The sequence below is a fragment of the Idiotropiscis lumnitzeri genome, chromosome 7 (assembly GCF_059441095.1).
Source record: "Idiotropiscis lumnitzeri isolate Australia: NSW breed Sydney's pygmy pipehorse chromosome 7, RoL_Ilum_1.0, whole genome shotgun sequence".
In the NCBI taxonomy this organism is placed as follows: domain Eukaryota; kingdom Metazoa; phylum Chordata; class Actinopteri; order Syngnathiformes; family Syngnathidae; genus Idiotropiscis; species Idiotropiscis lumnitzeri.
The window spans coordinates 14003870-14477067 of record NC_142397.1 but is presented as its reverse complement, the minus strand read 5'-3'; the positions used below and the strand labels follow the sequence as shown (position 1 = coordinate 14477067).

At 40.3% G+C, this 473198-nt stretch overlaps 11 protein-coding genes and 1 pseudogene across 26 annotated transcripts; 8 read left to right on the top strand and 4 right to left on the bottom strand.

Annotated features, from left to right (window-relative positions):
- Positions 1-42563: 42563 nt before the first annotated feature.
- Positions 42564-54796, top strand: LOC148333682 (nuclear mitotic apparatus protein 1-like). 2 transcript variants are annotated; one of them, XM_088300553.1, is made up of 19 exons: positions 42564-42724; positions 42935-43000; positions 43076-43161; positions 43240-43313; positions 44431-44519; positions 44708-44782; positions 44895-44988; positions 45092-45251; positions 45998-46137; positions 46801-46912; positions 48595-48712; positions 49199-49339; positions 50227-50340; positions 52512-52710; positions 52856-52992; positions 53254-53529; positions 53619-53720; positions 54095-54400; positions 54660-54796. In XM_088300553.1, exons 2-19 carry the CDS (start codon positions 42959-42961, stop codon positions 54678-54680), a joined length of 2286 nt encoding a protein of 761 aa, XP_088156679.1. In that variant the 5' UTR covers positions 42564-42724; positions 42935-42958; the 3' UTR covers positions 54681-54796. The 2 variants fall into 2 exon arrangements, with proteins under 2 accessions (XP_088156679.1, XP_088156680.1); XM_088300554.1 differs by lacking the exon at positions 43240-43313 and having other exon boundaries at positions 42597-42724.
- Positions 54797-56121: 1325 nt separating this feature from the next.
- Positions 56122-68347, top strand: LOC148333681 (uncharacterized; annotated as a pseudogene). The gene is made up of 16 exons (XR_015844233.1): positions 56122-56194; positions 60037-60059; positions 60196-60290; positions 60394-60553; positions 61479-61618; positions 61759-61870; positions 62731-62848; positions 63384-63524; positions 64500-64613; positions 64876-65022; positions 66061-66259; positions 66406-66542; positions 66804-67097; positions 67185-67286; positions 67661-67962; positions 68213-68347. The product of XR_015844233.1 is annotated as an uncharacterized LOC148333681 (transcript).
- On the bottom strand, positions 68001-78739 carry naalad2 (N-acetylated alpha-linked acidic dipeptidase 2). Its single transcript, XM_088300555.1, has 20 exons — positions 78573-78739; positions 77309-77417; positions 77047-77233; positions 76528-76629; positions 76307-76432; positions 75810-75890; positions 75516-75621; positions 75242-75335; positions 75056-75151; positions 74630-74715; positions 73760-73879; positions 73594-73676; positions 71974-72037; positions 71832-71899; positions 71663-71754; positions 71429-71519; positions 70557-70821; positions 70384-70465; positions 70134-70226; positions 68001-69296 (listed from the first exon to the last, which is right to left on the bottom strand). The coding sequence occupies exons 1-20, from the start codon at positions 78652-78654 to the stop codon at positions 69107-69109; spliced, it is 2217 nt and encodes a 738-aa protein (XP_088156681.1). The 5' UTR covers positions 78655-78739; the 3' UTR covers positions 68001-69106.
- Positions 78740-82381: 3642 nt separating this feature from the next.
- On the top strand, positions 82382-101829 carry nox4 (NADPH oxidase 4). Of its 2 annotated transcripts, none has more exons than XM_088300514.1 (18): positions 82382-82581; positions 82665-82760; positions 86493-86603; positions 87357-87441; positions 89977-90074; positions 91056-91083; positions 91165-91237; positions 92461-92541; positions 93285-93444; positions 94817-94981; positions 95077-95139; positions 95660-95720; positions 96916-96997; positions 98145-98264; positions 98418-98472; positions 99321-99389; positions 99950-100050; positions 100128-101829. In XM_088300514.1, the coding sequence occupies exons 1-18, from the start codon at positions 82525-82527 to the stop codon at positions 100246-100248; spliced, it is 1626 nt and encodes a 541-aa protein (XP_088156640.1). In that variant the 5' UTR covers positions 82382-82524; the 3' UTR covers positions 100249-101829. The 2 variants fall into 2 exon arrangements, with proteins under 2 accessions (XP_088156640.1, XP_088156639.1); XM_088300513.1 differs by having other exon boundaries at positions 98364-98472.
- A 173-nt stretch (positions 101830-102002) lies between these two features.
- tyr (tyrosinase) lies at positions 102003-107374 on the bottom strand. The gene is made up of 6 exons (XM_088300515.1): positions 107275-107374; positions 106296-107161; positions 104873-105089; positions 103480-103627; positions 103219-103400; positions 102003-103145 (listed from the first exon to the last, which is right to left on the bottom strand). The coding sequence occupies exons 2-6, from the start codon at positions 107121-107123 to the stop codon at positions 102898-102900; spliced, it is 1623 nt and encodes a 540-aa protein (XP_088156641.1). The 5' UTR covers positions 107124-107161; positions 107275-107374; the 3' UTR covers positions 102003-102897.
- A 4754-nt stretch (positions 107375-112128) lies between these two features.
- grm5b (glutamate receptor, metabotropic 5b) lies at positions 112129-161035 on the top strand. Of its 3 annotated transcripts, XM_088300039.1 has the most exons (19): positions 112129-112347; positions 112586-112718; positions 119890-120342; positions 120487-120921; positions 121000-121114; positions 125733-125807; positions 125952-126126; positions 142341-142576; positions 143231-143352; positions 144160-144284; positions 144431-144599; positions 144827-144953; positions 148149-148266; positions 148916-149102; positions 149354-149512; positions 149768-149893; positions 150424-150606; positions 151512-151678; positions 153371-161035. In XM_088300039.1, the coding sequence occupies exons 3-19, from the start codon at positions 120190-120192 to the stop codon at positions 154458-154460; spliced, it is 3762 nt and encodes a 1253-aa protein (XP_088156165.1). In that variant the 5' UTR covers positions 112129-112347; positions 112586-112718; positions 119890-120189; the 3' UTR covers positions 154461-161035. The 3 variants fall into 3 exon arrangements, with proteins under 3 accessions (XP_088156165.1, XP_088156164.1, XP_088156161.1); XM_088300038.1 differs by lacking the exon at positions 112586-112718; XM_088300035.1 differs by lacking the exons at positions 112129-112347; positions 112586-112718 and adding an exon at positions 115522-115993.
- Positions 161036-164102: 3067 nt separating this feature from the next.
- Positions 164103-173403, top strand: ctsc (cathepsin C). Its single transcript, XM_088301531.1, has 8 exons — positions 164103-164635; positions 165806-165951; positions 166507-166661; positions 169407-169562; positions 169847-169965; positions 170884-171015; positions 171179-171411; positions 172706-173403. The coding sequence occupies exons 1-8, from the start codon at positions 164476-164478 to the stop codon at positions 172970-172972; spliced, it is 1368 nt and encodes a 455-aa protein (XP_088157657.1). The 5' UTR covers positions 164103-164475; the 3' UTR covers positions 172973-173403.
- Positions 173404-174194: 791 nt separating this feature from the next.
- On the top strand, positions 174195-185664 carry rab38a (RAB38a, member RAS oncogene family). Of its 2 annotated transcripts, XM_088301443.1 has the most exons (4): positions 174195-175370; positions 175502-175827; positions 178352-178632; positions 183738-185664. In XM_088301443.1, the coding sequence occupies exons 2-4, from the start codon at positions 175626-175628 to the stop codon at positions 183891-183893; spliced, it is 639 nt and encodes a 212-aa protein (XP_088157569.1). In that variant the 5' UTR covers positions 174195-175370; positions 175502-175625; the 3' UTR covers positions 183894-185664. The 2 variants fall into 2 exon arrangements, with proteins under 2 accessions (XP_088157569.1, XP_088157568.1); XM_088301442.1 differs by having other exon boundaries at positions 174195-175827.
- A 17185-nt stretch (positions 185665-202849) lies between these two features.
- On the top strand, positions 202850-322446 carry LOC148333673 (uncharacterized). 9 transcript variants are annotated; one of them, XR_015844246.1, is made up of 8 exons: positions 202850-203031; positions 204681-204763; positions 298932-299138; positions 301153-301206; positions 311118-311185; positions 311358-311564; positions 321418-321518; positions 322399-322446. XR_015844246.1 is itself a non-coding variant. In XM_088300728.1 (6 exons), exons 3-6 carry the CDS (start codon positions 298965-298967, stop codon positions 311371-311373), a joined length of 312 nt encoding a protein of 103 aa, XP_088156854.1. In that variant the 5' UTR covers positions 202850-203031; positions 204681-204763; positions 298932-298964; the 3' UTR covers positions 311374-312227. The 9 variants fall into 9 exon arrangements, 2 of the variants coding, with proteins under 2 accessions (XP_088156854.1, XP_088156855.1); XR_015844247.1 differs by lacking the exons at positions 321418-321518; positions 322399-322446 and adding an exon at positions 314491-314623; XR_015844241.1 differs by lacking the exons at positions 321418-321518; positions 322399-322446 and adding an exon at positions 299210-299358 and having other exon boundaries at positions 311358-312227.
- On the bottom strand, positions 209166-218272 carry fzd4 (frizzled class receptor 4). Its single transcript, XM_088301050.1, has 6 exons — positions 217653-218272; positions 215612-215749; positions 215046-215426; positions 213140-213285; positions 212494-212741; positions 209166-212095 (listed from the first exon to the last, which is right to left on the bottom strand). Exons 1-6 carry the CDS (start codon positions 217914-217916, stop codon positions 211677-211679), a joined length of 1596 nt encoding a protein of 531 aa, XP_088157176.1. The 5' UTR covers positions 217917-218272; the 3' UTR covers positions 209166-211676.
- Positions 322447-325653: 3207 nt separating the features above from the next.
- On the top strand, positions 325654-400639 carry dync2h1 (dynein cytoplasmic 2 heavy chain 1). 2 transcript variants are annotated; one of them, XM_088300497.1, is made up of 96 exons: positions 325654-325803; positions 327512-327697; positions 329236-329551; positions 330397-330515; positions 330742-330886; positions 331580-331725; positions 331872-331958; positions 332103-332237; positions 332582-332695; positions 332784-332895; positions 333129-333253; positions 334323-334498; positions 335549-335744; positions 335817-335912; positions 336204-336365; positions 336511-336609; positions 336739-336878; positions 336962-337190; positions 338015-338142; positions 338768-338883; positions 339037-339164; positions 339833-339982; positions 340157-340362; positions 340501-340656; positions 340754-340868; positions 341156-341326; positions 342550-342708; positions 344495-344563; positions 344677-344831; positions 345810-345942; positions 346027-346144; positions 346263-346375; positions 346490-346603; positions 346704-346854; positions 348001-348206; positions 349340-349522; positions 349853-350035; positions 350322-350545; positions 350718-350833; positions 352600-352799; positions 352937-353068; positions 353615-353747; positions 353831-354038; positions 354146-354275; positions 356074-356229; positions 357231-357490; positions 358474-358720; positions 359097-359248; positions 359368-359512; positions 360625-360727; positions 360863-361027; positions 361243-361367; positions 361529-361777; positions 361879-361987; positions 362082-362195; positions 362618-362760; positions 362892-362964; positions 363327-363487; positions 363624-363761; positions 364730-364843; positions 364931-365091; positions 366085-366208; positions 366291-366412; positions 367351-367437; positions 369165-369291; positions 370547-370688; positions 371282-371391; positions 371660-371680; positions 372144-372242; positions 372788-372911; positions 373779-373942; positions 374055-374174; positions 375674-375808; positions 376668-376811; positions 377102-377191; positions 378241-378306; positions 378437-378487; positions 378590-378643; positions 378880-379011; positions 380378-380450; positions 383568-383728; positions 384117-384242; positions 386505-386615; positions 386953-387022; positions 387139-387224; positions 388581-388656; positions 388819-389039; positions 389829-389933; positions 392349-392465; positions 393728-393835; positions 393982-394083; positions 395679-395768; positions 397148-397257; positions 397322-397403; positions 399644-399760; positions 400390-400639. In XM_088300497.1, exons 2-96 carry the CDS (start codon positions 327515-327517, stop codon positions 400549-400551), a joined length of 12921 nt encoding a protein of 4306 aa, XP_088156623.1. In that variant the 5' UTR covers positions 325654-325803; positions 327512-327514; the 3' UTR covers positions 400552-400639. The 2 variants fall into 2 exon arrangements, with proteins under 2 accessions (XP_088156623.1, XP_088156624.1); XM_088300498.1 differs by lacking the exon at positions 371660-371680.
- A 21265-nt stretch (positions 400640-421904) lies between these two features.
- Positions 421905-462315, bottom strand: pdgfd (platelet derived growth factor d). The gene is made up of 7 exons (XM_088300830.1): positions 461811-462315; positions 440587-440776; positions 438542-438719; positions 432721-432774; positions 431582-431792; positions 426275-426492; positions 421905-424632 (listed from the first exon to the last, which is right to left on the bottom strand). Exons 1-7 carry the CDS (start codon positions 461929-461931, stop codon positions 424498-424500), a joined length of 1107 nt encoding a protein of 368 aa, XP_088156956.1. The 5' UTR covers positions 461932-462315; the 3' UTR covers positions 421905-424497.
- Between the last annotated feature and the right edge of the window lie 10883 nt (positions 462316-473198).

The following is a 473198-nucleotide window of genomic DNA, read 5'->3' as shown; positions in this document are numbered from 1 at the left end:
GGCACTTTAAATTGTCTTTCATTGGTTATTTAGTTTCATCTGCCCTGTGATTGGCTGTTCAGGGTGTACCCTCCAAAGTCAGCTTGTAAAGGTTGCAGCACACCCGCTACCCTAATGAGGATAAACATTACAGAAAATGGATGGAATGAATGAATATCTTACTTTTGTATCAGAGGTTTCCTGACTGGAGAGCAAGACTTTCGGCTACCGGTTCATATTCTAAACTGTAGGTATTTAAAAAAAACAAATGTTACATGAGTCAATCTGAAAATACTGAATTTACTCTTGGATGGTCTTTATATGTCACATATGCTTGAACATTTTGTGTATCCATGGGTCTCAAAATTCACAAAAACATGAAATGCCAATCTGTGTGAGGCTATGGGCTCAATAATTCACAAAAACCTGACAATGTCCTCAAATGTTGTGATTTTGTCATAAATCAAAAAGAAATTAAGCCCTAGCCAAAATCTAAATAGATGGTTGTGTTCCTGATTTTTTTTCATGCTTAAATTATTTTTTGGGAGCCTGTAGGACCACGGGAAAGGCACGTACCCATTTGTCACATTTCTGTCATGCGTCCCGAAAAGTCCTGAAAACACGTAGGGGTGTGTGTGCGCAATTATCACTGATACAAATAGTGTATAAAAACATGATTAGTGTAATGGTTTAGTTGGTGCGATTATGTTTGCCTCAAGTTATGTTGAGTTTAGTACCCTCCAGTGGTGAAATGTGTAATGTGCATCAGGTCGAGTTTAGATGACGCCGACTGGTCGCCACCCGGTCGAGTTTAGATGACGTCACTGTTTAATGCAGAAAACAACACGTACCCAATGTCGCCTTGTCCCACGTAAGGCTTTTTACAAACAACAAATATTTTTCAAGAGATGAATAAATGGACTCTGAAGGCCATAAAAAACGTCTCATCTGTTAGCTGTCTGTCTAGCTGGAAAGAGCAGTCATACCGTCGTCTAGCGAGCACAGAACAATTAGAAATACACAAAATGATTACATAACGTTACATGAAGTTATTGTGATCTTCATCTTTTCTTACAGAAAGAAATCACCCAACTTAAAGAACTCCTGGAGCAACAAAACCTGCACATTGAAGATATTGTTCGAGCCAAGGATTGCGTTGCTAAAGAGCTGCAAAAGGAAATTGCTGAGCAGAGAGCAGCACTTCAGAAAGAGATTGATCATCTTAAATTTCAACTTGAGCAAGCGGAGCAGCAGAAAGCTCTGCAGATTGGTGAACTACAGAAGCATATTGCTGCTTTACAGCAAGAATTGGACACCCTTAGAGAAACTAGTGGAGAGAAGGAGTACCTTCTTAATCAGACCAAAGAAAAAGTGAAAAATCTTATCCATTTGATGAATTAGGTATTACTTTAAACAAAATGGGACAGGCTGTTAATGGTAACCATTTCAACTCGAGGACACACTGCTCAATACATGTATTTCTGTGACCGGCCATTATTTTGTCTGTTTCCACTATTGAGGATGTAATAGCATTCACGATGCTTAAATTCTATATAGATTCTAATCCCATAAAACCTGTATAGCACTGGAGGCCTACGTTTGGGGGTGGGAGGCAGGGGGGAAGGGCACTGATTTCAGTGGGTGATATAGGGACAGATGTATGTCCCTGATGTGTGTATTATCTTTTTGCCTTCTTTGTACAGAACAAAATGGGGCACAGATCCAAAGACATTGAGAACAACTGCTTTGGCTCTGTGTTTCTCAACAGCAGAATATTGTGCCCCCGTATGGTCTCGATCTGCCCATGCCAGCAAAATAGATCCTATCCTTAATGAAGCTTGCCGTGTGATAACTGGAGCATTAAGACCAACACCAGTCAATATCCTCCACAGGCTCTCGGGCATTCCACCTCCTGCCTTGAGAAGAGAAACACACACCAAAGTGGAAAAACGCAAGCAAGAAAATGATAATCGCCATCCACTCTTCTCCCATGTACCAGTCCCTCCCAGGCTGAAATCTAGGAAAAGTTTCATTTCAACTGAAAGTCTGCCTGAAAACATCACCCCTAGACGGTACAGAATGAATAAATGGAGAGAAAAAGAAAACATGGGACCAGAACAACCGTGTGTCCCAAAACCAAAAGAAAAACTACCCAAGGGCACAAACCTTGAAAGGAAAAAATGGTGTACCCTAAACCGTGCAAGATCTGGTGTTGGGAAAACCAAAGACAACCTAACAAAATGGGGCCTTGCCACATCCTCAGTATGTGACTGTGGTTTCCTAAACCAAAATATGAAACATATCCAACTTGAATGTCCAATAAGCCCTGTATATATCACTCCACAAGACCTACAAAAGGTCACAGACAGGGCAAAAATATGGATAAACCACTGGTGTGACACGATATGATGATGATGTACAGAATTTTCTGGCGAATTCTAAAGCTGAAGATGATTGTAGAAGGCGATTTAGTGGGGAAGCTCAAAATTGGCTGTGATCTGAGGTGATGACAACCATTTTTCTGAAAACCAACAACACTTTGAGGGCTGTTAGTCAGCGTTCAAACAAAGCTTTTTTGCTGCCGATTGTAATATGAGTGATTTGTTCGTATTAATTGAAAACTAACCATTGTAGCAGTGTGGTGAGAGCGTTAACAATCCATTGTACCACAACAGATCAAAGGATCCAAGAGCTTTTTGAGATTTATTTATTTTGTGTTTTTAAACATACTGCTCTTCAGAGGAGAGAGCAAGAAAGCGTGCTGGGAGCACAGTGCTGTTGGGAATTTCTAGACAAGGCTGCCAGGGGAAGAGGCCCTGCACTCCCGTCAAGGAAAATGTATTAATAGTAGAATTGTGTCCAAATATGTTAAACTCATCTGAGTATTTAATACAACAAATAGGAAGTTTAAGAACTGGTCACGTAGGAACGGCAGCGCTGGGTTGTACCTCTGTCACCCGTTAGATCTGGAAGTCAGGCGACCCCCTCTCGTGATATAATCGGTTATAAAGTGCCTGCGTACTGTAATGTCATTTGGACTCGACATCTGTAAACATTACAAGAACCGGAGTGTGAAAATTCTACTGTGGATACTTTGCCCTGACAAGTCTGCAGGACCCTCCCGCGGGGGCCTCGTCTAGGAGTTCCTAACAGTTAGATGCTCAAAAGGGATCTCGTGCAAGGCTGTGATTAGTTTAGCCGTGCATTTGAGCTTTTTGCAATGGGTTCTTGGCATTTTTCTTTTCAGTTTAAAGGATTTTATAAGCTTGACTACAAGTGACATGTATTCAGTTTAATGCAATAAAGATATATACTGATTGGGCTTTAAATCAATGCATGAGAAAAGGTCAGGCCAGGCTGTGTGAAATGCATGGGTGGCAGATGTTTTGTGCAGGATGAGCCGCACGTCGTAGAACTGAGTGTGCAGACGCGAAGGGTCCCGGACTTCGATCAAGGCCACCCGGCTGTTGTTGTGTGAGATGGTCACACGGTCGACCGTGAGAGCAGAATAACAGATCCAGTGGTTCATCGGCAGTGGAGCGCACAAACAACTGCCATGGCGCGCACCGTGGGAAGAGCCGACACGTCACCTTGCGGGCAGAAGACGTCCACTAAGAGAAAGCTAAAGTTAACTGCAGATGACACATAGCCAATAGGGGAAGAGTAGGAAGTCTTGGCTTTGTTTGCTGAAATGTATAAATGATCCTGGGCAACTTAGGGGGGGGCGTTGTTTTTTCCTGTTGGTTGCTGTAACCGGGCCTCTCAGACTTTGTATTAGATCTCCTGTTAAGAATAAATCCGCTCCCGTGTGAAGTTGCCGGCATCCTGGTCATCTTTCTCTCAAAACGAGCGCGCATAATTGTTGGATGAATGGAGGTTGTGTTTGGTTAACCATTAATGGAGTCAGATAATTAATTCAAACTATTTTGGTAAACTTTTGGTACATTTAAAGGTAAAAACTCCAACAATTTTTGGTGACCCCGACGTGATCAGAGGGAGAGGACTACAAAAGAAATCCACAGACTTCGAATAAGAGAACCACAGGGTCTGGGACCCGTATCCACACCAAGTGACGACTTGTTGAACGGAAAGGAAATCCCGACTTAGACCTGTTTTCCTCTGGTGGTACCACATCTAAAAGGTAAGCAGAATACCTGTTACTACATGTCTGAATTCTGCACAATTGGGGAAAAATAAATGTAACAGAGGAAAACGGGGATAATTGGGAAATTAAATATGTGTAAAATCTGGGATTTACGTGTCACGGTGATACGGTGTAAAATCTGGGATTTACGTATCACGGTAATAAGGTGTAAAATCTGGGATTTACTTATTACTAAATTTGTGGTTCTGATACGGTGTAAAATCTGAAAAAGATTGGCTCAAGGCTGCAACAAAGGAGGTGTGAACGAGACACCTCTGAAACAATAGACTTTCCTGCCAGGACAACAAAAGTCATGCTGGTGGCTCCTAGCAGTCTACCCTTTGCTCTGTGTTTAGATCATGACTCCTGATTACATTATCCTTTACTGTGTATGTGTGCGTGTGTGTGTGTGTGTGCGCAATTATCACTGATACAAATAGTGTATAAAAACATGATTAGTGTAATGGTTTAGTTGGTGCGATTATGTTTGCCTCAAGTTATGTTGAGTTTAGTACCCTCCAGTGGTGAAATGTGTAATGTGCATCAGGTCGAGTTTAGATGACGCCGACTGGTCGCCACCCGGTCGAGTTTAGATGACGTCACTGTTTAATGCAGAAAACAACACGTACCCAATGTCGCCTTGTCCCACGTAAGGCTTTTTACAAACAACAAATATTTTTCAAGAGATGAATAAATGGACTCTGAAGGCCATAAAAAACGTCTCATCTGTTAGCTGTCTGTCTAGCTGGAAAGAGCAGTCATACCGTCGTCTAGCGAGGACAGAACAATTAGAAATACACAAAATGATTACATAACGTTACATGAAGTTATTGTGATCTTCATCTTTTCTTACAGAAAGAAATCACCCAACTTAAAGAACTCCTGGAGCAACAAAACCTGCACATTGAAGATATTGTTCGAGCCAAGGATTGCGTTGCTAAAGAGCTGCAAAAGGAAATTGCTGAGCAGAGAGCAGCACTTCAGAAAGAGATTGATCATCTTAAATTTCAACTTGAGCAAGCGGAGCAGCAGAAAGCTCTGCAGATTGGTGAACTACAGAAGCATATTGCTGCTTTACAGCAAGAATTGGACACCCTTAGAGAAACTAGTGGAGAGAAGGAGTACCTTCTTAATCAGACCAAAGAAAAAGTGAAAAATCTTATCCATTTGATGAATTAGGTATTACTTTAAACAAAATGGGACAGGCTGTTAATGGTAACCATTTCAACTCGAGGACACACTGCTCAATACATGCATTTCTGTGACCGGCCATTATTTTGTCTGTTTCCACTATTGAGGATGTAATAGCATTCACGATGCTTAAATTCTATATAGATTCTAATCCCATAAAACCTGTATAGCACTGGAGGCCTACGTTTGGGGGTGGGAGGCAGGGGGGAAGGGCACTGATTTCAGTAGGTGATATAGGGACAGATGTATGTCCCTGATGTGTGTATTATCTTTTTGCCTTCTTTGTACAGAACAAAATGGGGCACAGATCCAAAGACATTGAGAACAACTGCTTTGGCTCTGTGTTTCTCAACAGCAGAATATTGTGCCCCCGTATGGTCTCGATCTGCCCATGCCAGCAAAATAGATCCTATCCTTAATGAAGCTTGCCGTGTGATAACTGGAGCATTAAGACCAACACCAGTCAATATCCTCCACAGGCTCTCGGGCATTCCACCTCCTGCCTTGAGAAGAGAAACACACACCAAAGTGGAAAAACGCAAGCAAGAAAATGATAATCGCCATCCACTCTTCTCCCATGTACCAGTCCCTCCCAGGCTGAAATCTAGGAAAAGTTTCATTTCAACTGAAAGTCTGCCTGAAAACATCACCCCTAGACGGTACAGAATGAATAAATGGAGAGAAAAAGAAAACATGGGACCAGAACAACCGTGTGTCCCAAAACCAAAAGAAAAACTACCCAAGGGCACAAACCTTGAAAGGAAAAAATGGTGTACCCTAAACCGTGCAAGATCTGGTGTTGGGAAAACCAAAGACAACCTAACAAAATGGAGCCTTGCCACATCCTCAGTATGTGACTGTGGTTTCCTAAACCAAAATATGAAACATATCCAACTTGAATGTCCAATAAGCCCTGTATATATCACTCCACAAGACCTACAAAAGGTCACAGACAGGGCAAAAATATGGATAAACCACTGGTGTGACACGATATGATGATGATGATGATGTACAGAATTTTCTGGCAAATTCTAAAGCTGAAGATGATTGTAGAAGGCGATTTAGTGGGAAGCTCAAAATTGGCTGTGATCTGAGGTGATGACAACCATTTTTCTGAAAACCAACAACACTTTGAGGGCTGTTAGTCAGCGTTCAAACAAAGCTTTTTTGCTGCCGATTGTAATATGAGTGATTTGTTCGTATTAATTGAAAACTAACCATTGTAGCAGTGTGGTGAGAGCGTTAACAATCCATTGTACCACAACAGATCAAAGGATCCAAGAGCTTTTTGAGATTTATTTATTTTGTGTTTTTAAACATACTGCTCTTCAGAGGAGAGAGCAAGAAAGCGTGCTGGGAGCACAGTGCTGTTGGGAATTTCTAGACAAGGCTGCCAGGGGAAGAGGCCCTGCACTCCCGTCAAGGAAAATGTATTAATAGTAGAATTGTGTCCAAATATGTTAAACTCATCTGAGTATTTAATACAACAAATAGGAAGTTTAAGAACTGGTCACGTAGGAACGGCAGCGCTGGGTTGTACCTCTGTCACCCGTTAGATCTGGAAGTCAGGCGACCCCCTCTCGTGATATAATCGGTTATAAAGTGCCTGCGTACTGTAATGTCATTTGGACTCGACATCTGTAAACATTACAAGAACCGGAGTGTGAAAATTCTAATGTGGATACTTTGCCCTGACAAGTCTGCAGGACCCTCCCGCGGGGGCCTCGTCTAGGAGTTCCTAACAGTTAGATGCTCAAAAGGGATCTCGTGCAAGGCTGTGATTAGTTTAGCCGTGCATTTGAGCTTTTTGCAATGGGTTCTTGGCATTTTTCTTTTCAGTTTAAAGGATTTTATAAGCTTGACTACAAGTGACATGTATTCAGTTTAATGCAATAAAGATATATACTGATTGGGCTTTAAATCAATGCATGAGAAAAGGTCAGGCCAGGCTGTGTGAAATGCATGGGTGGCAGATGTTTTGTGCAGGATGAGCCGCACGTCGTAGAACTGAGTGTGCAGACGCGAAGGGTCCCGGACTTCGATCAAGGCCACCCGGCTGTTGTTGTGTGAGATGGTCACACGGTCGACCGTGAGAGCAGAATAACAGATCCAGTGGTTCATCGGCAGTGGAGCGCACAAACAACTGCCATGGCGCGCACCGTGGGAAGAGCCGACACGTCACCTTGCGGGCAGAAGACGTCCACTAAGAGAAAGCTAAAGTTAACTGCAGATGACACATAGCCAATAGGGGAAGAGTAGGAAGTCTTGGCTTTGTTTGCTGAAATGTATAAATGATCCTGGGCAACTTAGGGGGGGGCGTTGTTTTTTCCTGTTGGTTGCTGTAACCGGGCCTCTCAGACTTTGTATTAGATCTCCTGTTAAGAATAAATCCGCTCCCGTGTGAAGTTGCCGGCATCCTGGTCATCTTTCTCTCAAAACGAGCGCGCATAATTGTTGGATGAATGGAGGTTGTGTTTGGTTAACCATTAATGGAGTCAGATAATTAATTCAAACTATTTTGGTAAACTTTTGGTACATTTAAAGGTAAAAACTCCAACAATTTTTGGTGACCCCGACGTGATCAGAGGGAGAGGACTACAAAAGAAATCCACAGACTTCGAATAAGAGAACCACAGGGTCTGGGACCCGTATCCACACCAAGTGACGACTTGTTGAACGGAAAGGAAATCCCGATTTAGACCTGTTTTCCTCTGGTGGTACCACATCTAAAAGGTAAGCAGAATACCTGTTACTACATGTCTGAATTCTGCACAATTGGGGAAAAATAAATGTAACAGAGGAAAACGGGGATAATTGGGAAATTAAATATGTGTAAAATCTGGGATTTACGTGTCACGGTGATACGGTGTAAAATCTGGGATTTACGTATCACGGTAATAAGGTGTAAAATCTGGGATTTACTTATTACTAAATTTGTGGTTCTGATACGGTGTAAAATCTGAAATAGATTGGCTCAAGGCTGCAACAAAGGAGGTGTGAACGAGACACCTCTGAAACAATAGACTTTCCTGCCAGGACAACAAAAGTCATGCTGGTGGCTCCTAGCAGTCTACCCTTTGCTCTGTGTTTAGATCATGACTCCTGATTACATTATCCTTTACTGTGTATGTGTGCGTGTGTGTGTGTGTGTGCGCAATTATCACTGATACAAATAGTGTATAAAAACATGATTAGTGTAATGGTTTAGTTGGTGCGATTATGTTTGCCTCAAGTTATGTTGAGTTTAGTACCCTCCAGTGGTGAAATGTGTAATGTGCATCAGGTCGAGTTTAGATGACGCCGACTGGTCGCCACCCGGTCGAGTTTAGATGACGTCACTGTTTAATGCAGAAAACAACACGTACCCAATGTCGCCTTGTCCCACGTAAGGCTTTTTACAAACAACAAATATTTTTCAAGAGATGAATAAATGGACTCTGAAGGCCATAAAAAACGTCTCATCTGTTAGCTGTCTGTCTAGCTGGAAAGAGCAGTCATACCGTCGTCTAGCGAGCACAGAACAATTAGAAATACACAAAATGATTACATAACGTTACATGAAGTTATTGTGATCTTCATCTTTTCTTACAGAAAGAAATCACCCAACTTAAAGAACTCCTGGAGCAACAAAACCTGCACATTGAAGATATTGTTCGAGCCAAGGATTGCGTTGCTAAAGAGCTGCAAAAGGAAATTGCTGAGCAGAGAGCAGCACTTCAGAAAGAGATTGATCATCTTAAATTTCAACTTGAGCAAGCGGAGCAGCAGAAAGCTCTGCAGATTGGTGAACTACAGAAGCATATTACTGCTTTACAGCAAGAATTGGACACCCTTAGAGAAACTAGTGGAGAGAAGGAGTACCTTCTTAATCAGACCAAAGAAAAAGTGAAAAATCTTATCCATTTGATGAATTAGGTATTACTTTAAACAAAATGGGACAGGCTGTTAATGGTAACCATTTCAACTCGAGGACACACTGCTCAATACATGCATTTCTGTGACCGGCCATTATTTTGTCTGTTTCCACTATTGAGGATGTAATAGCATTCACAATGCTTAAATTCTATATAGATTCTAATCCCATAAAACCTGTATAGCACTGGAGGCCTACGTTTGGGGGTGGGAGGCAGGGGGGAAGGGCACTGATTTCAGTGGGTGATATAGGGACAGATGTATGTCCCTGATGTGTGTATTATCTTTTTGCCTTCTTTGTACAGAACAAAATGGGGCACAGATCCAAAGACATTGAGAACAACTGCTTTGGCTCTGTGTTTCTCAACAGCAGAATATTGTGCCCCCGTATGGTCTCGATCTGCCCATGCCAGCAAAATAGATCCTATCCTTAATGAAGCTTGCCGTGTGATAACTGGAGCATTAAGACCAACACCAGTCAATATCCTCCACAGGCTCTCGGGCATTCCACCTCCTGCCTTGAGAAGAGAAACACACACCAAAGTGGAAAAACGCAAGCAAGAAAATGATAATCGCCATCCACTCTTCTCCCATGTACCAGTCCCTCCCAGGCTGAAATCTAGGAAAAGTTTCATTTCAACTGAAAGTCTGCCTGAAAACATCACCCCTAGACGGTACAGAATGAATAAATGGAGAGAAAAAGAAAACATGGGACCAGAACAACCGTGTGTCCCAAAACCAAAAGAAAAACTACCCAAGGGCACAAACCTTGAAAGGAAAAAATGGTGTACCCTAAACCGTGCAAGATCTGGTGTTGGGAAAACCAAAGACAACCTAACAAAATGGGGCCTTGCCACATCCTCAGTATGTGACTGTGGTTTCCTAAACCAAAATATGAAACATATCCAACTTGAATGTCCAATAAGCCCTGTATATATCACTCCACAAGACCTACAAAAGGTCACAGACAGGGCAAAAATATGGATAAACCACTGGTGTGACACGATATGATGATGATGATGATGTACAGAATTTTCTGGCAAATTCTAAAGCTGAAGATGATTGTAGAAGGCGATTTAGTGGGGAAGCTCAAAATTGGCTGTGATCTGAGGTGATGACAACCATTTTTCTGAAAACCAACAACACTTTGAGGGCTGTTAGTCAGCGTTCAAACAAAGCTTTTTTGCTGCCGATTGTAATATGAGTGATTTGTTCGTATTAATTGAAAACTAACCATTGTAGCAGTGTGGTGAGAGCGTTAACAATCCATTGTACCACAACAGATCAAAGGATCCAAGAGCTTTTTGAGATTTATTTATTTTGTGTTTTTAAACATACTGCTCTTCAGAGGAGAGAGCAAGAAAGCGTGCTGGGAGCACAGTGCTGTTGGGAATTTCTAGACAAGGCTGCCAGGGGAAGAGGTCCTGCACTCCCGTCAAGGAAAATGTATTAATAGTAGAATTGTGTCCAAATATGTTAAACTCATCTGAGTATTTAATACAACAAATAGAAAGTTTAAGAACTGGTCACGTAGGAACGGCAGCGCTGGGTTGTACCTCTGTCACCCGTTAGATCTGGAAGTCAGGCGACCCCCTCTCGTGATATAATCGGTTATAAAGTGCCTGCGTACTGTAATGTCATTTGGACTCGACATCTGTAAACATTACAAGAACCGGAGTGTGAAAATTCTACTGTGGATACTTTGCCCTGACAAGTCTGCAGGACCCTCCCGCGGGGGCCTCGTCTAGGAGTTCCTAACAGTTAGATGCTCAAAAGGGATCTCGTGCAAGGCTGTGATTAGTTTAGCCGTGCATTTGAGCTTTTTGCAATGGGTTCTTGGCATTTTTCTTTTCAGTTTAAAGGATTTTATAAGCTTGACTACAAGTGACATGTATTCAGTTTAATGCAATAAAGATATATACTGATTGGGCTTTAAATCAATGCATGAGAAAAGGTCAGGCCAGGCTGTGTGAAATGCATGGGTGGCAGATGTTTTGTGCAGGATGAGCCGCACGTCGTAGAACTGAGTGTGCAGACGCGAAGGGTCCCGGACTTCGATCAAGGCCACCCGGCTGTTGTTGTGTGAGATGGTCACACGGTCGACCGTGAGAGCAGAATAACAGATCCAGTGGTTCATCGGCAGTGGAGCGCACAAACAACTGCCATGGCGCGCACCGTGGGAAGAGCCGACACGTCACCTTGCGGGCAGAAGACGTCCACTAAGAGAAAGCTAAAGTTAACTGCAGATGACACATAGCCAATAGGGGAAGAGTAGGAAGTCTTGGCTTTGTTTGCTGAAATGTATAAATGATCCTGGGCAACTTAGGGGGGGGCGTTGTTTTTTCCTGTTGGTTGCTGTAACCGGGCCTCTCAGACTTTGTATTAGATCTCCTGTTAAGAATAAATCCGCTCCCGTGTGAAGTTGCCGGCATCCTGGTCATCTTTCTCTCAAAACGAGCGCGCATAATTGTTGGATGAATGGAGGTTGTGTTTGGTTAACCATTAATGGAGTCAGATAATTAATTCAAACTATTTTGGTAAACTTTTGGTACATTTAAAGGTAAAAACTCCAACAATTTTTGGTGACCCCGACGTGATCAGAGGGAGAGGACTACAAAAGAAATCCACAGACTTCGAATAAGAGAACCACAGGGTCTGGGACCCGTATCCACACCAAGTGACGACTTGTTGAACGGAAAGGAAATCCCGATTTAGACCTGTTTTCCTCTGGTGGTACCACATCTAAAAGGTAAGCAGAATACCTGTTACTACATGTCTGAATTCTGCACAATTGGGGAAAAATAAATGTAACAGAGGAAAACGGGGATAATTGGGAAATTAAATATGTGTAAAATCTGGGATTTACGTGTCACGGTGATACGGTGTAAAATCTGGGATTTACGTATCACGGTAATAAGGTGTAAAATCTGGGATTTACTTATTACTAAATTTGTGGTTCTGATACGGTGTAAAATCTGAAATAGATTGGCTCAAGGCTGCAACAAAGGAGGTGTGAACGAGACACCTCTGAAACAATAGACTTTCCTGCCAGGACAACAAAAGTCATGCTGGTGGCTCCTAGCAGTCTACCCTTTGCTCTGTGTTTAGATCATGACTCCTGATTACATTATCCTTTACTGTGTATGTGTGCGTGTGTGTGTGTGTGTGTGTGCGCAATTATCACTGATACAAATAGTGTATAAAAACATGATTAGTGTAATGGTTTAGTTGGTGCGATTATGTTTGCCTCAAGTTATGTTGAGTTTAGTACCCTCCAGTGGTGAAATGTGTAATGTGCATCAGGTCGAGTTTAGATGACGCCGACTGGTCGCCACCCGGTCGAGTTTAGATGACGTCACTGTTTAATGCAGAAAACAACACGTACCCAATGTCGCCTTGTCCCACGTAAGGCTTTTTACAAACAACAAATATTTTTCAAGAGATGAATAAATGGACTCTGAAGGCCATAAAAAACGTCTCATCTGTTAGCTGTCTGTCTAGCTGGAAAGAGCAGTCATACCGTCGTCTAGCGAGCACAGAACAATTAGAAATACACAAAATGATTACATAACGTTACATGAAGTTATTGTGATCTTCATCTTTTCTTACAGAAAGAAATCACCCAACTTAAAGAACTCCTGGAGCAACAAAACCTGCACATTGAAGATATTGTTCGAGCCAAGGATTGCGTTGCTAAAGAGCTGCAAAAGGAAATTGCTGAGCAGAGAGCAGCACTTCAGAAAGAGATTGATCATCTTAAATTTCAACTTGAGCAAGCGGAGCAGCAGAAAGCTCTGCAGATTGGTGAACTACAGAAGCGTATTGCTGCTTTACAGCAAGAATTGGACACCCTTAGAGAAACTAGTGGAGAGAAGGAGTACCTTCTTAATCAGACCAAAGAAAAAGTGAAAAATCTTATCCATTTGATGAATTAGGTATTACTTTAAACAAAATGGGACAGGCTGTTAATGGTAACCATTTCAACTCGAGGACACACTGCTCAATACATGCATTTCTGTGACCGGCCATTATTTTGTCTGTTTCCACTATTGAGGATGTAATAGCATTCACGATGCTTAAATTCTATATAGATTCTAATCCCATAAAACCTGTATAGCACTGGAGGCCTACGTTTGGGGGTGGGAGGCAGGGGGGAAGGGCACTGATTTCAGTAGGTGATATAGGGACAGATGTATGTCCCTGATGTGTGTATTATCTTTTTGCCTTCTTTGTACAGAACAAAATGGGGCACAGATCCAAAGACATTGAGAACAACTGCTTTGGCTCTGTGTTTCTCAACAGCAGAATATTGTGCCCCCGTATGGTCTCGATCTGCCCATGCCAGCAAAATAGATCCTATCCTTAATGAAGCTTGCCGTGTGATAACTGGAGCATTAAGACCAACACCAGTCAATATCCTCCACAGGCTCTCGGGCATTCCACCTCCTGCCTTGAGAAGAGAAACACACACCAAAGTGGAAAAACGCAAGCAAGAAAATGATAATCGCCATCCACTCTTCTCCCATGTACCAGTCCCTCCCAGGCTGAAATCTAGGAAAAGTTTCATTTCAACTGAAAGTCTGCCTGAAAACATCACCCCTAGACGGTACAGAATGAATAAATGGAGAGAAAAAGAAAACATGGGACCAGAACAACCGTGTGTCCCAAAACCAAAAGAAAAACTACCCAAGGGCACAAACCTTGAAAGGAAAAAATGGTGTACCCTAAACCGTGCAAGATCTGGTGTTGGGAAAACCAAAGACAACCTAACAAAATGGGGCCTTGCCACATCCTCAGTATGTGACTGTGGTTTCCTAAACCAAAATATGAAACATATCCAACTTGAATGTCCAATAAGCCCTGTATATATCACTCCACAAGACCTACAAAAGGTCACAGACAGGGCAAAAATATGGATAAACCACTGGTGTGACACGATATGATGATGATGATGATGTACAGAATTTTCTGGCAAATTCTAAAGCTGAAGATGATTGTAGAAGGCGATTTAGTGGGAAGCTCAAAATTGGCTGTGATCTGAGGTGATGACAACCATTTTTCTGAAAACCAACAACACTTTGAGGGCTGTTAGTCAGCGTTCAAACAAAGCTTTTTTGCTGCCGATTGTAATATGAGTGATTTGTTCGTATTAATTGAAAACTAACCATTGTAGCAGTGTGGTGAGAGCGTTAACAATCCATTGTACCACAACAGATCAAAGGATCCAAGAGCTTTTTGAGATTTATTTATTTTGTGTTTTTAAACATACTGCTCTTCAGAGGAGAGAGCAAGAAAGCGTGCTGGGAGCACAGTGCTGTTGGGAATTTCTAGACAAGGCTGCCAGGGGAAGAGGCCCTGCACTCCCGTCAAGGAAAATGTATTAATAGTAGAATTGTGTCCAAATATGTTAAACTCATCTGAGTATTTAATACAACAAATAGGAAGTTTAAGAACTGGTCACGTAGGAACGGCAGCGCTGGGTTGTACCTCTGTCACCCGTTAGATCTGGAAGTCAGGCGACCCCCTCTCGTGATATAATCGGTTATAAAGTGCCTGCGTACTGTAATGTCATTTGGACTCGACATCTGTAAACATTACAAGAACCGGAGTGTGAAAATTCTACTGTGGATACTTTGCCCTGACAAGTCTGCAGGACCCTCCCGCGGGGGCCTCGTCTAGGAGTTCCTAACAGTTAGATGCTCAAAAGGGATCTCGTGCAAGGCTGTGATTAGTTTAGCCGTGCATTTGAGCTTTTTGCAATGGGTTCTTGGCATTTTTCTTTTCAGTTTAAAGGATTTTATAAGCTTGACTACAAGTGACATGTATTCAGTTTAATGCAATAAAGATATATACTGATTGGGCTTTAAATCAATGCATGAGAAAAGGTCAGGCCAGGCTGTGTGAAATGCATGGGTGGCAGATGTTTTGTGCAGGATGAGCCGCACGTCGTAGAACTGAGTGTGCAGACGCGAAGGGTCCCGGACTTCGATCAAGGCCACCCGGCTGTTGTTGTGTGAGATGGTCACACGGTCGACCGTGAGAGCAGAATAACAGATCCAGTGGTTCATCGGCAGTGGAGCGCACAAACAACTGCCATGGCGCGCACCGTGGGAACAGCCGACACGTCACCTTGCGGGCAGAAGACGTCCACTAAGAGAAAGCTAAAGTTAACTGCAGATGACACATAGCCAATAGGGGAAGAGTAGGAAGTCTTGGCTTTGTTTGCTGAAATGTATAAATGATCCTGGGCAACTTAGGGGGGGGCGTTGTTTTTTCCTGTTGGTTGCTGTAACCGGGCCTCTCAGACTTTGTATTAGATCTCCTGTTAAGAATAAATCCGCTCCCGTGTGAAGTTGCCGGCATCCTGGTCATCTTTCTCTCAAAACGAGCGCGCATAATTGTTGGATGAATGGAGGTTGTGTTTGGTTAACCATTAATGGAGTCAGATAATTAATTCAAACTATTTTGGTAAACTTTTGGTACATTTAAAGGTAAAAACTCCAACAATTTTTGGTGACCCCGACGTGATCAGAGGGAGAGGACTACAAAAGAAATCCACAGACTTCGAATAAGAGAACCACAGGGTCTGGGACCCGTATCCACACCAAGTGACGACTTGTTGAACGGAAAGGAAATCCCGACTTAGACCTGTTTTCCTCTGGTGGTACCACATCTAAAAGGTAAGCAGAATACCTGTTACTACATGTCTGAATTCTGCACAATTGGGGAAAAATAAATGTAACAGAGGAAAACGGGGATAATTGGGAAATTAAATATGTGTAAAATCTGGGATTTACGTGTCACGGTGATACGGTGTAAAATCTGGGATTTACGTATCACGGTAATAAGGTGTAAAATCTGGGATTTACTTATTACTAAATTTGTGGTTCTGATACGGTGTAAAATCTGAAATAGATTGGCTCAAGGCTGCAACAAAGGAGGTGTGAACGAGACACCTCTGAAACAATAGACTTTCCTGCCAGGACAACAAAAGTCATGCTGGTGGCTCCTAGCAGTCTACCCTTTGCTCTGTGTTTAGATCATGACTCCTGATTACATTATCCTTTACTGTGTATGTGTGCGTGTGTGTGTGTGTGTGTGCGCAATTATCACTGATACAAATAGTGTATAAAAACATGATTAGTGTAATGGTTTAGTTGGTGCGATTATGTTTGCCTCAAGTTATGTTGAGTTTAGTACCCTCCAGTGGTGAAATGTGTAATGTGCATCAGGTCGAGTTTAGATGACGCCGACTGGTCGCCACCCGGTCGAGTTTAGATGACGTCACTGTTTAATGCAGAAAACAACACGTACCCAATGTCGCCTTGTCCCACGTAAGGCTTTTTACAAACAACAAATATTTTTCAAGAGATGAATAAATGGACTCTGAAGGCCATAAAAAACGTCTCATCTGTTAGCTGTCTGTCTAGCTGGAAAGAGCAGTCATACCGTCGTCTAGCGAGCACAGAACAATTAGAAATACACAAAATGATTACATAACGTTACATGAAGTTATTGTGATCTTCATCTTTTCTTACAGAAAGAAATCACCCAACTTAAAGAACTCCTGGAGCAACAAAACCTGCACATTGAAGATATTGTTCGAGCCAAGGATTGCGTTGCTAAAGAGCTGCAAAAGGAAATTGCTGAGCAGAGAGCAGCACTTCAGAAAGAGATTGATCATCTTAAATTTCAACTTGAGCAAGCGGAGCAGCAGAAAGCTCTGCAGATTGGTGAACTACAGAAGCGTATTGCTGCTTTACAGCAAGAATTGGACACCCTTAGAGAAACTAGTGGAGAGAAGGAGTACCTTCTTAATCAGACCAAAGAAAAAGTGAAAAATCTTATCCATTTGATGAATTAGGTATTACTTTAAACAAAATGGGACAGGCTGTTAATGGTAACCATTTCAACTCGAGGACACACTGCTCAATACATGCATTTCTGTGACCGGCCATTATTTTGTCTGTTTCCACTATTGAGGATGTAATAGCATTCACGATGCTTAAATTCTATATAGATTCTAATCCCATAAAACCTGTATAGCACTGGAGGCCTACGTTTGGGGGTGGGAGGCAGGGGGGAAGGGCACTGATTTCAGTAGGTGATATAGGGACAGATGTATGTCCCTGATGTGTGTATTATCTTTTTGCCTTCTTTGTACAGAACAAAATGGGGCACAGATCCAAAGACATTGAGAACAACTGCTTTGGCTCTGTGTTTCTCAACAGCAGAATATTGTGCCCCCGTATGGTCTCGATCTGCCCATGCCAGCAAAATAGATCCTATCCTTAATGAAGCTTGCCGTGTGATAACTGGAGCATTAAGACCAACACCAGTCAATATCCTCCACAGGCTCTCGGGCATTCCACCTCCTGCCTTGAGAAGAGAAACACACACCAAAGTGGAAAAACGCAAGCAAGAAAATGATAATCGCCATCCACTCTTCTCCCATGTACCAGTCCCTCCCAGGCTGAAATCTAGGAAAAGTTTCATTTCAACTGAAAGTCTGCCTGAAAACATCACCCCTAGACGGTACAGAATGAATAAATGGAGAGAAAAAGAAAACATGGGACCAGAACAACCGTGTGTCCCAAAACCAAAAGAAAAACTACCCAAGGGCACAAACCTTGAAAGGAAAAAATGGTGTACCCTAAACCGTGCAAGATCTGGTGTTGGGAAAACCAAAGACAACCTAACAAAATGGGGCCTTGCCACATCCTCAGTATGTGACTGTGGTTTCCTAAACCAAAATATGAAACATATCCAACTTGAATGTCCAATAAGCCCTGTATATATCACTCCACAAGACCTACAAAAGGTCACAGACAGGGCAAAAATATGGATAAACCACTGGTGTGACACGATATGATGATGATGATGATGTACAGAATTTTCTGGCAAATTCTAAAGCTGAAGATGATTGTAGAAGGCGATTTAGTGGGAAGCTCAAAATTGGCTGTGATCTGAGGTGATGACAACCATTTTTCTGAAAACCAACAACACTTTGAGGGCTGTTAGTCAGCGTTCAAACAAAGCTTTTTTGCTGCCGATTGTAATATGAGTGATTTGTTCGTATTAATTGAAAACTAACCATTGTAGCAGTGTGGTGAGAGCGTTAACAATCCATTGTACCACAACAGATCAAAGGATCCAAGAGCTTTTTGAGATTTATTTATTTTGTGTTTTTAAACATACTGCTCTTCAGAGGAGAGAGCAAGAAAGCGTGCTGGGAGCACAGTGCTGTTGGGAATTTCTAGACAAGGCTGCCAGGGGAAGAGGCCCTGCACTCCCGTCAAGGAAAATGTATTAATAGTAGAATTGTGTCCAAATATGTTAAACTCATCTGAGTATTTAATACAACAAATAGGAAGTTTAAGAACTGGTCACGTAGGAACGGCAGCGCTGGGTTGTACCTCTGTCACCCGTTAGATCTGGAAGTCAGGCGACCCCCTCTCGTGATATAATCGGTTATAAAGTGCCTGCGTACTGTAATGTCATTTGGACTCGACATCTGTAAACATTACAAGAACCGGAGTGTGAAAATTCTACTGTGGATACTTTGCCCTGACAAGTCTGCAGGACCCTCCCGCGGGGGCCTCGTCTAGGAGTTCCTAACAGTTAGATGCTCAAAAGGGATCTCGTGCAAGGCTGTGATTAGTTTAGCCGTGCATTTGAGCTTTTTGCAATGGGTTCTTGGCATTTTTCTTTTCAGTTTAAAGGATTTTATAAGCTTGACTACAAGTGACATGTATTCAGTTTAATGCAATAAAGATATATACTGATTGGGCTTTAAATCAATGCATGAGAAAAGGTCAGGCCAGGCTGTGTGAAATGCATGGGTGGCAGATGTTTTGTGCAGGATGAGCCGCACGTCGTAGAACTGAGTGTGCAGACGCGAAGGGTCCCGGACTTCGATCAAGGCCACCCGGCTGTTGTTGTGTGAGATGGTCACACGGTCGACCGTGAGAGCAGAATAACAGATCCAGTGGTTCATCGGCAGTGGAGCGCACAAACAACTGCCATGGCGCGCACCGTGGGAACAGCCGACACGTCACCTTGCGGGCAGAAGACGTCCACTAAGAGAAAGCTAAAGTTAACTGCAGATGACACATAGCCAATAGGGGAAGAGTAGGAAGTCTTGGCTTTGTTTGCTGAAATGTATAAATGATCCTGGGCAACTTAGGGGGGGGCGTTGTTTTTTCCTGTTGGTTGCTGTAACCGGGCCTCTCAGACTTTGTATTAGATCTCCTGTTAAGAATAAATCCGCTCCCGTGTGAAGTTGCCGGCATCCTGGTCATCTTTCTCTCAAAACGAGCGCGCATAATTGTTGGATGAATGGAGGTTGTGTTTGGTTAACCATTAATGGAGTCAGATAATTAATTCAAACTATTTTGGTAAACTTTTGGTACATTTAAAGGTAAAAACTCCAACAATTTTTGGTGACCCCGACGTGATCAGAGGGAGAGGACTACAAAAGAAATCCACAGACTTCGAATAAGAGAACCACAGGGTCTGGGACCCGTATCCACACCAAGTGACGACTTGTTGAACGGAAAGGAAATCCCGACTTAGACCTGTTTTCCTCTGGTGGTACCACATCTAAAAGGTAAGCAGAATACCTGTTACTACATGTCTGAATTCTGCACAATTGGGGAAAAATAAATGTAACAGAGGAAAACGGGGATAATTGGGAAATTAAATATGTGTAAAATCTGGGATTTACGTGTCACGGTGATACGGTGTAAAATCTGGGATTTACGTATCACGGTAATAAGGTGTAAAATCTGGGATTTACTTATTACTAAATTTGTGGTTCTGATACGGTGTAAAATCTGAAATAGATTGGCTCAAGGCTGCAACAAAGGAGGTGTGAACGAGACACCTCTGAAACAATAGACTTTCCTGCCAGGACAACAAAAGTCATGCTGGTGGCTCCTAGCAGTCTACCCTTTGCTCTGTGTTTAGATCATGACTCCTGATTACATTATCCTTTACTGTGTATGTGTGCGTGTGTGTGTGTGTGTGTGCGCAATTATCACTGATACAAATAGTGTATAAAAACATGATTAGTGTAATGGTTTAGTTGGTGCGATTATGTTTGCCTCAAGTTATGTTGAGTTTAGTACCCTCCAGTGGTGAAATGTGTAATGTGCATCAGGTCGAGTTTAGATGACGCCGACTGGTCGCCACCCGGTCGAGTTTAGATGACGTCACTGTTTAATGCAGAAAACAACACGTACCCAATGTCGCCTTGTCCCACGTAAGGCTTTTTACAAACAACAAATATTTTTCAAGAGATGAATAAATGGACTCTGAAGGCCATAAAAAACGTCTCATCTGTTAGCTGTCTGTCTAGCTGGAAAGAGCAGTCATACCGTCGTCTAGCGAGCACAGAACAATTAGAAATACACAAAATGATTACATAACGTTACATGAAGTTATTGTGATCTTCATCTTTTCTTACAGAAAGAAATCACCCAACTTAAAGAACTCCTGGAGCAACAAAACCTGCACATTGAAGATATTGTTCGAGCCAAGGATTGCGTTGCTAAAGAGCTGCAAAAGGAAATTGCTGAGCAGAGAGCAGCACTTCAGAAAGAGATTGATCATCTTAAATTTCAACTTGAGCAAGCGGAGCAGCAGAAAGCTCTGCAGATTGGTGAACTACAGAAGCATATTGCTGCTTTACAGCAAGAATTGGACACCCTTAGAGAAACTAGTGGAGAGAAGGAGTACCTTCTTAATCAGACCAAAGAAAAAGTGAAAAATCTTATCCATTTGATGAATTAGGTATTACTTTAAACAAAATGGGACAGGCTGTTAATGGTAACCATTTCAACTCGAGGACACACTGCTCAATACATGCATTTCTGTGACCGGCCATTATTTTGTCTGTTTCCACTATTGAGGATGTAATAGCATTCACGATGCTTAAATTCTATATAGATTCTAATCCCATAAAACCTGTATAGCACTGGAGGCCTACGTTTGGGGGTGGGAGGCAGGGGGGAAGGGCACTGATTTCAGTAGGTGATATAGGGACAGATGTATGTCCCTGATGTGTGTATTATCTTTTTGCCTTCTTTGTACAGAACAAAATGGGGCACAGATCCAAAGACATTGAGAACAACTGCTTTGGCTCTGTGTTTCTCAACAGCAGAATATTGTGCCCCCGTATGGTCTCGATCTGCCCATGCCAGCAAAATAGATCCTATCCTTAATGAAGCTTGCCGTGTGATAACTGGAGCATTAAGACCAACACCAGTCAATATCCTCCACAGGCTCTCGGGCATTCCACCTCCTGCCTTGAGAAGAGAAACACACACCAAAGTGGAAAAACGCAAGCAAGAAAATGATAATCGCCATCCACTCTTCTCCCATGTACCAGTCCCTCCCAGGCTGAAATCTAGGAAAAGTTTCATTTCAACTGAAAGTCTGCCTGAAAACATCACCCCTAGACGGTACAGAATGAATAAATGGAGAGAAAAAGAAAACATGGGACCAGAACAACCGTGTGTCCCAAAACCAAAAGAAAAACTACCCAAGGGCACAAACCTTGAAAGGAAAAAATGGTGTACCCTAAACCGTGCAAGATCTGGTGTTGGGAAAACCAAAGACAACCTAACAAAATGGGGCCTTGCCACATCCTCAGTATGTGACTGTGGTTTCCTAAACCAAAATATGAAACATATCCAACTTGAATGTCCAATAAGCCCTGTATATATCACTCCACAAGACCTACAAAAGGTCACAGACAGGGCAAAAATATGGATAAACCACTGGTGTGACACGATATGATGATGATGATGATGTACAGAATTTTCTGGCAAATTCTAAAGCTGAAGATGATTGTAGAAGGCGATTTAGTGGGGAAGCTCAAAATTGGCTGTGATCTGAGGTGATGACAACCATTTTTCTGAAAACCAACAACACTTTGAGGGCTGTTAGTCAGCGTTCAAACAAAGCTTTTTTGCTGCCGATTGTAATATGAGTGATTTGTTCGTATTAATTGAAAACTAACCATTGTAGCAGTGTGGTGAGAGCGTTAACAATCCATTGTACCACAACAGATCAAAGGATCCAAGAGCTTTTTGAGATTTATTTATTTTGTGTTTTTAAACATACTGCTCTTCAGAGGAGAGAGCAAGAAAGCGTGCTGGGAGCACAGTGCTGTTGGGAATTTCTAGACAAGGCTGCCAGGGGAAGAGGCCCTGCACTCCCGTCAAGGAAAATGTATTAATAGTAGAATTGTGTCCAAATATGTTAAACTCATCTGAGTATTTAATACAACAAATAGGAAGTTTAAGAACTGGTCACGTAGGAACGGCAGCGCTGGGTTGTACCTCTGTCACCCGTTAGATCTGGAAGTCAGGCGACCCCCTCTCGTGATATAATCGGTTATAAAGTGCCTGCGTACTGTAATGTCATTTGGACTCGACATCTGTAAACATTACAAGAACCGGAGTGTGAAAATTCTACTGTGGATACTTTGCCCTGACAAGTCTGCAGGACCCTCCCGCGGGGGCCTCGTCTAGGAGTTCCTAACAGTTAGATGCTCAAAAGGGATCTCGTGCAAGGCTGTGATTAGTTTAGACGTGCATTTGAGCTTTTTGCAATGGGTTCTTGGCATTTTTCTTTTCAGTTTAAAGGATTTTATAAGCTTGACTACAAGTGACATGTATTCAGTTTAATGCAATAAAGATATATACTGATTGGGCTTTAAATCAATGCATGAGAAAAGGTCAGGCCAGGCTGTGTGAAATGCATGGGTGGCAGATGTTTTGTGCAGGATGAGCCGCACGTCGTAGAACTGAGTGTGCAGACGCGAAGGGTCCCGGACTTCGATCAAGGCCACCCGGCTGTTGTTGTGTGAGATGGTCACACGGTCGACCGTGAGAGCAGAATAACAGATCCAGTGGTTCATCGGCAGTGGAGCGCACAAACAACTGCCATGGCGCGCACCGTGGGAAGAGCCGACACGTCACCTTGCGGGCAGAAGACGTCCACTAAGAGAAAGCTAAAGTTAACTGCAGATGACACATAGCCAATAGGGGAAGAGTAGGAAGTCTTGGCTTTGTTTGCTGAAATGTATAAATGATCCTGGGCAACTTAGGGGGGGGCGTTGTTTTTTCCTGTTGGTTGCTGTAACCGGGCCTCTCAGACTTTGTATTAGATCTCCTGTTAAGAATAAATCCGCTCCCGTGTGAAGTTGCCGGCATCCTGGTCATCTTTCTCTCAAAACGAGCGCGCATAATTGTTGGATGAATGGAGGTTGTGTTTGGTTAACCATTAATGGAGTCAGATAATTAATTCAAACTATTTTGGTAAACTTTTGGTACATTTAAAGGTAAAAACTCCAACAATTTTTGGTGACCCCGACGTGATCAGAGGGAGAGGACTACAAAAGAAATCCACAGACTTCGAATAAGAGAACCACAGGGTCTGGGACCCGTATCCACACCAAGTGACGACTTGTTGAACGGAAAGGAAATCCCGACTTAGACCTGTTTTCCTCTGGTGGTACCACATCTAAAAGGTAAGCAGAATACCTGTTACTACATGTCTGAATTCTGCACAATTGGGGAAAAATAAATGTAACAGAGGAAAACGGGGATAATTGGGAAATTAAATATGTGTAAAATCTGGGATTTACGCGTCACGGTGATACGGTGTAAAATCTGGGATTTACGTATCACGGTAATAAGGTGTAAAATCTGGGATTTACTTATTACTAAATTTGTGGTTCTGATACGGTGTAAAATCTGAAATAGATTGGCTCAAGGCTGCAACAAAGGAGGTGTGAACGAGACACCTCTGAAACAATAGACTTTCCTGCCAGGACAACAAAAGTCATGCTGGTGGCTCCTAGCAGTCTACCCTTTGCTCTGTGTTTAGATCATGACTCCTGATTACATTATCCTTTACTGTGTATGTGTGCGTGTGTGTGTGTGTGTGCGCAATTATCACTGATACAAATAGTGTATAAAAACATGATTAGTGTAATGGTTTAGTTGGTGCGATTATGTTTGCCTCAAGTTATGTTGAGTTTAGTACCCTCCAGTGGTGAAATGTGTAATGTGCATCAGGTCGAGTTTAGATGACGTCACTGTTTAATGCAGAAAACAACACGTACCCAATGTCGCCTTGTCCCACGTAAGGCTTTTTACAAACAACAAATATTTTTCAAGAGATGAATAAATGGACTCTGAAGGCCATAAAAAACGTCTCATCTGTTAGCTGTCTGTCTAGCTGGAAAGAGCAGTCATACCGTCGTCTAGCGAGCACAGAACAATTAGAAATACACAAAATGATTACATAACGTTACATGAAGTTATTGTGATCTTCATCTTTTCTTACAGAAAGAAATCACCCAACTTAAAGAACTCCTGGAGCAACAAAACCTGCACATTGAAGATATTGTTCGAGCCAAGGATTGCGTTGCTAAAGAGCTGCAAAAGGAAATTGCTGAGCAGAGAGCAGCACTTCAGAAAGAGATTGATCATCTTAAATTTCAACTTGAGCAAGCGGAGCAGCAGAAAGCTCTGCAGATTGGTGAACTACAGAAGCATATTGCTGCTTTACAGCAAGAATTGGACACCCTTAGAGAAACTAGTGGAGAGAAGGAGTACCTTCTTTTTTTTTTTTTTACAATATTTTTATTACTTTTTCACACATTATACACATGACAACAACAACAAAAAATAAACAAAAAAGTAAATAAATAAAATAAAACAGGCAGCTTCAGACTGTTATAGCACAGTGGGTGGTTGAGCACCCCACTGGCCCACAAAATTTTGTAAAGGTTTCCACATTTCCTCAAACTCCTCTGCTCTCCCTCCCATGACATACGTCAGTTTTTCCATTGCCATATTGTTTGTCAGTTCTTTTATCCAGTGATCCAGTGAAGGTGCGTCCGTATTTTTCCAGTATAATGCAATGAGTCTCCTGGCTTGTAGCAATCCAAAGTCAATCAAAGTAGTTATGTTTGTGCAAGCCACAAAGTCTTTGGGGTAGATGCCCAGCACAAAAAGTTTCACAACATGAGGTATGTTAATTCCAACTATAGTTGACAATGTCTGTCCTACTCTTCTCCAATATTTTTGCAATTTCGGACATTCCCAAACGCAATGGAAGAGGGAACCCCGTCCCTCTACACATTTAATACAGGTGTCTGGTATAACAGGAGACCATGAGTTCAGTTTTACAGGTGTAATGTATGTTCTCATCAGCCATTTATACTGTAATAGTCTCATTCTAGTATTAATTGTTTGTTTCTGGGCTTTAAGGCATGCCCTATGCCATTCTTCCTCTGTTACAGCCTCCTCAAAATCAGAATTCCATGCCTGTAATCTATCAATAGAGGATTCATCATCATGGGTTACCAAAAGGTTGTAATACACAGAAATTAAACCTTTATCATCACTGTGTGAAAGTGTCAGACGTTCCAAATTTGAAAGGGGAGGTTCTATGTTGATCGTTTTGTATTTTGCAGATATGAAATGTTTGAGTTGCAGATATTTAAAGAAATGCTTTTTATGAATTTGATATTTATGTACAAGTTCTTCAAATGTAAGCAATATACCGTTATTATCTAAATCACCCACACTTCCAATACCCTTTTCTGTCCATATCCTAAAACCCCCATCTGCCCTGCCAGGCACAAAATTTAAGTTACCCCTCAAAGGGGTAAAACGTGAAATTAGAGGAGTGTCTTTAATATGATGATGTGCTTTATACCAGATATCAATAGAGTTTTTCACAAACGGGTTTTTAGTCTCCTTTTTTAGGGTTTTATGGTTTGCTGAGTATAAGTAGAGCTTTAGGGGAAGTGACACTGAGGCTTGTTCGATAGACAGCCATGATGGATTCATCTCATTTGTAAAATAAAACACCATAGATCGCAATTGCGCAGCCCAATAATACCATTTTAAATTCGGAAACCGTTGTCCTCCTCGTTCATATGGGAGGTAGAGTAGTCGCAATCTCAACCGGGGTTTTTTACTACTCCAAATGAATGTGCTAAAGGTATTGTTAATCTTATTAAAGAATGCATTTGACAATTGCAGTGGAATTGACTGAAATAAATATAAAAACTTTGGTAGTATATTCATTTTTATCAAATTAATCCGTCCAATTATTGATATAGGCAAAGTCATCCAACGATCCAGCGTTTCCTTCATCTCTGCAATCAAAGGGTGATAGTTGGAAGGGACCACTGTTTTAATTGAAGGTGTTATTTGCACCCCGAGGTAAAGAAATCCTTCTTTTGCGTTAATAAAAGGTGTTTTTACGGTTGGGTTTGTCCTTTCTTCCTTGTTTAGAAATAGTATTGATGATTTTGAGTAATTGATATCATAACCAGATAATTTTCCAAATATGTCTATATAGCTAATAAGACTTGGGACGCTATTGTGTAAGTTTGTTAAAAAAAGAATGACATCATCAGCATATAATGATATTTTATGTTCCTGCCCCCCTAAATTAATCCCTTCTATACTCGTATGCGTTCTAACCGTCATCGCAAAGGGCTCTATGGCAAGAATGAACAACATAGGTGATAGAGGGCATCCTTGTCTAGTAGATCGTTCTAGAGTGATTGGCTTTGAAGCAATGTTATTTGTTAATATACTAGCCATCGGGCCAGTATATAGCAGTTTTACCCATCTGAGAAAGTTAGCACCAAGTCCATATCTCGGCAGTAAACTAAATAGATATGGCCATTCTATTCTATCAAAGGCCTGTCTGGCATCTAGTGACAGCAATGCCATATCCTTAGTATTGTACTTTTCATGTATTATATTCAAGACTCGTCGTATATTATGAAATCCCTGACGCTTCTGTACAAAACCATTTTGATCATGATGTACCAGATATGGTATGTGTTTTTCCAACCTCTTAGCCAATAATTTGCACAATATTTTAGTATCACAGTTCATTAAACTTATTGGTCTAAAAGATGAACATTCCATTGGGGGCTTTCCCGGTTTCAAAATGAGTGTTATAATCGCCAGACGTAAGGAGGGCGGGAGTATCCCACTTTGAAGTGAGCCATTATACATATTCAATAAAGGGGTAAGTAATTTTTCTTTAAAAGTTTTATAAAATTCAATGGGCAGTCCATCATTTCCACCAGTTTTGCCACTTTTTGTACTTTGAATGGCTTCAGAAATTTCTTCAATTTCTAAATCGCTATCAAGTTCTTTTTTAAATTCATCTGGTAATATTTTAAACTGATACTGATCCAGGAATTCATTTTGATCTTCTGGTGTTTTTGACATGTCGGATTTATACAGAGATTGGTAATATTCTCTAAAGGTATCATTAATTTCCAATGGATCCATAGATATATTTCCCAATGAGGTTGTAATGCTCTTGATAGCTCTGTCGGTATGTCTTTTTTTAACTTGCCAAGATAACAACTTACCCGCTTTCTCGCCTTGATCATAATAGGCCCTTCTCAACCACAAAAGACTATTAGCTACTCTATCAGCCGACAATTTATTATATTCAGCTCTGAGAAGGAGCAGGTCTCTTTCTTGTGTAGGATCATCATTTGTATTAAGATTAGTTTCCAGCTCTTTAATGTGTTTTTCTAAACCATCCATCACTATTCTTTTTTGTCTCAACTTAAAACTCGTATAGCTGATAATTTCTCCTCTGATATAGGCTTTAAATGCCTCCCATCGTATACCAGCCGAAGTTTCATGAGTATTCAGTTCAAAATAGGCATCAATCTTACTTCCTACATGTTTAACAAAATCAGCATTTTGCAACCAGGTCGCCCGCAGATGCCAATTCGGTAGATTATGAAAAAAATTCTCAATGTGCACAGTTAATGAGATAGCGGCATGGTCACTAAGTAAAATACTATCATACCAGCAATCTTTAATGTTGGATATAAGACCCCGAGAAACAAGAAAATAATCAATGCGGGAACGGGACTTAAATGCGGCTGAATGACACGAGTATTCTTTTTTACCAGGATTCCGTTCCCTCCATATATCCACCAAGTTTAAATCATCCATGTACTGTTTAATTAATTTCCTAGTTTGAGTCTTAGTGGTGTCAAGGCCTGTAGAGCGATCAATTGTGGGGTTCAAAGTGCAGTTAAAGTCTCCCCCAATGATACAACTTCCAGGTAATGTAGATACAGTCAGAAAAAAATCTTCAAAAAATTTAGGGTTATCCTCATTAGGGCCATATAAGCATACCAAGTTCAATTTAAGAGAAAGTACTTTGCCCTGAACAATTACATATCTACCTCCCCGGTCTGATATTGTTTTTTCCAGTTGAAAAGGTATATCCTTATGGATCAAAATAATAACCCCTCTTGCATAATTGTTATATGACGCATGTAACACCTGTCCAGGCCATCGATTACTAATAAATTTAATGTCTGAGGGTGTCAAATGGGATTCTTGAAAAAATACTATATTAGATTTAATATGCTTCACCCTATTCATGATTTGTTTTAATTTGCTTATTCGTCGCAATCCTCTAACGTTCCAGCTTGTCACCAATATATTTCTAACGCTGGGTAGATTTCTTTTTTCCATACATAGTGTTTGCAATAATATAGAGAACACTTTACATACATTGTATTCTTATCAAGTGAAGTAGCCTGACACACATACACACAAAATAACACACGTACAAAACAATAAAGACACAAATTTAACATTTAAAGCCCCACCCTTATTCAAAACTAAACTATGGGGGTGACACTGATCCACCATAAGGAGGAGCAGCTCAAGCTATGGTAGCCTGACCCTGGAGTTCCAAAAAAAAGATTCAAAAGAAATGTGTCACGCAACCCTGCATATTATAGCATTAAATATACTATTAACCCAAAGATATTGATAGACAATAAATATATAGATTAAACAAAAATTGGAACCATTTTCAAGTAATATGCATTTAGATATTAAAAAAAAAAATGTTCCAGCAGTTCCACTAAGCTCTTGCTCACCGGAGTGTTATTGTGTGTCATCACATCCATTTTCACGATGGAACTCCTCTGCAGCTTTCGGTGACGAGAAAAAAAGAATTTTTCCTCTGTGGAGGACTCTTATCCTACAAGGGTTGTATGTGAATCCACGAAATGTACCCTTCTCAACGAAGACTTTTTTTATGTCATTGAAGTCGTACCGTTGTCTCATGGTTTCCGCCGAGAGGTCCTCTGTGAGAAAAAGCCTGTCACCGTTGTGAGCGATGTCACACCGTTTGGCTGTACGAAACACCAGTTCCCGATCTTGATACCGTACGAATCGAATGATGATCGGCCGGTTCCGACCCGGTCGAGGGGGGGCCAGGGTCCGGTTGGTTCTCTCCAGCATGAACTTTTGATTAGGCTCCATCTTTAGCCAGCATGGGAGCATCTCCCGTATAAATTCCATCAATGAATGACTTCCCTCTGCGCCCTCTGGAAGTCCAATCAGTCGTAAATTATTTCGTCTGCTGCGATTTTCCAGATCATCTGTCTTTGATACGAGAAAAGAAATGCGTTTCATAGCTTGAGATAAATCGATCTTGCTTTTTTCCAGCTGCTCTTCTGCTGACATAATCCGGTTTTCAGCTTCCTCCATTCGAGTGGCATTAGCGGCCACGTTTTTCTTGACTTCCGTCACATTGCTTTCCAAAGCAACTACTGAGGTGGTCATTTTCTCCAGACGTTCGTTAATGTTGTCAAGCTTGGATCCAAATCCTCCGAATTCAGCGCGGACTTCAGTCCGAAGTGATTTTAGCTCCACAAGCACCGTCGCTAGTTCCGACATATCGGCGTCAGCCTCGTCGTTTTGTTCGTTCGGAGCGGCACTTTTTAACTTCTGAAGGGCGCGTTTTCGGGTAAATATTTCACAGTCTTTAACTGGGTTGACTTTAGACATATTTGTCCGGTGATGTAAAAAGTATATATTGGGTCACCAAGTATTTTCTTGCAGGGTTGTACAGAGACAGAGAGGCTAAGCAGCCATTTTGGATCGCGGCTCCGCCCCTACTAATCAGACCAAAGAAAAAGTGAAAAATCTTATCCATTTGATGAATTAGGAATTACTTTAAACAAAATGGGACAGGCTGTTAATGGTAACCATTTCAACTCGAGGACACACTGCTCAATACATGCATTTCTGTGACCGGCCATTATTTTGTCTGTTTCCACTATTGAGGATGTAATAGCATTCACGATGCTTAAATTCTATATAGATTCTAATCCCATAAAACCTGTATAGCACTGGAGGCCTACGTTTGGGGGTGGGAGGCAGGGGGGAAGGGCACTGATTTCAGTGGGTGATATAGGGACAGATGTATGTCCCTGATGTGTGTATTATCTTTTTGCCTTCTTTGTACAGAACAAAATGGGGCACAGATCCAAAGACATTGAGAACAACTGCTTTGGCTCTGTGTTTCTCAACAGCAGAATATTGTGCCCCCGTATGGTCTTGATCTGCCCATGCCAGCAAAATAGATCCTATCCTTAATGAAGCTTGCCCTGTGATAACTGGAGCATTAAGACCAACACCAGTCAATATCCTCCACAGGCTCTCGGGCATTCCACCTCCTGCCTTGAGAAGAGAAACACACACCAAAGTGGAAAAACGCAAGCAAGAAAATGATAATCGCCATCCACTCTTCTCCCATGTACCAGTCCCTCCCAGGCTGAAATCTAGGAAAAGTTTCATTTCAACTGAAAGTCTGCCTGAAAACATCACCCCTAGACGGTACAGAATGAATAAATGGAGAGAAAAAGAAAACATGGGACCAGAACAACCGTGTGTCCCAAAACCAAAAGAAAAACTACCCAAGGGCACAAACCTTGAAAGGAAAAAATGGTGTACCCTAAACCGTGCAAGATCTGGTGTTGGGAAAACCAAAGACAACCTAACAAAATGGGGCCTTGCCACATCCTCAGTATGTGACTGTGGTTTCCTAAACCAAAATATGAAACATATCCAACTTGAATGTCCAATAAGCCCTGTATATATCACTCCACAAGACCTACAAAAGGTCACAGACAGGGCAAAAATATGGATAAACCACTGGTGTGACACGATATGATGATGATGATGATGTACAGAATTTTCTGGCAAATTCTAAAGCTGAAGATGATTGTAGAAGGCGATTTAGTGGGAAGCTCAAAATTGGCTGTGATCTGAGGTGATGACAACCATTTTTCTGAAAACCAACAACACTTTGAGGGCTGTTAGTCAGCGTTCAAACAAAGCTTTTTTGCTGCCGATTGTAATATGAGTGATTTGTTCGTATTAATTGAAAACTAACCATTGTAGCAGTGTGGTGAGAGCGTTAACAATCCATTGTACCACAACAGATCAAAGGATCCAAGAGCTTTTTGAGATTTATTTATTTTGTATTTTTAAACATACTGCTCTTCAGAGGAGAAAGCAAGAAAGCGTGCAGGGAGCACAGTGCTGTTGGGAATTTCTAGACAAGGCTGCCAGGGGAAGAGGCCCTGCACCCCCGTCAAGGAAAATGTATTAATAGTAGAATTGTGTCCAAATATGTTAAACTCATCTGAGTATTTAATACAACAAATAGGAAGTTTAAGAACTGGTCACGTAGGAACGGCAGCGCTGGGTTGTACCTCTGTCACCCGTTAGATCTGGAAGTCAGGCGACCCCCTCTCGTGATATAATCGGTTATAAAGTGCCTGCGTACTGTAATGTCATTTGGACTCGACATCTGTAAACATTACAAGAACCGGAGTGTGAAAATTCTTCTGTGGATACTTTGCCCTGACAAGTCTGCAGAACCCTCCCGCGGGGGCCTCGTCTAGGAGTTCCTAACAGTTAGATGCTCAAAAGGGATCTTGTGCAAGGCTGTGATTAGTTTAGCCGTGCATTTGAGCTTTTTGCAATGGGTTCTTGGCATTTTTCTTTTCAGTTTAAAGGATTTTATAAGCTTGACTACAAGTGACATGTATTCAGTTTAATGCAATAAAGATATATACTGATTGGGCTTTAAATCAATGCATGAGAAAAGGTCAGGCCAGGCTGTGTGAAATGCATGGGTGGCAGATGTTTTGTGCAGGATGAGCCGCACGTCGTAGAACTGAGTGTGCAGACGCGAAGGGTCCCGGACTTCGATCAAGGCCACCCGGCTGTTGTTGTGTGAGATGGTCACACGGTTGACTGTGAGAGCAGAATAACAGATCCAGTGGTTCATCGGCAGTGGAGCGCACAAACAACTGCCATGGCGCGCACCGTGGGAAGAGCCGACACGTCACCTTGCGGGCAGAAGACGTCCACTAAGAGAAAGCTAAAGTTAACTGCAGATGACACATAGCCAATAGGGGAAGAGTAGGAAGTCTTGGCTTTGTTTGCTGAAATGTATAAATGATCCTGGGCAACTTAGGGGGGGGCGTTGTTTTTTCCTGTTGGTTGCTGTAACCGGGCCTCTCAGACTTTGTATTAGATCTCCTGTTAAGAATAAATCCGCTCCCGTGTGAAGTTGCCGGCATCCTGGTCATCTTTCTCTCAAAACGAGCGCGCATAATTGTTGGATGAATGGAGGTTGTGTTTGGTTAACCATTAATGGAGTCAGATAATTAATTCAAACTATTTTGGTAAACTTTTGGTACATTTAAAGGTAAAAACTCCAACAATTTTTGGTGACCCCGACGTGATCAGAGGGAGAGGACTACAAAAGAAATCCACAGACTTCGAATAAGAGAACCACAGGGTCTGGGACCCGTATCCACACCAAGTGACGACTTGTTGAACGGAAAGGAAATCCCGACTTAGACCTGTTTTCCTCTGGTGGTACCACATCTAAAAGGTAAGCAGAATACCTGTTACTACATGTCTGAATTCTGCACAATTGGGGAAAAATAAATGTAACAGAGGAAAACGGGGATAATTGGGAAATTAAATATGTGTAAAATCTGGGATTTACGCGTCACGGTGATACGGTGTAAAATCTGGGATTTACGTATCACGGTAATAAGGTGTAAAATCTGGGATTTACTTATTACTAAATTTGTGGTTCTGATACGGTGTAAAATCTGAAATAGATTGGCTCAAGGCTGCAACAAAGGAGGTGTGAACGAGACACCTCTGAAACAATAGACTTTCCTGCCAGGACAACAAAAGTCATGCTGGTGGCTCCTAGCAGTCTACCCTTTGCTCTGTGTTTAGATCATGACTCCTGATTACATTATCCTTTACTGTGTATGTGTGCGTGTGTGTGTGTGTGTGCGCAATTATCACTGATACAAATAGTGTATAAAAACATGATTAGTGTAATGGTTTAGTTGGTGCGATTATGTTTGCCTCAAGTTATGTTGAGTTTAGTACCCTCCAGTGGTGAAATGTGTAATGTGCATCAGGTCGAGTTTAGATGACGTCACTGTTTAATGCAGAAAACAACACGTACCCAATGTCGCCTTGTCCCACGTAAGGCTTTTTACAAACAACAAATATTTTTCAAGAGATGAATAAATGGACTCTGAAGGCCATAAAAAACGTCTCATCTGTTAGCTGTCTGTCTAGCTGGAAAGAGCAGTCATACCGTCGTCTAGCGAGCACAGAACAATTAGAAATACACAAAATGATTACATAACGTTACATGAAGTTATTGTGATCTTCATCTTTTCTTACAGAAAGAAATCACCCAACTTAAAGAACTCCTGGAGCAACAAAACCTGCACATTGAAGATATTGTTCGAGCCAAGGATTGCGTTGCTAAAGAGCTGCAAAAGGAAATTGCTGAGCAGAGAGCAGCACTTCAGAAAGAGATTGATCATCTTAAATTTCAACTTGAGCAAGCGGAGCAGCAGAAAGCTCTGCAGATTGGTGAACTACAGAAGCATATTGCTGCTTTACAGCAAGAATTGGACACCCTTAGAGAAACTAGTGGAGAGAAGGAGTACCTTCTTTTTTTTTTTTTTACAATATTTTTATTACTTTTTCACACATTATACACATGACAACAACAACAAAAAATAAACAAAAAAGTAAATAAATAAAATAAAACAGGCAGCTTCAGACTGTTATAGCACAGTGGGTGGTTGAGCACCCCACTGGCCCACAAAATTTTGTAAAGGTTTCCACATTTCCTCAAACTCCTCTGCTCTCCCTCCCATGACATACGTCAGTTTTTCCATTGCCATATTGTTTGTCAGTTCTTTTATCCAGTGATCCAGTGAAGGTGCGTCCGTATTTTTCCAGTATAATGCAATGAGTCTCCTGGCTTGTAGCAATCCAAAGTCAATCAAAGTAGTTATGTTTGTGCAAGCCACAAAGTCTTTGGGGTAGATGCCCAGCACAAAAAGTTTCACAACATGAGGTATGTTAATTCCAACTATAGTTGACAATGTCTGTCCTACTCTTCTCCAATATTTTTGCAATTTCGGACATTCCCAAACGCAATGGAAGAGGGAACCCCGTCCCTCTACACATTTAATACAGGTGTCTGGTATAACAGGAGACCATGAGTTCAGTTTTACAGGTGTAATGTATGTTCTCATCAGCCATTTATACTGTAATAGTCTCATTCTAGTATTAATTGTTTGTTTCTGGGCTTTAAGGCATGCCCTATGCCATTCTTCCTCTGTTACAGCCTCCTCAAAATCAGAATTCCATGCCTGTAATCTATCAATAGAGGATTCATCATCATGGGTTACCAAAAGGTTGTAATACACAGAAATTAAACCTTTATCATCACTGTGTGAAAGTGTCAGACGTTCCAAATTTGAAAGGGGGGGTTCTATGTTGATCGTTTTGTATTTTGCAGATATGAAATGTTTGAGTTGCAGATATTTAAAGAAATGCTTTTTATGAATTTGATATTTATGTACAAGTTCTTCAAATGTAAGCAATATACCGTTATTATCTAAATCACCCACACTTCCAATACCCTTTTCTGTCCATATCCTAAAACCCCCATCTGCCCTGCCAGGCACAAAATTTAAGTTACCCCTCAAAGGGGTAAAACGTGAAATTAGAGGAGTGTCTTTAATATGATGATGTGCTTTATACCAGATATCAATAGAGTTTTTCACAAACGGGTTTTTAGTCTCCTTTTTTAGGGTTTTATGGTTTGCTGAGTATAAGTAGAGCTTTAGGGGAAGTGACACTGAGGCTTGTTCGATAGACAGCCATGATGGATTCATCTCATTTGTAAAATAAAACACCATAGATCGCAATTGCGCAGCCCAATAATACCATTTTAAATTCGGAAACCGTTGTCCTCCTCGTTCATATGGGAGGTAGAGTAGTCGCAATCTCAACCGGGGTTTTTTACTACTCCAAATGAATGTGCTAAAGGTATTGTTAATCTTATTAAAGAATGCATTTGACAATTGCAGTGGAATTGACTGAAATAAATATAAAAACTTTGGTAGTATATTCATTTTTATCAAATTAATCCGTCCAATTATTGATATAGGCAAAGTCATCCAACGATCCAGCGTTTCCTTCATCTCTGCAATCAAAGGGTGATAGTTGGAAGGGACCACTGTTTTAATTGAAGGTGTTATTTGCACCCCGAGGTAAAGAAATCCTTCTTTTGCGTTAATAAAAGGTGTTTTTACGGTTGGGTTTGTCCTTTCTTCCTTGTTTAGAAATAGTATTGATGATTTTGAGTAATTGATATCATAACCAGATAATTTTCCAAATATGTCTATATAGCTAATAAGACTTGGGACGCTATTGTGTAAGTTTGTTAAAAAAAGAATGACATCATCAGCATATAATGATATTTTATGTTCCTGCCCCCCTAAATTAATCCCTTCTATACTCGTATGCGTTCTAACCGTCATCGCAAAGGGCTCTATGGCAAGAATGAACAACATAGGTGATAGAGGGCATCCTTGTCTAGTAGATCGTTCTAGAGTGATTGGCTTTGAAGCAATGTTATTTGTTAATATACTAGCCATCGGGCCAGTATATAGCAGTTTTACCCATCTGAGAAAGTTAGCACCAAGTCCATATCTCGGCAGTAAACTAAATAGATATGGCCATTCTATTCTATCAAAGGCCTGTCTGGCATCTAGTGACAGCAATGCCATATCCTTAGTATTGTACTTTTCATGTATTATATTCAAGACTCGTCGTATATTATGAAATCCCTGACGCTTCTGTACAAAACCATTTTGATCATGATGTACCAGATATGGTATGTGTTTTTCCAACCTCTTAGCCAATAATTTGCACAATATTTTAGTATCACAGTTCATTAAACTTATTGGTCTAAAAGATGAACATTCCATTGGGGGCTTTCCCGGTTTCAAAATGAGTGTTATAATCGCCAGACGTAAGGAGGGCGGGAGTATCCCACTTTGAAGTGAGCCATTATACATATTCAATAAAGGGGTAAGTAATTTTTCTTTAAAAGTTTTATAAAATTCAATGGGCAGTCCATCATTTCCACCAGTTTTGCCACTTTTTGTACTTTGAATGGCTTCAGAAATTTCTTCAATTTCTAAATCGCTATCAAGTTCTTTTTTAAATTCATCTGGTAATATTTTAAACTGATACTGATCCAGGAATTCATTTTGATCTTCTGGTGTTTTTGACATGTCGGATTTATACAGAGATTGGTAATATTCTCTAAAGGTATCATTAATTTCCAATGGATCCATAGATATATTTCCCAATGAGGTTGTAATGCTCTTGATAGCTCTGTCGGTATGTCTTTTTTTAACTTGCCAAGATAACAACTTACCCGCTTTCTCGCCTTGATCATAATAGGCCCTTCTCAACCACAAAAGACTATTAGCTACTCTATCAGCCGACAATTTATTATATTCAGCTCTGAGAAGGAGCAGGTCTCTTTCTTGTGTAGGATCATCATTTGTATTAAGATTAGTTTCCAGCTCTTTAATGTGTTTTTCTAAACCATCCATCACTATTCTTTTTTGTCTCAACTTAAAACTCGTATAGCTGATAATTTCTCCTCTGATATAGGCTTTAAATGCCTCCCATCGTATACCAGCCGAAGTTTCATGAGTATTCAGTTCAAAATAGGCATCAATCTTACTTCCTACATGTTTAACAAAATCAGCATTTTGCAACCAGGTCGCCCGCAGATGCCAATTCGGTAGATTATGAAAAAAATTCTCAATGTGCACAGTTAATGAGATAGCGGCATGGTCACTAAGTAAAATACTATCATACCAGCAATCTTTAATGTTGGATATAAGACCCCGAGAAACAAGAAAATAATCAATGCGGGAACGGGACTTAAATGCGGCTGAATGACACGAGTATTCTTTTTTACCAGGATTCCGTTCCCTCCATATATCCACCAAGTTTAAATCATCCATGTACTGTTTAATTAATTTCCTAGTTTGAGTCTTAGTGGTGTCAAGGCCTGTAGAGCGATCAATTGTGGGGTTCAAAGTGCAGTTAAAGTCTCCCCCAATGATACAACTTCCAGGTAATGTAGATACAGTCAGAAAAAAATCTTCAAAAAATTTAGGGTTATCCTCATTAGGGCCATATAAGCATACCAAGTTCAATTTAAGAGAAAGTACTTTGCCCTGAACAATTACATATCTACCTCCCCGGTCTGATATTGTTTTTTCCAGTTGAAAAGGTATATCCTTATGGATCAAAATAATAACCCCTCTTGCATAATTGTTATATGACGCATGTAACACCTGTCCAGGCCATCGATTACTAATAAATTTAATGTCTGAGGGTGTCAAATGGGATTCTTGAAAAAATACTATATTAGATTTAATATGCTTCACCCTATTCATGATTTGTTTTAATTTGCTTATTCGTCGCAATCCTCTAACGTTCCAGCTTGTCACCAATATATTTCTAACGCTGGGTAGATTTCTTTTTTCCATACATAGTGTTTGCAATAATATAGAGAACACTTTACATACATTGTATTCTTATCAAGTGAAGTAGCCTGACACACATACACACAAAATAACACACGTACAAAACAATAAAGACACAAATTTAACATTTAAAGCCCCACCCTTATTCAAAACTAAACTATGGGGGTGACACTGATCCACCATAAGGAGGAGCAGCTCAAGCTATGGTAGCCTGACCCTGGAGTTCCAAAAAAAAGATTCAAAAGAAATGTGTCACGCAACCCTGCATATTATAGCATTAAATATACTATTAACCCAAAGATATTGATAGACAATAAATATATAGATTAAACAAAAATTGGAACCATTTTCAAGTAATATGCATTTAGATATTAAAAAAAAAAATGTTCCAGCAGTTCCACTAAGCTCTTGCTCACCGGAGTGTTATTGTGTGTCATCACATCCATTTTCACGATGGAACTCCTCTGCAGCTTTCGGTGACGAGAAAAAAAGAATTTTTCCTCTGTGGAGGACTCTTATCCTACAAGGGTTGTATGTGAATCCACGAAATGTACCCTTCTCAACGAAGACTTTTTTTATGTCATTGAAGTCGTACCGTTGTCTCATGGTTTCCGCCGAGAGGTCCTCTGTGAGAAAAAGCCTGTCACCGTTGTGAGCGATGTCACACCGTTTGGCTGTACGAAACACCAGTTCCCGATCTTGATACCGTACGAATCGAATGATGATCGGCCGGTTCCGACCCGGTCGAGGGGGGGCCAGGGTCCGGTTGGTTCTCTCCAGCATGAACTTTTGATTAGGCTCCATCTTTAGCCAGCATGGGAGCATCTCCCGTATAAATTCCATCAATGAATGACTTCCCTCTGCGCCCTCTGGAAGTCCAATCAGTCGTAAATTATTTCGTCTGCTGCGATTTTCCAGATCATCTGTCTTTGATACGAGAAAAGAAATGCGTTTCATAGCTTGAGATAAATCGATCTTGCTTTTTTCCAGCTGCTCTTCTGCTGACATAATCCGGTTTTCAGCTTCCTCCATTCGAGTGGCATTAGCGGCCACGTTTTTCTTGACTTCCGTCACATTGCTTTCCAAAGCAACTACTGAGGTGGTCATTTTCTCCAGACGTTCGTTAATGTTGTCAAGCTTGGATCCAAATCCTCCGAATTCAGCGCGGACTTCAGTCCGAAGTGATTTTAGCTCCACAAGCACCGTCGCTAGTTCCGACATATCGGCGTCAGCCTCGTCGTTTTGTTCGTTCGGAGCGGCACTTTTTAACTTCTGAAGGGCGCGTTTTCGGGTAAATATTTCACAGTCTTTAACTGGGTTGACTTTAGACATATTTGTCCGGTGATGTAAAAAGTATATATTGGGTCACCAAGTATTTTCTTGCAGGGTTGTACAGAGACAGAGAGGCTAAGCAGCCATTTTGGATCGCGGCTCCGCCCCTACTAATCAGACCAAAGAAAAAGTGAAAAATCTTATCCATTTGATGAATTAGGAATTACTTTAAACAAAATGGGACAGGCTGTTAATGGTAACCATTTCAACTCGAGGACACACTGCTCAATACATGCATTTCTGTGACCGGCCATTATTTTGTCTGTTTCCACTATTGAGGATGTAATAGCATTCACGATGCTTAAATTCTATATAGATTCTAATCCCATAAAACCTGTATAGCACTGGAGGCCTACGTTTGGGGGTGGGAGGCAGGGGGGAAGGGCACTGATTTCAGTGGGTGATATAGGGACAGATGTATGTCCCTGATGTGTGTATTATCTTTTTGCCTTCTTTGTACAGAACAAAATGGGGCACAGATCCAAAGACATTGAGAACAACTGCTTTGGCTCTGTGTTTCTCAACAGCAGAATATTGTGCCCCCGTATGGTCTCGATCTGCCCATGCCAGCAAAATAGATCCTATCCTTAATGAAGCTTGCCCTGTGATAACTGGAGCATTAAGACCAACACCAGTCAATATCCTCCACAGGCTCTCGGGCATTCCACCTCCTGCCTTGAGAAGAGAAACACACACCAAAGTGGAAAAACGCAAGCAAGAAAATGATAATCGCCATCCACTCTTCTCCCATGTACCAGTCCCTCCCAGGCTGAAATCTAGGAAAAGTTTCATTTCAACTGAAAGTCTGCCTGAAAACATCACCCCTAGACGGTACAGAATGAATAAATGGAGAGAAAAAGAAAACATGGGACCAGAACAACCGTGTGTCCCAAAACCAAAAGAAAAACTACCCAAGGGCACAAACCTTGAAAGGAAAAAATGGTGTACCCTAAACCGTGCAAGATCTGGTGTTGGGAAAACCAAAGACAACCTAACAAAATGGGGCCTTGCCACATCCTCAGTATGTGACTGTGGTTTCCTAAACCAAAATATGAAACATATCCAACTTGAATGTCCAATAAGCCCTGTATATATCACTCCACAAGACCTACAAAAGGTCACAGACAGGGCAAAAATATGGATAAACCACTGGTGTGACACGATATGATGATGATGATGATGTACAGAATTTTCTGGCAAATTCTAAAGCTGAAGATGATTGTAGAAGGCGATTTAGTGGGAAGCTCAAAATTGGCTGTGATCTGAGGTGATGACAACCATTTTTCTGAAAACCAACAACACTTTGAGGGCTGTTAGTCAGCGTTCAAACAAAGCTTTTTTGCTGCCGATTGTAATATGAGTGATTTGTTCGTATTAATTGAAAACTAACCATTGTAGCAGTGTGGTGAGAGCGTTAACAATCCATTGTACCACAACAGATCAAAGGATCCAAGAGCTTTTTGAGATTTATTTATTTTGTATTTTTAAACATACTGCTCTTCAGAGGAGAAAGCAAGAAAGCGTGCAGGGAGCACAGTGCTGTTGGGAATTTCTAGACAAGGCTGCCAGGGGAAGAGGCCCTGCACCCCCGTCAAGGAAAATGTATTAATAGTAGAATTGTGTCCAAATATGTTAAACTCATCTGAGTATTTAATACAACAAATAGGAAGTTTAAGAACTGGTCACGTAGGAACGGCAGCGCTGGGTTGTACCTCTGTCACCCGTTAGATCTGGAAGTCAGGCGACCCCCTCTCGTGATATAATCGGTTATAAAGTGCCTGCGTACTGTAATGTCATTTGGACTCGACATCTGTAAACATTACAAGAACCGGAGTGTGAAAATTCTTCTGTGGATACTTTGCCCTGACAAGTCTGCAGAACCCTCCCGCGGGGGCCTCGTCTAGGAGTTCCTAACAGTTAGATGCTCAAAAGGGATCTTGTGCAAGGCTGTGATTAGTTTAGCCGTGCATTTGAGCTTTTTGCAATGGGTTCTTGGCATTTTTCTTTTCAGTTTAAAGGATTTTATAAGCTTGACTACAAGTGACATGTATTCAGTTTAATGCAATAAAGATATATACTGATTGGGCTTTAAATCAATGCATGAGAAAAGGTCAGGCCAGGCTGTGTGAAATGCATGGGTGGCAGATGTTTTGTGCAGGATGAGCCGCACGTCGTAGAACTGAGTGTGCAGACGCGAAGGGTCCCGGACTTCGATCAAGGCCACCCGGCTGTTGTTGTGTGAGATGGTCACACGGTTGACTGTGAGAGCAGAATAACAGATCCAGTGGTTCATCGGCAGTGGAGCGCACAAACAACTGCCATGGCGCGCACCGTGGGAAGAGCCGACACGTCACCTTGCGGGCAGAAGACGTCCACTAAGAGAAAGCTAAAGTTAACTGCAGATGACACATAGCCAATAGGGGAAGAGTAGGAAGTCTTGGCTTTGTTTGCTGAAATGTATAAATGATCCTGGGCAACTTAGGGGGGGGCGTTGTTTTTTCCTGTTGGTTGCTGTAACCGGGCCTCTCAGACTTTGTATTAGATCTCCTGTTAAGAATAAATCCGCTCCCGTGTGAAGTTGCCGGCATCCTGGTCATCTTTCTCTCAAAACGAGCGCGCATAATTGTTGGATGAATGGAGGTTGTGTTTGGTTAACCATTAATGGAGTCAGATAATTAATTCAAACTATTTTGGTAAACTTTTGGTACATTTAAAGGTAAAAACTCCAACAAGTTTTTGTTTTGTTTCTCGAATATGAAATACTACCTGAAATATATTTGTAATATCTTCGGCTAGTACACAAAAATCTTTGACCCTTTTTTTTTTGTTTATTAATTCATTAAAAACTTTCAACAGCTATTGAGTTTGGAGTTGTCAATGTATTATTAATGCATTACAAAATGTCTCTTTTGGATTTCGAAATTTCCAAGGAAATGCGCGCACTGGTTAAATACAGGCCAGTTGTCAATTGCCAATAGCCAAGGCTCATTCCTAACGTCCATTTTAGAGCAGATATGACATGATGCCTGAAGAAAAAATATGCAATGTCAAAGCAAGTCGAACTATTGGGCAAACGGCCTTGATGCGACAAAAACAATTAAAGCAATTTCAATAAATAATGAATACAAATATTGACGTTGAACAAGCAGCCTTTTTGTCTTAAAGTGGTATCGCCTTGCACACGAGGGTGGAAAATGAACTTGATCATCAGCGTCATTCAGCGAAATATGATTGGTTGGTTTACGATTATCTGCCTTTTTTTGAAAATTTGTACGACTCCACCAGACCGTTGAACTCACATCAGTTAATGTCGTCAAAGTGTGCAGTCGTCTTTTACGTTGATTTTACTTATTTGGGTAAGTCTGCTTTAACAACAATTCTTCCACGCGCTAACAATATCTCTTCTACACGCTTACAACATCTACACTTAGCCAGTATCGTTGAACGAAGATATTTTCATGCTAGCATAATGTTGACAGAAGACAACCATTTTGTCGTGGACGCGTGTGCGTGTTTATTTCCGAAACAGATAAACAGTTAAAAATATTGCTTCTTCCTCTCGACAGGATTAAAAGGAAAGGTCAGCCGAGATGGCACTCGCTAATTTGTGCGTTAAGGCTCTACTTAGCTGGGTAGGTTAACGCCATCGAGATTTTAATATTTAAACTATTAGGCTTTGACCTCACCTTCTCATTCTACCTTTTCAGGTCAACAATATTATTTTGGCCCACCGAAAAATTAACATCGACGAGTTACAAGATGGGGAGTTCCTGCTTCGTGTTGTTTGCAAGCTGTGAGTACATTTGCAGTAATGTTCATTCGGGACATAGCCGCTGTCGTTTCCTCTTGTTTTTCTTCCGTTTAATTTCAGGAAAAATGAGCCAAATCCTCCTTTAATTAAAACAGCTGAGGAACGTTTTAAAGCCATTGCAAGATTTGTGGACCGTGAGTTTCTGACACACATTTCTGGGCATGTTTTTTTTTCTCTCTCAATGCAAAAGTATTGTTCAGGGGTCCATTTCACAAAGCAGGTTCAACAAACTCTGAGTCTAATCCTGAACTCAGTTATCTACTTTTTGAAATGGAAAAATCAAAGTTTCCGGTTCCAGAACAGATGTTTTGAATCAGTTTATCATCTGAGGGTCTAAACTGGGGGTGAAAATGTATGGGACACGATTTTTACAAATTTTAATATGTATTAAACAATGAAATATCCCTTTCCCAATGAACGGTTTCTCCAATTGATACACATTATCTTGGATTCAGCTTTACACTTTGAAAATCTTCCGGGCGGGGCCAGCATGACTGTGATCTTGAAGAAGGCGGATATGGAATCATTGAGCCACACCTGACTTTCTGGCATGGAAGCATGCTTGCTTTTCTCCCTTCTGATTCATTTAATTAAACAATAAAAATGGCGTGAGCAATACTTACCGATAGCTGGTCATTTCCATCTTCCAAGTCATTGGGTGGACCCAGTTCATGAAGTTGAGTTTTCCGCATCTTTTTTGCAGCCTTTAGTTTTTACCAAATTTGTACTTGTACTCTTTCTTTCATTCATTATCTGAGCCGCTTCTCCTCACGAGGGTCGCGGGCATGCTGTAGCCTATCTCAGCCGTTTCGGGCAGAAGGCGAGGTTCACCCCGGATTGGTTGCCAACCAATCGCAGGGCACACAAAGATGGGAAGTGGAGGGCAGTTTTTTTTTTCACTTACTAGAATTTGAAATATGAATGCGTTTACATGGAGAGTTTGAACACATTTTATAGAATAAGTGCAACACCGCTGCAGTTGCTATATATCTGCTCATTTTTGCTAGGAATGGACTTACTATTCATATCATCTGCTTCACTATGTGAGGGAGTAATGATGGGAATGCATGAACCAACCATGCTGGCAATCACAATTGCAGGCAATTAAATTGAATTAATCTGAAAGTATGTTTGTATGGATGAAAATAATTGTAAAATTTTCAGTTGTACCTTCATATTGGAGACTATGTTTCAATTTCTATTCTCTTATCTGAAAACGCTTATTTACCTTAATACCTATTTGTTGTATAGGGGATTGCAGATTTAATCCAACCAAAGGCACATCAATATCCTGGGACAACATACGAAATGGAATTAACCTGACTGTGGAAATTGCAAAGGTACATGTGGGGAATATTTGTTTGCATCCTGTTGTATGTGATGTTTTTATTATTGCTGTCTTGCATAGTGTTTTGTTTGCGCTGTTTTAAAACTCAACAATGACATGCTTCTATTGTGCAGTATTGTGAATCTTCTGGGCAAAACACAAGGTAGTGGGGAATGTCTGACCTGCTCTTTTTATTCACAGGTGCTTTTGTTGCTGGTTTACCATGACGTGATGAATGAACGTAGCACCCTTAATACTTTGGACACTGGAGTGGAGGTAAGCAGGCAGAATTATTTTTGTTAAAACACTGGGAATATGATGTGTTAATGTGTTTTTCTTCTCATTCCTTCTGTACCAAAATAATCATATTTACATTCTTGTTTGTCAGAGGGAGATTGCAAATCTGACTCTTACTTTTGTGATGGAGAGCAATGGCAGTGTTTATCTGAGTAATGGCCTTGATGCCTACTTGGCAGAGCAATGTGAGTCTCGCATCCATTTCGGCATTTCTTTGGCATTTGACTTGTGCTTTCAAACGTTGGACGCACTTTGCAGCTGATTCAGATGTTTGTCTTCATCCTTCAGATTTGCCAGTGCCGCATGAAATATTGGGGCGAATGGCGAGCAGCTCTACTTCCAGTGTGTCAACATTCTCTTCACTCACAGATGATGACTCGCCTGTGTTCCATTGCACAAAGAAAATCTCGTTTGTGGATATGCATACTGTGGCATCATCTTCTGTCAGGTATCACTATCACTGACTTTTATAAATATTTATTTATTGCTGGTGTTGTGCCCAAACCTATGGTGACATAATTGGTGAATTCAATATTTTTTTCCACCTACAAATGTGTACTTTTTGGTCAGTCCCCATGTGGGTCTCTTAATTTAGACAGCTCCCACTGGTCAACAGCACATTTTCATTGGAGGTGAAAATATTTTTGGTGCCGATCTTAAAAAAATTCCTCGTGTTACAAGTTCTGAAACCGCTGTTACCACCACTCCTACTAATGTTACTTAAAGAACAAAATTAGCCGGTGGTTAGCTGCGTTTCTGTAAAGTCTGCTTTTTCACTACTAGTACTGACTTCTTTTTGCTGCTTGGAGTGATGTTGCGTTAAATGAGCCTGGGTGTTTGTTGTGTTTCTAAAGCATCTCAAATAGACAAGAGTTGGACCAAAATATTTAATTATGCAAAAAAATAGCCGGACTCTGAACCTGCGATGGATGTTGGTTTACTATCCAGTGTGTCTTTTTTGGTGACTTGAATGAAGATCACAAATGACACAGTTCTAGTTTTTTTTTTTTTTTAATTTTTATAATTTATTTATTTATTGATAAACTGTTTGTCTATTACACTCAGACTAGGTCCAATTGATCCCAGTGTTCCGTTTTGATTAAAAAAAAAAAGGGGCCAATGGCTTTTATGAGCGAATTAGACTTAAAAGATTGTAATTATTATTTTGTTTTTCTTGTTTATTTATTTTCACAGCAAATCTCCTCTTCAGGATATTATGAACACTCCCAAATTCCAGTTGAGGAAGATTCAGCGGGAGATGATCAAAGAGCGAGATCATCGGGATAGACTCGAGCGAGAGATCGCCTGCAAGATTAGCGTCATTGCTCAAAGAGGTGCCGAACTTTTTTTTAACTTATTTTAATTCTATTCCACATTGCAATGTAGTACAATGCAAATTTCAGATTGCAAAGGCTGCAGTATGAAAAAAAACATCTGCTTTTTTCCGTTCTTATTTTTTTTTCTTTAAATGTATGTTAAAGTCGCAAAGAGACCGTTAGTTACATGGTTGTCTTTGCAAAAAAAGTTTACATTTATTTGACATGCTATATGCTTTTTAATCTATCAAATACGGTAGTCTATATCTTATTTGAAAATAAAATGGATTGCGTTCAATAAAAAAACATATTTCCGACTATAAATTATAAGTATAGTATATAAAATATTTACTCAAGTATTTATTTATTTAATGATTTTTTTTAAGAACTTTTTTAGAGCTATAATTCAATACAGTCATTATTTTGGCTGACTGTTACCATGCAAAATGTAATACTGCACCAAGCCTTTGTCAGAATAAATTGTCCATAGGTGTGAGTCTTAATGGTTGAGTACAGTTCAATGTCAGCTGGTCTCGGCTCCCGTTTACATAGCCCTATCGTTACAATTAGATGCCAAATCAGGACAAGTGACAAAGAAAATGAAAGAGTAAGTGCACATGGAGTCTAATGCATGCTTTCCCTTTCATCATGTGTTTTTTTTCGTCACTTTTTTCCCCTCAGAATCTCATATTAACCAATTGCAGTATCGCCTGGACAAGATGAAAAGGGAGCAGAGTGACCAAGAGCTTACTACCAGGGAACAAATCAATGAACTTGAGACAAAGAATAACTCGTAAGACCAGCTTCCCTCTCTCAATGTCTTTATAATCCCGGGACAGAATCGTAGTGAATGAGATGCTTGGTTACTTTATTTTTTTAAACAATGGTCTTGTTTGTAAAAGTATTATTTTCACAAGGTGATATTTTCATGTTTCTGCCCACAATGCTCTACTGTAATTGATCAACAACATGCTCTAATGGTAATTTATAGAAGGCTTAACAAATGTATTAGACCAGCTGTCCTAAAAATGACAAGATCACCCGGCATGATGTTGATAATCACTAAAAACCAAAATATCTGTTCAGGAGGGCAATTAAATGACATCTGACATCTTGATATTGACATCTTAGTTATGAATTATCTCATGTAGTTTACGTGCCGTGCCCTGTGATTGGCTGTCGACCCGTACAAGGTGCACCCCACCCAGTTCTTATTCACCTGCAACCCTAATGAGGTCAATCACTGTAGAAAATGGGTGGGTCAACTTCATTTTTTTGAATGAAAAGTCTGCTTACACCAATAACAAACAAATCGTTGTTTTTTTTAAATTGAGCATAGCGTGTTCATTCACAGGACAGGGAGGGGAAAAAAATAAGATACCCCTTCCTGTAGTTGCAGATAAGTTCTGCATGACGATCAAAATGAGTTTGGGGCCATTCCTCTTTATAAAACAGAGTTGACCAAGATTTCTGGCATGTCTTGTATGAAAGTCTCGCTTTAGGACAGGGCAGAACTTTTGCTTGGGCCATTCCACAACATCCATTTCAACTTTGGTTTGATTTGTCCGTAGAATATTTTGCCATTAGTGCTGGTAAACACGTGTTCCTCAGCAAATATCGATGGTCCAGCAACGTTTCTTTCATCGAGTTCTCCCATGAATCCGATTTTTGTTTATTCAAATTATAGTAGATTTGTCAACAAATTTTGGCATGTGCTAGGGATTTTTTGTAAGTCTAGAGCAGTGCTTCCTCGAACCCTTTCGTCATCCTGCGACTGCCCTCTCACGCATGGGTTATTGATTCAGCTAAAATAAAATCTAACTGCTGATTATTTAAAAATCTTTTTTTTTTGTCTCCATTTTAATTCTCAGGAGTTATCTTCTGTAACCCAAATTAAACATATATACACATTTTACATTGAAAATTAATGAATACTATAAATACTTGTGAAACACTGCTCTTTTTTTGTTTCTGTTTTTTTTTTTTTAACTCATTGCGCATTTAGCACAGTTGTCATCTTCACAGGACAGCCACTCCCCGTAAGGGACACAACAATGCTGAACTTTCCGCATTTATAGACATTTAGTCTCAACATGGATTGAACAGCAAGATTTTTAGAGATGCTTTTGTATCTTAGGAGGGTCAGAGTTATTGAATTTAGTTGTTCACTTACTTTCGCTTCACTGACCTATAAATGTTTACGTTATTTTCAGTTAAAAAATATGAAAACATAATTGTGTGTTGTTAACTTAAGCATACTGTGTTGTTTTGATTTTAATGACGAGACCACAGTTTCTGACTAATATATCCAGAATTCTGAGTAATGACAAAGATTTCATACTTTTTTACTGCCACTATCCACGAAAGCACTGTAATGTTGAAGAGCCAAGTTATTTTCATGATCGATATTTGTCTTCCCCCAAAACGGTACTTAACTGGGTTGTTACTCACTATTCCTACTTTTGTTTCTTTTAGGTTACAATTACGACTCAGTGAAATTCTAAAACAAAACCAAGAATGGAAAACTAACTTTTCACTGATGAAGCGAAAAGTAAATGAACTTGAAGACGAGAACGGTGTCCTCTCTTCACAGGTATGAACCCTTGGTCAACGCTCCTCAGAGACACTGTTCATTCAGTCTCAAGACACATTTTTTTTTCAATTCTAAAGTGTGCATTTAAATATTGCTCTTGGAATAAAAATACAATTGAAAAGTAAAGTAATCTACTATTTAAATGTTTTTAAAATGAATGAAGATCACACATTTGTGTTTTCTTCAAAGTGCCCCCAGTGACCTATAGGGTTTTTTAATTTTTATTTTGAAGGCTTTTTAGGGATTAAATTCAAACTCGACAGCTACCCCCAGGTCTTCCTGAAGGAGTGAGTTTTTTTTTTTTTTTTGACCAGTTAGTGCATTCTCCAACTCCAAATAAAGGCATTATCTTTTGTCAGTTTGTTTTTTCCCCGTACTGCTCCTCTGTTTAGCTCTCATTAGATTCTACAGTTGATCATAAGGTTGTAGGCGGTCTATGCATATGATACACACAGGACTTTGTTACTATGTGATACATTTCCTCAGGTGCGTGCAGTCCATACGCAGCTGTCTGTATTTCAAGCTGAAGTTGGCAGGCTGACCAAAACTCAAGCCTCTGGTCAAGAGGAGTGGAGATCGAAAATGGACTACCTACACTCTGAACTCAATCAAGCCAATGCACAAAAGGTGAGAGTGCGAATCCTCCATTGCCTGGCAATTCGATTCTGAATCAATTTTTGATTCAAGATCTTGAATGCATTATGAATTAAATGTTATGTTAAACTGTTACATGTTGATGTTGTATTAGCGTGGTACGTGTTAATTTGCATACATGTATGAGTTAGGCAAAATGGTAGGTATTATAATTCTCAATATTACAGATTTCATTCTAATATTTTCATCCTCTTATTAGTGCATTTATATCCTTGTGCACATACATTTTGGCAACAATCGGTCACGCTTATACCACGATAGACAAAACCAGTCCAACCAGTTTACGTCATAGTGATTATGTAAACAGGTAAGAAATGTCCAACATGCAAGTATTTATTATTTTAATACTTAATCGGCTTAAAGGTTTTCACAAAATCAGTTACTGTTGATTTGTATTTTTAATGTTCATACAGTAGCGGATGTTTGTTTACTGCTTAATAGAATGAAGTCAAATTTAATTGTCTGTTGCTTAAAAAACAATAGTCTTATAGTACTTATCGCAATTGCCTTATTTAGTGAATACATGTAAAGATTGTATTCGTTTCCAAAATCATTCAGCCTTAATCACAGTTGCAGTTGTAAACTGAGGTAACATAACCCCAATTTACACGCAAGTTCAACCGCGCGTCCTTCATGGTTGTTTCTAAAGTATGCTAATGCAGTAGAAAAGTCAAAATTCCAGACTATTTGTTTTAAGAACACATCTAGGCCATGAATATAAAACTATCATATTCAATTAATAACTATAATTGAGGTGGTCACTGGTGATGAAGAAAATAGGTTCTGTGACCCACTTTAAATCTCCCAACAACCGGTCAGTTGAGGATCAACTTTGATGTAAATGCTTTGTTTTATTACAGGAGCTCCTGACTGAACAAAATCAGATCCTCCAGGGGAAGATTTCATGTTTAGAAGATGAAATTAGAGCAGCCACAAAGCCTGATGTTGGAGAAAATATGGGGCCTGTAATTGAGGTAAATCAAGAATTGTTTCATGTCAGGTTCATATTTAATGTGTTCTGAAAGAATGATCTTTTGCAATTTGTAAAACTGTTTGTTAAACTTATAAAACGTTTATGACCAGCTTGTCATTTTGCAGAAGGACAGTTCCAAGCAGTCTGAAATCCTTCAAGAACAGATTAACCACCTAAAAAGTCAAGTTGAATGTCTGACTAACTCTTTGACAAAGGCTGAAGACCATGCTCAATCTCTGCAGCATCTGCTTGCGGAGATGACTGTGGAGATCCAAGTTAGAGAGGAACGTGTCATGCAACTGACTGCCACAAACTCTGAGCAGTCCGATTTGCTTAGTCAAGAGATTCAATGTTTAAATAAACAAGTACAGTCTCTTAATGTTCTTCTAAGGAAGGCCGAAGAAGATGTTCAGTCAAAAAGTGATTTGTTGACTCGGCAGCAGATAGAAACCGACATGAAGCTTCAGGAAAAATACCAAAAAGAGGAGCTCCTCCAGAAACAGATTACTTCCTTTGAAAAGGAGATTCTGAAGCTCAGAGAACACTATGATGAGAAACAGAAGAGGAACTTGGTGTGCTCAAGTCTGAGATGGCTGCCGTCCAATCCCAACCAGTTGAGAAGGACCACAGCCTCGACACACTCAGTGCCGAGGTTGCCGTCCAAGATAAGTTGGTTCAAAAGCTAAAGGGAGAGGCTCAGGATAATGCTAACATACTTGCTAAGATCCAGGAAGAGGCCTCCAAAAAAACAAATGCGCAAAAGGCCGAGGTAGAGGACCTTAGAGGTCAACTGGAAGTAATTGTTCTACAACTTAAAGATAAAGAACAACAGTAACTTGAAACCCAACATGAGTCTGCTCAGCTGATGGAAAAACTTCAGCTGCAGCTGTCAGCATCACAGGCAGAGGTGTGCAAGATGAAGGTGGAGATCCAAGATAACGAGGAACATATCACACAATTGAAGGCCAGCAACTCTGACCAGTCTGACTTGCTTAATCAAGAGATCCAACATTTAAAGAAACAAGTAGAATCTCTTGACTCCTCTCGAAGGAAAGCTGAGGAGGATGTCCAGTTTAAGAATGATCTGTTGGCACAACAGCAGAAAGAAGCTGACAGAACCCTGCAGGAGAATAAGCAAAAGGAAGAGCTCTTACAGAAACAGATTAACTTCTTTGAAAATGAAATTCTGAAGCTCACAGAACACTATGATGAGAAACAGAAACTTCTCATCAAGACTGAAGAGGAACTTTATATGCTCAAGTCTGAGATGGTTTCCGTCAAATCCCAAACAGTTGAGAAGGACCACAGCCTCGACACGCTCAGTGCCGAGGTTGCTGTTCAAACTAAATTGGTTCAAAAGCTAAAGGGAGAGGCTCAGGACAATGCTAACATGCTCACTAAAATCCAGGAAGAGGCCTCCCAAAACACAAATGCACTTAAGCTTGAGGTAGAGGACCTTAGAGGAGGGCTGGAAGTAATTGCTCTACAACTTAAAGATAAAGAACAACAGTGTTGCTGTGTTAAGAATCTGTTTATGTGCCTTTTTATGTGCATTCAGAATACAAAATTGTTCTCTACATGCAGTAAATGACTAATTTTTTTTCAAATTTCACAAAACTGCGGCTTATAGCCTGGTGCAGTTTGTATATGTTTTTTTCCCCTCTCTCTCACTCTCCAACAAGAGTTGATGCGACTTATTTAGTTATAGTCCGGAAAGTATCGTACTTCAGAAGTATGCAAACAAGGCATCATGGCTTTATTTATGCAATTAGTGTAATCTTGAAGTGGCATGCACTGCACTCATTTTAATTCAAATTCTGTGGACTATTAAAACTGTAAATTGTAACCCGTATTATCAGTTTTTTTTTTAATATGTATATTTTTGTTGACTTTTGACTACGCCTTACTTTGGGTCTTTTAAATCTTGCACACAAGCAAAACACACACAAAAAAAAACTAATACTAAAACTTCTTTTGGAAAAAATTATAGTCAGGAAAACCTACCAAAGCTGCTATGAAAACTAATTAAAACTAACAACACTTTAAGCAAAATTACAAACTAAATAAACACTATAACTAAAATTCCCAAACGATAGTAACCCTGGTTCTTACAAAGCTGTCAAACTTTCTTCTCTGAGCATTTTGGTAAACTCTTATCGCACTCCTCTTCAGAAAACTCCAGGCAGCATTGAAGGTGTTGAGACGTTCTCCAGCCTGGCTTCAGCTCGCTCTCAGCCCAACCTCTCTGGTGCCCATGGCGCACGTCCTGTGTCCATGGAGCTTTTTGACACGCCCGCTAGAATGACCGCCGCTGCCAGCGAACAGCTCAGCGGTCTTCCTGGGTATCGGCGGAGCACGCTCCATTCGCAGAGTAAGTTTGACTTGAGCAACAGCACACGGAAAAACTTATCAACTCAAACTGTATCGTTTACAGTCATTTTTTTAATGGGATCTGACCTTTTAGATGAGGCCCATAACTCCTATATGCTCAATTTTCTGCACTCTGATGTGTTCAGCCACAAGTACGTTTTGCGTCGGAGCAGAGAATGAGCCAGATGGTGCGCCAGATGACTGGATGCGAATTGCTGAGCTCCAAGCAAGGAACAAAGCCTGCCTTCCTCATCTCAAGAGCAGCTATCCTGTAGAGTTTGAGGTTGGTTAATCAGTGATTCTCAACAGTTGTAATGCTTGGACCTATGTTCTGTGTCTATCAGCGGTATACATGACAACTACATAAATAAAATTCTATTTTAAATTAGAATTTCTTGAATTCAAATTTGAAAATCTTTCATTAACAATGGGTTTCCAATCATTTTGCCCACGAGAATAAACTCCGTAAATCAATAGTAAATATATTGACGCAAGTCGCATTCCCTTGTTTATGGTATCAATTTCAACCATTTTCTCCCTTCAGACTGGCTACAAGAGCGTGCTTACTTTCACCGACGAGGATGTCCGTACAGGTGACCCGATGGAGACCATTCGTCGAGGCTCCATCATGCCAGGCCAGCTCCAAGAGTCTCTCGCTTCCCATCGGCACTCCCTCGCAGCAGGACAGTCGAGTTCCGCAGTTGGTGTCCGTTCTCACCGTCTGTCCTTGACAGCAGATCATCCACGGTCCAAATTGGTCAGCTCCTCTCAGCTGAAAAGCGCGAGATGTACAAAGCGGTCTGGTTCGACGTCACCTGAGGTTAGTCGTCGTGTCAAACTGAAAGATTGTTTGGATATTTTCTAAATTTTCTTTTAATGTTATAATTTTTTAAAAATTTTATTTGCCAGAAAAAAATGAAGGCCAGCTGTTTCCGCCGACCCCTCACACCCAAAAACAAGAACATCAACAGCAGACCCTCCAGCTCACAAATTCACCCTGCCTTCAGTCCAGTGAGTTTGACATCCGTAGAGTTTATGTTGTGTAACATAAACTAATAGTCAAGTGTGATGGAATGCTTTCGCAGCCTGACTTCGATCCGGGCTACATGGTTTCCACTCTCAATAAATGACTGGTGTAGTCTGCCTTTAGCCCAAAGTCAGCTAGGATTGCCTTCAGATAACAATATAAGTCAGCAGTTAAGAAATTGAATGGCAAGATACAATATTCTGAAGTTAAACGTTAAAAAATATAACCTTCATGAAATGACAATTGCAGGAAATGTTCAATTTTTTGTGAAACCTATCATTTCAAATAGAACGGAATAAAACAGTTTCAACTGAGACACAAACTGTCAGCTCGTCAGACTTCTCCTTTATCTTGTCAGGTTGACCGCCGGCAGTCTATGATGTTCACCATCGACAACACCCCAAAGAACAGCAGCAGCCATTACCTGAAAAGAAGCCTGAACAAACTCCGTAGTTCCACTCGGAAGTCACCAGGCAAAACCTCCATGAAGTCCCCCGGAAATGCCATGCACAAAATAAATAAGCAGGTTACCACTTCCTGCGCTGCGGCGGGTCGAGCGGGTAGGGGAAGCAGCTTCAAGTCACCCCATATGGTCTCCAAAGAAAACAAGAAGTCCCCTCAAACTTCTGGCAAGTCCCCACGGTTGACGGCAAGCGTTCGCAAGGTAAGGAGATGGTCTTTAATGTAAAAGTAAACAAAGAATTGTCTGCCCACTCAGTTCTTTAATCTGGCGTGCCATTTACAATAGAATTCTGTTATAGTCTTGTTGGACAAACATTGACTCTCTGATGTTGTCTTCGCATACTCTGGTGATCAAGTTATTGGGTGTAAACGATTCTGACTTGATCTTGCTATTTTTAAGTCTTTAGAAATTGTGCTGCCTTTTTCTACATTCTAATATATATATTTTTTTTATTCCGCAGATGAAGAGGAGGATGGTGTGAATTTTTCAGCAGTTCAACACATTCATTTGTAATTTGTGTTTTATGCACTTTTATTACTTTCTTTTGAATTTTACTGATTGTCTAATTTGTATATTAAAAAAAATCTAATTTACAAATTGTCCTGCCTGAACCTTGAGCATTCATTTCCAACAAGTGCAAAAATAAAAAAAAAATCATGCATGCAGACATTTACCCATGCACACACGCGAGTGAACTGGAACCAATACCAAAGTACCTGGAGTAAATCCACCCTCAGCACAGGGAGAATATGCAAGCTCCATGCATGAAGTCTTTAAGCCCCAACCTTTGAAAAGTTAGGTGGCTATACTTATCCACTGGAAACATTGCGGCCTACCCGCATGGAAGGTCAATTTCAGTTTCTTTTGGAAACCACAAATGCACATTCAACAATTCATAAGCAAAGTTGAAGGCTAGGCTCCAACACGCCTGCGATGCTTGCGATAAGCGCTCAGATAATGGATTGATGCACGGATGTATATCATGATAAATGCTGAAGGTAATGTCAATGGATTGGCTGATTTTTGTACTGTATATCTTGTCAATTATGTATATTCATAAAAAAAATCCCCCACGATTCCACTTAATAAAATATTAATCAAAATGTATCAATAATTTGAGTAGAGGGATTTATTGGTTCCTTAAGGATACAAGGATGGAAGGAGGGCTTGTTTCAAGTGGTCGTGTGAGGTAAGCTTTACCCAACGTATTTTGAGTAATAATTTTAAGAATATATATTTTTTTTTTATTGCAAACGTCCAAGAATCATAATTAGACCCATATTAACGCCCTAACGATACTTGCTTTTTTGGCAATCGCCGCTATTCTTCGGGAATTACATTACACAAAGAACCACGAGCTGTCAGTCGCCATTGTAATGCATTGTTTATTGACCGGTGAGCCGCTCAATTGACATCGCTCTTATGTTTTTCAGTGAAATGCCTTGGAGCTGTGGTGATGCATTGTTCACATTCAGCCAAGCATCTGAGTGGCCCAAAAATAAATAAAAAATAGGGAGTGTAAATGGACCAATTTCGTTCAGGCATTGCGAGGGAAATTAAGCCACTGTTGACTATAGTGCTCTCTGCCACAGGCACTTTGAACCTCACTGCTTTCTCAACAGTTTTGCTTTTTTCGTGCTTTATTATTACGTAATATATGTAATTAATTTATTTGCGACACACATAGATTTGCCATTTTCTAAACTTACCTAACACTACGCCTTTAACGACAATTCGCTAGACATTCGCAGCCTCACGTTTTTTCGGCTGGCGGAGTCAGTCAAAATCAAGCGTGAAGCTCATTCAACTTCCGGCCTTCGATCCAATCATTGCAGTTTATTTTCATACGTGGACATCTGCGTAAAATGATTGGTAGGTTTAACGATTATCTGCCAGTTTTGAAAATTTGTACGACTCCACAAGACCGTTGAACTCACTTCGGCGTATGTCGTCAAAGTGAGTGGTCGTCTTTTTACGTTTATTTTAATTATTTGGGTAAGTCTGCTTTAACAACAATTCTTCAACTCGCTAACAATATCTACACTTATCGTCGAACGGAGATGTTTATCCTGCTATCTTAATCTTGACAGAAGACGACGATTTTTTTGCCGATGCGCGATTCCTTAAACAATTAAGCAGCTAAAATATTGCTTCTTCCCCCCGGCATGATTAAAAGGAACGATCCGCCGAGATAGTGTTTACTAACCTGGGCGTTGGGTCTCTATTTTGCTGGGTAGGTTAACGCTATTGTTGTGACCTACAATTGTTGGATTATTTATATTTCATTATTATGAAAGGAAAGTGTCTGTTAGGGGAGCATTCTTATTCTGTAATGTTAGTATTTTTGCACATTCTATAAATATAATGGCTTTGTTAGGAGATTTCGAGTTGAAGTGGCACATGGCGCCATGAAGGAGGCGGGGAGGGAATCGAGTGAAAGCAAGAGACATACGGAGTAAATGTCTGTTCGATATAAAATGGTACACAAAATCTCCAACTGAACAAAAGAAAAAAGGGAAAAGTGCTCAATCCAAGAACAGACAAGTGTCCTTTGATGGTGCAACATAATCTTGGTGAAGAAAACCCAGTCACCGGCCACAGGTAAAGCTAACTGCTAACGGACGTCATCCAAACGCGGAGTCGAGCAGTGATAGCAGATGTCGTCTGACTCGGAAAAGATCGATGAGGACAAATCATGGACTGTCATCTCCAGATTAAATAACAGGTTATTCCACAAAAAAATGAAGGAATATCCGTGTTACAGGACCTAAATGATGAATTCGACGAAGTTAAAAGTGAAACTAGGGAAAAAGTGAAACTAGGGAAAGTACGCTTCAAAAAGTAGTGAAAGAGCGCCATCCTGTGGATGGAAATGTTATCGCTGCAAGTGAGGAAAATTAGCTGGGAGAAAGGGTTGTGGACCCTATAACTGATCAGCTTGCTTCTCTGGCGCATCCACTGTATCGGAGAGATTTCAAGATAACGGGACAAATCAAAAAGATAAATTAACTTACTCCAGTTAATTTGCAAGACAAATCCAAAGAGCGTTGAAAAAGGATATGATGGAGAAGTGGTTGAAGCGGTAATTCAAGCTATTGTCACAGGAACAATACTAGAGAGTGATTTAGAAAGTGAAGTTAATTTTTCATTAAAACCTAAAGAGATAATCTGATGGAAAAAAGTTGATCAGTGCAACAAAGCCATATGTGAAGCTTGTACAGAAACTCACCGTTCACATTGCCTATCTTCAAACTGCTGCACCTCTGGTAATGACAGGGTTTAGCCAGACCGAAAATATTGATCTCAGCCGAGAAGATGTCAGGAGTGTCAAGCGCCCAATCCAAATGGAAGGTGTGATCACTGTTACAAGTGAGATAGCACAGAACACTGGGCTTCAGGCTGTCATAAGAAAAATGTCTCCACTAACTTGGCCAAGATTGAGATCATGCCTCATTCTGAAAGGAAGATGGATCAAGCAGACTTGTTCAGCCCAAGAGCTCCCCTCACTGGCAAACAATGGCAAATAGCAAAGCTGTTAGGGAAGCGATGCCTAGTTCGTGCATCTTTTGGAGGCATCAATACTACTGTGTTGTGGGATACTCGCACCTGCTAATGAGACCGGCATCCCATACGACGGATGAATTGAGACAGGGTTCAGCTTGTCCAGAAATTCTCTGGTCGGCATGAGTGGCAGACCTGTCAAGGTACTAATTCTGACAGCAGGTAATGCAAATGCTTAGAGAATAATGTGATGTTTTTGTGAAAGATAGTGGCATACAAGATGCATTACAAATCTTGAGTTGAATATATTGCGTATAGTGAGTTTGAACACATTTTGTGGAAGAAGTGCAACGCTGCTGCAGCTGTTATGTACCTACACATTTATGCTGCCAATGGACTTCCTATTCATATACAGTGGAACCTCGGTTCTCGAACGACTCTGATGTCGAACAAATCGGAGATCGAACAAAAAAAAAGAGAAATTCTTGCTTCGCAGTTCGAACAAACATCGGAGTTCGAATGCCGGTATGACGCGTGAGTGCACACGCGAGGGTGGGATGCTGAGCAGCCAATTGACCAATTGTTGTCGCGTGCGGACGTGCTGCGAAGTGTTTTAGCCCCTAATCATGCCTCCAAAGAAGGTCAGTACAAGCAACAAAGCTGCTACTAGCGAAAAAAGAAAAGTAGTGCGTACAACTATTGCATTTGATTCGGTGTTCGAACAAATCGGTTCTCGAACAGGGTTCTGGAACGGATTATGGTCGAGAACCGAGGTTCCACTGTAATCTGCTTCATTATGTGAGGGAGCCGTAATGAGAATGTGTGAACCGTTCATGCAGCCAATCACACTGGGAAGAACGAAAATAAATAAATAATCCCACCTAAATTTGCGATGCAATTAAGAGAATAGAATTGAACATATCTCTACATCATTCACCTGTAACCCTGTGGAGCTCCTCCTTGATGACTCTGACAGGTTTAAATCCAGGCAAAGCGACAACGATGGTTGAAGCCGTTTCTGAGTGAGGCACATTTTCTGGCTGCCCTGCATACAGTTGCCTTAAGTGCCCTGCATCTCCAACATTGTACAAAAAACTTGCATTTGCAAAGAAATTCAGAGCAACAAACACAAACCTTTGAATATTTAATACTCTGCACAGTAATGCTGCACCTTCATCCGTGGGATGATTATCATGGCATGGCATGTTTGTCTCCAACTACTGTGCTATGTGGACTTCTCAGATACTGACTCAGATTTATTTTTTTTATAAATGACAGAAAGGAGGAGCTAGGCTATGAAAGAGTTCGGAAATAGAAACACAATGTTCATAGTCTGTAACTGCGGTAACTGACCAAGATCGTCTTTCTTTGATCCCTCTTTGGTTTAAGTTAGCTCCCTTTTTGAAACGAACACTCAGTTTCCCTTATTTCAGGGTTAGACTCTGAGGTCACTAAATCTGCTTTGTCATCTCAGTGAGACAGACAGAAAAGCAGACAGGCTGGCTTGTGTTTCACAATACTTAGTGTACCATTAAATGTCTGCATTGTCCCAGACAATGCCATTTTTCACAAGTGCGGGGATATTAATTGAACTTATCAGGAAGTATTTTTTTGAAGATGAAAATACCTGTCAAATTTTCAGTTATACCTTTTGATGGCACTTAAATAAAAAGCATTATTATTATTTCTTAAATCAGTATGGCGCTGGTTAGTGTGACTTGCTTCGTGTGCGTGGGTTATAAGATCCCTTTCAGATAAACGCACCTTTGACGATCTTGAAATTGCGTTGTTTGAGATTGCAATTTCGGTCCCAAAATGATAAATCTTTCAGCCCTCGTTTGCATGATTTTAAAACTCAACAATGGCATGCTTCTAATTTACAGGACAGTGGAACCTCGGTTCTCGAACGACTCTGAGTTCGAACAAATCGGAGTCTGAACAAAAAAAAGAGAAATTCTTGCTTCGCAGTTCGAACAAACCTCGGAGTTCGAACGCCGGTACGACACGTGAGTGCGTACGCGAGGGTGGGATGCTGAGCGGCGTACGGGTGTAGATCGCTCTCTTGCTCTCTTCGTGACCAACTGTTGTCGCGTGCGGACGTGCTGCGTTTTGCTCTCGCGTTTTATATAGGTGTACGAAGTGTTTTAGCCCCTAATCATGCCTCCAAAGAAAGTCAGTGCAAGCAGCAAAAGAATGGTTTCGGTGTTCGAACAATTCGGTTTGCGAACAGGGTTCTGGAACGGATTATGGTCGAGAACCGAGGTTCCACTGTATTGTGAATCTTCTGGGCAACACAAGATAATGGGGAATGTCTGACCTGCTCTTTATATTTCCAGGTGCTTTTTTTGCTGGATTACTAGTGAGTGAACATTGCACCATTTAAATCTTTGAACAGTGAAGTGGAGGCAATTAGGCACAATTATTTTTGTTAATAAATAATGCTTTTCTTATTTATTCTGTGTCATTATAATCATATTTACATTCTTTCTTGTTAGAGGGAGATTGTAAATCTGACTGTTTCTTTTGGGATGGAGAGCGATGGCAGTGTTCATCTGAGTTAATGGCCTTGATGCCTACTTGGCAAAGCAAAGTGATTCTCACATCCATTTTTGCATTTCTTTGGCATTTGACTTATTGTGCTTTCAGACGTTGGACGCACTTTGCAGATGTTTTAGATGTTTGTCTTCATCCAGCAGATTTGCCAGTCCCGCCTGAAATATTGGGGCGAACGGAGAGCAGATCTACTGGTGTGTCAACAGTCTCTTCACTCTCAGATGTAGACTCTCCCGTGTTCCATTGCACAAAGAAAATGTCGTTTCTGGATTTGCATACTGTGGCATCATCTTCTGACAGGTATCACTATCACTGACTTTTATAAATATTTATTTATTGCTGGTTTTGGGCGCAAACCGGTGGTGACCTAATTGGTAAATTTAAGATTTTTCCCCCTACACATCTTTATTTTTGGTCATCCCCATGTGGTTCTGTTATTTTAGACAGATTCCACTGGCCAACAACAAATGTATATATTTCTTTAATCCAGCCCATCAGGTATTTGATATTTTCACGTTTTGTTTTTAAGGTTGACCTATAAAAGCTGAAGGAATGTGTAATTTAGCATGTATTGTTTTATTAATTAATAGCTGACCTTTCAGGGGAAAAAAAAATCACCCGTTGCTAAACCAGACCCTTTAATTGTAAATATTTTATGTTTGGGGAAAATGCAGAGCACTCCCTGATCTTTTTCTTTGTTAGGATGAGTGAAGATTAACATTTCAGTTGTATTGAAATTTTGGAAAACTAAACCTAGCCAAATGTCCGAAATGTAACTGGTTGGAGTTTGTCTGCGCATTCATGCTCTTGTCCGCTTCAGCCTGTGTAAGTGGAGTAGAGATCAGCACGGTGTGTTTGACATTGTGGAGGTGAACACGTGAGCTCACGTTTGATGTCAATAAATCCGAACTATTGTGCTATACTTTAACAGGTGGAAGTGGAAAACATTAGAATAAAATAGCAGGACCCGTACCTGCTATGGATGTTGGTTCGCTCTCCAGTGTGTCTATTGTTGTGACTTAAATGAAGATCAGATCACATATGACACTGTTCAATTTTTGTAGCACTTATTTTTTTATAAACTGTTTGTCTATTACGCCAAGACCAGGTCCAATTGATGCCAGTGTTTCTTTTTGAGAAAAAAGTCTCATTGGCTTTTATGAGTTAATATGACTTAAAAGATTGTAATTATGAATTCATTTTTCTTGATTATTTATTTCCACAGCGAATCTCCTCCTCAGGATATTATGAACACTCCCAAATTACAGTTGAGGAAGATTCAGCGGGAGTTGGTCAAAGAGCGAGATTACAGGCATGGACTGGAGAGAGAGATCGCCGACAAGATTAGCCTCATTTCACAAAGAGGTTCTAAACTTATTTTATGTGTTGTTGACAATTTTGCCAACGTTAGCGTTCTGGTTCTTGTTGGTTTGTGTTGGTGGCGGAGTGTAATTCAAAGGTTTCCCTTTCATGATGTGTTCTTCTCTTTACTTGTTTTCCCTCAGAATCTTGTATTAACCAGTTGCAGTATCGCTTGGACAAAATGATAAGGGAGCAGCGCGACCAGGAGCTCACTACCAGGGAACAAATCAATGAACTTGAGACCAAGGTTGAATCGTAAGACCAGCTCCACCCTCTATATTTTATTATAATCCCGCTAATGAATCGGAGTGAATGAGGTGCTTGGTTAAAGATTTTTTTTTTTTTAAGTATTCTTATTTGTATGTGTTTGTAAAAGTATTATTTTTACTATTTTTACTACTGTTTCTGCCCACATTGCTGTACTGTAATTGATGATCAACATCCATCCATCCATTATCTGTTCTGCTTCTCCTCATTATGGTTGCGGTGGTGCTGGAACCCTGAACTGGTTGCCAGCTGAGCGCAGAGCATGCATTGACAAACAACCCTCTGCGCTCACACTCATACCTAGGGGCGATTCAGAATGTAATTTATACAATGCTTAAAGAGAGACTTGCCTGAAGTTAACAATGGCACCGATATAATAGGTTTGCGGACGTAAAGTCAAATATTTGCTTTTATGTTCAATGTGCCTTGCAAGACCAAACTTGGTTTTCTGATTAATCTCGAGTTGGCAAACAATAATTAATCAAATGAATCCACCCCACCCCAAAACTTTTGACTTGAGTTTAATGGGACACATAACGAATCTTAATATTGACACTTATATAATAGGTTTGCATGTAAAAATGACATAATTGCTCAAATTCACCCCCTAAGAGACTGTCGTGATTTAAGGGCTTTTTTGCGATACGATTTATGATCAGACCATATTTTCTGATCAATGTCTACAGAATTTTCAGAAATTACAAAGGTTTCATACTTTTTCCTCCCACTACACACGGAAACACTAAACTGCAAATAGCCAAGTTATTTTCATGAATCATCTTTGTCTTCCTCCAAAACAGTACTTAAGATAGGTTGTTACTCATCATTCCTATATTTGTTTCTTTTAGATTACGACTGCGACTCAGTGAAGTTCTAAAAGAAAACAAAGACCGTAAAAGTAACATTTCACTGATGGAGCGAAAATTGAATGAACTTGAAGACGAGAACGGTGTCCTCTCTTCACAGGTATGAACACTTGGTCAAAGCTCCTCAGAGGTGCTGTTCATTCAGTCTCAAGACACATTTTTTCCAATCATTTAATGTTCAATTGTTAAGTGTTGCTCATGGAATAAAAATACCATTGAGGAGTAAATCAATTTTTAAATGTTTTTAAAATGAATGAAATTTCAATTACCTCCATTGCAGATTAAGGGCATGTCAAATGCCGTCTTATTTCTTATGTAGGAGAGACCAAATGTACTATGCATCTGCCTATTTATTGCTCCTTTTGTAAGGTAGAAGATAACACTTGTTGTCTTCAAAGTAACCTGATGAGCTATCTATTTTATTTTTAGATATTAAATTCGAATTTGACAGGTTGCCCCTGGTCTTCCTGAGGAAGTGAGATATGGTAGTGCATTCTCCAACTCCAAATAAAAGTGCTATCTTTTGTTTGTTTACAGCTCCTCTGTGTGGCTCTCAGTAGATTGTACAATTGCTCAAAAGTTGTAAGTGTTCACAGAACAGAACTTTGATGTCACAATGGGATGCATTTCCTCAGATGCGTGGGATGCATGCACACCTGTCCCTATATGAAGCTGAAGTTGGCAGGTTGACCAAAACCCTAGAATCTGGTGAAGAGGAGTGGAGATCCAAAATGGACTACCTACAATCTGAACTCAATCAAGCCAATGCACAAAAGGTAAGGGTGTGTATCGACCATTGCCTGGAAATTTGATTCTGAATCAATTTTTGATTCAAGATCTTGAATGCATTTTGGATTATTAGTGATGTTATATGTTGCTGTTGTATTAACAGGATATGCGTTAATTTGTATGTATGTGTGACTGAGGCATAATTTACAAGTGTCCAAATATTTTCATCCTATCTTTAGGATGTTTATATCCTTGTGCACATACATTTTGGTGACAATCTGTTTTGTTTTTTTCTAAAATCTGTGAGTCAAATAGGAGAGGCAACCTTAATACATGAATAGAATTTTCCCAAAAATGATTGCGAGTTTCATTGTAATATTTTCAGGCTATGATTTGCTCATGCCTACACTTGTCCTCATACATTTTGGTGAGAATCCATCACATTTTTTGTCAATTATGTTCCCATAATGGACCGCTTGCACACCAGTGCACAGTATACAGGTTGGCTTTGTTAGCCAGTCATTTCTGCAATAAATGTAGGAAAGGAAATCAGTTTCCATTGATATTTGAATTTTTAATGTTCAAACAGAAGCGGATCAGAGAATGAATGGTTGGATATGACATACTGCTTAATAGAATGACGCAAAATGTTATTGTCTGTTGCGTTAAAAAAAATAAATAAATCGCATAGTACTTCATAAATCACAATATTTAGTAAATTCAATTAGATCATGTTCCAAAATCGTTCAACCCGAATCACAGTTGCAGTTGTAAACTGAGTGGTAACATAACCCCAACTTGTACGCAAGTTGAAACGCAAAAAAATCAAAATTGCAGTCATTATTTGTTTTAAGAACACATTGAGGCCATGATTATAAAATGATTCAACTAAAAACTATAAATGAGGTGGTTACTGAACATGATGAAAATTGACTCTGTGTCCCACTCTTGCCTCTCAACATCCAGTTGAGGATCACCGATTTAGTTGATAATTTTGATGTTAATGCTTTGTTTCATTACAGGAACTGTTGACTGAACAGATTGAGATCCTCCAGGGGAAGATTTCTTGTTTAGAAGATGAAATTAGAGCAGCCACAAAATATGATGAAGGAGAAAACATGGGGCCTGTAATTGAGGTAAATCAAGAACTCTATCATGTCAGGATTATTCAAGGCTGAAGACCATGCTCAATCTCTGCAACATCTGCTTGCGGAGATGACTGTGGAGATCCAAGTTAGAGAGGAACGTATCATGCAACTGACTGCCACAAACTCTGAGCAGTCCGATTTGCTTAGTCAAGAGATTCAATGTTTAAATAAACAAGTACAGTCTCTTAATGTTCTTCTAAGGAAGGCCGAAGAAGATGTTCAGTCAAAAAGTGATTTGTTGACCCGGCAGCAGATAGAAACCGACATGAAGCTTCAGGAAAAGTACCAAAAAGAGGAGCTCCTCCAGAAACAGATTACTTCCTTTAAAAAGGAGATTCTGAAACTCAGAGAACACTATGATGAGAAACAGAAACTCCTCATCAAGACCAAAGAGAAGGTCAGTCAACTGTGAGTTGTAGTCCTATTAATATTTATTGTACAGAAGCGACGTCATCAAGCAGCAGTCAATTAAAAGAAGCCCACCAGATGACGCCGCTTTAAGGAGACTGTGGATTTTGCTCAAATAGCTCACTTGCTCTTGACATTTATCTCAGCCTGAAAAGCAATGTTACATAAAAAGTGCTTCAGTTTTTTGGTTCCATTATATGAAAAAAATATATTCAGTATCTTTAAAACGAAAAACAAACAAAAAAAACAGCACACTATTCAACTGGGTCTAATGCTTCTAAACATCAAGTCAATTTAATTAATATTCTTTTAAATTTATTTCTTTATATATATATATATATATATATATATATATTTGTTGTTGCATTGTTAACAATCTGTTTATGTACATTTTTATGTGCATTCAGAATACAAAATTGTTCTCTCCATGCAGTAAACGACTAATTTTTTTTCAAATTTCACAAAACTGCGGCTTATAGCCTGGTGCGGTTTGTATATGTTTTTTTCCCCTCTCTCTCCAACAAGAGTTGATGCGACTTGTATAGTTATAGTCCGGAAAGTATCGTACTTCAGAAGTTTGCAAACAAGGCATCCTGGCTTTATTTATGCAATTAGTGTAATCTTGTAAATCTTGAAGTGGCATGCACTGCACTCATTTTAATTCAAATTCTGTGGACTATTAAAACTGTAAATTGTAACCCGTATTATCAGTTTTTTTTTTAATATGTAAATTTTTGTTGACTTTTTACTACGCCTTACTTACTTGGGTCTTTTAAATCTTGCACAAAAGCAAAACACACACAAAAAAAAACTAATACTAAAACTTCTTTTGGAAAAAATTATAGTCAGGAAAACCTACCAAAGCTGCTATGAAAACTAATTAAAACTAACAACACTTTAAGCAAAATTTCAAACTAAATAAACACTATAACTAAAATTCCCAAACGATAGTAACCCTGGTTCTTACAAAGCTGTCAAACTTTCTTCTCTGAGCATTTTGGTAAACTCTTATCGCACTCCTCTTCAGAAAACTCCAGGCAGCATTGAAGGTGATGAGACGTTCTACAGCCTGGCTTCAGCTCGCTCTCAGCCCAACCTCTCTGGTGCCCATGGCGCACGTCCAGTGTCCATGGAGCTTTTTGACACGCCCGCTAGAATGACCGCCGCTGCCAGCGAACAGCTCAGCGGTCTTCCTGGGTATCGGCGGAGCACGCTCCATTCGCAGAGTAAGTTTGACTTGAGCAACAGCACACGGAAAAACTTATCAACTCAAACTGTATCGTTTACAGTCATTTTTTTTAATGGGATCTGACCTTTTAGATGAGGCCCATAACTCCTATTTGCTCAATTTTCTGCACTCTGATGTGTTCAGCCACAAGTACGTTTTGCGTCGGAGCAGAGAATGAGCCAGATGGTGCGCCAGATGACTGGATGCGAATTGCTGAGCTCCAAGCAAGGAACAAAGCCTGCCTTCCTCATCTCAAGAGCAGCTATCCTGTAGAGTTTGAGGTTGGTTAATCAGTGATTCTCAACAGTTGTAATGCTTGGACCTATGTTCTGTGTCTATCAGCGGTATACATGACAACTACATAAATAAAATTCTATTTTAAATTAGAATTTCTTGAATTCAAATTTGAAAATCTTTCATTAACAATGGGTTTCCAATCATTTTGCCCACGAGAATAAACTCCGTAAATCAATAGTAAATATATTGACGCAAGTCGCATTCCCTTGTTTATGGTATCAATTTCAACCATTTTCTCCCTTCAGACTGGCTACAAGAGCGTGCTTACTTTCACCGACGAGGATGTCCGGACAGGTGACCCAATGGAGACCATTCGTCGAGGCTCCATCATGCCAGGCCAGCTCCAAGAGTCTCTCGCTTCCCATCGGCACTCCCTCGCAGCAGGACAGTCGAGTTCCGCAGTTGGTGTCCGTTCTCACCGTCTGTCCTTGACAGCAGATCATCCACGGTCCAAATTGGTCAGCTCCTCTCAGCTGAAAAGCGCGAGATGTACAAAGCGGTCTGGTTCGACGTTATCTGTTCCTCAAACGTCACCTGAGGTTAGTCGTCGTGTCAAACTGAAAGATTGTATGGATATTTTCTAAATTTTCTTTAACCGTTATCATTTTTTTTTTTTTATTTGCCAGAAAAAAATGAAGGCCAGCTGTTTCCGCCGACCCCTCACACCCAAAAACAAGAACATCAACAGCAGACCCTCCAGCTCACAAATTCACCCTGCCTTCAGTCCAGTGAGTTTGACATCCGTAGAGTTTATGTTGTGTAACATAAACTAATAGTCAAGTGTGATGGAATGCTTTCGCAGCCTGACTTCGATCCGGGCTACATGGTTTCCACTCTCAATAAATGACTGGTGTAGTCTGCCTTTAGCCCAAAGTCAGCTAGGATTGCCTTCAGATAACAATATAAGTCAGCAGTTAAGAAATTGAATGGCTAGATACAATATTCCTAAATTAAACGTTAAAAAATATAACCTTCATGAAATGACAATTGCAGGAAATGTTCAATTTTTTGTGAAACCTATCATTTCAAATAGAACGGAATAAAACCGTTTCAACTGAGACACAAACTGTCAGCTCGTCAGACTTCTCCTTTATCTTGTCAGGTCGACCGCCGGCAGTCTATGATGTTCACCATCGACAACACCCCAAAGAACAGCAGCAGCCATTACCTGAAAAGAAGCCTGAACAAACTCCGTAGTTCCACTCGGAAGTCACCAGGCAAACCTCCAAGAAGTCCCCCGGAAATGCCATGCACAAAATAAATAAGCAGGTTACCACTTCCTGCGCTGTTGCGGGTCGAGCGGGTAGGGGAAGCAGCTTGAAGTCACCCCAAGTGGCCTCCAAAGAAAAGAAGTCCCCTCAAACTTCTGGCAAGTCCCCACAGTTGACGGCAAGCGTTCGCAAGGTAAGGAGATGGTCTTTAATGTAAAAGTAAACAAAGAATTGTCTGCCCACTCAGTTCTTTAATCTGGCGTGCCATTTACAATACAGTTCTGTTATAGTCTTGTTGGACAAACATTGACTCTCTGATGTTATCTTCGCATACTCTGGTGATCAAGTTATTGGGTATAAACATGCCAAATAAAGTTGTATTGTATGGTAGTCTCAAGAAATTACGCTGTTTTTCTGCATTCTAACATTTTTTTATTCTGCAGATGAAGAGGATGGTGTGAGTTTTTCAGCAGTTCAACATTTTCAGTTATAATTTGTATTTTACACACTTTTGTTTCCCTCTTTTGATGTTTACTGCATTGTCTCGTTTGTATATTAAAAAAATTTGAAATGACAAATTGTCCCATCTGAATCTTGGGCAGTAATTTCCAACAAATGCAAAAAAAAAAAATCATACATTGAAAACATGACCACACTATCTATCTATCTATCTATCTATATATATATATATATATATATATATATATATATATATATATATATACGCACACACACGTTTCATTCACAATGAATCCACTGATTCACAAGGCACATATTTTAAATTCGAAAAGCAACTCTTAAGGCAATCCACCAAACAAAATGTCACAAATACTGGATGTTGTCAATTATTTAAATATGTACCGTAATTTATTTTTTAAATTTTTTCACCATGGGTTGCTGGAATAGATGAACAAAGACACATTATTGCTTTAAATAATTATGACAAATTAAGTGAAATGTAATCATTTCAGATGACAGAAGATCCAAGTGTCCAACTGTGGTCAAAATAATAGCGATCCTCATTTTTTATTCGTACTATGAGCAGTAAAATGACATGTCTACAAAGCTTGCAACAAGAAGCTTTGTGATGGCATGTTGGCTCTGTCAGTGCCTTCCTGTGTGGAGTATGCAACCGCTGTCCAATGGTGGTTCACTTTAGACACAAATTGTCACTCCTATAATTGCCACTCAGGTCATATTGGCTGGACCTTAGTTTATCTATGACCCTGAACAGGATAAGCAGTATAGAAAAAAATTTATAAATGGCTATAACTGTAATAAGACTTGTTATGGAATAGAGAAATTGCTCATTTATTCCAACGCCGCACATGTGTGTATCATGCAGGCGGTTTCAGTGTCATGGCAGCAGCATGCACAGTGAATGCCGCGATGCTGATTTGTCGCTTAACTTCATCCCAGGCCTTCTCTTGCTCCGCTGAGTGCTCAATGTCAAACAATGCGTCGTAGATGCCTGGGAAAGACTCCCCTGCATATTTGTTATGGCTGCTTGGAGCAAATACCACATGCCTGCAAAACAGGTGAGACTAGTGTGGATATGAGCTCAAACATCAATAGCATGTTTCAGATAGTTGGAGTAAAGTAGAATGAACGTACAAAATCAACATTTCCCTGCAAGAGAATCAATTTTGCAATATGCCCATTATTTGGCAACCTTATAGTTAATGCGGGGTAATCAAGCTGCATTGTAGTTTACACTGAAAACTTGTATTTTCTCCAACAGTGAAAATTGTTGGGTTATTCTCTACCCAAATAGCCGCTTTTTTGTTTTGCTCAGTAAAATATGAAACTATAACCACATCATTTGACTACAGTAATTCTACAAATATTCACAGATGCTATTGTTCACACATAGACATTCTAAAGTTGAGTTGTAATTTGAATTACAACAGCAGCTAATGGAACACAGACTCTCTCAGATGAGTTAGTGTTCCCTGAACTGTGCTAAAGATTCTGAGTTATATTTTTATGATGATTAAAACTACAATTGCCATGCCAATTCCCAATTTTTTTTTTTTATAGAATCATGAGTCAAGTTTTTTTTTCCAAAGCTTGCCCTCCAGATGAGCAAAATCCCACTGATTACCTGTGATAAAACTCGTACAAAAAGCTGACTGTGATTGGACTCATCGACAGCTATGTGGCAATAACTCATTGGAATAGATTACAATTTGGGGATCAATTTGCTCTGAGTAACATACAAATGGCTATTGTGTAAAAAAAATATACAGTTTTCGTGAAACATTCATGAAAATACTTATAATGACCCGTTAATTGAAAGCTTGACCAAAAATCTAATCTACTAAAGGAAAGTGAAGTTAGATCAGTTCAGTTTGTGTGTAATACCTGTAGAATGGCCTTCCAGGTAGGCCCAGGGGATCTATAAAGGCCCTCTCCAGATACATGAGCTGATCGTTCATTGCACGTACCTGCAGAGGACTGATATAAATCAAAACACACCTCAATGCAAATGGGAATTATGTTGACCCCCCACACACACACACACACACTCACTTAGTAGCCCAATTTTTTTCAGTATGTGGACTCAAGGGTTCATGTTGACATAATTTGTGACTTTTACAAAATGTCTTCTTACTCAGCTCGGTTGACGTTTTGGAGGCGCTTGTGAAACTCCCTCGCTGCAATGGTGAAATTTTCAACCGCTGAAAACAAGGAGTCTACAAATGTATGTGCAAAATTGGGGGAAAAAAACATGAATAGTTATTCATTAAAAATATGATTTGGAGCAGATTACTGGTCGCGACTTACCAAATGACACCTCGTACGTCTGCATCTCCTCCAGGTGTGTTTTTGCGATCTTGGCAATGCTGCGTGCGTACGTGCCGAGGGAGATGGCATACTGGTTGGCATCCAGAGGGATGATCTGGGAATCTGCTAGGAGGAAGACGAGGCCGCCTCGTACTTGAGCCACAGCTCGAAGCCTCGTGAAGGAAGGGTCGTAAAACTTCTCGACAACCTCGAAGGTTTCGTACACGGTGTGATAGACGGGATAACTGCTGTATCGCTCCATTTTCTACACACAGACACTTATATTAAATGTATGACCTTAGCCTAACACTTAGTATCCATCAGAACATTTTCACACCTTGGAATGGACATATCAACAACCATCCACATTTTCATTCACAACAGTGAGTTTTGAATGAACCTTTATGGATGTTTTTGGATGCAAACTTCACACATGACAGCCATAACCAAGATTGGACCCCAAATCTCAGGATTGTGCAGCAGAATTTAAAACGATGAAATAACAGTGAGTACGCCGGTGTGCCGCAGCCTATCCCAGGTGACTTTGGGCAGAGGTGACTTACATCCCAGATTGGTCGCCAGTTAATTGCAGTGCTCAAAGAACCATGCACATCTATGGCCAATTTAGAGTTTTCAGGTGACCAAACATGCATGTTGTTTGCGTTGGACTGACGTTGTCATTAGTATCTTTGTAAAAGTACACCTTTTGAGCAAGCGCTTATATTAGTTATCTTTTTACTGTGCGAGTAGTTGTAATGAGGCTGGACTGTGTAACAAATGCATTATCTTGACTTTTCTCTCCGTAGTTTTGTAAAAAATAAAATAAAATAATCGCAAATTGACAAACTATACCATAGTAAAGACAATTTTACCTTGTTCTTGGTGTATCTAGCTCTGCCCGCTGCAATTCCCAGACGGACAAAATAGGCTTCAAAATCACTTCCTGAGCCCAGCTTGCTGATCCTACACAACATAACACAGTGAACCAATGGATACCCTCAATTATTTTGATTGAAGAGTGCAATGCCAAAGATGACACGGATAAACTTGAATAAACAAGTTGCAATGTTTCCATGTGAATGTATTGTGAGGCTTTCGTAACATGCCTGGGCGCATCCCGGTCATTTGTCCAGTTGTCTTTCTTATGCCAACTTTCATACAGGGAAACTCCTTCCTCATCTGTCTCGGGACTGGCTATCTGCACACACACACCAAGACAGAGATACTTTCACCAATCCTGCTGCTAAAATTGTTGCATTTCGTGTTTAGAGTTACCTGCTTAGTGAGGTCATACACTAGTGTGTGTAGAGATGGCGTACAGTCAACCCTGAGTGTGTACATACCTTGAAAAGACAGATGCAAAGCCAACTAAAAAGCAGTAGCCAGTATATAGACAGGGAAGATTATTTGAACTCACCCTCTATGCCAGAGTCTGCATTGATGTAGGCCACTGCTCTCTCCTGAAGCAGTTTGGCATTGTCCTGTTCACGAATATGGAGTGAACATTTCAGGCCTTATTTTGGTAGTCTGGCGCCTGCGCACTCAGCGTAAAAATAGGCCTAAATTCATTTTTGTGCAGGCGCAAGTCTAACCTAGCGTGTTTGGGGCCATGTTGCGCTTCTCTTGGTGTTCCCGCACACAGACTCGCCTCGGCCCCAACTCATTTGACAATTTTCTAATATAAAATTGTCTGCGCTTGGCGTAAAAACAGTCTAGTTCAGTGGTCTGCAACCTAAATACTCAAAGAGACAATTCAGCCATCTACCGCAAAAAAAAAGATTATAAGGGTGGCCTCAAAACCCTTTTGACATTGAAAGTGAGGATAACATTGCATACATCAACTTTTTTTAATTCCTGTATGTTTAAAAAAAAAACAACAACCCATAGCCAGTTGCAAATCAATTGACTGCTACAACAAACACAACATTTTATATTGCGTGGTTGTAGCTTACTTATAAAAAAAGTCTATAAGTCCTCCTTGAATTGATGAAATTAAAGCCATATTAAAATTGCAAATGTCCCCATTGTGGGACTAATAAAGGCCATCTTTATCATCCACCTGGGGCAAACCAAAAATGTTGGGGGCCGACAATTTTCATGAATAAGGCCGTAGGGTGGAGGACTGACCGGCAAAAAGGGTCAGGTGCCCAGCTCAGCTACCGCGTCAACACAGGTGAGGAGTGAGTGATGTTTGGTTTTAATTAACTTTCGTTTTCTTCAACAAACTTTATTTTCTTTGCTTTACCCATGGTTCAAATAGCTCAGTAAATCTTGCAGCCAGGTGTCGCATACTAACGATGCATACCTTGAGCAACAAAATAAACAAATTTAAAAAACAATAACATAATAAAAGCAGTATCTTCTTCCAATTTAGAATTACATTTAAAATTTCAAAACTCTGCTTTCCGAAGTCTTAGCAGATGGGTGAAAGACCTGCATGCCGCTCTCAAGCCGCAGGTTGAAGACCCCTGTAGTTAAGCATGTTTGTGAATATATTAGACGCGCTACACTTCGCTGGGCTTTCCTACCGCGCACCCCGACACAACTGCAAATTTGGTTAGATAGTCAGACACGGATGGATGCACAATGAGGGGCAAAGCAGGCTCGTGCCAATATCATGCACAGACCCAAGCCAGTTAATTCCTGTTTCCACAATGTAAAGCATGCCATACTCGGCCGTACTATGCTCCAACGGGCCTGATTTTGATCAAACGGGTGATTGGCCGAGAAATGACAATTTCCATCCACATTATGTTTGATTTTACCTATGCAGCTAGACTGCGCTTTGCGCTAGACTTGCGCTAGGAAAGAAAATAGGGCCCTTCATGCGCATGTGCTCTCATGTTGTACAGTAGTATACACTGTACAGCAAGTAGAGTACACTTCAATCCAGGTACGTTTCCAGTGGCTAAAGTTGTGGAGAGTATGAAAACATTTAGACTGTATCATATATAGTATGCCTCCAAGCATAAGAGTCCGACATTATATTGTGATCTGAACTGCACTGCTTGATGGGAATACAGCTAATAAATTCTACCTCTGCCCATTCTGTAGAGCCCAGCAGTCCAAATTCCTCTGCATCCCAGCTGGCAAATATTATTGTTCTTCTTGGCCTCCAGCCTGCACACAGATACACGCTTTCATAGTGATTGATTACTGACAAAAAGCGCTTGGTGTTCCTTGTCAAAGGTAGCTGTACTTACCCTTACTTAGAAGTCTCCCAGCACTGCGGACAGTTTCATGGACCAAAGCAGCTCCTGACATGGGATCAATTCCTCCAAAAACCCAGGCGTCCCGGTGTCCACCCAGAATCACATACCTGTCTAGTCCAACACAGGCAATAGCATATTGGGTTATTTATGATATAATTGACATTTTTGTAAAAACATCATTATTTGTAATAATGGTTTATCAATCTGATATATATTTCTAGTTTATTTATTACACTGGGGAACGCAGTTTTTGTTGAGTTAGGTCTGACAGCGATTAGCTACTGATTATTTTGGTGAGGAATCCAAAACCGAGCTCACTTTTTCTTTGTAACGTCTAGTTTTTGAGCTATAGAATCCCGATTTCCTTAAAAAAAATGTGAAATGTGTAGGTATGGAATTAAAACACTAACATGGAATATTTACAAGCTTTGAAAACTAAAAAAATGCATAAAACAAAATAGAAAGGATGAATTATTGTCATTATCTATCTTTATGGATTTCCTGGAACAAATTAGGTGATTCTACCACCTTATAGTGAGGCAGGTGGACTCAATTTGAATTATAAATCCAAGTTACTAAATATGGTTGCTTGCCGTCTCAAGGATTACCAAAAACCCAACGTATAATTTTGAGTCTAAAATAGATGCTTAAGAGGGTAAGTGCATTTTTTTTTAATTAATGTAATATCCTTATGTCACACTCAAATGTACAACCACACCAGAGAATCTGTAGATATCTATTAATAATCCCAATGGTGTGATTGTGTGTTTTGGAGCGAATACACATTTTTTTTATGTGTACAAATAATTGTAATTGTAAAAATCATCCATAGTGCAGTCTCACAGGTTTGTGTCTTTGTACCTGGCTCCAGAGCTCCTCTTATCCTTCCAATGACATTGTAGATTCTTGTCACCTGATTGTTCGTATGGATGTTCATTCGCACTAACCTAGAACAATCACATTTACAAGAGAAATTTGATTTCACCAGACAAAATATATCATCTATAGTTCTTCTTTAAATCACTGGGCTTTTCACTTAAACTCAATTAAATGTACATGTTGTTTGTTGTTATTGGTCAAATAATAATGTGGGAATGTATGCTTCTCCCAAACTAGAGCTACAAAGCCTCCATTGTGCTTCATTTTGGAAACTTGCCACCAGCTCATTAGCAAGAAGCCCCCCTTCCCAAAAAAAGTCTCAAATGCTAAAACATGCATGGTTGAATGAGACTACATGACTGTCCCTGGGAGGAAGTGGACACAAACCATACACACGGAAACACTTACTGGCTCTTGAAGTGATCTGTAAAACCTGGACCGATTCTGTAGGAGACATTTAAAGCTCCTTTCCAGTTGTTTGGAGAAATTTGTCCCCCCATATTCCTGTTACGTGGATCATCATCACAGGTGAAAGTGAATTCAGTTCATCAATTTGTATGATCAACTTAAAGGAAAATGAGGACAACAATGTACTTGAGCAGGTGAAATGCATCATGGTAGCCGATTGGATGCACGGGGATGCTGGGAAGTCCTACTCCATCCTCAGGACGTGATCTGTAGGTGTATTCTGCGAGAGAACAATCCCAGGCTGGTTGATCACACATACCGGCGGTCTTAGGAACAATTAGATTTGCTGTTTGCTATAATGACCCAACATAACAACTTTGTGTTTTCTCCCCCAATTCGACACTCTATGTTGATATGATTGATGAGAAAAAGATAGCATTTTCATATAAAATTCACACACCTTTAGCAGGGTAGCCAGGTGTGAGCGAGTCTCCTGCTCCATTCAAGTTCATAACATTTCCTCTCTGAGCACCACCACCCGGAAGGTTCCAGCCTTCAGGATACGGCTGCTCATACCAAAGATACCAGAATTTCCAGTAGGTTAATGCACATAATTTGAAGCAGACATATTATGCAGTACTGTTCCCAATTTGAAAGCCTTCCCAGGTTTCTTTTAACATGTCTGTGGTATGCTTTGGTGACAACACAGCAAAGAGCAAAAAAATTGAAAACGGTTTTGACTCATGCAAATGACCTTAACTCCATCGGCACTGTAATCCGCTGGATCGGAGAACAAAATAAGTCCTTTTGCACCTGCCAACATGGCATTCTTCACCTGATGAAGCCAAAACAGACAGCAAATTCACAGCATTACGTAATCATTAATGCATTATAAAGGAAATGTCCCCCCGCCCCATAATTTAAAAGTTTTCAGTTGTCTTAATATTTCTGTGACATGCTTTTATCACTCAGCCTGTTGTGGGGGGGTGGTCCTGTCCCATGAAAATGAGCAACAGACAACCTCGCCGGCTTTATTGCAGAAGCAATCACGAGGATGACTTTTGTTACCAATGCGACAGGGGGTGGAGCTTGAAAGTTAAATGAGGCTTTTTAGTTATGATAGCAAAACCCATAGTGGAACAAAGCAAACATCCATGAAGAATCAAATGAAACTTTTTTAAAATATATTTTTAAGTGAGCAATCTAAAATCGTACTTGCACAACAACCCAAGTTTGGAGTTTATTTCCTACCTTATTGCCTCGGAATATCTTTCCGTATCTGACAATGACAATCTTGCCGGTCACATTAATTCCCATTTCCCTCGCCAACTGGGAAAAGTCTTCAGTGCGGCCATAGTTGACATACACCAAGTCTCCCTGGGCAGAATGAGAGTGAGGGGGACTTCTAACTGACTGTGCTTCCTTTTTATTGAATCATCATGACAATGTTAGTTCTATTCTTGTTTTTGCACCTCGGGTTGTCCTTTGGCAGAGTAGGCGCTGTAGGGAGGCACAATGTTGGCAACGTCTTCATAACCCGCAGGACTGGGCTCAGCCAAGGATGTATTGAAAACCTTAAGAACAAACATCAAGCCAGGTAAATTTTGATGTGGTTTGGAAAAAAAAAGGATATATATATATATATTTTTTTTTTTAAAGTTGGAATTAGTACACTACAAAAGAGTAAATGCTTTTTATAGAGTTTTTATATGGTGGCTGTAGGATTATTTTTTGATACCAGACTGGAAGAGGGGGAGGGTCTGACTTTCATTCTGATTTCGTTCTTCCCGCCCCAAACTCACATAATGTCATTATATTAAATCCGTCATGTTGAAATGGAAATGGACGTTTCTCTTATCATTTCTACAAAGGTATTCAAAATGATTGGTTTAAATTGTCTTGTGCATGCAAAACCACAGAATCTCTAACTGTCCAAATACTGTACACAGCATTCAACATAAATGTCTTCCTACTATATGAATACATATTACCTCATTGCCTTGTGCATCAACTATGGCAATGTAATTGGGTTGTGATACATTGGGGTAAGACAGCAGGACATCATATGGCACCATCTCTACTGAGTCCAAACCAAATTCCTGCCACTCTTTCTGAACCTGTTCCGCATATTTCAGGTTCTGCTCTGTGCCAGACAGGTGGGGGAGACGTGTGAATTTCCTTGAAAGGGAAGAAAAGTGCTTAATCATAGTTGTCTTGGAATAATCACTGACAGGATGAATGGCTTCTTCTTACCAGAGATGTTCTCTGATCTTGCTGGGCTGCATTTCAGCCAGAAACTCCCGCATATATTGACTGGAGGCACTGTTTGCATAGTTGGGTTGAGCGGGTTTTGCAAACCAACCTACAGCATGTACATAATAGGTGGAAGTTGGTAAATGTAACAATTTTAAAGTATTACAAATAGCTTGAGAACAAATCTATTAACTTTCAACTGTCTGAGAATTATCGGAAAACTCTTCCTCACCCTGTGGTAACCTTGTTCTTGTTTTTTTTAAGTTAATAACGAGCAATGGTGGTCTTCGATATAGGCCACATGGGTAACCCCCCCCCCCAAAAAAAGAAGAAAACTTTCATTTTTAATACAGTATGAGGTGTTAAGTTCAATTATGTCAAATAAATGGCTATCTCCGCTAGATAAGACTCAGACTGGCCCACTCGCTGCACTAGACTGTGGTGGAATAAACCAGTAAATAAACGGTGAGTGGGGGGGGGGCAAGTTGTTCACTTGCCTGGGTGGTTCCAGGTAACCAGATTAGTAGCAAGAGAATAGTACTAATAATCATAGACTAGACTAGTGATTCCCAAGTTTTATTTAGCCGACGCACATAAAAATCTACGTTATAAGTCCTAAAACTCTCACAGCACACCACCAAACGAATTTGTCACGAAACATACTCTTGTCAATTATATAGCCTACTTTCTACCGTCTAACAGAAGATGCTTTTTTTAGTCTGTCACGAAAGATAGATGGACAAAGTAGATTTTTATTTTTTTGCCTGTCATGAAAGTTGCTGCCATAGATAGACAAAGATAAATTATTTGTTATAAATAAGTCAAGTATGACATGCAGCACAATTTAAGATGCTTTCACAGCACATTGGTTGAGAATCACTGGACTAAACTGTTTTGTTTTTGTTGTTGTTTTAAACTCAATTGCTTCTCAACCAACAAACTAAGATGACAATTATTTGTGAGGAAGGGAGAGATTAACGTGGCTGTCTATCCAAGGATTCAAACAGAACCGCCACGATCACCTCCTGGGGCTGAGAAATTCTGTCACAATTGTGAAATGTATTGAAGAGCACGTGGACGTCTGCATAGTCCCCTCGTCACCGAGTCGTAAAGTTTCGTATAGAGTCCTTAAGCCAAAATGTCCAGTTTTGTCCATGTAACAATTCCATGCAGCTCACCCCCTCTCACATTCACTACATTTGAAATTACTCGTGCACGATTGTCTTTTTCCCCTCTAAATTAAATCTGAGTTCGCGTGACTCACCAGTGATGAAACCCCCCAAAAACAAAGCTGTCACAGCCGAAATCCACCAGAAACAGCGAATGGATCGGCTACTTTTTGTCATGTTGTGCTCCACACGGTGTGCACACGCTTCCAGCAGAAGGACGTTTTGCTCCAGACGCGATTTGACGTGAAATGCAGAGGAGGCGTGGCGTGTTTCATCACTTTTTTTTTTTTTAGACATACGGAAATCACCAGTTCACTGAGAGCGAGGCTTTGTACGTCATAGTCACGATCACAATCACGCGCGTTTGTTTTTTTTCCCCTCAGAGAATTGCCGGGCGTTATCCATAGACAGGGGAGACTACAGTTATCTTAACAGAATAACTAAAAATAAGAGAAAAAAATAATATTTGTTTTTCTTCATCTCCCAAGAAAAAGCAAAACATGAGGCTTTCATAAATCATGCACCTGAGGGTTAAGAATGGGTTGATATTTGTGCCACTAGAAACTGAATCTGAATATTATCGGTTATCGAATGTGAATTGCTTAGCTTGATTATTTGAATTGAAAACTGAAATATTGAATTACATAAATTGTAAATGAAATAATTCTGATTCAAATTAAACAATAAATATACAATTTATGTAATTCAATATTTCTGTTTTCAATTCAAATATTCACGTTAAGTGGCACAAATATCAGCCCATAGTTAAGACATGAAATGATACTGAATTTTAGTAGTCTCATTAAAGCACTTATTTACAGAACACCATGACTGTTTTGACAAAATCCATCTATTATCTGAGTCACTTTTCCTCACAAGGGTCGTGGTCGTTTTAAATGCCTAATAGATTTTATTCTTTATGAATACATTTGAACAATAAACATGACTTATTACTGAATTAAAAATAACTATTTTACACCAAATAAAATAAAAAAAATGGAATACACACATTTAATTTGTTTTGCTTTACTCAACACTTAGTACATCAATAGCACTTAAACATTTAAAAATAAAACAGTAATATCATTCCATTATTGTATTGCTTTTGGCTGGCACGGTGGCCGACTGGTTAGCACGATGGCCTCACAGTTCAGAGGTGCAGCGTTCTGTCCCGGCCCCGGCCTTCCTGTGAGGAGTTTGCATGCTCTCCCCAAGCCTGGATGTGTTTTCTCCTGGTTCTCCGGTTTCCTCCCACATTCCAAAAACTTGCATATTATGTTGATTGAAAACTATATTCACTAGGTATGAGTGTGGGCGCGAATTGTTGTTTGTCTTTGTGTCGCCTGCGATTGGCTGGCAACCAGTTCAGGGTGTCCCCCCGCCTACTGTCCGAAGACAGCTGGGATAGGCTCCAGCACTCCCGTGACCCTCCGGAGGATAAGTGGCTTGGATAATGGATGGATATATTGCTTATTTTTCTTTCGCTGTCTGTCAGTTTTAAAAATCAACTATGGCCCTCGAGCACAAATGTTTGTCAACCTGCTTATTTTTTAAAAAATGGGTGAGGACGCTGTAGTACAAAATCCATCCAAGCACAAGGAGGACACGCAAACTCCATGAAGGCGTCAGTCGAGCCCAAACCCTCCAAACTGTGAGTCTGTCGCACAAACCACTTGGCACCTTACTGCCCATAATCTCAGTCTTTACTGCAAAATCCATCCTTCCACTTTCTTCTGCTTATCCAAAGTCAGGGTTAAGACGCAGCACCCTTAGCAGAGAAGTCAACACTTCCCTCATCCCAGACACTTCATCTAGCACTTATCAAGGGATCCCGAGCTGATCCCTGCCAGCCAAGAGACGTCTACAACAGCATTTCCTGGGGCCTCCTCCAGGTATTGAGTGTCTGTGACACCTCACCAGAGAGGCTATAAGTGATAACTTTTCCAAAATTGGTGTTTATTTCTCCTTCCTGGATGACTCTAATTATTAACTGTCTCGTGTACATTTTCACATTTTGATACTTTGATCCCACTTCACATTTTTTTTCAATTGCATATGTAAATACAATCACAATAATTTCAAACAGTTTTTTCAAATTCAAATCGAATATGAATTGACAAAAGGTGCTCATAGGACAGAGCGATAGACCTAAATAGAAATAGCCGTATTTCTCCCAGACCCGGATGACACGCTTGACCCAGCCCAGCTGTGCAACAGCAGTGGAGGTGGGCTTTGATGTCATGGACTGGAGCGTGAAAAGAGGAGGGGGGCTTTGTGCTCGCAGGAATGTTGGGAGGTAATTCTCACAACACACCCCAATCTGTTGTTTTTACTGTATAGCCATTGAGGCACCCACCTTCCCACCTGCCACTATGATGAAGGGCTAATAATTCATTTGCAAGTTATTCATAGTTTAGTTATTTACTGATGGGCAAGGACAGGAGTCTGATTTAAAGATCCATTCTTTTTTTGTTGTTGTCCAGACTGCTTACATTATTATTCATGCATTTTTGCATATTATAGTACACCAAGATGATAAAAACATTCAGGGCTCACATATTAATGCAATGAGCTGTTCATTAAAATGCTAAATAATAACAGGTAGCCCGACTTGTTCAAACACAACAGTGATAACTGAACTTTAACTGCTTTTCCGGTCATCATGTAAGAGTTCTATAGTGAAGAGAATAAATATCCCCACCTGCCACCACATCCCATCCCATCTATTGGCCTAAATTAAAATTAAAATTCTGGACTATTAATAAATGAAAGGGATTATTATAATCCTCACATCTCAAAAGAGTCATTATATGAAACACCAACTCTGGAAGAAGCTGTAATGTTGCTAATTTAAAAGAAATTGAAAGTAGTTGTCTTATAAAATAGAATCTACTCCAAACATTAGTGAAAGTTAACTTTTGTTTTCTTCTGGATCCATTGTTCCGAATACAATGACAAGGATGTGACATGATGCAAGTAAGTAGATGCAAGCAACTCTACTGGGCCTATTTCATAGGCATGTGTCGCATGTGTCCTTAACCTTTTAAGGGACAATGTGTCGTTTGTCATAACATTTTGCTTGCACCTCTGCTGAAAAACCTGGTGGTAAGCTTTCTCAAGTGTGTTCTCTCTGAGCGACCGTGTGTTTTCTTCAAAATGCATATTCTTTTAACTTAGATCGTTTCATTCTATTAGTTCACCACTAGATGGCACTACATTCTTCACACAGTTCCTTTTAAGAATTATATGCTCATAATATGGCTTTATTGAAATGTATACAGTAGTTGACAACTGTGTGCTCCCAGTAGCCTACTACTGTTGCCGGGCTTCAGACTGCCCCTAAATTGATAGTATTTTGTCCCTAAAATTTGAGACAGTGCAACAATATTTTTCATCAACTCACACGTGATGCCAAAGGTGACCTCCTATAGTAAGGACACAGAGTGTATTCCGCGATAAAGCCGTTTGAGCAGCCTATCCAATCGTTGGAGGACTGCAGTTGACCTTGTAGTTATCGTTGTTGACATTGTGTGAATGCAATATATTGCTTTTTCCTTTTAATACATGATATAAGTGAAACAAAATTGTGCAGTAGTTGAACAGGTGGGGCGCTAGATGTTAACTAGTAGAATTTTCCAATGGCACTAGTTGTACTGGTAGCCCGCATTTCTCAACTTACTAGTAGAACAATTTCGTGTCACTAGTAACACCGAAACACAAACGTGTATCATGCAAGTACATGAATATGAACTTGCGCGGTACGATGGCGCCCTCTTGTGGACGTTAAGGAGTACCGCTGATAATGGTCGGCGTTTTCTCTCTCTCTCTCGCTGCCTCCCAATCCCCCCCCCCCCACTCTCAAATGCATACATGATCTTCAATTTAGATCGAGGGAAAGAGCTGACTGGCTGGCTGGCTGGCTGGAGCTCCCCCAGTCACACACACGCACACGTACACGAACACACGCGCGCGCACTCGCGCCCACTCACACGCGCACATACGCACACACATACTTACCGGCACTTTGACGAGAAGTTCGGAGACATCATGGTTGTGTCAGCGCGGAGCTGGCTCGCCAACGAGGGAGGAAAACACTTCGTCCTGGTAGGGGCAACTTTGTCAACGTTTTCAGTGTCGTGACTAGTTTCAGAATTTAACTATTGCTGTATTTATTTATGTTCGTGTAGATTATGTGGTGGGGAGCTAACACCTGGCTCTTTGTCAAAACATTCCTGATGTACTCCAGTGAACAGCAGTATCACTACCTCTACAAGATGCTTGGGGTAAGGACACGCACACGCTTGACCTCAGCTACCTCAGTCATCTTGGGTCAGATTTCCATGCAGATATCTTTTATGGTAGTGTAGAAAAATCCCAATAAGAAGTGTTTAGCTTTTAAGGATGGTTTTACATAACAACCTCGTAAACTTGGACCTTTGTGAAAAGTTTGATGTACAGATGACAACATTGTAGTCAATGATAGTGGCAAGGTTCAGTCCATGGGCTGCCATTTGCCCAAAGTCAACTGGGATAGGCTGCACCTGCGCGCACCGCTGCACCAGATTAGACTTATAGAAAATAGACATGGAGATGGATGGAAGTCAATACAGTACGATTGTGTCTGAACATGTTCAGCCAGTAGCTGGTCATGACATTTTGTCAAGAAACAATAAAAGCATGAACCTCGAGTGATGGACATTTTACATAATTTCACTGAGGGAAAAATTGTTGATCAGTACCCGCCATCAATGTCTACACATCTTACTCTTGTTAAGATCATGAGTGAACTGGAGCCTATACCAAAGTACCTGGAGTAAATCGTCTCTCAGCGCAAGGAAAATATGCAAACTCCACACAAGAAGTCTTTGAAGAACCCCAACCTTCCAAAAGTTAGGCAGCTGTACATAACTGAATGCACACCTCTCTGTCAACCAGCATGTCTTCTTCAGCGCACAGCACACAGTCTTTGGAAACCCGTTTTTTTTTTTTTTACGTGTTTGGGAGATGCCGCGAGCCGGGGAGTTGATGTCCCCCGGGGGTTAACGCCTGTCGTCCGCTGTCCGCAATGGTGGGGGTCGGTAACCTAAGATACAACAGGGAGACAGGCGTCGCACTGCGGAGTTGGCTGTTTTTATGGCGCTCGTTCCCTTTGGACATGAAACTCAAATCAAGATGTTTGTTTTTTTCGCTCTCAATTGCTCCTTACACAGTCAGGCACTGCTGCTCCACCTCCTTCATGTGTGCCCACCTCAACCTCAAATGGCTGATGAATATTCAGTTTAAGCCAGACTTGGACAGTTTCATTAGTCCACTATGACATGTTCAGCGATTTCCTTGGTCAGATGTGACGAGACTGTTGGCGGCTGAAAGCTCGTCAGTAAAAATTGATAAAGAAAGCGTGTCACATTAAAAGCTGCATGATTCAAAGCATGGGGGGGAAAGGAATGTACGGTAATCGAGGCTAACTGTTATCTTATTTAGTAATGTAAAACTGTTCTCCTCATTGTTTTTCACATAGTGCATGACTTGAGAGACATGTTGTACGAACACCCAAGATTAAAAGTCTCTCCTCTTATTTATCTCGAAAGAGCGCAAGCTTTGGATTGCTTCCTAAATGGCAATTGCTCTATTTGACTTCATCATCACAAGTCTGTCACTCGGTCGATTTTGGTTTTGACAACACACATCAGAATTTATGATCGTAAATATTGAACTGGTTTAACATTTACTATTTGAGTAGATCAGAGAGGAAAAATGACTATGAACACAACCAGCACAACAGGATCATTCCTCAGGACCATCTTTTAGAGACATAAGGGAGGGAAAAATGCTCAAATTTGTGCCGATTGTTGGTATGCGTGCAGTACCTGTTTCAGAGCAGTTCCAGCCTTAAAATTGTTTGCAAATTTTAATCTCATCCTTCATCAGACGTGTACTGTTTTTCTAAATTCCCCAAGTTAGAAAGGTAGCAAATCCAAGATGAGTTCCCTTAAGTGAAATTAAAATGTCACATCAGTGTGTGATTATTTCTCTGTCAGCACACAACTTGTTGCAACTAATTTTGTTTATCGAAACAGTGCTGGTTTTACTTTTGAGCACACGCTTGTTTACGTGACACTTTTCTAAGTTTAGTTCCCATTCTCATCTTTGGAGCAGGATTTGTGGTGGAGCGTTGTGTGTCACGCTTGCAGCTTGAATGAGTCCATGTGTGTGTGTGTGTGTGTGTGTGTGTGTGCGCCAACCAAAAGGGCAGTCAAGAGTGACATGCTTAAACACTCACACACACACACACACACTCCACTGAGGTCGGAATTTGATGCTTGCAGGGCCATGTGAGCTTTCGTGTAATTGTTGTCACAAGTTCCTGACAGTGTGTCCGTGTGTGATTTTGATACACACTCCAAATCACCCCTGATATTATCAGATGAGGTCAGGTCAGAGGTTTGTCTGTGACAGGAGTGGAAAAAGAAAACACGAACTGCGAATCAAACGAAAATCCTCGCCGTATTTTATTATTTATTTACTGTTTTGTTGAAGGTGGAAGAATAAGATCTGGCAGCAAGCAGCATGTGTGAGCTATTCATGTGCAGCCTGACCGGTGGGAAGCACGAGGGAGAGAGGGGCAAGTGTGGGCATGCCGCTGGCTTTGACTGAATGCCTTGACAGAGGGCTTATGTCTCTGTGTACGTGTGTGTACACAAATTAGGGATTCAGTGTTCTATCAGTAAGAATGTGAGACATTATAACTTTGGAATCACCTTTCCGATTCACCTGTCTGTTGTGTGTGTTTGAGATCTTACTGTATCTCCTTGGAAGTTTTGACTTTGACGTAATTTTTTCCCCTCTTTGTCAAAGGCCTTAAAAGAAAAAGGGTATGCGGCCACCGAAGTATAATATCGGGATCATCTTCACTTTTAATCCAAGCTGTTCATTGCCAAGACAGGCCACTTGGCTGCTCTCTGTTATCATCTGGTGGCTCTAATAAGAAGAGACGGCACCAGCAGAGTCTTCAGAGCACGGCTTTCAAGGTGCAGGCTGACTCAGAACTGACTGTTGGCATCAAACAACCCTCATTACTGAGCAGTGGCTGTTTATGTGAGGCCAGATTACACAGGGGAGAACCTTCATGTGCCACTTGAGGTAAACAGCCCAGATTTCACTCTGATCAGGTGCTCCTTCGCTTCACAGAATCCCTGTGGCGCACTCTGTTTGGTGATAAACTCTCCCTTTTCTTACCCAATTATTCAAAGGAGGGCAATCGTGCATCCCAGGGTGAGAGTTGGGGTCCACCCTGCTCTGATGACCTGTTAATCTCATGGCTCACTCTTCCAGGGACAGACAACCTTTCAGGGCCATTGTGACTTCCCCGGAAAGAAATCACCATCAACTACTTTTGAGCTATTTATTATGCATTGCACATTCCAACCAGCATTGGCTTTATTGTTACGATAAATACAAAGACAACAGTAAAAATCAGTCACAAGTCGGAATGGTTAAACATTCTTAAAACAGAAATAGCTTTGTCTCACGGCAGTCATTTTCAAGAACACCTCAAGTTTACATCCTCAGCCTCCGTAGGCCTGACACACTGTTGACTTACTCTTTAGGAGACATTTGCTAAGGCAACACACAAAGTTGTAGGAAACTTCATTGAGGGGTGTTACAAGTTATATATGGTCACTATAACATTATTTAGCAGTGGATTAAGATTTTTAAATTGTGCTCTATGATCATACTTGACATAACTCAATGCATCAAGCCGATTGCCAGTGTACGGTGGAGATTTAATTTTGTTCATTTTTTGTAGGCATGTTTGCCTCATAATCAAAGGTTGCGGGTTGGAATCGGGGCTTTGACATTTGTGTGTGAAGCCTTTGCAGGTCAACCACCCCCACCATTGATTAATGAACTTCCCAATAGCTCCTCAAAAATACCGTATAGAAGAGTTTCACCGTTTGTACCCATTGCACAGGAACCTGCTTAACTGTGTGTGTGTGTGTGTGTGTTTCCTCCAGCTTGGACTTTGCATCAGTCGGGCTTCCGCATCGGTGCTGAACCTGAACTGCAGCTTGGTGCTGTTACCCATGTGTCGCACTCTGCTTACCTTTATCCGTGGAACACACACGGTAGGAAGTGTCTTTTGTTATTTCTTTGCGTTTGGGTTTCGATTCCAAATTTGGGACATTTTGCTCAATTTCTCACTGCACAATACGCATGTCATAGTGACACCATGTGGGCAAATGCAATGGTGTCAATGAAGGTGTAGAAATTGGTGCTGATCCAAATTGGGATTGTTTAAGCAGAGGTCTGTCCATGAGTGACTTTTAGAGTAGCTGGGGCCACTGACTCACAGATCATCGACAGTTCACACCTAATTTATTTAATCATGCAATTATGGACCAATTCTGGCGCTGAAAGAGCCTTCCTGAAATTGATATCACAAAATTGGAAGCGAGCGGTTGTCTAATCTTTGTTATGTCAGAGGGTTGGGCGTGGTTTAGCTGCAATTGACAGCATCAGTTCCAAACTAAGACCTCAATAATTTTTATACTTCGACAAACTATGCTCAATAAACTAAGCAAATGTTATGCTAATTAATCACTCACCAGAAAATCTGTCTTTGCCAACGCTACTATTCCAAATCAAACTCGCAACTGAGGCGTGTCCGAGACTGTGCCGCTTGTGAGTACCCCTTTGAGTGGTTGAGTAAACCAAAGAATGTATTTACAGATATACAAATAAGCAACATGTTTTCGGCAACACGGACTCACTGCACAGTTTTTTTTATTTGTTTTTTATTCATCATCATTTCTTATTATGATCTTTATTATGTGTGAGTGGAAATCCTGAATTATGTCGCTGCTCGCCTTCCACTCAAGGTGTCGAGCAGAAAGACCCGACGACTGCTGGACAAGAGCAAGACCTTCCATGTCGCCTGTGGGGTTGCCATCTGTATCTTTTCTGGTAAATACACAAAAAAAAAAAATGCTGTATGTGTGCACATTTGTTTGAATGCATAACTGGATCCATGCCGGATCAACATTCCTGCAGTACCAGCTGCCTGTCCAACCAGCTGGCGGGTCTGTATTCTCAATTTTCGGAGTGTGTGTTCTTGTGAGGCTTCTCCCATGGCACGGTGTTTTAAAAACACTTGTTTTCATTGTTTCAGCTTTGCCTTTACAAAGACAACCTAACTGTATGTTGTGCGTTTGTCCTAAATTTGAGCTACCTTTCCGATGAGAGCTATGAGGCGACCATTCTCCCAACACTCAATTAACTACCCAAATATGTCAGAAAGCTTACTAAAAGTATTTTTGAAGATTTTAAAAGGAATACTATGCTACTTTGCTTGCTTGTAACATCAATGTAAGTGTAATTTATCCAATCAATACACTTATAAGGTATTTGATAAAATCCCCCAAATTGGTTAGCCTGATTAAAACAACTTTTAATGCTCTTGAGAGAAATTTTAACGAATATATTGCTTGGTACCTACTCGGTTTGTCACGGCTCTATTTGCTGTTGTAGTATTTCCCCGGGCAAGACCAGGCACCATATGGTAGTAAGATGAATTTCCAGGCATACTGAGGCCATACCAACTGGTCACTCATTTCATTCAATTACTAGTTCAGCTACTACAATTACAAAATCAATAAACGGACCCAGTGGCAACAGATTTCTTAACTTGAATAGTAATTACTAATTTTTTACATTGCTTTACTGAAGCTGACTTATGGAACATGTTTTGGGCCAAAATGATCTCAATTCTTTCCAATTTTTACTAAGTAGATGGGATCTAAGAGAAAGACAACCCAATGCTAAATGGGGCAGCACAAGCAGTTATTTTTTGTAATCCTGGTAGATTTTTATTTATTTAATTTTTTAAACAACCCCAAATGGATACTGTAACATTGTCCATGTAGGTGTTCGCCATGGTTTGCCGCCAGGAGGATATTTGGCATTTTGTCACATAGTATATCAACTGGAAAGCACACTATACTAAGAAGCTTAAACCTGACATGATAATATCCAGTTATAGAAGTGGCTTCATTAAAATGTGTGAGCGCAGTATAGTTGTTTCAGTTTGGAAATGTTACACCATTGTTGCACCTCACTACTCACACATTGGAGCTGGTAGAAGGCAATCACAGTCAAACAAAACCCCCTTAATGCCCGCAGGTGGTCATTTGAAGTGTGTCAGAAAGCTTCCAGGACTGGTGTCACAAAAGATACATTTAAAATCCCTGCAACATGTTTTCCCCTCCAACGTCTTCTTTGCCTTGCTGTCATGCACGCCAGGCACAATTCTTCTAGGATTCTCCACGCTCTGTCATCATTGTCATCTTGATGTTGGCCACATGTTCAATAGGGTCTTCTTGATGACCCGCTTCAGCTTCGGAATGAGAAAGAAATCACACGTGGCCAGGTCGGATGAGGAAAGAGGTTGCTCCAGCACCGTCACGTTTTCCTCGGCCAGGAACTTTCAGATGCTCATCGTAACCACGAGTTGTCTCTTGACTCTTGTGGGAACTGAATGAAGTAAACAGCTCATGATCGATCCTGGTTGAAACTTGTAATCACAGTTTGGGTTGAAAATGTCTTTTTTGTGACACCAATCTTGAAACCTTTCTAAAGCATCAGAAAACAAATATATAGTCCGCTTTCTTTACATCTCCATTTTCTTTAAACCAATTATTTTTTTTTTTGTAAAAAGTTTATTTAAGTAGTGGAATGGAATTACGGATAAGTGTATGTGTTACTGAGCTTGATCAACATTTTTTTTCTTGACACTTTTTGTAGTTAACAGTGTGTTTGCAATGCTACCAATTTCAAATAGACACAAAAAAGGATCTGCAAGGACAGACATCTGCTATTTAGCATGACATCATCTCAAAATCCTATCACCTTTCTTTACACTTCATCAATTACACACACACATGCACACACGTGTGTGTACACACACACACAGAGCTCCCTCAGGGCAAAGTTCTTGCATTCTAATAGAGAAATTCCAAAGTTGTGAGACAAAAGACAATGAGAATGAAAAAGAGGAGGGGGGGGTCAGGGGGGGTGAAATGTGAGTGAGGAGCCCCGCACTGAAGGAAGACAGAGTGTGGGGGGGGGTGGAGGTCGTGGGAGTGGGAGAGGATGTGTGTTTGAGAAAAAGGACCCTTGTGTCTCATGATTACGCCCTCTAACGCCATCAGCTGTTAAATGGCTGCGTGGCTAGCTTATGATGTCACGGATTGTGTGTGTCTGTTTGGGATTGTGGACGAGTGAGTCAGGAAGACGATTTGCTGACTTTCTGCTGAATGGACAAAGAGGTGTGTGTTTGCCTGTCTGCTACCACTTTATTTGGACCTTTAGATGTGTGTGTGTGTGTGTGGGGGTGGGGGTGTGTGTGTGTGCGTGTAAAGCAAAGACACCTTCTGTAAGTGTCTGGGCTGATTATTGTAAGTGAGTGTTCTCCAATGTTAATGCATAATCTCCTTGTTCTAGTTGTTCATGTTTCCGCCCACCTTGTGAACGTTGTGAACTTCAGTAGCAGCTACTCAGAAGACTTTCCAGCTCTTAATTTTGCTCGCTACAAAGGAGAGGTGAGAAATTAAAAATTTTAGCACACCCCTTCTTTGTGAACAGCTTTTGAGAACATCTGGATGTATATGTGCCTTCACCTAAACTTTGCTCGTGATGAATTAAAAAAAAAAAAAAGAGGAAATTGTATTTCTGAGAGCCGCAAAATTCATGTGTTTTTCCACTGGGACTTTTAATGTGAGACAGCCACAAGCTCATGAACTAACTAATGATGATAAATGCATAACCGTTTTCGCAGACTATAAAAAAAAGTCAACAGCAGTCTGATCTTACTTTCCTTGTGAAGTTGCAGTCATTTTTGCATAAGAAGCCTGAAAAACTGTGATCTTTTCCTAAAAAATGAAAAAATCTTGCAATGAGGTAGCCAATCAGTTGTCACTATAATATATAATATCTTTTTAACAGACATCACTTGGCCAATATAGAGGGGAAAAGAAGTCTACACACCCCTATTCCAATGCCTGCTTTTTGAAAAATGAAATGAGACCAAGACGAATCTTTTCAAATGTTTTTTTTTTAACCATTAAGCTGACTTACAGCATTCACATCACAATTATTATTTATTTATTTTTTTATTTTATATCTATATTTTTAATACTTTGTCTCACGGGAAGTAAACATTTAAAAAAGTCAAGTGATCTGAAGGCACACGTATGCGCACCCTCTCATAAATACTGTAACTGAGATCTGGCTGTGTTAAGAATGAACCCGTCACATTTAAGCGAATGCCAACACACACCTGCAACCATTTAAAATGCCTTTGATTAACCCCAAATAAATTTCAGATGTTGTACTAGTTGTACTGTCGTACTATTAAACTGGACATTTGAACAAAGGTGTGTAGGCTTTTGATACCCACTACATCAATTTCAAACTTTTATAATTCAATCCTTTCAAAGAACAAATTTGTTCAGAACTGGTAAATGAGGCTCAATGTTGCGATAAGACAATTGTTCATATTTTGACTGTCGCTATCTGCCTAGGACCCAAAGCTAATCATTCTGACCACAGGTAAGACAATACTGTATGTTTTGTTCATGCATATCACAGGTGGGCTCTTCGGCTCTGATTGGCTGTCTGATTGACTTTCAGTTCCAGGAATCACTGGTGTTCTGTTGGTCGTCATCCTTTTCCTCATGTTTACTTCCTCCTCCTACTGCGTGCGGTAGGTGATCATGACAACATAAATCCTCCTTTTTTTTCTTCTAAACTTTCCAAATCCAGGAAAACGTCTTACCAGTGTGTCAGTGCTTGCCGGTGTGTCTCCATTCCGTCTTTGTTGTGCTGTGGCAGATGACTCACGCTGAGGTCTGTTACAGAGCAAATCTCCACTAAGTGCTTCACTCATGGCACTGTCATTACTCGGGTCACAGTGGGTCACTCGCTCTGCATGTGTGTCTGTGTGTGTAAGTGTGTTCTCTTTTCTGGCTTCGGCAAATGAAGTGAGGTTAAGAGGAATTTGCAGAGTACTCAAGGAGAGAGATAAGCGTTCTGATAAATAAACAGAGTAGTGGGACGATGTCACACAAAACCTCTCCATAATCCCTCATCCACTGTCTTAGTGTACTGTATTGCTTTTGTACTTAAAGGGTAAGTCGACCCCAAAATATTCTTTACAAGAATATGTTCTATGTGGGCCGACTAGTCGAAACATGGGATTCGGATTAATATTGCGTTTGCGGAATATGAGTTAAGCAGTAAAATTCACCTGCTTTTAGCCATCTGGGGGGGCGGCCATTTTGTAATTTCTGTCAACTGAAAATGACAGCACAGTTGCTCAGAACTCAAGTAAAAAACAATCATGGCACAGCTCCAGAAAACGTGAGCTGTCATTGGTTGTTTTTTTTTTAGGGGGGGGGGGTTGACTTCCCCTTTATTTCATTTGCTGACATGGACGTCACATAAATATTAAAAATGTAAAATACTCCGTTCAGTAAACAAACAAATACTTTGAAACGCTGCCCGAGAGTGAGGAAGACATAGTATCCCATTTTAACAAACAATTTCAGCTTGTGACATATGTTGGCAGTCTGTAAAGATGAAAGAACGGGGCTCTAAGCTTCTAAAGAAGTTGAATACAAAGTTGTGACTAGAGTGTTTGAAATGTTCATTGTGTGTGGCGTTTATGGCCCTTGGGGGTCGTTGTGTGTAATGACCCCCCTAATATTGACCTCTGATGTCTTGCTTACTCAGGCTCTGAGCTGGGACTCTGCACGTCTGCTCGTGAACAAACTCATCTTGCTTTCTTCTTTTGCTGTCTTTGCTCTTTTTTTCTTCTTTGTCCCCCACCCCCACACACAAAAACAGCTCTCTTTAAATTCACTCCTTATATTTCAAAGACGTACGTGGACATTCAACACTAATATGTTGCCCTTTTAATTATTTCAGAATATACAACTATGAGATCTTCTGGTATACACACAACCTCTTCATTATCTTCTACATCATTCTTATGGTGCACATGGCCGGGTAGGTTTCGGTTTGTTTCAGTCCATTAATCGTTACACAAACGATGTGTTTTTCTACACACTTACCCAAAGAAAGCATGTGTGACTGTCAGCAAATCCAGATAACATCCAATCAGAAACTTGACTGCATGTACTAAATAACACCATTCTTGGATTTTTTTAGGCTTTTCTGTGAATTAGCAGGCTACACAAATTTTTTTTTAGTTTTTTTATGCAGACTCGTTGAAGCCGGTGCATTGTAGCTCATTTTAAAATGGGCGTTTTGTATTGTGCGAACATAGCCGACTCCTTTTAAATTCCCTTTAAATGTCGTGCACGAGAGGCATGCTGATGGTCCTATACATGGCAGAAGCAGACACTGATCTGCGAGTCTTGCAGCAGGTCAAGGCGCGGAAAATGCTTGAACTGTAAGTAGACCGCCACGAGCAGCTCAAATAAAATTGGCTAGAGAGTGCACATAGAAGTGAAATGGACATTTGCAGAAAGCCTTCTACCTTGATCGTACATGTCAGTGTGCCATTCTCAAACCTGCGCATTGAGTCTTGCGTCTGAACAAAGAACAGTGATGCTCACGCCCACAACGGCGCAAGTTGCCGATTATTCCTGTCTGCCTACGTGTATACCTATGCCACGCCGTGTGCCTGACTTACGCTGGGCACAAATAAACTGCCCTTTGTCTTTATGCAATATGGAGGTGTAAAACGGACATACATTGATCATCATCTATTTCCATCTTCTGAACAGAGGAGCACTAAAATATCAGACCAACGTGGAGGCCCATCCCCCTGGGTGCTTACGAGCCAACCATAGCAGCGTAGAACCACAAGGGGAGGAGCTAGAGAAACGTGAGGAAGGGGAGATGAAATGCAAGGCGGAGGCTCACTTCCAGCCCCACTGCCCACAGGTGTGTGTGTGGGTGTGTGTGAGTGTGTTGCTACCATGTGGTAGTATTCGTGTTGCAGTGAGTGAGTATTTTGTTTAGCAAGTGTTAGAGGGAGTGGGTCCTTTTTATTAAAGGTGTGGTGCCTTTTAGGGAGGGGCAGTCATCCTTTTCTTTTTTTACATCAAGGTCTGCGCTTGTGAATGTACTTCCTCCTGTGTGTGATTATGTGTTTGCACATGGTCGTTAAGCTGCAAGGCTGCACCATAAAATCCCCCTTGAAGCCTCCTCAGGCTTTAGAGGAGCTGTTAGCAATTAGGCTGCAACAGGTACACGCCAAAAGAGAATAGGTAACAGCACAGCCATTGTTTTAACATATGTCATCCATCCTGTTTGTTCTTGGGACAGTTGGACTATAGACAGGTGCTGGCTTGGTCGCAACGATCTACTTCTCCTGATGTTTTTGGAATTGCGATATACACCCAGGGCTAATTTATCATGGATTGTTTTTACAGATTAAGCTGGAGTTGAACTTCCTAAAGGTCATACAATTTCAATTTCATCCAACAGTTGTGGGAAAAATAAATCAAAATCTAATGGGTGAGGTCACATGATACTGAATCTGCAAATCTCATGTTATGCATTTTTACAGTTACATAGATGTGCCTTTTTAACTTTTGAAACATGTTTCTAATAATATAGAAAGATACATTACACAGACTGTAATAAGATTAGATATCATACCACGTTTTTTTTCCAGCACTCTCTTTTTCAAGATGAAATTAGTTTTTCCCACACAGCATAATGCAGGAGATCTACCTCTTGGGTACTGATTAATGTGACCTGCTAACACTAGTTTGATACTCACTTCTGAAATAACAAATCTGTTCAACGATCTTCAATAACTACATGTTTTATTATCAATAATGAATTATGTCCGTCTTAGTCACTAATGGTGCAGTCGTAGTTTTTTGTCTTGACATAACTTTTTATAAGAAATGTAAGTACAAACATGCAAGTGTTCGCCTCCCCTATTTCTGTAACTTAGTTCTGTAAGCCCAAATATGCAGTCTCCATTTCCCCCCAGTGTCCTCTACAATAACATTTCTCTTAAACCGTGGCCAACAGGATGTTAATACACAAGACCCTTGCTCTCCTCCATTGTTGTTATTTAGCCTGTTTCACTCTGACTGATGCGTTACATGCAGCTTGGCTTACGCAAAACTATTTTAGAAAATCAATCGTGAGCTAGATCTGAACTGTTCTGTGAAAAAGCAGCAAAATTCCATCCATTTTCGAGGCCTCTTCTTATTCAGGTTGCGGGTGAGCTGACAAAAGGCTTTGTGGTTAATTGACTCATGCTGGATGTCCTGTGTGTATTTGTGGGTGTAAATAGACATGGCTGTGGGTGTCGGGTCCTCTTTGCCTCTACTGCGCGGAACGTTTGTACCGCTACATCCAGAGCAGTGATCCGGTTACCATCGTGACTGTCGTCAGGCACCCATGTAATGTCATCGAGTTACGAATGCTTAAGAAGAACTTCAAAGCTCGTCCGGGACAAGTAAGTTCATCAACGTGTTCTTGTATTCCCATAATGGCAAGTTGGTAACTTCCGTTTTTTTGTCTTCTGTTTCAACTCCTTCCATCCTCTCGCAGTATATTGTTCTCAACTGTCCCAGCGTCTCGTCGTTTGAGAACCATCCTTTCACGCTAACGGCGGTAAGGGCGCACACAGCCACAACTTATGCTGACGCATTCCTGACATGTAACGTTAAAAACACACGTGTGCATACCCATGTTTTCACTCAGCTATGTTATCACAGTGTCTCATTTTGGAAGACGTACTTTTTTGCGCCCTCGGCTACCTGAAGTCACTTGATTGACAGCAGTGACTTCTTGTGATTTCGCCGCACGCATCATTTGTTGGGTTTCGTGGAAAACGCACACTGTGCATGTCTGGTGTAGGACGGTAGAGGGAATCACTCTGACAGAGAGCAGACGGACCCCTGAGGCCAGCATCTGCCAACAGGAAGACTGTACATGTGTATTTATCCGCGTGTGTGTAATTCGCCAGGATTAATGGAAAAACATGTTGCTGCGGAAATTTATTTCACATGTTATTTGTTTGTGTGTTTTATAGTACTTCCCAGCAACGGAGTCGTCTCCGAGTCTGCGCTGTGGGTGTGTGTACTTTGTCTTTCTTTCTTTGTGATTCACAGTCTGCTTTGTAACTTTGCAGTGTCCCACAGAGAACAAGGAAACGTTTGGTGTCCATCTTCGGGTCGTTGGAGACTGGACTGGTGAGTATATATACACACACACACACACACACCCCCACACCCACGTGTGCACACGCACACACGTGTTCGAGAAGTCTTTTGCTGTTACGCCTTGTCTAATTTCTCTGCAAAAAGAAAAATAAAAGTAGATCTGTGTGCCTGTTTTCATGGATATTAATTGTCTATCTTGTCAACTTCTTGCAGTGTTATTATCATGTCAGAAACCTCTTTACAACCTTGGATGCACATCTCATTGCCTAGTGTACGAGCCAATCTTTTTGTCATTATTTCGAGTTATTGTCGCTTTATCCATATTGCCAGAAATGGCTACTTACCCTCTTTTGCCAGGCAGTTCTCCGTCCACGACCTGGCAACCTCTCCCCCACCCTTCATCCCTCTGTCCTTATTCCTAAAAATAATCATCCGCCGTCCTGTCCATCATCCTTTTAAAGCACTTCGTCCTTATCTGTGACCAGTTCGCATCAACCAACAACACCTCCCCCACCGCCCCAAAAAAATACTTTCTCGCTCGGCCGCTCTAGCGCGCTCTCAGTTGAACTCTCAATTAAAGGGCCAGTACACGCAACAGCGTTTCAAGATTGCAAATATTGGAATTCTATACACGCGGTACTCAATAAAGGGACGGATGTAAAACCACTTCCGGCCTTGCTTAGTTTGTCCCTTTAGATAAAACTTCTTGGCCTTCGTCCTCAAAATGGGTGTCCTTCTGTCTCATTTCTTTTCTGGGACAAAATGCCCGACTTTGCATATTTCGCTGTTCTGCCAGTCAGACACACACACACACACACACACTTCACTTGCAGGTTTTTTGTTGTGGCATTACTAAAGTACAAAAAAAGCAAAACGTGAAGTAAATGTGTTCCTTCTACATAGTGTACAGTACATAAGCGGCAACACCCAGGTGGGTGCAGGCTGTTTCCTTTGGGAGACTGTGACAAATTAAAACGTGTGTTGTTGCTTGCTTTGACAACATGAGAGCGGAAGTCAGTTTGTTTGCGTTGGCTGTTGAATCGGCCACGATGACATGTGAAGTATCACACAAGGAAACACTACACAATTCAAATGTAAAGATACATAAAACATGTTAATGCTTCTGCAATCAAATATTAGTTTTTTTTTATTTGTTGTATTGCATCCCAATAATATATTTTCATTTATCTGGGGGCCAAAATAATTATTTTTCCTTCGTCCTCAGAACGCTTCACACAGCTGTTACTTCCTGACATGAGGAGAGACTTGGACATCCTCCCTGTGGTGCATCAGAGGAGATACCCCAAGTATGTGTTTGTGTGAGAGAGAGAGAAAGCGAGAGAGACTGACATTGAGAGAGAAAAGGGGGGTTGTTTGACTGATAAATTCTCATGCGAGCTTAAAATCACAGTGGGGTGAAAGGTGCTGACCTGGCCACTGGCCCTCTGACACTGTGCTCTTCCTGTTCTGAGTGTGTGAGAGGCGCACATAGAAAGCCTTGGAGGCAATGAGAGTCTTGCAACATTACAGTTAAACACTTCTGAAACTGTAACCACCGGCGGTCGAGCAAAAAAAAAAAAGTCACATAAATTCCCTTACTGGCCTTCATCATTAAACTTTGAATAAACGAGCCTTTCAAGGATCCTCCTATCCTCACACATAAAAATTTATTTTGCCAGATTGGTTAGGATTTCTCCCCTCCTTTACTGTCAAAGTCAATAAAGGTCTGATTCTTAAAAGTTTATTCTGAGCGATTATTATGTATTGTTGGTTGTGACAAGTGATTTTCTTTCCCTCCCCAATTTGCTCGGAAAATAGCTCATCTGACAATCGCAAGTGTTAAGCCGTATGAGTACGCGAGTACGAGTATTGCTGACTCACTGGCTCGGCGATCGTGGAGTAAAACGGAACAATAGAAATTTTCAAGGTGGTCTGGATGCCTCGTGGCACCATGCTGCCACTCGCAGGTCAGTCTTGATACGAACGACAAATATCTGCTTTGGGGGAGAAAACTCACCATTATCGTGACAGATGCGTACGCTGTTGCGCTGTGTATGTCACGTGGAGCCCTCATCACAAGATAAGAGCGGTAAAAACCCACTTGACGATTTTTTCCCCTCATCACGGATGGGGTTGCTCACGTTTTAAAATTGGTGAAGGATTTTAAAAGTCAGTATTAGGATACACTCTTATGTACAGATCTACACTATTATGACTGCAAATTGTTGTAGAGATGACGAACGTGTGTACGCGCACACGCACACACACGCACCCCCCCACACACACACACGCATATGCACTTGCTCACATATAGACAAACACAGCGGGATTTCAGATGGCGGATGTTTATCTGAGCACGTGTACTTAACCCAGAATAGGAAGTCCAATTAATTGTGTCTGTGTGTGTTTCATTTTTGTGCTGTACATTTATGTTGTGTCCACGTGTATGTCTAGGCTTTTTGTGGACGGTCCGTTTGGAAGTCCTTCAGAGGAAGTGTTCAACTACGACGTCAGCCTTTGTGTTGCGGGCGGAATAGGGGTCACGCCGTTCGCATGCGTCCTGCATGCTCTGCTGTGAGTGCTCCCCAACTGTACATCACATGAATGGTGGAGATTGGATTCAGCTGCCATTTGAATGGTTCTGCCTGTCTCTCCTCCTCATTGTGGACCCAGTGACGGCTGGACAGGGTTCAGGTTGAAGAGGTTATACTTTGTGTGGGTCTGCAGGGAGCTCCAGTCCTTTTACTGGTTCGCTGAGCTGCTGTGTGCCCTACATCAGAAGGTTGGATCACACTCACTTTGTTTTAGAACAACATGTTTGGGTCATTAGCATTAAAATAGTTGTATCATGTTTTTAAATAACTTGAAGACAGCCCATTCCACTGGGAAGAGAAGAGGCACAATCTGTCTAGACTTGCCTGTCGAAAAGGGCAGAGGAGTCGGATATGAAAATATGAATCCAAAATAAAAGATTAGCCTATATTTCAATTTTGGTGGCGCAAATAGCTCCTTGTGTGAATTAATGTGTGCATGGCCACTTGAGCCACACAGGAAGCAATGCCTCTCACAGCCTCTCTTCTTCTCTTTTCTGAAATGTCAGAGCTATAAATTACAATGCATGGTAAAATCCCCCCCAAAAAGGGTCAAGACATTTTTGTCCCTAAATTTACATTTATTTAAATGTATTATTTATTTATACAATTTTCTGTTCATTCCCAAATATTCTTAATATTAATGCTTCCCATTAACTAAAAAGGGGAAATTTGAGGCAATTCTATTTCTTGAGCTTCAAGTCCTTAAAATCCTTCTTGATGGTTATCATCTTAACAAGTGAATCATTTAAAGAGTTCTACTGTAATTGGTTAGAGATAAGCGCTATAAATGATTTGGAGAGGTATCTCTCTATTAAAATCATGTTTCCAAACAACTTTCATTTTAACATTCAAAATAATTGTCTGTAAAAAGACCACTCTTAGGTCTTTTCGTGTAACTGGAATGAGACAGTGTTTGTATTGAAAATAGGTGGCAATGCCGCCCCCATGTGGTTGGCAACGGACATAACAATATAATTCAATGAATCCCTCTTGCCAGGACAACATGAAAATGTTTTTTTTTTTTTTTTTCATTTAGTTATGGCATGAAAACAAACCTGACTACTTTAACTTGAAGCTGTACGTCAGTCAGCCGGACACGCTGCAGGTTGGTGACACTCAGATAAACACAAAACAAATTCCTTATCATCCTGGCCATAAAGGCCTGGTTGCAATTCAGAAGAGACTGTCGTGTTGGTGTGTAGGCAGTGAAGGAATATAGTGAAGCGGGTATTCGGGTGCCGTTCCTACAGTGGCAAGGTAGAACATTTTGAAATTGGAATTTTTAGATCCATGAGATCCACATACATACAGTTTTAAGTCCCCAGAACAACATCTGGCGTCGCACCGGCAAAAAGCAGTGACAATGGTCCGGTCATACATGTATCGCTGCTGTTTTTTTCTGTCTCCTTGCAAGGTCCCTCAGATACCAAGAATTTGACTAGCAGTGACTTTACAGCAAAGTACTGAAAATCTAAATGAACTTGAAATGGTTCATCAATCAATAGAAAGGTTTTGGAGGACATAAAATTACCATAGTGTTATTGATCTCCTTTAATGTCATTTTGGCCTGAGATAACCCTTCACACATACACAACTGAAGATAGAACTCGGTTATGTTTGGATGTTTTTTTTTGTTTTTTTTTTATTCTCTTGCTTTTCCGCAAGTGCCTAACCGAGGAGAAGTATCGTCCGCTTGCATCACGGCTGCTGGTGGGTCGACCCAGGTGGAAGTTGCTGTTAGATGAAATTGGAAGGACCAACAAGCAGTGAGTATGAAGACTGATCATTTTCAGCTTGGTTAAAACACTCTCAATGTACTTGTGTTTTGTGTGTGACTTTTCAGTAAACGAGTGGGGGTGTTCTGTTGTGGACCCAAAGGCATCTCCAGGACTCTTCACAGACTGTGTAACTCGGCTCACTTTCCTGCAACTACTTTTGAATTTAACAAGGAGTCCTTCAGCTGATTGGGCTTCAGCAAGAAAATTGCTGTATTGGATTCAATCACTCAACATTGGACTTACATTGGCTAGTATGTATGTATGTATAGCCAGAGAGACTGGCAGGAAGGGGGACTTGAACTATGGCTATTTACAGCCCGACTGCACTGTCCTCCTTATTATCCCTGGTGAGATGGTCTCAACTTCACTGGGAAAGTTGAACAGCCCATCTCACTATGAACCACCTAGAATCTGCTTCATTTTGGAAGCTGCTGATGGATTTAGCAATTTATTTGGATGATGGAGTGATCGACAGAACAAGTGATGGCAAAAAGGACAACTTGATGCATGTATCATACTCGGGGAGTTTATCACTCTGTGGAACAGTGTTGATGTGTCAAAGAATTGTTTAATCATCCCACGATAGGGATTTTTTTTAATACACTTTATATGCATACCAACACAACTGTATAAACAGTGGTGTCTTGTGATACGAGTCACCCGACTTTACTAATTTTTTTAGACACGAGCCGTCTTTCGGAAGTTTTCTTTGCATTGACTTGCATGCACAAACTTGAGCTACACTACGGTGGCGGTGAACTCAACTCACTTAGCACTCACAATAAGCAGCACTTGGGCAAACAGTGACAAATTTTTCAAAAATGAGGGGAGAATTACATGCATATTTAAAACAACCAAGCAAGATAGTTGCAATTTTGGAAATCTTTAAGTTACAGATATTTCAACAAAAATGGTGGAGAAGACAATAATCATACGGTATTTGCAGACATATGCTTTATCTTAAAAAAGGAAAAGCCTAATAGCAATGCAGCTCTGAGAAAAGTGACTACAGACAAATTCTTAATTTGTTTGCGACTGCATTGTACTGCCCCCCAGTGGCCATGGTTGGCAAATCAGAAGAAACAGAAGCCAATGCACAAACTGTTTTTTTTTTTCAAATTTACACTATTATTGTGTAATATTATCCCAATGAAAAACACCATATAATTTTATTTTCTCGGGAGGAAAGGTGTTTTGCGTTACAAGTGTGGTCAGAGTGATTTGAACTTCTCGTAAAATTTATCTCAAGGCACCACTTTATATACACAAGTGGCAACATATTTGATATGACAGTGGAAGAATCAAAAACTAGATAAATTGTAGCCAATGGAAAAACTTTGCTCCTCTCCAACCTGTGATTGCAATTATTTCTTGTATTCATTTATTTATATGGTTTCATCGTATCTTATATGTGTGTAGCAGAACAGTGCTTAATTTTTATCATGCCTTCCCCATAGGTTTGAGATTTTGAACCTCAGCTCTGGTGTTCCCGATTGGAGTTTATGTATTCTCTCCATACTAAATTATACACCATAGGTTAAATGAATAATCTAAATTGGTGTGAATGAGTGGGAATACTTTTTGTCTATATGTGCCCTGCGAGTGACTAGTGACCAGTTCAGGCACTGGTTCAGAGTCAGCTGGGATCTAGTCCACCTTACCCGTGAGTTCAATGTGGACAAGTTGGGAAGAAAAATGGTTCTAAAAAAATAAAATAAAAACAAATGTCTTCAGAAAATACATGAGGGCATTGAATCTCCACATTCATAGGTCTGTGTCGCCGTTTGTTTGAATCAGAAGTATTTAAAATACAAACATCTTGGTTTTGCTCAAGGGGTATGACAATGCAAAATGTTTCAACGCTTTCCAAATGGAAGGACCACAGAAACATTCCGGATCAGATCTGATTTTAATGCAGCAACTCGCATACATTTCAGTGGTCGGAATTCATTGTGTAAAAACATATTAAAGTGGAAGTCAAATGAAAGATTTTCTTTGCAATATATTCGATATACCTCCACTAAACTCGGGGCTTTGATTCAAATTGAATTGGACTGTTTTCTGGGTTTGGTCACGTGGATTGATTTGCTTCATTCTTATGCCACCGACTCAATTTTAATCAGGATAATGTGTTTACACTAGTGGAAGCACATAGAACATATGATTCCAGTTTTTTTTTTATTTGGGTCATCATAATATCAATAATTAATTATAAAACCCATGTAATGTCTGAAAATGGAGTATGTTAATATTCAGCATACAACACAAGGTGAGCTCTTTCTTCTGGCTCAAGCATGGGAATATTTCTTAACACTATTATCATTATTATTATTATTATTATTATTATTATTATTATTACATGGACCCTTCTGAAAGTCTGTTGCCAGTGTGGAGGGGCATGTGAACATGGATGTCCTCAGTGTGTCATGCTGTCTTGATGTTTGAAATATAAAGGATATCATCTTGAATGAATTCCAGCTTGATGTTGATAAACTCCACTAATGTTGGTGCACCCTAATCACCGTTTTGAAGCTTCTGACATTATTAGTAAGATTTCATTGTGTGTGTAAATGTGCAGTGCATCCGACATAATATATTAACAAATATTTGGGGGATGCTTATGACGTTTGAATCATTAAACTTTAAGGACTAAATCTTTGGTTTGATAGGCACAAAAAAGTAAAAAAGTACACTCAGTATAAGTGTAGATGTTTTTTCTTTTTCTTTTTTTTTTAAATGTGACAAACATCAGATTCGGGTGCACAAACTTTTGTAGCTAAGGAATCCAGGAACCTGTCATGTTGTTACCTTAATGTGTGTGCATGTGTATGTGTGTCACAGAGTAGTCTGGTAGGAAGCTGAACCTTCCTCTGAGCTGCTCTGAAGAAGCGGCTGACGTTCTCCAAAAATGGACGCCCTCTTCCTCCTCTGGTTTCGTCTCCACTTCCTTCTCGCTATGACGGCTACGACCGCAATGATTGCCGTAATCAACGCCCCAATGATACCGGCTCCCAACAGCCATGGCCAAATCTGCTGGGCTTGCTGCAGGTAAGGTGTCAGGATTTCTTGAACAAATCGCTGGCCTGCAGTGGAGGCAGACAGAATAGCACTAGTTCATATCTGCAAGGTTGTCAAATATTGATGTTCTGTACTGACCTGGATCCAACAGATAGGCATATTCATATCCCATTGACTTAGTGGAGAGAAAATTGTCTCCATTTCTATAAAGAGGCAGGAATGGCACCATGTAGTAGCCGTCATTGTGGCCAATGGGAGCATTGGCAAATGGATAGAAGGCCCGTGTAGGCTGGTGGGTTCGGAGCCAGCGCTCAAAGATGCTGTTCAAAAGAAGACCATTGCATTGCATGATAGTGAGGTGAATGAAGTGGAATAATGTGTGTTTGGGATGTACTGTACCTGTCTATGAAAGCGTGGTGCAGGAGGAATATGGGGTCATTGGCGGAACCTTGCACAGAGGACATGGAGCCGTTCATGAAGACGTGCAAGGCATTGTGCATGGTGCTTTGGCCTTGAACCGCCATGCCTGTGACTGGATTGGCAAAACCTGATCGAGGGAAGGAAAGAGAGAGAATAAGCACACTTTTTTATATTACGAACAAAATAATCGAGACATTTTAAGATTACAACTACCGGAAGTGAAATGTAGACATGGTGGGTTCTCAACTGGTGGGCCCAATTTTTGAATTGTTTTAGACCTTTAGCTGAGCAACAGTGGCCTCTACCGGCATTTAAGGTAACTACAGGCTCGTGCATATATATTTTTCACAATACAATGCAATACAAATGATCTGCTTCTCCTCACAAGGGTCTTGGGTGTGCTGGTGCCTATCTCAGCTGTCTTCGGGCAGTAGGCGGGATACACCCTGGATTGGATGCCAGCCAATCGCAGGGCACACTGAGACAAACAGCCATCCGTGCTCATAATCACACCTAGGGACAATTTAAAGTATCCAATCAACTTACCATGCATGTTTTTGCAACGTGTGAGGAAATCGGAGTACCCGGAGAAAACCCACGCAGGCACGGCGAGAACATGCCAACTTCACACAAGAAAGCCGGAGCCAGAATCGAACCATGCACCTCTTAACTGTGAGGCAGATGTGCTAACCAGTCGTTCACCATGCCGCCCAATTCAATACAATACATCTGTTTTTTTTATGCAGCGCTTTCACAACACCTGCAGCTGTGACGAAGCGCTTCACAGAACATTTAACACAAAATAATAATTTAACAGAACACATAACATATGAAAGAGAAGCAAATCAAAGACTCCTTTCACCAGTGGATCATAGACGTCATGAACACAGCGTAAGCGACATCACACACTTACAAACTAAATTTTAAAGTATACAAGCGGTTGTAGCATCCATTGTCAAAGTCGAATGTCATCACAAATTATTGCAGTACTGTAGCTGGAACATTAAATGGAAATGACAGGAAGCATAGAATATGTGCGATTATTGCTTATCCTTTATTTTTGTTCCATTGGTGGCTGTCAGAGCCGATAATATGGATGGATGGATTGATAAATGCATAGATTTATATGTGTCAGACCTCTGATTGAGTGTACTTTGCCTTTCATGACCCCACTCAATATAATTGGTGTTGTAAATGGATGGGGATGGACATTCTCACCATGATGAATATCTACCCCCGTGTGAGTTTGCAAATGGGTCAAAAATCCTCTAGATTAGAGCGATTATCTCGAGGATTATGCTCCCATTCATTTGTTGGGCATGTGAGTACAGTAATACAAACGTATTAGCGTTTATTTGTGTGTGCTTCTTACCCTCCAGAACGTTCCTGAAGCTCATGTTGGCGAACCGGTCCATGGGTCCGGTCTCGTACTCACGGAGACCCACAGCTAAATCTACATCAGCTGATGTTGGGAGTCGCTGCACTCGGTTAGTATCGTGGTTGCCGGGGTTACGCAACAGTGGTCCTTCCCCTGTAGCGTTGCACAATGCCTCACGGTTGTTGTATTCCTCAGGCTGAGTGCAGATCACCTGCATGTAATCAGACCGATACGCACAAGTTATTCATCTTCTTTGTATAAACATGACTTTTTCTTTGTAGCAACTGAGAATTAAGGACAGAACTCAAGAGGAAGGTGAACATTAAATCATTCAACGTTGTTAATGTAAACATAATTTTTGTGGGAGTTTATAATAATGCGCTCTTTATTAATGTACAACAGTGAGTCTCATAGTGTGGTATTCGTACCACGAAAGGTGCGCCGGCTCCCTCTAGTGGTACTTAAAAGGATCACTGAATTAAATGTTGACTCTCCGCATGTTGGAATGGCTTCAATTTCTAATCCCTTACAGTAAAATTTGTTAAGTACAGTTCTGTTAAATTTAACAATTACCTTTACATTTCATCTTTTCGTAATGTAATTGTCAAACATTTCTTTTTTTTTCAATGAAATACTCATGTAAAGTTGTAATTTTTACAATATTTAAATTCTGCATCATGTTGCTGTGGCAATACATTAGATACGTTTTCAAAATAAAACCATTGCCTCATTTTTATTAACATGAACTGCTATGAACTTAGTGCACAGCTGTATTTTAATGTTGGGCATTAAGGTGATACTTGGTGAGCAAAGCATTTTTCAGGGATACGTGGGGTAAGAGCCACTGATATACAGTGATAAGGACTGAGACCTGCTGGAAATAGTGGAAAAAAATAGAGATAATTGGCACCACTTGACACATTTAGAGAAAATGCAATCAAAGTGTACTAAATTTAAGAGGTCCATCCCGATTTATGAAGTTTGTCTCAGTTCCTTGGCACCGAGATGTCACAAGATGGTGCCAGATCCTCTCATTGAAAAGTAGATGATAAGTGGCATTTAATGTGTTTCAGAAAAAGCACAAAAAAAGCATCTTACGCGTGAGGTTTTCAATGACACTAGAAAACTGCAGTTTCATGTACATGTATGCATGTATAAAGTATCCTGTACGTTTAAGTCAATTCCATGCCAATACGTGATGTATTTTAGTCATTTGTGGACCTCTGCTTACCGTCCTGAATTGAAAATTTCATTTGCTCTAAAAGGATCTCTTTTGCAATTTTAACTGGTTAAATAAGTGGAAAATGACAATTTTTTCCAGCTTCAACAAACAAAACCATAATCTATTTTGAGCCAGGATTCAGATTTTTCATTTTACACCCCTTATAGGAAGTGAAGTCAATTAAAGTATTCTTGCCTTCCATGAAGAGAAGACCGACGCCGGGCTGATGAGGTTGGGATTGAAGGGGCTGCGGCCTCCCATCAAACTATCTGTGCACACCTGACAGGTTTGGGCGTCCCTCCAGTCCCAGTATGGGATGGTAAAGTTAAAATCTCCGGTTAGCTTCCTTATCTCATTCTCCCAGTGAAGCAGGTAAACTCGATGCCATGGCAGAAAGGCTGCAGATTCATGGGCAAAGTCGATGTCGGTCCACACGTTCCCTGCCCCCCCCAAGAAGGCGTCCCGCGACACGTAGTAGTGCATCCAGACGAACAGATCGTAGCTGTTGATGTCGGCGAACATAGGATTCTCACCGTTCTCGCCCATCTCGGCTCTGGTTGCCGTGGCAATGACATAGTCAGGGCTGATGGTGTTCTTGGCCAAGTTAAGGTAGGAGATGAACTTTTGCTGGTCTGCAGCTGACAGTGTCAGGATGTTGCGCCGCACCGATTCTCTGTACTCAGCACAGTTTGCGCCCCAGTAGCCAAACTTGCACTCCCCACAGTTAAAACCTCCGTAGTTCCCCGCACAGCGACAGGTTCGGTTGTAGAAAGCCAACGGCCAGCGCTCCCTGTCGTCAATCCCGCTGTGAGGGTACTGTGGACCGTGGGGCTCGTCTGACACTACCACTTCTGCGCAGAAACCGCGGCCTGACAGGGCACCGCACGCCGAGCCATCGCCATCCCACACGGGGCAACATTCTTTGGTTCTTAGGCCCTCTGAGTTGGCACAGGGCCGAGGGAATTGGCAAAAACAGGTCCCGAGAAGCTGCAGAAGAAGCACGGATGGAAACAGGCTCTTCATGATGAAGTATTGGCAGTCAGTCGTGGTCACTGGAACACCTGTTGAAAAGAAAAAGTTACTTTGTCTCAGTTACACGCAAGCTAATTCATTTTCACCTGCAGCAGTAGCTTTGAAAACTATTCGAAATAAATCCACTTTTAAAAAAAACAACCTTGTTTTGTTGTTTGAGGCCTGCCAATGTTGCCCTCCAAGCAGCCAACCTCCCTCCACCAATACTTTCTTCACCCTGCCAGCAGTCTGCGCGTTTCACCAATCTCACTGAACTAATTTAGGGGCCGTCCTCAGACAGTATGTGTGATCTCACGCACACGCTCTCACGCACACGCAACTTTGTGTGTGCCCTCATACAACATCACATGCTTAGGATAATATTCCAGATTCTTTCATTCTGTCTTGAGACCAGCTGACCTCTCCTCCACTATACCTCAGGCATAAAAGTGTGACTGGGCGTATGAACCATTGCCTCTCATGGGGTCCACATTTACTCACAATGGTAATTTGTGGCTAAAATGGTGGAAAAAATACTTACAGGAAGGGCACATTTTGCAAATGAGGTCAGGAAATTTTTAGTACCGGTAAATTTGGGCTCAATATGAATCAGCAGGCAAGTATGGTAATCAGCGTGCCAAATATGTGTGAACATTGTGTTGACTCGCTCAGGTTTGTTGTTTTTCAATTAAAAAGACAGGGGAAAGAAAAAGTGCACGTAATGTGGATATTATGATATGGCAGTATGCTAGAAAATAGAAAAGGTGAGTAAGCGCTTGATAGGTGATGATAGAAAACAGGGCTCTTAACAAGAAAGGATTTTAGGAGTGAAGCAATTACAAATAAGTTGATACTTAAGGCGAATTTAACGAATAGGGATGCTTGAAACCACTATTTGCTCAGACCGATATTAGTATGATTATTATTTACTGTTTGAGTATTCACCAATACTGAGTACTGATACCTGTAGTAGGTCTTTTTTAAAACTTATTTAACACAATGACAAAAAAATGTGCACAAAGGCCTTTGTGTCTGATGAAGATTTTGATCCCCCCATTGGTCAAACTTCTGAAGTTTATGGCCAATTGCTGACATTCAGGATTTACTCAATGTTGGCATTTCTTGCCTTTAATATCAGAGGCTGTTATCCGCAGCCTCCACGGAGACTCGATACCTCAAAATAAAGACGAGATTGGCCCAGTAGCAATACCTGGTCATACATCCAACCTGTTTATATAGTAAATAGCAGCTTGCTACAGAGAAACATTTATTATAAATAAATATTTACAAATGATCTAATATGGAAGCTTTCACAACTTAGCCATCATTTAATGAATTACAACTACAAATGATTGGATCAAACAAAAGTCTCTGCGAGTGTCTTTGTCATCCATACCACGTGATTCAACGTGACGCTCACTTGCACAACATCGGAATAGACCTGCTTTCTCCACTCATGCACTTGACCTCCCCCGGGCTCATGTGGGTCACTATACTCAGGCTGGAAGTTTTTGCTCAGACCTCGAGACCCCAAAGTGGTCACATGCTGCCGCAAAGCAGGCACGGGATGCGGCTTATCTGCGGCAGAAATTCGCTAGAGCGCACAGGAATGAACATCACAGGATAGATTTGACCGCAAGGCTCCTCTGGGAGAACGCGTGAGTGTGTGCGCGGGAGACAAAGAAAAAGACACGTCTTTTCATTTTTCCAAGAATGATTCTGTAAAGCAACAATTCAACCCCGGGAAAAGTAATCTCATGATACACGTCTTAATATCAAATATTACATAAGTACATCTCAAAAGGATCTCTTTGCCTCCAATCAGACACAAGAGGGCAGCGCAATCCACCTAAAATGTACTGTAGGAATTCTGGGCAAGTCCCAACGCCCACATAGCCCAAGTACACATGACAAAGTTGATCGTGTTCTATCAATATTGCATTTTAAAAATCTACATCCACACAGGTAGCATTGAATAGTTGACCCAAGTCAGACAGGTTTGGCTCCAGGTCACCCGTGGCAACATGATGACAAACATTTCTGAAACTGAGTGGATGTTACTTTAGAAAATAGAGCAGCACAAACTAAATATTGTCAAAACAGTTGCAGAATGTTTAGCGTTAAGTTATTGTACGTGTTGACCACTTTTCGTCCCCGATACGCACGGCATCGTCTCTCTCTCTCTTTCGCCCCCCCCCCCCACTCACACGCACGCACTCACACACAATCTTGAAAAACAAGAGCAGCTTTTGGTTTGCATTTTTGCAGCTTTTTTTTACAGTCTTAGCCTAATTGGGTATATCCAATATGCCTGCCTTTGTTCTTTTGAAAAGGTATTACAGTTTCTATCTATCAATCTGCCTGTCCGTCCAATAGGAAAGTTAGACAGGTAAATTGTCATTGCTGGAATGTAGTAGCTTTCAAAAACGGAATAGTATAGTTTGAATATTCATTGTAAGAGCTTGTTGCAATCATCCATCTATTTTCTACTGCTTCTTCTGTTCAGGCTGAAGTGTAAACCACAGTCTTCCCCCGCAGACTTTAGACAAGTGGAGTGGTTAACCAGGGACTGACCACCAATCATTCACAGGTCTTGCTGAAATTATTTTACTTGCAAAAAAAATACTTGATGGATTCCCTTGTCGTTCAGGATATATCGCATTCCTTTATATCTTTGTTTGGTGCTTTTCTCCTTTTGTCCCACTTCAAATGTGAATATGACGTATGAGCAGCAATCCTGTAAATCATCAGCGTGTCCATGGCAACTGCTCTTATTTCAAAACGCCCTTGTCTAATTGATGTGTCACCTGTGACACTGGCTCTTGTGGTTGTGATTTGCAAAGAAAGGAGAGTGGTGATTGAGCTTCACACCGTACAGATATTTGTCAATGTACAAAGGAGTTGCGGTTCGCATGTCTACCTCACACTTGAGAGGTCCTCTGTGACTTGATTGCAGGTCAATAAGAAACAACCAGCAGTGACATCACTGTAGTAAACAATAGTAATTGGATGATTAAAATATTTCTCTTTGCTTTGACAAACAACTGTAATCCAAACTACTACGAAAATATCGCTATATCGTACCTTCCACATTTTGCAACTAATAGAAGTCATATAATAAAAGACCTAAAACATTTGAAATGATCCAAATTGTGACAAAGGAGGTTGCCGGGGATATATTACCAACATTGTATTGTAAATGAGAAATGTTCATCTGTCATACATCTTAATCCAGTTCCCCGAGGATCGGCATGTGCGCTGTCGCAGTACTTTTTAGTCTTCAATCAACAGTAATCCATTTACTGACCCAGTTTTACATCAACTGCGATTCAAGCATCCCTTGAATGAGTGTCATCCCCCGTGTGTGTGTGTGTGTGTGTGTGTATAAGTGAGAATGGCACAAGTGAAGCTGATTGATTGCCTATTATCTGATCGTTTTTTATTACAGGAGCCAATGGTTGCCAGGGAAACGTGATCCTCTAGATTATTCTGCTTTTGGAACCGATCAAGTAAGAAAAACAAATGACGAGATGCACTGTAAAAAACAAGAGACGAGATGTGCTGTGACAACAGACCGCACTTCCATCGGGTGCAGTTTGGAGGATTGATAAGGGACATTTGTCTTTGGCGTTCTTTCAATCAACATCTGGCAAGCAACCAAAGAACGGATGATTAACCGTAACTGTGATTAACTGAACTGTGATTAGTGTTAAGAGTGCAGAACTAAAGGAGATCAATTTTAGCTTGTGTATCTTTGGATAAGAATGATCCATGTGAGGCAATTGCCACAAAGGTATAAATTTGTGCATCGTCATGGAATAGACATTGTTGCATGACAGAGTTGTACTCTTGAGTATAGCATTTCATCAGCAAATTATGATTTATTTACGTACTTTCCGCAAACAGTGGCTGATGATTCCTCATATTCATGTTATATTATATCCCGTGTTATATTTTTTTTCTGTGAATTTTTATCCGGTCAGAATTCAGCGAGCTATGTTGATTTGCAGACTTTATAGCACGCCTTCAGAATCAACAGTGCGGGCATCTTTGCTGTGTGAGTGAACGGGCTTTTACAGTTGATAGACAGTTGCGATAGCCAATCAGATCACAAATTGGTTACAGTGAGCTTTCTCGCAGGCCTTGCGTCGAAGGTGCAAACGTGTCCTTTGATTAGATACTCACTTGTTAGAGGACAGCGCGATGCAGAATCAACAAATTGACACGTGTATATTATTTCTCCAACCGGGTTATCATAAATTATGGTATTATGAGGGGGCTTTATTCAAGTCAGACTACGTAGGCCTAGGTGTGAAATGCACGGCTTGCCACTGGTTAGCTTGACATGCTAACTAGCCAACACATCAGCATTAACATTGACCAAAAAAAAAATTAACCTTGTTTCACTTTCACAAAGAGAGTTGGACAATTAGTCTACTTTACATCAAGTTGTGTTTCTTTCATTGCTTAGTGCAAATACAAAATGAAGCCAACTGAAATGAAGTGTCTACCCCATTTCAGAGTTTGCAATCATCGTAATCACGAGTTAATTGAGGAAATTTTATTCCCACACCTTACTCCAATGTACAATAGGAACGTATCATTGTGTTCATGTGATTGCACTCATATGGTTTCCATCCTAGCCTATTTGTTGGTGTCAAAACAAGATTAAAAACGGGGAGGGAGACAAAAGAGACTAAAAGGGGAGGGAACGAGAGATAGAGGTCAGAATTAGTAAGGCTATCACTTCATCACAGCAGCCCGCCTGCTCGTGTGTGTGTGTGTTCATGTGGCTGTCTATGCGCTTTTAATGGTCCACTAATCTCAAATGCATTTGGCTGGCAAATTAATCCAAGCCTTGTCATAGCCAAACTCGAAAATCCCTTCTATCCCATATTACTCCTTCCCTGTCTCTCCCCCATGGTTCCCTCTGACTCTTTATCAGTATCCATCTCCAGATGGTATAGTTGAGGTAGGTGTGAGAGAGCGAGCGAGAGTGCGAGAGACAGAGACAGTAGGAGTGGGAGAGAGATTGGGTGGCCTGTGATGTGAAAGAAGCCTCCTCATTGGAGCATTGAGAAAGAGAGAGAGCGAGAGAGTGAGAGAGAGCAAGAAGGGGGGTTCATTTGTTGCCATAGTGAAAAAGTAGATTAACCAAAGCGAGCAGCGATGCCATGATGGACGCACGAGGGATGTTGTTCTTCTCCAAGTCCGCACACCTGTCCTGCAAGCAGAGGTATGCTTTCCATTTATTGAACATTTATTTATTGGACTGTCTGGGAACGGACCATGCATAGCTGAATTTGACATTTTAATTTTGGTTCCTTCTTTTTGCCATCGTGTATGCATTAGCATGCGTTCAAACACTGCATGCAGCAGACTGGAGTCATGCATGTTGAAAACTAAGCAAAACAAATACAAATTGAAGTTGGAAGCACATTTATGGGTGCATTTGTCTTCCTTTGCATGTATAGGTTAATGGTGTACTATGAAACCTGAAACACTATCCATCTATATGACCTTTCCCATATACTGTCGCCTCTCATAAGTCGGAGCAGGCAGAGGCATGCGAAGTCCGCCTTTGTCACTGCACGAGCACATGAAAAAGTGAGTGAAAAAGTTCACCATATTGATCTATCCTGAATGAATCAGTTTAAAAGGACTAATTGGGAATAAGGCAACCATTGTAACTATTACACAACATGTTAAGTATGACCATTTGAATTTGAGTTTATTTTAATTTTATCTTGAATAATGCAATCATGGCGGCACGGTGGGGAACTGGTTAGCACAATGGCCTCACAGTGCAGAGGTTGTGGGTTCAATTCCGGCTTTGGCCTTCCTCTGTGGAATTTGCATGTTCTCTCCGTGCCTGCGTGGGTTTCCTCCAGGTACTCCGGTTTCCTCTCACATTCCAAGAACATGCATGGCAAGTTGATTGACACACTAAATTGCCCCTAGGTGTGAGTGTGAGTGTGAGTGTGAGCGCGGATGGCTGATTGTCTCTGTGTGCCCTGCGATTGACTGGCAACCAGTTCAGGGTGTACCCCACCTACTGCCCGAAGACAGCTGGTATAGGCTCTAGCACCTCCCGTGACCCTTGTGAGGAGAAGTGGTACCGATAATGGATGGATAAAGCAATTGTTGTAAGACAAAGTATGTAATGATACATTTTTTCAGTTGAATAAATTTAGAGTAAATAAAGTAGGAGCTATAGCTTGGATGTTCATGAAATAATTTGCAATTAATTATGCATACATAAATATGGGGATGGGTAGCCAATAAAAAGAAGTGTATGACAAATGATAAATCAATTAATTCTCTGGGATTGGGCCAATTAAAAGCTCTGATATGATTGGCACATATCACATATATCTGATAGCGATCCATACAAAAGACATTTTTATAATATGAAATAAAATCCTATTTTTTTCAACGAAAATAAGAATCCCCGCTCCCATAAGAACATATTCGTACGGAATAAAGGGTCTTTTCCAGATTAAAATCTGTAATGTGGGAAATAAATTGTATATTCGTAATTCATTTGTTAAGATGTGGCTTTGATTTCAATATCATAACATTGCGACTTTAGTTATGAACAATGCATCTTTGTTCTTGTAAAGAACCTCTAAAAAAATGTTAATTTGGAATAATAATGTTACAGGTTTCTTCTGGACTATAGGTAACATAAATTCCTAAGAAATGGTGGACATGGTAGTTCTGTTTAATTGGCTTTAAGATTATGCAATTGTCCTTTGGGGGTGGGGTCAGGGGGGCGCTGAAGAAATCCTGTGCGCAGGAAATGACATCACACACTCCAACTTTTGCAGCTAACTTGGGACTGCTTGGTTAAAATTGATAAAAGACTCAGCTTGATTTAGTTTTGAAATGCATGACTTGCCAAGTCTTGCCTGTTTACATTTGAAAATCTGCCTTTTCCAGATAGCGTGCCATTGCTTTTGCTTTTGAAAGAAAAATATTTGTTGTGTCGTGCGCAAGAACCTGGAAGGATTTTTATTGTTATACTAACTCACAATTCCATGCAAGTCCGCCCAGTAAGTCCCAAGACTTGTAGAAATAAAAAAAGAACAACAAAATAAGTAAGAGCAAGATCAAATAAATGAGCTAAAGATGTAAGGGAGATGCTTTTTCACTGTTTCAATGTGCGTGCAAAGCAGAATAGGTGAATGAAAATGCACGAGGCTTAAAATTTCACATATTTACATGCTCATTTTGTACTTGCCAAAAAGAATAGTATTCACGAATAAAGTGCAGGGATGAATGGGCATGAGGCGATGATGTTAGGTTAGATTAGTAGATTTATGATACATTTGAAATCAATGAATAATCGATTTTATTAATTGGGATTTCATTATCAATCAAAATAATTATGATTATTATTTATCCATAATTGTCCAGTCCTGATTTCTCATGAAATCGTGTAAAAGACAATGGCAACATTTAACTTCATTCAGCACAATAAAATCCTCAACGTCAGACACACTACATTCACAGTTTAGCTCAGTGATTCCCAACCAGAGGGCTGTGAGAGATCATCACGGGCACTGTGGGAAATCATCCACTTAATTTGTCAGAAAGTAATTATTTATTAATTACAAATGTATCTTTCCTCATTTTCAGAATCTCTGCCAGTGCTGTATATTGACAGGCAAAACAATTACATACACTTCCATTTGATGGCAGAAGGCACAATAAACATGTTGCAATTAATGCAATATAATAAGTCATGTCTTACGTACATTTGTGTGTAAATTGAAATGAAATCAATGTTAGAATCTTTTAATCACGTTTTACACAAATTGTAGTCGAAGCAGTTGCCAAAATCACATATAGCCATTTTGAAAAAAAAAATGGAATGAAATGAAGAAAACACATTTTAATAGACTTGTCATTGTATTGTATGTGTAAATGTTTTTTTTTTTATAATAAGACTTAGGAGTAAGATTTCTTTTCATGGGGCCCAAAATCCCTGGCAGTCCCCCTGAGTAAGCGTAGACTCCCTGAATTGGTTGCCAGCCAATCGCAGGGCACACAGACAAACAGCCAATATTATTATGAAAATAGATTATACATGCTCAAAATGAGTTGTGGAAGAAAACATTTTAAATCTTTTAATGACATTTTACACACATTGTAGTTAGCAGAGCAGTTTTTGTGGCATGCCAAAATTACATATAAAATAATTGGGGAAAATGGTATGAAATGAAAAAAAAAACGCATTTTAAGAGACTTGTCATTGTATTGTATGTGCAAATGTTTGGAATATTATAATAAGACCTTGGAGTTTCATTTTGTTGCTACATTTTCAGTATAACTTAATCGGATGGGTACACCTGAGCCAATTTATGTTGATAATGACCCACCTGTGACACTTCCGATTTTAACTGCAGCAGCTAATAATTATGTAGCATGAGACATCGATAGGGCTTGCTAAATAGTGACAAACTTTTAGCTTAGCTTCACCGAGCCGAATTTGGCGCACCTGTTCAGGCGACTTTGCCTGGAGCGAATACTTTCCAGTCAGCACAGCAGGCAGCACATTTCACTTGTCTTAGAACTTATGAGGAGTTGTTTCTCTTAAATCTGAGCATTTTGTATCGAATTGGGGACACGAGCGGACGTTTCAGCGTTTGTTGACAAGTGTGAAACGTTGTGTGCGTGCGTGCGAGCAGCGGGTGAAGGAGAGGCGTTTGGAGAGAGGCTCAGGTGTGCGTGACCGGAAAACGGAGGAAGCGGTGGCAGATGAGGCAAAGCTGCTGGTGGCTTTGACATTGAACTGAGCGCCATCGCTGCGATCCTTTCCTCTTCATAGATTGCAAAAACTGCGACCTAATTATCAAGAGGAGCCAGACGCGAGGAAGGTAAGGAAGGCTTCACCTCTGGCAGAAATAGCAACGTGAACTGTAATTAATTAATTTCATATGCACGTAAAGTCTTACTCCCCCCCCCCCTCGATGCTCAGACTTAATTTACCGTAGTTTGTCGTCACCCTCGAAAAATCTGAATGGATTCATTCTCCCCAGTGAGGAAAACAGTCGGTTGAGTGTGGTGTGGAGGAGCGATCCTGTCGTGCTATTGAGACACAGTCATCGGCAATGTTTGTATTCGTGTGCAGCTCTCACTCTTTGATGTTGCGCACTCAAGTCGCACCGAAGTGTGTCTGCAGGATTCCAAGCTGCTACTCTTTTCTTTCTTTCCTATTGCGGCTGGTGGGCGCAGCGCTGCACCAGGCGTCTTTATCATTATTGTCTCAAGCACGCAGAAGACGCCTCGTGATGAGTTGTTAATCGCGTGTGAATTAAATGCTCACAGCAAGCAGATTCTACCAGGGTGCAAAATGGGGTTCGTTTGGCTGTCAAACATTTCTGCGTGAAGTGATTTTAACATGCAATCTAGTCAGGTGGGCACGTACCTATCTTGTCTGGTCGTGCTACTGCAGTGTCAGCAGTTCAAGTCCACTCGGCTTTGGGACTTATTGGAGACAATGCCTGCACGTTGTCTTACTTACGTTCCCATGGGAGCAGTTACCATTGTGTTTGTAGTACCCCGTTGTGTCTTTTACAGTGACATAATTCTTGATTATTGACTTTGGCTCTGCTTGGTGTGCAGAGAAACCGATGGTGCCCTTTACTCTTTGATCGGGCCATTCATTATCATATTTTGCATACCCGCCTTTTGACAGAAGTCAGATTTTGAAGATGTAGAGGAAAAGGGCAATTCATTACTGCATAGAATTTGACAATGGGTAAGCAATGGTGACATTCAATAATATAATCAGATCCATTCTCGAGATTGTGGTGTATATTATTGTGTGAAGATACAATAACTGGAATCAATTCAGTAGAGAAGATCAATCTGAACAAAATAATGTAATGATGCACACACTTTTTTTTTTTTTAAAATCAAATGATCAAATCATGACTGTTACTGTTTGGTGTCCAAACTCTGGACATACCTGGATGTAGATCTGTTTTTTGTCATTAGATCTGTGAACCTTCAGCAACTTGTTGAATAATATATTATATTTTGAATAAAATATTATTCGGTGTAACAACGAAAGAGAGAAAAACGTAATGTACCTGGTGGTGCCTGTCTGAAAAAAAAATGGGACATTTTGCTCCCTCTGCAAAAAGCCTCCCTTCTTGAAAGACTGAAACAGAGATTGCCCTACTTTCCTTACAATATTTCAACAAATTCTACATACCCATTCACCTTTGACGATGTGAATGGTACGTCACATTCATTTTCATGACGGTCATCAAAATAGAACATATCACATATCAGTGCTGATACATTTTAATTATCATGTCCCTCACCTGTGTACATTTGTATAGGCAGACTGTTAAAGTGATCAAACTGGAGCAAAAGGTATGCTCTTTATCGTCCGGCGTTATTGTGATTATTGTGAGTGATTGTTCTATTGCCATTTAAACCCAAGACCCATAAGTACCCTCTCTGAGTCGTGCATTGAGGAAACACGGAAACCTCGCACAGCTTCATGTTTTCATAAACCACAGGCAGCATTTATTCAGTGACTCGTTGGCATAAAATGAATCAAAAAGGAGGTTAATCGACATCACGCTGTATGTGAAGACACCAAGAGGACCTTGTATTTTCCAATGAACTGCAAAATAATTGTCACACTTGAATGCAACTTTGAAACTTCTGCATCAAACAAAACAGTAACGCTCTTGATACATCAATAAACAGAGACATGGAATGGTCATTGTAAGTTTTTATGATGAGAATTGTATTTAGAAGCTTTTGTGATGCTCGTGTTGAATTTGAATGGATTCATAAATGCATTATAGTGTGAGAAGTTTCTTTTGGGAGGGATTGGATTTTCTCTTGCTTTCAGCTGAGGCAAAGCCTACGCAAAGAGACAGAGACACAAAGGGGGAGTGCGATAGAGAGACCCAAGCATGTATGACTGAATGTGTGAAACAAAACACTACTAGTTTGTCTTCGTGAATGAGTGGGTTTGTGTGGAAGTGTGTGAAAGAGGAGCTGTTCTGTTTGACTTGTTCATTAGAAGAGCAGTGGTTAGCCACACTGCCTTCCTGACACCGTCATGTTAATTACAATTAGCCAGACTGTCCCTTGCTGCCTTAAAAAAAGTGCTCTTCACTGGCAGCACGGTGATTAAGTGGTTAGCATATCTGATTCACAGTTCTGAGATTGGGGGTTCGACTCGGTGGTCAAGTCTTACAGTGTGGAGGTTGCATGATTTTGCTTGGGCTTTCTCGAGGTACTCCAACTCCCTCCTACATTCCTGAAATATGCAGATTAGGTTCAATGAAGACTCTGAAAGAGACTCTCTTAGGTCTAGATGTGACCAGCAATTGGTTGACTGAGCGTTCTAATTTCTGGGACAGGTTCTAGCTCACTCATAATTAGTTTCCCATTTCATGCATATTTTTACCAATAATTTTTTTTTCTTTTTCTTAATAAATGAATTCCCCCCCACCGCCTCCTCTACTCTCTGTCACCTTTCCCTCATCAGCAAAGCCCATGACCCTGTGCCATGACCTTCACACTCCTCTGCTTGTGAAGCGGATGCTTTGCTATACTGTGCAGTAAATCATTTGTCAGCTCTCTGGTAGAGAGCAGCGGGATGATCGCGTATTGGGTTTTCTCGAGAAAACAAATGTATCTCTCGTCTCTCTGACGCTTTAATAGCAATACATGACAGAGGCAAACATGGAGTCCATGCAATGGGTTTCGTAGTCGTGGATTTGTTTCGGTTTTGTGGTGGACCCATCCATTTTGGGAAGCTGCATGATTAGACTTCCATTTGGTCCACTTTCGCAATAAAATTTCTCTTTCAGTTGTGTTTGGAATAATTTGTTCCAGAGTCCAAACTTTTGACATTATGTACCGAAACCTTTATTAACTCTGCAGGAAAATTTCCATGTTAGTTTGAATGTTATTTTCATCAATTACATACTGATTAAATAAATACAAATCACATTAAATCATTTGCACTGCAAAATAAACCTATTGAGAAAATGTAGTTTGCGTTTTGTGACCAAATTTTGATGGGTGTGGAGGCAGAAATGTGAGGAATTAGTCCATTGCCATTCACAAAATTAATTTGATGCAAATGGAAGAAAATTTACCTTACATCTACAATATTTGGACATCAAACAATCCTAATGCATATCACACAAGGGGCAAGCTCAAGTCTAGTCTAGCGACTTTGGGTACATGGAGGACTGACATAGAAGCGCAAGATTGATTAATGGTGCTATATTGCTTGCGGTGAGGAATGAGTCCATTGCCCCGGCACAACCATGACAAAGTGCTTGTGGTCTGAACAGGCGCAAGTTTAACTTTGACTTTCTGCCACCAAACTGTCGCTCCGCCAGGCGCATCTCCAACGGCACTCCCTATGCACGCCCAGGTTGTCTGTTGAATTAGCAAACTTGCACAGTGAACCCCGCGCTCACACAGAAATCAGGATCTGCTGGCATTTGCGCTGTCTATAAAAATACAACCCAAAATGTTGTATGGGAGGAGGTTGACTTTAAAGGGCCCACTGTCGGGATGACAAAGCTGCACATTTCCCATTTACACTTCAATGCACTTCTGTCTTACAAATGAGACATAAATATCCCGATTTTGCCTTATAGCATCATTACTGTGTAAAATATGTGTTTATGTATCGACTACATGTTGTGTTGGTGATTGTTAACTTACGTCCTGTAGCTGCGGCAGTGTTTAAGACTCACACTTCTTTTTTCCCCCCTTCTTGCAGATTCATGTGAGCATGTCTGTCTGCCACCTCTTACTTTGGACATTAGCTCTGCCTCTGGACTTCTATCATTTATTGAAACTCAGTCAAGATTTGCTGTTAAATTTCTCACGTCGCATTGTCACACCTGTCTCTGTTCTGGTGACGGTCCAACGTTGAAGTCTGAAGACAGAAGAAAAGAATGAGCTAAAACAAACCGAAACAAGAGTGCTTTTGCTATGGCCAGAAAACCTGTTTGTAGGACAATTAGTTACCCGTGACAGCATCTTTTAATTTCACCTTCGGATTAATAAACACACCAAGATGATTCTGTGGCTACTCCTCCTCTTTGTTTGGGCGACACTCAAGCAAACGGACTCTGCCCAGTCTAGTGAACGGCGAGTTGTAGCCCACATCCCCGGGGACATCATAATTGGAGCATTGTTCTCTGTGCATCACCAGCCTCCTGCAGACAAGGTTGGTTTTGGAATATTTTTTATGTCTCACTGTAGTGTATTCAATAATATATGCCCCACTGACGACTTCTACAAAAGAACTATACTGGCCAAGTTTGTAGAATTTCCTAGCATTTGTGTCTTATCGTTATTCCTTCCTGTCCAGGTTCATGAACGCAAGTGTGGCGCGGTTCGAGAGCAGTACGGGATCCAGCGGGTGGAGGCAATGATGCACACGCTGGACCGCATCAACGCAGACCCATACATCCTTCCCAACATTACCCTTGGATGCGAGATCCGCGACTCCTGTTGGCACTCCGCTGTGGCTCTGGAGCAGAGCATCGAATTTATTCGGGATTCGTTGGTATCCTCCGATGAGGCAGAGGAGTGGGGTGGAGGAAACGCTTGGGGAGGCGGCGGCGGGGGTGCAACGATGAAGTGCACCGACCCCTCTGCCACTCCCATGCGAGGGAAAAAGCCCATTGTGGGTTTAATCGGGCCGGGATCAAGTTCAGTTGCCATCCAGGTTCAGAACCTTCTACAGCTTTTCAACATACCACAAATTGCCTACTCTGCCACTAGTATGGATCTTAGTGATAAGGTGAGGGATATTTGACTGGATGTTTGCTCCGAAATAACATCATGGCGCTCTTTCCGAATTGGATCTCTACTTTTGCAGAGTCTTTACAAGTACTTCATGCGGGTGGTGCCATCAGACGCCCAACAGGCAAGGGCTATGGTGGACATTGTCAAGAGATACAACTGGAGCTACGTGTCGGCCATCAACACTGAAGGTACAACATCCAACGCATTCTGTAATTTTATGCACCCGATTCAACTTGTCATGGAATACCACGCACAGTATATGCCCTTGCATTTCCACTTTCTGGTTCTTCGGCGCTGCTCAAGTGTTGAGATCAAACGATAAATAAACATACTCAGGTTAGCCTGCAGATTTTTACCTCAATTTTGATTAGAATGGAAGAAAATGATAGTGCTGTGTGTGACTAGGTTCTTTGACAACAACTATTACCGCTTTTGCTGTGAAATCCAAAAAGTTTAGTACATCTTCTGATTTAGAATTAATCACTCTTAGGCATCTTCATTATTGGCCAGTGACAATTAACATGTTTGAATATAATTGGTTAATTAACCACCAGATCAAAGTGCATGCGCACACTTATATAACCACTTTATTTTTCTATTACTTTACATTTTTTTCTCCATCATGTTACCTACACAGACTGCCCTTTTCCCAGAAAATATACAACATCTACTTTTAGAGATTTCTTTTTGTGGTTGCATAATTGGACATATTGTGGTGGTAGTGTTCCGGCGGACTGACATAGGAGTGCGAGATTGATTAGTGGTGCTGTATGGTTTGCAGCCAAACATTTCTGATCAAGTCAGACTATTGATCAGAAAGCCATTTGCCTGACTGGTAGTGGTACATGCAAGCAGTAATTTGGATTTTGTCAGTGATGTAACACGAGTAAAAATTGACGTAACCCTCTTGAGTTGTTTTCTCTTATTTAGGGTTTGAATCCTACTTCTGTTAAATGCTAGTTTAATATTTGAAGATATTTTGTGATCATGCTTTAAATTATGGGTTCCAGCATTAGTTATTGATTGCCTTATTTGGTGTCCTCAAATGCCCCCTTTCTTGGTACAGTCCTTGTGGCTGATGCAGTTTCCTTTTTACTGTTTGTATGCGTGTTGTGTGCGTGCGTGCGTGGGTGTGTGTGTGTGTGTGTGTGTGTGCGTGTGTATGGATATGTGTTGCTTGATTGGGTTCCCGTGTTTAAAATGTTGTTTGCATCTTAGCGGGGATGTATTATACAGGTGTGTAGTATGTGGCGATGTGTCAGTTAGGACAGGCGCATTGCCCTTGAATAGATATTCAAGGTCGGGTTTTGCTGTCTGAAATGTAATCAAGGCACACAAAGCCAGAGAGGGAGGGTGTGAGAAAGAAGATGAAGAAGGCAAAAAGGGAGAACGAGGGGGGACCATTCATTGGTGTGGGAAGGAGGGGTTTGTATGAAACAAGGAAGAGGAAGGAACGGAACATAGAAAATGTGTGTGTGCTTGTGAAAACGTGTGTACATGTGGTTTACGAACATTGAGTGCTTGGGATAGATAAGAGGGTGTACAGTAACGGCAGACTGGGGATGGGTTGGGGAATTACATTCATTTTCAGCATTAGCATCTCGCATATGGCTTAAAGATATGCCAGAGGCTAATATGCAAGAAAGTGGGTAATACATTTCAAAATATGAAACAATTGAATGGTGGCAGTATTAATAGTGATGATATGCTGTTTCCATATGGAGTCCATACAGTATATACATATGACAATGATTTTCATTGCAGTATTTCATAATCATCCTATCCTATATCTTTCATGATTAACAGTGATTTTATTTTTGTTGACTGAAGCTTGAATGAATAAATCAAACAACCAATCAAAAGAAATTACATGAAAAAAAAATCAAATAGGAAATGAGATCATGTGTCAACAAGCCAAACATGACTCAACAAATTTTACTCTGTCGTCCAGTAATTCTGAAAGTGTGTACTAGTATCTTGTAGTATTTGGTCTCCCTGTAATGGTATGCAAAAGAAGCACTGAATTAAATGTTGAAATTGTGCATAATGGTACTGTGACTTTGCGTTTGAATTGCATTTTTAGTGCATCCCTGTATATTTCAAATATACAGTTCAATTATATTTAACTTTAATGTACCTATAGTTTTGCATTTGGATAGCCGCATTTAAAAAAAAATATTTTAATTATTGAAAGGTAATCCATGAATTGGTGAATTTGTGTGTTTCGAACCGTGTGTATGCAGTGGGCCGCTCTAATCACTATTTTTAAACATTTGTGTACAAACTTTTGATTGACTAATTACTTGAGTTGTGTTTTACCTAAAATGTAACCGTTTTAAATGTTAATTTTTGGAGTTGCATAATATCACAGCCTTTTACAATTTTCAAGGTTCGGATGGGTGGGGACCTAAATGCAAGGGAGCTCTAAGGGGTGGCAGGCTCGCATTTAAAAGTAATTTCATTTACATAAAATGAATTGGCCAAATAGGTTTTATATATAACTCTGCCTGAGTGGTGCATGGAGAGGTGATTTCTTTCAAGGTGCTGCTCGGTGAAAGAAATTCGAGAACCAATCTATTTGAGTCAAAATTTTGTTCCCTGTATCTGAACATGAGAGCCCTATTTTTAATATTCTCATGTTGCAATAGAAACTGAAGTTACCAGAATATTTACTTCATTTATTCCTCTTGCGGAGAAGAACAACTATGTGTCTGTTTAATAGGTCACGCATCGATTACACTCTCGACGACCTATTTATTTCAGCAAGACTTATCATTGTTCTTCACTATTGAATTGAGTCTCAATTATTTCTCTTTGTGCTTGTTCAATTCACCTCATTGGGTTTTAGTGATATCAAATTTGACACATCACCAAAGTGTGACGGCACCGAAACTCATCGATATTCCCATAAATCAAGTTGTCTGCCTTTTCTCCACCTCCTTTTTAATGCTGCTTGTTTGTGCTTGATTAGCTTTCATTCAGTGGAAATGGAATGTGTTGCCTCAAAAATGATAATAATGAAACCCACTACGCACTGACAGAATCTGTGTCGATTTGAGACGTTGTTGGTTGTTTCAGCCTCAGGCTATTGATTTAAAGTGTGCTTTAGTTTCAAGGCATTGTCTGTTCAAGAAGTGCTCAATTTGAATGGATTCAGGTTGCAGGACTGCATAAACTTTAATTTTCAGGAACACACATACAGTGTGTATTATGCCACTATTTTACTTCAGGCAGACTGATGCTCAGCTTTTACTGTAGGCCATATCCATATGAGTTCAAGGCTACCACAAAGTTGTTCACGTGTCATTTCATTTCACCAAGTGGCATGATGCAAATGCCATTGAACCCGTGTGCCTCTTTGGAATGTTGTCTGAAAGCTACCGCGTGCACGTGTAACTAAATATGTGATGAGTGGTGTGAAGGATTCAAGGAGACCTGGTGGAGGACAAGCACATGTTTACTACATGCTGTTTTTTTCCCCGTGGTGAAGCATTGACAGGGGAGAAAAGAGATGAAGGCTCAGGAGTGGAAAGGGAAGCATGCTAAAATGCGGGAATAGCGGGTGAGCGGTGACAAGAGGATGAGAGTAGTAATTGAGAGGGAGTGACGAAGGAGAGAAGTGGGAGAGAGGAGGAAGGAAGGATGTCATCGGAAACGAGTCCCAAAGAATCTGCCTCTCTCTTGCGAAAAGGAGACGGTGAGCCTCGAGGAAGTCGCTTATTAAGACCAAAGTGCAGCTCGTCAGGCAGATCATAGATGGAATGTGGACTGCATTGACAATTTTGAGTGTATCTAAAGAAGTGTTTTTAAAAAGTAGTTTAAAAAAACCCTCAATTTATCTTGTGTGAGGAAAACGTGAGATGCAGTTTCTCTCAATAAAAGAGTGGGGATGAGTAAGACTGTGGCATCATTGTAAAATACTGCCTGTAGCAGGAATGGAGTGCACATACAGTATGTAGGGAAACGTTCAAAGCCAGAAAGAATTACTGTGAAACTCGTTGAAAAAGATGTCTCTCACATAAATCCCTGTTGAGACTCGAGTGAAGTAGGTTACAAGCTTTATCGATTCTGATGACTTAAACTGCGTGTGCGTGTGCGTGGGGGTGTGCGTGTGTATGTGTGTAGGGTAGGATGGTCTGCACCATCTGTCTCCTGCTCTTCTCACTGAGAGACTAATTACAGGAATTTATACTTAGCTCTGACACACTTGTCACTGCCATGGACCCATGCATGCGCACCACTCACCCAACACACCCCCCCCACACACACACACACACACACCCCTGCCATGATTTTCCGTCTAGTTTTTTTTTTTTTTTTTAGCCATACTTTACCCCCACCATTATTTCTGGCCTTGTTGGTTAATCACAATTTCATTCCACCACAGATGAGAGCAGCCTATTTGAGATCACTTTCTGTTATTGATGACACACAGTACGAGAGGGCCAAACCTTAAGAGCTGATGTTCATAAAACCCTGGTGGAGCAATGGATTTCTGATCTTTTCTTCAATGAGCCTATAAAATGGTGAGATGAAAGGGAAAGAGGGAGATTTTAGGAAGGGAAATCCTATCATATTCTTTGCCAGCGTGTACAACCTTTCATTTGCATAAATTCCAGGTCACCCACTTTCTTTGGCAAAGAAACCGGTGCCACAGTGGGGAGACAATTTCTCTGACACAAATGTGAGATTAATGAATTGTGCTCTGGCAGACGAGTCGGGGAACTGGGTCGGTATGTCTGTCCCATACCTTCCTGTGAGTTGTTTTCCCTCCGTCTTGTTCAACTCATTTTTTTGTCTTTTCAGGCAACTATGGAGAAAGTGGGATGGAAGCTTTCAAGGACATGGCAGCCAAAGAGGGCATTTGCATCGCTCATTCTGGTAGGATACGGACTCAAAAACAAATTTAGTTTTTTATGGTTAATAGTTGAAAATTGAACCTGTAATGAAATGCAATGCAGGGCACCAAAGTGACGAGAAAGTATCACAGACTGTGCCGGTTTCTTTTGGACATGTTTGCTTCAGGCAAAATCTGGAGCAATGCTGGAGAGCAGAGCTTCGATCGATTGGTGGAAAGGCTGAAGGCCCACCTGCCCAAGGCAAGGGTGGTGGCATGTTTCTGTGAGGGCATGACTGTCCGCAATATCCTCATGGCAATGAGGCGCCAAGGACTGGTGGGGGAGATTCTTCTCGTCGGAAGGTCAGTGAAGCTGTGTTCAGAAAGTTGGGTGAATGAATGAAAAAGATGAATATGGATTTCCAAAAAGCCCTCTGATACACTCATCTGAAATTTCATTCCAAGCTTCCTAATTTTCCTCAACACTCACCCACACACATGCGGACGGGCAGCAGATGGACGGTGCTTTTGACACACATGCTGATATTGACTGTTAAATACTTTTGATTTGCCAATGCTCTTGACCATCATTTAACTACATCTTTGTGCCGTGCTGTGTTTACGCTTGAGCTCATGTAAAGCGAACCCCAACATTGGCAAACTGATGTCTGTCTGCGTTTTTCCTGCTAGTGTTTAAACTCACCTAAATGAACTAATGAATGAGCCGAGACATTGCAACGGTTTCTTTTAAACAATTAATATGTGCCACGAACACAGTTTAGATATGCAGAGGGATCCACACATCTGCATACCGTGTCTCTTGGATGGCTCCTTTGTGTGGCCATCTGATTTTGAACCCTCTCACTGCTGGTCTCGTCTATGATGTCTTTGATGAGCTTTGAGCTCCCTCTTCGAATACGGTGAAACTTTGTAGTTGGTTTTCACATCCTGTTGTACGATGCTGGATTCAGTGAATTTGTTCCTCTGGCACCTTTGTTGTTATCGTAAGAGGACTATTGAATTGTTTACACCTATGGCACAAACAAATGTCACAGGACAGCGTTGGAATATTTTCAAGTGATGGGCATTAAAATATCTACAATAAAATGTAAATTTACTCTTTCCACAGGGATCTACAGTCTGTAACTAAGACATTGACGCAACATCCTTTTTGTTGGCCTCGGCACCATGATGCTCATTATTACCGTCATGCTCATCCTTACATCATCATCATTTTCATCATCATCAACATGATCATCGTCACCCTACTGAGTGAGGTAAAGTCTTGTAACATCCTACATGGCCTTTCTGACAGGTGAATGTCTGATCAAGTAAAGCAAGAGAATTGAAAGCAGATTGAAAAAGAAATTTGCAAATTTGACCCAAGAAAGTTATTTTGTAATTCCAAACGAAGAAGTCGGGCACCTAAAATAGTAATTGACAATTTACCCTGCTCTTAATGTAGGAGATGTGATGCATTCATTGGCTAAATTGTGGTTTGGCACAGTGGAACTCATCCATGACTCATCCGCTTGACTGCAAATTTTGTATGAGTGTGCTCGCTTGAAATTCTAGAATTGGAATGTTTTGGGGTGTTTTTGTATAAATGCTCTCACACCTACTGTCTTTGTCGCCAATTTGTTTTGATTAGTTCAGTGCAGGAAGTATTTTCCTTCAAAAACGTCTGCCTCAAAAACTGGATGTAAAGCGGAGGTGGTCATGGGTTAATGCACGGCTCAGCGGAGGTCTGTAGAAGGAAATTGTTATTAGTCCCGTTCTGTTGGGCAGCCACTCTTTAATGTGAAGATAATTATATTACCACGTGAGCGCACGGATGATGATGAAGATAATTATTCACTTACCACTGATCTGATTATACTGAGTGTTCAGCACCTCTCGGCATGACTCGCCCATCGAGAACTTCCAAAATGACCGTTAGGATAAATATGAAAATAGTTCACGCAGATCAGCAAGAATGATTAAAACAACGTGTGTCGTAGTTTACCCTTGGTTTCCTCCCTGCACTTAATTGCAACCCTGCTTTTTACGGTGGTGAATCGGTGCTTAGCCACACAGAATGCCATATCATATTACATGACTTTATATTGGATCACTTTTTAGCTTTAGACAAATGCCATGTGAACCATCCTAAATGACTTTGATTTTCTCAATTCAAATGAAATCCAGCGTTTTTTTTTTTTAATGTGCCTGCATGGTGCCTGTACCCCTGTATGAGATGGTACAGAAAATCTTTGCAGACACCAACTTACAATTAAGTCTACACTGATTAGCAAGGTGGTATTCTTTCCAACAGCTAAAAATGTTGGAAAAGTACAGCGCAAGTCCTGATATGGCCCTTGAACCAAATAATTACGTTTACATTGTGAACCAGAAATGTTTTAACTCTAGATGACTGTTCATTATCTTACAACTTTTGCTAAAATAATGTTAAGGAACCAGTCGACTTGGATCTCTCTAAAATTTGCATGCTCTTCCTGAAGAAACTGACTTGGCTAGCAAAATAAAAGCGGTAGCCAATTGCCGGAAAACACGATAACCTTTCGCTTCCAATGATTGGAGACGTGTTTGTTCACATTAATGAAAGAGAACGTTGTCTCCCTTATCACCAAGCAGCTGCGGTCGCTCAAAAGGCAATTGAGAGTCGTACTGCACCAGCATCAACAGCAAATTTAGCGAGAGACAAAAGTGCCTTGTGTACCTGCAAGATGAAACGCGAAACAACCGCTGGGAGCTGAGTAAATTATTTTTTTCCCCACCACATAAGGAAACCAAATCAAGAATAAGATGGCAACCAAGGTGTGTGTTAACCTCTTGGTTAAACTGAAAACTTCACAAGTGGTGGGTTTTAGAAGGAGGCATTTGCGGTTATAGCCGCCGACACTTTATTCAGAGATTATAAAAAGCGAAAGTAGTGGTCAATATAACTTGTTGGAACTAACTACTAGACTGAGTTGCTGTTAAAGGAACATAACAGAAAACATAGGTTCATATTCACGCACATGTATTTCTATTTTTCTTTCCATGTCATTTATGGTCAATTTTGATCATTTGAAAGTTGCTAGAAGCTGTGGTTGGCCTTCACTCTTTGGCTGATTTAAAAATGGCTTGAAAAAAGTTTTCGTGATGACTGCGTTAAAGATTTGTGGAAGAAGAAATAATTGACCAATTACCTTTTGGAATTCACAACAATTTAAGCAGCCATTGGTGTCCATTAGGAGAATACCATAGTTATAGAAAAACTCAATATTTCATGCCATCATCAGTTTATCAATGTTGGATTTTTTTAATGATCAAATCAGTGAGTAATTAATTCTACATTCTTTCCCATGGCCATTAGGATTGATTAATGAAGGAGACTCTTTGAATCAAACGGCTAATATCCGACTGTTGTGAACACAGCACGTGTGCGTTCTTTTTGCCTGCTGTTGCCATGGAAATATTTCCTTCCATGTTTGAATGCATTTCGCACTGGGGTGAGATGTAGCACATAATTATGGGAATGTTTGCAAGCGTGGGCGCATCCCAATACTGTGCACCCATCTGAGCATCAGTACAAGTGTAACTAATATCATGTGTTTTCCGAGTAATTCAATCTTAAGGTATGTTCAGAACTTTCAGAATGACTGACGGAAATATTGTTTTAATTTTTTTTTTACTATCAGAGCCACAAAAAGCTCATTTTCAGCAAGTCAGCGACACTGCCATTTTCTTAGTCAGCTCTTGTCTTTGCCTCTGTGTTTTTCATCCTTATCAGACTTTACTTGATGTATAGCAAAACATTGCTATATTCGATTCATTGTTTTCATCCTTGGTCAGCACAGTGGACGACTGTTTAGTACGATAGCCTCACAGTGCAGAGGTCGTGGGATTGATTCCGGCTCCAGCATTACTTTGTGGAGTTTGCATGTTCTCCCCATGCCTGCGTGGGTTTCCTCCGGGTACTCTGTTTTCCTCCCACGTTCCAAAAACATGCATGGCAGGTTGACTGGACTCTCTGAATTGCCCCTAGGTATGAGTGTGAGCATGGATGGTTGAGAGCCCTGCGATCGGCTGGAAACCAGTTCAGGGTGTACCCCGCCACCCTCTTGAGGAGACGCATCTCAGATAATGGATGGATGTATGTTTACATCCTTGTTATATCACTGATTTACAATTGTTTTTTAATAGTTTTCTTACTACCAAGTCCAAATTTAGTAGTTTCACATCTTCAATTGTAGTAATTAGTTGTGCCGTAAATATCTCGGCACCTCTAAGGTCTGCCAAAAGACAGTGTTGTGAACACCAAGAAAAGGGAGAAAATATCCCATACTAATACAGAAGTCGGCCACCAAACCAGAGAGAATATATACCTGTGAGTATTGTTGGATTCTCCGTTTGTATTTGTTGTTGCTTTGTGTGTTCGGATTCAAGTGGCAGTTCTTTGCATGTGTGACGGGTGTCATCACATTTCATTCATAAGTATAACAGCATGGGTCAAAGCGTCTGAATTATTTTAGAAATTAATCAGTTGAATACATTATGATTACCTTGCAGAACAGCATCGTGATGTGTTTTTATATACCCTATTCAGTATTATTTTTCATTGCACTCTCTTATTTATCTAATTTATATATTTGTCTGTATTATTGTTGTATTGCACTGGAGAGGGGAGCTCTCTAATCTCGTTGCACACTTGAGTACAATGACAATAAAGGGATTTCTAATTTCTAATTCTAAAAAATGGACGTGCACAATTGGGTTGGAAGGCGATCTCCAAGTGCACAGTTCATAGAGGCGATCTGTGATCATCCTAGCCAACTTAACACAGACGCATGATTGGGGCAGAAGGAAGTCTAACAGTGCTCACTCCATAGCGACCAACTTTACATCATCCACAAAGTGGAGATTTACTTGCAGTTCCTTATACTTTACACGTACCGATCTCTTGCATCTACATGCCATGTAGACTGTGCACCTCTATCTGGGCTGAATTTAAACACAATGAGGGGAGCCTCATCCATTGGATGGCAAACAAGTTGGCTGCGTTCCCACCCACAACAGCGCAAACAGCCCCCTTCTTGAGTCTCACACACACATAAAATCAAAGTCAAAGTAGATCAGGAAAACGTTCATTTGGAGATGCTTGTCGGAAATGAATGTCATTGAAGCAAGCTGACAGCTAGGTCAGTTCAAAGGCTCAAAGTTGAGCTCATTATCTTAGATAATGAAAATAAGTTTATATCAAGCAACCATATTGTAGATTCCACATTTCTCTGCTTTAGCAGTAGATGCTGTGCCTGCTCACATGTACATTTTACACTAACACACATGATCACACAAAGTTGTTGATACACACAATGAATTGCCATTCCTCAAGAAACCTGAGGCTTCAAGTCATTGATAGTTTTGCTTGTCTCACTTTAAGTTATCCTTGATTCTAACAACTTTTGTTGCATGCATTTTAATTGAGAGACAAACGGATGGATGTAGCAATGTATCGTAGCACTCATTTCTTTTCATTAACTTTCAAAAGTGTTACTAATTAACCACAGGGGAAAGTGTAGGAATGTATGATTAGTGTAGAAGAGCCTTTTCATCAAGTACGCAAGTCTGTGTAGTGAGTGAAAGATTTCCCTGTGGTGCCGTATCAGGTTGGGAGATCAATACGTGGTCTGTGTCTCTGAAGTACCTCTGGAAACTCTTAATACATACATCAAACAGACACATTATGAACTTTTGTGTTTGTCTGTGTCTGCACCTGTGACTGACAAACGGACAGCTGGATTTAAAACCGCAATATCTGTCTTGACCGTTGAGAAGTGCGCTGCTATCGGCGACTGCCAAGTGATGAAGAGTTTTGCACGAAACTATATTGCTAAAAGAAAGTATATGAATTTTAATTTTTTTTTTACGCAGCGTGAACAGTACAATTCAAATTCATTCCAATCCAACCTGAGCCTCTTTCGTATGTGGATATAAATCAGAAATGTCTGCGATGCGTCTGCAGTATGAACGCTCATCCACACGCATCCTCGGAGACTACTGGCATTATCCGTGAATCAAATTTGTTTTGTCTAACAGTTGTTGTCTTTACATTTGGCTAATTTAATCCTACTTGAAACATAAAGCATAAAGCGGACTTTTTGTGGTGATGGTTAGTAATTCAGACAAATTCAAAAGTCTAATTTTAAAGCCTAATTAAGAGTATACTGTCATGTAGGAAGTAAATCAGCTGATCTGACGAAATGTTGCATGTCGAGAAAGTAGAGCATTTCAGGCATGCTACCTTTTCTGAGTCAACTTCTTTCCTCGCTTTTTGGTTTCACTCTTGTGTGCTCCTGAAAATCGGTAAAACAAAACTTGGATAAAATCTGCCACGATTCAAAAGGAAAGAATTCTATATAAGTTAATAAGAAGTTTACTAATTTTCCTCCTTTGTAACGAAATGGCCCCAAAACATTTTCACCATCCTTCCGACATTATTTCAGGATGGCCCAGTCCGTCTGACGTCGTCAGCAACAGCCACTCGGCGTCAATAGCGTACTTACTATGTGCAGACAACACAAGCAGACTTCAGCTAAAAAACAAATCACCACGCTGTGTTTTTTTTGTGTGTGTGTGTGTGTGTGTGTGTGTGTGAGTCTGGGTGTGATGTAGTAAGTGCATTCTTTGATTGGTCGTCAGCGACAGATTGGGCCTGCCTGAAATAATGACAAAGAATGACTGACGTGCCCACTTCTGAATACACCGCACGGCCCAGTCCAGTTTAGATGCGTTTCTTTGAATTTGAAAGAGGAAGTAATTCAAGCAATAAAACCTCTGAGATCTTTGGTGTCAAATGTCAAACACATATCAAACGATTCCGGCGAGTTTGTCTGTCTCTTCATAACGCAACCTCAGTCTACCTTGACTTCGAGCTCAAGATGTCAGTTTGGCTGAAATCGCACATCAAAAGCAACTGAAACAACTATGAAAGAATTCTTATTGCCCACAGGGCTTTCTTTCTTGTTCCCATTCTGTCCATGTGTCCTCCTCTTTCTCCCGCAACTCGCTTTTTGACATTTTACTTTTCACTGTTTCCACTCTCCAAGTTTCACCTGAGGGGATATTTGCTAGAGGAGAGAGCTTCTTCTGCCCACAATCTGAAACTATTGGATTCATATAGAAAAAGTTAGGGCACATATATTCTCTTTTTTTATGTAGTTACTCTATTGAATTATTTCCTGTCTTCCTGTTATCTCATATCTTGTCATTTCCTTTTCTTTTTGTGCTCACCTCATTCTTCAGGCGTTTGAAAAGCTTCCTCACAAAGGGTCATGGTGTTCCTGAATAAGAAATTAATTGACCCCTAATTTAGTCCAGACACTGAACTCGGAAAATGGTAATTAAATGAAATATGAACTGTGATGCCCCTGAGAAAGAGCAGATCGAGTAAGATTGGAAATGTGAGCACACAAAAGGAGGTTACCACTTTTCCAACGTATTAACCATCCATTTTGGCACCAATGCACTCACTTCTATATTAATCGAGCTTCACTTACTTCACTGTGTAATGGTGTTGGATGTATCACAGCATCAGTATTGTTCGTGCAGCATTGGAAATCCTCTATCAGTGGCAATCATCAGAAATAATCAAGCAAAATAGGACAAAGGTGCGAACAATACAAAGCTTTTGAAGCTAAGAGAGAAACCAAATTGGGCTGCCTTTGGGACATAGTACAACAGAAATCTTCAGCCTGTTCTGCTTCACGCTTGCTTCGTTCCTCATTCCGATTTATTTAAATGAGAATTTGCACCGTGTTTACTTGCTTGTAAAGTTCTCTAAGCGCAACCCTAAAACATTTAATTGTAAGGGTTTTCAAACAGTCAGATTCTGTGAACATTGTTGGCATTAGCACTCAAAGAAATGCCATCAACAAATTCCTCTCACAGTTTGTGAATCTATTCTCTTGGGCAAGAAGTTTAATCACAACCATCGTTTTATTTCGTTGTTAATATTGACATACCTAATTTGCATGCAAATCTTTGGCTCACCGCATTAGTTCATAGCAGTATGATTTAGCCAACAGCTTGGCAAAGTTGAAATGAAAAAGTGTCACATCTGGATGATTAGCGACAAAATGAAGTGATCAAGTGACACCCAGTCACCCAATAATCTCACATTTTTTTTTCCCTTTCTCTGTCTCTCTCCCTCTTGGTGAGCTCAGTGATACAGTATGTGTGCTGCATCACAGCCCCCGCACATCTTGTTACTATAGCAACCGCTGAGACTGAAAGCAAGAAAATAGAGTGTGAGGGAGAATGTTAGAGAAAGATGGACAGATAAGGAAGGCTCTTTACTTGTGTGTGTGATGGCAATTAAAGCGCTTCACCACTAATCTTTTTCTGCACTTTCCTTAGCCCCTGTTCAATTCTTACCTAGTTTTTACCTTTCTTTCAAAAAGAAACACACTAACTTAATGGGCTCTTTTTGGCTCAAACTTGCAGCGCAGGCAGTAGCAAGTGTGGGTATTTAGTGAAGGCAGAGAAAAAAAAAAGATGAAGGCTCTGTCTGTGGTGTGTGGCACCACTGAGACGTGGGCGAGAGCAATTAAAGTCCAGAATAACACACAGCTAATTTCTGTGGAGTCGCCTAGTTTTCTCTTGGACACACACGCCCAAGCATGAACGTGAGCACGCCCCCCCCCCCCCCCCCAACACACACACACACGCAATTCTGTGGATGATATGTTGGATGTTTTGTTACTAAGCATTAGGAGCAACACTCCATGCTAATCCCTGATGTCAAACACGTGAATTTTATGTGTGTGTGTGTGTGTGTGTGCTTGATGCTTCAACATATAATTATTGTCAGAGTGTAAAGTGGACAGTGTCTCCGACTTGGCAAAAGATATACCATTAAATGATTGTGCTTGCATTCATCCAGAAAAAGGAAGCATTGCTATTAATTTGCGCAATTGTAATGCCTTAGGCTGAAATAACAGTGTAGGATGACACTAAATATCAAAGAATCACTCAAACTTAAAATATCGTATCATGACTAGATGAAGTCAGTACCACCTCAGATAAAAGGCCACCACAACTTGGCTGTCGGGCCACCATTCAAAAAGGCTTAATGTCGGGGGAGCTCGTTTAACTCTCGGTGGAGTAGAAACACTTGTGGCAGAAGCCAAACTGTGGCTGGGTTTTTATTTCCTGAACCTGCATTTGGACCCTGCTCACACTTGTGGTGCATTTTTTTATTTAAATCAAGCTAATCCTCTATAGGCCATCTATTTTTCAGGCTATATTAAATATATATTAAATAATTTTTGATCATATTGTTGTGGTATATTTATGGTTTAAACTATTAATCTAGGAAATTTAATATTTGGGAGGGGCGCCAGTTATCAATGTTTTTTTTGCTATTCCCGTCAGGGGTCGCTGCCTTTATTGCCAGGAATAACACGAGTGCACCGTCTTGCACTCTGTGGCCTTGGGCCACAAATTGTTGCTGAAGTAAACAGGGATAGGCGGCATGGTGGACGAATGGTTCGCACGATAGCCTCACAGTGCAGAGGCCGTTGGTTAGATTTCGTCTCCGGCCTTCCTGTGTGAAGTTTGCATGTTCTCCCCGTGCCTGCGTGGGTTTCCTCCGGGGGTACTCCGATTTCCTCCCACATCCCCAAAACATGCTTGGCAAGTTGATTGGACACTCTGAATTGCTCCTAGGCATAAATGTAAACGCGGATGGTTGTTCGTCTATGAGTGCCCGGCGATTGGCTGGGAATCCGTTCAGGGTGTACCCCGCCTACTGCCCGAAGATAGCTGGGATAGGCTCCAGCACCCCCTGTGACGGTTTATAAAGTACACACACAAATGACTTGATGGACTACAACCACTAAACTTGAATCAAAGAGTGAATGCTCAGAGTGAGAGCCAACAGCCATTTCAACAAGCACTGTAAAATGTCCCTCAGGTAGTTATCAGATGTTTCCCAGGGTAATAAAGTGCCAGAAGAGAATCACCGGTAGACCAGTCGGCTCTAAAAAGCAATGGGGGGCCGTATCTCCTTCCCCTTTGGGTGTTTTGGGAGTGGTCAAAAGACTAAGATGTTTTAGTTGTAGGCATTGTATTTGTAATAAGTGAGTTTAAATATTTCTACCTCTCCCGATGAAGACAGACAAAGGAGACGGGGAGCATGTGCGAAAGCACGCACGCAAGCATGCACGTCATTTTGGGGGACATCTTCTGACATCTGCATGTGACCGGAATAAAATCTTTATCTAACCGAAATGGCTGAGTCAGAAAAGTTCATTTCCATCACCAATCCTGCCTTACTCGGATGCCTCTCCAAAAGGCCACACTCTTCGAAAGCAAAATACACTCCAGAATCAAGACAGTTTTCCTGTGAATGAAACAATGCCCTCCAAACTAACTAAACTACTATCTTGCAAAAGGCAAAATGTCATGCCACGTCTGTGTTTGTTCATCCCTTGATTAAAATGGTGGGAAATGACTTCTCCTAATAGTTACAGTTCTTATACTGTATTTAAATTCACCTTTAGTCAAGTCCCAGACTAGAACAATCCTTTTGAAAGTCAAGTACATGACTTGGAGTTTGAGCAGACGGTGGTCCCTCAGTGAAACAGGACGGAGTGTAAGGTAAGCGAAGCGAATAGCTGGGAAGCGTTTGGCAAGCACAGATGAGAGGATAAGTAACCGAGGGAGCCAAAGGCCACCGTGGTGATGAAGATTAAGGAGTGTCTCGGAAAGAGATCAGTGTTATACTGACGTTATATTACCTCCCCTAATATAATATCCGCTGGGCCAAATTTCAAAATGACACTTCCCTCATGTGTGAAGTAAAAAAAAAAATAATGTCATCTGTCAAGGGTATTCTATCTAGAGCACAGGTAGATCAAGCCCGCCACGTCATTTCAAGAAAATAGTGTTTCTAACTTGATTTGAATTGTTATTTTTATTTGGGATTAATCTACTATCATCTCTGTCATTATTTCCCTTAGGATAATTTTGTTGCCAATTAATTTTTCCCATTGGAATTGAAGTGGAATCAAAATATTAAGAACACATTTTGGGATGATGGAATACAGTTCTACACATTGCTACTACATCATTAATGAACATGTTGGGTTCTCTTTTTGTCGTCTGGCGCACATGAGCTCTGTGTAAAAATGGGTGCGTTTTCGTTTTCGTCTCGGCGCAAGTCAAGTTTACCGTGTTTGGGAAATTGACAACCAGTGCTATGTCATGCTGGGCCTTCTAGTGGACCGAAGGCGATTTATATTATATGCCCTCGTGAGTATGTAACAATTTGGTGACAGGAAATAGATCGGGCGTTAGACCATGTAAAAGCAGGGCTAAGTTGTGGTGCATCTGGGGTAACGCAATTTTGGTGGATTTGATCAGAGAGCAGGCGGATAGATTTGGCGCGGGACGCGTTTGGTGGATGTTATTGTGTTTCCTTCTTAAATATGACAACAGTGTGCATTGAATTCTCTGGCTTATGACAGGAATCAATTTACTATTAGCAAGTCATAGTAATTATTATTAATATCATCTTTAATATATTTTTAAAAGCCCTCTACTGAGCGCGGCGCAGCAATTTTTTGGGGTTGTCACACATGAACGAATAATCGGAGGTGAAAGGCGGTCTACAAGGGCCTCTTTCACAGTGGCCAATTCAACGCGAAGTGGAGATTTTCTTGCAGTTCCTTTCCTGCATGGACTCCAGCAAGTCTATTATGCTTCTTCCATGTAGATCACATGCCTCTCCTTTTAAAAGGAATGAGGAGAGCCGGTAAAGGAACCTTCTGTGTTCACTCCCACAATAGCGCAAACATCCTTTCTAGCTGTAACACCAAAAGAAAGAAAACTATCCATGGGCGCAGTTGGACTGTACTTTGCGGCACACTTGATCTGGGTGCGAAAATAGGCCCTGTTTCATGAATCCCTCAGTGACTGTGTCAAACAAAACCGAACAATATATTTTCTACAGCTGCGTCAATCGATTCATTTTCTAAACTGCTACTCTTGCCCACGGGGGAGCTGGAGCCCCATGCCAGCTGACATTGCGAGGAAAACTACTTACAATACATCGTCTGGATGGTAGGTTTATAATCCGCTAGGTGCTTGAAGTGCAATAATAACAATAAACTGCCTCAGTCAGGGCATTATACTAGACCCAGAATGGAAGTTAAGTGCTATTCATGTGGGCATCCTACATGGCATGCACTGCCTTCAAATTGGCCCTACAATATTACAGTTTGAAGGCTGTATCAATGGATCCTCAATGGTTTTCTCTATGCTCTTTTCTTTTTGTTGCTCATTGCAGCACCCTGCAAGGTGTCCCACCAACATTCTTTTTCAGGAATGGAATAACTTACAAACAACAACTAGTGATTTCTCACTCTTTATAATGGTAATATAAACAATGGTAGCTACAACAAAGGTGATATTGTCAGAAAAGAGGTTGGGCGTAATGAATTGTGATATCAGGAGTGAGTGAAACTGGACCAGGTGCTATGGGAATAAATGTGGGCTGTGCTTCCTCTGGTGACATTGACTGTCGTCGGTGTAAAATGGTCAGATCAATTACGTACAGTATATAAAGCGACTTCACTGTAGACATATCAGTGGATACTGACCTTGCATCTATTTCTGTGAGGTCAGTCGAGGTCTGTCGATTTGGGAGACAGTTCTGATACAGTATGCGGTTAAATAAGTTTTTACTGTTGTGTTGGACTGTTCTTCTCTGTATAGAATTTCAAACACTGTCAGAATAACTCAAAATGACCTCCATATCCTTTTAAATTATTCAAACAAAACACAGTCAGACTGTTGTGATGTGTTCTTGTCCCCTTGCATCATCTGGTTTTGCCATGAAACATGAACACAAATTATTGCATATTTATGGCACATATTCTCGCCTCAACTGTCTGTCTCTTGACAGGGAGTGTTTCATTCGCTTTGTATTTGTCATCAATTGTAAAACTGTTTGTTATTCTCACAGAAAATTTGTGTGCAACTACTGTGAGATGCTTAGACCCAGACGGAATTCAACAAAAGAAGCAAAGGGCTAAAGGACAAAAATGTGCAACTCTGGGATCTGCGGATTTGAAAGTTGACATGAGAGTGTTTCTATTGGACATTAGTTTTCAGACAAGTGTTTGCATCTACCTTTTCAAACTTTGTGCGGCATTGTAACTAATCAATGCTTCATTTGCGAGTTCACCTCCGACTTGCGTGGGTCCATGTGTGTACCCATGAGTAGGCATGTGCATGCTGGTTTTTATGGATATTTTGTTTGGCTGTAAGCAGTCAATGTTCTTCGAGAATTTCTGCCCACTTACCATGGCAGCTTCAGAGTGTATGCAGAATGGTCACGCCATGTCATTGTACAACATCGTTAATAATGGCAGTGATCTATTGGTAGCTATGTTTTGAAGCAGAATGAGAATTATTGCGCCAAGACACAATATCTTGGGTATTTATTTGAGCCAAACAAATTTTGGTCCAGTTCCGAACCTTTTTTTGTTTATACATCTTTTATACATCAAAGTCATTATTGGAACTGTGTTATTTTTAAGCACAACATGATTTAGGTGAAAGTGAAGCAATTAATCAAGTGCACATTTCCCATCCCATAAGGCTTTTGTAAAGGTGCATTTAACGGTTAGCATCGATGTAATATGCAGCAGACTTTGCCTTGATTTATGGTGCAATGAAGCTTTGCCACATTCGTCAAATACCTTCGGCTTGAGATGGATTTTATAATAAAGATGTAATCAAATGCAAACTAACAATTTGCAAGTGGCTTTTAGTTTATTTCACTTGTATTCTTTAAGGATTGAATAGAAATGCCCACTGCATGGTTTTGAATATTGTAAAGGTTGTGCTGCGGCTTGTGTGCAAGACAACAGAGCAAATGTACAGTCCTGCACATCACATTTCCATTATTGTCAGCTCATATTTATTTGAAAGTGTAAGAGAGGTGATTCTGTTTGTTAAAACCAGTGTGTTTGTATGAGACATGAAGTACAGACAGTTGGTTGAGCGTGGGCTGACAACCATGGCGACAGCCCTTGGGTCCGAGACTGAGGGCGGTGGAAAGAGGCGAACCGGAACGTCATTAACATCAGTCATTTTGATGGCGCTAGTATCAGCCTAATCTCTGATCAGTATTTATGCCTCGCTCAAATGCATGTACTGTAAATATGTGGCTTGTAGTAATCCTACTCCAATACACTGGAGAGCTCTTGTGAAGAATCCATAGTGTGAGTGTAATTTGAGCACCTGTGTGTCCTGCAATCTGTTCCTACTAACACTTTGTAACCAGTGTCGTGTATCAATTCAATAGTATCTTTTTATTATCATTTTTTCCCAACAATACTCCTTTAGGGCATGGTTCAAAATGACAAGCTAATTTATGATGTTTAATTATAATGTCTAGCCTGTGACATAAATCATTGATATGGTGAGTTTCATATATGTCCATAGGAATGTTTGATGAAAGACATGACAATTCTGAGTTTACAGTTACAAAGCTTCTGAGTTTTTGGCCCAGGTTTGTCAGTTCTGATGGCAATGTTGCTATCAGATATTATTCAGCATGGCAGAAAAAGTCTTTGTGAAATGTGAAAATTCAGTTCATGTTGACCACAACATAAGTGTAATTGTCAAGTGAAAGCAACAGAACTTAAAGAGAAATATAAGGAGGAAAGATGCAGAAGGAGAGACAAGGCAACTGCAAACGATATACTGTAACTGTAAAATGGTGGTGAGTTTATATTGATACACACCCAAAAGATTTTGAGGTGAAAAACTGGGGAAGAAAATAAAGATGTCCTTTTTTAGTCCCACAATGGGGAAATTTGAGTTATTTGAAATTTGAATATTTATATTATTAGCAAACAGGAAAAAACAAATATACACAGATGCAGCTTCTAATGTGAATTGAATGAGAACTGTAAATAAAATAAAATAAAAACAAGACAAAACACTTTCATTGTGGAAAAACAAAAAGCTGTTATGCAAAGATTATTTTTCCCCTCTCACCAACTTGTCTTTCACGCCTTCCTTTGTTGGTAGCAACCAATCAATATCCTCATTGTGAATTCCTATCAATGTTTAAAAATGTGAACTATGCCAAACTGAAAGCACCATATCTTGAGTTGTTTTTTTTTTTTTTTTTGGTAGGTCTCATTGATACGATTCCTCTAAGTGGTGGTATCCTTTTTAGTAAGCAATTAAAAAACATGACAGGCATGTGTTATCATGTTGTCTGCTTTGATTTATGGCCACAGTTCAGAGGCAGAAGGTCAGAAGACCTGAATGAAGGATGGCAGTAAAAGAAATTAAGTATTCAAGGAAAGAAGAAGTTTGAGAAGGATAAGATGAAAGAAAAAATGAATGAAGAACGGAGGGAACAAAGAACTGTAGGAAGCAAGAAGAGCGTAGGATTGCCTCGCTTAAGGCCAAGTCTTCGAGCTGCGAAGGGAGATGTCTTCATTCACTCTTTGTCCCATCTGTACATCTTTAGGGCAAAGTTAATCCAAATATTCACAAAATATCAAGGATGTATCAGATCAATTTGTGTGTGTGTGTGTGTTTTTTGACCATTACATTCATTTTGCTGTTGCCAATATTCTTAATTGACCTTTCAGCTCAGACTGGTGTGTGTGCGTGTGTGTAAATGTGGTCTCTCGTTGTATTTATGAAGAGTTTAGGACATTTCACAAAGTTATGCAAATGGGAACAAACACTTTAATTGAGAAAATGAACGGCGTACTTTAATGCAATTTACATGCACTGTACACCAACAATTCATCAAGTCGATTGTTTTACCTGCAATATCGGTGTTACGTCTTGCGGCAGCAGAGCCACACTGTGATATTAAACAGGCAGTTGCTGTTTTGCTTTGTTTTGTTTAGTTTTTTTCTTCCCAAGCAAATATTTGTCCCCGCTAAGATCAAGCTGGGAGACAAACTGTCAAATTTCATATCTCTTCTGTCAGTCTACTTCACTTCAAACAAAATTTGCTATGTGAGAGGATGTACCGTCCATAGCATTGTAATGTCTGGTGCATTGAGGACGATGTGACAGGTTTGCTGGATTTATTCGCTGGCCACAATTCCCATTTGGATGGTAGAGGGAAATGCAAATCCTTCATATGAAATCCCTGGTGACTGGAACGGAGAACTTTAATAATGTCGGCATAAGGAGTGTCAATACCTCAGAAGCAGCCTTTCACTTATTGATTTTAAAAGTGATGATTTAGTTTGGACCTCAATCCAGTGTCCTGCTGACCTTGATGATTATTTGATCATTTGAATCAAGTGTGTTGCAGCTGGAAAGCAGGCAGGGCAACGGTCCTCAAGGAACATGATTGCAGGTTTAGACATTGTCAGCGGTACTGTATCCCCAGTTTCAATGTGCTATCTACAATGATGAATTATGCAATAGCAAGAATAAAACAATAATTACATGCACAAGTGAATTAAATTAGAATACTATAATAATTTCCTTGATATTCCCAAGGATTGTGAGGAATTTGTATATCTGTTCTGTCTTGTCAGTGACGGATGGGCAGACAGGTATGATGTGACAGATGGCTACGTGAAGGAAGCCGCCGGTGGCATAACGATAAAGCTTCAGTCTGCTGACGTCAAGTGGTTTGATGACTACTACCTTAAACTGCGCCCTGACAACAACCTCAGGAACCCCTGGTTTACAGAATTTTGGCAACATCGCTTCCACTGTCGACTGAAGGGGCACCCACAGGAAAGCAACAAGTACAACCGTACTTGTAGCAGTGAGTATATAATAATCACCTGACTAAACAGTGACCAAACATATACTTTGCATAATAGTGTGTTTAAGTATTGTCGTGTGTGTATACTGCATCAAAGTGTTTCATTAGTGGAAAATGGATAATTATTTTGGTCTGGCCATATTAGGAATAAGTCTTTCATAGAGAGTCTTTTTCCTATAACTGGTCACAAAACACACAAAAAAATACTTCCTGCTCACGTACGCACAATCATCTATGCCTTTTAGAAACATGCAGCTCTGTGGTTTACCACAGATAGATATCCTCAGCAGCCCCCCTTTATTTCTATGTGCTCCTCCCATTCCTCTCTGTTTCATTGGCTGCATTCATAGGCAAAATACTGTGGGAGCACAACTTCAAAGGGATCACATCTCCTGTATTCTAATGAAATGGGATATGAAATCCAAATGAACAGGAGGCAGAGGGAAATGAGAGAGGCCGAGGAGAAGTGGCTCCTGAGAAGGAACGAGAGGCAGCCGAGTGGTCTTTGATGTTGGAAAAGAAAACCTTGTTGCCTTACATACAAAATACAGAGCGTCATCTTAAATCGAGAGTTATTGTCATGTAGCTGCCTTCCTAATTCAATTATTCTTCAAACTACATCCCCCTACTCCCCTCACTCCCCCACTTGTGCAGAGCGAGAATCTCTCCGGCAGCAGTATGCGCAGGACACGAAGATGGGGTTTGTCATCAATGCCATTTATTCAATGGCATATGGCCTGCATAACATGCAACGGGCACTGTGCCCAGGCTATCAGGTAGGTGCTGTTCTGATGAACGATGATTGAGACATAAGACTGACTGAGTAGCAAAGATGATGGTTATTGGTGTTATTGCCAAAATAAATGTAAACAAATAACACAAACTTAATTCAAAGCGTTTGAATACAAAATAAACTGTGTACAAAAATATAAAGTCACCATTCCTTGTGACTCGTTGGAGGGAAAAAAAAAAAACGCCGCAGCAAGCAAAGTGATTTTTTTTTTTGTCTCTTGGCAATTTAGCAGGCTACAGCACACCCGCACGTAGCCGAGGGGACTTAAAAACACAACTCATACACCTTTTACTCATTTGCGAAAATCAATTGTGCATACAAAGTATGCTAAGTCAACAGTCTAAATAATTTTAAACTGATATTATTGCTAACTTTGTTTCTGCAAATGCGCACCTGGAAAAACCCGGCACTAAAAGCTGAAATATTGATCTCTTGTCTCGTATTAATTGTTTCAAGTCCACTCCAATAGCTTTCCGTCAACATGAATAATCAGAGGTTTGATCTCACGTTTCCAAGACGGGTGTGTGGTGTGCAGTGCTTTTAAGCAAATGCAAATGATAAATAAATGATGAAATAAAATCCAGGTTGTTTCGATTTTTCATGCCTTTATTTCACTGACTAAACAGACAGAGACATGGGAGTGTAGTTATGATTTTGCTTGATCTTTTATGCAATGTATATTCTGCCTGCAGGAATGGTAAATTTTATTGCTAGATTGTTAGTAAAATGAAGCTTCTGTATCTTTAAGTCAGGTCATGAATAAGATTTATGACCGCTGTTGCATTTGAAGGGCCTGTGTGATGCAATGAGGCCTATTGATGGCGCCACGCTGTTGGACTTCCTGATGAAAACTAACTTTACTGGAGTATCAGGGGAGGGAATCCTCTTTGATGAGAATGGAGACTCGCCTGGCAGGTATTAATTATTCAAGTGAAATGCTATGAACTTTGAAGCCTGCTAATTTGCTAAGTCAACATAAATAGGGCTTGAAGCAGAACGTATGTAATATGTGAGCTTGATCATGTCAATGCACTGTACATGCTTTTTTTTTTTTTGCTCAGGTATGAAATCATGAATTTCAAGAAGATGGGAAAGGACTACTATGATTACATTAATGTGGGCAGCTGGGACAACCGTGGATTGAAAATAGATGATGACGAAATCTGGTCGAGCAAAGATGTGGTCATCAAGTCAGTTTGCAGTGAACCCTGCGACAAAGGGCAGATTAAGGTAACGGGACTGATCAGCAATCAATACCGGCAAATCGTTTCTTGCTGAGTGAAATGCCAGTTGATGACCTGAGTGACTTGAGGACAAGAATTAATAAATTATATGTTTAAAAAAAAATACATATGCTGCCGACTGTAACTGTGTAGCTGGTTGAAATTTTGCCGGTCTGTGTGTTGCCATAAACCGTAGTGACGCAGTGACGGGACTGTATTTTGCTTCTTTTCAAGGTGATCCGTAAAGGTGAGGTGAGCTGTTGTTGGACGTGTACTCCCTGTAAAGAAAACGAGTTTGTGTTTGACGAGTATACCTGCCGAGCCTGTGACCTGGGCTCCTGGCCCACTCATGACCTCACAGGTTAGTCTCGGTTTTTGATTATTTGGATTTTGTATTTCCTAATGTTACAGATGTAACGGATAAACAGTATTGCCTATAATTAAATCAACATTTTATTGCCGGTGCGGTGAGCCATGACTTGATATTATTCTATGTTCGCCACCCTCCACTGCTGCCCGGTTCTCTTTAATTTGCTGCCAATGTGCACACCGGTGTTTTAATTATTCTCCATTAAGAACAGCTCTCAATGCAAAGCACATTTTGGCTGCCGTGAAAATGCATTTCTACTCCACCGCTTTCAAAGCGAATGAATATTGCCTTGTTATTCTTTCAGCGGCTCATTATGCTGCTTGCTATGCGATGATTAGAACATGAATAGAATTCTGCATAAAATTCAAATTGAGCCTCAATGGCAGAGACGGAAGCCTCCTCACTTAGTGGAGCTGGCATATTTCACAGAATAAAAGATAAACACAAAGGATGGTGTCATTAGGGATTTTGTGTTCGCACCTTCCCACCTACCACAGTATATATTCACTGGCCACGCTGTTAGTGTGCACGAGGATGTGAAACTGCACTGTATATTACTAATATTTAGGTTCCCTCATTTAACTACATTATGAGAGTGAATCTTAAAAGTCCCATACCCTCAAAATATTTTGTTCCGCTCCTGTTTGTTTGCATAACATAAGTAAAATCAGTCCGTGACATGGTTTAAGTTTGACAATGACTGTATATAGTTTGTCATTTGCGTGCAATAGTCCTTGAAAGGCAAAGACCTACAAAATGAGCGTATTTGACTTTGGCATTATTGAAACAACTGTTCTTCACTAATTTTTCAAGTACTCGGCCACGCCATGATTGCTACACACCCACCCAACTCAGGAAAAATGGTTGAGCCACAACGGCACATCTGTGTCTTGTGCAAAAGTAAACCTTTGCATCAACTGCCATTCTCAGAGTTGTTGAGGAAAATAATCTTCGATGTATTTTGGGTGAAACTCCTAAGCATTTTGGAACCAGAATTGTTTTGGGTTTGAACACATTTGGCGGAGGACAGATTTGTCAACATGAGCTTTCGTAGATGCTAAAAATATATTTCCGGGTTTTAGGCAAGACAGCCACACATACACGGCTTTTGGTCAGTCACATTCATGAGGTTATGTCGTGTCACTATAGAGAAAAATTTAAAAAATTAAAAAAAGAATAATCTGAGTACTGTTACAACTGAGAACCAGCCATGGACCACAGCTTCACACTGGTCAGTACAGCTCCGCGTGTTCGCTCGAAGAGTGTCACAATAGAGATGGACTTAAAAAAAAAAAAAAAAAAAAAAGCGAGGAAAGCTTTTCCTCCAGGGTTACTGCGCCATTGCATTGCTGTGGCCGGCTACAATTCCACCAACAGCAAATCTTATTTACACATAAAATATTCATGAGAAACCAGACTATCTTACATGTCATAAAATAGCTTGAAAAATTGCATCGTGGGCATTTCCAATCCAAATTATCCTGCAAACCCGATTAAAGCACATCAATGATTATTAAAAAATGTCATTTAAGAAAATGTTGCATCGGACCACTAAATTTGTGTTAGGTAAGGGTATGTGACTTCATCTGTTAATACATCAGATATTATGATTTCTTCAGCTCACTTATTTGTGCCCAAAAATCGCAAGACTTTGAATTTGAGGACTTGAGGGGTGGGAGAGTCAAGATGAAAATCCAAGTACTCTGTAGAGGTTGTGAAAACAAATAGCAGATTGTTGGAGAGCATAAAGTCAAAACAAGAAAATACAGTTTGAGAAAAGTCCAAATCAACTTACAAATGTAGCAGAGAAGGAGATAAATTGAGTCTAACAGAAGCGCTAGGCAGGGAGAGTGAAATAAGTAGAAAGAGAGGATTAGTTTTGGGCTTTGAGGTTCTTCTCTGGTCAGCAAAGTTCCAGGCTCCCAAAGTTTGGATGCATTTGAAGTTTTAAATCTTATGCAGTATTGACGTAGCCCTCCAAAACCTTCTTCTTGAATTCCTCAAATGCTATTTTTCTGTCTGTGGTTCGAGCATGAAAATGAAGTCTGAAGACTGTTCAGTTTCTGTCTATCTCCAAAACACGAGGCAGTCAATCTGTTTGAAAAAAAAATATCAGATGCATTAAATTTTCTCACAATTAAAAAAAAAAACAGTTAAGTAACTATTAGAGGTCATACAACATTCACTTTCAACTACTCAGTCAAATGATGTCTCTCGATGTTGACCTGAAAAGTTGAAAGCAGTTTTCTAAGCACTGATACGCAGACCTGGGGAGGCATCCGCCATAGTTGCCCAAAACAACGTCAGCTGACTCCTTGCAAGCTCTACTCTCTCCCAGATGTTGATTTCCTTCCTTGAGTTTGTCACTTACATATGGAACTTTGTCCTTGGGGTCACTAGCTAGACGCTTGCGACCGCAGATAGGAGTACACATGACTCAGAGATAAAGAAAAACTCATCCACTTCTGCTCATTACTCAGAGGCCAAAATCCAACGTCTTTTCACTGAGAATTGCAAACGATTTGGGAGGTGCTGATTGTCATCCAGGCAGCGTGACACTTTTGTGAAAACACATCGATTTGGGCAATAATAGACCGGAGGCACAAAATACATTCTCGGATTTAGCTTCATTAAAGTTGCAATGTATTGTACAACATTTGCTACATAACGGTATATAGCATCTGTTGTCTGAATTGCCACTCGGAACATTCAAAGCTATTTTCTTGGCTATATGATGAACACATATTTACTGAAAGAGCTTGATCTTTCGCTGGCTCACTCAAACTCAACTGCAGTAGCACGGGGGCCAGAAAATGAGCAAGCAATATGAAAGCGCAAGAAAACAAATTGACTGACGTATGTCGCTGTTTCTACACTACTGTAGCTCTTGACTCGATGGAGAATTTCAGCAACCTTGCAGAATGACCATAATTACAGCTGTCCCTCTAATTAATAGCTCTTCTTGGCATGGCACTGCTGATAATTAAGCTCAAGTGACGACAGAGTTTGGAAACAAAGTGCAAGAAACAAAGACAAAATATGATGGGTATTTTGGGAAAAGCTGTTACGCTGTTACAATGTATGCAGATTAAGAAAACCCAAATTCATTTTCATCATAACTTAAAGTTTGTCTCTTCGCTTCCCTTGTGAATTGAAGCTAACTAAATATGTTTGCACTTCAACCAGAATGTGATCAGATCCCGGTGGAGTACTTACGATGGGGAGACCCCGAACCCATCGCTGCTGTGGTATTTGCCTGCCTTGGGCTCATGGCCACTTTCTTCGTCACTGCCGTCTTCATTAGGTAACGCACAGCTCGGGCAATATGCCCCGTAGCCTTTTCACATTCTATTAACACTAGAATCCTCAGTATTTTAGGGGACTAAAACTAAAGGACTAGTCGTTGGTGCCCAGTACATGGTCAAAATGACCTAAATTAAAAAAAAAAACAACATTCTCTTGGCAACAAGTACCACTTCTTCATATGCAAAAGTAGCCATTTCCTGAGTAGTGAGGGTAGGGGGGATGGAGGGGTGACAGACATTTAATTGTAAATGTGGCCATTACCTCAGGATAGGACTAGAGGGGTTGAGGAGAGGATTTTTTTTCTGTTACTTAGACTATTCAGAAAATAAATACAATGTAATGACAAATAAGTGGATGGAAAGGTAACTGGGCTTTTTGAAACTGAATATGTGTGTCTGTGGATCAGCTGTTTGTTTTTGACATAAATGTTCAACATTCACGCGGTTTTCGTTCAAAAATTGAAAACCGAAGAATGGAAAACAGGCATTTATTTGATCATATGTTAGGTATTTATTTAACGTCAAGTCGGGAAACTAAATATGAATGTAATTATGCTTTCCACCAGCATACATAAACTACTCGGCATCTGTGGAATATGTGCGAATGGTAAAGTATTCTAATTAGTGGAATTGCCTTTGTCACACCAGGTTCAGGGACACTCCTGTGGTGAAATCTTCCAGCAGGGAGCTCTGCTATATAATACTGGCGGGTATCTGCCTGGGGTACCTGTGTACCTTCAGCCTCATCGCCAAACCACATGTCATCCATTGCTACCTCCAACGCTTGGGAATTGGCCTGTCGCCCGCCATGAGCTACTCTGCTTTGGTCACCAAGGTGAGGACTCGAGAAATGATGTGCTATTCAGTCTATTGCACATCCTTGGACTACGCTTTGTCAACTTGGTTCCAATTGATCATCAGGGCCCAAGTACAAATACAGTATGCTGGAGAGGAAACTATATAAGGGTTCTCAAATATGGCACGGATTGATCATGAAGTAGCTGATGAGGAATAAATAATACTGGCAAACTAGTGAAAAAGTGAGTGGACGTAGTCTTAAAAAGGACAATAATATTTGTGTTCTAGACCAACCGCATTGCACGCATCCTGGCAGGCAGCAAGAAGAAGATTTGTACAAAGAAGCCGCGTTTCATGTCTGCCTGCGCTCAGCTCATCATTGCCTTCCTGCTCATACTGTTACAGCTCGCCATCATTGTAGCACTCTTCCTCATGGAGCCACCCCAGGTGAGTGCCAAACTCAGTTAGTTGTAGGATATTTTCTCCAGCAGTTGATCATGTCTCTTTTGCAGCTACCAGACCATGGTTTGCACTAATTTTTGGACCGGAAATATGGATCCTAGAACTTTAAATACATTCAATTGAATACGTTAGTGCAAAATGATTTGCTTTCTGATTTCTATTTTGATTACACCTCTAAGTTTGCAACGACCTTCCCACATGTACATGAAAACAACTTCCTGGTTCCATCCGCCCAAACAGGTGATCCATGACTACCCTAGCATCCGTCAAGTCAACCTCATATGTAACACCACTAACTTGGGTGTGGTTGCTCCTCTGGGATACAATGGCCTGCTCATTCTCAGCTGTACCTTCTATGCCTTCAAGGTAACCTCCCTGCCTCCTACATATTGTGCAATTGAATTACATTTTGGAAGACTTGGCTGCTTTTTTATCAGTTAGGCTCAAATGTGTTTTAGTGTAATCATAAGCATTTAACAAATTATAAACCAAAAATTTAATGGTTAAGTCCCAGCTAAATCTTATTTGAAGCTTGTCGTGTTTGAACTATTATTTTTCATATGAGAAAACTCGCATAGCCCGATTAAAAAGCATTGAAATGCTGTTGGGTGTTTAACCATGGCCAATAAAGGAAATGTGATTTTTTTTTCCAAATGCAAATTAAAGCCTATATTTGATTATTTTTGGCCTGTAGCCATCAATTTTCTCCACACGTTGAAAGCCGAGAAACTCCACAAAACAATTTGGTGCCATGGGCTGTGCTTGATTGCTATCATACCAATAGATAATCACAGCATTTGTTTATTGTCTTGACTTAATAAATGTGGCTTAATTAAGTCGAAACCAACTTAGCAATAACAACAAGGTATTTGTTCATACTTGTGTTTCTCTTCAAGACCCGCAACGTTCCTGCTAATTTCAATGAGGCGAAGTACATTGCCTTCACCATGTACACCACCTGCATTATTTGGCTGGCCTTTGTCCCCATCTACTTTGGCTCCAATTACAAAATAATCACCATGTGCTTCAGTGTCAGCCTCAGCGCTACAGTGGCCCTTTGCTGTATGTTCGTACCAAAGGTAAGTTTATTTGCTACCTTTGACCTTTTTGTAGTACACTATATGTCTGCAGTTCTACAATTTTGTCCATTAATCCTGGTTGCAATACCAATATACATCTGCCCTATAACACACATGGGGTCTAAATGTCCCTTCATGCTTATGTTCCCCCAGAAACAAATTTAAATTTGAATTATAGTGACTATGATATGGTATGGCGACTTAGACGGGCAATGTATGGAGCATATCTGATACATTTTTAACCTTCTAACCACCTTTTGTAAAATAATGTTGAAGTTTATTACTTTTGGGAATAACTCAACAATATAATTGCTTGCAAAACACCTACTGAATTTGACCGGATAATAAGAGCGGATAATACTTGCGTTGTGTTGGTGGGTGTTATGCAAGAAGGCATTATTTTCCTGGTGCAGTCTGAATCTGCGCAACTAATTGAAAACATCGCTTTTCATTTGCACCATTTCACATACCAATTCCTGAGCAGGTACAACGTAAATCTTTATATTGATTTTGCATGATACAATAAATTAAATTAATTAATCTTCCTGTGTGGAGTTTGCATGCTTTCCCCGTTCCTGTGTGGGTTTTCTCCGGGTGCTGCGGTTTCCTCCCACATTCCAAGAACATGCATGGCAGGTTGATTGAACACTCAAATTTGCCCTTAAGTGTGAGTGTGAGAGCGGCTGGTTGTCCATTTTGGTGTGCCCTGTGATTGGCTGGCAACCAGTTCAGTGTGTACCCTGCCCACTGACCGAATATAGCTGGGATAGGCTCTAGCACGCCTGTGACCCTTATGAAGATAAGCGGCTAGGATCATGAATGGATGATATAATTAATTGAAATAATCACCCCATCAAGATGTGTGAAGCTCACTTAAAGAGATGTTTTCCTTTCTTTCATCAAAGGTGTACATCATTCTGGCCAAACCAGAGCGTAACGTGCGCAGTGCCTTTACTACCAGTACAGTAGTGCGCATGCATGTGGGCGATGGCAAATCATCCTCAGCTGCTAGCCGCTCCTCCAGTTTGGTTAACCTGTGGAAACGCAGAGGCTCTACAGCAGAGACTCTCAGGTAAGTGTGTATGTGAGTGTGTGTGTGATTGAACCCTCTGAAAGATTGATTTACTGAAGCCCCCTGTTCGATTGTTCCTCTGACCTGAACATGAACTGCAGGCAATTGGCTAATGGGGACGCGGCAAAGACGGAGATGGGAATGAATTGAGTAAAAGGGAAGAAAGGGAGGCAATTGCAGAGCCAAATCAGAGTACATTCAAAAGGAGATGAATGGAATGAAGAGAGAGGGAGCGAAGAGAAAATAAATGGCATGATGTGTGGCGGACGTTTTCACCAATCTTCAAGCCATCCCCTTGTCATCTAAGGCAGAAGGATCAAATACATGAAGTCAATGATGGACAGCCACTGAAAAGGGTAGAAAAGACAGCGGTCCCAATTGTCTGCCAGTTACATCCGTTCACTCGGCTTGCCGAGCAAGATTTCAATCATGCTCTCATGAGAAATGTCAGTAGCGCTTCCCTCAGTTTTTTTTCAGTCCCTTCTGTACATTTCCATTTGGGTCCTCTTTTTTTTTTTTACAGTTGTTGGTGGGAATCAGAACAGTGGTGTTCCGTTGTGATAACTTGTTGCCTTTGAGATGCTCGATGATTACCAATTTATATAAATCAAGCTGTTGTATACCGATTGCAGCGTCCTCTAAATTTATGTTCCAACTTCCTTTGTTAGCGTCAACATGCAATTAGTGAGCAGCATATGGTTCTTTCATGCACGTGTCACTCTATTACAATCCGTGCATATGTATGTCAATGTGTTACAAGTGTGTGCATCCTTGGGAAAAGGTGAGTCCTTTATTCAAAATTACACTATACAATAATCATGCTAATTAATCTGACAAAAGGATCAGAGGTAAGTGCGGGGTACATGATGTGACTCAAAGGATAGAATAGTGTTAAATAGAAAAAGAGCCGCTGAAAGGGACGAATGAACACCGTAGGGTAAAAAATGGAAAATACTCAGGAAGTTCATCAGAGTACGTGAACAGCTTATCATTTATCTACTCCCATGATTTGTGATGCCATCATTGTTTCTCCCCACAAACCGCTTCATGGAAGTTAGTCATTCTTCATTGTAGGTCTTTTGGGAGCCCGAGCATGAGGCATGATTGACTCCGAAGTTCATTGGACAATGCTACTTGAGAATAACAAACTCAAAACTGATGCAGGTTTTATAGGGTAGGATAGCTTTAACTACGTCAACGGCAATCTCATCACATTTTATTTTGGATGACTCTGATTAGCTCTTGGAGAAATCGTTAGCACAGTGTTCACATTCCTTTTTCAGCCTGTACTGAGAATATTCCATATTGCAGTGTGTAAAACATGAAGAAATGCCACTGTTTGTGTGGTATTAGTTTAAGCAGACAGTGTTGGTGCATTTATGTGACTTAGATGAAGATCAGATGACGTTTCATGACCAATTAATACAAAAATCCAAGTAATTCCAAAGTGTTCAGATAATTTTCTGGCAACTGTCCTGAGTTCTGTACCTTCAATTGCCCTGGCACGTTTCCATGTGGTACTCTTTAAAATACCGTTTTGTGAACTGTGGCAATGACATTCAGTTTACTTTTTATTTGCTTTATAAATTCTGTCTTGCTTTCATCGTGTCAGCCTACTCGACTACCCCTACAATACTGTACATCTTTTTATCGCATTTCCATTGTTAGTCTTAAATTGATCTTGATTTTCAGCTCAAACGGCAAGTCGGTATCATGGGCCCAGACCGAGCGCAACAGTTCACACGGTAACCACTTGTGGCAACGTCTGTCCTTCCACATCAAGAAAAAGGAGAACAATCAGACTGCGGTCATCAAGCCCTTCTCCAAGACATCTGAGGAGCGTTACTGTGGAGGAGCCGACCTGCCTCCGCACATGCCTCTGCCCTCTCTGCCCTCTCTCCCCTCCATTTCTTCCCTCCCCTCACAAAGTGACACCGGCGCTGACAAGAACCTCTACGATCTATCCGAAGCAGAGGAGAGGTACTCCCTCACGTATCGGCCACAAACGCCCTCCCCAATCAGTACGGTGAGCCAGAGACTCACTGCCGGTTTGCAGGAGGAGCCTCAGACAGCAGGCGGTGCCAAGTATCCCAGCAGTACTTGCAGCCAGAGCAGCGGCAGCAGTTATGGCCAAGTCAGCAGTGGCTCAGGTGTGGCCGGGAGTGACGGTCGGCTGATCATCTTGGAGGGCCGTCCAGTGGCGTGCCAAAGCAACCTGATGGATCAGATCAGTTGCGTAGTGAACCGCTTTACGGCCAACATCAGCGAGCTCAACACTATGATGCTGTTGTCTTCCCCCACGCACCCCCACGCGCACAAACATTCGCCACCAGCGCCGCACCCCACCGACCCTTATCTTCTTCCTCGTGAGATCCACACGCCTCCTATCCTCACCACCTACGCTGACGTCCAGCCCCACCCTATCGCCGAGTCGAGCCTGGGCCGCCGGGTTGGCTGTCCCGTGCACCATGTCCCATTTCCACAGTCGCCTTACCCTCTTCCACCTCCTCACCCCCAGTCCTCCCCTTCCCCCATGCGAGGTGGCTTGGTCACCTGCCTCATGGAATCTCCACTGAGGAGGGCGGAATTGGAAGAGGAGCTTATTGCTTTGACTCCCCCGTCGCCCTTCCGGGACTCGCTGGCATCAAGCAGTAGCTCGTCTGTGTCTGATATAGATCTGTGTCTCCCCCCGGTGCCCTCCCACCCTCCCCCGTCTCCTCCTTCGCCCAGGTACAGTAGACTAAATCTCAGAAACTACAGCCAGAGTTCCTCTTCACTGTGAGGCAGAAATGATGCAGAGAAAGAGGTGCAAGTCAAGAAAAGCGGATGGATCGACTGAAATCCGTTCATCCCCAGGAGGATGTGAAAACTTTGTGTTTACATGTGTGCAGTGAGATCATATTTTCATAGTGATGTTCCTTACATCAGAAAGGGAAATGGCCACAACACAAATCTGTGGTTTGAAAATATGTAGTAGGTTTAGATTGTGGCCTTACGCTAACATGGCTGTCAACTAATTAGAGATAGCGATTGTGCACTCGTGCTGCGTGTCTATGTACTGTATGTATACCTCCATGAGTGTGTTTTATTTGTCTTAAAGAGAAAGGGGCAAAGCTTGTGGACCAACTAAAAGCTCCCAAAGGGCACATAAACTGTACAGTTGATCTGCAGTACAGCAGTCAAACACGCACAGCCTGTGTGCAGGGACGCACACAGGAAGTAAAACTGTAAATATTTCTCAAGTTATTTGGTGGCAGAAATTCATTGTTTTAATGCGCAGCTGCAGTGTGTTGCTTTGCACATCCGCATCTTTTTACTATATCAGCCGTCAAAACTGTTTTTGTTTCACGTGATTCTTGAGGGGTTTGGCACCAAAACTTTCTGTACCAGAAGGCAGCGAAGCCGGATCAACAACAATATAAAATCTTATTTGTAATTGACTAAAATTTGACCTTGTCAGTTAATGCTAACATCATGCTTGATGTCAGTCTTATTAGAGAATTTCCATACAATGTGACAGCGGGGCACCGGCGGCACTCTCCTTCATAATATTTGACTGAATTCATTAGATTCGCTTTCATCTCTTTGGGGGAAAAAGTTCACATCATTAGTTTCCGTCCGTCTGTGGCACAGGTGCAAACTTGAAATGATTCCCTCGTGTCAGTGTAATAGAAGCTTTGATAAATCCTCCTCTCTGCTGCATGCATGTTAGCAGAAAGCACTTCAGGCCAATTATATTCGAAAAAAAAAAAATCTAAGCGTTGTCAGTTAGACATTTTGGTCAATCCAAAATTACTTCAAGCAGAGTGTCAAATTGATGGCACTATCACACAGGTTGGTACCTGTATATAAAGTCTCTTCTTGTTGCCTGGCAACCTGACATAAAAAAACATACTGACTGTGAAGCAATAATGTGATTAATAATCATGAATTAATGATAACATTTAGTTGAGTTTACTTCAGCTCCGCCTTTTTTCTATTCTTAATCTTAACATTTGTTAGTGCAGTCAACTAAATTGAGTTTGTGTTGAGTTTACAGCAAAGACAGAAATAGCTGTTTAACCTAGCAAGGGTAGCTGGTGTTGTACTTGTTTCCATCATCATGCTTAATGCTCGACATGAAACAACCGTGCTTAGAAAGAACATGTCAAATGTAACATTTACAAAGAAGAAAAATAGTCATTAAACCGTACGACTCCAGAAACTGTGCTACTAAATGTGTCAGTGAACATTCGAATTCTGATCTCATTTATTTAATATGATTATTGTGCCAAAGGGTTTTGTGTGGGGCTACCTTATGCGCTTTGTTAGTAAAAATGTGCTTTCATAAAAACAAAACAAAAAAAGTACATGTTAAAGTCTTTCTATTGTATTTTGATATTTCAAATGTGATCACTTGGTTCTTTTCATTGTAAAAGCAATAGTACCCATACACCCAAGTGGGTTTTCTAATCACTTTTAAGAAAGACTTCCGCATTCTCTGGGGGTAGTTTGCCAAGGAGCATGCATACCCAAACGCCCTTGTGTTTACGGAAAATGTGCTCAAGGTGATACAGTGAGTTGTGTATTTCTAATCTCATCTTCTCTAAAAGCCGCGTGTGCGATGGAGAGGATATTTTGTGACACTTCATTGTCTCTACATGGATTGCATTGTTTGAAGACACAATTGCTGGAATTGTACTTTGAGCAAAAGCCACACTTATTTACTCTGAATTACTGTAAATGCTCTTTAGTTTATGATTATTTGAAAACAAAACGACAAAAAGACAAAACAGGACCATTAATTTCAGTCTGTGCATCATCATCATAATCATTATTAGCCGTATGTCTTCTCTTTGCCGAAACAGACCATCACCCAGCAATTAGCCAGTGCTGTTTTGGTGGTGTGCTTTGGGAAGTGCTGGTTTACATGCTACTGACGCTGACTGTGTTCATTATGTGCTAAGCGAGAGAACGGTGCACTCATTTCTGCCCTTTGCATGGTTGTTATCAGCCCCTCGGGTGGAACTGTGTGCTGCCTCAGCAGACACAGACAGAATCAATGCACACATCTCATTGCCTACAGGGACTCTGATGTGACATCACCTACATTAAAAAAAAAATCACGTGGCTGATCAGAAAGAAAATAAAAATTAATGAAAGGATCGCCGTTATGGAAGGAAGACAAATTTCCTTTGGTTAGAGATTGCTTTCCCAACATATGATGCACTGATGATATGCTACCAAAAACCTGGAGCACGACTTATCTTTGTAACTGCACTCCAAAGAATTGGATTGATAATCCTTGTACGTACTTTCAATCCAAAAGCGCTCATCTGCTGATCACAGGAAAACAATCTCTAGGTTATGTAATCCTAAACTGTTTGCATTTCGCCCAATCATTGATGGTGAGTAGGAGGCTGTTTTATCTACAACCCTGTTTAAAAAGCAAACAACGCAGGTTGTAATCTAGTGTGCTCGTAACCGTGCTGAATAAGAATCACTTGTTGGTTACGTGGAGGTGATTTAAGTAAGCTTAACTCTAACAACCCAAATGCTACATTTGAGATTGCGAGGATGTTGGAAATATGGCGCAGTCATTACACTAATGCAAGATAGGAAGAAAAAAGTCGCAAAACCGACAAGGGAGGGCTGATTGCCCTCACTTGTTTTGGATCAGGGGTGTCCAAGTTAGCAATAGACCCTGTAAATTGATTCCCATGTGTTTTAAAAGACATCCAGGGTGTTTATGATCAAGCAGTATCAATATGACTGACCTAAGAATTTTTGGGCGCAGACAGAGTAGGAAGGCATTTAATTGGAAGTGCAGGGAAAGGACTGAACACACAAAGACTTAGCAGTGTTGTCTTGAATATTAAGTAGGTAACTGCTGCGTACATGCTTGATTTTGCAAGACAGGCTGAGTGCAATCCAGGGCAGAGATGGTGAAGCCTGCTTGTCTTAAATATGCCAACCACAATATTTTTGTATTTTGCGTAATGTATTCAGCTGCTAAAGAAGAGTTTGCTTTTTAACTGACTGAAGCTCACTTTTACTGCGGGTTGTAGATGTTGATGTTATCAATTAAAGTCTCTTATACCTTATGGATTTCTGAGAGGTGAAGTGCAAGTTTTATTTTTTATCATACAGAGCAGGCAGATCTCATGAGTGATTTTATTTTTCTTATGATTTACAGTGGAACCTTGAGTTATGAATGTGTATCCCATTGGAATGAATGGGAGAGCCAGCCTGAAAACAAATCTCTAATAGACGTTAAAAGTGTGTGATTAGAAACTAATTTAGAATATAAAAACAAGTTAAAGAAATAACTGTGTATTCGCTAGCAAATTGCGATGCAGTTTTAGCTTTTCCGCATACGTTCCTGCTAACGTTGACAATGGTTGCAAAATAAAGCTAGATAGAAATTTATATTTTAATCACCCAAAGATTTGTAACATAGGTGCACACAAAGAGACAAGTAAATAAAACAAAACTTAAATCTTACAGCGTGGTGCGAACCAGTGCATTGCCTCTGCGGAAGCCAAGTCCCAGCTAAAGAGTGCCAGCTCAGGTTCCACCTTTGAATTTCATACCTGCAACACATCCCAAAATAGCTGGGACAGGGGCATGTTTACCGCTGTATTAAATTACCTTTCCTTTTAACAACACTATGTGTATGGCACTAATTGCTGAGGTTAAGTGGAATCTTTCTTGCCTGATGTACAACTTCCGTTGCTCAAGAGTCCGAAGGTTTCCATTCTTGTAGTTAGTGCTTCAATGATTTTTATTTTCAACATGACGGGTCTGGTCTGCTGGCCGGCCAGTCTAGTAGTCATGCTCTTTTACTACAAAGCCACACTGTAGTAACATGGAGAATGTGTCTTGGCAATGTCTTGCTGAAATAAGCATGGACGCCCCTGAAAAAGATTGGATGGCAGCATGAATAACTCCAAAACCAGTATGTACCTTTCAGGATCAATGGTGCCTTCACGGATGTCCAAGTTAAACATGAAATGGGCACGAACCCCCAGACCCTCACAGATGCTGAATTTTGAATTTTGTGCTATTAGAAATCTGAATGATCCTTTTCCCATTTGGCCCAAAGGACAAAATGTCCATGATTTCCCCCAAAAATACAATTTGAAACGTTGACTCATCAGACCACAGCACATTTTTCCACTTTGTTTTGATCCTTCTCAGATGAACTCAGGCCCAGAGAAGCCATCGCTGATAACCAGTATGGCTTTCACTCTAAATAGGAGAGTTTTAAGTTGCATTAGTAAATGTCGCAACAAATCCAGTTAACTGACAGTGGTTTTCTGAACTGTTCTGATCACAATTGGCAATATCCTTTACACAATGAAACCAATTTTTAATACAGTGGCTCTTGAGGGATGAAAGGTCATTCGTTGTTGGTTTTCGGCCCTGCCGCTATACATAGATTTCTCCAGATTCTCTGAATCTTTTGATGATAGTTAACCCGTAGATGATTCCGTGCAATTGTAGTTTGAGAAATGTTCTTAAATTGTTGAACTATTTGCTCTTGCAGTTGTACATAAAGTGGTGAACTTTAACCCACCCTTGCTGTTGAATGTGCACACGGTTCTTATTTTTAGCTAAAGTATTCAAATTTTTTTATTCCTCAACTTTCCCCGTCTTTTCTTGCCCTTGTCTGAGGTTTTTGGCAACATATTGCAGGCATCAAATTCAAAATGAAAGAATATTTGAAAAAAAATAAATAAATAATGACATTCATCAGTTTGAACATAAAATATTTTGTCTCTGCCGAGTATTGAATTTTTTTTCAAGTCTCTTCCTTAACTACCTCTTTTACTTGCATTTGGGGATGTAGCAACAGACTGTGTTAACTAACAATGGTTTGGTGCTGGCCACATTGTGTGTCGGGCGGGATTCATACACATTTCACTAGCTTGTGGGTTAAATATTAGCGAGACAATTATCATCTCAACATGCGTTTTTTTTTCATCCGTGCGGCCCACCGCGGCTTGATCCAGTGGCCCCGTTGGTTGGGGACCACTGCTTGAACCTGATCACTTGTAACCCGAGGTTCCACTGTATTTCAGTATCTGTCTTGGTTTAAGGTATAACAATAAAAGGAAGATGTGAAATTAAAACTAAAGGAAAAATAATATTCATGTCATCAAATAGATGCTAAATAGTTGTTGCTTTGAGTGCGAATATAGCCTCCAGTCATTCGTCCAGTTTCAAACGTGATGAGATTCTTCTTATTTGACAACCAATAAGAATATGAATGTTGCCTTTAGAAAGTGATGTTTACACGTTCCTGCTCACTGGAGCGTATCAACTTCATCACCTGTAGTCAAGGCGTTCATTTCTACAAGCTTGTCAGCAAATGTCTTGTGTATTTCTTTTTTCTGCAACACGAACATGGCGGTGTGAAGAGAGCTGCAAAGCACATCTCCATTTAAATAAAGTGGCTGTGTTGTACTTTAATCTTGGCAACTCACCAAACGGTTATCTTGGGCTTAATTTTGATGAAGTGGAATAATGGTTGGTTACTTGAAGAAATACATAGTCATTCTGAATGCTAATTGTGCAAAACATGATTGCATCTACTCAGCACTGGACCAAAATGACTGTTACTGAAATAAATGGAAATAATAACTGCTCTCTGCTATTCGATGTTCAGAAAGCACATCAAGTGTCAAGTGCATATCCTCAGACTCTGGTGTTCTTTCTATGTTTGTGTTCTTAAAATGAAATTACCCATACAGTGCCAATTTTCAACAACCTCACCCCCCATTTTAAGTGCTATGTTTCTTTTTCTAAAATTTTAAAGTCATTGGAATGCGATTTACAAAACATCTGCAGTGGAAAATCATGGACTTTATGTATTTTTCTGAAGCGGTTAACTTGTTGGAGATGTACGGAATCTATTTAAATCTATTGTTTATTCAAGGAACTATTGTATTGTTTATTCACCACTGGCCATTTGATATTCAGAGGATTGACTTTTAGGAATGTTTTTTAAGCTTTGTCATTTTGATTTTTTTTTTTTCTGATGACAGAATTGTAGAATGTAATTTGATGCTATATGTCTGTGGCACTGCGATATGGATTTATATTTACATACTGTATTTAGTTATCTATTTCATATATCCCCTTGGATTTGTAAAGTGTGAAATGTTGAGACTTTATGGTCATAGCTGTATAAATTACAGTATATTTCTAAGTGGCTTTGTAGAAGGGGGAATTGATTCGCACTGGACTGAGTGTGAGGGGTGTGTGCTTCAAGCATATTTGACATTTTTAGAGTCTAACTTGCTTTAGAATGTGCTATAAGACAACAAACTGACATGAAACGGTTTTATGCGAGAATAAAGTGTCCTAACATTGTGCCATTGTTGTGAATGACTCTGCACTTCTGCACAGCTCACAACACGCTTAACATGTAGGATCAGAGCACTCGACCTGGCCAAAATATTCTTCCAACCCGGATTAAAGGAACGCTTCATTTATTTGACATGTGTGGCTTGATTGGGAGTAATTAATTAGAAAAGCTTGGATAAATGCATAAGAGCTGAAAAAATACACCTCGAAATTATGATATATTTCACTTTTATGCCAACATTATCAATCCTCTAGTGCGCCCATGTTGGGTCCAACGAGATGTAACGAGTGCAATTTGTTAGTGATGGACAAATAAAGCTTCATGAAGCGCTTAAAATGTCACTGCAAAGTAAATACTAATTTGGTGAGTGATTTATTCTTTAAGTATTAAAATTGAATATATATAAAACACTCCTGTGCACAGTCCCACTGTATTGTTCCTGGTTCCATATTTGAAACATTCAGGCACATTTTCCAGAAAGTGACTTTCTATATGTTTGCAACTCTGTGAATGTGATAGTCAAAATTTTGGGGGCAACTAATGTGTGTATCTAATGGCAGAGTTTACTGATTTGATGCTGTAGCATTTTCGTTTTTAAATCAAGCAATTCTATAATGCGATTTCATTCACTCTCCGAATGCTGTTTCTGTTTGTGTATGCTAAAATATTGAATGGGACATGTCAATGATGTAAATTTGTGGACTGACACTTTCATAGTGCCTCACACATTCATATTTGTGTGTAAAATGTGTGCCATGGCAGCGTCATAAAAATAATAAAAAAAAAAAAAACCAGAAGCTACCTTTGCACAAAGAAATATGGCCTTCCATATAGAATGAACAGTATTCTGAAGTGTGTAGGTGTATGGGTCTGGTCGGAGGTACGTGATTGTGAAAGCACTTGATCTAAATGAGAAGGATGTAACACAAGGGTGAAGTGGCTGCTCCCTCCCACGTGTTCATGAAATGAAATTGCTGCTCACCATTGCAGTGCTAACAGATTTTTGTGGACATACAGAAGTACAAACAAACACTAACGCCCTCTCTGCTGTTAGCATCACCTTGTCAAGTAAGAACTTAAACGGCATGACAAAATGATTATTAGCTCATGCTATATGCATATCGCAAAGACATGCAATATTTTTATTATGGAATTGTATGCTTTTATTTTGACCAGTCAGGTGCAAATGTAAGTGTGCATCGCCATCCAGTAGTTGAACATTATCAAAGTCCATGCTAAATCGCAATAATAGTAATATCGCCATGTTCAATAACCATTTTGCATATTTTTCCAATATTGTCCTGCCCTAATTTTTATGCATATGGCTAAATTAATGTTATTAAAGACATGTAATTGGTGACATTTTCAAAAGGAAATAAAACTTTAAAAAACATTTTACAAGTTTAATTACTACTTACTGCAGGTACCACGTCACACCTGACATGCAGCCAAATAAATAAAAAAAAAAACATTGCTGTATACCTTTCCGGCATACAGACCTCAATGACATGTCTCATAATATTTTTATTTCACTCATCACCGCACTGTGCATGTGTGTGTGCGTGTGTGTGTGTGTCTGTTGTTTTTATTAATTTTATTCTTCATTTGGTCTGTGTCCGCTTGTGTGTGACATGGAAATTATGTTTTCGACGCCAATTGGCTGTCGCCAACATGGAACAGACTGAGCCCACGTGGGTCGGCCTGAAATACCGTCTACAGTCTTCTTTTATTATTATGGTGACTCAGAGTCACTTTAGGCACACTGTACCAGAGAGTCAGGACAGAGACAAACAAATCACTATCCTATGCCCCAGTGACATCTATTTCTGTGTTAATAATCATCAACATGTTTCTTCTTCAGTGCGACAACACTAATATGGTCTTAAGTTTCCCAGATTTAGAAAACCCTGATTTTTCTTCTTTCTAGCAAATCTTGGCCACATACCAAACAGTATGACTTCTGGAGCATTTGAGAAAATCATTCTTTTGGGTGAAAATATATGTTGAAATGTAACTTCAAAAGTATGAATAATCAAGCTGGTTTCTGGTCTCAAATGCTGTGGGTGATAAGGCTGCACGATATTGGGAAAAGATGCCATACGGGTGAATATTTTAATACACACGTACAAAGACGCATGTATGCATGAGAGGTTCACTGGCAACAAAATCTAATAAAAAAAGGTAAATGTGCGGAGGAGAAATGACAGAAGGAGTAAAAAGTTACTGGCTTCAGGTGAGTCGTGCACTTTCTTATTCTGTTCATATTCGCATGCTGTACACAACTAATATGCACACAAGTACACGTCTTACATACTTTCCAAATCCCTATTTACAGAAACCTCCACAGTGCACAGTGTAATGACTAAGAGTACATGACTAACATGTCTTCAGATGAGCGCTTATTGTATAAAGGAGATGAGTCTCCTTGGAGTTCATGGTGATCAAAAACTGCTTGTACTCACCAATGGGCACCCTAATCTTTAAAATATTACACTTCAGCACTAGCAGGGATACGTGTCTGAACTAATCAGTGTTTGGAGTAAATCAATAAGGTAATTTGCTGCTGGCCTGCTTACACAAGCATTTAAAAAAAATCCCAATTGACAACTTTTACCCTCTTGTGGTTGCACATCACATTAAATATGCACACAACTCATTGCCTGTAAATACGTATATCTGCATCTGTGCCTTTGATTGATTAAAGCAAAATAAAACAAATTTCCCTTGTCATGTTAGTTATGCTAACCATATTCATAGTACTTTGCTTCCAATCTCTGTACTGTGCTGGAGCCTTTCTCAGCAGATTCTGGGCAAGAGGCGCGGCCCACTCTGAACTGGTCTTGCCTGGAAATCCAGACCTTGCCAGGTTAGAACTGGACGCCAATCACTCGCTGGGCACATAAAGAAAAGCACCCGTTTACTATTTATGTATATTATTTAATTATACTACAATGCTGAACATGTTTTTGCAATAGGGGTGCATCGTCGTTAAAGTAATACTGTAAAGCCTGTCGTAGTATCATACGTGCGCCTGCGCATAAATGATGGTCACGTGACTGAGAAACGAAAGCAAACGCTCACACAAACAAAGAAGATTTTTGAAGCAAGATAGTCACATCCTCACTTCCAATAGCTGTTGCTGAGTTGCTGCAACTCCAAACTAGCAGAGCTGAAACATTAAACAATGAAAAGGAGCCAGCAGTCTATTCGTGTTCCACTTCGAAATCGTTGCTATTCGACGATAGAAGCATAAACTCTTTATGGTACATTTGGTGTCTAAACTGTCTTGTTGCTAGCTTCTTCCGCGCACACACACTGATTACTATCTTGACCATAGAGGTCACAGTCTGTGGAAAAAAGTTGTGTCTTACTAAAATTAGGTCGTGTGGTGAAATCAAGTGGAACAGGAAGAAGTCAACTTGCTCAATTTTGTAAGTGTGTCGAAATGAGGCTGAGTGGCGTTGTGGCCTGTGTGCTCTTGATTTGGACTGGGTTGTGTTGGGGGGACACCCCGGCCAACTGCACTTATGAGGACTTGCTGGGGACGTGGGTGTTCCAGGTGTCCAGCGCGGGCCACGACAAGACCGTCAACTGCTCCGCTGAAGGTAGGCTATATAGCTACAACCATCGACGTGCTTCTCTTCAGCCTGTAAAAGAGAAGTATGCCAATGGCTGCCATTGCATGTTGGGTGTGATTAATAAATGTGTGATTAATGAGTGCAAATACGAGCCTGAACCGGCTTGTTCATCCTTAGTGATGTGAGCGTTCATTAAAACCAGGGACCAGACCTGATGTATGTTGACATAATGCCCCCCCTAAAAAAAAAAATTAAATATTGAAAAAATATGTGCATATATGCAAACTATGTGCTCTTGATGTATTCTTTTTTTTTTCCAAAAATGCATTGAGAAATGTATTATCAAAAATGACTTTTGATTTGATCTATATAAGCTCCACCATCCTAAACCAACAATTTCAACCAAACAATAAAATAACCACATACTTTATTTTTTTCAGTACAAAGGCTCTCCTGCATAAAAAGAAATCCACCATTCAAGGTTGCTGAACAGGAAACCAACATTAAATGCAAGAACCCATATTGTGCATCCCCCGCCCCCACAAAAGTTAACTCACTCAAAATGTTAACTTTAGGACAATGTTTGTCCTGCATATGATTCCAAACCTGCCTACTCATTTTTTAGTATAGAGCAGTATGCAACGAAGCTATGTCTGCCATCTAGTAGTGAATGGTGATATTACAATTTAATCTCGTTGCACACTTGAGTACAATGACAATAAAGGGATTTCTGATTCTAAAACTACACTTTATGCATAATCACAGTTAGTTACTCGCAAATTCACTTATTTTCTGATTTCTTTTTTTTCCCTACATTTTTTCACAATAGCTAATATTTTCTTTTTATTTATTTCATTATCTCTGGAATTTGTTTTTCGTCAAGAACATGTATTGAATGTTATCAACGTTTTCTGAAGTATTTTGGGGTTTGTTCGATGAAATTAATTGTATTTTTTTCAGTTCCCGATTATGTTAAAATTAATACACATTCACATAGATGTGTAATAGTCAAAAGATTTATGTGAGTTGTAATTGTTTTTTGAAAGTCAAAAGATCAATATCTGGATTGAAAAAGCCACTACATAGTCCAGGGTGTACTTTGTGATTTAGAAAATGGAAGAATGGCCGAAAGCCATAACAGATGTTATCCGAAGGCAAATCAGGGTGATGGTTTCGACTTCTCCTTGTCCCTTTCAGCAACAGGTGAGAGCACGGTGACGGTGACCCTTGAGAAGTTGGATGTGGCCAAAGACGAATTGGGAAACAGCGGCTTCTTCACTCTAGTTTACAACCAGGGTTTTGAAGTAGTCATCAATGGCTATAAATGGTTTGCATTCTTCAAGGTAAAAGAATCACTTGCGTTATTGTTATTGAATGTTTGCTTTTGGTGTTGTCAAGCTCACATAACTCTGAGTATATCGGAGTTCATGTTTTTGTTTTTTCGCAAGCTGTATCATTATTCTGCTCGATGCATATTTGAACTGTGGTACTTCGGAGCAAAATTTGGATTTGTGTCACTTGAACTATAAACTATAATTAATATTTCAAATAGTTTGATTCATATGTCCTCCTTCATTAACCTTGTCTCTATCCAATATCCTACTCATAAACTATGTTCATCCTCATCTTTCGGCAACTTCATAACACATTATTGTTTCCGCTTACCCTCACATGACACATGAAGCATGTGTAGAGGAATCAATGTGTTCCCTTAGGCTTAAAAAAACTTGTGATTGTTTTACTTCCTTCTTGTCTCCCATTGGTTCCCTTTGGACATAAAAAGTTATTTTGCTCTCATGAATCCTTACCCAGTGCGGTGTACTTCCCCAAATCTGTCTTGAGGACTTCAACTTCAGTTTATGGGCAACGTTTTTGAATGTTTTCTTCTCTTTTTTTAGTACACTGAAGCGGGCCAGAAGGTGACCAGCTATTGTGATCATACCCTACCAGGATGGGTGCATGATGTCCTGGGAAACAACTGGGGTTGTTTTGTTGGGAAGAAAGTGAAACCTGTACCACCACAAGTTTATAATAAACCAGTCTTGGGATCCAGGTAAATGTTACTTTTATAAAACTACAAAGAGCAATGCAATCAAAGCTACTGCAACATTATGACGTTTGCTACTCTTTCATGAGCTGGGTAAAGTCCTTAAAATCGTTCTTGAGGATTAATATCTAATAAGTGAATCATATCAACACTTTCACTATGATAGTAAAGAACATTAATCAACATTTAATTTGGCTTACCTTTTCAGCCACTTTTATTCTCACATCTTGGTGATGCAAAATGACATTTGTGTCACTCTCGACTTGATCATATTTTAATATTATAAAATACATATTATGCAAAATTATTTTCATCCTAATGCATAATATACTGCAACAACTGTGTAACGGTTCTTGATATCATTTAAAGAATATAGAAATCCAGACAAATTGTTCTGTAAGTGAGTTTCTCTTGTTTGGGAACGATGTACCTGGTAATTCGTTATTAAGTGAAATATTTTATTTTACCCAGCAAAAATCTTTTTTTATCTGAATAATCGAATATTCAATAGAATTTTCAGTAGGATATTCAAATCTAAAAATATTTTTTAAATGCAGCGCTTCATTCAACTCTCCCATTATATTGCTGGATTTTTATTGTTTAATAAAATCCTTGCCTCGGGTCCCTGGGATTCACTGGGGGAAAAAATTGCTCCTCAGAATAAAAAAAATATAGAAATCGCTACTCAAATGAAGTCATTGATAAGCAAAACTACTCCTAAAGAAAAAGCTTATTGTGAGCTTTGTAATGATATCCTATACAAGAGGTGCATCATTAATTTTATTCTCATTCTTTTAAAGTCACTTTCACCACAGGAGGCAACCATCGTCATGGAAATCTGAATCTGCAAGCTCCTTATCAGTAACGGCATAGGATAATCATTGCCTTGTTCTCAAGTGGCTGTTGACGCATTTCATGGCATTGATGACATAGGCTTTCAAAATACAATCACCGACCTCTACTATTAAAACACATTGTTTGATATATAGTATATATTAAAAAAACTTGAATGATTTCATACACAGTGGCCTTCATGTTTTTGCGTGCGCAATGCATTCTGGGATGACATCATATGGTTGCTGCCCTCTGACAATCAAAGCCAACCATCTGTGAACTACTACTATCATCAGTGAAAAGGAGTGGAAATGCCACACTGCAAGGCTTATGGATGTAATTCTCAATCAAAAGGGAATAAAGAAAGCGAGGTAAGCCTCCATAGCTTTCATAAAGAAAAAAAGCTAAGAATACTATGGGAGGATGTCGTTGAAAGAGTCCACCTCCTCAAAGACAAAGGCTGTGCTCACATTATTTCAGGCCGGACACATTTGAGACCTTTCATCACCTTCAGCGAGAATTCAGAGAGAATTCATCAGTGTCTGGCTAATGGCTATACACAACGGTTAAAATCAAATGCAGTGCCTACAATATTTCTCTCAAGGCTGCCACAAATGACGACTGAAAACTGTGCTAAAAGACACAAAAGGAGTTGGAAATGTACCTGGACTGTGCTTCTTCTTCAGGAGCTTAGCAAATTCGCGGAAAACTAGCAAAGCTAAATGCCACTCAAGCACTCTGACATCTGTAGGTGTACAATGTTCACCATGTATGACACCACTCAGACAGAGACGTGCATGTCCGAAGAGGCGAGGACAGCGGCAGCAATAAAATGGAGCTCTTTACAGCTGACACGTTCTCATTTGGCATCGACAAGCCGCTGCCACAAATTCACCATTGAAATTAACCAACTCTCGCGCCCTCACGTACGTGATCTCCATTTTCACCACATTCCTCATGTCTTTGACCACGCTCTGGTTCAAATTGGAAAGGCTGAACAGAGGAGCTGATCGCTGCTAACAGCTCGTTGCGACAGCTAAAAACAAAAGCGTGCAACCGTGTAACGTCACTACCCAGAATGCTTTGTGACAAAAAAACAATCGCGACGTACGTATATACAAATAAAGATTCTGCAAAATTTATTAAACTCATTCACTACCAGCCGAGTAAAAAAATAAATATTTTTGACGTCTTTAGCCATCAATGGCAGTGAATTAGTTAAACTGGAAATTATTTAAGAAAATGTTATCTTATAGTTATGCTACTTTCTTCTACTTGGTTTCTACTTACTTTTACTTTCGTTTTAAGTGACAGAACATCTTCCTGAGCCCTGTTGCAGTTGTCACAACTCCGCAGCAGATCAAAATTAGGTTGAAGAAGTGCCCCCTGTCCCCCCAAAAGAAATTGTAATGCCCCTTGTAATTTCTTTCTTTAAGAGGATGCATTTTTTCCATTCCAAAACGCACATTGTTCAACAGCTTTTAAAGTCTTCCATGCGGCCCGAGGATGCTTCCCTCTGCATGATTAATATAAAATTTCCTTCGGCGAGTGAGCAGCAGATCTGTACAGATTGCACAGAATCATTTCTCCCTTGCCTCCCCATCAACTGTGTTTTGCTCTTTATTGTTGTACACTACATCACAAGTAGTTTTCCCTTTGTCAATAGTGCATTCATGTGCATTCTTGAGAAAAGATTATGGATTTTTTCTGTCTCATGGGCCATTGGCAAGTTTTACTTTGAAGAGGATTTATGTGCCGCGTTATCTGTTGCAATATCAAAACTATTCTTTCAACCCGAGATACAATCAAATGACACAATCACGCCTCAGATGACCGTATGACTTTAGTGTTGCTGTTTCACATGAGATCCGATTGCTTGCAGCAGTACAGGCGCTGACATTTGTCTCTTTACCTCAGGCTCCTCAACAGGCCTTTTACATCACACCAAGGTGTCATTGAGTCCATTAATTCAGCCCAAAATTCTTGGAAGGCTGTGTCCTACCCAGAATATGAGACGTACTCACTGCAGGACCTGCACTACAGAGCAGGAGGACCCGCCTCCCGCGTTCCGGTGTGAGTTTTTATTCTCTTATCACATACAGTTGAAAAGAAAATGCAATTAATACCAAATTAAAAAGAAGGAAAAAATTATCCATTGTGTTGTGTAGTGAGACTCATAGGCGAGTGTTTTTACCATGCCAACATTGATGTAACTATGTAAATGTTTTAGGTAATTCCATCAGACATCATATTTAAGGGAGTTAAGTGTAGAATTAAGATGTCTCAATTTTCATTTTTGGAGACGTTACTCTAATTTTATGACACAACATTTATGTTTTTTTTTTGCTGTGCTTCAGCCATGTTCGCCCTACAGCTGTGACAGCTCAGGTAGCCAAGTTGGCAGCAGCTCTCCCAGAGCATTGGGACTGGAGGAAAGTAAATGGCATCAACTTTGTCAGCCCTGTGCGAAACCAAGGTAACATTCACTTTCTGTTGGGTCACCATCTTTACTTAATTCTGTAAAATTCTAAGCACAAAGATTATTCAGGTTTGAAACAATAATATTCCGCAGTCCTGAAAAAATGAACCCGGGAGAAGATATGTTTGATTGGTGCAGGATAAAATTTTGCACACAGACGTGCACAGCATAGCTAGCAGCAGACGCTGAGCGGCAGCTTGCTTGCCTCCCTCCTGGCAGACCTGACTCGTCTGGGCGCTCTCTTGTGTTTCTGCACAGCCTGGTGTGTGAGTGGAGGGATTAAGCATGCTGAGTAGTTGGAGTGTCTGAGAGCAACTCTGCAGGGCTGTGCTTTAAGATTTGGAGAGGACTGGAGTGTTTGACTAGAAGCCCTCTATGTTACTGTGTTGTACTGCAGCGCTCAAGTCTGTTAAGTCAGGTGGATGCTCATTGATGCTTTGCTTTGATTCACAAAGGAGCTTGAATGTTTCTTAATATCCTGTTTCTGGTGTTATTTGTTACTGCAGAGTGTGTTGACCTATTTTATTTCTGCCAACTATTTTGTTAAGATGAGGTGTAGACTGCAACCTGGTGAACTTGTGTACACCTGCCTCTCAGTTTCGAGGTTAAAATCTCCGTTCTCGTGTTCTCCCTGGGTGCTACTTCCTCCCCCCCACATTCCCAAAACATGCATGTTACGTTCACTAAAGAATAAATTGTCCTTGCGTGTAAAAGTGAGTGTGGATAGTTACAGTATTAGTCGCTACGTGCCCTGCAATTGGCTGACAATTGTATTGCATTGCATGTCACCAACGTATCTTGTAATTTGTTGCTCTTTGCCATATAATAATCTTTAAAGGCTCATTTTACTAATTTGCTCAGAATTATATTTATATTTATATTTATATTTATTAAAAAAACGTCTTTTTGTTCTAGCTTCATGCGGTAGCTGCTACTCCTTCGCCTCCATGGGGATGTTAGAGGCTCGCATCCGAATCTTAACCAACAACAGTGAGGCTCCCGTACTCAGCCCCCAGCAAGTGGTCTCTTGCTCTGAGTTTTCCCAAGGTACGGGAATTGTTTCACTGTTTTGTTTTGCCCAAGACAAAGTACCATTGCAATAATATGTTCCTTATTAGTAGTAGTTGTAGTAGTAGCAGCAGTTATTTTTAGTCGTCTCATCTTTGACCCAACTAAGGTCTCTGCTATTTCTTCCGTTCTCATATTTCAGGTTGTGATGGTGGCTTTCCATACCTGATTGGAAAGTACGTCCAGGACTTCGGTATTGTGGATGAGTCCTGTTTTCCATATGTTGGAAAGAACACTCCCTGCGGCATCCCTAAAAACTGCGGCCGCACTTACGCGGCAGAGTATAGCTATGTGGGAGGATTTTATGGCGGCTGCAGTGAAGCTGCCATGATGCTGGAACTGGTCCAGAATGGCCCTATGGCTGTGGCCTTTGAGGTATAAACTATTCTTGTTTTCCCTCCAGTTCCAAGCTTAACACTTGTTAATTGAGCGCCAGAGAATCTGGAATGGGATTGTAGTGTGCATGATGCATAGTAGGAATACGTATACTGTCACAGTACTGCCGTGTTGGAGACTTAACTCATGGCTTACCTGCCATTCGTTTACGTGGCCCATTGGCACCAACACCTATTGTTGCTGAAATTTGAAAACAAATGAATTAGCTTTTTCATTATTAACATAATGCACAAGATTTTAAAATCTATCAAGGGCATTTGCTTTTATCATGTTTATTTCCACTTGCCCTGAATCCAAAACAAGTCTAGCCAAGCGGATGGGGATTTCTTTCACTCGCGTGTCATGTAGGTATTTTAATATGCTTTAACCCTTATGCTGTGCTGCAGAACCACTCATTTTAAATGTAAAATTTAATTGTGGCTGGCAAAACCGTCATCACAATTAAAAATAGAACAGCCTTGATCCGCCCCTACATCAATATGTTATTTGTGTTCAATAAATAGTAATTTAATGAAATTGGGTAGTTTCCCATGCACACTTGATCTCTCGCGACGCACTTTTGTAGCACGACACAGTTTTTGGGAACCACTGACTTGCTGAGCACCCAAACCTCCCGCATACGCACATTCCAAAAATGCTCAGAAGCAAATGTCAATTCAGAAATGGAAAGGACAACACACAATTAAACAAAGACAGGTTTCTATCAAAGTGCAGTTTGGTAATGATATGGTTGCAATCAGGTGATCTTGGACTTGCATTTCCCTGACTCTGCCTTGCATGCGAGCAGGACGGTTGGCTCGGCTGCATAAATAGTGTGTCATCATCATATACTGGCCACATGATGTTTAAATCGGTGATTAGTCAACTGTCACACAGTACAGTGAGAACTCAGTGGACGCCCCCACAACACCGACATGTTCTAGGACAACTTAATGGTAAAATCAGTGTCACGTTTCACTTTCTTTGGAGACCAACTCAGGACGAAATAACATAAATCCAACAAATATACCTGAAATACTAAACAGGAAATGCAGAACAAAAGAATTCACGTCACTTGAGCAGCAGCTTGTACCTCAAATTTTGGCTCACAACACAAGCAAATAAATCAGCAAAGCCATGCTAACCCTTTAACTCAATTAATTGGGGGTCTCCATCTGATTTACCGTGTATTTTTTTTTTTATACAGGCATGCATGATTGAGGATACACATATAAAAACGAGGCGCTTGCCACCATATCCATCCAATGAGAATACATGAACTCTTTGTTTGCAGGTATACCCAGACTTCATGAACTACAAGGAGGGCATCTACCACCACACTGGCATCTCGGATTCCTTCAACCCCTTCGAGCTTACCAACCACGCCGTGCTGCTGGTGGGCTACGGCCGCTGTCACATGACCGGCCAGAAGTACTGGCTTGTTAAGAATAGCTGGGGCACTGGCTGGGGAGAGGATGGCTACTTCCGAATCCGCCGGGGAAGCGATGAGTGTTCCATCGAAAGCATCGCAGTTGCAGCAAAGCCCATCCCCAAACTCTAGAGGTTTTTATTTTATTTTTTTTAAATAGAACGCACTGAGTGATCTCTCGTTCAAGCTGCATTTTCAAACGCATCCATTGTTTATCAGTGCATGTGTGGGTTGACAGTTTAATGGTTTAACAGTATTCTAAAATGGAAATCACAAGTATGCTGGTTAGTTTTACTTTCAGTTCTGCTTGTGAACAATATCTTTATAAGTCATACATGATTCTATATATGCATGTGATGTTTTTAACATGAAATTGATTTATCCCAAATGATTGTGGATTTTTAGTGCAGGTTGCACCTACAGATGTGAGGCTGTAATTGTGTAAAGCGAATGCTTATGTGAGGTTGATTTGTAATATCTGCCCATCAGGGTCTTGTCTCAGGGAAGCACATTGGTTGTTCCTATGTCCATGAATCAGTATTAAAATTTGTATATTATGTGTCTTTCATAATAGTAAAGGGACACCAGTCACTCTGTAAATTTGTTTTACTAAATTAAAACACCTTTATTACATTACACAATACCGTGATGACAATCAAACTGCTTTTCACAAATTTCAGGAATACTTTAATAGATGTTGATTATTTTTCCCCACCACTTTGTTACCATTTGCATTACGATACATCTTCTTGTGGCTTCTGAAAAAAGCCGAAATACTGACCAAGCTGTAACTGAAAGTTTCAACTTGTGATTAGTATTCATATTAGGGCTGGGAAGTGAACAAAAGGCATTGTGGCAATGTGCATGTCTCAGAATAGTCGTATTTGTAAGGTATAAAGTGTATATTTTCTTGTTTGATTGTTTACTACACAAACTCACCACATTAGATATACTTACAAAATAATCATTCAAGTGTTTTAGCAATAAAATGTAGAAAAAAGTACTTTGTTATTGAACTTAAGGATATATTTCAGGCATCTGTATTTAAATATTTTTGATCTGATGACTTTTACTCTCTACATTTGAGTAGTATCAGAATACGCTCATTACTTTTGCAACCCTCTCCAATGACAGCTCGATGTAAATGAAGAGCACCGGTGAAGTCAACCACAGTTGAGCTGTTGATTGATTGATCGATTATCGATGGATCTTGGATATTTAAATGATGTAAAAATGGTGCTGGGTTAGCCACATTGCCGGAGATAGAGTGGGGCCCGCAGGGGCACTGCACATTTTATGTTTAATTTTTATAGGTTTGCTTTTACCCATTTTTTTTTAATTATTTATTTTTTAAACATGTATCTAATGCTTGTGTAACTTATGTTTAAGGATAGATTCCAGTGCATTGTGCAAAGTGAGTGTACAGTATCGTGGGCAGTAGCTGTTTTATAGTTTCAAGGGATGAGCCAGCCTCAATTTTTTTCAATGTATGTATTTTTTTTTCAATCATATTAGCTTGCATTTTCATTTTTTAAAGACTTTCAAAGCGCCCCCAAGAAATGAGGAATATGGACACGGCCCCTCCCCTCCCGCCGTCCTGGTGGAAGTCACTAGAGGGACAGATCACTATTTGTCCATTCAAAGTTATTGTAATTATGTTGATAACTAGGTCAAAATAACGGAACCAAGCGTTCGCAAAATTTAAGTGTAAATCTCTATTTCGCCCCACTTCAACCTCTGATAACATCAAAAAATTATTGACGTTGACGCTCCCGTAGCGTCCCCTAAAAGCACCTTCACACCTTGACGTCTAACCTGATAAATAAAACACCTCAAGGGATGGTGGACTAGGTGTTCATCCAAACTTGACGCCTACTCGCACTTCATAGATTGGCTGCAAGCGTTGGCGGACGCAAACGTACGCAACGGCACGGGTAAGATGCTGATTTTGTGATCCTAACCTTGTCTGTTTAGCGGTCGAAAGCTCATTGCTGCCTTGAGCAGTACTGGTACTTTTAACACCATAGCAGTGGCTACTGTGGGGGTGGAAATATCTATGCCTGGCTGAAACCGGAGACTTAAAAAAAAGTCAGAAAACTGCAATCAGTCATCACTGTGTTTTCTGTTTTCTTGTCTGCTTCAGCCTGTTTAAGTACAGACGGGAATGACGTGACAATACACACTCACACTCACGCTTGGGGACAATTCAGACTGTTAACCTACTATGCATGTCTTTGGAATATGGGAGGAAACCAGAGTACCCGGAGAAAACCCACACAGTGATGGGGAGAACATGCAAACTCCACATCGGAAGGCCGGAGCTGGAATCAAACCCTGCACCTTTGCACTGAGAGACAGACACGCGACCCAGTCGTCCACTGTAGCACCCTAATTTTTACATGCTTACCTAGTATATAAGTACCAATGTTTAGCCTAATCAAGTGTCCTTTTAACTTTCTGGCGACTTTTCTCTTTTCACATGCTGTGGGCATGCAACCACTCAGGCCGCCCCTCCACGTCAGTCACAAGGGTAACACCCGCACCCCCCCCCCCCCCCACACACACACACACAATCACGCACTCACACACACACACTTCACCTCTCTCTCTCATTCCCTGTTTCTCTTGCTCTCTCTCTTTCTCTCTCACACACACACAAAGTGGATCATTCCGAGTTCACCTCCCCTTTCCTCACAAGTTCACTGCCGACTCTCCACCTCACTTCTTCCCGTGGCCGCTTCCACTCGAGTGGATTCATGCTTGGCCCTCACACTCATCGCCCGCCATGCAGAACAACCACGCCAAAGAACGCCTCTACAAAATCCTGGTCATAGGCGACCTGGGCGTGGGCAAGACCAGCATCATCAAGCGGTATGTGCACCACAACTTCAGCCCAAACTACAGAGCCACCATCGGCGTAGACTTTGCCCTCAAAGTGCTGAACTTGGACCAGGAGACTGTGCGCCTCCAGCTGTGGGACATCGCAGGTACTACTCTACCACTTTTGTACTTTCTTGCTACTTTTCTACATGCTCCGGGGTTCAACTATTAGTGTTGTTAGAAATAATGTGGATTATACTAGTGTACATTACAGTATTAGCGATGGAACATCTGATCAACCGTCTTCTGATCGACTGATTTGCACAACTTTAAAATGTGGATATTTAGAACAGTTGTGTAGTCATACTTACCTAAAATAACTAAAGTGGTACATAAATCAAATCAATAGCGGGAAGGAGGAAATTATGTGAATAATGATGTTGGTTTTTTTGAACCACAATGAGCCTTTTATCCGTTTTCATCAACCATGACATTATTCCTCATCGTGTTTTACTTCAAATTAAATCCATTTTTAAACCATAAGTAGGTTGCTTGGGAATGGAATTGCACAATCACTTCCCTTCATTGTAGTGCAGTATTTGAAAATGACATTACAGTATCTGGACGCATGCTGCACATGTGATGTGCAAGGGAGGGGATGGTTACAAACATGTGACTGTTTGTGTCACATTGCACGTTTACTGTTGTTTCACACGTAAGCGGCGTCTCCTGTGTGGAAAATCAACAATCGTTCATTCAGCTCTTTGAAGAGACCTTTGTGAAGTTTTCAGTTAATGCCAACAAACGCCAATCCAACAAATCTTCATTGAGTTTCGAAGAAATTGCGAGTTCAATGACTGACCTGACTCATCTTATTTTTATTTTGTTTGAATGTTTAATCTTGCTTTGACCGTTTGAATTTTATTTTTTCCCAAACTGATTTTTACACAGCAACTCTCTGTATGGTTACAATAATACGGACGCAATCGACTAGTGAAGTCCTTACTCATTTATATTTTATTTGAGTTGATCAGATAATGAATGATGGTTTGTGTTCTGAGAGAGCAAAGCAAAGGTTCCAATAGCAGGCTCATCTCACGTAAGAGGTGGCTGAAGTTGACCTGCTGCTCACAGTCCTCCCGTGCACTTTGCCCACTAAGCACAAGCGGTCATGTGTCTCTGCCTCATGTGAGCCAGATTTGAGGCCCAGCCCGTTTATACCAAGAGTGTTTATTGCGGCCCTTTTCGGGGGAACTGTAAATGTTCAGCCGAGCTTTTTATCAGGTTACTCAATTAGGTGCGCAAGAAGTAGAGGGATCTTGTTGTGATGAAATCATTCTTTTTGGTGGGATCATCTTTTAGAACAGAGGTATTAAAAATATTTTCACATGCAGAAAATGTGAAGGATGCAAGCGCCTCTTTGATATTCTTCAACTTTAATTTATTTAACATAGGGCATAGTAGTTGTCAAGGTTATCACACCCATGAGGGATGTTTGTGTAACACAGCCCACTTTTTGGAAACAGCTGACACTGTGTTAAGTAAGTGCAGAGGTTCTCAATCTTTTTCCTCGAGGGCCAGTGTGCTGCCTGTTTTGCATCATTTAAATCAGGTGTGTTGTAACCGGCCGAGTTGGACAACAGGCAGGACACCAGCCTTCGAGGAACGGGATTGAAGACCCCCGAGTAAATGCGTTCCACATTAAAGACATCCGAAATGCTTGTTTGACTTATGAGAATAAAGCTAACCACATTTCCATAAATCTGCAGTTTTAATTATTAATAATTCACTGATCGTCTACCATTTTCAGCATGCCCTCGCACAATGAGAAGAGTTGCCCCCATCTGTTCATCCTCCTCTTCCATGAATTAACAAGTCGCCTGATAACTATCAAACAAACAAACCTTTGACTTCAAGTAACGCAGCCAAGTGACATTTGAGTTACTCATGACCAGCCATAACATTATGATTATCTACTCAACAAATTAAGATTTTATGCAAAGGCTTTAGTCTACCTTTCCAAGTTTTCATTGACACAGTCACACCTCTCATTATGACGTATTAACTCAATAATACGTAAGTATGGCGGTTGGCGGGCAGCAACAGCTCGCTAGTATCTAGTCTTCATATCTGTGTCTGGATCATTAATAACACTTTCTAAATTAATTAATTAACTAATAATACCAACTTGTTTAACACAGTACTTTTAAGATCAGAGAAAGTTAAATTTTGAGAAGACTTGAATTTCTTGAAAGCACTCACTGATATCAGGGATGGGAAAAGAAGTGTCAGTACAACATTCCAACAGAGCTTATCAAATTAATTTTTCGCCCTTCCGACAAGCTCAGCGGTGGACACACAAACCTTTCATCCGACTTCTACTGTGAGTGATACAAATGTTATGGGACCTTGCTCTTTAACAATTTCAACTTTGTGAAAACAGTTTCGGGAAGACCTCTTTCTTTTCTTCTACGATTACGTCCATAAGTGCATGTTTAGGTTATGTTTGTCTTCACCTATGAGTAGAAGTAATTGTAGAGGAGAAACAACTTTACTTGCGCACAATGTACAATGTGGCGGCATGGCTCAGTGGTAGAGCGCTCGTCTATGAGTATATTCGAACCCCTTGTATCACACTGACCCAAACACGTGTGTGTGCATACTGTGTGTGTGTGTGACTATCTTTTATAGGTCAAGAAAGATTTGGCAACATGACCCGCGTATATTACCGGGAGGCAATGGGCGCCTTCATTGTGTTCGACGTGACAAGGCCCGCCTCCTTCGAGGCTGTCACCAAATGGAAGGAGGACTTGGACTCCAAAGTGACACTAGCCAATGGGAAGCATGTGGCCACAGTGCTCCTGGCTAACAAATGTGACCAGGGACGGGATGTACTCACCAATAATGGAATAAAGATGGAGCAGTTCTGCCAGGAGAATGGCTTTGTGGGATGGTTCGAGACATCTGCCAAGGTAAAACGCTCGCACGCGTGCACAAACACACATCCACGCTTTCTATTCAACTACAATCGGGGTGGTATAAAAGGCCTAAATCTGCCTCAAATTCAATAGCCCCTTCCAAAGTGCCTTCTTGTGGCATAACTGTAAACGATACAACAATTTTAACCAAAGACTAACAACGGTAAAATGAGAGCTTCTAACTATCATAATTCCTGCCACGATATCTGTTTTCATTTTTTGTCCAGTCAAGTCAAGTCAAGTCAATTTTATTTGTATAGCCCTTAATCACAGACAGTCTCAAAGGGCTTTACATAGCCACAATCGACATCCACCAAGATATACATTTTTTTTCCCAGTCGATAAGTTAACCAATATATTGACACTTTGGATACTAACATTTGGGAATATTTGCAGTGCTTCGCTAGGATTCAAAAACCTGCTCTGTCAAGAAAAAACATTCAAAACCTGGTTTTGCAAAATACTCTGCACGATTACAGACACCCAGTTTTAGAAACTGCCACCTCCAAAGAGAGAGGCAGGAAGTTTCCCAGAGGGACAGAAAAGGTGAGCGTCAGAGCGGCCTTTGCTCGCACTTGAGCCCTGATCAAAGCACCAACTCTTTTTTTTGTTGTTGTTCTTTTCTTCTCTTTTCTTTTCCAAGAGGAATTTGCAAGAAGAACAGGCGAGCAAACAAACATTTCCTCTGAATGAAATAACTGGCATCCTGTTTTCGTTCCCATCCCTTCATGTTAAAATGTTTGACCACTTTTCCATTGACTTAATTGCTTATTTTGTTGTTATTGTTGTGATGAGTCCGGGTTTGCGACTGGCAGTTTTTGGATAATGGCTCTGCTTGCTAATTGAACCCACGCAGCATGCACCACTACAATTGACTCAAGTAAATGTGCTTGCAATACAGTATCACTTTTTTTTATTTAATTATCCCCCATCACTATTTGCATGGAGCGGGTTTAGGACCAAAGAGAGATGGTGGATGCAATGTAAAAATAATGTGAATCATGACTGCCGGTCCAATAGTTGAAATGATCTGGTGGCAAAATGAAGGCGATATGGTGAGCATGTCTGCTTCACAGCTCTAAGGTTCTAGTGTGAACATCATGTTTGCTCAGAGTACTCCCACATTCCAAAAAGAGCCATATTAGGTTATTTTAGGTCATTTGAAGAGTCTCAATTACCAACACGGTGTGAATGTAAGTGTCAAAGGTTGTTTGTCCGTCTGCAATTGTCTGGCGACCAGTCCAGGGTGTACCCCCCAATATCAGCTGGGATAGGCTCCAGCTCACACACAATGCTAATAAGGACAATTACAATAAGATATAAATATGACAACACTGTGTGACAATCCCTCTGAATCATTGTACAAGTAGAAATCAATTCATTGACCAAATTATATCATTATTATCATGAATATGATGATTATGTGTCACAACTGAGGAGGAGGAGAGAGTCGGATTCTAATTGTCTACGTCCGTCATCATCCGCAAGGGAAGTCTTGCAGTTTACAATGTTATAAATGCACATCACATCACCAATCTCATCTCTCATATGCCAGAGAGTCAATTTCTACTCCCACAAGCTCAAGCACTGGTGCTCTTCCACCGCTCTGATTTTAATGCGAATCAGGGGAGAACGCCTTGATTGGTCGAAGGTTGGCTCATTCCATCCCACAATGGAGCACAACGGCCCAAACGCTCTGCTTCGCCCAATACTACCTGTTCAAAGTCGAGGAAAATACCAAAGGAAGCAAAATTCCACCCATGCGCACAGTTAGACTTGTTCTTGGCACAAAAAGAGGGCTCAAGTCCATTTTAATACACTCATATGTTGTTTTTGTGTAGATCTGAGCTCTAAGTATGTTAATATGCTTTAGGGCCACAGAGGACAAAGCTCGTGGAATGTACTCTACTATGCATTCATTCACTTATTTTTTGCTATTCCAGTCAACGCTTCAGTTGCGGATTAAAAAAAAAGCATCATTCATGGACCTCTGCTGTGCCTTAGTCAAACTGCATAATTGATCAGATATGCTTTAAATTCTGTTGGTAGTAGCTGACTCCTCTGAATGTACTGTAGCTGCGCTACACTAATTACTTATATAAGAGCAGAAGACAAGGTAGGTTTATTTCTTAAGTCACTCCATGTTTTATATTTCTTCTACTCAAATATCTGCTCAGGAAGGGAGGAGTCATGTCAACTCTAGTCAAAAATGTTGACTTGTGTGGCGTGTGTGACTTGAACCGACACAGTGACACAACCGTAAAGGCCCCACATTTCATGAGTGATGTGCTGCAGGAATGTCACAGCCAGGTGGTAATGGAGGAAAATAGAACAAGACGTGCACATAGACATGCACACACTTTGACACCCACAGGCCACAACAGTTGGGACATCTGCAAAATCTAATGAGATCCGGTGCAACCGCTGGAACATAAATATATCATAATGCAGTGGTTCCTCGACTTTGGAATTTGATTGTTCCTTGACCAAGCTTGAAATTCAGTTTACTCGTCATCCATTTCATTCCCATTAAAATGAATTGAAATTCCATGAATCTTCTGCCCCCCCCCAAAAAAAAGCAACAACAAAATGTTACTTCATGTTTTAATAAAGAGAAATTGAAATGACAGCCCAACTTTGTGATACAGAAAAATAATACTTGGTGAAAATAAAATTGGAACCTGTTAGAGTATAAATTTGCAAAATATGGTGGCCTGCCCGGTCCTTTAATCCAGCTCACTGAACAGTTACATAAAGGTAGTCAATTGTGCTGTAATATTTGTTGCCTTAATTAATTTAGCCTAATTTTCCCTAAACATTAGTGAGTTAAAATGTATTTATTTGTTTTTTTAATTGATTTTATAGTTACTTAACGTATTAAATAATTAATAGATTTATTGTCGATAGTTAAGTGATCAAAATATTTTTTTTTGATGATAGTTTATTTTATTGAATGATTGGGCATTCTATTTCGTCATCCTTCCCTTTTCTACACAGCTGGTCCGAATAAGTGACTTGCAGATCTCATCCGGGAATCAAGTTTAATAAAAATTTGACCGCCAAACAAATGAGCGGTCATTGGACACATTTATTTTGCCGATATCTTGAAACCGAGCGAACAAGCAGAGGTTAAGTAGCTTGCGGAAAGAGAAACAAATTGAGCGACAGAACACGGGATCAGCCTGAAAGAATGAGTTTTTTAGCCAGTGTCATTCTTTAAATCGCGAAACATTTTTACATTGTGTTAAATGTTATTATATTATTGTGTCATGTCAAATTGGAGATTGAGTGTTACGCTGCTTTCAGATCACTTCACTCATGTCATCGGGCCAAAAAAAACACTTTTATTCAGGATATTCGTGTTTTGTTGGCAGTGTTACGTTAAGTCATGCATTGTATTTCACGAAACTAGCTGTGCTGTCAGCACTAAATATCCCAATGCACCGAGGCAAAGGGCCATGCTTTAGAGGCGCTATGGGTCACATGGGGCGCACAGTAGCCTGTCATTTACAACCTGCTTTCAGCCCCTTTTACCTCACTGAAGAAAGATCCTTCCTGTCTCATGCTCACATCCCGGTGTCGCTCATTTTTCTCGGTTGCACACATGCAGCCAAATGTCATTTGCCACTTTAGTTCTCTGAACTGTATTGTCCCAGCAGAGGGCGGTCAGTGAACTGACTGAGTATCAAACGACACAGGTTGTGCATGTTTAAAATAGATTAAATGAAAAATATCAACTTTTCAGCTGTTGAAATGGTCCATATTGCTATTCTTGAATACGGGTTGGTAGCCCAAAATTTGACCTTACCCATAATGCACTGCACGGGCAGAGTATATGGAGAAAACCCACTCATGATCACAGTAGGGCCGAAGCCAAGGTTTGAACCTCCAACCTCTGTGTGGCAGACACGCAAACTACAACGCCGCATGGTTGAAATGATCAATTCTAAATAACATCATAACAATATTGATATTTATATATATATATATATATATATATATATATATATATATATATATATATATATATATATTAATAATGAGTGAATTATTAATTTTAAATTCACATTTTAGCATATTTTTAAGCCATTTTACTTATCTAATCAAATATTTGGTTTTGTAATTCTAATTTGTAACTAGGAACCGTTCCGATTTGTCCTTTTTAAAATAGAAAATCAAATTCAGCGTCTATCCATATGTTTTCGAGTTTCGTTTTAGATGACACAGATGCAAATATTCTGTCCTTGTTGACTATAAATATGAGATCAATACCAGTCAGGCTGTGATGCAATGTAGAGGTAACAAAGTATAAAAGGTAATGAATCCATTTTTTTTTTTTTTAATAAAATGAGAGCTTTTCCCCAGGGAAACTCAAACAGTCACATGCCACTCAGTCAAAGAGCATGTCATGCAGTAGCAGTGAGTCTCTGAGAGACAAAATTGCCATGGAGTGTGCGTAATGGTTCTCTTAAGTGAACGGTGTTCTTCTCATTTGGCTCCAAATTGTTTGAGTGTTGGCTACATCCGTGTTTTAGTATTGTGTTCAGAAGAAAGGCCTTTCAAGTGATACGTGATAATACGATCTCTACAACGGTTTTAACTGCTGTTTTATCTTTATTCTCCTTGTTGCAAACTAACACAAAGAACATTGAATAGGCTTGATAAATATAAGGTCAAACAAATGTGAACAAAATTCCAAACAGTAGATACAAGTTTGTTTGGATCAGCAACATTGTTTTCATAAGCTTTGTGATTTAAAAGAAATAGGCTATAGTTTTTGCTTTTTGTAGGCCTGTAGTCATTTTTTTAAAAGATCATATAGTCATTGGATCGAACCAGCGTCTGAATGAGCTGATATGTAATTGCACATCTGATAAATGGCGCACTTGGTGCCTCAAAAGGCCTTTATTCTCACGCAGAGAATATATATATATATATATATATATATCTATATATATTATATCTAATATATCTAATATATATTATATATATTATATTATATATATTATTGTGATGCCAATGAAAGACAATATTTTTTTATTCAATTATTTTTGCATTGATATTGTGTTGTTCCTCCCTTTTTCTATCTCCGTGTTTAGGAAAATATCAACATTGACGAGGCGGCTAATTGCTTGGTGAAACACATCATTTCAAGTGAAAACGACATGCTCCAATCAGAGGTCCAAGACACCGTCACCCCCCACTTAGAGACGGACAAAGGCGGGACATGCTCCTCCTGCTTCAGATCGCAGTAATGCCTCTCGACGCGTGGGCATACTTGTGTATGTCATTCCACACAAAGTTGGTTCGTATGCAGAGACAGAGCTTGTTGATTTTTCAGGAGGATGTTTTTCTCCTCCGACAGCTCGTTTTGGCGGATAGAAGAAAAGGTTGTGAAAGAACAATAGACGAGGCTTCGTGTGCCTGTCAAAGACAAGGTCACTCGTGCCTTCAACGCTCCCACTTGTGTAACCATAGAGACACAGTCAATGAACACATGCGCAGAACAAGTGCAGAAAATGAAAGAATGTCTCTGCGAAAGGTTCAGATCTTCAATCTTGGTTGGCTGTCATTTCTTATGACCTTTGCATCGCAGGCTTTCGCCCACTCTTGGTTTTCCTGTTTTTATTTCTTCTCTTTTCTGTCCCCTTTCAACTGAGTACAAACAGTGTTCCTCATTCCAAAGCAGCTCCTCTCCACATAAAACATAACTACTGTTGAAATTTACCCATTCGCTACCAGCCATATTTCGAGCAGCCACTTCCACCTTGCCAAACAGTTTTGAAGGAGTTTCACTAACCTCTCAAGGCCCACAGAATATTGTGTTCTCCAGCTCGATGAACATGAAAAAAGAAGGAAACAAACATTTTTTTACTGATCTCCGCTCATTAGAAATCAGCAGTAGCTCAGAGCCAAGTTTCATTTTTCTTTTTCTGACGAGAAAACAGAGAAAATTTTCAAGCCGAACTTTGACGCAAATTGTTTTTGCTTTTTTTGCTGGGAAAATAATGAAAGAACAATTTATTTGCAAGTATAACTTCAGTATTTACATTTTCCAAATTTGACCAAAATGTATGAACTTTGAATTATATACAAGTATGTCCATGCCTGTGTGCATACATGTCCTTGAGTTTGTGTGAGCATGTGTACTGTGGGGGTATTTGTTCACCCCAACTATAAATACAGTATTTACAATTTTTACATTTGGAAAAAAATATATTTTCTTCGCCTTTGAACTATATAAACGAACGTGTGTCTCATCCGCAATATGTTGGAGTATCTGGTCTCTAAGAAACAGCTCGCAAAAGTCTCCAGGACGGTCAAAGTCCAACTCTGCAGCAACTCTTTTGGCTTCCAGCCAGCCTGATGCCAGCCTGTGAATTTCAGAAAAATAAACAACCACAACAAAATATTTTTTGGATTGCTGCATTGTGATGTGGACAAAAGTATATATGTTTTTTTGCCTTCATTCTTTGCTCTGCCAGCTCTGGAAATTGTAGAAATATATACAGTTATTATTACCCAAAAATGTTTTTTGTTGCTGCATTATTCATCCATGCAATCTTCCATCCATCCATTTTCTTTGAACTCTGTAATTCTCCAATCTATAGTATGGCTCCCCCGTCTTTGGCCCCATCTTCCCCACATTCTCGTTCTTTTCCTGTTTTTCACGTTCACGTTGGCACCATAGTTGTCAAACTCATGGCCCGTGGTCTGATTCTGTCATCAACATCATTTTAAGTGGACCGTGAATACAAATCATATGTGTCGACTGCGATTGGTTGGCAACCAGTTCAGGGTGTACCCCGCCTAGTGCCCGAAAATAGCTGGGATAGGCTCCAGCACCACCGTGACCCTAGTGAGGAGAAGCGGTACATATAATGGATGGATGGATGTGTCGACTTCCTGTTTTGTGCATATTGTCTTCACTTTTCACAACAGTGAGCTATGAGATAATGCATGATTTGTTTTTACTAATCCAATTGGGGGGATCCCTTGAAAATAAATTGAAAATTAGTTAAACAACTTACTGGCTTCTGATTTGAATACTAGTTATCCATCAAATTGTTGTGTACATGTGATAATATAAGCCGATCAAACATTTATATGGGTTTATAGTTATAACGACCCTCCAAGGTTAAAAAAAAAAAAAAAAAAAAGAGTTTGACACCCCTGATCTACACCACAGTTCGTCTTTACCAAGCCTCTTGTTCACTTTTTTGAAAACATATCTGAGTGGACACCGACATGCTAACGCGGCTGTATCAACCTACAGTTTGGCTTTCCATTTTAGTTCAAAAAAATTTCCCTCACCATCCACTGGACAAGGCCCCGGGTGTTTTTTGTTTTGCTTTCCTATGGACATTTTAGAGTCTTCAATTAGGTGACCATGCATGTTTTTGGAAAGTGGGAGGAAACCAGAGTACCTGGAAAAAAAAAAACACGTACCTTTTGCCTACGTAGGTTTTCTTCTTGTATTTCGGTTTCCTCCAAGGGTCCAAAAACAGAATAATAATAATGATTACAATGCCCTTTTCAAAATGTGATTATCATGCTTACGAAATACTTTGATGAATTGATGAATTCGATTAGATAATTTCAAAACATTTGTAATATGTTCATGCCCAGGATAGATATGAACAATAAGTTCAAAATTTAAATGACAAATGCAAAATAAGCACAACAAATATAATAAGGATCTGCTGATTTTCTCTCTCTCTCTCTCTCTCTCTTCAATAATGTAGTGGCAACATTTTTATGTCAAGTGGAACTGTTGTGTCTACTTAAAATAACCACAAAAGTAACTAATCATCTAACTTTTAACTTTTTGGAATGAAACAAGTGGTCTGTAAAGTAACTACATAACGCTAAAAAAACATGTAATCCACAAGGTAACTACATTACTTTTTCAAGATAACAGTGGTTACACTGTTTATATGACAATAGCCTATTACTAACTCTAAAATAGTTTTCTTTATACAGCCTTTGCATTACTTTGGAGATATATTCACCTCAAAAACAGGTGAAATGCGCCGACACACAAAACATCTGAAGGCATCATATTAATCAAATCCTAACCTTTCACCACAGAGAAGCAAGGAAGTGGTTTTCACTTAACATGCGATTGGAATTTTCTTCAGTAGTGTGTCAAAAGCCAAACCCACTTCTTTGTACACTCACACACACACACAAACACAGGCGTGCACAGCTGCACATTATCAGAAGATTTCATGGATTTATTTCTCTCTCCTCATCTGGTCTCCTGAGCAGCACGTTACAACAGACAGACAGACTACAGGCATCGTAACGTGGTATTAAAATCACAAGGCTCCTTAACCCGGCATGTGATCTCATGCTTACGTAAAGCCTTACACACTGTTTGATACACAGCTGCATTACTCAGGACTCGGGACTACTTGGCTGTCATTTGTTTTGCACAAAGAAGCTACACTGTCACAACTACACTGAGTTTAATACTAGTTTATCGCTCGTGTTCAAAGCAAGTGGATATAGTCTTTTGTAGTTCAATGCTGTAAGGGGATTTCCAGTAGTACTCACTCTCTCAAATGGGAAAAAAAGTCATGGGAGATTAAGAATGTTCATCTCGCAGCAGTAATTCTGTAGCTGTTAGCTATAAAATGCTATGAGGCGCGCAGTGTGCAAGAGCCAAACAGAATATACACACAGTGAGCTCAGAAGTAGAATGATGTGGTCGATAAAGTTAGGGGGAAGTAGCGGCTGTGGCAGGCGTACTCTGGCTGCAAATTAAACACACACTAAATGAGAATCAATAGTCAGAGTCCAGGGATCTTCTGCTTGACTGAAAGGAGCTACGCCTCCGCCAACTTTGATCAATAGGTGTGTGAGAGTTTGTCGCTTTTTTATTTGCATGTGTATCAGGTGTTTTTAATACTCTGGGGTATAATGTCCAATAAGTAGAAGATAAATTACAAAACAGATTTGTATGAAACAGCTTTACCAACTTGTCTGTCCATCTTTTTTCGATCACACTTTAACTCATAAAGACTATGGGTGAGCCGGAGTCTATCCCAGGATTGTTTCCTATTTCAACAGGTGATGTGCTTACAACATGACTTTGTGACAATAATCGTCAATGTCAACTCACAAATTGAGAGATGAAAGAAATTGGCTGCTCTTGAGTGGCCATTGGATATTTGTCTTCTTTTAAGATCACCAACACGTTGATATCAATAGGAATGTGTGCGATAATAATTTGTTTTAGCACTGAGGCCATTTGATTTTCATGTACACATATGTATCATGATTATTGTGAGAAAAGTGGTCACTTTTTCCATTTGTTGCAATACTTGTGTCATTCTAGTGTGACGTTGTTGCACGTCAGTGAGTGCAGTGGAGGGAGACGGCAGTTATACAACTTGACCTTGACGTAGCATCAAGTGCAACACCTGCAGAGTGACACAGTCACATTGGACTGTGGTGCGGAATGAATCTGCCATTGTCAAAGTATGGCTCGAAATAAATGTTTCTCAAACTTGTGGAATACCTCTCCATCTCTCACATCTCCAAATATCAGAAATGAAGCCCTATGTTCAAAGTCATTGCACGTAGTTTTGTGCGGGTTATCACAACGCACCTCTAAAGCTGCAGTATTCACCCTCTCATATTTTTTTTATGATGGACGTTATTGGTAGTGATAACCCGAAATATAACTATAATCTGAAAAACACTGAAATATTGTCTGAAATTTACCCTGAAAATAAATGACTTACAGTGGATTTGATTTTAAAACACATACACATACACACACGCGCACACAAAACACACACCGGAAGTGTGAAGACGCTAGTGTGCAGTAAACTTCCCTAACTGCCAATCTCTCATCATGAGACGATTACCAAAAGGAGTCTCGCTTTCCAATCGTAGCTTTGGTGGAATTTTGCATCACACTACTGATTACCATTGAACTATAAGCTGCTGGCCAAAGGCGAGCTCCTCCTCTGCTAACATTCTGTATTAGAAAGAGCAGCGTATTTTGGTGGCATCTTGTGGCATGATAGAAAGTGTAAATTGGTGATGAATAGGTGAGGTTCTCAGTAAATAATTAGCCTCTACGTTTAGGAGGTGAGTGTGTAAATGGTGACTCACCAACACGCTGTACAGTAATACCCCGGTTATCGCGGTTAATGGGGACCGAGACCACCCGCGAAAACGGAAGATCCGCGAAGTAGCGGCGCCCCTTCAAAAATGCTTAAAAAAACCTATACAGGTATACAGTATACCCCCCTGTATACAGTACACCATATAGAATACGGGTAGAGAGAGAGAGAGAGAGTGAAATTCATGTTATAACAAAAAAAACCGAATTATTATTAAAACTTAATATTTTTTTATTCCCCAGCCATTATTTTTGTATTTATTCAATTAATTCTTTTTGTATTTATTTAATTACTTCGACTTTTACCTGCTGGTACGCCGTCCGGTGTGCCCTGTGAAATGAAAGGTGGCATTCTTCATTTATTTATTTATTCATTCATAACTGACAGCCTCGCGCTCCGCTCGTGCCCGGGCGGAAGAGGTGCTCCTCTTCGGCTTAACTGCCACGCACGCCGGCCGGAGCTCTGGTACGGTCCGAACCGCGCAAAACGTCGCCCCCGATCGTGCCCGGGGGAACGTGCTCTTCTTCGTCCACTCTCCTTTTCGCCCACGCTCTTCTTCGGCGCACGCGCCAGCGCCCCGTCGTGCCGCTGGGCGAAACTACAATGCCCCCGCGGTCGTGCCCGGGCAAAAAAGTTTTGAATTTTGGAATATTTTTTAGACCCGCGAAGCTCTGAACCCGCGAAAGGTGAACCGCGAAGTAGCGAGGTTCCACTGTAGTTCACTCTATTGTAAAGTATAGCCCGATTCTTTTTTTTTTAAAAAAGCCTCACAATTATTTGTTTAATGGTGATTTCACTTGTCAGTGGAACATTTGGTAAAGGGAACATGGGGGATTGGGACAACTGGGTATACAATTCAAATGTTTGTATCAGACCAGAATGAGATCTTGTGATGCTGTTGCGTGCACTGGCCCTTAACTGAAGAGTATAACTGAGAGTGAGTGAGAGAGTGAGAGATATTGTGAGATAGAGAATGAACCAGGGAGAGCGCTAGACATAAATGGGCAAAAACACGGAAGCAATATGCGCGGCTTTGTGAAAAAGCCATTGGAAGCTAAAATAAGGAAATAAATACAGCCGTCTTGACAAAGTGTCCGAACTCATCTGTGAATTTGCCTCAAGTGGCTGATAAAGGTATCAATAGCTGTGTTGGACATCGTTTGAGGAAAAAAAACATCTACCGGTGTTTAAAATATAGATAATACTCCATGTAATAATGTGGAGACCTGCGGTCATTAGTCCGTCTGTCTAATGTATGTACAAATCATTTTTATATGGCTAAATTTAATATTGAGATTTTTAATAAGGTGTGTTTTGAGGTGCGTAAATTACGGTAAGTGAATGTGAATAGGAAATAAGTCAGCTAATGAGTTTTAAATAATGTTAATGAATTAGAAAACCTCTGCCTCTGTCGTTCCTCTCGTCATGCCTGGAGATTTTTTTTTTTTTTAAATGCAAGGACAGTAGTGCTTTAAAGAACGAGGTCGGGCGTTGATGCAGAATGATTATTTTATGAATAAGGACTGAAGGGCGATGACAGAAAGGTTCCCAGGTCACGGACAGAGGATGGAAGATCGGCAAAAAGAGAGTAAATGGACTCTGTTTCTGTGTAAGATGACTGGAAGTGAAAGATAAGAAAGAGAGTGAAGATACAGCGGAAGATCAAATGGTGGAAGTCAAGAAAGGCGAAATGTTGTGGGGACTTTAAGGAGTTGAGAAAAGCTCTGGGTTATCGGGTGAAACTGGCAGATAATTGCATTGATACCGCAGCAGTGATAAGGGAGCCAGGTAGGAAGGTGTTACATGTATCTTTTCGGCAGACAATAAAAAACAAAACCAAAAAAGAAACTTGAAGATATAGATTTGGGGAAGTGTAAAGAAAAGCGATATGACAAAGAGAGATGGGATAGTGAGAGAATTGAAGAGAGCAGACAACCTTGTAAGGAGAGGAGACGGTATGTGAAGAGGGAAGTGACACACTCAACTTTATTCATGGAGCACTTTAAAAACGACCATACGTGTATCAGAAAAGTGCTGTACATGAAGTAAAAATCAGACATAACAACAAAGACAGTTAATACAATCATAAGAATAACATCAAAACAGCAAACAATAAAACACTAAAACAATGATGCCTTTCATGCAGAGTCAAAAGCCAAAGAATAAAAATGTAAATTTTAAAGATGAATTTGCGTACACGAATCTCATGCACGAACTCCAGCGATTCATTTTCTGCATGTGCAATGTCATGGACTGTGCGCGCTTCGACTGCCCTGATTATAATGGGAAGGAGTGCTCCCGCTTGATTAACCACAAGTTGGCCGCATTCCATCCCACAACGCGCACAACGACCCAAACGCCCACCTGTGTGAGTCTATGAAAACACCAAAAGAAAGAAAACTCCAACCATGCTCACAGGTTGGCTGCACTGGTCACGAAAACCGAACCCATAATCTCCAGTGACATTAGCCAGGAGGATGTCACTAAAAACTCATAACAGGGCTGACTGTATGCTATGCAGCATCTTAAAACCTGACTGGAAAACATCTATGACTTTATGACCAAGGCCAAACAGAAATCGTATAATGAGTTAATTGCGAGGTTATATACAAAAGAAGGACTAGAGAGACAGGTGAGACAGGAGGATCGGGCTGGGAAGGATTTGAAAGGCAGAGATGGAAATGTACTGAGAAATGAGGAATGCGTATTGAGTAGATGGAAGGTTGACTTGGAGGCGTTGATGAATGAGGAACATTTAAAAGTGAAACAGGAGGAAGGCCAGGTTAGAAACGGTGAGGTGAGTAAAGGTGAGGTGGAAAAGTGGACCCCAGTTTACGCTTATATGTCACGTCGAATTTCCAGAGTGAAATGAATTTAAATGTCAGTAATCTCATCAAGCCCCTATCCAAAACAGGGACTCAACAAATACTATAATCATACAATACAGCAAACTATCCCAAGTATTTTGAACACTTCCTTGGAACAAATACACTTACACATTACTGGGTAATATAATGAGACCTCATTACTGAACAAACGTATGATGAGGGAGAAGAAGAAGTCTTTTGTAAACAAAAAATATTAAGGAGGAAACACCAAGCCTCTGATCAAGTGCTTTTATTGCTTTCTTTACTCTGAGTCGACCTCAAGTGGTGTTCGGCTAACCCACTTGGACGCGAGCAATCCTGCATCACGCCATTCAGTCGTAGCCTCTAGCTCAGGCATTGGCAAACTACGGCCCGGGGGCCACATGCGGCCCGTGAAACGTTTTAAACAGGTCCGCCGGACTTGAAAAAAAATTAAATGAATAAACCTTGTTCATGTTTTATTTTCTAAATACTGTGGTGTGTCAAAGACATGTATATTGTTGTGATGCTTTTGTTCACTTTCATATCAAATTAAATGTATTTTTGTTTGTCCAATGAGGTGAGGTTACCAAAACACTCCATCCATCTGCTCCTGGTCTGGCCCCTATGTCAAATTTTAGAACCCATTGTGGCCCGCCAATCAAAATATTTGCCCACCCCTGAGCTAGCTGATAATGCCCAAGACAAAAGTCCATGCTGAGAACACAGTCTTTCAAATCCGGTGGGAAACTGAGTACACGTTTAATTACAGTTAAAGTTAATTAATTTTTGGACTAATATTACAAAGTTTATCCCACTGGTTTCATTAAATTTACAATGCAGCTTTGTTCCTCATCCCATGTGCAATTGAGCTTGATACCCTTGTATTGCATTAAAACATAACAAAAAGAATTTGAACAAATAACCTGGTTATTAAAAGTGCACACAAGCCAGAAGTCACACACACACACACACACTCACCCACTTTTACTATGTTTGTGTGTTGGTGTTCCTTTAATGTCAGCTAAACTAAAACAAAACAGAACAGAGGTAATTGTTTTCAGCAATAAAAAAAAAGAGGATTGCCGCTAGAAAACACCTGGAGTTACTGTCTTCAGAAATCATAGACCGGATCCGAAATCTTTGGGTGCTTTTTTTTTTTTTTTCTTTAATGTTATTATATGTTCCTAATCCATGTTGTGTTTAAAAAGTGCATTTAAAATTGACTCCGACTCAGACCCGCCACCCTACCGGCACCACCAGTCAAGGAAAAAGTCAAGTACATTTTAACTTGATCATCCTCGGAGGACCACAGACAATCAGGTAAGCGATATATTATATGCGTGGTTGCTATCTTTGTAGAGATTAAGAGCTTGCATCAAGACATGATGCCTGGCGATACTAAATAAGCCCTTGAAAACAATACATTGTAACGTCTTTCTCGGTTCCTCGGGAGACGTTAGACATAGACGTTTATTTGCTGAACAGGCTACGCACCAAGACATGACTAAGGTGTGCACACTGTCTCGCTTGCTCTCTTTCTCTGTCTCTCCCTTTCTCTCTCTCTTTCTCTCTCTGCTCATTGCCACTCTAGCAATCAGTGCAATTTGTTGAAAAACTTGTAAATTCAAGAACTCAAAGAAACAGAACATGACATATTTGTGACAACTCCTCCCTTGCATGGTAGCACATATCAATAAAGCAATGTTTTATTGTTTTAAAAACATCCATAACCCAGTTGATTACAAAAATATTGTTACAGTGCTTAAAACACCAACAGTGCTCCATCTAATCTTTAATGTTTTTTTCCCCCTTTCATATTTTTACAAGTATTTAATTTTGTATTTAGCAGGGGCGTAGCCATAAAATTTTCAGTGGGGTGCCCAGGGTGACGCAACACCTCATTGAGGTGTAGACAGCCATGGCCGTGCATGCTTGCGTCATCTTTATCATGTCATCCACATTCAAGGTTTCGTGAAATAAAATCCACAGAAAGGAAAGGATAGTCGGACCAACCAGCCATCTTTTATGCTTTGGAGATGGAAGCAATGACCAGAAAACAAGAGACCGAGCTTGCGGTGGCAGAATTGAAGATGAGGACAGCAGTTTGGAATTTTCAGAGACAAAGCTAGAGAGGCCAGATAGAGATGTTATGATATTTATCGGTAGAAGGATGCTGGAAATGGAGCCAAGGAGACCAAAGAGGAGATTTATGGATGCGACGAGGGAAAACTCGCAGTAGCAGGACTTAGAGTAGAAGATGCAGAGGACAGAGAGAGATGGAAGAGGATGATTTGCTGTGGCGACTGCTGACTAGAGTTAAGCCCAAAAGGGAAAAAAGGAATCAATGACTCATTTATTGCGGCAAACTGTTGTCATCTTAATGAGAGAATCAGTGCTAGTTACCTAATCTGGTGTTATCGCCATGATAGTTTGTCTTCACTTTGAACTGAACCCTCTGCGTTCAAGATGTGAGGCACATCTTGCATTTGTGAAATTTAGATTTTAAAGGCAAATATGAGAAAGCGCAGTCCATTTGATGTTTTTCAGGAGTTTTGCATAAGGTCAGCACCTTGGACAGCAGTTGAGTACATATAATAATATTTATGCAGCCGCAGTCTCATGCTGTTTTTTCCCATTGTGTTTATTGGTCCAAAATGTCCTCTGGTCTAACATCTTGCTCATTTTAAGTCACATTGGAATTAAACGATCGCACAAATTAGGAGTGGAAAAGGCAGTAGGAAACGAGGTTGTGATTTATGTGTCTATGGTTTTCTTTTTAATAGTTTGTCCCCTTCCAGATCGCGTGTCACTCTTTGGAAATGACTTGCTTTGTCCCTGAGCTCTGGGTGCTTTGGTTCTCGGTTGCGTGTGTTTGTTTTTGTGTGTGCTGTGATCACATAAAGTTTGCTGACTCTCTGACTTGGCAGGCTAAAGGCTACATGGCATAATTCCCGTGTGTGTAAACTGTGCATGTGTACACAACAGTGTGTGAATGTAATTTGCATATCTTTGTGACCTTGTGCTATTTGTTATATCCTTCAAGCCAAGTCATTCCTACTGGATATCTGTGATATCGGTTTTCTTACATGTGTGAGCAAAATTGCATGCCTGGTTAAGCCTCGACGTATATATATGTATATATATATATATATATATATATATATATATATATATATATATATATATATATATATATATATATATATATATATATATATGTGTGTGTGTGTACGTGTACATTTTGTCTTGTATTGAAAGAACGTGTCACATAACTGTTCCAAATAAACAGGAATCAAAAGATGGGGGACTGTGGAAAGAGCGAGAGAAGGTGGGTGGGTTGATGAAAGGTAAGTTGCCAGGCAGTGTGAGAGTTTCAGGATGTCTCTCAATTTTGTGCATGTGTGTGTGCGTGTGTGTGGGCGAGTAGTGAACATAGCATGAGACCCAGCGAGCGCTTGCATGGAGGCAGTTGTCATGGCAACAGAGGATGTCGTCTTTTTCTGCAAGAGCTCTCTCGGCTGTCCCAGAATCCTACATCTCTCTCTCTCTCTCACTCTCTCTCTCGCTCAACTGTTGTGAGTCTGTATCAATGGTTTCCATACTGTTTCTATTTTGGGGGCACGCGGGCGGCGGGTATGGGGGTATAAAACCAAAACAAACCTAACGTCACGACTACTAACGTTTGTCCCTTTTAATCCTTTATAAGGTGAGAATCAGATTTACAAACATTGTAGCGCCACCCACTGTAGAAATGTGACTTGCTCCTAGCCAACCAGCAAGGAAAAGGCATTGAAAATAAGAAAATATTTCTATTCAAATGTAATGAAAGTAAATAGGCATATAGAATAAAATTTAAAAAAGTTACTCAAGTAAAAATATCTATCTGTGCTATAATCATTTTTTGCTCTTGCATCTCTTCCAATGAAAATTAAAAGATAAAGTTCATTTACAACTCCTTTTGGAAATGTTTTATTCAGAAATATCAAAATATACAGACATTATATTCATACAATCTTGCAGCCCGTGAACCACAACGTCATTGCAAGTTTGTCAGGACAAGGGTAAACATTCCACTGCTGTTGCAGCGGCGGCTTCTTAGGGCATAGGCGGAAGTGACGTAGTTGCTGCCGCGCCAATGCAGACTTCTCAAAAGCAGATGTATTTGGTAGCGCAGGTGGTCTAATGCGATTTTAGTGTATTTAATCGAGGCACAGATAGACAGATTCTGCGCTCTGTAGATGTGTGTGTTGTACTTCACTGGATATCACTAATAAATATGACACCAGCATGGGACATTCCTTCTGAATCATAGTAGAAATCGAATGAAATATAGTCATTATTATCTTAAAAATATTTTAATAGCACCGCCGTCACCCATCATTTTTAGCGGAGGTGTGAGTTGATCACACGCAGACGCAAGATAAGGGTGCAATGCAGTCTCCAATTGCACACATCACATGCACGTACGACTAAATCATTCAACAGGGGAGCTACAACTCACCACACTTTTCTTCTACATAAACAGTATACACAGTCACACAGTCCATTACTCTCAGCTTAACATTTTAGGAATCAAAACATTGCGGCGGCTTAACCAAATCAGGCATTTCCAATATGGGGGCCATTGTTTTTTTTTTTCAAAGACTAATTCTCAGGAACAAAAAACACTGGCATGGCTTAAAGGGCCACAGAACACAGAAATAAATTCCCAATAGCTCATCCAGTCTAAAGTCTAAAGTCTACATTTATAGTGCTCAAGGCAGTTATCATGAGAGTAACGTCAGACGCATATGCAGTAGATTATGGCTATAGGATCAATGCAACGCGTCACATGCAAGTTCAAGGAATGTGACCCACGTCACTGAAAACATCTAAGTCCCGTACTGAGGTCCATTGTGGAACAGTCTGGCGCCAGGTTTACATTTGCAACCAGTCAGCTGACAAGCACGTTCAAGAACACGCCTAAATAATAAAGACGATTGTATTTTGCACAAATAAGGCCTTTGACCGGGCTCTTGCTTTACTAATACATGTATCTTTGTGATCATGTTGTCACAATGGTGCCATTACAACCACGGAGCACACTGCTTGATAAGAAATATAAACTCGGAAATGGAAACCGGCTCACGTAAGCGGAGTAAAAATCCAAACTAAATCCTCTTATTCACATGTCTATTATTAGTTGAATTAAGATTATGAGTTGAATTGAGACTATTCTCTTTTAATTGGCAGCTTTTCATTTGCAGCTAGAAAATGACATCTGTTGTGTCATGTCATTTACTAATTTTCCAGAAGAAAGAGCATTAAAATGTGATTGTGTTAATATTCCAGTAAATTAACGCTTTGTTTATTTCACCTCTACCATCTGTTCCTCCACCTTTACTTTATTCAGCACCTTCAAAGGTCTTTCGCAATCTCAAAAAAACACCTGCGTGCACACACAAACTCACGCACACACGCGATTTAAGCTTTGGGTCCAATGATCTGTATCCCAGAGGGAGAGAATGCCAGAGGAAGGTGCAAACATATAACACCACCCGAGTACAAATACACATTTACCAGAATGTAGATAAAATATATTTATGAGTGCTGTCAGGAACCTTTTGCAAATTGGAAACATCCCAAATGCGACCTGATTACAACCTCAAAGAAACCAAGAATAATTTTGAGAAGTTTGGGCCAATTAATTCAAGGATGCAGTTTGTCCTTTGATTTAATTTCCCCATTAAATGAGTTCCCCATCCCTTGTAACTGCTGTATTTGTGAGTGTAAAAATAAGTTAACCACTCACACTATCAAATATAAAAACACTAAAACATTCTCTCTGAACTTTGTCAGTTAGTGACAATGTGTCTTGACATGCTGGTCTAAAGTTTTGGGACACTACCGAGGCTTTTTCAATGTGAGCCTGCTTTTATTTTCTTAAGACCCCTTATTGAAGATGATTCTTTTTTTTAAGCGTTGTAAAAAAAAAAAAAAAAGCAACAATAATCCAATTAAAAAAACAAAACACAAATGCAGCGTTACTCATAATAATGTTTGCTGAACTGAGGTCCTGTGATGTAAACGGACATGACATGTTGCATGGGACAACATGTCAATGCCTTGAACGCTGATTTTACATCACCCCCAAATTCTTCTTGAATTTCAAATTGTATGCAAAATTAAATTATTATGAAAAATTATATAAAATACTACACACTCTTTCCAAAAAAGCCCCGCCATTTGATTATCATATTTTATTCACAAATTGAATCCAAAGTCAGAAATAATGGAAAATATCGGAAAGATTATTTCTTACAATTCATTATAAGAAGGAATTTTGTGAAAATAAATGCTCAAAACTGGTTTAGGTGAAAGAAAATTCAGCAAGAAAGACACGTTATCCACTTTAGAAAATTAAGTGATAAGCCAGATCTGGCCCCCCACGCGTGAGACCTCCTGGGCATTCAAGTTGAGATGTCACTCTTTGCCACTTTTCTACTAATCCTAATAGACTCTGGAGAGAACAGGCTCATGTGTTCATGGAAATAATTCTTCTTTCTGTAAAAGGCAGTGCTGGTAGTCAGATGGTGGATTGTGGAAAAGTGCGAGCTGAGTTTGAGCATCTCTATTTTTTCCAAGTGTTGAGCTGATGATTAAGGTGAAGGAGAACATCATCAAGGATCCCTGACAGTGCCCGCATGCCTTTGCACTCTCCCCACTCTTGGGGGACTTGGAGGGGGCACCGCAATAGCTGACGCAACAGGACGCGCATGTGACCACTCACCTCTCCCCTCCTTAGAGAACATCTGCCTCCCCATGCTAACCATATGCTTTGTAACATGAACCCCCCTCTCGTCTTACTTTCATGTTTTTCTCGGCACTGTCCTCGTCTTGTTGCCTTTGATGGAGTGCCAGAGGCTGGCAGATGCTCATGCGCATGCCGCCTCCTTCTGCAACTACGCCTTACAAACAGCATACACACACACGCATCCACCAACACACACGCACACACACGCGCACAAACAGAGGCAACATATATCAAAGCGTAACTTGCCCTTGAACTACCAAAAATTGCTGTATAGCCATCACTATATGGCCTCTCGTAAGAGCACGGTCGTGCCCATAAATTATATATGAATGCTGTGTATATGCATTCATATTATGCAGATGCTCAGAATAGGTCCTGTTGCAGAAGGGCAGCATCTCATTATGCTTCACAACAATGCCATTGTTCCGCAAGGCAAGCGATATTCAAGAGACAGCAGAAGGCATTGTTTGATTTCCTTTGCTATATTGGTCTTGAGTTTAGCTATCACTGTCACTCTTCCTTCTGGATTTTGAACTCCAAAGACGATATTTCATTTTTATTCTCTCGAAAATGAAAATATTTTGACAATTGAGTGGCACCTAATCTTCTTTGTGCCGAGTTGTGTGCTCCAATTTAATTATCTGTTTGGATTAAGATGTATGCTGCTGGGTCCAACAGGAACATTTCGGAAGGCTTTTCAGGCGATGCTTTCTGTCCTCTGTCAGGTGGACACAATCTCTATCAGGGTATTGACAAACTCACATCTCTCAAAGCAGCATCTGTGACGGAAGACAAAAAAAAAGTTGAACAGAGAAACCAGTTAAGCATCGATGTGATTTGACAGTGAGACATGTTTTATCTTTGGACCACAATACATTTATGGAAATATTTGTGTGTATTTACTTACGTATGCACCTGTAGAACCTCCATGAAGAAGAAGAGCAGAACAGTATCAGCTGCAAAAAATCTGCCATTTGTATATAAACTGATGACACTTAAATATGATATCGTTGTTTTTTTTATTATTATTATTTTGGATTGTTGCATTTTATTTACACAAAATCAATTTTATACAGCACACATTGTATAGATAAATACTATACAGTATTTTTTTTTAACGCTTGCACATTGTGTGCTATATGCTGCCGTTAAAGCCTTGCCTGACATTTAATTCTGCAGACAAAATTGCCATAAAGTAAGACTGATCGCACGCCCAAAGTGAATACGAGGCTGCTCATCCTCCGTAAAAGTCAATGTGTCTTGTTAGATATTTGTGCGAATGCTGTGACAAATATTCACATCAATATTGCTGTGTCTCAAAAAAGGAGTCTGATGTCTTCCCAATATTGCTCTGCTCAATTTTTTTTTACTGCATCCTATACCAGCGCTTTCACTCAGAGGATCCAAACTCAATAAAAACATGAAATGTGTGGCTCATTCCTCTGCCCAAACCCTTATCGGTTCTGAAATATTGCACATTTACCGCAAGCGCCTCGAAGGCATCATGGACAGGAAATAAATGACGCAGCCATGATAGCATAGCGGCATCAGAAAGCAAATGGCTTTCTCTGCTGTGATCACTATACTGATCCCCAAAGTACAAGACCAGACACCAGATTTGGGGTTTCAACAACGATGTAATGATTAATGGAGATTATCAAGGAGAATCCCAAATGCTCATCTCCACTAAATCTGAATTGTTAATTTAAGTAAAGGTAATTCATAAAGTGTGTTGTGTTTGTTTGCCCATCTGTTTGTTAATCAGCTGGTTGTTAACTGGTTCATGAAATAAACAAATGGGAGTTGCCATTATGATTTGTTTGGGCGCCAGTGACCATAGTGAGGAACCATACTGACCCAAATCGGTCAAAAAACGATTATTGCAAAATGCAATTTGTACTTCCATGTCTCATGTGCCATCCATTTACAAAGTTATGCAGAAATTTGTCGTGTATTTTTTTGTTTTTTGTAAAATGTTGCAAATTCTATTTGTATGATCATTCCAAGTCAAACCGACTGCTATGAAAATGGATCAATCGCAGAGCACTGTACATCCATCCATCCATCCATCCATCCATCCATCCATCCATTATCTGTTCACCTTCAGGAGCTTTCTACATATAAAACAAAATTGTAGTCCTCAATTTGAGTCACAGAGATAACATCTGACAGCATTTGCTGCTTCATTTCTCAAGGATATGCAATTTCAAAAGAGTATATTTGAAATGACTACACAATTTCTTTTTTCTCTGAGTCTACAAATATGCTACCAGTCTTTTCAGACTCCCAGAGACAAAAAGTGTTATGATAATTGATGCTTCATTGGCTACATTAAACCTAATTAAACTGATTTAGGATAGTTTCGTATGCAACCTCAGAGAATCATAAATGCTTGCAGGATTGATTGGGCAATGGCAGATTGACATCTGGCCAATTACTGTGTCGTGTCCCCAATCAGTTGAAATAGAACAAACTTATAAGTGGACCACAGTGAGTCATCACGGAAGGACTTTTTCCATCCTGCGTTATTGCTTTGGAGCTCAATGCCATCTCCCATTTGACAGCCACATCACTGACACATATAGGCACTCTTATCCAGTGGCGTCATTAAGCCGATAACATTCTTAAGCCCCCTTAAATATTTTCTTTAATTGGGAGAAAAACTCTCAGGAACCTGCCCTGCAATCGCTCTCATGAGCCATGACCACCATTCGGAGTTGAGAGTTGAGTGAATTTGCAGGCAGTGTTGGGAAATCATGATGTTAGCATGGCCATAGAATCATTGCAACACTGGTGGGTAGTGTCAATGTAGTTAAGGGTCCGTTAATGCAGCCTAGCTCAAACATTATCCAAGTAACTTAATTGCCCAACACTGCCAGAGAGAGAGAGAGAGAGAGAGAGGGAGAGGGAGAGAGAGCGAGCGAGTGAGAGAGGGAGAGGGAGAGAGAGCGAGCGAGCGAGAGAGAGAGAGAGCAGTGAAAACTTAATATTTTGTCAATGATGAATTTGATAGCCATAATTTCTCATGTTCAATTAACACCTTTGAAAATGTATTTTGCCATATGTTGTCGACTGAAAATGACTGCACATAAACTGAAACCAGCCATTGCATTAAAAGGCCTACAAAGCTATCATCAAACATAAAGAGGGTGGGAGCTTCAATAAAAGGCCAAATTGTGAGCTTGAGTGCAGCATTATCGTTGTTATCCGTTGGGCTTTGTATCTGATTGTTTTGACAAGTCAAATCATAACGTTAAAATTGTGTGATGTCAAAACAGATAGAACCTTCCTGAGTTCAATACTGAATTGTAAGCTGTGTCATGCACAAACATCAATCTTCACTGATTACCTGATGCAAGGTCACATGGATTCTGTTGTGGGTTGGGTGGAAAACACAGCGTGCAGCTCACCAGCTCACACTTGCTAGCGTAGTTACATTTGGGTGTTTGTGTGCGCCATTTATTTGTGTCATTAGGGATAATGGATGTGATCGTAACCTGACAAATGGAAAATGAGATGCCTCATCAATCACCTGCTTTACAACAGCTTGACCACCACCCTCCCCGAGCTGATAATCTCTCATCTTGCCTTCTGCGTATTAGGCTGTGTACTCACATGAAATGTAAATCTTTTACTTCAAATTCTATACTGTGGACATAACAATGAAAGTTTGCCCACACAGCCAGAAGGAAAAAAAAAGAATATATATTTTTTCTGAATTATCGTTTTGTATTTAAACAACATTTTGAAGAATCAATTCCTTTACAATGAGTTGCAGTCATGGGTAGCGTACAATGTCAATGTTTGCTCATATTATACAAGTTGGTACCATTTCCTTTTTGTTTTCGAGTGGAAAGGAGTATAGTGACAGATAGTAGGTCCGCTGCAGGCAGCTCATCTCATCCCTTTGCTCACTGAATGAAAACAGCAAGACAAATCTTTTTTTTTTTTTTGATAAAATTTACTACTCAACTGGGTCCTTTTTGCCATCTGTATCTGAGCGTTCCCTTCTAAGATACAAATGTCTTACTATAAAACAGTGTGCAGATTTAAGAATTAAATCTGAATATTTTTTCTGCTTAAATATGTAATCTAAGCAATTAACAGGATGTTAAAATCGATTTATTGGTCCACTTGCATCGTACTACTAATTTCCTTATATCAGTTCTTATAGGTTTTATTTAAATGTCCAAACAATGGCGTCCTTAGCCCTATTTTAGGGAGCCCACTAAATGAGTAGGTTGCCTTTTAGTTGAATTTAATTTTATTTTATGTTTGCTTCATTTTTACAAAAAAAGGAATAAAAAGTTCAATATTCATTGGCTAGAAAATTATTTTACATAATTTATAACCAAACTTACCATTATTCAATTTCATATGATCATAAATCTATGGGCTTCCTTCACTTCATCGCGCAAGGTAACGAGCACCTGCGCGTCGTTATACAATCAGTTCCAGCCAATTTACTGGAAGTCCAGTCCATGGTTTCTCTGCGACCTTCCCTACACTGCTCACATCCACTCTGGTTTGCCTCATAATAGGCTGACGATTCTAATCAGGAAAGTGAGAACATAGAACGTCAAGGATGGATTAAAGAACGTTTCTCAAGAAAGTAAGTCTCCATCATTGCTGGTAGTAAAAATAAGTTAGCTCTCGACTAACAGCAGAAAGTTCCATGCGACTACTAACAAGCTCGTCAATTCGACACACCTGGCCTTTTCCATGAAGATGAAGAGGGTGAGAAAGTGAACTCTAGGCGTAAATTCATACCGTGACAGTTGTCATCAGTGGATAATAATTTTAGAAAGTCATATCAAACGCAATAAGGGTATGAAATATGAAACATTTCAGGCAAGGGGATTCATACAAGTCTTATATTACATGGAATTTTATTCAGGAAAGTAATGATCATTTTTCTTCAACTATTTAATCTCTTTTGTGCCAAAATGTAATCTCTGCAACTTCAAAGTTATTACGGAGCAGACAGCGGGTTGTGAGCAAAAGTCACATCATCAGTCTCCGTGCACTGACTAATTGAATGATTTACCACCATTAAAAGCTGACTGCTTGTTAGCTGCTTGTCAAACATTTTGCTGACGCGCTGCACTCGCTCACATCCTGTGCATCCCTATTGACACCCCTGCGTCCAAATATTATAATTTAACAATTCCCAAATTCCACATTATTTAGAAAGAATCAATCAAATCTGTGCATCTGTATTTAAAAAAATGCTCAAATCAAATCCAATTGCCAATATTATTTTGCACATCCTCGGGCAAAGGATGACCTGTTAGATATTTGTCACGGGTTAAAAATAGGGCTAACCATTGTCCTCAAAACAAACCTTGTCTTTCACTGAGCATTTGTCTTAGCATTGACAGGGTTATTTGGTAGACAGTTTGTTTTAGGTACACTGCAATTTGATTCTGTTAGATTACCGAGAAAAATCTATACTGGGTGTGTGTGTTGGGTCTACGAAGAGAACGATATGATTCTCTTGCGTGTGGACCCATTCATGTCTAGCATATGAAGAGTGAAAAAACTCTTTTTTGTTTTCTTTGACCCTGTACTGTATACTGTTGAAGTACTTTCCTTGCTCGATTCTGTCCATGTATTTGTTCCACTTTCCAATACAGCAATTTAAATGTAGTCGCTGATAGTGAGCGGGAAGAGTGGGACCTGTTCCCGCTCAATTACGGTCCCCGTGTCTTCCCTGCGACTGGTTGGCGACCAACTCATGGTACGTCATTCGCCCGAAGTCAGCTGCGATGGGCTCCAGCAATCCCCGCGTGACCCAGTACAGGATAAGCGGTGTTGAAAATGACACTTTAAATGGGTGTGTCCCCAGTTCTCATATGGAAGTATTATTCTTTAACACCGATGCCAGGATGCGCGTGACAAATGTTTTTCCCGCCCTCTTTTATATGTCACACCAGATACTGTTAATTGTCTGATTGTAAGATGCCGTCGCAGTTTAAAATCATCACACAATGCTTTTTTTTTTTTCTCTAAAAAAGATCTGACTGTTCTCTGCTGTCACTCAATATATCAGATGTGGTCCAGGTCATGTTGGACTTAAGTATTTATCACCAAACCCATCTGAACATGCCTATTTGACCTTGTTTTGTGCACTGGGGAAGTCATGCAGGAAAAAAAAAGGGCCATGAAGTCACCATTTTTTTCAAATGGGACTAAGGAGTACCACTTTTTTATGTAACTTTTGGTTGACCTGTCTAAAGCTGGATTATTTTTTTATTCTAGTGTGTGCTGACAGTCACAACCGCCTGGTTGGTGCGACAGAGCTAACAAGAAAAATGCAAATCGGCCTGGATCATAGACTTTAGGTAAGTGTCTCATCTATATTCCAGTAACCAATACAGCTTACGACTCTATGCCATTACTGAACCGTGAATGAACAAGAACACCTTGTTTTCAATAACACAGGTGAAAATAGGTTGACATGGCAAAGCCATATTGCAAAAAGAGTTATATCAAACAAACATATTGAATATTCTGACACAACTAACACCCACAGTATTTATTTATTTTTCTTGAATAGTTTGATACAATGCTGTTTGTTAGTTTGATACTTGACATTTACGTACCCATGAAAACACACGCAAGAAAGATTTCTTTTAGAGGTTATGATATTGTCCGGCTACTTGTATGCTCTCGAAGGATTAAGCATAGGAAATGAATACATACAACATCAAGTCTTCAATTGGAATGAACAGCAAACTGATTTTTATTCTCATTGGTGAAGGTCCTTTGTACTTATCTTGATTGTGGAGAGAATTTCATTCCAGCAGTCATGTACAATATAGCCACCTAGACTAAAGGGCAGATAAACATATTTGGTGCTCAAATGTCAAGGTCAGTGAAACTTCACTGTTTGTGGTTGCCATAGTTACTCATAATTACTCACCCAATACGAATCACTTTTAGGGTCAGGGTGACAGTGTTTACACAAAACCTTTATTCATACAGTACTTTATTGTTAGTGGAGGCAACTGCCACTGCCAGGTGGCTGTTCCACTGTTGGCGGTTACACAGAGCCAGGAGCACTTTAAAATTCTCATTAAAGTGAAACTAACTGGCTACGAGCATAATTTCCATCCAAAAGGTGTATCACAATTGACCATACTTTTGCTTCATAATTATTTTAACAGGTCCCGGATGAAGGGACCACTTCTCATCTCATACAGCCTGCTGTCACTACAACTTCTCCTTTTCTTGCTCACCTGCTGTTAACTAGAGATATTAAGTAGTACAGCAGCTTTAGGGAGATTCTAGTGTTTTAGCTACACAATTAAACATAATTGTGCCAAATTAAATGACTCTAAAGTTGACCTCAACTTCCTCCTTTCTCCATTTTATATATCTCTTGACAACCATTGACGCACACTCACACACACACACACACACACACACACACCCCCACTTATGGACAATTTTGAGTTTTTGGGAGTTTTTTAACATGTAGGTTATTTGGAACGTGTGAGGAAACCGTGGTACCCACACAAGTAAGGGGGAGAACGTGCAAACTACACAAGAATGCCAAACCTCAGAACTGCCTCTTTTTCTGGAGAATTATCACAGCATACAGTTCATCATCATAATAATTATTATTATTATTATTATTATTATTATTCTACTGATGACATGATGTCCTGATGTATTCATTTTTATTTCAAGCCATAGAATTTTGCAATGATACACAAAGAGGTAAGCAATTACATGTCTTATTTCATATCATAATGAACAACTAAGTGTTTCACATACCAAAAGCATAAAGAATAATGTCTAAAAAAAAGAGTGGGAAGAAGAAAATGCTGTTGAATCCCACCCCCTGTTCTCATCAATATTGTTTCAAGAAGCTTCTTTGGTTATTCTTTTTGTGCTTTGGTTACATAAAAGGCATGCAATATCATCAGTGGTAAAACTAGTACACCAAATAAAATAGTATAAAGAAAGGGAAGGACGTGTCAAATCCACTACCCAAAAATGGCGGAATGGATAATGCACCAATCTATTAATATAATTCAGTGCAAAAGCAACGTAAATCGGAAAGAACCGTTGAGCCAGATTACGCAACACTTTAACCTGGATAAAGACTGACATCTAGTGGCTTGTGTGGTCTTTAACGGTTTTTTTATGCTGAGTTTTTGTCAGCGCGTGTAAATGCGTGTGCGCGCCAGCGTAGTTGCGTGTGTTGCTCTTCCTCCATCTGTTTCTTTCAAACATTATACCTCTTCTTAGAAACCGCTAAGCGTCTGTTTACTTCCCATCAGTTTTATCATTTTCATCCGATCCATTGATGAGCTCACACGTTTCAAGCTTTGCTTCTTTATTGTCTTCACATCTATGTAGTCATGTATTTGTAAGAAAAAATAAGTCGGACTGATTATTTCTTAAATTTCTACTCTCCTCTTTGATCAAATACAGATGTTTTATCGTTGCTTAAATTTCAACATACAGTGGTTCCTTTTCTTTTTTTCTTTTTACAATATGCCTTTGGTTGTTCAAACGTTCCTACAGAAGTGACCCACTGGAGTCATATATGGAGTTAAAGTTGGAAAATTAGCATTGAACTCTTGTTGCGGCTAACTGTGAGCTAGCCAAGGCATGTACTACTCTACATAAACCAGCAGGGGTTGGATGTGTGAATGGGAGACTATTTAGCTCTATCATATAAGAATAGGAACAACTCTCCTACATATCGTGTTTGTTTGAACATGCTTTACTTGCTTGTTGTGGTGTGTAAATGTGGAGCAACATCTGGAAACAATAGAGCAGTCGATGCTGTCACTTTGCTCTTACCTCAGGCTTTTGAGGGAGCCCTTAAACAAACACTCATTCAGTCATAATAAATTACAGGAAGGTAATCCAAACCCAGATATTTGGAAACCCTCGCCAGCACTCCCACAACACACACCTAAGGAGCTAATCCAGTGTGGCTTACAGCTAAATGTCTTGCCAAACAAAGTCTTTTGGCTTTGTGTGTGTTAAAAATTGCACTGGTGTGATGTGAATGATAGGCCAGCCAAATTTCACACAAAGACGGCAATCAGTTTCTATATTTAGGGTTGTTTGTTGATTACAGTAATCGACAAAATATCTGTCAAAATGCATACAAAATACGCAACCTAAATCTTATAAAACATCACACATGCTACTGAGAGAAAGTATTTGATTCCAAAGCAAACCATACGTTAATGCTTGGTGAAGAAACCCCTTGCTGACAAGCACGGTAAAAACACTCTCTTGTAGTTGGTCACCTGGTATGCCTAACCTTCCTCGAGAAACTCTTAAACTCAAATGCCATCTCCCTTCACAGGTTTTCTATTTGCTTGAGGTCTAGAGGCCTCTCAATGATTCTTCTTTAGCCACTGTTTTGTGGCCTTGGAAATATGGTTTTGGGTTTCTGTCATGCCAGAGGTCCATTAGGACCCATTTTCAGTGGTTATGCTGAGGAAAGGCGATTTTCAGCCATTATTTTAAGTACATTCCTCTGTTCATGGTCCCCTTAATGCAGAAAAAGCAGACGATTATAGGCACCAGGCGGCACGGTGGACGACTGGTTAGCACGATTGCCTCACAGTGAGAGACAGCATCGGGCGTGGGTTAGATCCCGGCTCCGGCCATCCTGTGTGGGGTTTGCATGTTCTCCCCGTGCTTACGTGGGTTTCCTCCGGGTACTCGGGTTTCCTCCCACATTCCAAAAACATGCATTGTAGGCTGATTGAACACTCTAAATTGCCCCTAGGTATGATTGTGAGCGCGGATGGTTGTTGGTCTCTGTGTGCCCTGCAATTGGCTGGCAACCAATTCAGCGGTCCCCCGCCTACTGCCCGAAGATAGCTGGGATAGGCTCCAGCATCCCCCGCGACCCTAGTGAGGAGCGGCGGTATAGATGATGATGGATGGATGGATATAGGCACCAGTCAATCTATAGCGGCCTGGATTCTGGTTACTGTCATCAATGAAAAGCCAGAAAAACTGTAGACTGTTTGTGAACAAACTTCCAAACACAACTGGAGATCAAAGAAATATTTACGCCCCTGTATTAAAAGTAGAGCGGCGCAGTGGTGGACTGGTCAGCCTGATGGCCTCACAGTGCAGAGGTCGTTCGTTCGGTTACGGCTCGGGCCTTCCTGTGTGGAGTTTGTATGTTGCCCCCATGCCTGTGTGGGTTTTCTCTTGCTACTCCAGATTCCTCTCATATTCTGAAAACATTTATGGTTGATTGCTTGAACACTCTAAATTACCCCTAGATATGAGTGTGAGCGCGGATGGTTGTTCATCTCTGTGTGCCGTGTGATTGGCTGGCAACCAGTTCAGGGTGTCCCCCCACCTACTGCCCGAAGATAGCTGGGATAGGCTCCAGCACCCCCCACTACCCTGGTGAGGAGAAGCGGTACAGAAGATGGATGGATGGATGTATTAAAAGTACAAAACGTATAATTAATTCAGTTTCTGATTTGCTTGGTTTCTCATCCGACAGGAGGTGGCAGCATTGTTTAACTCCTGTGCTTGTGACAAGTACTGCTGTGTACGTGCGTATTTCATTCTCACTCTTAATTAATGCACTCTAGTGTCTTATACATGATGATGACATCATGAAACTGTTATGATTAAACTAAGAAATGATTTATTATCGCACATTTGTTGCTATAAAAGTGCATTTACTGTATGGATTTATAAACACAAATATGCTCATTAAAAACAGAACATTTTGGTAACCAAAGCTTTTTTATTCATCTTCTGATACAAAAATGTCATTTAAATAACAAACAAGTTTGAACATTTCTCTCACTTTTTACAAGGATAAATTAACATTTTCCTATCACACACTGATCATCTTTACAGACTTCTTCGTTCGAGGCTAAGACCTGCAATGGTGAACTCGACACAACTTTGATTCATATCTGCTGATCTCAACATTTACATATCTTATTGCCAGTGATTTATTTTTATTATTATTTTTTTTTACGTGGGCCATGTCAAAGAAACTTTACTGCTCTGTTATTGTTTGAAACGACATGGGAGGCACAGTGCGGTCATACGGGAGGTGGCCGCCAAATGTTATGAGAAAAGGGAAACTGCATTAGCTCAGGCGGATGGTGGTCAGAGCTTTGCTTAATTCACTTTAGCTCAATGCAATGTTTGTTTGACTTTGGAAATTGAATCAGGGTGCCAAGGTATGCTGCGTTGAGGACCACTGGTGGCTGCTCCAGGCTTCTCAGGTTCACCACAATATTTAGAAATATCTACAACAAGGTCTCATTTCCCTTGGTAGGCCAAGACACAACACAAGCCTGTAAATTGATAACCTCACCTACTTCTAGAGATTGACCTCAAAATGTATGCGACAGCAAGGCGAGGCACTTTCTGGTTTCACATGACACATTGAATACTTGTGCACTTGATTTCCCCAAGTTTGACTCTCGCTTGTACGAGGACTAAATGTGACACACTCTACAAATGTTATACATTCAAGACTCACTGAAACGCAAGCGCTTTGTTAGATTGTCGTGCAAACACACTAAGCAGGTATACGTTGATGAATGCTGCGCTAACGGTCCTAGTGAAATGATGATTTTTCACATCTCAAAAACATTTTTTTTTTTCCCCGACAATAGCTTGATTGTCTAGGATTGCCACAATGCAGTCCTGACATGTGTCACTTGAACATGCTTTTTTCCAATAGCTTGGTGGAATTCAGATCATTCAATTGACCCTGAAAAGTCAAATTGGAAGTGATGTTTGATATTGTACCCCAAATGAAATCACGACATGGTCATAGATTATTTATGGCAAGTGGATTTGCTTCCTCCTCGGAGTGTATAAATGCATAATTGCAGGAGTGCATGTTTGCAACTGCTATGGAGTATTGAATGTTGTGTCTTTTGGCAAGTGATTGTCTAATAACATTGAATTCTGGCTAATGTTTGGAAAAGGCAACTTTAATTTCCTGGACTGCCTATTAACCTACAAGCATATACAGTCCGGGGTTTCCCAGGAGAATGAACACATAATTGAAAAAAAGATGGCTTCGTAAGGATAACACAGATTTCTAGTTGAAGAGGCCTTGCTTTCCCCAATTGAATTGCTCTTTAAGCAACGACAGACTTTTTGTGTTCCTTTGGAAACAATTGGCGATATGTTGGCAATTTAGGGGAAAATAATTTACTGTCGTTGGCTTCCTTGACAATTCTCAGACAACAGGTTTATTACACGTGTGTCTCTCGGGAAAATGTCATGACTGCTAATTAATCAGATTTTTTTTTCTTTTTTTACTGCTGGATAAACTAGACTTGTGAAGGTTTCATTACCCATTTTCACCATACAGGCAAATCTTTCTTACTTGCGGTAAGATTAAACCTTTTGTCACAAATGCAGTACTCAGAATTGAAATACCGGTACATGCACAATTCAACCCAATCTCATGTTTACATATTGCGGTTGTCTCTGATTCACTGAAGTCACCATGTAATTGATGGTGTCATTATTGCCGGCATTTTAGGAACAAGCGGATTTCTGTGTTGGGGTTTTTCACAAATCAGTCTGCTGTTTAAATTAAAGCACTTGTGGCAGGCACAGGCACTTCATGTTTTTAATTATAGTGCATTACTACAGCTTGAAGCTGGTGTAAATAAAATAACTAACAAACCCAAAGCCTTGGTGAAATGTAAACACTTTAGAGATGTAAGGTCATTTGACACGCGTTCCTAACTTTTGGTCTGGTATGTCCTTTCCATTTCCCGTTCCATTTATTATAGAAAGACACAAGGCTCTTTGGGAAACCTCATCCGGTATGTGAATACCATCTGTACGTGGACTCATCAATGGCCTTCACAGGCCTTTAAGGTAGAGGGCTTATTGTACCCAGCAGGTTCAGTCTTTGCTGCTGAGCAGAAAATTGAGGCAGAGGTAGACGTGGCACTACACAGCTTATTTTGTGTCAAATTTTCATGACAATGCTTCAATGCTGCCTGCTGTCTTTCTTCCTCCTTCCATTCTCCAACTAGAAAATGTCTTAAGAGACGTCGAGGGGCTACTGTTGCTACTAGTTTTGGAACCTGTACACCCTTTTCTCTTAACTCCAACACTTAATGAAAATGCCAGACATGCTGTTGGATTCCTAAACATTTTACAGCGCCTTTCACATCCAGTGGTTTGTAATACATCCTCCTTTTGTCACGGTGAGTGTCTGTGAGATAAAGAAGCAAGTCCATTCTTGTCCAATCTTTCTCCTCACACCACTGTCTCATTGCCTCTCCCCGGTTTAATCCAAGCCTTGCTTGGTCCTCGCTTGCCACCTCGGCCCACCCGGCTGTCCTTGAGTAAGCGGGCGGAGCAGCGTTGCCACGTGTGGAGGGTCTTCGCTGACCAGATCCACATGCCCGAGGTGATGCCCACGAGCAGTGACATGAAAATTCGAAGCATTTCTGATGCAACGTATGAGTCTTGTGTGACGGCTTTGAAGTCCCCCCAGTGAGTAAGTTGATAGAGGTAACAGCCAATCACAGTGGATGCTGGAACGGTGTAGAGCACAGAAAACACTCCGATCTTCACCATTAAACGCTCAAGCTTGTCTGTCTTGGCGCCATCCTTCTGCAAATTGGAGCGGATCTTGAAAAGAGCGACTAAACCAGCACAGATGAATAGCGTACCTGCAGTTCAACATAGAACACATTGAATTAATCATTATCTGTGCATATGATGCCGTGAATTTCTGCAAATTCATTTTTGAAGCAACAATCAACAATTACAATTTATGTTAAGTACAGCTGAAGTTAAAAACAAATGTTCACTACTGAAACAAAAACTGCTGTCAACACTCTTCTAACACAGGATCATCATTAAGGTGGAACCTGTTTACAAGATGCAGAATGTTATGGTTAGCAACCATGTTCAAAAGGACTGCTGTGAACTCTTTGTGTGTGAATAGCAGTAGCAGCATGTGTTTTACGAATGGGGAAAAAGGAGAAGGCTGAGACCTGGTCACTATTTAAGCAAATGAGGCATGTCATGAAATTGTTTACTGCCGGTAGGTTTTTAATTTCCGTACCTATGAGAAGGTAGGTCGCTAGCGGTGCCACCACAAAGCCTGTGAGCGCCTCCTGCTGTAGGTTGCCAACATAGCAGAGGCCAGTCAGATCGTCAGCATCCACCAATCTCATTATAAGAATGACAATGGTTTTAACAGCTGGGATAGCCCAAGCCGCGATGTGGAAATAGGAGCTGTGCATTTCAATCGCCTCATGGCCCCACTTTAATCCGGCAGCCAAGAACCATGTCAGGGTCAGGATCACCCACCTGAATTGAGAAGAAGAGAAAATTAAACAATGCGTGAGTCTATATTTTTGTAGTGTAAATACAGCTATGGCCATTCTTGCTCTTCATGTCCGCAGATTGTAAAGGGTTACACAACAGATGGTGGTGTCATATTTTAGGCCAGAATTCGGTCCTTTGGGTTTGCTTTTCCTGGAAAGGGGAAATCAAGGGCGAAATCCAAAAGGAAGACTTGGAGCGGTGTTTTTCAACAAGTTTACGTAAAGTGGCCTCGTTTAAGGGAGAGCTTTTTATATGCGTGAATTTGTCCATCTAGTGATGGGTTTATGGGACAGGATGGCAAGATTTTAAACAAAACAGGATGCCCCTCTCGTGTTCCAATTGTTGTCAACGAGAGATGATTTGCGTGTGTGCACACTAACCAGAGAGAGGAGGCCATGCCAAAAAAGTAGAGCAGGAGGAAGACTATGGCACAGCCGGTGCTCTTTAGTCCTTCTTGCACGAGAATAGGAACTTCGGTGGCATCCAGGTCACATGACACACGTTCCCTACCCAGCGTTAACCGGACCTGAAGGGGAGATTAAATTACATTTGTGAATTTGAAATCAATTCCAAGGCAATCTGTCTTTTTATTCAAAATGTCTCTACAATTATGGAAAAATTATGTTGTCTTAAGACCGTGTACATTTTATTTGGTTAATGGGAAGAGCACATTACAGAAAGAAATACAACAAAGACGTACTTTCCGGCCCACTCTTTGAACTCTGTAGCTTTTAACGTGGCATGCTTTATTTATGGAATTTTACTGACGGGCTTCAAGCTGCCAATAGTTTGACCTGAAGTCTTGTCACATCTGACCAATAAAATTATTAAACACATCAGAGTGGACCTATGAAGCGGTTCGAGTTTGCCCTCGTACTGAGGATTAAACACTGCGTTGAGTTGAGCAGAGAGGACGATTACGATAAATACCGTCATCTTGCCCAGCACGTAACAAACTGGTTTGTAAGGGCTCCACAAAAAAAAAAAGAAAACTGTGTTTAAAGTACCAGTAAATAAAAGTGTGAAAAAAAATGCAGCTTCTTGCAAATATCCCATGTTAGAACGTTGGAGACCCGTGTCTAATAATACGAAGCAGCCAATGTATGTTCAAATTTGATTTCATGGCTCCATTTAGCTGTTGTGGCTTTTAATCAGGTGTGTATTGCAGTCTGGAACTTTTGGTCGTTTGAATAAAACAGAGGGGAGTGTTTAATCTTAACTGAATATCCACATGGATAACAGTGCTAGGTACAGTTGAATGACGAAAGTTGTTTTAAATAATCTGCTTTGCCAAATGGACTAAATGTACTCTGTAAGCGCTGACCTGCCAAGGCTGAACAATAATAGGAGATACGGTAAATTCCTCCCTTCAAACTACGCGGCTACTGAGACGTTGTACGTCAGAGAAATGGAACAATTTAAAGGGTGACTTGCTTTTCCCAGTAGTACATTTGAATTGTTGCATTCAGTTCTTGTAGTGGCCTTCCGTTGTCTCAAAATAAGCCACTCGTGCGGGGTTATTCTGTTACTTTTGACAGGCTAGTAATGCACATTTAAAGTGGAAAACATCACCCACCGTATTATGTGGATCTCATTTTCCAACTCTACTACAGATAGTTTAATGGGCATTTCTTGAGGTGTTTTTGAATTATTCCAGTATCAAGCATACTCAGAGAAACTGGAAAAATTGAGTGTGAATGATGGAATGCTAAAAGAAAAAAATGTGATGTTGAATGATATGAAATGACACACCATTTGGAATCATGAATGGTGCTGAATTGTATTATAGATATGGAATGAGTGGAATTAGATCAAAGGATATGGAATAATATTGATTGATATGGAATGAATGGGGAAAAATTAGCAATAAATTGATTACAAATGTGAAATGATCGTGGTGAAAAATGTGCAATAAAATGTTGGCAAAAAGTACAATTTATGAAAGCTAAGAATTTTTGGGATGTGAAAAATGATAGCTTGCATGGAGTGGATCTTGTGAATATGTTCTAGTTGGGATGGTGAGAATTAGAAATGTGGAAGTGCAAGCGCATCAAAAACAAGTGAGAGGATTTAAATATAATTAAGTTAAATTGAGAGTGTAGAATAACATATGGGAATGCTTCCAGCTTTCACCCAATTAAAATAATCTGCTTTGTGCTTGGCTGAGGTAAAAGGTAATTCAACGTAACAAAATTCTTACAATTGGTGTCGTAGCGCTGCACTGCTTCTACACTGACATAAAGAAAGAGAAGTAAACCACTATACCCACACGTCGCGATTACTTACCAGGTAGGCAACACTGTACAAATTGCAGCACATGGACAAGAAGATGATGGGCCTCTCAGGGTAGGAGAATCGTTGGGAATCCAATAGAAAAGTCAGGACCGTTAAAGTGGTGGAGAGGAAGCACAGCACAGCCCATACCGCCATCCAGGCATCCGTAAACACTTTGGCCCCGCGCCTGTAGAGCCCGCTGTCATAGCCGCACTGCAGTGCACAGCTGTCCGTCTGCTTCAGCCAGGTGTACTGGTCGGGTGCAGATCCCAAGGCCTGGCACTCCTCCTGGTGCGGAGGATGGCGGTAATACGGCGGATCCTCATCCCCTGGGCCTTCCATGCACATGTGGTTGTGGTCATTCTGAGGCGGGAAGAGGCTGCAGTTGAGTACCTGCATAGGGGACAAAATGGAAAATAATATATTAAAGATAAAGATGTCCTTTATTAGTCCCACAATGGGGAAATTTGAAGTGTTACAGCAGTGTTACATATTATCGTGATTTTAAAAAATTAATTAGGTATTTCAAGCTCAAGATTATTTAGTGTTTGCAATGTATGTGAAGATTGTTCACTTACCTCTGGCCAAATGAAACCAAACTCGTGAAGCACTGGCAAGCATTTTCGCATGACAGACAAACACATGCTGCCACACGGTCCAATCGGAATTGGCACTTTGTCCGTGCACATTGGCACATAGACCGAGCACAGGAAGAACTAGAGAAAAAGACAAATTGCTAGTTACTCTTACGGATTGGGTAACAAAAATCTTCCTAAAACGGATCAGGGGAAAGCAGCAAAGAAATTTCAAATTGCTGCTTCCTTATAAAAAATAAAGTGAATCTTATGGTACTGTGGACTTTTTCTCTAATAAACAAAATTCCATCTTTGATGGAGAAAGTGAATCTGCAATTGCCATAAATGGCTGTATGAACACTCCTATGGGCTTGTTATGATATCCACTGTGTAACCCATTGCGTCATCCAAAACCACTGCATCACGTCGACTCGTTGTGGGTCAACATTTCCACAATATAATAGCGCAAAGTTATATAAAAAAATGCAACTTGAGTCAAGAAACCAGAGCCAACATCAACCTGCTTCAAGGTTAGACACACAACTCTGCGTCTCCAAAAAACAACCCGAGGAGTAAACACAAGGGGCATGAGCCACGTAATGCTCCATAATCCCCCTAATCCAAGGCTCAATTTTCTGCGCCATGGCAACTGTTTTGAAATAGATCTATAAATCTGGCTTTCAAAGACATTTTCAAGAATGCATTTTACCATTTCAGGTGTTCATGATGAGACACCTTGAGGGATCCGAAATGTTTCAATTTGAAAGTATTTCTAAAGGGCTTTCAGTTTCTTGTCAGGGGGTAAAATGTCACTTAAATGCAGTACACATTCCTACATGCTCAAAGGTTCGACTCCCAAACTCAAAAATGAGTGCTTGAACAGTACTGTAAGTGCCACGCATAGAGATTGGTTGCTTATAATTGTTTGCGTTTCATGGTTCACATAGTTTGAATGCAGTGATGACAGAGAAATGCCCAGGGTGTTTTCCGTGACCGTTGGTAAACTGAGCGTTGCCACTTTGGTGCCTGAAGCTTCCCTGGTTATTTGCCAGGAAGCCTCCCATTAGAGCAAATGTTGAGGGATATGGTTTCCCTTTCACCTTTCCTCCCTCTTCTGTGTGTGTGGAGGGGGTGTCGGCTAATCTTACAGGGCAATTTTGAGCAGGAGCAGGGCAGGACTGTGGAGTTTGCAGTTCCTGTCCTGTCTGTCTGCCTCACATACTGAGCACTTACTGTAGCACATTCAAAGCAGTTTCGTCCAAACTACAAACACCTGTCCATACCAAGTCATTCAATTTTTAAGAACAAACAAGCGGCCAAATATGCAAGCCTGCAGAAAACACCAAATTATGTGATCCCAAAATGACATATCATAGTAATGTGAGGGGATAACTATAATTAAAAGTCTACTAATGTGGAAATTGAATATAAGCTGCACATCACTATTGCAGTTTAACGTATACCTCGCCTATATTAAGCACATATGTCGTTACGTTTAGTTGAACACGAATACTATAATTCGGTAACAGGAATGACAACAGGTGGAGACTGAGTGAAAAAACGTTAATTGTCTTGCTTGGCACGATATGCCAGGGACATAAATAGATGAACAAAGACATATATTTACCAAATAATTAGATTTTTTTTCATTAATTAAATAAAATGTGATAATTTCCGGACTGGACTGGGAATAACAGCACAGTGCAAACCACCGAGGGGGCACGGAGGGAGGATGTTTGGCAGCGGAGATTAAATTGGCATTACATTAGACTGATATGAACTTTCCAGTTCATAATGCAGTACTTCCTCCTCGTGGTACAATTAACGTGAATACTTTTACTGGTGGCAGCTTGTTGTCATGCGCTCCCTTTCCTCTATGCACGCACGCACGCGCGCGCACAGGCTTGCAGCAGACAGTCTGGACCCAGCATTGGCTATTTGAGTCGCTATCCTAAAATGTGTCCGTGTGCGTAACAGCCCCGGTTCTCTGTTGCGGTCTGTTTATAAATACACACTCGACGCGGGTCCCATGTGTGTGTCGTACCTTGAGCTGGCTGGAGCAGCCGTACTGTATGAGCGGCGTGAACGTGGTCAGCTGCAATTCGGCGTCTGACTGGAGCACGTTGCCGACCAGATTGGGCATTTTGGTGACGTTATATCCCAGGCCCCGACACATGTTGATCCGGATGGGGTCGCAGGTCATCTCTTCCACTTCATCGCCGAAACCGCGCACCACGCTCGGCGGCGCGAGCAGTCCGGACAGCAGCAGCAGGATTGCCCGAGTGAGCGACACCATCATCCCCTGCATGCTCACTCCAAAACGGAGTTGCCGTCTTTTACAATCCTATTCCTTGAAAAACGTCGCCTTGGAAAAAAGTCCAAACTGTCCAACGCGCCCAGGTTTAGTCCCCAGTGGTCACCTTATCCTGCCTGGAGCGTCTAATGGATGCATTTATCCAGAGAGAACGCTGAAACGAATATAAAAGCCTGTTCACCTAAAGACTAAGCATGCCTCTGCAGGCCAAAATAAATTCCACATCTCTTCCTCGGAGATTCCGGTAAAGTCCGCGAGTGAAGGCGCAGATCCTGCGACCAGCTTTTGCGCCTTCAAGCTCCAGGCGACCGGCTTCGAACTTTATTGGATCTGTTTGTAGCGAGACTATTCAGTCCGTCCACTCGTCAGGCAACCAATCTTTGCGCCCCACTTCGCTTTTTCTGACCAACCCCCGGCTAGGGGGTGGGGTCCAGCAGAAAAAAAAATGAGACTCCTTTTCTCATTCCCTTGCTTCCTTGTTTCATATCCTTGAGTTTCCCTCTGTAATTGTGTGAAGGCGAAGGCCTTCACACATATGTTATTCTGATTCTTTATTGTGTGAAGGCGGTAGGCCTTCACACATATGTTATTCTGATTCTTTATTATTATTATTATTAATATTATTAAACTTATTCCGCCTGTTTTTTTGACGCTTAACTACTTCCACCTAATTCAACCGATTCACTTCATTCCACTTTTAACGTATTCCACTCATTCATGTGATGGGGGCTTCCATTTTTCACGTCATTCACTTATTCAGATTATTCACTATTTCACATTTTTCACCCCAAATTCACCCCATTCATTTCGATTGGGACATTCAACATTTCACATTTAAATGCTTCCAGTTTGAAATTCAAGACATTCAGGTCATTCATTTCGCATTCCTTTAACTCCTTTCACACTATTCATGTGATTCACTATACCCATACATTCCCATTTCCCATTTTCACCCCCAAAAAAGCCACTTCAATAACCCCCTTCTTCGACACGCTCTAGCTTCTCTATTCTTCATCCGATTTTCACCGTTCCAACTTTGTTCTATTCCAAAAATTCACGCCATTCAGGCTTGTATTCTTCACAACTTCACCTATTACCCATATTTCACAATTTCACTTTATTCACCCCCAAAAAACCCATTCATTTCCAATGGGAGATTCAACAATTCACTATTAAATGCTTCCAAATTCAAATTTAACACATTCAGGTCATTCATTTCACATTCCTGCAACTCCTTTCACATAATTCATGTGATTCACTATACCCATACATTCCCATTTCCCATTTTCACCCCCAAAAAAGCCACTTCAATAACCCCCTTCTTCAACACGCTCTAGCTTCTCTATTCTTCATCCGATTTTCACCGTTCCAACTTCAATCATTCCCAAAAATTAACCCCATGAGAGTTTCCACTTAGCCCCCCCGGTTGCCCCCCCCTTTAAAAACAGCCCCGCCCCCTTCTTCGACGCGCGCCAGCTTCCCCATTCTTCATCCGATTTTCACCGTTCCAACTTCAATCATTCCCAAAAATTCACCCCATGAGAGTTTCCACTTGGCCCCCCCGGTCCCCCCCCCCCCTTTAAAAACAGCCCCGCCCCCTTCTTCGACGCACTCCAGCTTCCCCATTGTTCATCCGATTTTCACCGTTCCAACTTCAATCATTCCCAAAAATTAACCCCATGAGAGTTTCCACTTAGCCCCCCCGGTTGCCCCCCCCTTTAAAAACAGCCCCGCCCCCTTCTTCGACGCGCGCCAGCTTCCCCATTCTTCATCCGATTTTCACCGTTCCAACTTCAATCATTCCCAAAAATTCACCCCATGAGAGTTTCCACTTGGCCCCCCCGGTCCCCCCCCCCTTTAAAAACAGCCCCGCCCCCTTCTTCGACGCACTCCAGCTTCCCCATTGTTCATCCGATTTTCACCGTTCCAACTTCAATCATTCCCAAAAATTCACCCCATGAGAGTTTCCACTTAGCCCCCCCAGTTCCCCCCCCCTTTAAAAAACGCCCCGCCCCTTTCTTTGACGCGCTCCAGCTTCCACATTTTTCATCCGATTTTCACCATTCCAACTTCAATCATTCCCAAAAATTCACGCCATGCAGGTTTCCATTTAGACCCCCCGGTCCCCCCCCCCTTTAAAAACCGCCCCGCCCCCTTCTTTGACATGGTCTATTTTCTCTATTCTTCATCCACTTAGGATATTAAATCCATTCAAGACATTCATCCAGGCTTCTATAAAGAGGGTTGGGTCAGTGGATTAGCAGCTGCTTCCATACTTGGAGGTTCTCGGTTCGATTCCCGGTCGTTGAATATTTTCCACGATCATTCAACATCCTTCCACCTTCCATTAATCACTGCCTTTCCCCATTTTCATTCGATGTCATTCACTATAATTCAACATTATTCAATATTTTTCAACATTATTCAATATTTTTTCTCTTTCATTCATGATGATTCAAGATAATTCACTATTATTCACTGTCATTCAAATCATTCAATTTCATTCACTATGATTCAAATTCATTCAACATTTCAGAGTCATTCAATATTATTCCACAACATTCAGCCTCATTCAAAATCATTCCACAAAAAAAATTCCAGCCATTCCGCCTTCACACGCAATTTCTCCAGGAATTGCATTCTCTAGTTATTATTGTGTGAAGGCGGTAGGCCTTCACACATATGTTATTCTGATTCTTTATTATTATTATTGTGTGAAGGCGGTAGGCCTTCACACATATGTTATTCTGATTCTTTATTATTATTGTGTGAAGGCGGTAGGCCTTCACACATATGTTATTCTGATTCTTTATTATTATTAATATTAAACTTATTCTGCCTGTTTTTTTGACGCTTAACTACTTCCACCTAATTCAACCGATTCACTTCATTCCACTTTTAACGTATTCCACTCATTCATGTGATGGGGGCTTCCATTTTTCACGTCATTCACTTATTCAGATTATTCACTATTTCACATTTTTCACCCCAAAATCACCCCATTCATTTCGATTGGGACATTCAACATTTCACATTTAAATGCTTCCAGTTTGAAATTCAAGACATTCAGGTCATTCATTTCGCATTCCTTTAACTCCTTTCACACTATTCATGTGATTCACTATACCCATACATTCCCATTTCCCATTTTCACCCCCAAAAAAGCCACTTCAATAACCCCCTTCTTCGACACGCTCTAGCTTCTCTATTCTTCATCCGATTTTCACCGTTCCAACTTTGTTCTATTCCAAAAATTCACGCCATTCAGGCTTGTATTCTTCACAACTTCACCTATTACCCATATTTCACAATTTCACTTTATTCACCCCCAAAAAACCCATTCATTTCCAATGGGAGATTCAACAATTCACTATTAAATGCTTCCAAATTCAAATTTAACACATTCAGGTCATTCATTTCACATTCCTGCAACTCCTTTCACATAATTCATGTGATTCACTATACCCATACATTCCCATTTCCCATTTTCACCCCCAAAAAAGCCACTTCAATAACCCCCTTCTTCAACACGCTCTAGCTTCTCTATTCTTCATCCGATTTTCACCGTTCCAACTTCAATCATTCCCAAAAATTAACCCCATGAGAGTTTCCACTTAGCCCCCCCGGTCCCCCCCCCCTTTAAAAACAGCCCCGCCCCCTTCTTCGACGCGCGCCAGCTTCCCCATTCTTCATCCGATTTTCACCGTTCCAACTTCAATCATTCCCAAAAATTCACCCCATGAGAGTTTCCACTTGGCCCCCCCGGTCCCCCCCCCCTTTAAAAACAGCCCCGCCCCCTTCTTCGACGCACTCCAGCTTCCCCATTGTTCATCCGATTTTCACCGTTCCAACTTCAATCATTCCCAAAAATTCACCCCATGAGAGTTTCCACTTGGCCCCCCCGGTTGCCCCCCCCTTTAAAAACAGCCCCGCCCCCTTCTTCGATGCGCGCCAGCTTCCCCATTCTTCATCCGATTTTCACCGTTCCAACTTCAATCATTCCCAAAAATTAACCCCATGAGAGTTTCCACTTAGCCCCCCCGGTTGCCCCCCCCTTTAAAAACAGCCCCGCCCCCTTCTTCGACGCGCGCCAGCTTCCCCATTCTTCATCCGATTTTCACCGTTCCAACTTCAATCATTCCCAAAAATTCACCCCATGAGAGTTTCCACTTGGCCCCCCCGGTCCCCCCCCCCTTTAAAAACAGCCCCGCCCCCTTCTTCGACGCACTCCAGCTTCCCCATTGTTCATCCGATTTTCACCGTTCCAACTTCAATCATTCCCAAAAATTCACCCCATGAGAGTTTCCACTTAGCCCCCCCAGTTCCCCCCCCCTTTAAAAAACGCCCCGCCCCTTTCTTTGACGCGCTCCAGCTTCCACATTTTTCATCCGATTTTCACCATTCCAACTTCAATCATTCCCAAAAATTCACGCCATGCAGGTTTCCATTTAGACCCCCCGGTTCCCCCCCCCTTTAAAAACCGCCCCGCCCCCTTCTTTGACATGCTCTATTTTCTCTATTCTTCATCCACTTAGGATATTAAATCCATTCAAGACATTCATCCAGGCTTCTATAAAGAGGGTTGGGTCAGTGGATTAGCAGCTGCTTCCATACTTGGAGGTTCTCGGTTCGATTCCCGGTCGTTGAATATTTTCCACGATCATTCAACATCCTTCCACCTTCCATTAATCACTGCCTTTCCCCATTTTCATTCGATGTCATTCACTATAATTCAACATTATTCAATATTTTTCAACATTATTCAATATTTTTTCTCTTTCATTCATGATGATTCAAGATAATTCACTATTATTCACTGTCATTCAAATCATTCAATTTCATTCACTATGATTCAAATTCATTCAACATTTCAGAGTCATTCAATATTATTCCACAACATTCAGCCTCATTCAAAATCATTCCACAAAAAAAATTCCAGCCATTCCGCCTTCACACGCAATTTCTCCAGGAATTGCATTCTCTAGTTGTGTGAAGGCGAAGGCCTTCACACATATGTTATTCTACACCTTTAACTTTATTATTATTATATATTCTATTTTCTTCCTCGCCTTTTTTCGGCGCTTAACTACTTCCACAGTTTTCATCCGATTTTCACCGTTCCAACTTTGTTCTATTCCAAAAATTCACGCCATTCAGGCTTGTATTTTTCCCAACTTCACCTATTACCCATAATTCACAATTTCACTTTATTCACCCCCAAAAAACCCATTCATTTCCAATGGGAGATTCAACAATTCACTATTAAATGCTTACAAATTCAAATTTAACACATTCAGGTCATTCATTTCACATTCCTGCAACTCCTTTCACATAATTCATGTGATTCACTATACCCATACATTCCCATTTCCCATTTTCACCCCCAAAAAAGCCACTTCAATAACCCCCTTCTTCGACACGCTCTAGCTTCTCTATTCTTCATCCGATTTTCACCGTTCCAACTTTGTTCTATTCCAAAAATTCACGCCATTCAGGCTTGTATTTTTCACAACTTCACCTATTACCCATATTTCACAATTTCACTTTATTCACCCCCAAAAAACCCATTCATTTCCAATGGGAGATTTAACAATTCACTATTCAATGCTTCCAAATTAACATTTAACACATTCAGGTCATTCATTTCACATTCCTGCAACTCCTTTCACATAATTCATGTGATTCACTATACCCATACATTCCCATTTCCCATTTTCACCCCCAAAAAAGCCACTTCAATAACCCCCTTCTTCGACACGCTCTAGCTTCTCTATTCTTCATCCGATTTTCACCGTTCCAACTTTGTTCTATTCCAAAAATTCACGCCATTCAGGCTTGTATTCTTCACAACTTCACCTATTACCCATATTTCACAATTTCACTTTATTCACCCCCAAAAAAACATTCATTTCCAATGGGAGATTTAACAATTCACTATTCAATGCTTCCAAATTAACATTTAACACATTCAGGTCATTCATTTCACATTTCTGCAACTCCTTTCACATAATTCATGTGATTCACTATACCCATACATTCCCATTTCCCATTTTCACCCCCAAAAAAGCCACTTCAATAACCCCCTTCTTCGACACGCTCTAGCTTCTCTATTCTTCATCCGATTTTCACCGTTCTAACTTTGTTCTATTCCAAAAATTCACGCCATTCAGGCTTGTATTCTTCACAACTTCACCTATTACCCATATTTCACAATTTCACTTTATTCACCCCCAAAAAACCCATTCATTTCCAATGGGAGATTCAACAATTCACTATTAAATGCTTCCAAATTCAAATTTAACACATTCAGGTCATTCATTTCACATTCCTGCAACTCCTTTCACATAATTCATGTGATTCACTATACCCATACATTCCCATTTCCCATTTTCACCCCCAAAAAAGCCACTTCAATAACCCCCTTCTTCGACACGCTCTAGCTTCTCTATTCTTCATCCGATTTTCACCGTTCCAACTTCAATCATTCCCAAAAATTCACCCCATGAGAGTTTCCACTTAGCCCCCCCGGTCCCCCCCCCCTTTAAAAACAGCCCCGCCCCCTTCTTCCACGCGCTCCAGCTTCCCCATTCTTCATCCGATTTTCACCGTTCCAACTTCAATCATTCCCAAAAATTCACCCCATGAGAGTTTCCACTTAGCCCCCCCGGTTCCCCCCCCCTTTAAAAACAGCCCCGCCCCCTTCTTCGACGCACCCCAGCTTCCCTAATGTTCATCCGATTTTCACCGTTCCAACTTCAATCATTCCCAAAAATTCACCCCATGAGAGTTTCCACTTAGCCCCCCCGGTTCCCCCCCCCCCTTTAAAAACAGCCCCGCCCATTCCAACTTCAATCATTCTCAAAAATTCACGCCATGCAGGTTTCCATTTAGACCCCCCGGTTCCCCCCCCCTTTAAAAACCGCCCCGCCCCCTTCTTTGACATGCTCTATTTTCTCTATTCTTCATCCACTTAGGATATTAAATCCATTCAAGACATTCATCCAGGCTTCTATAAAGAGGGTTGGGTCAGTGGATTAGCAGCTGCTTCCATACTTGGAGGTTCTCGGTTCGATTCCCGGTCGTTGAATATTTTCCACGATCATTCAACATCCTTCCACCTTCCATTAATCACTGCCTTTCCCCATTTTCATTCGATGTCATTCACTATAATTCAACATTATTCAATATTTTTCAACATTATTCAATATTTTTTCTCTTTCATTCATGATGATTCAAGATAATTCACTATTATTCACTGTCATTCAAATCATTCAATTTCATTCACTATGATTCAAATTCATTCAACATTTCAGAGTCATTCAATATTATTCCACAACATTCAGCCTCATTCAAAATCATTCCACAAAAAAAATTCCAGCCATTCCGCCTTCACACGCAATTTCTCCAGGAATTGCATTCTCTAGTTGTGTGAAGGCGAAGGCCTTCACACATATGTTATTCTACACCTTTAACTTTATTATTATTATATATTCTATTTTCTTCCTCGCCTTTTTTCGGCGCTTAACTACTTCCACAGTTTTCATCCGATTTTCACCGTTCCAACTTTGTTCTATTCCAAAAATTCACGCCATTCAGGCTTGTATTTTTCCCAACTTCACCTATTACCCATAATTCACAATTTCACTTTATTCACCCCCAAAAAACCCATTCATTTCCAATGGGAGATTCAACAATTCACTATTAAATGCTTACAAATTCAAATTTAACACATTCAGGTCATTCATTTCACATTCCTGCAACTCCTTTCACATAATTCATGTGATTCACTATACCCATACATTCCCATTTCCCATTTTCACCCCCAAAAAAGCCACTTCAATAACCCCCTTCTTCGACACGCTCTAGCTTCTCTATTCTTCATCCGATTTTCACCGTTCCAACTTTGTTCTATTCCAAAAATTCACGCCATTCAGGCTTGTATTTTTCACAACTTCACCTATTACCCATATTTCACAATTTCACTTTATTCACCCCCAAAAAACCCATTCATTTCCAATGGGAGATTTAACAATTCACTATTCAATGCTTCCAAATTAACATTTAACACATTCAGGTCATTCATTTCACATTCCTGCAACTCCTTTCACATAATTCATGTGATTCACTATACCCATACATTCCCATTTCCCATTTTCACCCCCAAAAAAGCCACTTCAATAACCCCCTTCTTCGACACGCTCTAGCTTCTCTATTCTTCATCCGATTTTCACCGTTCCAACTTTGTTCTATTCCAAAAATTCACGCCATTCAGGCTTGTATTCTTCACAACTTCACCTATTACCCATATTTCACAATTTCACTTTATTCACCCCCAAAAAAACATTCATTTCCAATGGGAGATTTAACAATTCACTATTCAATGCTTCCAAATTAACATTTAACACATTCAGGTCATTCATTTCACATTTCTGCAACTCCTTTCACATAATTCATGTGATTCACTATACCCATACATTCCCATTTCCCATTTTCACCCCCAAAAAAGCCACTTCAATAACCCCCTTCTTCGACACGCTCTAGCTTCTCTATTCTTCATCCGATTTTCACCGTTCTAACTTTGTTCTATTCCAAAAATTCACGCCATTCAGGCTTGTATTCTTCACAACTTCACCTATTACCCATATTTCACAATTTCACTTTATTCACCCCCAAAAAACCCATTCATTTCCAATGGGAGATTCAACAATTCACTATTAAATGCTTCCAAATTCAAATTTAACACATTCAGGTCATTCATTTCACATTCCTGCAACTCCTTTCACATAATTCATGTGATTCACTATACCCATACATTCCCATTTCCCATTTTCACCCCCAAAAAAGCCACTTCAATAACCCCCTTCTTCGACACGCTCTAGCTTCTCTATTCTTCATCCGATTTTCACCGTTCCAACTTCAATCATTCCCAAAAATTCACCCCATGAGAGTTTCCACTTAGCCCCCCCGGTCCCCCCCCCCTTTAAAAACAGCCCCGCCCCCTTCTTCCACGCGCTCCAGCTTCCCCATTCTTCATCCGATTTTCACCGTTCCAACTTCAATCATTCCCAAAAATTCACCCCATGAGAGTTTCCACTTAGCCCCCCCGGTTCCCCCCCCCTTTAAAAACAGCCCCGCCCCCTTCTTCGACGCACCCCAGCTTCCCTAATGTTCATCCGATTTTCACCGTTCCAACTTCAATCATTCCCAAAAATTCACCCCATGAGAGTTTCCACTTAGCCCCCCCGGTTCCCCCCCCCCTTTAAAAACAGCCCCGCCCCCTTCTTCGACGCGCGCCAGCTTCCCCATTCTTCATCCGATTTTCACCGTTCCAACTTCAATCATTCCCAAAAATTCACCCCATGAGAGTTTCCACTTATCCCCCCCGGTTCCCCCCCCCTTTAAAAACAGCCCCGCCCCCTTCTTTGACACGCTCTAGCTTCTCTATTCTTCATCTGATTTTCACCGTTCCAACTTCAATCATTCCCAAAAATTCACCCCATGAGAGTTTCCACTTAGCCCCCCCGGTTCATCCCCCCTTTAAAAACAGCCCCGCCCCCTTCTTCAACACGCTCCAGCTTCCCCGTTCTTCATCCGATTTTCACCGTTCCAACTACAATCATTCCCAAAATTTCACGCCATGCAGGTTTCCATTTAGCCACCCCGGTTCCCCCCCTTTAAAAACCGCCCCGCCCCCTACTTTGACACACTCCAGCTTCCACATTTTTCATCCAATTTTCACCGTTCCAACTTCAATCATTCCCAAAAATTCACGCCATGCAGGTTTCCATTTAGCCCCCCCGGTTCCCCCCCCTTTAAAAACAGCCCCGCCTCCTTCTTTGACACGCTCCAGCTTCCACATTTTTCATCCGATTTTCACCATTCCAACTTCAATCATTCCCAAAAATTCACGCCATGCAGGTTTCCATTTAGCCCCCCCGCCCCCCCCCCTTTAAAACAGCCCCGCCCCCTTCTTCGACGCGCTCCAGCTTCCCCATTCTTCATCCGATTTTCACTGTTCCAACTTCAATCATTCCCAAAAATTCACCCCATGCAGGTTTCCATTTAGCCCCCCCGCTTTCCCCCCCCTTTAAAAACCGCCCCGCCCCCTTCTTCGACACACTCCAGCTTCACTGTTTTTCATCGATTTTAACCGTTCCAACTTCAACCATTCCCAAAAATTCACGCCATGCAGGTTTCCATTTAGCCCCCCCCCCCCCCCGATTCCCCCCCTTTAAAAACAGCCCCGCCTCCTTCTTCGACGCGCTCCAGCTTTCCCATTCTTCATCCGATTTTCACCGTTCCAAGTTCAATCATTCCCAAAAATTCACGCCATGCAGGTTTCCATTTAGCCCCCCGATTACCCCCCCCTTTAAAAAGCGCCCCGCCCCCTTCTTTGACACGCTCCAGCTTCCCCATTTTTCAACATCATTCACTATAATTCAACATCCTTCCACCTTCCATCATTCACTATCATTCCACATTTTCATTCAATTCTATTCTCTACGATTCAAACTAATTCAATTTCATTCTCTATGATTCAAAAATCATTCAACATCATTCCACATCCTTCCACCCAGATGGCTTCAACTCCGGAGCCTTCACACGCGATTTCTCCAGAAATTGCATTCTCTAGTTGTGTGAAGGCGGTAGGCCTTCACACATATGTTATTCCTATTCTTTATTATTAATATTATTAAACTTATTCCGCCCGTTTTTTTGACGCTTAACTACTTCCACCTAATTCAACCGATTCACTTCATTCCACTTTTAACGTGTTCCACTTATTCATGTGATGGGGGCTTCCATTTTTCACGTCATTCACTTATTCAGATTATTCACTATTTCACATTTTTCACCCCAAATTCACCCCATTCATTTCGATTGGGACATTCAACATTTCACATTTAAATGCTTCCAGTTTGAAATTCAAGACATTCAGGTCATTCATTTCGCATTCCTTTAACTCCTTTCACACTATTCATGTGATTCACTATACCCATACATTCCCATTTCCCATTTTCACCCCCAAAAAAGCCACTTCAATAACCCCCTTCTTCGACACGCTCTAGCTTCTCTATTCTTCATCCGATTTTCACCGTTCCAACTTTGTTCTATTCCAAAAATTCACGCCATTCAGGCTTGTATTCTTCACAACTTCACCTATTACCCATATTTCACGATTTCACTTTATTCACCCCCAAAAAACCCATTCATTTCCAATGGGAGATTCAACAATTCACTATTAAATGCTTCCAAATTCAAATTTAACACATTCAGGTCATTCATTTCACATTCCTGCAACTCCTTTCACATAATTCATGTGATTCACTATACCCATACATTCCCATTTCCCATTTTCACCCCCAAAACAGCCACTTCAATAACCCCCTTCTTCAACACGCTCTAGCTTCTCTATTCTTCATCCGATTTTCACCGTTCCAACTTCAATCATTCCCAAAAATTAACCCCATGAGAGTTTCCACTTAGCCCCCCCGGTTGCCCCCCCCTTTAAAAACAGCCCCGCCCCCTTCTTCGACGCGCGCCAGCTTCCCCATTCTTCATCCGATTTTCACCGTTCCAACTTCAATCATTCCCAAAAATTCACCCCATGAGAATTTCCACTTGGCCCCCCCGGTCCCCCCCCCCCTTTAAAAACAGCCCCGCCCCCTTCTTCGACGCACTCCAGCTTCCCCATTGTTCATCCGATTTTCACCGTTCCAACTTCAATCATTCCCAAAAATTCACCCCATGAGAGTTTCCACTTAGCCCCCCCAGTCCCCCCCCCCTTTAAAAAACGCCCCGCCCCTTTCTTTGACACGCTCCAGCTTCCACATTTTTCATCCGATTTTCACCATTCCAACTTCAATCATTCCCAAAAATTCACGCCATGCAGGTTTCCATTTAGACCCCCCGGTTCCCCCCCCCTTTAAAAACCGCCCCGCCCCCTTCTTTGACATGCTCTATTTTCTCTATTCTTCATCCGATTTTCACCGTTGCAACTTCAATCATTCCCAAAAATTCACCCCATGAGAGTTTCCACTTGGCCCCCCCGGTCCCCCCCCCCTTTAAAAACAGCCCCGCCCCCTTCTTCGACGCGCTCCAGCTTCCCCATTCTTCATCCGATTTTCACTGTTCCAACTTCAATCATTCCCAAAAATTCACCCCATGCAGGTTTCCATTTAGCCCCCCCGGTTTCCCCCCCCTTTAAAAACCGCCCCGCCCCCTTCTTTGACACGCTCCAGCTTCCCCATTTTTCAACATCATTCACTATAATTCAACATCCTTCCACCTTCCATCATTCACTATCATTCCACATTTTATTTCAATTCTATTCTCTACGATTCAAACTAATTCAATTACATTCTCTATGATTCAAAAATCATTCAATATCATTCCACATCCTTCCACCCAGATGGCTTCGACTCCGGAGCCTTCACACGCAATTTCTCCAGGAATTGCATTCTCTAGTTGTGTGAAGGCGGTAGGCCTTCACACATATGTTATTCTGATTCTTTATTGTGTGAAGGCGAAGGCCTTCACACATATGTTATTCTGATTCTTTATTATTATTAATATTATTAAACTTATTCCGCCTGTTTTTTTGACGCTTAACTACTTCCACCTAATTCAACCGATTCACTTCATTCCACTTTTAACGTGTTCCACTTATTCATGTGATGGGGGCTTCCATTTTTCACGTCATTCACTTATTCAGATTATTCACTATTTCACATTTTTCACCCCAAAATCACCCCATTCATTTCGATTGGGACATTCAACATTTCACATTTAAATGCTTCCAGTTTGAAATTCAAGACATTCAGGTCATTCATTTCGCATTCCTTTAACTCCTTTCACACTATTCATGTGATTCACTATACCCATACATTCCCATTTCCCATTTTCACCCCCAAAAAAGCCACTTCAATAACCCCCTTCTTCGACACGCTCTAGCTTCTCTATTCTTCATCCGATTTTCACCGTTCCAACTTTGTTCTATTCCAAAAATTCACGCCATTCAGGCTTGTATTCTTCACAACTTCACCTATTACCCATATTTCACAATTTCACTTTATTCACCCCCAAAAAACCCATTCATTTCCAATGGGAGATTCAACAATTCACTATTAAATGCTTCCAAATTCAAATTTAACACATTCAGGTCATTCATTTCACATTCCTGCAACTCCTTTCACATAATTCATGTGATTCACTATACCCATACATTCCCATTTCCCATTTTCACCCCCAAAAAAGCCACTTCAATAACCCCCTTCTTCAACACGCTCTAGCTTCTCTATTCTTCATCCGATTTTCACCGTTCCAACTTCAATCATTCCCAAAAATTAACCCCATGAGAGTTTCCACTTAGCCCCCCCGGTTCCCCCCCCCTTTAAAAACAGCCCCGCCCCCTTCTTCGACGCGCGCCAGCTTCCCCATTCTTCATCCGATTTTCACCGTTCCAACTTCAATCATTCCCAAAAATTCACCCCATGAGAGTTTCCACTTGGCCCCCCCGGCCCCCCCCCCCCTTTAAAAACAGCCCCGCCCCCTTCTTCGACGCACTCCAGCTTCCCCATTGTTCATCCGATTTTCACCGTTCCAACTTCAATCATTCCCAAAAATTCACCCCATGAGAGTTTCCACTTAGCCCCCCCGGTTCCCCCCCCCTTTAAAAACAGCCCCGCCCCCTTCTTCGACGCGCGCCAGCTTCCCCATTCTTCATCCGATTTTCACCGTTCCAACTTCAATCATTCCCAAAAATTCACCCCATGAGAGTTTCCACTTGGCCCCCCCGGTCCCCCCCCCCCTTTAAAAACAGCCCCGCCCCCTTCTTCGACGCACTCCAGCTTCCCCATTGTTCATCCGATTTTCACCGTTCCAACTTCAATCATTCCCAAAAATTAACCCCATGAGAGTTTCCACTTAGCCCCCCCGGTTGCCCCCCCCTTTAAAAACAGCCCCGCCCCCTTCTTCGACGCGCGCCAGCTTCCCCATTCTTCATCCGATTTTCACCGTTCCAACTTCAATCATTCCCAAAAATTCACCCCATGAGAGTTTCCACTTGGCCCCCCCGGTCCCCCCCCCCTTTAAAAACAGCCCCGCCCCCTTCTTCGACGCACTCCAGCTTCCCCATTGTTCATCCGATTTTCACCGTTCCAACTTCAATCATTCCCAAAAATTCACCCCATGAGAGTTTCCACTTAGCCCCCCCAGTTCCCCCCCCCTTTAAAAAACGCCCCGCCCCTTTCTTTGACACGCTCCAGCTTCCACATTTTTCATCCGATTTTCACCATTCCAACTTCAATCATTCCCAAAAATTCACCCCATGAGAGTTTCCACTTAGCCCCCCCAGTTCCCCCCCCCTTTAAAAAACGCCCCGCCCCTTTCTTTGACACGCTCCAGCTTCCACATTTTTCATCCGATTTTCACCATTCCAACTTCAATCATTCCCAAAAATTCACGCCATGCAGGTTTCCACTTAGCCCCCCTGGTTCCCCCCCCCCTTTAAAAACAGCCCCGCCCCCTTCTTCGACGCACTCCAGCTTCCCCATTGTTCATCCGATTTTCACCGTTCCAACTTCAATCATTCCCAAAAATTCACCCCATGAGAGTTTCCACTTAGCCCCCCCAGTTCCCCCCCCCTTTAAAAAACGCCCCGCCCCTTTCTTTGACGCGCTCCAGCTTCCACATTTTTCATCCGATTTTCACCATTCCAACTTCAATCATTCCCAAAAATTCACGCCATGCAGGTTTCCATTTAGACCCCCCGGTTCCCCCCCCCTTTAAAAACAGCCCCGCCCCCTTCTTCGACGCGCGCCAGCTTCCCCATTCTTCATCCGATTTTCACCGTTCCAACTTCAATCATTCCCAAAAATTCACCCCATGAGAGTTTCCACTTGGCCCCCCCGGTCCCCCCCCCCTTTAAAAACAGCCCCGCCCCCTTCTTCGACGCACTCCAGCTTCCCCATTGTTCATCCGATTTTCACCGTTCCAACTTCAATCATTCCCAAAAATTAACCCCATGAGAGTTTCCACTTAGCCCCCCCGGTTGCCCCCCCCTTTAAAAACAGCCCCGCCCCCTTCTTCGACGCGCGCCAGCTTCCCCATTCTTTATCCGATTTTCACCGTTCCAACTTCAATCATTCCCAAAAATTCACCCCATGAGAGTTTCCACTTGGCCCCCCCGGTCCCCCCCCCCCCTTTAAAAACAGCCCCGCCCCCTTCTTCGACGCACTCCAGCTTCCCCATTGTTCATCCGATTTTCACCGTTCCAACTTCAATCATTCCCAAAAATTCACCCCATGAGAGTTTCCACTTAGCCCCCCCAGTTCCCCCCCCCTTTAAAAAACGCCCCGCCCCTTTCTTTGACGCGCTCCAGCTTCCACATTTTTCATCCGATTTTCACCATTCCAACTTCAATCATTCCCAAAAATTCACGCCATGCAGGTTTCCATTTAGACCCCCCGGTTCCCCCCCCCTTTAAAAACCGCCCCGCCCCCTTCTTTGACATGCTCTATTTTCTCTATTCTTCATCCACTTAGGATATTAAATCCATTCAAGACATTCATCCAGGCTTCTATAAAGAGGGTTGGGTCAGTGGATTAGCAGCTGCTTCCATACTTGGAGGTTCTCGGTTCGATTCCCGGTCGTTGAATATTTTCCACGATCATTCAACATCCTTCCACCTTCCATTAATCACTGCCTTTCCCCATTTTCATTCGATGTCATTCACTATAATTCAACATTATTCAATATTTTTCAACATTATTCAATATTTTTTCTCTTTCATTCATGATGATTCAAGATAATTCACTATTATTCACTGTCATTCAAATCATTCAATTTCATTCACTATGATTCAAATTCATTCAACATTTCAGAGTCATTCAATATTATTCCACAACATTCAGCCTCATTCAAAATCATTCCACAAAAAAAATTCCAGCCATTCCGCCTTCACACGCAATTTCTCCAGGAATTGCATTCTCTAGTGTTACTAAGCAATTACTTCATTTTTTCCAGCCCCAAAACTTTGGCACGAAACTACTCTCGCATTTTACGTCCGATTCTCACCGTTCCTACTTCAATCTATTCCAAAAATTCCCGCCATGGGGGCTTCCATTTTTTGTGTTTCTATCTTTTTCACATTTTTCACCATTTCACCTTTTTCACCCCCTAAAACCCCATTCATTTCCAATGGGGCATTCAACATTGCACAAATGCATCCACTTAGGATATTAAATCCATTCAAGACATTCATCCAGGCTTCAATAAAGAGGGTTGGGTCAGTGGATTAGCTGCTGCCTCCATACTTGGAGGTTCTCGGTTCGATTCCCGGTCGTTAAATATTTTTCAAGATCATTCAACATCCTTCCACCTTCCATTAATCACTGCCTTTCCCCATTTTCATTCGATGTCATTCACTATAATTCCACATTATTCAATATTTTTCAACATTATTCAATATTTTTCAACATTATTCAATATTTTTCAACATTATTCAATATTTTTTTCTATTTCATTCATGATGATTCAATAAAATTCACTATTATTCACTGTCATTCAAATCATTCAATTTCATTCACTATGATTCAAATTCATTCAACCTCATTCAATATTTCAGAGTCATTCAATATTATTCAAAAACATTCAGTCTCATTCAAAATCATTCCACAAAAAAAATTCCAGCCATTCCGCCTTCACACGCAATTTCTCCAGGAATTGCATTCTCTAGTTATTATTAATATTAAACTTATTCTGCCTGTTTTTTTGACGCTTAACTACTTCCACCTAATTCAACCGATTCACTTCATTCCACTTTTAACGTGTTCCACTTATTCATGTGATGGGGGCTTCCATTTTTCACGTCATTCACTTATTCAGATTATTCACTATTTCACATTTTTCACCCCAAATTCACCCCATTCATTTCGATTGGGACATTCAACATTTCACATTTAAATGCTTCCAGTTTGAAATTCAAGACATTCAGGTCATTCATTTCGCATTCCTTTAACTCCTTTCACACTATTCATGTGATTCACTATACCCATACATTCCCATTTCCCATTTTCACCCCCAAAAAAGCCACTTCAATAACCCCCTTCTTTGACACGCTCTAGCTTCTCTATTCTTCATCCGATTTTCACCGTTCCAACTTTGTTCTATTCCAAAAATTCACGCCATTCAGGCTTGTATTCTTCACAACTTCACCTATTACCCATATTTCACAATTTCACTTTATTCACCCCCAAAAAACCCATTCATTTCCAATGGGAGATTCAACAATTCACTATTAAATGCTTCCAAATTCAAATTTAACACATTCAGGTCATTCATTTCACATTCCTGCAACTCCTTTCACATAATTCATGTGATTCACTATACCCATACATTCCCATTTCCCATTTTCACCCCCAAAAAAGCCACTTCAATAACCCCCTTCTTCAACACGCTCTAGCTTCTCTATTCTTCATCCGATTTTCACCGTTCCAACTTCAATCATTCCCAAAAATTAACCCCATGAGAGTTTCCACTTAGCCCCCCCGGTCCCCCCCCCCTTTAAAAACAGCCCCGCCCCCTTCTTCGACGCGCGCCAGCTTCCCCATTCTTCATCCGATTTTCACCGTTCCAACTTCAATCATTCCCAAAAATTCACCCCATGAGAGTTTCCACTTGGCCCCCCCGGTCCCCCCCCCCTTTAAAAACAGCCCCGCCCCCTTCTTCGACGCACTCCAGCTTCCCCATTGTTCATCCGATTTTCACCGTTCCAACTTCAATCATTCCCAAAAATTCACCCCATGAGAGTTTCCACTTGGCCCCCCCGGTTGCCCCCCCCTTTAAAAACAGCCCCGCCCCCTTCTTCGACGCGCGCCAGCTTCCCCATTCTTCATCCGATTTTCACCGTTCCAACTTCAATCATTCCCAAAAATTAACCCCATGAGAGTTTCCACTTAGCCCCCCCGGTTGCCCCCCCCCTTTAAAAACAGCCCCGCCCCCTTCTTCGACGCGCGCCAGCTTCCCCATTCTTCATCCGATTTTCACCGTTCCAACTTCAATCATTCCCAAAAATTCACCCCATGAGAGTTTCCACTTGGCCCCCCCGGTCCCCCCCCCCTTTAAAAACAGCCCCGCCCCCTTCTTCGACGCACTCCAGCTTCCCCATTGTTCATCCGATTTTCACCGTTCCAACTTCAATCATTCCCAAAAATTCACCCCATGAGAGTTTCCACTTAGCCCCCCCAGTTCCCCCCCCCTTTAAAAAACGCCCCGCCCCTTTCTTTGACACGCTCCAGCTTCCACATTTTTCATCCGATTTTCACCATTCCAACTTCAATCATTCCCAAAAATTCACGCCATGCAGGTTTCCATTTAGACCCCCCGGTTTCCCCCCCCTTTAAAAACCGCCCCGCCCCCTTCTTTGACACGCTCCAGCTTCCCCATTTTTCAACATCATTCACTATAATTCAACATCCTTCCACCTTCCATCATTCACTATCATTCCACATTTTATTTCAATTCTATTCTCTACGATTCAAACTAATTCAATTACATTCTCTATGATTCAAAAATCATTCAATATCATTCCACATCCTTCCACCCAGATGGCTTCGACTCCGGAGCCTTCACACGCAATTTCTCCAGGAATTGCATTCTCTAGTTGTGTGAAGGCGGTAGGCCTTCACACATATGTTATTCTGATTCTTTATTATTATTATTATTATTATTAATATTATTAAACTTATTCCGCCTGTTTTTTTGACGCTTAACTACTTCCACCTAATTCAACCGATTCACTTCATTCCACTTTTAACGTGTTCCACTTATTCATGTGATGGGGGCTTCCATTTTTCACGTCATTCACTTATTCAGATTATTCACTATTTCACATTTTTCACCCCAAAATCACCCCATTCATTTCGATTGGGACATTCAACATTTCACATTTAAATGCTTCCAGTTTGAAATTCAAGACATTCAGGTCATTCATTTCGCATTCCTTTAACTCCTTTCACACTATTCATGTGATTCACTATACCCATACATTCCCATTTCCCATTTTCACCCCCAAAAAAGCCACTTCAATAACCCCCTTCTTCGACACGCTCTAGCTTCTCTATTCTTCATCCGATTTTCACCGTTCCAACTTTGTTCTATTCCAAAAATTCACGCCATTCAGGCTTGTATTCTTCACAACTTCACCTATTACCCATATTTCACAATTTCACTTTATTCACCCCCAAAAAACCCATTCATTTCCAATGGGAGATTCAACAATTCACTATTAAATGCTTCCAAATTCAAATTTAACACATTCAGGTCATTCATTTCACATTCCTGCAACTCCTTTCACATAATTCATGTGATTCACTATACCCATACATTCCCATTTCCCATTTTCACCCCCAAAACAGCCACTTCAATAACCCCCTTCTTCAACACGCTCTAGCTTCCCTATTCTTCATCCGATTTTCACCGTTCCAACTTCAATCATTCCCAAAAATTAACCCCATGAGAGTTTCCACTTAGCCCCCCCGGTTGCCCCCCCCTTTAAAAACAGCCCCGCCCCCTTCTTCGACGCGCGCCAGCTTCCCCATTCTTCATCCGATTTTCACCGTTCCAACTTCAATCATTCCCAAAAATTCACCCCATGAGAGTTTCCACTTGGCCCCCCCGGTCCCCCCCCCCTTTAAAAACAGCCCCGCCCCCTTCTTCGACGCACTCCAGCTTCCCCATTGTTCATCCGATTTTCACCGTTCCAACTTCAATCATTCCCAAAAATTCACCCCATGAGAGTTTCCACTTAGCCCCCCCGGTTTCCCCCCCCTTTAAAAACCGCCCCGCCCCCTTCTTTGACACGCTCCAGCTTCCCCATTTTTCAACATCATTCACTATAATTCAACATCCTTCCACCTTCCATCATTCACTATCATTCCACATTTTATTTCAATTCTATTCTCTACGATTCAAACTAATTCAATTACATTCTCTATGATTCAAAAATCATTCAATATCATTCCACATCCTTCCACCCAGATGGCTTCGACTCCGGAGCCTTCACACGCAATTTCTCCAGGAATTGCATTCTCTAGTGTTACTAAGCAATTACTTCATTTTTTCCAGCCCCAAAACTTTGGCACGAAACTACTCTCGCATTTTTCGTCCGATTCTCACCGTTCATACTTCAATCTATTCCAAAAATTCCCACCATGGGGGCTTCCATTTTTCATGTTTCTATCTTTTTCACTTTTTTCACCATTTCCCCTTTTTCACCCCCTAAAACCCCATTCATTTCCAATGGGGCATTCTACATTGCACAAATGCATCCACTTAGGATATTAAATCCATTCAAGACATTCATCCAGGCTTCTCTAAAGAGGGTTGGATCAGTGGATTAGCAGCTGCCTCCATACTTGGAGGTTCTCGGTTCCATTCCCCGTCGGTTGAATCTTTTCCTCGATCATTCAACATCCTTCCACCTTCCATTAATCACTGCCTTTCCCCATTTTCATTCAATGTCATTCACTATAATTCAACATTATTCTATATTTTTCAACATTATTCAATATTTTTCAACATTATTCAATATTTTTTCTCTTTCATTCATGATGATTCAATAGAATTCACTATTATTCACTGTCATTCAAATCATTCAATTTCATTCACTATGATTCAAATTCATTCAATCTCATTCAATATTATTCAAAGACATTCAGTCTCATTCAAAATCATTCCACAAAAAAAATTCCAGCCATTCCGCCTTCACACGCAATTTCTCCAGGAATTGCATTCTCTAGTTAATATTAAACTTATTCTGCCTGTTTTTTTGACGCTTAACTACTTCCACCTAATTCAACCGATTCACTTCATTCCACTTTTAACGTATTCCACTTATTCATGTGATGGGGGCTTCCATTTTTCACGTCATTCACTTATTCAGATTATTCACTATTTCACATTTTTCACCCCAAATTCACCCCATTCATTTCGATTGGGACATTCAACATTTCACATTTAAATGCTTCCAGTTTGAAATTCAAGACATTCAGGTCATTCATTTCGCATTCCTTTAACTCCTTTCACACTATTCATGTGATTCACTATACCCATACATTCCCATTTCCCATTTTCACCCCCAAAAAAGCCACTTCAATAACCCCCTTCTTCGACACGCTCTAGCTTCTCTATTCTTCATCCGATTTTCACCGTTCCAACTTTGTTCTATTCCAAAAATTCACGCCATTCAGGCTTGTATTCTTCACAACTTCACCTATTACCCATATTTCACAATTTCACTTTATTCACCCCCAAAAAACCCATTCATTTCCAATGGGAGATTCAACAATTCACTATTAAATGCTTCCAAATTAACATTTAACACATTCAGGTCATTCATTTCACATTCCTGCAACTCCTTTCACATAATTCATGTGATTCACTATACCCATACATTCCCATTTCCCATTTTCACCCCCAAAACAGCCACTTCAATAACCCCCTTCTTCAACACGCTCTAGCTTCTCTATTCTTCATCCGATTTTCACCGTTCCAACTTCAATCATTCCCAAAAATTAACCCCATGAGAGTTTCCACTTAGCCCCCCCGGTTGCCCCCCCCTTTAAAAACAGCCCCGCCCCCTTCTTCGACGCGCGCCAGCTTCCCCATTCTTCATCCGATTTTCACCGTTCCAACTTCAATCATTCCCAAAAATTCACCCCATGAGAGTTTCCACTTGGCCCCCCCGGTCCCCCCCCCCTTTAAAAACAGCCCCGCCCCCTTCTTCGACGCGCGCCAGCTTCCCCATTCTTCATCCGATTTTCACCGTTCCAACTTCAATCATTCCCAAAAATTCACCCCATGAGAGTTTCCACTTGGCCCCCCCGGTCCCCCCCCCCTTTAAAAACAGCCCCGCCCCCTTCTTCGACGCACTCCAGCTTCCCCATTGTTCATCCGATTTTCACCGTTCCAACTTCAATCATTCCCAAAAATTCACCCCATGAGAGTTTCCACTTAGCCCCCCCAGTTCCCCCCCCCTTTAAAAAACGCCCCGCCCCTTTCTTTGACACGCTCCAGCTTCCACATTTTTCATCCGATTTTCACCATTCCAACTTCAATCATTCCCAAAAATTCACGCCATGCAGGTTTCCATTTAGACCCCCCGGTCCCCCCCCCCCTTTAAAAACCGCCCCGCCCCCTTCTTTGACATGCTCTATTTTCTCTATTCTTCATCCGATTTTCACCGTTGCAACTTCAATCATTCCCAAAAATTCACCCCATGAGAGTTTCCACTTGGCCCCCCCGGTCCCCCCCCCCTTTAAAAACAGCCCCGCCCCCTTCTTCGACGCGCTCCAGCTTCCCCATTCTTCATCCGATTTTCACTGTTCCAACTTCAATCATTCCCAAAAATTCACCCCATGCAGGTTTCCATTTAGCCCCCCCGGTTTCCCCCCCCTTTAAAAACCGCCCCGCCCCCTTCTTTGACACGCTCCAGCTTCCCCATTTTTCAACATCATTCACTATAATTCAACATCCTTCCACCTTCCATCATTCACTATCATTCCACATTTTATTTCAATTCTATTCTCTACGATTCAAACTAATTCAATTACATTCTCTATGATTCAAAAATCATTCAATATCATTCCACATCCTTCCACCCAGATGGCTTCGACTCCGGAGCCTTCACACGCAATTTCTCCAGGAATTGCATTCTCTAGTTGTGTGAAGGCGAAGGCCTTCACACATATGTTATTCTGATTCTTTATTATTATTAATATTATTAAACTTATTCCGCCTGTTTTTTTGACGCTTAACTACTTCCACCTAATTCAACCGATTCACTTCATTCCACTTTTAACGTGTTCCACTTATTCATGTGATGGGGGCTTCCATTTTTCACGTCATTCACTTATTCAGATTATTCACTATTTCACATTTTTCACCCCAAAATCACCCCATTCATTTCGATTGGGACATTCAACATTTCACATTTAAATGCTTCCAGTTTGAAATTCAAGACATTCAGGTCATTCATTTCGCATTCCTTTAACTCCTTTCACACTATTCATGTGATTCACTATACCCATACATTCCCATTTCCCATTTTCACCCCCAAAAAAGCCACTTCAATAACCCCCTTCTTCGACACGCTCTAGCTTCTCTATTCTTCATCCGATTTTCACCGTTCCAACTTTGTTCTATTCCAAAAATTCACGCCATTCAGGCTTGTATTCTTCACAACTTCACCTATTACCCATATTTCACAATTTCACTTTATTCACCCCCAAAAAACCCATTCATTTCCAATGGGAGATTCAACAATTCACTATTAAATGCTTCCAAATTCAAATTTAACACATTCAGGTCATTCATTTCACATTCCTGCAACTCCTTTCACATAATTCATGTGATTCACTATACCCATACATTCCCATTTCCCATTTTCACCCCCAAAAAAGCCACTTCAATAACCCCCTTCTTCAACACGCTCTAGCTTCTCTATTCTTCATCCGATTTTCACCGTTCCAACTTCAATCATTCCCAAAAATTAACCCCATGAGAGTTTCCACTTAGCCCCCCCGGTTCCCCCCCCCTTTAAAAACAGCCCCGCCCCCTTCTTCGACGCGCGCCAGCTTCCCCATTCTTCATCCGATTTTCACCGTTCCAACTTCAATCATTCCCAAAAATTCACCCCATGAGAGTTTCCACTTGGCCCCCCCGGCCCCCCCCCCCTTTAAAAACAGCCCCGCCCCCTTCTTCGACGCACTCCAGCTTCCCCATTGTTCATCCGATTTTCACCGTTCCAACTTCAATCATTCCCAAAAATTCACCCCATGAGAGTTTCCACTTAGCCCCCCCGGTTCCCCCCCCCTTTAAAAACAGCCCCGCCCCCTTCTTCGACGCGCGCCAGCTTCCCCATTCTTCATCCGATTTTCACCGTTCCAACTTCAATCATTCCCAAAAATTCACCCCATGAGAGTTTCCACTTGGCCCCCCCGGTCCCCCCCCCCTTTAAAAACAGCCCCGCCCCCTTCTTCGACGCACTCCAGCTTCCCCATTGTTCATCCGATTTTCACCGTTCCAACTTCAATCATTCCCAAAAATTAACCCCATGAGAGTTTCCACTTAGCCCCCCCGGTTGCCCCCCCCTTTAAAAACAGCCCCGCCCCCTTCTTCGACGCGCGCCAGCTTCCCCATTCTTCATCCGATTTTCACCGTTCCAACTTCAATCATTCCCAAAAATTCACCCCATGAGAGTTTCCACTTGGCCCCCCCGGTCCCCCCCCCCCTTTAAAAACAGCCCCGCCCCCTTCTTCGACGCACTCCAGCTTCCCCATTGTTCATCCGATTTTCACCGTTCCAACTTCAATCATTCCCAAAAATTCACCCCATGAGAGTTTCCACTTAGCCCCCCCAGTTCCCCCCCCCTTTAAAAAACGCCCCGCCCCTTTCTTTGACACGCTCCAGCTTCCACATTTTTCATCCGATTTTCACCATTCCAACTTCAATCATTCCCAAAAATTCACCCCATGAGAGTTTCCACTTAGCCCCCCCAGTTCCCCCCCCCTTTAAAAAACGCCCCGCCCCTTTCTTTGACACGCTCCAGCTTCCACATTTTTCATCCGATTTTCACCATTCCAACTTCAATCATTCCCAAAAATTCACGCCATGCAGGTTTCCACTTAGCCCCCCTGGTTCCCCCCCCCCTTTAAAAACAGCCCCGCCCCCTTCTTCGACGCACTCCAGCTTCCCCATTGTTCATCCGATTTTCACCGTTCCAACTTCAATCATTCCCAAAAATTCACCCCATGAGAGTTTCCACTTAGCCCCCCCAGTTCCCCCCCCCTTTAAAAAACGCCCCGCCCCTTTCTTTGACGCGCTCCAGCTTCCACATTTTTCATCCGATTTTCACCATTCCAACTTCAATCATTCCCAAAAATTCACGCCATGCAGGTTTCCATTTAGACCCCCCGGTTCCCCCCCCCTTTAAAAACAGCCCCGCCCCCTTCTTCGACGCGCGCCAGCTTCCCCATTCTTCATCCGATTTTCACCGTTCCAACTTCAATCATTCCCAAAAATTCACCCCATGAGAGTTTCCACTTGGCCCCCCCGGTCCCCCCCCCCCTTTAAAAACAGCCCCGCCCCCTTCTTCGACGCACTCCAGCTTCCCCATTGTTCATCCGATTTTCACCGTTCCAACTTCAATCATTCCCAAAAATTAACCCCATGAGAGTTTCCACTTAGCCCCCCCGGTTGCCCCCCCCTTTAAAAACAGCCCCGCCCCCTTCTTCGACGCGCGCCAGCTTCCCCATTCTTTATCCGATTTTCACCGTTCCAACTTCAATCATTCCCAAAAATTCACCCCATGAGAGTTTCCACTTGGCCCCCCCGGTCCCCCCCCCCCCTTTAAAAACAGCCCCGCCCCCTTCTTCGACGCACTCCAGCTTCCCCATTGTTCATCCGATTTTCACCGTTCCAACTTCAATCATTCCCAAAAATTCACCCCATGAGAGTTTCCACTTAGCCCCCCCAGTTCCCCCCCCCCTTTAAAAAACGCCCCGCCCCTTTCTTTGACGCGCTCCAGCTTCCACATTTTTCATCCGATTTTCACCATTCCAACTTCAATCATTCCCAAAAATTCACGCCATGCAGGTTTCCATTTAGACCCCCCGGTTCCCCCCCCCTTTAAAAACCGCCCCGCCCCCTTCTTTGACATGCTCTATTTTCTCTATTCTTCATCCACTTAGGATATTAAATCCATTCAAGACATTCATCCAGGCTTCTATAAAGAGGGTTGGGTCAGTGGATTAGCAGCTGCTTCCATACTTGGAGGTTCTCGGTTCGATTCCCGGTCGTTGAATATTTTCCACGATCATTCAACATCCTTCCACCTTCCATTAATCACTGCCTTTCCCCATTTTCATTCGATGTCATTCACTATAATTCAACATTATTCAATATTTTTCAACATTATTCAATATTTTTTCTCTTTCATTCATGATGATTCAAGATAATTCACTATTATTCACTGTCATTCAAATCATTCAATTTCATTCACTATGATTCAAATTCATTCAACATTTCAGAGTCATTCAATATTATTCCACAACATTCAGCCTCATTCAAAATCATTCCACAAAAAAAATTCCAGCCATTCCGCCTTCACACGCAATTTCTCCAGGAATTGCATTCTCTAGTGTTACTAAGCAATTACTTCATTTTTTCCAGCCCCAAAACTTTGGCACGAAACTACTCTCGCATTTTACGTCCGATTCTCACCGTTCCTACTTCAATCTATTCCAAAAATTCCCGCCATGGGGGCTTCCATTTTTTGTGTTTCTATCTTTTTCACATTTTTCACCATTTCACCTTTTTCACCCCCTAAAACCCCATTCATTTCCAATGGGGCATTCAACATTGCACAAATGCATCCACTTAGGATATTAAATCCATTCAAGACATTCATCCAGGCTTCAATAAAGAGGGTTGGGTCAGTGGATTAGCTGCTGCCTCCATACTTGGAGGTTCTCGGTTCGATTCCCGGTCGTTAAATATTTTTCAAGATCATTCAACATCCTTCCACCTTCCATTAATCACTGCCTTTCCCCATTTTCATTCGATGTCATTCACTATAATTCCACATTATTCAATATTTTTCAACATTATTCAATATTTTTCAACATTATTCAATATTTTTCAACATTATTCAATATTTTTTTCTATTTCATTCATGATGATTCAATAAAATTCACTATTATTCACTGTCATTCAAATCATTCAATTTCATTCACTATGATTCAAATTCATTCAACCTCATTCAATATTTCAGAGTCATTCAATATTATTCAAAAACATTCAGTCTCATTCAAAATCATTCCACAAAAAAAATTCCAGCCATTCCGCCTTCACACGCAATTTCTCCAGGAATTGCATTCTCTAGTTGTGTGAAGGCGGTAGGCCTTCACACATATGTTATTCTGATTCTTTATTATTATTATTATTATTATTGTGTGAAGGCGGTAGGCCTTCACACATATGTTATTCTGATTCTTTATTATTATTATTAATATTAAACTTATTCTGCCTGTTTTTTTGACGCTTAACTACTTCCACCTAATTCAACCGATTCACTTCATTCCACTTTTAACGTGTTCCACTTATTCATGTGATGGGGGCTTCCATTTTTCACGTCATTCACTTATTCAGATTATTCACTATTTCACATTTTTCACCCCAAATTCACCCCATTCATTTCGATTGGGACATTCAACATTTCACATTTAAATGCTTCCAGTTTGAAATTCAAGACATTCAGGTCATTCATTTCGCATTCCTTTAACTCCTTTCACACTATTCATGTGATTCACTATACCCATACATTCCCATTTCCCATTTTCACCCCCAAAAAAGCCACTTCAATAACCCCCTTCTTCGACACGCTCTAGCTTCTCTATTCTTCATCCGATTTTCACCGTTCCAACTTTGTTCTATTCCAAAAATTCACGCCATTCAGGCTTGTATTCTTCACAACTTCACCTATTACCCATATTTCACAATTTCACTTTATTCACCCCCAAAAAACCCATTCATTTCCAATGGGAGATTCAACAATTCACTATTAAATGCTTCCAAATTCAAATTTAACACATTCAGGTCATTCATTTCACATTCCTGCAACTCCTTTCACATAATTCATGTGATTCACTATACCCATACATTCCCATTTCCCATTTTCACCCCCAAAAAAGCCACTTCAATAACCCCCTTCTTCGACACGCTCTAGCTTCTCTATTCTTCATCCGATTTTCACCGTTCCAACTTCAATCATTCCCAAAAATTAACCCCATGAGAGTTTCCACTTAGCCCCCCCGGTTCCCCCCCCCTTTAAAAACAGCCCCGCCCCCTTCTTCGACGCGCGCCAGCTTCCCCATTCTTCATCCGATTTTCACCGTTCCAACTTCAATCATTCCCAAAAATTAACCCCATGAGAGTTTCCACTTAGCCCCCCCGGTTGCCCCCCCCTTTAAAAACAGCCCCGCCCCCTTCTTCGACGCGCGCCAGCTTCCCCATTCTTCATCCGATTTTCACCGTTCCAACTTCAATCATTCCCAAAAATTCACCCCATGAGAGTTTCCACTTGGCCCCCCCGGTCCCCCCCCCCTTTAAAAACAGCCCCGCCCCCTTCTTCGACGCACTCCAGCTTCCCCATTGTTCATCCGATTTTCACCGTTCCAACTTCAATCATTCCCAAAAATTCACCCCATGAGAGTTTCCACTTAGCCCCCCCGGTCCCCCCCCCCCTTTAAAAACAGCCCCGCCCCCTTCTTCGACGCGCGCCAGCTTCCCCATTCTTCATCCGATTTTCACCGTTCCAACTTCAATCATTCCCAAAAATTCACCCCATGAGAGTTTCCACTTGGCCCCCCCGGTCCCCCCCCCCTTTAAAAACAGCCCCGCCCCCTTCTTCGACGCACTCCAGCTTCCCCATTGTTCATCCGATTTTCACCGTTCCAACTTCAATCATTCCCAAAAATTCACCCCATGAGAGTTTCCACTTAGCCCCCCCAGTCCCCCCCCCCCTTTAAAAAACGCCCCGCCCCTTTCTTTGACGCGCTCCAGCTTCCACATTTTTCATCCGATTTTCACCATTCCAACTTCAATCATTCTCAAAAATTCACGCCATGCAGGTTTCCATTTAGACCCCCCGGTTCCCCCCCCCTTTAAAAACCGCCCCGCCCCCTTCTTTGACATGCTCTATTTTCTCTATTCTTCATCCACTTAGGATATTAAATCCATTCAAGACATTCATCCAGGCTTCTATAAAGAGGGTTGGGTCAGTGGATTAGCAGCTGCTTCCATACTTGGAGGTTCTCGGTTCGATTCCCGGTCGTTGAATATTTTCCACGATCATTCAACATCCTTCCACCTTCCATTAATCACTGCCTTTCCCCATTTTCATTCGATGTCATTCACTATAATTCAACATTATTCAATATTTTTCAACATTATTCAATATTTTTTCTCTTTCATTCATGATGATTCAAGATAATTCACTATTATTCACTGTCATTCAAATCATTCAATTTCATTCACTATGATTCAAATTCATTCAACATTTCAGAGTCATTCAATATTATTCCACAACATTCAGCCTCATTCAAAATCATTCCACAAAAAAAATTCCAGCCATTCCGCCTTCACACGCAATTTCTCCAGGAATTGCATTCTCTAGTTAATATTATTAAACTTATTCCGCCTGTTTTTTTGACGCTTAACTACTTCCACCTAATTCAACCGATTCACTTCATTCCACTTTTAACGTGTTCCACTTATTCATGTGATGGGGGCTTCCATTTTTCACGTCATTCACTTATTCAGATTATTCACTATTTCACATTTTTCACCCCAAAATCACCCCATTCATTTCGATTGGGACATTCAACATTTCACATTTAAATGCTTCCAGTTTGAAATTCAAGACATTCAGGTCATTCATTTCGCATTCCTTTAACTCCTTTCACACTATTCATGTGATTCACTATACCCATACATTCCCATTTCCCATTTTCACCCCCAAAAAAGCCACTTCAATAACCCCCTTCTTCGACACGCTCTAGCTTCTCTATTCTTCATCCGATTTTCACCGTTCCAACTTTGTTCTATTCCAAAAATTCACGCCATTCAGGCTTGTATTCTTCACAACTTCACCTATTACCCATATTTCACAATTTCACTTTATTCACCCCCAAAAAACCCATTCATTTCCAATGGGAGATTCAACAATTCACTATTAAATGCTTCCAAATTAACATTTAACACATTCAGGTCATTCATTTCACATTCCTGCAACTCCTTTCACATAATTCATGTGATTCACTATACCCATACATTCCCATTTCCCATTTTCACCCCCAAAAAAGCCACTTCAATAACCCCCTTCTTCAACACGCTCTAGCTTCTCTATTCTTCATCCGATTTTCACCGTTCCAACTTCAATCATTCCCAAAAATTAACCCCATGAGAGTTTCCACTTAGCCCCCCCGGTTCCCCCCCCCTTTAAAAACAGCCCCGCCCCCTTCTTCGACGCGCGCCAGCTTCCCCATTCTTCATCCGATTTTCACCGTTCCAACTTCAATCATTCCCAAAAATTCACCCCATGAGAGTTTCCACTTGGCCCCCCCGGTCCCCCCCCCCTTTAAAAACAGCCCCGCCCCCTTCTTCGACGCACTCCAGCTTCCCCATTGTTCATCCGATTTTCACCGTTCCAACTTCAATCATTCCCAAAAATTCACCCCATGAGAGTTTCCACTTAGCCCCCCCGGTTCCCCCCCCCTTTAAAAACAGCCCCGCCCCCTTCTTCGACGCGCGCCAGCTTCCCCATTCTTCATCCGATTTTCACCGTTCCAACTTCAATCATTCCCAAAAATTCACCCCATGAGAGTTTCCACTTGGCCCCCCCGGTCCCCCCCCCCTTTAAAAACAGCCCCGCCCCCTTCTTCGACGCACTCCAGCTTCCCCATTGTTCATCCGATTTTCACCGTTCCAACTTCAATCATTCCCAAAAATTCACCCCATGAGAGTTTCCACTTGGCCCCCCCGGTTCCCCCCCCCTTTAAAAACAGCCCCGCCCCCTTCTTTGACGCGCTCCAGCTTCCCCATTCTTCATCCGATTTTCACCGTTCCAACTTCAATCATTCCCAAAAATTAACCCCATGAGAGTTTCCACTTAGCCCCCCCGGTTGCCCCCCCCTTTAAAAACAGCCCCGCCCCCTTCTTCGACGCGCGCCAGCTTCCCCATTCTTCATCCGATTTTCACCGTTCCAACTTCAATCATTCCCAAAAATTCACCCCATGAGAGTTTCCACTTGGCCCCCCCGGTCCCCCCCCCCTTTAAAAACAGCCCCGCCCCCTTCTTCGACGCACTCCAGCTTCCCCATTGTTCATCCGATTTTCACCGTTCCAACTTCAATCATTCCCAAAAATTCACCCCATGAGAGTTTCCACTTAGCCCCCCCGGTTTCCCCCCCCTTTAAAAACCGCCCCGCCCCCTTCTTTGACACGCTCCAGCTTCCCCATTTTTCAACATCATTCACTATAATTCAACATCCTTCCACCTTCCATCATTCACTATCATTCCACATTTTATTTCAATTCTATTCTCTACGATTCAAACTAATTCAATTACATTCTCTATGATTCAAAAATCATTCAATATCATTCCACATCCTTCCACCCAGATGGCTTCGACTCCGGAGCCTTCACACGCAATTTCTCCAGGAATTGCATTCTCTAGTGTTACTAAGCAATTACTTCATTTTTTCCAGCCCCAAAACTTTGGCACGAAACTACTCTCGCATTTTACGTCCGATTCTCACCGTTCCTACTTCAATCTATTCCAAAAATGCCTGCCATGGGGGCTTCCATTTTTCGTGTTTCTATCTTTTTCACATTTTTCACCATTTCACCTTTTTCACCCCCTAAAACCCCATTCATTTCCAATGGGGCATTCAACATTGCACAAATGCATCCACTTAGGATATTAAATCCATTCAAGACATTCATCCAGGCTTCGATAAAGAGGGTTGGGTCAGTGGATTAGCTGCTGCCTCCATACTTGGAGGTTCTCGGTTCGATTCCCGGTCGTTAAATATTTTCCAAGATCATTCAACATCCTTCCACCTTCCATTAATCACTGCCTTTCCCCATTTTCATTCGATGTCATTCACTATAATTCCACATTATTCAATATTTTTCAACATTATTCAATATTTTTCAACATTATTCAATATTCTTCAACATTATTCAATATTTTTTTCTATTTCATTCATGATGATTCAATAAAATTCACTATTATTCACTGTCATTCAAATCATTCAATTTCATTCACTATGATTCAAATTCATTCAACCTCATTCAATATTTCAGAGTCATTCAATATTATTCAAAAACATTCAGTCTCATTCAAAATCATTCCACAAAAAAAATTCCAGCCAATCCGCCTTCACACGCAATTTCTCCAGGAATTGCATTCTCTAGTTGTGTGAAGGCGGTAGGCCTTCACACATATGTTATTCTGATTCTTTATTATTATTATTATTATTAATATTAAACTTATTCTGCCTGTTTTTTGACGCTTAACTACTTCCACCTCATTCAACCGATTCACTTCATTCCACTTTTAACGTATTCCACTTATTCATGTGATGGGGGCTTCCATTTTTCACGACATTCACTTATTCAGATTATTCACTATTTCACATTTTTCACCCCAAAATCACCCCATTCATTTCGATTGGGACATTCAACATTTCACATTTAAATGCTTCCAGTTTGAAATTCAAGACATTCAGGTAATTCATTTCGCATTCCTTTAACTCCTTTCACACTATTCATGTGATTCACTATACCCATACATTCCCATTTCCCATTTTCACCCCCAAAAAAGCCACTTCAATAACCCCCTTCTTCGACACGCTCTAGCTTCTCTATTCTTCATCCGATTTTCACCGTTCCAACTTTGTTCTATTCCAAAAATTCACGCCATTCAGGCTTGTATTCTTCACAACTTCACCTATTACCCATATTTCACAATTTCACTTTATTCACCCCCAAAAAACCCATTCATTTCCAATGGGAGATTCAACAATTCACTATTAAATGCTTCCAAATTCAAATTTAACACATTCAGGTCATTCATTTCACATTCCTGCAACTCCTTTCACATAATTCATGTGATTCACTATACCCATACATTCCCATTTCCCATTTTCACCCCCAAAACAGCCACTTCAATAACCCCCTTCTTCAACACGCTCTAGCTTCTCTATTCTTCATCCGATTTTCACCGTTCCAACTTCAATCATTCCCAAAAATTAACCCCATGAGAGTTTCCACTTAGCCCCCCCGGTTGCCCCCCCCTTTAAAAACAGCCCCGCCCCCTTCTTCGACGCGCGCCAGCTTCCCCATTCTTCATCCGATTTTCACCGTTCCAACTTCAATCATTCCCAAAAATTCACCCCATGAGAGTTTCCACTTGGCCCCCCCGGTCCCCCCCCCCTTTAAAAACAGCCCCGCCCCCTTCTTCGACGCACTCCAGCTTCCCCATTGTTCATCCGATTTTCACCGTTCCAACTTCAATCATTCCCAAAAATTCACCCCATGAGAGTTTCCACTTAGCCCCCCCAGTTCCCCCCCCCTTTAAAAACAGCCCCGCCCCCTTCTTCGACGCACTCCAGCTTCCCCATTGTTCATCCGATTTTCACCGTTCCAACTTCAATCATTCCCAAAAATTCACCCCATGAGAGTTTCCACTTAGCCCCCCCGGTCCCCCCCCCCTTTAAAAACAGCCCCGCCCCCTTCTTCGACGCGCGCCAGCTTCCCCATTCTTCATCCGATTTTCACCGTTCCAACTTCAATCATTCCCAAAAATTCACCCCATGAGAGTTTCCACTTAGCCCCCCCAGTTCCCCCCCCCTTTAAAAAACGCCCCGCCCCTTTCTTTGACACGCTCCAGCTTCCACATTTTTCATCCGATTTTCACCATTCCAACTTCAATCATTCCCAAAAATTGACGCCATGCAGGTTTCCATTTAGACCCCCCGGTTCCCCCCCCCTTTAAAAACCGCCCCGCCCCCTTCTTTGACATGCTCTATTTTCTCTATTCTTCATCCACTTAGGATATTAAATCCATTCAAGACATTCATCCAGGCTTCTCTAAAGAGGGTTGGATCAGTGGATTAGCAGCTGCCTCCATACTTGGAGGTTCTCGGTTCCATTCCCCGTCGGTTGAATCTTTTCCTCGATCATTCAACATCCTTCCACCTTCCATTAATCACTGCCTTTCCCCATTTTCATTCGATGTCATTCACTATAATTCAACATTATTCAATATTTTTCAACATTATTCAATATTTTTTCTCTTTCATTCATGATGATTCAAGATAATTCACTATTATTCACTGTCATTCAAATCATTCAATTTCATTCACTATGATTCAAATTCATTCAACATTTCAGAGTCATTCAATATTATTCCACAACATTCAGCCTCATTCAAAATCATTCCACAAAAAAAATTCCAGCCATTCCGCCTTCACACGCAATTTCTCCAGGAATTGCATTCTCTAGTTGTGTGAAGGCGGTAGGCCTTCACACATATGTTATTCTGATTCTTTATTATTATTAATATTAAACTTATTCTGCCTGTTTTTTTGACGCTTAACTACTTCCACCTAATTCAACCGATTCACTTCATTCCACTTTTAACGTGTTCCACTTATTCATGTGATGGGGGCTTCCATTTTTCACGTCATTCACTTATTCAGATTATTCACTATTTCACATTTTTCACCCCAAAATCACCCCATTCATTTCGATTGGGACATTCAACATTTCACATTTAAATGCTTCCAGTTTGAAATTCAAGACATTCAGGTCATTCATTTCGCATTCCTTTAACTCCTTTCACACTATTCATGTGATTCACTATACCCATACATTCCCATTTCCCATTTTCACCCCCAAAAAAGCCACTTCAATAACCCCCTTCTTCGACACGCTCTAGCTTCTCTATTCTTCATCCGATTTTCACCGTTCCAACTTTGTTCTATTCCAAAAATTCACGCCATTCAGGCTTGTATTCTTCACAACTTCACCTATTACCCATATTTCACAATTTCACTTTATTCACCCCCAAAAAACCCATTCATTTCCAATGGGAGATTCAACAATTCACTATTAAATGCTTCCAAATTCAAATTTAACACATTCAGGTCATTCATTTCACATTCCTGCAACTCCTTTCACATAATTCATGTGATTCACTATACCCATACATTCCCATTTCCCATTTTCACCCCCAAAAAAGCCACTTCAATAACCCCCTTCTTCGACACGCTCTAGCTTCTCTATTCTTCATCCGATTTTCACCGTTCCAACTTCAATCATTCCCAAAAATTAACCCCATGAGAGTTTCCACTTAGCCCCCCCGGTTCCCCCCCCCTTTAAAAACAGCCCCGCCCCCTTCTTCGACGCGCGCCAGCTTCCCCATTCTTCATCCGATTTTCACCGTTCCAACTTCAATCATTCCCAAAAATTAACCCCATGAGAGTTTCCACTTAGCCCCCCCGGTTGCCCCCCCCTTTAAAAACAGCCCCGCCCCCTTCTTCGACGCGCGCCAGCTTCCCCATTCTTCATCCGATTTTCACAGTTCCAACTTCAATCATTCCCAAAAATTCACCCCATGAGAGTTTCCACTTGGCCCCCCCGGTCCCCCCCCCCTTTAAAAACAGCCCCGCCCCCTTCTTCGACGCACTCCAGCTTCCCCATTGTTCATCCGATTTTCACCGTTCCAACTTCAATCATTCCCAAAAATTCACCCCATGAGAGTTTCCACTTAGCCCCCCCAGTTCCCCCCCCCTTTAAAAAACGCCCCGCCCCTTTCTTTGACACGCTCCAGCTTCCACATTTTTCATCCGATTTTCACCATTCCAACTTCAATCATTCCCAAAAATTCACGCCATGCAGGTTTCCATTTAGACCCCCCGGTTCCCCCCCCCTTTAAAAACCGCCCCGCCCCCTTCTTTGACATGCTCTATTTTCTCTATTCTTCATCCGATTTTCACCGTTGCAACTTCAATCATTCCCAAAAATTCACCCCATGAGAGTTTCCACTTGGCCCCCCCGGTCCCCCCCCCCTTTAAAAACAGCCCCGCCCCCTTCTTCGACGCGCTCCAGCTTCCCCATTCTTCATCCGATTTTCACTGTTCCAACTTCAATCATTCCCAAAAATTCACCCCATGCAGGTTTCCATTTAGCCCCCCCGGTTTCCCCCCCCTTTAAAAACCGCCCCGCCCCCTTCTTTGACACGCTCCAGCTTCCCCATTTTTCAACATCATTCACTATAATTCAACATCCTTCCACCTTCCATCATTCACTATCATTCCACATTTTATTTCAATTCTATTCTCTACGATTCAAACTAATTCAATTACATTCTCTATGATTCAAAAATCATTCAATATCATTCCACATCCTTCCACCCAGATGGCTTCGACTCCGGAGCCTTCACACGCAATTTCTCCAGGAATTGCATTCTCTAGTTGTGTGAAGGCGAAGGCCTTCACACATATGTTATTCTACTCCTTTAACTTTATTATTATTATTATTATATATTCTATTTTCTTCCTCGCCTTTTTTCGGCGCTTAACTACTTCCACAGTTTTCATCCGATTTTCACCGTTCCAACTTTGTTCTATTCCAAAAATTCACGCCATTCAGGCTTGTATTCTTCACAACTTCACCTATTACCCATATTTCACAATTTCACTTTATTCACCCCCAAAAAACCCATTCATTTCCAATGGGAGATTTAACAATTCACTATTCAATGCTTCCAAATTAACATTTAACACATTCAGGTCATTCATTTCACATTTCTGCAACTCCTTTCACATAATTCATGTGATTCACTATACCCATACATTCCCATTTCCCATTTTCACCCCCCAAAAAGCCACTTCAATAACCCCCTTCTTCGACACGCTCTAGCTTCTCTATTCTTCATCCGATTTTCACCGTTCCAACTTTGTTCTATTCCAAGAATTCACGCCATTCAGGCTTGTATTCTTCACAACTTCACCTATTACCCATATTTCACAATTTCACTTTATTCACCCCCAAAAAACCCATTCATTTCCAATGGGAGATTTAACAATTCACTATTCAATGCTTCCAAATGAACATTTAACACATTCAGGTCATTCATTTCACATTCCTGCAACTCCTTTCACATAATTCATGTGATTCACTATACCCATACATTCCCATTTCCCATTTTCACCCCCCAAAAAGCCACTTTAATAACCCCCTTCTTCGACACGCTCTAGCTTCTCTATTCTTCATCCGATTTTCACCGTTCCAACTTCAATCATTCCCAAAAATTCACCCCATGAGAGTTTCCACTTAGCCCCCCCGGTTCCCCCCCCCTTTAAAAACAGCCCCGCCCCCTTCTTCGACGCACCCCAGCTTCCCTAATGTTCATCCGATTTTCACCGTTCCAACTTCAATCATTCCCAAAAATTCACCCCATGAGAGTTTCCACTTAGCCCCCCCGGTTCCCCCCCCCTTTAAAAACAGCCCCGCCCCCTTCTTCGACGCTCCCCAGCTTCCCTAATGTTCATCCGATTTTCACCGTTCCAACTTCAATCATTCCCAAAAATTCACCCCATGAGAGTTTCCACTTAGCCCCCCCGGTTCCCCCCCCCCTTTAAAAACAGCCCCGCCCCCTTCTTCGACGCACCCCAGCTTCCCTAATGTTCATCCGATTTTCACCGTTCCAACTTCAATCATTCCCAAAAATTCACCCCATGAGAGTTTCCACTTAGCCCCCCCGGTTCCCCCCCCCTTTAAAAACAGCCCCGCCCCCTTCTTCGACGCACCCCAGCTTCCCTAATGTTCATCCGATTTTCACCGTTCCAACTTCAATCATTCCCAAAAATTCACCCCATGAGAGTTTCCACTTAGCCCCCCCGGTTCCCCCCCCCTTTAAAAACAGCCCCGCCCCCTTCTTCGACGCACCCCAGCTTCCCTAATGTTCATCCGATTTTCACCGTTCCAACTTCAATCATTCCCAAAAATTCACCCCATGAGAGTTTCCACTTAGCCCCCCCGGTTCCCCCCCCCCTTTAAAAACAGCCCCGCCCCCTTCTTCGACGCACCCCAGCTTCCCTAATGTTCATCCGATTTTCACCGTTCCAACTTCAATCATTCCCAAAAATTCACCCCATGAGAGTTTCCACTTAGCCCCCCCGGTCCCCCCCCCCTTTAAAAACAGCCCCGCCCCCTTCTTCGACGCACCCCAGCTTCTCTATTCTTCATCCGATTTTCACCGTTCCAACTTCAATCATTCCCAAAAATTCACCCCATGAGAGTTTCCACTTAGCCCCCCCGGTCCCCCCCCCTTTAAAAACCGCCCCGCCCCCTTCTTTGACATGCTCTATTTTCTCTATTCTTCATCCGATTTTCACCGTTGCAACTTCAATCATTCCCAAAAATTCACCCCATGAGAGTTTCCACTTAGCCCCCCCGGTTCATCCCCCCTTTAAAAACAGCCCCGCCCCCTTCTTCAACACGCTCCAGCTTCCCCGTTCTTCATCCGATTTTCACCGTTCCAACTACAATCATTCCCAAAATTTCACGCCATACAGGTTTCCATTTAGCCCCCCCGGTTCGCCCCCCCTTTAAAAACAGCCCGCCCCCTACTTTGACACACTCCAGCTTCCACATTTTTCATCCAATTTTCACCGTTCCAACTTCAATCATTCCCAAAAATTCACGCCATGCAGGTTTCCATTTAGCCCCCCCGGTTTCCCCCCCCTTTAAAACAGCCCCGCCCCCTTCTTCGACACGCTCCAGCTTCCCCATTTTTCAACATCATTCACTATAATTCAACATCCTTCCACCTTCCATCATTCACTATCATTCCACATTTTCATTCAATTCTATTCTCTACGATTCAAACTAATTCAATTTCATTCTCTATGATTCAAAAATCATTCAATATCATTCCACATCCTTCCACCCAGATGGCTTCAACTCCGGAGCCTTCACACGCGATTTCTCCAGAAATTGCATTCTCTAGTGTTACTAAGCAATTACTTCATTTTTTCCAGCCCCAAAACTTTGGCACGAAACTACTCTCGCATTTTTCGTCCGATTCTCACCGTTCATACTTCAATCTATTCCAAAAATTCCCACCATGGGGGCTTCCATTTTTCATGTTTCTATCTTTTTCACTTTTTTCACCATTTCACCTTTTTCACCCCCTAAAACCCCATTCATTTCCAATGGGGCATTCAACATTGCACAAATGCATCCACTTAGGATATTAAATCCATTCAAGACATTCATCCAGGCTTCTCTAAAGAGGGTTGGATCAGTGGATTAGCAGCTGCCTCCATACTTGGAGGTTCTCGGTTCCATTCCCCGTCGGTTGAATCTTTTCCTCGATCATTCAACATCCTTCCACCTTCCATTAATCACTGCCTTTCCCCATTTTCATTCAATGTCATTCACTATAATTCAACATTATTCTATATTTTTCAACATTATTCAATATTTTTCAACATTATTCAATATTTTTTCTCTTTCATTCATGATGATTCAATCGAATTCACTATTATTCACTGTCATTCAAATCATTCAATTTCATTCACTATGATTCAAATTCATTCAATCTCATTCAATATTATTCAAAGACATTCAGTCTCATTCAAAATCATTCCACAAAAAAAATTCCAGCCATTCCGCCTTCACACGCAATTTCTCCAGGAATTGCATTCTCTAGTGTTACTAAGCAATTACTTCATTTTTTCCAGCCTCAAACCTTTGGCACGAAACTACTCTCGCATTTTTCGTCCGATTCTCACCGTTCCTACCTCAATCTATTCCAAAAATTCCCGCCATGGGGGCTTCCATTTTTTGTGTTTCTATCTTTTTCACATTTTTCACCATTTCACCTTTTTCACCCCCTAAAACCCCATTCATTTCCAATGGGGCATTCAACATTGCACAAATGCATCCACTTAGGATATTAAATCCATTCAAGACATTCATCCAGGCTTCAATAAAGAGGGTTGGGTCAGTGGATTAGCTGCTGCCTCCATACTTGGAGGTTCTCGGTTCGATTCCCGGTCGTTAAATATTTTTCAAGATCATTCAACATCCTTCCACCTTCCATTAATCACTGCCTTTCCCCATTTTCATTCGATGTCATTCACTATAATTCCACATTATTCAATATTTTTCAACATTATTCAATATTTTTTCTATTTCATTCATGATGATTCAATAGAATTCACTATTATTAACTGTCATTCAAATCATTCAATTTCATTCACTATGATTAGAATTCATTCAACCTCATTCAATATTTCAGAGTCATTCAATATTATTCAAAGACATTCAGTCTCATTCAAAATCATTCCACAAAAAAAATTCCAGCCATTCCGCCTTCACACGCAATTTCTCCAGGAATTGCATTCTCTAGTTGTGTGAAGGCGGTAGGCCTTCACACATATGTTATTCTGATTCTTTATTATTATTATTATTATTATTAATATTATTAAACTTATTCCGCCTGTTTTTTTGACGCTTAACTACTTCCACCTAATTCAACCGATTCACTTCATTCCACTTTTAACGTGTTCCACTTATTCATGTGATGGGGGCTTCCATTTTTCACGTCATTCACTTATTCAGATTATTCACTATTTCACATTTTTCACCCCAAAATCACCCCATTCATTTCGATTGGGACATTCAACATTTCACATTTAAATGCTTCCAGTTTGAAATTCAAGACATTCAGGTCATTCATTTCGCATTCCTTTAACTCCTTTCACACTATTCATGTGATTCACTATACCCATACATTCCCATTTCCCATTTTCACCCCCAAAAAAGCCACTTCAATAACCCCCTTCTTCGACACGCTCTAGCTTCTCTATTCTTCATCCGATTTTCACCGTTCCAACTTTGTTCTATTCCAAAAATTCACGCCATTCAGGCTTGTATTCTTCACAACTTCACCTATTACCCATATTTCACAATTTCACTTTATTCACCCCCAAAAAACCCATTCATTTCCAATGGGAGATTCAACAATTCACTATTAAATGCTTCCAAATTCAAATTTAACACATTCAGGTCATTCATTTCACATTCCTGCAACTCCTTTCACATAATTCATGTGATTCACTATACCCATACATTCCCATTTCCCATTTTCACCCCCAAAACAGCCACTTCAATAACCCCCTTCTTCAACACGCTCTAGCTTCTCTATTCTTCATCCGATTTTCACCGTTCCAACTTCAATCATTCCCAAAAATTAACCCCATGAGAGTTTCCACTTAGCCCCCCCGGTTGCCCCCCCCTTTAAAAACAGCCCCGCCCCCTTCTTCGACGCGCGCCAGCTTCCCCATTCTTCATCCGATTTTCACCGTTCCAACTTCAATCATTCCCAAAAATTCACCCCATGAGAGTTTCCACTTGGCCCCCCCGGTCCCCCCCCCCTTTAAAAACAGCCCCGCCCCCTTCTTCGACGCACTCCAGCTTCCCCATTGTTCATCCGATTTTCACCGTTCCAACTTCAATCATTCCCAAAAATTCACCCCATGAGAGTTTCCACTTAGCCCCCCCAGTTCCCCCCCCCTTTAAAAAACGCCCCGCCCCTTTCTTTGACACGCTCCAGCTTCCACATTTTTCATCCGATTTTCACCATTCCAACTTCAATCATTCCCAAAAATTCACGCCATGCAGGTTTCCATTTAGACCCCCCGGTTCCCCCCCCCTTTAAAAACCGCCCCGCCCCCTTCTTTGACATGCTCTATTTTCTCTATTCTTCATCCGATTTTCACCGTTGCAACTTCAATCATTCCCAAAAATTCACCCCATGAGAGTTTCCACTTGGCCCCCCCGGTCCCCCCCCCCTTTAAAAACAGCCCCGCCCCCTTCTTCGACGCGCTCCAGCTTCCCCATTCTTCATCCGATTTTCACTGTTCCAACTTCAATCATTCCCAAAAATTCACCCCATGCAGGTTTCCATTTAGCCCCCCCGGTTCCCCCCCCCTTTAAAAACCGCCCCGCCCCCTTCTTTGACACGCTCCAGCTTCCCCATTTTTCAACATCATTCACTATAATTCAACATCCTTCCACCTTCCATCATTCACTATCATTCCACATTTTATTTCAATTCTATTCTCTACGATTCAAACTAATTCAATTACATTCTCTATGATTCAAAAATCATTCAATATCATTCCACATCCTTCCACCCAGATGGCTTCGACTCCGGAGCCTTCACACGCAATTTCTCCAGGAATTGCATTCTCTAGTTATTATTAATATTATTAAACTTATTCCGCCTGTTTTTTTGACGCTTAACTACTTCCACCTAATTCAACCGATTCACTTCATTCCACTTTTAACGTGTTCCACTTATTCATGTGATGGGGGCTTCCATTTTTCACGTCATTCACTTATTCAGATTATTCACTATTTCACATTTTTCACCCCAAAATCACCCCATTCATTTCGATTGGGACATTCAACATTTCACATTTAAATGCTTCCAGTTTGAAATTCAAGACATTCAGGTCATTCATTTCGCATTCCTTTAACTCCTTTCACACTATTCATGTGATTCACTATACCCATACATTCCCATTTCCCATTTTCACCCCCAAAAAAGCCACTTCAATAACCCCCTTCTTCGACACGCTCTAGCTTCTCTATTCTTCATCCGATTTTCACCGTTCCAACTTTGTTCTATTCCAAAAATTCACGCCATTCAGGCTTGTATTCTTCACAACTTCACCTATTACCCATATTTCACAATTTCACTTTATTCACCCCCAAAAAAACCATTCATTTCCAATGGGAGATTCAACAATTCACTATTAAATGCTTCCAAATTCAAATTTAACACATTCAGGTCATTCATTTCACATTCCTGCAACTCCTTTCACATAATTCATGTGATTCACTATACCCATACATTCCCATTTCCCATTTTCACCCCCAAAAAAGCCACTTCAATAACCCCCTTCTTCAACACGCTCTAGCTTCTCTATTCTTCATCCGATTTTCACCGTTCCAACTTCAATCATTCCCAAAAATTAACCCCATGAGAGTTTCCACTTAGCCCCCCCGGTTCCCCCCCCCTTTAAAAACAGCCCCGCCCCCTTCTTCGACGCGCGCCAGCTTCCCCATTCTTCATCCGATTTTCACCGTTCCAACTTCAATCATTCCCAAAAATTCACCCCATGAGAGTTTCCACTTGGCCCCCCCGGTCCCCCCCCCCTTTAAAAACAGCCCCGCCCCCTTCTTCGACGCACTCCAGCTTCCCCATTGTTCATCCGATTTTCACCGTTCCAACTTCAATCATTCCCAAAAATTCACCCCATGAGAGTTTCCACTTGGCCCCCCCGGTTCCCCCCCCCTTTAAAAACAGCCCCGCCCCCTTCTTCGACGCGCTCCAGCTTCCCCATTCTTCATCCGATTTTCACCGTTCCAACTTCAATCATTCCCAAAAATTCACCCCATGAGAGTTTCCACTTGGCCCCCCCGGTCCCCCCCCCCTTTAAAAACAGCCCCGCCCCCTTCTTCGACGCACTCCAGCTTCCCCATTGTTCATCCGATTTTCACCGTTCCAACTTCAATCATTCCCAAAAATTCACCCCATGAGAGTTTCCACTTAGCCCCCCCAGTTCCCCCCCCCTTTAAAAAACGCCCCGCCCCTTTCTTTGACACGCTCCAGCTTCCACATTTTTCATCCGATTTTCACCATTCCAACTTCAATCATTCCCAAAAATTCACGCCATGCAGGTTTCCATTTAGACCCCCCGGTTCCCCCCCCCTTTAAAAACCGCCCCGCCCCCTTCTTTGACATGCTCTATTTTCTCTATTCTTCATCCGATTTTCACCGTTGCAACTTCAATCATTCCCAAAAATTCACCCCATGAGAGTTTCCACTTGGCCCCCCCGGTCCCCCCCCCCTTTAAAAACAGCCCCGCCCCCTTCTTCGACGCGCTCCAGCTTCCCCATTCTTCATCCGATTTTCACTGTTCCAACTTCAATCATTCCCAAAAATTCACCCCATGCTGGTTTCCATTTAGCCCCCCCGGTTTCCCCCCCCTCTAAAAACCGCCCCGCCCCCTTCTTTGACACGCTCCAGCTTCCCCATTTTTCAACATCATTCACTATAATTCAACATCCTTCCACCTTCCATCATTCACTATCATTCCACATTTTATTTCAATTCTATTCTCTACGATTCAAACTAATTCAATTACATTCTCTATGATTCAAAAATCATTCAATATCATTCCACATCCTTCCACCCAGATGGCTTCGACTCCGGAGCCTTCACACGCAATTTCTCCAGGAATTGCATTCTCTAGTTCTAACATGTGATGAAGCATAACCAATTTTGACAGAAAAAGATTAGAAACGGAATTTCAGTGATCAAGCAAGAGAGTAAGAAGTTGATTTCATATTTAAAATAGTATCTAAAAGCTAAAACTGTATACGGATTGAGCCCCATTCAAAAAGCCCATCACCTCTTAATGGCCCTGACATTGTAATTGAAAGTAGGCGCTTAAGTGATGCTGAAGCACTGCAAATCTGTTTTGCATTGCAATAGATGCACATACTGGACATGTATTGTTTGGCTGGGGCACCCAGGGAGAAGCTTTCACCTTTCTAGCATGAAACGAGCAGTGAAGAGTGAGGGGACTTCAGGGAGGATCTGCAAAACCTGTTCATTAGATTATGGTTCTGTCTGATTTGCACACTTCTGACTCAGTTGATGTATATTCCACAAGTAAATGTACTTGCCCGGTTGATTTGAGAGCTTAGGAGCCTGCAGATACTATTGCGTCTAAAGTAAAAAAAAAAAATACGTTCTTGGCTGTACTTTATTTATAGCGGGTCAAGCGTTTTGCAATACACGAGTAGAATGAGATTTGTGAATTAAAAGAAACAGTTTCCAAACTGTAAAAAATGAGCTGTGCAACAGTGGCATGAAATGAACATTTTTGCTAAAAGTTACACTTGGTTGGGATAAACCACAGCCTTATATGATAGGTTAGTATGTAAAATGACTGTTTACATCAGGCATCACCAAATGGCGGACCGCGGTCCGTATCCGGGATGGTTCGGATCGGACCCATGGGCAATCTATGATGATTTCTTTTCAGGGCGCATTCGCAAAGGTTGGCGCTGCAATTCTCGTTAATACGGAAAAGGCGTCACTGATTTGAGCCAATCAAATCTTTTGTTTACGATCCACTGCCAATTGCGCAGCAGACCGGAAGAGAGTGCTGCTGACAGTATGCCTTGCTAAAAAGTTAGCAAGGTCGATGCATGTTGATTTAAATGAATGGACGGGGACATTTTGTTTCAATCTGGCTGCAGCCAATTCAAAACCAGTGTGCATCATATGCTCCGAAACCGTCGCAACATTTCGAAGCGCCACTACGAAACAAAGCACCGCACTTTTGTGCACAGTTATCCGCTGACGTTTGAGGTGAGCGCAGGCAAAAACATCGAACTTCGAGTGCAGTACAACAGATTTTTACATTTTCGTTTACATCCCAGCGGCATGCAAACGAATATTCAGTAAAAGTATCATGGATTTTGGGGAAAAACGTTTAAGTGATGGAAGTTGTGAAGGAGTGCCTAAATGTGGTTGCACAAACAGTATTTAAAGGAAAACCCAAAGCCCAGATGTGTGAAATAATCTACCAAATCCCAATGGCCCTGACTTCGTTCCTACCCAGATTTAAGTCACTGGCAGGGCAGTCACAAACTCATTTTTCTCATTCAGAGAAGTTAAAAAAATATTCAAAAGAAAAAGTGGTGTCAAAGCTCATTTTGAATTAGTTTTTCATGAGGACAGCCATTTTTATTGATTGTGTACTGAACATGTTGACCTGTCTTACTTGAATAATTAGGCTTTCTGTTTTTTTTAGGCTGATAACTCTTTGATTTAAAAAAAAAAAGGTAAAAGATGTTAACTCAATGCTTAGCACTTGATATAGTTCTGCGGGAGATATTTTCCTGTTTTTTTTCTGGAAGTGGCACCCTTAAATTCCTGGAGCCACATTTTCTTGAATGTGAAATAAACGCCTTATATTTGTTTGACTGGCAAAGGTGTTTAATGTGAACATTGCTAAATATTTAGTATATAAGTGCGCTCTGTTGAAAATGACTAAATATTGAAACTATATAAAAATGTGAACATAGGCTAGCCATTTCGGGAAGTTGGACTTTGGTTCGGACCTTTTAATTGGAAGAAATTTTCGTCGTGGACCTCTGTGACTTTTAATTGACTACCTCTGGTTTACATGCAGACATGCAGTCAATATTTGGGTTAAAATCAAATTTTCTGTTTCTGAAACATTTAAATACATTGACATTTAAATTACAAGCCTAGCTCCTAGTACTGTGATTGCTACCGGTCAGGCTGCCAAAGAGCACATATCACGGTCACTCTCTTATGACGATGAACCTCTGTGTCCCAGTTTCCCTCTTACCTGTCTTCCATGTCGCAGTCGCCCGCCGTTCATGCAGCCTTTGAAAAATAAAAAAAAATAAAAAAATAAATGAGTGAAGTGAACACTTATAGATTGAAATCTAAAACAATCTGCAAGCAATTATTTTACAAAAAGCCTCTGGGAACTAATTATGTTTGCATGTCTTGGTGACTTATCAAAGAAACCATGTCATATTTTTGAAGTTGAATCGGGCATCAGGAGAAATGTCCACATACGTTTTGGGACCAATTGATCGCCGTTTTGAAAGTTCCAGTGATGTATAATGATTTTGAATGGATAAATGTCGTCCGATACCTTCCTTGACTTCCACCAAGACAAGCCAAGACACTGTTCATATTGCAGACGGGAAAGGGGCATTTTGAGAACAGTTAGTAATTTTTTGATTAATAAGTAATTTTCTTCCTCCAAAGCAAATGGATACAATTGAAAATGCGATTTAGCAATATAATTTTCCTGATTAAAACAAAAATGGACAATCCCACCTGATCTCTTTAAAGTTGGAAAACCTGAATAACAGCAAGCCTGAGTGATTTCATATTGCTGTGTTGTCTTCTCATTCCTGGTTTAATGGTGTGTTGTGGGAATCTCCTGTGACAATTGATTGGCATAAGCAATGACCTCCCAACATATGACCCTTCCCCCAATAGACTTACGTGAATACACACACACGCACACGCGCACACAGTCGCACACAAAATCACCATATCCCCTTTGGCTAACTAGAGGGTCAAGACCCAAAGTAATTAGCACTGAGCTGAAACAATAGATTGTGGTGCCCCTGGAGTTGACGGATATCAGCGTCGTGTCCGTGCACATGTGTGTGTGCGTGTGCATGTGTATGCTTGTGGGAGAGCACGTGTATATGCACAAGAATTTCAAAGAAGTGAATCCATATTCACATCTTCAAGGCAAAAACACAGGGTGCCCTTTATTCCCTACGTGAGAGACCAACATTTTGGGTCGATAAAATGCACTTTTTAATTGGCAAATAAAACAAGTACATGCATCAGAACAACACAGACAAAGTGAAGAGGATAAGCTGGGGAATATGAGTGCAAGGTAAAGAATGATAACTGCATATGATCAGTCCAAGCCACCCATGAGACACCCTTGCCAGTTGACTTTCACAGTTAAGTGTGAATAGCAGGGGCCAGCAGCGAGTATGTTGAAGTGCATGCTAATACGTGTCACACTAAATGGCTAATGATCGCAATTGCGCTAACAGCAATAAAAAATAAATAAATAAATCAACAGTTCAATTGAACAATTCAAGTGTTCAATGATATATCAATGGACTGAGTTGTTGGTCAGGCTGAGGGAGCAGAATTTGACTCTTTGGAATTTTAAAAGCTTTTGCCATGGATATGTTTCTCTGCTTTTTTTTTTTTTTTATATAAAATATTTGTGTATGTTTATTTTGGTACCCGCAAGGAGTGTATTTTCTGACTGTTACTTCTGAGAACGGACAAAGCAAACCAGCAATCAGATGATGGAGGGCATCCCATCAGTCTGGCTCACTGCGATACATCATAAATATTATGATTATGTTGACTTGGTAATTGATAGTGACTGCATGCAGTGGGCCACGTATTGCACTCTGTAAATATACCGTCAAAGTGTGTCAAACACTTCATGTGGGAAGAAGGCGGGTTTCGGATTTTCCGCTGGGCACTTGAGGCCACTGATGGAAGCAATCAGAGTGAATCCACTGATGGTTGGTTCACATGAACATCAGGCGATTCGGAACAAATCATCTGTTATAACATCAGGTCCTGTTATTAATGAAGTAAACATTGAAAGCAGCGGAGTGGACAAGATGTCAGCACTATGGACAGCATATACTTTAAGGTTTTTGTGGTTCATTTGTTTTGCAGTCCTGGAAAGCTACCGTACTTTCCACTTCTCTGGGCCAAGTGAAAATAGCCGCTATTTTCAAATGATCTATCCCACACTTTTCTCCAATAACAGTCATGGGATTTTTGTGTGAATACCATCTGAAAGGACTTCAACATTTTGATGGTTCTCAGAAATGTGACTTTGTGAATGTGTTCATCATTAACTATCAACTGTTCACAACTGGCTTAGACTTTGTTGTTGGTTTTCCAAATAAATTCCTCATTATCCTTTTAAACAATAAAGCACGGTGGATGAGTGGTCAAAACAAACTGCTATTCCAAAAATAAAAAATAATATAATAAATAAAAATTCACAAAAAAAATAGAATGGGGATTACACATTCTCAGAGGCAAAAACTAACTTAAAAAAATCTGAAATAACACCCCCCCCTCCCAAAAAACAAAACAAAAAAAAAACACTGGCAATGCTAAAAGTCGGAGCAGGGAGTAATTGTTTGACCCTTTGTGCCAAATTTCACTCTTGACACTGGAAAATCCGGAGTAGACTACAACAGTAATCCAGCTAGACATAATTTGTCATTGATGTCTAATGAATATCCTGCATATCCACTTCATGAAGTAAAGTTTTTAAAAACTAAATCAAAACTTCTCCTGCATGCCTGCATGGATTTGGGCCAAACAACCAACGGAGAAAGGACAAAACTGTATTCCACAAAAACACACTATTTCCCATTTCAAAGTCTTTTGATTCACTGGTATATAATTTGGATCTGAGTTGATAAAAATGCATGCTTAAGAATATGCAAAACTGTCTGATGTTAAGTCACTGAAGTCCGGGGACAAAAAGCACACTTTTGAAATGAAATTGCTTTTGATGTAGTGATGTTACCACTCTAGCCTTTTGGTTTGAGAGCACTCCAAGGACAGGAAAAAAAAACAAATGTGTATCAGACACCACATAGCACCTCATGGCTCAAGGCCCAGTCCTTCAAGTGCGGTATTAATAGGCCTGCCAACTCCTTGGAATGGTGTGAGTATGTGTAAATGACAGACCCGCCTATAGGAGCGCATGCGCACTGGTTTGTAATTTGAAATGTTGACGTTTGTGTCAATGTTATTGGTTTTGGCAGAAAGGTTAGTACTGTATATAGGCTATACAGTACGTGGGTGTGCGTGTGTGTGTGTGTGTGTGTGTGTGTGACATGTTATGTTGGGAGTTTGACAGAAAAGAGTTTTGCAGGTGTTGTGTCCCATGTGAGAAGGCAGTTTCAAGTTTCCTTGGAAGCACATGTGCATACTGCCTAACCACATTTGGAAAATAAAAGTGTAATTTATACCAAGGTATCAACAGGAATGTTGCGCTGGGGAGATGATAACCGATGCCCAGATTGTCAACAACTTTGTCTTGGTAGTTATGAAGTGGTGAAGTGACAGCAGTGCCTCTGGCACTTGCGACCAAGAAGTCGTGAACCATATCCTGCAGTGTGCGAGTTTTGTGGATATGGAAATTTGAATTTAATCCATATTTAGACCCTGTTTCATATGAGGAAACTTTCCAATTATTTTATTATTTACTACATCAGCGGGCACTATACCAGTCAGCAATGCAATATAAACATTTGCTATTGAGTATGTACTCAGGGCTCATATTTTGTGTTACAATATGATGAAGCTGATAGGCTGTTACGGATAAGATGGATTCAATAAAAAAAAAAAAAAATTAAAAATTCTAGATTTTTTTTTTTAAATTGCCATTTTTCACATTTTTACGCAGTCCCTAAAGTGACATGGGGGGGAAAAAAAATCATATTTCTTGAGAACATTTCTCAGTCAAACGATAAAGTTTCTGGTTGAGAGGAGAACATTTCTCATGAGGATGAGAAAGTTTCTCGTGAAGACCAGAAATTTTCTTGTGGAATTCGGAATACAGCTCTTCATGTATTTTATTACATACATTTTTATCCTTGAGGGGAAATTTGATTTCCACTCCAATTTCGAAGATGCTCAAAGAACCAGCCCACACGAATATGTCAAGGCGGAGATGTAAAGTGATGCTGAAGATGCTTGGTGTTTCGTTCATAAACACCGTGATGGTAGCCTTAAAACAGCTGAGCATCGCTCCAGTTTCTATATTTTACGTCTCTGCATGCTGCTGCATTTTTGCAGGTCTTTTTATTTACATTACTGTGGTTCCAGCCTACAGTTTTAAGAGGCAAAATTAGTTTGTACTGGGAATACAACTAAGTCCAAAAAGTGCATACGAAAAACTTCCACCCAACAGATGCCTCTCCCCCATCAGATATAGTAAAAAAAAAAAAATGTCCAGACCACATTTAAAAAAAAAAATCAATTTGGTTGAAGTGGCGTTACGCCAGTAGTAATCTATTCTGTGCAACCAAGCAATAAAATTTTCTTTTAGAGGGGAGGAGAGGCGAGTGATCATGTGAATGCAAGTATGTGAGAAGAAGGAACTTGTCACTGCCTAAATATGAATTCAGTGGCATATTTCAGAGATAAGCAAACCAGATTAGTTTTCAATAAAACAAAACAGTTAATTATGAATGGCATTAAGTTTGTTTCTGTTCCACTGGTCCGTGAAGAATTTTGCGAGAACATCATGTGAACTTAATCCTATGCGGCATAAAAACATTTTGCCATGCATAAGGATAGTCTGTTCATTTCTAATTCTGGGTACTTTTTGCAGCAGTCGCTTCAGCCCAAGGCGACTCCGTGTGGTGTCAGACAGCAGAGTGCTGATAGATGGTTCCTGTCCATGTCTGTAAATGGGCCTCTTGTTGGAGAGTTAACCCCTGTAACCCTGCTCGTCTGTAACTCCACACTGCTCTCTCGCTGCCTAAGGCAGATGATTTTTCTTTCTCAGAAATCTGATGAGCAGGTGGTAGCCCAGATGGGAAGTGGATGTGCGCGCGCTTAAAGAAAGAATGAAAGAAATATAGGGAAAAAAAACTCTTCCTTTGGTTGAGTCGTTGTGTGGATGGGAATTTGGACCACGAAGGAAAAATAAGATGCATTTTTCTCTGTTCCTTTGTGCATCTGCACCACCAGCTGACGGCCGCTTCCTCTGATTATTGAAATGTCATGAAGGCACAATTTAAGGGTTGCTGAAGACAAATATGCAGCATACATGAGGACAAAGGTCATCTCACTATATGCTTGGCAAGATTATTTGATTTACAGTATGTTGTTCTTTAGCAATCATCACACGGAATTATGTATTGGACCATGTATAGGGTAAAATAGGATTTTCTTTTCAGCATAAAGTCATCTGCTTTCTGACCTCGTGCAGATGCATCTGACTCTTGTGGTAACTTGATTAAAAAAAATTATGAAGCTATACAGATTCACAGATGGATGCATAATTTGGCCATTTATCAGCATCTTCGCTATTTAGTCAAGTAATTCACTTCAAGTTTTATGTTACGCTACAGTAGCTCTACTTTTTGGATATGAATTTTAAGGAGACCTTACAAAACTATTTCTTTGCACACACTGCCCTTCCACTAAAAGCTTGTATGTTTCAGGAAATGATTTGTCATCCATCAAACACATTAAATATACTGAAAGCTAACGCCAATACTAAATATTTATGCTGCCAACCAAGCAACCTCCTTCCCCATTTTTGAATTGTTGGTACATCTTTGCATACAGCTGTGTCAATTGTTCTCTCATTCATAAAGAACCACTTTGCGCTTACATCATGAAGGGGAAAAAAAGCAAAATCGATTCAGGAAGAGCGGATTCTCATTGTAAAATTCACATTCACAAATTCACGAGATCTTCACATGAAGCGCTGCTCATTTTCCCCTTACACCATCTGTGTAAATACCCAAACATTTAAGACTTTTCCCCCCTCAGCAAATATTATATAAGTGATCTTTGAGGGTTCACGTGCAGTGGCTCTGTTCTGTTTGCAGCCCTTTACCTTGACCTTTTTTTTGCCTGAGCTTTAGAAATGCACATTTTAATTATTTTCCAGACTTTCTGTACATGATTCACTGCCAATTAAAGTGGCTCTTATCATCCTTGTGATGGCGGAAGAAGAAACCGATTTACTCGGGTCCATGCAGGAGCTTGAAATGTGCAAAGTACGGTTCTAAGGCTCATGGGTGGTTGACATTAGGTTTCTCAGCAAGATCTTAGATCTGTGAAGTGAGCACTTGGAGAACGCCTTCCACCATGATCGTACGTGTCCGTGTGACTCCCTCCAACCTCTCCGGAGCTGTCCAGCTGCCAGCAGGATGATTTCACGTAATAATGATAATAATGATGCATTCAATGAATTGATATCTACAACCATTCAGAGGCTTAGATGCACACTAATTCTGATGGAAAAATTCGCCGCACATTAGCATAGCTCAGAATCTGTCTGACTTTGAAATTCACCAAAATTGTCTTAGAGTACCTATGTCAAAAACTTCGATGTGGTTCTAGCAGCTGTAAAGTTTCAATGAATTTCTGCCACCAGAATGTCAGATGCGCCGGGTGCATGTCAAAGGAATCACCATTGGTACGCCAGAATATTGAGCATGGCGCAGATACTTCTACAATAGATGCCAAGGTATTAAACGTCAAATTATTTCTCATATCCTCACAAATCATGTAGAATTGACGTGAAATTTCTGTTTGTGTATTTTGGAACAGACATCTGAACTCACTGAGTCCATGTACAAGTGCAATAGATTGATATTATATCATGCGTTTTATTTTTGGCCACCTGTTTTAAGATAGTGATCCAGACTAACTTGCAATGATTCGCTCCAAAACAGCTGCAGTCTGGTGCAGTATATCGTAAAAAAAATAAATAAAATATAAAAAAATAATAATAATCATAAGAAAATGTCCACTGATAATTGAACTGCATTTCAACTGAAACCACCACCATCCATTTCTCCTTTCAGTTTGTTATTCATAGTCGGCGCTAACTTCCTTGGCACCTGTCTCTTCTCCATCTTGTTGCTTCACTCCCTGAAATAGAACTCGTCTCTCGAGGAGAAGCCAACACTGTCCCTGCCGTGGGAATATTGAGCCCTACCATAACACCCGCAAGCATATCTTCATAGAAATATACTCGTATTTCAGTTTGATGTCATGGTTTCAATCTGAGACCTATCAGCAGCCACTGAATGGAATCAAGCTGTCACAATATTTCAACTTCTGACACACAACTGTAAGAATAGAGCGTCTGTTACGTTCACTACCCGCTGATTAGAATGCTTGACTGATAAAATCCAAACCATGTGACAAATCCTTATGCGCTAAGTGCTGAATGAAAAAAAAACAACTAAATTGACAACTTGTCTTGCCCCATCCTGTAGCGCCGCATAAAAGCATGTAATGCCTATGCTCGCTCACTCTTCAAACTCTGCGGTCATTTTCTATTTAGGTTTGATACTCAATGTGGGTTTGTAGTCAGATGCTATCAAGCGTCACGTGAGCTGTTGTTTGCGAGCGTGTGCTCAGTGACGACTTTACACAAACATCTTATTATCTTCGAAATTTAGCGCGGACAGCCAACAAAACATTCTCACCATACCGTCTCTGCTCAGCCTAATTGTGCTTTGACTTGTCTACCATGTGTGTCATCTTTGTCTCACGCTTGCGACTTACAGCGGTTGACAGACAACGTGTACGTACCCGCTGAATCTCTGTCTCGCGCAATGTACACACGTGCCCAGACTGTCAGACAAATGGACCTTGCTGACACCCAGACAGATGTGGAGAAGATGGTTTTCTGTTTGAATGCTCAGTCAAACCACAAGCCACAATTACACTCGTCCTTGTCTGTGTGAATGCAGCTGAGATGGAGACCTTGGTTTTCATTGAGCCTGGAGTTACAGCAAGGTCTGTATAAAGATACGTTAACAACCTAAGCATGTATTGGTAGCATTTTGTTTTAGTCTGCCGCAGGGTGCGTTCTGTTCCAGGTCTAGAAATTAGAAATGGTTTTTTTTTTTTCCTTTTTCAAATGACCAAAATGAAGGAGGTGCTGAGGAATGTGTTTTGACGACTTGTTTACAGCTAGTCCTTGTTGAAAATACACTTAACGTGACGTGTAATTACAGTTTGGTTCTTGCATAGTAATTTACATGGAGGTGCATAATGGCTATTAGCAGTTTATTTGTTAATTCATTTGTTTTTAGTAACATTAAAGCATTTTCACAAGCGGAGTACTGCTTATCAATATTTATGAAGCGAAATGATTTTGCACTTTTTTTTCCCCTTTGTTTATTAACTGGATATTACATACAAAGGAGGCACCCTGGAAGGATGGATCTTTAACAGTCATGCCTCATGGTACTGTTTACTCCTACTAGAAATTCTTGCAATCATTCTTTTTTATTTATCTTTTTCAGACAAACCCGTGACTGGTACTTCATAGTTAAGAGCCTTCACAGCTAGCATACACCAGACTTCTGGCAAGCCTTTGAAACACAAATCTTCTGGTGTGCTTATTATTTGCTTGTAAACCTGAAAAGGAATGCAAAAAAATGGTGATTGTTTTGGTGATTAATTCTCGAGAAATCTGTTTTTGTAAATTTACCACTTGAATTTGGAGCCCTGATATCCAACTTAGCCTGAACTAAATCAGTATCAATTGTTATAAAAATGACAGCTAATTGTGTACAAACCTTTTGAGTTAAAAAGAATTAGCCATTATTAACTTACCATGGAGACAATTGCATAAAACTAAGCAAAATGACTGAGTAATCTCTAGGTCTAGAGCGCTGAGTTTTGTTTTCTCAGAGGAGAACAGCAGACAAATGATTTACAGAGAGCTGGATAAAAAAAAAAAATCTCTATTTTCCCTTTAGATCGCTGAGAGGTGGCCAAGAATGAAATTGAGCGTTTGCATTCTTGTATATTTTTCTTTCGTCCTGAGTTTTGAGATGTGGACAATAGTATTAGGAATTTTATGTTAAACAGGGTTTGGAGTGATTGACATGCAGCGATGTGAGGCTTTGAAGATGAAGGTTATTTTTAAATTGCAATCAAATGACTGATTGATTTAACATTTACACTGTGCTCATTTAGATGAATTGTTTAGCGAAGGCCCAGCGGCTACACATGTAAAAGTAATTGTGCCGTCCCCATGCGTCACAAGTTCTCAATTCCTTGTACCTTCATTCCTTTTATATTATTCATCTGTTCTTCTTGCATTCCTCCTTGCTGAATTTCATATTTCATATTTTCTTTTGGTCTTTTTTTTTGGCCACCGACTCTCGCTCTCTCCAAGGCCCAGTAGCAGTGTGCGTAACTGGCAATATGTTTTAACGCTCTACAGGGTCCTGGAGAGTATTAGAGAATACATAAGCAGCAGATCGAGAAAGGGTACGTTTATTGGGAGGGTTTGTTTTTCTAAAACGGCGTACAGCTATTATTTTCCCTTCTTTCTACCCTCAATGCGGCGAGTGTAATACTGGCTCTAAATACTGTGACTGAATCCACATCTGTTAACCTCCTAAGCTGAAACTTATACACTATTTGACTTGCATGACTTTATACAGTTACCAGCATGTAAGATTTATGGTTACGTATTATGTTGTAAACACAGTGCAGCCTGTGTGTGGTGGAGGATGTGGTGTGCTGTATTTGTTTGTCTTACTAAGTGTTACTACTACCGCAGACCACAGTATAGCCATTTTGTCTATTTGGCAGGTAGCCTGTAGTTAACGTCAACATAAGATGTGTGTGTTTGTGTCGTTTTAGTAGTCAGGGCAGTTTGAGGAAGTGAGACTCACTTTTACACACACCTACAAATAGCTGTTTCAGACCTCAGACTTTTTAACTATAAAAGGCAATACATTTATTCCGATGGCACTTATTGTCCTTGGTGGACAGTAGTACAAGCAAAACTCACTTTGTCACTAAATTTAAAGTGTATGGGACACAAAGGAAGTTAGCCCAAAAAAATTTTTAAGAAGGAGTACAAGTACAAATAATAAGATGCCAATGATTACTTTGGTAAAAACTAACTGAAAAGTCCTCAATAAATTCAATATTTTCATGAGCTGGGTCTGCCCACTAGCCGTTTCACGAGTGTGTGTGTGATGTCGCTGACCCTACGGGGTTGTCTTCAAACTCTGTAGATGCCGATTACAAGCTCTCGGTAAGTATTGGTCACTCTAATTAAAGGAGAGACGAAATGAATCAGAAAAAAAAAAACAACGGCGAGCGCATTTCACAGCACGAAAGTCAGGGATTCATTATTCATCTGATTCACTTCATGATTTCACTGTCTGTCTGGTCCCGTGTTCAAGATTTTCAACGCGTGATGCTAAGGAATTAAAGGAAGCAGAGTAGCAGTTGAAGTGGTCATGAAAAAAAATATATAATCATAAGATTTGGGTTTTTTTTCATCGATCGGCCGGGTCTGAAAGAAGTTTCATTTTGGAAATTGGATGCATTATCATGTGCCTCTGTCAAAACACTCATCTCTGTCACATGTAATTGGAAAAAAGTAAAATTTTCTCTTAATTTTATGTAAAATTCAGAGTAGTTAGTTCTTACTTTCCATTGTGTTTTAAAATGAGAAAAATGTTGCATGGTATTCATTGTCAAAAGAAAGTTGGAGAGTCATGTACTGAAAAACCATGCCAATATATTAAGAAAGACAAATATACAGTATATACAAATATAAAACTCATTTTAATATAAATAGCCATTTAAGGAAATAATTGAGGGGACATAAAAACATTGGAGTGGACAGTGGAAGAAGTGAGAGACAAATATTTGTGTGGCTGTGTTTATACCACGCATTCTCGGCTACAGTCACTGAAACGGCTTTCCGGGCCCCACAGGAAAGCAAACTGCTGGAGACAATTTGATCATTGTTGTGATGTACAACGATGACACTGCAAATGCAAAAGCTAAGCACCTTTATCCTATAATGACCTCTGACGATGATGGAAGTGGATGTGGTCTCTTCCAGGAAACGGCCATTCAACAGGAGACCTGCGGGTGCCGTAAACAGCACAATAGATTAACGTGTGTGCATCTCATGTGTGCTATTTTCAACCCTTCTCGATGCTATCACCATGATGGTATCAACATCTTAAATGAATACCTGACAATGCGAGTTGCGATAATCCAGTTATTTAGAGTGCCAGTGAGTTGGGTTAACGTGAACGTGCACATTTTGCCGCTCTGTCTAATTTTTAATTCTAAAATGACAAATACTTGTTAAACATTACTGTACAATCAAAGTCTATCATGAGGATAGCCCGCATTTAGGAACGATGAGAAAATGAAAACATCACCGAAATAAAGTTTTGAGAATTTGACTGCATTTACATTCCACATGAAATATTATTTTATACTGTAGATAATTTGCTTTTCTGCTTTGCTATTCTTAAAAATTCCCAATGTTTTAGTCATTGGCGGCTGGAGGAATTTTTGCATTATTTGCATGATGTGCAACAAGAGGGAATGGAACTGGACCTCCTGTATACTCTTTTGTCAAGTGAGATATTGTCTGCTTGAATAAGAAGATACAATTTTCAGTTATTTATAATTGTATGATTATTATTTTCGATATTGTCTTTTGTCGTCCATATACAGAACTTTCTCACAGCTGTGGTTGTTGTGCTATGCTGCTTAAATAGCTTAGCTTCAATTCAATTATTCCATGACATTCGAATTAAGGCAGGTATTTAAAACATTTTCAGAAGCCAAAAGTGAACACAAAGTTACTCCAGCTGGGGATTCAACTCGCGCCAGAAAAATGATCAACCTTCACTGAGGTATTCGAACAAAACACTTCGCCAATCAACGACAGCATAAGTCTTAGCCATGCGTGGTCTCACCCGATGAGTGATGAGTGCAGTCGTGCAATTTTGTTGAGAAAGCAAAGTCCATAAAGTCTGGAAACTTTCTTATTCATGGATAAATAGATGGGCTGTGGAAGCCTGGTTCGCCGTGGCTATATTGGATGGGGCAATTTTCCATCATAGGCAGGAGCCACTCCGACAGGATATGACATCAAATTTGATGATAACGCCTTTTAAACGCTTAAAAAAAGTTTTTTACCTGGATTTAAAAGCATTTACCCTCTTGGCTGACTTCACTTCTTTTGCGCTGCAAATAGAGTTAACGCATTGAATTGCATAACAGCTAAATGCAGCTTCACCATGTTTATTTTGAATTCTAAAGTCTATTTGACCCAAGTTTGCGTCTCTCAGAGCCCGTCTGGGTTCATATTTAATCAGTATTTCTTTAATGTATTCAAGACCAAAACCATTCAGCTATTTATAGAGCAGAAGCTGAACTATTCTACAGCTTGCAACCTCTTGAGGCGAACTGAGAGTTTTAGTATAATTGTTTTCACTTGTACTGTTTGAAATTTGAGAAAAAAAACAACACTTTTTTTCTTTAATCATTTCATGAGACACAGCAACATGTCAACTTATTATGCATACGTACAATTACATGCTGTGAGCGTCTTGTGTCGACTAACATTTTTTATCTTGTTTGAGTTTAATCTTAAAGTAGACAGATGCTGTGACTGGAATAATCAAACCACTGCAACACTTAATTTATTTACTTAATGTCTCCATGAGGTGTCCGTGGTGATCTCCTCGACTTCTTTTCTGTTGGGAGAAGTTAACGTAAATAAGAGCGAGGCATGACGACCGGGAAAACAATAAAATCAGATGTACCCCGGATTTCAACTCAGTAGATCACACACGGGCTATTTTGATTGTGTCAGACTGTGCACTCCTTCACAACCAAACACCAAAAAAGGCAATACACTTTTCAAGGAGTGTGTCCATCCCTCAAGTTCTGTTCCAGACATGTAGAATCCATTCCAAAGTACACTAAAGTTGTTCTGGCATTTGGAGACATATTATGTTGGTTTTACCTGTCATTTCTCATTATTATCTCTGAAGGGGTTGGGCAATACTGTATGACCCTGGTTCATGCTTTCAAAGTTTGATATGTAATTAGGCTGTAGAAGAGACAATACAATACAATACAACTTTATTTACATCGTGCATTTCACAACAGCTGGAGTTGAAACAAAGCACTTTCCATACAATATAAATCAAATGAGAGGAATATTTTGAATGTGGCTCAAGAGCTTAGACGCTTGGCCAATGAGATGCCCAACTAACTACATACCGTGTATATTATACAATAAATATGGAAAAACTATTATTTTACTCTGTTACAGTTGGTAATTTATCACGCATGAAAAGAATTCTAGTATGACTATCCAGTCTTTTTTTTAAATTTTTTTTTTTAACTCTGGTTTTCAAACTGCAAGTATCCATAATGAAGCGATTAACCACTGCTGTGGTGGAGGACTCTGCATGGACCGACTGGGTTGTACAGCCACCCAGGAGAGAAAAGATAACTTTGAAGAAAGGATATCTTTGTTTCTGCTCACACTTTTTTTTTTACTAGCTCTTGTCCTTTTCAACATAGAGAACACTTTTTTTTTTTTCAATAGAGCTCAAACTAGTTGCATTTTTATTTTGGAAAACGCTCCAATATGATGACAACTGTAAAGGCGCGGCTAACGAGAAGGCCCATGCCGGCCGGGCACCATGCTTGATCATCTAGACTAGAGATGGGCATTCCATCCCAGGAATGGAAATGTCCGTCCATCCCTTCCAGACAGGCGGCCATTTTGGGGGATGGAAGACGGAGGACTTTAAAAAGTACATTTTAAACGACTTAGCAAGGACGGAACTGGGTTTTCGTCCGTCAGTGTTATCGTCAAGTACCGCGTACCATAATTGAAATATTTGCACTTGGAGCAAATTGAAATCTCCTAATGCTGTTGTGTGTATGGGTTCTTTAACTAAGAATTCAACTGAGGAAGTGCGAGTGAGCAAGCGAGAGAGACAGCGAGAGACAGCGAGTGTGGAAGTGGGCAAAAAGACGGAAGCGATGCGCAACTGTTTGCTAAAATAAATATCTTAAATTGCATTGCCGGAGTGGTGAAATGCAAGGATGGATGCGCTTTAAAAGGACGCAGGACAGATGGGGACGCATGATGATTGTTTTATGAATAAAGACAGTATAGGACAATGAAGAAAGAGTCCCCAGGTTACGGACAGCTAAAGAGGCTGAAGTGCCCAACTCTGACCTAGACCTGCATTGGAATATGGCCAGCATAAGCTTTTAATGTAATGGGTTAGATGCACATTTCTTCTGTGCATGTACTTGACATGATGAAGAATTTACTTTTGGAGAATATTTTCCAATTAAGGTCTCTGCACTTACACTATAGTTCTGTGAACAACTGCGTTTTATTCCCACCCAAGGTGAATTAATTTGACGCCTGGGAGGCTGTGTCTTTGTTTCTGGGAAAATGCCACGATAGAAACCTGATGTTGCTTTACATTATACACGCACACAAAAAGACAGACACACACACATGCAAACACACACTGTCATGTCAATTGGCTCATGGATTTTTTTTTACTTTTCCATGTGTCAGTGAGTGTGTCCAAATTACTATCAAATATCTTCCTTTACACATGTGCGTGCGTTTGTGCGTGTGTGTGTGTGAGAGACTCCATGAGGTCATTAGAAGCAATTAGCTGTGGCACTGTAGGCCTCGTTAGAGACCTGTTGATGGATTGGAAACATCCACAGGGTAGTCACACTTACTCAGTTGTACTCTACTCAACATTATTTGCTGTGGTCAACTCACATTTACACTAAAGTATGCATACATGCATGTCTGTTGCGGTTGTAAGTACAATTTATTTGATTTTAGAGGTATGTCTTCAACCTATTTGAATCATTAAGTGTGATTAGTGGAGCGGGAAAGAACTCTACTTTATTTTCACTCACAGAGATTGCACAGTCTTGTACTATACAAAGAGCTGGTAAGAACCACCTCCCAAAAAAGAAAGAACCCCCCCCCACCTCCCCCCACTGCTGCTTCCTTATCACTCTCTTAATTGGAATGTGTTTTTGTCTACTGACACTGATCATGCGGGTAAGTAAGTTGATTTAGTATTTTAGATCTTTATTTTAATGTGGTTTCACACTGTCATTTGTTGGGGGCTCATTAATCCCTCTGATGTACAATCACACGACCATTTCATATTTGAAACTAAACATGGACTGCAGGGTCATTGATTAAAATTGTTCAAACAGTTCTGGCTGTCAAACATTCTTCTTTGGCACACACTGGCCTGTTCATCTAAAATGGCTGAAAATTGGAACATACAGACTAGTGTATTCCTGTTTATATATTAGGGTTCATTTGTATGGTTTGTTATACAAACCAGGAGATGATTCCAGCTCTGGCCTTCCTGTGTGGAGTTTGAATGTTCTCCCCGTGCCTGCGTGGGTTTTATCCAGGTACTCCAGTTTTCTCCCACGTTCCAAAAACATGCATGGTAGGCTGATTGAACACTCTAAATCAGGGGTGTCAAACTCATTTTTGTGGACGGGCCACATTGTGGATTCCTCAGAGGGATATAATGACTGTGAATCCATATAAATTTATGATCACCTTACGTTATCACATACACAAAACAAATTATGGAAAGCCAGTGTTGAAATCAGAATCCAGTAAGTAATCGTTGGTTCAACAATTCTTATATTTATTTTAAAAGGGGAGGATTGCTAACAAATAAATGGAAATATCTTATTTTTCAATGTTTTCAAAAGTGAAGAAAATGTGCTTGAAACAGGAAGTTGACGCACTTTCTTTGCCCTTCGCGGGCCACAAAAAATGAGGTTGCGGGCCAGATCTGCCCCCCAGGCCTTGAGTTTGACACAAGTGCTCTAAATTGCTCCTAGCTGAGATTGTGAACTCGGATGGTGGTTGGTCTTTGCGTGCCCTGCGATTGACTGGCAACCGGTTCAGGGTGTACCCCACCAACAGCCCGAAAACAGCTGGGATAGGCTCCAGCTCACCCGTGATGCTCGTGAGGAGAAGCAGCTCAGATAATGGATGGATGGATGAATTCATCAATGTGATATTCTACAGATTTGTGTTTTTCTTAATACATAGTAATAAACTGTGTTCAAGTAGTAATCCACTGAAGAGGATAGCATTAATTAATGTTTCTGCGCATAGTCTTTCAACTGCCACAAGACAGCAATGCAATACATTTTTTTTGGGGGGTTGGGGGTGGGGGGGTCGCAAGATTATCTGGCAACCCCTCTCCTCTGATGATGGACACCTGTTTCTTATCAGTGACACACACATATCTTACGTACCCATATCTTGACTCTCATCTTCTACATACATCATTCCCCAGTAAAACCACCCATAAAGTGATACACTCGCTACACATGTTGAGTACTCAGTGGACAATCTGGCCCAATTCATGCCAGAGCATGAGCAGCCTGGTGCGGAAAGATGTTTGGCTTGAGTAAGTGGCATTTGATGAAAACCCTATCATTATCATCCTTGCTCTTACATTTCTATTTCAACCATCTGATGTCATTTTGCAAGAGGGAATATGCCGCATGGCAATGTCCACACGCGGGCGGCCATGTCATTGTTTTGCTCTTGGAAACCAGCTAACACCCAATCTAATCAATGTACATTCTCTTAACATGACAACAAACCTCCTGATAATTGTGTCAGGGAATGGTCATTTTAATGGGTGTGCGCATGTGCATTGCATTGGTGAGTAAATGCGTGAGTGAGTGAGTGAGCAAGATATTGAGCATGTTATTTTTCCTCCTGCAAGAGTTTGAGGATGTGCGCAAGTTTGTGTTAATGTGGTAACAGCCACAGTGTTGTACTCTCAAATTAGTCTGTGGTTCCTGTGAGTTTTGGAAAAGAGTTTTTTTTAAGCAGATGAAAGCAATTTGTTGGGATGGGGAGAACTGAGTCTTGTAATATGTGGTAATGTGTGCACACATTTGTGCCTGTTAGATTTCTGTTCACCCAACAAGTGCGAACTATGAACCAAGTCCTTTTACCAGATGGAATTGGTTGCATTACCATATTTATGTCTCTGAACTGTATTTCATTAGAATATGTCTTTGTTGCTCTTAATTGACTCTCACCAAAACATTGAGTCCACAAAAATGGCATTAGTCATTACAAACAAAAAGCTAAAAGCAGGTGCAGTCAGTATAAGGGCTAAAAAAAAACCCATCTGGATGGGTGGCTAATGATAGAAGTTATAAACATTGCAAAGCACTTGGTAAAAAAAAAACAAGTGATGAGCTTCGGGGTCAATGTCCAAATGTTGATACAATATCTCCTCATTGCGATGTTGCAGCTGAGTGCAGAAGCTGCCAAAAAGCAGCCGGACAAATATTGTCTTAAACATGAAATAGGGCTGGTCAAGGGAAGGCCTTCATAAAGGAGAGACAAACGATGTTGTTGGAGACGGGCGGTGGAGGCTCTTAAAAAATGACCTGGCTGCAGTTCAATGAGTGTGTCAGACAGAGATGTTTCTGAAGGTGGACGAAGAAGGTGAAGAGGAGAAAACACAGGCCTCCAATGTGATTCGGCTCAATATTGAACAAGTCGAATCGAATGCTGCTGTCACAGCAGTTGGTTTAACATGGCCGCTTTGTGTTTCATGGCCTGGCATGACTGGGAAGCAAATTATTCTCCATTTATCTCATTAAAAAATGTTTGGTGGTCATCCTTTTACTGACCATCCATCATTGTTTTTCATCAACAATGTGTAGTTTGTTTATCCCCAAGAAGAAACATTAAAACGAGGGAGGAAGTGAAAAAAAAAAAGGTGGCGAGTGGAAAAACAGAGTGTTTAAATGTGTGTTACCAAGGCACAAACATATTTGTGTAGTTTATAGCCCCATAACGAAGGAGGAGTGTTGCAGTTCCTGCTGTGGTTGCATGAATGAGAGATGAGGATTATAAAAATGAAGAGAGAATTGAGTTGTGGTCGCAGCTGTAGCCGAATCAAAGGAACGGGTTTGTGCTTCTGTGTGTCAACATGTGTTTCAGCAGTATCTCAGGGCTGCTTCATCTGGTCCTTATTTAACTTACTTTGGCTGCTTCTGTGTCTCACTTGTATATGCCAGTTCGAGTGTGTGTGTCCGTATGCTGATCGCCAAAATGCAACATTTTTTTTTTATATATATTACTTGTTAACAGTCTGGCATTGAGTCAATGATGGTGAGCATTGGTCAAGTAGAAGAGACTCTAATCTGTTGTAGAAAATTAAAATATCTATTTAGGGGTAGGGAAGGCTGTAAAGTGTTTTGCATAAGGATTATTCCTTCAACATCTCTTGGTGTGATTTACACTCACTCGTGTAATGTGCCACCAGTCACCCGTTGCTCAATGATGGGTCTCAGTAAGTACGCTTGCGGCATGTCCCGCCCGTTGCCGTTTTCGACCCTTGTTTTTGCCTTCTCGGGACAGTTCAGTACACTGAGTTGGCAGCAAGGGCTGGAAGACAAATTTCTCCTCAGCCCTCAGTCAAAAACTCAGTGGATAGCCACAAAAAAAAAGAGAATAAATACTTGACAGTTGAATATATTTCCCCCATCTCAGCTGTTAGTCGTTAACATACTTTGTTGTTTTAGCTGTATTGAAGAATGCATTGTACTGTAAATGCCCAAATTCTGAAACACAGTTCAGATTCAACACACACGCTTGCAAAACGCAGGACTGGTTCTCAGGCTCTGGACTAATGTAGGGTCAGAGTTGGGGCCCCTCATCAATCACCACATCATTAGAGCTCTTTAATGACCCCTTCTCATTTCCTTTTACTTCTCTCCTTTCTTCATTGTGCCACCCTATAATTCTCGAACCCTGGCTTCCTCGATGTAAAAAAGTTCTTGTTAAAAGTCCTCATAGACTGATCCAGCCCAAGAAATTATTGTCGGCTTTAATCATAGAATGTTGCTTGTGCCACTTTGTGTGTTGTCGAGAGCAAGTTAGTGTTCTCTAGATAAACTTGTTTATCTCGTTTATTGTTTATTGTCGTTTCTATTGAGGAGAATGTCGGCGCTATTTGACCGTTGCCAGGTAGAGGAGCAAGGAGCACACCAGATGTGGAGAGAAGTCGGCATTTTAAAAAGTAAAGTGAAGAAGATTTAATTGGACCGGGAGAATTGAGCCATTGCTTCTGCATGAATGTTATTCACCAACAGATGCTGCAGTTGTTTGTTTATATTCAAACAGCTCGGAGCGGACTTGAGAGAGCTCTGATCAACTGGTGAAAGGAGATGTCGAAACTCTCCTCTTTCATCTACTGTATAACGGCTTGGAACGACAAAGCGTATGGGAGAATGGAGAAAATATGTTATTGTTTATGTTTTATCTTGTGTGTTCCGTAAAGTGCTTTGTTACAGCTACAGCTTTTTTTTTTTTAAACACTATATGTACTATTAAAACGCCAATGAAACAGCCAATAAAACGTTGTTTTATGACACCAAATCTTTAAAAATCCTCCATTTGTACTAGTCATTTTTCAAACAGGTATTTTCACTTCATACATTTGCCACTTATTGGGTTTTGAAGACAAGTAAACCCTCTTATCATCAATTCATGATCTGAAACTTTGTTTTTAAAATAAAATGCGTACACTCTCCCAAAGTCTGCTAGTATAGGCTCCAGCACACCTGCCTCATATAGTGAAGATAAGCAGTGCAGATAATGGATGACTACAAATGCAGACAACCTTGAGCAGTTTGAGCATATAATTGACAGTAAGGTCAAATTTCAGCTGAACCGAGCTCTGATTTTTACAGGCAGTGCTGGTCCGGATCTTTATGGGTCCCCAACTAGAATTTGATTTGGGGCAACCCTCCCACCCTGTTAAGGCCGTTTCACACCTCACTTGTTTTTCCTTGTGTTCGCCATGGGACAGTGTTCAAGGTCGACAGCGCCCCAGTGCAAGCTTGCCATAATTGGAAGTGCTTGCCGAGCCGTCATCCAGGAAGTAACGGGGGGATTTTCCCGCTGGCTGGTCTGTTGCTCTGAAATCACTCCGCCAACTTCTCTACTACAGTTGACATCACATGAACGTCACTCTTGAACTGAACGTTTTTCAATTTGAGGGTGCGTCGCGGAACACACCCACCTTGTGGGTTGTCATGCTGCAATGTGACAAAGCATTCCATCCTCACGTCCTCGCAGCACATACACAATGAACATGCACTGCAGACAAAACTACCAGAGCTGGGCAGACCGTACCGGGGGCGGTACGGTCTGGTCCTCCGGCACCCATTTTTGGAGCAAGGGTGGGGGGGAGACAAATTTTAAAAAAAGGGTTCGATTAACAAAGGCTAGAGGCTGATTTCCGTCCGGTCCATTAATCGGCCCTTGAGTGCGTGATGAACCTACTCAGTGAAATGGGCAAATGACAAAAATTGCTGCAGAATGTGTCAAAGCTGATGAAATGTGCGTACTTACTTGCATTGGGCACGTTCGTAGACTAGAAAAAAGAAGAAGAATGAGACAAATAATAATAAGGAGACAAATCAAATCTATAATAAGGTAAGCGAATTTGAGTAAATTAGCCAGCTTTTTTTTATTTTTAGTATTAAGCTAACCGATTTATCGTTGCAAATACATTTGTATGAGTTTGCCAGTCAAAACGGTTTACTCCACATTTGCAGTTCCACGCTTCCGCACTAACACGCTGGTGGTGCATATCGAACTTTTATTGAAAAGAACAAGTGAACCTTTCAAGTAAGTGAAGTCAAGAAAATCAATTTCATTTCTCAGCCCTCAAATATTGTTTAAGCCCCGCCCTTAGCCCTGGGAGAGGAAATAAAATCCTTGCGCTGTGCCTAACAATGAATGGGTTCGTCGATGGGGCACACTGAGCATCGCCAAGCTCAGTGTGAATAGGCTTTTAAGTGTCAAAAACAAACCTCTCCTCATACATTTTGGTGGGTCCCCTACTGGCCAGGGGGCCCCAAACAGCTCCTGAGTTGGCGTAATCTTCAGATTTTTCTCTTAATTATATCACTGTAAAGTTTTGGTATGGAGACTTTGGTGGAAACATGTCATTTTCATTATTTTCCATCAAAAATGGACAATTATGCACACCCTCATACAGTAACAAGAGAATTAGGACGTTAACTCCAACAATAACATATTTCACTTCATGAAGTTCTCACCCAGAAATATATTAAAAAATAACATAAATTGAATTATCTTTCAGTAATGTGAGTGTTCCATAGGATTTCTCCCCGGTTGATGCATTAAGAACACAATTTCCCATAGAAATCCAGTTTGTGTAGCCCTTATAGGTCTTTTGATGACATGACTGATAAGACTTTGGGCGCCAGTGTGGAGAGGCGAGTAAAACATCCATCTCAGCCTTCCCAGTGGAATCAACCCATGGGGCCTTTCCATATCTTCAAATAGTTTGCACGTTTTTTGTGTACCCCCCCCCCCTCCTTTTGATCTTGAAATTGCAATGTGAATCGTTTTCCACTCTTATTTGTATGGCTTCTCCTCTGAGTGGAAGACCAATTTGTCTGACACACGTTAAATGCAAGAACAATTTGATTCGGAAAAAAAAAAAGAAAGGAATAACAGTCAAATACAGAGCTTGGTAGACTCAACATTCTTGTCCCATGACATTCATTTGGATAGTAAGATGGTACAAAAGTAACTGCCAAATTTGTGGTATTATTTGGCTCCACATGATCTCCACAGGCAGTACTTTCTTTAAAGTTATACTCTGCAGGTTTTAGTTTTAAGACCCACAAGTCAAATGGCACCGTTATTTATGGTTAAAGTGAGAATTGGCTGTAGTTGAGGATGCCAAAAGAAATACCTGACTGAGGCCCCTTTCAGAATCCATTACACACATAATTGGCTACAGCAAACATTTAAGTGCCAGCCCGTGGGTCTTTTATGATGCACAATCTGAATAAAACACAGTCAAAAATGAGACAAAAAGCCACGATTTTCAAAACCGTACATGTCCCCATGTGTGTTAATATTTTTGAAGTCTGGCTTTTTTTAATCAGCCTGTTGTGAACAGTACCATCCACATACATAATTCTCTCCATATTACAAGAGTGATGAAAATAAAGGGCAATTAATAAAAGTGGGAAAAACCCTGGTGTGGATAGCACTATTTGTATTCTTGCATCTGCCCTCCGCTCTCAGTGCCACATGTGGAAGTAATAGAAGAGCAAATGTGTTCCTCATTATGGCAGCAGCAGCAGCGTGTATGGACATGGTCAGGATACACAGACAAATTAGCTCATTTCCCCTCACACACGCACACACCCACACACACACAAATACTGTATATATATGCAAACACAACATTCACAAGCTTTCAGTACATACACACATGACAGTGTGTGCAGTTCTCGAAACCTGGACACAGTAGTTTATTGTTGATAAAGAGGTGAATAAGTATTGTCTGTGTATAAAATAGCATTGCAAGAAAAAGTATGACAAGCTTTTGGAATTACCTTACCAAGTATCTTCCCCTAAGTCACAACAAGAAGAAAAAACAAGTTTCTCAAAATAATGCCACGCAAACAATAATATGTTTCCATGTTTTTACTGAACACAAAATGTAAAGGTCACAGTGCCGGGTGGGGAAAAAAGTAATTGGGTTTAATAACTTTTTGAGCTTCGTCTTCCAACAATTGCATCAACCAAATGTTTCCTGTAAGTGCAGATCAGACTTGCACGGCTGTCAGGGGGAGTTTTGAACCATTCCTTTTCAGCAAACAGTTCAGCAATATCCTTGCGATGTTTGGTGTGAATTGCTCTCTCGAGGTCATGCCACAACATCTCAATCGCATTGAGGTGAAGACTGACTGAATTGTTGTCCGATTGCATCAGCCCTTTTCTGTTGCGCTTCAATTGGCAGACAAATGGTCTTAAGTAGTGATGGACAAATGAAGCGTCATGAAGCACTCAAGATAATTTTTGACACCTAGAGATGACACTTTTGATTTTAAGATTCAGTGGAAATATAATACATTTGCATTGCGCTACCGTTTAAGGGAAGTGAAACCCCCAAAATTCAGTGAAATAATATGTTCTATGCACATTCACTAGTCAAAACTCTGCATTCTGATTAATATTGCGTTTCAGGAATATAAGTTAAGCAGTAAAACCCACCCCATTTTTAGCCATCTCGGGGCCATTTTGTCACTTCTGGCGATTAAAAATGACATCACAGCTGCTCAGGACTCAGGTAACAACCAATCACGGTTCAGCTTCAGATAACAGGCAAGCCCATCCAAAAGTTGATTTTACTGATTAACTCATATTCACAATTGCGCTATTAATCAGAATGCCCGGTTTCGACTGGTGGGCCTTCACACAACATTCTTCTGAAGAATGTTTGAATTTGACTTCCCCTTTAAACCAGGTGCACCATTTAGAGGAGTAAAAAATATCTATTAAAAAAAATATATAATAATATAAATAAGTGCTTCATGAAGCTTCATAAACCATCACTCGTCTTACGTTCTCTTGCAGGACATATTTAGAAATTTGGGTTGTCCCCTCCGCCGTACTTCACAGTTGTTGTTTTTTTTTTACACACATCATTGTGATGTGCTTCCAAACAACTCAACTTGTTTCAACCTGGTTTTGTCGACACAACAGTTTGCCAGTAATTCTGTGCATCATCCAACTGCTCTTTTGCACAATTCAAACCTATAACAATGTTTTTGGGACAGGAGAGGCTTTCTCTTTCTCCCTTCACTGATATCCAGCCTCATTTAATGTTTTATCTCTATATGTGTAAACAGAGACATTAAAATGTGGCAGAAACTTCGGTAAGTTCTTAAACATTCCGTACGCCATATTTAAGTATGAAAGCCACAAAAGTCTTTGCGCACGAGGCCCCTCAACTTTTTCCATTTGTAGACAATCAATCTTACCATGCCTTGATGGACATCACGGATTTTGGAGATACGTTTGTGACCCTTTTTGATGCAAGCTAACGATTCTTGATTGTTGTTATGCTCAGAGCTCTTTCATGCACGGCATGGTTCATTTTGGGCATGGCTTCTTGAGAGTGGAAAATTTTAAACTGCTGTGTGTTTTTTTTTTTTTAATTTTTATAGGGCCGAAGAGCTTGAACCAACTCTTACAATTTTGTCACATTGATTGGACTCGAGGTTGGCTGACTCCTGACTCTGATTAGCGCTTAGAGAAGTCGTTAGCCCAGGGGTTCACATGCCGTGCTTTTTCCATCCTGCACTTTGAATGTTTATATGGTTTATCCACTAAAAATATGAAGCATACAATTGTTTGTGTGGTATCAGCAGACTGTGATCAACCATTGTAGAGGCATTGTATAACCAATTACGCAGAAATCCAGGCAGTTTCCACAGATTTCACAATTTTACATAGTCGTGCCACTGTTGGAGTCATGTCTAACCAAGCACAGAAGTTTTACTATAATGAAGATTAGAAAAAAAATGTTGCCTAAACGATGCTTCTTTTTCCTTCCCGTGAGTGTATATCACGTCTTTAGCAAACGTGCGTACAACGGAAGGGTATGGCTTCCTGCTTTCCGATTGGACAAAGTCAAAGGAAACTCACCCCGACCCGTGCTCCCACCTCCAGACAAAATCTCTTTCAGTCATGTCGCAATTGTCCTTCATAGATTTGCTAATTAATGACGCAAAATTCTTACCTTGTGGCGAGAAAATCCAGGTGTGCACGAGTTAGCGGCAGGGCGAGCGATGGTTAGGTCAGTGGTCCAATGAATAACTTTTATTGGGAGTCACACTATTTAACTTAGGTGGGAATGTTCTTGTTTTATGGCTTTCACATGAAGTGGTTCGTCTTGTGGTATATTTTTAGAAGACCAAAAAGGTTTGTGCTTCTACATTATTATCTTGGGTAACACCGCAACTCGCCACACATGCATTCTTGGTCTTGTCACATTCACTGTTGATCTTGGTTAAGACCTACTGCGAGTGGGCAATGTTTGTGCAGACTTCATGTGAATGTGTCTAGGAGGGTGTTTTCTTTGGTGTGCGTGTGTGTGCGCTTGCGTGCGTGCGTGGGAGAGAGAGAGAGAGTGCAGAGTGAGCTGTAATTAATGTTTAAAGTTTTGACAACTGCCAAAAAAAAAGATATGCATAGTGTTATAGAAAACCACAAAAGTATGAGCACCTTAGGAGAGATTTTACTTAAGATATCTTTTGAAATTTTTGGGATTCTTTTATGTTTGGGCAAAAGAAGAATAAAATGGAGGTCAAAATTCCACAGTCCGAGTTTATTGAATATGTCAAAAATGGAGATGTTAAAGTCAACCTTTGCTTAATAATGAGTATTCAGATAATTAACAAAAACACAACACAGTTTCTGATGTTTAAAATGATGAAAGAAAATGGGAATTAAACTACATTTTCCTGTGAGTAGATTGGTAATTTTAATTCTATTATCTGTGACGGTCACAGATATACAAAAAAGCGCAGTGCGTATCGAGTTTTTGCATTGTTCAACTCATCTGGCCATTTTCCTGCAGTCATGTATAACCAGGATACAGTACAATATCAATTTGACATTTGCCCTGGAGGTAATATCAAAAGGAATAAAAACGATCAAATCTACATTTTTCAGACAATTTTACTCATACTATCAGATCTGAATGATTAACTGATAACTTTTTAGTCAGTAAATATCAGTGGGTGAGTGATTTCCTGTGAGGTCAAGTGGCATACCGAAAAACACACATGAAATATGAGTGAATTTATTCAGGCTATCTAAGTCCCTATCCTTGTGTGAGTTTTCGCTGGTTACTCAAGCTTCCCACTCATTCAAAAACATGCATGGTAGGTACTTGAAAACTTTAAATTGTCCTTACATTATAGGTGTGAATGTCCGTTGTCGTTCTGCGATTGAATGACTGCAAGTTCAACATTTCCCGGAATAGGCTGTGTCTCGCCTGCGGCCATGAACAAGTTAAGAGCTATAGATAATGGATGGATGGACGGATGGAAGAAATTCCATAATTCAAATCCTTAGTCAGATGAGAGATAATAAAGAAACAATATTTAGACATGGCTCATTGTTGATATTCTCATGAAATGTTGATTGGCTTTCTTGCCTTATTTCAGATTGCACAGTGCACGTTGTTTTGTTAGGATGAATCTCTTTCTATTTGCCAATGCATTATTCTTTTATTGACAAGTCCAATTATGGGCACCACAAGTGCCTTTGTGGTGAACAAAGCGATAGACTGGTTAGGGGCGTGTTGCTTCATGGAATTTGATCTAGAAAGTCCACAAGAGGAACTGAGCCATGAGATTGTTATCAGATGCCAACATAATGCAGAGCACCAGTTGAAAATATCCTGTAGAATTTCTCACCTATGGGTAAATTAACATTTTTAACTATAACCTTGAAAAAAAGGTAATTATTTTACAAGGTATTTAGTAGATTTGTTTGCAATGTGCGCCTATGAGAAAGCAAAACGTCTCTTCTGTAAACTCTCGACTTGTATAAACCACAGTCTTTGTTCTGCAGGTGGTCTTTAGCAGCATCTCTAACCTTGCAGTGTTGTGATTTGGGGAGTTCACAAATTGGTGATGACTGAATTAGAGGAGCAAATTAGCCATAAAAAAATGAATGCCGAATTAGAATTGTCAAATTTAAGTCTGAACAGGTTATGCACGTATCGCGTGTATAATAACAAAGCAATGTTTGGGTGGCAACACTCACGTCTCAAAAGAAAAAAAAAAAAAGAACATCTTTCCGGCAGTTGACGCATGATACCGCAAAGGTGTGACTTCTAATATGTTTTCATAAACTGAGACTTGCTAGAGTACTTTGGACAACATTCAGTATGCTGTAGATAAGTGGACTCCATTTAACATTGTGATAAAATTGGATTTTTCATTTTTTTCAACTATGACGTGTTTTCCCCTGAAAGTACAATGAGTAGGTTTGCCTTGATTCAAAACGAATTGCTAATGCAGATTTTGGTTGCGAGTCTGTGCTTTGATTGTGATGAGTCCTTTTTTTTGGGTAGGTGTAGGGGATGTTATCAATGTTGGACTGCCATTGACAAAATGTGCCAAATTACGTTAAGGAAAAAAATGAACGTGGTTTTCTTTCCGTCCTTTTAATTTTTGTGTGTAAATGTATGGATGTCTGTGTAAAAACCTTTTACTCATCTGTTAAATACACTGTCATGGTCAACAGAGTGATACCTTATCCTCCTCCTGTCGGCCCTTTTGTGTCTATATAAAAAGCAGTGGGAGAGGTGCATGCGTCTCGGTTCCTTTGTATATGCGAGCTGAAACTAAACTGATAAGAACTGTTATGTGAGGAAGACAGACAGGTTTGTAAGCAAAATAAACTAAAAGGAAGGATAGGTGGATAAGTCATCTCTGTGATTGTGAATGAGTACATGAGTGGATAAGAGAAGACGAAAGGAGGGGTGACAAAATTTACAGGCATGTCAAGCTAAGTGAGTTAATGATCAGACAGATGTCGGAGCTGTTCCTCTCCCTCTGTCTAACGAGGCAGGAGCACTCAGCCTAGACTAATGCAGCTTTTATCCTTTCTCCTTTGTAAACCCTGCTCCTTTTTATGAGCCTGTTTGCATCTTAATTAGTAGTCACAGTGACGGACAGCTTCTAGCCAAGGAGGAGAGAAAAAGGCTGCAGTGGTCAATAACAGACTGACGAGACGATTAAACTTGCCTGCCTACTCCTCTTACCACCGTCCACCATCTCGGCTCTGTTCCCGTTTGCTTTGAAATGTAACCCTTTATACCTATTTGCGGTTCTAAAAAAACAAAAACAGAAAGAAAATCAAAAACAATTTTGATACAGATACACATAGAAATTATCTGATTAAAAATAAATAAATTAATAAATTAAAAAAAATAAAAATAAATAAATACATATATATATATATATATATATATATATATATATATATATATATACATATGGGGGGGGGGGGTGCGTGTGTGTGTATGTGGTCCCAACCCACTCTCCGTGAATTTAACGTGTTTGAGATTTGGTAATCTTCTGTTGTTATGACACATAGTGTCCTTCTTATGTCCTTGGAGTTTTAATCTGTTGAGAAATAGTTATTTACCTGAAGCATCATTGGACATATCATAAACAAACAAAAAATGTTACTGTCAAAAGCATTAGTGCGGATGTCTGTTTCTCAAGCTCCGCACAATAATCGCATATGAATAACTAAGCCCATGTGAAGTTGTCATAGAGTCAAGGGAGCGCGACATGATTATAATTGGACTGGAGTTGATCTCCAGGTAGCCAACTCAGTCAAGCAATTATGGCTATGTGTCGGAATTTTCCCTCAAAAGGCAAAAGAAGAAATAAAGCCAGACTCGGTTAGTATTTTACAGATGTGATGATAGTCCAGTTTGTAGTATAAGTGAAGTTTGAAATGAAATCCGTGTGCGTAATAGCATCCATGTGTCAGTTGCGGTGTCTCATTCATCAGAGGTCTAGAACAAGTTGGGCGAACGTTGTCTCAGATTTGTGTGGATAAACACGGGAGAAATTTTATGATTGGAACACTATGTATCAACAGAAGTAGTACGGGTGTTTATTTTATTTTATTTTGTGTGAAATATACTTGCTGGAAGGAAATTCTGAAATGACATAATGTGTCTGCATCTTATGCACCTGCATATCATTCATGGTGTTGCATTTGTGCACGTGTACAAGCTATATTGTTTACAGTATATATTTGCCTGCAGACCCAAACGGTTGTTTTTAAAGTTGTTGCAGATGTGATATGCATTTAAAAGTAAGCTACTTTACATCATCTAGAGGTAAAAGGCAGAATCTAGAATGTATCCTTTTGCATGCTGCTTTATTTCCCGAAAATGGCGTAATGACACGGGGGGTCAGTGAGTTTAAGAACCCAAATGACAAGCTGGCGTATATACATTGAATTGTGAATGACGTAAGTGCTGTTCAATCCAGTCTGCTTCAGTGACTCTGTCTGCTTCCTAAAGTCTGTCGAGAACAACTTTTCCGCTTAGCAGGATACCAATTGGCTGGACCACCTGTTGCTGTTGGCGACAGCGCCCTGACAGGAGAATGTGATTGGACGGTGAGGCCGTTAACCTCTGCATAGAGAAAGAGGTGAACCCTGGCAGGAGGGGGCGACAAGGACACACATCGTCTTAATGAACACGCATACACACCCCTGCTTACACTTGCAAATACCCACACAAACCAGTATTATACACACACCCCATCCACACACTGTGAAGCACACTCTCCCCTTCTCCTGTCCGGCTCCTCCCCTCCTCCTCTGAGCGAGCGTTTAGCAAAACAGCGACTGGATCTATTGAGGACCAGTCTCTTTTCTCTTCTTCTCTTTGTCCACAGCTGATTGGCAATTTGTCTGGAGACGAATTAGTTTGCTGGGTTTCACAGGAGAGGATGAACAGAATGAAGGAGCAAAAGCCAGAGAATTAGAGAGCTAGTTAAGAGAGGGTGGGAGGTACAGAACCAAGAGGGTGAGCCAGAGAAAGACAGAGGCGCAGATTGCAGGACAGGAATGCTGAAAAGACTGAACGAGAGTGTTGATTGAAATGCTGGCTATGGCTGTCTGAAGTCTTTGTGCTTGGACAGAGTGCTTCAGGCAATTAAAAAGGCTTACGGCTCCTGCGCTGCCATTGTCAGAGATGGAAGCATTTTGCATACCTCAAAGTTTTAATGCTACTTGTGGGGCTCCTTAGTTGAATTTCACTCCACTTGAAAGCTTATGTTTTACCTAAGAATATATTGGGGGCTTTTGTAGCTGCAATGGATAATGTAATGTGATGGTCAGTAAAGCACACTTTTCAGCGTGATGTTGAAGAAAAATCTTTGTAGAGAATTTACTGTCGTCCCATTGTTCGCTAAAAGCTTGAAATGAATTCCAATGTAGGCGCCACTGGGTTTTTAGCGTGACTTTCGATGGATCTGTCCCCAAAGCCACAGCACCTCTTGATAAAAAAAAAAAGCTGTCTGACTTAAAACAGTGGCAAAAATTAAATGCACAGATATGGATAATATATATCCAATCATAATATATTAATGATAAGGGCGTGTTTTGATAAAAGAAAGTTGAAAGCGTGTAAAATTCCTCAACCTGATTTCCCAACCGTAATCACATAACAACTGGAAAGAAACAATTACAGGCACTCACTCAACTATATTTATGGTCCTCCACCCTTCCTCCTCCATGTTGGAGCAGCTGTAGAGGAGTTTCTAGGACCGCGGCCAGTGAAGGGCCTCAGGTTCGAGTCCACCTCCCAACCGATCCCAGGATGCTGGAAAGCTGTGTGTTTTTCCGGCTGTGTTCATGACCGTACAGCGCTCCATGCAATAGATGTGTTTACGCGACAATAAAGTCAAAGGAGTCCATGAAAAATTGACCATAGTAGTTAAGTGACTCATTGTCCACAAGAACTATTACTTGGCAATTCTCAACAAACTGAGGAGAGATCACCACCAATGATAATGCGGTAATACTTCCACTAATGCACTTCCGCTGGGATGTTCCTTACTGGGTGTTTGACGATACTAATCTTCCCGACAGACAATGGCGCTTCCTGAAAGGCTGTATATGAGATCCTCTGACTTGGGTTCATTGACACCTCCTTTCAGGATGCCTATTGTTCTTTTTGCTTTACAAACCTTTTTGTACAGTGGCACGAAAAAAGTGTAACACGCTGTATGGCGTGGATATTTTTACGTGATGTAGCCTACAGATGTTTTGGAGGGAATTAGCAAGTGAGGCGTGAGGCAACTTCTTGTTTCACAAGTTACAGCTTCCCAATGTTTTGACATCACAACAAAACACTCCATCAACATTTTAATCCAAGTGTATGCGTTATCCAATTAGTTTTGTTTTTATATACATGGTTGTCTCCCTCGCACACACACGCGATCCAAGCTGCTGCATCGCTCACTGTGTGCTTGAGTGCCAAGTGTTGAAACTCTAAACACATGTTGCTACGTTATTTCCTTTTCTACTGAACGTGTCTGTGACGACATGCTGTTCCAATAATTGTCTTAGTGCATTTTTCAGATGTCTGCCATTGGACCACCTCATTGAGGCTGTCAGCGCGGCAGAGAAGAAGGAGGCAACAATGAGATGTTTGAAGAAAGGCAAAGTAGGGCGTTCATGAATGTCTTAAGACGGAGAAGACGGAGGGGTTATGAGGCAACAAGCCATCTAGAAACTGCTTCGAGCGGAAGAACAAGTGGTAGGGCTGTTAATGGAAATGCACTTCTGTCATCAAAGCTCAAGTCCAAGAAATATTGAGCATGGCCTTCATTATATACGGATTAAGCACACACACAGGTGCCCACATGCACACAACTAAGGGAACGTGTTCAAATTACAATGCTGTGTCCCGGCCAAACGCTCGCTCATGTGCAAAGCAGGCTTGTTCTTGGTCTGGTTCAAATGGACCTGGTTCAGTCAGCGCAATCAAACCTTCAATCGTGTTATTTATTTACAGCCCAGGACAATTAGATTTAAGTAAACATACAATCAGTCCGACACACGCAGCGAGGCGGCGAGGAAGTTGGCTCACTATTAAGGATCCCACACACAAGCAAAGCGATGTCACGCCACCGCTGACAGCATCGCAAAATTCAAACGTCTTTAGTCGAATAGACCTACATGCTGCCTGACTGTGTTTTTTTTACTTGCCCCTAACTCGATTCGACAAAGTGGGAGTGAGTGTGGGGCATCATTTATGGCTAGTTGGCCACCATGTACCGACAATATCAACGCTGGCATGAAGCCCAGGCCGCTACCACACGGCCGACACAGTAAACTCCAAAAATGTAGGCAGCAGATGGAATAGTGACAGGTAGCTGGATGCTACCCAAGTAGCATTACATTGATGGAAAGGAAGGCAAAATGCATCAAACCTTAAGCACAGTAGTTTTCTCCTTATCTCCTCGTTTGCCTTTGTCTGTGTTTGTCTAGTCTTACTACGTTGTGCGACAGGCCATCAGGTCAAATGTTCTCTTTTTACTGGCTCTGTTTCACCCATCATCATCTATTATCTGTCCTCCCCCCAATTCATTCTCTTTGCACGATCCCCTTCCCTCTGTTGACTCACTTTCTGATAAATTATCTCTCTTTCTGCAGCAAAACAGTAATGCGCTCTCCGTCTTCGTCTCTTTTATGGCGACGCCATTCACCATGTCACATCATTTTCTTGCTTCTGCTCTCTCTCACTCATTTTCACTCGCTCTCTCCCCTCAGGCAGGGACAATGCACAGGAATGGGTGTGCGGCTTGTGGAGGGAGGTAAAGTTGCTTTTCAGTAATGTTAGAGACATCCTGTTACACGCACAAACACACACACACACACACACACACACTCATGCTTTCATTTACAAAGAGGATGTTGGCTGGACAATGGATAGCTCTCAAGAGTGTTTTGGAGGAAGGAGGCCCATCTATATCTCGCCTTCCACTGCCTGTGCACTATTCCCTGTTTAATAGTTTGAAGTATCCCATTGCAGCATATCTGACTTCAGAACTTTTGCTGCAACAAGATGACCTTTTTTCCCACACTCGAGGACAGTTGCTCTTTGTTGGTGACAAGTAGGTAACTAGTGTGACATATTGGTGTAACACACATTTGAATTTAACAGCACAATAAATTAAGCAGAGGACGACAATGGAAGCCTCCCTGGTTTTTTGTTGTGCTATTCATGGGCAGTGTAAGAATACGAGCTTTAGTTCACACATTCGCCTTGTATTCTCTCTATGCCGCTGTTGAGTGGAATTACAAGTTTTGTTGACCAATCAGTGTCTTGCTCTGCCCTATAGGTACATAGTACAGCAAATGAAGGGTTTGATTAAGGCAACTTGCATACTCTAAGAAACTAAACCTAAAGAAAACACAAATGGAACACTACAATGGAACTACATTGCATCAGGACTGGGAATCTTCGATGATTCAACTGCACACTAGGCAAGCCCACTTTACTTTCAAACTGTCTACATTCATTCTTGAATTATGCAAACACAGAGACTGCAAAGCATATTCAATCATTATCTTCCATTATTCCTTCGACATTACCCCCGTAGTGAAATTGAGCAAATACGGGCTGAATAATACCGCCTTAGAACAGCTGTAAGAGTATTCGCCGCTGACAGGCACAATGGTGTGATAAAGTACATGTATTGCTCTTGTTTTCATTTGTCAGAGTCTATTTTCACTCTGCAGTCCAGATACTGTTTTTCTTCCACGGTTCACAATTTAGTTCTCTGTTTTCCGGAGGCTCTGTGATTGGAGTGGGAACTTTTGGATAAGAGTCATCCAAGCATGGCTTTGCCAAAACATATGATAATGAGCTTTTGTTGGCTCGATGTAAAAACTTCCAGTGTATGCAAGGGTGCGAGGTGGAGATGAATGGAGGTGGAGAGCAAGGGATGAGGAGAATGAAGAGAAAAGGAGGGGAGTAGCGGCGGCGAGAGAAGGAGCAGTGCCCCGGTGCTATTGTCCTGTCTGTCAGCTGCCGGAGGGGATGAACAAAGCAAACTGGTGGCCTGTGGCATATCAAATGTCTGTCTCACTTGCTCTGACTCTTAGCCGTGTTATTCACTCTCCCACTCAGTACATTCACTCCGGGAGATGTGTGACTCTCTTGTGTTTGTCTCATTCTTGATCTTTTACCACTTTACACAATTTCCAGTCTCCTTCCCCACGTTTCGCAAGGTCTGTCCAAGGTGGGGTGGCAACCACTGGAAGGTGGATCTCTGGATGACAAACACTACACCACCAGTAAGGAGGTCAGCGCAAGGCCGGTAAACTCCACACCGGTCGCTTGGCACCGAGCTGTGGGGGATGGACGTAGTGACACTGTGCTGCACCTGTACGCCAGGCACTGGACCGTGTAAAACAATGTTTCCCAATATTTACTGGGCCAAGGCAACCATTTGCATAATAAAATGCAACACCTCACCAACAAGCAAAAATGTCATAAAAAGTTGGAACGTTGATTTCATTTTAATTTACTCACAAATTTAATTATTCCAGTAATGTGCCATTAGTACCTTCAAAGCCTTCTCTGCAGGCCCACGTACTATCAGATGTCTGGCTTCCAGTCGTTTATGTTTTTGCATGCAAAGATTTTGTCCAACACCTTTTTAATCTTGAGTGCAGGCGTCGACCACGCATGTAACGTTGTCGTTAATGTTTCTTCATTTAGCCAATACGATTTTAGATTCACTGCTGAACGGCAAGTGATTTTCACTGTCCTCTCATTGGCTCAGCTACGGTTAGCTTCTGATTGGTGGAACTCTATGTACATAAATGCTTGATTCATGATGGAGATCCATGTCGGAGCATGATTAAAAATTCACTTTCAAGGCGCACTTTTCAAAAAAACCCTCAAATTTATGAAGCTAGGTTAAGGAACATTCTTGCTGGTTTGTTTCAATCCTGGGGCCACTTTCAAAGTGTGAATGGAACAGTACACACAGACAGGTAGAAGTCTCTACATTAGCATCTCTGGTGAGCATGATGTGACTTACATTTTTATTTTGATAAATACCGATAAATCGTTCATCCATAACAAAGTGCTTGGAAGGGAGACTACTGACAATCGTCTGTGAATCTACAAAGTTGTTTTATAATATATAGCTGTTTTTTCTTTTGGTGTACATTTACTTTGTGACGCGATGCCATTATTCAGAGGTGGGTTTGGTCACTTGTTTTTAAAGAAACAGCCTGTCAGGATACGTTGCATAGATAGATGAATGAAGATCGACTTTAAATTCATGATGATTGACAGACAAATTCAGCGAAATTGGATGGTTTCCAGCAGGACCCCTGATTGTCTCTCACAACACAAAGTTTGGGAATCACCGGTTTTAAGAATGAGTTGCTGAAAACAGCAGACAGACTGTATGCAAAGAAACCATTGATGGGGCAAGGAAACAGTTTGTAATTGAGAGATAAAACAAAGTGCAGCGCTCACAATAGTGATGACATTCATGCATTCACTAGTTCCAGTCTCCCACCAGGATGGAGACTCCGGTTAAAAAGGAGCAACACCTCATGCCACAAAAACTTCTTTTTTAAATTCTATGATTAAACTCATCTTGGATTTTGATTCATTATTTCATTACAGGGGGTCCTTGGTTCACGACGGCCTTGAACTCTGATGACCTGTCACATGTTTCTGCACGGCCTTTGGGAGTATCTGGAGTATCCCTTGAGTGTGGAAAAACAAACTCCACTCATGAGTCAAACCTCAAATCTGGCTGTAAGACAGCGTTGCGAACTACTCTTTTACTGTGCCGCAAAAACCAAACTGGTCATAAAAATCAAGCTCTGGGTGAGTATTACATAACAGGAGAGTAATGCATGTACACTCTGTTAACATTCTGTTCTGTATGTCTTTTAAAGCAAAGATGAAGCATTGGTGCTTTCTTGTTCTGACTGTACGGGACTGCCTGTTTTGCCTCCTGGTATTAATAAGCTAAATGACCCGAAGAGCATGCAGTGTAAGGGGAATCCCTACTTGTTTGGCTCTTTATACTCTGACTCATGTCGAGGTGAGAAGTGGAAATAGCGGCTGCTGTTTTTTTTTTTCACAATCTCTCATCTATTCCACTCTCCTCTTCCTGATCAACTGCTGTGCTACACTCTCCTGTCAAATACCTGTGAGGGAGATTTTTCTCCCGTTAAGTTGGCCGAACATTTGTGGCCTTCAGATAACATTCCAACAAAAGCAGACCTCTGCCTCAATCTCGGTCATCTCTTGCTCACACTTAAACTGTTTCTCATATGAACTTTGGTTTGACTTGCTGCTTGCTGATGGTCAGGAGTGGAGTGACTAAATAAGCACTGGAAGAATACCCGGTGGGCCAGACTGCTTAATGAGCCTGCGAGAGCTGGTCCGCTTAAGGCAGAAAACCCACGCAAAACATGTCTCCTAATTTGATTTTGTAGACATATTATGACAGAGTCCGGTTTTGTTATACTGTGAGCTATCTTAAATTCAAATAAATTAAATAATAAAATAAAATTTAATGAGCCTATTTTTTTTAATTCAACTCGGCGAGAAATTTAACATATTCATACTTCGATATTTTATTGATTGAGTTTGTATGCAACAATCATCTTGGATATAATGTGTTTCAAACTCTTGTTCTATGTGTAATCAATGCCAGCTTGAGGTCTGCGATCGTACCGGTACATCCGTAAAACCTCTCTCCTTTGAGCTTTCAAAGAGGGAGATGGGCTTTTGCTGGCTTTTTTTTTCTTTAATCATAATGAAAACTGATTAATTTGTGGCTATTAAATCCCATCTGTTTGTTTTAGTCTGTTCATTAAATGTTAAACCTGTTCAGTCCGGGACCTAAAATGTGCTTTGATTTTGATAGCCCAGCTATATTGAGTTAGCTTTACAATGGCCAATCGCATAAGGAAAGACCATGGCTCTCACCTCAACATATATTATCATAGAAAGATATTTTGAAGTGGGAGTTTTGGTTTATTTTGTAAGCAATGAAAATTTCTTTTACAGTATTTAGGGAAAATGCAACCAGTCAAAAACTTGATATGTTTGAAGTAGTGCCAGGATCCAGTAATGTGCCCACTATAACTGCTGCTATTGCTGAAAATACTTCAAACAGTCTTGTCGGATTGGAATGTTGTTGATTTTGATTAACAGGACTGTTTGCAATTGGAAGAGATGGCTCATAGCAAGATTAATATCAATTACCACTGAGGAACTGTTGAATGTTCTTGAAACTACTTGCTTTAGTTTATTATGGTGCTATTTCAAACTTGTGACTATAGAAAATAGTATTTTTACTTTGCTTTCTTCATGTGCTCGTTTTGCTTGACATATCATTTCCGTTTTCCCAAAGATTCTTATTCGTTTTCATTTGAAAATGTCAGAGCATGGCGGATAATATAATAAAGCATGTGTTTAACAACTAAAGACCATTTAATCTCATTTAAAACTGATGCAGTGTGCGCAATGAGCACGTGTTCAACCCAAATAGGCCCTTTCATTCCAAACTACTGTTCAAATTAGCTTGAACAATCAATTGTACTCAAGCCTGTTGTTGTTTCATATCCCGATTGCTGCTGAAAGTACATTCTTTAAAATGTTTAATCTGAGAGAATTCTGAGAAACATAAATGGCCTTTCCAGTGTGAACAATATGTTGATGGAAAGATAACATGGCCGCTGCTGCTGCTGCTATTTGTTGACAGGATGCAGGCCGGCTTTAACCTTTGACTCATGCCAGTGGCTAACTACGACCTTCCAACCCCCTGCTTTGTGTTTTTCTTTTTCTTCTTCCTCTTTCCTCTTGTTTTGCCATCGAGATATCCCAGGAGGTAACAAGACCTGCGGTTATGCTGTGTTTCTCCATCGCGACACAACATACAGTAAGTGTTTTGGCCAAGACTCATTGTTCCTTTATGAATTTTACCCAACCTTTTAATCGTTTTTTTTTGTCCTTCTCTTAGCGCGGGGAATGTGATTCATTTCATTAAGATGTCTCCCTATTTGTAATTGTGTTAAAAAGCAGTTTTTCTTTCATTTATTTCCTTTTTTTTATACCTCATTTTAGCAGTTTGGGTAAATGTACTTCTTATGATGATTGATTTTGTTGCTATTTGAACTAAGCCAGGTCAGACACCTTTGGCCATTTGGTGATACATTACGAGTACTCCAACCGCCACCCCTCCTCCTCTTGTTAGCCTTCATTGGTATTTTATTTTGAACGCAGTACGGCGAAAAGCATAGCAAATATGCTGAGTGAATCCAATGTGGATTCTTTTTGCTTGGCTCTGTCACATTCACACGTATGATCAGATTTACTGGACGCAGCTTCTAAGATGTTTGTTGACAGATTGTTGAATAAAATTTGCACATGTTTGCGTGTTTGGGAAAGAATCTGACTCTGCATTATGCAGTGAGGCCTGCGCTTGAAGTCCTGTCTTGTTAAGTGCATGCATGGACCCATGGGGAGTGTTTGCGAATGGAACTGGGGTGAAGGTGATTTATGGCCTATATTTTAGACACCTTGGAGCTGAACTCTGACCTGGGTGACGGATTGTTCTGCCAGCTTGAGTTAAGTGACACCACCGGTGTGCACAAGCATACAGGGAAGCCTTTGTTTATGTAACAGATTAAAAAAAATAATTTCGAAAAGTCTTGCATACGTTTAAACATTGGAGGTTTTATTTGAATCATCTAAACTCAACAAAAATAGTTTCAGAGCAGATGAGATGAGATTAATTGATAAGTATGAAGACTCGCTCCGCTGTCCCTGAAACAAATGATGACATCTCCCAAGTGTATGCTGTCTTCCTCGATTAACTTTATGGTCTTAGGGGGACATAAAAATGTCACACAGATGGATCACAACTTATTTTGGGGACTTTCCCCCCTTTAGGGCTGAAGAGGGAAGGCTATGTAATTCAAAAATAAACATTTACTGTTTGATTAAGTAAAGTTGGTGCACATTTTAAGAAAATGAAGTGTAGCTTGTCTTAAAAGGCTCATGGATATGTGGGCCATGGAAAGAATTCAGTGAGTGAATGTGGGAGTATATGTCCTAATAAAAAGATAAAATTACATAGCTGCGTGCGTGTGTGTGTGCGTGTGCGGGGGTGTGTTTGTGCGTGTGAATGAGAGAGTGAGGGAGAGGGAGAAAGAGAGAGAACTGTATTTATGAAAGCTCGGGTCAGGGGTTATCCTTTCTAAACTAACCCCCACCCAACACACACACAAATGCAAATTCACAAACATTCCTTTCCTTAATGACTAAGAGTTTTGTCTCCAAACTCAAATACTTCTTTGAAGACCCAAGAGAAACAAAAAAGAGAACAAGAATAGCTACTCTTTCTCGAGCGACTAATCCCTTGTCCTCACCATGGTAACACACGGTCAACAGAAGGTTCAGAGGTCAGCAGGTGACCTCCATTGGTCCCATCTGGGCCAATGTGGCGACAAGGGATGATGATAGAAGTTCTTGACATGGTGGAATTAAGAGGAGAAAAAGAGATCTCAAGTTATAAGACAACATCCCCATGTGATGCTGCTCCATGTGCCACTGGTTGTGTTACAAAATACTTATATTGATAAGTTGGCCAAAAACTGAATGAGAAGCGAGGAGGTGGAAACAAAGCCCCGCACACAAAGGAACATAGAGATGAAGTGTGTAAAACATTTTTGAGTAAAAGAGACGATGAAAAATAAGACAATATAGCTATTATGTAGTTTCATCTCATTGGGCCTCTTTCACTAACCATGTCTGTTATTTTGCCACTTCATACAGGAATTTGTGCTGGAAAGTAAGTCAAGCTAACCCTTATAGATTGAAAAGTAATATATATATAAACTAAAAAGAATTGTTCCTCCAAAAAGCCTCTCAGAATGCATTGTGTTAGCATGTTCGCAAATGCGTCCATCGGGTAGAACTACACTGCATACAGTTCATGTTCAACCAAAATATGAACGGGTTCATGAACTTTTGTTCATTTAACTTGCTCGGGTACAATACTGGTAACTGATTTTTCCAAATCAAGTCGATAAAATTACTAATGCAAGCTAATGTCATTGTCCTGATCAAAACATACAAAGTACAAAAAAACTCGTTTTTGAATGAAAAACGGGCCATCCTATATTTAACTGTGTTCAAATGTTTTAAAAAAATCTCCAGTTATTATATAATTATTAATAGTAATAGTCATATATATATATATATATATATATATATATATATATATATATATATATATATATGTATATATATATATATATATATATATATATATATATATATATATATATATATATATACATATATACATATATATATATACATATATACATATATATATATATATATATACATATATATATATATATATATATATATATATATATACATATATATATATATATATATATATATACATATATATATATACATATATATATATATATATATATATATATATATATATATATATATATATAAATGGTCTACATCGTAACACAATGACTCATTTTACAGTATACTTAACCATATTTACAATTTTATATGCTCTGGAAAACTTTGGGAGCGCACGCACAGCTCGCTGGATCTCTTCATCAATTGAACAAGAAATGTCCGATCGCAAAAAAATGTGAAGCGTAAAAAGTCCTATTTATTTGCAGGACCCATATGAAAGGATGAAATTGTTTGCCTGATGTCTCATAGGCGACGAGGTTGCATGTTGATGCGAGACTACAGTCAAGAGGTCGAACGGCCTTGTGGCTTCTATGGCTACAAGTAAAAAATAAAAATAAAATCACAGATGGCGAGGGACTGCGCAGCTCCAGTGTGCTCAAGCAGCCTGCATGGAGCAGTAAATTATATGGTTTCCACCTCAAAGGCAGTCTACTGAGTGTTCAACAATGTACTGACTGTATGTGATTTCTCCAGGTGTTTGGACACATGACTGTCCCCTTTTTTTAATTCATGTAGCATAATGATAACCTGCTGTTTACTTTCAAGTGAAGTTCAAGGTTGAGAATACTGCGTGAAGAAATAAGAGACGCTGAGACTCTAGTGACTGTAAATTTAAACTATGCAGAATGATTACCTTTTCGCTGACATTTGTAGGTGACATTCCAGGATTATGTCAAAATGATGAGACAGATAATGAGCTCTTGAGGGACAAAGCAGCAACGTGTCTTGTACCATTCGCTATATTAAATGATCAAAGTCATATTCTGTGTAGATAGTCCGAAAGCACTCGCACCTTAATGACCTCATGGGAACAAATATTTTCTGAATTTGAATCCAAACAAAGAATGATACATTATTATCTTGCAAATTGCTCAGATATTGCCTCTCCAAATGAATGAGGTTTTTCTCTCTTTTGTTAAAAGTTTGTTTTATGTGGAGCTGTGCTCAACTGTTTAGTGATATTTTAGTCCTTTATATTTTGCTTTAAAAAAATAACAAAAGAAAGTTAATATTTATTTACGCTTAGGATTGTACTACATTTTCATAATCCATAATTTGACAAAAGCAAAGATGCTATACCCCCAGGCAGAAATTTCTGAGTGTAGTTATTCCAGTCAAATATGTACTTTCTTTTTATGTACTTTGTCTTTTTAAGGAATAGTTTTGGCATGGCCACAAGCTGGGAAAAAAAGAATATGATCAAATGTCCAGAGGGACCAAATGAGTTGTGAATTGTTCAGTTGAAGAAATATTCATTTGAAGAATACAAGGCCATTCAATCATTGAGAAATTAATATTAATACTTATTGGAGTCTTTATCTCACTAACGTGTAATGTATCTCTGTAACAGACAGTGGCAATAGAAGCAAATTGTAAATAAACCAAAGTGTTTTTATTAAAAACAACTTTATGTTTCATATGAAGACTACCTACTGTAAGGTACGACATTCGATTAAGAAAAAAAAAAGAAATCCCTTTTACCTGTGAAGTAGCATGAGAATAACCTCAGGTGGAGATGTGAGAAGGAGGATGTTCTTTGTGTTGTCATCTCCTGTGATTGGCTGAGGGGAAAGGCTCATCTGACTGAGGTGTTTGGAGAGTGTGAAAGATGAGGCGTTTCATGGCTTACATTTCAACCGCATACATGAAAATATGTGCCCCTGAACCGTGAAAACCGCGATAAAGCAATAGAAGGGAAGTTCTCTCTCTCTCTCTCCCTCTCTATCGCTCCTTCTTACACGCACGCACACTCTCTCAGCCTAACACGCACTATCCCCTTGTGGCTATACCTGTCAAAGTATAGTTCCCCCGGTTCATCCCGCCATCCCGTTTACCTACTTCTCATCTGCCCAGAGGCTAAGCAGGGTCCTTCCTGTCACGTGAGAACCAAGGAGAAAGAGGCGAGTAATATAATACATGAAAGTTAATACACGGGGTTAGGTCACATGAAAAAGACTTGATGAGACTGAAAAGTTACATTTGGAAAAGCATCAAATAAGGTATCACCCAAGATGTCTTTGCCCTGCATATCTACAATGTATAATTTCATAATACAGCTGATGCATTATCCATTGGGTCGTTGAGGACAATGAAAAACCAATACGTCAAAAAATAAATTAATAAATAAAGAATGAAAGAAATTCCTTTTGCAACAGCTTAAAGTTAGATAGAAATTAGATAAGCAATTTTTCGTGTTATCCTTCTTTAATTAATCACCATTTTGGGGTCAGCCCTCGTAAGACATTCAATAACTATGTTGGTCATGTTTTGGAAGAGTTTTTATTATTGATATTATTTATTATATTGTGTCCATCTACGCGTAACTGGTAAGCTGCTCATTGAGTTGAAGTCTCAGGTGATGCGTCACTTGGCAGTTTAAATTCCTGATGTTTGTACAAGTGTTGAGGTGGAGGTTTTTTAACTGCGCAAAGTATATACTGGATTTGGCAATGTAGTTACTATATTACCATTTAATTTCTGGTTACAAATTTAGAAGAGAAGTGAATAACTGTGACACTGTGACAGCTCCTTGGTGATTGTCCAAAAACTTGTGTTTGTGTGTGTGTGTGTGAGATCATAGTGTCATTCAGAGGAGTCCATGCGGGTCGATGCCCATTTATTGCTGCTGTTGCTTTGCGGTAACCCAATAAGGCCTATATTAAATTTGACATCTGGACTCAATGTGGAGGAAAATGGTTCATTTAGAAAGAACAAGAAACACACTTGCACCATACAGAGTGACATGGACGACTACTTGTCGGAGCAAGCAAGGGAACAGTGACTTAAGCTTGGCAGATGACTCTGTACTGAATAAAATAGGGATGAGTTGGAGCACAGAAAGACAGATAGGAAGAAAATAAGGAGCTCAGTGGAGGCTCATCTGGGGTTCCCATGGTCCACAGAGTGAGCTGACTGCATGCGCTCACATGGTTGAAAGTGTGTCTGCAAGACTGCATTAGTGTCTATGTGACACTGGAGTCCCCCGAGCAAAGAGGTCTCACTGTGACACCTATTATCCACATGAAACATGACACACCACCAGGAGGAAAGACATAACGAGAAGGGCGGGGGTGGACGCATTTCCCCTTCAAGCGTCTGTTAGACTCAGCATCGATTGTATCGTGACATTCAACCATCTGTCTGAAACTGAACTACAGTGTCAGTTTGTGTATGTGCTTGACACACAAGGCCTTGACATATTTTATGTCAATAGGGAAACAAGTCTGTACTGGGAGTGGCTTGGATCATCATAATGGAAGTTTCTTTGTTGTGTGACATGTGTGTCTGAAAATGTAGCTAGCTAGCTATTTTGATTATTTTATTATATATACATTAATGGTCTTCAACAAGACAAAACAACAAGTACAGAGGCCTTCTTTTGTTCATTAACCCGAGAAGTTTTCAGCCATAAATGCATTTACTTACCATGGAGTTAGTTTACTTTAAACATGTAAACGCTAGCTGATGAGCATATAATGATTGACATGACTACTAACCAAGATCTGCATGAAGACTGGGTGAAGCGTCCTGTTAAATGAAGTGACAATTTATGGAGCCTCGAAAGCCTGCCGCATCGCAAGCGTTGATGCCAAACAAGACTCAACACAATGTGTGTCAAAAATGTACATGAGCTTTCACCCAAAAAAGAAATAAAATACATTTCATAGGTTTTTCAACATTCGGAAAGCATCAAGAGGGTGGATGCTAAAGAGAAACACAAGTGACTGCGTAGAGGAAGAATACATGCTGACTACGGATATGAAATCCTTCAGTTTCAAAATCTAAATATGTTTAGGTTTCAAAATGATAGAATACTTGTCAAAGTAACATTGATCAATGTCTGACAAATCCCCCCCCCCACCAACCCAACGAGTAGAGATAGATGCCCAGAAACAATGTCTAATAATTTTAATTCATAGGAGAGAACATTGTTCAAAGACTACACCCAGAACATCACGTACTTCTCAGATGCCGATATTTTGTACAAGACAATCATTTACGCACGTTTTAGTGCACGCACAATTTATCATTCTGCTGTTAGTATTCTTTGGCTTTGCCTATGATTGACTAACCGAAGGCAGCATATACAGAACACAGCAGCAGGTACTGGATACAGTACGTCATCAGTTATGCTCTCTGCTCCAATGACTAGACGACATATTTGCAGTAAGCACCGTCGACTGTAACTAAAGACTTATTTTTCTTTTTGTTTTCACACATGTATGTAGTCAACAGCTGTAACTCAAGCGTTCCAATGACTGTTGAGAATATTCTTGCGCAAGTCAAGTTAACCTGCCAATAGTTGATTTTGTTGCCAATGGCGACAAGTGACTATAACAGCATGTTGGGTTGGGCATGCAATCAGAAGCTTGGTTATGTAGATAAGAACAAGGTTTGGTGCATTCTGTAGATGTTATCACAGAGGGCTGAGGGTTGGACTGCACTTGGTGGGTGTCATTGGCTCCCGTGTGGTAGAGGAGGGGGTCATACATTTTGGTATAAGACGGGGCTCCTCGGAGGGGGCTGACTGGAGACATTCTAAACCATACTTTCTCTCTTTCTTTCGGCCTGCTCAGGTTTCCTGAACGCTGCCAGCTACAAAGCAATATAGAGCCAAAAAAGAGATGGAGCACAAGTGCAAGGGTGGGGGTGGGTGTTTAATGTGTGTGTGTGTGCGTGTGTGTTTGGGGGGTGAGGAAAGGGAGTCTAGAGTGAGAACAGGGGTGAAGGAAACTAAAGGTATAGGGTGGAAGTGAAAATGATGAATTCATTTATAGAAGGGGGACCTATAAAATGATTGAATATATCAAATGCAAAAAGTAAAGAGGTGTAGATAAGATAAGATAAGGGATATTGGAAGTTTGAGACGAAGATAGGAAAGAATAATACATTCGGATGGTTTTAAAAAAGGGGCGTCGTCTGAAAGTCAGGCCCAGTCTTTCTGTCTCTTTCACTCTTTCTTTTAGTGGGAGCCGTCAAAATAATGGATTGTCACGCTAAAAGGCCGGATACAAGAGGGCAAAGAAGTTGCCCGGGCAGGGGAGTTGGAGAAGGAGGGGGTAATTGTAGAAGGCCAGGGGGGAGGCCACTTTGGACAGACGGGGGTGAACACACTGAGAGTTCAGCTATGCTTCCAAGGCAATTTATTCCCTATTACGGAGTGGCGACAAAACATTGTGCGAGACCAATTGTTATTCCAGTGCTGAGATCACACTATTGACTATTTTGCATTTCAGCTCTACTCCCTCCAGCTTTTAGAGATACAAACATAGTTGTTTGCAACTAAAACTGGCTTAGACTTGGAAGCATCTGACAAAAATGTTTGCACTCTTGGTCAGAGGCATTTACTCACCACATTGGCAAAACAATTATTCAAACAATCTAATAAAATCAAAAACAATAGCTGTATAAAATTGCCTTTAAAATATAATATTCGTCCACTTTTGATTGATGCTGTCAGGGGTTATACGTTTTAAAATGCTTTTAATTGTGTTTGTAATTTGCTGTGGTGTAATTTGGCATTTGCCCTTTTCAGCTTGTCAAAAATGGTTTCCTCCAGAGCTCAACTTGAGCAGAAAGAAGTGGCAAAATGAGTGGAAAATGTCTCAACCACCAAAGTTATTGCAGAAATAATAAACTTGCTTACTAAACTGATTGGCTTAAGTACGAAAGTTGTTCTAAAACTAAAGAGTAAAAAAGGAAAGAAGGAAAAGAAAATCATGATCGATGACCAAAATCACAGAACATTACTCCGTCATTGTGTATCTCCACTCACTTCTCCTCCAAAAAGGAAGAAGTTGAAAAAAATCTGACTGCAATTGTGAAACCAATGCATCTTCCACACAGTCAGCTACAGAGTGCAAACCTGGAACCATATGAAGTAGCTCACCTAAAAAGTGTGGTTGCATGCAGCAAGTGCATGAAAAAAATGATGCTGGGCAGATCATATAAGAGCTTACTGGATATGGGAACAGCACAAAGTTGGAGACAATGCCGAGACCATACGAGCTGTGAAGGCCACCCAGCCAGAAAAATGAACAGACAGCAACACATTCTGGACAGCGAGAGATGGAAAAAGAAACAGAGGAAGGCTTGTTGGAGAGACTACCTGGACCACTTCAACAAGTAATGGAACAGAGAGGCCAGGCCAGATGTTGAGAATCGGGGAAGGCTGATGTCCAAATACAGACATACAGAGAGGTGTTTCTCAGTTTGACTTGTGCAGCTAAAAGATGTAATTGAAATATTCGAAACAGCTCTCAATATGTTGCAGTGTAATTCAATACCATCTCCGACCAAAAATGAGTTTCTTGCAAAAGACCAAGGAAGGTTTTGGTTTCTTGCAAAAATGTACTTTGCCACTTTATGATTATGAATATTCTTTGGCAGTCCTTGTAATATTTTTGAACATGCTACTATGTATCCTGGCTCATTGACTATTTGAGCAGATTTTTCCTGGCCCACTTGTGAGCTGGTCATTTGTGTCTTTGAGTGCGAAACTCACTTGAGTCACACAACTCATCATTGCTCATCAGGAGGAAATGAAAATCGGTCTAAATATGTCTCTTGTGACTCAGATAGTTAGAATTTAGAACCAGTGCGCAATCATATCTTGATGTCAATGACAATTACTACTGTGTAATATGCTGCTTGTAAACTGCTTGAACATTTCCTTACAAAATAGCACATCAGGTCATTGATATCTTTGAATGGAGTTGCAGTGCTGTCTAATATGAGCCGCAGCTGCTTTCCTGGAGGCTGTTTGTTGGTCTTAATTAACAGATGCATTGTCTGTGTTTATTCCCCCTCGATTCCTCTGCCTCCCCAGCCAGTCTTGGTACAAGTGTGTTTGATGTATTTTTGATGGATCGCAATATCCCGGCCTCTTTTATCCTTGCTGACAATAGAGGATCAATAGTGTGTGCGCCTGTGTGTGCACGTGTGTGTCAGAGGAGTCCAGTGATGAGATACTGGCTAAAAGCGATTCTTGCCATTAATAAGAGTCATCCAACTGTAAGACAGAGACTCATGTTACACATGAGACCATCCGATCCTACGGAGAGTTAAGCCGTGTAATCACGCCGCATTCGGTTTAGTGGAGAGGTATGTGATCATATTGTAATTTCCCTAGCCTCACCTCAACCACGAAAAGAATGAAAACAGAAGAGAACATTTGGGAATAGGATAACGGGAAACAGATTGATGCAAAATGTAGAAGCGAAGAAGAAAATATTTTAATATCGTCTAAAATAGTGTACATATTGTACTTAAGCATTATGTGGCTGGACAAAGCAGAAATGTTCCGGAAATGACAGATGTTCTGCTTGTTTACAGACCTTAAATGGACAAAAAGATTATTTTGAAGTTGGGGCGATCCATTCCTTATTTCCTCCTCAGGCCTTGTAAGTCCCTCTGGCCAGTTTGTTCACGAGATGATTTTGATCTACTCCCTGGCTCTTGAATAAATGTGCTTGAATGTTTCTTTCCCCCACGGTCTTAGACAGCCTGCACACTTTAAGGTGTCTTTCTCCACTATTTTGTCTAATACTTCAACAATGTCTATTCTGCTTCCAGTGATTTCTCCCGCTAAGACCTCTGGGACACCCGACCAAGCATGTGTTGCATCCTTCCCCCACTTGAGAAAGGCAAGATGCTGCAATACCTCCATAATGAAGTGATGGTGCCTTTGGGCCTCTGATTCATTTGAAATTCAACCAAACAAGGTCCCGGAGGAAAGCTTTGATCCAAAAGCGCTCCTTTTTTTTCTGGGCATTAATTCAAGTAAGCATCTTTTTTTTCCTCCTTGTGAAACGGCTTCAACAGGACCCATCGGATAAAATTCAACAAAGACAAAGAGCCTGTTTAGTTCAAACCCTGAGCGACATAATCTTGTAATATGATTGGTGGGATGTGATCATAAATGACGTACTTCTCTTACTATCTGTGTAGTAATTGTATTGTATAAAGTGTAAACTAACAATAATGTTTTTTGATGGATTATTTCTCTGATAGACATCTTGAAAAATTTATTTGGGTTTTTAGTTTCTATAACACATTTATTGTTAGAGTTATTGTTAATGTATCTGTGTGAAGGAAGTGAGAAGAAAGATAGCCTGGCGTATGGTAATTTTTTTCTCCATGTGTATTAACAATGTCATTATTCCTAAATCACGAATTTCTTGATGAATATGTAGTAACCTGTCATTTGAAAACAAGAAAAAAAAACGATAAGTTATCAATCCTTATGTATATAGAAATACTGTATATTTACGGAAGCATTTTTTATGATTCCTTTGCATCACAGGCTTTCTTAAAACTAATAACATAATTAACAAGCAAAAAAAAATGTAAATGGGCTGTTACTTGTATGTATGACGTCTGTTTGACTGTCAGTGTGAAAAAAAATAATACATTGCTCTAGTGCATGTGAAAGTAATATAAACAGATGTTGACTACAGCTGTCCATTTTGTTTGGCAGTTCAAATGGCTCCCTAAGAAAGTGGTCCCCAAACAAGCAGGCCACTTTGGACAAAAACAAAAGAAAAGCTTGCAGTACGTCCGGTTTATTTATTATTCGAGGCTGAAAAATATTTTATTTGGAAAAGTTGCTGACTTCTCTCCATTACATCAGACTCTTGAAGCATGTCAAGATGCTTATTGTCTCGGTCGCTTTACGCTAATATTAACCACACGAGCTAGAAAAATTTGTAAAAAAAAAACAGAACACGTTCGAAGCCCGCCGTGCACAATATGCCGCAGACACCCCACTGACACAATCATTGGTGGTCCGCAAAAGTTATAGACTTGTATGTACCGGCCCGCGGCAAAAAACGTTGGCGACCACTGGCCTAAGATATAGAAAGACACGGTATGACATCAAATCTTAATTTTGTCATATCAACTATTTACAGGCAAACAAATAGACCTGTAAATCAATCATGTCAACTGTATTATCAGAAAACAATCACATTTCATCTTCTTTATGCCTGTAAAAAAAAAAAAAAAAAAAAAAGTTTTTAATGCCACAAGCGATTTACTGACAACTGAACTATATCGATGGGATCGCTGGAAATGTGTTTTGCATGAACTTAGTTGTGCTTTTCATGTTGACAAGCGAGTATGAAGATTCTGTTGCAAAATTGGCTCCTGAAGTCTTCCAGAAAGCGTCAGTCAACATCCGTAGTTGCTGAACACATGCCGGCTCTCCTGGCACACATGATTACTGCAATTGGAACCAAAGCTGGTAGAAATCGGAAATACTAATAGTAATAATGCCTTATCAATGTTATTTAATGCACATCAGTCACGATTATCTTTGCATAAATTTAAAGGCGAAAACTCAGTTGGCCTTTGTAGAATTCATAATTTGGACTCAAACACAATTTTTACATTTTAGACTATGAATGTCTGGCGGCCTGTGTCTACAGTGGAGCAGGCACAGAATCTCAACTTTAATGTTTGGACAGCATAAGAAATAAATCGTGATGCCACCTCTTAAGAATCATGACTGTGCACATATTTACGTGAATGGACAAATCCCACTGACCAATACGAACGCTGGAAAATAAAAATACGGCTGCAAACACATTAGTGTCGTCATGCAAACGCATGCTTGTGCACTACAAACAAGTGTGGATTCCCTGTCAGCATGTTAGGAAAACACTCCTTCAATTGCCCGCAACACACACACACACACACACATACGCGTGCAGTCTTACACACTGGGGGAGAGTTTGTGCCAAAGCTGCCCTCTGGTCTATTTCAGAGGTGACGGGAAAATGATCAAAGCTATGTGAGCTGACTACAGGAATGACCTTTCTAACCATCTCTGAGGTGTCTCATTACTCACTCACATATATTCTGCACTTATGTACATTTCCACTTGTTCATCTCCATTTATAAACTCGCACAACAGTTTTGATAACTACGTGAAGGTGAAAAATATTCACAGACTGTCAACTGCGAGTACGGCAACGGAGCTCTCTGGTAGCGCGGAGAATTCCCAGCTTGGCAAGCATGTCAGCCATTCTTCCCCACGTCTTTTCTCAGTTTCAGTAGCTAATTGCGTCCTCTTAAAGCTTGTGGGTCCAGCCACAGATGGAAACTTACAGACTGCACAATTGCTTCTCTCCCTCCCAATTGTGTCTTCATGCAACAGTAGAAATGTCCCAGATGTGAGGAAACTGACATGATCATTTACAAAGAAGAGGAGTAGCTGCAATGTACGGACATAAGCTATTATTCAAGGACAGCTCTAGCCTGAGCGTTTGTGTGGAATCCCAAGTATCCCCTAAATTATTTGTATCCCCTCAACTGATTAACAGCAAATATTGTCTCATTTAAAATTTGATGCATTCAGCACTTTTCAAAAAAGCTGGGACATGGGAAATTAAGACTGGGAAAGTTGAGGAATGCCCCAAAAAAGAACTGCTTGGAACACTCCACAGAGTTGAGTGGAAACAAGTGAACGGCACGATTGGGTAGAAAAGGAGCATCCCCAAAAGATTGCTTTGTTAAAAAAAGGATTAGGTGAGGTTCATCACAATGTGAGCCACTGCGTGGGCAAATAGTCCAACCGTTTTATAAAACTTCTCAACATACAATTGGTCCATAATATCATCTAAAGATACAGAGAATCGGATGAAATTTCAGCAAAGCGTCACGGCCAAAAAACAACACTGAATGCCCTGAATCTTTGATCCCTCAGGTGGCACTAAAATTAAAACTGGTGATTCTGAAAAGGATTTTTCCAAATGGGGCTAAGGAACACTTCCGAAAACCATTCTGAGTTCTCATAGTACAGCTGCAGGTAAAAGTATACAATGCAAAGACAAAACCACGTCAACAACACCCAGTAATGCCACCGGCTTCTCTGGGCTCGAGCTTTTCTACGATGGACTAACGCAAAGTGGAAAAGTGTGCTATGGAGTTCCAGAAACTCCTGGACCAGAAAGTAAAAACCTGTCTACACTTTGGCTTTATCCGCAGGCGATTTGACCCATCCCGCTCATTTGTAGCTAAAGCCAAACTGCGACAGGGTTTTAACTTTCTCGACCAGGATATGACACATTTGGCTGTGGTCTGATGAGCCCAAGTTTCAAATAGTTTTTGCAAATCATGTCATGAGTAACTTACAACATTAATGCTTAAAAGTCATCCACGTTTCAGACCAACTTATGCAGCCATTCAAGCAACGTCTTTTTCAAGGACGTCCCTGCTTATTCAGCAACATAATGCCATGCCACATTCTGTACATGTTGGGACGATGTGGCTTTGTAGTAAAAGAGTGTGCAAACAAGAGGGCCCTGTCAACAGACCAGACCTGTCTGCCATTGAACATGTGAGGCATATTTCAAGCGCAAAATACGACAACCGCGACCCTGGACTGTTGAGGAGCTGAAGTTGTATATCATGCAAGAATGGAAAGAATTCTACCTGTAAAACTTCAACGGTCAGTGTTACATGCCACTATCTCAGTTTTTTTTAAACGTGCGGCAGGCATTAAATGAAAAATGAATAGATATTTGAGAAAAAAACAAAACGAAAAAAGGAAATTCAACGGTTTGAAACTTAAATAGCTTGTCTTTGTAGAGTAATTATTTGAATATTGGTTGAAAATGATTTGTAACTCATTGTACTGTAACCCCCCGTTTATTGTATTAATGGAGACCAGAACCACCGTGAAAGTAGAGGTTGACATTTTTTAAAATTATATTATGTTTAATTTTTATTTTTAATTATTATTTGGGGGGATTTATGCCTAAAAATGTGAAATAAAGAATAAATACTAAGTTGCAGGCTGTGCAAGGTCATCTACAAGTCAACGTACGTACATTCTGTTGCAATAACTACTGAATTTTTGCCCTAAAATTTAACAAGAATCCCACGGTGCATTTTAGCCAAAAGTACAATGCTGGTGGATTAATGCATTTTTAAACCCATAAAGCACTGTTGTCGGGAGTAATCATGGCTTAACTTTTGCTTTGCACTTTAGCATCAACAAGGACCTTTGGATAAAATGCAAAGTGGGATTCCAGTTAAGGTAAGCTGTTTTAAAACAACCATCCATCCATTATATTTTCCACTTCTCATAAGGCTCGCGAGCCACCATCTTTGGGCAGTAGGAAGGGTACAACCTCAACTGGTTACCAGCCCATCGCAGGGCACACTAAGTTGAACCATCACGCGCACTCTCACTTAGAGCAAATTTAGAGTGTACCATTAACCTAGCATATTTTTGGAATGTGGGAGGAAACCCACAGGCACGGGGAATCGAACCTTGCACCTCTGCACTGTGAAGCAAACGTACTAACCAATCGGACGCTGTGCCACCTCTTTTGAAACAAAGTTTAACAAACATTAAAATTTTATTTGCCAATGTTTCATTCTGAGCGAGCCGTGCTTGTCGGGTGGCTGAGCGCGCTCGGCTTATCTGGCTTGAATCACAAGCTGAACGGCACATTTGAATAATGTTATAAGTTTTCATACAGAACGTCGTTGAAAAGTGCCGTTTGTTTATTAACGAGGAAGATTCTAAGGAAATATGTTGGGTCATCAGAGCTAATCAGCTCATGGGATTAATCCACTTTTGGTCTCACTGGTCACTTTCCCACCAGGAACCAATGACGCGCCTTGTATAAGTGCCTGTGGGTATGTAAAGTTTCTTTTCTTTTGAAACCTGTGAAGCACTGAATCTGCAAAATGTGAAGCGCAAAGTTTGCACAAAGCCCCAAATTCACTGGAATTGGGATTTTTCAGCATGCATAAGATTGTTTTTCTGGTTATGGGGTGTCTGGTCTTTGGGGTGGTCCTTTGTCTGAGGGTTTGAAGTGTACCTGTACCAGAATGATGCCTTGGTTAAAAATCCTCCTGAGTTTTTCAGATTGACCTGACACTGTACGGAATGACAATACGATATCGTTTGAGACTAATTTGTTTCTCATCCACCTTGCTGTTGTCCCTTCTGGAACTAGATGCACTTAAAAATGACCAGCTGAGGTAACCACGGGTTTTGAGAGCCTTTCTCAGCTGCGTTTGCTCTTTCTCTTTGGCCTGTTGTGCTGGTTGGAAGATTTCACTTGTGTATTGTATGGCTGTAATATCACCCAGTTTGTGTTCTTTTGTGCTATGGGTATAATAGTAGACCGCCACTTCCGACCGCTTCTTAGTGGAAAGAAAAGCTGTGACTTTGCTAAGTATGGATGAAAACGTCACAATCAAAATCACATTCATAACTCAATTTCAAAGGGTATTCTATGGGCTGATATTTGTGCCACTAGAAACTGATTCTGAATATCATCGATTGGAATGTGTATTGCTTAACTTGAATATTTGAATTGAAAACTGAATTATTTAATTTAAAACTGAATTATTGAATTACATAAATTGCATTATTGTTTAATTTGAATCTGAATTTTTTCTTCTACAATTTATGTAATCCAATAATTCAGTTTTCAATTCAAATATTCAAGTTCAGCAATTCACATTCAACTCGATATTCAGATTCAGTTTCTAGTGGAACAAATACCAGGCCACAGGGGTGCCTCAAGGATGAGCAATGGATTCCAGATACACAGATGTGGGAACCTTCTCATTGTGACGGTTATCGCCAATAGATGTAACATAATACTATTGTCATTTACTAATAAATGACGGTGAGGGATGTGTTCCCGGTGTCTCCGTCTATTATTATTATATTTAAGAAAGGAAATAAAAAATCTTACTCAGCTGCAGACTGAACCGCCACCCGCCTGCGGCGCTCTCCGCCCTACCTGGTCCATCCTGCCGGGAGCATTATACTTGCCTCAAAGATTAAGCCTTGCAAGGCTTCTAAGTACACACACCCGTATCCTAAACTTGTAACCTTCCAAGCCTTTGTATGATCGCAAGGATTCAGCAGTGTTGTGAGAGGGGAAACTCTATCAGATAATTGTACATATCTGGGTGTTGTATATCTGGAACATTCTCCCTATCTCATGATAGTTGTAAAAAGCACTCCTCGTGCTTTATAGGGATCTGTAATATTCAACCTTTCCAGCTTGCACATGGATCTAATGTCCTTTCCTTTCAAAGTGAGATGTGAATTCCCTTGGATGGAATGTTGACTTATAAACGCTAATTTTATCACTGCTCTCCATTGTACATTTTTCGCCTGCCACTGCTACTCTACTGCCAACATGGTTGCGTAAACAAATGCACACAGGGATCAGCCAACGTAGTCTCCGCAGCTCTATTGGACTCTGGAGGACCGGTAATTAGTGTGTACGTCCGTGGTGTAACATGACCAACTGTTGACCTTGCAGGAACATTATAACATTTGAGCTAATTTCTGAAAGTCAACGTGAAGTGGGATTGCTTGACAATGGTTTCATGTTATTGACATAAATCTTGTTTACTAGGTCATTGTTGAAACAGAAAAAGTCACTCCACAGGGGAACAGTTTGGTAGAGCTAACACAGGCTACAGTCATTCGCTCTCACGACATACATTTCAAATTGTGATGGCCTTTGATGTTGATCCTCTGCAGAAACATGAAGCTGCCAACAAACTGCCGCCAAGTGGACATCTAGTTGACCCTTCCCCTCCTCATGTTTCCTCCCATGGGCTTTCCTCACACGATCCTTCCAGAAGACAGTCTGTTTCAATCTCATCACCTGTCTTAGTGTTGCTGGTGATGGACCGATGAATGGATTGATGGATCCGTGCATTTCTATACTGTATGTGAAAGTGTTTTGTCTGTGGGGGAGTAAAACTCACATCTTAAGCAGTTCTATAAATATCGCCACACACACTCTTAAGATATTGAGTCCCAGACTCGTTAAAAAGGCCTTGGCAAAAACTCATTTGATGTATCACCATTCACACATAAATGTGTAAATATTAATAAGTCCATTGGGCATCTTGCCAAAATACTTGTCTGTGCCTCTCTATTTGTTTAAAACATGCTGACGACATTGAACTCATTTAACAGGGCACACATATACACCAGCAGCTCTTGAACAAAGTATTTGGGCAGTATTTCCTTAAAAGTTACAGTCCATCCTCTTTTGGTCTTGTTTGTTTCTAGATGACTGTTAATTCCTCCGTAGCTGCTTATCATCACAGAAAGGTTTACTTGGCGCTACGAGGTGCAACAGCCGTGTAACATTCCTGACCTAAAACGGCTGTTAAGGAGACGCCAGAGAATTAATGTTACTTATGTGTACACAGCCCACACCGAATTCCTGCAGCCTCTTAAACCTTCTTTCTTCGTAAATCTGTCAAATCTCGCTCCAAACGCATTCAAATTCCCCCAATGAGCTATTAAACAAAGGCTATTTCAGTCAGGAACACTCACAAAAAGAACATTCAAAGGGCACCGCTACACTTCAATGCATACGTGTAACATACATGTACTAAAACATGTTGGAAGGATGGACTCGCCTCAATTTAGAGAGGAAGTGGCAAAAATAGTAATACTCGACAGGCATCATGAAAGACATGAGACAATGGAATGCATAGTAGCCTACTCGTTGTCTGCTGAACCAATTGAGTACTTACTCTGATTTTCATTTGATCTGATTGAGTTTGATGATAGAACTCTGATTTTAAAATTGTTATCTGTGGTTATTTGCCACTTCATTATGTAACCTTTTCTCAAATCATTCAAAGCTAATCGGTCCATCAATAGGCAGCCATACAGCTAGATAGGTTAAGATATGTGGTCAAGCAGTTGATTAGCCAACATTAACTGTGACAAATAAGACTGGAATAATAATGCCTGATCGGATAATCCCTCATTTCTGCAACGTTTGACTAGTCAAGTTATAACAGGTCTGGTTGGTAGCATACATGAATTAGGCACGGATGAAACCTATCTGATATTAATACTTCTAATGACTGTTGGTTATGAGTCACCAATCCAGTTAAAAAATCTTAAAAAGCCACAGCCAATCAGACTTTTACTGCTGATGATGTCAAACCTTTTTTTGTCCCTCAGCCTTTGTTGGCCAATATCCTCTCAAAACCATAGATTGAACCTCTTGATTGTCATTGCATGTAAACAGATGTGGGTTTTTTTTCCTCAACAATTTTATAGGCAGAAAGGTGGATGGTTGGTAGCATGTCTGCCTCACAGTCGAGAGTTCCTAGGTTTCCTCCTGTGTGGCGTTTACATGTTCTCCCCATGTTTTCTCTGAGTCCTCTGACTTCTGCCTACATTTTAAAAACATGCCTGTTAGGTTAATTGAAGCCTGAAAATTGTTGATAGGTGTGAATGTCAGCGTGGTCCTTTGTACGTGCCCTGCGATTGACTGGCTACCGGTCAAGTTCTTCCCCAGCGCCCTCCCATTGCTCCAAAACAGAATTACACCAACACGCTTGCATTACATATCAAGATATTCACATTATTCATGTTAAGATATACTGATTTTATTTTAAAAATCCACCCATCCTTTCTCTATAACGTGTCGTCATTAGTGATGTGCTGGAGTGCACTCTAGCTGACTTTGTGCAAGTGTCCGGCTCCACTCTGGACAGGTTCCAGCCTATTGAAGAACACACTAAGACAAACACTCCCATTTTGAGTATTAATTAACCAATTGTAATTTGTAAGAAAGCAAATGTTGTTGATTGTGATTTAACTTTTGTCCTTTTTAATTGTGTGTTTAGTGTGTTCACTTATAAATGCGTGTAAAAAATGACGTTGCTGGCAGCATTGATCCAGTACTGTAATTTTCCACAATATGTTACTGCATCGATAATTTACAGCATAATAGTGTAAATCTGTATCCAGTTAATTCCTGTATTAATGATTACTGATAACACTATTTTACTGGATAACTATCACCATTAAAATACTGCAATTTATGATGATTACGATTTAAACTGTTTGCTAATACATATCTCTTGTGACAGTATGTTAACATTATTGTTTTTATTTTAAAATGTTTTCATATTTTCTTGCATTGAAATATTGTAAAATGATGAAAAGAACTCCATAGAAGACAATATTTTTATTTTGCTCTCCATTGCTCTCATAGACAGACTCTCACTTTGCAGCCATGTTGTACTCTAATGACTGTAATATCCTGTTGTTTCTGATTATTTTCAGAACACCAACAACCTAATCCCCATCATTGTGACCAACTCCAGTTTAATTGCCTTAAATCAATGCCTTGTGCACTTGTTCCCCGCACAAAAAATATAATCTGTTTATAAATCCTCTGGTATGGACCCCATCAGAATAGTGTGGCAGAGGTCACACACTACTCGGCGAGAAATGCCTTTTAAGTAGATTAAGTACACAGGGTGCTGTTTCATTGGGAAACAGAAACCTGCTTATTATATTTCTCACAATTTCTAGGACGCTTAAACAAAATACTGTCTTCTTAAAAGCTTTATTCAAGAAAGGAACGGTGCTGACCTTTTGTAATTCGGTGTCTGAAAAGCACTTCTTAGATTTACTCTCTGAAGTCAAGCATGTTTGTCGCTTGAATTTGCTAAAGACTTTTTGTGTAGTGAGTGGTGCATTGAGATGTTTCCGTGTCCAAATAGTAGCTCTATTTCATGTTGAGCCTAAACACCTCATATCCTCTTCAACAGACTGATGTTTATGTTTCAACCCAGCCTGACATGCTGTGTGTTTCTTTTACAGCCACCGCAGAGGAAAGTCCAACTGCTTTGTTTGGGTTAGACAACAGAGGAAGGAGGGGAGGCAGACAGAGAAATTTGGGGTAGTGCAGACGTGAGAGTGTGGTGCGTTTTCCTTTTTCCCCCTTCTTTTTTTTTGTTCCAATGCTGAACGATAGAAGCGACCCTAGAAAGGTGAGAGAGTGGAGTAGAAGAAGAGAGAGTTTTGGAGTGTCATGGGAAGGTTGATGAAGCGGAGGACCAGATCATTAGAGGGAGGGAAAGGAGAGCACCGAAAATGATGTAGAAGTAGAAACAGAAGTAAGGAGCGAAGGACAATTAGTCCATGTAAAGGGGGGAACGAGATGGAAGAGGAGAACAGATGTGGGCACAAGGGAAAGGATGGCTGGGTTGGGACCTCAGGGTTACATTCCTGAAGTGCAACCAACCTGGTCCTGCTCCTCTCCCCAACGTAAACACAGAATGGAGAGGAGGACTGACAGTCTGTCACAGAATTGGAGAAAGATAAATGTCTCAGAGTGGGAGGGGATTCCGAAAAGGTTTATTGAACTAAAATATAAGTGTTTGACAGTTGACATGATTCCACATTATGACAGTTTGAATTAAGTGTTGACTTCACCATCCTATAATTATCTTCTATAATTGATAACACCCCATTCTAATCCTCTTCTCTGTCGAGGTAGATAATTGATGAGTTTAAATAAACCTTTCTCGTTACTTTGCTAAAAAACGACGGTTTTGCTGGGTTGCTCATGTTAACTTTGTTTCACACGTGCAGTTGTGTAAGAGCAACGTTCAGCGGAGCAATTATTGGTGTCACTGCGACATCTAGTGGACATTCAAAATAATGCATTTTTTTTTATCAAAGCGTCACGACAGATAAAAATGTCCAAATAGATATATTTATCATTCATTTAACAAATGTTTATTGTTTTGGTTGTATTATTTCAATTTTTCTTCTTTTCCGTTCGGCTTTTCCCTTCAGGGGTCGCCAGAGGAAATCAGTTGCCTCCATCTAACCCTGTCCTCTCACACCAACTTCATGTCCTCTTTAACTACATCCAAAAACCTCTTTGGTCTTACTCTGGGCATCTTGCCTGCCACTTGGATACTCAGCATCCTACTGCCAATATACTCACTATTTGTAATATTTTGATGAATTTACCTAAAGTCCAAAAACAATTTAATTATATATGTGTAAGAGGCAAACCATTACTTCACTACTTCAATACTTCTTGCATGTAATTTATATACAGGATTTCAATATCTGAAATACAACAATGTATTATACAAAATAAAATGCGTGTGAAAAAAGTCACATAACTGCATAAAATCACACTGAATAGCGGTTCTTACAAAATGTGCTTTCCTGTCGTGACATAAGGAAAAAGACAAGAAAATAGACTCTGTCCGTAATGTGTCGCCACGAATATTTTAGGTGAGTGTATTGCACCAGGTTTGATAACCCACAGTAAATGGGCATCCATTTGCATATTGGTTTTCTACCTCAGGTAGTCAGAGCTTCAACACTGATTCCCAATTTACTTCCTGATGACGCAGGATCAGGAGCAACTGGGGGTTCAGTATGTTATACCATTAAATGTTAAATACAGACTTTATTGTCAATAGAATTAATTTCTATCCTGTCTATCTCCTGTATTTTTCCTTTTATATAAGGCACGTCCTGTATAAATAAAAGAGATTAGTGGATTATCCCTCAGCAGTTCACAACTGCAGGGTCTTCTCTCCTTATCTTTATTTGAGGGCCTTTATTTCTCTGGAGGGAAAGATAAGGTGGAAAAAAGGAAATTGTCAAATCAGGCAGTAACTAGGAATATGCATTTGTATTCTTGTGTGATGCATTAAAAACAAAGATACTGTACTGGTAAGAAAAGTTTGACGACAATCTAATATTTTGAAACATTCTCTTGGTTTGATTTGATTTGAGAATCACTGTATATGGATGTTTTTTTACAGTGGTTGTGGAGAATATTTTTTAATGAATGGCTTTTAAACTAAAATGTATGTACATTCCGCATGCAAATCACTTGTTTATTTGTAATAAATATGGAGATACCTTGGATCCACTGCTACATCTGGAAAAGACATCACATTACAATTAATATTATATTCCAGTAGACTATCTTTATAGTCAGCCCAAAAAAATAATTCTAATTCTAAACAGCAATACTGTCTTGTGATGTACTTATCTATATATTACTAACACTTTTCTTACTTTTTTTGATGTTTTATGCATTTCCACACCAGCACCAATTGAATCATTGCGATGAACAACACTACTAAACAAATGATTGTCATTACAATAGGACTTTGATACTTCGGAGCACCTGTGGGCGAGAACAAAAACAAGTATATTGTAAGCGAAAACATTAAAAAAGAAGAATTTTATTTTTAATCTATTATTACTTAGAATTCCTGATCCCCAAATGCATAATTTATGATACCAAAATACATCCTGAAGGTAAATTGTCCCCAAGGGTCTCAAAGTAGTTTGGATGTAATCCCTTGTAATGTAATCCCTTTCTATAACTAGTGATGGGAAAATGAAACTTCAAATTTGCTTCATGAACCAGCTGTTGTATTTTTTTACTCCACTCAACGGCATTTCTGGTTGAAATAAAGATGTTTGAGAAATGGCAAGTCAGTGTGCTTTCAGCCCAGTGTTCAAGAGAGAGTGCCATCTAGAGGAGTAAAAAAACTACTGTATCAAGTGTGCATTTTGCACTTCCCAAACCTCCACACAGCCTTTGGAGTAGCAAAATCACAAGACTTTGTGTTTTAGAAACTGTTAAATGGAGTACTCACAGAGAGACACCGACTCAGATGTGACATCGCCCACGGAACAACTAATAATCCTTTCTTCTCCATAAGAGCAGGTGAAGGACACGGTACTGGAAGTGTTGTACAACTTTGTGTTTGGATCGCTCTCTTCACTCACATTGAGAACGTTCAATGTCAGACCGCTGCTGTTCCCAACGACATTCCACAATCAATTTGGTGCGCGGATAGCCTCCATGTGAGGTACACATCAAGAGGCACCGATGTGCGTGACAGGAGGTTGTGTGGCTGTTAGCGTACAAAAAAAGGGGGAGCCATGGAAACTTAATGTGTCAATTGAGTGAAACACAAAAACATTTTCTAAGATATGAACATGTACCTGTGACACTGAGGTGTATGCCTCTGACAGAAACATTTGGCCGTTCATTATACTGAATGAAACACTGATAGTCTCCACTGTGCGAAGCCTTCAGTTTGATCATTTGAACTGTTGCTTTGTTCTTTTCCACTCTGGTGTTTTCCCATTTCTCCTTTGGTATCTCTTTTAGTGTATGGAATCCATTTACAAATTGTCCGCCCTTTTGAAAGTAGAAGAATAAGATCGTCTTGTGCCGGTCCACAGGGCAGTGAATGGTTATATTCTCGCCAACTTCACCTTTGAGCTGAATCTGAGCAAAACTTTCTGCAAGAGAAGCAAAATCAGCTGTTACCTGGAGCTAAACTATAGGGCACATTTTCTTAAAAATCAGAATTAAGGGCCCGCTGCCGAATGCCTTTAACAAGCTTTAAAGTATGAAGATGAGTGGTAATTTTGAGAAATTTGAGGCTGCCTTATTTGCTGGTTTGTTTAGCATGTTTATTACACAATAACTACAAAACTGAGTTGCCTTAAACTTTGTGAAGATTAGATCACTTGAGAAAAAGGAAGTCACTTTTTACCCTTCAGGTTGCAGTACTATAAACAATGGGATTTTTTTAGATTCCCTTTAACACGGATGTGCACGTCAAGCCATATTTATTTACTTATATAGCCTTAATCACAGAGAAATGTCAAAGAGTTTACATGCCCACAGTTGACAAATATTAACGACACCCCCTGATCTCAACCCTAATGAGGGCACGGGAAAAACACCTGGGGAAAAATGAGAAACCTTGAGATGAAGGAATCCACCTTCCAGGATAACCAGGCCACAATAGATGCCAAATGGGCAACATTTAACACATGTTGTGATACGATGCAGTGTTAGTTGAAATAGTGCGAAAGTCCATTCCATCAGATGAAGCGCCGCACGAAGACGCAAATCACAGTGCTCATTTAAACCAACAGCCCGACCCGATTCTAACTTGGATTCACGTAAAATGCGTAGATTTCCACGACAGCGTTGTCACGTGACTTCGGGTTTCGGTGTTGTTACGTAGCAACCACGCAAGCGTAGTCTTGGAGGAGCACGGGAGCAAACTGCAACAGTTTGCTATGGTTCACTCCACGGATTCGCTTCCTTTGGAGGAAAGAGTAATATTATGTGGCTCCACGCTATAAAAGTGTTGTTTTTGTCCATGGAACACCACCATCAAAAGCTAATCTGCTGACGTGAGTAGCATCATTTTCCGATGCAGCGTGCTAACCATAGCTAGCTTCTTAAGTCACTGCAAGGCTGCGCTTAAAACATCGATAACATTTTTGTAAGAAAACCATTAATAATACGTATTCTTGTATGCATGTTAAAAGCTGTAAAGTTTATTATTACCCGACGCGTTCATACTGTGTGAGTTATTTATTTGCACTTTTGTTTTTCTGTCAAACTACAATTGGTAATTTAATGGTGGGATTTCATTAATATTGGTGTCAACGATCAAGTGATCAATCGTCTCGAACGAAAACTGACAAACACAGTGTTATGTTGAAGCCCAAATGATCTCTGTAAGCCTGGACCATGCGAGTGACGGCCAAATTTAGCCCATAAATGTGGAACGTAGTCGCAACTGCTTACTGTATATTTTGAAGTTTGGACGTATGTAAAACGTAAATCAAAACAAATTGCAATGATTTTCAAATCATTTTCTGTCTATATTAAATTAAATACACTATAAAGACAAGATATGCAATGTTCAAATTATTGGTTTCTCCAAATACTCTCTCCAATGGCGGGGCTTGACCATGGCGACCTCTTGTCCCCCTCTGGCCACCCCCCACATGGGAGAAAATTTGGATATCTGTGATATTTCTGGAATTTTCACATTGATGCAGTAATCCGAGCGCTCTTGATACTTTGCCATATGTTTTTTTTTCATATTAACTGCATATTCAATACAAATTCTAAATAACATGTCTTGAAGTTAAGGATTTTAAATTCTTACATTCAATGTCGAGTCACTGATGGTGTACTGGTACATTCGCCTAACTTGTGTGTGGGCAGCATGGGTTCAGTTCGCCCTCAGTGACGGTGTCTATGTCTGCCCTGTGACTGGCTGGCGACCAGTTCAGGGTGTAGCGCGCCTTTCACCCATAGTCAGCTGGGATAGGCTCCAGCACCCTCCCGCCACTCTGTATAGGATAAGCAGTGTGGATAATGACATGACATTCAATATCCGTCTAGTAATGACTTTCACGTAATAGCAAGCAAGCTAGTGACAGGGCTGAGAAGTCATGGGTTATCATAACATCCACAGTCATGGTTTCATGAAATAAAAATCTTGCACAAAAATCCATAATACGAATTTAGAATTGTGAAGAATTAATTTTGTGTCATTGCCTTTTAGATGTGAATGAACGAGCCATGAAGTGGCGATGGCAAACAATTACTTTATCTTGTAAATTAAGAGCAAAATGTCACTTTTTTTATTTTGACTTGTTTCTGCTTGGTTGTGAGTGTTTTCTTGACATCGGTTCATTTTAGTTCATGAAACTTTGAATGTGGATGGCATGATAAAGAATGCACACACACGCATGGCTGACCCTCAGTTTAGTGTTGTGTCACTCTGGACAGTGAAAATTGTTTGAGACACAATCGTGTAACTTTGGTGTGAGGGTCCACAAATATTTTTGTGGTACAATGACTCCAGCCCCTCGACAATTTCAAATGCATCTGGTGTACTTTGAGGTTTGCGGGGATGATTTTTATAACTCTGCTCAATTTTTACAGTGAATTACAGTAATTTTAACCATACTTTTTAGAAATAAAACCTGTGTGTGTGATGTCAGATATGATAATCCAAACCATTAGCATAGTTTTTAAAATTGTGTTGTGTAATTCAACATACACCTGCTTCTTCTGTTTCTGCACATGATTTTCATATAGGAGATGACTCAGCAACCAATCGATGCGCGTAAGAAGTTTATTCTTACCACTACGGGAAACTTCTATGCGCTAAAGACGCCATCCCTTCTGAATGACAGCCCAGAGCTCAACAACTTTTTGGATGATGGAAACCAATTTGTCTTGTCCATCAGCCGATATGAAAGTGATCTTCACCTGTCAAATAAGGTAGCGCAAACGTCAGCTATTACACAAATTCTTTTTTTTTTTTGGTGCTTCAAGGAAGCTAACATACTGTATGACAGCAACTTTGACCTACATTTTCATTTAACATTGTTTCCAACAATTCTATCCGTGCAACTCAACCTACCGGAAGCTGATTTGAGAGCTGCACAATATTTTCAGTCTCCTGAGCATCTGGCTTGTACATGTATGGTCCAACGAATATGATTTCCAACAAGCTCCTCTTCCTCCAACTCTTCAAATACCAGTATCCCCTCAGATATGTTTGAGATTTTGCTTTGTGAGTCAATTTCTGACTGCCTTAATGCACTCTCTATTTTTTTTAGCTGTGCCGGGTTTGTCGCTCGGCAGAATCTAACTTTGGGAAAACTAATATTTTGCCAAATATACCAAATAAAAACATATTTCTTCATGCTTTATTATTTTCATTAGGTGTAATTTCTTTACTTGTGACACAAAAAGATTTGATTCGTAATTTTCCAAACTTACTTCACACTAGGTCTTTAAAGTGCTTGCATTTTGCATTTAACTCTCCAACACCCCCAGCCTCCCCTCTGGGCAAAAACAAAACAAAACGGCAGAGGTTTCATAATTGATAAACCTTTCTTAAAACTCATTTGCTGGCTAATTTCCTATTCACATCCATTTACTGTAATTTCCAGACTACAAAACACCTGATTAAAAGCCACAACAGCTAAATTTAGCCATGAAAAAGGATTTGTATTTACCTCAGCCGCTTTGGACGGATAGCTTCAGGTCTTCACGTTATTAAATGGGGTGTAATCTACATTGATGCGCCCGCGAAGTAGTGACAAACAATTACGCTTTTATTATTGTAAGCATTAGATCAGGTTTACAGTTACTTACATCCATACAATGACAAAGTGTATGGAAGTCGTTTGTCAACACGCCATTAAAAATCTATCGTCCTCCGCCCCAAAAATGGATGTCCGTCCGGAACTGACGGACAGACTGTTCCGTCCCAGGGTCTAAATGCCCATGTCTACTCAGCTCTTCTCCCGGTTTCTCAATACAACAGTAATATTTGTAGTGCTTCTCAAAGGATAAATAATATATGCCTGTAAGTATTGTTATATTGCCTGTGTATGTGGCACATGAACCTATGGGTAACTTCACTTTCAAGAAACAACCAAGTAGAGTAAATGCTGTTAATCTGAAGTTTATGCTTTAGCTAATGCTAATTAGCATCAAACAAAACTCATCGCAGCCTGTTTTGTCTTTGACATGATAACAGGGTCGTAGTGCCTGTGTGTCTTTCTGCGTGATAGTTACTTTATATTTGTAGGCGTCTTTCAGGGTATTCAAGGTAATGCCACTTTATGATCGTGTTTAAAACTACGGTTCTGTGACTGGTGGCTCTGGATTTTTTAGAAATCGGCTGGTGACCAAATATTTACTTGGTTGTTGAATTTTACTACTATTTGTAAGCTATTTGTAAGTATGCAATTACAAAGTAAATTTTTCACATTTCCCCTTTCAATTATTTCCTCTTCCTTTGTTAGATCGAAGCATTGGAAGCCGGCAAAGAGAAAGTGTTGGTGTTCTTCAAGCTCTACCCGACTGTGATCACAGAAGAGAACCTTCACCAGAACATCCTCGTGTCGTCCATGCTGGAGTCCCCTATCAACACTTTATACCAGGCTGTGAGACAGGTTTTTGCGCCTGTGCTGCTCAAGGATGAACGCTGGCGATCAACGTTTGATCCAAAGCTTGCGAGTTTGCTCAGTGAGTTGGAGCTAGGTTTGGGCTCAGTGGTCCGCCAGTCTGGAGCACAACCTTCTGACTTGAAGAGAGGGAACTCGGAAGATGATGTTTTGGGTATGTGCACTTAGAGCAGTAAGTTATGCATGGGTCAATGTCGAAGGTCCAGTGAGTTGCAGTTGTTGTGTCATTTGGTCATTTTCCCCATATGTGTTTGGGAGATTTTGTTGTGAACCATAGCGCATGCCCAAAAGAACACTGTAGCTCGAGTGAGGCATGGCGGTGGCAGCATCATGCTTTAGCGGTGCTTTCTTCAACTGGCACTGCAGCCTTATAAAATGTAAGGACTAATTAACAGTTTGAAATAGAAGGTGTTAGTACAAACTCTTCAGACTTTTGAAACGTACTAGAACAGATTAAATTAATTTTGGGGTTAATCAGAGGCACTTAAATGATGGTGGGTGTGTGCTGATGACTCCCATTTAAACCGAGTTTGAATTATAGGTAACATTAATTTTGGATTAAAAAAAAAAGATACATTTTGGTGTTTTTGTTTTAAATCACCCAAAAAAATGCCATTCGAACAGGGGTGTATAGACTTCCATTGCGCGTGTCTGTAAAATAAAAAATAAAAAAATGCAATTAACATTTAGGTAACCCTTTATATTGGTCAACAACATAAACTTGAGTCAAAAGCGACGTCACATGCACACTAGCTGTGTGTCATCTGCATAGCCCTTATAACCAATATTGGCAATCTGAAGCATTTGACCCAAGGGTAATAATATATAGCGACTGAACAAAAGGGATCCAAGTGTGACTTGTCGGAAAAAAATAATAAATGAAATTATATCAATTGTATCACTACATTAGATGCATTGTTAGATGCTATAGTACTCAAAGCGGCCATCTGTACACCTTTATTCAACAATTCATACGACATGTCTGTCTTACCTTTGCAGGCATTCTTACACCTAATGATGAGTTCTTGTACTGGGCGGACGTATTTCAGTCTGCAAAGAAGACCAACGTGAAAGAAAGGGCTGCATACTTCACGGAACAATTTAATCTTGTAGAGAAGGTATGTATAAAAACCTTAAACTTTGTTAAAGTACTTCATTAACAATTGTGACAAATATAAAGTTTTTTGGACTAGGATAAGGATGATATATTGATCGCAATTCACTTGAATGTTATGGGTAAAATCAGTTAAGTTGAACAATGAAGATGTTTACTTATGAATGTGTTTTTAATCAAAACGAGACAAAATCATGCAAACTACACTTGTTTGTGTATGTCTCCTCTAGGAGTATTGTGGTCTTGATGGACTCTCTTTGTCGGATGTTCTGGATCTGGGGGAGCAGAGCAGAGACACGCTCGATGGTGTCTGGCGGCAACTTGATTATGAACCTTACCCAGAAACGCGCATGGTCCGACTGATGGATGTTATTGGTGAGTCTTACCCCCAAGAAGACATTTTCTTCTCTTCCGATGCGAAAACCTAATATTAGTAATTTTTTTCTTTTTTTTTTCTTTTTTTTACAAGCCGTGTCGTATTCCCCCCAACATTTCTAAATTAACATGGATTGAAACAATCTCACAATATCGATGTGCATTTCAGTATTGACTGAGTTGCCAAGAAGCCTCTATGTTTTTTTCCCCAGACATCTGTTTGAATTAATGCTATCGTAAACCCCAAAGGCTTAATGTGATAGCCTGTGACTTTACTGTGCCGTAGGGCTGGATGATATGGCTGAAAAATGTAGCTCAATGTAAGTCGTTAATGAGTCAATATCGATAATTATGTATTTATTCCATCCATTTTTAACTAATCATTCATTTATTCACTATACAAACTTCTTCTCGGCGTAGCTGCCATGCTTGTTTTTGGAATGTGGGAGGAAAGCGTAATTAACATACAGTACAATTGTTAAATATAGACCTTTAATTGTAAACTGATCATAAGTTAATTATAAGTTAATGTTCGTGTGTCAGGTTACAAACATTGACTTTTTAGCTCCAATTATGTTTTTGGCAGTAGTGTAAGAGTTCCTTACTATACAAATGTACATTTGAATGAATCATTTCTACTCAAGGAATTTATTTTTTGAAGTAACACATTTTTTTTTCTTTTAAATCTTCCAGGTGGAGCTCTCGGACGATACGTCCAGAAGAAGCTCAGTGATCTCAAGATTTTTGAGCAGCCATTTGTTTCTGTGAGGGAGAGCTGGAAAATGGGGGTAGCAATCTGTGAGCATTGGGTTGCAGCTTGTGACCATCTGACTGGACAGGTGTGAGAATGATCGAACTAATGAAGAAAACTAATGACAAAAATGGTTACAAATAATTAAATCAACGGATTGACTAAAAAATATTGTCAAAACAATTAACTGTCTCTATGTATCTTTTTTGAATCCGTTAAAAATGATATTGCCAGGTCTGGAAGAGACATGCCCCTCATCCCTGGAAGGGAAACAAACACTGCCCGCAAACGCTGCATTGCCTTGGCAAACGTTTAGATGAGGTATAGTGCGTAAATCCCATCCATCTATTCTATCAATCCCTACCTGCATGCCTAATTTTTGAGTTATGAGTACTGTTTGAATGTTTTATGCATTAATTATATTAATTCATATTAATTCAGTGTGAAATTAACTTTCTCCTTCAGGTGGTCTCTCTGCGGGTTTTCCATGAGAAGCTACTGCATTTATTACCTGGCGGAAAGCAGCAAGCTCTGACTTCAGATTGTGTTTTTGAACCTTTCTCTGGTCTTAACCCTCTCCAGTACAACCCCTACACTGAGGTTAGTTGAGTGGACTGGATACCTGCTTGATGCTTACTTTGTTCTTTCTGACTGGAACTTGTTAAAGCCAGTCTCCGTTTGTTGCCCACTTCATTATGTAAACCTCTGTGTCCCAATAGAAGACCAAAATATTCGCAACTCTTGTCAAAAACTATATCCACAATAATAAAGATATGTTTAAATAAGACCTCTCTGACTGTATCAATCAAACCAGTGATTTTTGTAACTACACAATTATTGCTACAGCTTCAGCAATTTTGCCAAATGTGTCTTTTTAAGTAAATGTCAGTCAGTGAGGGAACTATTTTCAAATTGATTCAAATTTCTGTTGTATGTTTTTGTAGCCCCTTTGGAGGGCAGCAGTGGCTCAGTTTGAGCGCATCATGGCGCCATCAGAGCGGGAGGTGGCTGGCAGACTAAAGAGCTACATCGCAGATGTACAAGACAACCCACAGCAGGTTGTGGAACTGCTCCAATTCAAATGTCCACCCTACTCTTGGTTCAACTTTAATGGATGCTAACTACAAGTACATTTTTTCTGTATAGCTGTTGCAGGTGTTCCAAAAGCACAAGGAGTTAATCAGGCGACCTACCATCAGAAAAGAGCTGCAGCCTGAGAGAGACACTCTACTGGCCAGGCTTCTTGACTATAACAAGGGTGAACTTTATTGTCTGTCTCTGTTTGTTTCTGGCACATTATTATATTTTTTCGCTGTGCCTCTTTCTTGGACAAAGATCTCACACTTTTGAACCCCTCATTTTTAACCGGGGGTATAAAATTACATGACTTAGATTTAGATTCTATTCTACATTTTCCATTATTAATATGGAATCTTTTTTTTTTAATGAGAGATATTAATTGTGTTACTTGTCTTGAAACCCTTTTTATAGGGTTGAAGACAGACTTTGAAAGTCGCTGCCATGGAAATCCAGGGGAGAAGACTGGGCCACTTATGGGGAGAAACCTCTCTGATGTGGTCAATAAAATTATCTGGGTGCAGCACATCATCCACAAGGTAGCCTTATGAAAAAATACACAGAGAGCGGCATTTCGTCCCCGGGATGGAACGAGATGGACGCCCATTTTTGGGGCTGACTAAGCAGAACCAGAAATGGGTTTTTGTCTGTCCCTTTAAGTACCGCGTGCATAGAATTCAAATCTGTATTTGCACTTGGAGCAGAATGGAATCTTGTAATATACTGGCTTGCGCTTTGTCTCTCGCTCTCTCTCTGTCTCTCACTCTCGCTCTCCCTTTGCCTCTTTCACTCACTGTCTCTCTCTCTCTCTCTCTCTCTCATGATCGAGCAAGTGAGAGAGAGGGAGAGAAGGGAATGCACAGCTTCATGAAGAAGCAACTGAGAGCCAAAAATAAGCATCTTAAGTTGCATTTAAGTACTAACGTGGGGGTAGGGTTAAATGCAAGGACCGGAGCGCGTTTGAAGGATGACGACAGGGGGGTGATTATTTTTTTTAATAAGGACAAAAGTGTAAAGACGGAAGGGTGCCCAGGTCGCAGACGGAGGACGCAGGACAGATTGGCAAAATATAGTAAAGTGCCCATTTGTAAATACACTTAACTATACAGTTCTGTTTCGGACATTATATAGTATTTGTTGGTTTAGCAATTCTATAATAATTATATGTAATTATTAGAGCTCTATCTCTTCATAGAAGACATAAAAAGTCCAACCTAAATAATAATGAAGCTTAAATCATCAACAATATACAAATACAGTGGACCCCCGCTAATTGTGGGCGATAGGGAGCAGACCTGCTTTCTCTATATAATCTGCCATTTGGTGAATCACAAATTTGCGGGTCCACTGTGTATTTATTATATTGTTGCGGTTTTGCATTGTTTGACAGCTTTCATTTACGTTTAGCGTTTTGATCGCCAAGCTGTCCCTGAGTTTGTTACATGACTTGACCTTCCCTTTACAGAAAGAAACACAGATTTCAGAGCAAATCTAAAGTTAAGGAAATAAACACTTAACCGATAGATTGCAGAACAACAGATTTGCCCGGTGCTGTTTTGGTTAATATGTTCAAACTTTCATTTTCTTGTGCTTTTATGACTACATTAGGTGGAGGACTGTGTCCGCATCACTGAGGCTCTGCTGTCAGATCTATCAGGGTTCAAAGGGTTTGTGCATTTCTGTGATGACCTGATGGAGGTCTTGAGGTCCTATGAACAGGAACAGTTTGAGGACTGGTCCAGAGATTTATTGTCTAGTCTGGCTGATCCCAAGTCGGGGCTCAGGTGAGACACTGTGCACTTTTTATAAAACCTATGAAAAAAAAAAACCCCACACAGATTTATAACAAAATGCAAAATGTACAGGGCTCCACACAAACCTTTTTACTGGGAGCAAAACAGCCCCTAACTTAAAATTTTAGAGCAGCTGCGAAACATCGTAAATTGACTTGCAAAATAAATATGTACATAGCTCTCTATTTACACGGTATTACAGTTATACAATTTAAATACTAAAAGTGTATCATTAACGTTTAGAACGGCAATGCAAGTATTATCAGCTAATTTCTCACTCTGTGCATGTTTGTGGGTATTGCCAACAGAATTTACAGTTGAATTAAATTTGTACGCCAGACATTTTTGCAGGCAGCGTTGGTTCATTTACTACTCAGAAAGTGTAAACTTGAGGGTGAGCATTTGCACACATGCATATTAATGCTTCAGTGTCAAATCAATTACAAAATTATTGAAATATTGACTTTAAACTGACATTCCAACAGCGCAAGAGCACAACATGGATTTTTTTTCCTTTTTCCTTTTTATTTTATTTTTTTTAATTAATGGCAGCAATCCCCAAACAGTGCCACTGACCATGTGAAGAAATAGATTTCAGGACTGGCATAAAAATATCGCTCACCATTAGCAGAACTTGAACATGACCAGTCGTCCGTCGTACTCCGAGTGAAGTGTTTACGAAGGTAACGACACAGAGCCAAATAAGTCTTGCTGCATTGTCCCAAAACATCTGGGATAAAGAAAGAAATTTTTAGCTTGCAGTTGTTGTCACCTTTTATTACTTTATCACACTGCTGCTTGTATCGATATAGCGGTGCTCTGGCTAGTCAAAGCTAGTAACAGGAGGGTTACTGCTTTTAATGCCCATTTGAGTACCCCGATTTATGCCGTCTTTTGATTCTAAGTGTCGAGTACAAGTGTGTCAGCTATCCCAAAAATTTATAAAGAAAAAAAACAAAGCTTGTCTCATTTTTAGGGACAAAATGGGAAAGTCTTGGAGCCTTGATGTACTGTACTCCAATTTAATCTTTGTCGCTTTAGTCTCCAGGCGAGTGATCGAGTGATGGAATTGGACCATGCAGATGGCAGGTTAAAGATCCATTACTCTGACAGATTGGTCAGTCTGCTCAGGGAGGTCAGGCAGCTCTCTGCTCTGGGCTTTGCTATTCCTGCTAAGATCCAGCTGGCCGCTAATACTGCGGACAAGTTCCATAGGCAGGCCATTGTCCTCAAACAGGTGACTTATTTTTCTTCTTCTTTTCGTCTAGAACGGCCTTGCATTATAACAAAGCTTTGTTTTGTTATGTAGGTGGCAAACTTTTACAACACCATTGACCAGCAAATGATCCCTTCTCAAAGACCAATGATGCTCACACTTGCTTTGGCTTTTGAGCAAGTCATCAAGGTATTACTAGAACAAGTAACAGTTACAGTACTCTTTAGGCCACTTTTTAATTAACACTATAGTATGTGTAGACTATATTAAGGTTAATTTTTAAGATGGAAATTACGCAACATGTGTTGGGCTACCGTAAGAGAGGGTTACCATGGCAATGACACAAATTCTGCTGTCCTTGTTACAAGCCATTTGATAGTTTTTCTGCTCAAATCATGAGATAATTTTGTTGAACAGTGTTATGATGATTACGGGACAATATAATGTGTTATCTACTCTAACATCTCTTTTCTTGCACAGCACCCTCGCTCTCAGTCAAAAGAATCAGGCAGTAAACTGCACATCACTTGGAATAATCCAAAAGAGCTAGAAGTTTACATCTCCAAACTGCAGTCTGCCACTGAGAAACTCTCCACTGAGAATAGGAAGCTGCGCAAGTGGCACACGGATTTCACAGACAAAGTTGGAGCTCATCCTTAAACTTCTCTCACTCTGTTTTTTTTTTTTTTTAGAAAATAATTGTTCTCATTCCTGTTATGTTCTCTATGTATTTGTGGACGTTATCTTACAATTGGCTTGATGTTCATCTGTTTGTGTGTTCCCCAAGGTTGTGACACTGATGAATGTTGACTTGCTGAGACATCAACAACGGTGGAAAGAAGGCCTCCAGGAGCTCCGCACTGGCTTTGCCACTTTGGAGGCTCAGGTAATGATATTTTGTGCGATTGTCACTATGAAATCAGTGTATCACTGCGCTTGACTGTGACTAAAATATATAATGAAAACACATTGGATTTTCATTCAACATACCTTGCCTTTAAATCTTGTAATTCAGGGCTTCAGGTCTGATGACATGCAAGCATGGCGGCAGCACTGGAATCATCAGCTATACAAGGCCCTTGAACACCAGTATCAGACTGGATTGGAAGCTCTGAACAAGAACCTACCCGAAATACACGTTGACCTTACTTTCAAGTCAGTGCCACATTTGAACTGTTATCCACTATCCCTTGTTTCGGTGTCACAAAATATATTCACAGAGTCTTTCCTCCACGCAGACAAGGCCGGTTGCAGTTCCAACCGCCATTTGAGGAGGTACGAGCACGCTATTACAGGGAGATGAAGAGGTTCATCTCAATCCCGAACCAGTTCAAAGGCGTCAGCGCACCGGGTGATCCGGTTATCTTTGGCGCTATGATTGACAGGAACGCTTTTGGTTTCCTCACCATCTTCAATAAGGCAGAGGACCTCTTTAGCCGCTTGCAGGCTATTCAACACAAGTACAAGGTGCCTAAACAACAAAACAGTGATAATGATGATAACAGTGATTGGTATTCTGAACTCAACTGGATTTATTTATACTTCACCACTTTCACAGAAAGTGCAGGCGTTACAATACTCTGTACATTAAACATAAAAGGCAAACATTTAAAATATTCATACAGTCATTGATAACCAACCCGTGACCCTGGTGAGGATAAACGGTTCCGATGATGGATGAATGGTTGGCATTAAAAACCAAATAAAATATTAAACAGTCTGTTGAAACATATACTGTGTATTTATTACAGTTATATGTTATGGTCTTACGGAAAAAGTGTATAATGCTGCATGTCATTGTAGTGGAAAATTAATCTTGTTCCAGATGTTAAATATATATAGATCGAATATATATCGAATTTTTTAATTTTTATTTATTTTTTTGGTATGTGTGTATATTTTTTGGTCCTTAAATATTAAAAATATTTTTAGCTGTCTTTCAACTCATATGTAAATGTTATCATCAAATTATTTTTAGTGCTTGACTTACAAAGTAGTTTAAATGAAGTGACACTTGGATTTAAAACAAAACAAACTTTTCCTGGTGAAAAATGCAGCCTGTTAGATGCCTTTTGTCTAAGTCATTAATCTCTATTTGAAAGGGAAAGCCCAACCCTTCTTTGTTTCCTTTTTTAATATGTTCCACATTATTCTTTGTTCAATATAATTTCTCATTTCTGACAGTTGCATTTCAAATGAGAAAGCATGCACGTCTCACAGTTTTTATGCGTGTATATGTGCATGCATTCATGCATTTGTTGTGTTTTTTTTTTTTTTATTTTTTTTTTTAGGAGTGGGTGGTACTGGGCCAAGTAGATTTGGAGAAGTTAGTGGAGAAACATCTGACCTCAGTGCAGGATTGGGAAAGAAATTTCAAAGCCCTGAAAGCCAGAGGAAAAGAGTCAGAACGTCTGCCCAGGTACATATTAAACAAAACAAGTATAATCTTGAAACTCATTTGATACTTGGAGAACTGATAAAAGCAAACAATTTACCGTATGTTTTTAAAAGAAGTGGGGAAAATTGCTTTTCTTTAATCCATAAATTTTTTTGTAGCGCTTTCGCTTTAGGATTGCGGGTGATTGGAGCCTATCCCAGCTAAAATTGGGCAAGAGGCGCTGAACATTCTGTACTGGTTGCTAGCAAATCACAGGGAACCAATACATGTAGCCAAACCACCATTCACCGATTATCATTTAACAGAACGTTTTCAGGGGGGTGGGATTCGGGAGAAAACTGTAGTACTGTACCTGGAAAAAAAAATCACACAAGCATGAGGAGGACATGTGAACTCCACACGAGGAGGACCTAAACCAAGATACACGATCCATCTTGACTGTGAGGCAGATGTCCTTTTTGTGGCTTTTACATGTTTTTATTTTTACACGGAAGTAAAACTTGGGGTTGAGCATTATAACAATTGAAAATGAACATGCAAAATGAACAATGTCAGATTGAATAAGTTCTTCAAATTCAAATTCTTTAACTTTTAGCATGATTTGAATTGATGTCCTTCCTTAATGCATGTCCTTCAATTTTGTCAGCCAGGAGAAGGTTGACTGTATCACAGTCAACTGTGAGCCACTGAAAGCTGCCATCGATGGGCTGATCCAGAGGCTCTTTGACTTGCTGCTTATGTCTCTTCGGAAGTCTATACAAGGTAGAGGGCACAATATAATTTTTGTTTTTACCAACCAGAATACTTTTTAAATGTCTCTGTTTACCCTTTTTTGTCTGTTTTTGTATATAATTCTCTTCATGATTCTTGATTGATTGTATCCATTTTGCTTTTCTTCCAATGGCTGGATTTTAGGTCACACACAAGCCATAGACAGTTTTGTGTCAGAGTCAATGGAGACTTTGTCCACACGACCAGAAAATATTGAAGCCATTAGTACTGCCAGCGGCAAATATACCCAGATAATGGCCAACAAACCTGAGGTAAGAGACAAATAACCCATATTTTGGAATTTAGAAAAAGATATTGTTGCATTTTCCTGTATTCAAATAGTTGAATCTAAAAGGTTCAACACGACCCGTTCCAGGATTTTGTCTCCCTTATCCATTTTGACTTGTAAAACAATTGTACAATAAAAGTTAAAAACAATGTGTCCAATTACCTTGGCCCATTAACTCATAACAAGCGGAGCGGATGCGGTCTTATGACATGGTGATGAATCTGCACAGGGTAATATTACAGCATGTGCCTTGGGGTGAAACACAGCTCATTTTGCAGTTTAAATTCTGTTCTTTTTTTTTTTTTTTTAATGCTGATGTTGACCTACCCTTAATAGACTTGTGACCCATTTCGTGACGAGGTACGCAAAAAATAGACATTAGTTCAAATTATCATTAGAACTGATGTCAGAAACTGTATCTGTATATTTTGTTTTCATGGCGTTTTTTAGTAAGATAAGAACGTTTACTACTTTAAACGTTAAATATTTTGAAATAGTCTTTTGTAACTTAACCAAAATTAGAAAAAAACACTTCATGTATACAGCATAAAACACATTCCACTGGTTGGGGTCAAAAGTGACCCCACTCATGGAGTGGCGTAGGTATTCGTTGGTCATTCAGCTAGGAGTTAACTTTATTGGTCTGGCTAGATCCTGCCTCAGTTCAAGTCGGCAGAGGAGAAGAACCGCTTGCTGCGAGCAGTGTCTGGGGCGGGGCTGGATTCCCTCTCCTCCTTGAGGGCCAAATGGGACAAACTGGAGCTTGTCATGGAGAGCCATCAGCTCATGATCAAAGATCAGGTATAGCAACGCAGCATCATAGTTTGACACATTTTCTGCAGCAGCATGTACCTGCCGGTACATTTTTCAAACTGCATCTCCAAAGCACCTTATCCCCTTACTTAAATCCCATTTCATCCCTGTATCTGCCAGAGGCTGACTCTTTTCGATATCGTTCCTGTTCTCCTTTCCTAGGTGGAGGTGATGCGAAGTCACACCACAGATCGTATCAATGCCTACAGGACAGATCTGGAGAGGTTCAAAGCCCGCTGGGACCAGCTTAAACCCAAGGAGGAATTGCTTGAGTCTGGTGATCATGAAACCCTACTTGCCAGTCTTCAGACTATCAGAGATAAACAGCAAGAGTTTCAGGAGTTAGAATTAGTGCGCAATAAACTAACGTAAGTAGTTTACTTTATATAGCTTATATAAAGCATATCACGTATGATAAAAATGTAACTTCGAGCGCTGTCAAGAGGATGCAGGGTTTCTGATCTTACAACCTCCATTTCTCTTTACCCAACTTCTCTTGTCCTTAGTGAGGACTGTGTCTACTTTGACCTGGAGGTTTCAACTTTCCCGCTCGCTGAAGAGACAAAACAAGACATGGAGGAGTATAGCCAGATGTGGGGTCTGTATGAGGAGTGGCACCAAGGATTTTCAGAAAAGGCTCAGGAGGACTGGATCTCATTCAGGTAAAGTAAAAAACACAGATCAAAAACATACCAACTTTCTGTCAATTTTATTTTTTTAATGTTTTCGTTTTCTTGATTTTTTTTCTCCATTTTATAGGAGCAAGACCTATCTGTTTGAGGAGTTTCTATTTACATGGCAGGACAAACTTCGGAAGCTGGAACAACCTACTGCCATTTCTGTAAAACTACAAGCAGAAGTGGATAAATATAAGGTACATAATAGAGTTAAAGAAAAACTAATTTTGTGTCAGTTGAACTCCTTATGTGTGATATGAGATTTTACTGTGTTCCTTATGCTCAGCAACTAACCTGCGCATTGCTTTGTGTAAAATATATATTCTTAATGCTTTTTTCAAAAAGGATACATTATTTGCGAATGTAAAGTCATCATTGAGACTGTTTTTAGTTTACTAAAATGTTGTCTGAAGGGATTCAGATATTAGGGGATAAAGTTAGTTATTGTGAATGTTTAAATGAACATTCCCATCCGTGTGTTCAGAACATTGTTCCAGTGCTCAAGTACGTGCGTGGGGAACACCTGTCTCAAGATCATTGGTTGGACATGTTCCGTTTACTTGGTCTTCCAAGGGGGATGACTTTAGAAAGGCTCACCTTTAATGACCTTCTTGGAGTGGCAGATAACATTATAACAAAGGCCACGGAGCTTAAGGTACAGTACAATGGATGTAAAAACACTGTTCAAATGTCAGGTGTTTGTGACATAAAAAAACAAGTGGAGCTAAATCAGTTCAAAATCCTTTTGACCATTAATGTGACCTATGATGTGCACAACGCAATTGAAAAAAAGGAGGGGAAGTCAAGATGAACCGATATCCCTCTTATAACTGGAAGTGTCCCTTTTTTTACGTATTAACCAATCACATTAAAACTCAAGTTGAGCGGGAGTCCGCACACACATGCTACAATTTAAAGTGCCTTTGATTAACCACAAAAATTACTTACATTTTTATTTGCTATTAAGCAGGTGCTTGAAGGTTTTCTACCAACTGTGACTGCTATTTGGAACTGTTGATTATTCCCTCAACCTTGACTAAGGCCCCATTTCTAGCTTAAGAAAAGTAGAAGAAAGAAAACATGATGCTGCTACCACTATGCTTCATTGTATTGTGTTTATGCCAAACATTCTTTTTGGAATCATGGCCAAAAACAACCTTGATTTTTTTTTTCCTCATGTTTTTGGGTGATTTTGTCATTGCTGAGGAAATCAAAGTTAACTCTTCGTGCCATGAATTCACATGGTATTTCTGGCAAAAATACTACACCCCTCATTACCAAAAGAAGACTGAAGTCTACCTACAGTGACGTATAAGTGGTGGCACCATCATGATCTCAAAGGATTTTTTTTCTTTTTTTTTTTAAACAAACAAAAACATTTTTGAAATAATTTAAATTGGTCTGATTTTTTACATCACAAAAACTTTATATGAACAGGAGTGTGAGAACGTTTTGATCCACTATTCACACAAGCACGTATATTGTATAAACCTAATAGAATTGGGTTCACCTGCAGTCTAATGGGATCAAACACAACTGCTACATTAGGAAAATATACCAGAACAAAAGTAATCATGCTCAGTTTTTTAATGACAATGTCAGAAATATTTGGCTTATCTTAGTTTTGTAGCGCTGCAGTACACAGCATTGTAGTGAAAGGTGTTCAATTAATTGTCATTTTTTTTTAAAGGTCATGAAAAAAGAAAATCATGGTACTGATTGGATGCAAAAATATTGAGATTTTGTTATGTTTTGAATAATTTCTCATTTTGTAAATTGTTCTTTCTTTCCTTCTGATATAGTCAGCATCTGCGTTATTCAAACTCAATGGAAACTCACCTTCATACCTGGCTAAATGTATGTTTTATGTATATGTAGGACCTGAACAGCCGTGCCCAGGCAGAGGTGACAATCAGAGAAGCACTGAGGGAGTTGGATTTGTGGGGAGCAGCAGCTACCTTTAACCTCACAGAGTATACTGGCAGCAGTGGCCACACTCTTGACATCATCAAAGACTGGAAGGATATAGTCAGCCAGGTAGAAGCTTGCACACGCTTGTGAATATCTATTTTTTTTTTAAAACTGTTTTAGGGGTCCAACTATAGATTTATATTATGGCTTCCAGTATGGTATACTGTACAATTAAAATTGAGGAAAATTCAACTTGTATATTTTGAAAGTGTTTGCGATTGCATTACCTCATACAGTTATTTTGGACCGCTTCTAGGCCATATATGTAAAGCAACCAAATGAAAGTAAAAGTTTGGTAATGAAATGAGCATGCCATCTCTTGCCTTGTGACCACATATTCTTAAACCACTGTGCCTATAATGGTTCCAGACCCACCTTTGGGTCCAGAACCACCAGTTGAGCATCACTACCCTCAACTGTGCTTTGCAAAGTTTGAAAAAGTCCGTGATTTTAGCGATGTGACTCTTAGAATGCAATGCATTGTAAAATGATATTTATCCAGACTATTGGACAGGCACTGTGGTCATGTTGAAACACCCTTGAAATGATTTCAGACAAAATCCTTTAGGACATCTTGGCAATAATAAGTTTGTGTTACAGTATATCATTGGATGTCTTTATTAATACCCTGTGAGATAATCTGTATTGTTTCACTTCATCTTAAATTTGCTGTGACCCTATTTGAGCAATCATTTTGTGAGACTGCAGTCATTGAGATTTATACTCCATTTCCAGATATCATTTAAGGGCCAATAGATTTTGGAGTGTTAAATGCATTGAGTAGTGACTAACTGCCTAAAAGCAGACACATAAATCCTCACCTTCAGTTTTGTTTAGACTGGCAAACTCCCCTCCCCCCCACATGATTTATAGTTCATACACACTTTCTATCCCGTTACAAAGCATGATGAATTTGATTTTGTCATATGTTCTATACACTATTGGCCTGGTAAACATTTGCCTCTGCAAAAATGGGCGCAATCTTGATTCCTCACACAAACTGATGTAGAAGCTGATCATCTAAATGTGCGCACCGAGGATTGTCTCTGCCAGACGCACAGTTAATTTCTTATGGAAGGAGTATGTACAAATGGATTAAATAAGCATAAGCATGCACAGTGTGATTTGTCAAACTTAAGACCATTGATTTTGCGCATTTATAACTGCTGTCAAACAGCACCACTGTGCATAACCATAAAAGGGCGGTGCAGTCAAAATGAATCTATTTTAAACACAGTGTTATGTAGGATGGGCCTAAATATCCAATGGTCACACATTTGGGGTCGCTGATGAATGAAATCAAACAAAACATGACCTCTATGTGGCTGCCGGTGTTCCCAAAATTGTCAGAGGAATAGATTTTGTTCTCTGTAACGCTTTGACTCGGTTTGCTTCTTCCACAAACACTTCCAATTCCATTACTTCAGTCTTAATTTCTCTCCTAAATGATCTAGCCATGGTGGAAAAACACAAGCGCTATAGGACCTAAAGCGCAAAACCCCTGTTTCTGTTCAGCGGTCTCCACACTATTTATAAATCAGTATGCGTGAACATAAACCTGCTGTAACTTGTATAACTGTGTCTGCCTCTGATAAGTGTTAATTCATACTTGTATTGCAGATAAAACAGAAAATAGTGCAGTCTGCAACTTTGCATGCAGAACAATGTTTCATTTAGCAAAACTTATTTGTTCTGCAGTGGTTCAGGCAGCTCATTTAAATGACGTTTCAGCTCGATGAATTGTAATTGCTCCAAACATAAACCAAATGTCATTCACATCAAAACACACAATTAGATGCAATTTTTTGACTTAAGCCAATGTTGGCGTCATTGCCGCTTTGTGTCCATCCAGGTGGGAGATAACCGCTGTCTGCTCCAGTCTCTGAAAGACTCTCCCTATTACCGCAACTTCCAGGATAAGGTCAGATAAACGTGTGGATCGGGCTCCTTTAAATAAACAGAAAAAAGGACCAAAAAAAAAAAATCCAAATAACTATATGCACTATGCATACGGTTACTCCCATTTACATTCAGGTCAGCTTGTGGGAGGTTCGTCTGTCAGACTTGGATGAGTACCTACTAAGTCTAAATGCCATCCAGAGAAGATGGGTTTATCTGGAGCCTATCTTTGGACGCGGAGCTTTGCCCCGGGAGGAGGCCCGCTTCAAACGAGTTGATGAAGACTTCAGGTAATTGGAGGATAGGTCTGAGTTCTGTGAGAAGATGGTGGACAAATATAGATTTGTCCCCTGTATCTTAATACTTATTTTAGTATATTAGTATTTAGTAGTTCATAGTTAGAGGTATAATTTGAACTTTTGGGGCTTCACACAGTCATACTATCAACGGGGGATGAAAACATTTGAAGTAACAACTCAGACAGCATAGAAGACAAGTATATTTTAAAAGTAAACATTGTTTTTCTCTGTCGAAATTAGGCTTCACTTTTGGTCCAGGAATTCATATTTTTAGAAAACTATTCTGTATTGCCATCCATCCATTTTCTATACCTCGTGTCCCAATTATGACCACAGGTGACCTGGAGCCTATCCCACCTGACTTTGGGTGAAACAGTGGTACAACTTGTCAGCTTGTCAATCATGGGCCATGGTCCTTTATTTCTTTTTTTCTTTTTTTTAATTTCCTTTCTTTTAAAAATGAACTCAATTATCTCCCTCTGCCTTTTTTTTTTTTTTTTTACATCTGAAAGTAGTTTTACAATCTACATTATAGTGATGGGCACGGACGGATCCATGATTAAATGTTGTATGTTTCTTATGTCTCATTAATGCTAGTCATTTTCAATATAAATAAAATTTAATGATTTTTTTTAAAACCGAGAATAAAACGCCCTCGCAGATCGATATTTTCTGGCTTTAGCGGCGCTCAGTTGTGCTAAGTGGGGCTTGGTTTTCTTTTGTCCCCATGTAACCTGAGCTATGATTCTATGTCTCTAAATTTCTGGAAGTACCCCACAGAAGGCCCTCGTAAGTTCCAAAAAGCCTTGGTGTTGTAGAAATTGGCAAAGATTACTGACCTCAACCCCATCAAACACATTTAGAATGTGTAAGGTATAGGTGTGATAGCTGGGTCTCTCAATATTTTTGACCCGATTATGACAGGATGTGTACTGTAAACAATTAACAGCAAAATCCCACGTGCCACAGGTCTATCATGTCAGACATCCAGAGGGACAGCAGAGTAATTTCTCTGAGCTCAAGGGCTGGCATCAGAAATTCCCTGGTGATGATAATGGACCAGCTGCAGCGCTGCCAAAAGTCACTCAATGAGTTCTTGGAGGTACATTCATACTAAAAACACCAACACAATGCATCTGTCTCTTCATGTATAACTGCTTCAGATGTCAGTGTGTGTCTGTTTTAGGAGAAGCGCTCGGCCTTCCCCAGGTTTTATTTTATAGGCGATGATGATCTTTTAGAGATTCTTGGTCAGGCCACCAATCCAACGGTTATCCAGTCACACCTCAAGAAACTGTTTGCAGGTCAGAAACTTTTATTTATTTATTTTGGAATTGTTTTTTTCTGGCTGTAGTGGAGACCATTAAATCCTGAAGCTTAGTGGCTTAAACAGGGAACCTAATCAATGTACTACCTGCACAGGCATCCATAGTGTTGTGTTTGATGAGCAGTGCCAGCGCATCGTGGCCATGTGTTCCTTGGACGGAGAGACGGTACCGCTCAGAAATACTGTTCACATCTCCAGCCTTGTGGAGGTAAATAACATGTGTGGTGTGATATAGAACATAGAATCATTTTCTAGTTTTCGTTTTTTTTTTTTTTCATAACACAGATATGTCCCATTGTTTTTAAATATGTGTGCTTCATAGGTGTGGTTAAATGAACTGTCCAAGGAAATGAAGGGGACGTTGAGGGAAATGCTGTATGAATGTGTCACTGCGGGGAAAAAAGGGGACGTCAACCCATCACGTTATCCGTCACAAGTACGGATGCATCCTTTTTCGTATGGTTTTTGACTTTAGTCATTCATATTTGCTCATATGTCTTTTTAGGCAACATTCCCATTCAATATTTGGGGTATAGGTTTTATGTCTTGCAGAGCAAATCCAGTTTACTGAAGATGTAGAGCGAGCACTCAAGGAACACAGTCTACAGCAGCTCGAGTTGGAGCTCACTGCCAAGCTGGAACACTATACCACCGTTGATACCAGCTCTGATGACCAAACAAATACAGGTAGGCCTTGCTTGCTTAATTTCTTTTCATCAAAGTTTAGTTTGGCTGCAATTATCAGATGCTCAAGTGTATATGCATTTTATGGGACACTCTGTATATTTGTTTGCTTTTGCTACAAGACAGAAGCTTGTCTTCTTGTTTTAAATAAGTGATAAAAGTAAATAAATTAAGCAAGTGCAATTGAAATGGTAATTGTAAAAGTGACCACAGTGACCACAGTTTTGTGCAGTCCATTTTTATTTCCTGCAAACACACATCTTAACCGCTGGTGTTTAGTAATGGAATTTATGTGTGGTGGGAGCAAATGGAGTTAATTAATGTATTGAACAGCTTTAAAATTAGCAATACCAGTAAACACAAAATCACTTTAAAGCTGTTTATTTTGTTTCTCATTGATGTTTAATATTAGATAATGTGAGACGATTTGTCCCTTGCTAGCTTTTACAGGCAATACAATGGTGACATTCACTCTTATACTTCCAATATATTGGAGTCAACAGTGTCAAGACAAGAAGAAAAAAAAATGCTTTGTCAGCATAAATTAGTATGTTGTTGAGTAATGAGAAAGATAAAATGCAAGGCAGGATTCGAGTTAAGGTAAACTGTTTTAAGACAAACTTTTACAAAGACTTTACCATTATTTGCCGATGTTTCGTTCTCCTTGTATAGCGCAAGCCGTTTGATGGCTGAGGCTGCCATGACGTGCAACCAATCATCTCACGGGATAAATTCTGCTTGTGCTCTCATTGGTCGATCTCGCGGCCGACAACAAATCGCTCGCTTTGTATAAGTGCCCGTGGGTGTTTACAAAGCCTCCAAGTCAATTCATCTCCCAAACAATGCATCTTTCCGCAATATGGCTGTATTTTATTTTTTTAATCAATATTTTTGAAAAATCCGTGAAACCACTGAAGCCGCGAAAAAGAAAGCGTGAAGTGGTGAGGCGATTATTGTGTAATCTCTTAAAATGAGTAAACTCATTTAAATGCACAGTTCACTGACAGGATTTTGTTGGACTACAAGTGAGTAGGTGACAAGTGCATATACCACATTGATGGTTGCTGTTTACTGAGCATATACTGTACATTTCATGTATTATCACAGTTCACCCGTGCACTGGTTAATATAAAAATGGCCCCCATACAGGCACTGGTATTCTTCAGCTGAAGTTGAAGGCCTTGATTCTGGACATTATCCACAACATCAGTGTGGTGAAGCAGCTGAAGCAAGCAGGAGTCAGCAATCGTGAAGCCTGGGCCTGGCAGAAGCAACTTCGCTTCTACATGGGACCTGATAAATGCTGCATTATTAATATGGTTGATGCACAGTTCAGCTACACCTATGAGTACCAGGTAGGGAACTGCAATTGGTTATGTCACTTTTTTATTTCATTTTTGCAACAATACACCTCCTGCACACTTCTACTATGACAGTGTGATAATTATGGAAGAGGACATCTGCAAGGATTCTTTCCATAACGTTGGCACGCACTCCATTCCAATAGTGTGTGTCACCATTAATCACTGTCCCAAAAATATATGAAAATTGGACTTGTTTAAAAATAGCAAAATCATCATTTGATGTCAGAATCTAAATGGGAAGATCGATAACATTTGCTGCTGAACATTTAATTCACGATAGAGAATGTCTACTCAGGGGGAAGTCATTTGTCCGAAATGTAATTTGTGTATGTAGAGCGTTTTAGCCAAATAATGGACTCATCTTATGGCACTCAGTAGAGTGCAGTCCTCATTTGGATTGTGACACCTGGCTCCACATCCTGGATACTCTTGGATTACAAGACTGTCAGGTGTTAATGACTCCCCCCCAGAAAAATCCCCAATTTGGACCTTCACTCCTCTGCATTCCATCTCTAAATTTCTGTGATTATAATAAAAACAAATCCTAATAATAAAAATAGAAATTAAAATCTTATATAATGTTATAATTTGATGACCTCCTGTATAGATTTCCGTAATGTTTAGCAAGCCATGGTAGCATTGTGTAAGAGAGCAGAATTATCGCTTAACACACACTATTGTGTCTGGCACTCTTGATTTCTGTCCCATGAACAGTGGTTCAAATGAAGAAAAAAGGCGAAATGCTTGCTACCTTTGGAAACACATGTTTTTATATCATCCATGTTGATCCTGACTCGTCTCAGTTTACTGCAACCATTGATGTGTCTTTGGTGTGTTTTTCATTTGGGGACATTTTATGTTGCCAATTTCTTAATGTCCCTGGAATATACGACCATTTGGGGGAGCTGTTTATTTAAGAATGGGTACATTGAGCTCATTTGAAAAGACACTAAAAGCATCTGTCTTTTTGTTTTTCTGGTCACTCAATTGTTTTCAGATTCTGTGTCTCTTAATCACACAGCCACTTTTGTGTTGTATCATCCCACTGTCGTCCTCATGATCTTCTCTTTTTCTCTCAATTCCCTCTCCATTTTCTCTCTCTCTCTCTCCTTGTTGTCTTGCAGGGGAATGCGGCAAAGCTGGTCCACACTCCACTGACTGATAAATGCTACCTGACTCTTACTCAGGCCATGAAGATGGGCCTTGGGGGGAATCCCTATGGGCCAGCTGGAACAGGCAAGACTGAGTCGGTCAAAGCCCTGGGTGGGCTGTTTGGACGCCAGGTGCTGGTGTTCAATTGTGATGAGGTAAGAGTGTGGAGAAATAATGCATAATCACTCCCCAAAATCACTCATTTGAGATAATATAGCATTTATCAATTAGAGGCTCTATATTACGTACAAGAAAGGAATGATTAGTTTATGAACACATCTTTTAAACACTGTAGCTTGGTTCTTAACAAGGCCAAATATTGTCACATCAAATATTTTTAGGGATTGGTACATTGTGCATAGAGACATAGATTATGTTATTCTTTAATCTTTGCAAGTTCATGGTATGAATAATTACGAATATGTGACTTCAAAAGGAAGAGCATATGAAAGTCTTTTTTTTCCCCGTGTTTTCTCTTTACCCAGGGTATTGATGTGAAATCAATGGGACGCATTTTTGTGGGCTTGGTGAAGTGTGGCGCATGGGGCTGCTTTGACGAGTTCAATCGTTTGGAAGAGGCAGTGCTATCTGCAGTTTCTATGCAGATTCAAGCCATTCAAGACTCTCTTAAACATCACAAGCACACGTGCGAACTGATGGGGAAGGAGGTCAGTGAATAAAAACTGATGCAATAACATTTAGTTTTGCAAGTACGGATGCCAAGTTAATTTTGTGCCTTAATGCTCTGTTCTTAGATGATTCTCTTCTTTAGCTCAGTGCCTTTTAATACTGTAGAGGTATATTGTACTTTTACAAATACTGAACTGTAGGGTGCATTATTTCAAGCCTATTCTGAAACTATGTCAACATTTAATAATCTTTACAAAATATATTTGACTACCAAGGATTGAGAATGGATGAATGAATGAACTGATTAATTAATACCCCTCTCAGGTTGAATTAGACCAAAACTCTGGAGTGTTCATCACGCTGAACCCAGCAGGAAAAGGTTACGGAGGCCGACAGAAACTTCCAGACAACCTAAAGCAGCTGTTCAGGCCCGTGGCAATGAGCCGGCCTGACAATGAGCTTATTGCTGAAGTCATTTTGTACTCGGAGGGCTTCAAAAACGGAGAAATCCTGGGGCGCAAACTGGTTGCAATCTTCAACCTGGCCAGGTAAACTTATAGTATTGTGTTTAGTTGTGCTGCGGGTGTATGTTGTGTTTTAAAAGACAATGGCTTCTATTGCAGTCTGTTGATTCTGTGAAGAAGTTATTTTCATTATTTTGGACCAGCCTTGCAGTCAATTGAGAATGGTTAAGCAAGTTTCTTTTCTTTTTGTGTCTAGGGAGCTGTTGACCCCGCAACAGCACTACGACTGGGGTTTGCGTGCTTTGAAAACAGTGCTGAAGGCCTGTGGTAGTTTGCTGCAGCAACAGAGAAAGTGTCATGACAAGGACAAAAGTAAGACCCTCTATGAATACTTTCAATATTTGAAACGTTGCAAAACGTCTGTACTTTTGGGAGCAGAGCAACATATCTGGTAGACTCAAGCCATATTTATTGCAACAAAAACGTCAATATTATGAGCAGTTGAAAACATTGTGGGCCCCGACCGATATGGATTTCTTGAACCTGCTGCTGATTCTTATTATTTGGCAGAAAGAAAAAAAATCAACTACCAATTAATCGACCGAGCATTAATATATATAAGCAAAATATATATAACATGTCTGAGAGTGATAATTGTATGCAGTACATAAGCCACATAAACAATGTAACTGGCAAAACGTGATTACTGCATTCTGTCCTTTAAAATGACTTAACATCTCACTTCACCATATTTGCTTTGAATGAACTGTTTAATGCTTTTTTTTTTTTTTTTTTTTGAGGGACTACGGTCAGAAGTCCGTTACGATAGCCAAGTCTATGGATACGTTACTCCCGGTCTCATTAGAGCATGCAACCCTTCAGTCTGGTCATGTTTTTTCAGCTGTTACACTTTGTCGTTATGATTGACATGAAATGATTGTTGAATGTCAGGTCCGAGTCTATCAGAACTCCAAGATTTTGGACTGGGTCTCTTTGGTGTTCTAATGAAAGTGACTCCGTGTGTATTCCAACCGTAATTATTTTTTTTACGTTTATTCCCCAAAAATAATTACATCCATGCTTTGTTTTAGCTTCTGAGTGTCGTTGAATCTGTGTCATATTTAAGTCTTACATTTTTTATGATAGGTTGCACTGGTTTTATTCTTTTAAACAATCCGCAACTTTAGGTTGTGTGTAAAATAGTGACATCCAGGTCAATTCCTGCTAAGCCTTACCATAAACCTTATAATGTGATATGAACCTTATATTAGGCATATGAGAGCATTGACGTGGATACAGTTCACTAAGAGAAACAGTGTATCAGTCATACATGCTTATTAGTTCGGTATATGATGTACAGAGAGAGTTCAACTGAAACGGAAGTCAATTTTAACGCCAATAACGCACGCTAAGCATGAATATAAATCTTGTCAACATGTAAACTTACTGAAATTACTTACTGAGTCTTAATTGGCATATGAGAGGATGGAGAAGGATGTAATACAGACCAAATTACCTTCTGTAAGCCATGCATGCCTACTTCATGCCCATAGCTACTGAACAGCATTTACTCTTTCATGGGAAAGTAAAGATTTTATCAGCAAAACTGGTCGATTATTATTACTTTGAAAAGGCCCAATATCTGCCAATATAGTCAGCCAGGATGATTGGTTATTTTGGCTCTAGAAAACATATCTGATAAATGTTGTACAATACAGGCAGATTATCTTAATTTACTTCTTTGAAATGTAATATACTGTATCGCTTTAATGAAGCACATTCAAGGCTGTGCAACTTTTTGATAACCTCAGGCTGTAATTTGTCTTTGCTTTGCTACTGTATACTCTTTCTAACTTTTTCTTTGTGCCACTTCCAATCTCTCCTCTCTCTCCACTTTCTCTCCCTCCTTCACAAATCCCAATTCCTTGAGGTCCACCACCCACCCTTTATCTGCTCAACACATACATGTTCACGCACGCACGCACACACACTCCTCATGCCCTTCCTCTGCATGGCAATGGGACCCAAGCCTCTCTGGTGTTTGGCTCAGTGTGTAGTCCACTCATGTATTCTACTAAGCCCTTTTGCCACACTTAACTTCACATTATTCTTTTTTTCCTTCTATTGTGTTTATGCAGTTCAAGAGATCACTCTGGTGGTCCAGGCATTGCGACTTAACACCATGTCCAAGCTGACGTTTGCTGATAGCTCGCGATTTGATGCCTTGCTCAGAGATGTCTTCTCTGGGGTCAGTTTTACTGATGTTGAGGACCTGATCCTTACTGAGGCCCTGGAACAGGTCTACAAAGAGAATCGACTCGTGCCCATACCCACCCAGGTGTGTGTGTGTCACTTTTCCTCATACCGGTTTCAGATGGTTGACAAATGGACAGGTTAAAGTACATGTGTGAATGTATCAAAAAGGCAGGACAGTTCAACCTTCATACAATTCTGCGTGTGTCTTTGTGTGCATAGCTCAAAAAGGTGTTGGAGCTGAATGAGCAGCTGAGACAGCGCATGGGTGTGGTGATCGTAGGGCCAAGTGGAGCAGGCAAGTCTACTCTGTGGAGGATGCTCCGTGCTGCTCTTAATAAGACTGGCAGATTGGTGAGTGATTACAGTTTTTCTCCATTGGTTTGGTTCATTTTTTTTAAACAGAAATGACATTCTCAAAATAACTTGGATATATCCCCAAACCGCCTTGCAATCATTCATATTAGAATGTCATTTCTTATTGATTTCATCAATTTGTATATATAAAAAAAGCAACTGGTCACCGGTTCCTGGTTGGACCCCGGCAATATGCTGGTCCTGCTGGGCGGCTGTGCATGTTGTTCGGCTGTTTGAATCTTGGCTGTTTGATTTTGCTTTTACTGCTGTTTTTGACGCCAGCAAGACCAGCACAAAAACATAACAAGACCATGCTGGTCTTTGCATTTAAAAAAAATAAATAGCAGGGAAATCCCGGATGTTTTTGCTCATGATCTGTATAGTTGGCTGTTCGGCCAAATGAATGTAATTTCTGTTTGAAGAAATTAGCTAAACCAATGAAGACAAAATATTGTTCTTTCCCCCTTTTGAAACCATCAGTCCCAGCTCGTTCTTGAACTATTTTGTTCTGGATGGAAAATTGACACATTTCTTATGTTGTAGGTAAAGCTGTACACAATGAACCCGAAGGCAATGCCCAAACAACAACTTCTGGGACATATTGACATGGACACCAGAGAGTGGGCTGATGGCGTCTTGACACATAGTGCCAGAAATGTCGTTAAAGAATCTCAGGGTGAGAAAATTGGTTGGTTGTACACTGCATATGTTTTTATTTCATGTTTATTCCTGTTCAATGTTTTTTTTTCTTTTTCTTAGATGTAAACTCCTGGATTGTGTGCGATGGTGACATCGATCCAGAGTGGATTGAAAGTTTGAATTCGGTGCTTGATGATAATCGCCTTTTAACAATGCCTAGTGGAGAACGCATCCAGTTTGGACCCAACGTCAACTTCCTGTTTGAGACTCACGACCTGAGCTGTGCCTCCCCAGCAACGATATCTCGCATGGGCATGATCTTTCTCAGGTTAATGTTGTTGTAAAATATATGTCTATCAGTGCTCTTCATTTTACCATTCATATGCAGTTTATTCAATTAAATTCCCTGTTGCAAAATCCCCTTTAATGCTTTAGCGATGAGGACATTGATGTGGGCGCCTTGGTGAAATCATGGTTGTGGAATCAATCCGAGCAGTGTCGCTCTAATTTAGAAAACTGGCTGGGCGATTTCTTCCAACGAGCTCTCGACTGGGTCCTCAAACAGGTAATTTCTGCCCTGCTTCAACAGTTAAAGATTTACCTGACATGTCATTGGGAACACCTGCACAATCTCTTGTAAAACTAAGCACCTCTCAGTTTTTTATTATTCAATAGTGTTCCACACCATTATTAACTGCAACAGTGATAATGAACATATTGCGAAATTCACCTCTTTGGTTAAAAGCGGCCATTTTCAAGTGTACTTAATGAGTGTTAGTCCAGATCTTGATGTTAATGCAAATGTAATGATTGGATGTCAATTGGTGTCACTTTTGGTGTGCAATTCTGTAATTAAGTAACCAACACTACTGCAAAATTGTGCTCCGTGTAATGCATTTTTTGGTGACATTTTGAGCCATAGGGGTTGGTCGGTACCAAGTGAGCTGAATAATGCTCATAAGTATTTTGGTTATGTTAGACATGCCGAGATTGTGTGCCTTGCACCAGTGGTAATTTTATGGGTGCTATCATGCATTTTATTAATGCATGGGTCAATATATGAAAGCCTACTACATCACTTTGCACAAAAATATGCAATTTTCTTTTCCACCATACATAATTTCGATGAGATATCTAGAAGAACATACTACAGGAAAATCCATGTTGCAGAAGTATGTTGATTTCTGATCAGTGCCAATATCGCAAGACAAGAATACGGATGGGTTTATTTTTTTCCCTGTCACAATTTCACAATTACATTTTCCAGAATGAAAGTTAACGTGAAAACTGACATTTTTTTTGTATTATTTTTTTTCTTTGTAGTTTAATGAATTTGAATATGCAAATGAGCTCAAAACTCACTAAAATGTGGCCAAAATACACCCTGATAGGCGATGTGTGATGGTAATTTTGCTTTTAGACTGGCCTTTAACCTGAAAACTTCCAGGCTTGGTTGTACTTGCCAGGAGTATGCATCCTCAACCTGCTTCACCTTCCATGCCAGCCTCGTGTCCAGGCCAATGTCAGTTCTTCGCTTGTTCTTTGCTTAATTCTGTTCTGCGCCCCGGTGGTTTGAATGTCTATCCGTATGCTAGGGTTCAAGGCATGTGGCTGAATCCGTGAATTACAAGACTAATGCTTTAATAACATACATGAAGCTACCACAGATGCAACACTATCACATTTTTTCTAGTACTAGGGGTTTATACCTACCTAAAAATCTCTATGAGAATTATTCAGCCCTGATGGTACCGATGACCACATATTTAGGCTCCTAGCTCTCTGTCTATTTTAGAGAGTTCACTAATTACCTGTCTCACATCCATTTTAATTGAGTACCAATTGTATTCAAATGTTCGGATTTTGGATTCAGTGTTTTAAATGTAAAAAAAAAGCTTAAAAAAAATCTAATAATAATAGAGGTGGGACACTACGGGTACCTCACGATTCAATTCTGATTCGGAGACCCACGATTTGATTCAATTAAAATTCCAATGCATTACATTGCCTTACTTTTTATAGTCCATGTAAGTTTTTTCAAAACAATTGCAGAACTGAAGGAAGAACAAGGATGTACATTTCACACTTTGACTTTTATTAAAATGGCAAGGCAACCTGGTTTATAATAGTGTGTCAACACAATTTTCAAAAAGCGCCAATGGCAGCATTTGCTGTAACAAATGTCTTTAACTTCTGCTACAACAAACCATTTACAAACACATTTAAACATAATCTGACAGGTGACTAATTTGGTATGCATAACTGCACATGCGCAAGGGAAACATTCAGTACTTTAAGCAACACTCCTTGGCCTTTAGAAGGGATGAAATAAAAACTGTTGTTTTCTCTTTTTCCTCCCCAAGAATGACTATGTGGTGGAGACCAGTCTGGTGGGCACAGTGCTCAACGGTTTGTCACATCTCAGTGGTCTGACAGTTCGTGGCCAGTTCATAATTGGTCTTCTTCGAGGCTTAGGAGGAAACCTCAACCTCAAAACAAGACAAGAATTTGCCAAAGAGGTGAGCGCTCGTGTTTTACTAATTATGGGTGATTACGGAAAAAATAATGAGCACAATTGAGTTGATGAATATTGCAATTACAGTTAATAATTATTCATTCACTCCAAAATTCATATTCTTGACCACTGTAGTCTTTTTATCAAGTACAAAATGGTCATGTATGTAAAATTCAAGCCTCTTGCGTTTTCGTTCTGCTACACCCACACCTTTGCTACTTTACATCGTTAAAAGACATTCAAACCATGAATAAGCATCTCCCTTATCACTCCATTATATTTATTTTTCTGTTCTAACCTGGGAACTCTACAATGCTCCCTCAAATTGAGTCTGCGCATTCACACAAACTCCCTGAGCATATCCTTGGACCACGCTGAGCAACATGGACTTATCTATCTACAAATGGTCTAACAATGTCGTTTACTCGTTGTCGCGAGAAGTGAAACCTCCGGCGGCCATCTTGCGTTGAAACTCACTTAGCTCGCCTAACGTGAATAGCCTTCATTTGAACAGAAATTTGCCTTATTGTTAAGTTGCCTTTTTTGTATATACGTATATGAATGTGAATATTTGTTATTTGATGGAATATCACTCCAGAACCATAAATATTTATGTAAATATAAAGGAATTGAACTTTATGGTTACTTCTCGGTCTCACAGACTGCAATGATATTGTAACATTGGAAACACGCCGCCAGAAATACCTCGCATTAGGCTAGCAGGACTACATTTGTCATGATTCTTTGATACAGAAGCAGGAAGTGGTCCTAGTTTTGTAATAATGAAAAAATATAGAGGCCTGCTCACGATTAGATGCGGATGAGAATGCGAACGTGATAGGAAGAGATTTGAATTGTCGACATTCAAGACGCTCTGTCGATTTTTGAGGAAATTAAAAGAGTTTATAGTCCACACAATCCGTTATATATATATATAACCTCTGATCATAGATTTGAGGATGCATAAACATGTTTCCTGCCATATTTGTCTGTCTTGTTTTCTAGTTGCTGAGCTGGGCCAGTGAAACCCCACCAAACATCAGAAAGCCACTTGATACCTATTACGACCCTGACAGCGGCCATCTTGCAGCTTATACATTGCAGCGGCCTGACAGTCTCAGGCTGGAGCAGCTCTCTCATTCAAATTCACTGCCCGTTATTGAGACTCCAGATATGCAGAGGGCACTTCATTGCTTCTCCCCTTGGCTCACTGCTCAACACAGGCAACCCTTCATGGTGGTGGGGCCAGAGGGCTGCGGCAAAGGGTAACTGCACACCAATGTGTAAAATTCATCCACTGAACAGACTCATGATTAGATACACTTGCTCGGTCTATTAAGATGAAAAATAAGAGCTGTTGAAAAAATTCTGCCTTAAAAATATACTGGGTTTTGACTGACACTTTCTAAGACATATATTCACTATTGGGCGATGAAAGGTGTTTCTAGTACGTTCTCTGCTTATGCAGCTATGGAATAAAATGCATTTACTGCAATTAATACCTTGCTGCAGTAATTAGTACACTTTTAATAGTGCATCTATTCCCATTGTCAATCTCAATTACATTTTATTATCTTTGTAAAGGCACATGTTTTTACAGCTTTTGTAATGGTCTTATCACATTAACTGTACAGGTGTACTTAATGATGTGGCATGCCAAGTCGTATAGAGACCTAACTCTAATTATGTGCTGCTGATTCATCACAATCCACAAATGTATTTTAAATAATTCCACAGAGAGTTTTCTTTTTCACTTAATTGCACTATTTTTTTCCATCCAGCCTCATCTGTATATCATTGGCACTGTCAAAAAGGCCTTCTTGTTTTAATCTTGTTTTGACGACAGTACTAGAGATTGGAGGCATCGTTAGGCTAAGTCGCTCAAATATAGGCAAGATTGCGTCAACTTTTGTCTTTATTATAGGTTATTTGGTTCAAGGCTATCTTGAATTTGCCTCAAAAGTAATTGCAATTGCTTCCTTCATGTGAAGGAATTAAAGGATTGAGCTTCTATTCTTTCAGTTTTCCGTTTATTTTTCCATTATTTTAGTCAATGCCTTGTAAGACTACATTAATTTTGTTTTTGCAGCACGTAAACATAATTAACAGGTTCTGTTTTTCACAAATATCCCCCTCTATTGTCCTATCCCAGCCACAATAATATGGAAAGAAAGTTGTTTCACTGTTGTCTTGAGTCATGGGGAATATTGACTGAACTCATGTTAAAAAATGTTTTCTTAACATCTAGAATGCTCCTGCGCTTTGCCTTCTCCCGGCTACGCTCGACCCAAGTGGCGGTGGTTCACTGTAGTGCCCAGACCTCATCTCGCCACGTTCTCCAAAAGCTCAATCAGACATGCCTATTGCTCAGCTCCAACACCGGTCGAGTTTTCAGACCCAAGGACTGTGAGAACTTGATTCTCTACCTAAAGGACATCAACCTACCCAAACCTGACAAATGGGGGACCAGCAACCTCACAGCCTTCTTGCAACAGGTACAACCTTTGTATGAAGAATAGGTCCAACGGAATAGAACGCATGAAATAACTATTCTAAATGTACTCGCTTCAAATCAGTAATGCGAGACTTCTGTTTAAATGAGATGGTGAAAAGGCTGCTAACTTATTTAGAAGGTTGATGTTCTTATCGCACGTCAGCAGTTGGACTGCTGAAGGCAAGAATAGTAATTTGCTGTGATTGAAGTTAATAAATACCCCAAAAAACAAAACCTTCTTGAAAAAGTTATTTAATGACACAAACAGCATTTTAAATGTATGCATACATGCATATGAACTTTGATTTGCAGTATACAATGTCATGAACCTTCACAATAGTGTCCTAACTCAGTTTATCCCATTCTTCCATTTGCAGGTGTTGACATGGAAAGGGTTCTATGATGAAAATCTGGAGTGGGTAAGCCTGGAGAACGTTCAGGTGGTTGCGTCAATGTCAACAGGTGGCGCTGTTGGGAGCCATTTACTAACGTCCCGCTTTTCATCGATAGTTCGCATCTGCAACATCGAGTAAGTGCACTGGTCATTGCACCTTCTTTATTGTTATTTTCCCACGATCAATTTCATCACTATAAATTGTGCTATTACTGTTTCTCTATTATCTGTCTCCATCTGCTCTTCTGCCTCAGCTATCCAGACCGGGAGCAGCTGCAGACTATTTGCTCAGCGTACCTGCAGCCAATTCTCCAACACAGCCTTGGTAGCCAAGCATCCTGGGCCAGCGCCGGGAAAACACACCAGCTGGCTGGTTCGCTGGTGCAGCTCTATGAACAGGTACTGAATTAGACTGGACATTTTTGTTAACATCTGTATTTGTGGCCAAACTAATTGCTGAAAGCATGATCTCTAATAGTATAAATCAGAATCAGAATCAGAAATCCCTTTATTGTCAATGTACTCAAGTGTGCAACGAGATTAGAGAGCTCCCCTCTCCAGTGCAATACAACAATAATTCAGATAAATATATAAATTAGATAAATAAGAGAATAGTTAGTGCAATGGAAAATAATACTGGATAGGATATATAAAAACACATCACGTTGCTGTTCTGCAAGGTAAGGGTGGTCGTGTGTGTGTGTGAGAGTTTAGAATGGAGATGGCTCTTGGAAAGAAACTGTTTCTCAGTCTATTAGTCCTTGATTTGATGCACCTAAACTGAATCATGTTTACAATATTTAAATTAGGGAAAAAACTGTTATCTTTGTCAATTTATTATTGCAATGAAACATCACTGCCTGATTTTTCTATAGCACTATAATAATTGGTGTTTCCTTTTTATCCCTCTGATCTTCAGTCAACTTTGGAATGGTACATTGTAACCCTAGAATAAGGCACGAGATGCAGAGTACATACCAATCTTGTGTTTTGTTAGCAAACACAATAAGTAAATTTAACTGGGGATGTGCATCTCTCCATAAAAGATGATTCAATATGATTCCCAGTACACTTGGGTATGATGCGATTTATGGAAGTAACAATTTTAAAATGTATTCAAATGAGTTGGTCAAATCACGACCGATTTGAAGAATCAAATAATTTTTTGTTAAACACCTAAGTTTGACAGTAATTTTACTGTTCAGCCTTATTTTTAGTGATTATTAAAAAATTGCTACACAAATGATCGATGTTTTTATGATTTCTTTCGCGATCAGTTAAAAAAATGCACATTTGTATTTATAGCATGACTTAAAAATGAACTAAAATGTGTTCTGGATCCATATATATTTTTTTTTTTACTGTGACTTGAAGTGTGATATACTTGACATTTTACTCCACTTGCGTTGTTTTTTGTTGTTTTTCTGAACCATGAAGGTAGTCTTTACCAAATCTTTTGTCTTGCTGCACTGTGTTAATCATTTACTCCAACTCCCTTTGGTTCCTAAAAGGTGAAAGCCAAGTTTACAGTGGATGACCATAGTCACTACCTTTTTACCCCGTGCATCCTGACAGAATGGGTCCTCAGCTTGTTACGATATGACCTCACTGCAGGTAACCTAATACATGGGGAGGGATTATTTGTAACTCTTTTTGCAACATTTTTCTTTTCATTTGGGAATACAGCTACTGTAGCTTAGTGAAATAAGATAAAACATCATTTTGATTGATTATTTATTCATTTTCAAGCTCAATCAGATGTGACCGACAGTGTGCTGGTGGTGGTAGCACACGAGGCACGGCGGCTTTTCAGAGACCGGCTAGTTTCTTCCAAAGATCTCTGCACCTTTGATAATATCCTCTCCTCCATCATCCGTGGGGACTGGAGCTCTGATGCTCTTGAAAACATGACTGGTAGGAAATACCTTTCTATCATTCTCCTTCCTCATTCCCTACCTACAAGAAACAAACTGTTCGAGGCTCAGTTTGAACTGACACATGAGGGATTAAAAGAAAAAAAAAATACGCTCATACGCTCCTATACATTCATGTTATTTTCGCCAAATTATTCACGCTGTCAGTGGATGTGCACACATTTGGGTACTATTTTTCTTTCTTCCCATTTTCAGATGGTTTCTATGTAACGTGGGGAGTCTCTGAGGGGGTTGTAATAACTCCAGGGCAGCCACTGCCTCCTCATGGTAAACAACTGGGACGTCTGCATTCTTCTGACCTCAAGCAAGTCATTCAGAAGGTACACAATAATGTGTTGAATTGTTTGCTTCAATATCAAAGTAAACTGCACATAGCTACCTTTTACTGACTATTGTTGTTTTTCTTTCTCCTTCTCAGTTTTGTTGAGTCTATTATGTTGTGTATTGGAAAATGATAGTGTCTGTGCACCTTTTCCTCTAGGGACTAGCGCTGTACAGTCGCGATAACAGAGAGCTGGACCTCCTCCTTTTCTGGGAAGTGTGCGACTTTGTGTCCAGGCTCGATCGCGTGCTGAGCCGGCCCGGTGGCTCTCTGCTCCTGGCGGGGCGGAGTGGGGTTGGGCGGCACACAGCCACGTTCCTGGTGTCACACATGCATGGATACTCCTTGTTTACACCAAAGATCTCTCGTGGTTATGCCTTGAAGCATTTTAAGAATGATCTCAAGACTGTAAGTGTTGGTTTCATTCCACATTTTGTCATCATAGTTATTGTTGCATGTATTGTAAAATGCGTGTACACTCTTTGTGCTTCACACGTTACTTTGTACAGGTGATGCAGTTGGCTGGACTGGAAGGGCAGCAGGTTGTCTTCCTGTTGGAGGACTATCAGTTTGTCCATTCCTCTTTCCTGGAGATGGTCAACAGCCTGCTCTCATCTGGTACGTGTTTTCATTTAATAAGAAATTATCTAGCTTGGACATGTTTACATAATTTAGAATTTCAGTTAACAATCTGCGTTGAATATGTCTTAAGGTGAGGTTCCCGGACTGTATACCCCAGAAGAGCTGGAGCCTCTTCTCTCATCTCTCAAAGATTCAGCTTCTCAGGAGGGATTTACTGGACCCCTATACAACTACTTTTCCTTCCGTTAGTATGCTGCATTTATCTGGCAGTCTTTTAGACTCCGTGCGTGCTATCTGGACTGTAGATGGATGGATGGATGGATGGATGGATGGCTATTCCTCTTGTTCAGACCATCCAGCGGTTTTGCTCTGTCATTGTTCTGTATCTGTCACCATCTCTCCTTGTCTCTTATAGAGCAATGTACAATTGAAGTGCTGCAGGCTCACTAAAGTTTAATCTGTAGGCAGAAATTTATTCAATGGCTTAATGTTAAAGTCAAACTACTGAAAATCCTCTTGATAGCTCATTATTCAGTTCCGCCCCCCCCAAAAAAATACGCACATCAGAATACAAATACGTGCACTTGTGGTCAAATTTTTTGAGGAAAAGCTTTTATGGTAATACTATATTCCCCTGATCATCCTTCTGTGTCAAATCTCCCTTAGGAATCCAGCAGAATCTTCACATTGTTCTAATCATGGACTGTTCAAACCCCAACTTCACCATCAGCTGTGAGAGCAATCCAGCTTTTTACCGCAAGTGTTCTGTCCAGTGGATGGAAGGATGGTCGGAGAGCAGCATGAAGAAGGTCAGATGGATTTGACTCTATTGTATGAATATTTCTAAAAATGATGAATATATCATCTGCTATGCATTTATTTATAAGCAATTATTATTACGCGTAGAGTGCATGGGTTTGCATAAAATTGTGTTTTTCAGATTCCTGAGCTATTACTTTCAAAAGCAAGCAATGAAGGTGAGAAGAATGAAGGTGAAAAGAAAGCAACGAAAGGTATGAATGTATTTTAGGATTAAGTTTCCTTTTGGTTTCATTTTTACATCACAAATTTAACACAAATCTCGAGAAATATGAGGATTCACATTACTCCATAGCCAAAAAAAGCTAATAATAAAGGCCCTTTGATTATCTTCAGAACACATTTGATATCATCAATCATGTTTAATTGAAACACCATGAGACTAGGATATAACATTGAATTGGCTAAGAGATTACATCAAGAAAGGCAGCAGTTTGTGACGTTGAGTGAGTTTAACTCCAATTGCTTGGATATTATTATTATTATTATTATTACTTCAGTGCATAAATCTGAAGTTTGTTCATTCCCATATTGTTCTGTTATGATGTGTGGTAAGGACCTGGACAGGATGATGTTAGCCACCTGTTCCTGATGGTCCATGAGTCTTGCCGAGAACATGGTGCAACACCCAGCCAGTATATGGCCTTCCTACACCTTTACAATGCCATTTATAGCAGGAAGCAGACGCAGCTCACAACGAGACAACAACATCTGCAGGTAATGAATGCAATGTAACTATATGTAGTCGTTTATCGACACAGTCACAGTGATTTCTTACTTGATTTCTCGGCTGCTATTAAACCATCTAATTGTTAATATGAAAAGCGCAAATGACCCTGACTTGTGTTTTCAGGCTGGTGTGTCTAAGCTTAATGAAGCCAAGGCACTGGTTGATGAGTTGAAGAGGCGGGCTGCCGAACAAAGTGTGCTGCTGAAGACTAAACAACAGGAGGCCGATTCTGCCTTACAGGAAATCACCACATCCATGCAGGTATATCATTTGATTGGATTTGTATTGTCGTCTGCAAATTGAATGGCAGCCAGTTTGAGTGTCTTGGTGAAACATGTCTTTCATTGTCCCCTATGACTTACAACACCTCTTTTCTTCTGCATCGATTGCATTTCCAAGCAGCGTGACATATTCCTCTCTGAGAAGGCCATATTCACTGAGCAAAAATACTCATCTGTTTGTTTCATTTCATTTGTTGTATTTTATATCTAGATATTCTGAATACGACTATTTCATTTTGGACAAATTGCGATTGAGGAACGATGAAAAATAAAGAGAATGAACCAGCGAGCGTCAGTAGTTTAATCCCGGTGGCCAGTGGCAGATAGCAATAGATAGTGAGGGTGATAAACTAGAAATAATTTTGCCGTCATTAATTACTTTTTTTTTAAATAAAGGTTGACTAGCTTTCCAACTAGTCTATTTTATCAGTTAAAACCAGAAGCATATCTTATATATTTCTGTTTGCATATTTTTTGCAGTGTTCCATTTGTTTAGTATGACTTTTTTTAAATGTCCTCGACTTCCTTCTGTGTAAACATTAGCCTTGATTTTATTTCTCGTAGTTTCTTTGTAATATTGTCTAGTCTAGTCGTGTATTGCTTGAGTCCATTATCATTATCAGGCTTGGCCATGATGAAAGCATAAATATGGCATGACACTATGTAAGGAAAATGTATTTTTAGTGGAAAACCAGAAAAGGAGGCTCTCAAATCAGGAGGGTGGGAAGACGGTTTAATCAATGAAAAGGTTAGCCTTGGACAAGGGTGAGGTGCAATTGCAGTGACAGAATTACATTTGTCTTTCTGACAATTGTCATGTTATTTCCTTTGTCGACATTTGAAACGGGTAGTTTCACAGAATTTATTAAAGTTTCAGTGGTTGTCGCTATAAAATAATTTTTTTAATCTACCATAAATAAAAGTAACTTATAATTGTTGGCCCCATAGAATGCAAGTGACCAGAAGGCAGAGATGGAAAAGATTCAAGCAAGAATGGCTCAAGAAGTGTCCAAGATAGAAGAGCGGAAAGGCAATATTGAGGATGAACTGAAGGAAGTAAAGGTAGGTTGTCAGGTTGATTTGTCAAGTGCTGTCCTCCACCGTAGCTTGGGCACATTCAAATGCATTTACTTTATTTCTTTCCTAAAGCCTTTGGTGGATGAGGCGAAGCAAGCAGTGGGAAACATCAAGCCTGAAGCTCTTTCTGAGATCCGCTCTCTCCGCATGCCACCTGATGTCATCAGGGACATCCTGGAGGGCGTCCTGAGACTGATGGGCACTTTCGACACCTCCTGGGTCAGCATGAAGAGGTGAGCTAAGGTCGAGGCATTAGGAACAGCTTTAAGGATGCACACAGAGGAAACAAAAGAAATAAAATGACACGTTAATCTTTTGGGACTAATTAAACTAATGAGAATAGTACAACCTCTTGAATAATACAACAGCTGCCTCAGGCTCAAAGGGTGAACATGCTAGCTTCTGTGCAAGTGTCCTAAGAAATAATAACAATAATGATAGAAATAATAATAATGAAACATTCCAAAAGCAAAATGCAGAAGTCAGAGGTCAAAATGTATTTTATGATATGCAATAAAAGCAACAGCTTGAATTGCAACTAAAAGAATGCTCCTCTTTGACTGTCAGTTAGATGGGTGTTGATTTAAAAATATGTTCCATATCGTGGTTGTCGTTTTCAGTTATCAAAAAAAGAATTATGTTAATTTCTAGATTCTACAGTAAATAAGTCTTATCTTAGTCTATTTTAGCCTGTCCTCTGCTTCTTACGTTGGCCCATCTAGAAATGTGAACTCACAAATAATGTTATCATATGAATTGGTATCATATTCATATTTTGGCTTCAAAGCCAAATGGTTTCTGCCCACAACCACAATCAACACAGGTACTTCTGGAGAGGCACTATATATTTTCTAATTTGTCGTTTTTTTGTTGTCCTTTTTTAACAAAAATGAAACAGACAACAGTATATAATTAACATATTCATGTTTTTGTGTGGTTTATGCTCTCTATTTGTACTGTGATTAAGAAATAAAAAATAAAAACTGCAGTCCGACGTGAACATAGCTGTTGGCCCCTTAAACAAATTTTGCATTGGGAATTATTTATTTTGCTCCTGAGCAGTGCTAACGTCAACAACTTTGTGTTTTTCCTCAAGTGATAAATATCAGTGGCATGAGTTTAGCCTTTAAATATTGTGATCGTTCAGCTTTTTCTAAATATAAGGTTGTTGTAAATTGTTTCTGTTTTCTCCATCTGTTTGTATTTTCATAACTCCCCATCCTTAGCTTCCTAGCTAAGCGCGGCGTGAGGGAGGACATAGTTACATTCGAGGTCAGGAACATCACCCCGGAGATTCGCCAGAGTGTGGAAGAGCTGCTTTACAGGAATAAGGCTTCTTTCGACCCCAAGGTGAGTAGGCCCCTATATACAAATACATTTTGGACTGATTAACAGTGTTGTTTGTGACTTGTGGTCCTGTTGTCACGGGCAGAATGCGAAACGTGCCAGTGCCGCAGCTGCCCCTCTGGCTGCCTGGGTCAAAGCCAATGTGCAGTACTCCCATGTCCTCCAGAGGATAGAGCCTCTTGAGCGAGAGCAGGCTGGACTGATGGAGTGAGCACACACACAACCAAATGCGCATACTGCCTTCAATATACTTCATACTTTTAAGGATATAGCTTAGACACAGCAGCCATTTTCACATCACATAATCAGTACACCTAAAGTCTGATTTACTTCAGGTTTGCATGTGATAAATGGGATTACGTTAGTAATCATGTGTGAAAGCTATCAACCAGGATTATGTCTGTCAATTTAAATATGCAAAATTGCTGCACACGTCATTATGTGTGTAGTATGAGGAGTATACCGTATTTTCCAGCCTATAAGGCGCTACTTTTTTCCTAGGTTTTGAACCATGCGGCTCATAAAACGGTGAAGCTTTTCTGTGGATTTTTCTTTAGCCAGTAGGGGTGCTCTACAGTTCAGAAAATATGCTAAATAAATGTAGATCCCCCCCCCCAAAAAAAATAGTTGTTGCGGCTTATATGCATGCGCGTCTTATAGTCCAGAAAATATGGTACGCAAAAATAAATTGAGCACAAGTAATGTGATTTATCAAACCTGAGATGAATTGTGATGGCTGACTTTGTTAGGCGATAAAGATTTTTTTTCATCCATGTGGCGGCAGTCACAAGAGGGAGTCATGCCATAGGCCCATGACAACACATTTTCTTGCGCTGGCCTCTTCCATAGCAGTTATCCTAGTGTGCTGTTCCAAGTTTTAAGTCCAGTGTTGTACAGGATGGGCATGTAGCCACATGCATCCGATTGCCTCCCATTCAATGCCGATGAATGAGAGCTGAATCACCTGAAGTTAATATTGAGTTTTTTTTTTACCCATTTATTAAATGTCAAATGACCCCAACTAAAAGCAAATGCTATATATTGAGTTCCAACAACCCTTAACACATTCGTTCATTTTTTTATTTTTTTATTTTGCCAATCTGATTTGCTTGATGTTGATAACATTATTTATTGTGCTTGTCCAGCAACCTGAGGAAAACGGAAAGTCGAAGAAATAAGCTTGAGAGCCTACTCAACTCTGTCGGAGACAAGGTTAATGAGCTCAAAGAGAAGTATGAACCTCCTTTAATCTGCTAGTAGTTTAAACCTTGGTTGTTTAAGTTTTGTTAATGAATGTTGAATTTAGCATTGTTTGGCAACATTGCCAAAGATTTATGCCAGATTGTTTGTTTGTGGGTGTGAGAGGCCAATTTTATGCTTCTGACTGTGGGAACTATTTTAGGAAGGCAATTTTCTGTTCCAGCATGAATAAATTTATAAAGTCCTGGTTTGAATTTCGTGTGGAACAACACATCTGCTCTGACCTTAACCTCACAAAAATCTAAGGAAGGTCTGAGATGACAGGAAAAAATGTTTAATACAAAGTTGGTTGTTGCTAAGCAAATGTTAAAGCACAAGAATAAGGACTCAATCATACAAGCAGTGGCAAGTGATAAAACTTGATTTGATCATTTTAAATCAGCCTACTTTAAAAATGTCATCGAATTGCAAGCGAGTTGCAGGTTGCAGGAGCTAACCAAGATACCACAGCTGCTGTAATACGCCACATAATCTCTTACACTCTCACCTTTGGGAAATTGACTTTGACGACATCAGGAGCAACTGGCTGTTTAACGTGTTCCTCAAGGTTCCACTCATCACATTGCAAGATGCTCAGTCTACATGTCAGCCAGCCATCCTTGAACAAATTTTTTGTTACTGTCTGTTTACTGCCACTAGCTATTATTGTCATCAAGGATGTTAACAATCATGGCTCCTTGAATAGTTTATCTATTTTCTCTCTCTTAAAATGTACGAGCCATGAGGATTACAATCAGGTTAAAGGTCGATAACATACTGCATATATATATATATATATTAATTCTCTCTTTTCTTGCACTACTGTATCCTTACAATGTGCTTCTCAACAAGATAAATATAAATTACATGTGAATCATATCACCACCCTCTTTTGTTCTTGCATGAGGTTTTCTATAACACAACAAATGAATGACAAATATTTTAGTCAATTATTGTTCCTTGCTTCGTCCCAAAAAAAAATTTATGTGGCTGTACATTAATTACGCCATTCAGCACTATTGTCCTATAAGAACTTCTGTTAATAGTAAATGTACTTGAGTTCCTTTTTTATTGTTCTCAACACAGACTTAATCATCACATACTCCATCTGTACAAACAATTGAGATCCAGTACACGAGCTGCCGTACTTGCTTAAAATAAAAGTAAGCAGGAAAAGAAAAGAGAGAGCAAGACATTTTCACCTCTGGAGTCATCACTTCACAAGCAAGCTGCCAAATTAAGTAAAGAAGAAGAAATAGGTCAATTAGTGTGTGGATTGGTGCAGGTGGCATATGCAGAAAACACATGACCTTTTTTAAAAACTCCATTACCATCAAAATATTTTGATTATATTCGATTTATATGTAGAGTATATATCAGGTGTGGGGAAACTGCGGCCCGGGAGCCACATGTGGCCCGTTGAATGTTTTAATTCGGCCCGCCGAAAATGAAAAAATGAATAAACCTTGTTAATGTTTTATTTTCTAAATACTGTGGTGTGACAAAGACAGATATTTTGTTGTAATACTTTTGTTCATTTTCATTTAAAAATACATGTATTCTTTTCTCCGATGGGGTGAGTTTACACAAACACATCCATCTGCTCCTGGTCCGGCCCCTCTGTCAAATTTTAGAATCCATTGTGGCCCACCAATCAAAAAGTTTTCCCACCCCTGGTATATATATTGCCTTAGCAACCTCTTTTCTTTCTTTCTGGCAGGTTTCAGTGTCACACTGCAGAGGCAGCTAAGCTGGAGGCTGAAGTGACAAAAGCTCAGGACACAATCAATGCTGCCCAGCAACTGATTTCCCAACTGGACGGAGAACACAAGCGATGGAATACACAGGTTGTGTGAAGTATTGATACTGCCATTTCTATTATGGCCATAATGTAGTAAAATAGATGCACAAAAGACTTTGTGTTGACAAAGAGATGGGGCCCTGATGTCTCGGGTCACTTATTTGGCTGTTTAACTTCTTTCAACAGCATCTGTCTGGGTGTTAATTAAAACACTCCATCTCCTCCTGACACACAAACACATTCATTCCCTCACACTCTCAACATTCCTCAACATTTCCTCCAGAGAAACACTTCACTGTCTACTTGCATTTCTTTTAACCTGACACACACAAACGGGCAATTTCATTTCATTTATTTGTTTGTTTTTGAGGAGAATAATGCAAAACATCTCATATATATGTACCACTCCCCCCCAAAAAATGGGAAGAAGAAAACCTGTTTAGTCCCTCCTTACATTTATAAAACACTGTATTCTTCTGCTTCTAATGGTAATGTTACATCTTTCTACAAAGTCCTAACAATAATTCACAGATAGTAAACAGATTAGGATATTATATATAGTAACTGTTTAAACCCAATGACAGCGTTGGTGAGCTTCATAATACTGAAATGCGTTTTAGTTAGTTTGCCGTGGTTCAGGGGCATCAGTGTGTATATATATCCATCCTTCCATTATCTGTACCGCTTGTCCTCACTAGGGACGCGGGGGTTTCTGGAGCCTATCCCAGCTATCTTTGGGCAGCAGGCAGGGGACACCCTGAACTGGTTGCAAGTGAATCACAGGGCACACATAGACAAACAACCGTCCGCACTCACATTCATACCTAAGGGCGATTTAGAGTGTCCAATCAACCTGTAATGCATTTTTTTGGAACGTGGGATGAAACTGGAATACCCGGAGGAAACCCACGAAGGCACGGGCAGAACATGCAAACTCCACACAGGAAGGCCAGAACTGGAATCAAACCCACGACCTCTGCGCTGTGAGGCCATGGTGCTAACCAGTCGTCCACCGTGCCGCCCTGTGTATATGTATATGTGCCGTATATATTACAAAAAGTTATACAGCCATATTATGAGAACTTGATATATAGTCTATATAAGAAATTATTAATAGAACTTGAGGTGACAACTTTTGGCCCCACTTTTAGATTACCATGAGAAATTAAAATAGTATGATAATAGAGTGCTTTAAAGAAGACCCATTTTTATCTCTGACTTCAGCTCCCGTAGTCATGAATATGCATTATCTTGACTTTTTTTCCATGTTCTCCCATTTTTTTCTTCTTTACTTCTGTCAGATGTTGGAGATAAAGAATGAGTTAGATACACTCCCTGTGAGGGCGATGCTTGCTGCAGCCTTCATCACATATTTGTCTGCGGCTCCTGAAGATCGTCGTCGACATTGTCTAGAAACCTGGATGGCTCAATCTGGACTGCAAAGTAAATGTGATTTTGACAATTAAAGATCATTCAAACACGTAATGGACAAATTCCAGTTGGACATCTCGCTTATTGTAAGAAGTCCTTAAAACAAAAATGAGTTGTTTTCTTTTGACCACGTTTAAAGGCTTCCAGAATGTTCTTCTTTGTGCACTGAGAAAAGTCACGTTGGAACAGAAAAGAACTGAAGATGTATCCCTCGAGTTTGATTGTAACTAAAGGGTGTGGAATTGTGGCTAACCCATGATGTGTCCGTACAGTCCATATTTTCACATTTAACATTTGGCATTTTACTGAAGAAAATGTTTTAAAAAAAGTCCATATGCATTTAAATGGTATGCTTTCAACTGACTCCCAAATTTATTTATCCTGTTTAATTGACTGCATAACTGATGTATTTGCAAGAAAGGCACATGAGGAAATGAAAGTGAATTTGTATGATTTTCTGCGGCACATATGTACAGCACATTAATCGTTAGGAAAGTAAAATATATAATTTATATTTATTCATAAAATAATAGATAACCCTCAGCTGTGTTTGGCGGGCCAAAGCTCATCACATTCTTCATTTCTGGTTATGTTTGTTTGTACAGAATTTGACTTCAGGTCATTCCTGTCATTGGAGAGTGAACAATTAATCTGGAAGAGTCAAGGGCTTCCGTCCGATGACCTCTCCATGGAGAACGCCATTGTCATACTACAGGTTGGAAATTAATTGCTATTCTTGTCTTTAGTGATAATATGATTTATATTTATAATACGTACTACATATATCACAGTGCAGTTTAATGGTATGTTGTCATCTTGCCTTTCCATCTGTATTCGATCACTCATTTTCATGCCTTTCTTGCATGCATATATTTTTTTTAATTGTCATTCAAAGTACCAAACAGCTGCACTGAGCCCATTGTCATTCACATGATCATATTACATCTGTATTTGTGTTTTGTTTCTCCATTTCTGTCTTATAGATCAATGAACTTAAGTTACGGGTAAGGATTCCTATGTGTTTGTGTTGTTCGTGCTGATGCCATTCACATGTCAAGTCACATACCATATATACACAGGTTCACCCATCCATGGAAAAATATATAAAAAAAAATGTATTGTTTATAAAACTGTAAACTTGTTTACTTTTCGAATACCTACAGCAACAACATGAAATGTGTTAATAGTCCCCCCAAAAAAGAACTGTCTCAGCAGCAATAGTACGTCCGTCCATGGATTTAGCCTGCACACAGTCAGTACGATCATGTACATGCTGGCCGTAATAAGGTGCGACTTGTTCTCCTTGCATATATATTTATATGCTGACCTATAAGCATAGCTGCATGATGATAGAGCTGGAGGTCACTCATGTGCACGTACACCTCATTTCCTAGTAATCCAGCCCTTATAGAGAACAAGACATCCTGAAATGACTAAACACATGGTGTTTTTTTTTCTTTTTCTCAGAGTGTTGCATGTCCTTTTCTCATTGACCCTTCCTCCCGAGCCACAGAGTGGCTCTGCACACATCTCAAACAAAACCGACTTGATGTTGTCAACCAACAGGTAACTATGACATCCGTTGACGTAATTAACTATCAAGTATACATAGCCACATCATTTTAAGTGAACTGTTGAAAGTGCTTGCTGTTTTGACCAACACTGTCAAGAAGTATTAAATTAACATATTGCTGGCATACGGCCGTAACCTCACAATTTAATACATTTGGTAAATATTGTATTTTTTTCTAAATCAATACTGTTGATCAGTCCACAGACTCCACAAGTGTTCAAAATGGCTTGCTCTCTGAAGCGATGCAATGATAACGATTGAACAGCATCCCAGTTTTTGGGGTCTCCGTGCACGCACTAGGCCAGTGTACCACCAGAGCCAGAAAATAGACAATGACTAATGTCTGGTCGTAGGCAGCCACTTTATAATGTCCCTTGATACACGACTGGAGTAGTACAAAACGGTTTTGCCTGGCATGTAATTATTTTGAAAACAAATCAGATTTCATTTGATATAGCTCAAGTAGTGTGTGGTGTTTTGCAGTTTTTCGCTACCTCTCTGATATTTATAACAGTCACACATGTGTATGTCAACAAAGGACAGCAACTTCATGACTGCCCTGGAGCTGGCAGTCAGATTTGGAAAAACTCTCATCATTCAAGAAATGGATGGAGTGGAACCTGTACTCTATCCACTGTTGAGGAGAGATCTCATCGCACAAGGTACGCTTGTACAGTACACAAAAGCAAATTTGATTATTTTAAGGTAATGTTACTGATGCATCACATTTGTTTAAACTCTATTACTCATTGCCATGTTCAACTATATATTTTTTATAGCATTCACATTTTGTATCATTTGTATTTGACATATGTCAGGGTGTTCTAAGGTAGAAAAAATGATGAAGCATTTTGGAATGATGACTGGTGGCACAGTGTTGTGGTTTGCAGTTTTGCCTCTCAAAAGTTGTGGTTTCAAATCTCAACTCCCACTTTTTTTTTGTTTTCAAATATGAATTTTTCGCGACATCGTTAATTTCTGTCACCACTCTGTCATTAAGCCATCAAATTACACAATTCCAAACACAATCACCCAACATCGCTAATCCTGCCAAACATTTTACTATGTGCAATATGTCAGAAGCTAATGCTTCGAAACACTTTTAGGTAACCCAAATTTGTGCTATCTCTGCAGCTCTGCTTATCTTTTGGCTTTGTCATGATGTGTACATGTGGTCTGTGTGCCGGAAATGTAGTTCAGCCCACCTTCCATGTCATGGGCGGCAAAACTTTGTGTGGGGGAAGTTATTGTGTAAATCAGCTGCGCTGTTATATCGCAGTGGGGCAAAATTTATAACGATACTGCTTCAAAATCCTTTTTGAAAATGGACAGATAACCGGGCTCTTGGCCATGGAAGGAAGGAAGCGGAAAGACAGAAGCCATTTTGCATTAGAAAGTCTCAGTACAGTCGCGGAAAAACTAAAGGTCTCATGTTAGAGGTACTTTTAAGGCATATCATAGAAAAACTGAATCTCTTGGGGTTTTTCTTTCTTTTCTGGCAACACACGTTTGCATGCACATGCACACAGGCCCAAGATACGTTGTACAGATTGGTGACAAGCTTATTGACTACAATGAGGACTTCCGACTTTTCCTGGCCACACGAAATCCTGCTCCCTTCATCCCCCCTGATGCCGTTTCTGTGGTTACGGAGGTCAACTTTACCACCACAAGGGCGGGTCTGCAAGGACAGGTGATTGTTTTTTTTGTTTGTTTGTTTTTTTTTCAATTCGCCAGCACTAAATTCTAGTTGAGCAGAACAATGTCAAGACAATATAAGCACGTATTTGTTTGCTTGTGAATAGCTTCTGGCCTTGACCATACAACATGAGAAACCACAATTGGAGACAGAGAAAACAAGGCTGCTTCAACAAGAGGAAGACAAGAAAATACAGCTAGCACTATTAGAAGAATCGCTGTTGGAGGTACATCAATAAACAAAGAAACATAACGCTTCTTGCCCATGTTGCGAATGTGTTGTTGGTTACATGTGTTACTTTGGCATCACCTCAACATTTATCATGCAATTAAACAGTCGGGAATTTTGACTAGACTCCCATTTCCCTTCATTTCAAGCCCAACTAACATGAAGCATAGCCACAGAAATTGGAACAAATTGGAGAATCATTTTCAGTCAAACATTAAAATAACATTTGAATGAAGCTAAGTGAAGTTCTCATATTGTTAACACATCAATAAGTCTGCACCACCTTTATCTTGTGGACTTTCAATAGATACATACTGTAGATACCTTATTCATCCAGTGAGGGAAATCTGATCATTACAGCAGCAATATTCACAATTATGTCAAAAAAGAGCAACCGAAAAAAGAAACGACCAATACAAAAACAGCATTAGAGGGATCCCAAGGACAAAAATACCTCAATCTGAGCCGGAAGAAAAGTCGACAGAGATTTACGGTATTAAGGGCAGTAATACATATCTGTATAAATAGAGCTTAATTGTCACCTCAATGGCAAAACAACTAGTGCAAATATTGTAATGACTTAATTAGTTTAATACACCTCTATGTATTATATAACGCACAGAGAATCTGTTAATATAAATCATATGAATGCACAAATAAATGCGAAAAAGTGTGCATTATTGCACAATGTCCAGAAGTAGCTTCCTCATACCCAGTGGGCAATCGTCATGGAATGCGGAGCGGGGTAAAAGTTGATCTGAAGCTTTGTTTCCGCAGCGTGTCTATTTGAGAAAGAGCTCCATTGCTACAAAGTGTAAAAGGAAAGGATGTGAATGATAGTCCAAGATTGTCCTGCTAATTGCCTTCTTGGAAACAGCAACCATATTCGTGCTCCAATTCAGTCCACTTTTCAAGTTTACTCACAAGAACTTGTACTGTTTCACAATCTCAATCTCCTGCCCTGCGATGATAAATTGAGTGGTGGTCCTGGTCCTGTTAAAGTCCACTACTAGCTCAATCATTTAATGTTATTGTCATCAGTGGAAATACCGTTGTCCCGATACTTTGAGTACATCTGTCCTGTTTATATTTTCGTCATACAAATATTCAAATGAATTTGTTGCCAGACGATGGTTACTATTTCGGAAACACATCAATAACAAGTTAACAGCCTCCCTGCAAATGTGGTAATGAAAATATAAAGTTGCTATGGCAAACAGATATCGGTTGTCATAAATAGGCTCACGTCAAAAACGTGCAAAGTTGCTGGCCATCTTGTGTAATATATATATATTATGGTCAGTTGAACATTTCCGTGCTTCACTGCTTTCCCATTTGTTTTATTTGATTGGTTTTGTCACTGCATTATATTTTCAGTCACTTTTAGGAAATGTTTTGCAAATGGTTTGATAAATCTGTTAATGTCCCACATGGGACTGTTATAAGACGGCAGTACTTGCTATAACAGATCTTGTCTCTCTACTCCGACCATGTCAGACTCTGGCTACATCGCAGGGGAATATTTTGGAGAACCGGGAGCTGATAGACAGCCTGAACCAGGCCAAAGCAAGCAGCGCCCTCATCCAGGAGTCACTACTGGAATCTCACCGTTTACAAGCATCTCTGGACCAGGTATAAAAAAAATGACTCTCATGAGTAACATTCTTATCAGCACCACCTTCAAGGCCTGGCAGTTTAACCTGACATATCCTCCCTGTGTCTCCGTGCTTAGCTGGAAGCGTACTCAAAAGTAGTCCTTGAAGATTTTCAGACACCCTCAGGCAGCTACGTATGCTGAACATTGCTAGTTGCACGTGTTGCTCTAAAATATCTCTGAGTAATGGGGCCAATTGTTTGCTCCCTGGACTCCTTTTCATGCGTACAATTTCCCTCTGATTATTAAACACTATTCATCTCTCCTCATTATGTCTGGCCTTTGGGCTACAGTGGGAATGGAGGAGTAATCTTAAACTCTTCTTGGGGACCATCTCTATCTTGCCACCACCTGCACATTTTCTCAAGTTGGATGTCATGTCTCTAGGGCTCGATATTAGAATTACTCTGCGCTTATAGTAGCGTATTTGATAGAACACAGCAGATACAGGATACTACATTTAGAAGATTTTGATTCTTTTATACATTTTTTAACACAATTGCTATATGGACAATATATATTGCTTTTGTACAGTACTTAAAAAAAGTGTTGTAAATTGACTTAGAAAATCATCACAATCACATTTAAATGTTCAATACCAACTGTTGCTGTAGTGCTGTAGTAAGATTAGACTCGTTTGGGAAGTGTTGAAGACATGATTAAATTCATATCCATGCATTAAATGGAAGTGCTTTTAGTGAAACTGTAATATTACTTTTCAAACTTCTCGAGTATAACTGGTTTTAAACTGGTGGAAAGCAGTGTTCTCCCATTCATTAATTCTGCCTCAGATTTTTGCATTACACCTTTTCATTCACACGATTGTTTCTACCTCAGGAACGGGACGCCTATTTGCCGCTTGCAGAGAGTGCGAGCAAGATGTATTTTGTCCTCACAGACCTGTCGAAGATCGACAACATGTACCGCTTCAGCCTTGCTTCATTTCTACGCCTCTTCCAAAGGGCTCTTCAGGCCAAGAAGGTGACGCAGTCATTCACACCATTCACCTTCAAAATCCCATTTTAATAGAAGCATTTTTGTGGTTGAACACCTTTTTCTCTGCAAATATGAATTGAATAGATTTCTGCAATGATTTGATCCCAATATGCCGCAGCACCATCTGCCAAATTCCCAAATCCTCTAAACAAGGCACGAAAAGGAAGATGTGCCAATTTTTACGCTGAAGCACACCTGCCCTGTGTACAAATAGTGCACCACTAGTCTTCTTTATCATGTGTCATCTTATTCACATGTATTTCTCTTTGCTGTAGGAAGCAGCAAATACACAAGCAAGGATCACTTCATTGGAAGCTAGCCTGAAAAATATGGTGTATGAGTATGTCTGTCGCTCACTTTTCAAGGTAATGCTGCCACACACACGGACACACATGCGCATAATCACTCGAGTAACTCCGCTGCAAATCTTCGTGACCTTTTAATGTGTATTTGCATTAGGTCTGCAACTAATCATTATTTTGATGATCAATTGATCTATTGTCTATAATTAAAATCTAAACAAAACAATTAATTTCCATCTCTCTATTCAAAAGAGGACATTATTTCAAATTGACAGTGCAGAAAATCTAAAAACATAAATTGACCATGATTCAAATAGACGTTTGGGGCAGTGACGTGTCAAGAAATAGGCGAAAATGTTGGCCATTGTGTTCCAAAAGTAAAACGTTTGCAAATGTCTTTATGTTGATTCAACCCAAATAGAATCGGTAAGTCAATAAATAATTCACCAATAAATCTGATTTCCCAGGAATCTGAATTTTCTGGTGAGAAGCTGAAATTTTGAGGATTTGGACAATTTAAAATTTTCAATAAACAAGGTCTTTATCAATTTCATAATAAATGCGTTATCAATTACGAGTAATTGTTTCAACTTTAATTAATATTCAACCTGTTGCACCATAATTATATATCAGTGAACACTTCATTTAACTTAGGGGAAAGAAATCATTTATCTCCAACAGAGGCTGAAGCAATCCAACAATCCAATAAATGCTTGTGTTACCTATTTTCATTAGGCTTTTCCAATTTGCACAGTAGTCAAGTCTCCAGTATTGATAAGGGCTGTTTACATTCCAAAGCTCACATTGTGAATATTTAATACTTGTATACGTGCCCTGAATGCAATATCAGCAATAGCGAGACACACAGCAAAGGTTTGCTTGAACCTGGTGGTGGAGTGGCAGTCTTTCAATTAGAAGATGGTGGGTTGGACCCATGGCTCTTTCGAAACACCCTGATTGTACATTTGAACATAAATTGTTGAACAAATGTGAGCGTTAATACTGTAATGTCCAACGCACCATTTTCTTTACAATTAAACAAATTCCTTCTCAAACGACTGTGTTTTTGGATCTTCTTCATTGGTTTGTATTCTTCTTGGATTCTCTTTCAGGCTGACCAGTTAATGTTTGCGATTCATTTTACCAAGGGCATCTACCCTGAATTCTTCCAGGAAAATGTGAGTATGCTCGTCAAGGTATTTTATGAAGCATGTATTTTCATTTACGCTGAGTATTGATAAGAGGTTCTGTCCTATTTGAACACAATTTATTCACCAAGTGTCAACTGTAATAATAATTTCGCTCTAGGAATGGGAGGTTTTTATTGGCTCCATTGTCGGGGAGATGTTCAAACAAGAGGTATGATGTTTTTTTTTTTTCCATACAAGTAGAACACACTGCGCCCTTTTCTTTTGTTTTCTAATCACCTCTCCCTCGATCCTTCCTTCTCCCCCACGCCAGGAGTTCCCATCTTGGATCGATCAGGAGAGGTACAGATCAGTAGCCGTTTACAAGGTAAACACTTAAACAGATTTACTAGACAAAATGTAGACAACATTATCGTTCATCTCTCTCTTATATGATACCGTTTATAATATCTGCAAATACATGAGAGATTGCTCTGATGATGCAAATTCACATTTGTCGTCTTATGTTCCAAGTACTGTAGAATGGAAGTTATTCATATTAGCCGCACATTCTAACTTGTATTTGGCCTTTGTAAATACGTATATGCTGTTCGTCTTCCTCAGGCTACTTTTACAGCCCTTTATCAGTCGCTGTGTTTGAGTGACTCAGACCTTTGGCTGTCCTTCGCACGGAGCTCATGCTGTGAACAAGAAATTCCATCCTCCGTTGCCAAGAAAATTACTCCCTTCCAGCAGGTTAGATTTCACTCAGATTAAATGTTTTAAGTCCATATTACTAATGAAAGAATTTATCTCTATTAGCTGGGGAAATCAGAAGTCTGTACACATCTGTGATGTGCCTTCTCCTACCCTCGTATGTCACTGTTAGGTAGATATTTTGTATTTTATACTTGGTAGATATAGATTTTATAGATGCTATTCCGAATCAATGATTTACTCAACCCCCTGATGTCGACATGTTCTTGTGACATGTAGCATAAACTATCTTATATTGTGCATTTGATATTCAGTTAATTGTGCTACTCTCTTCTGCTGTATGATGGTGAATAATCTAAAAGTACGTTACGAGATTATGTAATTGCGTGGTCATTACATCACCTGCTTCTTACTCCGGCTCCACTTTACCTGTGACCCTGCTCAGAATAAGAGACAGAAAATTGATGGATAGGTGGACGTTACAAGATTGCATCATCTGCAGTGCTATAATTGCTGTTGTCACTGGAGTACTGCTAGGCATTACAAGGCTGAGGTCCATTATCGGGTCTCCCTCATTGCTGTGCTCCACTTTCTTCCTGATCATGTTCCATATTGAACGGGGGCCCAATATAGTTGATATATATGGATCTCTTCTTTAGGGTTAGTCTGCAAAGTCAAATTGAGAGTCACACGTGAATGTGAATGTCCAAACAAGATCAGCTCAAGCAGCACGATGGTTTAGTCAGCAATGCAATTTTGGAGCTTCGAAATGCTTGAATGTTGTCTTCGAGGTAGTCAAAGGGAGCCGGATCACTTTAACACCTTTCAATGGGGAAACTTCAGCCCACTGTGACAATTAGTTCAGGCCTTTCTCAGAGCAGTTTTCCTGGTGTGATCATCCAGCTGCCTCACACTCCGGTTGTGCACTGTGGTTAAATCAAACAAATTATGACTTTTATAAAGTTGCTGGTTTCCGTCTAAATTATTGGAGTGATCATTTTTCCTTTAGCTCTGTAATATGTTTGCCACTTCTACTGAGATTTCCAGTTCCATCACTTCAAACTCCTTTTTTTTTTGCTTGCTGAGTTCTGATGGTGAAAACCATCAAAGCCATCGGAGCACAGGCACAAAAAACATTTATAATTTAATTATGACGACGTCCTCCACTTACACGTGTTGCCCATAGCGACTGCAATCTGTAAGCGTACACATGTAATTGAGCGGCCACTAGTTGGGATGTTAGTAAATCAGTCCCTTATTCTGATAAAACCACATTCAAGGGCATTAATGGTAAGACACCAATTTTTTTTGTAACTTTTTGGCAGGGTGACAACCAAACTGCTTTTGTATTTTCTCATCAGTTTACCCTTCTCTTCTCCTTCTCGTCTCTTCATCTTCCCGCCAGCTTTTATTGGTTCAGGCGGTCAGGCCTGATCGATTGCAGAGTGCCATGACAGCATTTGCCTCGCAGGCATTGGGTAAGTGTTTTAATATTTGACTATTTCGTGGGTCCTGTATTGGCTTTGTCATGGTATCGGGTCGGTATCATCACAAATCTAGCAATGCCACACAAGACAAGATACCACCTTGGGAAGTGGGATCAGAAGACATTACAAAACACAAATGACCTCAACGCTATAGCGATAATGAAGGGGTGGCGATGAGTAACCACAACAGCAACACCAACAAGGAGTTTGTCAGTTAACGCTGTAGCATTAATGAATTCAGGAAGTGCATTATTAATATCAATATCCTCACAGTGATAATATGCATAGTTCATGTATTGCTATTAATAATAGAAGTCCTTGCCGCGGGAGAAAGGTGGATTGAAGAGATATGACAAAGCCAGACAGAATCAGGCTAAAGTAGAGTATTAGGGCCGTGTTGCTCCCCATAGACATGTGAAAGTGCTTTAAATGTGTTGCCACATTTGCAAAAAACAAATCCAGACAAAATGGAGATGACTCTAGCTTCTTTTATTATACTTGTGTTCTCCCATGTGGTCATTTATTTATATGATTGGGATTTTTGTACACCCTTGCATTGTTTGACAACAATCAATGCTTCATTTTACTCACAATATGTTCTCTTGTGAGATCTTAGCTTAATGTAATTTGTGAAAGTCTGTTCAACAGGAACAACGCTGCTGACGCTTTAATTGATTTTGTGTGACAGTCTATTTTGTTCTTGAGTAAAATTGTGTTTTGGTTTGCTGTCGGTCCCATTAAAAATACATTTATTATTGTAGCTGTGCAAAAAAGAAAATAATCCTTGCATGAGAGGGGCAAATTTGTATTACTATTGACGACCACAATAAAAAAAAAAGAAATTGCATCAACTCTTCTTTGACATTTAGAGCTCCAGGCTGCCTCTAAGTGGTGGCATTTTGTGACAACAATTTTCATCTTCTCACACTTGTGTAACTAGTAAATGTGCTGATTTATTTATTTATTTATATTCATACTATTCTTGATAGTTTTTTTTTTTGTTTTTTTTTTTGCTGGCAAACTTGTCCTCCACACATCAGCCCATTTATCAATAATATTATGAAGATTAGTGGGATGAATATTTACTAAGCAAGTCAATTTGCACAGTGTTTTACTTGCAACCCTAAAAGTTCAGGTTTGAGACCATTGTGCTCCTATTTAAAAAAAAAAATAGTCTAGAGCTTTGGATAGTGTCAATCAAAATTGAACATTATCTATGGAAGACAGAATATTTGATCCATCTTTTTATTGGGGCTGATTATTAGTTCAATTGTACATGATGTTGTGGCCCGTGAGAAGAGACCCCGAACTTGTTGAGCAGCAAGTGAGTCCACCGTCGGAGTTGCAGTCAGTAACAGAGTATTAGTCTTTATCCAGGGGGGGCGGCAGATACACTGATAACAAAACCGGAGCAGGGTAGAGAAACAGTGAGCCTATTTGTGTCTTTGGCAGTAAATCAGTATGCTAATGAGGCATGGTCTGTAATCCTCTTAAAACTAATCTCACCCAATCCTTTCAGTATAAGGCTAGCCACTGCTCGCACACGGCCATGCCTCACTTAACTCATACAGAAATCATTTAAAAAAAAAAAATGACTCTGAGTCATCTTATTTCTGAGCCTGCATTTTCACATGACTTAGACGTCTATCATGTACTGTCCAAATAATGTATTCTATTATACTTATTTTCAACTGTACTCAATTTGTAGCGGCATGTATAAGTGGTTTGAACATCTGCCTCACGGATTGACAGTTTGAATCCGGGCTTCCGCTTTCCACATGTGAAGTTTGCACCTCTCCTATTCCAAATACATGCATCTTAGTTTCGTTTCACATCCAAAGTGGTGTGAATTGTTTGTTTGTCCATGTTTGCTCTGGGATTGGCCGGCGACGAGTGTAAGGTGTCCCTCGTACCTCTGGCCTGAAGTTAGCTGACTGAGCACACCCCGAACCTTAATGAGGATAAGTAGTCTAGAAAAGGGATGGATGTCAAGTTGTAAGGCAAAGCAATGCTCATGCTTCTCATGTCAGGTTGATACATGATTATGCACCACTACATACACTTTTTCAACCCCTGCGGTTTGTTTGAACCAATGAGCGATTTTTTAGGTTCCTCTTTGCCCTGCCTGCATGTTCCCAAAACCACGGTGAATGTTGTGATTCACCGCCTGGGTTCTTGTTTGCAGCCAGAATACTGATTACCTGCCGGTTACATCGGCGCTGGTATTTGTGTTTGTGCACACGAATGCTCTGTAAATTCCCCTTTTCTAGACACACACCACAAGCCATGTGGGTAGACGATGTTTTCCTTTACGTTGCCATGGTGAATCAGCTAAAGGTTGATCTAAGATGTTTTCGACCAGGACCTTGAGTGTCGGTATGCATTTGAAAGGGTGGAGCAGATTGCTTTTGGCAGCAGCCACCGAAGGTATCCGCTGGCGTTTTCTAAGCCACTGTTTGATTTTGCGTGTGTGGGGGTGTGTGTGTGTGTGCGCATGATTATGAGAGATTTTGAAAATGTTCCCTTATCACAGCATGTGTCCCTCTATTAGCTAATAAATTACAGCTGGATTAGAGCCTCGTGAGCAGTGTCAGACAGTACACGCGCACACCCCCCCCCCCACACACACACACACGCATGCACCCCCACTGCATGAAGACACACTGACAAAGGGCCTCAATAACAGGGGGCTGACAAGGCAGTATACAGTATGTACTTTGTACAAGGTTCATTTCTTTACTTGCTCCCTTTCTTTTAGTATGTATAATGAATCAGCCTCCCTCTCTGCCTCAATATCTCTTATTAGCCAATTTTTCTTCCCCTTTTTTTCCTGTTTGCCATCATCGTGTCAGCCCTGACCTACCCCTTTGTCAATTTGTTTCAATATGGACCACCCTTCCTTCCCATTAACTGCCACCGAAGCACCAATTCCACTGGTACTGCTCGTTATTTATATTTGAGTTGCCTCAATGAGTTGTGCTTTTTTTTTTCTTACGTGCTTTGATTTCCTCTCAATGAACTCTACACCTCAAAACAGCATGCACACACTACAAAAAAAATCCCCACAAAACACAAATGTTTCCTTTATTATTCTCATTGTGTCTCCAGGTTTGAAGGAGCTCTCCCCTCCTCCTCTGAACCTGCGGCGTCTTTATGCTGAGACATTGGCGTGGGAACCAGTTCTGATCATCACTTCCCCGGGGGCCGACCCCTCCCAGGAGCTTTTAGAACTTGCCACAGACACAGTGGGTCGGGACAAGTATCATGAGGTAGCCAACACATTAAAATTCAGATGTTGTGAATGCAAACTGATATTGTACTTTATTTGCTGCTTAAGTTAATATTGACTTTTGGTCATAATAGACCGGAGTTCCAAAATTGCTTTTATTTTGTTTTTGACAAAGCTGTAATTGCAAGCAACAAATTAGTTCATTTCTAGGCCCTCCACTCAAGTTATCTATCTACATATTTGATTGGATTGAAATTAGCAATATAATCTAGTTTCACAATTGCATACTTTCACCCACTGAAGAGAAAAATTCAATGGTACAATCACATTATGTACCCACTAACCTCGAATGCCAAGACAGAATTGGATTTTCCATCCCATTTCCTTTGTTTGGTGCCCTTCCTGAGTGTGGTTCTCTCTCTGCCCAGATCTCGATGGGTCAGGGACAGGCTGACGTGGCCTTGGCCACACTCAGAGAATGTTCCCGGAACGGAGAGTGGCTTTGCTTAAAAAACCTTCATCTTGTCACAGCATGGTTACCTCTCCTCGAAAAAGTAAGCACGCTCTCTTTTAGGTGTCTCTTCGTGTCAAATATAGATTTTTACTTTATATTTACTTGTTGTAGTTATGTAGTACGTTTGTGCTCCTGACATTAGGCTCCTTTTTTTTCAATCTCTACTCTTCTGAGCAAATCATTTAAATTGTATAATATAACTATCATCATTGTTATATGGAGGTAAGCCTGGTGCTAATTGACTCTTCTGCTCTTTGGATCTGTTCAGTGGAATTGAAGATGCCAGCCAAGTACACTGACTAGTGTTAAAAACTTAGTGTGAGATAAACTTGACCCACTGTATTTTGAGTAATAAATCATTATCATCAAATTTTTAGAATACCCACATTAGTTTTTGTAATGCAAACATCCTAGTTTCATAGTTAGACCCACAGCAACGCCCTATTAACGAAAATGCTTTCTTTTGGCAATCTCCGGTATTCATTCGGAACGACGTCACTTGCAGAATCACAAGCTGCCAGTCGCCATTGTACTGCGTTGTTGATTGTCCGGTGAGCTGCTCAACTGCCATTGTTGTTGCGTTATTCGGCAAAAATGCCTCGGCGCTGTGTGGGGATGCATTGTTCGCATTTTGGGAAGCGTCTGTTTGAGTGGTCAAAACCAAAAAATAGGACACAAAAATGGACCAATTTGGTTCTGGCAAAGAGAGGGAATTTCAAGCATTGTGTTCTTGGCCACAAACACTTTAAAGATGTCTGTTTTTTCACCCGTTTTGCTTCTGATAAAGAATTCGCAAAAAAGGTCGGTGGGATTTACAATCCATTTTGAAAATCGTGTGGTGTGTCACGTGTTTTGTGACATCTCGTGTGTAACTGACGGCTGTGATGTATGAATGCGGAGTGCGCATCCGCTGAAGAATGGCGAGATGAGATATATGTTGAGCTCTGCCATAGTTTCTTGCAATGACGTCACACTTCCGTGTTTGTCGCTTGGCAGACTCTAATTTCGGGAAAACTACAATTTTGTCAAATATACCAAATAAAGAATGTTTTTCATGCCTTAATATTTGTATTTGGTATAAATACTTTACTTGTGACACAAAAAGATTTAATTTGCCATTTTCTCAACTTACTTCACACTCGGTCTTTAAGCCTAAGCTTTTTGCTTTTTTTATATTCGTATTAGTTTTAGTTGTTCATCATGCCAAAGCACCTGGTAAAAATAATACATGGAATGTGTAACTGCACAGACAGATTTGATTGAGTATATTACATCTTATTGACACATGAAGAAAATCTATAGCATTGCAATTTTGCAGGCTATACTAATCAGTGATCAATGATTCTTGTTAGTATTAGCCAACAATCAACATTTTTCCTTTTGCTCCATTTTGTTATGTTTTTTTTTTTTTTACATGATCCATACATTTTTTCCCCACTGTTTAGTACATGTTTCTTTTTTGTATGTGAGTTTGTCTTTTGTTTTATTTAGGTTATTGTACCTTTCCTACGGTTATGTTTTGTATTGTGAGTGACAGGTCAACACTCACTAGGAGGCACAGCTATTGGGGCAGAAGTGTGTGCGTGTGTGTGTGCGTGCATGTGTCCCCTCAGTCCCGTAGTGGTGCTCGCAGTATGAAATAAAGCTTTTTCATGTAGTCCCCTCATTTGTGTTTTACATCCTGGATATCATTTAAAGCTATTTTCCAACAGTCACGCATAGACTGAGAACTTTATACCCTCCCTCTGTTCCTCTTCATCGCTCTCTTTCTTTGTTTTTGCTCTTACCCATCAACTGATGAGGTCTCGGCAGTCAAGCTTGAAATGAAAAACTGCCGTGACAAGGGGATGACGGGGGCAGTGTGAGAAAGGAAGTTAAGACGAGAAAATGATGAATGAATAAATTGGTGGTTGTGAAAGGAGGAAAATGGACAAAGATGAAAAGAGCCTCCATAAGCACTAGCCAGGTGCAAAGACAGAAAGTCCATCTTACCACTTAATTCTAGCTATTAATCCACTTACAGTCCCCTGCAGAGATTTTGGAACCACAAGGTGAGGTCCTTTGTTTTTGTTCTATACTGAATACATTTGAGTTTCAGATCAAAAGATGACTATCAGACAAAAAGTTCAATATCCCAGCTTTTATTTCATGGTATTTACATCCCGATGTGTTTAACAACTCAGGGCTGAACACCTTTTGTTTGAAGCCACCCACTTTTCAACTTGGTTATCGGGAATACATTATCAAAGTAAATGAGTATACACCCAATATTTCTAAAATGTGTGTCACTCTCATTTCATAGGAGCTAAATGTGCTCCGACCCAAAGATGGTTTCCGTCTCTGGTTGACATCAGAGGTTCATCCCAGATTTCCTCCCATACTGTTGCAATCCAGCCTCAAGATCACTTATGAGGTACGCATTAGCGCGTTCTTTTCCATATGCATTGTTTAATACTACCTTTTGATCTACTACCACATACTTCTTATTTATACAGTTTTCCTGCTTTATTCCTGTTTCTTTTTAATCAGACTTCAAGCGTACATCAATCTGACCATAACCTGTCAATTTGTTGTCAATTATTTTACAAAGGATGTACCAAGTAATGTGACTGAACCAAAAATAAACTTGCATTCATATTTGCATAGACGCACACTGGCATTAAGAAAATGCAATTTGTTGGAATCTCAGGAATCTCATTATCACAATCTCTCTCTTTTGCTCTGAATTCCTTACTGATACCTGCATGTAGGATCCTCCAGGGTTGAAGAGGAACTTGTTGAGGACCTACGAATCCTGGACACCTGAACAGATCAGTAAAGGTCTCATTTCTTCTCGTGACATTTTATTGTTTAAATCTTCTTGGGTATTTTATAGTCACATGGAACTCATTTAATAAGTTATTAGTATGACATTAATGTTAATTGGTTATGTTTAGGTGGGATACTCGCCCGGGCCCAGTCTCTCTTCTGTCTGGCCTGGTTTCATGCTGTGTGCCAAGAGAGACGTAACTACATACCTCAGGTCTCACACACACACACCAGAGAATGTAATGTAAAACCATTGTAGTGGAAATCCTGCACAGAAGTTACATACATACATGTTTACCACCAACTGTACCATCTCACTTGGGAGACACCATCCAGAAGAATTAAATCAGGAATGACCGAACATTCATGGTCAGTCTCCTGCAACAGCAACACGAAGACTACCATTTTGGGTCCCAGTAAATAACTCAAAAAACACCCACCTGTGTTTTAACATTATAATTTATCCGACTAGGTCAAGTGTGCACACGCATACGTGTGGGATTGTACAGTTGTATACGCATGCACATTTGTGTAGGAGTGTGTCCCAGTGTGTTTGCGCATTTATATGGACGCTGTCTACGAGCCTATTTGCCGTATGCTGAGTGGTCAGTGTTATGGCCTTGACCTTCTATGAGCTGAGTCACCGTTGAGAATGTATTGGAAAAAAATGATGACTACCTACTGGTGTTAAGTGAAGTTTACATGCAAGCTAATTCAATGAAGCACAATCTATCAATCTGTTTTCTCGCACCTATCCAATTTGGTGTCAAAGGTCAACTGGATCTTATCCAACCTGACTTTGGGTGAAAGGATACACCTTGGACTTGCCAGTCAATCACAGGGCAGGGCACATATAAACACATTCACACTTATGGACAATTTAGACTTGTTACTTAACCTAGCATGCCTGTTTTTAGAACGCTGGAGGAAGCCCAAGTACCCACAGATAGTTTGGTACCATTTATTGTGTGTGTATTTTATTTTTAAAAAATTACTTTGGCTTGATCTGTCTGTGTCGGGACAATAATATTGGTGGACGGACTCGAAATACACATGTTGTTTTCGCACTTGGTCAGGCCAAGCAAGGGTTGCGTGTTCCCATGTCGACCATGCTCTAAATTAGGCGTGGGAAAACTACGGCCCAAGGGCCACACGCGGCCCGTGAAAGGTTTTAATCTGACCCGCCGAACTTAAAAAAAAATTAAACGAATTAACCTTGTTAATGTTTTATTTTCTAAATACTGTGGTGTGTCAAAGACATTTATTTTGTTGTAATGCTTTTGTTCATTTTCATTTAAAATTAAATGTATTTTACCGAAACACTCCATCCGTCTGCTCCTGGTCCGGCCCCTCTGTCAAATTTTAGAACCCACTGTGGCCCGCCAATCAAAAAGTTTGCCCACCCCTGCTCTAAATACTTGGTGATCATCCACAGCAAAGCCCAGACGACATGCAAACGTCTCCTAGCCACCATGACACCATGATCAAGTGGTGTTAAAATGATTAATCTTAGATGTCATTTTCATGTTTAACTATTTAATATGTAATATTTAACCTCTTTTTTTTTTAGGGATGGACAAAGTTCTATGAGTTTTCCTTATCAGACCTGCGCGCTGGTTTTGAAATCATCGACAGACTTTTTGAAGGTAAGAGGGGCTCTTAAACCTCTGCTCTCTGATTGAATGAGTGTCACTTTTTCTGGCACGTTTGTCCTTGTTTAACTGCAGAATGTTGGTAAAAAGTGCTTGTACTCTTATGTTCTGTGTGCGCTTCAGGGGTTGTTGTGTGTGTGCTCTGATTTCTTTTAGCGGGCAAACCTTTTCAGTGGGAGTTCGTCCAAGGCCTGTTGGAGAGTGCCATCTATGGCGGACGGATCGACAACCCATCTGACCTCCGCATATTGCGGTCTTACCTGGAGCAGTTCTTCTCTGCACGACTCTTCTCCTCCCTCCCAGCCGGACAGGGAAAGAACAAAGGAGCGCGCTTTCTTCCTTCTCAGATTAGTCTTCCAAATTCTTGCTCCATCTTGGTAGGTTGAGGGGATTACACAACAAATAATTTGCAAGCACACATTTTAATTTACAGTTTCTAAGATGGAGGTCCGCTTATGTAACATCCCCTTTAAGCAGTCCAAGATGAAATCTTGCGAAAGAGAATTATAAAAAGGAGCACTTCCATATATGCTTCTGGAAGCTACAATTTAGTGTATCTGTATCCTAAATGAAATCTGCTGCATTGGCATTGTAAGAAGTATTTAAAAGAAAAAAAGTACAGATTGCTTGAGGCCACCCAAGCTTATCACTGACTCACACTTCTTGGTGTCTTTGAAAGTGCATTTTGTTTCAGCCACTTAAAAGTTGGGTAGACATATGGTAGGAAAAGAAAGTCAACATGGAAATCTGTGCCGTGAATTTATAAATTGCAAAGAAAGTAACAGCCACCTAAGTGGGAGCGAAGCTTATGCCTTGTATTTTCTTTTTTGCATATTGTTAGCGGACCTTTTGTCGAGTTTGTTCAACAACACTTGTAATCAAGGATACTTACACTTATGCTGTCTGCTCTCCCACATACCAAAACATTTAATTCCCCATTTTGTTTGCTTAAAAATGCAAAGTTCTTACATTATGTCACCTAAAAATGTGTGCTATGCAAGCCTTGTAAATGATTCCTAGTAGATATGGAGTTATGAAACCAATACTGAGAATTAAGTTGTATAAATATATGAAAATACGTAAAAAAAAAAGAAAATCAATGTCTTGTTTAAAAATGTGAATATGTTGTATTCTTGTATTTTGTGTTTATGCGTGTGTGCTCTCAGGACTACCGTGCGGTCGTGGAGAATCTCCCAGAGGATGACAAGCCTGCATTCTTTGGTCTGCCTGCTAACATAGAAAGAATCTCCCAGCGAATAATCAGCTCCCAGGTGCATAGCAAACGACAAACGTGGTCACACATATTCTTGCCCGATTGCTAAATCAACCCCACATGTAAACAAAATGCTAAATTATGCACAGATATTCTTCTATTTCTTCTGTATGACACTGTCCCACCTCTTTGTCATAATGTTACCTGCACAGTGGTCTCACTGTGCATTATGTTCGTAGCATACGTTTTTATTCTATTTGCCCAAATTTCAGCTGCTGCACATTTAATGAATGAATTTGCTATTGGAGGGCAAGAGCAGGACTGGGTAGCTCATTCATACAGTGATCGTACCGCCCCAACATATAAGTGCTTGGTAGATTGACACTCAGCTGGTCAACAGCAAAACAGCAACAAAGCATTCAGCAGTCTCTAAACAATCCTATCAAGCAGCATCTTTTGTATTTATCATATGTGAAACCAACGGTCCTTTGCCCAGGCACAAAATTAAGTCAGTAATTCAATCATTCCAAAATGTGTCTTCTGTCTACATCAGTCAATCTCAGGTTGTCACTGTGTTGTTTTTCATCTGTAACCATGATTTATATTAAAAAGTCACAGTCACTATAATGCAACTGTGATGAATGGAAGTCTATCGGCAACATTGTGCCGTAGCATTGCCAAGAATGTCAGGGATTCATATACAGTAATCACTTGTTTTTCGCGGTTAATGGGGACCAGAATCCCCCGCGAAAGGTGAAAAAACTCTTTTTTTTTTTTTAAATATATATATTTATTAGTTTTTTTTTTTTTATTTTGGGAGAGATTTTTGTGACACATTAAATTCAACTTTGAAAAAAAATGAAGTTGGAATACCAAGTAGCAGCCTTTGAGAGGGATGTGATCTACAAGCCCTGCAGCAGACGATTACAGAATGTCGGCAAATAACTATGTTAAAGTTTTCATTTGTATCCTAAAATTGGCTTACTTGAACCTAGACTCCATCGGTGCATTTTAGCCAATGGTACAATCTGGGTGTATTAATGATTCTAGTTAAGATAAGCTATTTTTTCAAAAAAAAAAATACATTAACAAACACATTAACAATTTATTTGCCGATGCTTAGTCGTCCTTGTCTTACTGAGCGTGGGCCGCTCGCATCAGCTTATCTGGTTTGACGCTAACTAACTGAAACTGGTGACAGACAAAAAAGGAAGATCTTATTGATCGATCTTGCATTGGGAACCAATCACGCCTCTTGTATGAGTGTCCGTGGGCATGTCCCATATGGCTGTATTTTCTTACGTTTTTTTAATGGATATTTTGGAAAAACCCGCAAAGTACTGAAGCAGCAAAATATGAAGTGCAAAGTGGTGAGGGAACACAATTGGTTTATGATATAACAAAATGCTCTTTCTTTGAAAGCCTTTGATAGCTCAAACAACATAACATGGAAATTTGATCATATTTCTGCTGTGGTTAGTTTGTCAATAATGGAACTACACTTTTGAGAGGAATTTTAATGCTCGGCTGGTTACGTGAGGTGCTTTTACTCTTCATGGCAGAAAAAAACAGTTTGGGGACAAATGAAGGATGCAGTGCAAACACGTATGCATGCATACACGTTCAGTATGAAACACACAGACACACACTTAATCTCCTGAAGAAAGAAGATAAAGCAGGTGGTTTGAGCAGTTTGCCTGGACCTAATGGAAGCCATTCATCACCAACACTTGTCTTCCTCACATACACCTTCACATTAACACATGTCTTGATTCTATGTGAAAGTACAAAACTGTCCTCTAGGGCCTAAAGCTGATCATGATTGATGGGCTGTGGAAGGATCTCTTATGAGTTATATTTGGAGTTGGGACATTTTTTTTCTTCTAAACCTTAAGCTGTGCTCCAGGTATTTTTTCCTATTTTCCAGTAATTTGTCTTCACCAAACCAAAAGATAAAAACTTGCACGTTTTCTCTGCTGATATTTTCTTGATTCCAAAAACAAAATTAAAAAAACGCAAAATGAAAATAAACGTGCTTTGTACAATATATTTTAGTTGTACATCTTGACTGAGAAAATACCATCTTGGGAAATGTTTGACTTGAGGTAAATTTTGTAAAAGTTCATACAGGCGCCTCTGTCAGGTGCATTTTTTTTCAAAATCATTGCATCTGTAAGCTTTTTATTTTTATGAGTGTAATATCCGTAAAATGGATTTGAAATTATGTTGAAGTGTTTTGTGATTGATTTGTGGTATATTTATGCTTTAACTTTTAATATAGGCACTTATGAACATTTTAGGTCGAGGCTTGTGTCACTTAATCACTATTTTTCCATTCCCATAAATGTGGTGTCCTGCATAAGGGTGTTCTCATCACACAGTACACCAAACTCTCCGCATATGAAGAACTTTGCAAACAGCAGCTAATAAGCATGTTACAACTTTTAACATAATATTTCTCTCTGTTTCACAGGTCATTTCCCAGCTTCGTGTCATGAGCCGCTCAGTTGCTGCCGGGTCAAAATTTGACAAGGAGCTCTGGTCTAATGGACTTTCACCTATCCTCAACTTATGGAAGAAACTCAACAAGGTTCATTTCTTCACTATTTGTTCACTTTATTGAAAAGTGCAGAGTGCTGTGGAATGTTGTGGATATCCTTCACTGTTTTTCGGCTCGCTCTTGAATGACAATGAGGGTAGATATTTGACGACAATCTAAAATGAAGTGCCCTACAATTCTGTCCTTGAAGACAGACAGCATGGTGGAACTTTAGGTTAGCACTTCTGTCTCACAGTTGGGAGGTTGTTGGGTTTGACTCTCGGCCCGGACCTTTTAATGTGGACTGTGGAGTTTGCATTTTCTACCTGTACTTGTATGGGTTTTCTTCAAATTTGCATTCCATAAACCTGCATGATAGGTTCATTAAGACTCTAAATTGAATGTGAGTATGAATGGATTTTTGTCCTTGCGCTCTGTGATTGAGTGGCAACCTGTCCAGGGTATGCCCGAGTCAGCTGGGGTAGACTCCAGCTAAATTGAGACCCTGATCAGAATAAGTACTTGAAAATGGATGAATGGAAGAACTTGTGGGGTTTAGAGAGGCTCGGGTAAATGACTAGCGATTTAACAGAAAAATAACGGAAACAACCTAAACTGTGTTCCACTGTGTTCTTCTATTTTTTCTGAAACCAGTTTGAATCCGGAGTATACTGAACAAACAACCTTTCACATCAGTGTTGCAAAAGAAAATAGAGGTTCTTTGCTGCTTTGAGTTGCACAATTCAGCACTGGCAATATTTGTATGCTAGATATCAATGCTGTGACGGCAAAATACCAGTTCCTTTCAGCAAAGCCAGTTCGCTGAATTCATTCGTTTATTTTCCAACTTCTGTGGCAGTATTTGAAAAAAATAAATAAATACATGAATAAAAAAATGTGCAGGATATCTTGAATTAATATTGGTAAGTGTCTCTCAAATTTCTGAAAATTATGCAACAGGTCATAAAAAGGTGGCCCTCAATGCAAATGATATGGGATCAATTTCCACTCATAATTGCTCCATTCATAATTGTCAGTGGATTGAAGGTTGATTAGCAATAGGTCGGACCTGCCTTTAACATAAAATCTGCTGGGATAGGCTCCAGCTTCTCTCTGACGCTGAACATGAAGCAATATGGGAAATTATTGGATAGATAGAGCAAGTCTTTGTGTTGCTGTTTAACTCAGCCTACCTTGCGCACGTTTTCTTGATATGAAACCTCATAAGCGACAGATACAAAACATTGGCTACTTTTCCCATTGTATTTCAACATTTCAAACATATTTCTGTCTGGCTACAATTTACATTCCAGGGTTCTGCACTGATCCAGCAAAAGGTCACACCACCTACAGATCAACAAGGGTCCCCAGTGCTGTCATTCATTGTTTTGGAGCAGTTTAATGCCATCCGCTTGGTTCAGGTGTGCAAGACAACCAGCATTGAGAGATGCTGCAGTCAAATGACATATCTTATAATTCATGCATACAGCTGGACAGGGAATCCGTTTAATTACATTAAAAAAAAAAAAAACATTATATGTGCCCTAAACTATAATTGTTGTCACAGAGTATCCACCAATCACTCGCTGCCTTGAGCAAGGTGATTAGAGGGACTGAGCTTCTAACTCCGAAGGTCCAAAAACTGGCAACTGCTCTGCTCAATCAAGAAGTAAGTGGAACCTTTATGGCTGAAGTCACTATGAAGCTATCTTTTGTTTGTTTTTTTAACTGCCTCAAATGCAAAAGCAGCTGTGATTTTGACTGGTGTTGAATTCAGGCAAAACCAAATTTTTGCCCCCCACAATCCTGAACAGAATATATTCTACCAAAAATAAGCGACTATATAGAGGTTTAAAATTACGGCCAAAAACTCACAATTGCCTACTCTAGCAGAGGAAGAAAAATATTTAATTCCAAGCATGGCATTTTTCAGATGCTTGGTTGCGTCCCAAATATACTTTCTGAGTTGTGTCAAGTAGAAATTTAGCCGATAGCTTTTGGAGTTTTCAATACACATTTAATGCATTACATCAGGGTTGCGTGCATCGACTAAATGTGATTCACGTGTGGAAAAAAAAAAGGAAAAACTAGGACACAGTTGCCAGGGTTTTGCACACCTATTATCTCTCTAAAACACAGGTCATTGTTTGTCCACAAGTCAGTGCCTCATGATCACTACACACCCTTGCCAGATGGGCCCATCTACAACTCTCAGGCTGATTCAGATGAATGATGATTTCACAGACTGCACCTGAACTGTATAGGCAGACATGTTGAGACATTCCCTTTTATGTTTCAGCATCACTGCACTTTAATTCAAGTTTCATTCAGGTATGCTTGAATGCGTTTGGAGCGGGAGAGCTTCATTCACACAGATCCCTGACCTCAATCAGACCTAACACCTGGCGTGAAGGTATACAGAGGGCATTTTCTTGTTTTCATCCATTTTCAGTTACCTTTGGGTGTGATGGCCTTGTGTACTAATACTTTTTTTCTAGTGTACAAATAAAAAATAAATGCACCCCTGTCACCAAAATTTGCCTTTGTTTTTTTAGCCTGTAGGCATATTTATAGGAAGAACAGCCTTTTTCTTCGGGTCTTTTATGTGCCGTTGGTACCTTATCTATTCTATTTATGTTATGACTTCATTTTTGTGGCTTGTATTGATCTGCTATTTCAGTCCAAATTGTCAAATGAAGGAACTTAACAACCCAAGTATCCTCACCCCATATTACAACAGAAGATAGAATTTAGTTTTTGTTTAGTTCAGATGAGGGAACGCATAAAGGAAGACATCTCTGACAGAGATAAAATGCGAACAGTTTCACCAAAGCCCACGAAAGGTCACTTCCCTGATGATACATTTGGATGCACACCCACCCCATCCATTTTGCTCCTCTTGCCATCACACTCTACATGCTGGAAAGTGCACACACCACAATGTAATGACTTTTTTTGAACGGTTTCACTTTTTATGTAAAACACAGCCAAGGGACTAATCCAAGCAACTTTTTAGACAGACGTGGTCTTCTTTCCCCCCCAAGAGCTGACTTTAATGCTGCTCAATGAATTTGATTTCATGCTGCGGCATGCAGTTTTCTGCAATGACAGCAAAAGTGAGTGAGAGATGTGCATAAATTTGACCACGTATCAGCTGGAGCATGTCCAGCACCTTTCTGACTGACGCATGTTTAAGAAGGGCATCGTAATATTTCTTGAAAAATGTTTTAAAAATTGCATGTTTATTTTTGCTTTGTTTCTTAGTGTCCTTTGCCATGGCAAAATATGTGGGCGGGACCTGAAGAGCCAATGCAGTACCTGGGTGCCATCGTAACACGTGCGCTCGCCTTACAGGTAAAGGGGCTGCAGTGAGATTTATTTCATCAGTAGAGTTGACCATCCATTATGTACAAGCATCCTCTTCACCTACATCACCGGCAAGATCTTTTGAATCCCACACAGGAACTGTATATTGCTGCAATTCAGTTCTCATTAGCTCTCGATTAAATCATAGTCAGCCGACCTGTTGTTAATTATAAAAGGAGTTTATATTTTTGAGGAAAAACAGTTTTCATAACCAAATTGCTTGAAATTCAGAGAAGTATCCACACTATGTTGGTGCCAGGAAGTAAAGGCTTTGGCTGTGTCTACTCCCGACTGTGTCAGAATACACGCCTACCTCAATATGTTCTGGCAGCCGAGAGTAGCCACACACACACACCCTTGCGTGTGTTCAGAAATATTTATGTCCATGAGAATCCGATGCATTTCATTATCCGTGTGAGGCTGAGCCTTCCGTCTACGTCTGTCGGTCTGCTATCTCGTCTGCCTCCACACCCAATTTTGTGCATGCGTGCAAGGAATCATTGTTTCTTTGTATCTGCTAACCTCCTTACACTCCATCTGTCCTTGTGTCTTTGTCTTGAAATAACTGCCTCTATTTGTGCTCCTCCTAATGGCAGTCTGCTCAACAAACGTAATAAAGGTGAATCAGGCAGGCTGTAGCTTGAATGGCACACATTGGCTTGTTGTGTATTTGTCAGAGTGCAGACATTTGCATCTGTGTTAATGTGGGTACTATGTGAGCTTGCATCGGTGAGTATTTGTCAACGTGCTCTTCTCCATTAATCTTTGAGACCAATCCTGACTGATTGTGTGCTGAAAATGACCTGTCTGCAATAACAATAAAAATGACTCAAATCAAATGTTTGTTTATTCAGCTTATCGCTTGCTAAAGAGCTCCAAATTCCCTTGCCTACAATATAGAGAAACAAGCAAGACTCAATGAGATTAAAACTACAATTTAAGGCCCTTTTCCGGAAATGAAAGCATATTACTGCGCACATCTATAAGCTTGATTTTTTCTTTTGAGCAGGTGTGTCCCTTTTCAGACTCAACGAACAGCATACTGAATATAAATGTGACATTATCTTATGTTTGCCCGTTCACCTTGTAGCTTTAATGCTGTCTCTTGTTTCACTAAATAGGTGGGGTTTCATATCTTGTCTGTTACCTGTCTACAAGCACAAGATACATATTGTTATGATATAGTGAGTGAGCATATGCTCATTCCAATTATTTTCACACTTGAGGTTTCCTGTTTATGTATTGTCTACTTAAGGAAATACATTGCTCGATATTTGAGTTGAGTGATTCTTTCCAGACTTATACACTTGCTCATTAACATTCCTTGCTTATTTGCATTTGTTTTGTCCTTGTTTCCATTTTTAAAGAGTTGGGTGGAACGTGCTGGCAAACAAGCTCTTCTGTCAGACACCTTGGATCTGTCCGAACTCTTCCACCCCGATACCTTCCTCAACGCACTGAGGCAGGAGACTGCCAGGTAGGATTTGTTTGACCTTTTTCTACAAAGAGACTCATACATGACATATTTTTGTGGGTTTTAGATCTTTCGGTTGTTCCATGGATACTTTGGTATTTGCATCATCATGGACAAGTCCCATTGTTGGAGCCAAACTTCAAGTGAAGGTAGAGTGAAAGCTGTGACAGGCGCAGACACACACACACAAACACAGACATCGTTGCGTTGATGTACATCCACAGTATACCATCGAAGACCACCCCAGCTATTGAAGTTAATGAAACGGTTGGATTCAAATGCACCAGGCCAATGTTGTTAACTGATAGCAATCATTTACTGCAGCCTACAGTCTGATGTGCGTCACTTTGCCTGTTTTAGTGATCCTGATTTATGTCAGTTGACAAGGTAATAAGTTGTTCCGATAATTCCGCCATGGTGGCTCAATGCAATGTAACTCCTTTGTCAAGTGACTAAATGGAACCTTTTTCCTCAAATAACATTAGACATTCCATTGGGTTGGATCATTGTTGAAAAGGTCTATTATCTTGGTGCTTTAGGCATCTTCTATGACTTGACTAGTTTTTAAGTGTACACCACGAGATGGGAAGAATGTGGGCTCCTAACAAGCAATTGCAGCCGCACGCAGGGAAGGCGAACACTCCAAAATCTGACAGTTGAAGATAGTGAGGGAATAATTGTTGTGAAGTGATGTGCTCTTTTTACTGACACACTTGCACACACACACACACCCCCACGCACACGCACGCGCGCACACACAAACGCACGCAACGCAGCTTTGTCTGGATATGTCTCCCTTGCCCTTTTTTTCTCTCATCCAGATTATGGTGATTTAGTAGTTGTCTTTGTATGTCTGGCTCCATGCCAGAGTTCCTTTTATTGTCTGAGCTGCAGTGGAAAATCTCTGAGTCACCAGAGTGAATGCACTCACAAATATGAACTGCGAACATGACATAAAAGTTCACGTGGTTGTGTCTTTGTGTTTTCTCTCCAAATGGGGACTCAGATCGGCCTGCCTCTGCATCCTTTTTTGCATATTTCTTCAGGGACTGTTTCTGTCCTTGCTATCATGCTATTTGGCGTCGATGTGGGATGTGAGAGGCATTGTTTTGATTTTGTTTGCAGCATTACAAAACATTTTAATAAAACATCATATAGGGTTAACCTTAATTGACATTAAAATGGTTTCAATCTATCTTTCATAAGCCATAGAAAATGTTACATGATAAGTAGGCTTTTAGGATTGTAAATAGTCTCAAATCTCAATTTAATTTAACATTCGTAATCATTTACCTAAAGACACTGGGTCGAAATAAGGCAATCACAATTGCAAACCCAACAAAAAAGTGCTTTTTTTCCATGTGATTTATGTCTTGTAGCAACTAGGGAGGCCCCATAATTATCACACAGATAACTACATGCGATATAGGGGGAGGGAATTACATCACATTCATCGGTCCAATATCAACAAAACTGTGCCGATAAAGAGCCCACAATAAGCCTCTGCTGCATGAGGAGAGCGAGAATGAAAGATTTGCACTTGGAGCAGAATGACATTTTGTAATGCTGTGTATTTGCACTTGAATTAAGAGTTCAACTTAGAGAGAGAGAGCGAGAGGGGGGAAAATACGGAAGAGATAAGCGCACCTGGTTGAAGAAGCAATTGAGAGCCAAAATAAGCATCTAAAATTGCGTTTAATCTGAGCTAAGGGGTGAAGTGCAATAATTACAGCCAGTGCGACCCCAGACCAAGCTCATCTGTAAATTTGCCTCCTGTGAAAACAGAGTCTGAGAAAGGTTCCGCTATACTCAGAAACGATAGCTGCATTTGGCGTTGTATATAGGCTAAAAAATGTCTCCCAGTGTTGATAATGTAGATAATACCCTATTTAATAACGTCCGAAGCGGCTCATGTATGTACAAATTAATTTTTATGGCTCAATCTAGCTATTGTGGCTTTTATTTGGGTGTGCTTTGCCGTGCGGAAATTACGGTCAGTGGATATGAATAGGAAATTAGCCAGCTAATGAGCTTCAAATAATGTTTATGACCGAGCCGCGGTGTGGCTTCTTGAAATGCAAGGACGGAAGCGCTTTAAAAGGGTGCAGGACATATGGGGATGCAGAACGATTATTTCTTTATATATACACATCTCCCTATATAAACACATCTCACTCTCTTTCTCACTCCCTCTCTCTCACTCTCTCTTTCTCTATCGCTATTGATAGTATACCTGTAACTGTTAAAAAAGAACTGCCATAAGAATCTGATACATCATTTATTTATTATTATGAAAAATCAGCAGGGGATCAAATAATTATTTCCCCCACTTTATATATACAATTAATGCATTTCTTCACGCCTTACGTCTGTCTGTTTTTATTTTTAGGTGGGTGGTCTCCAGCTGGAGGGATGTAGTTTTGATGGTGCCCATCTTTGTGAAAACCAGCATGATTCTCCCAGTGTGTCAGCAGTGCCGCTCTGCTACATGGCCTGGATTCCTCAGGTATGGTACCCAAAGTAATGTAGTGTTGTAAAAAGGCTACATTGATAAGATGAGAGATTAGCGTGTGTTTTTTTTGTTTTTTGTTTTTTTTTTATCAAAATTGGCAGGCATTCTTCCAAGGTTGTTCTTATTGTACCGATTAGGTCATCAATCAAAGAAAAAAAAATTATGTTGGGTAAAATACATCGGGGTTGTATTCTATTATTATTCTTTTTATTATATTTAATATTAGAATGCCAAGTTGAGCCATCAGTGGCATATTTTTTTGTGTTTGAATAAAAAAAAAAAATTGTGTAGCAGTCTGACATCTAGTTAATGTCAAACTTGCAACTCCAATTTCCCTCATGTTCCCAATTAATTTTAGTAATAGTTCTGTCAAATATAATAAAAAAAAGCTCATAAAATGTTGTACGACAGTAGTGTTCTATTGCCTTTTTGCTTGGTAAAAAAAATGGATTGGTTTAGAACTTAAATCTCCTTTTTGCTACTTTGTTTGTGATTTTAAGTGTTCACTCAATGATTTGGCAAGTGAGAAATGTTTTTTCAAACCTTTGAGCTTTGTTTTCTTCGTGCTTTTATTTCGAGGTGGGAACGATGTCAGTTGTCATCTGTTTTATGCTCACTCGTAGAACTCTACTGCTGACCACGCTGTTTCTGAGGAGAGCATCTGGCTGCCTCTGTATAGCAGCTCCGAGAGGGTGAAGGTGGTCACGCACATCAGTGTGCCCTGCAGAAGCAACCCCAGCCAGTGGATACAGACTGGCGCTGCCCTTTTCCTCAAACAACGATGATAGGACATCATGAACATGATTGTAGCGTGTTTTTCCAATTATACTTATTCTATTAAAAAAATAAATAAATAAAGCTTCACTGCTATTATTAGCTAGTTGTTGTCAAGTTTGTTGTAACTTTGTCCATTTTAGGAGCCGTTTTTACAAAACAAAAAAATTTTGTCTTATTATTTATGACATTAGCATATTCATCCATCAGTTTTCTTTACTGCCTAAAAATGCTAATTTCTGAAAGTGCAATGGCCCGGTACCGGTTCGTCGGTCACTTTGGAGTGGGACCACACAGATGAGATAAAAATAAAATTGCAGTTGACACATGTCGAGGTGCTAATTGTTTTGATCGTATTAAGCTAATATTAAACCCACAAGCTCGGGAAATGAGTAAAACCCATCACACTACAAAATAAGCGGCCAGCACATGAGCATGCACAGAACAGAAACTTATTCCTCGTTCAAAGGAGGTAACCTGGTTCCGTTTGCATGACACAATATTTACGTTATAAAAGGGTTAACCTATATAATATATTTAGAATTTCAGAACTCAGGTTTGTGTATTTAAAACCCAAATGAGAGCTTTGGGTTTTTGCACTCGTTTAAAATGTTTTTTAAATAAAAGGTTTTGAAAGGCTTATTGGCCGCATGCAAATGTAGTCAATAGTTCATAAACTGGAATTTTTCCTTAATCCAAATATTGACTGTGAATTAAGCGTAGTCAATGAAAGTGATTGTCAGTGAAAATGTGTCTATTTGTTGGGGCATGTACAACCCTCGAAAACAATAGCGTACCACGGCACGTTTGTGATTATTTTGCCTCATAAATGTGTTCTTTACAACGCCACTCATATTGCATTACTTCGATGGCCTATGTCAAGGAGCACATTTGTTTGAATGGATTGGTCTTTGTGTGACGGGCTGACAAACTGCCCTATCAGAGCTCAGCAGTAAACAATGCACATCACGGTTCCCTTTGCTCACTCTGCTGCTCTCACTTATGCTGAAACAAGCCTGAAACGCTTCAGCGTTCACAAAGTAAAGGCTGACGCACTCTCTTGTGACACACACACGCACATTCATGGCGACTGACTAGTTAGTTACTAACCTAGTCTGACTGGCCCACAGAGCTACCAGAGTGTGCATGTGTATACATGTGTGTGCGTGTGTGTGTGTGTACATGGCGTCTGCTACATAATCTTGTCACATTTTGACACATGGCATTATTGTAGATTTTTTCCTGTGATTCACTGTTTTAATATTTGTGAGCGTGAGTACGTACGTCTGTGTGCATTTGTGTGTTGTGAGCAAGAAGGGAGTATCGTGTGCACTGCAGTGTAACAAAATGGAAATGTTATGGAACGACAGGTTAGCAAAAAGGGGAGAATTGGATTTTGGCACAAAACCCGTTGGGTCACAGAGCAAGTGGGAAAGAGGCAGTGAGAGAGGAGGTGGTACTGCTGGGAGTGAGGTGACAGAAAGCATGGGGAAAATCACAGTGAAGTAGCCAAATAGGAAGGAAAAATAGGGAGGGGGGGGGGGTCATCATAAAAAAAAGATGCATAGAGAAGGTCAGAGCGAGAAATAAGCAACTGATGGAAAGTAGTAATAGAGCAAGTTATTATTGAGATTGTTTCAATTTTGTCATGCTAGTCAGTCATTCAATATTTTGTTGTTATCAAGAACTTGATTTTGTTTTTTCATCTCTTGTGGGTGGGACTGGACGGGAAGTGTCGCCTCAGCAAAGAATGGTGCTCAACTGTTTAAATCACAGTCAGTCATCAAAAACAGCCATCACTGCATGCATGTGGGTATTGACAAAATCATTTCCACTCATATTTACATATTGAGACAATTTAGACTCTTCGATTACCCGAATGTGATTTGGGGATGTGAGAGGAAACCTCATGGAAAAAAAAACATGCAGGCGAGAAAGGGGTAGAAAATAAAAACTCCAGTTAAACACAAATTTTTTTGTTGAGTGGCGGACTTACTAACGTTGCAAAGCACTATTCCTATTTTGTAATGAATGTTAAATCCACTATTTGATATTATCAAAGGCGATTTTCTGTAGTGTTTCATCAATAAGGAGGAGTCTGTCCCTCTTACCCGAGCAGCCAAACAACCCCTAAAAAAACAGTTCAAAACATTAACCACATTTTTCTAAGCTTCTTTAAAAAAAAGTTAATTACTTCCTTCCACCGATGACAGAGTGTTCTTTAATTTCCTCAAACAGGAACAGTGCATTAGTTAAAGAATCTTCAGTCAATTTTCAGTCAATGCTTGTCGACAAGATGAATACAAAATGGAGAAAGAATGTAAATGCCTGAATTAGCCTTTCTTTTTCAAGTGTTATTCTACGAAGCACATTTTGTCGGATCAGTTTCTTACAAAGTGTCTGCGCTGCAAAGATTTGGCCCTCACTCTACTGACTGAAAAATTGTCAGGCAAAATTTGGTAGATTGTAATGAAATTGACATAATAGAGGCCTACTGCTAATACACACATTTCCGTTAATGACTTGGCAGCTAGACTTGGCTCTAAATGCCTGCTGAGCCATGTCAACCTGGAATGGACCGGCTGTTTGGGAGTCGTCCCGAATTCCCCAAACGCCACCTGGATGACACGCAATTAACCTTATTTTAGGATGTGTTTGGTATTCGTAATAGTGTCTTTGTTCTCATGTGCGGCAATGTGTCCCCTGCATGCGCCACATGAATTTAATAATGAGGTGCCGCTTCCCAGTGTGAAAATGAAACTGATGCTTTTTACTTCGTCTTCGTGCCAATTTGATTTTCTCTTCAGACTCCAGGCCTTTCCGGGACAATGGTCACCACAGTGGGCAGCTATTTAGAAGTTGTTATCATGATTACAGAGAGAGCAAGACTGTTTAAAAATAAGTAACCTCTTGCCTAGTCCCAACCCCCAAACTGCATCCTTGGTCATAATGCAAATGAATGTCACTAGTGGTGGGTGATATATTTATCGTTATCGATATTGTCGTCAATGTTGCTTTCGAAATGGGCAATTTTACATTACCGAGTATTTATACTGCCTCGAAAAGGAAAGATAAGTCTGTTGTTGGCCGCAAAGTAGGAGGAAGTGGTGAAATCCGCAATCGGCAAATCAGTGCGGCAAAGGAGGAGGAGGTGATCAACCATTCCGCGAATCAGCCGGCAGGATGCAGTCACGTGACTGATAGCAGCTTTGCAAAAGTTTCAAACGTGGACGAGTGTAAACCGGAACGGGGTCGTGGGTCGACAATTTTTATGAGTAAGGCCGGCAAAAAAGAGTCAAGTGCCCATCTGTGCACAATCATGCGAAAGACAAGCTAAGTAAACACGCACACTCAGAAAACCCTCGCAGAGGTGAGCAAACACACACACGTACGTGCTGTACTTTAGGAGAACAAGTAATAAAAAGTAGACAGCCGGGATGTTCAATATTTGCTTGAAGTCTGCATCATAACTGCCGTCCATTTGCGACTATATCACGTTCTCTCATTCTGATTGCGCTCGTAGTTGGCAGTGGTGCAGTTGTACTTACTGCAGCTCAAAATCTGATATCTGTCATTGTTTTTTTTCTTTGTATAGAAAATAAAGTCAAAAATTCCATTTTTGACTTTGTTTCAGTGGAAAATGGGGAAAAGTGTCTTTAATTAATGTATTTGTTTGTGTGCGTGTGTGTGTGTGTGTGAGAGAGAGAGAGCGAGAGAAAGAGAGAGAGAGAGATTCATACAGCATGAGTGACTGTGACAAACCGTTCTTGTAAGCATTGTTGAGCATGCCTGATCCTATGAGTTCCTTCTCATACCGTTTTGAATTGATTTGAAAAGCAACCAATTTTGTTATAAATTCATGTTTTGGTCATTGTGGCTCATTATTTTTCCGAGATCCGAAGTTGCCGCGTAACGTGTGTGTATGTGGATTCTGTGATTGGCTCACTGGATTGTAACAAGACTGGAAATAAATCCAAAAAGTAGAAAATCTATGTTCATCGTTTGCCAACACAAGGAATTTGCGGTAAGCAGTCGTTAAACAGAGCAAGATTTAATTCCGACTTCCTTGTGTTTGTTCTCTTTAAACAAGTGTGCTACTTTAATGCCTCATGGTGTTCTGGCCCATCTGTTGAGCATCTGGATTGTGTGGAAATGGTTTTGCAAAGAGCGTACTACCAGCGGTTGTGTTGACAAAGAGATGCTAATGCTTACTTTTCGAAGGATGCTGAGCAAAGTGTAGGAACCGTTAACCAAATGATTTCAAGCTGCTGCATGAGGCGGCGACAATGTTTTTATTCCCAACTGGTTGCAACAAATGCGCCCTGAAAGCTAGTTAGGATCGTGACATTTCCTGTCAGAGGAGGAAATCTCATGTGACACATGTCTGGGATACTGCCAACTCGCCGTCATGCAGCTGTGGAACATCACATCCAACATTATATACACTGACAAAAAAAAAAAAAAAAAAGATATATATATATATATAGTCCATTCTATAAATGAAATAATTACACTGGTCAACAAATGTAACTCAATATTTTAATCAAAGATGGAAGTACATTGTTCGAAATGATTTTTGGGCTGTTGATTCAGAATCTGTCCTTGTTTTTTTTCCCTAGCAAAAGCTGGTTTTAAAAATAATTATGATAATAATAATTCATATTTATGAATTAATGGGTAAAATCAGCAACAGGTGTAATTTGTTTCTGAAACAAACTATATTTGAATTGCACAATGCACATTTCTCTGTAGGTCAAATTAAATTATATAAAAAAAGGTAAATACTCCTAAAAACCTGATGTGAAGAAAATGAAATGTAAATATATATAATTTTAAATCAGTTTCAGAAATATGTGCAGGGAAATATAAAGCCATCTCTGATTAAAATTTGCTGTTGACCAGTGTTATTTGTTCTTTATTCACATAATTCATCCATATATTGAAATAGAAATAGAAATAGAAATAGAAATCCCTTTATTGACAAACCCTTATCCTGTTCAGGGTCTGCTCGAGCCTGACCCAGTTGACTTTTGGGCAAGAGGGTTGAGATTAGTGAGCCCTCATCCTGACACATACATAAAGTTGTATTTTTCTTCTTTTTTTTAAAATAATCATCATATAATTCAACATTTTTTGTTTTTCTCATGCAGGACCTGTTGTCATTTCCGTCCTGATTATCCTGTAAGAGTTTAGCTTAAAGCTTTAGCTGAAAATGACATCAAACTTGCTCAAGCCTCAGTTAACGACCAATCATAGGTCACCTGTTCTCTATGGCTGAGACATGATGACCGTTAGCTGATCCCTGAGCAACTGCAATGTCATTTTCAGTCAACAGAAAATGGCAAAATGGCCGCCCCTGAGATTAACAAAAAACGGGTGAAATTTACTGCTTAACTCATATTCTACAAATGCAATATTAATCAGAATGACATGGTTAGAATAGTGGGACTGCATAGAACATATTCTTGTGAAAAAGATTTTTGGCTTGACGTTCCCTTTAAGGACTGTTTTTCAGTCAGGATTTTTCAACCAGACAAAACTATCCTCTACCATTCCTGAGGAAATCCTTTTAAGGTCTATGAATCATGCACTGATGCTTCCGTCTGCTGGGACATCAGACAAAAGAGTAAAGGAGAAAGTGGCAACACAAAGTGATGATTGTGGAACAGAGACACAGGGAGTTATGATGAAAGCGAGATGATAGGAGGCTAAAGGTGCAGATGACAGATCGTAGAGCAGACAGGCTCTCAGGAAGTAGAAGCAAGATGGATCCACAAGAGCACGTAAAAAGTCCCTTAAGTATTGGGAGTCTCAAGAGCAGATCTCAGTGCATAGTGATGAGTGACCTTGTGGTCATCTCTCGGCCTCTCTCGAGAATCACTGAGAAACATACGCACACAAACAACTGGCATAGGAGGAATGGCACATAAATGAATGCAAAGTTACTTGGATGACCGATATCAATATGTGCAGTTTAATTATATTCATTTTTTTTTTTTTAAGAAATCCAAGCTATTGATTTATGTGGTACCTCAAGGGTCTGTAATAGGTCCTATATATATATATATATATATATATATATTCTAAATTATTCAAATATGTTTTATTTGTTGAGTACTACGCTCACACTGTGGTGGCAAAAACCTTGAAAAGCCTCTGACTACTGTTGAACATGAACTGAATACACTGAAAAACAGGTTTGGTGTCAATAAATCACAACATTTGAATAAAACAAAATTTGTTAATTTTGGCATGAAACTTTCATGGTCTGTGTTCGTTGTTTTTGGTTCCGTATTTAGTTTCATGATTTTCTTCGTGTTTGGTGTGTTTCTTGTTAAAACGGATTGTGTCCACCTGTGCTTGTGTCACCTGAGTCAGCTCCCTCCAACCTTTTTTATCTTGTCCAGGTGTTCCTCATTGTTTCGTTAACTTGTTTGTATGTAGTTCCCTGTTTGCTTTCGCTCATTGTCCATGTGAGTTGTCAACGTCAGTTGTCCCCCTGCCGTGGTATCTGCTGACTTTTGTCTATGCTGTTAATTTGCTCGTGTTTGTTTAGTTAATTTGATCCTTTTTTTGTACTTTAATAGTTTAGTTTTTCCAAGTTCTTTGTTTGCCATTAAGTTTTCTCCAATTAAATACCCTTTAAGTTACCCCTGCCTCTCTGCATTTGGATCCTCCACCTCAGTCCTCCATGCATGCCGAAACCAAAACCTGACATAAAAAAAATGGCATACCAGGCTAAAATCACGGTACACTCAATAGGAAAAAAAAAGAGGGTGTACCACCAAATTAATAATTGATGCCAAGCTTTGTGAGATGCCGCATATATATAATGTTAAAAGAAAAATGCTGAAAGTTAGATATTTTTGTAAAACTCAGAATGTACTTAAATAATTATTTCTAATGGACTATTTTCCATCAAGTGCTCTTACATCCGTTAACATGAGAATACAAGTTAAATGCTTGTGCACATAACAATGAGAATAAATAAACATTTTTTTTGTTTGAAATCCAATCACAAATTCTGTGGACTTTGATCACCACTCCAAAGTCAGACTTTTTTATGAAAGAGAAATGGTGAAATTAAATGTTCATTTAAGATGACCAACATTAAAAAGAAAACTGAATTAAATGCAGACGATCTTAAAGGGGGAGCATAATTGTGTGCTGTAAAAAAAAAAAAAAACTGTCCATTTGCTGTGAAACATACAAAGGTACCCATGCTAATTTGCCATGCAAATCAGGGATAAAAGAATAGACAATATTATATGTGAACAACTAGCGTATTTTTTGTGCATTTACTCCCCTAGATTTACAGTGCAAAAATAGGTTAGTGCCGGTGCTCCTCAATTAAACCTGCAGGGCAGCAGGTCGATGGAAAGTTCTGTTTTAACAGTTTGCCCTCCTGCCTCCAGTGGAGCTCATGATGTCCCTTTGTGTTTTATGCTGCTCAGTCGAAGTTTCCCCTCACACCATCCTCCCCAAATGACCTCTTTTGTAATCCAGAGCGGTAATTGGGAGAATGACACATCATCAGCAGTGGAAGAGGCCATGAATACCAACACGGGGTGTGGCCACTCGATTCATCCTTCCGAATACCCCAAATGCATACAAAAAGAAAAGGAATATTGTCACAGAACAGATTCTCTGCTTCCCACTGGCACTATCGTGCGCTTCACCTTACAGTCCTTTGCTGCTCAGAATTCCATCTATATTCTATTTGAAGCACATTTCTCATGCTGTGTCAATGTCACACCACGAACCACACACACTATCTGACAATCACTTTTTGGATTGATTTTACATGAGGTCTAAATCAGTCACACTGCAAACTTGTGTCCACAAATGATATGTTGCTCTGAAATATAATGTGTCTTTACTTGCATGCCCTGTAATGTTTCCTAACCTTTGCCCATGCTTCACCAACAAAGCCAACACGTAGTGTATGCCTGCTATAGGTTCCTTTTGTAATGAAGACGATCTTATAATATGCATCAATCCATATTCTCGTTTTATGAAAGGCCATTAAATTGGAAGCCAACAATTGAGGCGCTAATCCGACAAAGTGTGTAAACAAATTGAACTCCCCATTCTTTCAACTGGACAACACTCTCTACTTGTTGATAATTAGCACAATTTCATTTCCAGAATGCACTTGAGCAAGTGGCTGTTGAAGAGTTGGATGGATTTAAAAGGCCGGAGGTAAAACATTAAATGATTTGTGCTAATAATATAATTGCAAAAGTATGAAAATAATACAATATCATCCATATCATACAATATTCATATATGAACGTGCAAATTGTCGAGACAATAATAAATGTGCACAATATGATTGAAAAATGAAACATAAAAATGCTGAATATGATCAATGTGGAAGTACATTTTGCTTCATCTTGAACCTCTCTTCCTTGTACAGAAACAAAAAAAACATGCCGTTTCCAGCCTAAAATAGGTAAAGTAAAGAAATGCATAATAATGTTAAAGTAATTTCCCCTCATTTAATTTAAACAATGAAGCGACGGAGCAGTGTGCACTCTAATACATAGAAGCGAAAGGGACTAAGGGGAGAAATTGTGTATTAGTGAATTCCCTTTGACCAGTGTAATTTTTGCTGCACTGCATCTAATGTTGAAGAATGTTGCCGATTTGAAAGGGGACAGAAGCTAACTGACCAACTGCAGTGGCCCCCCTCCTCTCGGCTGTCACGCTCAATGGAGCAATATCGATGAATTTCCCTCACACCTTCAGCCGATCGCGGAACTTGGCGCTCATCCCAAGCAAGGTATGTCCTTGAGCATACGCGCACACATTGTACAACGCACTCACCACTTAATTCAGCCTCCTGTGAGGGCAGCAGGCCCCTCAGTGCCCATGTTTATGGCTCCTGTGAAGCTGCAAATCACTGCGGTTATGGCTGGCCGGATTTATGAGAGCGACTCCATCCAGCAGCCCTTAGACAAACTATGGATCACCCTCTCGCTGGCGCACACATGCAATATGGACTGTGTACTGTGCTTGATACACATGCTCACACAGCATAAAGCTTTTTTTGTCAGGCTATGTCGATCACAGTGGAATGAATAGTCATCCAATGTGTCAGGTTCCACCTTATCAGTATCACTTCCAATCCCAACATCCGAAATAAATCACATTGTATGAACAGCTTTTCAAATAGGTGTATATACTGTTGGACCAAATGATTGACACAAGACCTGACTGATACTTTTTATTTGTTGCCTGAAGAAAATGCACGGGAAAAAAATGCTAAACATAGGCAGGAAGGCCAGTGCTCAGAACTGTGAGGCAGACGCCCTGACCACAAGGCAACCCTCCTGCTTCGAGGAACCATTTAAGGCAGGGATTGTCAAACTCATTTTTGTGGACAGGCCACCTCGTAGTTATGTTTCCTTATCCTGATGACTGTGGACCCATATAAGTAAACCCTTACCTTGTCACTTCCACCCAATAAATTGATGGAAAGACAGCTTTGAAATCAGAAGCCAGTATGTAATTGTTTGTTCAACAAATTTTAAAAGGGGAGGATTGGTAACACATAAATGGCAATTTCTCATATATAAATGTTAAACATGAAGAACACGTGCTAGAAACAGGAAATTGACGCATGTTTTGCCCTTTGCGGGCCACATAAAATGAGGTTGCGGACCAGATCTGGCCCCTGTGCCTTGAGTTTGACACCTGTGATTTTAGGCTTTAGTTTCACATTTCAAACAGTGACACGTTACATTTTCTGGGTTGGCATTGTTTTCAACATTGCCTTTCAAACAATCCTTTTTGTAGAGTTTTGATCAAGTTGTTCATTTGTGGGGATAAGACTGGACCATGGGCAATGGCAATGAGATATATGGGGGGCACTTGTGCTGATGTTTTTTTGGTCGACTCATCATGACCTTGGCTGCACCTCTACTATTTGAGAGAAGAACCACAGATGGTGTCAAGAAATATCCCAAAATAGATTGAAGACTGTATGAACAATTTATCAGTAAGTTTTCTGATGCGATGGATGCGACATTATTCACAAAATGCTCAGAGCAACACCAAATGGGTGCGCTCACATATTTATTCCAAACGTGATCACTCTATACCTCCCACACAACAGAATATTCCACCCGTTTCAAAGAAAGAGGACAGTCTCAGGATTCAGTCTCTTTACATGTTCCTTTTCTTTTGGAGTGGGAGGAGACATGCCCAATGACTGACTGATGAGGGTTGATTGACAAGGCTTCCACACCTTCCGACAGATAATCCTTTTAACTCCACGGCGACTCCACCCACGCCTCATCTCGCGTATCGATGGCTCTCACCGCTCAAAAGATGCATTGCATTTGTCGGTGCAAAAATGTGGAAAAAAAGTGCTTTTTTTCACACCTATACTGCAAAGGGTTATTAATGACTCACGGATGGGGGTGTGTGTGTGTGTGAGTGCATGCGTGTGCGTGAATGTGTGTGTTTGTACGTGTAGTTGTTTCTTCGAGAAGAGGTGAATAGTCTTTGATGTCCCGTCAATTCCTATAAAACTATATTTAAGAGTCCACATACAAGCCAAATTGTTCTCTTGTAGGCTCATTAGCAAACATAATCCACCTGTGCGTGTGCATGCTCAAATATGAGTGTGTGTGTGCGTGTGTGTGTGTAATAACTACAATCTCTGACTTGCGGCTGTAACGTCAGTGTTGCATCAGCATAGCAGTAGACTGAAGCTGAATCTAAGTCTGGGTGGGGAGAACAATTTCCATGTGCCTTGAAATTTTTCAACTGCAAAATTCATCAAAATAATATCATAAGACTTCCTCAATGACTGCCTGTAGCCACGAGGAAACTTTCTGCTGTCATTTGAGGAACATCACCATCGTGAAAACTCAAAGTTATCCATGCATGCGTTTTCTACACCGAGTCGGAGGTGAGCGCGAGCAAATCATGGCTCAATTTCAGGAAAGAGGCAAGGTGCACCCAGGATGTTTGCCAGCCAATCACAATACACTACAAAATATCATCAACAATTTACATGAATGATTTTTTTTCACCAAAAACTGAATCCATCTTCTGACCAACAGCCATGTTGACGTGACTAGTGATGGTCAAATGAAGCTTCATGAAGCACTTATGATATTTTGTGACTCCTGTAGGTGACACGCTTCTCTTCAACATGCATCGGAAATTTGATAGATTACCATCGAACTAGCTTTTATTTTTAAACCAAGATCGCCATCTAGCTAGTGAAAAAAATCGCTTCATGAAGCTTCATTTTCCCATCATTATTGGTGACAACATGCAGCAGTGACAAGACACTCAAAAACTTTCTATAACACACTGTAGACAGTAGCCTTGCAAAGTCAAACATTTCAAATGATCTTACATATTTTATTTAACATTAAGACTATCAAATGTTGGACTTCATTTTATGTTCAAAATATTATTTTCAATATAAAATATCTTATTTCCCATTTCCCCAGTATGTCATATATATGAGCACAGATTATTAAACATAATGTTGACATATTATACTGTAACTGTACTGTACATTGAATTTCCAACTGTACAGAGTTCTGGAGGCTTCAGAACTAAACCTTTCAAATCAACAAAAGTTGTTGTTTCTGTTTCATAATTGATATTAAACCTATATTAAAGTCACCAGTCTAACTAAGTCTGACTGTTATTAAGAAAATCTGATCATTTGACATCGCCATTTCAAATGACTGAGGTATTGCTTTGCTTCATTTGTCCATCACTCATTGTAACTATTTAGTTACAAAAAATGTCAAAATTCTCCCAAATTCTCTCCGCTGACGAATTGGGACATGCATGCCAAACATTTATTGTCTCTTAGCATAGCATACTGTCTGTCCCTTTCTTTCAGACAAATATATACTAGATTCTTCTCACTTTCATGATATGGTTAAGTTAATTTTATCCTAAAAAGAATGTATCAGTGAATACAAATACAGCAATTTGCTCCAGTTTTTTGTTTTAATGTGAAGGCCATTTTATAAGAAGTGTCGGGAAGAGCGTTGAATTTGTGTATTGAAGCAAAACAGTTAATTATTCAGTCTAAATTCCGGCTGATCTCTTCAATGCCAGCTGGAAATAATCAAACATTGTTGCCATGTTGAAGAATGTATGAGGATATCAACTTGGGCCAATTATAGCAGTGATGCCAACATTTCCATGAAGCCGGTATTTTATATTTTGGAAAGTTTGGCCAAAAAATTGTAACTTTTTTATGGTCGGTGTGAGCAGAAATGAATAAATGAACATGGAAAATGACAAAAACTCCCCCTTCTGAATGGGCATGAGAGACAACCACCATGTCCATGTGTGCTTTTGGCAAAGGAAAATAAGAGGTGGGAGATGTGGAAAAAAAAAAAAAAAAGGGCGACAGCAGACCGACCAAGAACAGTGACAACTTCACCGGTGGGGAAACACAAGGTGGACTCATCTGCATCCAACACGGTTTTCCTTTTTCTTTCCAGAGACTGCCAGTCAAAGCAGGCTGTCTTGAAGCAGCCGTAGCGTCACACTGCATTTCTTTCAAACGGCTGTGAATCGAGAGAAAATACTTATAACACTCTGCCCACATAAGCCACACTCATGTGTTCGCCACCATGTGCTGAGTGCTCCAATTTGGAGTCCCCTTTTTCAATGGTGCGAAAACAAAATCAATCACCATAATCAAATCCATTATTGACAGCTACAGCGTTGAAGGTTTTTTTTTTTTGTATCTTTGATTGGTATCCTCTGGGAAAACCCATGAGAAATGTTTGAAAAACACTGAGTAGACTATTGTGTCAGCATGCAGAGCAGTCAAAGAAGTCAAGTGAAATTATAAATGTTCATTAAACTATGCAATAAGAGAGGGGAAAAAAGTGTAGTAAAAGAATAGCATTGATTAATCAGAACACACTATCAGTGAACATATTCAACCTTGTCTTCAAGCTATGCTCATCTAACAAGTTTACCAATTAGTAAGAAATTGTTTGGTTTACTACTGCATACTCATAAATGTTCTATTTTTTAACAACAAAGCATTTAGGTCGCAGGTCGAGCATTGACACACGTTAAAATTATCATACAGACCTACGACACTGGAATAAATCATTTTTACCGGGGAACTTTTCCTTTCCAAATAGCGAAACGACCCCAAGGTATTTAGAGGTCATGATGGGAAAACGAAGCATCATTAAGCACTTGCAACGTTTTTTTACTTGTCGAGATGGTGCCCTTGGTTGAAAGAGTTTACATTTTTCACTGCGCCCTTAAACCAAGAGTGCCATTTAGAGGAATCAAAACTTATCACAAGTGCTTCATGATGCTTAATTTGCTCATCCCGAATGGAAGGATCGATTGTTTGGATTCTAAAAATGCTTAGAAAATGTGCATAACTGTAACCTTTAAGATATTGTAAGCAAAAAAATTACACTTGAACAACCTTTATGAAAGGAAATAAGCAATATGTTCAATGTTCAAAGGAAAAGTTAATTTGTGGTGCCATAAAAACAGAAATACAATTATAAACATTTTTCCTTTTGGTTAAAAATAAAAATTAGTATCTACAGTATTATGTCATTTTAATCATTGAAGAAATACTTAACATGGGTAGAATCTGTGAATTATTTTCAACTCTACTCCTTTCGAGGCGGCACGTTGGACGACCGGTTTGCATGATGGCCTCGCAGGGCAGAGGTCGTGGGATTGATTCCAGCCTTCCTTTGTCGAGTTTGCATGTATGTTTGTTATATGTTTCAAGTTCACTTGCACCAACAAAGACAATACCTTACTATTAGTCTTTTTTTCAAGCACCACTGTATTATTAATCCTATGATATATTTAACAAGTAATTTATTGCTCACTGAGAAGACCAGGAGCGGGGGATAGACATTATGTATGATTTAAAACCATACCTGGATATCAAGTCTGTTCTGAAAAGAATGCAAGTGCGGACTAGAAGGATTCAAGGATTATGGATTACGTTGGGCTGCTGTCAAATTCACTTTGACCTGCTTTAAGATGATGTCCTACCCATAGCAGAATTCTGTCAACACAAAACTGAGACACACATTTAGGCTTTGTGACAAATCTTGATGACTGTCAATATTCTGCCACACTGCACCTTGTAAAATCCCTGGCTTTATTTTGGCGGGACAAAGCATTTGTCACTGTCCATCTAAGAGGATACTTTTATTACAGTGTTCCACCGCTAGGTCGAGGTTCATCCTTTATACCAGTGCTAAATTGCAGATTTTTAATTAGGAAACTATGTCAACTACGACAACGGTTCCTGAGCCCATGTGGAAATATTCTTTACCCAATCGTGCCAGGTTTTAAGGCAGTGTTGCTCTAGGGACTGAAAGTTACTGGCATTCAATGCCATTCTTGCCGAGATTTCGCCAGACTCTCTGAATCTTTTGATGTTATTAATTATCGTAGATGATGAAATCCCACCTGTTCCCTTGTGGAATGTTCCAAACAGGTGTGTCTGTTAAGCATTCCTCAACTTTCCCAGTCATTTGTTTTCCCTTGCTCAGGTTTTTTTCAAACATGCTCTAGGCATAAAAATTTAAAATGAAAGATTTGGAAATATAAATTAATAAAAAATGTTCATCAGGTTGATCATTTACTATCTATGGCTCTGTAGTGTTTTCAATTGACTGTAAGTGGAAAGGATTTTGAAATCTTTGTATTTGGTTTTAAGTTACGTTTTACACAATCTCCCAACTTCACGGAATCGGGGATTTGTATTTGGAGAACTTTTCGAGCCATTGAGTCTTCTTTTCGTTTTCTCAAAGTGTGGTTATACAATGTTACATGAGTTTCCCATTTGTTGACAGGACAAAAATTCAAATTGCGTTTTACATGTGTTCAATGCACACATGCACGTAAGAGGGAGTAAATGATGAAAATACATCACAGCTGGAAGAGGCTCCAGCACGCCGGTGACCCTAGTGAGGATAAGCGGTTCAGAGAATGCATGAATGGATCATGCATATAACCCAGCCCTGCATATTGCGGTAATACTCACTACCAAGCTGCTACACACAGCAAGTTTTTTTTTTTTCCCCAACTGGATATAGGTGAAGAAATATAAAGTTGAATTCAATCTCATGGCAGTGAAAACATATTTTCTAAGGGTAACTTTTTAGTACAGCTCATGTAATGCAGGTGTACCTAATATTGTGGCCATTAAGTATACAACCCCGAGTGATACATTTTCTTTTGTAATGTCACATGGAATTTACAAAAGAAGAGTATTTGGGTGGGTGGATTCTGTGATGCATAGCAAGCGCAGATAACCAAACCACAAAAAACAGTAGTGAAGCATTTTCCCTTGAAGTGTATTCAGGTATGTGTCTCTTTTATGACTGATGATAGTCAAACTCAAGAGTCAAGGAGCAGATTTCCTTTCATATTGTGGATGATCCTCAGCACACACACGCACATACGCTCACATATTCATGACAAAAAAAAATACACACCCTTGGGGCAGAGTTTCCAGTAAAAGTCCATAATTACAAACATGTTTTTCAGGCAAATCTGGGAAAGTGTCTTTCAAGTCAAGAATCCTAAATAGAAGGTTCTCAAACTTCTCCCCCCAACATTCTTTGGTCGCTCACAAAGGGACTTATTTCCAGTATAAGTATTTTCAAGTAAGTCAGGCTTTAAAATCGTGAAAAATCCAAAACACGGTTGGCGTGTCTTCTGAATGTGATGGAACTGTGCCCTGCTCAACTCTCAGCTGACAATAATCCATTTCATTCCCAAAAATATAGTGTAGAAACCTTCCGGCATAGTCTATTGCCTGACCCCAGCCAAATATTTAATAGCCCGCCCATTACCGTGTGGCTCAATACTATCCATAAACACCAATACACTTTCTGGATTGTATTTGAATAAAGTAATGAAATTGCAAAAGTGCTTATTTCTTTTTCAAACACCTTCTGTGAAGAAAATGAATAAACCTTCTTTTGAAAAGTGTATGCACCAATCCAGAAACTTTGTGTGACATTAGTGTGCAAATTCAAAAATTATCCTGCAGTAATTTTCTCCAGCCTCCGCCCCTGTTTCTTACCACATGGACTCCGTAATGGGTTTAGCAGCAACAAAACAGACAATGATTGTGTTTGTATTGTAAGACTCTGACAGCTACTATGGGTGCATGTACAGTATGGGACAAACACAACTCCATTATTTCATTGAGCCATTGCAGCAGAACACACCAGCTGTTTTACTACTAGCAGAGAAGTGCTAACAATTCAAGGATGATTGATAATAATAATTTAGTTAATGGCCCACTTTCGGGGCACTCAAGGACACCTTACAGTTAATAACGATAATGATAAAATAAACACGAACAGAGGAGAGGATGGGGTCAGCGACGTGGATCTGTCCGTGAGGGAAACTGTGCGTATATGGAGGTGCAAGGTTAAGGATGGCCTTAAAAGTCAGCATGAGTATTTCAAATTGGATGTTGTAATGGATGGGGAGCCAGTGGAGTTACTTCAGGCTCTTGGTTTAAAGATAAAGGCGAGTACAAAATTGCATTTCCACTGTATCCAAGAGTGCCATCCCTAGCAGTCCAAAATTATCACAAGTGCTTCATGAAGCTTCATTTGTCCATCACTACTTCACGTTCTTGGGAAATACTGTTGCTCAGGATCTGAAGTAGGAAGCCAACAGTGACGCCACCTTGAAAACGGCCCAGCAGAGGATGGCCTGCTACAAGAGCTGTTGAGGCAATTATTTGCATTATTTGAATATATGTTGTTGATCAGTTATGAACTCTTAAAAGTGCTCAAGGACTCTCTGCATCAATTGCACAAGATTTAATTCAACCTGGACAGCAAGCTGGTCCTGGCCTTCGACCACTCATCCATCGAGAGCCTGACGACTTACTGTGTCTCTACCTGGTACAGCAGCTGTACTGAGGCAGACAGTGCGAGGCTCCAGAGGACAGTCAAAACAGCGCAGAGGATTATTGGCTGCCCTCTCCCCTCGCTGTCAGACATCTACTCCACCCGGTGCTTCAGCAGAGCTCCCAAGATCATTAAGGACAATACTCACCCAAACTCACATCTCTTCAACTTGTTGCCCTCTGGCAGGCGCTGCAAGTGCATCAATACAAAGACAAACAGAGTGAAAATCCGTTTCTTCCCGAGAGCCATCTGCATGCTGAACTCTCACAAGCAACTACCTTTGTTTTGTAGAACTGCAACATAATGTGGCACCCAGTGCACTTTTTCAACATTCTTTTTTTAATTTATTAATTTTTATTATCTTATTTTTATTATCTATATTTGCACTGAAGTGCTTAGCTGTCCAATCTCGTTGTACACTGAGTATAATAACAATAAGGAGCATTCTGATTCTGACAACTGGCATTGTATCATAATTACTTTACTAATCGTCATTTTATTTTGCTCTTGAATCTCTGCATCATTTGCACCGCTGTCATTGTTCGCTACTACCGCACTAATGGTATAACTTAATTGCTGAATAGCACTGTGTGCTTACATCCTAAAACATCATCCTATCACTTGTTGCTGTCATACTAGAGTGCCTCAAACTACCTTCGACAAATTCCTCATGTGTTTGTTACATACTTGGCCAATAATCAGGTTTCTGATTCTGAATCTGGGGGAATCTCACACAGTAGTGATTAGAACAGTCCATGGTGTGAGGGCAGCAATATGTGCGTGGGGTAAGTATTGCCCAGAGAGAGACTGCACTTAATGTAGATAATTATTAATTATATCTATCATTTGCTCTTTGTGTATCTGTTCGCACAAATCACTTTGACTGTTGGCTTATACCTGTTGACTTACAATATGACACGGCTCAAATGCATTTTTGCAAACTTCATTTTTGAGAAACTTTGCAGGAAATATCCTGCCTGTGCGTGTGTGTGCGTGTCTAGTATGTTTTGTGTCATATGTTAAGCTTTTATCAGCCTCAGTGTGTTTCACGGACTTGCAGCATATCTTTATCCTCCTACATTCTGCTCAGATTCACCAGTTTTCTTTTTTGTATTTTGCGCAAAGTGGCATAATATGGATAAAATTAGTTTTTCGAACTGTTGAGAGCTCAGAGTGGCATAAGTGTTTCCACTACTCTTGAAGTATAATCATTTATTTAATGGAACAGGTTGAATGGAGCAAGTCAGATTTATTTGATTCTTTTAAATGCAGAACCCCGCAATTGTCCTTCCCCTGATGTCTGCAGATTTCTCACATATGGTCTTTTTACATAATTCAGAAGAAATATCTAATATTCATACCTAAATGAAAGCTGTTCTATAATGTAGTGTGAAAGAGGTGGTGGGTGGAAATGCCTGCGGACGTGGCAAGGATGGGCCTGGAGATCAGGAGGGACAGAAAGGATGCAGTGGGTGTGTGTGTGTGTGTGTGTTTCAGCTTTTCATATATCATGAAAGGAAATGGACATTGCAAGATGAAATCTACATCCACGCATCATCCGTTGAGAACATAAGGTCTGTCGGGTTTTGAGGCAACTTTCTACTCCGAGGTGATGTATGATCTTTGGTGGATATTGGTGGCTCTAATCTAAAATTAAAAACATATATATTCCAAAACAAAATTGTGTCACAGTTTTCTCCTATTCCCATCTGCCAATTTATAGATTTACATGTGAGACGAAGAGCTGAGACATCTATAACATGCTGTATCACTTGTTTCGAAACAATTCTGATACTGCTTATGATCAATTACAGCATCAATAAGAGTGACTAGTAGCGAGACTGATACCCAATCGCCAGGCTACAATGGGTTAAGCTGTCTGTTATATCCAATCAGACAAGCGTGAGCCTTTGAGTAGACACTGCTTATAATCAATTACAGTATCAAATAATATAATAGTCACAACTCATGATCAATTGCTATGACTTATTATTAACTTCAGGATCGCGGATCGTTGGCAACTTACATGGACAGCAAACACTTCACTGCGTTAAACAAGCGGCACATTTTATTTAACCCACAGTATAAAGTGTACAAGCAAGCAACAATTGTATTTCAGCTCATAGATTACATGCAATACATAAATCTCATTACCGTGTGCTGGAAGGACGGAGAGCCCCGGCGTCCTCAGTAATGCGAGCAAAAAATACGATGCTGGGCGTCCGCGCGTAGAACCCTCAGCCGACTCTACTTACGTTTTGCCTCCGTCACATTCTTATAGCCAATATCGCACCCCATCCCCTCCCGTTCGAGTGCGCTTTGATGGTTCGCATGGCCCTTCGCACAACTTTGGCCTTTGCCAATCCTTACTCCCTTTTCGTTATCGGCTGTACCTTTTCGCATGAGTCAGACATTCCTGGTGCTTAGGCCCTGTGCGAATTCCCTCCAATTATTCCCATTCTCATAACACATAGATACAGCCTGTGCAAATTCTCATAACACATAGACACAGACATCTACTAACGCGTGTATATAGGTATAAAATGGTTATTATGCAGCATTTATGTGGTAAAACAACATTAATAAACCATATTTCACTTCACACTAAACAGCCATAATCTCACCATTCTTATTTGTACTTGTAATCTGCAGTTCAGAAGTGTATTTGTTCATTTTAAACATTTATTTTTTAGTCAATGAATCCATAATTAATCACTTCACATTGTAACTTAGATCATATACTTTCCTATCACCTGCATTCTATTCAACTGAAATTGCTTTTCATCCCGTTATCTATCTATCTATCGATTTATCGATCTATCATGGCAAAATGTTTAATATCAGCCTAACTTCAGTTTTCCAGCACGATGGCAATTGCATCGGAAAATAATTTAAAAAGTGGGTTGTAAAAATATGTATGATACGCAGGGAGGAGGGGACTATTGAGATAAAATTGAGACAAAGGTTGAATAAAAGTATACAGCAGCTCCCTTCATTCCTTAAGGCTTTCATATCCTAGTTTCCCTGGTGCCGCACCAGAGAGATTTGGCCTGATAAAAAAAGACATTGAAACCATCACAGAGAGGATGACAGGAACACGTCAACAAGTGTGAAATGACAGAAAAGCAGATATAATCAGAATGACAAGAAAGGAGCGAAGAAGAAGGAAGTGCTGGAGATGAAATGGTCAGTTTACTCACAGAAGATAAAATATGTCGTCATGTAGCAACTGTAGTTTAAAATATAGAAAGGCAGCGGGAAGGGCAAACATTAGTCTTGAGATGCACCGACTGATACACCTCCATCGTGGTATCTCTTGTTCGTTAACATTTGAATATTTATATTACTGGAGTTTACCACAGCAGATTTACGTTCCAATTTGATACGGCTCTATAAAAATAAATACATATAAATATAAAACCAATTGGATCATTTCAGAAAGTTTGTTTTGTACCAAGGAGATTGTGAGTTGCATCTGATCATGGCAACAGCACCAACTTTATAACTTTAGATGTGAACTGCTTTGAGGTTTCCGAATAAGGAAATATATAAAAATAACAATTCATTTTAAATGATGGCACTGTGGTTGAAAATGAAAAGAATTGAGATGCTGTTTCATGACATTTAAGAGCATTACTCAAAGCATTCACTGTACAAAAGGCTAATGGGAAAAACATTGAGGTTGAACCAGTGCCGTGACAGCATGTGAGAATTCAGCATCTTGACGAACATCACATCACCGGTGCACTTTCTTTTCTTTGACATTTAGGGGGATTTCTAAAAGTACCTTTTGAGTGTTTCCTTAAAAATAGGTAGAAGACCTTTTCTGATGGCAACATCATTTCTTCATTATTTCCCATAGGAAAAAAAATGTTTCTTGTTCCGAGGGCAGATCGTGTGTGACCTACGAGGCTCCACGCTACGCACAATGAATACACAAATCGGAGTGCATGTCACTTCAAATATTAGCTCTTATCAAAGCGCCTTCTACGCAGGCAGGAAATGGTTAACCATGGCCTCCTGTCACACTCAATCATTGAATACAAAATCAACAATTAAATCATTCCTTCAGGCCACAGCAGCCATTAATTTCCATCTGACTTCTGTGGCGCTGACTCGACTGACCTTACTGCAGCTACATTGGCCTGAAAAGCACATATATGGTTTCCATGGCGACTCATGCACAGGGCTGTAAAAGACAACATCATCGAGCCCTTCTCCCTGCGGTTTGTTCTTCTTCTTCTGCTTTCTGGCCCTTCCTTCATCTCCTCTTCATCGCAAAGATCCCTCCATCTGCCTCAAATGCGTTATACGCTACACATGATCAAACACACGGCAAAGATGACAAGACTCACTGATGCGACAAATACTTTATTTATCAAAATCATCCAGCTGATTTTTCAACTGAGAAAGACGCAATAAATTAAAGCCTTCAGTTTTGTCAGAGCAAAAGCGGCACTTTTTCCTTGTTCAAACATTCACTGGATTGCCTGAGCTGATCACATTTGACGTGTGAGTCACAAATGAGGGGGTGGGGGCGGGGGGAGGTGGCTTGTTGTTGCTCAAAGAATATGTAAGTCTGCAACATTAGACTAACTTTCTCACGTTCTGGGTGAATCTGGAGTTAATGTGGTAGCTTTAAATGTCATGTTGTTCTTTTGGATTCTTTTATTTAGTGAAAGCCACTTTGACGTGTGCAACAATGGAATGTGCTGACAACACATTGAAAGACACAAACACAGAACTCACACAAATATTGTTAGAAATGGCCTTCTATGCAGGAACTCAACATTTAGCAAAACCGATGACTTATGACCTAATGAACAACCGGCTTACAAGCTACAAGCGCAATGTACTTGTCAACTTTGCATGCAAATAAAACAAATGGCTACTACATACAGAGATGTGGAAGCTCGAAGAAGCAGCAATTTGTTTGTTAGGAGTGGTGCGTGTAATACGGACAAGTCCTGGCAGTGGGCCACCAGCGCCATCAGATTTCACTGTGTTTGAAGAAGGAACTATTGACCCACACTATATCATTTTGGTGTTCATGCAGTTGTTGCAGGCTTTCTCATGATTGTGCTCTATCAAGTCTGCCTCATACAAAGGCCGCCCAAACATTTGAATCAGATCACATGGCTTCAAGAGTTCAGTCTCCAATTATTGTCGTTGTCTGCCTTACAAAAAAGCAGAGTGTGAAAATCTATTTTTCTGCAGATATTCATCATGTGTTCAAGCGTGTGATAATGAGGACACATGGGAGGTGATGACTGAGAGGACTGTTGTGATTTAAATCTCATATCAAAGTCCAGCAGACACAGCACGGCACTATACTTGCTCTCTGTCTCACACAATTGTCGCATGTCAAATAGTCACAAGGTTGTTTGCGCTCCCCGCTTCGAGACTATTGGGAACCTTCCCCACCCCTCAGACAAAAGCACTTCTACACACACACAGACACACGTGCATGCGAAAAGGCACACAAACTGACACAGACTCACTCGCAAAAAAAAATAATAATAATAATAACATCACTCATTTGCATGAAAGTTTGCTTTAAAGTGCTAATTACAAGGTTGCGTGCGTATGAAGAAATGGATCCTTGGTAAATAAAAATGCAGACATGAGTGGGCAAGCTGAAGATGAAAATGGAAGAAAATATGGAGTTAGCTCATCCTTTATAGCTAAAACAGCTTCCACTTTTCAGGAGGGAGTTTCAAAGCGGTGATGAGGAAATGAAGCATGACGCACTTGTGATAGTTTTTACTCCTTTAGATGGTGATCTTGGTTTAAATATAAAGGCTCCCACAATGCAAATTGTAAAAAAATGTCCCCGGATCTTTAAACCAAGAGTGCCATCGAGAGGAGTCAAAATGTATCACAAGTGCTTCATGAAGCTTCATTTGTCCGAAACTATTTGTAAGATGTTCAACTGTGTCTGTAGAAATTTTGACGCACTTATGTAGACAAACATTTGCGAGGTTAGACGTCACCGGAAAGGTACCCGAATCGCAAGCTCAGTTCTAGTTCATTCCAAAGGTGTGTAATGGAGTTGAAGTCAGGGTGTTAGAGTCATTCTTCGAAATCAAATCCATTCATCCATGCCTTTATTTTGTTTTCTTTGTGCATTGAGGCACAGTTATGCTGGGAAAAAAATCGTCCAAAAAGTCTTTATGGAATGAATAATTGACACAGATACAAAATTCTGTATTAAGGATTATTTGAAACAAAGGAGTGTCCCACGGTTGCCCATACACTATAGTGTATGTCATGAAAAAAATACCCAACACCTGCTCAATTTCTCTCTGGCAGGTTTCCTCTCCCTCTCTCCCTCTTTTATGTGATGTTTTTCCAGGTCTGAGGTGCATGGTGTTAGCAGAATTCCCAGTTCGCGGCTGGAATGCCCGGAATGCTCAGAAAACTGGGCAGAGTGCAGTAGCATGTGCTGACGTCTCTGACGTGTTTGGTCGTGAGTGATAGGACAGGATGGGTGTGTGTGCGTGCGTGTGTGTGTGTGTTCTGTGTGTATTCTCTGTGTGATTGAAGATACATTGAGGGGGAAACAAAAGGGAGGCAACAGGGTACGGTCGGCGTGAAGGAAAGGACAAAGGGATGCTGGAATTCTTGGCGACAGGAATGTGTTCAAAACAAAGACGGGCTTGGTGGAAAATCAGAAGGCTGGGGAATTCCGTTTTATAAATAACAGCTTTTTTTAGTCTTTAGGTTCGAATGACCGCCAGGTTCGATTCACATACTCCGGTCCTTTCCGTGCCAGCGACAGAAAAGACATCTCAAGATCCGCTTAACTCATGCAATCAAATGTTTTTGTAGAGTTTGTTACTGCTTGACTTATAGTTGAGTTTCACGATCATTCCTCTGAAGTTCTTACGGTTAAGTAATGTTACAAGTTGTGCATCATCCATCGAATTATGTCTTCTCTGCATTTACTGCATAGCTGGTTGCATAAAAAAAGTTTTGGGCAAAATGGCAGAAGGTGTCCGACAATCCAAGATAGTTTGTGTCAGTATTTCAGCGAGGAGGCTGCGAGGGACAGGCACATTCACACTTGTCATGGTGTGAGAGGAAGATCTCATCAATGACCCAGCGCACCCTTGTCCTGCGATGGCGCTGGTACAGAGTGGTCTCCGGGGCATACTTGAGCACCTGCAAGGGACATGGAGAATAAGTTGAGACGGCACAGGACTTTAAAGTCTTTCTTGCCCAACCATAAGTTATGTGGTCCCTGAGGTATGTGAGTGCACAACAAATGTAGCATTATGAGTTTTTGTTAATGGGAAGACAAAGGTTTTCTTTCGGGCATGTGGATGGACAGACGGATGTTCATACAAATGGACACATTTACATTATGTCAGGGTTCAGGTAATGAATTGATTTCTTTAATGATTCAGAAGGATCGATGTATGCTGATGTCATATTTATTCATAAAAAATCTGAATCTTGTCTAACTGGATTCACCAAACTTGTTCTACACCACCAGCGCCACAACTTAGACCTGATTTTACCGGATCTAAGGTCTGGTCTACTTTTTGTCACCAAACTGTCAGGTACACGCTCAGTGCACCGGAACACCTAGCCAGGCACAACATGGTCTGCCAAATTCTCAAACACGCTAAACTAGACGAAAATGAAGATACACTGCTTGATACACCGAGCAAACGCGCGCCTGTCAAGCAAAATTGGGACCATTGTCTTTTAATGGTCAAAGGTGGGTGGATTTAATTTGGAGAACTGGTAGTTTTTCTGCGTGTATGTGGTATGCCTCAGAATTGCAATATTAAAAGCCATTTATTTTTTATTTGAATAGTGCACATTAGAATAACAGCCATTTGTTTTTAGTGATTGGTCAGTATTTGGAACTTTGGAACCTGAAGCCCAGTTTGGCCTTTGAAATAGATCTAACGGTGATTATGTGATTTACTTTAAATTTGCTGCACTGGACATTTTTAACATCAAAATAGAAGGAAAGCGAGTTTCTGTAATTTCCCATCGGCTGAGCCACGTGAATGCTGACGATGATGAATATCTGGGCTTCCCAGCACTCAAACAATGGGATGAGTAACAATGCAATAAAAAGTAGAAGTCACGCAAACAATTAGAACCTAAATCCTACTTGTCTGCAGTCTCATTGTAAGACATTACAGAGAAAAAAGCAAGAAGGGGGACTCAACAATGAATCAGAGGAAGAACAAAGGGATGGAGGGGCAAGAGAGCAAGTCTGAGTGGAGATTTGAACTCAGAAGCTGGCAACTATGAGGCAGACGTTGTAACTACTTTAATACAGTGATGCCATATTATGTGATCATTATTCTACATATAAAAAGTCTTTAAAAAATTGCAGAGCAGTTTTGTGACTCAATTACTTAATTTGAGGATCAACTTTTTAATTTTTTGCGGAGCAGGTTTTTTTTTTTTGCAGGTTACTCCCAGGAATTCCAATCAAGGTTTTTTTTTTTTTTTTTTAATTAAACAATCAAAATATTACAATATCACAAACCTACAATTGTTTAGTTCACCTCTTTTTAAAATCGAATCAACAGTTTTTATTTCTTAAACTGGTGTAGCAGCAAACTGTAGCAAAATTGACTGAAAAAAAAAGACGCTCTTCCACAATGTAATTTTGAGAATATCCATTGTTATCTCCGACTACCCGTGGTTGTCAATGTGAGCCCAGTGCAGATTTTGTAAGACCATCTTTGTCACTCTTTTATTGACAATTGTCTTGGCGGTTGATTCTCAGTTTTGCTATCACATGTCCTACTCCATGGCTTTATGACGTGTGACCCACCTCGTGCAGTTTGAGCGTGGTCTTAGAGGCCTGACAGGTGCAGCCGCTGTTCCAGTTATTAGTGCCGCATCCACAGTTGCCGCCGCAGCGCTTGACCAGCATGCACCGGGGGAAGAAGACAGCATTGGTGGCCCTGAGCTCCTCACGCAAGTTGACGGAATAGTTGCGAGGGGTGCAGCTGTACCGCTTTACGTCATCGTTGAGGCGATTCAGGTCAACTGCGCAGTGCCAGAGAACAGTGGGATGGAAGTTGTCAGTCAGTATACATCACATGTTATAACCACCTCGGTTCAGTTGAATACCTGTTAATAAGCCCTATTTCAGAGGAGTCACTTTTTGTAGTATCAATTGACATAAGGAGTAATGGAAAAATGTTATTTCCAGTCAACCAGTTCAAGGTGTACCCCGGCTACTTCCCGAAGATAGCTCGGATAGGCTCGAGGACCCCCGTGACCCTTGTGAGGAGAACGGGTACAAATAATGGATGGATGGATGTTCTATCAGTGCATAGCCAGCAAACAATACAGTATATTACACAAATAAGTGAAATACATTTATCCAATACAATACAACACAATATAACTTTATTTATATAGCGCATTTCACAACAGCTGGAGCTGCAACAAAGCATTTTCCATATAGTGTAATATAAATTAGCAGTGAATGAGAACACAAATTAAAACACATTCACAGTAGATACCAGAAGAACCGCAGAACAGCGACAGTCTCGTTGAGCCAAAAGCCACAGAATAAAAATGTGTATTCAAACAAGTTTTGATAGTGGACAGAGAGGGGGCTTGCCTAACACTCAATGGAAGGTCATTCCATAGAGAAGGACGGACAACAAAACAGAAAACAAAAGAAAAAGAAAAGCAACCGAAAAGGCACGATTCCCCCTCAGGTTGCGCCTAGTCCTCGGCACCTCCAGCAGCATTTGTCCGGTGACCTTAAGCAGCGGACGGGTGAGTAGGGGTGGAGGAGCTCAGGCAACTATTCATAGCAAAAAAAATAAATAAATAAATAAAAAACAAAGATACCTGCAATGTGTGACCCATGGAGCCAATGAAGTTTACACGACATGAGAAAAAGCACAACTGAAACGTTCGTGATCCTGACTGTTTGCAAACCAAAAATAACATAGGTGGGCCCCTCAGTAAAATTTGCAGGTCTGGCATTCGTCATTCGCTAACAGCGTCCATCATTGTCAACACAGTCTGTTAATCCATCATCATTATTTTAATTGTGGTTCATCACCAAACAGTTCGTCACTGGTATTTCAGGACCATCAGTTGAAAAAAAAAAAACATCAGGCTCGGCATCTTCTTATCTATGGCACCCTTGGCACACATCTAGTTGGAATCAGTTAGGACCATAGTCACACATATTGACGGCCAAGGGAGTATAAACAATGGGAACCATTTTGGAATGATTGCGTTTCTCAGGTTTCCGCCCACATTCCAAAAACATGATTGGACAGTCAAAATTGTGTGGTTGTGAGCGTGTGTGGTTGTTGGTCTTTGCGTTCCCTGCGATTGGCTGGCAACCAGTCAAGGGTGTGTATTGCCCGAAGACAGCTGGGACAGGCTCCGCCACGCCCGCGACCCATGTGAAAAAAAAAAAAACGCTCCCGTTGGTGCACAGTCCGTTAGTGTTTCGAAGTTTCCGTTTCCAGCAAAACGGGGATCCGTCAGTGATACGGACTGACGGGCATTCCGTCCGCACTGACAGAATGCCTACCTCTGGAAAAGAGTGCATGAATCGAGGTGATTTTGGGGGGAAAAAGTCAACCATGCGTCATGTGATAATTTTTGAAAGAATGTACTGAATGCAGGCATTAATTACGACACCAATAATACATTCCCAATTCTGCAGCGTTTTCATGCAAATCTGGATATTCATCACAGAAAGACAAATCATAAAACCATAAAGCATGGCTTTTACGGGATGGGATGCTTTTATTGTCAGTCCGCAATATTCAGCGTGAGAGCTGTTTCGAATATGACAGGCAAATCTATTTTCTATCTATCTAAAGGACACGTATGAGGGAGAGCTGATGTGAAATAAGGTGGCTTGAGGAACAGACGAGTAACTGTTGTGGAATACAAAAGACGGGGAAAAAGCAGCAATCAGGGCTAGATTGTCCTCTTGGAAAAGGTCATAGTAAGCAGGGTAATCATCACTCCTCTGTCACTCCTAAGGGTGGTGATTACACACAAACTATTTGTAGGCTGGCTGATCATCATCATCATCGGTTGCACATATCTGTTGGTTGCAGTAGGTTGAGGGGAAAAAAAAAAATCATAATTCTGTCTGAGACAATTTTTTTCCAATTCAAATCAGCGTAACATACACTCCACTCCGCATGCCTTAACTAAATCAACAAGGGCTTGTTTTATGTCAGTGTGGCAAAAAACAGCCGTGAATATAAAACGTGATTAGTATCCATTGATCAGTATATGTGATACTGTTCATTTGTTGCTGTTGCTCATTGCTTGAATAATTAATTCAAATCGACGTCTCTTTTTGCTTTGCAACAGTCGTGTGCACAACTACAGGTTGATATCATGGAAATCATAGCCTTGGTGGAGAAAGAACACATTCGGTGGATTGAGCACAGTTCATGGACTGAATTTCAAACAGATATCTATTTATCATGAATAGCAGCCTAGCAGATCCCCATTGTTTAGAATGGGTCTTCACCTCAAACAAGTTAAATGATCATGAAACAAGTTAATTCCAGCTACTAAAAAACAAACAGCACAATAAGCTTTGTAATCACTCTGCTATTGATGTGACATTGGCGGGCATTTAGTCGTTCGCTGCTCATGTGTGTGAGAGAAGCGGATGACAGGTCTGAGCAATGCTTAATGCCTTCGCGAATCAATAGGCAGTTGTTGGCACAAAGAAAAATGTCTGTCACGGAGGCTTCTATTTATGACAAGAATAATGCCAAGACAACAATTAAGAGAAACAATGGAGAGGAAGATCATTCTAGGGTTTCCCATTCTGTTCGATAAAAAAAAATTGAGATAAGCTTTTTGATTCATACTGATAGACTGGACCAGAAACCAAATTCTTTGCAATGGATTTCTAAATTAGGAGGATGTCTGAGGATAAATCATAGAACCTTGCCACTGGTGGCTTTGCACAAAAGCTGTACTCAGCATTTGTGAGACTGCTACCAGAAAGTGGCAAGCAGATGTTGAGTGAGGTTTAAAATGTATCTCTCATTGGCAAAGCACTAAAAAAGTGGACCAATAACGACACTGCTGTGGTGACTATTCAAAGTTATATGCAGTGCTTGTCAATAATAATTTAAAAGTTAGGTTTATAGTCAGTGTTTTAAGATGGCCGGTATGCAGCGCTGCGGAGTACCAGCAATTCTCAATTTTAACCTCTAGGGTAGCGGTTCTTTTTATGGTCGGAGCTTCTGGGACTTCACATGAGCACACAGTACCCTCTCTTGGTCTATTTCTCTCTAATCATACGTCTCCTTCTGTTAGTTGGGTATCTCAAATAAAAAAAAATAAAATAAATAAAGGAGAATATCTTTATTTTTATTTATTTTTGCCTCCAGTATCAGTTTATTCGGCATGTGCTTTGTCATTTAGATTTAGAACATTTCGACAGAACATTTCGACATACTGCAAACATACCCACAACGTAACACGCCGCTAAGGCTATCTTCAAAATAAATGCTTAGCAAAGTATACATTGAAAATTGACAGCAATTCAAGCCTTAGTAAGCCTTTATTTTGAAGTTGGCCAGTGTGGTGGCGCGTTTGCGAGCCTGACTTGTGTTTTCCACATTTACACTTGCCTCATCATAGTTGGCTCTACCACCATCAACACAACGTCGTCCCAAAATTCAATCGCTAATTTAGGAATCTAAGAAAATGCTAGTTAATTGTATATTGCATGAAACAGAATTTCGGGAGAATATGTGAATTTTCATGAACGGCCGCCGTATTTCTGTCAACGATTACATTTCAGCTGACTATAGCCCGTTGACGACAAGTTTTCAGTGCATGGTAGCCGATCTTATTAGTTCAATTACGCTCTGACCTGTCTATGTACAAACGTATGCCAACCACTGTTGATTAGTATTTTACAAAGTTCCAAAGACAGACTAGTAAAAGTAAGATTAGTTAACAATTACTGTATGTATTGTTTTTCTTACAGATAGCCTAAGTTAGTTAGAATGCAAACGCATTCAATTGTAATTACGATTTGGCTTAGTCTCGTCGAGGGAACAAAGGAGAATGTGAGCTAGTGAGGATGTGTGTAATGAAAGCAAAGCTAAATTGCTGACTGCGGTATATTTCTGCTCCACTGCACAAGCTGAATTTCCAATTAGAGTGAGGTGGGATGTCGTATCAACGACCTGGGGTTGTATGTGTGTTCCCCAACATATGGGACAATCATCAGCCACTAGAACATACTCATGCATCGATGAATACGGATTTGCTGTCTAGCTCAAACATTTAACAAAGAACACCAGGGATAGCCAGAGGGGAAGCGTCTTTTCCCGCATTCAGACTTTCTTCCTTTACGTTTTGTGTGCAATGAGATTGGTGGGAAAAAATATTTCTCACTGATTTATTAATTTATTGCCACTAGACATTAAAGTACCTTGAATTATGCTTGACTGTCATTGTGGTGGTTGTGCACTTTTAAGGACTTTAAGGACTGCATGGAAAATTAGTCAAGACGGAGTGTTACGAAAGTATTGTTGAGATTTATTTTTTTATTATAATTTTTGGACTATTGAAGGTGCTTAAATGCTAAGTGTCTTACTTTACTTTGTATGAAAAAAAATTCATGATCACTAAGTAATTGAGGGCAAAGAAGCAATGCTCTGCCGTGGATGGACAAAGCGAGTCGGACTGCCTGCGGCCTTCACACATGAGGATTTTCTTCAGTTGTGTGTTTTATTGGAGAAGGGAGCGTCAGAGAATAGCTTCAAAGGGCGAGTGGTTTCATTTTTAAAATATAAGATCCATCATTTTAAAATTTGGCATTGATCTTGTTTCGTAAAAGAGCTCTTTATACTGTAGCTTTGCCCCACTCCCTACAATGTAGAAATACAAAGTAGAACTTGCGCAAAATATAGTCAATACTTTTTTTTGTTGTTTAAGATATTTAGTTTGTTTTTTTACGATGATGCTATCCTTTCATAAAAGCAATTAATAAATAAAAAACCACCAATCATAACCTGTAAGGATAAGAGAGATAACAATTTGCAATTGTTTATTTATGGGTCTCAATCATTGATGTTAAATTCTCTTTCTATCCAATAAAAGTTACCTTTGTTGTGCCTGCTTGCCAGATGATAAGCCCTGGATCTATAATGAATGTGGGTTTGTGTGAAAATGCTGTCCAGGTCCTGTTTCCAAGTGTGTGGGTTGAGCGATCTCAGAAGCTGTTCCACAGTGTCAAAGGCAGCAATGGTCCGATCCAGATCGTCTAATGAGAGCGGAACCTCGGTGACTGCTACCGGCCCCCCACGACTGCTACCCTAAAAATCAAAATCAAACAATGAAATTAGTCCATCTGTGTTAATGAATGTCTTTAAATTTGTTGTTAAATTCCACCAAAATGACTAAAGTTTGGATTTGTATTCTACTCTAATGCGTTTTTATCCACATGTACTATATGTGATAAAGAAATGTTTAGGTATCTAGTCAACTGTTACATTTCTCTATGCTATTTGTGTAGACGATAACTATAACAAGCTCCCTACATCATTTTGAATACTAAAACTAGGGCAAACGTGCATCCCCTATGTAGTAGTGATAACATACACAAGCGCAGATTGTGTCTACGCCCACACACGGTGAGTCCATGCATAAAAAGTGCCATACGCAACAACGCACGCTAATTATTACGATTTCATCCGTCACTGACCACAGAGCGCTTCCGCAGAGACGTACACAAATTAGTGGGATCGCATGCACTTATAAAAACATCAGTCTAAGAATGCATGACATTTTACATCTCAAGCCTCATGTATAGAATATACAATATGGTGTATGCATGACTCGACTGTGTGCGTGAAATATGTGGCTGCGCCTCGGTCCGTACAAATGGGCATGATGTCATAATAATTATTAATGTGACCATTAAACATTTCTTTGTGCATAAGAATAGGCATACAATCTCCAAGTGGCTGGATGAATGAGAAATTGCATTTTGCTTGAACAGTATGGTTTAAACTCACAGAGGTTAGATGATAAAATAGAAGGTATTATTTATATTTAAAGTATAATGTTGAAATTAAAATGAAAACAGTGACATTTTTTTCAAACCAACTGAATCAAATTGACGTTTTGTTGACTACTACTTTCTCTTACCGGTAATTACAATTACAACTGCATTCCAATGAACATGTTTATTCATTTAGTAGTTAGGAGTACAAGCCTTCATAGAACAAAGGTACAACTCACCGACGTGGTGGCAGGCTCCCAGTTGGTTCGGGACGCGGGCAGAGGAGTGTCAGGCTAGAGGAAAGATATGCAGCAATAATGGATTAGTTGATCAACTGATTATTCAAGGTTTCTATGACTAATACACTTAAATGCAATTCTCTATTCATCCTATGGCAAGGGTACTAACGATCATCTAAAATGGCCCCTCCCCCAAAAAATCTACATTTTTCAATTAAGGTCAAAGGTCAATTCAGTGAGGTCAGACTGATAATAGATACTTTCATATTCAAAACAAAATGCCCTTTTCATGAAATACAACTACAAAGCTATAAAACAGTCATCCTCAATCCTGTTCCTCGAGGGCCGGGATCCTGCCTGTTTTCCATCTCTTCCTGCTGTACCTGGTTCAAATGATCAGATAATCAGTAAGGTCTGCAAGAAGCGAGATAACGATCCTGATCGTTTGAATCAGGTGTGTTGCAGTAGGGAGAGATGGAAAACAGACAGGACAGTGGTTGTCAAGGAACAGGATTGAAGACACCTGTTGTGAATAAATTTAAAAAAATTGAAAATTAATAGTTGAATACAACAAAACGCCTGTCATGAATCTAAAACAAATACATCAAGAGGGTGTATGGGACATTTTTTATTTTGTTTAAATAAATAAATTTTGTTCATTCAAGTCAATTTGGTCTTTTGCTGGAGAAACAAGGTGGTGTTAGGGATGAGTGAAATGTGACCACGCAGCGCAGTGCCTGACTGGGGTACTTGTTAATTTCCTTTTTACTGGTTTGACCTGTTAAATAAATGCGTGTTAAGGCACTCCATCTCTGTTTTTCAAGAACTGTGGCAAATGACTTACTCAGGGAAGTCCAGATGTCCCGCCCCCCAAAAAAATCACCTCAGGCATTCACAGGCCCTTCGAGCTATATAATCCCCCTACGTTTTGTGCTGCTACCACAGGGCCTTTAAACACACATGCCCCGTCACCTCAACCGAGTAGCACACAGAAGGCATCCTAATCAGATGACCCGACCAACTCACCTCTATTTTGTGCTGCTACATGACGTGTGCACCCTAAGGCTTAAACTACTCACATTGGAAACACATTTCTGCTGTTTAATGTCTTATGTCCCATCTTGCCTGACAATTTCAAGATATTAACTCGGTCACTTGGGGCAGAAACTCACTCCAAATCTAGAGAGAGCAATCAAAGCCTTTGACTTTAAGGTGCTGACTCTACTCAGCTATTATCCAGTACAACCTTGGGCCTCTTGAAAGTGACAGTGTGATGAGGCCAGCAAACAGTATCATCAGCAAAAAGGTAAAACAGCGATCCAAGGAGGTATCTGAGCAAGGACCTAGCTTGCCTTAAGCTCAATTAAATTGAAAATATAAGAGACAGACTTGAACATTACATGACAATGGTTCCTCCATTCATTGTAACACTCCTCAAAGAAATGCGAATGTAAAAGGTCACTAGAAAAAAATAATGCAAGCAATATTTTTCTTATATTGCTTTGTGTGCTGAATAGGTTTCTTTTAAATCACAACTATGGGCTGTACAATATTGAAGAATATATGCCATATGGGTGTTGAATATTGCACTGCTGATATTGCTGCAATATTTTACATGTACAAAGCAAATTTCACAGTTTTAAATTTAACTCTACAAGTGTTTAATTAACACTGCAAAATTTGTTGAGTACATAAATAAATATTTTTTATGACGTAATGAAAGAAATATTTTTTTGACACAGCAAGACAAGCCGACTTAATGAGTTCTTTGCAAATTAAACGTAAACTTAAATTGCAAATATATATATATATATATATACATATATATATATATATATATATATATATACATATATATATATATATATATATATATATATCTTCAATATATTTTGTAGCCCTAATTACAACTGATTTTTGTGTCATACCAGTGACTAAAATAAGTGATAATTGTTTCTCTGGTATGGTAACAAAGTGGCTGGTACACCTCAAGATTATTTAAGTTTTTAAGATCGCGCATGACATTTACGAATCGGCTTTCACACTAGTAGATTTAAAGCAAATGTGTTCTCACTTTCATGTGACAAGTATAAATTGTGTCAGGCAAAGCCCAATTCAATGACTATTTAGCACTAACATAAACCACGTTTGCTATGACATCTGTCTCTTTTTAAGTCTTTAATAGCATGTCCAGTGCAGATGGGAAAGTTCACCTTTGACACACCAAAGTCATATTGTGATTATTTCTGCAAAAGTTAGGAAATGTTAAACAAAATCTGGCATGTGGCTTTGTAATGATTGCGTTCATACATGCTTCTGGACCAGCTGCGTAAATGAGGTCAGGGGCTTTCCTGTAAGAGTGTGCGTGCAAGGGAGTTTAAACAACGTGGCTCTCATCTCCTTCTAAGGTTAAACCTATCATGTCATCCACATATGGGCCACTTGGACAGCTTTTTAAAAAAGTTGGAAAGAGTGATGAAACCGAGTGTGAGAAATGTTGGTATATACAACATTTCCTTTCATCGAAAGCCAAGAAACATCACCTGACCCATAAAATAAACAACCCTGACCTATGTTTTTCAATGCAGTTTGATTGTAGAATCTATGAAACAATATTGGCCACTGAAAAATATATCAGCGAGTATAGCGGTACTGTAGGTTGCAAGAGGGCACTCCCTTTTTTACAGAAGCAGTCGAGTGGTGGCAACACCAGGGAGCTGCCCTTTTTCAAACTCCATTTGGTACAATCGGACAGTGAGACAGCTGAGGATTAAGTGTGTTCTCGATGGCCACAAAGGCCCCAGCATTTCACTGTCGACTTTTACCCCGCACAACCAGTTATCTAGAGGACACTGATGTTCGAAAAAACAGTTAGAGCGACTCATTGTCATCTGATATCAGGATTTTTCTCACTAGGAAAATGAAACTTTTCCCCCCCCTCCTTCCTTTTCATTCTTTCATACAGTGCCGGGGGTGTAAATTTACTCACTAAAGAGAGTGCTAAGAAGTGAGATATTTATTTGCGATGATTCCCATCTACTTGTATTACATCAGTGATTCTGAAAGTGTGGTACTAGAACCACTAGTGGTACTCGGGCTCAATCTAGTAGTACTTGGAAAAAGTCACTACAGCATTTCTAAATATAGTTCAGCTGTGTTTTAGGTGTGATTGAGGGGGCGCGAGTGGTTGTTTGACTTTATGTGTGCCCTGCTATTGGCTGGCAATCATTCCAGGGTGTATCCTGCCTGCTGCTCGAAGACTACTGGGATAGGCTCCAGCATATATATACCCATCCATCCATTGTCTGAGCCACTTTTACCTCACAAGGGTCGCCGGCGTACTGGAGCCAGTCGCGGGTGTCTTCGGGTAATAGGCGGGCTACACCCTGAACTGGTTGCCAGCCAATCGCAGGGCTCCACAAAGACACATTTCCTCGAGACTGACAATCCAATTCCAGTTATTGTTAAGCTGATTGATTTGTTAATTATTAGACATAATGCAACAGTGTGGCACAGCAATTATGCTCATGTTTTTCTTTCCTAACCTTCAGGCTTCTGAATGAACTCAGGTCTGACTTCTTCTATACTGTTTCTTTCTGTTTTCTTTTCTCAGTGCCGCCATTTAAGTCATTAGCTGACTTGCTGATACCATCTCAGACACCTGTTCTCTCTTTTCCAGAGATGCATCCTCTCTCCTCCTCCATCCCACTCGCTGCCTCCACTTCTCCTACCTCTTATCAGTTTGACAGCTCTGAAGAGAACAAATTAGACCTGCTAGCCGCACAACTTCAGTCCAGCTGAGGAGAACTTGTGTACACAATTACTCAAACACAAACAAGAAATTGGACAAATGTAAGGTATACAGTGTTGTATATACAGCTGAACCTTTTAGAGCAGATTGTAATGGGAGCCAACTGAGTTTTTACGTCAAAATGGGATATGCTCCATCATGCCCACGACCCCATGAGGGTAAGCGGTTCGGATAATGGATGGATGGATGGATTAAAGAAGAATGAGGATGAAAGAAGAGTGTTCTACGAATGCACTTTTTCTCTCAACAAATCTTTTTATTTTTCTTCCTGTTCAGGGTCACTGAGAAGCAGGAACACATCCCAGCCTGCTGAGGGATGCCAAATACACAGTGCATTACAGCGAGATGATGACAGCATATTTGACGATTCCATTATTACCAAACATAGTCAAACCTCTGTCTTCCATTACTCCAAACCTCTACACTGCAGTATTGCATTTCTCAATCAATGCTTATCGAATAAGATGACTAAAACATAAATGATAAAGATGTCCTTTAATAGGCCCACAATGGGGAAATTTGCAAATAATATTGGAGAATGCAGGCATCGATCCCGCTACTTCTCGCATGCTAAGCGAGCGCTCTACCATTTGAGCTCATTCCCCCCATAAGTATATCCATCGTACTCATGAGAGATGTCCATTATTTATTAACAAAACAAGCCATTTGGGAGCTGTGATTGAAAGTCAGTTAGCTAGTTGTTGCTGCTCTAGAAATGCCAAATAAATCCTTTTCCACCAAAGTGACGCAAGCTAGCAAGCTACAATGTTGCTGACCTCACCTGGCAATGTCCAGTTTTTCTTGAAAATTCCACTTGGAAAATTATTTTTTTGAATTGTGTCTGGCGTTTGTCCTCTTCGGCACAGTCAGCTGCACATAATTATGAATCCCACTTGAGTAGCTCTGATCAACTTATCAATACTTATGTCATTCTGAGCCAGAGAGCAGGACCGGTTTGGTGATTCTGAAATCTGACTGGATTATGAAAAAAAAAAGGCCATTGTGTCTCTGTGACATGCACCAGCACTCAGATTCTGAAGGCTCTGGGCAGATCATGTTGACATTGCAACACATACAAGCTGAAATAAAAAAATATTAATAATAATAATAAAATGTGGAGAAAAAAACAACACCAAGAAAACAAATAGTACTGTTTTGCAAAAGAAAAAAAGAGCAGTGCTGGACAACCAGAAGAAAAGTGCACAGGTTCTCAGGTTCCTATCTAAGATATTAGTTCAGCAATGTTTGGGAACTTATGTATTTGGAATGTGAGAAAAAAAGTTTCATCATTGGATTCAATATGCAGTGGAACATAGAAAATTGTACTACTGGAAAGTCATTGCCAATTCTTCAATCAAATGTAACAGCAGTTTGCTTACTTTTAATATTTTTGATGATGCCGTTACTTGAAACGTTTCCAGCATAGTTAATTAAGGTTTACAACTGAGACTTGCATTTTGCCATGTCTATTATTTCCCATGGGAAACATTGTTTTAAAAGCCAAACAAATCATAAGTCCAACAGCATCCGAGAACAGACTCAGCTTTGACTTTTGAGGCTCCACAATATGCATAAAAAGCTCCCACTGTCTAATTATTAGTGATAAGATGACATGATAAGTTTGAGTTTGTCTTTTAGAGTAGGTCAAGTGCTTGGATGCCGGTACTTGAACAAGGCAGCAAAGCCTCAGGAGGTTTGCTTGTCTTCAACCCCACACAACACTGACAATCGCCCAATTCATGCGTATCAATAAGATTCTTTTGTTCTCAGCAAAAAACACAGCAGGAACATTTAATTTATCCTCAGAGGGCCTAGTGGAGCCTTGTATATGTTGTGAATGTGTTTTTTTTTTTTTTCTGATTAACCATCACACCAATGTACGTCTCGCTCTCCCCTATACAAAATTAAAAGAAACAATGAGAAAGAAATCAAATCAGATCAAGCCAGATGTGACAGTCATATAAGAGCAACTCAGGACACATCTGTCAATTGTGTGTGCATGTGTCTCACCAGAAATGAATAGTAGACTTTGAATCCCGGCTTTGAAACAAAGTAATCGTCCGACTTGAAGGTTATTTTAAGGATGTTAGATTTGGAGTTGAGGCTAGGCGGTGCTTTCTGTCCACACCAGCGCCCCCAAATTATAGTGCTGGTTTCTGATTGGTCCTCCACTTCAACAAAGTCATACCTATGGTGAGTGAAAAAGAGAAAGAGACCAAACAAATAGCAATAAGTAAATGATAAAAAATATATCAAATTAATATATATATATATATATATATATATATATATATATATATATATATATATATATATTGGATGATCAGATTTTTGGAGTTCAGGGTCACACCTCAGATTACTGCACCTATTAGTGATTTCTTTCTGCACATTTTGAAGTAGAAGAATGCCTATTGATTCCGTTTTTAGAGTGAAAATGCCAATTTTCAGGATCTGATCAATTATGACCTTTCCTCCAAGTTGCGGGAGAGATTTGCAACATGCCAGCTTTTAATTGCTTGTTCAATTCCTTCTAAATAATTGCTGGATACCCCTCTTCATCAGCAGTAATTGTTTGTTCAATGTCTTTTAATGTGACACCTCAGGTGCTGGCTTACTTATTAAATAGCAATATTGTATCCATCTTTCTTTCACATCATCTGCTTTGATTTTGGCATCAATTGACCTTGTTTATATTTCAACATGTGACAGTTTGGCTTCTATTTTTGATACTTAGTTTGAGGAGATTGATTTGTTGGCTTCTGTATCATTGTTCTTGAATGGTTTTCAATATATTGACATTTGTTTACCCAGCATTCCTTGGCAAATATTATCTTGTCTTTATAAGTTTTTTTTAATTTTCGTCGTGCATCACTTCACGTTTTAACAAAATGTCATATTTATTGAATACTTGTCTTATTTTTTTTGTAAATACATAATCGATATTGTCTGAAATTTCAATTGACTGACACCAGTTACTTCTTCAGAGCTAGCACATTTTGCATTCTGAGGGCCATCCACCCCCCCACCACCCCACACCATCAAAATCATTCTGCTTGCAACCTCTAGAGCAGGCGTGGGCAAACTACAGCCCTGGGGCCACATGCAGCCCGTTAAACGTTTTAAACTAGTCCGCCGAACTTGAAAAAAATTAAATGAATAAACTTTGTTAATGCTTTATTTTCTAAAGACTGTGGTTTTTCAAAGACACATACATTGCTGTAATGCTTTTGTTCACTTTCATTTAAAATTAAATGTATTTTTTTCTCAGATGAGGTGAGGTTACCAAAACATTCCATCTATCTGCTTCTGGTTCGGCCCCTCTGTCAAATTTTAGAGCCCATTTTGGCCCGCCAATCAAAAAGTTTGTCCACCCCTGCTCTAGAGAGTCTATTGTCATGACCGGCGCAAAGTCGGCGGCAAGCAGTGTAAGTCTTTGGGGAGGCCAGTTAGAGCAGGTTTTGGTAATTATGCAGACACGCACAAGCCGGCATGAACACAGCAGCTCATTCCCTTTAAATGTGGTGCACTCACATCTCGCATGGAGACATCTCTGAACAAAAACGAACAAAGCGCACCATGCATAACATGAGCATTGTCACTGTTGTCACGGTGTGGCAACAGACAAGGTAAGCGAATACCATCTTTCAATACAGAATGAGCTGGTGAGAACGGCTGGCTACCTTAAACATGTCCAAAAACCTCATGTATCTATCCCCTCCTCTGATCGTTTGTGCAAAGCTCCTCATTGTTTTTGACTACCTGCACCAGAATTCGGACGTGGTCTAAGGAGGAGTAACGGACTAATTTTCTGCCATCAAATTGTCGTACCGTTGGGTCCATATTCAAGGACATACCCTCTCTGCAAAGGAATGCTGAGTTTAGCCGAGATCCATCTGCCAAATTGGCAAATGCATAGCACGAAAATCAGAATACGGCAGCATTTCCGCATGTGCCGTCTACTAAAACAATTTCTTAAAATTCATTCAACCCTCATTTCATAAAGTATGTCCTCAGAATCAAGCCACTTCACTCTTATCCATCTATATATGTGTTACCTGCACACGTTGTTCTCCGCTTCCTCCAGGCCAAAGTGACCATCAAATTCCAGGTGTATCCGGCTTCCGGGTGGCGACACCAGTCTCCATGACAACAGCAGATTGCGCGGATACGTGTTGGGGAAACGTGGGCTATTGATGACTCCGCCTGGTGGCGTAACGGTGATGTTGTCCTCCTTTCGGTACACATCTGTGGCGAGACATTTGTTGTCTGTTAGCTGATGGAAGCATTCAGTCTTGACAAAACGGGCGAGTTCTTTTTAATTCAAGAATTCTATTATTAACTGTAAACAGTAGGCTGATGTTCACTTTGCTATTTTCCGCTCACACAAAGCTAAACAAAAAACTGTGCAAGACAAAAGGCAATGAAACATTTGTACTTAAAAAGATATTCAGGTATGTAGCGCTAAACAAATTGACGAAAAAGATGCACTACTGTGCAATCCCGCTGACAGTAAAGAAATGGAGGCTTACATGAATATTGTATGTAGACATGAGTCGCAGATGAAGCATTTATAAATCCAGGATGAGTGTAAATTCAAGAACGTTAATTGTAGTTAACATGATAAAAGTTGAGTCACCTTTATGTAATTAAAAAAAAAAAAATCAGCATTATGATTAAAATAATATTATTCCCCAAATGATTTCACAAATAGCTACTGAAAGGGCAAGGAAATATATTTGTCAGTTTAGTCTAAATAAAAGCCTAACACATGGCTGGAAGAAAATGTTACAAATGAAATTTATGTTAAATATTAAAGTTAAACAGACAGGTTGAATACACGGAAAGAAATTAAATACTACAATTACAACAACAAAGTAATAAGTAAGTAATAATTACACCTTTAATACTATAATATATTTAGCTTTCGACTCAACACGAGACTGTCACTGTTCTGCTGTTCTTCTGGTCTCAATTGTATATGTGTTTATATGTTTTCATTTGTGTTCTAATTTCCCGCTAATTTATATTACACCATACGGAAAGCGTTCTGTTACAGCTCCAGCTGTTGTTAAATGTGCTATATTAATAAAGTTATATTGTATTGTATTGTATAATGTGCTATATTAAAAGTACTGTGAAGGTTTTATTGTACATGTCATTTTCTCTTAATTCCCCAAATGATAGTAGTCGTTTGTTTTTTGCACCTAACAGATAAATCTTGCCATTTTTAAAATGGTGTGTTGATTAAAGCAAGGCTGTCAGTCTTTGCCTCTCAAATTGATCATATCAAAACAATATTGTACACCGCTGCTATTTTCTACTAAAATATTTATTCTAAGTTTACTGCTCTTGGTGCCGATAGCACTTTACTTTTTTGTTCCCAAATGAGGGATGAATCTATATAATATGGCTGTGTAAGCACATTAATGGCCTTAATAAATGAATACCTGGTGTACACACATACACACACGAACACACGCTCACACAAGCGCGCACAGTTTGAAGGTCAAACACCATGCTGAAGTGGGCTGACAGAGCTGTTTTTTCCGAGTTGTGTGGATTTTGTAAGAGGGAGCTGAATGTATAATCAAGGCAGCTCAGTCTGCATCCCAGAATGATGAAAATGAAGCTTTGGCCTTCTCCTTCTGCCCAAACATTTCTGTGCCTTTCTCGTTTAGTTCTTGCCTAAGAGTTGTTTTCTGTTCTTCACTATGCTATTTTGTTGATCAATTCATTAAGCACGTCACCAACAGAATGTGTTTGTATCATTAAAGCCTAAATGCTTGTGCTTGCTTTTGCTCATGCTTTTCACGTAGTAGAGCAAAAGTCTGTCGCCGTAGTTCCCCTTACTCATAAAAATGCCAAGTTGTCTGGAACTTTAATGTTATTGAGGGACACGTCTCTGTGTGTGTGCGCATGTGTGTGAGGTTGTCTATTAATATGGTGTCAGGGCACTTTCATTTTCACTCTTGACTGCTGCACTGCAGGTTGCAGTAGACTACCGGCAGGCTAAAATAGACAGAAATACACAGGTGAAAAGCCCAAATTTTGTCTTTTGGAGACGTCCCTTCCTCACGGCACCGCCTTCCAAGCTCACATATTCATAAAATGCTACTCCAACACTGATGACGATGCCGTTCTCAAATTTTCCTCTGTTCTCTCTTTACTCCCTGTCTGTCCCCTCTCAAGCTTGTATTGTCTAATGGCAGCCATACATCATTCTTCTATATTGTTTATTCTCATCAGGGTCACAAGGTGCTGGAAAATATTCCAGCAGACATTGGACGAGCAACGGGGTACAACATGCACCGGTTGCTGGTCAATTGCACGGCACAGAACTACAACGATTCAAAGTAAGTACATTTTTTTAGAATCTTTGATTGAGCTAACTTGCATGTTTTTGGGAAAAGTGATTAAACGTTTGAGGCACAATGAGGCATACTGATGCACTATTTAGTTGGCTGGTGTGTTGTTGAGCTGCCTTGCCTTGCCTATACTGGATGAATAAGTTACTGGAAAGGAAGCGTAAAAAAAAAAAAAAAACAAGGTCTTCCACACCAAACCAAGTGCACTGGACCTTTGTCATAGGAAAGAGCCTTCTGCAAAGTTTTCACAATGTACTGTATGTCCATCCATCCATTATCCGATGCGCTTCTCCTCAAGAGTGTCATGTGTCATGCTGGAGCCTATCCCAGTTGTCTTCGGGCAGTGGGCGAGGTACACCCTGAACTGGTTACCAGCCAGCTGGGATAGGCTCCATCACCCCCTGTAACCCTAGTGAGGAGGAGCGGTACAGATAACGGATGGATGGATGGGAATTCTAAATTCAAATTCAAAAACATTCTAATTCTAATGCTTTCCTCTAGTACAGTAATGACAACTGAGCACTATTCCCAGTTTTTTTTCAGTATTTTATTTTTTCTTTGTTCTGAGTTTCTTCATTTTTATATTACGATGTTTACAAAATGTGTCGATTTTTTTCCCAATGCATTTCAATGGGCTGCAATTAATTAATTATATGTTGATTTTTGTCTATTGACTGGTCAGCCTGGTCCCAGTCCCTCACAATTATATAGCTGCATTAAAAAAGGAAATATTAAAAGCATGTGTTATGTCCATATTTATTGTTGTCATTCTTCTGTTTAGGTGTGCTCCTATGTAGCCTTACAATAGCACTGATGAAAAATAGTGGCCCCCTCCATCATTTAAGTTGTTGATCCAGTCTATTTGTATATTTGCAAATTTCAGCACTCGTCTGATATAACTGTTTATTTTTTTATTCGCACATTGTGTGTTTCCCAGAACGTTGTTAATGTGTGCCAGGAGATGTGACACTCCCACCTTCATTGCTGTGGTGTGATGTTCTTCATACTAAAGCACTGAGATCTATTTCTGTCAATCACACTTTTCCTAACAGCTCTGATGAAAATGTACCCAAAAAAAGAAATGGTAAAGTTAATGTGAGTGTGTGGAAATTCAACTTGTGTTCAAGCTTTAACCTGTGTTTTCCCACAAGGGCATAAGTGTACTGTAGGTGGATGGTTTTAAATTGTTGAGATTGATTTGGACACATTTTTCTCAGCAACTCAGCAGCTGATTGTTAGCCCTTGAGCATTATATACGCCTACCAGAATATATGCATCATAAATCATTTGTGGTCTTTGTTGTGTTTGGCTCGTCCTTCACTGTGTGTTATCTGCTCAGTTGTTTATTCTGTATTTTGCTGTGTTATGTAAAACATTTCCAATTAGCTCCACAAATGATGCCATACCACCGTGTGGTAGTATAGAAGGTTGTACATAGTGGGTTTGTGCACATCTGTTCATCGCGATACGGTGTATACTGTATATATATGTGTTTGTATGCTCCACTGTTTTGCCACTCTCTCATGACAAATCATCTTTAAATATTCTCTCGTGCCTCTCAGTCACGCTTACACAAGCATAGAGGCATGAAAGAGAAACGCACACACGCGCCCTTGGGGTGAACACTGCATGCCATCGGTGTTATCTGTGGTCACCATCGGCTCCCACCTAACATCTCTCCATCTGATTTCTGTGTGTAAAGAGGAAACAGAAGAAGAAGAAGAGGCTCTTTCTCGCTCCACCCCTTATTTGATTTGTCTCATTCTTCATATTTCTTGACACGGAATTCTTGAAAAAAATAACACACAGTAGGAAGGACGAGGTTAAATTTAGGATTATCGCAAAACACCACTTCATTAAAATGTATGGGGTATGATAGAAAATCTACCCCAAAAACGTTTTTAAGGAGTACAAGTACAAATAATAAGTTTCCAATGATTACCTTGGTAAAAACAAAATGAAAAGGCCTAAAAAAAAGATGAAAAAAAAGATATTTTCATACATGCATAATGTCACTGGCTCAATGGGGTGAGTATCGATCGCTCTGTTTTTATTGTTTACTTAAATGAGAAACACGATCATAATATTAATCGCAACATATTAACATATTAAAAATTGTGACCAATACATTCTTACTTCTCTGATCAGATCTTGACGTTTCTTTTTCTACAGAGTTCCAAGCCAATAACAATAACCAAAGCCCTATAGGAGAGCATACTGCATACGCTGGAATAGAACACAGCTTGAGGAAAGTACATTAAAGAAAAAAAAATCAGTTTAAATGCATCTCTTTAAGCAACGGAAGGATTCCAGAAGGGAAGTGCATGTTGAAAGAATAGCGATGTGGGAGCGCCCAGTGCATTAGGTAGGCTAAGAAACTATTCAACTGTGAATCACTTGTGTGTCAGGGCAGCTAGGGTGTGGATACTTTATGTATGATTTATCGCAATGCCAGGGCTATAGACACGTTATTATAGAAAAGTACATGTGCATGGTGGTCCATCTGAAGAGATGGACATAGCTCCCACATTTGCATTTCACAATTTTCAATTTGCTAAATTAACATTGTGAAGATGATTGTTCCAACTCGATGTGTTTCCAATGCTTGTTTGTTCGCAGCAAATTAAGACAAATGAGCAATGTAACCAGCACTGAGGGGCTGGCACGAACAAATGTTTAGGAGTAAGTGACCAATGATTTTCAACATATTTCTTTCATCAGCAACAATTTAATATACATACATTGCTTGTGACATGCGCCCATGCATATCATGTGCATAAATGTCTTTCATTATTTAATATCACCAAAACAAGCATTCTGATCAATCATTTTAACGTAATAAACAAAAAATATCAGGATGCTTATTGTTCTTATTTACTTCAGCAAAGAAGAAAACATTCCACCTTCAACTCTGCAGTGACATAAATTTACTTTTCTATAAATAACTTTCCTGCGTTTTGCCAGTCCGTCGCGCATCCTTATACATTCGTCCTTATTCATAAAAATAATCGCCCTCCGTTGCCGTTCGTCTTTGTCCTTTTAAAGCGTTTCTGTCCTTGCGTCCTTAGATTCTTGTCTCAGATTATCTCAGCCCGTTGTCGCACAGTCGAGATGACTTTATTTATTGAACTTTATCCCATCCATTCATCCATTATCTAAGCCGCCTATCCTCACAAGAGTCGCAGGGATGCAGGAGCCTAACTGGTTGCCAGCGAATCACATAGCTCACACACTCAAATACTAGTAACAATTTAGAGTGTTTAATCAACCTATTATGCATGTCTTTGGAATGTGGTAGGAAACCGGAGAGCCCGGAGAAAACCCACGCAGGCACGGGACGAACATGCTAACTCCACACAGGAAGGCCGGCGCTGTTGAACTTTATCCCATTGCTCAAATTAAATGCAATTTAAGATTCTTATTTTGGCTCTCAATTGCTTCTTCAAACAGGCGGACGTCCGAGAGACAGAAAGTACATTATGAGATTTCATTCTGCTCCGAGTGTGAATATTTGAATTCTACACGAGCGGTACTTAAAGGGACGGATGAAAAACCATTTCCAGCCTTGCTTGATCCGTCCATTTTAAAAACCTCTCGCCTTTTGTCTGTCCAGCCCGTTCTATCCCAGGGAAAAAAAATGCCCATCTTTTGTACTCTGCTCCTATTTATTTTGTTCATGTAAACAAACACAACATTATTGTAACAGGTGGCCTATGTGGCATTTGTGTGTTATATTGTGACAGGTGATATGAAAAACATAAAAGGTGAAGAATGTCAATATACAATATGTGAAAAGTGTGCATTAATCTTGGTGCCATGTGTGTGCATGTGTGTGTGTGTCTCTGTTCCCCTGGAGGCAGACAAAGGGATGTCCTGTGACACAGACGCAGGAGGTTAGATAAACAGCAACGGCTCCAAACTGTTGACTCAGGACACTCACAGACAGATTTATGGAGGCTTTCTTTCTATTTTTGCTGGGGCAAATGAGGCAATGAGGCAGCAACAAAGAGGAGAAGAGACTTCAAGGAAAATCTTGTCAAATGCAAATCACTACAATGTAAACAGATATTCCCCTCAAATGCAAATCCTGCTATGAGCATCACGGGGGGTACCCGACTTATGAGAGTTCCTACATTCAAACACGAGGATGAAGAAAATCCCAAATAAGTTTGCAATGAACTAATTTGCATAGCGGCGTAACAATATGCACAAGGCACAAGAAGGCACGCTTAATTACGGCCATACTTGCTTTTTTCATGTTATTAATTATTTATTTTTTGGGGGGGGGCTGGGTGGATATGGGGTGATTGTGCTCCAGGTAATAGTTGTTGCTAAAGGTTCTAAATATAATTTAACAGAAGAAGACCAAGAAAAAGGTTTGCCACAAATTAGGAAGAGTGCAAATGTCAAAGACCCAGCCATTTTCCATGTATGCCAGCGAGTAATATCAGGAATAACCCAAGAGGTTATTTGTGGTAAACTTGAACTGCAGCCAAAGGACATATTTTGCAAGCAAGATCAATACAATCTCATAAACTGCTGAACTATGCCTTGCTAACTGGCAAACTGCCTCTGAAGGCTTCCCCTGGCACAGTCCAAGCGCAGCATGACAAACGATCTGCCGTCTTTTCCAATCAGATGATGAACAAACACACAAATTTCACCCTCGCGCTGACAGAAAGGCACAAGGCAGAATGGACAAAATGACAGAGAGGCAGGATACAGAAACCGAAAAAAGGATGAGGAATCTGACATGGCTGAGGTGAGGTTAAGGACAGTCAGATGGAGGGGTGAAACGGGGCGACTGAGATTAGGGAGGATGGAGGTGTGAAGAGGAGAGAAGTGTGAAGTAGAAGAAAAAGTTTAAAAACGATGTATACTGCTGAGTAACAAAGTCCACAAATACTCACGGGAGCTCAAACCATTAGATAAGCCACACCAAAGAACATGTCTAAGACTCATAAATAAGCAATGATACAATCTGCTTTGTGAGCATGTGTGCGTGTCTGTGAAGCTGTGTCACTCCTTGTCGGTTGTTTTTGTTCATTTCAATGTCAAAAGGGAGAGGAGAGACGTTACTGAAAAGCTGTGACTCTCAATGCATTTAAATGATTCAGGAGCATTTTATCGGCTCCTCATATCTTCACGAGTGAGTCTCAGTGGTGCCTTGAATACCATTAGCATCCACTTTGCTTCTACAACAGCCTCTCCGGCAAATGTGACCCCCGAAATTGTTGGCAGGTTAGTTAGCTTTGGGTGATCTCTTTTAAATCATGCAACATCAATTTGATTGAATAATGCATATGACAATGTGTTTAAGGTAATCAACACAAGTACTATCATCTTCACATGTCAAATCTTTACCATACCTTGCAATAACTTTATGTATTTGTATATATATATACATATATATATATATATATATAAAACTCTGAGCATCATTATCTTAGTCAAAGCAAACAAGTTTATACTGCGCAAATATTGAATTTCAACATTTCTTCAGATTGTGCCTTGACATGTTCCTGTTTAAAACCTTGGCTAAGCTAAGTGAATAATGCAGAGGACTAACTCAAGCCGAGTCAGCGCTATGGATAGGTCAGCGGAGACACTGTGCCTGAATGACGCTCGCAGCCATATTTCAAACACATAGACATCTACACTGATATCAAAATGTTTACAACCCTGCACACATGTAATAATGAAACTACAGAGCAGAAATGCACAAGTCATGGAATAGATGGAGATGAATTGTAAATAAATAACTAGGGACATTTTTATGTCCAAATGTGAATCCCCCACCTCTGGCGTACACACATCTTGATACATTTGAGTGGGAAGAGAACGTGTAAGGAACCAAAGGACATCTATTTGACAAAATCAAGGCGAATGGGCAACTGAGATAAATAAGTGCATCTGAAAAGGGGAGATATATTGCAGTTTAAGTACCAATCTCGTGCACAAACTCCTGTGGATCTAATTTCTGTTTCTGCAATGTTCAAGCATGGCTACGTATACTGGCCTGATTTCGATGCAAATGAGAGATGCGCCGAAGATTAGCCTGGAAAACATTACTCTCCGTCCCACAAGGGCGCACAAAGGTGCAAACGCCCCGTTACGCCCATTATTTGATGACACAAAGCCTAGCAAAATATCAAAAGAAAGAAAACTCCCACAGTTAGACAGCGCTTTGTGCTAGACTTGTGCCTGGACGAAAAATTACAATCGCCTCAACATAATAATGCACAGTGACTTTGATAAGCAAATGTAATCTGATTACTGGTCCGGAAAAAGTGACAATTTAGATTATTTGTGACCAAACAATGTAGTCATATTACAGTAACACATTACTTAGCAACACACTGGCATTACTGGTGTCAAGTGTGTTGCAGGTGTAATCATAAATATATTGACAAAATTAGTCGGCCATAAATTTTAATTATTAAATAATCAGGCATTGGGTTTAATCCTTCATTTCCCCGGAATCTTGTTTTTGTTGTTTTTCCAACATCTAAAACAGGTGTGGGCAAACTATGGCTCGGGGGCCACATGCGGCCCATTAACCGTTTTAATCCGGCCTGCCGAAAAATTAAACGAACAAACATGGTTAATGTTTTATTTTCTAAATACTGTGGTTTTTCAAAGACATATATTATTGTAATGCTTTTATTCACTTTCATTTTAAATTAAATGCATTTTTTTCTCCAGTGAGGTGAGGATATCAAAACACTCCATCCATCTGCCCCTGGTCCGGCCCCTCTGTCAAATTTTTGAACCCATTGTGGCCCGCCAATCAAAAAGTATGCCCACCCCTGATCTAAAAGAATCACTCTCTTAATAAAGCAAATGATACATTCATACCCATATAACACTTTCAACCAAATTGAGCATTATTACCTTTTAATGTTGATACAGCTCATGTCATGTATCACAAAAGATTGCACATGTTAAGGACAACGAGTGCATCCATGGCATTGTGTGTTATTCATTAAATTCTCGGCAATTTGCATTGATGTGACAGGAGAGCTGCAGGGATACTCGGTCAAGTCATGGCCAAGTGTGCGTATGCCCTAACACTTGATACACTCTTATTTGGCTCCTGCTGACAGTTACTGCAGTTTAAACAGCAACATTAAAGAGCACAATCAATAATTGCCGCAATGCACAACACACACACGTAAAAGAGCATGCACAGAATAAAACATTTATGCCCTGAACAGTCGCTGCTGTTAATACTTCCACCCTTTTTCTATAGCGCTTATCTATGGACAATTTAGAGTCAATGAACCTAACATGCGTGTATTTTTATTGTGGAAAGAAGCACCTATAGAAAACCTGCTCAAGCATGAAAAAAATAAAAATGTGCCTGCCTTTAAATTCGAACCTAGAGCTTAGTTTTGATTGATTTTTTTATCCTCATTTGTTTTTTCTTTCGTATTGGTTTTTGTCATGATTTTGTTGTTTGAATGGTATTTAATTTAGTTTCATTGTATGTGTTGTTTTCTTGTGTTCCATGTTGTTGTCTTGCAGATTTTAGGTTTTTGTTTTTACCCGTACTGGTCAGGCCTGTCCCTTGTGTCAACCAATCAGCTCCCAAAGCCAGTCGCGTCTTGTATAGGTGTTGCTCGTTGTCACACCTGTTTGCTTGCATTTACTTCCCTTGTTTCTTTCTGTCTTTGTCGGTTCATTGCTTCTGTTGGTGTTCCTGTCAGTTGTCAAGTTGTAAAGTACCCTTGACCTGTCATGTTCCCATGTGTGAGTCCATTCAGAGTTTTGGCGTGTTACTTTGGCTTGCATTTTTTTTTTTTAACTTCAGTTAATGTGCTGTATTTGATTTAATATGCCTTGCCCTCCCCTCACCCTCCAATTAAGTTGGAGTTATTTTGCTTATTTCCATCAACAATAATAACCATGGCTAATATTTAATTGATGTATAAAACTGATTCAAATTTTCCCCAAAATTGGTCATTCATTTAAAAGGTTTCTCGCTTTCTGTCTCCCTCTCCGTCCATTTGTGTGCGTGCGTGTGCCCGTGTGTGCGTGTAAGCTACAGGTGGAGCAGCACACATTTTCGCAAGGCCTTTATCTCTGAGGGCAACTTGAATGATGTTTTCTCGATGCATGTTTGCTCTGTTACTCAGCAGATGCTTATGTTTTGACACAAGTCCCGCTCACTGACTCACATCAGATGTGTGCGCGTGTGTGTCAGGGGTCTGACTGCCAGTGTGTATCTGACCTATCCACCACTGGGATCACTCATCTCGCTGAGGGCACAAACAGTAGCACATCAACATCCACCTGCTCCTCCTCATCTTCAATTCTAGTTCTGTCTGTTAACTATTCAGTCATCTTTCACCCTTTTCCCCTTGACAACTCACAAGCACACTTTTATTGCCCTGCCACATCCCGCTCGCTCCGTCAGCCTGCATGCTGTATTTATCCTCTACTCGTGGTTGCACTTGCAACGCTCCCATTCTCCCTGTGCTGCACACCAACTTCAGAGAGAGTTAACGATGAGCTGAAACCAGGAGAAAGGAGGCTAATGAAGACCAGAGGAGACTGAGATAGAGACGGGGAAGACAGATGGAAAAATGCTGGAATACACAAGTGGGAAATGTGGGAAATATGTGGAGAAATGCTGACATTCAGAGAGGGGAAGATAAAAGAAAAAAAAAAACATTTGACGGGGGAAAGAAAGAATCTCTTTTCATTTGTGTCAGGGCACCATTGTCAAAATAACAAAGACATAGAACTCACTGAGCACCAGAGGATTTGTCAAAGTCCCCCTCTTGCACGTGCAACACACGCATAAGACACACAGTATAAATACACAAAGTGTTTATCTCTTTCCTTCAGCAGGGGACAAATCTCCTCGGGTTTGAGTGGCTTTTGCTCTCATTTTTCTGCTGTGTCACTTCTGGCATTTGTTGTGTGTCTCACCCTCAATTAGCCCTGCATGCTAGCAGAAATATGACGGTGCCATTCAATTCTTGCGTCTCCATTTTTAGCAGCCAATAAAACCATTTGGCTGCATTGTGCTGTTTGAGAAACCGCTCAACCTGGACACGCTTACATTCTTACATTTCTTTGGGGGGAGGTACAAATGTAGAGATCTTTTTCACAATGTGATTAAGACATTTTTTAAAAAAAGACATTGCTATTCTATTATGTATATACAGACTCTATTTGCTGTCATGTCATTGTTTTGTGTCAAGCACCAATTTAAAAATGCTGCAAAATGCATTTCCATTCCAAAACAGTCCAATCAAAATTCCTTTTTATTTGGCACAACACGACAACATTGTTTTGCACAATTTGTATTTGATCAGCATAAATTAACCAACATGGGTGTCACAATGAATGAGGGAGCCAGGTTTCATTTTGGTTTGGTCATTTTGAACGATGGATACATTTCCCAGAAATTAAAAGATTTAATTTTTCAACGGGCACCAAACGATTACTGAGGTGCGGTGACGCAGAGCCATAACATGGGCGTCCACAAAATAATTTGCAAAAAAATTGCTGTCCTCTCATTTTTATTTATTTATTTTTCAAACCATGCACATCCACTTTGTACATTGGGGAACCTGCAGGCCAATAAAACAAACATACTAAACCAATTACTCTTCCCTACCTAGGTTTTGAGACAATTAAAACCTTGAAAATTAGAAATCTAATCTCGGCTGCGCACAGCAATTCAAGCTCTCTCACACTATTTTCACATTGTAGAGATAAGGCAGGGCAAAAAGTTGCTACTTGGAAATACATACGTCAGATCAAAGGTATCCAAATCACTGTTCTTGCAATATATAAATAGGCAATATGACTTTGATGGATGCTTCCGTATGGAAAATTGTCAATTAGTTTTCTTCCACCTTACTGAGTTCAAGCAGCAGCTTTAGCAGGGAAGCCCAATTTTCCACCTCCCCAGCCACTTCTTCCAGCTTTTTCGAGAGACATCTCTCTTGCACGTCCTGGCTCATCCCCGGCGCCTCCTCCTAGTGGGACTTGCCCCGAACACCTCACAGGGGAGCCGTCCAGATCAAATGCCAAGGGCACCTAATTTGACTCCTCCTGATGCAGAGAATCAGCGGCTTGACTCTGAATCCCTCCCGGCTGAACAAGCTTCTCTTCCTAGCTCTAAGGGAGAGCCTGGACACCCTACACATGAACCGCATTTCAGTGTGACCAGGAGTGACCACATGACCAGTGCATGTCACGTGTGTTTTGTTCAGGAAGTAATTGCTTCAACAAGAGTCTCCTGTCAATCATTTCATAATAAAACACAATACAGAGACCAGGAGATGAGCTCCACACCAATGAAAAGGTTTAGACTGACTCATTGTTAACATCATGAAATTACTTTCGTGAGATATTTTTGTTAATTGTACGATGATCCATGAGGCAATGGCCGCTACTAATAATTACATCGTATAGGTTTCACTGCAATATAACGAATAAGGACGTAAGCCAAAAGGCGAAGCTATCGATTTACCCATCGATTTCATTCCTACCCACACCTACGGTCACGAGCTGTGGGTTGAGACAGAAAGAACAAGATCTCTGTTCGAAGCGGCCAAAATGAGTTTCCTCGGCAGGGTGTCCTGGCTCTCCCTTAGAGATAGGGTGAGAAGCTCTGTCATCCGTGAGGGAGTCAGAGTCGAGGCGGGTATCTGATTAAGATGCCTCCTGAACACCTCCCTGGTGAGGCGTTCCGGGCATGTCCCACCGGCAGGAGACCCCCAGGACGGCCCAGGACACGCTGGAGAGACTATGTCTACCGACTGGTCTGGGAACGCCTGGGGAAGAGCTAGAAGGTGTGGCTGGGGAGAGGGAAGTCAGGGCTTCCCAGCTGAAGCTGCTGCCACCGCGACCCGACCCCGGATAAGCGGCAGATAATGGGATATGCTGCATGGGTGCAACATAACGAAACAAAATGAACCAAATGCAGCAGTTTTAGTTTCTCTTTGTTGATCTAAACAGAAAGCTGGGATTGTCTGCAACGGTCGAAATCGAGTCAATACATAAAACTTCGTCTGCAGCTTAATAGTAATAACATGGCTCTCTGCTCAGGCTAAATAGCAGCCGAATAGCTTCACCGGGGATCCTTTTAATTTCCCCCTGCATTCCTCTCAGAGAACCTGTTCCACCTTGCCAGAGGCCTATCAGTGTAATTAACACACCAGCTGCAACTACAGTGGCATTGTAATGAACCCGTTAGTTTTATGAAGCAAAGCAATTTAAAGCTGTTCTGCCAGCTCCTTGTCATTGGACGCCTTACGGGAACGTATCACGGTGGTTATTCTTTTCATGTGTAAGCAGTCTGTGCCGTGCTTGGACTGTGTTAGTTTGACCCTGAGAATGAAAATGTTGATGATTCACTGGATATTTTTATTATTTTTTTTTTTATCAAGGTGGATATGGTCAATGATAGTGTAGTGGCTTGCAAGGCTGTCTTTCATACTGGCAGCGTGGGATCAGTTGGCTGATGTCGTGATTACCCGACTGATTGGCATCCAATCACCAGCCCATGACCTTAAACAGTCACTGGTTTCTTCCTTTTTGTAGCTTTTTGATGCACTGACCCCATTTCAAACTCTCAGCCACCTCTCTTCAAGTCATCAAGTCAAACGTGATTTTCCTTTGCGATCAATCCAACCATTTTTCTCTGCTGTGTGACTTCTCCTTTCTTCTCATGTTTCCATACTAGCTTGTCTTTCATAATCTGGCTTTATCAATTTCTCCACGGCTTCTTGCGACTTCCCCATTCTTTCACTCTTTCATGATAGCCTTAAACCTTTACCATATCCAATTAAGTTGCTGCAACTCAGTTTTCTGCATCCAATGTCAGTCAAGACTCTACTCTCGTCCTAAGTTAATCAACTCTAACTGCTTCACATTGTCCCCTTATTCATGAGTGCCCATTGAGAATATGCAAATTTTCCCGAACGACCGTTGGATTTCCTGGTCTGTTGTGTTTATTACGGGTGCCAGTAGTCGTTGTCAGTAGCGAGCCGTGCTAGTCAGCATTTCCCGCTCACAGCTTCTGAACACAGCTGCTTACTATTTACTATCTATTACTGGGTCATTGCAGCCAATCAGCTAACAGGATAATCCATTCGTGCTCTCATTGGTAGCGCCGGGAACCAATTACGCCCTTTGTATGTGCCAAGGACATGCACAAACCCGCCCAGTCAATTCACCTCTTTGGCACAACGCATATTTCAGCAATCTGTCTGCCGATATGGCTGTATTTAATTTTTATTTTTTTGATTGTCACGATATGTATTTGTGGTTTTTGGTTTTGTGTTTAGTTTGATGTTTTTTCCTTATGTTTGGTGTGTCTCGTCACGTTCATTGTGTCCACCTGTTTTGGTCTACCCAAGCCCCAGTGTTAACAAATCAGCTCCTTCCAACCCTATGTGTCTTGTCCAGGTGCTCCTCGTTGTCTCGTTAATGTGTTTGTATTTAGTTCCCTGTTTGCTTTCAGTTCTTGTCAGCGCATTGTCCGTGTCAGATGTCCTCGTCAGATGTCCCTGTCAGTGTCCATGTCCGTTTTCGTCCTGCCTGTCTCACCCAGTTTATTTAGGTGAAGTCAAATCATTGTGTTTTGTAGGTCACTGTGGTTTTGCACTTTTTTGATATTTTAGCTTTTTCCAAGTTCCTTGTTTGCGTTTTTTGTTAATCAAATACCCTTTAAATTTCCTCTGCCTCGCTTCCCTGATTTTTTTTTTTTGGGTCCTCTTCTTCCTCAACCTCCACGCCATCCTAACAGACATGACTTATTTTTGAGAAACCCGCGAACCTCTGAAGATGCAAAACGTGAGCGTAGTAGCGTGGGAACACTATACATCGATTAGAGGCAAAGAAACACAAAGTGTGGGGTGGATTTAAACACGTCGAAATACCGATGCCATGTTTCCTTCGTGATATGACTCCAAATAAAGAGAGTAAAAAGAAATCCAAGACTGTTTTGTGAGAATACCACAACATATAAAATGAAAGTGTGACATGACAACTCAAGTACCGTTTTATCCCATCCTCTCTTACTTCTCTTTACTTGATGTACCGCACCGCTGAGGCTTTGTGATGGGATCGCGGCCGGCTTGGTCAGAGCCTAGCAGCATGCAGCGGAGCACCGAGCAGACCATGATCTGTATTTATTTTAAAGTGCCATATCGCCACACGGCTGACATGGCTCCTATGTGGATAGGATATTGTATGTCAGGCTAGTGAAGTAGTATCGACATGATTGTCGCTATTGGTAATGCATAAAAATTACACTTATAGCACACAGTAGGTATGATTGGAACTACATAAGATTGGAGGAAATAATCATGCAAGGGGAAAAAAATAGAGGAATTACAGCATTATCATTATACAAAACAGTTAAGAGGCAGACACCCACGGTTTTATAATCAGCTCAGGCCTGTCTGGGTGAAATTGTTATGATGTTGATAGCGAAGTTGACCAATTAATTTTGTTTTGATTAGTTTTTAAATCAGAACAAATCCGAGGTTGGTCAACCCCCACTTCATTTACTCGACTCTCCGGAAGAAAGAACATATTTCTACTACCTGAAGAGATAATTTTTTATTCAACCAGCCCTTATATAAGGCGAAGGAATTTACTCATTCAGAATATCATTTGGATAATTCACGGCAATTTAAAATAATTTCGAGTGAAGAGACGAGGAAGTCACTTTGGAAGCAGACGACTGTCGACTTTTAATCTGTAACTTTCTTGCTATGACTCATCATCCCTTTTCATCATATCCAGTGATCAAACACCGGCGGGTGCGGGTGAGAGCGGGCGAAGAACCTCACCTTTTATAGTGTGTCCATTTGGCTTGCTCTGAGTTACCTTTTTTTATGCTGACAGGACAGAAAAGTGAGGGGACAACTCCTCTGGCTCCTTGAACTTGGCATATCTCTTCTTCAACACATTTCCTCTCCAACTCTTGTAATCCCTCTCTGCACTTTCACTGCTCTACTTCCACCCATTACCTCCACCTGACAGCAGCTGGCGTATTAACTGCCACCTTCCACCACTGGCCTTTCAAGACCTCATCACACGCTTGCCTCTGTCTTGTTGCACGCAAACATGCACACACCCACCCGTCAGAGCGTTCAAAAGGTTACCACCCTATTTCCTTTTTGCAAGGGAGGAAAAAATTTACTTAGGTGGGCCGGCTTTGGCTTGTGTTATTTGTGTCTGGAAAGTGTGTGAGGCGATTGTTTATTAGGGGATTCCTTAGAAGGGAGATCCTGTAATTGTGCTTGCTTGTGAGTGTGTCCATTTGGGAGGTGTTAAGTACTTCAATGTCCAGTGTCTTGTGACTCACCAATTCCCCAAAAAATTAATGACACTCCTCCCCGCTCCCACCCTTGCATTTCATATTGTGACATGTGGAAACACTTTAGAAACAATGATGACTTTTGATGCAAACACGTCATGGCTGTGCGATGATGGCAAGAGAAAAGTCCCTCAAAGCATCGAGACACTACGCCATGGACAATTCATCACAAAGATAAGAAGTCCTGATAGCATTTGTCATGGACCTTGAGGTGAGATCATGACATTGCTTTAAAGGTCAACAATTGGTGTTCAAATTGACATTCTCTCCCTCTAAGTCATTGGAAAAGTTTTCTGTAATATTGTTAGTGACACAGAAAATGAAAAGGAGATATGCCAAGGAAAGGAAAATGCCCACATCACAGCAGAGGTACAAAATTGATCCTTACATGAGATTTTTTTTGTTAAATACAAATCAGTATGATGTGTTCTGCTTGGATGCCCTTGCTCAATCAGATTTCATAATTTGTCAGAAATGTATGTCTCTGGGCGTGTGCCCATTATCAGCTCTTGCGGGAGAAATGAAGTACCATGACAGCACACTCTCTGATATCATGCCAAGAAAGTATGACAGCACACATGCTACAGCTTCATGTTTGCACATGTGGATGTAACATTCTCAGCGGCATGCCTACGCACTTCTGAGTGAACAATATCATGAAGTATTGTTGTGAATAAATAAGATTTTGTTTTTATACATTGTCAGTTTTGAAGCTAATATTAATTCACTTTTGGTCTAATTATCTAATTCAGCTACATGAGAGTCAGACTATCAGCAAGTTTCTTCCTCTGTTTATGCCCATGAACCTGTGGACTCATGTCCTTATATGGGCATGGCATTGTTTCATTAGGATCAGCTGGCGCATACTTGCCGTTTACGAGGAAATGCATTTATGAACAAAGAGGAAAATAGTGCTTCCCTTTAGGACGGATCCCTCACAGATGTTTCTTAAGTTTGTATTTAAGAAGAAGAGAGGTTAATTTTCATTGTGCAGATACCTCTTTGAGTCTTGTGCACATGTGTCCGTGACATTGTTTGCCACCTTATAAGAGTTCAGAGAGATGACAGGGTAAAAGCTGAAACAGATGGGAGAAGATGGGATGATAAAGAAAGAAATGAGAACAGGCGAGATTGAAGGAAGAGGATCTGGAGAGATGGAGCGATATGCAGTCAAGCGTAGACTGATAAGACAGCGCTGAGAGAGGAAAGCTTCTGATAAGAAAGACGGCAAAATAGCAAAAATCTGAAAACGATAACTGGACCCTTCATGAAACATACACAATTTTGGAAAATAAGTTAGATTTGGTACGCAAAGTCAGTCTTATAAGACTCGTCATTAGTAGGATGAAGCTCTCACCAACTCATCATTCAAGGCAACGATTTGAATTTATTACCTTATTTCATGCACATTGGAACAAGGCACATTTTCCTAAAACATTTTTTTACTTACTGTGTGACTATTTTCTACTTTTAAAACAATATATGTAATGTCCAATTATTGAAATAAATTAAATCATTTAAAAAAGACGCACTGTGCATTTATATCCTAGACGGCTAAGGTGCTAGCTTCATGATGTAACAACACGCCACGTGACCTTCCTCAAAGCCACAGACAGACCAAACTCAGTAAATATGTTGTCATATCGTTTATCTGGTTTGGATTTTGAAAAACCATTTAGTTGGTGGCCTTAATTACGTATTCATTATGGTAGTGAGAGGATCTTAGAGGTGGGGATGTGTGCAAAAATAGATGGTTTTCATTATTATTTTTTGGGGGGCTTTCCATGTTGCCCAGACCATGAACAAGCACATCTAAAAAGATACCCTGCGTCGTTTACTTCATTCAGTCCACAAAAATAGGCAGAAGCAGAAGAACTCGTCGCTGCTTCACCATGACAACCCGCCCGCTCACAATACCCTGTGCATCCCACACTTCCTGGCTACGAAGAATATTGCCGTGCTAGACCAATCTTCCCACTCGCCGACCTGGCTCAGTGAGATATTTTGGATAATGTACCATAATAACGTCTTTGTTGAATCTATCAAAGTTACTACTAAGGCAAGAGTGTAGCCTTGACTCAAGAAAATATCAACAGGAATTAAGAAAAAAAAACTCACTCGATGATTCAACACAAAATTCAAACAGTCACTGTTTGAATTGTGAAAAAAAACCAACATTTATAACCATTACTAACTTACTGAAAAAACTGAGCACTTAAAACTACACAACTGACCAAAATTACGTGCAGGCGTCCAATTGGACTCGTCTGATGTCGGCTGTGTCTGGGACAAAAACAAATGACTCTTTAAAAACATCATCACAGGGACTTCCCAATTCATGGAGGAGACTGCATGATGTCAAGTACATGAAACAAGACTTTTCTTTTTTTTATTCAGCTACTATTTAATAGAATTCAAAATTTCATATGACTACAGGCAAAACAAAAAAAGAATCAAAGAACGTGCTTAATATATGCGATACTATGCTAAACACAGCAGTGCATTTAAAAAAAGTATGAGGAAGCCTTTTATTTGAGATCAAAGAAAAAATGGAATTTTAATTTGGAGAAATAGTAATAAATGTAGCTGATTGGATGAGTGCAGATAATAGGACACAATACATTTCCCCAGACTTTGCTAAGGGCTGGGACATGCGGGAAAGGAATTCATTAATTATTGGTGATGAACTGGAGAAAAATGCAACACCTTGTGCTAATACACAAGAAATGACAATAAAATAAGTTGTTTAAATTTCTAAAAAGGTCAAAAGATATAGCTGTCTGAATATAGTAATATAGAACAGTCCTGTAATATTATTCCAACCATTTTACTTTCACATTAATCAAATCTTGAGGAGACACAAAAGTGGAGTGATTGCCAGCTGATATTTTTGCATTGTTTCAGGCATAATACTTGCAGTGTGTGAAGTAAAGTGCACAACAAAGTCTTGACATCGTTTACATTTTTGAAGCGCATTAGTCTTTCTGCAGCCGTTTACCCCCACACTTGTGAGAAATGCCATTATGCACAGAAGGAAATTAGAAAAGGTGAAAATACATAGCTCTGGGGCTTTTCCTAATGCATGACTAAGCAGAGAGCACTGAGTGCAGAGGCCATGCTAATGCTTCCATGTTTCTTCATAAACACACCGGAGTACGAGGTTGAACAGGCCTCGGGGCTGTTGTCCAGGTACGAAACTAAAACAGAGGTATTTTCATGTTTCCCTGCCAAAAGCAACCCTGCAGCTGTCTGTGTGCCTCTCTGTGTGTTTAATAAAAAGTACTATAGCGTAACTGTAGCCTGGGGATGACAAAATAAATAAACATGATGTGCACCTGCAGAAACTCAGACTCAGAGAGGGAAGACCTAAGCGACAGTGACAGTTTGATTGAGGTGACAAATTTTCATTTAGAATGTCATTCTCTCACTCTTCCTCCAAATTCCCCAATGACATACAGTAAGTCTCACATCCCGTCATCAATTTAACAATCAGATGCATACATCGCATTTTGGGAGCAATTGACAGAATTTTCAAGATGGAGGAAAATTAATGGTCAACTTATCAACTAATTGTTATTTTCAAAGGGGTTCTCTAAAAGTTCTGAACTCCTGTTTACATGCCAGCATAGAAGTGAGCAGAATGATGCTGCCTGGAAGTGAATATGTGCATGGATGTTACCGCTGCTGATATCATTTTGCACTTCCTTAGACAGCAAAATAGCTGCATGAGATTGAATGAAAGGTACCTCTGATGGCTGCAGCCACGTAGTGCACACCATTTTGTTTTTACTCCATTAAGTCAAACCGCAAATAATTGACAATAGATTTGAACAAAATCAACAATATTCCTGTGATCAGCATATGGATGAAAGCTAATTGCCATTTGTCATGCCAACAGCTACAGGAAATCATCAATACTTCATCAAAGACGTGAAGCTGCTGAAACAATGCACAAAAAAGCTGCCTGACAACTTCAGGAAACAGAAAGTGATTTGAGCATTTATTCAATATATCCACATTAAGGTCCCACTATGCTCTTTGTCTTCACTAATGAGAATTCAGTGCACTTGTAGAACATCAAGGGCGCACTAGTAAAGCAACTGTCACCTTTTCTGGCCTACTACTATTGCACAATTAAAATTTACTAGCAAACTACTGGACTACCCGAGTAACACTATTAGGCCCAGCTAGTAGGCAACAAATACATATGCAGTAGTAACCTCCTTGACATTACTAGTATCACCAAAATGCCCACTAGTAGTTTCGCCTCCCGAGTAACATAGTTGTCCTATGAGTATTGTGAAGTCACTAGTGTACAGAAATATCCACCTGTAGTGCAAGGCAGTACTGGGAAAAAAAAAGTTTACGAGGGATACAGTCATTCTACTAGTGCACTGAACTGTCTTACTAGTCAGAACAAAGAGCTCACAACTTACATGGACCGTAAGCATTGACATAAGGGTATTCATTTCACACTCAAATGCCTTTCCATAGGTCACCATGTTGTGTGTGTGGATCCAGAAGCAATAAGCAGAACAAAAGAATGAAAGCGTGAGCTTACCATCTCTTCTGATGTTGCCCCTAAGGACTTTGACCATGGAAATCTGAGATCTCACCGCTGCTCCTGCGCTCAGCAAAAATGCAAGCGCCACGCACATGTGGAAAACTACTGGTCCACTCATGCTGACAATAAACTTGGAGAAAAAAAAGTCGATTAACTGCCCAAATCGCCACACTGCGGAGTGACCTAGAACAACTCGCTCCAAGCGTATAAAGAGAAAGTTTCCATCCACTTGTTGACGCGTTGCGCGCACACAAAAACGCACAAACACGCACGCGATGTCCTGGTCCAAAACCTCCTCAGATGGTTGAAGCGCACAAGACACTCGGACTAAATGCAGGTGGAGTATAATATAGTTCCCGTCATGGTCAAACGGGCGAGCGGAGGCGCCGGATGTCTTATCACGCCTAAAGCAGTGAATTCAGTCCAGTATCAGAGAAATATCCTGCATAGTTTCCAGCGCCTTTGAGAAGCACAGTCTGTTGGTCTGCACGCAACCGGCGCGTCAAACTTTAGCCAACTTTTAGTTGGGGCGCGCGCACATTCGCAAGACAACACTGTTTGCGTGTCATCGTGTTGTTGCGAGTCTGCACGGGATGTGGAAGTCCTTGGCACTGAGGAATGACTCAATTTAGTTCTCCCGCTGTCTATTTGTATATCTGTACAATGATTTACTCTTGAGCATAACAAAAAAAAGGTCAATAATGCTGAATTTGTAATTTAGGAAGGAGGCAAAGGAGTTTAGAACTTTTAATAGTTTACTACAATATTATTGTTTTTTTTTTTCATCATTTACTGGTAGCGAAATCTGCAACATCCCACGGTCATCACAGGTGGCTAAAGTATATACAGGTATTTTACTGTCTATTATATACAATAAAAGCTTTAATAACTTTGCACACAAAATGTATTCCCTCTTTTATTAACTTGCATAGTGCTTTTACGGAGAAAGAAACACAGTTAAAACAAACATGCAAATGGTTTTGCTAATCTTGTGCAATGGATAACACAATTGCTATAAATTGGCCAATGTCAGCTACTTCAAAAATATATATAATTAACTTCGGGTGCTGTTTATGTTTCAGATTAGACAGATTTTTAGTGTGGCACCGCCCATTTTGCCACGTAACATTTTTTAATTAAACACCAAACAATTAGGCCATGGATGGGCAATATCTTGCTTCTCTGTTGCATGATTGTTAATTGCACTCAATGGTTTATGTTCCTCCATGTCACTGTGTACCCGTTAAATGTCATATAAGTCCTCATGCGCTCAATCAGTGAAGATCTCAACCACAGTTGACTTTATGGGCTCTATTTTTGTGCCCAGCGCAAGTCTAATGCACAGTGCAGTCTAATTGCACGCCTGGGTGGAGGTTTCTTTCTTTTGGTATTGTCTAAGATGGGTTAAGTCAGAAATGGGTGTTTGCGCCGTTGTGGGAGTGAACATAAGCTACTTGAGTCCAGCCAATCAAAGGCCTCATTCTTTTTAAATTGAGTCCATAGAGTCCGTGCAGGTGATCGATGCAGGCAAAAGTATGTTTTGAAGCAAATGTAAGAAGATCTTCACTTAGAGATGAAGATTTGAGGGACGCAGTCTTCATAAATATGATGACATCCACTACAAACGTCAGCAAAGCACAGAATCTGTTCGCCTGTGACAAGATCAAATGCACCAAAATCATGTTCCACCAACTGTGTCACAACTTACACCTGCTTTTAGATGGTGTAAGTTGTAGTCTGCTTTTTGTCACCACATTGTCAGGTGTGCCGGTGGAGTGGCTAAGAAAATGCCCTTATTCTCAGCGAGGCGCAGTGCAGTCTGCCAAATTCTCTAACACAGTCAACTGGACTTGCCCCGGCATGAAACCGAAGATGTTCCAGTTTTTATACTGAGCACACGTGAACCTTTCTACAGAAATAGGGGCCGATGTGTCTTTGTTTACTTTTTTTTGGGTCGATGTGTACAGATGTTGAAAAGACTAATGAACCTATTTTGACATAGAACATATTAAAATAAATAGAGACATCTGTTTTTTTAAATGCTGGGAGTAAAAGTGAATTGTCTTCAGAAAAATGAAATATGCAAATCTACAGAAGGACAGTGACAAACTATTTGTATTTCATTACTTCCCGTTGCTGGAGATCATACAATTTTGAACTCGACCCAAATCCTTGTCACTTTATGAAGTTTATGTGAAATGGCCATCAATCTTCATAAGAGTAGCTCAGTTCATTTCAGAAAGTATCATAGGATTAATTCTGAATTTGTCTTTTGCTGATTCTTTGACATGTTTTTGTACTACTTAGTCCAATAATAATACATTTTTTAAGAGAAGAACATTCACCATAGATCTTGTAAAGTAAGCACAATCACATTTAATGCAGCAAAGTCTAACATTGTCCCAATAATTTTGTCCAGCATGACCACAGGCAAGTTCAGGTTTTTGTTACTCAAACATTTTGCCTTTTCCTGCACATATCATCAAGTTTTATGATGGCCATTTTGCATGTTCTCCCCGTATTTACCTTTTATTCAATATCATATAGTGTGCTTAATTGTTCAATTGTATGATCTTTGTCCTTACAAGTAAGACAATTTGGCTCTATCTATCTATCTATCTATCTATCTATCTATCTATCTATCTATCTATCTATCTATCTATCTATCTATATATCTATCTATCTATCTATCGCTACCTACCTACCTTCCTACTTATCTTTCTAATCTACCGTTTGCTAAATCAGCACTGTATCAGGTGGATTGTCTCACTCTTCTATCAAAGACCTTCCAGGTCTGTGTACGCAATTTCCTCGCGTTGCACTTTTGAGAGTTGTTTTGACTTCTGGGATGAACTTGCCAACTTGTGCGTTCTGCTGACAAAGCTAAAAGCTCTGCTTTTACACAGCAACTGCCGAGTGAATCATGCAGCACCTTTAAGAAATTAGAACCACTTAGGGGATTATATCGTTTATTAATAGAGAGAGGGAATTAATTAAAAGTAAAAGGTGTTCAGGGGACCCTGCAGGGATTCAAATGCAAATATACTTGAGAAAAGAATCTATCGTTGTCCCATTAAGATTACAATAATGTGTCAGCTTGTTTGCTCTGCCTGCTTAAGGACAGATTTAACTGTACATTCATCATTATTCACCATAGGTATTGATTTGTGGCAATGAATTCAACAACAGACAAACTGCATTAGTCGGCCTCATCAAATTTGAAAAAAAAACTATTATGAGGGTGCATCAGGGACATTCAGGATTACCTCTCGAACACTGCTACAATGTTCTCATACACACTGATGAAATGCATTCACACACTACTGCATTTCACAATAGAAATGCTTTCACACACTTAAAATGCTCTCACATTTTACGTACATTTTTCCCACTTATATACACAACTGAAACACTATCATATAACACACACTACTAAAATTATTTTTGCTCACATACACTACTCAAATGCTCTCACACTCGTTCACTTATACATAAACACATATACCCTATTGAAACACTCTCACACTCAATTCTGAAACACTCTCATGCACACAAAAACCCTCTCACACACGACTGAGATGGGGATGACAATGAAGTGCTGACTCCATAAGGGAAAATGCAATCGTGGGCTGAAACAGGTCCTCGAGTAATTCGGTCCTCAAGTGATGGATCATTTAAAAAAAATCCTTGAGGCATTTTTTCCTGCTTCAAGTACCAGCTTATTAATGTGTAGACCGTCAGGGAGTAGTCATGCTAACGGCTGCAAGAATTGTTCATGCGCTACATGACAGCAAAGGCCTCAACACACCAATCCGACATCAGTCGTCGGACTCGAAAATGACTAAAGAACACACCGCAAATGCCGACGTAGACGCCAACAGCTCCGGGCCTTCTGCGCACGCCTGAGAAGTAGTACCCCTCCATGCCATCGGCGGCGGTCGTCGTCCTCGACTGCACACCTTAATTCTGAAAGCTTGACACAGTGTCCGCTGCTACTGATCAGTTTTAAAAAAAACAGGCTTACTCAAGTGTGATGTTTTAGCTGACAAAATCGCGACTGTGGTTCCGACGTCACTTCGTCTCATATACCAAAATCTCAGGGAGAGACTTATCTAAACTACATCTAAATCATCAGTATCTTCTATAATTCAATCGAATTTTCAATAGGCTTTCCAAATATGAAAATAATCGATAGCTGCGGCCCTAATGCAATATATCTGATTACTATCTTTGAGAGGGCTCACAGGTGGCTAGCAATTCACAGGCACTATTTTCCGACCCTAACCATCAACCTTACAAGAATCCATACTCTCCATTGGCTCATCAGTATATAGAGCAGGACATGCATGACAGGGAGACCCCTTCAGAACAGGCCAATTTTAAGACAATCAGTAGGGTCAGTAAAATGTGTTTTAATTTTATTTTTGATGAAAATACACAATGTCACAATGCACGATCTGTGTCTTTGTGCTTTTGCGATCTGTCTGTTACCATTATTGCTCTCATTTCTTGTTTCCCGGGATGTCGGAGCCTATTCATCATGCCATTCTAAGGTTTGATGTCAGATGAGGAGCAATTAGTTCTGGAAGGACCAGTGTTTTCCTCTGTTGCAGCAAGTTCCAAATGTGCAAAAATTTCAAGGAAGTGTCACAAATGACCTTGGTGATATGTTGGCTGTCTACAATTACACGTGTTATACTATATACACACCCAAAAGTCTAATAGGAAAAGTTGAAAATATTGACCTACCTATACTACTTGCTACTGAGATGTGTTTCTTGTATTTTTGTTTTGAAAGACATTCAAGTATGGGGTTTAAATCATCTGGGTTAGCATCTGGATTATGCTACGGTGGTATTTTGTGACTGCTGGAGCCATTAAAAAAATATATATTATAACAATAACTCCGGCAAGGCCAGATTTAGAGGCAAGGTATGCAGTGTAAGTCTACTTTGAAAAATAGCATGCATACAAACAGAAATGGATTATGTTGCACAAATATTTGGGGGATGTGGCTTGGGCTTGTTTTGATATTCATATTCAGGAGCGAATGCTTGAGGTTTATAAGTGACCCAAATTCCAGCGAGCTACAGAAATATTCTATTTGAAGGAAACAACAGCAGGGGGTCGTATCATTCTTTCATACACTCAACGGACGCTTGCAAAATAGGATGCAAGGGCTTTATATTCGAAATTTGGGTCTCCAAAAATAATTAGTTACCTTACTTAGCTTCATGAGCAAGTCAAAATATGAGAAGAATTCCCCACAGTTTTCGCAAATCTTTCCCCCTCCTGAAAACTTAGTTGAATCAATAACTATTTGGTATTATGAGTTATAATGAAATGGAAGATATTCAATCTTTTAAAAGCATGAGGTAGGGTTTTTTTTTGTCAAGTTCTTCAACAACAAACTCATTGAAGAATGCCGTGTTGTGATTGTGGCGGTTTAGAACAGAATATGGCCTCCCCCAAACTCTTCACAAAGCATCAAATTGACCTTTTTTTGCACAGTTCTACTTATTGGTTGAATTGAAAATAATAGTATTTAATTGATAATATTAATAGTATTTAATATGTTTTATTCAACATGACATAAGCAATTGATAATGTAAGCAACAGCTCAGAATTGAACATAACCATTTGCAACTTGTTCAACGATATGACAAACAGCTTTCTTTGATGCGCACAAGTGACACAATGATGTGAAGATTGAACAAATAGTTTAGACATTTTCAATTCTGAGCTGAGAAATGTCCCCAAGCGACTGAGAAAAAAATGTAAATGCAGGAGGGAGGGGGGGGGGGGGGCTTTGCTGTAGCTATGAAAGACAACCGATTTTTTTTCTGTATAACTGATTGTTTTACATTGCATCATTTATGATGTGCTACAGTAGGTGAAACCGCAAGAGCTGCCGGATTTCTACAGCACTTGAGAAAAGGCTTTCATGTACAATGCAACTTTTCTCTTCCAGAACACTCCTCACCTCTTGAGATGCATTTAATGTGTTAAAAGATGCTCCAGTCTGCTAAGGGGGAACATGTTTTTTTTTTTGTGGGGGTTAATAAGAAATGGCATGAGTACTGTGATAAGAGGATGAAGTGACATCAGACTATACACGGGTTTGAAGGTCAAATGCTTTCACAAGGTTTTGCTAACTTAAGTAAATATTGGTCGAATATAATTGATGAACTTATTCAAATGTGGGGATGATTTCAAAGCATTGTCGTAGTGCTTCATCTGACCATGAAAGATAAATTGATTGATCAATTATGAGCTGGATAGCTTATATTGTGGAGATGTTGTGATTGACAAAACAGGAGTCAAAGATTTTGGATCAGCACGTACCCCACGCAAAACCCCAGAAATTCCTATCATCAAGAGTGTGAAACAGAACATTTACACCCACACAGTAATATAACGTAACAGTCATCGCAGCGGCTGGCGGATCTGGCATCCAAAACGGCGCCGCATCACAGGAAGGGCATCCGGGGTACTGGGAACTCACTGAAGTCGGACCCAGAAGAATGACCTTACTGAGTACCGGTATCCCAATGAAGGGATTTCTACTTCTAAAGAGGCAAGCGCTATAGAAAATGGATGGATGCAAATTTTTATTTGAAAAAAAAGGATTTCTTTAGGACATTACTGCAAATGAAAATGCCCATCATTTTATTTGATATTCTTGGAAATTCTAGGTAAGTTTTAGCCAGATTTATGTGCCATCATTCTCATTTTAAACTTTCAGCCTCATTCCCATCTACAAAGTTACCGTTATCCTTTACTCCTCTTGGTTTGTTGTGTAAACCCCTCGCAGTTAAATTAAAGTTGGTGTGTGCGACAGTGATTCCTGTTGGCGAGTTCCGCTGATAAATGGAGCTATTCTCAGTGGTCCATAACTGTGCTTGGTGACGATAAATACTTACAGGAGGGATGCTCAGTGTGCTGCTTGAGTAGCCACGTGCAGCAAGAAGAGGATGATCGCCTATTCTAGGCTGCTCGAGGGCTTGTTCCATCTGTGTTCCATCTATAACATGAGGGGATTTTCCCCTGGAGGACGTGAGGATCTATGTCTCACAATGCAAGTAATGATGCTTGAAATACTTGTGACGCTGGCTTCATGCACTCTGCGTGTCTGAATTTGCAAAAGATTGTGCAGGTATGTGTTTACGTCATGATGGAAAAGCAGCTTGGGTAATGGATGGATGGATATTTTGCATACATTTAATTAATCAGTCAAGAATCCAATAATCCATGCATTTCAAAGGCTGTTTGCAGTATAAACACATCAATATGTGTGATTGCAGGTGTGCTCACATTCAATGTAGTATCACAAGAGAAAATTTACACAATATATTTAATTCATCAAAATGGGCATTACTGTGCATGTCTGAGTCTGTCTCCACTGCCCCACCCCACACACAGTAATGCATTTACTTGTATGTAATTTCAAAAATGACTGATGATGTAATAATATGTTGAAAATGATCCATTCCCAGTGAGCATCTGATCTCAATTCAACATTAATATGACATCAATTGAATGACTTTGATGGATGGACTGGGTTATCTACTGCATATCACGGGTGTCAAAAATCCTGCGGGCCAGAGTGGACCTACGTCCAGGCCCAATCTGAACTTCAGGAGGAATTTTGGAATGAAGAAATGTATGAAAAAAAGAACACTAGATTTGTATTTTATTTTTTAAATGCAGTTCATAAATTATCTATGAGAGGGTGCACTGTTTTAGTCATACTAGAGGGGTGGACTGTTATAGGAATAGAAGAAGCACTACGGTGCGGTTTACCCTGATTCGCCAAAATGGCTTTGTCAAGAAAGACAAAAGTGGAGGCCGGGTGCAGTTTTCCAGGAAAACTCAACCGCTTTGTGCTTATTCACAGAAGTGAATGGTAAATCTGTGTGCTAATCAACATGTGTCAAAAGGAATATAATGCGGCGCCATTATGAGAAGTATCATGGTGAAAAATATAAGCGCTTGCATGGACAACTGAGAAGATTACTGAATTGCTGGCAGTCCATTTCCATCAACCTGATTGCTAATGAAATAGCATAGGCATCAAAGCCATATTTGGACGTTGTGTAAAAACATGACATGCTTTTGGCAACATCAGTTTGATGAGCACTAGTGTGGCAGTGAGAATTTGGGAACTATTGTGAGATTTGGTCAGCCAGTTGAAAAACAAATTCAAGTCGTTTTCTGTTGCTCTTGATGAGAGCGCTGACATTACAAATGTTGCTCAACTGGCCATATTCGGACTTTCTTGTGTTGAAAAAGGAAGTGAGGAGGAAGAAGGAACGGACGGAGTGTTATATATAAAGAAGGAGTGGAGGGAAAATGATGGAGGGATGAGAAGATAGAAAGAAGGATAGGAGGGAGGACTGCAGCAAAAGTAAAAAAAAAAAAATGGGTCAATATGACCCAAGAAAGCAACAGGGGGTATAAAGGTGTATTTAATTATTTATTTATTGATTTTTTATTTTATTGTATTCTATTCATTTTGTATATGTACAAATACTGTGCCCAGATGTATATGCCAATCAGAAGCAAGTTGCACATGTTTGTGTTAAGAAATTTCTGGTGGTTCATAATATGTTTTGCGAAAGGATATTTCATTAAATATAAAGATGTTCCTGATGTACTAGCACTACTTTTTACAGAAACAAAGGGAAAAAACATGGAGTGATTTATTTATAATTATATTGTAATTTTGCATGACATCTAATTTGGTACTTTATCTATAATGAGTTTCAAACCCCTGCGAGATCGGTATGGATTCTGGAATGTGGGTAGCTGCAGCCTATCCTAGCTGAACATCAGGTGAAAGGCACACTCCACTACACCCAGGACTGGGCGTCATCCAATCACATGGTATATATAAGTCACACTCACATTCACACCATCACTGAGTTGGAACTGAAGCCAGTCTGTCAGCACGGAAATTGGAAGAGTGAGTCACATCATCAATGAATGTGAGAACATGATCATAGCACATTTTCACACGTGTTTGGAGGATTTTGTCATGGTCCAATAAAAGTAAGATTGAAAATGTTGGCAATAATTCCAAAAAGTATACGGCGGCAACACAACATAGCTCATAACCAAAAGAACACCATATTTACAGCGAAGCATGTTGGTGGCAGAATCATGCTTTGCTTTTCATCAGCTGTAACTGCGGCCTTACACAAGGAGGAAGGCATTATGAACATTTGCAAATACCAGTCGGTGTCAACACAAAACCTTCAGGTTTCTATTAGAAGGAGAACAAAATATTAGGAAAAGACTATTATGACAGCTGAAATATATTTGGGGTTAATTAGAGGCACTTTAAAAAGTGGCAGGTGTGTGCTGACTGCCGTTTAACATGAGCTTGAATTTGGTTGTTAAAATTCTGAGCACAGGCACAACCCACACGCTTTCATTTCAGTTGTTTACTTTTACCTCCCCTTTTTAACGAAAAATCTCTCATTAATTTTTATTTTTAATTTACTGTACATTTTGTGACATTTTTGTTTCATTTTGATGGTATGCCGTGAATTTTTTTATTGATTCTTTTCAGTACCCACACGTACAAACATTCATTCCGTTTCACACTATTTTCACGCAGGAGGCATTTGGAACACTAGACGTTACATATTTGACAAGACCCTAAGACCTGGTCTGGATAGTGTAGACTCTTTCTGTAAGTGAACTACGCCTTCATTCTGACACTTTCACAACTTGCTGGTTCGTCAAATGTTTCATCATATAAATGCAATCATCACTTGATTGGCTGTTCAGATGTTGCGTGGTCTTGCTTAGTCTTTGCGTCACCTTCAAAATTACATAGCAGCAATTCACATTTAATTTCCATTAGGCCTACATGGCCAAATGAGCAAACACTACAGGTTTGTGCAATTCAATACTCACATAACTAGTTGGTGAGTTATGGAACTATTTGGTGAGGCCTTGTTTTCCAGATTGGAGGAAGGACACTTGGCAAGCACCTGACAAATGACGCACATTACATTGAATGGATTCGGCTGGGCAACTCATAATGGCAAATACAGCTCGTTGGCGGGTTTGTGTGCGGGAGAGGGCTCCACAGAATTTGATATGAACCATAATTCAAGCAGAGTGAAAAGGAGAGTCATTGCAGCTCATCACACTTGCTTCCTAAACCTGCTTGAAACAAAACATGTTAAATATTGTGTCAATGAACCTGATTGGCCGTGTAGCCCATGTGGCCTTTGAAGTCAGAGAAAATATAATAAAGATTGGCCCATGTGGCTGAAACACAGTGTACTGGTAAGTCCGTTCTTGACGTCGTTTGGCTGACTCGGACCGACTGTTCGGGCCAGAAATACTGACGAGAACTCACAGTTGGACTAAAGTGCTAACGAAGGCCTGCAAGCGAAGAGGAAAATGATGCTGAAGAAAATTGTCTCAACTAACCAGTCGACTTCAATCATTACATAAGGGGCTGGTTTCCATTTCAAATAGACACTAATATGAGTCGAATACAGGTGACACCCCAATTTAACAACGTATCAGTGTTACATGCTAGACGACACAGGGTATTTTATTAATAAGTGGTGTTAATGCTATAGTTTTTAACACTGGCCGATTTGCAACGTAGGATGTGTAAATTTACTGATTAGCATGGATGTTATATTATTAGAACTCCTACTGAATTTTCGTGCAGTTTGCACCTGTGGAAGTGTCACACACACACAAGCTCAGAATCATTTTGCATATATACAACCGCTGTTTATTGTGACAGCTTTGCAGAAATTAAATGAAATGAAATTATTGCCCGCATTATCTCCCGTCAGTGTTTAACAGACAACCATGATGAATATCGGAAGTACATAAACACCTTAGCATAAGTCAATCATGAATCAGATGAATGGCACATAACACAGACACACACACAAGCACACACGATACACGTGAGCAAACTAATCAGTCGTAAAAACAACTCTCTGACAGACCTGATGAGCGATTTTACTGCATTAGCTCCTTATGAAGTACAAGAAGTCACAAAGTGACATAAAATCCTTTGTGGCCTCAGAAAGAACATTAAAGCACTCTATTTAATGACCTTTTCAATACAATCTTCAAATGGCAGTTTGTCGACAAGGCTCAAGAAAGAAATTATTTTGTAAATACAAATTAATATAATCATTGTCATAATTGGCTCGGTTCAGTGTTTGTGGCTCGAGGTCCCATGCTTGGTATTATTGGGTAACTCAGAGTCATGACTTGAGCCAGAGCTCAAATAAATACAATGGCCTTTCCAAAGTAGAATGGCCCAATATGTAGATCAACAGCCTCCCCAGAAGTTAAAAAAACATTTCAAACCATCATCATGCATATTATTTCATGCAG

Coding starts and splice junctions, on each gene's coding strand:
- LOC148333682 (XM_088300553.1), top strand. CDS start 42,959: ATGGCACTCGCTAATTTGTGCGTTAAGGCTCTACTTAGCTGG. Junction 44,783..44,894: donor CTTTGGACACTGGAGTGGAG/GTAAGCAGGCAG, acceptor CTTGTTTGTCAG/AGGGAGATTGCAAATCTGAC. Junction 53,530..53,618: donor CTGGTTCGACGTCACCTGAG/GTTAGTCGTCGT, acceptor TTTATTTGCCAG/AAAAAAATGAAGGCCAGCTG.
- naalad2 (XM_088300555.1), bottom strand. CDS start 78,654: ATGACAAAAAGTAGCCGATCCATTCGCTGTTTCTGGTGGATTTCGGCT. Junction 77,234..77,308: donor AAGATCAGAGAACATCTCTG/GTAAGAAGAAGC, acceptor TTCCCTTTCAAG/GAAATTCACACGTCTCCCCC. Junction 71,520..71,662: donor AATGACCGGGATGCGCCCAG/GCATGTTACGAA, acceptor TATGTTGTGTAG/GATCAGCAAGCTGGGCTCAG.
- nox4 (XM_088300513.1), top strand. CDS start 82,525: ATGGTTGTGTCAGCGCGGAGCTGGCTCGCCAACGAGGGAGGAAAACAC. Junction 82,761..86,492: donor ACCTCTACAAGATGCTTGGG/GTAAGGACACGC, acceptor TGTTTCCTCCAG/CTTGGACTTTGCATCAGTCG. Junction 93,445..94,816: donor TCCAGCCCCACTGCCCACAG/GTGTGTGTGTGG, acceptor GGGTGTAAATAG/ACATGGCTGTGGGTGTCGGG.
- tyr (XM_088300515.1), bottom strand. CDS start 107,123: ATGAAGAGCCTGTTTCCATCCGTGCTTCTTCTGCAGCTTCTCGGGACC. Junction 105,090..106,295: donor CGGTCTTCTCTTCATGGAAG/GCAAGAATACTT, acceptor GATTACATGCAG/GTGATCTGCACTCAGCCTGA. Junction 103,401..103,479: donor CACCACGCTTTCATAGACAG/GTACAGTACATC, acceptor TCTTTTGAACAG/CATCTTTGAGCGCTGGCTCC.
- grm5b (XM_088300038.1), top strand. CDS start 120,190: ATGATTCTGTGGCTACTCCTCCTCTTTGTTTGGGCGACACTCAAGCAA. Junction 126,127..142,340: donor GAGATTCTTCTCGTCGGAAG/GTCAGTGAAGCT, acceptor CTGTCTTGTCAG/TGACGGATGGGCAGACAGGT. Junction 150,607..151,511: donor GCTGTATGTTCGTACCAAAG/GTAAGTTTATTT, acceptor CTTTCATCAAAG/GTGTACATCATTCTGGCCAA.
- ctsc (XM_088301531.1), top strand. CDS start 164,476: ATGAGGCTGAGTGGCGTTGTGGCCTGTGTGCTCTTGATTTGGACTGGG. Junction 164,636..165,805: donor CGTCAACTGCTCCGCTGAAG/GTAGGCTATATA, acceptor TGTCCCTTTCAG/CAACAGGTGAGAGCACGGTG. Junction 169,966..170,883: donor CAGCCCTGTGCGAAACCAAG/GTAACATTCACT, acceptor TTTTTGTTCTAG/CTTCATGCGGTAGCTGCTAC.
- rab38a (XM_088301442.1), top strand. CDS start 175,320: ATGCTGTGGGCATGCAACCACTCAGGCCGCCCCTCCACGTCAGTCACA. Junction 175,828..178,351: donor CCAGCTGTGGGACATCGCAG/GTACTACTCTAC, acceptor TATCTTTTATAG/GTCAAGAAAGATTTGGCAAC. Junction 178,633..183,737: donor GGTTCGAGACATCTGCCAAG/GTAAAACGCTCG, acceptor CTCCGTGTTTAG/GAAAATATCAACATTGACGA.
- fzd4 (XM_088301050.1), bottom strand. CDS start 217,916: ATGCAGGGGATGATGGTGTCGCTCACTCGGGCAATCCTGCTGCTGCTG. Junction 215,427..215,611: donor TTGGTTTCATTTGGCCAGAG/GTAAGTGAACAA, acceptor TCCCCTATGCAG/GTACTCAACTGCAGCCTCTT. Junction 213,286..215,045: donor TGTACAGTGTTGCCTACCTG/GTAAGTAATCGC, acceptor TCTCCCCTTCAG/GTCCGGTTAACGCTGGGTAG.
- LOC148333673 (XM_088300728.1), top strand. CDS start 298,965: ATGACCTGTCACATGTTTCTGCACGGCCTTTGGGAGTATCTGGAGTAT. Junction 299,139..301,152: donor TCATAAAAATCAAGCTCTGG/GTGAGTATTACA, acceptor GAGATATCCCAG/GAGGTAACAAGACCTGCGGT. Junction 301,207..311,117: donor CCATCGCGACACAACATACA/GTAAGTGTTTTG, acceptor GCTTGTTTACAG/ACCTTAAATGGACAAAAAGA.
- dync2h1 (XM_088300497.1), top strand. CDS start 327,515: ATGACTCAGCAACCAATCGATGCGCGTAAGAAGTTTATTCTTACCACT. Junction 336,879..336,961: donor CACGTTGACCTTACTTTCAA/GTCAGTGCCACA, acceptor TCCTCCACGCAG/ACAAGGCCGGTTGCAGTTCC. Junction 356,230..357,230: donor GACAAGAATTTGCCAAAGAG/GTGAGCGCTCGT, acceptor CTTGTTTTCTAG/TTGCTGAGCTGGGCCAGTGA.
- pdgfd (XM_088300830.1), bottom strand. CDS start 461,931: ATGAGTGGACCAGTAGTTTTCCACATGTGCGTGGCGCTTGCATTTTTG. Junction 440,777..461,810: donor GGGCAACATCAGAAGAGATG/GTAAGCTCACGC, acceptor GTCTCGCCACAG/ATGTGTACCGAAAGGAGGAC. Junction 424,633..426,274: donor CCACGCTCAAACTGCACGAG/GTGGGTCACACG, acceptor TGTCCCTTGCAG/GTGCTCAAGTATGCCCCGGA.